Genomic DNA, 576,716 nt, shown 5'->3' on the forward strand with positions numbered 1-576,716 from the left:
AGATGAAAGCGAGTACCGCGTGGTGTAAGAGGAGGAGGCCGTCCGCATACGCGTCAAACAAGAAGCGTGCTGTCACAGCATGAGACCAGAAAGGTTAGTCTTGAGGCTCATAGGCAGCCTTTTCTTGGGGACCGCCTTATGGTCGCCAGTTAAACCATCGGCCATTGCCCTGAATCAGGGATTCGGCACTGCTGTTAGAGCCGCCGGATGACAGCAGTAAAAGGGGGCAGAAATCCCATTCTTGCCATGATGGAGAATAGAAAACGACGCCGCACCTTGTCGAGTGGCTATCAAATTCAATGGCAATCGCCGCTGCGCGAAGTCTGCACGCAACTGGAAGTGCGTTTAAATCGTGACATTTCCCTGCGCCATTTATACATTAACTGCGCAACCCGGGTTGTCTGTTCCCACGGATAGAATGCAAGGGAGTACCTTCTGGCAACAAGTCAACAGGAGTCGTGTAAAAATTTATAATCTGCGCTAAGTAAAGTTAGGTGCTTGTAATGTGGATTGGTATAATAGCTCCCGTGACAAAGGCTGGGCATACAACATTGTCCGTAGTCAACAGGTCGTGACACACTGCCGTCCACCGCGAAGCCGTTAGCGCAAGGAAGGCGCGATGAAGTTTTATCGGAAATTCGCGCCAGCCCAATTACTCAGAGCACCGCTGTTGACTGCGTTGTGCACCTTGTCGAAAAAGTGGTTCAAATGGCTCTGAGCGCTATGGGACTTAACATCTGAGGTCATGAGTCCCCTACAACTTAGAACTACTTAAACCTAACCACCCTAAGGACATCACACACATCCACGCCCGAGGCTGGATTCGAACCTGCGACCGTAGCGGTCGCGCCTAGAACCTCCCGGCCACATCGGCCGGCGGACCTTGACGCACATAACCTTCGTCGACTCGTCCGCCTCGTCGCAGGCGAGGGCGCGGGTGACGTGTGGCAAGACGACTCCTCAGCAAGGGTGTCTGTAGGCTCCACCCGGTACATCATTGTACGGCAGTGGTCTACAAAGGCGTTGATCATTTCGGCCTGACAAGCGACGCGCCAGGTGCGGTCTGTGTAGACCTTGATTATGAGTTGTTGTCGTCGTCCTTTCCCATTAGAGGCAATATCTTGAAGTCTGTCCCTCGTCTCCTTTCCCTGCAGTCTACAACGTCCCAGTGGCAGGATCTGTGACTTAATCCTGCTGAAATCGCCCTGGGTTTCGGGGGTGGGCAGCTGGGCGTGTAAGTCGCGGAAAAATGCGTAGAAATAGTCGGTAGAATGCTGGCGCAATGCACCTATTTCCTTGCTATATTAAATCAAGGTACACTCCTGGAAATTGAAATAAGAACACCGTGAATTCATTGCCCCAGGAAGGGGAAACTTTATTGACACATTCCTGGGGTCAGATACATCACATGATCACACTGACAGAACCACAGGCACATAGACACAGGCAACATAGCATGCACAATGTCGGCACTAGTACAGTGTATATCCACCTTTCGCAGCAATGCAGGCTGCTATTCTCCCATGAAGACGATCGTAGAGATGCTGGATGTAGTCCTGTGGAACGGCTTGCCATTCCATTTCCACCTGGCGCCTCAGTTGGACCAGCGTTCGTGCTGGACGTGCAGACCGCGTGAGACGACGCTTCATCCAGTCCCAAACATGCTCAATGGGGGACAGATCCGGAGATCTTGCTGGCCAGGGTAGTTGACTTACACCTTCTAGAGCACGTTGGGTGGCACGGGATACATGCGGACGTGCATTGTCCTGTTGGAACAGCAAGTTCCCTTGCCGGTCTAGGAATTGTAGAACGATGGGTTCGATGACGGTTTGGATGTACCGTGCACTATTCAGTGTCCCCTCGACGATCACCAGTGGTGTACGGCCAGTGTAGGAGATCGCTCCCCACACCATGATGCCGGGTGTTGGCCCTGTGTGCCTCGGCCGTATGCAGTCCTGATTGTGGCGCTCACCTGCACGGCGCCAAACACGCATACGACCATCATTGGCACCAAGGCAGAAGCGACTCTCATCGCTGAAGACGACACGTCTCCATTCGTCCCTCCATTCACGCCTGTCGCGACACCACTGGAGGCGGGCTGCACGATGTTGGGGCGTGAGCGGAAGACGGCCTAACGGTGTGCGGGACCGTAGCCCAGCTTCATGGAGACGGTTGCGAATGGTCCTCGCCGATACCACAGGAGCAACAGTGTCCCTAGTTTTCTGGGAAGTGGCGGTGCGGTCCCCTACGGCACTGCATAGGATCCTACGGTCTTGGCGTGCATCCGTGCGTCGCTGCGGTCCGGTCCCAGGTCGACGGGCACGTGCACCTTCCGCCGACCACTGGCGACAACATCGATGTACTGTGGAGACCTCACGACCCACGTGTTGAGCAATTCGGCGGTACGTCCACCCGGCCTCCGGCATGCCCACTATACGCCCTCGCTCAAAGTCCGTCAACTGCACATACGGTTCACGTCCACGCTGTCGCGGCATGCTACCAGTGTTAAAGACTGCGATGGAGCTCCGTATGCCACGGCAAACTGGCTGACACTGACGGCGGCGGTGCACAAATGCTGCGCAGCTAGCGCCATTCGATGGCCAACACCGCGGGTCCTGGTGTGTCCGCTGTGCCGTGCGTGTGATCATTGCTTGTACAGCCCTCTCGCAGTGTCCAGAGCAAGTATGGTGGGTCTGACACACCGGTGTCAATGTGTTCTTTTTTCCATTTCCAGGAGTGTATGTCGAATAGCAGGTCCGGCATACTACAGCGACCAAGTCAAGATTGTGTGGTAATTAGGCAAGCGACGTTCAGATGGCCCATGTCATGGTAACGCTTTCAAGACAGTCAGGATCGTACATGTAGGGGGTGTTTAACTTTTGCAGCACACGACTCCGCCATACTTCTCATTGCGCGAGCAGAATGTTGCAAACCCTCGCAGAGTGACAAATCTGGTAAATATGTCCAGGAGCGTCGCTATGATAAAGTTTCCAAACGTCACGTATCTGTACACCATGGATGACAAGGGCCACGCTGGATTAGCCGAGCGGTCTGCGGCGCTGCAGTCACAGACTGTGCGGCTGGCCCCGGCGGAGGTTCGAGTCCTCCCTCAGGCATTGGTGTGTGTGTTTATCCTTAGGATAATTTACGTTACTTAACGTAAATTATCCTAAGGATAAGGTTAGGGACTGATGACCTTAACAGTTAAGTCCCGTAAGATTTCACACACATTTGAACATTTTTTGGATGACAAGACACACTGTTATAGTGGGGTGCTCTGTGTTCTGGGTGCAGGTCACAATTGTAATCACCTTCAAGCAAATAAAGGTCACAGCACCCCAGAAATAAAGGGCCGATTTCTTCTGATTAGAAGCGTCATCCGTTGTGTCCGCAGGTGAATCCTGATGCGGCGTAAATGTTAATGATGTGCGTCCCCATTAGAGTGATCACCACGCCTCTGGCGGAGGGAAGGTAAGCTTCCGGGATACCCTAGCGGGCGTCCGATATGGTTGCCAGGGTAAGGATAAGTGACGTAGTCAGTAAAGTCCGGAAGTGTGGCCAAGGTTACTTCCCGTAGTACCGCGATGTCGCCGTCTGATGCGCACATCATCTCCTGTAGCAGTCGAATTTTCACCCGGGAGTTGATGTCGTTAGTATTAATCGTTTCTACTCGGTACGTTTGGAGGCGACCGCCGCTGTGGACGCGGAGCCCATGAGCGGGATGGGACGAGCCTGCCGTGCACCAGCTGACGGCGTTGGCATCGGCGTAACCAGGTCTCCGTCTGGGGCAAATCCGTCCTCAGCGTGTCGTTCGGGTCATCTTCCGTCGTCGCTCCACGCCATTGAGAATGCCGTTGTTGTGGCGTCCGTATGTTCCACCATCTCCGTAGCAGCACAGAAAGTCTCGCCGGCAGTCGTAGTGGTGGAGTCGTATGCTAGCGGACAGAGTTTATACCGGCGCCATCACATCCGACGTCTCGTTATCATTATTCTTGTCGTCGTGTAGATTCTCGGAGACCTCGTCAGGCCGGACAGCCTCAGAAGAATCAGGGGGATGGAGTCACCTGTCTCGTACCTACACCGTACGATGCCTCTTCTCACGCCGTTATGCGAACGTTGTCTTCGTGTCCGTCCCTCTGTGTCGCAAGACGGGAGGGAGTAGCGGCGACCCAGGATGAAGGCAGGGTATCAGCAGTCGCCACTGTTGACAGTGGCCTCGAAGTAGCGTCAGGTTGTGAGCTTGGCCCGTCGACCCCTGTATCCTCCGTGGCAGCTAGAAGGAACTTTGGTACGTGATTCGGCTGACGACGGTCGGCGGACGGAGAGGAGAGAGCCGATGCTTAGGTGATTACTAAAACTGTCGTCGGAGACACCACGGCAGTGGCTGGCAAATGGGTGATGCGCCACTGAAGACACTCACACCTCAGGTGGCTTTCTCTGCCGCATCCGGAACAGATCTTGCGTGGCCGTAATGTATAAAGACCGCGTGGCAGCCGCTGATGTGAATGTAAGATGGCACGTGCCAACGGAGGTCAGTAGTGATCTGTCGCACACCGTTAAGAAAGACGTGCGTTCGGAAGTGCGCCCAGCGTTGAGCAGTATGGCAACGTAGAATGCCATATGGACGAAAAGCCGCGATAACGTTTTCGCTGGGAGCTAGAATGGTACTTCCAAAACTGGTGCGCATGCCCAAGCCTGCGCGATCGACAGTGATAGCGTTGAAATCGTCGGCGTGGCAGAAGCGTTATCCATATTTGCAGCCACGAAGTATTCGTTCAAACGAGGCGTCATTAACTACTTCTATGGACACCGTACTGCTTAACATGGACGAAAGGATTCCCAAAATATTCGGCAATGGCATCGTAGCTTCATCGCTTTCGAAGCGTTCCATTTCCAATGCATTTGGTCGGGTGTAATCATTAACAAAAGATGAATCGTAGTGCGCGTTTTCGGAAACGTGTAACGCCGGAAATGCATATCCTCCTATTTCCATCTATTGTTCTATAATTTTTTCCTTATTTTGTTACCTGAAGATATAACATTTCTGTGTCTTTATATATTGTAATTGTTTTACTGTTTGTATATATAAATTTATGCATTTTTGTTGGTTTGTTCTGTGAATATTATTTGTATTTATACGCTGGGTCTAGCCTAGGGAAAACTATGCTACCGAACGAATACATCGATAGGTCGTGGGGAGAACCAAAGTGTTTAGGATCTTTGGTAGTGTTAACTCTGTCGCGTGGAGCGCGGGCAGAAAGAGAGTCTGGCTGGGGTAGTGCAATGGAGCAGGTGTGCTGTGTGAAGCTCCCACGAGTTGCCGCGTTTTCGGGGTTGGGCAGCATGTAATTGCGCTCGACTTGCTATGATAGTTTCTGGCACGGTGTTACGAACGGGAAACATTATCTGGCGCACATCAAGACCCCGTTTCGCCTGGTGACCGTGTCGAGAAGAAGGCGCGCCAACATCCAGCTTCTGCAACAGCGACGGCCGACAATGAGTGACTGTCGCCACCTCCTCGATCGACGGCTTCAAACCTTCAATCAACCAACAAGGAAGACTGGAAGCACGTAAAGTTTTAGAACTGTATGGCAGACCTCAGCTTTTCAAACCGTTCAATTTTCATAACTACATTACAGCAACGTAGCATGAACCTTTGTTGCTCATTGTCCCAATTGAATTACCAAGCAGGGTCCCTTCTTTTTCAGGAATGAACCCGAGTGTCGTTGAAATTCAAACGCCAGCAACATTCGATTTCACTGCTTTAATTTCAAAGTTCAGTTAAGGTATTCATATCTGGCTACAATATTTAGATTACACAAGCACAAATTAAGAGTGCGTGATTTGTTACCGTATTTTAGCTTACCTGTGACTGCAGCTCAGCTTGGTAAGTACTAAATTTTACTATTGTTAATTGCTCAGAATCATTTAATTCAAGTTCAAACTTAAATCTCTTATTTCTAAATTGCGTAGATTGAAGTAGCTTTTGAAATGATTGTTGAGGTAGTCCAAGACTAATCGTATTTTACTGAATTTCGATGTGCTTCAGAAACAAAGCTCACTATTAATTTCAGTCACTAAATTAACTTTCAATTTTCCGGTTTTATTAATTCTTTTGCTAAATTAAGTCAGAGTGTAGCGAAATTTATTACTTCTGACAAACTTTCAGTTTTCTCACTACACGTGTCAACCTTCAGTTGCCACGCTTCTAGTGCTAATTACATGTGTAATAACCTTTCTTTTTCAGTTACTATAGTAATTGTCTATATAACTGGCGACCGTAATTTCCCCCAAATCTTAAATATCTAATTACCGCTAGTTAATCGGTAACGTAACGGCCGCAGATTTACTGTCTTTATTAACTTTACCCCTTTTCAAAATTAATTTCCACCAGTTTCATTGGCATTTTTCCTGTCATTTAGCTGTAACCCTTTCCTCCCTCTTTACCGACAAATTAACTTCGGTGACGATTGCTTTTCCCAAATTTCCATTAGGTACACGCGGTTTAATTTTTCACTGTCATTAAGGTCGATAAGTGAGGGGGAGGTTACAAACGGTTGCCCATGGCTCTAGTACACGTACTTGAAGGCCGCTGATAGTAAACAATAGTGAGCGAACACTTTGCGTAGGCGGAAACACACAAGTCTGCATTGCACGGCATCTAAAGCCGGACTGTTTAGCCAAGTTATCTTTCGAAATGTCGGCCTTAATTCCAGTGGATAAATTCAAATTCGTTTTTCTCCGGAACGTTTTAGAGTTTTGTGGAGAAGCTTTGTTCGACTGATATTTGAGCTCTGAAATTCGCGTAGCATAATTAAAAACATTAAAAAAAGCCAATTGTCTCGTGATCTCATTGTTACGGCGTTGCCGAATCGTATAAACCGACGTCCTCTAGTGAACTAATCTTAAATATAACCACACTAAAGGCTCTTTTGCAGTGAGGCTTTAATTTTATATACTGACCATTTTTTTGTATTTGTTTTGTTTTGACAGAGTGATATCATTTGGATGTACCACGCATACAGGTATCTACTCATCATATGATTACCTACTGCCCTGCATAGTTCCTGACAACATAATTTATGTAGCCTACATTAGTGACTTAGGGAGATTTTAGACACCATGTATCACTGCTTGGATGTTTTCCATCTACAGTGGGCATCGTCAACCTTGTTACCTTTATCATTTGTGGTTTTCAGATTAGTTAAGCAGGACAAAATGTAGTGTGTCTTGTACCTCTTTCAACAGATCTGAAGATGTTCAAAATATAAAACAAATGGGTTAACATTGTAAAGACAAATGTGAGAGTAGACTTTAACAAAAAGTATTATATTTAACGGTGTGAACGGTGTGATTAAAAGAGGTACAAAGGAGAAGCGTTAACACACGGCGTGTAGGTAATAGGAAAAGATAACTGTCATGTGGAAAGGTTCAACAAAATTTTCATAGATTACATGGGTAAGCATCCACAGTGACAGTGACAATAGTGAAAATGGCATTGGGACAATAGTCAGGAGAGCGGGAGCCAACTGCGACTGCTGGGGCTGAAATACTCGTCAAAGAAACAGAGACTCAACTGACTTACACTACTGGCCATTAAAATTGCTACACCACGAAGATGACGTGCTACAGACGCGAAATTTAAGCTACAGGAAGAAGATGCTGTAATATGCAAATGATTAGCTTTCCAGAGCAATCACACAAGGTTGGCGCCGGTGGCGATACCTACAACGTGCTAACATGAGGAAAGTTTGCAACCGATCTCTCATACACAAACAGCAGTTGACCGGCGTTGCCTGGTGAAACGTTGTTGTGATGCCTCGTGTAAGGAGGAGAAATGCGTACCATCACGTTTCCGACTTTGATAGAGGTCGGATTGTAGCCTATCGCGATTGTGGTTTATCGTATCGCTACATTGCTGCTCGAGTTGGTCGAGATCCAATCACTGTTAGCAGTATATGGAATCGGTGGGTTCAGGAGGATAATACGGAACGCCGTGCTGGATCCCAACGGCCTCGTATCACCAGCAGTCGAGATGACAGGCATCTTATCCGCATGGCTGTAACGGATCGTGGAGCCACGTCTCGATCCTTGAGTCAACAGACGGGGACGTTTGCAAGACAACAACCATCTGCACGAACAGTTCGACGACGTTTGCAGCAGCATGGACTATCATCTCGGACACCATGGCTACGGTTACCCTTGACGCTGCATGGCAGACAGGAGCGCCTGCGATGGTATACTCAACGACGAACCTGGATGCACGAATGGCAAAACGTCATTTTTTTGGATGAATCCAGGTTCTGTTTACAGCATCACGATGGTCGCATTCGTGTTTGGCGACATCTCGGTGAATGCACATTGGAAGCGTATATTGGTCATCGCCATACTGGCGTATCACCCGGCGTGATGGTATGGGGTGCCATTGGTTACACGTCTCGATCACCTCTTGTTCGCATTGACGGCACTTTGAACAGTGAACGTTACATTTCAGATGTGTTACGACCCGTGGCTGTACCCTTCATTCGATCCCTGCGAAACCCTACATTTCAGCAGGATAATGCACGACCGCATGTTGCAGGTCCTATACGGGCCTTTCTGGATACAGAAAATGTTCGACTGCTGCCCTGGCAAGCACATTCTCCAGATCTCTCACCAACTGAAAACGTGTGGTCTATGGTGGCCAAGCAACTGGCTCGTCACAATACGCCAGATGAATTGTGGTGTCGTGTTGGAGCTGCATGGGCAGCTGTACCTGTACGCGCCATCCAAGCTCTGTTTGACTCGATGCCCAGGCATATCAAGGCCGATATTACGGCCAGAGGTGGTTTTTCTGGGTACTGATTTCTCAGGATCTATGCACCTAAATTGCGTGAAAATGTAATCACATGTCAGTTCTAGTATAATATATCTATCCAATGAATACCCGTGTAACATTTGCATTTCTTCTTGGTGTAGCAATTTTAATGGACAGTAATGTATTTTGATCTTTCTGAATTACTGAACGTAGAACATTCTTATACAGCTAAGTATTTGAATGGAACTGAGTAGTAATCCAACTAATTTTAATTAGAAACTGTGAAATGCTATTGGTAGACGGTCACATCTCATAACCTCCGCCGTCCATTGCGAGTACTTCCTGTCGAGTCTAATTAAATTTGTTTTGAAATTTAGGACAGAGTGGTGTTCAAAGTTTACAAAGATTGTAATCCGCACAGAAACGTTCCAAGCAGATGCATGCAGCACAGTGACTGATTCTGCATTACTTTAAACAGAAGTCGGACAAGGCTGCAACGGAAGGCGGCGCTACCTACCTAACTCACTGACGTAAGAGGGTCCCTCCAGAGGCGCGGCTGCAGACGCGGAGCCGCCAAGCACCGGCCGCCCATTTGCATGTGTGCCCCCCTTCCGGCCGACGCGCGCGGCCGCCCCCGCAGTCACACACGCCGCCGCTTCCGGCCGGCGGACAATGCGCGCCAAAACCTGCGCGTCGCATCTGCAATGTAAAATGCGGCGCCCTTCTTTGTCCGGCCGAGCCTTTCTGGGGAAGGGCGGCGGCGAGCGCGTTCTGGGCCGAAGTCAGACGCTGCCAGCGGCGGGGGCGGGGCGGGGGCGGGCCGGATATTTAGAGCCGCCGCCGGGAATTACTGTCCGCGAGGCGGCGCTTCCTCGCTATCAGCTACGCTGGTCATGAATACTCATGAGGACAGCGGCCAGTAGAAAAATGTAGCGGCCGCGGCGGCGGCGGCGGTGTGGCTCGGCGAGCTGTGCGAGCCACGGTGCTTGGCCGCCTCGGAAGCCTTACACAAAGAATCGACAGACTGCCGCCGCGTCCGAAGGACAGTCGGCTCCTCTGCGGCCCCCCGAGCTTATTTCTTAGGAACGCTTTACCTGAAACAGATAACACATACGCGAGCTGAGCATTTCACAGCAGCCACAGTGGCTACCCTCTGCAATCCGAGACAATAAGATAAACGGAAAAGTTAATAACGAACCTGATCTACTGTCTTAATAGCATTTATAAAATTCCACTATACGTTTCAAAATCGCAGTTCCAATATCAAGGCTTTCTACTGGATAGGAACTTGGTTACACGCCACGAACGCTTCCCCAGATACCATACACAAAAGGAACGAAGTTCACAAATATGCGTTCATGACGTCCTGACATCGCAATGAAGGTTCTTACATAACAGCAGAACGCATTGAGAATGGAGTTGTGACTTCGAAACGTTCGTTGGCATTATATAAATGCTACTAACCTTTTCCCTGCAGCTTTGCCTGTCTACATGTAAGCCACATACAGGGTGTTTAAAAAATGACCGGTATATTTGAAACGGCAATAAAAACTAAACGAGCAGCGATAGAAATACACCGTTTGTTGCAATATGCTTGGGACAACAGTACATTTTCAGGCGGACAAACTTTCAAAATTACAGTAGTTACAATTTTCAACAACAGATGGCGCTGCAAGTGATGTGAAAGATATAGAAGACAACGCAGTCTGTGGGTGCGCCATTCTGTACGTCGTCTTTCTGCTGTAAGCGTGTGCTGTTCACAACGTGCAAGTGTGCTGTAGACAACATGGTTTATTCCTTAGAACAGAGGATTTTTCTGGTGTTGGAATTCCATCGCCTAGAACACAGTGTTATTGCAACAAGACGAAGTTTTCAACGGAGGTTTAATGTAACCAAAGGACCGGAAAGCGATACAATAAAGGATCTGTTTGAAAAATTTCAACGGATTGAGAACGTGACGGATGAACGTGCTGGAAAGGTAGAGCGACCGCGTACGGCAACCACAGAGGGCAACGCACAGCTAGTGCAGCAGGTGATCCGACAGCGGCCTCGGGTTTCCGTTCGCCGTGTTGCAGCTGCGGTCCAAATGACGCCAACGTCCACGTATCGTCTCGTGCGCCAGAGTTTACACCTCTATCCATACAAAATTCAAACGCGGCAACCCCTCAGCGCCGCTACCATTGCTGCACGAGAGACATTCGCTAACGATATAGTGCACAGGATTGATGACGGCGATATGCATGTGTGCAGCATTTGGTTTACTGACGAAGCTTATTTTTACCTGGACGGCTTCGTCAAGAAACAGAACTGGCGCATATGGGGAACCGAAAAGCCCCATGTTGCAGTCCCATCGTCCCTGCATCCTCAAAAAGTACTGGTCTGGGCCGCCATTTCTTCCAAAGGAATCATTGGCCCATTTTTCAGATCCGAAACGATTACTGCATCACACTATCTGGACATTCTTCGTGAATTTGTGGCGGTACAAACTGCCTTAGACGACACTGCGAACACCTCGTGGTTTATACAAGATGGTGCCCGGCCACATCGCACGGCCGACGTCTTTAATTTCCTGAATGAATATTTCGATGATCGTGTGATTGCTTTGGGCTATCCGAAACATACAGGAGGCGGCGTGGATTGGCCTCCCTATTCGCCAGACATGAACCCCTGTGACTTCTTTCTGTGGGGACAATTGAAAGACCAGGTGTACCGCCAGAATCCAGAAACAATTGAACAGCTGAAGCAGTACATCTCATCTGCATGTGAAGCCATTCCGCCAGACACGTTGTCAAAGGTTTCGGGTAATTTCATTCAGAGACTACGCCATATTATTGCTACACATGGTGGATATGTGGAAAATATCGTACTATAGAGTTTCCCAGACCACAGCGCCATCTGTTGTTGAAAATTGTAACTACTGTAATTTCGAAAGTTTGTCTGCCTGAAAATGTACTGTTGTCCCAAGCATATTGCAACAAACGGTGTATTTCTATCGCTGCTCGTTTAGTTTTTATTGCCGTTTCAAATATACCGGTCATTTTTGAAACACCCTGTATAATGCACACATCTCTTGGTCCATCTCCTCCCCACCCCCCTTTTTGCCTCTCTGCCTGCCCACATGCACCTCCAACCTGTCAGCCCATCTCGTCTTTGCTTCCCTCTTTCTGCCCACCTTCTCCACCCCTATCCCCCTGTCCATCCCCTCCTCCTCCCCTATGTACATCACATCTACCCCCCTCTCTCCCTATCCATCTCCTCCTGCCCCCTCTCTCCATCTCCTCTTCTATCCATCGCCTGGTAGAAGTAGCCCGGCAAGCATCTGCAAGAGGCAGATAAAGCAAGACGGTACCACTCTCACAGCATGCCCCTTATGCAGCACAACCTAATATGTCAAAGGCTTGGAAACCCTTTTTCTCCCGTAGCTTGTAGGTTGCTATGCAAAGCAGGGTAATAAGCGATACTACTTTTGACACAACAAGGCTGTTGTGCTGGTCAGCCTACGCGTCAGGGGCTGGAAAAACCATTTATTGCCCCAGATGTGTATACTGCACCGTAAAGCTGGTAGATAAGGCAGGTCGATAGTATTCCCACACAACACACCCATCTGCCTGGCAGTATATTCAACAGGGGCTTCAAAAACGTGCATCTCTATATATAACAGAGCTGGAGTGTTATAAACCCCCCCTTCTCCGCACACCCCCTTATGTTGGTCTTCTCAGGACAAGGAGTTTGTGTATCACATTTGGACCAATTTGATACAGATGCTTGGGAGAAATTCTTATACATACCATCATATTCTCAGTAATATTACTATAATTCTCACCCATATATATATTCGAAGATTTTGGAACATTCTGGAAAAATCCAGTCCAAAAGATATTTTCCAGAATATTCAAAAGACATCTCAGCCCCTCACTGACACCCACTCAAAACATATGAAACGCTATTCATAAACACAATGTGTGAGAAAACGATTTTTACCACCCACACTCACCCACTTCCACCCACTGTGGCCAAACTCCATTACTAACAGTAGGAGACCAAAGGCTACCTACCACCACAATTTTGAGTGGGTGGCAGTGAATGGTCATGGAGAAAAGTGTGTTTTTATAGACACACACTTTCATTTATATACATATGTGGACTTTGTCGTTAAGTTTTCCATGCCATGCGTTCACATGAATCAAGCTGACCGTTTGCCATTTCCATAAACACTGAAACATGGATTTCAGATCACTTTATATGCTTGGACTGCCATTCAAGAGTAATACGTTTATAATTTCTAGAATGAATTTTCACTCTGCAGTCGGGTATGACCTGTTTTAAAAATTGCTGTCAGATAAGAATTGTGTGACGGACAGGGAACCAAACAAGAAAACCTCACCTTCACAGGGAAGTGCACAAACGATTTGTCCAGAAACAACTCATCACACATCTTCGCAGCGTGTGCCCATGAATGTCAGAGGTTCGCCGGCCGTTGTGGCCGAGCGGTTCTAGGCGCTGTAGTCGGAACCGCGCTGCTGCTAAAATCGCAGGCTCGAATCCTGCCTCGGGCATGGATGTCTTTCATGTCCTTAGGTTAGTTAGGTTTAAGTAGTTTCCGTCTAGGGGACTGATGACCTCAGATGCCTTAGAGCCATTTGAACCACTTGTCAGAGGTTCGAGCCGCGACTAGTACACGGTTTTATTCTGCCAGGAAGTTTCATACTGACAATAATTCAGACGATGTGGTCTTGAACTTAACAATTCATCATTAGACATTATTGCTCTACACTACACATTAGCGACAATTTATCTACCCTTTCTTAAATTTGGCTGTGCCTCGCTGTTCTGACAATTTTCGTAGCAGCAAGGTGTTTCAGTGTAGGAGGGACTCAACTAAAGAATTATGAAAAATTTGATATGCATGTGCCACCTATGTAACTGGCCAGCTCCTATTCTTGTACTGCTAATCAAATTATTTAGTAACAACTTTTTTTGCTGTCTTTTCCCACGCTAAAAGTATTTTCTGTAATAAAAGAGACTCACACTGCAACAGTACGTATATGTAGGTGAGCTACTTGACCACCTACAATTGCTGCAAGGTGAGACGAATTTGTTCTAAGGCTAAACGCTACCAGGCCCAGGTCTCAGGGCACACTGCAGCAGCCGGCCGGGGTGGCCGAGCGGTTCTAGGCGCTACAGTCTGCAACCGCGCGACCGCTACGGTCGCAGGTTCGAATCCTGCCTCGGGCATGGATGTGTGTGATGTCCTTAGGTTAGTTAGGTTTAAGTAGTTCTAAGTTCTAGGGGACTGATGACCTGAGAAGTTAAGTCCCATAGTGTTCAGAGCCATTTGAACCATTTGAACCACACTGCGGCAGTTCCGGCTTCTGGCTAGGTGAACGGTATGAGGGAGACCAGGTACAAAGACCAGCAGCATTGCCCGAAATAAGGAAAACCCCGAAGCTGTGAATTTGGATGGCTATTGCTCTCATGGCTTTTATGCAGGAGATACTTCATAAACAGATGAGTGTACGAAAATCTTAAAGATTGCTAAGTTACAGCTCTTAGAGATTCGAAAATACTCACAGTCAAATATTAGAGCAAATCTGAATACATCTGGGATCTCAGAAAAACGAGGTACATCTAATTACACTACAATACCTCACTATCTTTAAAACTGCGGAGCTTCATATCAAACTACGAATAAACATTCTGACAATTAAGCTCTGAAGAAACAACTTTTAAATACGTCATGCGATTTCAATAAACGATGTCTGAAATGACAGCAGTAACTGTATCTATCATCCCTGAAAGCTACGTAACTGTATCTCTTTTATTTATTGGTTTATTACGTCTTATATATATATTTTTTTCATTACGCAAATGTTTGTCAGATCATCGTCTTCTCCACGTTTACACAGCTAATGAATACAGCATGAGTACACTGCCTATTGTCGTATTTGTGTAGTTATTTAAGGAACAGTTTGCTATTTTTTCTGTAACTTTATTTAAATGTTGATGGCAACTGCCTGTAAGAAGGCATGTGTTAATGGACACTACAATTGGAAAGAGAACTAAAGGACGGTTCTGTCAAGTATAAATAACGGTTTAAACAGTACTGAAGAACAATCTGCCGGCCGCTGTGGCCGAGCGGTTCTAGGCGATTCAGTCCGGAACCGCGGTGCTGCTACGGTCGCAGGTTCGAATCCTGCCTCGGGCATGGATGTGTGTGGTGTCCTTAGGTTAGTTAGGTTTAAGTAGTTCTAAGTTCTAAGGGACTGATGACCTCAGATGTTAAGTCCCATAGTGCTCAGAGCCATTTGAACCATTCTGAAGAACAATCTGTTATTTATCATGAGCACACTTGGACAAGAATGCTAGCTTATTTATTTACGAACCAACTAATACTTATACTATTATAAACGATCTGAGTGTAATGGAATGTTTATGACATTTCTTTATTTAAATATTGTTGTAAAATATTAGTTTAGCTGGTGAAGTGGTCATCTTGAATCAAATCATGTCTGTACAACTTAAGGACAATGTATTTTTGGTGGAGATGCCTTCAGCCAATGTAAAAGCAGATATAATGGAACACTATGGCAGTCAAGTGGAGACTGGGACTTTCGGAGTAAAGAGCTCAAAGGAGCGGTTCTGGACAATTCTACGTGAGTTCTGGAAGGAGGCAGAGCTGCCTGTGGTAATGAGTGGTATTCGATCATAGAGATGACTGAGCCTGGATGGTGAAAATGCGGTACCGTACTTTAACTTCTGAAGGGAATTTGTATTTCGGGAGGTCTGAATGTGCTCCCATTTATTCCACTTGTATCACGGAACCAAGGAGAGACAGAGTTGTTGTTGTTGTTGTGGTCTTCAGTCCTGAGACTGGTTTGATGCAGCTCTCCATGCTACTCTATCCTGTGCAAGCTTCTTCATCTCCCAGTACTACTGCAACCTACATCCTTCTGAATCTGCTTAGTATATTCATCTCTTGGTCTCCCCCTACGATTTTTACCCTCCACACTGCCCTCCAATACTAAATTGGTGATCCCTTGATGCCTCAGAACATGTCCTACCAACCGATCCCTTCTTCTGGTCAAGTTGTGCCACAAACTTCTCTTCTCCCCAATCCTATTCAATACTTCCTCATTAGTTATGTGATCTACCCATCTAATCTTCAGCATTCTTCTGTAGCACCACATTTTAAAAGCTTCTATTCTCTTCTTGTCTAAGCTAGTTATCGTCCATGTTTCACTTCCATACATGGCTACACTCCATACAAATACTTTCAGAAATGACTTCCTGACACTTAAATCTATACTCGATGTTAACAAATTTCTCTTCTTCAGAAACGCTTTCCTTGCCATTGCCAGTCTACATTTTATATCCTCTCTACTTCGACCATCATCAGTTATTTTGCTCCCCAAATAGCAAAACTCCTTTACTACTTTAAGTGTCTCATTTCCTTATCTAATTCCCTCAGCATCACCCGACTTAATTAGACTACATTCCATTATCCTTGTTTTGCTTTTGTTGATGTTCATCTTATATCCTCCCTTCAAGACACTATCCATTCCGTTCAACTGCTCTTCCAAGTCCTTTTCTGTCTCTGACAGAATTACAATGTCATCGGCGAACCTCAAAGTTTTTATTTCTTCTCCATGGATTTTAATACCTACTCCAAATTTTTCTTTTGTTTCCTTTACTGCTTGCTCAATATACAGATTGAATAACATCGGGGAGAGGCTACAGCCCTGTCTTACTCCCTTCCCAACCACTGCTTCCCTTTCATGTCCCTCGACTCTTATAACTGCCATCTGGTTTCTGTACAAATTGTATATAACCTTGCGCTCCCTGTATTTTACCCTTGCCACCTTTAGAATTTGAAAGAGAGTATTCCAGTCAACATTGTCAAAAGCTTTCTCTAAGTCTACAAATGCTAGAAACGTAGGTTTGCCTTTCCTTAATCTTTCTTCTAAGATAAGTCGTAAGGTCAGTATTGCCTCACGTGTTCCAGTATTTCTACGGAATCCAAACTGATCTTCCCCGAGGTCGGCTTCTACTAGTTTTTCCATTCGTCTGTAAAGAATTCGTGTTAGTATTTTGCAGCTGTGGCTTATTAAGCTGATTGTTCGATAATTTTCACATCTGTCAACACCTGCTTTCTTTGGGATTGGAATTATTATATTCTTCTTGAAGTCTGAGGGTATTTCGCCTGTTTCATACATTTTGCTCACCAGATGGTAGAGTTTTGTCAGGACTGGCTCTCCCAAGGCCGTCAGTAGTTCCAATGGAATGTTGTCTACTCCGGGGGCCTTATTTCGACTCAGGTCTTTCAGTGCTCTGTCAAACTCTTCACGCAGTATCGTATCTCCCATTTCATCTTCATCTACATCCTCTTCCATTTCCATAATATTGTCCTCAAGTGCATCGCCCTTGTATAGACCCTCTATATACTCCTTCCACCTTTCTGCTTTTCCTTCTTTGCTTAGAACTGGGTTTCCATCTGAGCTCTTGATGTTCATACAAGTGTTTCTCTTATCTCCAAAGGTCTCTTTAATTTTCCTGTAGGCAGTATCTATCTTACCCCTAGTGAGATAAGCCTCTACATCCTTACATTTGTCCTCTAGCCATCCCTGCTTAGCCATTTTACACTTCCTGTCGATTTCATTTTTGAGACGTTTGTATTCCTTTTTGCCTGCTTCATTTACTGCATTTTTATATTTTCTCCTTTCAACAATTAAATTCAATATTTCTTCTGTTACCCAAGGATTTCTATTAGCCCGCGTCTTTTTACCTACTTGATCGTCTGCTGCCTTCACCACTTCATCCCTCAGAGCTACCCATTCTTCTTCTACTGTATTTCTTTCCCCCATTCGAGTCAATTGTTCCCTAATGCTCTCCCTGAAACTCTCTACAACCTCTAGTTCTTTCAGTTTATCCAGGTCCCATCTCCTTAAATTCCCACCCTTTTGCAGTTTCTTCAGTTTCAATCTGCAGTTCATAACCAATAGATTGTGGTCAGAATCTACATCTGCCCCTGGAAATGTCTTACAATTTAAAACCTGGTTCCTAAATCTCTGTCTTACCATTATATAATCTATCTGATACCGTTTAGTATCTCCAGTGTTCTTCCATGTATACAACCTTCTATCATGATTCTTAAACCAAGTGTTAGCTATGACTAAGTTGTGCTCTGTGCAAAATTCTATCAGGCGGCTTCCTCTTTCATTTCTTAGCCCCAATCCATATTCACCTACTATGTTTCCTTCTCTCCCTTTTCCTACACTCGAGTTCCAGTCACCCATGACTATTAAATTTTCGTCTCCCTTCACTATCTGAATAATTTCTTTTATTTCATCATACATTTCTTCAATTTCTTCGTCATCTGCAGAGCTAGTTGGTATATAAACTTGTACTACTGTAGTAGGTGTGGGCTTCGTATCTATCTTGGCCACAATAATGCGTTCACAGAGTATGAGCTACTATTCCTAGAATTATGTGTGACAATCTGTGAGGCATCATGTTGAGATATGAACTGTTTTGAGCCAGATAAAATTTCGTATCTTGTGGTACAAAATGGACTTAGGTTTTGCATATCACTGATGACCATTTAGTTTAGGGATTTTGCTACAATTCTTGTAATGCTCTCAGAGTAACTTTACTGCATTTGATAAGGGTATTTTCTGTAAGGAATTTAAATGAATATCGTAGGACCACTTTCCGTTTATGTGTGATGTCATTTTCTGAATAAAAATATTCAGTATAACTCTCTGTTGTCTACATCAATTATAGACCTTAGAATGGAGCACCTTTCAAAAGATTATTCATTTACTTTTTATTTTATATTTCTGTGTATTTTATTAATTAGCAATTCTAACCAGTGCATAGACTGTTTGACTGCAGAATCACTGCTAGAGGTTACTATTTACATCAAATTAGCTTCAGGTCATGAAAGGAGACCTGCGTGGCTCAGCACTGTGACTACATCGAACTATTCTTTTTAAACAGAGCCATGCATATCCCAGGTACCTAAAGTATGAGTAACCACAGGTAAAGATGCAAACGGTTTGCTCATATGGACTGCTGTTTGGGATGAGCAACTACCCAGCAGTACACGTTAGGTACCATTGCAATTGCGGTCTCGATTGGGTTATGAGTCTAATCCCTTTCGAATTACAGCTGTAATTATAACACTTTCCGATATTCTACTTTACATGATAGGCAGTCTGCGTGGTGGCTCCGGGCATAAGATTCTGAAGAAGTATCCGAGATTTTGCAGCAGTTGTGTGCATGAGAATTGGTAGAGAAAGCCACGTGTGGGGAATTTCACCACAGAACTTCAAGAAAGAAGAAGAAGACCACGTAGAGGCGTGTGAAGTTTGGGTCTGCAGCGGCCAGGAGCAGAGGAGACTTGGACCACGGCACGAGAGCAGTGGCGGCCACAGTAAAGCTGGCCACTGCGGCGACTTCGAGTTCATCAGCATAGACACTTCGGGCAGCAGCAGCGATAATATGAAAATGTGTGAACCTGCAGCGACATCATCAGTGACTGAGTGTGTCTGTGGTTCAGATAATGTGAGTGGAGCCAGTTAGTCTGTAAGATGGCAAGAACTATGCCCCTTACATGAAGTCATTAAAGATCACCTAACTCACGTTGAGCGACCAGTAGGGCTGAACAAAAATGACTGACAAGGCACAATGCATCTTGTAGATGGTATAGTATGGACGTATTGGAATAATTAATGTCGGGTGATGGTTTTAAAGTAATTCACATGACATGAAAACTTTGTGGAAACGAGTCGATTTACTGGACGCTAGTTTAACCCAGGGAAACATTTAGAGTTGACCATGGCCGGCTGGGGAATGGCGAAGGGAAGCGACAATAGGCAGCTTAGGGCGGCTCGAGCTCTGAGAAAGCAGTAACGCGGCGCAGCCTCCAGCCGCCTTAAGATGAGTGACAGTGAGTGAGTGGTTGACCCCGACTCCATGCTGGTGTACCGGGAAACAGACGGAAAACTTGTACGCCTGTTGATAAATGTCCGTCGTCCCGTTTTCTGTGAAACATGCGACAAAGCCGCACAAAGTTATGGTGGAGCGGTCAACAGAGGTCAAAATATGCGTGTTCGTGACTATAGCAACTTCACGCTGAATTCACGGTCCGCAGAGCCTGAAGTAAGTCAGGTGAAGAGCGACAGCATGAAATACGCCGGCCTCCGATGGGAACGGAGGACCAAGGAATTTGAAATACTCTCCTGGGAGTCAGAATTCCGGAGAACTTGGTGTTTGTCAGACGCTAACCTTGATGGGTGGCCTGGGGGGAGCTAAATAGAAGAAGTCGAGAGGAAGGGAAATTTTGTGGGAATTTTTTCACTTCCCAGAGCAGGCATTTGTTGGCGTTGGGAAGCAACACATAATTAACGAGACTTGCGCTGCAATTGGCGTAAGTGATTTTGCTGGAGGGGAAACCGAGGCGAAGAGCGGACTGGCAGAAGTTTCAGTAGAGGTGTTCCGTTCCCAGCTTGCCTAGAGTGCGGACGTGGCGTTCTTTACTCAGCTTGCCTGAGAAAGAGTGAGCATCTCTGCAGTTTAGGACTTAGCAAATGGAACGATTGAGCTTGGAGATAGAAAGTTTTGGTTCAGCTATGTAATGTGCAAGATAGCTAGGAGTGAATAGACGAGCGCAGCCTTGCAGCACCACGAGGTCGGCCGATGTCCACACAATGACGCCGCTCCACCATGCTGTATTCGGTGATATTGTGCCCGCTCCAGCCACTGATTAATTTGTTGGATCACATCGGCAAAATTTCCACAAGGGTTTCATGGGCCGTGTATTGTAGATTTCTTCTCGCACTTCGCATTACGCCTGGGTCAGTCGATAGGAATTACTTTTGAGTTATCGCGCTTTACTCCACGCAAACGCAATTTATTACCACTGCCTGGTAGGAGAGTCCTGTAATGTCATGATTGAAGGTCGGTAGTTAAAATAAATTTGTGCTAATCGACTGCATCTTTTTTCAATCAAGTAGTTGAAATCCCAAGTCACTTTCTTAATTAATTTTAGGTTCAACATTTGCATCTGGTGTTCAATAGCTGAATATAACATCAATGTGCATCACTTTTCAATTAAAAGTGATCAATTCACAGGGCCATATTACTTTCTTTGCGTTATCCGATATTGCGGCAGCTTTGCACTCTCTGTTGATCTGTTAGTCAATTAGTTGGGGTTAACACACGCCAAAACCAGCTAAGTGACGGGTGGGATGTTACAAGTCCAAAATTTGACTGTGATGGTGTTAACAGAGACAGGGCAGGTACTCCAAGATCAGCAAAGGGAGATGTAATTCCGGGTAATTCAGTGCCATAGTTAAGTGAAATTCTGGAAAATTTGAATTCTACAATGGGGGTGTTGGGTACAGAGATAGTTTCAATAAAAACAAAGGTAGCTGCGGTAGAGACAAGTGTAGCAGAAATTAAATCTGATGTGAAAGGCATGATTGATTCAAAAGCTATAGGACCAGAAGTAGACATAATTTCTGAGGAGGTTCGCGCGGTTAAATCCAGAGTTGACACAGTGGAAAATTATTTCTAGGACATGTTAGGAAAGATATATCACGAACTGAGTGGCGTAGTGAGAATTTATGTGCAGAGGCAAAATGCACTTCAGGACGTGACCAATAAGTCTGTTAACAGTTTGTCAGGTACAGTAGCAGAATGAGGAAAGGAGGTGCACAACAATAGAGAACATTTTGAATCATGATTAAATAAAGAATCTGTGCAGTATGAACAGCAGTTTAAAGATAAGAGGTCAGAATTAAATTCTTTAGCAGCGTTTGAGACTACTACAGTGGTTGGTGTTCAGTGGTGTAATTCAGGAACGTCAAAGTGTTATGCAAATAATGGAAGTTACAGTCCGGTTGATTTTCTTGCTGCTTGTAGAGATCATCCCCCTCACTTATCGACCTTAATGACAGTGAAAAATTAAACCGCGTGTACCTAATGGAATTTCGGGTAAAGCAATCGTCACCGAAGTTAATCTGTCGGTAAAGAGGGAGGAAAGGGTTACATCTAAATGAAAGGAAAAATGCAAATGAAACTGATGGAAATTAATTTTGAAAAGGGGTAAAGTTAATAAAGAATGTAAATGTGCGGCCGTTACGTTACCGATTAACTAGCGGTAATTAGATATTTGAGATTTGGGGGAAATTACAGTCGCCAGTTATATGGACAATTACTATAGTAACTGAAAAAAAAGGTTATTACACATATAATTAGCACTAGAAGCGTGGCAACTGAAGGTTGACACGTGTAGTGTGAAAACTGAAAGTTTGTCAGAAGTAACAAATTTCGCTACACTCTGACTTAATTTAGCAAAAGAATTAATAAAACCGGAAAATCGAAAGTTAATTTAGTGACTGAAGTTAATAGTAAGCTTTCTTTCTGAAGCACATCGAAATTCAGTGAAATACGGTTAGTCTTGGACTACCTCAACAATCATTTCAAAAGCTACTTGAATCTACGCAATTTAGAAATAAGAGATTTAACTTTGAACTTGAATTAAATGATTCTGAACAATTGACAGTAGTAAAATTTAGTACGTACCAAGCTGAGCTGCAGTCACAGGTAAGCTAAAATATGGTAACAAAACTCGCACTCTTACTTTGTGCTTGTGTAATCTAAATATTGTTGCCAGCTATGAATACTTTAACTGAACTTTGAAATTGAAGCAGTGAAATGCTATATTATTATTTTAACGACACTCGGGTTCATTCCGGAAAAGGAAGGGACCCTGCTTGGTAATGCAATTGGGACAATGAGCAACAAAGGTTCATGCTACATTGCTGTGATTTAGTGAGAAAAATTTAACAGTTTGAAAAGTTGAGGTCTGCCAAACAGTTCTAAAACTTTACGTGCTTCCAGTCTTCCTTGTTGGTTGATTGAAGGTTTGAAGCCGTCGATCGAGGAGGTGGCGACAGTCGCTCATTGTCGGCCGTCGCTGTTGCAGCGGCAACTCGCGGGAGCGTCACACAACACACCTGCTCCACTGCACCACCTCAGCCAGACCCTCTCTGCTCTGCCCGCGCTCCACGCGGCAGAGTTAACACTACCAAAGATCCTAAACACTTTGGTTCTCCACACGAACTATCGATGTATTCGTTCGATAGCATAGTTTTCCCTAGGCCAGACCCAGCGTATAAAAACAAATAATATTCACAAAACAAACCAATTATAAATCGACATAAATGCATATACATACAGATAGTAAAACAATTACAATATACGAAGACACAGAAATGTTATATCTTCAGGTAACAAAATAAGGAAAAAAATTTGCAGTGCAATAGATGGAAAAAGGAGGATATGCATTTCCGCCGTTACACCTGGTCGGACGAGTCGCATTTTAAGTTGCATCCAGTGGATGGAGGTGTACGGGTATGGAGACAAGCTCATGAATCCATGGACCCTGCAAATCAGCAGGGGACTGTTCAAGCAGGTGAAGGCTCTGTAATGGTGTGCAGTAGGAGTGATATGGGATCCCTGATAGTCTAGATACGACTCTGACAAGTGACACTTACGTAAGCATCCTGTCTAATCACCTGCCTTCATTCATGTCCATTGTGCGTTCCGACGGACATGGGCAAATCCCACCGAGCGAGGTGGCGCACTGGCTAGCACACTGGACTCGCATTCGGGAGGACGACGGTTCAATCCCGCGACCAGCCATCGTGATTTAGCTTTTCCGTGATTTCCCTAAATCGCTTCAGGCAAATGCCGGGATGGTTCCTTTGAAAGGGCACAGCCGACTTCCTCCCTAATCCGATGAGACCGATGACCTCGCTGTTTGGTCTCCTCCCACAAACAACAGCAATGGGCAATTCCAGGAGGACTGTGTGACGCCCCACACGTGCAGAACTGCCACAGACTGGCTCCAGGAATACTCTTCTGAGTTTAAACACTTCCGCTAGCCACCAAACTCTCCAGACATGGAAATTATTGAGTATATCTGGGATGCCTTGCAACGTGCTGTTCAGAAGAGACCTCCACACCCTCGTACTCTTACGAATTTATGGACAAACCTGCAGGATTCATGGTGTCAGTTCCCTCCAACACCAATTCAGAGGTTAGTCGAGTGCATGCCAAGTTGCGTTGCGTCAGTTCTGCGTGCTCGCGGGGGCCCTACACGATATTAGGCAGGTGTACCAGTTTCTTTGGCTCTTCAGTGTAAATCGTCCGCTGGGAGTGTTGACGGAGATTACAAAGGTCCAGAGTCGACTAACTGAATATTTACAATTGGATCTTGTCCACAATCCGACAAATTCCATTGATGAGTTTTTATATTTTATTGAGAAACTTGAACAGGCGTTGACATTCAAACCACATAATTAGAACAGTAGAGAGGGAGATGCATACCAAATGGGAATAATCACGAAAGTTGTTATCACCGTAATAATAATTTTCACAGGAAAAATGGAAACGTAAACTTTCACAGTAAAAATCAAAATCAGGAATGAAGATTCGAGGGGCAGCAGTATCACGAAATGCAACGCCAGAATACGAGGTCAGGAAATTATAAATCGCAGCATCTCAGATATGGAGATGGCGAAATTCACTGGTGTTGAAAAGGACACGTTATTTTAAAAATTCTGCGGGTGTGGCAAATTCGGCAAAGAAGCCACAAATGTTGGAGATGGAGTGACAATAAAATGAGGAATAATTGTAAGTAGTGCAATAGTAAATAGGGTGCAAGGAAGGTTTAGAATATAAAGAGAAATTTGATGATAAGGATATGGGGCTGAAAAATTTATTTTGTGATATGGAAGTGAACGCTGGAATGAATGTATGTTTGTTGCAAGCTTCTGTGGTCAAAAGAGAGGCGGATGTGGACCTGAATTTGGAGGAGGAGAAATATGTGACGAATTCTAATGAGGCACTAATCAGTGACAACAATTGTAGTAATGTAGGTGAAGGTAATGTAGACGATTTTGTATCAGAGAAAGTTGATGAAGATGTCTCCGAAGGCGGCGAAGCTTTAGTCTCACCAGCTGGTGATGAATTTTGTGGTACATCGATGGAACGATGTGAAGATATTTGTGAAGTCGGCGTAGCTGTACTCTCGTCAGCTGGTGATGAATTTTATTTTGTATCGGCGGATTCGATGCTAGAACACCGATCGTGTGCCTTGTTTCTGATACTGGTGTGCTACGGCGTGGTCAAAGCAAAAGGTGTTACCAAATAAGTGGAAAAGCGTTAAAAAACTTGTGAAAAGGTAAAGCTGACTCGAGACGTCATTTAAATGTACGTATTTATTTTGGCATATAGTTAATATGCCGTAATTTTGTAATTCGTGTTACATTTAAAAAATTTAAACTGATAATATTGAGCCGTTGCGCCTGATTTCATTACCGACAACTTTTAGCTGGCGTCCCACCAGGGGCGCGGATTACTCCATTGTGCGGTTGTTGCTGCCTCGCCTAGTCTTCAACAGTGGCCGATGGAGTCGCGTCTAGACAGAGGGAGACCTCTGCAGAGAGCGGTGCAGGCAGTTGACTGATACAGGGTGTTTCAAAAATGACCGGTATATTTGAAACGGCAATAAAAACTAAACGAGCAGCGATAGAAATACACCGTTTGTTGCAATATGCTTGGGACAACAGTACATTTTCAGGCGGACAAACTTTCGAAATTACAGTAGTTAAAATGTTCAACAACAGATGGCGCTGCAAGTGATGTGAAAGATATAGAAGACAACGCAGTCTGTGGGTGCGCCATTCTGTACGTCGTGTTTCTGCTGTAAGCGTGTGCTGTTCACAACGTGCAAGTGTGCTGTAGACAACATGGTTTATTCCTTAGAACAGAGGATTTTTCTGGTGTTGGAATTCCGCCTCCTAGAACACAGTGTTGTTGCAACAAGACGAAGTTTTCAACGGAGGTTTAATGTAACCAAAGGACCGAAAAGCGATACAATAAAGGATCTGTTTGAAAAATTTCAACGGACTGGGAACGTGACGGATGAACGTGCCGGAAAGGTAGGGCGACCGCGTACAGCAACCACAGAGGGCAACGCGCAGCTAGTGCAGCAGGTGATCCGACAGCGGCCTCGGGTTTCCATTCGCCGTGTTGCAGCTGCGGTCCAAATGACGCCAACGTCCACGTATCGTCTCGTGCGCCAGAGTTTACACCTCTATCCATACAAAATTCAAACAAGGCAACCCCTCAGCGTCGCTACCATTGCTGCACGAGAGACATTCGCTAACGATATAGTGCACAGGATTGATGACGGCGATATGCATGTGGGCAGCATTTGGTTTACTGACGAAGCTTATTTTTACCTCGACGGCTTCGTCAATAAACAGAACTGGTGCATATGGGGAACTGAAAAGCCCCATGTTGCAGTCCCATCGTCCCTGCATCCTCAAAAAGTACTGGTCTGGGCCGCCATTTCTTCCAAAGGAATCATTGGCCCATTTTTCAGATCCGAAACGATTACTGCATCACGCTATCTGGACATTCTTCGTGAATTTGTGGCGGTACAAACTGCCTTAGACGACACTGCGAACACCTCGTGGTTTATGCAAAATGGTGCCCGGCCACATCGCACGGCCGACGTCTTTAATTTCCCGAATGAATATTTCGATGATCGTGTGATTGCTTTGGGCTATCCGAAACATACAGGAGGCGGCGTGGATTGGCCTCCCTATTCACCAGACATGAACCCCTGTGACTTCTTTCTGTGGGGACACTTGAAAGACCAGGTGTACCGCCAGAATCCAGAAACAATTGAACAGCTGAAGCAGTACATCTCATCTGCATGTGAAGCCATTCCGCGAGACACGTTGTAAAAGGTTTCGGGTAATTTCATTCAGAGACTACGCCATATTATTGCTACGCATGGTGGATATGTGGAAAATATCGTACTATAGAGTTTCCCAGACCGCAGCGCCATCTGTTGTTGAAAATTGTAACTACTGTAATTTCGAAAGTTTGTCTGCCTGAAAATGTACTGTTGTCCCAAGCATATTGCAACAAACGGTGTATTTCTATCCCTGCTCGTTTAGTTTTTATTGCCGTTTCGAATATACCGGTCATTTTTGAAACACCCTGTAGTTTTCGTGCAGTATGGAGCCAGCAGGCATCAATCGTGCTTGAATCAAAGGACACGCGGTGTGGATAGGCACGGCGTCTTTTCCAGGACTTCGTCCATTCTTCATCGTCAGGACTGGGCAGAAGGCAAAGGCCTGGTTCATTTACGCTGAGTGCAACTAGCTGTTCAGCCCTGCGCACCGATTTCCGCTCTGCAACCTGTTTGAACACGTATTTATGTTTATGTTAATTGAGCCGTCATGCACGCTTTGTTTTTTGGGCTCTGTCATTTTGGGCCCGTGTGTTTTTGGATTAACTTGTCTTAATCTGCTGGCCAGCATTCTTTCTCGAAAAAGTTGCCATGGTCAATGTTTCTGTGGTTATGTAATGTACCCAGTTGTCACGCATAGCTATGTCAGTCTTATCTAGTTTTTCTTTAAATGAGGGAACTACTCATTCTAACATTTAATGTTCGTTTTAACGATGTTTTAGAAGTTGGTGGGCTCTCTGGTATTACTGTTATCCAGACTTTCTAAGCATATTGTGGACTCCAGCTAATGGTATGACTCTAGTGAGTTGTTTTTTACAGTTCTTCCTGGAAGAAATTACAGCTCCATTTCTGCAGTTCTATTAGCGAAGCTTATTTACCAGGACGTAACATTTTAGTGGAAACGCTCTATAAATGCAATCATTGTTAAACCATAACTTTACTTACAGTATAATCCAGTCAGACACTTACCTTTGTTGTTTGTTAACAACAGTTACTAAGTAGCTGGGAGAGAGTTCCGTCTCGGCGTGTAGTCCTGGAGTCCTGGCTTACTTGCCGCTGCGTGCTCGGCTCTCGAACATTTCCTAGCGCGACCTGCAGTCTGCGCTCAGGCTGAGCATCTTACCTCATCTGACTTGCACTGAAACCGAATTTTTATTGTCTGCCAAGAGGCCTCTGATTAACTGCCTTCGCATAGGAAATTTTTGCTTTTTAGAGTTTAATATATATTGTATTCTTGTTGTAAGTTTTATTGTAAATTTTTTTGTATAAAACCTTTGGGTAATCCCCACGATATCTTTGTTGACATTTATCATTTGGGGGTGTGCCTAATGTCTTTGGCTTCAGTTCACCTGAAGAAATTTAACTAGAACGTTTTAATTATTTTAATTGGCTGGGTTATTTAAAATTGTTCAATTTAAAAATTTTAAAAACTCCAGTTGTGTTAACGTCTTATTTCTTCGTTGTTTGAGGTTATTGTTATTGTAATGTAACGTCTGTCTCACTCAAATGGTTAAAATGGCTCTGAGCAACTATGGGACTTAACATCTGAGGTCATCAGTCCCCCTAGAACTTAGAACTACTTAAACCTAACTAACCTAAGGACACCACACACATCAATGCCTGAGGCAGGATTCGAACCTGCGACCGTAACGGTCGTGCGGTTCCAGACTGAAGCGCCTAGAACCGCTCGGTCACGCCGGACGGCCTGTCTCACTCAATATTTTGTACACCTGTAATGGCAAATTAACTTCAATTTTTCTACCTTTCTTCAAAGGGGATCCGTTTTTAACAAAGAAAATATATAAAAATAGATGTTGTCCATGGATAAATGAGTTTAGTAATTCTCTATTTCAAACATGACATATCCTAGGAGGTATACGCTGTTTCATATACCACCACAAAAATAATTACTCTGTTCTGAGATGCTAGTTGGGTATTCCATTTGTTATGTTATGTATGTATTTATTATGTCACATTTGGTGCGGCTTAATGTGCAAAGTTGGCAAGCTAGTGTGCCACATTAAGTGGAGGTATGTTTGTAGGCGAGCTACTCTGCCACCTGGTACTAAACCAAGCAAGACGAATTTGTTGTATGGCTGAACGCTAGCGCGCCCAGGTCTCAGGGCGTAATGCGGCTGTTCCGGCTTCTGGCTAGGTGACAGGAATGAGCATGTCCAGGTACAAGGACTAGCAGCGTCGCCAGAAATGGGGAAAATCCCGAAGCTGCCACTCGCGTGGTCTTTGTGCAGGAGTTGCTCCAAAAAATGGCTGAGTATCAGACAATCTTAAGGATGGCTAAGTTACAGCTCTTTGAGATTCGATAATAACTCACAGTCAAATATTAGAGCACATCCGAATACATCTGCGATCTCAGGAAACTGAGGCACACCAGTTACACAACCATATCTGGATACTTTTAAAACTACAGAACTACATATTTCATAGTGAATAAACATTTTCACAATGAACCTGTGATTTAACAACTTTTATATCTATTTCACTTATTGATTTATTACGTCTTTTATTACGTAAATGTGTGTCAGAACATCATATTCTCCACATTTACGCAGCTACTAAATGCAGAATGAATACCTCACATATTGTAGTACTTTTTTAGCTACTTAATTAACAGTTTACTATTTTACTAGTAAGTTTATTTAAATGTTGACTGCAAGTGCTATTAAAAATTGCATGTGTTAATGGATACTACAATTGAAAAGAGAACCAAAAGACATTTCTGTCAAGAAAGCATAAATAACTGTTTAAACAGTACTTAACGACAATCTGTTGTCATTTGTCGATAGCATACTCGGGTAAGAAAGCTGGTTTATTTATTTATGAAACAACTAATATTTATTCTAAATGATCTGAGTCTAAACGAATGTTTATGACATTTCTTTTTTTAAATATTGTTCTAATACATTAGTTCAGTCCAGGAAGTGGTCAGCGTGAATCAGATCATGTCTATAGAGCTTAAGGACGGTGTATTTTTGGTGGGAATGGCCTTAGCCAAGAGAAAAGCAGATAGTAGCAGAACACTACGGGAGTCAAGTGGAGACAGGGACTTCTGGAGTGAAGAGCTCAAGAGAGCATTCTGGACACTTCTACGCGAGTTCTGGAAGGAGGCAGATCTGCCTACGCTAATGAATGGTATTCTGGGCGGTGAACAGACGCTACCATACTTTAACACCTGAAGGGATTTTATACTTCGAGCGGTCTCACTGTGCTCCAAAATAGGACCCTTGAGTTACTCCGCTTGTATGATATATAATTGTAATCCCTAAGTATTTAGTTGAATTTACAGCCTTTAGATTTGTGTGACTTATCGCGTAATGGAAATTTAGCTGATTTCTTTTAGTACTCATGTGAATAACTTCACACTTTTCGTTATTCAGGGTCAATTGCCACTTTTCGCACCATACAAATATTTTATCTACATAATTACTCTGTAGAACAGTCCTACTTACAGAAGAGGGCTGTGTGGGGGAGTGGGATTTGGAACGGTCACTGATCGAAACTGATGATTCTGAGTTTATCCGTTACCATCTCACATGAATCTCTGCATTGCAGAGTCACAGTCAAGATCTGACAGCCAGGGTGGACAGAGAGATCGAGGAAGTGTGCCCCAAGCGCTGTCATGTCTAAATGGTGGGGCAGTGTTACAGGTCCTCTATTGTTCCTGATCTATATTAACGATATAGGAGACAATCTGAGTAGCCGTCTTAGATTTTTTGCAGATGATGCTGTCATTTACCGTCTTGTAAGGTCATCAGATGACCAATACGAATTGCAAAACGATTTAGATAAAATATCTGTATGGTGCGATAAGTGGCAATTGACCCTGAATAAAGTAAAGTGTGAAGTTATTCACATTAGTTATAAAATAATTCGGCCAAATCTCGATTACGCGATAAGTAACACAAATCTGAAGACTGTAAATTCAACTAAATACTTAGGGATTACAATTACAAGTAGCCTAAACTGGAACGATCACATAGACAATGTTGTCGGTACAGCAAACCAGACTGCGATTCATTGGTTGAACACTTAGAAGGTGCAACAGGTCTACTAAAGAGACTGCTTACACCACCCTTGTCCGCCCTATTCTTGAGTACTGTTGTACGGCGTGGGATCCGCATCAGATGGGACTGACGGATGACATCGAAACAGTACAAAGTAGGGCAGCTCGTTTTTTATTATCGCGAAGTAGGGGAGATAGTGCCACACACATGATACGTGAATTGGAGTGGCAGTTAATGTTGTCGGTACAGCAAACCAGACTGCGATTCATTGGTTGAACACTTAGAAGGTGCAACAGGTCTACTAAAGAGACTGCTTACACCACCCTTGTCCGCCCTATTCTAGAGTACTGTTGTACGGCGTGGGATCCGCATCAGATGGGACTGACGGATGACATCGAAACAGTACAAAGTAGGGCAGCTCGTTTTTTATTATCGCGAAGTAGGGGAGATAGTGCCACACACATGATACGTGAATTGGAGTGGCAGTCATTAAAACAAAGGCGTTTTTCGCTGCGACGGGATATTCTCATGAAATTTCAGTCACCAGTTTTCTCCTCGCTTTACTACATAGGGAGAAATGATCATCACGATAAAATAAGAGAAATCAGGGCTCGCACAGGAAAATTTAAGTGCTCGTTCTTCTCGTGCGCCGTTCGAGAGTGGAACGGTAGAGAGACGGCTTGAAGGTGGTTCATTGAACCCTCTGCCAGGCACTTTATTGTGAATAGCAGAGTAATCACGTGGACGTAGAGATCGCTGATATGGAGTACCTGGCAGTAGGTGGCAGCACAATGCACCTCATATGAAAAACGTATGTTTTCGGGGGTGTCCGGATACTTTTGATCACATAGTGTATATACAAGACATAGGCTTAACGAAATAATGAATACAATATTAGGGCCATTTATAATTCCAGTGAAAAGAGTGGCCAAGTACACAGGGCTTTACATACATTGCAAGATAACATGGTTACATCACATAAAACATGTGATCCAAAATTGTGAAAGTGCCCAAATATTCTTCGCTCTGTGACAGGCGTTTGTTGAACACCAGACATACAGCGTGAATCAGTTACCCCTAACAATGAGTTTTATGCAATCCGCAACTCCTTCAAAAACCATTTGCGAGATTTTCATATTCTCTCGCTCGCTGTGCAAAAAATATTAGACCTACAGAAAAAATGAACAGGACTTTTTGTAGGAAAGGTAACGTAGTTAAATTTTGTACTGCGATACGTTTTTGATAGAGGGCTTAGTTTTCGAGTTATTCGAGAAAAACGAACAAAAGTGACCTTCAATTCCACTTCCACCCCCACACTCATCCCTCACCAGTCAGGATTTTCAGTATGTTGTTCGTGGTAAGCCCTCCGACCATTGCATGAGAATTTCCGACTACACGAACTTTTCCCAATATTCGAGCTTTTTTGGTCTCTATTCATTGGACTATTACACCACCAGCGTAATCATCTACCTCATTAACATTATTAATTGAAACATATCCGTGAGGCTAATGAACGAAAAATGGCTTTTGTAAATGTTATACTACATCTGATTATGTTGACAGTTCTTACAAGCACAGTAGTTTCGTAGTCAGAAGGCCTGACGAATAGAACGATGTAATTGTTTATTTTATGCTCTTAAAATTCGAAAACTGTCTGATAAAATTTACACAAACGTCTGTTTTACAATTTGTAAGTCCTCGGCTAAGCCGGTAGTGTAATAACCCCAGTCCATGAAGAACAAAGGTCGAATGTAGGAAATAATTCGTTTAGACGAAAACATTAAGATGGAATGCCACGAACAACATAGTAAAAGTCCTGACCGTTAGGAGCTGAACGTGGGATTGAAGTGCGTTTGGTGGTCACATTTGTACGTTTTTCTTTAATAACTTGAAAACTACGGTCTCTAGCGAAAACGAAACCCAGTACAAAATTTAACTAATGCAAATCTCGAGCGTGGTTAATGAAGGCCATCTGTAACATTACGGGTTACTTAAAGCGACAGCGGTAGGGGCACCTAAATCAGTTTGTATGTCGCGTTCCTATAAGACCTTTCATGGACTACGAATGCATCTGCTATGGTTCAGAAACACAAAATAGACTAGATAAACCAGATAAGTGGAAGTTTAAAGACATTAGATGTTGTAATGGAGCATTCAAATCAACTAAAACTAATGTTTTGCTGGTGGAAGATAATTAAATGCCACTAGAACTATGCAGGAAATATATCACTGCCAACTTCCTGTTGAAGCATTTCCATTTCTGTCACACTACAGTGTACTAACAAAACGTTTTGCAAACAGGTATGGGTTAACGAGAAACTACAGACGTTAGCGGATCTTTACTTCGATGCTTTGCCTTTGCGTGAATACTCTGCCACTTCACTAAATTTTAGGTATTTCAGCACATCCTTCGGGAAGCTGAGAGCTAAGGAGCGCCTTCCATTCATTCAAGGTACAGTGAAAGAAAATTTTAACTGACAATCTGGCAGCATGGCCGTGCTCGAGACAAATTTACACAGATGGGTCTAAAGAAAAAAAATGGGGTAGGAAGTGCATTCCTAAATGGCACCAATAATCGAGGAGTTAAATTAAAGCTCCATGAAGTAACGTCTATACTCGCAGCAGAACTTGTAACGATTTTAGAGGGACACAGAAACGCAAGAGAACTTCAAGAAGAAGCAATCATTATTTTATCAGGTTCATGGTCAACTTTGATGCTCTTAAAGTGCTATGATATTAACAGCACCGACGAATATTCAGTTTACCGCTTTATAGAAGAAGTTCAAGAGCCTTTAGGCCTAACTAAGACGACCATCATATTTTGGTTGAAGAAACAGAGCGGAATAAAGGGAAATGAAGAAGTAGACACCATGACCAAGGAATCTGCATACACTGATTCAGTAAAATATGATACAGCGTCACATGACGATATCTCTCAACTAAAAGGACTAGAAACAGGGCGCAATGGACCAAACACCTCCATCAGTCTCACGAAATTAAATGGCGACATTATGCCGCAGTGGTATTTGATCCGTCGTCATATCCTGGATAGCAAAACTGTAGATACAGAAGAAACTTTGTAGTAACAATGCCACGCCTTCGACTTAGTCACGCAAGATTCTGGCAACATATCTACCGCCTCCCCGTCAACCATGGACCTTGCCTTTGATCGGGAGGCTTGCATGCCTCAGCGTTGCAGTAGCAAACACAATGGAGGGGTATCTGTGGGAGGCTATAAAAACTTGCTGTTCCTGAAGAGGGCAGAAACCTTTTCAGTAGTTGCAGGGACAGCAGTCTGGATGACTGATCTGGCTTCGTAACATCAACCAAAACGGCCTTGCTGAGCCGGTACTGCGAACGGCTGAAAGCAAGGGGAAACTATGGTCGTACTTTTTCCAGGGGGCATGCAGCTCTACTTGTAACACCACAGCTCTTATGCTGTACGGATTTATTTTGCTTTTGTCTCATTTAATATTACGTCATTGAGCTTCTGTAAATGTGTTTGATTGAACAGATAATACAAAATTGTATATTCTTTTCTTTGTCAAACCTTTGATGTTGTGATTTGATTCTATGCAAAGTAGTGTATCTGTAATTTAAAATTCTTTGTCCCATTTAGAGGGAACAAAACTTACTGTATATGATTGTAATTTTGTGTGAATAATTTTTTGTAGAGATGTCAATATGTGTAAATGTTATGATTTATTTAATGTGTTTGTTTGCTGCTATGTAAACTGCTGATCCTCACTTAGGGTTCTTAGTGAGTTTGTATGTAAATGGTGTAATGGTTCCCCTCGGGAACGGAACTGTGTAGCGCGCGCAAATTGTGGTTGGCCTACATAGAAAAGATGGAACTGATAGTCAGTCGGGGACAAGCTACGAGTCGGTGCACTGCTATGTAAAAGATGCATATTATGCTGGTTCCGAGAGAGGCTTTTCCTGCCGCTTTCCAATGCCTGGATGGATGGATAATTAGCTGGAACTATTCTGGAATTTGAATCTGTCGTCGCCACCAAGAAATGACAGAGTCCAGCAGTTCTGTCTGCGAATCCACCTACCAACATGCAGTTGCCACCACGTTGCGCAATCACTGTAACGTAATACTATAATGATGTACAGTGAAGGATCAGCTTAATGGATGTGTTAGTGTGCTCAAATATAAGGTAATTTATATCTGAATTTATGTACCTACCCTGATTTTTCACCTCATCATAACACCTCTCAGGTTCCTCTCCGTTTGAGCTAAAGTGATATCCGAGTGTCCTTACTAAAAGAATATTGAAGCCCAATATTTTGCTCATTAATGCCTCTTGAACTTTGTAAAAAGAAAGTTAAAGTTAATGTGGCAAGAGAGTGAGTTAAAGTAAATGTTGTTTGCTGAAAATATTCCTATTAAAACTGCTTATTAAAGTGCTGTTGCCAACTTCAAAATTAAAAGTTCTTAAGACTGAGACTTATAAAGTAAATGATCACATTGTTGTCTGTAGTAAATTCTTAAAGGTGAGTCAGTTTCTTGCAATTTTGTCAACATTGTGTTTCGCTGTAGTAAAAGTGGGAAGCTGCAACAGTAGAAAACTATATGTTCATGATTGCTAAGTGTTTGTCTCTCTTGTGTATTGGAAGTGCATATTAATAGTATGACAAGATACACAGTTTGTCTATTGTATTAATGAGCAGTAACAAGTAACAGAAAGACCACTAATTAGTAAAACCATAATTTCTTTAAGCCCTGAAAGTAATAGTGTGTTTCGCTATCTCTTATATTTTTGCAAATAGTTTGTGCTGCTCCAGTTGTTAGCTTCAATCTTACCGTAAACATATGTATGGTCAGAGTTCACTGCACTCGTGTGTGACAAAGTATAGGTTGTGTTTATCCATTAAAGTTACTAATAACTATTTTCTTGAACGAGAATGTTAATCATTCTCTTGCCTAGTTAGGCTGGCGACCGTTTTCTTTATCAGTTAAACAGTGCAGATAGGCAAAATTTTGTTTGTTACTGTTCAAATATTTACGTAATTCTGACTTTCATTTCCGATAAGCCACCTCCGTTAGGAACAACACGGTCAACATAACAAAATTCCTCTCAGAGGGTAACACTGCTCTGTTGCTTTATATCATTATCACTCTAACACAATAATTCTGTTTTACAAATTGCCTTTAGTTTTGAGGTTATGGTATAGCAGTGGCAGTTAGGAGTGTTATATACTGCCTGGTTAAATGATTATGGCGTCCTCTTGGGTAAAATAAAAAAATGGTTCAAATGGCTCTGAGCACTATGGGACTTAACATCTGAGGTCATTAGTCCCCTAGAACTTAGAACTACTTAAACCTAACTAACCTAAGGACATCATACACACCCATGCCCGAAGCAGGATTCGAACCTGCGACCGTAGCAGTTGTTCGGTTCCGGACTGAAGCGCCTAGATTCGAATCTCCAGTCGGTAGCCACTCAGGAGTATGGCGTCAACGGGAGAAACAAAACTGCCGACACCATTTAGTAGTTATGATCTCTAGATTAAAACTGAAGACACTGGATAAAGACAGGAAACTAAGGAGGTGGGACCTGGAGGAGTTGAAAGAACCAGAGATTGTTGACAGTGAGAAAAAGAGTATTAGGCAATGATTGACAAGAACAGAGAAAGGAATACAGAGTTAGTCGAATGCGTAACTCTGAGAGATGAAATAGCGAAGGCAGCAAAGGGTCAGTTCGGTAAAAAGACAAGGCCTAGTAGTAATCCTTTGATAGTAAAGGAAACATTGAATTCAACTGATGAAAAAAGAAAATATAAAACTGCAGTAAATGAATCAGGCGAAAGGGAATACAAACGTCTTAAAAATGAGATCGACAGGAAGTGCAAAATGCCTAAGCAGGAAAGGCTGGACGACAAATGTAAGGATTTAGAAGCACATATCACTAGGAGAAAGATAGACACCGCCTGCAGGAAGATTAAAAAGGTCTTAGGAGAAAAGAGAAGTAGCTATGAATCAAGACTCAGTTGGAAACCAGTCGTAAAGAAAGAAGGCAAAGCTGAAAGGTGGATGGACTATATAGAGGGGCTATACAAGGGATATGTACTTGAGGGCAATATTATAGAAATGAAAGAGAAAATACATGCAGATGAGATGGGAGATTTGTTACAGCGAGAATAATTTGACCGAGAACCGATAGAGCTAAGTCGAAACAAGACGCCGGGAATAGACGACATTCTGGCAGAACAACTGATAGCCTTGGAGGGAATAATCACGACAAAACTCCTCCATCTAGTATGCAAGATATATGATACAGGCGAAAAACCCTCAGACTTCAAGAAAAATACAATATTTCCTGTTCTAAGGAAAGCAGGTGCTGACAGGTTGAATGTTACCGAATTATCAGTTTATTAAGTCATGATTGCAAATATTAACAAGAATTCTTTACAGGAGAATGGATAAACTGGTACAAGCCGACCTCGCGGAAGATCAGTTTCGATTGTGGAGAGATGTAGGAATACGCGAGGCAATACTGAGCCTACGAATGCTCCTAGAAGTTAGGTGGAAACCTTTGTAATATAGCATTTTTAGACTTAGACAAAGCGTTTGACAGTGTTGACTGGTATACTGTCTTTGAAATTCTGAAGGTAACAGAGGTAAAATACAGGGAGCAGACGACTATTTACAACTTGCGCAGAAACCAACCGGCAGTTCAAGAGTAGAGGGGTATGAAAAGGAATCTGTAAAGGAAACAAAAGAAAAATTTCGAGTGGGAATTTAAGCTCAGGGAGAAGAAATAAAAACTTTGAGTTGTTCCGATGACATTGTAATTCTATCAAGGACAGCAAGAGACTTGGAAGAACAGTTGAACTGAATGGACAATGTCTTGAAAGGTGGATATAAGATGAACATCAACGGAAGCAAAACATGGATAACGAAATGTAATGTAATTAAATCAGATGACACTGAGGGAATTAGTTTAGGAAACGAAATACTTAATCTAGTAGATGAGTTCTGCTGTATGGGCAGCAAAATAAGAGGCGATGGCCGAAGTAGAGAGTGTATAAAACGTAGATTGACAACGGCAAGAATAGAGTTTCTGAAGGAGATAAATTTGGTAACGTCGAATATAAATTTCTGTGTTTGGAAGTCTTACCTGAAAGTATTTGTATGGAGTGTAACTTGGTGTGGAAGTGAAACAAGCACGAGAAACAATTCAGACAAAAAAAGAATAGAAGCTTTTGAAATGTGGTGCTACGAAACAATGCTGAAGATAATGATTGTAAAGAATCCGCGTCGACTGCAAATAGAAACCGGATGTTGACCTAGGTTTCGGCGCGGATAACCATACCTTCTTCGGAACACACTAAAACTACAAACTGCCTAAAGTGACATGGTCCATCATCAATACAGAACGCCCAAAAGGGGAAAAGGCTCGCATAAAATGTAACACAAACGGTGCGTGTGTACCATGTCAAAGCTGTACTTAGCTCAAACGTCAGAAGCTAGACTGTAAGTTTCGTTGACAGGATACATTTTGAAACATCAAGCGACCACGATTTTGGTACTAGATGTGTGAGGGGTAAAAATCGTAGAGACCAAGAGGTTAATACAGTAAGCAGATTCAGAAGGACGTAGGTTAAATAGTTGTTCGGAGATGAAAAGGCTTTCACAGGATAGAGTAGCACGGAGAGCTGCAGCAAACCAGTCTTCGGACTGATGGCCACAAAAACAGCATCTGCCGCTCAATATGATCACATCTTTCTCGTGTGAATGCGACAATGAGGATGATGTTAGTCAAATTTTCTTCGGGTGTGACAGAATGTATTAAGAAACTACGAAACTTACGCATCGCCTGATGTCCTTTTCCAATGCTTTACCAACAAGCATTATATCTCTTTTAGCGGTGGAAGACATAAAAGTACATAAACTCTTGTACAATTTCATGGCAGAGGGACAAATAATATAGGAAAAGATTTTTTTATATAGTAAAGGAACATATCGTAAGTTTTTCCTTAGAATATTAACTACATTTTATATGGAGGTAACAGGTAACTATTCTTTAATGGTTAAGGCTGACACGCAATTAAATTTTTTGAAAAGAATATTTAGAGGGTGACTCTACGGATACTGTCAAAAATCTGGGACGAAATATTAATAAAAACTGTCCTACTGTCGAACGGTGGTAGCACAGCTGCTGGACACACACAGACTTGTTGTGCATCCAGCAGTGACGACTAGGATGACACTGTGGTATTGCTTCAAAGCTTGCTGCCCACCAAAAAAACTGAGACGTTCAGAAGGAGAGGAGGAAACGAAATTAAACTTCATAGTCTGAGAGTGGGATTCCATAACCGATCCAAATTTACAAAGAACTTAGCAGTAAGAGCCCATTTATCAGTATGACGTTGCACACCGTCTATCCTGGGTGCACGCACAGATTCAGACGGGAAGGTTGTCATAAAGCCACTGTATCCTCTCGTGAGGCAAGCTGGCACACAGCTGTTGTAACTGGTTCTCGATGTCCTCGAAACTCATAATGGGACAATGTTAAGTCCTAAATGGTCCAACTATTCTACCGGGGACAGATCTGAGGATCTTGCTGGCCATGTGAGTACCTGAGCATCGTGCAGACAGTTCCTAGAGACGAGTGCCAAGTGTGGACGAGCAGTTTTCTGTTGAAAAATGGCACAAAGTACTGTCGCTTTGAGAGATAACACACGAGGACGCAGGATGCCAGTAAAAAACCATTGTGTGCTGTCAAAGTTTCCTCAGTCACCATCAGCCGTGACTTGAAGTCACACTCCACGGATTCCCAACTGTAATGCAGGAGTAACACCGCTGTGCCCTGTAACATTACTGGCCCTTACCAAACTGGCAATCGCCGATAGTGTTAACCTTCTGTGAAGAGTTCAGTCTGACCGTCACAGTACTTAATGACAAGGAATCGGACTGTAATTTCGTAATCGCGAAGCAAGTGAACCAGTAACAACAGCAAAACAAAATGGTTTTGCTCTTAATTCTACTAATACGTAAATAAACTGTAATTATATGTACATGCGTTCGCCAGCCTAATTAGGCAATGAGGTATCACGTTTTATGGCGAAGCGTAAATAAATTTCAGCTAAGGAACTAACTTCACCCGATACACAAACTGATCTCTTCCAACATAGTTATTCTCAATATTACACTAACGTGCCCTAGCAAACAACACAAAAGCTAACTCTTATGCAGAACATAGAATGGCCAATAAATGCAGCAGTAGACAGTGTCTCACAATAACACTTGTTATTACCGAAAACTACTGTGCAGTATAGTGAGAAAATGCAGGAGGACATGTGAAATTGTTAACAGACTCTGACTGGCGGCAGCATCAACTACTACTATTTTAATTAACTATCTCAAAAAAAGATCATGATTTTGAAACAGTACTGATTACTACGGGTTACAAAAATATGCACATGAAGTTACTCTTTACAAATGGGAAGTGGAGTTATTATTCGTAAGAGAAGTTATGGTGCAGAATAAATGACTATACTGGTTGCTACATTAGCTCAGGAGCCTTTCCTTCCATTTATCAAAGAAGTCAATTAGCTTATGGGAGCCCTTACACTGCTATGGTTTGAAAAACAATAATCAGTGTAAATAGTAACACACAAAATTAAGAAAATTGGGAATGTCTTTAGTAACAACTTGAAGTGTTATGAATAATGCAAAATTAGTTCAGCAGTTAACAGGAGCTAGCAACTAGTCTCTGATTGAACTCAAAGTCAAACAGACTTTGTGAATGACTACGCAACTTAATAAACTACTTTAAAACAACATATACAAAGAAGCAAACAATTACAGGTTTACAAACCTATTCAAAATGAAACAATGCTGCTGTTTTTTTTATTTTACTTACAGACAGCTATAAGAAATTTACATATTTGTTATTGGTCATTTTAATGACAGCTTCTTACTTAATGAAAAAATTTCTTTATCAACACACGTTAGGAAACTTTAAGATGAAAAATAATATGGAGTAAACCGTTTACAGAAAACTAACCAAACTTCACACTCAACAAAGTTAATAAAATCTGCAAAATGTTTTGCTGTCAAATTTGTCAGTTTAATAAAAACAAGATACTCGGAATTAATACATTTCTAAATGACCCTCTCTAGGAATGTGACTGAGGATAATCACGGGTGTGCACACGTAAGTTAGAAGTCCCACGAAAGGTTATTATCAATACATTATACCTGGTCCAATGGATGTACATATTTAGATAACAATTCTGCTGAAGGCGGCGCTTGTGGCAAATTACAGTGGCTACAAAACTGGCGGTAAAGCAACCATGCTTCCTGATGTTAGCCGCTTCCTGATATAACTCTTCTTGGCGTCGTAAATTTAACCAAACAGGGCCAATAAGGATACCATGGTCAATAGGCCACTTTACATTCCATGCGAGGCTAATTTGCATGCTCGCAAGCTGCTCTTGCTTCACTTCGTACATCCAAATTGACGACAACAGCTGATCAAGGCTGCCACTGACCACTCAGTATCACAGTCAGACTCGAACTTGTAATCTCCTCCTTCCTTCCCTTCCTCATTCCAGTCATTATCCACAATAAGCACGGTGTTTATGGAAAATTTGAGAGCAGCGAAGATTACAATAAGCCTTCTGGTTTACTTAGCTTTTAGTGCAGAGTTGGCTCCAGTTCTTCTTTTCTAGGGGTCTGATTCTTGAAGCTGAAATTCTCACATTTTAGGTCTCCATGGTTGAATTGATCTAAATAACAGATGATTTTCTACAAATTTCGATTATTAGTTCATAAATGATTCCAGAAATAAACATAGTAAACATTATTAGACTGTGTAATTAATAATAGAAATTTTAAGTGTGCCAAATAATTCGTAATTTCAAATGTTTCTAAAAATAATTATAACTATACATTCAGACCTAGTACTTATAGATTGTAACATCCAAAATAAAGTAATTGCTGGTCATAAATTTTAGCTTAAAATATAACATATTGTTTACAAAATTATATGAAAGTTTTGAGAAAAGCAGCTGAGATAATACTGACCTGTTCAAAATTCGAAAAATGATACTGGTATCGACAACTACTGTTGATGAACAGTAATGCTAGAGGAGGATGTCCCGTTAGAAACTGTCACTCGCCAAAAAAAATCAAGCATCTTGCGCGTCAGGTCCAGCTTTTCCAGTCCCGTCAAACTACTTCCGTAGCAGTCTAGCTTTACTACAGGTTTCACATTTAGCTTCCCTACTTATGGACCAGTAAAATGTAGAGAGCTTTTACAAACTGTTACATTCAGAGAGTATTACATATAAAACCAGAGGTACAGTTGCAATATAATTTCTTAAAACGCCAAAATAATTGGCACAGTTGTTACATATGTACACAACCAAGATCTTGCCTATGCAGACACACTATTGTACAATGTCAGCAGAGAACTTATAAGGAATATACGTATATCTATAGATTACTGGTGTTATAGCCTCTCCTAAACAATGGAAGAATGTGGCCTCTCCCCATCTCACCGCCACACTCACTAATGATGGTCATCTCGGGTAGTGGAGAACCGGCAGTCATCGCTCGTCACGATGCAATATTATTCATCAGCAGTCCATGCGTCTCAGTCACAGCTCCATTCCAAATGAGGTAGTTTGCGGTGTGGTTTTAACGACAGCCTATGAATCGGATGCTAATTCCCTAGTCTGGCTACTGATAGTTTTTGAAAAGTGGTGCGGGATGACTCAGAATATTGCAAGAAATACAGTACTTGTGAAGGGGTTACGATGCGGTGGTGAATATTACGCTAGTGATCTCTTGTGGTCGACTGGAATTTGGACCGGTATGCCTGGCCTCACCTTCCCATGCAGTCCAACATCGGACCACTGTCGCATCAGGCTGCACCACAGAGCTGGACGTGGGACGATTCGACGAGCCGGCCAAATGGTCGCACGCAACGAGGACCCTTACAAACTCTGTCACCTGCTGATAACACCTCTCACACAAGTAGGCGGCATCTCCCCGTTCTACACAGTGATCACTCAACATCTGATATTCCAGAATGAGATTTTCACTCTGCAGCGGAGTGTGCGCTGATATGAAACTTCCTGGTGGATTAAAACTGTGTGCCGGATCGAGACTCGAATTAGGACCTTTGCCTTCCGGGGAAGTACTCTACCATCTTTACGGGCAGAAGTAAAGCTGTGAGGACGGGGTTTGAGTCGTGCTTGGGTAGATCAGATGGTAGAGCACTTACCCGCCAAAGGCAAAGGTCTCGAGTTCGAGTCTCGGTCCGGCACACAGTTTTAATCTGCGAGGACGTTTCATATCAGCGCACACTCCGCTGCAGAGTGAAAATCTCATTCTGGAAACATCCGCCAGGCTGTGGCTAAGCCATATCTCCGCAATATTCTTTCTTCCAGGGATGCTAGTTCTGCAAGGTTCGCAGGAGAGCTTCTGTGAAGTTTGCAAAGTAGGAGACGAGATACTGGCAGCAGTAAAGCTGTGAGGATGGGGCCTGAGTCGTGCTTGTGTAGCTCAGTTGGTGGAGCACTTGGACGTGAATGGCAAAGGTCCGGAGTTCGAGTCTCGGTCCGGCACTGAGTTTTGATCTGCCAGGAAGTGTTTCAACATCTGATATTGGCCACGCCCCTCGTATACCCTACCAGGTCTCTTAACAACGATAAAGACGAGAAACACAAGTGCTGTCTGGTGGTCGTTTTAACTGTCAGAGAGAGTTGCAACTCTAATCATTTACATACACACTGATGGTGTGTACGTGTACGAAGTTCCACTGATACCCCACCGTGTGTTGTGAGCGAGTCACTCTTCTGTCAAGCAGTGTTTCATTCACATTTCCAACTCGAGATAGATTGTGAACGATTTGAAAAGCTTTGTAGGTGATTCTGAGTAGAGATATTTCCTTTTTTCATAGAAATACAGCGTTAAATAGCTGGACGCTTGACTTCAGAGAATAGAAATTCCTTCTAATTTGAGGGTGGAGTTTTTACATGGGTACAATTTACCTTTCAGCAGTGAAAAGCTGGTGTTACGGTAGCTACGGCGAGCCAGTTGTTTACGGTAGCAATAGGGTAGACACGCAAACGAACCGGACGAGGACTGCCACGCGAGGCACCGGAGTCGCTGCACTTGCGCCGGCGCTCACAATGCGGCCAGCGTCAGGGCACGGGTGCGGGCGGGGGCGGAGCGGGGGTGGAGACGCCCCCGGCGCTGCAGCGATCCATATTCATGACGGCAAACAGGCTTTATTAGCCTTTGTTCAGCCGACCGCAGGCAACGGGCGCCATTACGGGGGGCCCACTTAGCCAGTCTTTCGCCGCCCTCAAAGGGACGCCTTTTATAATAGAGCGCAAAGTGCCCGTAATGTATACACGGAATCGCGAATCAAAACGCCGCGCGGCTCGCTACCCGGCGCACCCGCCGCTCGCTACTCGCTACTCGCCGCCCGCTACTCGCTACTCCCGCGGGGAGTTTTGTTGTGCGTCGTCTCGCCTCCGCCAGACCAGACCGGCTGGACGGCAGGAAATGACAGCCGTCGCCTGCCTCTTCGCTACACGAAGCCATTTTCCTTGGCGTTTATCCACATCGACGTCTACATCTATACTCCTCACGCCACCTTACGGTGTGTGGCAGTATCACTCCAGATAAAATGGCCCTGAGCACTATGGGACTTAACATCTGAGGTCATCAGTCCCCTATAACTACTTAAACCTAACAAACCTAAGGACATCACACACATCCATGCCCGAGGCAGGATTCGAACGTGCGACCGTAGCGGTGGCGCGGCTCTAGACTGAAGCGCCTAGAACCGCATGGCCACTCTCGCCGGCAGTCAAGATAATTACTGCGTGAAGTAAACTGGCTGTAACTGACAAATGAAAACTAATTGACGACTTGAGTGTTGATATAGTCTGTTTGCAAGTGCATGCAGTAGAGACAGCAAGCTCCCACATTTTCCGGCATATACGAGTACGTTACAGGTTACTGACAGCGATGAGGCAATATCTGCTGTAGAGATTACAAGTAGAAAATTCACTGTGACTAACGCGGCTCACCTACGTGGCAAGCACATGGCCACAGTAGAAGTGAAGGATGCACAGACCAAGTGGGCTGTAGTAAGCTTACACATCCAGTAATCTCATCCCATCGTACCGTATGTACAGGGCTATTACAAATGATTGAAGCGATTTCATAAATTCACTGTAGCTCCATTCATTGACATATGGTCACGACACACTACAGATACGTAGAAAAACTCATAAAGTTTTGTTCGGCTGAAGCCGCACTTCAGGTTTCTGCCGCCAGAGCGCTCGAGAGCGCAGTGAGACAAAATGGCGACAGGAGCCGAGAAAGCGTATGTCGTGCTTGAAATGCACTCACATCAGTCAGTCATAACAGTGCAACGACACTTCAGGACGAAGTTCAACAAAGATCCACCAACTGCTAACTCCATTCGGCGATGGTATGCGCAGTTTAAAGCTTCTGGATGCCTCTGTAAGGGGAAATCAACGGGTCAGCCTGCAGTGAGCGAAGAAACGGTTGAACGCGTCATGGTCTCCACGCTCTCCCGACTTAACCCCATGCCATTTCTTTCTGTGGGGTTATGTGAAAGATTCAGTGTTTAACTTCCTCTACCAAGAAACGTGCCAGAACTGCGAGCTCGCATCAACGATGCTTTCGAACTCATTGATGGGGAGGACATGCTGCGCCGAGTGTGGGAGGAACTTGATTATCGGCTTGATGTCTGCCGAATCACTAAAGGGGCACATATCGAACATTTGTGAATGCCTAAAAAAACTTTTTGAGTTTTTGTATGTGTGTGCAAAGCATTGTGAAAATATCTCAAATAATAAAGTTATTGTAGAGCTGTGAAATCGCTTCAATCATTTGTAATAACCCTGTATATAAATTCAGGGCAGTACGTCTATATGGACGAGATGTGTGTCTCCTTGTGGCAACAGATGCGAATGCGAAATTCTCTCTGTCGCACAGTAGGCACGAGGTGAGATACTAGAGGACGCAGTACGGGAACTGGACCTCACTGTTTAAAATCTAGAAGGTCAGCGGAGTGGATTCGAGGGACGAGCCGGTGTAGCCACTAACACAGATTTCAATTTAGCAAACTGCATGGCAGCAGGTAAGATTAATAGTCGGCGAGTGCTCCAGTTCCTAATATCCAGTGACCATAAAGCACTTGTCATCGGGGGAAGTGGCATCAGTAGAGGGAGATAAGCAGAGTAAAAGCATGATTGAGTTAGTCATCAGGAACACGGATTGGGGCGACTTAGTAGCCTATATTGCAGCATTTTCCATGGAATCGCTTCCGGTAAGTGCAGACTTGGGTGTGCAGTTACTAAGTGAACTCTTGCCAAGGTCACAGGATATTTATATCCAAGCAGGCTACAGTGCCTTGAGGCCCAGACTTTCCACGCCGAGACGAAAGGTAAGAACAACGTATTGTAGGGCAATCATAGCGCACTCTTAAGCCCCAAATACTGGGTAATTAAAATGCGCCACAAACTCTTGCTTCAGGAAACTAAAAGAACACTCTGCGAGAAGCTTCTACGAGGCAACTAAAATTTGACATAGATGGAATACCGTATAAGGTGTTGGCTGAAAAGGATATGACACCTACAGTCATGTCCACAATCCTTAAAGAAGATGGCTCAATGATGGCTGGATGGAGGGAGCCAGCAGAATATCAGCTAAGCGGTCTCCTTCCTGATGAAAAGATAAACACACGTAGACCTTAAAAATGAAGTAGTTAACGAATACGACGGTCAGATGTTGATACTCTTTGCTCAAGAAGCAGCTAGAGTATAGTAGGGAAAGCATAAACACCCAGCCAGCATCACAGAAAAACTGTACCTACCTGCATGTTGATCGTCTTGGCTAAAGCTCAGAAGCGTCTACTCTCTGATCGGTTCCAGGACCACTGAAAACTCTTGGGTCTAAACCGGTGTCAATATAGTTTCAGAAAAGGAAAGTCTATAGATGATGGGGGTCAGCAGAGTTCTTCAGATTCCAGAAACTTCGACAACGAAGTGTGCGATCGCCCTCATGACAGACATCGCAGGCGCTTTCGGCAATCTTTGGTGGCCTGTGGTAGTCGCTCGCCTCATAGATCTCAGGGTCCACAGATGACTGTATAAGAGATCTGCGCATTCTTGTAGTGGATGCAGCGGCTTGCAGCGCACAGCAACGTAATCAAAAAGATTACCAGGCGCTGTCCTCCAGGCTCTATAAGTAGTCTACTGTGATGCGATCTTAGTATTGCACCACCATTAAATCTGTTGGACGGGCAGATGCGACTCAAGGCGTTGTTGCATACGCAGATCATTTGCTAGTAGTAGTGTCTGCAGACTCCAGGGCAAGAATTGAGGAAAAGAAGAATGATGTGCTTGCGGATATGCAGCATTGCTGCAAGGACAGAAAACTGTCTACAGCTCTTCATAAAACCACATACCCACTTCTGAAGGGAAGACTATCTCTTCGCAGAAATTCTTACCCGAGGCTTCATGGAATCCTTAAAAAACACGCATAATTCTGTACGAGAAAAGAAAATTTCTAGAACATGTAGAATCTGTTTCTCATAGAGGGGCTCAAATTATGTATACATCTACAAACGGTTCAAATGGCTCTGAGCACTATGGGACTCAACTGCTGAGGTCATTAGTCCCCTAGAACTTAGAACTAGTTAAACCTAACTAACCTAAGGACATCACACACATCCATGCCCGAGGCAGGATTCGAACCTGCGACCGTAGCGGTCTCGCGGTTCCAGACTGCAGCGCCTAGAACCGCACGGCCACTTCGGCCGGCTATACATCTACACCTACATCCACATGGATACGCTGCAAATCCCATTTAAGTGCCAGGCAGAGGGTTCATCGAACCATCTTCACAATTCTCTATCATTCCAATCACGTATAGCGCGCGAAAAGAATGAACACCTGTATATTTCCGCAGGAGCTCTTATTTCCCTGATTTTATCGCGGTGATCGTTTCTCCCTATGTAGGTCAGTGTTAACAAAATATTTTCGCATTCGGAGGACAAAGTTGGTGATTGGAATTTCGTGAGAAGCTTGCGTCGCAACAAAAAACGCCTTTCTTTTAATGACGTCCAGCCCAAATCCATTATATTTCAGTGACACTCTCCCATATTTTGCGATAGTACAAAACTTGCTGCCCTTCTTTGAACTTTTTCGATGTACTCCGTCAGTCCTATCTGGTAAGGATTCCACACCGCGTAGCAGTATTCTAAAAGAAGACGGACAAGCGTAGTGTAGGCAGTCTCCTTAGTAGGTCTGTTACATTTTCTAAGTGTCCTGCTAATAAAACGTAGTCTTTGGTTCGCCTTCCCCACAACACTTTCTATCTGTATAAGATTGCCGATGCTGGTACTGCTGACTACAAGTTACCGATGCATGGCTTACGGTCATATCACGAAGCTGTCTTCGACGCCATCGACTGGACGCATCGCCTTCGACGAGGCAACCACAAAACAATTCTGCGACAACTGAGCGGAGCGTTTTTATGAGGCTCGCCATTGTATTTCGCACTATGCCTGTCGAGGGCCACTGTACAAGTTGATTGTAAAATTTATTGTGTTTTTGTACAATATACACTAGGTGACCAAAATTACATGGACACCAGGCTGAAAATGACTCACAAGTTCGTGGCGTCCTCCATCGGTAATGCTGGAATTCAGTATGGTGTTGGCCCACCCTTAGACTTGATGACAGCCTCCACTCTCGCAGGCATACGTTCAGTCAGGTGCTGGAAGGTTTCTTGTGGAATGGCAGCCCATTCTTCACGGAGTGCTGCACTGAGGAGAGGTATCGACGTCGGTCAGTGAGGCCTGGCACGAAGGCGGCGTTCAAAAACATCCCAGAGGTATTCTATAGGATTCAGGTCAGGCCTCAGTGCACACTAGTCCATTACAGGGATGTTATTGTCGTGTAACCACTCCGCCACAGGCCGTGCATTATGAACAGGTGCTCGACAGTGTTGAAAGATGCAGTCCACATCCCCGAATTGCTCTTCAACAGTGGGAAGCAAGAAGGTGCTTAAAACATCAATGTAGGCCTGTTTTGTGATAGTGCTACGGAAAAAAACAAGGGGTGCAAGTGCCCTCCGTGAGAAACACGACCATACCATAACACCACCGCCTCCGAATTTTACTGTTGGTAATACACACGCTGGTAGATGACGTTTACCGGGCATTCGGCATACCCACACTCTGCCATCGGATCGCCACATTGTGTACCGTAATTCGTCAATCCACACAACGTTTTTTCACTGTTCAATCGTCCAATGTTCACGCTCCTTACACCAAGCGACGCCTCGTTTGGCATTTACCGGCGTTATCTGTGGCTTACGAGCAGCCACTCGACCAAGAAATCCAAGTTTTCTCACCTCCCGCCTAACTGTCATAGTGCTTGCAGTGGATCCTGACGCAGTTTGGAATTCCTGTGTGATGGTCTGGATAGATGTCTGCCTATTACACATTAAGACCCTCTTCAACTGTCAGTCAACAGACGAGGTCGGCCTGTACGCTTTTGTGCTGTACATGTCCCTTCACGTTTCCACTTCAATATCGCATCGGAAACAGTGGACCTAGAGATGTTCAGCAGTGTGGAAATCTCGCATACAGACGTATGTCACAAATGACACCCAATCACCTGGCGTTCGAAGTCCGTGAGTTCCGCGGAGCGCCCCATTCTGGTCTCTCACGATGTCTAATGACTACTGAGGTCTCTGATATGGAGTACCTGGCAGTACGTGGCAGCACAATGCACATAATACGAAAAACGTATGTTTCTGGGGTGTCCGGATACTTTCGATCACATACTGTATGGCATAACTTGCTGTAAGTCTTCCATTTTGCAATTTTTCGTAGATATTTTTCTTTGTGGTTAAGCTTGTGGACTAGGTAAAGATACTTAATTACTGTTCTTGCAGATAAAGGTACGCAGGCTTTGAAAACCACCTGTTCGTATGTACTCTCTTGCTTTTACAATGTCTTTGTCTTCATGACAGTACTCAAAGTAATGATTTTTGGAACACTAAATTGGGCACTTTCATTTCGTGGAAGGCATCTGGTTTCAAGAGAGAGTGACAACTTCTTATAATAAGTTCGCTAGCAAGTAGAACAACAAATGACCATGTCTGTCACGGCCGTCATAATTGTCCCTTGACTTTTTCGCAACATTAGCCCGTTTTTCTTGCACCTAAAACCAAATAATGAGATATGTACGTCTAGATAATTAATAAGATTGAAATGAGCAATGATTTTTTTCCCAGTAGTAATCTGTTTATTTAAGTCACATAGCCACAAATATTTACCATTAGCGGCAATCTACTATCTACCTTCTACCCCATTCATTCGGATAAACCACCTATCCATATGTACAGCTATACCAGTAAGTTTGTCAAAACTACAACTATACGTTTTACAGTAATTAACTCCTTACCTGCAAAGTGAACGAGTTGATCTAGATCGGTGCTGCAGTCCTCCGTGTTCAATGTATTCTTTGCCTTGTACTATCAACTTCTTAATAACATTCCTTTCGTAGGCTACTGGATTTGGTTTCCTCTTTTTAATGAATTGTCATTTAAATCACAACATTCACTCATCTTTTAATAATTACCGTAAGTTACTAATACTAACATGACCTCCACTATTTACCAATAAGTACAATACGCACTACACAACAAACAAAAAAGCAAAAAGAACCAGTAAACTATTTGCAGTGTCACTAACTGTTAAGTGTTGAAATCAACCGACTCACTGACTTACGTATCTTTTGTCACTCACTATATAAAAGACACTGACTGTAAGAACTAGAAAGGAAGCTTGACTGAGGCACGTTTTGACTCTCAAACTTTTTAAACCCTCTTTTGTTTTACAATCGTATTGACCAACTAGAATCACGTTAAAAACTTACATTCCTATTCTCCCTTTGTTGTTGTTTCCTATTTTGTAAACCCTTACGTATACCGAAGATGTTGTTATCTCAAAAAGTAAAAAGTATTATGTAGGTACCTTTTAGCAATCACTCATTCGTATATACAGTTAGTCCTCAAACCTCAACTTACTCCGATTCTTGATTCTTGTTTTCAAGACTCTGTTTTACTTATACATAAATATTATCAACGGTTTCTGTTAATATAATGTACTGCAGTACACTTAATGTAAAACATTTTATGTCAAAATGATTATTAATACGTACGACCTGTTTACAGTTTCCAGATAATAGGTCTAAAACTCGTAGTAATAAATTGAATTGAATTGAACCGCTGTCACTTCACCCTTTTCTGCTCCAGTCGCGAAAGATCTGCTGGAAGAACGGTTGCTGATAAGCTCCGTATGATTCGAATTTAATTTTATCTTCATGGCCTTTTCACGAGGTATAAGTAACACAAAGAATCATATTGCTTGACTCTTCAAGAAACGTACGTTCTCAGAGTTTTAACAGTAAACCAAATCGTGATACAGAGCGACAGTGTTGCAGCGTCTGCCTCTGGATTTGAATGAGCGTCACCGAGACGCTTTAGGGTTTACAAAATGAACCTGTAACAAAACGAGCTGCTTTTCTTTGAATCCTGTCTATTTCCTCTATCAATCCTATCTGGTACGGATCACTGATTGACGAACAATATTCAAGTCTCGTCGAATGAAGGTTTCATTAGCTACCTCCTTTGGGAGTGAACTATTCTTTCTGAAATTTCTTCCACTGAACCTCAGTCTGGCATCTGCCTTACCTCGGTTTAGTTTTATGTGATCCTTGCACTTTTAATCGCTACGGTCATGTACTCCTAGATATTCTATGATGTGACTGCTTCCACTGATTGTTTTGCAGTCGTGTACTCATAAATAGGTTTTTCTGTATGTATGTGAAGGCTAGCCCCAGGAAAGACTGTAAGAATATTAATACGGTCTTCACTACAAGACAGATTCAAAGGGTAGGTTTGTGTATATAATTTATTGTCGCTACGTCAGACTAGCTGTCGAGATGTAGGTACACTATTTGATCAAAAGCATCCCTACACCCCCAAAAACATACGTTTTTCATATTAGGTGCATTGTGCTGCCACCTACTGCCATGTACTCCATATCAGCGACCTCAGTAGTCATTAAACTTTCTGAGAGAGCAGAATGCGGCGCGTCGAGTTCACAGACTTCGAACGTTTCAGGTGATTGCGTGTCACTTGTGTCATCCGCCTGTATGCGATATTTCTGCTCTCCTAAACATCCCCAGGTCCACTGTTTCCGATATCATAGTGAAGCGGAAACGTGAAGGGACAGATCTACATCTACATCTACATCTACATCGATACTCTGCAAATCACATTTACGTGCCTGGCAGAGGGTTCACCGAACAACCTTCACAATTCCCTAGTGTTCCAATCTCGTATAGCGCGCGAAAAGAATGAACACCTGCATCTTTCCGTACGAGCTCTTATTACCCTTATTTTATCGTGGTAATCGTTCCTCCCTATGTAGGTCGGTGTCAACAAAATATTTTCGCATTCGGAGGAGAAAGTTACTGATTGCAATTTCGTGAGAAGCTTGCGTCGCAACGAAAAACGCCTTCTTTTAGTGATGTGCAGCCCAAGTCCTCTATCATTTCAGTGACTCTCTTTCCATATTTCGGGATAATACAAAACGTTCTGCCTTTCTTTGAACTTTTTCGATGTACTCCGTCAGTCCAACCTGGTAAGAATTCCACACCGCGCAGCAGTATTCTAAAAGAGGACGGACAAGCGTAGTGTAGGCAGTCTCCTCAGCAGGTCTGTTACATTTTCTAAGTGTCCTGTCAATAAAACGCAGCCTTTGGTTACCCTTCCTCACAACATTTTCTGTGTGTACCTTCCAATTTAAGTTGTTCGTAATTGTAATACCTAGGTATTTTGTTGAATTTACGGCTTTTAGATTAGACTGATTTATCGTGCAACCAAAGTTTAATGAGTTCCTTTTAGCACTCATGTGGATGGCCTCACACTTTTCGTTATTTAGGGTCAACTGCCACTTTTCACACCATTCAGATATCTTTCCTAAATCGTTTTACAGTTTGTTTTGGTCTTCTGATGACTTTATCGGTCGATAAACGGCAGTGCCATCTGCAAACAACCCGAGACCACTGCTCAGATTGTCTCCTAAATCATTTATATAGATAAGGAAGATCAAAGGGCCTATAACCCTACCTTGGGAAACACCAGAAATCACTTCTGTTTTAGTCAATGACTTTCCGTCAGCTACTACAAACTGTGACATCTCTGACAGGAAGTCACAAATCAAGTCACATAACTGAGACGATATTCCACAAGTACGCAATTTCTCTACGAGCCGTTTGTTGTGTGGTATAGTGTCAAAAGCCTTCCGGAAATCCAGGAATACGGAATCTATCTGAAATCCCTTGTCAATAGCACTCAACACTTCATGTGAATCAACAGCTAGTTGTGTTTCTCAAGAACGATGTTTTCTAAACCCATGTTGACTGTGTGTCAATAGACCGTTTCTTTCGTGGTAATTCATTATGTTCGAACACAATATATGTTCAACAATCCTGCTGCACATCGACGTTAACGATATGGTCGTGTAATTTAGTGGATTACTCCTACTACCTTTCTTGGATATTGGTGTGACCTGTGCAACTTTCCACTCTTTGGGTACGGATCTTTCGTCGAGCGAACGGTTGTGTATGATTGTTAAGTATGGAGCCAATGCATCAGCATACTCCGAAAGGAATCTAATTGGTATACAGTCTGGACCAGAAAACTTGCTTTTATTAAGTGATTTAAATTGCTTCACTACTCCGAGCATATTTACTTCTGCGTTACACATGTTGGTAGCTCTTCTCGATTCGAATTCTGGAATATTTACTTCGTCTTCTTTTGTGAAGGCATTTCGGAAGGCTCTGTTTAGTAACTCTGCTTTGGCAGCACTGTCTTCGATAGTATCTCCATTGTTATCGCGCAGAGAAGGCATCGATTGTTTCTTGCCGCTAACATACTTCAGATACGACCAGAATCTCTTTGGATTTTCTGCCAGGTTTCGAGACAAAGTTTCGTTGTGGAAACTGTTATAAGCATCTCGCATTGAAGTCCGCGCTAAATTTCGACCTTCTGCAAAAGATCGCCAATCTTTGGGATTTAGCGTCTGTTTAAATTTGGCATGCTTGTTTCGTTGTTTCTAAGACAGTGTTCTAACCAGTTTTGTGTACCAAGGAGGATCAACTCCGTCGTTCGTTAATTTATTTGGTATAAATCTCTTAATTGCTGCCGATATTATTTCTTTGAATGTAAGCCACATCTGGTCTACACTTACATTATTAATTTGTAATGAGTGGAGATTGTCTCTCAGGAAGACGTCAAGTGAATTTTTGTCCGCTTTTTTGAATAGGTATATTTTTCGCTTATTTTTGGAGGATTTGGGGATTACAATATTCAGTCTCGCTACGGCAACCCTGTGTTCACTAACCCTGAATCGGTTTGGATGCTCGTTATTATTTGTTGCTAAGAGGTCAACTTTGTTTTCACATCCATTTACTATTTGGGTGGGCTCATGAACTAACTGCTCGAAATAATTTTCAGAGAATGCGTTTAGCACAATTTCGGATGATGTTTTATGCGTACCTCCGGTATTAAACATGTATTTTGGCCAACATATCGAGGGTAAATTAAAGTCACCACCAACTATAATCATATGAGTCGGGTACGTGTTTGAAATCAAATTCAAGTTTTCTTTGAACCTTTCAGCATCCGTATCATAAATACAAAATCAAATAGGGGTAATGCAGGAGTAAGTTTAATAATTAATAAAAAAAATAGGAGTGTGGGTAAGCTACTACAAACAGCATAGTGAACGCATTATTGTGGCCAAGATAGACACAAAGCCCATGCCGACTGCAGTAATACAAGTTTATATGCCAACTAGCTCTGCAGATGATGAAGAAATTGATGAAATGTATCATGAGATAAAAGAAATTATTCAGGTAGTGAAGGGAGACGAAAATGTAATAGTCATGGGTGACTGAAATTCGAGAATAGGAAAAAGGAGAGAAGGAAACATAGTAGGTGAATATTGATTGGGGGTAAGAAATGAAAGAGGAAGCCGTCTGGTAGAATTTTGGACAGAGCATAAATTAATCATAGCTAACACTTGGTTCAAGAATCATGAAAGAAGGCTGTATACACGGAAGAACCCTGGAGATACTAAAATGCATCAGATGGATTATATAATGGTAAGACAGAGATTTAGGAACCAGGTTTTAAATTGTAAGACATTTCCAGGGGCAGATGTGGACTCTGACCACAATCTATTGGTTATGAACTGTAGATTAAAACTGAAGAAACTGCAAAAAGGTGGGAATTTAAGGAGATGGGACCTTGATAAACTGACTAAACCACAGGTTGTACAGAGTTTGAGGGAGAGCATAATGGGACAATTGACAGGAATGGGAGAAAGAAATACAGTAGAAGAAGAATGGGTAGCTCTGAGGGATGAAGTAGTGAAGGCAGCAGAGGAACAAGTAGATAAAAAGTGAGGGCTAGTAGAAATCCTTGGGTAACAGAAGAAATATTGAATTTAATTGATGAAAGGAGGATATATAAAAATGCAGTAAATGAAGCAGGCAAAAAGGAATACAAGCGTCTCAAAAATGAGATCGACAGGAAGTGCAAAATGGCTAAGCAGGGATGGCTAGAGGACAAATGTAAGGATGTAGAGGTTTATCTCACTAGGGGTAAGATAGATACTGCCTACAAGAAAATTAAAGAGACTTATGGAGAAAAGAGAACCACTTGTGCGAGTATGAATATCAAGAGCTCAGATGGAAACCCAGTTCTAAGCAAAGAAGGGAAAGCAGGAAGGTGGAAGGAGTATATAGAGGGTCTATACAAGGGCAATGTACTTGAGGACAATATTATGGAAATGGAAGAGGATGTAGATGAAGATGAAATGGTAGATACCATACTGCGTGAAGAGTTTGACAGAGCACTGAAAGACCTTAGTCGAAACAAGGTCCGAGGAATAGACAACATTCCTTTAGAACTACTGACAGCCTTGAGAGAGCCAGTCATGACAAAACTCTACCATCTGGTGAGCAAGATGTATGAGACAGATGAAATACCCTCAGACGTCAAGAAGAATATAATAATTCCAATCCCAAAGAAGGTAGGTGTTGACAGATGTGAAAATTACCGAACTATCAGTTTAATAAGTCACACCTGCAAAATACTAACGCAAATTCTTTACAGACGAATGGAAAAACTGGTAGAAGCCGACCTCGGGGAAGATCAGTTTGGATTCGGTAGAAATGTTGGAACACTGACCTTACGCCTTATCCTAGAAGAAAGATTAAGGAAAGGCAAACCTAGGTTTCTATCATTTGTAGACTTAGAGAAAGTTTTTGACAATGTTGACTGGAATACTCTCTTTCAAATTCTAAAGGTGGCAGGGATAAAATACAGGGAGCGAAAGGCTATTTACAATTTGTACAGAAACCAGATGACAATTATAAGAGTTGAGGGACATGAAACTGAATCAGTGGTTGGGAAGGGAGTGAGACAGGGCTGTAGCCTCTCCCCGATGTTATTCAATCTGTATATTGAGCAAGCAGTAAAGGAAACAAAAGAAAAATTCCGAGTAGGTATTAAAATCCATGGAGAAGAAATAAAAACTTTGAGGTTCGCCGATGACATTGTAATTCTGTCAGAGACAGCAAAGGACTTGGAAGACCAGTTGAACGGAATGGACAGTGTCTTGAAAGGAGGATATAAGATGAACATCAACAAAAACAAAACGAGGATAATGGAATGTAGTCGAATTTCGTCGAGTGATGCTGAGGGAATTAGATTAGGAAATGAGACACTTAAAGTAGTAAAGGAGTTTTGCTATTTGGGGAGCAAAATAACTGATAATGGTCGAAGTAGAGAGGATATAAAATGTAGACTGGCAATGGCAAGGAAAGCGTTTCTGAGAGAAGAGGAGTTTGTTAACATTGAGTGTAGATTTAAATGTCAGGTAGTCGTTTCTGAAAGTATTTGTATGGAGTGTAGCCATGTATGGAAGTGAAACATGGACGAGAAATAGTTTGGAAAAGAAGAGACTAGAAGCTTTTGAAATGTGGTGCTACGGAAGAATGCTCAAGATTAGATGGGTATATCGCGTAACTAATGAGGAGGTATTGAATAGAATAGGGGAGAAGAGGAGTTTCTGGCACAAATTGACAAGAAGAAGGGATCGGTTGGTAGGGCATGTTCTGAGGCATCAAGGGATCACAAATTTAGCATTGGAGGGCAGCATGGAAGGAAAAAATCGTAGAGGAAGACCAAGAGACGAATACATTGAGCAGATTCAGAAGGATGTAGGTTGCAGTAAGTACTGGGAGATGAAGAAGCTTGCACAGGATAGAGTAGCATGGAGAGCTGCATCAAACGAGTCTCAGGACTGAAGAGCACAACAACAGCATCTGAATTGGGAGGTCGGTAAAACGATCCAATTATTATTTTATTCCGGTTGCCAACAATGACCTCTGCCCATACTAACTCAAAGAAAGTATCTACTTCAGTTTCCCGACAAGTTAAACTACTTCTGAGAGCAACAAACACGCCACCGCCAACCGTGTTTAGCCTATCCTTTCGGAACACTGTTAGGTTCTTCCGAAAAATTTCGGCTGAGCTTATATCCGGCTTTAGCCAGCTTTCAGTGCCTATAACAATTTGCGCATCTTCTATTAGCGCTTGGAGCTCTGGTACTTTACTAACACAGCTACGACAGTTTACAACTGTTAAACCAATGGTCCCTGTATCTACGTTCTTCCTGTGTTCAGCCTGCACCCTTTGTGACTGAAGCCCTTGTTGTGTTTTCCCGAGACCCTCTAGCCTAAAAAACCGCCCAGTCCACGCGACATAACCCCTGCAACCCGTGTAGCCGTCCCCTGCGTATAAAGGACAACTGACCTATTCAGCGGAACCCGAAACCCTACCACCTTTTGGCGCAAGTCGAGGAATCTGCAGCCTACACGGTCGCACAACCGTCTGAGCCCCTGATTCAGACCCTCCACTCGGCTCTGTACCAGAGTTCCGCAACCGGTCCTGTCGACTATGCTGCAAATGATCAGCTCTGCTTTCATCTTGCAAGCAAGACTGGCAGCCTTTACCACTTCTGTTAGCCGCTCGAAACCAGAGAGAATCTCTTCTGATCCAAAGTGACACACATCATTGGTACCGACGTGAGCAACCACCTGCAGTTGACTGCACCCTGTGCTCTTCATGGCATCCGGGAAGACCCTTTCCACATCTGGATTGACTCCACCTGGTATGCACACGGAGTGCACAGTGGTTTTCTTACCCTTCTTGTAAGCCAAGTCCCTAAGGAGCCCCATAACGCGCCTAACGTTGGAGCTCCCAACTACCAATAGTCCCACCCTCTGCAACTGCTCGGATCTTGCAGGCTGAGTGGTTTCCTCTGAAACAGGACAGGCTACAGCACCCGGCTCAGCGACAGTGTCATCCGCAGACAGCACCTGGAACCTGTTTGTCAGACAAACCGGGGAGGCCTTACGTGCGGCCGCCTGGGAAGTCTTTCGCCGCCTGCTTCGCCCCGGGGCGACCTCCCACTCGACCACAGGTGAGCAGTAACTGGGCGAGCAGTAGCTGGGCTGGCCACCGGTGACGACCGGTCGGAGGACTCTGGCGTGCTGGACGTCCGTTGGATCCCCACGGCCGGCCCACGACAGTGGTGCCCGTCCACTGCAGGCTCAAGCTGTGTAACCGAAGCCATCACAGCCTGAAGCTGAGAGCGAAGTGTCACCAACTCGGCTCGCATCCGCACACAACAGTCGCAGTCCCTGTCCTTACCAAAGACCGTGGAAAACTAAACTATGCACATCAACGGACTATCGGCATGTTTTGCGCAACTCTAATGTAGACCCTGACGAAAACGCACGAACTGTGTCTAGTAATACGCAGATATTCAAGAACCTAACTACCGAAGCACTCAGTGAATCTAAATAATTTGCCCCTGATAAGGAACTTGTAATACGTCACAAAATCGGTTTACTTTTTGACGCAAACGAAAACGCGAGAACTGTGGCTATTAGATTTTAGATTTACACGCAGAAACTCAAGAAACTAAACTATTAAAGCACACAGATGATATAATAAAATTCGCTCCTGGTTAGGAACTCGTAAATGTCACAAAAGCGGTTTACTTATCTGTTGCTGCGTCTGCCTGACTTCCTGTTGACTAACAGAGACCGCCGACAGAATTTAACAGCTTTTGCCGCGTGGGGTAGCTGTGCAGTAAAGGGCGCCTTGCCACGGTTCGCGCGGCTGCCCCCTTCAGGGGTTCGAGTCCTCCCTCGGGCATGGGTGTGTGTGTGTGTGTGTGTGTGTGTGTGTGTGTGTGTGTGTGTGTCTGTGTGTTGTCCTTAGCATAAGTTAGATTAAGTTAGATTAAGTAGTATGTAAGCCTAGGGACCCATGACCTCAGCAGTTTGGTCCTATAGGAACTTACCACAAATTTCCCAATTTTTACCGCCGAAAGTTGAAGACGGTCGTAATGTGTACTAGCAGACATCTGTCCAGACCATCACACAGGAATTCCAAACTGCATCAGGATCCACTGCAAGTACTATGACAGTTAGGCGGGATGTGACAAAACTTGGATTTCATGCTCGAGCGGCTGCTCATAATCCACACATAACGCCAGTAAATGTCAAACGACGCCTCGTTTGGTGTAAGAAGCGTAAACATTGGACGATTAAACAGTGAAAAAACGTTGTGTGAAGCGACGAGAAACGATACACAATGTGGCGATCCGATGGCACGATGTGGGTACGGCGAATGTTCGGTGAACGTCATCTGCCAGCGTGTGTTGTGCCCATATTGTAAAATTCGGATGCGGTGGTGTTACAGTGTGGTCGTGTTTTCCACGGAGGGGGCTTGCACCCCTTGTTGCTTTGCGGATACTGTCACAGCACAGGCCTACATTGGTATTTTAAGCACCTTTGTGCTTCACACCGTTGAAAAGCAGTTCAGGGAAGGCGATTTTGCATCCTTCAACACGACCGAGCACCTGTTCATAATGCACAGCCTGTGGCGGCGTGGTTACACGACAATAACATTCCTGTAATAGACTGGTCTGGACAGAATCCTGACGTGAATCCTACAGAACACCTTTAGGATGCTTTGGAACGCCGATTTCGTGCCAGCCCTCACCGACCGATACCTCTCCTCAGTGCAGCACTCCATGAAGAATGGGCTGCCATTCCCTAAGAAACCTTCCAGCATCTAATTGAACGCATGCCTACGAGAGTGGAAGCTTTCGTCGAGGCTAAGGGTGGGTGAACACTATATTGAATTCCATCATTACCCATGGAGGGTGCCACGAAATTGTAAGTCTATTTCAGCCAGGTGTCCGGAAACTTTTGATCACATAGTCTGCGTACAAAGTGCTACCCATGCTAAGCTGAGTAGTGGTCCTATGATACTCCCAATAGAGTACATACGTAGTGTCCTATACGTCTGAAGATTTCTCTAACTTAACAGTGGCATGTGTCTTCATTTTGCTAGAAAGTTTTCAGCCCAATGATACAGCTAGTGTGATATTTGGTGCGCTCGTATTTTGTTCATTAGGCGGTTTTTCGGGACAGTGCTGAACGCTTCTGGAAGTCGAGAACACGACATCAATCTGGACGCCAAAAGCTACTGCTTTCTGGGTCTGGTGAACGAACAGGGCGAGCTGGGTTTAGCATTATTACTGAACCCATGTTGGTTCCTACAAAGGAGATGTTCGGCATCCAGAAATGCCATAATATGTGAGCAAAAATCATCCTAAATTCCCTGAACTATTTCAGATGGTCAAAAACGTCCACACAGGCGTTTCTGGAATTTTTCGGCCTGGTGTCAGAAGTACGATGCCATCCCGGCCAACAAGGTACCGAACAGCATCGGTGGAGGAAGCCCGACTTCGAAACTAGTAATCACAGGAGCAGTCTGTATGAAGTCAGCATGTGTCAAACACGAGGCAAGCAGAGCGGTGAGCGTCCCAAGTCCTCGGCATACGAGCTGCATACGCCTCACTACATGCCGCATCGTTTTTGCTTGTAGTCAGTTGGAAAGTGGACTCCAAATTCGATGAACATAAGATTAAAATTATACAAAACGAACACATCAAAAAGAAATCAATAGAAGTTAAGAATGGAGACATAATACTAATGAATTTTTGTATCTAGAGCTGTTGAACACAGTGGCTGGACACACAGCAAAAGAAATGACTTGAATAGTTAAAATGGTCTGAGATGGGTTTTGTAAACATAGCAGAATTTTCAAAGTTACGTCTCTGTAACGGAGAGTAAAGTGCTTGAGACTCACACCAAATACATAACGGCCGGCACCCAGTAACAGCTGCCACCCAGCATCAGCTTCCAACTGGTTTTAACAGATCAACAGGTCTCAATTTGTCTGAGACCCCACTGACTAAGAATAAATACCCATTTTACCACTGCCACATGATGGCACTATCTGTGGGGGAGGAGGCCACGCTGGAGGGGAGGGGTGGAAGCAGCTGTGATGTGTGTAACATCATGGAGACACTGCTAAGTTGGGTACACGCCTAGTCACCATGTCTCAGGCAGGTCGCGACTTGCGTGCGACATCACAAGGACAGTGGTAAGATGTGCGGAAGTGCATAGTCAACAAGGTCCCAGAGAAGTCGAAACTGGTTGACATCTTTGAACTTGCATGTGTCTTATTTCTCATTGACAGAAATTTGGGCTACACCTGTATTTTCAGGTAATCGTTGGGCACTTTTCTTTTCACACAATCACAAGTGTGGCACATTGCTTGCTTTTGACATTCACGATTTCCATTTTTCTTCATGCAATCTGTGCGAAACATTCTTTCTGGAGAATAACCATTCCTTTTCTTTTGTTATTGCAGCATCAAATTGCCATGTTGTTTTTTTTTTTTATCTCAGTGTGGTGGTGAGTTTCTTTCATTAAAATGTACTGCCTATGTGAAATGGGTACATTTACTCTTAAGTGCCCTTATATGATCTTCGTCACTGATATTAAAATTTCCTACAGTCATTCCAACGTATCTACAGTTGCAACCATCATATTTTAATTCACATGTTCCTGAAGTATTGTACTGTATTTCTGTTTCTTTTCCTTTATGTGTTTCAACATTTGTTGAATTGCACAATGTGTCTTACATGTTTTTCGTAGATGTTACTAATTTTGTGTGTTTGAGTTGGTACAGTATATTATGGTGGGCCATTACGAATCTATGTTTTGGGATGAGTTTTCTGTTTGTATATTACTTTAATTGTGTTGTGTAGCTTTTCTGTTGTATCCATTCTTTTGTGTTATACTGGTCATGTTCAGTTTTCTTGATAGTTATTACTGCTTAGAGGAATTCCGCACTGTCTGTTTACCACATATCTGATGGCTACAACTTTGTGAGAATGTGGCTTTCTTACGTATTGTGCCTTATTATGCCCGTAGCTGTTTCTTTTTTGAGTATGTTCGAGCTCTGTCTGTTGCTGCGTTTTGTAATCTTGAGATCAAAGTAATGTGTTGTAATTCTATTACCATTCCACAATGAACTGTATATTGTGGTGTATGTTACCTATCTGCATGTGTTAACTGTTTATATGTTCTTGTGGTTTGCCTATGAGATGTATGTCATCATCTACACGTGTGTTAGTATGAGACCTTTTCGTTTCCTTGATTTCCACAACAAATCACTTTTCAATGTGATTAATTAAGATATTTGCTACAATGTATAAGACTGGACTTCCATTGAGAGGACTTTCTTTGTAAACAGATGAACTGGTAAATTAGATGTAGTTTTATTATTTATATTAGTACTCCTGTAGTAGTATTTGCAATTTCTGGGTTTCCTCTCAGTTTGTTCTTTCACGATATTGATTGTGGTGCTGAGTGGGATTAATGAGTACATGAGTTGGTCATCAAAGGAAATCAGTTTTGAAGTTTGTGGAGCATTTGTATATTTTATTTTTTAGATTAATGCTAAGATGATTTATGTACATCTGTTGTTCTCTAGTTCGTAAGGATCAGGTAAGAGCTGGATGTGAACTTTGCGATATGGTGTGTGGGAGAGATCTTCAAACTGATAAGTCGTCTCAATGAACTCTTTCTTCTCTTCCTACATTTTGGGTTGGCATCTGACCATTGGAGCTGCTGGATTTTTTTATCCAACTTTTGTTTTCGTGTTTTTGTAGTATGGTTTTGACACTTTTAATGTATTTTCGGTTTCCCTTAGAATCTAACAGACGGATGAGGCTTTAGTTATTGTACATTATTTTTTAATAATTCACCTGTGTTTTATCACTTGTTCCCCTACATCTATGAGCACTGTAGTCTTACTTTTGTCTGATTCTATAGCTATTTGGCACTTTCCTGCAGTTTGTTTCGTTTTTGAATTAATTGTTAGTGCGTTCTTGTTATCATCCTGTTTATTTCTATGAGTTTTCTTGTTTATTCGAATTCATTTATTTGTTTGACTATAGATTCCCTGATTAATCCTGTATTTATATCATTCGTTTTAGTTTTTTTCCTTGTTGTGCTATAATATGTTCCGTTTCTGTTAAGATAAACGCAATGTCTGAATTTTTTAACTAGGTCTTGTTAGCGTAATGTTTAAACATTTCTCTAACAATGATATATACGCTTCACTCAGTTGTACAAAAGTGTTATCCTAATGTAGATCATTATTCATTATCGCCTCCTCTCATATAGCTGTGTTTGATACAGTGAACTCTTCCAACTGCAGGTGGAAATAGTTCGTTTTTTGTACCCACATTTTCATGATGTTCTTTTTTTTTTTATTTTAATATTTTTTTTTTTTTTTTTTTTTTTTTTTTGCAGAAACAGACGCTACCTCCAGATCGTACACAACAATGTCACTAAAATTCAGCCCATTTTACTTGGAATGTAGTGACTTAGTGGCGCAAAACTACAGAATATAGTAAACAAACAAACTGGTTTACAGTTTGCCGACAAATACCTAAGACTCATTTTCAAGTACAGGAAAACAAAAGTAGGGTATTAATTTAGTTGTCAAAATGACTGTAGTTTCAAGTCCTTTCTTTCGGAACAATAAAATACGAAAAAAAGCTACACAATCTGTTTGCAACTCCTACAGCGTTAGTCCACTTATGTTCAGGTCCGTACTCCTCACACCAGCTAAATCGAAAACAGAACATGTAGTACAATAAGGCAATAATATTTTTCCAACTTTTCGTAGTATAGCGATTCACCATTTTGGGCTGGTGAGTGTGGTAAACGAACTAACATTAGCGATGATGTCCAACACCATGCACACGTAATGCAGTTGCCAGCACCACTATATGAGAATTATGTTATGCCCGATCCATCTTCATTGTGTGAACCTCTCTGATTGACCCATTTCCAAGGAAGAGACGTGGCTTAAAAAGGGACAGCGAACTGTGATTGAAAGAGCTGATATGGCAGTAAAAAGCAGGGCTCTAGCTTGGCTAAAGATTGCGTTGTCTTGGAATGTCTCTTACTGGTCTGTTTCCAAGAAATGGTATGCCTTAGGCAAGAGAAAAGGATGGGAACAGACACAGCTTATGAAGTAGGAAGAGGACAAGGGTGGGAAGGGGAGAGGAGAGGGCAAGGGGAGGAATGTTGCTTAGGAAGGGACTGTGGCTCAGGAGGGAGGTGAGACTTGATGCCATCTTGCAACTGTCCTTACCCCTGCAAGGTGGCAACCCATCTGTCTAAGGTCATACGCAACACATTCCTGTCACGACCTGAAATGCCCATAGCACCCCTCCTATGTCACAGAATTCCCACTGCCGTCCTACTACACAGTACACACACAGATATAGTTGAATCAGAAACTCTAATAAGTTTATGAAAAGCACTGGTGGTCATTTTACTCTTCCATTTGTTTCTTTTGGATCTTGAATCCAAGCCCTAGTTCATCGTTCTATTGTTTTCTTGTATCTAGTCGGTGTCTTCAACTTATATAAACATAAAAAGTCACCAACTGTTTCTATGACCTCTGTTTGTTAATCTGTATTATTTTCTTTTATATGTGGTTAATTACACATTATTTTACCCTTATTACTGTTAATTTTCAAATTTGCTCTGTGAAGTATGCCCATTCATTGTTGACCTTTGTCTGCACTAGAGACAAGGATTAGGCTATAGTTCTATCACAAAATCTATTTGTTACATTGAAATATCACTTCTTCATTTTCTTAGTTTGAAACTCGGAAGATTTCTTCTAGGACCAGCTAAGCGTACTTTTGGTGAAACGGAATCTCCTTGCCTGGCTCGACGTTCAGTCTTGAAATTCTGACGACCCTAAAGAGTCTAATAAGAGCCGTATGACTTGGTTGTAGTCGTATGTTCTGCATTTTACTGACATAGGTAGCATCAGTGCTGGTTTCACATGGGCTGTTATCATAGATTTTGTTTTTTCAAAAGTACCCCAGACTGAGTAGTAGTAACTAATAACCTGCAGAATTTTCAAAGTAGTAATAACTTTTCACTGTTAAATCCTAAAGGCTGTTATTTAAAAATTTTTTCAAAATGCAAGAGTTTGTAGAGGGTGATATTTAAAATACTTTTCTGCAAGGAGGCTATGGTTAAAAAAATCAACCAGAGTTTCTGCCTCACTGTGAAATGATGTTTCTTTTCTTGTTCTTTTTTACGCATTCAGTAAATTAAATACAACACAATTTACTCTGAAAAACTCCACTGATAATTAAAATCAAATTAAACAGTCAAATCTGTGTCTTCACAGCTCGAAGACCCGAAATGTTTTAATAAACAATCAAAGCTGAAAAGAGAAAATTGTTGAATGTAACAATTTATTTAAAAACAGCACACAAAATAATGAAGAGGGGGACCAATGTGAGCCGGCCGCGGCAGTGCGGTTCTGGCGCTGCAGTCCGGAACCGCGGGACTGCTACGGTCCCAGGTTCGAATCCTGCCTCGGGCATGGGTGTGTGTGATGTCCTTAGGTTAGTTTGGTTTAAGTAGTTCTAAGTTCTAGGGAACTTATGACCTAAGATGTTGAGTCCCATAGTGCTCATAGCCATTTGAACCATTTTTGGACCAATTTGAATATTTGAGGAACTTGATATAACCAAATGGAAAAGACAAAGCAGCTAATAAAAATAGAATTAGGAACATGAAATTTGCTTAGATGACGCAACACATTTACAACAAAAAATCAATATATAACAAAGCTAATAAAGTGATAACGCCAAATCTGCTATTTCCGTCAGAATGTGTACTGGGGGTGACACTGAGCCCTAGAAGGGTGGATGATATCAGGAACCAGACACACACACACACACACAAACACACACACACACACACACACACACACACACACAGAGAGAGAGAGAGAGAGAGAGAGAGAGAGAGAGAGAGAGAGAGAGACAGAGAGAGAGACAGAGAGGCAAATGAATTAGAGGATGAAATTAGGAAAAGTCTAATGAAATTTACTGCATACATCTAGAATGAGTGGCAGGTGATCGCCCAGAAGAATCTGGAAGTACAGCAAGAAACACCCATAACAGTAGAAATGCGTTCTGGGCCAAGAAAGTATGTTCCTTGGGTATTGTCAGGTGGAAGCGAGGAGAGCTGTGGGGTACATGTCGATGCATGATGTCCCTCCACATACACACACACACACACACACACACACACACACACACACACACACATATATATATATATATATATAAACTGAATAAATCACAAAATAATGTAGATTGAGAGGTACAAATTGACACACATGCTTGGAATGACATGAGGTTTTATTAGAACTAAAAAAATACAAAAGTTCAAAAAATGTCCGACAGATGGCGCTTCATCTGATCAGAATAGCAGTAATAGCATAACAAAGTAAGACAAAGCAAAGATGATGTTCTTTACAGGAAATGCTCAATATGTGCACCAACATTGCTAAAAAATAGCTGTAGTCGAGGAATAATGTTGTGAACAGAACTGTAAAGCATGTCCGGAGTTATGGTGAGGCAGTGGCGTCGGATGTTGTCTTTCAGCATCCCTAGAGATGTCGGTCGATCACGATACACTTGCGACTTCAGGTAACCCCAAAGCCAATAATCGCACGGACTGAGGTCTGGGGACCTGGGAGGCCAAGCATGACGGAAGTGGCGTCTGAGCACACGATCATCACCAAACGACGCGCGCAAGAGATCTTTCACCCGTCTAGCAATATTGGGTGGAGCGCCATCCTGCTTAAACATCGTACGTTCCAGCAGGTGTTTATCAGCCAGGCTGGGGATGATGCGATTCTGTAACATATCGGCGTACCTCTCACCCGTCACGGTAGCAGTTAGAAAACCAGAATCACGCATTTCCTTGAAGAAAAAAGGTCCGATAACGGTAGATGTGGTAAATGCAACCCATACCGTGACTTTCTCGTCGTGCAATGGAATTTCCATGACAGTTCTATGATTTTTGGTAGTCCAAATTCTGCAGTTGTGGGCGTTGACAGACCCTCTGAGCATGAAATTAGCTTCGTCGGTCCACAACACGTTACTCAACCAATTGTTATCTTCCGCCATCTTTTGAAACGCCCACACCGCAAATGCCCTCCGCTTCACTAAAACGCCAGGTAACAAAAAAATGGTTCAAATGGCTCTGAGCACTATGGGACTTAACATCTGTGGTCATCAGTCCCCTAGAACTTAGAACTACTTAAACGTAACTAACCTAAGGACATCACACACATCTATGCCCGAGGCAGGATTCGAACCTGCGACCGTAGCAGTCGCGCGGTTCCGGACTGAGCGCCTAGAACCGCTAGACCACCGCGGCCGGCTGCCAGGTAACAGTTCATGATGCCGATGGATTTTGTACGGATAGCATCGGAGGGTACGCCTAAGTTCCAACCAAACAGTAGTGTATGGAATGCCTTTGCGACGTGCGACTGCACGAGCGCTAACTTCCCCGTGCATAGACGAACCCGCTACAGTCTCCATTTCATCCTGAACTGTCTCAGCAGCATTACGCCTTGTGCTCGGTCGGCGACTACGGGGTCTATCGTCTAAACAACCCGTGGCTTCGAACTTCGAAATCATTCTCGCCACAGCTGCATTTGTCAACGGACCTTTACCCGTTCGAATCCACTTCCTATGGCGATAGGATCGTAACGCTGAACTAGCACATTCCCCATTCTGATAATACAGCTTCACTAAAAGCGCCTTTTCAGGTAACATCAACATGCTGCGACTGCTGGCGCATCTGATTCTCTCTCTCATTACATCTCCTTTTATACACGATTGTCATACGCACTCACTGACGTTTGGCTGTCCAACGCCATCTGTAGGACATTTTGTGAACTTTTGTATTTTTTTGGTTCTAATAAAACCCCATGTCATTCCAAGCATGTATGTCAATTTGTACCTCTCTATCTACATTATTCCGTGATTTATTCAGTTTTCAAATTTATACTGTCTTTTGATATGTTGTACTCCAACTGGCGTCAAAATACACGAATTTCGACCCTCCGAGAACTGTTCCATGTTCTCATATTTCATTGTTTATACCGCAGAGCCGCCATCTTACTCTGCTAGACTGATCTCTTATCTCAACTCCACCATCTCTGTTTTTGTAGTGCGTTCTACTTACCCCACAGCTGCCGTCTTGCTCTGATATTTTGATCTCCGACCCTGTACTCCGCCACCTTTGTTCTTGTAGTTCGTTCTGTGCCCCCAATGAGTTTACACTCTATAAATTGGTTAGCAGCTGACGGCTAGCTTTCGAGGCTCAGCTAGGCTTACACCTCACGCTACAGTGCTCACTTTGAGAATGAGATATTTCCCATCTTTTGTTATGTCAATATACATTGCTTTACTGTGGAAACTGTAAGCAGGTAGGATCGAATTACATACTGAACAGCCGATTTATTAAGGTCGTTTAATACTTAGTCTGAACTGCTATGCCAGCCGGGATGGCCGAGCGGTTCTAGGCGCTACAGTCTGGAACTGCGTGACCGCTTCGGTCGCAGGTTCGAATCCTGCCTCGGGCATGGATGTGTGTGGTGTCGTTAGGTTAGTTAGGTTTAAGTAGTTCTAAGTTCTAGGGGACAGATGATCTCAGAAGTTGAGTCCCATACTGCTCAGAGCCATTTGAACCATTTTTTTTTGCTAAATTACTCAATTATTTTCTCAGCCTTCTTTTCAAGCTTTCCTGTAACTAGTTTTAGTTCGGTTAAGTAGGGTAACCTACCATTGTTCTCTCTCAGATACAGGCGAAATCTGATAGAGTGAAAGAAGGGTGAAAACAAATAGACAACTATTTTGTCTTAGGTGTCGTTACTCTAGTCTCCGACAAAATTACGGTCGAAGTTTTGACGCCACTTCAGCCCTCCGCTCGCGCAGCACGTAACCAAGTGAGTTGGTAGCGCTCTGGCGAAGAGTACAACTTCGAAAATTTACAGTCCGTGTTCAGATCGAGTCTTATGTTTTTTTTCTCTCTCTCTCTCTATTCTGTTGTCGCGGAACTATGTAACATAAATATTTTTCTGACATTGTGAAACACAGAATTATTGACAAGAGAAATAAACATTTCGAATATTATTAAAAATAGCTTTTAATTATAACAACTGAACCAGTTTAACATTACCAGTTTAACATTACCTATTGGCCTACCCGACTACGAAGAAAAATAAACGTCTGTACTCTCATCACGAATTGAAGAAGTCTTTTCCATAGCTGTATGCGTTTATTGACTGAGCCTATAAAATACGATGCGCATACTCTCCAGTAATGCACCTGCGGTAATTACTGTGAGCGTAATATTCATCTCAGTTAATAATAATGTTAAGAATGTGAGAAATAAATTACCATGTCCTATTAAGTTTTAGTTTTTGCAGAGGAAATGCCTTGGCTGCAAGTATGTCAGAATGTACATCTAATACGCAAATGTTACTGGTTTAGCAACAGGAGCTAGGACATAGAAGACTAGTCTCTCATTTGAGTGAAAACATGCAGTTGATGGGCAAGAGGACGAATATTTGATTAGTGTGACCACTGCAATCTTAAGTATTGATTAACGGCAGCGGAGTCAATTGTCATGACCAGTTTAGCATGTGAGTAAAAGCATAAATGACGTATGTTTTTGAGTGCTGTCTGCCTTTAGCAATACCAAACTTTATTTTTTGTCCCAGACATGTTTTTTATTATTATTGCTGTTAAACCTAAGAAATCTTCTTTACTGTTTAAATACATACAAATATTAGTTTCTAAATCGTAATTACAGGTTTCTGAAGAGCACATAAAATTGTGTATTCATACCTTCTTACCACATGGTGCTGTTTTCCTGCTGTATTACGTTTTGATAGTCACTGTTTTTCTTTACCGTTTGTCACCTGCAACGATATACAACATAATGTAGGCAACACATTTACGCAAAAATTACGATTTCTAAGCTGTCATGGCTATGCCTGAGATTATTAATTCATGTGAAAGCTTGCGCGTGTGTATCTATTTATATTATGTTTCACTTATGCTTTCTTTTACCGTCATCTTCTTCATTGTCAAGCTGTATGCATTGAGTTGTCACTGTCACTTTTTACCAGCTGTAATAACAAGATGGGTGACAGCGGAACAGTAGAAGGTGTGAAAACAAGAAGACGGACTTCCAGTGGTGTCACCAATCACTGAACTTTTAGCCAATATTTTTCTTGATCACATTGAAAATAAAATACTTGAAACAATAGTAGGACCCAAACAATACTGAGTAATATATTGGTATCGTTATGTAGATTACGTCATATGCCTTCTAGATGAAACACCCAGCCGCATCCAACAACTTCATAGTGATATGAACGAAGTCCATCCAAAAATAAAATTCACCTTGGAAGCAGAAAACAACAAAATGTTAAATTTCCCGGACCTCGCAATACACAGACACAACAACCAACACCAATTCTCCATATTGAGAAAAGTAACCACCACCAGCATTGCCATTCACAAACATTCCAATCATCTGACTACACACAAACTACCTGGTTTCCAATATATGTCACACAGACTGAACAGAACTCCACTCACTGAAAGCAGCTATAACAATGATTTACAATCAGACAAATAGCTGTAGAGAATGGATATGACACAAACACTATAGATAAACTGAACCACAAAATTAAAACAAAATTAAAAAAGACACGCGTCACACAAAAGCCTTCTCACCAACTTACAAATACACAAAACACAGAAACGAACACACATGAACAAGAAACACCCACAACAACAAACAAGTGGTCCACTCTCACCTACAACAACAAAGCAGTCCACAGAATAGGAAACATACTCAAAAAACAAGGTCAAAAAATAACCTACAGGACAGACAACTCAACACAGAGGAAACAAAGGACAACCAACACAAGCACAGACAAACACAACACATCTGGTATTTTCCAACTAACGTGTCAGGACTGCAAATCAGCTTATATAGGACAGACAAGCAGAAACTTTAATACCAGATACACAGAACACACATAATCATTAAAAAGTAACAGCTGTCATTCCATATTTGCTGAACACCTTATGGACAACAAACATAGTCCAAGAGACATCAACACTGATTTGAAAATTCTCAAATGCAGCAACAGCCACCCAACAAAAACTAATAATTGGAGAAAAGTATCAAATACAAAAAGCCATAGTTGAAGGCAAGCAAGTAATAAATGAATATACAGTTCTCTGCAATGGAACTAAGATTTCTGCCCTCAAAGAAATCTTAGATAATACCAACCTATACAACTGCCCCCTCCCACCCACCCCACACATACACACAGTCACATAAATACACACACACACACACACACACACACACACACACATACACCCACACATAAAACTAAAAATAAATAAATATAATTTTAATGATAATGATAAATCCTCTAACCTACTCTCTCCGTCTCTCTCTCTCTCTCTCTCTCTCTCTCTCTCTCTCTCTCTCTCTCTCTCTCTCTCTTACTCTCTCTCCCTATTTCTTTTCACACTTTTCGCAGACAGACATTCACGCACACACACACACACACACACACACACATACACCTCTGTGAGAAATTCAAAACAGCTGCCAACGACATCTTCAACTGTTCCACTGTCTGCCATCTTGTTTTCACACCTTCTACTGTTCCACTGTCCTCCATCTTGTTATTACAGCTGGTAAACAGTGACAGTGACAACTCCATACGTAGAACTTCACAATGACGAAGATGACGAAAAAAGAAACCGTAAGTGAAAAAAAATTGTAAATAGATACACACACACACACACACACACACACACAAGCTTCCACATGAATTATTAATCTGAGGCATAGCCATAACAGTTCAGAAATCATAATTTTTGCGTAAATGGTTTGCCTACATTAAGTTGTATATAATTGCAGGTGACAAACCGTAAAGAAAAAGAGTCACTGTAAAAACGTAATGCAGCAGGAAAACCGCACCATGTGGGAAGAAGATATGAATACACAATTTTATGTGCTCTTCATAATTACGATTTGGAAACAAATATTTATATGTACTTAAAAAGTAAAGAACATTCCTTCGAGCCTCGGTCGGGCACACATTTTTAATCTGCGAGGAAGTTTCACAACATTCCTATACTTAACAGCCATAATAATAATAAAAACACTACTGATGCTGAAACTGCAGTGAAACGTGTCTGGGACAAAAAACAAAGTTGAGTTTTGCTAAAGGCGGACTCCACTCAAAAACAGATGTTATTGTTAAAGCAAACACTGACAAAAGAGCTTCAACATCAAGATGATTGAAAGCATACAGTTTTGAACAGCGCCCGTTTAGAAAGTAAAATTAAAGCAATAGCAGCCCTCGGTCACAAAAAAGATGTCTTTTGACCTAGGTTTCGGCGCTTATAAGTAACGCGGCCTTTCAACCAATAATAACTTGTCTGCTGTCTGCGTTGTAGAAGAGTTACCTGTTATGCGATTTTAAGTGTGGTGAGCAAAATGCGAGAAGTATTGTATGATGTCCGGAAATAAATATATAAAGTGACCAATAATTATGCTCAATAGAGCCTAGATAGTGAAGATTTCTGATGTCGAAATGACTTTCATCGAAGTAAATGTCGAAGGAATATTTTTGTAATGGACGAAGACGAAATAATTTCACTTTCTTGCTTTCATGAAATTCATGTAGCACAGACTTTTACGAGCACAAGATGGTCAAACGATATGAGGAAAGTGTAATACCTAAATGATTTAACTAATAGTTTTCTGTTGCAAATTAAGAAATATGTGTTAACCACGCGGTGATGAATGAGACTATGAATAAAATTAACAGTACTACCAATAACTGCAGAACACAGAATATCACCGCAATGTTGGAATAACCACATAGCGGCAGCAAAGAATTTTCTTTTATTTATCTTATGAAGTACCATGTCTATGTATGTTTGCATGTATACAGGGTGTTACAAAAAGGTACGGCCAAACTTTCAGGAAACTTTCCTTACACACAAGGAAAGAAAATATGTTAGTTGGACATGTGCCCGGAAACGCTTACTTTCCATGTTAGAGCTCATTTTATTACTTCTCTTCAAATCACATTAATCATGGAATGGAAACACAGCAACAAAAACGTACCAGCGTGACTTCAAGCACTTTGTTACAGGAAATGTTCAAAATGTCCTCCGTTAGCGAGGATACATGCATCCACCCTCCGTAGCAAGGAATCCCTGATGCGCTGACGCAGCCCTGGAGAATGGCGTATTGTATCACAGCCGTCCACAATACGAGCACGAAGAGTCTTTACATTTGGTACCTGGGTTGTGTAGACAAGAGCTTTCAAATGCCCCCATAAATGAAAGTCAAGAGGGTTGAGGTCAGGAGAGTGTGGAGGCCATGGAATTGGTCCGCCTCTACCAATCCATCGGTCACCGGATCTGTTGTTGAGAAGCGTACGAACACTTCGACTGAAATGTGCAGGAGCTCCATCGTGCATGAACCACATGTTGTGTCGTACTTGTAAAGGCACATGTTCTAGCAGCACAGGTAGAGTATCTCGTATGAAATCATGATAACGTGCTCCATTGAGCGTACGTGGAAGAACATACTGACGAAACTAAAATGAGCTCTAACATGGAAATTAAACGTTTCCTGACACATGTCCACATAACATCTTTTCTTTATTTGTGTGTGAGGAATGTTTCCTGAAAGTTTGGCCGTACCTATTTGTAACACCCTGTATGCATGTATATGTGATAACAGTAAATTTTATCACAGGCACTAGCAATTAGCTATTTCATATAACGAAAGCAAAGAAAGAGACAAAAGTAGTCATACAGTAAGCACTCTAGAAATGTTTCGATGCATGCATTGTGCATAAAAAATTGTGTTACCTGCCTCCAAGATCGAGAACTAATGTAAAACAAGTCCCAAATTTATGGAATTTTTCTCTTCCTGTTCCAAAGGAATTACACGAATAGTGATTTTACTACATGTCTCCGACGTTGAGATTTATTTTTTACAGAAGTATGGTGCTAAACACAGCATGACTAAAGTGATCGTGACTGATTGGTTGGTGATGCCACACGTTACAGACTGATTCGCTCTGTGGGGTAGCGGACGAGTTGCGGCGCGCTGGAAATATTCCAAGTCCAGAGTTGGCGCTCGGGCCGCTGGGCAAGCAGCGGCTCGTTACCTACCGCGTGATGCCGCACACCGGCCGGAACACTAGGTCCATCGGCCGCGTGGCTGGGAATTCCACAGTGACGCTGTGTCGGTGAAGCAGACACGCCGGGAGTGCCAAAGATGGCGGACTCTGTGAAACCGTCAAGGCACACATGCCACAGTTCGTATAGAAATTAATAGTAGCCAGATGAATCATGGTACCTCAAAAAGAAACATGTAGATTACTATTATATTCACAGCGATTCTGATGGTGTAATCAGATTTTCGATATCTTTATTAGTTTAAAGTTTAGTATCTGACGGTAAATTATACAAGTAACACCCAGCAACGAATTTCCAAAATCTAAACGCTTCATCCGATTTTGTCGATCGTCATGTCTTTAGAAAGATATTAGTGTAAACCTAAATTAATACGGATTACAGGCATATAATTTGAATAGTACATGAGTTATTAGAGATCAAAGTGGCCGATTACTGTCGATCGCATCAGGCCATAAGTACTCTACAGTTACACGGAAAAACGGTAGCAGCATACTTACCAATATATTTATTCGTCTATGTCTCTGTTGTATGAAACGTCCCCTTAGAAAAATTTTTACGTGACTGTGTTTAAACTGACACACAATATTTTTAGCGCAACGCAATCTGACTTTCAGTATTCGCTACAAAGAATGGCCCTGACTAACATTAACCTATACCTTTCACAAATCACTTACCTCACAAAAATCTTCGTTACTAGAACTACTGCAATACAGCGAGCGCCACTACTGTCAGCTAAATAAAAGATTCAAACTACGGAAGGCACTAACTACTGATAGGCATAGTTAGCAAATGAAAGATTTTGATAGAGAACAAACAATGTATTTACCTCAATAGTGTTTAAAAGTCATAATGTATATAGCAGTTCATGACATCCAGTCTTACAAATTTCAAACCTCCGCCATCTCTCTCCCCAGATCCACCACTGCTGGCGGCTCACCTCCAACTGCGCAACGCTACGCGCTGTTAACATCCAGCTGCCCAACACTACAATGGCAGACAACAGTGCAAACCAGCCACAGACTGCACACAGCACAGCCAGTGATTTTCATACAGAGCGCTATGTGGTGTTACCAAAAAAAAAAGCTATACAGTCTACTTACAGTTGATAGCCGATATATACTATTCATGAAGAAATTGGTTAAATATTTACTGTGTTTTTTTGGAAAGCACAGAGACATTAGGCTCCTGGGCTACCTTTTGCTTCTTTTCTTTTGATATATGTTTATTTAATTTGTTTATGTATTTAATAACGTGTGTTAGAGCGTGTTTATGGTCCAGCCGTAGGAATATTTATTTAATTTCAAGTATTTAAATGTAAATCCAGTATTTCGAATATGTTTCATTATGTTCGTGACTGGGCATTGGGATGAAGAGATGGCGCGAACGCTCTAGCCAATGACAGCGCTCGTGAATGGGGAGACCGGATGGAAGCGAGTTTCCGGAGAGGACACGAGGAGTTCGGAACAGCGCGGCAGTTCTGGACAGAACGGCAGAGGACACGGGAGTGAGTGCTCGACGCGGACAGTACAGCACGATAGACGCACAGTTGGCCGAAAGACTTGGACAGTGGAGCAGTTGGGCTGAAATGGCTGTGAGCACTATGGGACTTAACATCTGAGGTCTTCAGTCCCCTAGCACTTATAACTACTTAAACCTAACTAACCTAAGGACGTCACACACATCCATGCCCGAGGCAGGATTCGAACCTGCGACCGTAGCGGTCGCCGTGTTCCAGACTGAAGCGCCTTGAACCACTCGGCCGGAGCAGTTTGCGCGTGGTCGAGGAGAATGGAAATAGTTCGGAGTGCCGACCTGAGCTCTCGTGTGATTTCCGTGGCTTCTGCAGTGAAGACGTAGTGTGCGTTTATAAGTGAATGTCTCGCGAGCTATGTTGTTGTTCATAGCTAATTACGTGCAGTAGGAATCTATTGCTTCCCTGTTATTCGACTTATATTTTATTTAATTGCTGCACCATCGACACCAATAAGTGTTTTCCAGAAATATACCGCATTCTCAAAAGTACTTCTACTGTTTTACTCCTCATTTAAAGTCGTTAAGACAGTACCTGCAGATGTTATTTAATTGCAATCTTTCATTTATAAATTTACATGTTTCTTTCATAATTCGCAATTTGCGAGTGATAGAAACCTTCGACCATTCGATTCATGAGTGTATTCTTATCGTATACTGTAGACTCAGCAGTATTTGGCCTGTAATGCGGCAACTACATATCTCAGTCCGTAGACAACGTAACCAACCAAAACTTTTAATATTTCAACGTTGAGTCGGAGGGTGGGTAGTAGTTTTTTGAAAGCCCGCAGTGAACAACTGACAGTGACAGTATGTGTAAAAAGTTGTGTGTCCTTAAAACGAGAAGGAGATATACAGCCAATCTGTAAGTATGCAAATTGTTGTAACGAAATGCTAAGACGTTAGGCACGTCTGTAACACACTGTATTCTAATGGCGTTTTTCGTGGATGAGGCCTATGGAACATGCATGTAAAACGCTATAATAACAAGCCCAGGTGGAGAGAAATTGCGATAGTAATCATTTTCAATCAGCCAGTACTAGAATGGACTTGGAGAGCTAACATTGTAACTGATACAGGCATATCTTACACTGTGATACGGTGTGGCGATCTTGAGATGAGTTCTCGTCATCCACTCAGAATATTAGTCTATCCAAAAGGCAATTGATGTTATAGTAAAAGTAGCAGCTGAAGAGTGCCTGCCTAAAACTTCACGAGTGTTTCACTCGGTCCGGGTGCTACTGCTGACTAGCAACATGGTGGCGTGAACAACGAACCGGCCGTTGAGGCTGTTTAATTCTAAATGTTGTGGATGTCTCAGCTGACGAGTCCATATTCCTGAAGTTAAAATCAATGAATGAACATAACTTTGTAACCTACGAGATGATGTATAAAGTTTATAAAGGTGATGCCACCTGTATCATCTGTTCGCTGTTTTCTATTTAGCTGCTATCAAGTGAATGAACTAGTTCAAGATCTACATACCGGAGTTTGCAAACAATGTATATGGTCGGTGTGAAAACACTACGATTATGTAATGGTAACACGGCCTTTGTTACGATCACAAGAATCTCATGTAAATCAAGCCATAGATCAAAAATAACGTTTAATGCCTACAATTACAAAAGACTAAGCAACTAATTCGCTAGGGGTATGTGTTTTCCTGCCCCCGCAAGAGACTCCCTTGTTCAGTCACTATAATTCCCATTTCTACGTCTATTCTATGAAAACCACCGAGCGGGGTAGCGCAGTGGTTAGACCCTGGACTCGCAATCGGGAAGACGACGGTTCAATCCCGCGTCCGGCCATCCTGATTTAGGTTTTCCGTGATTTCCCTAAATCACTCCAGGCAAATGCCGGGATGGTTCCTCTGAAAGGGCACGGCCGACTCCCTTCCCACTCCTTCCCTAATCCGATGAGACCGATGAGCACGCTGTCTGGTCTCCTTCCCCAAGCCAACCAACAATCTATGAAAACCACTAGTTCTGGACGTCGATGCAACTTCCTGGAGGCCCACACAAAGCAGCCTGGAAGTACCCAAACCGACTGTACTGAAAGACTCTCCTAGAGTTTTCCGGTTCAGACGACAGGTCTTTGGTCGTTCCGAACTGTAGAGAGATTCGTCATTTGTAATCTCATGTCTACCACAAGCATCACTACAATCCAATATGAATGAAATACAGTTTATCTCAAAAACCGATAAAGTGATGATTTCACAAATTTCCCCTCTTTCTAGAAAAATATTCGAAGCAATTTATTGTAACTTTCTATTATATGTTAAGTGAACGGACTAAAGTCGAGTAAAATGTGTGAAACCGATGTGTGATCAGTACAAAATTGTCTCTAAGTATGAAATAAATGTCCTAGATAGACACTCCTAGTAGTGAGAGGAACATCTGGTTTCACCGACTAATTTTATAAAGAAAATTCCTAGTCTCAGTTAGAGTGGGGAATGAAACGATACATCAAGTGCTACAAACTTTATTACAATCACATTTTATTACAAATGATATTACGAATCTTTAGTTAAATGACCTTTTATACACATGGCCAGAGAAGGCAAACTTAATATATGTCAGTAATTGCGACAAAAATCAGCAAAACATTATCCATGCATTTTTGTAAGTTGTTCACTTATTTTGAGTTAGTTTACTCTCTTCTGCCTTGGCCACTGCTTATGCAAGCATTTATAAGTCTTGGTTAACAGTAATTGCTTTAATTGAAAATGATGTACGTGTTTTTTTTTTTACCAGTTTCACAATTGAACCAAAGTTTCCAGTTTCTGTAAGTACTTGTAACGCTTTCCGCAATAACGGGTTGTCGACGGACAATAATCAACCATTTTCTACAACTCGTGCATACCGCTACTAACGGTAGCTATTATTTCATTATGAAGTCCGACGCACAAGCTCGAATAAAATTTTCTGTTTCTACAATAATTAATTTTTACTCTGTCGAGAATTAGAAACTGGGAGCTTTTCATCCGGGCAGCGGACAATAAGTCTACTTATCTACATTCTCAAATAATTTCCTTTACCAGTGTAACTCTTTTCCTCGATCGGGTGGGGAAAGTTTGCTCCAGTCCAGTTCAAAATTGTTTGTCGGCCGTGAGGTCCTGTTCTCAGTTCTTCCAGTAATTAATTACGTTAAAAATCACTCAGTGTACTCATTTGCCATCTAGTCTTTTATGTACACTGTGGACAGTCATTATATATGTTGCTGGAAAACACAGTAACATTTTTTCATGTAGAAAACCACCAAAGTTGCGAATTTCAGTTCTTTTTCTTTAACTGATGACCTGTTTTGGGAATCAGAACCCATTCCCAAGCAAACAAAAAACTGTGTATTCAGCGATAGCATACAAACCATGGTAATATTGTACACATTTGTGTGTAAGTCAAATTTTTCATTGGCCATTGGAAGGACAAAGACTTCGTTTGGAAGATCTGAGAATGGATTCTGGTATCCGAAACCGGTCAGCAGTTAAATAAAAAGAACTGAATTTCGCAACTTTTGCTACTTTCTACATCAAACTCGTTTATACAAGTTGCTCACCTGTTATTAACCCGGCATACTGGGAATCAAAGATTTTATAATTATTATAACAGTCAAATATTTACTGATCCCAGCTCATGTCAACAATTCTAGCCACCGACTACCTTTAGCTCGCTGGTAAAGTGAATAATTGTCTTTGATACTGCAATTTAATGTGTGACATTAAAAGTAGTTACACAGTAGCGGTGGCGGAAAGTAATGTTAATTTCGTTATCTTCTCCCTACCGCAGCAGTCTAGGCTCATCAAAATTTCCTTCAAACATTCTCAAATTTATGTCAGGGCTAGACTTTTTTCGGCTGAAACACATTTTTCACTTTTCATATCTTTTATTGGGAAGCTTACTTGCATACCACTTTGTCAAATAAGTTCTTGATCACAAACAAAAGATTCACACATCATGTATCTCATCTCTGACACAATCTTCAAAGAGTTTCATCAATACGAGGTGCATTCAAGTTCTAAGGCCTCCGATTTTTTTTCTAATTAACTACTCACCCGAAATCGATGAAACTGGCGTTACTTCTCGACGTAATCGCCCTGCAGACGTACACATTTTTCACAACGCTGACACCATGATTCCATGGTTGCGGCGAAGGCTTCTTTAGGAGTCTGTTTTGACCACTGGACAATCGCTGAGGCAATAGCAGCACGGCTGGTGAATGTGCGGCCACAGAGAGTGTCTTTCATTGTTGGAAGAAGCCAAAAGTCACTAGGAGCCAGGTCAGATGAGTAGGGAGCATGAGGAATCACTTCAAAATTGTTATCACGAAGAAACTGTTGCGTAACGTTAGCTCGATGTGCAGGTGCGTTGTCTTGGTGAAACAGTACACCCGCAGCCATTCCCGGACGTTTTTTTGCAGTGCAGGAAGGAATTTGTTCTTCAAAACATTTTCGTAGGATGCATCTGTTACCGTAGTGCCCTTTGGAATGCAATGGGTAAGGATTACGCCCTCGCTGTCCCAGAACATGGACACCAGTTTTTCAGCACTAGCGGTTACCCGAAATTTGTTTGGTGGCGGTGAATCTGTGTGCTTTCATTGAGCTGACTGGCGCTTTGTTTCTGGATTGAAAAATGGCATCCACGTCTCATCCATTGTCACAACCGACGAAAAGAAAGTCCCATTCACGCTGTCGTTACGCGTCAACATTGGTTGGCAACATGCCACACGGCCAGCCGTGTGGTCGTCCGTCAGTATTTTAAGTATTTAAAACAGTTCTCATTCTTGCCGCTGGCAGTAAAATTCCATCTGCCGTACGGTGCTGCCATCTCTGGGACGTATTGACAATGAACGCGGCCTCATTTTAAAACAATGCGGATGTTTCTATCTCTTTCCAGTCCGGAGAAAAAAAATCGGAGGCCTTAGAACTTGAATGCACCTCGTAGTAAACAATAATCTTTTAAACCACAGCTGATATTACGACTGATTCATAACGAAAACTGTTCGCGTCACATGGTGCCTACTGAAGACCAAAGAGAACTGTATTGCAAAGCTACATTTCGACAACCTTACAACTATTTAAATACATCCTGTGAAGTACACAGTGCACATTAAAGAATAGTAATTGTTGTGTTCACACGTGATATAATCCCTATTAATTTTTATAAATTCAGTTGTGTTTGTTGTTGTGCTTAAATTAACCGTATACACTGATCAGCCAGAACATAGGACCACCCACCTAACAGCCGGAATGCGCACCTCTGGCACGGATAACAGCGGCGAAGCGTCGTGGCATGCAAGCAGTAAGGCCCTGGTAGGTCTCTGGAGAGAGCTGGCACCACTTCTGTACAACAGGTCACATAATTCGCGTAAATTCTGGTGAAGGGGGCGATAAGCTTTGACGCCACGTTCGTCGTGAAGAGGTGTAAGTAGTCTGCAACCAGTGATCGATACTCCTTGGCCGTAACGGTGCCTTGCACCAGCTCAACTGGACCCGTCGATGCCCGCGTGAATGTCCCCCAAAGCACAGTGGGGGCGACGCCAGCTTGTCTCCACCCCGCAGTGCAGGTGTCAGGGAGCTGTTCACCTGGAAGGCGACGGATTCACGCCCTCTCGTCGTCACGTTGAAGGAGGCATCAGACCGTGCAACGGTCAGCCACAGCACCAACGTCCAGTGCCGATAGTCACGTGCCCATTTGACTCGTAGTTGCCGATGTCGCGTCGTCAATATTGGCACACTCATGGATCGTCAGCAGATTTTGGTGCACTGTGTGTTGGGACGCACTTGTACTCTGAGCAGCATTAAAGTCTGATGTTAGTCCCACCTGTTCTCCCCCTCTGCCTAGCCTACGACGTCGGACATCTGTAAAGAGGGGTGGCCACCCAGCCCCACAAAATCCGGACGTCGCCTTACCTCGGTTCCACCACGCGCTGAAGACACTCACCCCAACACTCCTGGAACACCCGACAAGCCGAGCAGTTTCCGAGATGCTTGTGCCCAGGCCATAACAATCTGCCCTCGGTCTAACTTCCCCCATTCCACACACGGACAGCACGCTCTCTGATACCACATGCACCGTGCGTGGGTCTGACTAGCAGTCATTCGTCCTGAGGTGATGCTGCTTGATGTGTTGGCACAAGAGCCAACACCGTGTTGCTAGAGGAGGCCGAAATGCACGCGTTAAGCTCACGCAGGCTGGCGTGAGGTCTGGAACAGTTAAAGGAGTTGATTCTAATAAATAAAGTACGAAGCTCTTGGAATACTTAACTTTAATCCACAATTGGTGAACATCGCTCTTGTTGATACATAAGTGCAATCTCAATATAAACTGGTAATGGCGCCTTGCTAGGTCGTAGCAAATGACGTAGCTGAAGGCTATGCTAACTATCGTCTCGGCAATTGAGAGCGTAATTTGTCGGTGAACCATCGCTAGCAAAGTCGGCTGTACAACTGGGGCGAGTGCTAGGAAGTCTCTCTAGACCTGCCGTGTGGTGGCGCTCGGTCTACAATCACTGACAGTGGCGACACGCGGGTCCGACGTATACTAACGGACCGCGGCCGATTTAAAGACTACCACCTAGCAAGTGTGGTGTCTGGCGGTGACACCACACTGCTATCGCCTGCATGGGTTTATATCGATAGTAGGTCGGTCGTCGTAATGTTCTGATCAGCGTTATGTTCCACATCTCCTCCTAAAACACTGGACCGATATCACTTGCTACACTGTTTTCTCACCCCCACCCCCACTCCTTCGATAGGTGGGTGGTTCTCAGCCCCACAGCGATTCCTTGCAGACATTAAGTGATATGTGTAAAAAGTCTGTAGCCGTGCGGTTCTAGGCGCTTCAGTCTGGATCCGCGTGGCCGTTACGGTCGCAGGTTCGAATCCTGCCTCGGGCATGGATGTGTGTGATGTCCTTAGGTTAGTTAGGTTTAAGTAGTTCTAAGTTCTAGGGGCCTGATGACCCCCAGAAGTTGAGTCGCATAGTGATCAGAGCCATTTCAACCACTTTTTTTTCAGATAGTGGATAAACAAAATTTGGGAATTCGTGTGTAGTGAGCTACACTTGTTTTGCTCTTCACCTCCGCCCCTTTGATAGGTTCATCTTTATTACCCCACAGCGATTCTTTGCTGGAACTAAGTTGCATGTGTACGAAGTTTGGTTAGAATCGCTCCAGTGGTTTAGGAAGAGACATGGAACATACACGCATTTGTATAATATGTATGGATTCAAGCAGATCCACATTATCTATTCCAACTGTCTTGTCTTTGTTCACAATCACACTGCTGTTTCATTGACAGTCTTCTTCACACATAAGTCGTGGTTTCATGTTAAAATACCACACATCTTAGTTTTGTTGATGTTAGGTGATCAAACATTTTCGTTTGTAATAAAATTCCCAACAAAATGTTGAACTGTATCCGGATCCGTAATGTAATTGTCATTTACATGGATTTTCTGCAATACCCCAGCATACTGATCCATTTGCCTACAAGAACCTCGTTTATCCAGCTCTCATTAATCTGGATTTTTAGTTTAGCCGTATTCATTTTTTTGTTACGTTTTCCTTTCTTTTTTAACGCGGAAGTGTGCGATTGTAGCAGGTACGGTACGGTAATGAACAGTTGTTATGTTGGCAGCGCAGGTAGCATAGACATTGCCAGCGCTACGCTTCCGGCTACCATTACAAAAGTCAGTGTGGATCTGTTCCTTACACAGTTAAGAATCCGTACCGTTATTGTTCTTATGTTCCTGTACCTGTGAGTGAGTGAAACGGCTGCGAAGCCGGACAAAAACTTGGAAGCACTAAACAGAACAGACAAAGGACAACTGCTGAAAAACATAGCTGCAGAATACCGTGTAAGGACATCAGCTGATAGACTGGCAGAAGAACCGAAATAAATGGAAGACTTCTGCTTCAAAAAAATGATGGCTAAAGAGGGATTGCAGAACTGCTGTACAACAAACAAGGCAAGAAATCGAACACTGGATGGTTCAACGAAGAAAGAGAGCATGGTGTTCGGATGTCCTGTCAAATCCTGCAGGAGAAGGCGCTAAACTTAAACACCAAGCTACCTGAAGGCGATCCAGCCCGCCAAGGTAAGATGCAAAGATGGAAAGCTTGTCATGGCATACGCCAGCTATCAGTGATAGGATAGATTTTTTTCAGGAGATAGAGTGGCTGGAGAAGACTTCAAAAAATAATTTGAAGAAGTTATTTCAGCTGGTGAAGTTTGTGAAGTTGTCAACACCTCTGAATTCCTTGGAATGTTAGCAAGATTCCTGGTTGCTTGGATACAGCAAGATACGGCCAGATAGCCGATGACGAAATTAGTATTGCGACATATTGTACTACAAAGAACGGCAGTGATGGTGAATTGTACAACGCAAGTGGCGTTTCAGGGGAAGAAATAATGCCTAATATGGAGCTAATGGTACAGCTGGAAAAACTAATGGTTAATTTGTATCGTCAGCCGGAAATCAACCGAACTGATATTAGGTAAATTCCTGTCCAGTCGTACTCCTCTCAAAAGACACACAAGTTTCAGTTGACTACAGTAATTATAGAGTTTAAGTGGCAAGAAAGTGTTTCTCTTTAGTGGTAGAACAGTGTTTTGTAATACGTATAATTTTTTGTATTTAGTAGAATATTTCTCGATTATCCAGATTTTCGCTAATCCGGGTTACATCAAGTCCCACCTGGTATGGTTAAATACGGTTCTTGAGTACAGCATTTTTGAAGTCAGCCCATCGCTGTTTATATTGTACAACCATAGGATATTTAACTTTCCATGAAATTGTTTCCGGTGCTTCCTCGCCGATTTTTTCCGGTATTCCCATTGCTGTCACGTAGTCTTTCCTGTTTAGTTTCACCTTGATGTTGTGTCTCGCAGGGATGAACGCGGAGAATTTGCCACATATATAACTTAAATGCACCATGCATTTCCTTCTACAACACTGTAGACAGTTTCTTCTCTAGTTGTTCTTGGCAGTCCACCAATACACAGCTGCGCTTCCTCGCACGAAACTGATATGTGGTGCCCACATCTCTATAAAATGAGATATAAGACACATGCCAGTTTGAACACATCAGGAAGCCATGACCTGTCTAAGACCTCGCTTGCTAAGCCTGCATAAACGTCTTGGCACCGTCCCTGATGTCTCACGCTTGCGGCGGGGAGGGTGGTGGAGGGGAGAGGAAGGATGGGGCTGGAGGCAGTATGTGACGTCACAGTGCACTGACATGTGCCCACAAGAAACTCTCAGGTCTTCCCCACCTAAAGAACGGGGTATTACTAGATTGGGAGCTACAATTTATAGCTACAGAATGGGTGTTGTGTTTGACCTTATGGAAGACAGTCGCCGGCCGCGGTGGTCTAGCGGTTCTCGCGCTGCAGTCCGGAACCGCGGGACTGCTACGGTCGCAGGTTCGAATCCTGCCTCGGGTATGGGTGTGTGTGCTGTCCTTAGGTTAGTTAGGTTTAAGTAGTTCTAAGTTCTCGGGGACTTATGACCTAAGATGTTGAGTCCCATAGTGCTCAGAGCCATTTGAACCATTTGAAGACAGTCTAAGTATATTAAACGTCGACAAACAGTATTTAGTGTGTACTCTGCCGTACTCTGTGTCAATTGCTTCAGTGTGGTGTAAACTATCATACATCGGAGTACTCGCAGAAAATGTTCGATCCAAGGACATTTACTACATTAGAGAATATATGAAAAACCTGTTTGTTAACCTACATTCCAGCTTGGATAACCTTAAAAAGGATAGTTACATTGTGTCTAAATGTGGTTGTCTCAATATTGTGCATCTCGGAACAAAAAAAGCGATATGGAGGGTTGAAATCTTATTAAATAAGCGTATTTCACAAACATTTGTTTACTAACGTAGTAAACGTTAGGTAATATGGGCAAATTACGCTAAAATGTGGGACGGAGTCTGCGGCGTTTATGAGTTTGTATGACGACGCCGTGATGTTTTCGTGACGTCATAGATCAGTAATTAAGCTGAGTGTACAACGTGGAGAAATGCAGCAGTTAGTTGAGAGTGTCAGTGATCTTCATGCTGCTAGAAGTGGTGATAAACATTGCCTTATACGGAGTAACTGGTAACAACTCCCGTACTATGTATTCAGTTAATTGTACCCACTGGAGACGTAAAGAAGCCTATTACACATTATGTTACCTGTTGACGAACATGGCATCCAGTTGTATCACATATTCCTGGTGTGAGCATTGACTTGCTGATTGGCGTAGGCTTTTTTAACAAATTCAAAATGAAGTTGCATTTTAATTAAGATTTGCTGTTATGGGAAAGAGAGAAAAATTACTGTACTATTTTCTAGAAAAAATAAATAGCCAACTGAGGACAGGGACAATATTCGTATAAGATATTGTAGAAAAAAGGACGGGGCTCGAAGGTTATTACGAATATGGTGAAGAAATGGGGATGGATCCAGCGGATTTAGGAAAGGTCAACAGGAAACTAGAGGTAAAGGAACACATAAAATTGTGGTTCACAAATCAGTCATACACAAAATCCTAGATTTCAATTCATAATCAGAGAGAACCCCTACAATAATCTTAAAAGCAGGACACAAAAGACACACAATCAGCAATGCACATCACCGACAAAAGATCACTAGAGAAAAAAAACACAGGACGTCGAAGATTTTCAGGAAGACATGGGAGAAATAATATATAACAGCACACGAATGTGCCAACAAGAATGGGAAACATCCCATACTTTTCTGTCAAAAATTTAACTTAAAAATTATGTCAACCCAGTTTCAAAACCCAAGACGAAAATTGACAACATGGAAAACACGCAAAAACATATGGGAAGAATTCCAAATAGGTCACGTAGCCACAGAAATCAAAAATACAGGGGTAATTCTGAACCTGAGAACATGCAAAGTATTCATAGTCTGACCATTACTTCCTACAAGTAAAAATTAGGCCAAGCCCAAGAAACAGAAAGACAACACAGAACAAAATATCAGACATTACCCAGAATATTTGAAGATTAATAAAGGTAAAATTATTGAAAAATTAATCAAAGTTCAGCAGAAAATTGGGAACACCTCTCGTGAAGACAATTCAGAATGCAATGAGTTGGGGTCAGTCTCCTAGGAAACGAAAATATAGATGGTGGACTCCAACTTGTGATCAGGCCACTGAACGTAGAATCCAGGACTGGAAGAAATTTACTGGTAACAGAACAACAGAGACATGGCAGGTTTTTCACAAAGTCCAGAAACAGTCTTCGAAAGATCTTAGAAGAGAGAAAGAACTTACGGCAAAAATATATTAAATAAAATCGAGGAATATTTAAAGAGGAACAACACGAGAAGTTTCCATAGAATATTCACAGAAAATATAATAGGTTATCACCCTCTAAATATCTGCATCAAGATAACATACGAACCTCTGGAAACAAATAGTAAAGGAAACTGTAAAATTCTGAAAAACTACTTTAATTAACTCCTGGAATAGACAGAATTACGACACTAATAAAACAGACACCAAAACCAAAATAAAATTTATGGGAGATATCTCAGGCCCCTTCGAGATACATACAGGGAACAGACAAGGAGATTGTCACTCACCACTTTTATGCAACATGGTCTTGGACAAAATTATCAAAGATGGTACGAAAAAGTGAAAGGAATTCAGTTAGGAAGAACATACGCAAACAAGAAGATCATAAAATGCCTGGAATTTGCAGATGATCCTGCCTCGGGCATGGGTATGTGTGATGTCCTTAGGTTAGTTAGGTTTAAGTAGTTCTAAGTTCTAGGGGACTGATGACCTCAGATGTTGAGTCCCATAGTGCTCAGAGCCATTTTAACCATTTGAAAGAGACAAATTCAGAAATAAAATTATGAAAATGAAATTTAAAGGGTTGGGTTGTTTGGGGGAAGAGACCAAACAGCGAGGTCATCAGTCTCATCGGATTAGGGAAGGAAGTCGGCCGTAATCTTTCAAAGGAACCATCCCAGCCTGGAGTGATGAAATTTAAAGTAAAAGAATGGAAGGGAACAGGTAAAATATGGACAGAGAAAAGGAAACAGGAACACAGAGAAAGAGTGAAGTGATTTTGGGAAGAGAAAAAAAAGAAAACAACAAGGAAAAAAATTGATAATCACATAACACTCAAGTTAACCACTGTACTGGAGGCAAAAATGTTTAATAATAATAATGAAATGGAGGTACATGTGGAACATTTGCATGAACTGAATAGGAGCTGAGGGTAAAAACCTCAGGTGGCATTCTCTCTATGTGATGCTAGGTGACGTGGCACTTGAGTTATTGGCAACAATACTTCATTTTCCTTTCATATTCTCAGTCTTCCTCTCCTGTCATTCTGAACTATATCTATCATCTCCGACTCCTTCAAATCTTGTTGAGGGATTAGGGGGTTTGAACAGACTGAAGTTAGCTAGTGAGAATATGAATAAAAGTCAGAGGAAAAAGAAAGTTGTTAATGATTCTAGAGAGTACATAAAATGAGTGTGATTGTTGAAGGAAATAATTAACGATGAACTAAAATGACTTGTTGCTGAGTAGTGTCTTACTGTGTTGAAAAATAGGGAGAGTACAAGGAAAGAGTACAAGGAAATTAATGGAGGAATAATGTGACTTGTAGTGGAAGGGGGTGTTTCTGTGTTGAAAATGGGTAACAGTTTTTGGAATAGTGATGTAAACTTACCAGGCGTGTCTAGCAAGAGAAACTAATTAATGTGTGGAAACTAATGAAGGGAAAAATAACTAACTGCATAATGATGCATTGCTGTAATGAAATAATGGATAATGGAATGTTCAGTAATAGCATCGAAAATTATAGGACGTGACTTTCCAAAAATTAACAAAGTAGTATCGTGATGAAGCTTCAAAGGGAACTTGGAATAGTTGTCCTAACAATAACATGGTCAAACACAAATGGGAAACTACAAGAGTGGAAAAGAGTGACGTTCCTGTATATAATTTCATGATATTTTTGATAGGATCCGTTCTATACTATTTTTCGAAAGAATAAACCGCCATTTGCCTGTACCTCAGTGGATTTTTCTTCTGTAGTGTCTACATTTCTGCTTTTATTTCATAATCGAGTACAATGCTAAAAGTTCTTAGGCCACTAACAAGTCACATCTGGTACAGTCAGTTAAAGCTGATAAACAAAACTAGTTCAAAGATTTTGGGAAGCAATCTGGCCTGCCTACAATACATGTGACTATACATAAACTGTGGGGAGAAACTGGTAAGAGAAATGGTAATCGTGTAATGTTGTAATCTTTGTAAAAGAATGATTTGTACAAGTTTTAAGTTTTTCTGAATAAATTTGGAAAAAAGTATAAAGTAAATATCGTGCATAAGTTAAGTAAGTGTAGAAAATACTTCCACTAGCAACATATTTTGCTAAAGTCATTGATTTATTCTAACTTCGTAAAAATTTTTCAAGAAATTTCAATTCGTGAAACTTAAGTACACTTATTAAAGAAAACTCGCTGTTAATTTTCTTTCATTGAGTAGAATAATAGGAATATTTCAAATACAGTTCATTATTTAAAGAAAAAGAATAATGTTAGAAAAAATATATGTAAGAATATTTATTGATAAGGAAGATCGTATATAAAATAATATTGTTAGACAAAATTATGTCTTCAGGAAAATCGGAACATAACTGCAGCCTCTACTATTTTAACTAAAGATTGAGCGTTACGGACTCACACAAATAACATGCCATGACGATGCAAAAAAAAAATATTCATATTGTAGGATAAGACAGGCACAGTGGCGACCACAAGGTAGGATGGCTCCACAAATGTACTATTAAGCGGAAAGTGTAGGAAAAAATTAACTAAAATGCTGTAAGTAATCTGAACCGTTTTGGAAAAAGAAGTAAATTGTTATTTGGAAAGGAATTCTATATTTTCAGATTTTATAAAGAGTGTCTGAGGAAAATAAAATCTTGTAAGACGATAGTCTAGGTTAGTTTCAGAGCTTTAAGTGTGAAGTAAGAATTACGTATTTTAGTTTTTGAAGTTTACTTTTGGAAAACTATTAGAATTTGGATAATGTAGTATAATTATTAAAAATTATTATTTTTTTCAATTTTTATAATCATAGGGGGTGTAAGATGTATCACGCCAATGTAAGACGGACTGGCTAGCAGATAGATAGCTTCATAAATGAGTCATGGGTCTTGCATCACAAGTATGCTCTTACGATGCAACAGTCCCTAATAGTTATGGCTGTGGCCGAAAGGTGTCAGCATCTTATGGACTTTTAAATGTTTCTTCTGTGAATATTACATCTTCTGTTAATTATTGTTGATTTCATATGTTTAATTATTAGTGTGAATAATGTTGTGAATGCAAAGTAATATAATAAATGAATACTGTTACGTCTATTAAGTGAGTGAATGATAGCTTGGGAATTGTATCAGTACAAAGAGAGCGAATCATACTCTCAGGGGAAATTTATAAAACGGAGCTAGCCGGTTTATGGTACTGGCAAAACAGGGAGGTTTTTTATATTTGTGGGTTTTATAAGTTTGTTCTTCGCGTAATTGCTCATACATGGTATCGAGCTGTGATTGGTTTCTAGTAGAAGACGTGTGATTGTGTAGTTCAATACTGATACTGGATTGGATATGATGTATATCAGACAGTCAGAGGACAGTATGTTCACGCGTGTTTTGTGGGCTAAAAATTGCCTTGTGAATTCTAAATTAAGTTCGGATGGGGTATAGGGAACTCTGGACACATGAAATACGGGGTGCTTAAAAAAGAATATACGTATTACAAAGTATTATTTTGTCCAAACTGTCGATCGCTGCGCGTCAGATCGGCTATTGGAGAAACGAATACATAGTCTAGTTTATATTAATAGCTGCTATATGTCAGTTGTCTTCTGTTTTGCTTGGTAGCCGTCACATGTTTAAAATGGCTACTCCGCAGCAGAAATAATTTTCTGTTCTCGAGTTTGCGCAGTCCAGTTCCATGATTACAGTGCAAAGACGTTTCAGGTTGAGGTACCAAACTGATCCTCCGAATGGGTGGAACATTCGTAGATGGTATCGACAGTTTCTAGATACAGTATACGTATGTAAAGGAAAGAGTCCTGACCACCCTAGTGTTCCTGAAGAAAACGTTGCACGAATTCAAACTGCTTTCCAAGGTAGTCCTTCAGAATCAACTCCTCGTGCCAGTCGGCAGTTACAAATGCCTACAACAGCAATTTGGCGTTTTTTGAGACGTCGGTTGGTTATGAAGCAGTACTAGTTACTGCTGTTGACAACGACAACATTTTGGCACAACGCACCATGTTCTGTGATGAAGCGACTTTCCATGTTAGTGGTCAGGTGAACAAACACAGTGTTCGAATTTGGGGCCTACAGAACCCACATGCAGCCGTTGAACATGCACAAGATTCACCTGATCATCTGCTTACGGCCCATTTTTCTTTGATGGAGTCCCCAAGTGCGTGAATATCTGAATGAAACTCTGCCAAACCGTTGGATTGGTCGTCAAGGAGCTTCGCATCTCTCAGCTGGGCTCCACGGTCACCGGATTTGACACCCCGTGACTTCTTCCTGTGGGGTTCCGTTAAAGACAACGTTTATGTACCACCACTCCCGTAGAACCTGGAAGAGTTGAAGAACCAGATCCGTACTGCCATAACGTCAGTGACGAAGGACATGCTTGCCCTAGTATGGGAGGAACATGAGTATCGATGTGATATTGTTCGTGTCGCTGATGGAGGACATATTGAACATCTGTAATCTGAACTTGAGAGGTTTGTAAATGTGTGTGTAAAGTTTCATATCCGTATGTCTTAAAGGTTAATAAATATATGCATTCGAAATACATACATTCTTTTTGAAACAGCCTGTACTTTGCACAATATTGACTAAAAGTTGATCGTGAAGTCTCGCAAAATAATTGCGGACGAATGAGAAAGACAAACTCGAGAAATTCTGCTTTTTATGTTTTGTTTGTGAGAAAAACAAACCAGCGAAATTCTTCTTTTAATGTGTAAACTGTAATTTTTGAAGTAACTAAAATCCAGGTGGACTGTTGTGCAAGTCTGGAACGAGAAATGAACGTTCGTAGGTATCGAGTTGTGGAGTACTTCAGTGAGCATTCTGTCACAGGCAACCTGTTTTGCACTCATTTTGGTAAAGGCGTCAGTTAACTACCGTTAGCTAGCTATTATGGGAGATTGTGATTGCGTGCTAGTGCTGAAACTGTAGCTTAAGATTAGCACGGGTGTGTGTATCAAACAAGTAACAAAGTATTGAAGTCTTCACTCACAAACTGCCATTTAAAAGCTCAGTTAATCTGAAGCCAGAATTATTTTCTGCACCCTCTAGACACGTACAGTGCGACAGATTTCACTAAACCTTTTTCAGTCGTTCGTTTTGTAACAGGGCAGCCATGTGAACAGGACTGTAGGTGAGTGGGCGTTATCCTGTGGGACGAACATTTAACCGATCGCTTAGTTGCGAACCCTCAGTAGTGTCTGAGAAAATGACGGTCAAAGTTTCGACACACTTCATCAGTTGCTCGTGCAGCGTGTATCTAGGAGAGATGGTGGTACAGTGGCTACGATCACAGCTGCGATTTTTTGCGCCCTGTTTTCAGTTTAGTTTCTCTTTTGTTGTCGCGGAAGTAAGTGACATCAACATTTTTTTTGTGACATAGGGGCATACAATAGAACTAATGATAAAATAAATGAACATTTTACATCCTATTAAAAATAGATTTTATCATCTCAGATCTGACAGAAATTACACAATTAACGGCAATTAAAAATTAGAAACATATAGATTCTGATATTTCGTTTTTTGTTTTGATTTTTACCTCCACGCTTCAAGGGAACCAGTGCGTTCCCCACGGCGATACCTGTCACAAAAACATTGTAAGTATAAACATTTGGAGCAGCATCAGCGACATGCATAGGGACCTATGCCTCAGCTACATTTTTAGTTTGAATATAACTAGGTGCACATCCTCGTTACCGCAGCTAAATAACTCGCGATCTGCCGATAATTTCGCAACAAACTACGCATATCGAAATATTTTCTCGAAAGCTGGAGGCTGCAGCTAAGTATGGATCAAGGTGTGTGTTTTAACTCTATTTCTTCTACTTATGATCTCCCTTTCCTGTGCGATGAAAATGTAATTGGCGGTTGGCAGTCTTCACCTGTCAGTAAAAGTATACGTCGGAAGTCCAGCATAAAGGCATACACATCGTCGGAATTACTTTTAACGAACAAATGGGTATTGCGATTTCATAGACAAACAGCCCATCGTATATGGAATCATTGGTTTGCCCACTCCACAATTCAACAATGTAGAGAAGCGGCTCCAATTTCGCGTGGGATCACTAAACGTTGTCCAGAAGCTGATGATAGGTTGCTTTTGTGAGATCTCTCGATTTTGTCAGAGTTGCGTACACATTCTGTTTCCGTTCCATCAATTGGTTTACGTATTTTTGAAAGCTGGGACCAAATTTGCCACTGGCATATTAGAGACAAACAAAAAATGTCGGTAACAGTTTTCTGGGAAGTGTTAAACTGGTTCAGTTGTTATAATAAAAAGCTATTTTCAATAATATTCGAAATGTTTATTTCTGTTGTCAATAATTCTGTGTTTCACAATGTCAGAAAATATTTATGTTACATAGGTCCGCGACAACAGAAGAGAGAGAGAGAGAAAAAAAAACATAAGACTCGATCGGAACACGGACTGTAAATTTTCGAAGTTGTACTCTTCGCCAGAGCGCTACCAACTCACTTGGTTACGTGCTGCGCGAGCGGAGGGCTGAAGTGGCGTCAAAACTTCGACCGTAATTTTGTCGGAGACTAGAGTGTCGACACCTAAGACAAAACAGTTGTTTATTTGTTTTCACCCTTCTTTCACTCTACCAGATTTCGCCTGTATCTGAGAGAGAACTGTGGTAGGTTACCTTACTTAACCGAACAAAAGCTAGTTACAGGAAAGCTTGAAAAGAAGGCTGAGAAAATTATTGAGTAATTTAGCAAAAAAATGGTTCAAATGGCTCTGAGCACTATAGGACTCAACTTCTGAGCTCATCAGTCCTCTAGAACTTAGAACTACTTAAACCTAACTATAAATGCGAACATTTTTAGGTTAGACTTTACCGTGACTGTTACTGACATTAAATGAAACAACAAGTTCACTGTTACCAGTCACAGTTTTATTTATTTCCACGGCGCGTTTCGGAGGTTTAAACCTCCATCATCGGGTGGTTTTACATTAGTAAGTATTACATTTGTGTGTGTGTTGTGTTACGATTTTTGGAGGAACTTGTGGCACTGCCTAATGGGGAAACAAGACATTATTTCAGAATACGGTTTAGGATTACTTAGACAAAAAATTAAACTGATATCTAATGGTAAACATTAAATAAGAGAACTAGAGTACCTTCAGTGATCACAGGTTCCTTTTGCAGTCCTAACACATCACATGTATACTGCCACATTTGTAAACAAGTATGGCGTCTGGATCAGCTGGGTGGAAGGTTCGTATACCAGAAGAAAAGACATAATCGCAAAGTGCAAAGAATATACATCGTAACAACATTATTACAGAATAATTGTTTTCAGTATTTGGAGGTGTTTGTTTTGAGGTATCGTATATATGTGTGTGTACTTCAGGTGGTATATAAATCCAATTTTGACAAGTTAAAACAGCTAAACATGCCTACTCGTTTATACAATCAGGTGAAATGTTAAAATGGCTTAAACTTCAAACTTGTTGATAACAATTAGGTGAAATGTTACAGACTTAAATTACAATAATCATATTGGCTACAGCACTAAAGTCATACATAGATGACACTCTTTGACTGGGATTAATAAACAGATGTGAGGGGCTGGAGGCAGAAGGAGAAGAGAGGAAAGAGTGATTATATGACAGCAAACATTTACATGGCAAGGAGTCTTAAGATTACATGTTGCATATATTAGCTGATGCTATAAAATATGCAGATAGATATACATTTGTGCCAGTAGTTGATGTACATACAGTTTTAAGCTGACAAGGGGTACAAGCTGTTGGTGTGATGAATTATCTGTGAATGAGTTCAATCTCTTGTGCTCTTGGCAGCTGTCAATATTTATGGTCAAATGTAGGTGTGTGTGTGTGTGTGTGAGTGTGTGTGTGTGTGTGTGCGTATGTGTGTGCATTTTTAAGAGTGTAGGCGGTTGCTGAAAACAGAGATGATACTATTGTAAATATTGTCATTTTTGTCATTTAAGATGGATTCTGGTTGTTTCATTTGGTGTTTGTATATTTTAAGTGTTTCAAGGATGTCTAGTTTTCTGCCTTTTGGCTGGATGTGTAGAATGCTAATACTTGTGTTGTCAACATGGTGTTTTGTATCATGCAGGCGGGTAGCTATTGCTGATGTGTGGTATTTTTTGTTTTTTAGTGCTGCCATGTGTTCCTTGAACCTAATCTCAAATGATCTGCCTGTGTGGCCTATGTAGAAGCAGTCACAGTCCAAACATTCAATTTTGTACACACCTGTGTGATGAAGTGGGTTTCGTGTGCCGATGTTGTGGGGTAACTTCTGTCAAATCTTGTTGTCTGTTGTAAAGGATATCCTTATGCCTTTTCGTTTGAAGACATTGGCAATCTGGTATGAAATGTTACCCAGAAAGGGGATTGTGTGGAAGATGTTATTTTCTTTTTGTTTTTTGTGTTGTGATTACTTTGTCATTATTGAGTGTTTAGGGTGTCTACTATGGAGCTGTTATAACCATTTTCAATAGCTGTTTGTTTTATTATTTCAATTTCTTTATCACATTTATCTTCGGACAGTGGTAGTTGGATAACTCTATTAATCATGAACCGGAATGCTGCCATTTTGTGTGCTGTAATGAGAGAGAGAATCAGATGCGCCAGCAGTCGCAGCATGTTGACGTTACCTGAAAAGGCGCTTTTAGTGAAGCTGTATTATCAGAATGGGGAATGTGCTAGTTCAGCGTTACGATCCTATCGCCATAGGAAGTGGATTCGAACGGGTAAAGGTCCGTTGACAAATGCAGCTGTGGCGAGAATGATTTCTTAGATCGAAGCCACGGGTTGTTTAGACGATAGACTCAGTAGTGGCCGACCGAGCACAAGGCGTAATGCTGCTGAGACAGTTCAGGAAGAATTGGAGACTGTAGCGGGTTCGTCTATGCACGGGGAAGTCAGCGTTCGTGCAGTCGCACGTCGCAAAGGCATTCCATACACTACTGTTTGATTGGTACTGAGGCGTACCCTCTGATGCTATCCGTACAAAATCCTTCGGGATCATGAACTGTTACCTGGCGATTTAGTGAAGCGGAGGGCATTTGCAGTGTGGGCGTTTCAAAAGATGGCGGAAGATAACGATTGGTTGAGTAACGTGTTGTGGTCCGACGAAGCTCATTTCATGCTCAGAGGGTCTGTCAACGCCCACAACTGCAGAATTTGGACTACCGAAAATCATAGAACTGTCGTGGAAACTCCATTGCACGACGAGAAAGTCACGATATGGGTTGCATTTACCACATCTACCGTTATCGGGCCTTTTTTCTTCATGGAAATGCGTGATTCTGGTTTTGTAACTGCTACCGTGACGGGTGAGAGGTACGCCGATATGTTACAGAATTGCATCATCCCCAGCCTGGCTGATAAACACCTGCCGGAACGTACGATGTTTAAGCAGGATGGCGCTCCACCCAATATTGCTAGACGCGTGAAAGATCTCTTGCACGCGTCGTTTGGTGATGATCGTGTGCTCAGACGCCACTTCCGTCATGCTTGGCCTCCCAGCTGCCCAGACAGTCCGTGCGATTATTGGCTTTGGGGTTACCTGAAGTCGAAAGTGTATCGTGATCGACCGACATCTCTAGGGATGCTGAAAGACAACACCAGTGCCTCACCATAACCCCGGACATGCTTTACAGTGCTGTTCACAACATTATTCCTCGACTACAGCTATTTTTTAGGAATGTTGGTGCACATATTGAGCATTTCCTGTAAAGAACATCATCTTTGCTTTGTCTTACTTTGTTATGCTAATTATTGCTATTCTGATCAGATGAAGCGCCATCTGTCGGATATTTTTTGAACTTTTGTATTGTTTTAGTTCTAATAAAACCCGATGTCATTCCAAGCATGTGTGTCAATTTGTACCTCTCTATCTACATTATTCCGTGATTTATTCAGTTTTCGAATTTATATATGTGTGTATGTGGAGGCACATCATGCATCGACATGTACCCCACAGCTCTCCTCGCTTCCACCTGACAATACCCAAGGAACATTTGGGCATACTTTCTTGGCCCAGACCGCATTTCTACTGTTATGGGTGTTTCTTGCTGTACTTCCAGATTCTTCTGGGCGATCACCTGCCACTCATTCTAGATGTATGCAGTAAATTTCATTAGACTTTTCCTAATTTCATCCTCTAATTCATTTGCCTCTCTCTCTCTCTCTCACTCTCTCTCTCTCTCTCTCTCACTCTCTCTCTCTCTCTCTCTCTCTCACTCTCTCTCTGTGCGTGCGTGCGTGTGTGTGTGTGTGTGTGTGTGTGTGTGTGTGTGTGTGTGTGTGTTTGTGTGTGTGCATGTCTGGTTCCTGATATCATCCACCCTTCTAGGGCTCAGTGTCACCCCCAGTACACATTCTGACGGAAATAGCGGATTTGGCGTTATCACTTTATTACCTTTGTTATATATTGATTTCTTGTTGTAATTGTGTTGCGTCATCTAAGCAAATTTCATGTTCCTAATTCTATTTTTATTAGCTTCTTTGTCTTTTCCATTTGGTTGTATCAAGTTCCTCAAATATTCAATTTGGTCCACCTCCTTCATTATTTTGTGTGCTGTTTTTAAATAAATTGTTACATTCAACAATTTTCTCTTTTCAGCTTTGATTGTTTATTAAAACATTTCGGGTCTTCGAACTGTGAAGACACAGATTTGACTGTTTAATTTGATTGTAATTATCAGTGGATTTTTTCAGAGTAAACTGTGTTGTATTTAATTTACTGAATGCGTAAAAAAGAACAAGAAAAGAAACATCATTTCACAGTGAGGGAGAAACTCTGGTTGATTTTTTTAACCATAGCCTCCTTGCAGAAAAGTATTTTAAATATCACCCTCTACAAACTCTTGCATTTTGAAAAATTCGTTAAATAACAGCCTTTAGGATTTAACAGTGACAAGTTATTACTACTTTGAAAATTCTGCAGGTTATTAGTTACTACTACTCAGTCTGGGGTACTTTTGAAAAAACAAAATCTATGATAACAGCCCATGTGAAACCAGCACTGATGCTACCTATGTCAGTAAAATGCAGAACAAACGACCACAACCAAGTCATACGGCTCACATTAGACTCTTTAGGGTCGTCAGAATTTCAAGACTGAACGTCGAGCCAGGCAAGGAGATTCCGTTTCACCAAAAGTACGCTTAGCTGGTCCTAGAAGAAATCTTCCGAGTTTCAAACTAAGAAAATGAAGAAGTGATATTTCAATGTAACAAATACATTTTGTGATAGAACTATAGCCTAATCCTTGTCTCTAGTGCAGACAAAGGTCAACAATGAATGGGCATACTTCACAGAGCAAATTTGAAAATTAACAATAATAAGGATAAAATAATGTGTAATTAACCACATATAAAAGAAAATAATACAGATTAACAAACAGAGGTCATAGAAACAGTTGGTGACTTTTTATGTTTATATAAGTTGAAGACACCGACTAGATACAATAAAACAATAGAACGATGAACTAGGGCTTGGATTCAAGATCCAAAAGAAACAAATGGAAGAGTAAAATGACCACCAGTGCTTTTCATAAACTTATTAGAGTTTCTGATTCAACTACATCTGTGTGTGTACTGTGTAGTAGGACGGCAGTGGGAATTCTGTGACATAGGAGGGGTGCTATGGGCATTTCAGGTCGTGACAGGAATGTGTTGGGTATGACCTTAGACACTTGGGTTGCCATCTTGCAGGGGCAAGGACAGTTGCATGATGGCATCAAGTCTCACCTCCCTCCTGAGCCACAGTGCCTTCCTAAGCAACATTCCTCCCCTTGCCCTCTCCTCTCCCCTTCCCACCCTTATCCTCTTCCTACTTCATAAGCTGTGTCTGTTCCCATCCTTTTCTCTTGCCTAAGGCATACCATTTCTTGGAAACAGGCCAGTAAGAGACATTCCAAGACAACGCAATCTTTAGCCAAGCTAGAGCCCTGCTTTTTACTGCCATATCAGCTCTTTCAATCACAGTTCGCTGTCCCTTTTTAAGCCACGTCTCTTCCTTGGAAATGGGTCAATCAGAGAGGTTCACACAGTGAAGATGGATCGGGCATAACATAATTCTCGTTTAGTGGTGCTGGCAACTGCATTACGTGTGCATGGTGTTGGACATATTCACATCATCGCTAATGTTAGTTCGTTTACTATACTCACCAGCCCAAAATGGTGAATCGTTATACTACGAAAAGTTGGAAAAATATTATTGCCTTATTGTACTACATGTTCTATTTTAGATTTAGCTGGTGTGAGGAGTACGGACCTGAACATAAGTGTACTAACGCTGTAGGAGTTGCAAACAGATTGTGTAGCTTTTTTTCGTATTTTATTGTTCCGAAAGAAAGGACTTGAAGTTACAGTCATTTTGACAACGAAATCAATACCCTCCTTTTGTTTACCTGTACTTGAAAATGAGTCTTGGGTATTTGTCAGCAAAGTGCGTTGTCACGCGGTAGGTAACGAGCCGCGGCTTGCCCAGCGACCCGAGCGGTGGCCGCCAACTCTGGACTTGGAATATTTCCAGCGCGCCGCAACTCGTCCGTTACCTCACAGAGCGAATCAGTCTATAACGTTTGGCATCACCAACCAATCAGTCACGATCACTTTAGTCATGCTGTGATTAACACCATACTTCTGTAAAAAATAAATCTCAACGTCGGAGACATGTAGTAAAATCACTATTCGTGTAATTCCTTTGGAAAAGGAAGAGAAAAATTCCATAAATTTGGGACTTGTTTTAGATTAGTTCTCGATCTTGGAGGCAGGTAACACAATTTTTTATGCACAATGCATGCATCGAAACATTTCTAGAGTGCTTACTGTATGACTACTTTTGTCTCTTTCTTTGCTTTCGTTATATGAAATAGCTAGTTGCTAGTGCCTGTTACAAAATTTACTGTTACCACATATACATACATATATGTGCAAACATACATGGTACTTCATAAGATAAATAAAAGAAAATTCTTTGCTTCCGCTATGTGGTTATTTCAACATTGCAGTGATATTCTGTGTTCTACAGTTATTGCTAGTACTGTTATTTTATTCATAGTCTCATTCATCACCGCGTGGTTAACACATATTTTCTAATTTGCAACAGAAAACTATTAGTTAAATCATTTAGGTATTACACTTTCCTCATATCGTTTGACCATCTTGTGCTCGTAAAAGTCTGTGCTACATGAATTTCTCGAAAGCAAGAAAGTGAAATTATTTCGTCATCGTCCATTACAAAAATATTCCTTCGACATTTACTACGATGAAAGTCATTTCGACATCAGAAATCTTCACTATCTAGGCTCGCTTGAGCATAATTATTGGTCACTTTATATATTTATTTCCAGACATCATACAATACTTCTCGCATTTTGCTCATCATAACAGATAACTCTTCTACAACGCAGACAGCAGACAAGCTATTATTGGTTGAAAGGCCGCGTTACTTATTAGCGCCGAAACTTAGGTCAAAAGACATCGTTTTTGTGACCGAGGGCTGTTATTGCTTTAATTTTACTTTCTAAACAGGCGCTGTTCAAAACTGTATGCTTTTAATCATCTTGATGTTGAAGCTCTTTTGTCTGTGTTTGCTTTAACAATAACATGTGTTTTTGAGTGGCGTCCGCCTTTAGCAAAACTCAACTTTGCTTTTTGTCCCAGACATGTTTCACTGCAGTTTTAGCAACAGTAGTGTTTTTTTTTATTATTATGGCTGTTAAATGTAAGGAATGTTCTTTACTTTTTAAATACATGTAAATATTTGTTTCCAAATCGTAATTATGAAGAGCACATAAAACTGTGTATTCATATCTTCTTCCCACATGGTGTGGTTTTCCTGCTGCATTACGTTTTTACAGTGACTGTTTTTCTTTACGGTTTGTCACCTGCAATTATATACAACTTAATGTAGGCAAACCATTTACGCAAAAATTATGATTTCTGAACTGTTATGGCTATGCCTGAGATTAATAAATCATGTGAAAGCTTGTGTGTGTGTGTGTGTGTGTGTGTGTGTGTGTGTATGTGTGTGTGTGTGAATATCTGTTTACATTATGTTTCACTTACGGTTTCTTTTTTCGTCATCTTCGTCATTGTCAGGTTCTACGTATGGAGTTGTCACTGTCGCTGTTTACCAGCTGTAATAACAAGATGGAGGACAGTGGAACAGTAGAAGGTGTGAAAACAAGATGGCAGACAGTGGAACAGTTGAAGATGTCGTTGACAGCTGTTTTGAATTTCTCAGAGAGGTGTGTGTGTGTGTGTGTGTGTGTGTGTATGTGTTGTGTGTGTGCGTGAATGTCTGTCTGCGAAAAGTGTGAAGAGAAAGAGGGAGGGAGAGAGAGAGAGAGAGAGAGAGAGAGAGAGAGAGGGAGAGAGTAGGTTAGAGGATTTATCATTATTATTACAATTATATTTATTTATTTTTAGTTTTATGTGTGTGTGTGTGTGTGTGTGTGTGTGTGTGTGTGTGTGTGTGTGTATTTATGTGACTGTGTGTATGTGTGGGTGGGTGGGTGGGGGCAGTTGTATAGGTTGGTATTATCTAAGATTTCTTTGAGGGCAAAGATCAGAGTTCCATTGCAGAGAACTGTATATTCGTTTATTACTTGCTTGCCTTCAACTATGGCTTTTTGTATTTGATAGTTTTATTCAATTATTAGTTTTTGCGGGGGGCTGTTGCTGCATTTGAGAATTTTCAAATCAGTGTTGATGTCTCTTGGGCTATGTTTGTTGTCCATAAGGTGTTCAGCAAGTGTGGAATGACAGCTGTTACTTTTTAATGATTATGTGTGTTCTGTGTATCTGGCATTAAAGTTTCTGCTTGTCTGTCCTGTATAAGCTGATTTGCACTCCTGACACGTTAGTTGGTAAATACCAGATGTGTTGTGTTTGTCTGTGCTTGTGTTGGTTGTCCTTTGTTTCCTCTGTGTTGAGTTGTCTGTCCTGTAGGTTATTTTGTTTTTTGAGAATTTTCCTATTCTGTGGGCTGCTTTGTTGTTGTAGGTGAGGGTGGACCATTTGTTTGTTGTTGTGGGTGTTTCTTGTTCATATGTGTTCGTTTGTGTGTTTTTTGTGTTTGTAAGTTGGTGAGAAGGCTTTTGTGTGACGGGTGATTTTTTAAATTTTGTTTTACTTTTGTGGTTCAGTTTATCTATAGTGTTTGTGTCATATCCATTCTCTACAGCTATTTGTCTGATTGTAAATCATTGTTATAGCTGCTTTCAGTGAGTGGAGTTCTGTTCAGTCTGTGTGACATATATTGGAAACCAGGTAGTTTGTGTGTAGTCAGATGATTGGAATGTTTGTGAATGGCTATGCTGGTGGTTATTACTTTTATCAATATGGAGAATTGCTATTGGTTGTTGTGTCTGTGTACTGTGAGGTCCGGGAACTTTAACATTTTGTTGTTTTCTGCTTCCAAGGTGAATTTTATCTTTGGATGGACTTCGTTCATATCAGTATGAAGCTGTTGGTTGCGGCTGGGTGTTTCATCTAGAAGGCATATGACGTAATCTACATAACGATACCAGTATATTACCCAGTACTGTTTGGGTCCTACTATTGTTTCAAGTATTTTATTTTCAATGTGATCAAGAAAAATATTGGCTGAAAGTCCACTGATTGGTGACACCATTGGAAGTCCGTCTTCTTGTTTTCACACCTTCTACTGTTCTGCTGTCACTCATCTTGTTATTACAGCTGGTAAACAGTGACAGTGACAACTCAATGCATAGAACTTGACAATGAAGAAGATGACGGAAAAAGAAACCGTAAGTGAAACATAAAATAAATAGGTACACACACGCAAGCTTTCACATGAATTAATAATCTCAGGCATAGCCATGACAGCTTAGAAATCGTAATTTTTGCGTAAATGTTTTGCCTACATTATGTTGTATATCGTTGCAGGTGACAAACGGTAAAGAAAAACAGTGACTATCAAAACGTAATACAGCAGGAAAACAGCACCATGTGGTAAGAAGGTATGAATACACAATTTTATGTGCTCTTCAGAAACCTGTAATTACGATTTAGAAACTAATATTTGTATGTATTTAAACAGTAAAGAAGATTTCCTACATTTAACAGCAATAATAATAAAAAAACACTGATGATGGTGCAACTGCAGTGAAACATGTCTGGGACAAAAAATAAAGTTTGGTTTTGCTGAAGCCAGACGGCACTCAAAAACATACGTCATTTATGCTTTTACTAACATGCTAAACTGTTCATGACAATTGACTCCACTGCCGTTAATCAATACTTAAGATTGCAGTGATCACACTAATCAAATATTCGTCCTCTTGCCCATCAACTGTTTTCACTCAAATGAGAGACTAGTCGTCTATGTCCTAGCTCCTGTTGCTAAACCAGTAATATTTGCGTGAGTATTAGCTGTACATTAGATGACATACTTGCAGCCAAGGCATTTCCTCTGCAAAAACTAAAACTTAATAGGACATGGTAATTTATTTCTCACCTTCTTAACATTATTATTAACTGAGATGAATATTATGCTCACAGTAATCAGCGCAGGTGCATTACTGAAGAGTACGCGCATCGTATTTTATAGGCTCTGTCAATAAATGCATACAGCTATGGAAAAGACTTCTTCAATTCATGATGAGAGTACAGACGTTTATTTTTCTTCGTAGTCGGGTAGGCCTATAGGTACTATAAACCAACAATACATTTCACGCCTCCAATCCATCCTACGGTCAACATCTAACGGGATGAATGTGGTCGACACCAGTCTCTTGAACTAGTCACTACAGGACCAGAGCCATGTATGACGTCGACAATATCACTGTGGGATTTTGATTACGCCAACGAGTGTCAACATCACGATTTACTTCAACATTCTGTTGCGAGTAAGTGTTACTGTTCGCATTGAAGGATATTTGATTCTTCTGATTGGAATGCCACTGGTTGTTTGAATTACTTTGTGTTGTACTGAACTGTGGTGTGTTTCTAGCATTAGAGTACCACTGATACTGGCTGTCATCGGTCCTCCTGCTTCTCTTATGATGTGGAGATTCAGTATTTACGTACTCACCACCACCTGCCGTAGGGCAGCGTGGCTCTGGACAAAGCCTGTAATGAACTGAATCTTTTGTGGGGCAGAGCATGTTTTGGCCTATACACTTCTAAAAGATTTTCTGAAAATAACAGAACGTACAGTTTTCTTTTCTGATATGAACAGCGGAAATAATTCAAAACCTTAAAAATCCTTAAACTGCCTGTGTTTGAAGATGTTTCTCTCCAGCAAAACAGTTGTGAGGATGGGTCCTTCCACCAAACTCCTACTGCTATAGTTTTGGGGCAATTGTCTACCTGAGCCTATTCATCAGTACACGCATTGGTTTGTGATAGCGGGCTATGATAGTGGTCACTGGCTCCATCTGCTTGAGCTCTGTGTGATGTGTTATCACCAATTTGACCTTTTACAGTATTTAATTCCTTCTCCTGGCGATGACCTTGACTAGTTAATTTATCTACAACCTCTTGTTGCCATTTTAGCAGATCGTGAGTGAAAGTTTTACTCAAGAAACCAAGACTGCTGTTGATATTTTGCCTGTGGTGCCCTGTTCAGCACCTGCCTTACTGACAGTCTGAACTATCGCTATCCTTAGCTCAACTTCAAATTTTTCAGTAATTTCATTAAGCTTTCCTTTTAGAAATTGCTCTGTTTCGCTTTCGGGCTCAGCACATAGATGTTCTACGCACAACACTACTTGTTTCACTGTGAGCTAAAGGCCATTTTGCACTAGTTGCAAAGTGTCAAAACATTCGGACAAGAGCCGGCCGGGGTGGCCGAGCAGTTCTAGGCGCTTCATTCTGAAACTGCGCGACCGCTACGGTCGCAGGTTCGAATCCTGCCTCGGACATGGATGTGTATGATGTCCTTAGGTTAGTTAGGTTTAAGTAGTTCTAAGTTCTAGGGGACTGGTGACCTCAGATGTTAAGTCCCACAGTGCTCAGAGTCATGTTTGAACCTTTCGGACAAGTCTTTTACCCTTTTTCAGGGAGGCCCTTGATGGTTTCCTGCAAACCTGATATTTCGGTACTTATGTGATCTAAGTCTCATCTTAACACTTCTGTTACGTGTTTAGCCACTTTTAACAGTTGATTCTTATCTTGTTCACTGACTTGCTCCTCTTGTTGTTTAAAGTAGGAAAATAGCGATGTCGTGCTTATGACTCATAGAGGACATGCTACTATTCACGGTCTATTGTTTTTGCTTCATGGTCTCTTGTTGTGGTTTTAGTGTTGAAAAGTCAGTAGAGATGCTTTCTAATTTTTGCAAAATCAGTACAGGAGAATCTTGCGCTGTAGTAACAGATTGTGCCGTGAGGGTTATTGTTATTTCATCTACTCCGACAATGGGGTTATAAATCTACATCTGGTCGATTACTGGATTAAAATTCATGGTATTAACGTCAGAAACAGAATCAGCGCTCATAATATTGGATTCTATAAACACGTCATTTCCACCTGGTGACCTTACACTACTCGCCTTGGCTGAGCCGGCCGTGAACCGTTAGGTTAATCACATTTACAGTATTAGTCTGTGCCATTTTCGGCAATAACACCATCACAAGGAGTAGCAACTTCCTAAAACATTATCACCTTTACGTAATACTACTAAAAATATTACAGTGGTATTACCTGCCGCTCGTTAACGCACGTCGTAAAATCTATCTTTGCCAACAGAAGCCGATCACGCTAATCAGCAACACGTGCTTCATTATGTGGATACGCCGTCTTCTGGGATTTCTACACATTTTAATTTAATCGCAAAAAATTGAACTAAATGTATAAAAACAAGTTTGAACGCCCAGGAAATTTGTTTCTACTGAAGCGGATCTACTGAATTTAAAAGCAGTATGTGATTCTGTTCTCTTTACCAATTGGTGCAGCTATTGGTCAACAGTGATTAAGATAATAAATTTGTAACTATTGTTCTTTTCTTTCCAGATTTGTTTGCTTTCTACAGAGTTCAATGCTCGCATTGAACATAAAAGAACGAAATAACTGCAACATGTACAGCATAAAAATCATGTCGTGCTTACGAAGTCGCCAGTATATCTTTCCCTCCCCGACCAAGAAGAGGAGTTACATTGGTAAAGGAAATTATTTGCGAATGTAGATATGTGGACTCATTGTTCCCTGCTGGGATAACAGGTTTCAGTTTCTAATACGCCATCGAGTAAATATTAATTATTACAGACGCGTTATTTTTATTCACTCTTTGACATCGGACTTCGTAATGAAATAATAGCTGCAGACACTGAAAAATTTTATTGCCGTTAGTAGTGAACAGTATCAGATGTAGAAAATGGTTGATTATTGTCCGTCAAAAAACCGTTTTTCCGGAAAGCGTTAGATGTACTTACAGAAACTGGAAGCTATGATTGGTCAGATGTGAGCATGATAATTCTCACTTTAAAAAAAAACTCACACATGCACAATTTTCAGTTAATGCAAATATTATTAACTAAGAATCACAAATGCTTCCATAAGCAATGGCCAAGACAGAAAAAAAGTAAACTAACTGAAGCAGAAGACGAAAAAGAATGTCCCAAAACAAGTGATGAACATGTTAGAATAATATTTTATTGGTTTTTACCGGAATTACTGACATAGATGGAGTTTTCCTTCTCTGTCCATGTGTATTAAAAGTTATTTAATTACAGGCTCCTACTATTCTTTATAATAAAAAATATATACAGCTTGATGTATCGTTTCAAGCGTGTGAAGTTTAGTAAATGGTGTTTGATTTATATGGCTTTCAAAACACTTCGATGTGCCAAAAGCAGGAAAATTAATTTTGTACGAAGCACTGATGGTAGTAGAAGTGTTAAGACAGTTAAGTAAACAAGTAGGTAGGACAACTGAAAGTTGGGAACAGGCGTTATCAAAAATGCAAAGCTTTAAGATGAAATTATAATGCAACAGTAATACCAATGACTAAGGTGATAATTTTGTTGTTGAAGGAGAAAATACATTTGATGTCACCAATAAGGTCCTTGTTGGCACGAGTTATAGACTTATCTTTTGCCAAAAATAGCAGGCTGTTAAAGAAGATTCACAAATATGCTGTAACGAAACGTTTTATAGAAAAGTGTGATGAATTTGCAGAGCTTCATATCAAAAGTATTTGTGATGAAAGTAATGGTAGTTTCAAGATGTTGACTAGATAGTACAACAAAAGGTCAATGAATAATTTAACTGATTTTGAGAATGCCTGTTTTGACAGAAACTTGATAATGTTGGCGACTATTGTGTGGAGATATGTGTTTGTAAGGACAAAGTTTCAAGAGATGTCACTATCTGGAGTTTTACTCGCAGTTTATTAAGGTGAAACTATTTTGTTTCTCAGTAGTGTACTTTTCAAAAACTTTGTGTACTGGAGAGACAAAACAATCTTTTATACACAGAAAGGCGACAGTTGTTGAAGTTGATATTGTAGAAGACAATGCCCAAGAGCATGTACAATAACATTTCAGTCACCAAAGGATCATGAATCCTGTTCGTGATTTGGGTGTGGTGAACCCATGGTCTCGAACCAATGTGGCTTTACTTCAGAAATTTTCACCCTTCCATGCTACATGCATTCTCTTATTTATCCATCCCTAGTTATATGTTATCCTCTACTGCCAATGTCACTTCTCTCCATTAGTTAAGAATCATTGCATCAGAAATTAAGAATGGTTGGAAATAAAATCTAATGTCTCAGTAGAATGAAAAAGCATTAAAATTTTATGTTTCCTTAATGAGAAATTTTCTGGTAATTTTTGGAAAGTAATATGTTTTCTGTTATGTTTGTTTGTTGAAAGTTTGCAAAGTAATACTTCAGAGCTAGATCAGAAATGTAAGGACTATGGTATGAAGATTAGCATCTCCAAAACGAAAGTAATGTCAGTGGGAAAGAAATATAAACGGATGGAGTGCCAAATAGGAGGAACAAAGTTAGAACAGGTGGACGGTTTCAAGTACTTAGGATGCATATTCTCACAGGATGGCAACATAGTGAAAGAACTGGAAGCAAGGTGTAGCAAAGCTAATGCAGTGAGCGCTCAGCTACGATCTACCCTCTTCTGCAAGAAGGAAGTCAGTACCAAGACTAAGTTATCTGTGCACCGTTCAATCTTTCGACCAACTTTGTTGTATGGGAGCGAAAGCTGGGTGGATTTAGGCTACCTTATCAACAAGGTTGAGGTTACGGATATGAAAGTAGCTAGGATGATTGCAGGTACTAGTAGATGGGAACAATGGCAGGAGGGTGTCCACAATGAAGAAATCAAAGAAAAACTGGGAATGAACTCTATAGATGTAGCAGTCAGGGCGAACAGGCTTAGATGGTGGGGTCATGTTACACGCATGGGAGAAGCAAGGTTACCCAAGAGACTCATAGATTCAGCAGTAGAGGGTAGGAGGAGTCGGGGCAGACCGAGGAGAAGGTACCTGGATTCGGTTAAGAATGATTTTGAAGTAATAGGTTTAACATCAGAAGAGGCACCAAAGTTAGCGCTGAATAGGGGACCATGGAAGAACTGTATAAGGGGGGCTATGCTCCAGACTGAACGCTGAAAGGCATAATCAGTCTTAAATGATGATTATGATGATGATGATGATGATTATTATGTTTGTTTGAAAATGTTGCTTCATGACATAAGAATTTTTATGCATCTCTATCTTTTAATTTATTTGAAGTCATGGAAGTAAGAGATGAAATATTTACCATATCTGAAAATTATGATGCTATCTCGATGAAATATCAGGTATGCTAGAATATATTCACGCTCTTTTAAAGAAATGTGACTAGTTTGGGATAAATAATGCATTTTTTAAAAGTATATGTTCTGAACAAATCATATGAAGAGTGGGCATTTTATATTTTTATAACTAGTTGAGTTCATAATGCAAATATACAGCAAATTTGCCCTTGATTAGGGAACTATTGGACATTTTCATGAAATTTGTTTGTCTAATGAACTATTTGCACACAGATGGGATGTCAGACTCAGTGGTATTTTACTGTAACATTGTGGGAGTAGTCCTCTGTAAGTTCTATTTTTGTTGGAACTATTTTAGCTTTCAAATTGTATCAACTTCTTTTTCATCACAGTGTCATTTTGCGATGAACATTCATGGGAGAAATGCCTGCGATCACCAGACTAAAATAACAAACAACATTGTAACTTAGGTATTACGATGAGGACATCGTATTCTGGAGTTTATGTGAATATTGTGTGTGATTTTCGACGGTATATGCAATGTGTTTTGAAGTGATGATTATAATGATGATTCCAACAGAGATGGTGATGTTAATGGTGGTGTTATGCTGATGATGGGTCAGGGATTTCATGTGTTCTGAGTTGTAGTGTTCCGTATTCTTTATTTCAATTTTGAATATATTTTTAACACAGATTAGTTTATTCTGTGCTCTCAATTGTGATAATTTTGTCTGTTTATGCAAAGATGATTCTGTGATGTAATTGCGAGCATAATGGTTCAAAATACTTGGAATTTCAGTTACCAGTTTTATAATGATGACATGTTACTGGGATGAAGAAATTAAGGTAGCTAAATGTATTAGATGATGGATAAATTAATGTTGTAGATGACTGTAATTTGTTACCATCTGATTGCAATTTTTTAAACTATTGGCTGACATACACTTTGCGACAAAAAAAAACGACGCAGCACGAATGAGTTATGTAAACTGGTCCCAAATTGATATTCATGCAGGTATCGACAGAAAATCGTGAATTGGAAACTTTGGCGGCTGACGGATGTATGTGTGACACTGCAGCGCAGTTTCACTGTACAGCTGGGAAGAATAATGAACAGGGGACATGTCGATGCCAGGGCATAAAGACTTTGCGAATTTCTTCTCGGGTACTCAGCTGGACAGTAACTACGCCCCGCAGACAGACGCGTGAACACTATAAGCAGATGCCAGTATTTGAGAGAGGACGTGTAGTTTCGACTCAAAGAAGCCTATTGAAGCAATCGACGAGTCGCTCCGCATTTGAAAAGGAGCGATGTCACTATTCGACAATACTGGCAGGAATGAGTGAACCATTGCCGAAAATAGCGTCAAGAAGGTAACAGTCAACGTAGAGAGACGACAGAATGTGAGGACCAAGCAATAATCAGAGAGGCATTCAGAGCTTCGTATTCATCGTTATGATCAATCCGAAGTGCAACTGGTGCTTCAGTGACCACAAGAACAGTTAACAGGAGACTCTCGGAAAGGATGTGCTCACAGCGCTCCTTCGAATGACTACCACGGACCTTTTTGTACAACAGCAAGCCCGTCTGCAGTGATGTCGGTCACATTTGGCGTGGAATCTCATAGACTGGAGCAGAAATGTCTTCAGTGATGAGGCCCGTTTCGAACTGAGCCCCGATGATCAGCGAAGATGCTCTGGACAGAGGTACTGCCCGACATCCAAGGGTGATGGTCTGGGGTGTCATTTCTTTACAAAGCAGGATGCCTTTGGTTGTCATCCGCAGCACCCTTACAGCACCGCGATACATCGACGATATTCTACGGCCAGTTTGTTGCCCTTCATGGCAAGCCATCCTGGGCTTACATTCCAGCAAGATAATGCCCACAACTGCCTGTCTTCATCCTTGCCAAACCTTATGTCGACTAGCAAGGTCGTCATATCTCTCCTCAATCGACAATGTTTGGAGCTTTATGGGCAGGGCCGTGCAATCAGCTCGGCATTTTGACGATCTAACGCGCAAAATGGACCGAATCTGGCACGATGTCTCTGAGATTGACTTCCAACAAGTCTATCGATCAATGGTGTAATGTTCGGAGGGAGCGCGCCGCGGGCGGAGGGTATTTAAATCGGCCGCCGCCGCGACCGAACCCAGTTCCCTCTGAGCATCCATAGCGTACGGATCTCCGTGCCGGCACGTTCACAGGAGCTCAGTCCGTCAGTTCAGCTGATGATGGCGACATGTATGATCGCCGAAATATTGTGCCTGTTGGACACTGTAGACCGGCAGTACACCCATGGATGATTTGATTAATGGTGTAATGTTGGTTTTTTTTTAATCATCTGGCCCTGTTCAAAACAAATAAATGAAATTGTCTTACCTCTAAAGCAGCAACGGAGTAACGCCATATATTCTGGTCTCTTGTAAAAAAATATGAATACACTAACTAGAGGTTCAGCAGTGTGCAATGGTGGAGATAATACTTGAAATTCTTTTGGCTGATAAACGAGAACATTTAAGGAAATCCAACGTCTTTGAAAAATATATAACCTGAACTAAGAGGCGGTACTGATTATGGTGGAATACTAACTCACAGTTTTTTTTAGCAAAAATTATAATGCAAGTTAAGTTTGGCTTTTCAAAAACATCTGAAAATTGAAGTTACGTTACTCACATTTTATTTATAAACAATGAGATTTCAACATCAAGTGTTATCTAACTTCATTAATCCAACATAAATGCAAATTATGAGATTTCACATAGCTCTGTTAACAAATCTTATAAAAACTTTACACAAGTGAAATATCTAACTAGTCTTTTTCTCAAAAAAAGTTTACATACATTCTGGGGTTACTCAACAATTATAAATTATCAGCCAACTCATCTATACTAACTTGCTGGCAAAAACAGAAATCATAATAATTCAAATCCTTACCTAATTGGCCTGAAGACTTCTGCTTTCATGTTCAGTAATATTGATATACCCACATTAATCTAACTCTTGGTGCCTTAACACAGCACATCACATAAACTGCCTACTCCATCGTCTTTCCGCAACAGACAGCTACCTACAATTGGGCGCCCACTGCTCTCTTACGCCAACAGAGCAGTACAGTGTCTTTGGCTCTGTGGTCGCACACAGTCAGCGATCCACATTATCTAGCCTATCACAGGCATTCATCGTTTATAGTTCACTAGTTTCTTTTTAATTTATCAATATTCTTATCTTATTCTGGTGCCACATGAAAGAGCGCCCCAGAATACTCATTTCAATGGCAAACCGAAAAACAGCTTACATAAGGAGCGGAGGTGGAACCAACGCATTACTGATTTGGCAATTTGAGAAATTTTTTCTCATGAATAAATGATACAGTTTTCTGTAATTGTAATCATTTGCTCGTCTGCACATGTACATCACATGTCCCAATTTCCATCTCATTCCACTAATTTCTTTGTGGTGCGTCTTCTTTTCGTCTTACAATCTATTTGAGGTAAAATTAACATAAAACTGAACATTAAAGGCGATGTGCGATTTATCAAAAATAGAAAAGAGATCAACTGAAATGAAATTGTTGTAGTTGGACTAATGTTAAGGAAGTTTACTGTTGTTATTTGAATGAAGAAAGCAAACCTTGTCAAACTTGGATGTTAAACAAAATAATTTAAAATCAGACTTCTGAGATTACTTTTAGTATTCTTTTACTTTTCCATCAAAAGGTTACAAGGAACTGTCATTATTATTTTCTACTTTGCAGTTTTTTCCTTCTCTGAACGAAATTCCTCTGTAAGTTGTATATACTTTACTGATTTTGAAATTATTCTCTTCTACATTCCTAATAGTGTGAAACACCTCCAGTTCTTTCAACACATTATTACTAGCTTCACGTGTTTTAACATGGGTATCATTGCTTTCCTGGTAGACTGAGAATCATCTGCTAGTTTTAACACATCGGTACTTACCTAAGTAAATCTGGAACAGTAAAATTTGAATGACTATGTACCATGTGCTTTATTACTCACACTTACTCTGTAACGGTTAATTTATATGTCTGTTACTCAACTGTCTATAATTTTGTCAAGTTCTGTACTATAAACTTAGATTCAGATATTTAGAGAGATAATTAATTAGACTGCTTCTGTAGACTGAGGTTGAAAGAATTTATTGGAAGCTAGGAAGGAAGTGGGGGATTGAAGAGAAAAATACAATGAAAAAAGTTTTATTATTGTTGCACATAAAGTAAATCACATTATTTCATAGAGTGACATTCAGTAGTTATTTTGACGTAAATCGTATATTTCTGCGATAAAGTGGGAAAAGTACCTCTGTCTACATCTACATTTACATCTACATCCATACTCCGCAAGCCACCTGACGCTGTGTGGCGGAGGGTACTTTGAGTACTTCTATCGGTTCTCCCTTCCATTCCAGTCTCGTATTGTTCGTGGAAAGAAAGATTGTCGGTATGCCTGTGTGTTGGCTCTAATCTCTCTGATTTTATTCTCATGGTCTCCTCGCGAGATATACGTTGGAGGGAGCAATATACTGCTTGATTTCTCGGTGAAGGTATGTTCTCGAAAATTCAACAAAATCCCATACCGAGCTACTGAGCGTCACTTCAGCAGAGGCTTCCACTGGAATTTATCCATCATCTCCGTAATGCTTTCACAATTACTAAATGATCCTGTAATGAAGCGCGCTGCTCCCTGTTGGATCTTCTCTATCTCTTCTATCAACCCTATCTGGTACAGGTCCCACACTGGTGAGCAATATTCAAGCAGTGGGCGAACAAGTGTACTGTAACCTACTTCCTTTATTTTCGGATTGCATTTCCTTAGGATTCTTCCAATGAATCTCAGTCTGCCATCTGCTTTCCCGACGATCAACGTCATATGATCATTCCATTTTAAATCACTCCTAATGCCTACTCCCAGATAATTTATGGAATTAACTGCTTCCAGTTACTGATATTGTAGCTAAATTATAAAGGATATTTTTTTCTATGTATTCCCAGCACATTACACTTGTCTACATTGAGATTCAATTGCCATTCCCTGCACCATGCGTCAATTCGTTGCAGATCCTCCTGCATTTCAGTACAATTTTCCATTGATACAACCTCTCGAATTACTACAGCATCATCCGCAAAAAGCCTCAGTGAACTTCCGATGTTATCGACAAGGTCATTTATGTATATTGTGAATGGCAACGGTCCTACGACACTCCCCTGTGGCACACATGAAATCACTCTTACTGCGGAAGACTTCTCTCCATTGAGAAAGACATGCTGCATTCTGTTGTTTAGGAACTCTTCAATCCAACCACACAATTGGTCTGATAGTCCATATGCTCTTACTTTGTTCGTTAAACGACTGTGGGGAACCGTATCGAACGCCTTGGGTAAGATGAATTATTTCTTGAGATAATGTACAGCTCTGATAATAATTTCTGAGTTTTCAATTTACAGTATGTTCATGAATGTATCTTCGCAGTGATTTAATATTTATGCAAGTATTTACAAATATACATATTTAGTACTTAACTGAGCTGTTTTTGCTTATTTCAAAGAAATTAGTGCAGCTCGTTTCCTGTTTTTAGTAATTTGATTACTCTGGCTTTCTATCTAAGATTAATTAAAGTGTGAGAACGGGTTGAAAATCTTTTTGCAAGGATTTTTTATTTACATTTTTCAGTTCTGGTATGTTTCATGTCCATCTGAAAATAGTTTGATGTTACACCACACAAATTTGTTGTATATGTGCAAACAGTTTTATTTTGTCGTTTTTGTTTTCCATGAATAACTGTAACAAATGTTTTATCACTTGCATCAAAATGATTTTTGGAAGACATAAAATGCAAGTATAAGTTGAAAATCAGTCACATGCAGTATTTTTGTTATAGTTCCATTAACTTTGTTAAAAATTTATTCCTAATTCAGTCTATATCATGCACTGAACAAAAATTAGATTAAATTTTAACCCCTATAACCATTTTTATCGTGGTGCTATATAAAGGAAAACTCTGATAAATTTTATGATCTCTTCTTAAATTACACGGTATGAAATACTGTAAATAGCCACAAGTTTTCTTGAAATGATTTTATTATACCCACACCAGTTTTAGGCCTGATACCATCATTAGATTAACTTGTTGTAAGTTTTACATTCGTGTCCTAAAATACAACAAAATTTCTCTGGTGCATAGTTTACAAAGCATTTTCAATTTTTAATTCGTTTCATAAATTAGCAAAGTTTCTGTGATTTTATTGTGTTATACATATATATGCTCTATACTTTGTACTTACTTCCTGGAAAGCCCTCCTTTACATATTATTAGACAGAGGTTTGGTTTTCTTTTACAGTTCATACTGATCCACAAAATGAACTAAAATGAAGATGGCCCATACATTTGTTTACATCAGCTACTGATATAATGTGCAAAGAATGTGACTGATATGTCTACAGAAATGTTACACTTCTGGAGTTACTTCAAAGAAACTTCGACATAGGACAGATAATTTTATACAGTTAGACATTTAATAATTTAGGTTTGAAAGATGCTGGTAATGCCCAATGAAGAAATTTCTCTCTGTCAGTTAAATGTTTCTATCATATCAAATTTCATGAGTTATATGTAATTTTGGATGTACATTTAGTTATTTAATTCTTGCTGATCATTCAGTATGCAGTCTGATTTATTGTGAATGTGGCTGTATATTTCTAATTCCTCTAACAAATTCATCTGTTCTTCTTTTTGGCAAAATGTAATACTTTCAAGTTTTCTTTTATGCTTGTACATGTGTTTCCGTGTTGGGCCAAGTGAGTAGGAAAAGTTGATTTATTTAAGTCGTCAAGCCTGAGAGCATCCATGTTTTTCTAGAATCGTACATTGAAGCTCCCACTAGTTTGGCCAATGTAAAATTTGGGGCACACAGAACAATTTAGTTTATAAAAGGCAGACCTGTGCTGTACTTAAATTTCTCTATTTAGGAAGTGCACAATCTTGTGTTTCATTTTACTGTTTGTGGAAAAACTAATTTTTACATTTGAGGCATGGAATAGGTTTGCAATCTGATATGACACTTGACCAGTTACATATTTCACACAGTTTTGAGGAACTATTTGTGCTAAACTGCTGTTTGTTTTGACTTAGAACGATCATTGTTACTGCATTTGTTTTTAATTCTATTGTGGAATTTATTGATGATGTCAGAGCTGTAACCATTACTGTTGGCTACTAGTTTGGATGTTTTCAGTTCCTGTAGTTTATCTTCAATGTCCAGAGGGATTTTTTTTCCATTCTGTTGAACACTGTCCTACACTATGCGTCACTTGGGGTGACATGATGAGCTGTTGATTGTGACATGTGTTGTAGTAGGCCTCCTGTACGTTTTAAATTTATTTTTTCCATTGTATTTAGTAATTTTTAGATCCAAGCAATTTCTGCCATTATCGTTTTCATGTTTAACAACAAATTTTATGTTTTGGAGGAGTTTGTCAAGCTCTTTTGCAAACTGATTAGTTTTTTCTACTCTTCCATCAAATAAGATGTGTCATCCACATAGAATTTGTAATCTATCTTTTTTTCTTTATTGTCAAATTAGCATTGAAAGAGGCTTTTACTAAAGAATTTACATAAATGTTGACTAGTTAGGCAATTGCCCATTGTAAGGTCAACTTCCTCTTTGCAAAATTTGTTATTAAAGCTGAAGTAGTTACGTGTTAGCACTAAGGTGACAGTTTTAACAAGCTCATAAATTTAAGATAGACAGACCTTTTTACAATTAACAAGTTATTTCTAAATTCTGAGATTTTTCTTTTACTGGTATATTTGTATACAAGTCAACTATATCAAAGAATGTGAATCTGGCTGTGTTTGGTATGAGAATGTCTTTGATATTTTCTGAAAGCTCAAAGCTATTGTTCACATAAAAATTATCTGCAAATTTAAAGACCTTGGTTAAGGTCTCGTTTATCTTTTATACTCATTTAATAGAAAGGGCTTACAAGCAATTCATAAGCCGACATACAGGACAATGTTGTTTGAGAATCTTTGGTTGTGATTGAAGTTTTGGATCTGAAGGATTCAATATTGCACATTCAGATTTTTCAAATGAGGTTAGTAGAAAGTTGCACTCTTTGTGGATATTTTTAAGATTAGCCTGTAGTTTTAGCATTAGATCGGAATTTATGTTGTTTCTGAGAAATCTAGTGTCTTATTTATTATTCATGTTAGTGTCTTCATACATTATTACTGCAGAGCTTGCTTTACCTGCTGTAAGCACAAGTGTTTTATTGTCTGGTAGTTTTATATCTATTTTTCTGAGGTCATTTGACTCTTGTGAAAACTGGCATTGTGCCTTTTTTGTGATCATATGTTTCTGGATTAGTTTGTTCATTTTATTACCTACTGCAGAGCAATTATTTAATTTGGCTATGTCACATGCAAGTGTGGTTTTAACAACTACATCTTTAATGTTATTTTTATTTGTGTTGGGTGCAGTGTTACGTTCTAGGCCCTTCTTTAGCATGTTTTGTGCAGAAGCAGAAAAAGTTAATAGTTGTGGAGCTGATAACTCAATCAATCTTCGCCAGATGCTGGGTTATTGTATGATTTCTGCCTTGAAATTAGGGCTGTTAATTTCCTCTTATGTCTTTGTGGTACAATATAGTGTTCTGTTCTAATGAAAATGCTAATTAAATTTACAATACATATGAAACGTAGAGGCAACAGCAGGTTACTTGGTTCTAAATAAAGTACATCTATCTGTTCAAAAGCTCTTTCTGTTTGTACTTATCTCTTATTTCGCTACATAATCAATACAGTTCACACTTTACTTTTGCCAATTGTGCACTTTTACTAATGTTCTTGGTATTCACTTTGGTATACTTGTGGCTGTTTGCAGTATTTCGTACAGTGTAATTTGCAAAAACAGCAGCGGTGTTCTCCAAACATAGGATAATGTATAGGTGTTCCACATAACTTTAACACTTCATATATTTCCGAAACGAAACAAAAATGTGAAAAATGCAATTGGCCTGGGGTGTACCTATGTCTTGGGCTAACAAAATGGGCAGGAATGTACAGTCCCTACAAATAAACAAACGTCACTTTCTTTACAAATTTATGTTTTTTTATTAGCACATGTATGCTTATTCTACAGAAATTAGAACTAGAGTTACAATTAGTGATGGCCGACTTGGTGTCACGGCTGAAAACCTTATACTTTCTGGAATACCTAGACTTTAAATAACAGAAACGGTGCCTCAGATTCTGCAGTGTTGCCGTAATGCGGGTTGCCTGCCGTAGGCAAACTTTGCTGTGTGTATTACAGCAGAAACTTTGGTTTCGTTGCCATCCTCTAAAATTTACGTATTTCGGAAGATATGAGTTTTAGAACAGTAAAAACAAGTGTCCATCTCTAATTGCACCTCTAGTTCTAATTTCCGTAGAAAAAACAAACATGTGCCATTAAAAAATCTGTCTTTGTGTGAAACTGATGTTTGTTTCGTTTATGAGTAATGAATTCCTGCCCATTGTGTGAGCCCTGACATAAGTGCATTCCTGTCCAATGTCATTTCTCACTTTTTTTTTTCGATTCGCAGATAGTTGGCAGAGTTAGATGGTACACCCTGTATACAGTATTCGGTAATTTCCGTTGAAAAGGAACCCATATCTGGAGACGCCATCCAAGGACGCTACAGACTTTCGAAGCTACAGACGCCGGCGCCTGTAAATACATTTACATACAGCGTGATTACATCACGATGTTACGAAATTTCCGGTATAATGGAGAAGGATAAATGTATCAATTTTAGGTAAGTGTTCCAGCTTCAGAAACTAACGAATCGAAAGTTACAAGGGAAAATGATTCTGATACCTCTGACATTGTTGCTAAGAATGTAGCGTACACAACTTTCAGAGGTGGTAGTAAGAACCAAACCAAGAAAAAATGTCCAGTAAACATGGACTCTGAATTGTTTAAGATCTATGAGCGCTTGTTCAGTAGAGGAGATGTGTTTCACTGTAGCGAAGATGAACAAGTGCTCAAAGCTCCTCAGGTGCGCATTTTAGAACCCATGTATACTAGACTTTTTTTCTTGTTTTGGTCCATACGACCACCTCTGAAAGTTTCATACCCTGCATTCTTAGCAACACCAGTACTGGTACATGTATTCCAATGTCAGAGGTATCTGAATGATTTTCGCTTGTAACTTGCGATTGGTTAGTTTGCAAAGCAGAGACCCTTACCTAAAATTGATATATTTATCCATCTCCATCATCTTTGAAAGTTTGTAACATCATTACGGAATACACACATTTATAGGGGAAGGTCCTTGACGCTCTGTAGCGTCGTTGGATGACGTTTCCGACCATGGCTTTCTAACCAAAGTATTATATGCTCACTTCCCTCTACATCTTCTAGAAGTTTGTGAAGAGAATTTCTGAACACCCTTTTTATAGATACTACATCTTTGGTGTATTTCACTCCCATTTGAAAAACGTTTGTGCCATACCTCGAGCCCTTTGCACTTTTGTTTTGTTAGAACTGTAAACTCTGTATTTTGTGTTTGTTGTTATGATACAATAAATCCTGAGTTCTTTTATAGTATTTTGACGAAATATAAAAATCTGTTTTATTGCAGATAATTATTGTTAAGTTTGCTATATCATGCTCAACTGATACTGATGTTTTGTCATGCCGCACACTAACAAAAACTACATATTTAAAAAAAAGCTTTTGATATAAAAACTTATTTATGTTCTTGCAAACTTTGCTTCTACAATTATACAGGATGACATGTGTTTGGAAATTTATATTTCTTAGGGTCACAAAAGTCATGTGTCTGCTGTGCATGACATTCAGTGACAGGTGTTATTGTAACGATCCAAGGTTAATACTCTCTGATCCAACCTGAATTTACCAGTGCTGGTTTCTCTAGTTGTCTGTCCGATACTACTTTTGTTCATAATTGCGCGATCCTCGGTTTTGCAGGACAGCTAGGTATTTTTACGTACTAGGCTGTTGTTTCTCTTCATTTATTATTTCTTGAGGCCCATGACAACATTTTATGTGCCCAAAATGCAAGAATGCGAAAACTTTGAAGATTTAGTCTTCCTGCTACATACATAGTTAATTTAAACACAAATCAAATTCAGCTACATTTATAAAACTTAATACAAATCATATTTTACAGTAAAACAAGAATTAATATTCTTTATTGTGCACTATGCACTTCACAGCTTGTACTTAAATCTTTGTTAAGTTGTCAACATGTAATTTGGGTACACGATTGTCCTTGGTCTTGAGTTCACACCATATGACGTTATCAGTTTTGGTTACGAGGCAGTCATGTTACGGGCAGGTGTTATATCAGACACCATGTATAGGATTATTTGCTACTGATGATGAAGCTCTTTTAAGATTATGTCGAAGTTGAGATGCATTATGTGTGAACCTTTTGTTCGTGATCCAAAACTGATTTACCAAAATCGTTACGCTAGTAAACTTCATAATAAAAGATGTGGAGAGCATAAAATTTGTTTCAGTTAACAAAAGAAAAACCCAGACTTGAATTTTGGAATGTTCGAAGGAAATTTTGTTACCCCCAGCTTACTGCTGCCAGAATAGGATAAGTAAATTAACTACAGTCTCTACCACGGCTACTGCAAAACTATCTTTAATATTACAGCTTAAGTGGGCTTTGGACCTACGATCGGTAATGTCTTTGCCCAGTAATCAAAATGTCCTCCGCCTCACTTTCAAACGTCACCATTGCCTAATTTTTGCATAAAAACATCAACAATGGCGGCCAATGACTTTGGGCATAAGAAGGCATCATCGTTCTGCCAACGTCCCTGTCAAAGAGGGCAGAGGGGTGGACACAGGTTCAGGCCACTCTCTTACCCTTGGTGTGGGAAACTGCCAACAAATGGCGGAAGAAACAGCAATCATCAACGGCGTAAGTATGCAGAAGGCAAAGGAAACCACTGCATTAAAGAAACGTACTTAGAATTTAAAAAAAGGGTCATGGTGATCTCTCCATGGCCAATAGATTCTGGACTAGCTCCCCTTTTGGATCTCTGGTAGGGGACTGCAAAAGGGAAGGTAACCACGAGATAAAGACCGAGTAACAAACGAAAGGATAATGTTCTGTGAATTGGGGCGTGGAATGTCGGAAGTTTAAATGTGGCAGGGAAGCCATAAAATCTGAAAACTAAAGTGCTGACGCTCAGTCTAGATGTACTGAGGGTCATTAAAGTGGAAAGAAGACAAGGATTTCTGATCAGGCAAGTATAGGGTAATATTAACAGCATCAGAAAACAATAGAATGGGAGTAGGATTCATTGTTAGTACGAAGGTAGGCCAGAGAGTATGTTACTGTGAACGGTTCAATGATAGGGTTCCTCTCATCAGAATCGACTGCAAACCAACACTGACAACATCAGTTCAGTAATACATGCCGACGTCGCAAGCAGAGGATGAAGAGACAGAACAAGTATACGAGCATGTTGAACTGATAATTCAATATGTAAAGGGAGATAAAAATGTAATAAGAATGGAGGATTGGAATGCGATTGTAGGGGAGAGAGTACAAGAAAGTGTTACGGAGCAATGTGGGTGTGGTAGTAGGAACGAGAGAGGAGAAAGACTAATTGAATTGTGCAATAACATCAGTTATTAATAGCGAATACTCTGTTCAAGAATCACAAGAGGAGGAAATATACTTGGAAAAGGCTGGGAGTTACGGGAAGATTTCAGATAGGTTACATCATTGTCAGGAAAAGATTCCGAATTCGGGTATTGGACTGCAAGGCGGTCCCAGGAGCACATACGGACTCAGTTCACAATTTAGTAATGATGAGTATGTTGAAGTTAAAGATACTAATCAGGAAGAAAGAATGTGCAAAGAAGTGGGGTACGAAGGCAGTAAGGAATGAAGAGATACGCTTGAAGTTATCTGAGGCTGTAGACACTGCCCTAAATAATAGCTGCGTAAGCAGTTGAATTGGAGAGGAATGGACATCTCTAAAAAGGGAAATCACAGAAGTTGGAAAGAAAAATGTAGGTAAAGGAAGGCAAATACGAAGAAACCACGGATAACAGATGAAAAACTGCAGCTGATCGACGAAAGAAGGAAGCACAAAATTGTTTAGGGAAATTCAGGAATACTGAAATACAAGTCACATACAATTCACTTAGGAATAAAATAAACAAGAAGTGTAGGGAAGCTGAGGCAAAACGCCTGCATGAAAAAATGATTGTCGGAAGGACGGAATCATCATAGAAAAGAGTCAAAACAGCATTCGGTGACATTAATAGCAAGGGTGGTAGCATTCAGAGAGCAATAGGAATTCCACTGTTAAATGCAGAAGAGAGAGCGAATAGGTGTAAAAAGTGCGATGAAGGCCTCTATGAGCGGGAAAACTTGTCTGATGAGGTGACAGAAGCCGAAATACATGTCGGTAGGGAAAGAAAGGGTATGAATGTGAAACAGCTTTGGAAGACTTGCATCAAATAAGCAGAAGGGTCAGATAACATCCCATCATAATTTCTAACGTCATTGGGGGAAGTGGCGACAAAATGACTTTTCACGTAGGTGACTGGCGATATACCATCAGACTTCTGGAAAAACACCATCCACACACAATTCCGAAGGCTGCAAGAGCCGGCAGTTGCGAGAGTTATTGTACAATCAGCTTGGTAGCTCACGCATCCAAGTTGGTTTCAAGAAAAATATACGGAAGAATGAAAAAGAAAACTGAGGATTTGTAACATCCAGTCCGGCTTTAGGACAGGTAAAGGCATCAGAGAGGCTGCTTTGACGTTGCGTTTGATAGCGGAAGCAAGATTGAAGAAAAATCGAGATACGTTCATGCTATCTGTCGACCTGGAAAGAGAGTTAGACAGTGAAAAATGGTGCAAGATATTCGAAAGTCTGAGGAAAAGATGGGTAATCTTTAGGGAAAACCGGGTAATATACAATATGTACAAGAAGCAAGAGGGAACAATAAGAGTGAAAGACCAGGGACGAAGTGCTCGCATTGAATAGGGTGTAACACAGAGATGAAGGCTTTCGTCGGTACAGTTCAATCTATATATCGAAGAAGCAATGAAGAAAAGAAAGAAGGTTCAAGAGTGGGTTTAAAATTCAGGGTGAAAGGATATAAATGGTAAGACTCGCTTATGACATTCCTATTTTCGGTGAAAATGAATTCGAATTACAGGATGTGTTGGATGGAATGAACAGTCTAATGAGTACAGGATATGGAGAGTAAATCCAAGAAAGGCGTAAGTAATGAGAAGTAGCAGGAATGAGAACAACGAGAAAATTAACATCAGAATCGGGGATCAGGAAGTAGACGAAATTAAGAAATTCTTATGTTTAGGCAGCAAAATAACCCATGACAGGCGGAGCAAGGAGGACATAAAAAGCACACTAGCAGTGGAAAAAAGGGCGTTCCTGGACAAGTGAAGTCTGCTAGTATCAAGGAGGAAATTTCTCATAATGTACGTTTGGAGCACAACTATGCTCGGTAGTGAGAGATGCACTGTGGGAAAACTGGAAGAAAAGGAATTTGAAAATTAGGTGGACTGACGAGGTAAGGAAGAAATGAGGAGGTTCTCCACAGAATGGGCGAGGAAAAGAATACACGGAAAATACTGACAAATAGACGGGACAGGAAGATAGGACTTCTGTTAAGACATCAGGAAATAACTTCCATTGTAGTTGAGGGAGCTTAGGGGGTAAAAACTGTAGAGGAAGACAGAGATTGGAATACATCCAGCGAATAATTGAAGAAGTAGGTTGCAATTCCTACTCTGAGATGGAAAGGTTGGCATAAGAGGGGAACTCGTGGCGGGCTGCATCAAACCCGTCAGAAGACTGATGACGAAAAGAAAATAGCTTTACGTTGCAAACTGCAATTTCAGCTTATTTAATTGTTGACTTTGTCAGCAAGCCAACGGTAGGCAGTGATGAGATTTGGAAGACAACTGTTACAGACTGATAGAAATCTAAGTATAAAAACATTAACTTTAGAACTGACAGTTGTGCTTATCTCTCCAGTTAGTTTCCTGTGATGCTGCCTTGAAACTGCCTGTTGCCTACATTTCAATTACTCGTTTCTGATGCCAGTTCGTTGTAATCAGGTACATGTGGCTAGTTCTGCATAATGGTCGGAGGTGCCATTCACTACTGGAACCGCGCGGATAGAGGCACCATGTCGAGGATTACACGGCCCCTCCCGCCGGCGGTTCGAGTTCATCCTCGGGCATGGGTGTGAGTGTTGTTCTTAGCATAAGTCAATTTAATTAGTGTCTAAGTCTTAGGAATTCACACACAATTTAACGTATTCACTACTGGATAAACATGTATATAATTCATTTAGGTGTTCACTTTATAATGTAACACTGCTATGTGTAGGTTTTTCCTTGGAAGGATTAGCGAGCTTCGTTTGCGGTCTAAGTGCATTTTGGCAGAAAGAAATGCAGGTAGTTTCTCAGGAAACGACCGAAATAGTAACTTAAGTTAAATGATTTTTTTAAGCTAGGTAGAAATGAAAGGATTAACAGTTGTTCTGTGTTGCAAGAAACAGTTTGATGTACGCCATTGAGAAAAGGGACACTCAACGTTATTCGATGCGAACTCTAGTGCCAACTTGTGGTGAAAAATGAAGTTATTTGGGAAATCGGTGACAAACGACTCGAGTGCCATCTGAGAGTGAGTGAAAAGAGCTTGAAACAGAATTTCGGGGACCTTTTAAATTACGTGCCAGGAATAAAACGATTAAAAAACAAAATGTTCTTTTTCTCGGATACGTAACAGTGCTATGCACAATTTACTGTATTTTTGGGAAAGAGATAAGGGTAAGATGGCGTATGTGGGTGTACAAAATTTTTTAGGTTTTGTATTGATACACTCCTGGAAATTGAAATAAGAACACCGTGAATTCATTGTCCCAGGAAGGGGAAACTTTATTGACACATTCCTGGGGTCAGATACATCACATGATCACACTGACAGAACCACAGGCACATAGACACAGGCAACAGAGCATGCACAATGTCGGCACTAGTACAGTGTATATCCACCTTTCGCAGCAATGCAGGCTGCTATTCTCCCATGGAGACGATCGTAGAGATGCTGGATGTAGTCCTGTGGAACGGCTTGCCATGCCATTTCCACCTGGCGCCTCAGTTGGACCAGCGTTCGTGCTGGACGTGCAGACCGCGTGAGACGACGCTTCATCCAGTCCCAAACATGCTCAATGGGGGACAGATCCGGAGATCTTGCTGGCCAGGGTAGTTGACTTACACCTTCTAGAGAACGTTGGGTGGCACGGGATACATGCGGACGTGCATTGTCCTGTTGGAACAGCAAGTTCCCTTGCCGGTCTAGGAATGGTAGAACGATGGGTTCGATGACGGTTTGGATGTACCGTGCACTATTCAGTGTCCCCTCGACGATCACCAGTGGTGTACGGCCAGTGTAGGAGATCGCTCCCCACACCATGATGCCGGGTGTTGGCCCTGTGTGCCTCGGTCGTATGCAGTCCTGATTGTGGCGCTCACCTGCACGGCGCCAAACACGCATACGACCATCATTGGCACCAAGGCAGAAGCGACTCTCATCGCTGAAGACGACACGTCTCCATTCGTCCCTCCATTCACGCCTGTCGCGACACCACTGGAGGCGGGCTGCACGATGTTGGGGCGTGAGCGGAAGACGGCCTAACGGTGTGCGGGACCGTAGCCCAGCTTCATGGAGACGGTTGCGAATGGTTCTCGCCGATACCCCAGGAGCAACAGTGTCCCTAATTTGCTGGGAAGTGGCGGTGCGGTCCCCTACGGCACTGTGTAGGATCCTACGGTCTTGGCGTGCATCCGTGCGTCGCTGCGGTCCGGTCCCAGGTCGACGGGCACGTGCACCTTCCGCCGACCACTGGCGACAACATCGATGTACTGTGGAGACCTCACGCCCCACGTGTTGAGCAATTCGGCGGTACGTCCACCCGGCCTCCCGCATGCCCACTATACGCCCTCGCTCAAAGTCCGTCAACTGCACATACGGTTCACGTCCACGCTGTCGCGGCATGCTACCAGTGTTAAAGACTGCGATGGAGCTCCGTATGGCACGGCAAACTGGCTGATACTGACGGCGGCGGTGGACAAATGCTGCGCAGCTAGCGCCATTCGACGGCCAACACCGCGGTTCCTGGTGTGTCCGCTGTGCCGTGCGTGTGATCATTGCTTGTACAGCCCTCTCGCAGTGTCCGGAGCAAGTATGGTGGGTCTGACACACCGGTGTCAATGTGTTCTTTTTTCCATTTCCAGGAGTGTATGTGGACTGCAGTATGGCACATTACGGGAGAGAGTTATATTTCATTTTCCATTTTTATGGCTGCTGTTTGTTGTGATAGAGGTGGTAAACTAATCTGAATCGGACCACCACATCACACCTGCTTGGCGTCGGTTACGGCTTTCTTTACAGGAACAGTGTAGCTTATCAACACAACTTCAAGTATGCAAGAATGAAAAGTCCATTGCACGAGATTAGACTAAATGCGCGACTGATGTGCTGGCTATGGTGATATGGTATTATAATGAGATTATAGAAGAAAGAGTGTGTTAGCTGGGTGCTTTTGGTCACATGGACATCCGCATGTTTCTCTGTGTAAGTGTGATAATAATTGTCCCCTGGGGTCTGACAAGAGAGACGTGATAACAGTTTAAAATTGAATATATATTTTCGGAACCTGCGAACAGCTCGTTTTTACTCCCTGAAGCAGACAAGGAAATATTACAAAGTGAGAAGGGGGTTTCGTGTGAAACGTGGATAGTAAAATGTGCCAGCAACACTGATAATTAGCTTTTCAAAAGCAAACTCGCCTTGTTTTCGGATACAGGCCTATCGGCACGATGTTCTGGAGACTATGTTTTCCAGATACCTTGCTGCAAATAGTACTCGGTTCGCTTCACCGAAGTGCGATTTATACGGTTATTATTGTTGTACCGTTACTGCTACTGATGTAGTAATACCATACACATGTCCAAAATATGAATTAGTTGTCTTTTATTGTACTGCTTTAATATGTAATTCTGGTAGAAATATTTACAACAGAAGTTGTTATAAGTGTTAAGGAGCATTTCCTAAATGTTTCTTTTATGTGAATCTTTCACAGAATTAATGTTCAACACCATTGAATATCACACGCTTTCGTTTGTCTGCTTTGGTGCATAATAAGAACTCATCAGTTTCTAAGAATATTTGAAAGTTTTCTCTGTCGATCTACATCGAGATCTAACACCTATACTCCGAAAGCCACCTTATGCTGTGTGGCGGAGGGTATTTTGTACACCACAGTCTCTTCCCCCTTTTCCTGTTCCAGTCGCCCACGGTTCGCGGGTAGAAAGACTGCAGGTAAGCTTCCGTGTTGGTTCGAATCTCCCTAATTTTATCTTCATGGTCTTTTAGTGAGGTGTATACAGGAGGAATCCAATGGCCTTGCCGCAGTGGTAACACCGGTTCCCGTCAGATCAACGAAGATAAGCGCTGTCGGGCTGGGCTAGCACTCGGATGGGTGACCATCCGGTCTGCCGAGCGCTGTTGGTAAGCGGGGTGGACTCAGCCCGTGTGAGGCAAACTGAGGAGCTACTTGACTGAGAAGTTGCGGCTCCGGTCTGGGAAACGGACATACGGCCGGGAGAGCGGTGTGCTGACCACATGCCCCTCCATATCCGCATCCAGTGGCGCCTATGGGCTGAGGATGACACGGCGGCCGGTCGGTGCCGTTGGGCCTTCATGGCCTGTTAGGGAGGAGTTTATACAGGAGGATGCGAGTCTACGGCAGTGTGGCACTTAGTGAGGCAAATGTCAGCATACTTCCTTCCGGTAACGCCGAATCATATCGACCCCAATACTATCCTATTCCCGGATGAGATGTATTACCCACGCACTAAAACTAATGCTATGACGTGGCTTCGTGGACATGCAGTGCATTATTTGTTTCAAGACGGCACTAAGAACACTTTAGACTTTTGGAACTATTTGCAGGAACGACATTACAAGATCCTCCGTAGCCCAAAGTATCGACAATATTTTTCCAATTTTTTGTGGAGTGCGTTCCAAGACCCTCCACGTAGCTGGAACATCACGGGTAAGAGAAGCTAAGATTACAAGACGATGATAGAACACTACACGGTACAACGTGGGATCTACTTTCATCATTACGAGAAGGCACACCTGGATGATACAGCAGATGGAGAGGTTCGTTGTGAACCCTCACACTCTGTAGCAGTATTTGCCCCATTTCCTCTTTTTGTCCCCGGTGCGAAAAGGTCTTCGCAGTTTTTGTTTTCCCATCCAGTGCAAGATGTAGCACTGGTTAATGGTGGTAAGGATTCCACCTTTCAGTTTTGTTTCATGGTTTCCTTCGCCCCGCACTTTGCTCTCTTTCTTTATGCCTTTTTCTACAACTATTAGCATGGTTTTAGTTATGTGCGTCCCCAACTCGACCCAACGAGTGCACTTACTAGTTTTCAGTTCCTTACTGTTAAAAAAAAAATTCTTCCCTCGAGTGAAAAGTTTAATTTTTTATTTTCAGTTTATATAAAAAAAAAGCGTAATACGAAGCGTCATTGTTTTGTATTGAGTTGTTTGATGGACCGGTGGTTCGCGTCTCGACCCTTCCAATTTTTTTCCCCTTACATTAAAAAAAAATAAAAAAATAAAAAAAAGTGTATGGCTGCTAAGCGAAAGGTTCTGAGTTCAAACCTTGATCGATGCTAAATATTTTCTTTATTTTAATAGCAATATCGAAGTGTCTTACTTCATGAATTAAAAAAAAAAAGCGGTAGCGTCTTTGAATCATAATCAAAACGTCTTCGGCCCCCGGATTCGATCTCCGCCATTGCCTAAATTTTGATAAATAATCAGCATTGGCGGCCGAAGACTTCCGGCATAAGAAGTCAGCCTCATTCTGCCAACGGCCTTGTCAAAGAGGGTGGAGGAGTGGATAGAGGTTCAGGGCACTCTCTTGTCCTAGGGGTGGGAAATTGCCCCTAAAGGCGGAAGAATCAGCAACGATCAACGACATGAGGATGCAGAAGGCAATGGAAACCACTGCATTAAAGACACGTAACGTGTATCCACAGGACATGTGGCCTGTAATTGAAGAAGTGTCATGATGATCTCTCCATCGGCAAAAGATTCCGGAATAGTCCCCCATTCGGATCTCCGGGAGGGGGCTGCCAAGGGGGAGGTTACCACGAGAAAAAGATTGAATAATCTACGAAAGGATAACGTTCTACGAGTCCGGGCGTGGAATTTCAGAAGCTTGAACGTGGTAGGGAAACTAGAAAATCTGAAAAGGGAAATGCAAAGGCTCAATCTAGATATAGTAGGGGTCAGTAAGTGAAGTGGAAGGAACACAAGGATTTCTGATCAGATGAGTATCGGGTAATATCAAGAGCAGCAGCAAATGGTATAACAGGTGTAGGATTCGTTATGAATAGGAAGGTAGGGCAGAGGGTGTGTTACTGTGGACAGTTCAATGACCGGGTTGTTCTAATCAGAATCGACAGCAGACCAACACCGACAACGATAGTTCAGGTATACATGCCGACGTCGCAAGCTGAAGATGAACAGATAGAGAAAGTGTATCAAGATATTGAAAGGGTAATGCAGTATGTAAAGGGGGACGAAAATCTAATAGTCATGGGCGACTGGAATGCAGTTGTAGGGGAAGGAGTAGAAGAAAAGGTTACAGGAGAATATGGGCATGGCATAAGGAATGAAAGAGGAGAAAGACTAATTGAGTTCTGTAACAAGTTTCAGCTAGTAATAGCGAATACCCTGTTCAAGATTCACAACAGGAGGAGGTATACTTGGAAAAGGTGAAACGTCCCCTTAGAACATTTTATACAGGACTGTGCTTAAACTGACACACAATATTTTTAGCGCAGCGCAATCTGACTTTCAGTAATCCCTACAAAAGAATGGCCCTGACTAACATTAAGCTATACCTTTCACAAATCACTTACCTCACAAAAATCTTCATTACTCGAACTACTGCAATACAGCGAGCGCCACTACTGCCAGCTAAATAAAAGATTCAAACTACGGAAGGCACTAACTACTGATAGGCTTAGTTAGCAAATGAAAGATTTTAATAGAGAACAAACAATGTATTTACCTTAATAGTCATAATATATATAGCAGTTCATGACAAATTACAAAACTCCGCCATCTCTCTCCCCACATCCACCACTGCTGGCGGCTCACCTCCAACTGCGCAACGCTACGCGCTGTTAACATCCAGCTGCCCAACACTACAATGGCAGACAACAATGCAAACTAGCCCAGACTGCACACAGCACAGCCAGTGATTTTCATACAGAGCGCTACGTGGTATTACCAATATAAAAATCTAAACAGCCTACTTACAAATGCCGGGAGATACGAGAAGATTTCAATTAGATTACATCATGGTCAGACAGAGATTCCGAAATCAGATACTGGATTGTAAGGCGTACCGAGGAGCAGATATAGACTCGGATCACAATATAGTAGTGATGAAGAGTAGGATGAAGTTCAAGACATTAGTCAGGAAGAATCAATACGCAAAGAAGTGGGATACGGAAGTACTAAGGAATGACGAGATACGTTTGAAGTTCTCTAACGGTATAGATACAGCAATAAGGAATAGCGCAGTAGGCAGTACAGTTGAAGAGGAATGGACATCTCTAAAAAGGGCCATCACAGAAGTTGGGAAGGAAAACATAGGTACAAAGAAGGTAGCTGCGAAGAAACCATGGGTAACAGAAGAAATACTTCAGTTGATTGATGAAAGGAGGAAGTACAAACATGTTCCGGGAAAATCAGGAATACAGAAATACAAGTCGCTGAGGAATGGAATAAATAGGAAGTGCAGGGAAGCTAAGACGAAATGGCTGCAGGAAAAAATGTGAAGACATCGAAAAAGATATGATTGTCGGAAGGACAGACTCAGCATACAGGAAAGTCAAAACAATCTTTGGTGACATTAAAAGCAACGGTGGTAACATTAAGAGTGCAACGGGAATTCCACTGTTAAATGCAGAGGAGAGAGCAGATAGGTGGAAAGAATACATTGAAAGCCTCTATGAGGGTGAAGATTTGTCTGATGTGATACAAGAAGAAACAGGAGTCGAGTTAGAAGAGATAGGGGATCCAGTATTAGCATCGGAATTTAAAAGAGCTTTGGAGGACTTACGGTCAAATAAGGCAGAAGGGATAGATAACATTCCATCAGAATTTCTAAAATCATTGGGGGAAGTGGCAACAAAACGACTATTCACGTTCGTGTGTAGAATATATGAGTCTAGCGATATACCATCTGACTTTCGGAAAAGTATCATCCACACAATTCCGAAGACGGCAAGAGCTGACAAGTGCGAGAATTATCGCACAATCAGCTTAACAGCTCATGCATCGAAGCTGCTTACAAGAATAATATACAGAAGAATGGAAAAGAAAATTGAGAATGCGCTAGGTGACGATCAGTTTTACTTTAGGAAAAGTAAAGGGACGAGAGAGGCAATTCTGACCTTACGGCTAATAATGGAAGCAAGGCTAAAGAAAAATCAAGACACTTTCATAGAATTTGTCGACCTGGAAAAAGCGTTCGACAATATAAAATGGTGCAAGCTGTTCGAGATTCTGAAAAATGTAGGGGTAAGCTATAGGGAGAGACGGGCCATGTACAATATGTACAACAACCAAGATGGAATAATAAGAGTGGACGATCAAGAACGAAGTGCTCGTATTAAGAAGGGTGTAAGACAAGGCTGTAGCCTTTCGCCCCTACTCTTCAATCTGTACATCGAGGAAGCAATGATGGAAATAAAAGAAAGGTTCAGGAGTGGAATTAAAATACAAGGTGAAAGGATATCAATGATACGATTCGCTGATGACATTGCTATCCTGAGTGAAAGTGAAGGAGAATTAAATGATCTGCTGAACGGAATGAACAGTCTAATGAGCACACAGTATGGTTTGAGAGTAAATCGGAGAAAGACGAAGGTAATGAGAAGTAGTAGAAATGAGAACAGCGAGAAACTTAACATCAGGATTGGTGGTCACGAAGTCAATGAAGTTAAGGAATTCTGCTACCTAGGCAGTAAAATAACCAACGACGGCCGGAGCAAGAAGGACATCAAAAGCAGACTCGCTATGGCAAAAAAGGCATTTCTGACCAAGAGAAGTCTACTAATATCAAATACCGGCCTTAATTTGAGGAAGAAATTTCTGAGGATGTACGTCTGGAGTACAGCATTGTATGGTAGTGAAACATGGACTGTGGGAAAACCGGAACAGAAGAGAATCGAAGCATTTGAGATGTGGTGCTATAGACGAATGTTGAAAATTAGGTGGACTGATAAGGTAAGGAATGAGGAGGTTCTACGCAGAATCGGAGAGGAAAGGAATATGTGGAAAACACTGATAAGGAGGAGGGACAGGATGATAGGACATCTGCTAAGACATGAGGGAATGACTTCCATGGTACTAGAGGGAGCTGTAGAGGGGAAAAACTGTAGAGGAAGACAGAGATTGGAATACGTCAAGCAAATAACTGAGGACGTACGTTGCAAGTGCTACTCTGAGATGAAGACGTTAACACAGGAAAGGAATTCGTGGCGGGCCGCATCAAACCAGTCAGTAGACTGATGACCAAAACAAAAAAAAAAAAACGTCGAATCAGTAATCACAGGAGTCCTACATTCGGTTACGTTGCCCCCGAACCCCACCCTCACCGCTACCTCAAACCCTACCTTTCTACCCATCAGTTCAGCTAGTTTATCTTTCTTTTTCCTGATGTTTAGGCCGTGTCTTGTGACTCCCGCCTCTTAATAGCAGCAACTGGCACAGCACTAGTGTGGGCCCCATCTGAAGTCAGCAGCAACCCAGTTACTTTCCGACAGGCTAACTCGCCTAACGGCTTAGTTCATTCAGGATTCATCGCATCGCCGGAGAATTTCCGCAATTCGCATATTTCGTAAAAGGTTTCTACACCTGGTTTCTCAACATGACTCTTATACGGTATTCTCTGTTCGTGGCCAGGCTTTTGCCTCCTCCCTCAACTATCGGCACCTGGTCCTTTTCACTCAGATCACTGCTCAGTGCCTCAGTATTCTCCATTACCTGCCCTGCGCCAGCACTGGATTACGATATTGGATGCGTCGTACCCTGTTCCTGGGCTTTCCTGCTGCTGTTGGCCTACACCACGTCAATGACCGATACCTGAAAAGAAACAACTATCTCATCGTTATCAACTCAATTTTCGATCGTCTCTTAAATTATTTTAATAGCCTACTACGCCTCACTTTCATCTACAGCTGAATGGGGGCTCCTGCTCTTCAATACTTTACATGCTATATCTGTTCTTCAGCTCAATAATAACAGAGCTGTCAAAACCACGCATTTTTCGTCCCTCTCCTTTAACCTTGTTCTACTTGCGCCCTCTCCCTTCAGAAATGTAGGGGCAGGTGAGGTAAGGGAAGGGCGCAGGACCATTGGGCTGTTATCCATTGTCTGAGAGTAACATGTTCCTTTACATAAGTGTAATGCAATGCTTTTTTTTCTCTCTCTGAAAACAGCCATAGCCTTAGTGATGGCTGAACAGTACGGAAATGAGGCTGAGACGTCTAAAGTTTTTTATGCCTTATCTGTCTCCTTCTTTGCGATGAACGATTACAGTGTTGTATCAGTGTTATCTTCGCCGACGTTTTGTACAGCTTCTCTAGAGCTTTAGGACCAGTTTTAACGATAGCTATTGAAAGACCTTAGATTTCAGGCGTCTTCAATGATTATGAACTTGCCATCTGGCATTATCTGCTGAATTTCATCATTTTCATTATTACTTCATTCACTTATTGAACTACGTAAATATGTAAAGAAAAGTTGGAGTACTCGTATAATTTTTCTCAGTTTTAGTTGCTGTGCCGTCTGCCATGTTAATTGAGGAAACGTGACGTCTATTTGAGATAACATTCTGCTTTATTTCCTAGATACTACTCTTATTTTTCAATTCTTTTCTTACAAAATTTTCATTGCATTTTCTCAAATTCTGCACAGGACATTACTATGATTAAGTTTTCATTTTCTAATTCGTCATTTTCTATCACGTTCCTATTGTCATGTGCTTTCTCTGTAATAGTTTCCCGTTCCTTTCCCGATTTTCATCTGTCTTCTTCATAGGTGTTTTTACTGTTTGCCAGCTTGACTTTGTTAAACGACTACCACTTTTGTCTACGCCTGTATATTTTTCAGTTTCCAAGATATTCAACTATCAGTTCCTTCATACCTGCAGGTCTTCTGGATTCGACACCATTCTCCGACTTTACGATTTCCATCGACGCCCCCCGCAGCATCAAGAAGCATCCGACGTGGATGGCGATTACGGTTTCTACAGAACGCATGCTCAGCGTGCGCAAGGATGCCGGAAGAATCGACTGTATCATTCTCAGCGGGACCGTCATAGCATCTGTTCTCATCGATTTATGGAAACCGCCGAAAATCTGAATTCAGATGGGAAACTGAACCGATGACTTCCGGAAACACTGTGGTGAGATACATTAATTACACCTTTGTGTAGGGCAAGAGCAGCAACTAGGTAAGATGGCACCTTCACGGCGTGCCGCTGCTAGTCCACGTAAGGAAACACTGGTGATGGATCCCTGTATGGGAATCTAGTATGCATGGCCCGCTCATCAAGCCAAGCTCCAGACAGCGAGGAGAAGCAAAGTCTCCCAAGCTCTGACCCAAATGCATTTATTACAGGTAACGCAGGAACTGACCGACAGCTGGTTACGTTTTAATCCTTGGTTTACTTACTACACTCCGTGATCAAGTCAGCCGTCTGGAAACTTGCCAAGAGGTCGATGGAACGACGCCTGGCAAATATGTTTACGCGTAGCTCGTTAACTGTCAGAGGAGCGACCATTCTCTGCCTAAATGTGTTTTTGAAATTTGATATCTGCGCCTACATCAGCAGTAATTTAAAATTATGGAAATGTAGGATCGGGGCAGAGTTGATTTTACACCATTCACGTCGAATTAATCATCAATAAGATAACTTATTTCCGCTACAGCAACAGTAAACTGCTAGTGGATAGAGATTAACTGAGGGCTCACTGACTAAGAATTACAAGTTCGATTGAGTGCGAAGTCGTCAGGATTTTTCCCAGACACGGATTAAAATGTCACAAGTTGCAAGTTAATGTTCAACCCGACCTCATTTAAAACTAAGTTTAACGCTGGACCTATATCACAATGGAGTTGCTGAAATATTTGGAGGTCCGAAACTGCTTTACTCAGTTCAAATTTTAAGTTCCCTGCACGACGTAGCAACGAAATCTCAATGTGGGCATACGAAAACGATTCAAACCTTACACGACAGCCTGTGCTGGAACGCACGCCATGTACTATCGTCTTTCACGGTTTTACATACAAATTTCCTAAGTAAAGAAATCATAATTCTGGAAAACGTCTTAACCATACACTCTGCAATCAGCTTGCGTTTCATTTGGAACGGACTACAACCTGATACATAACTATTCCATAACACAGATTCACGCCAAGTCCAGCCAACACATGAGATTTTATCGTAGGCTCATCTTCTTTAAACTGCCTTGCCCATCTCCATGTATTCCCACATAGACGCTACCCCCACCACACATTACCACTTAAACAATTTTTTAACAACAAGTAAACTGTACAAGCTGAAACATTTTATATCCTTAATTGGGATCGATCAAGTGTAATAACGTAAGACTGTGAGTTGAGTGAATCTATATATAGCCTTTAGTGTAATAAAGTTGTTCCATATATGAATAGCTTGTGCAATATTTTTGCCTCTTGCGAGAGCGTAAATATATTTCAATAAAGCAGAAAATGTAGCACTATCTGACTGCGTAAGTTCAAGCTCACTCCACTATTTTCATATTTAAGAATACAGTTTGTAAAAACTACTAACTGAAATTTGGCTGCATGTCCACCTGTGTGGGTCTTTGTTTCAACGTACGCAGTGACTGTTCATGGTGTTTAAAATCGCCTAAGTACATTGAGACTACAGCAACTGAACGTGGTTTAAGTAAGTTTCGCGTCGTTGTAGAGTGATTACACTGCGCGAAAGTGTTACTTTTTCATAGCAGAAAGATTGCATATGTCTTTGTGTTAAATGTTGCTGCTGTATGCTGCCATTCAGGAGAAGGACAGACATAATCAAAGCAAGGGTGAATAGCTCCAACGGCATTTAAAAAGTTTATTCTCTGCAGGTCATTAAAAATGTGGTACTGACAGAGCACGTGGCTATAAACTCTGTTACTATAACATCACAAGCATTCGCACACATTCACAAAAGGCTACAATAGAATTCCACATTTGGATTGATTGTACAAAAACTATTTGTAATATTCGGGAAATAAATCAACATAAGGGAAAGATAATTACTTAAACAAAGAACTCATTCAGTGGGGAATCTGAAATGGATGCGCATGCTCAGGGCTTGTTAGATTAATACTTGGGGAACATCAGCACATTGCTATGTTACAAATTAGATTGCGTCCTGAAAAATATGGCCCACAAAGATTCTCGTTCCCTCGTGCTTATTTCAAAAGGGTTATTGTAGAAAGCTACCGTCAGAATCAGGAACGAATTGATTGATCAGATTTGATTACCAACGTGCACAACCTGCTCAAGTAAACTATGAAGTTGAAATACCACAGTCATAAGCAAAAACTAAAGAATTACAAATCACAACTCCACGTCACTATGTACATGAAAATCATAGGCCTCCTTTTCCGTTGTGAATGAATTGACAAGACCAGCATTACACTACTATCCTACACACAAAGACATCTAGGGATCTCATCAAAATGTGTGACTTGCTTCGCCAGAACCTTTGATCACCCCACTCGACTGACTTGAAATGAATCACAAGGTGGTGTGCACTGTAATGATACTACTATCAAACTACAGACAAAACTTTTGGCCACCTCTATGGTAGCTCAAAGATAGTCGTACCGTAAGTAGTGAATCATAGATCCACTCCCTCTCTTTGGCGTTGTCTGCCAGATTCAGAAGGTGCGACTATCATCCATGGAATTATGACATGAGGTATCCTGAAGCAGCAGTCTTGTTTAAAAGCTGCATTAAATTTAAATACACTAAAATTCTTACCATATCAGGTATCGTAGTAAATTCTTGATAACAAGTGTTTATCTACAATCACATACAGTAGGTAGAATAAAAGAAATTTGTTTATAATTAAAAATAGACAGGTATAATAATATCATTCTCTGAAAAGAGTTTACATTATCTTACATTCCCTATTGTCCCACAAGTAAAATAATTATCAACAAAGTTTCCATATTCTGTAATTACATCAGATGCATATAAACGAAAAACTGTATTATTGCTACTGTGTGCTAATGATACTATGTGCAATTAAAGAAACTGATAACAATGCTCTTAACGCCTTTTTAAGAGACAGTCTCCACTTCCTTCGATCTGATCGCCTAAGTGTAGAAGAGATGTGGAATGATTTCAAAGAATAGTATAGACAGCAATTGAGAGATATATACCACATAAATTAATAATTGATGGTACTGATCCCCCATGGTACACAAAACAGTTCAGATCGCTGTTGCAGAAGCAACGAAAAATTCATGCCAAATGTAAAAGAATTCAAAATCCCCAAGACTGGCAAAGTTTTGCAGAAGTTCGAAATATGGCGCGTACTTCAATGCGAGATGCTTTTAATAATTTCCACAACGTAATTCTTTCTCGAAATCTGGTAGAAAAGCCAAAGAGATTCTGGTCACACATAAAGCACACCAGTGGCAAGTCGCAATCAATACCTTCACTGAGCAGTAACAACGGTGAAGTCACTGTTATTAAACACAGTTTTCCGAAACTCCTTCACCAAAGAAAACGAAATGAATATTCCCGAACTGCAATCAAGAACAACTGTGAAGATGAGAAACATAGAAGTAGATATCCTCGGTGGAGCAAAGCAGCTTAAATCACTTAATAAAGACAAGGCCTCCGCTCCAGATTGTATACCAGTCAGGTTCCTTTCAGAGTATGCTGATGCTATAGCTCCATATTTAGCAATTATATAAAAGCGCTCGCTCACAGAAGATTCGTACCTAAAGACTGGAAAATTGCTCAAGTCACACCAATACCCCAAAACGGAAGTAGGAGTAATCCGCTGAATTACAGTCCCATATCACTAACGTCGATTTGCAGTAGCGTTTTGGAACACACACTGTATTCTAACATTATGAAGTACCTCGAAGAAAACGATTTACTGACACATAGTCAGCACTGATTCATAAAATATCGTTCTTGGGAAACACAACTAGCTCTTTATACTCGTGAAGTAATGAGTGCTATCGATAGGGGATGTCAAATTAATCCCATATTTTTAGTTTCCAGAAGGCTTTCGACACCGTTCCTCACAAGAGTCATCTAAGCAAACTGCGTGCCCATCGAATATCGCCTCAGTTGTGCGACTGGATTCGTGATTTCCTGTCAGAAAGGTCACAGTTCGTAGTAATAGACAGCACAGCACAGCACAGTTATTAAACACGGTTTTCCGAAACACCTTCACCAAAGAAAACGAAGTAAATATTCCCGAACTGTAATAAAGAACAACTGTGATGATGAGAAATATAGAAGTAGATATCCTCGGTGTAGCACAGCAGCTTAAATCACTTAATAAAGGCAAGGTCTCCGGTCCAGATCGAGTAAAACAGAAGTAATATCCGGCGTTCCCCAAGGAAGTGTTACAGGCCCTCTATTGTTCCTGATCTATATTAACGACATAGGAGACAATCTTAATAGCTGTCTTAGATTGTTTGCAAATGATGCTGTCATTTCCCGTCTTGTAAAATCATCAGATGACAAAAACGAATTGCAAAATGATTTAGATGAGATATCTGTGTGGTGCGCAACGTGGCAATTGACCCTGAATAAAGAAAAGTGTAAAGTTATTCGCATGAGTACTAAAAGAAATCAGCTAAGTTTCGATTACGTGATAACACACACAAATCTGATGACTGTAAATTCAACGAAATACTTAGGGATTACAATTACAAGTATCCTAAATTGGAACCATCACATAGATAATGTTGTGGGTAGAACAAATCAAAGACTGCGATTCATTGTCAGAACACTTAGAAGGTGCAACAGATCTACTAAAGACATTGCTTACACCACACGTGTCTGCTATATTCTGGAGTATTGCTGCTGTGCGATGTGGGATCCATATCAGTTGGGACTAATGGATGACATCGAAAAAGTTCAAAGAAGGGCGGCTCGTTTTATTTTATCGCGAAATAAGGGAGATAGTGCCACACACATAATACGTGAGTTGCAGTGGCAAGTCGGCCGCTGTGGCCGAGCGGTTCTAGGCACTTCAGTCTGGAACCGCGCTGCTGCTACGGTCGCATGTTCGAATCCAGCCTCGGGCATGGACGCGTGTGATGTCCTTAGGTTAGTTAGGTTTAAGTAGTTCTAAGTCTAGGGGACTGATGAGCTCAAATGTTAACTTCCATAGTGCTTAGAGCCATTTGAACCCTTTGCAGTGGCAATCATTATAACAAAGGCGTTTTTCGTTGCGACGGGTTCTTCTCATGAAATTTCAATCACCAGTTTTTTCCTCCAATTGCGAAAACATTCTGTTGGCACCCACCTACATAGGGAGGAATGATCATGACGATAAAGTAAGAGAAATCAGGGCTCGCACAGAAAAATTTAAGCGCTTGTTTTTCCCGTGTGCCGTTCGAGAGTGGAACGGTAGAAAGACAGCTTGAAGGTGGTTCATTGAATCCTCTGCCAGGCACTTAATTATGAATTGCAGAGTAATCACGTAGATGAAGACATTGATGTAGATGTTGTTGCATTGCATTTGTTTGATATTCTATTCTTAATTACTTGTGAATCATTGGTTGAAGTTCACAAATAGTGTAGACCTACTCCATATCGTGACCACTTAATACTAATACAGTGAATCGCACATCTCTTGACAGTATTTAATCCGCAAAACACTGTTTCAAGATGCATCATTAATTTCAGGCAATGAGTTTATCAATATGTTTGTGTGATCTACATGTGCGCTCAATAATGTAACACTATTTCCTGTATTTCAACACTTTCTGGTTCTTGTATTTCATTGTTTGAGTAGATTATTTTTATAGCTTGTGGAGGTCTATGATAAATAATGAATCTTGTAAAAATCAATTCATACTCCAGAGATAATCTCATATATTTCGTTTGTTTCTATTTCAATAACAGGACTGGTATTTTTATATTCCTGTATTATCTACAGGAAGAACATAACTTACATATCGTGGCAATACAAATGCAAGATCATTTTTGCATATCAGAAACATCAAAGGGCCCTTAATAGAACTCTGCAGTACACCATGACTGACTGAAGTTATGAGTGTCTGATGCTGTGCAATCGACATGAAACTGATGAACTCTGCTTTGTGCCATGCAAATAAGATCAAAATCATGAATCTCCTGTGGAAATAACTTCCATTTTACTAATTATGGAGACTCACCTGTCACAGTAAATACAGCCTGTTCAGTTGACTGTCACTTTTGAATTCATATGTTTTGCTACTTTGTTTTTTATACCAGGGCTTTGTAAAGTCTATTTTGTACGATCTTCTCGTAATTTTTTGAAAATAATGAGATGCGTCAGTGATTTTTATTAATGTTTAATCTACTTTTCTGTGAATAGACTTAAAAGTGACATGTTCAAGTCAGTTTCACAAAAAACCACAGTGAAACAATTCATTATGTAACATAACATAGTAGAAAATTTCGCTGAAGAATATTAGATAAAGTTACTACTGATTTCATCATAATTATTTGAACATATATTTTTTAAGACGGTTGATAAAGTTTAAAACTTTTTTTTGAGATGTAGGATAGAGTCGAATTTTATAAAACGTGTTTTGGAATGCTTTTCTTGTAAATTGTAGGCTATCTGGAAAGGAACAGTTCAGAACTAAATTGTCTGATACTGAGAAAAGAGTTACTAACATTTCCTACCATGATGAGATTATCCTTTAACAGATCATTACACACCTGCAAAGATGTTTTCTCATTTTCCTAATTTGTTTTTTCTCTCATTTTCTGCTGAATTTCAAATAATTATTTCGTTGCTGTAAGTACTTCTTTGCTTTGAAAATACATACATACTAATGCTCAAATAATGGCACTTACAATTTTACAATACAACTTATAATATGGTTTGACTGTGTTGTAGTTCATGTCCTGTAATGCTATGTAGAGTCTGTCTTAATATTGTATGATGTTCTGGTTTAGGAACATATAATCTACTTCCAAACGTTAATTTCTTAAGACCACAACATCAAAGCAGCCAGTGACTATGTTAAGAATCATTGTATTTTTCATTGAAACTGGGGGTGCTGTATACTACTTTCCAGCCTCTGTTTCACAAACACTTTTGAATTCTTTAATTTAATTTCATTTATAGCCCATTTAGTTTTTCAGTTTTTTTACTCATGTCACATACTCTTATACTGAAGATCACCATTTTAATATCATGAGCTGAGAGATAGTTAACTGTAAGATTTATGCTGTATTAGATCAGAGTCTTGATGTGTCTGTGAAAATATTGTCAATAGCATTGGCACTGGCAGTCATAACTCCTGTTGCAGGTTCTACAAGGGGAGTTCATGAACTCAAATTAACTAACTATAAAGAAGTCATGTACTAAAAAATATTAAAATCTCCATTTAGTATTATCTCATTCTGTTCAGAAGTTAAAAACATTTCATAACTTTTGTCTCAGGCTGCTTTTTGAATACCTTAAAAATGTAGATTGGAGCTCTGTATATTATCATTACTATTTTCCATAACTTTCTACTTCTGCAGCAAGAACTTCAAAATGCTTATCATTGGAAAATCATTCACATTTTTATTCCTTCAGAATGTATCAACCAACTCCTTTTTTCCATACCTGATCTGCAGAAACTGAATGCTAAGATACATCTAGCCTGATTCAACATATCTATTTCAGTTGTAATATGATGTTCAAATATATGTCTTCTATATGATTTATGGACTGCAGTTCATCTAAATAAATCGGAAGTCCATGAATATTAATTTTTAACCATCTGATATCGTTATACAACATATTTGTTTTAGCTTTCCTGTTTTAACAAGTTTCAAACTCTACATTTTCGGTTATATTTAATTTTTTAAAAGAAATATAGCTGGAAATCTGAGTTTACTCAAAAAAAGTTGCTAGCTTTATATGGTTTACCCTTGGCTGGCAGTTTATCACCTTAAATATTCTACTACCAGCACAGTCAGTTTCTGTCTCCTATTGAGATGTGGGCTATGACTCATCATATCCCACCTGCCAATAGCATCAATAGAAACTAACCAATGCTCATCACTCTAACTGAAATCATTGATCTAAGGCCATGATGACATAACTCACATATTTGGTCAATTAGTATCAATCACAATAACTAAAAACCGACACTAAAATGTAGACTTTCACGGCCGGAAATATCATGTCCATTATAATTATCCGGGCTGTTATGCCATGGTCGGTTGATGAATTCTGTGTCGATTCCCAACATTTCGCCTCCGACTGTGGGAGACATTTTCAAGCGGGTTCGTAGCTCAATGGAAGGTCCAACACACCCACTGGCTAGCGAGCCAGTGGGTGTGTTGGACCTTCCATTGAGCTACAGACCCCCTTGAAGATGTCTCCCGCAGTCAGAGGCAAAACGTTGGGAATCGACCCAGAATTCATCAACCGACCACGGCATAACAGCCTGGATAATTATAATGGACATAAAAACCGACACAAATTAAACATCTGTTAACTATTAGATTACTTTAGAGGTTTCTTAATAACACTGCATTTTAATTGCATTATTTCAATGGAACAAACATATAGAGAAAACGATTCAGCTTTACAGCTGAAGTTGTCTGCATTGTAGATTTCTATAATTCTTGAATATGAGTAGGACAGTTTTAATGGAATGAACTGTTAAATATGCAGAGGATCATCCTTAAAAGATTTTTTTACTCTGAAGTCACTCTTGCATGGCCTTAAAATAGTTGTCCAGTACATTGTTTCCATATCTAACTGAATATGAATGAAATATTATAGTTAACATAGATGACCACTTCTGAAGTCTTCTCAAAATTCCTTGGGCAAAAATATGCACACCCCTTAACAAAGTCTCACTATTTCATACTAATGACTCTCTGAAAGACCTAATATTGCGTACATGTGATGTCTGTCAACTGCCGCTAAGAGACTATCAACAGACTGCTCGTGTTACAAACTGCTTAAGCAGATGTGTGCAGATATTAACTCATATCTATATTGCTCTTGATTTTGCACAGTGAACTTCCATTTCCCTAAATTATAATTTAATAAAAATACTGTACTATAAGATGTCAGTCAGCTGAAATATGTAGGGTATGTTAAACATAATTTTTGTATTTACAGCCATCCCCAAAATACTGTGTTAAAAGATTGTTAAATGTAATTATTTTCTAAAACACACAATGTTGTTTCATAATTTTCAACAGCTGTCGCTATTTAACCACAGAAACTTAGAATATTCCTCCTCTGTTAATGAATAGATAGCATAACCACTAGATTTTAGTGTGATTTGCTACCATTCTATGAGAAATTAAAATCATTGTCATAAGTCAGCCTTATCATAAGATGTAGCTTTCCAGTCAATAATTTTGTCTTAGAATCTATATTACTTGCCCCCAAATGTACAAATTTCTCTCAAACCAAATTTTTGCTAGGAAGTAGATCTAAACAAGGGTTACATAATGTACACTTTGAAAGGTCTCTGTTGGATTCCTTTCATGTTTAAATTCTTAAATCTGTTGCCATTTATGGAATAAATTCCTCTTCTAAATGTACTGTGGCGTTTCTGACTATCTGGGAGGAGACTGAGCAGTGGAACGTGTTACTTTTACACATAAACAAGAACGATCTGTCACACTACTACACTTTAAAGCACAGTTTATATGTAATTCTTATATGTAATTCATGTCACACAGTCCCATACGGAACCTACATCCGCTTTCTTTTATATACTGTATATGATAAGATACTGTCATCCCCCTTCCCTTTTGTGTGAGAGGATGAATGAGTATAAGTATTTCTAGTTGCATGCTTGAGGGTAGCAGACAAGGCTGTCTGCTAGAGAACAGTAGGACCAACGTCGGAACAGGTAGCTACGCTTCCTAAAAGCAAAGAGGTTTCTATCCTTAGTATGGTCCTGTCCGTCCGTTGTCATGTTGGTATAGGAAGCTGCCCCTCTGGCCACTTCCGTTGGTCTTTGAGAGCCGCTCTCAGGAAGCACGCTCGGAAGTAGGCAGTTGCTGTGTGGCCGTGGCGAGCGTCTGAAGTGGTAAGATCTCCGGCTAAGCGCGTGTCTGTTAAGTCCGTAGGACAATGGATTTCTTAAGTTCAGCCTAACTGAAAATTTAATCACTTTTATTTCGGGTTTAGGTCTAAAATATCCGATGTTATCTTAAATTGCAGCGCAGTGTAATTATCGTGTGAAGTTCAGGTTATTTTTCGGTAGTTGCTTTGTTACTACTTTGTGAGTAAAGTGGAACCACGTGTTGATCAGTAACTCTAACTAAGTTCATCAATCTTAAATCCGAATGTGCGTGAGATTATAACGTCTCGTCTTGAGAATATTTTTTTAATATAGCAACTTTTCTTTATGCTTTTCCTTATGTTCAACCCACGTGGGGTGTACTTTGCGAGACCAGTACCACGTGCTTATATAACTGTTTGACCCATCAGGTTAATAGTAAGACGTTAGTAACCAGTTCAAGGTTTTTCTTTTGTCAATTGCTTTTCGATCGAATTTATTTTAATTACCAAAATTATTGTGGAGTTATACGCTTTGTGTAAACCAAGTTGACCACGTGGAGCATGTGGTGTAATCATCAAAGTAGCCCTCAGCTATTCTTTTTGCGAAGATTTCACAAAGAGTTAATATGAATTTAGTATACCAGTGTGTGGTAATTATATGACGGACAGGATTGTGGTATGAACGTAATTTCTTTGGGGAAAAACTGAATCTGTTGGTTGTGGTTAATTTCTTCTTGTTTATGTTTCAATGTTCTTCGTGTGTTATTTTATGAATGCAGTGTTGTGTGCAGTCTCCCAATCTTGGCTCCATATTTTATGTGTTCCGTAAGATTACAATCTCACATTTTTTTTAATCGTATATAAGGCACCAGCTCAGTTATAATATGCTGAAATTCCAATGAACAATCTTAAAATAAATTTCCAAATATAAACTGATTTCTTTCTTTTTATTTAAATTCTCCTTTTCTATATATATATTACCGGTTTTGTATGACTATTAAAAGATTATCATTAATGTTAGTCTGGTTGGTAAACCTAGACTAAATATCTGATGAAACAGTTGCCCAGTAATCCACGGTTAACGTCCTCAGACAGATCACGGCTTTTAACCCACTTTCATTGTGAATTAGCACCGATTTCAGCATAACAAAATTAAAGTTACAATATCACATTTCAGCATACAAAATTAGTGTTACAATATTACAACTTTCATAAAATCGTAAGGGGTAATGAAGATAACTGTACGCTGATTACGAGAATATGAAAAAATGGACAAAAATGATGCATTAATGATATCTGAATTCACATATTGTAATGTCCGCCTAATGGAGAAAGGAAGCAACCCTAAGTTCGTGATGGTGCTATGACAGGGGATCCGACAGGTATCATCCAATGAAATGATTTGTGGCATTTGAGAACACTAGTAACTCTCCTAGTTTTACCCACAGACTATCAAAAGAACATGACTTAATTGGGATATGATTTTAAATGTAACTTTTCTGGTTGTATGATGGTGTAACAGCATTAATGACATTTCAAGCAATTAAAAAAGAGAAATTCCAATCTGTAAGTGCAACTAAAAACTATATTTGATCGCAATTTTTTTCCTTTGTTTTATGACAGTTGATCTATGATATCAACAGGTGCCTCTACAAAGGTCAAAAAACATTCAGATTTATCAATAACAGCATTCTATAACTACATCGATACTCTGCAAGCCACGTATGGTGCGTGGCGGAGGGTACCCCATACCACTACTTGTCGTTTCCTTTCCTGTTCCCCTCGCAAACAGAGCGACGGAAAAAGGACCGCCTATATTCCTCCATATGAGCCCTGATTTCTCATATCTTTTTAGTCCTTGAGTCAAATGAAAACCTTAAATATTTTTTTAAATATTATTTATTATGCAGAAGTGGTACAAAACTGTATCACTTTTCAACATATGCTCCCCCACGCTCAATGCAAGTCCTCCAGCGCTTATAAAGTCCATAAATTCCTTTAGAAAAAAATTTTTTTGGTAGTCCGCGCAACCACTCATGCACCGCGTAGCATACCTCTTCAACAGAACGGAACTTATTTCCTCCCATTGCATCTTTGAGTGGTGGAAATCACTTGGTGATGAGTAATGGCGCCATTTCTTGCTCGCTCTCTTCGTTTCCAGTTGGTGGAAGTGAACCCAGGTTCCGTCCCCAGTAACGATTCTTGCAAGGAAGCTACCACCTTCTCGTTCAAAGCGCCGAAAAAGTTCTTCACAAGCATCAACACATCGTTCTCTCATTTCAGGAGTCAGTTGCCGTGGCACCTATCTTGCAGACACTTTGTGAAACTGGAGCACATCATGCACAATGTGGTGTGCTCACCCATGACTAATCTGTAAACGTGCTGCAATGTCATTCAGTGTCACTCGGCGCTTTTCCTTCACTATGGCTTCAACTGCTGCAATGTTCTGTGGAGTCACAACTCGTTGGGCCTGACCAGGACGAGGAGCATCTTCCACTGAAGTCACACCATTTGCGAACTTCCTACTCCATTCGTAGACTTGCTGCTGTGACAAACATGCATCACTGTACTGAACTTTCATTCGTCGATGAATTTCAATAGGTTTCGCACCTTCACTACGCAAAAACCGAATAACAGACCGCTGTTCTTCCCTGGTGCAAGTCGCAAGTGGGGCGGCCATCTTTATACTGATACTGCGACGGTATGTGTGCATCTGCACTGTGCTGCCTCCTACAGGCCATTCTGCACGCTGTGTGTAGCACGCTTACTAACTTACAGGATAAAGGCGCGAAATTTAGATTTCTTATTACAAATTAAGGTTTTCGTACGTACAGTATGTGATCCAAAGTATCCGGACCCCTGGCTGAAAATGTTCGTGGCGCCCTCCATCGTTAATGCTGGAATTCAATATGGTGCTGGCCCACCCTTAGTCTTGATGAGAGCTTCCACTCTCGCAGACATAACCTAAGCTCTATGAGATGCTGGAAGGCTTCTTGGGGAATGGCAGCCCGTTCTTCACGGGGTGGTGCACTGAAGAGAGGTATCGACGTCGGTCGGTGTGCCCTGGCACGAAGTAGGCGTTCCAAAACATCCCAAAGGTGTTCTATACGTTTCAGGTCAGGACTCGGTGCAGGCCAGTCCATTACATGGATGTTATTGTCGTGTAATCACTCCGCCACAGCCAGAAATGCCCTTCAACAGTGGAAAGCAAGAAGGTGCCTAAAACTTCAATGTAGGCCTGTGCTGTGTAAGTGCCACGCAAAACAACAAACATGAAAAACACGACCACACCACAACACTGCCTCTGAATTTTACTGTTGGCACTACACACGCTGGCAGATGACGTTCACCGGACATTCGCCGTACCCACACCCTGCCATCGGATCGCCACATTGTGTACCGTGATTCGCCACTCCACACGACGTTTTTCCACTGTTCAGTCGTCCAATATTTACGCTCCTTACACCAAGCGAGGCGTCGTTTGGCATTTACCGGCGTTTTGTGTGGCTTAAGAGCAGCCGCTCGACCATGATATCCAAATTTTCTTACCTCCCGCCTAAGTGTCATAGTACTTACAGTGGATCCTGATGCTGTTTGGAATTCCTGTGTGATGGTCTGAATAGATGTCTGCATATTACGCATTATCACCCTCTTCAGCTGTCGGCTGTTTCTGTCAGTCAACAGACGAGGTCGGCCTTTACGCTTTTGTGCTGTAAGTGTCTCTTCAGCTTTCCACTTCACTATCACATCAGAAAGGAAATCTCGCGTACAGACGTATGACACAGTCACCTGTCTCACAACGTCAAATGACTACTGAGGTTGCTGATATGGAGTACCTGGCAGTAGGTGGCAGCACAATGCACCTAATTTGAAAAACGTATGTTTTGGGTGGTGTCCGGATACTTTTGATCGCATAGTGTATGAGGTCAGCTTCAAATGCCGTTTCTCTCAATTTTCCCAACAGTGTTTCTCGCAAAGAATGTCGCATTCCCTCCAGGGATTTCCATTTCAGTTTACGAAGCATCTCCGAAACACTTGTTGTTCAGACCCACTGGTAACAATCAAGCCTCTGAGTTGCTTCGATGTCTCCCTTCAATCCGACGTGGTACAGATCCCAAACACTCGAGCAGTGCCCAAGAATAGGTCGCACCATCGTCCTACATTCAGTCTTATTTACAGGTGAACCACAGTTTCCTAAAATTCTCCCAATAAACCAAATCAACCATTCGTCTTCCCTACCACAGTTCTCACATGCACATTCCATCTCATACTGCTTTGTAACGTCACGCCCAGATATTCAAACGACTTAACAGTGTCAAGCAAATCGCTAGTAATACGGTATCTGAGCATTACAGGTTTGTTCTTCCACTCATCCGAATTGACTTACTTTTTCCACATTTAATACTAGCTGCCACTCATGAAACCAACTAGAAAGTTTGTCTGAGTTGTCTTGTATCTTCCTGCAGTCACTGAACTTCGACCACTTACCATGCACCACAGCATCACAAGCAAACAACCACAGATTGCTGTCTACCGTGTCCACCAAATCATTTACGTGTACAGAGAACAACGTAATAAAACTGTGACAAAACACAGCTGACTTGTGTAACTTCACCTTCAGCAATATGCGCTTACACCTGCAGTGTAGCCAACTGAATAGTTTTGACTGCTAGATGCCACTTCCTGCACGTTCAGTTTTCAATCTTTTTTTTTTTTTTTTACAAGAACAATTATACTGGTATTAACATCTGCATAAGGGATTGTAGGATAGGGTAATAATACAATAAAAGTTAAGTTGGAACCATTCTACAAATTTTACGCAATGGGACTCTACACTTCCATGTGATTATGTCAGACTTCATTAGTATATTAGTGTCTTTTGTACACTAGGTAAGAGTTCAAACTCAAAACATCAACTCACGCGAGATACTGGTATATCAATAGTTGAATGGTACATGCAGAGGACACATGAATATGAAAATGAGTGGAACAAGCAATTTAGGGAGAAACTTCTTTATTTCTTTACAATAACTGTATGCTATGTAACCTAATCTAAATGATACCAGATAAAGTGACTGATGCTCTTAGGAATTGGGAAGATGGGAGCAGGAAATTTTTGGAAACGAAGATCAACTGATCATCGAGGAATATGAAAGGGGCAAAAGGAACTATCGCAATCTTAAAACATAATAACAATTCAATTAAGATTTTTCTCTTTCTCAGATATATAAAAATTAATTTTTAAGATATAGGTCACAATCTTACTTTTTTATCAATAAAAATTTACTCGCATATTATGTGCAAGGGAATATTGCTAACATCTCTTTGGTAAAAATGAAAAATAAAATATTACACTTTGTTTTACTTATTATGAAAATAAGCAATAAATAATGTATACATAGAGGCGTGTGTAAGAACCACTTGTCTTGCAGGCGCAATTGTATCTTGGGACAGACACTCTGACTAGGGATGTTAATTGCTTCAGTTTTTACTCAATGAAAGCCTAGTAAAAGTGTTTCTTTTTTCATTCCGCAACACTTCATGTATAACAGTTTTTACACTTAGCCTATTTTTGTTTGCTCAAATTAAAAACAAAAAAATGTTGATAATTGCACGAACTTGCATCTCCACCTGCAAGCACCTTCTCAGTATACGTTTAGGGGCCCTTAATTTTAATGTTATAATGACTCAGAAACCATTGAGTACCTGCTCTGTACTATAATAGTTCACAAAATACATCCTTAGAGGACATAAGTAAGTATTTACAGGCAGTAGACAGTGCTCTGATTTCATTTAACATTACTACACAATTTTGATAACGTATGTCTCACGTGGGAGGAAAACTATGAAATGTATCGTTGATACTATTTAATTTTTGCTCTTTGTTGTTGGAAGTAAGGGGAAAACGAAGGTAGCGGTTCTGTTATCACAATGAGCTCTACTGTTGATATTTCTCAGTCCACAAGCTAAACTAATTTCAAGAATTTTTCTTCGGTGTACAACCTCCTGGGCTGTTTACATGTACTGTATTGCGTTTTTTCCCTGAAGTACCTCATACTTTGTTTAAATGAGATGCTGTTGAGCTCATGAAAGTGGCTTTTTTTTGTTTTTTTTTTTTTATAGAAACATTTGCCTAGAGGTTCTTCCAGGTGGGATGCAAGTAGGCCTTAACGACACAATTAAGGATTACTGTTTGTGCAAGTGCGAGATTTGTGAGGAATATTTATATATTATATAAAAAAGAAACATTCGTTAATATGTACATACAATGATATGGAAAAGAGGATTATGATGATAAGGGATATGATAAATCAAGTCTTTGGCTGTTCTGTATACAAAAAATAAAAATCATCTAACTTTTCTTTTAATATTTATATATGTATAAGATGGTCGCATAATTTTACTTCCGGTTGTATATAGGCATAGCTTCGTGGCCGTAGTCTTCACATCGACAGTGTATCCCAGTGGTGTACTCCCCTGACACGAAAGGTCGCATTTCAGAGTGGAACTGCCGTGCAGTCACCAAAGGTCCTGTGCCTCCACACTCCGAACACCGACATCGTGGTAGCAGTGGGACGTACGTACAGCACCAGGGGACTCTCTCTTCCTCTCGTGCTGACTAGTCGTCCAGTAGTCAGCGAGTGCCGAGACAGCCTTTTCTCGCGTTCGGTAGAAAGACCGCAGCAGATGAGATCAGTGGCGCAGCCCGGTAGCGCGCAGAGTACGGGGCACTGTGGCAGGTGGCGGGTGACCGTGATGACGTGGGGCCTCTAGAAGTAGTGTGAGATCAGCGATCGGCCTCTGATGGAGGAAGGCTGCGTAGTGTGAGGCCAGAGGCGCGTCTCGGCAGGGCGTCAGGTGGAGACCCCGCCCGGCGCTGGTGAGTTGGCCGCCTCAGCCCAGCAGGAGGTCCAGCCCCTGGGCCCTGGAGCAGGCGGCGCTGGCGCTGCCGGTGGGCGAGGCCGCGCTGGCGCCGGAGCTGGCCCTCGTGGCCGCCAGCGGCGAGCGCGACTCGGAGTGGGCGCAGCTGGCGCGGCCCGCGGCCAGCAGGTGCGCCTGCAGCTGCAGCTGCGGAGGCTCGCAGCCGACCCCGCCGCCCCCGCAGCCTCCACTGCCGCCCCCGCTGCCACTGCTGCTGCTGCTGCTGCAGCTGCTGCTGGTGCTGCCGGCCCCGCCGCAGCCACCGTACGGATAGTAGGGAGCGCCTGCTGTGGAAAGCGCACACCATCTCAGACACAGCTACCTACTGGCTTGTTTTAGTATACGCTAAAGTTTATAACGAACTACAAACAGAAGCCTATGATGATGCAATATACAGAGGGGGGTTTCGCCTTTTGAAACATAGTTGTGATATTATTAGCACTGGGAATTATAAACGTATACTGTTCGTATGTCGTAGGTCTCAAGAAAATGAGAAAAATCACACTGAAATTTTCACACTGATTTGCTGTTTGTACAAGGAACAACTCCCTGTAAACCTTGTAAGATTGTCTTTCGCTGAACGTGTTACCAGAAATGGAGGGGAACCGCGCTAATAAAGCCATAACAGTGTGCTAGGAATGTGTTATGCAAGATGTCCTTGTTAGGGCTGAGGTCGGATGACATCAGATGCTGCACTAGAAGTTTGCACGCATCAGGTGCACAACTAGTCATCATAATAAATTTCACTCGTGTCTCGGTTGTACATGCATTGGAGAACGTTAAAAGCTATAAAACGGTTCTTTCGCAAATAAAGAGGACACTCATTGCAACCTTAGTAGGTAGGGAATTTTTATTCGTCTTGTCTCAAGGAATCATTCCCCAATCTGACTGACATTGGCCAAAAACCTCCCCTGTCTTAGAAAGTAGTTTCTACCGCCTCGTGTTTGCTACGACTGCATCTTTCCAACGACTCCCCAGAAACACGTTTTCCATTCTCGGGGAATCCAGCGGCCATGGCCTCAACTCGCCGCGACCTGCAGCTAGCAGAGGCCTCCTCTGGGGCCGTGGTTCCTTTACCCCACAGCTGCCACTCTCGCCCTGGCTGGCTGATCTACTCACTGGCTACAGAGTTGGATCAAAGCGTAGCTTTTATCAACTTCACTTTCAAAACACTTCTGCCACAACATTGTTGCCTACAAATTTATTAACTGTAGATCAATTCATGTGGCAATGAAAAGCTGTACTTGTTCACGATTAAAGCCTCTACACCCACTCAGATGCAGGAGAAGTGTTTTTAAAATATTTTGTCATCGTGTTATGTACGACAGTATTTTTTATCTTAAGTGTCAAAATAGAAAAAAATATGTGCATACAGTTTGGACTAGTGACTGCCTCAGAGAGGTGGTATTCGAGCACCTTACCCTAGTACACCACAACGAAAAAAGAAGGACATTTCTAATATTGAAGCTGAAGAGCTTAAAGTAACACAAATGTAGTGGTAATTATAACATAAAGCAAACACAGGCAGTTCGTTGGCCGACCGAACTCCAGCATCCACGTGAATTCATGCCGGAATTTTCATCCGACATAGGTTCACTGAACAACGAGTAAAATAAAGAGAAGAAGTTTACGGGAAGAGAAGAAGAGTCTACAAAAATTCTGAGAAGCGTTCGAATATAGATTATAAAGCCTACAGATGATATCACTCATTTCAGGAAACGAAACTTTTGCCACAAAATGTTCGATCGAGGCCTAACGCGACAAAAATACCAAGTGACATAGGTCGTTCAACACGCGCGATTTCCTGTGCTGTGGTTGAAGTACGAGTGAATAAACGAGTAAGTGTCGCATTTCAGCGCCACAGGTTCAGTGTTCAAATCTTATTCGGTCCAAGAATGCTTCTCAGTCATTTTTCTCTTCTTTCACCTTTGTCTCGAATATGTAAAAATTATTACGTTTACATGTAATTTGGAGTCCTCCTTGAGCTACAAGTACAGGTTACCCTGTAACTGGATGGGTAAGTGAATTTAAAGTTCGGAGGACTGCTAGGGGATGTCACTCCAATAGGATCATGCCTAACAAAGCAATGTGTGACGACTTTATGTCTCGGAAGGAGGTGATTGACGCCACTTTGAACAACTGTTCTGAATGTATTACAAATGTGTCTACTGTTATTTTCGTTTTCGTTATAAGACTAACGTAAACCTGAAATTTTCTCACTTTGGCTTATAGCATGTGAGTCAACATTTCCGAACCTATTTTTTCTACAATCCCTGCAAGTGTGCATCATCTTCATGAAGGAAACACCACGCATATTACCAGACCTGATGAAAAAAAGGAAGGCACATACAGTGACTGAGTCTCGTACGTGTGAAGAGAGAGAGAGAGAGAGAGAGAGAGTCGTGCTGGAAGAAAGGAGTGGTGCAGACGAGTGTGCTGTGTGCGGAGTGCTGTGTGAGGCGCCGTCGACAAACTGAGAACCGCTGCCGCCGCTGCTGCCAGCGTGGAATACTCACTGTTTACTTACTGAGTAACCCGCCGGCGCCGTAGCCGTAGGAGCCGTACGTGGACGAGTACTGCGAGTATGGCGGCCCGTACGAGTAGTCGCTCACCGGGACGACGCCGGCGCCGCCGCCCGCGCCCACTGTCGACACAAAACACACAGGCTTCCGTCAGGCGACACACGGGGACTGGGGCTCCGCGGGGCTGCGTTCTGGGACCTGCACTACTTACTGCCCGCATCAACTAGCTCACTAAGCGCAGTTACCACGAACTTGTTTATCCATATCTTACATTACACAACTATAATAAGGAAATTGTACATAAAATGAAAACACACTTTGTTTATTTACATGTTTTACGCGCATAAATATACTATAAAATACTTTGCAAATTCACTGTAATATTGTTAAATACACAAGATTATAACATATAACATTTCTAGTGTTCCCTCCAGGTGCAAGACTACATAAATTTTTGGGTGAACCCATTCTTGAGCAAGCAACATACAATTGCTTGTGGATGAAATATGGCGAATTCAGATCCACTTTACGGTGCGTAATACACTGCCACTGTGATTCACTGATCGTGAAGGAGAAAGCACGTTTAATTGGACACTGCAATCTCTTAAAGAGGTAATGAGTTACACGCAGCCTGCCTCTCACCAATTATGGCGGTGAAGTGTGTATCTTACCCCTCAAAGAATTATTATTATTATTATTATTATTACTGTTATTATTAGACAGTATACACTATGCGATCGGAGTTTTGTTGAGTTTCCTCCAGGTTTGCCACAGCTATGCTTACATGTCACGCCCTTCCTTCCTCATCGCACTTTACGGCTACTAGGTATTTGTTATCCCATTAAATAAATTTTTCCATATAGCGAGTGATATATTTACCACGAACGGTGGGGATTGCTCCACGTGTTCCAGAGCTTTTCTGGAAAACACACACACACACACTCAGTCTCCTCGCTAACAGGACTTTCTCATTATTCCTTGAGCCTTGATTCAAGCTTTCAATGTCGCTGATATTGCTATGCATTACTTCCGAACACCACATATTTTCATTTGTCAAAACATACTCATTATATTTCAGTCCAGTGCTTCTCAATAGGGTCACTGATAGCGTCTCACGTCACTGTATCTACAATGATTTGATGGACAACGACCAACTCATTTCATTTCACTGCATTTAATTAAATGAATATATACATTCGTTGTGGCAGGGTAAGCCACGGATATTCATCAGGTTAGTTCCCAATATGCTCCGATTCCCTGACACCCCGTGGGAGAACCTTTGGTTGCAGTGCAGTCCCCAAAAATCACAGCTGGAAATATAAGTGACGACGAGAGTCGGCGTCGGGCCCCGAGCCCGCTGAGACAGCGTAAGAGATTAGGTGACAGCTCGCGAAATGCAGAAATCCTCGTTTGAATCCCAATCGAGCACAAATTTTCAGCTGCCACGACGTACTGGAAGAGTCGACTGGGCAGGGAAGACGAGCACGGAGCTACGAGCAATATGACTGTGGGCAGTCACCAGCTGAGTGCGTGGAAGTGTGTGCCTTGCCTGCGGAGTAGTGCGCGAAGCCCGGCAGGACGGCAGCGTAGGGCAGCGGCGGGGGCGGCGCGTGGTGCGCGTGGGCGGCGGCGGCGTGTGCGTGGGCGGCGCCGGCCGGCTGCAGCACCGTCAGGCCCGGCGACGCGGGCGGCGGGTCGGCGGGCAGCGACAGCGGCAGCCCGGGAGACGAACCCGCGCCCACCGGCTCGGAGCCCGCGCTCGCGCTCGCGCTGGAGCCGCCCCCGGGGCCCGGCGACGGGTACGAGCCCCCGCCTCCGCCTCCGCCTCCGCTCTCTGCGCCGCACAGCAGAGGACACGCGGTGAGCGGCCGTCCGCCGTCCCAGCGCCCCGCCGCGCCGCTACCAGCCGCCGCCTCCCTAGCAGCCCTACAGCCCTCAGCACGCCCGTCTTACACGACGAGACAACGAGTGATCCACTGCCTACACCGTAGTTGGATACTGTATCTGACGTCTACTTATGTGGTCTTCACGCTTGTCTACGAGGCGCAAACTAAATTAATCATTCTCGCGCAATTCAGGATGTGTCCTACCAACCTGTCCCTTATTTTTATTATAGTTGTGTCATAAAGCTGTTTTCTGTCCAACTCGATTCATTACCTCTTCATTAGTTAACCAATATATTCATCGAATCTTCTTAAATTCATATTTGTTTTTGTTTACTATTGCCAATACAAAAATTATATCCTCCTTACTTTCCCGTCCTCATTCATATTTTGCCCAAATATCAAAACTGGTGCGCAACTTGCAATGTATGTTTGGAGCATGCAATCAGTCAGCATCACCCGAATTAAGTCGACTTCGTGTCATCGTCCTTCTCTTACATTTGTTGATGCACATACTTGAACCTGTTTCCAACACACTATACATTCCGTTCAAACTGGTCCCTCAATTCCTTCGCCTCTTTGACAGACCTGAGGTATCAGCAGCAGACCAAAATTTTTATTTCTTCTCCCTGATCTATAATTCATTTTTCAATTTCCTCCTTAACATTTTTTTACTGCTCGCACGATGTCCATATTGAATAACGTGGGATAGGCTAGAAACCTGTCTCATCCTCTTCTCAATGATTGCCTCCCTTTCACGTTATTCGACTCATAAGTGCAGCCTGCTTTCACTCCTTGTATGCACGACGGTGTGAATACTGGTTAGTTTACACGAATGGTGTACTACCAACAGCCTGCACGACGGTCCACTCGTTAGGTCGCTGTCTAACTACCGACTTATTTGGATGTAAGTCTGACAAAATCGGGTGTTGTATGTCGCGAAATGGAAGAAAGAGCGACTAGTTCCTATCATATAGCTACAGCTTTACTGTATGATTAAATGATGATGGCGTCCTCTTGGGTAAAATATTCCGGAGGTAAAATAGTCCCCCATTCGGATCTCCGGGCGGGGACTACTCAAGAGGATGTCGTTATCAGGAGAAAGAAAACTGGCGTTCTACGGATCGGAGCGTGGAATGTTAGATCCCTTAATCGGGCAGGTAGGTACAGAAAATTTAAAAAGGGAAATGGATAGATTAAAGTTAGATATAGTGGGAATTAGTGAAGTTCGGTGGCAGGAGGAACAAGACTTCTGGTCAGGTGACTACAGGGTTATAAAGACAAAGTCAAATGGGGGTAATGCAGGAGTAGGTTTAATAATGAATAGGAAAATAGGAATGCGGGTAAGCTACTACAAACAGCATAGTGAACGCATTATTGTGGCCAAGATAGATACGAAGCCCACACCTACTACAGTAGTACAAGTTCATATGCCAACTAGCTCTGCATATGACGAAGAAATTGAAGAAATGTATGATGAAATAAAAGAAATTATTCAGATAGTGAAGGGAGATGAAAATTTAATAGTCATGGGTGACTGGAATTCGAGTGTAGGAAAAGGGAGAGAAGGAAACGTAGTAGGTGAATATGGATTGGGGCTAAGAAATGAAAGAGGAAGCCGCCTGGTAGAATTTTGCACAGAGCACAACTTAATCATAGCTAACACTTGGTTTAAGAATCATGATAGAAGGTTGTATACATGGAAGAACCCTGGAGATACTAAAATGTATCAGATAGATTATATAATGGTAAGACAGAGATTTAGGAACCACGTTTTAAATTGTAAGACGTTTCCAGGGGCAGATGTGGACTCTGACCACAATCTATTGGTTATGACCTGTAGATTAAAACTGAAGAAACTGCAAAAAGGTGGGAATTTAAGGAGATGGGACCTGGATAAACTGAAAGAACCAGAGGTTGTACAGAGTTTCAGGGAGAGCATAAGGGAACAATTGACAGGAATGGGGGAAAGAAATACAGTACGAATGGGTAGCTCTGAGGAATGAAGTAGTGAAGGCAGCAGAGGATCAAGTAGGTAAAAAGACGAGGGCTAGTAGAAATCCTTGGGTAACAGAAGAAATATTGAATTTAATTGATGAAAGGAGAAAATATAAAAATACAGTAAATGAAGCAGGCAAAAAGGAATTCAAACGTCTCAAAAATGAGATCGACAGGAAGTGCAAAATGGCTAAGCAGGGATGGCTAGAGGACAAATGTAAGGATGTAGAGGCTTATCTCACTAGGGGTAAGATAGATACTGCCTACAGGAAAATTAAAGAGACCTTTGGAGATAAGAGAACCGCTTGTATGAACATCAAGAGCTCAGATGGAAACCCAGTTCTAAGCAAAAAAGGAAAAGCAGAAAGGTGGAAGGAGTATATAGAGGGTCTATACAAGGGCGATGTACTTGAGGACAATATTATGGAAATGGAAGAGGATGTAGATGAAGATGAAATGCGAGATATGATACTGCGTGAAGAGTTTGACAGAGCACTGAAAGACCTGAGTCGAAACAAGGCCCCCGGAGTAGACAACATTCCATTGGAACTACTGACGGCCTTGGGAGAGCCAGTCATGACAAAACTCTACCATCTGGTGAGCAAGATGTATGAAACAGGCGAAATACCCTCAGACATCAAGAAGAATATAATAATTCCAATCCCAAAGAAAGCAGGTGTTGACAGATGTGAAAATTACCGAACAATCAGTTTAATAAGCCACACCTGCAAAATACTAACACGAATTCTTTACAGACGAATGGAAAAACTAGTAGAAGCCGACCTCGGGGAAGATCAGTTTGGATTCCGTAGAAATACTGGAACACGTGAGGCAATACTGATCTTACGACTTATCTTAGAAGAAAGATTAAGGAAGGGCAAACCTACGTTTCTAGGATTTGTAGACTTGGAGAAAGCTTTTGACAATGTTGACTGGAATACTCTCTTTCAAATTCTAAAGGTGGCAGAGGTAAAATACAGGGAGCGAAAGGCTATTTACAATTTGTACAGAAACCAGATGGCTGTTATAAGAGTCGAGGGACATGAAAGGGAAGCAGTGGTTGGGAAGGGAGTAAGACAGGGTTGTAGCCTCTCCCCGATGTTATTCAATCTGTATATTGAGCAAGCAGTAAAGGAAACAAAAGAAAAATTCGGAGTAGGTATTAAAATCCATGGAGAAGAAATAAAAACTTTGAGGTTCGCCGAAGACATTGTAATTCTGTCAGAGACAGCAAAGGACTTGGAAGAGCAGTTGAACGGAATGAATGGTGTCTTGAAGGGAGGATATAAGATGAACATCAACAGAAGCAAAACTAGGATAATGGAATGTAGTCGAATTAAGTCGGGTGATGTTGAGGGTATTAGATTAGGAAATGGGACACTTAAAGTAGTAAAGGAGTTTTGCTATTTGGGGAGCATAATAACTGATGATGCCCGAAGTAGAGAGGATATAAAATGCAGACTGGCAATGGCAAGGAAAGCGTTTCTGAAGAAGAGAAATTTGTTAACATCGAGTATAGATTTAAGTGTCAGGAAGTCATTTCTGAAAGTATTTGTATGGAATGTAGCCATGTATGGAAGTGAAACATAGACGGACAAGAAGAGAATAGAAGCTTTCGAATAGTGGTGCTACAGAAGAATGCTGAAGATTAGATGGGTAGATCACATAACTAATGAGGAAGTATTGAATAGGATTGGGGAGAAGAGAAGTTTGTGGCACAACTTGACCAGAAGAAGGGATCGGTTGGTAGGACATGTTCTGAGGCATCAAGGGATCACCAATTTAGTATTGGAGGGCTGCGTGGAGGGTAAAAATCGTAGAGGGAGACCAAGAGATGAATACACTAAGCAGTTGTAGTAGGTACTGGGAGATGAAGAAGCTTGCATAGGATAGAGTAGCATGGAGAGCTGCATCAAACCAGTCTCAGGACTGAAGACCACAACAACAACATCCATCAAGAGTTCATGTATGTGTGTGTGTGTGTGTGTGTGTGTGTGAGAGAGAGAGAGAGAGAGAGAGAGAGAGAGAGAGAGAGAGGTGGGAAGGGGGGAGGAAGAGAGAAAAAATTGAGAGCCACAGCCAATGCTTTAGTAACAAGCCCTTGAAAGCCCATGAATCAAGAACACCTTTCCCTTATGGCTGTGATGGCAATTTGGTAGCTGCGTAACACTGCACTTACTTGGAAATCAATGAACAGCACTATTCCTCCAGGATTAGCAACAGACAGAGCGAAGTGACAAGAGACGAAGAGCTTCTTTTTCTGTTTTCTTCTCCTCCAAGTTCTCCACACATACAGAAGTAAAAGGTTGTGGCGCCAAGAAGGATTTACTGGCACTGACTAACGTGAAAGCTTACCGCAAAGGAGAAGAAGTTGAATAAAAATTATAGGAGGACAACGACCAATTTTTCAAAAAATATTTTACCGCAACTTTGTAATTTACATACGATTAATGTTGGAAGCATTGGTAAGGTCCAAGAGGAAACACGATTCGGCACTGCCAATTTTGTCGTCGACTACGTCACGTCAGGTCTTCGCTGTTTTCGGCGGAGTTTATAGTGCTACAGTTTTCTGGTGAGCATGAAGATACTGATTTACTGATTACGCTGTATGGAGGTTGCGATGAATTTGTAAATGTTTAAGAAACTATCACCTCGTTGACACACACGAATCCTTTCTACTGAAATATATGTGACAGCCAGTAAGGAGATACAGTATGCTTATAACAATTTGATGCCACATTTTAAATGTAACTCAAACAAATAAATAGTGCAGTCATGGAAGAACAAGTATCTGACAAAAAGTATCTACTGCGAGCGATGAACTGATCGTAAAGTTATTTTACGAAAGACAACTTAGAATATTTTTATGAGACCCCTTCACAAAATCGGAAAAACAAAAATTAATCCTATCCCATATGAGTAAGATTAGTGGCACTAGTGATGATACTCAGAACTATTCGAAAGTGTCGAATGAAATTAAATAAGTAATCTATGCCGAAATACCCAGAGACATCTTTTAAAACATTAAAGTAAGCAGATGAATAAGCGTTCACTAGGTACTACAAGTGTCAGTGAAGAACGTGTGGCACACAGAAGTTGATTTCGAAGGGGAAACATATGATTTTGAGAGATATTGTACTAGAAACGTAAGACTTGAGTTCGTGAGTCTTCCTTACAACAGCTGCACTTAAAGCACCGAGATCGTTTTTCGCTTATGCTTTTACATTTACAACTTTACAACTGAGATCAATAAGGCAGAAAATCTGTAAGCAATCGACCTGTATTTAATACCACAAATGCATTTTGTTTGCTCGGTATGAGAGTCCATAGCAATATTTAATTAAAGCCAAGCATGCATATCTACCTAGGTACGCACGGCCATGCTGAGGGAAAATAAAAAATTACATGCAGGGCACTGGTTTAATAAGAAGAATAGATCAAGTGATGTGAAGAGAAATTTAAGCGATAGTTTCCTGACGTGGGTTATCGACTCGTACTGAGATGACCTGTGAGGCCCACAAAATAAATGCAGCTAATATCAGTGCCCATAGTTAGTCTGTATGCTGCACCACAATGTATTAAAGCTACTCGTAACGTCAGGTTTTAAAGCAATGACTGAGTTTCTGTCCAGATGGTTATCAGTCGAACTCTAGAGAAACTTAACCTGCGGCGCAGTCGGGTTGTGATTAAGCGTTAATTGCAATGGCGGCTGGTAGCGGACGGCACAAGGCATACACACACAATAACACAGAGAACAAGTAACAAAAAACACAAGCACTGGCAGGATACACAAGCCTGCGAAAAGTACTACAAAACAAATCTGTTAATTCACATAGATCATTAACAAATAAGTAAAAGTATCAATTTTATTTTACTTACTTGTTGCACTGGTCAGCTGTTTCGTCCGTAGCTTCTGAAGATAAGGTGTGAATATGTGAAGGACGAACATGAGTGTTATACCCTATCCGACAACTGTGGAATCTCGAAGAGAGTAATTTTGTTTCTTGGTATAAAAGGGAACGATAACTGGAGAGGAAACACAAAAGAAAGAAATAAAAGCCGGCTGCGGTGGTCTCGTGGTTCTAGGCGCTCAGTCCGGAGCCGCGCAACTGCTACGGTCGCAGTTTCGAATCCTGCCTCGGGCATGGATGTTTGTGATGTCCTTAGGTTAGTTAGGTTTAAGTAGTTCTAAGTTCTAGGGGACTGATGACCACAGATGTTAAGTCCCATAGTGCTCAGAGCCATTTGAACCATTTTTTGAAAGGAATAAAAAAAATGCACTACGTGTGAGAAGTGACAAACTGTTCTACAGTGTGATGGTGTTGCTTTACCCTACTCCTCCAGAACAGTGGATTGAAGCTTTCGACAGTATAATCATTCAATATGACAATCGTTAATAATAAAAAGCGTGGTCAAGACATAAGAAAAGTTGTTAAAATGTTTTACTGTTGTAAAGCAACTGGCCTCCTACAGCCGAGATTATTTTGTTTCATATTTTCAGGAATCGATTATCTACACCACTTAACGACTGATAACAGCACTTCTCCAAGTGTTTATTTAAAAAACATTCAGAAATACTCGGTACGTAATACTTTCCTGTTGATTTAATAAAGAAACTTCTGCACACATAATTTGTGGAAAACTGTTCTCCTGCATTTGTCCTCGAGTATCGATATGGGCGACCTCGAAGGGCGCAAAGTTGGAATGAGAGGGAAAGTAACGAGTCACTGCAGGATATTCGTTTACAGTTTTAATGACATGAAGGAAGTAAGAGCACGTAAATAACAAATCGAAGAACAGAAATCGTCACACCACTGTATTTTTTGTTTTTGGAGGAGAAAACAGTGCCTTAGTTACATTTCGTATTCGATATTTCAATGACTCCCTCAGTGGTTTCATGTGAGAAGTAGGAAGGACTTCACAAAAGTCTGCAACAAGACAGAGTTTACTATCCAGGATGACGCAAGAACCAAAGGAAAGCCTACATTACTAACCAGAAGAAAGTTCATGTGAATCCATTACCTCATCACAGCAGGTCTAAAGACGGATAAATCATGGCAAAGTTGAAAGCATTTCTGAAACGGCATACTGTTGGGAATTCAACCCTACGTTTTCAAAATTGTTTTCGTCACATCTGAGTTTACATTCCGTAACTGCATATTATTGAACGTTACCCAACTGCATTTTGAATATTCGAATTATTACTAAATTGCAAGCGAAACATCTAACACCTATTTATGTTCATGTTACCAGCAAAAAACCACTCTGAATATCGCTTCTGTGTTACTGCGGTCTTCTGTCCGAAGGCAGTTTGATGCAGTTCTCCACGCCAGTCTGTTCAATACGAGTCTCCTACATAACCACTGCAAGAAACATCCAATTCAAGCAGCTTAGTGTAGCCAAGACTTGGTGTCACTCTACAATTTTCACACCCATTCTTCCCTACATCACAAAATTAACTACTACGCGATGACACAAATGTGTCTTTTCAAGAAATACTACTGAGAAAATTTAGACAACCGGCTTTTGAATCTGATTGCCGAACGATTCACTGCCACCAACATACATTCCACTTAAGAGCCACGAAGATAAGATACGGGAAATTGGGCTAATACGGAGGCATATAGACGATCGCTTTTACTCCGTCTGTTTGCGAGTAGAACAGGAAAGGAAATGCCTAATAATAGTACAGGGTACCCTCCGCCACGCACCGTACGGTGGCTTGCCGAGTATCTATGTAGCTGTAGATGCAGAGGCTCAGTCAACCAACCACTTCAGAAGTTCTTTTAGTCGTGTTGTACCTTAAGCTTATATCTCCCCAATAAGACGCAATACAAGTTGGTTAGTTATTCGAGCTACGCATCTAATTTTCAGCGTTCTTCTGGAACATCAAATTCCAAAGGCTTCTAGTCTCCTCTTCCCTGCGTTGCTTATCGTCAAATATTTTGCTGGCCACTACTGTTAAGATTCCCAAATCGTAGTCTATCTTACTCAGTATCGCCTCATTTTATTCGACTATACTGCATTACCCTTGTTTTAATTTTCTTCGTGTTCACCTTATTGTCTCTTTTCAAGACATTACCCATTCCGTGCAACTGATCTTCCAAGTCCTTTGCCATCTCTCACAGACTTACAATGTCATCAGCTCGCCTCAGATTTCTTACTTCTTCTCTCTGAACTTTAATTCCCTTTCAAGATTTCTTCTTGGTTCCTTTCACCCCTTGCTCGATTTACATACTTTTTTAACATGGGGAATATGCTAAAATCCTGTATCACTTCCTCTCATGTCCTTCGGCTCTTATAGCTACAGTCTGGTATCTGTACAAGTTGAAGATAATCTTTCGCTCCTACTCTTTAACGCCAATAACTTCAGAATCTGAAAAAATGTGTTCCGATCAGAATTGTTGACAACTTTTCCTAAATCTGCAAATACGACAAAAAATAAAAGAATCAAACCGTCGGCGTGGACTAGGCAAATCGCTCGCGACAGGCAGGCTAATAGATACAGCGGCCCGGAGGTGAGCCGATGCGGCGTTCGGAACGCGCCTTCAAAAAAAGCCCCCGGGAGGGATGACAGCGCCGGATTGGTTTTCCGTGTTTTAATTCAGTTACGGAGCGCGAATGCGAGCGGAATAGAATTAGGCCGGACGACGGCGGCCAATCGCGGCGCCGCTGAATTTTTCAGCAGACAAACAATTTTTCGAGTGCGTTCTGGCCGTTCTCCGCGCGCGCTGCTCTTCGGGAAACTCCAGTTAGGCGATAAATAATGGAATTACTTAACGAGCAGGCACAAAGGGAACAGGGCAGCACATGAAACATGCACAGATCAAAAGGAATAAAAGTGCTGAATATTTCAGGCGGAGGACCGGGCATATGGAACGGCAATTGTTGGCCGCTTAACAAAACATGGCGGCCGAGCAGTGTATCTGCGAAACCGAATAAATCTGGCCGCCGGCGACTACATATATATCTGGCAGGAAATACGGGCGCGCGTATATATATCATGCAAATACGGCGCGCGCGCGCGAGAGAGAGAGAGAGGCTGGAAAACGCGGCGAGTGGCGCGGCTGGAGGGGGTGAATTTACATGCGACGGCGAATGGCGGCTTTTTGAGGCGGCGTGTGGCGTGTGGGGCGGGTTATGGACGTGGCCGGCCACATATTGGGGCGGAGATGGACGGCGGCTCGGCGGACGTCCGGCGCGCCGCCGGCAGGAAGAAGGCGCACAATGCGGCCGTCCGCCCCGGCCGGCCCTGGCCGGCGCTGCCGCCGCTCGCCGCTCGCTGCCCGCCGCCGCCCGTTTTAATTCGTGCCACGCGCGGTTGCCTGCCACCCAGGGGCCCGCGCGTACGCGGGTACCAAAGCCGATCCACTTTCGGCTCTCTTACTGGTACATACGAGGCTGGCTCTCCTTACTGTACACGTAAACAAATGGTTTTTAAGGGAATGTGGGTCAGCTGTCTTCTGACTTGTTTGATGAGACCTGACACGATTTACTCTCCTGTGACAATTTCTTTATTTCAACGGAGCACACAAACCAAGGTCCTCATTTATTTGTAGTATATATTCGATTTTCTGACTTCCCTTGCAATTTTTGCCATCAACGACTGCCTCTAACAACACAAATATTTCCAGTGGTTTTGAAACATGTCCTGCCACCCAGCCTTTGATTTTAGAGTAGCGTTTTCCAGAAATCACTTTTCAAAGCGATTCTGCAGAGAACCACCTCATTTTATTTATCACTCTACTCTACTAGTAGTTCCGTGTAGTGCGGTGCTCCAGAGGCTTATTGTCAAAAATTTATATATTAAAAAAAAATTATGGCCTACACTCGGTTTTCTAGCAAAGTTCGCCTGGAGAGGATCGCTCTCTTTGCTTATGATACTTTGCTTCTTATGTCCTTCTTGTTTCGTCCGTCACGCGTAATTTTGCAATCGCCGTACCTTTCACAGGGGATACTAACGTCTTCTACGAATATTGTCACTGATAGCCTTTAAATTGACTTTTAATTCCACTTCTGAATCCTTTCTTTGAACTCTTAACTGCTTCTTCGACATACAGTTCCGGCAGCACAGCAGAAAGACTGCTTCTCTGCCTCTGCATCTCTGCCTTAAGCTGTTTTTAACCTGAATGCCTTTTCTCTTAATCTTCCATTCTCACTAATCGTTCTTAATGTCCTTTACGACGCGACAAATAGTTCAACACTAATGGAAGCACTTAGTCAATTTTTTCAGACTTCTCGTAAAGGTATAGAGAATATACCTAATGTACCAAAATATTCTTAATCGCAGCTACGGTCGTAAAGCAATTTGTTCTTTTGAGACTCAGACACCCCACTGAGTTACAACGTTGGAACGCAGGACGTCAACGTTGGTATATGAAGTAATCGTCCTACAGTAGGCCAGTAACTGCTCATCGAATTCTGCTTTGTCCATTAGTGTGATTTTGTAATGTGAAATAATAAAGCAATATGAGGCTAGATTGTTGTTGATGGAGTCGTGGCTGACTCACCTGTTTGGTGGGCGGCATGTGCCGCGCCTGGTTGGTGTACACTAGATGTTGCTACTGGCAGGCGAACTCACCTTGCTGGTACGGAGACATGGAGGGGTCGAGCACGGCGCTGGGGCACAGCTTCATCTCCTGCATCGTGATGGGCGCCAGCGGAGTGAGCGAGCCGCCTGTCGCACACACAACACGCCGGGTGCACAACTACAGCCAGACAGACAGCTACCGCCAGCACACAAGCTCAGCTCGTGCGCGACGCCCACGCAGTGCACGCGCCACAGGCCTACCGGTTACCTGCTACAGCCGTCTTCCTCTTGTTCTCTTCCCGCAGCGCCTATGCCACTCAGGTACACGATCCGATTCGACTTCGATCGACAGCTGCCGTACTTACGCCCTGCTCACAACGTAGTATGTCCTCCTTAACCTCTGTCAGCAAGCCTTTATAAGACGCGTCAGGTGTAAGGGTGCCCCAACCTGTCATTTGTGTATACTTTTTCTGGACAAACAGCTTTCAACGTCTTTAAGATATTTATAATCTCGTTTCATTCACACACATAGTGACCAGACCCTCATGATGAAATAGCAAGGCGTTTTCGGGATTTAATTAATCACCGAGAGAAAGACATCACCATTGTTTCCTTAAATGAGATTCTGTTTTCTTTTGCCAGAATAGCACATCTGTGTGGGAAAAATTCATTAGGTATGACAGGAAATTGGGTAGTGAAATAAAACTGACCCTGAGTATCTTTATGCCGTAGCTGTGGTCCGTCGAATGGCTGCCTCCCGGGAGTTTTCTGCGCTCTCCACGGAAACTGGCGAAGCAAGCGATACGTGATGTTTATGCCACTTTCAAAGTTGAGTGCTAAGTGGCGCAAACTTACAGACGGCGCACCATTGGAGGCAGCACATCAGCAGCATAAAGATACACATAATCATTGTAGTTTTACTTCGTAATTTCTCGTCAGACCTAAATTTGTTTCATACAGATATGTTACTCTGAGGGGAAGAAAGCCCACGATGGTCCGATTAGGAAAAAACAGATTTCATTAATGTGGCTTGGTGATTAATCAAGTTGTGTAAGCGTGCTGGTTTCTGTCTCGTTGTCCATGGTCACCAAAAACCTAGGTGAGGTGACATTACAGATATCTGTAAAGAGTCCAAAATGGGGTTGTAGTGAAAACATTCGGCGCTTCTCTTTGTGTGAGCAACCGAAGACCTGGGTGACGCAATCCGGCATATCCTCACATACTAGCCACCCGCGTCTGGTGATTTACGCGAACTAGGGGAAGGCTGCTCGGCCAGACGTGACGTGAACTGGAACGCCTACGGCCTGCATTAGAGACGCTTCGCTCACTTTACTGCAGCGCTCGATAGCGATTTGAAGCCACACTATCAAACGTAAATTGGACGGCATTCTTTCACAACTGTGTTTGAACGAGTAGTCGACATCGAGATAATTACAGCTGGAACACTGTGCTCTAGCGAACAAGAATAGTCCTTTCCAAGTAGCTAACTCGACCTTTACCCCCAGTACACAAGACCTGGCTGCCGGACTGTAACGTGAACTCTTAAAAGCCTAGTGCCTTCCTTAACGACCGAGCCCTTTTACCGGATGAAAAATGTTCTAAATGTCTCAGTAACAAAACGAAGGGCTCGTACGAGCGTCGCAGCACGCTAGATTTTCAGTGTAATGATTGCGATTAATGTTTTCAAAAATAATGTCGCTTTGAAGTCTCCAACACCTCCATGACAGGTACCAGTACCATTCTTGTGAGAACATACGGTGTGAACCGCTTTAATGACGTCACGAAAACTGCCTGTTCAGTTTTCCGAGAACAGCTCCGCATAACGCGTTAATCTGTTCGTGGTTCATCTCCAAGTTTACTAAGCGGGTGCTGAGACCTTCATGTGGCTCATATTAGATCCAAACAAATGCATCAAAAAAAGACCTAGATATTATGGCGACAAGGACAAAGGCAATACACACAGAAATGGCGCATCTATGTTTCTTTTCTTGCGTACATTTCGTTGCAGTAATTCCGTACTCTCAGTCAAGAGCGCTGATTTACAGATACAGTAATGGCGCATTTCGTCATGCGTTATCAGCAAACAATTGTCTGAGGAAATACCCACCGACTTGTTTGTCTGGCATTAAGGTTCAAAAATAAAAGCTAAATCAGGTAAATTCTTCGATAAATATGTCAATGTCCCTTAAACTCTGTGATGCACTGCGTGGGCGTCGAATAAAAAGTAAACAAATCAAATATAGTAAAATATTTATTCATTCCAAAAACAAAACTATTGCTTCAGTCAGACAAAAAGAATGCCACCATGCTTACATGCAACATTTCTAATAATTCATTCGCATCTATACTAAGGTGCACTAAAAAGAAGTTACCACAAAGTTTACAAATAAATATTCAAATCAGCTATGGAAAACTACGTTAAACAAAATGCATGAATAACTAAATGTACAATGTACTTAGATAGGAGTCTGAGCGATAAGCCGAACAGTCGGTCCAGTTAGGCTATGTAAAACCATTGCAACTTTACAGGATTCTTGGGGAGACACAGCAGGGAATGAAAATTGTTCTCTACATACGTATGAAGAAGTATTCCGGAATAACGTTGGTCAGTGACATAGTACGCTGAAGTAAAACACTCGTTTTCACCTATGAAAGGTTACCTCTTGGTATGGAATGGCAGGTAAGCAGTTTGCGCTTACAAGGGGAATTACGTGAACAGCTATTACTGCAAAACTACACAATGTTCCGCTCTTTATGTGTAGTAGGACTCTTAAATGCGACATGATGTATTCTTTGACAATTACTCTATCTCTACAACAGAGACGAGCCTGAGATGGTACAAACAAAGGGCAAATGTACTAGAGGAACGATAAACAAGTTAGAAACCGTTGAAAGTGAATTATACTGGCCAGTAAAGACTAAGCTAAACATTTGGTTTACGTGTGCTTCTTCAACTTCAAAATTCTAAATTCGTGCAGGAACACAAATCGCTGCGGCGTAGACATTACCTGTATTACTAAACAACTAACTTGCTTCATGCTTCATCGGCCTCAGTTGCGAGTTGCCTATCAAACGGCTTCCAAGGGCAACAAATATTTGATAATCGATATTTCAGGGTAATTACTGCCGAAATTACAATTCAAAATGCTGCCATAGTCCATTCATTAAGGGGAATAATGTTATGTTAAAGGTTTAACATAATAAGATAAGTATAACGGTGAGATATTGTGTGTATATTGTGAGGTAGCATTGCTCGCGCCCCGCAAACTACTCGGTTTTATATTCAGTCAGTATCTGAGGACAGCAGAACTCAGCGACTTCCAGGAAATTTTAAGTATAATCTCAAACTTTTACCACAGTTTTGGCGCTGACAGTTCTCACAAAATGATGAAAGGGACAAAGTTTATCGCTTTCCGCTGTTCACACAGTAAAACTACAGCGTCAGGCTTCTTTACTACTATCTCTGTTCGTGACAAATTTTGAAGGTAGTATTCACATGTTCCAACGAAGGTACGTGCAAAATTGCATCATTGCACGACGCACAATTTGGGTGATACGACGTCATACACACTGAGATGCGTGAAAAACTAGCTTTTGCTTGAAAGGGAGCACAAGGTACCCAGACTGTACTTATCCTGTGTTTGATAATGAGACCACTTGACCGACTTGCAACGAATTTTATACATAATTTCAAAACTTTTTTAAACTTTGCTCACTTAGACGCATATATTAATTTACATCTGTGAAATAATCATAAGTATGAAGCTCTTTTATACATGGGAATTCAATTCGCTGCATAATAGGGGATTTACTGGTATAGTAGAAGATATTATCAACCCACAGGACAGTGTGCTCATTTTGATGCCCGTGTTAGTCCTCTGAAGCTACTAGACGCTATTAATTTTGCCTTCCCCGCACCAAATAACGCCGCGCTTCTACATGGGAACTTGGTAAGGTGTGCAAGTAGACTACCTTATCCAAACCGCATGTTGTCACAGGCGCGTTGTCGAAAAATAGCACAGAAGATCTCCACACCAACTATCAACTCTTAAGACAATTAGTACGATATCATTTTAAAGTTTTCTCGATGTGTCTGACAGGACGTAAATTTTCGAATATCGGGCGACAGTAATTATCCTATTTTAATGCACGGCGTTTCCGTTTGGGTGACGTCCAAACAGAAAGTGCTTCAACGAATATTGTTCACAGAATCTGACGGAGATACCTATGTCGGGAAGCTAAAGGTTGACGAGGAGGCCATCAAAGTTGTGGCATAAATTTGCATAAGGTAAATACGTGAAAGGGAATCGACCGTCTCGATTTCAAAGGGACCACCCCGCTATTCGTCTCAATCGAATTAGGGAAAGTTCTGAATCCAGAACCTGAGTGGACCAGTGGGGATGCAATCCTATCTCTTCGACGTCTGATTCCAATGTCGTAACCACTCGCTGTGCGTCGTTGTAATATTTGCGTAAAATAAGAATACCCAACCAGTGTGGACAGCTGAAAATGTACTTTCCGATGGTGAGGTGCTCAGAGTGTTTTGGAAGTCTCAGTCAGGGCAAACTGACGACCTCAAGCCAACCTGTCCGTGAACCGTGCACAGGTCGGGTAGTTTCAGTAGCAGCAGGTCACTGGCCCTGCTGAGACCTGACAGAGCAGGCTGGACGCCTGGACGTGTACTCACCGAGAGGGGAGGGCGTGTAGACGGGCGCCTGCTGCGTCATGGAGGCGATGCCGTCGTACAGGTCGGCCGCCGAGGCGGACGACGTCGCGACAGCGGCCGCCGCCGCCGCGGCCGCCGCCGCAGCCGCCGCGGCGAAGCCCTGGCTGCCCTGGCCGCCCCCCGCGCCGCCCCCGCCGCCTCCGCCGCCCCCACCGTCGTAGTAGGGCGACCCCGCGCTGCTGCCCAGTTCCGACAGCAGCTTGTGCTCGTCCTTGATGCTCCACTTGCCCGGCCACAACTGCGGAGGATCAGACGGTCACGCGCTGTCCGCTCGTACACGAGAAACACTACACGGCCGCAGTATTCACTAACAAGTATCCTTGAAGGTAAAATCTTCCGCGTGATCGAGCCTCGTCACACTGCTCTTCAACTCCTCCAGACTCGGCCTCTCGACATCTCCGCTGGGACCTTCCTCAGGGGCCTTCTAGTGTGTAAACAATCAGCCACCCAGGTACACGAGATCCAGTATGTACTTCTAATCACCTGGAAGATTTTACCTTCAGCGACAACTGCCATGAAAACCTGCAGATTTATATCAAGTATCCTCTCCAACTCTCCAATATGCAATATTTCCTCAAACAATTATTCACGAACAAGAACCAACAAGTCAGCCTGGACGACAAGTATTCACAAGAATGATTAATAGCGTTGGCTGTTACTAAAGTGTGTCAGAACCGTATTTTGACTTAAGGTACACTAAGAATATCTCACATCACGTGGACATAAAGATATTTCACATATGAGTTACATAAGAGGAGGAATATTTAGTGCATAATTAACAGTCGTAACTTTCAATATCCGCTCTTTCGTTACCGACAAAGTCATACCGTATTTAAGAAACGACAAGTGTTTCACCAATTTACTGTAAGAATACCGTGTTCAAATTTTTTCCCGCGATGGACTTCGTGAAACTAGCCATTTTCACATGGTCTTGATGTGAGTTAGTGCGAACCATAGTCTATAGACGTACCATCTGACACTGCCCGTGGACCACGGCTAAAGATCATTTAAAGGAGTACATGACGCGCACTCGCTTGCAACCTTCTATCGCAAAAGTACTGCCGGATTCAAGAAAGTAGGAAAGATCTTTTTTGAAATTCGACAGCTCTTGAAAAGAGCTGTACTGTTATAAATACCTCGTGAATGTCTGCCCTACCACCTTTCCCAAATGTGGTCAATAAGTGTCACAACATGACTTTCAAAATTAGCCTAACAGTTTAGGCTTACCCAGTCCACCTCTCTTTACGCGACTTTTGCACTCCATATGCTCTACGTCACCAAGCAATATCTTCGTGTCGTTTTTCCGGGTTATATTTGCGCAAAGATCCACAGCAATACTGACGAGGCACTCCGCTTTTGATGGTCTTCCTGGTACCATTAAATACGGAACATCTCATTACAAAGCTGTCTCAGTATCTCAGCAGACTGACTTATTCCTATGAATAACACAGCAAACAATTGGCCACTTTATGTAAAACCTGTTGTCGAACAAGGGCCTTCGTAAATTGAATCATTTAAAAAAAAGATATTGAGTGATTAATTGTTCACAAATTAGCTATCAGACAGAGCGGGTAGCTCTGTAAAATTTTTCGATCACTAAGAAATGAGCTACACTGTTACAAAAAGCCAGATGTCTTTCACAATACATTTGAATTTTTTTCACGTAGCCGTTCACATTATATGACTGTAGGACACAGACAACGTTGTGAGTGTTTTTCTTTTATTTCAAGATATATCTGACCTACTTTAACTGAGTATAGGGAGTGCTGGAATCTTACACACCGTTACATGTTGCCCCTCTCACACTTCTGTATGGATAATGAAATACTAGTAACAGAAGGATGTAACGTATTTTCGTGTGAGATTGATCGACAATGAAATAAATGTTTGTTTCAAACGGAAACGGAACTCGATAGAAAAAAATGACTTGTTTCTAAAAATTTAAGGCGGCTATGGAGCACTGCGTAAAATTGACGGTTGTGACATATTCGTGAAACATCCAGCAGCGAACTTTCGAAGTTGCAGAAGTGTAACGAAAGCATTACTGTCGACAGTGAGAATGGCACCACAACATAATTCCGTATTTTGGCTACGCTGACATATACACAAAAGCGATAATGAGTACTACCGTGATAAAGTAATACCTACGAGATTACCTAGAACATGCATCGAAAGAAACCTGCTGGCTCAATCAGGGCCGTTGCGTTACGTATATGTTAGTGAAAATTACGGAAAAGAAACATTAGAAGAAAGAAGACGTTGCCTCTCGTGGAATCCTCCAGAGTAAATGTAGAAGGCAATTGTCGTCCGCATATTTTGAGACATAATTTACTGCCTGTAACATTTACGTCTCGTAATAAATATAAGGGAGAGATGATACAGGCGCTGTCGAGTTCTCGGGCACGGAGCACTGCCTTCTTATAAATGCGGGACGTCCAAGTGGTGATGACGTCAAGACAGACAAGCAGAATTCCCTATCAATACGACGTACTCGTCTGATGGCTGAATAACTACAAAAGCACTTACAACGAACTGTTTTACTTGATTTTGTCCCAATTAAAGTGATACAGGAACACTCGGGAACTTTTTTGGTATTGCGTCTAGGAATATTAGTTGCGAGCTGCAACCAAGAAATTGAGAAAATGTGAGTATGAGGAGGGGTGAAGCGCCAAGCGAACGTTTAATGTAGACTGGACAGTAGAGGAGGTGGGAGAGAGACGCCGCGTCCCGCCTCTGCAGCAAGTGTTTGCGCGGCCAGAGGGTCGCACGGCGCTCCCACCGAACCTGCGCCAGCGGCTGCACACTTTTTGGCGAGAAGCGCTGCATCCCGCGGCAGCGGCAGGCGGAGAGAGTTACGCCGGCAAACAATCGATTTCGCTTCTCGGCGCACGAAAGGAAGAGAAAAGCAAAGAAATAAGAAAAACCGTCCACCAGTCACGTCGCAGTCCTTGCTTGCGTAACACCTGACGGCTCAGATCAAGTCTCTCCCCTGGCTGTGTCCCGCTGTCTTCTCGGTTTTCAACAGTTTTCCCTAGCCGCTTCCACATTCGTCGCCTTTTACTGAATCACATTTAAAAACAGTTTTTACGTGCAGTGAGATTGTGAAATTAATGTTTGGCTCAGTGTAAACCTTCGTACTTGCTTCAGCGACACCACTTACGACCAGTTTAAGCTTTTTTAAAATATCGGTCCTTTACAAACACGTTTGCAATTGTTAGCGCAATAAAATTAATAAATTGCATAGAGGAATCGATGCTAGAACATCTGGAGCTCTTTTCACAATTCTTAATGAACTTGCGTAATCAGTCACAGGCATTATCCCGCTCACTTCTGCACTCGCGAGTGCCTGTGTGTGTGTGTGTGTGTGTGTGTGTGTGTGGTGCAGCTGCACTGCATATAAATTTATACATTTTTGCTCCTTGCGCTGCTAGTTTTTTATCTGTCTGAAAAGGAATGGAACATAATGCAGAAACACGAAAATACGCCACAACAGTGTTTGACAGCAACGAGCATTGTTCCTACACCCGTCTGCTTTAGCAAAGAGTAAAAAAATTAATAATTAATTTATTTTTAGTGGATCAGAATCACCGTCGATATTTTGAGAGTTACGACAAAACGCAGCTAATGACAATCAATAAAACGAAACTAGCAATGTGATTAGTCGAATTTTACGTTATCACTGAAGAGTATCATGACACAAAATTTAAAAAGCCTGAGTTTGCTGCTACAATTATGTGTTACGATACTGCTTTTGCCTTTGTCATACGGGCTAAATTTGTTTCTCACTCGAACTTCTACTACGTCGTGCTACGAAACACGGCGAAGAGTTTGCCTGTGAGGCGACGCTGCTATGGCCTGCACCAGCCGCGATCGCCCAGCACTCGGGCCTTACTGGTAGCGCACAGCGCACGCCGCGTACTCACGTTGGAGTAGAGCTGCTCGCCGTTGTAGTGCGTCCTCTGCCTCTTGATGTCGTCATCTGGGTGTCCGTTGAGGTCGCGGTTCTCGTCTGAAACAAGAAAACTCCGTCAGTCTTTACCGGCACACACTTTGTGACCCGTGACAAAAAGTACACCACAAATTGTCCCCTGCTAGTACGTGTAACTAGACGGTATAGCGTGTGCAATAGCCAATACACAATATCTGCAGTGCGTAAGAGCTGTTTACTGAAATGGTTGAAATGGGTCTGAGCACTGTGGGACTTAGAACTACTTAAACCTAACTAACCTAAGGACACCACATAACACCCAGTCATCACGAGGCAGAGAATATCCCTGACCCCGCCGGGAATCGAACCCGGGAACCAGCTGTTTACTGACTGGGATCATAGCGCCCAGATTGAAGTTCATCATTGACACCCTAAATCACTTCAGAATGGTACCTTCTTGGACACTGGGTGGCCACATTAAAGCACTTCAGATGATGGTTCCTTCTTGGACACTGGGGAGCAACTGCAGCTGGGCTCAGGCCTTAGTGACGTCGTTGACCGCAGTGGACGTTCCAAGTCTAGCAATCGGAAGACAGATCTTTAGTTGGAAGGTAAGCAGCTTCAAATTCTTATTTACTCCTTCCTCTTACACACGCAGTTTCTCAGTACGCGCGTTTTGGACAGTTACTCATCCTGAGTGTAGCCTTTTATATTATTTATAGGAGAGGATCTCGATGATGTCACCGCATTGTCACTTCATTCTAACCTAAGGCGAATGGGAATGTTGTGTGTGCCATCTCTACCAGAATCATGTAAGGTTTTTTCTTCATATTTTCGCAGTTATACACGTGTTCCGTACATAATCTGCACAATGTTTATCGAAATAATGTAAGTTTTTTTTTGTAAGTGTTGCTACTAACTAGCCACTGACATTTTATTAAATAGCATATTGGCATACAGTTTAATAAGAATGAACATATTAGTCTTTAACGCTACTAATGTCGCTACTCCCACACTTAAATTTACTATTTTTTTAACAACACGTCACGAGTTTTAATTAAAAACTATTAAATACAATTATTTGTCGAGGATATATCATTTTAGGCTGCGTTTAAAATTTGCTTTGCTACCTGTCAGATATTTTATGTTATTCTTCAAATGACGAAACATTTTTGTGGCTGAATATTCAAGACTTTCTCAGTCGCTGACAACTTAAATAATAACAAAAGTCACGTGTTCTTCTAATGTTATAGCTGTGGACGTCACTAGTCTTCTCAAATTGTGGCGAATTAGTTAAGGAAAATTTCATTATCGAATATATATGTTGTGAAGGAGAGGTTGTAATTGGCAAAGTCCTTGAAGGACGTCTTCAGGGCGAAGGCATATTATTCTCGTTGCTCGCTTTTGTGGAATGAATGTCTCAAATGTCGTATGATAATTGTGGGCTGTATTTATGACGGGTATGCATGGACTAACAGCTTTCCGCCTAGCCCGCTGTCGCTAACCGCCTAAAATCCACACTCGGGCTCACAGGTGTGCGAGACCCAACAGTGTTAAACAAAGTCGATCCGCATACGACCAAGAACCCGATCTCACCAGTTGGCATGTTTCTAGAACGTCATCTTATTGCCTATGATTCAGTGTTCACTAGATTTTTTTTATCGATGGTTCTAATAAAATAGTGTTTATATAGAAACGCGGCAGTGTGTCTTGCTTTCTCTGAACAAAGGATGGTTTATATCAGATAATTTGTCGGTGTGACCGCTTTCTCTTGAATTATTCCACCTTCAGATGTGAAATATGCCCACTAGAATAGCTGTTACCAGTATCATCCGTTGTGCGTCGGTTCCTTTAATTATGTTCCGGTAATGTGTCGGTCTTTGAAAACAACCGAGGAGCCTGCTGGGTGCGCCAACGATGTCGCAGAAGCGGTCGTGACTCAACAGCGGCAAGGCGGCAGGGCGCTGCCGGGGGAGCAGGGGAACCCCCGACCAAGCCCGGCCTAATGGGGCCGTGCTGCGCTCTCGCGGGAGCATTGTGCGCTGTTTCACAACATGTGTTGCGCCGCCCTGATAGATTAAGTGTCCCAACTTGGCCCGCTCCGCCGCTGCGGCGTCCACTTATGCTAACACGGTGGCGCGGCGCAGCTTAACTGCACTTCCTGCAGGGGCACAAGCGCGAGCGCGTACGTTTTGTGTGTGTGAGTGTGTGTGTGTGTGTGAGAGAGAGAGAGAGAGGAGTAGAGCCAGAGCAGTCTCAGAGGTGTGGACAGCCGCCTGCGCCAGACCGCGTCGTCATCCCAACGCAGTGGCGCTAAAGTACTGGATGTGTTTCCCCGCCCTTCCGTTTTAAAGTCACTTTTCCTTCAGTCATCCTTTCAGCCGGAGTATCCTGGTGACGTTACGTGCTACAGCCTACTTACTACAGCAACCTTAGTCTCTCTTATGTTCGACCATTGTTTCTCCCCTACCGCGGCCACTCTTTTAAATGTTCTCGCGTACAGTACTGCAAAAGGGGACAGGCCCTCCACTATTGTTGGAAGGCCCCTTCAGGTCCTTTCCCTTTCATCTACTTTATCTCTTTTTGTATTCAACTGCAAATAAGTCATAATTTACATGTTGTCATCTTATTTCTGTTGTGGAATACTTGGCAGGAATCGGTTATTAAGTTCACAGTACCTGCATGTCTGAGGAATTTCATCGGTGAGGAAGGATTTCTTTTTTTAATACTAAGTTTCGCCCACTGTGAGCTTCTATGTTAAGATCCAAGTCTTAATTTTGTCATTATGGAAATAAATCTGTTTGTAACAACTTAGCACATTGTTTTCTAAGTTCGTGATTATAACTTAACTTCCTTTCCCAGCTCACGTATTTTGGAGGGGTTGTCACATAATTTCATTAGCAATTGTGTTTGTGAGAAATTTGCCACCTCATATGCTGATATGCACGAGAATCAAAATAAATTAACATTCGGTTACCTTTGCGCCACAGTATCAACGAGTATCCTCTTGATGATAGTGGATATCAAAATTGTTTCCTTTTGATACTGATGAATGTAAATCAGTCAGCCCTACTTAAGACTCACCCCAAGCTAACTTGCGCCTTTACATTAGAACAATGCTGTCTTCAACCTGGAGCATGATTCGAACAGCGCAGTGCGTTACCACGCACGCTCTTGTAGCAGGTACCGCCATCTTCCTCCGATGTTGGAACTGACTCACCCAGCCGGTTATGGAGAGACCTAGAGTCTTAAGGTGGACATCGAACCACAGTGAATTCTGTGCATATGAAAAGTACTGTCAGCGATGAAAGAAGTAAAAAATGACAAAAAAAAATAATTGGAGCGACGAGGGACTGAAGCCATGATCGTCGGGGTTGTAGTCTAACACTTACCCACTCTTTGATATTTTGTTTCTTTTTCGTAGAAACGGCTTCAGATTTTTCTTACGTTTCTTCCGCAAGTTTGGTTCAGAGCTTCCCCAAGTACCTTCCTCGAAAAAAATACATCGATCTCCTTTAAGACATTTTGCACGATGTAGGTCAGATGTAAAGTGAAAACAGATCTAGACACATCACTAAGAAGAACGGTAAAATTTCCCTTGACTGTTTGTTACTGTCCACTAGTACTTGAGCGCACAACTATAGAATTATTGAAACTGTTTACAAGAGGAAAGGGGATACCTGAACGTATTTCTCACATAACAAATACTCGCTACATGAGAATGATAAGAATTCAGCGACTTGGACATTGAACTTATTGGAAGGGAGTAGCGAAGACAGGCTAGTCACTATATAATGGGAAATTATAGGTGGACATGTCAGTGACAATGAAAGGCTGAGTCATACCCGGAGACGTGCTCAGGTAGCCTGACGGTTAAGGAGACTGCTCGCGATGAGCAGTATATACAGATCACAGACTGGCTTAAAAATGTCATTTGTTACTACAAGGTCTCACACATATTACGAAATTTTTAAACTGAGTGGTGAAATTGTGTTATCAAGTTTACAGCACTGTCTTTATTACTTTTAATATCGAGTCTCATTCTTATTAATTGATCAATCGTTGATTGTGTATTTCAGGATCTCAGCTGCCATTGAGGGGTTCACAAAGGAGTAACGTGTTATCGTTGTGAAAACCCATTACAGAACCGGCAACTGCTATGCAGACTGTTCGTAGACTTCGCTGAATCTTAGGACATAATAATGTTCCTATAGCATCAACATTTGTACGGTAGATGAGGAACTTCGAGGAAACCGGGTCCATTGTAACCATAAAATCGGCCGGACGAACCCGTACTGTATGGAACAAAACATTGCAATGGAGCAGGATAGTGTGGCTGTGAGCCCTCACAAGTCGCTTTAACGTCGTTCTCAAAAACTGGGAATTACGACGGCCTCCTTGGAAACAATTTTGAAAAAGGATCTTGATAGACACCCATACAAGGTTCAGCTGACGCAATATTTTAAACCCACAGATCGTTTCAAACGGAGAAATTTCGCCGAGTGGATTCTCACAAAACAAGAGGAGGATAACGATTTTGCGAAAAGAATAATCTTCAGTGACGAAGAACATTTTCATCTGTTTGGGTTCGTTAACCGACAGAACAGCAGTACTTGGGGTCAAGAAAACCCTGGGCTGATCCAAGAGAACCACATGCATGCAGTGCAAACCACGGTTCGGTGCGGTCTATGGACACGTGATGTGATCGGCACTTTCTTTTTTGAAGTTTTTGACGGTAATGCAGCGGTGTTAGCGGTGAGCGTTATCGTGAAATGGTCAGAAAGAACTTCTAGCCATCTCTGGCTGCAGCGGATACAGCCAATATGTCGTTCCAGCAGCACCGGGCTAGTGTCACACGTTCTGCGAGACAATAACCCTACACCGTGAAAAAAATCACTCAGTCTGTGATCTCAGTTCGTGGCGACTTGGACGAATGGCCTCCCAGATCTTGTGACCTTATTCCAGGTGACTTCTTTCTGTGGAGTTCTGTGAAGTCCAAGGTCTACGGAAAACAAGCCACAAACAGTTCGCAAAATTAAGTCAGAAATTCAACGTATAATCAACGACACCAACAGAGATGTTCGTGGAAGGGTCTTCACGAACTTCATTGACCGAGTAACTGCCTGCCGAGAGAATGGAGGTGGGCATATGCTTGATGTAATTTTACGCACTTAAATGGGAGCATATGTGGAAGAAAATAAAAGAAATAATTTTTTATTTTGATGCATTTTTTACGTAATTATTACATTTTTAAAAACTGCGTAATAAAGGAAAGACGTTAAACATATTCATTTCGAATATGCCTCTTCCAGATAAGACTACCTGTTAAACTGGCAAAATTTTACGTGTTGGCTACCATACTCTACTATGATGCCATCCCAGATAACATAATAAAAAAAAATGGCCCTCTTGAGACGCACAGGAGACAGGGGAGGGCAGCAAAAATATTAGGGCTGAAGAAGAAGGGCTGTCCGGCAGTGCAGACAGTGGCGGCCCGGGCGAGGCCGCGGCAGATGAGGTTTGCGATAGCCACGGCCAGCTTTCCGCGACCTACTTTGCGGCGTAATCCCGCGCTGCTATCGGCGTCGCCCAGGGTGCCGGCGCTCGAGCCGGCGTCGGCGTCGCGCCCACCCCCGGCTTATCGTCGTTTAATTAGAGAAGGTCACCCGGATGGACATCGGGCTGCGTCCTCGTTAATACTAAGATAATTAAAGCCGCGGCCTCGTCCGTGTGTCCGTGCGGCGGACAGAGGGCGGGCGAGCGCGCACGTGTGTGGGTGTCTCGACAAAACGACGAGACAAAGCGGGTGTTTTGCGGGGGTGTCCGGCCGGACACATCGCGGCGCCCAATCCCGGCCTCAATAGATTGCAATGCGTCCCAGCGGACGGCGATCCAATTAAAATAATGCGCCGAACAAGTGTGGGGAGCGGCACACACAATGCGCGCGCCCCTGCCCCCGCCGCCGCCGCCAGCCCGCCCCTCGCCACTCCCGCCCCCGCCTCCCACACGTTTCAATTGACCAGCGCTGCCGCCCCACTCGCCCGCCCCCCGCCTGCAAAATTGTGATTAGATTGTTGGCGGCCGCGCCGGCTGCGATGCCGGCTGCCTGCCGGCCCGGCTGGCGCGAGGGAGAAGCCCCGATCCCCGAGCGGCGCGGAATTGGATTACGGGTGTTGAGCTAGTGTTATATGCGACGATGATGATGATCGAGTGGGATTTTATAGGGGGAAGGGGGGCGTTTCTGAAAAACAGGGGGGCGGCCGCTGGTCGCGTGTCACACGGGGTTATTAGATGGAATCGAGCTGGCGCTGCAAAGGGTGCCTGGCTGCCTCCTCTGGAGCGGAGGTGCCGAGGTGCCCGTGCTGCCCTGCTCCAGCAGAGTAGTAAGTGTGCCAGGCGGCAGTAATCGCACCACCGGTCAGGAAGCCGCACTCAGTCCGCCTACACGGTGCCCCTTCTCGTGCGTGTGAGTGTGTGTGGGGAAGGGGGCCAGAGGTAAGACTCGCCCCTTCTTCCTTGCCTGGAATTAACGCTCCCTGAGGGCTCGACTACGTATTAATTACCACTTCGTGCAAGTACAAAGAGGTCCGTTGACGGTGCTTCGGCTCTGTGTGGAACTGTCAACGGGTGGGGCGTGTCCGACTTAACACAACAGCTCTCCAGGAATTGTTACATACGGCACAGCGTTAATATCATCAAGAGACGGCAGTGTAGCTGCAGTGTATCACAAGAGAAACGCGATAGCATCGCTCCTCCTAATGGTACATATTAATGATTTGGTGGATATTATTATATGTAACCTCTGTCGATCCGGCATATCGAGTCCAAGACGATGTAAGATTAGGCTTAATCGCCCAGCTGAGTAAGAGGTCATTGTAGACGGAACGGAGGGAAATAGGGCGTGACCTTTTGTAAGGAACCATACCGCCATTTCCCCTAAGCGGTTTAGGGAGACCGCATTCGAACCACCGTCCTCCCAAATGCAACTCCAGTGCACACTGATCGGCACAACGTCGATGTCGCAAACTATGTTTGCGGAAGTGACGGACAGGAAATGGCGCACAGCGATCTTTTAAAGAAAGCATCCTTGTATGACACGGAGAAATATGTCAATCAAAGCTCACCAAGTTTACCCCAAAAATTTATCGTCTTGTGAAGAGTGTTGGGGTATGAAATACCATGAAGATATTGATCTGGTTGCGGGTAGGTAAAAGAGAAGGCCACTTTTCATTGGAATACGAACGAGAATGTAGCTGCTCTACGATAGACAGTGGTTACAAAGGCCTCGTACAACCAATGCTGAAATATTGCCAGTTCATGTAGAACACGTAACAATCTGCACTAATGGTGGAATGCCAAACCATACAACTGTTTAAAAATTTAAACTAAGAGATTTTCGCAGAAACTCGCTAGGTATTAGAGAAAATCTATTTTTAGAAGCAGCTTTCTGTGATGAGTTTATGAATGTTCTGCAGCAGCCTACGTATCGCTCCCAAAGACATTGCGGAAGAAGAATTAGCTCAACTGCGTCTCATACTGAAGTACGCCAGCAATCGTCGTTGCCGCGTTCTTTCGGTACTTAGCCAGATTGTCAAATGGACTCGGATTCGACAGCATAGGATGTCAAACACCTGTCATTTCCCTCTATGTACTGCAACTTCTTTTCACTACACTTATTGCATTACATTCTTTCTTTGACATTCGCATTATATGAATTATAATCTCATAAACTAGGCAGAAACAAATTATATAGAACAACTTTAACAATTGTTAAGCATTCCGTTCTCTGTAGCCTTAGAGAAATCTTTATATATTATGTTCTTCATACCATTTTTAAAAAGCATTAACAGTTGTATACCAGTAAGATTTAGAAGCATCCGACCCACCTTACATTTCAAGGCATTGGATTACTCTGTACTGTTAATGAAATAAATAAATAAATGTCCAGCCATTTAGGGCGAATGGCGGGGCGACTCCTTTGGGAAGGACAAGGTCCGTTTCCTGCCCCGTGTCTGTCTGCAAATCCCTGCTCCGTCTCCAATGCCCTCCTCGTCAATGGGACGTAAAACACTAACCTTGATGTAACTGCAATGAGACGTCTAGATCGCGCTTTCTTTATGCACAGCAACTGTAAATCACGCGTCGTCAGATTAGAGAAGACGTAAATAATCACATTTCGTGCACACTCGCACTATGTTTCATCTACATCTACATGACTACTCTGCAACTCACATTTAAGTGCTTGGCAGAGGGTTCATCGAACCACAATCATACTATCTATCTACCATTCCACTCCCGAACAGCGCGCGGGAAAAACGAACACCTAAACCTTTCTGTTCGAACTCTGATTTCTCTTAATTTATTTTTATGATCATTCCTACCTATGTGGGTTGGGCTCAACAAAATATTTTCGTATTCGGAAGAGAAAGTTGGTGACTGAAATTTCGTAAATAGATCTCGCCGCGACGAAAAACGTCTTTGCTTTAATGACTTCCATCCCAACTCGCCTATCATATCTGCCACACTCTCTCCCCTATTACGTGATAATAAAAAACGAGCTGCTCTTTTTTGCACCCTTTCGATGTCCTCCGTCAATCCCACATGGTAAGGAGCCCACACCGCGCAGCAATATTCTAACAGAGGACGAACGAGTGTAGTGTAAGCTATCTCTTTAGTGGACTTGTTGCATCTTCTAAGTGTCCTGCCAATGAAACCCAACCTTTGGCTCGCCTTCCCCACAATATTATCTATGTGGTCTTTCCAACTGAAGTTGTTCGTAATTTTAACACCCAGGTACTTAGTTGAATTGACAGCCTTGAGAATTGTACTATTTATCGAGTAATCGAATTCCAACGGATTTCTTTTGGAACTCATGTGGATCACCTCACACTTTTCGTTATTTAGCGTCAACTGCCACCTGCCACACCATACAGCAATCTTTTCTAAATCGCTTTGCAACTGATACTGGTCTTCGGATAACCTTACTAGACGGTAAATTAATCATCTGCGAACAACCTAAGAGAACTGCTCAGATTGTCACCCAGGTCATTTATATAGATCAGGAACAGCAGAGGTCCCAGGACGCTTCCCTGGGGAACACCTGATATCACTTCAGTTTTACTCGATGATTTGCCGTCTATTACACTTCATGAGCGATCTACTCGGTCCCTTTGTCGAATAACTGCACCATGATCGCCCATCTATCTAAAGACTTTGTATCTTTTACGTTCAAAATACTAGTTTTGTTTACTCCATGTTTGCGTCAAATACCTCTACAACGTACTTTCAGTAGAAGCTTACTCTGAAATCATTATTTCTTTCCTCTTATCTAACGAGAATATGTCGAAACGAAAACAGTCTTTGATGACAGATTTGCCTGTTTCATTTCAATTTTGATGATGATCGTAACGATCGGAAGAGGTATTTGCAATGAATAAAACAAATTTGCGATCAAAGACTGTTTTGGTTTACGCGTATTCTGAAACACTGGATCGCTGTTTCGCTTATAGTGACGATGTCACCCACATCAAGCAATTGTCGGAACGTTCAATTTACACTTCATGTGCGATTTAGTCGATCCCTTTCTCGAATAACTGCACCATGATCGCCCATCTCTCTAACGACTTTGTATCTTTTACGTTCAAAACACTAGTTTTGTTTGCTCCATGTCCTTTATCCGAATGAAAGTGAAGGAACCGTTAATTTATGATACAAGCTGTTGCGCGCTTCCGTATCTTGCATTATGCACATGTAGCTGTCGCGCATGCATGAAACTAACTAGTACAGTCAGTATTTCGTTTTTAACTCCTTGTGGAGTGCCTGGGGAATATCGCGTCTTACGCTGGCGACGTAGGACTACAAAGCCAGAAGTGACGGCTGCCTTCGTCGTGTCCTGGATCACGGAAGCGGCCGAGATCCGCTGGAGCGGAAACCGTGGGAATCCAGGCGTCACTCACAGGAGAAACAGACGTTCCTTGCGTTAGCGACGCTTCTTGCGCCGCGATCAAAATACATTCTGTTTCACAGCACATCCGAACCGAGAACAGAGCCATCATACGGCTGAGTCTGACAGTATACAGAATTCATTAATGTAATCTCCTCCTACTCAATTTTAGTCACAAAATGTAAATAGAGGAATCGCAGAGCACCTGTGGAAGTACAGCAGCAGATACAGCAATTGTCTGGCCTGGAGCCGGGTCGCCCATCTAAACAAGAGACGTCACTCTTTTTCCCTGCGGATTTTTCAACACATAGAAGCAATCTTCGAGACTGGCCCAGGTAGGTCACCAACGCGGCACCCACTGATCAGCCAGTCGGTCTGCTATCGACATATACCCGTCCAGCCGACAGTAGCACCAACTGGAGAGGAATGACTGCTGGTCAGACACACGCACGGTGCCTGTAGTACCAGTGAACTGCCCGTCCGTGTGCACAATGTGGAAGGCGCGCGATGTATCTGAGTTTGACCGAGGGTAGGTTTTGATGGCCCGGAGGCTTGGCACGAGCATTTCGGAAACTACACGGCTTACCGGGTGTTCGACGAGTGCTGTGGTGAGAGTCTTCAACACGTGGCGAAACCAGGGTGAAACCACGTCCAGACGCCGCGGGGTTGGGCGACCAGCCCTCATTACACACGACGGACGTCGCAGGCTGGGCAGACTGGTAATACAGACCAGACGGGGAAGTGTGGCGGAACTAACATCTGACTTTAATGCTGAGCGGAGTACAGGTGTGTCTGAACGCACTGTGCACCTAAAACTCCCAACGGTGTGCCTCCGCAGACGATGACCCACGCATGTGCCAATGTTAACACCACGACATCGGCAATTACGACTGAAGTGGGCACGTGACCATCGGCACTGGACGTAGGCGCAGTGGCTGAGCGTTTCACGGTCTGATGAATCCCATCATGCCGACGAGAGGCCGTGAATCCGTCGTCATCCAGGGGAAGATCTCCTTGACACTTGTACTGCGTGACGCAGACAAGCTGGCGCCGGCTCCGTTATGCTCTGGGGAACATTCAAGTGGGCATCCGTGCGTCCAGTGGAGCTCGTGCAAGGCGCCATCACGGAGTATAGTACACTGCCACCTGTGAAGGTCTCGCTGTATGGTGGTACAACATGCAATGTGTGGTTTTCATGAGCAATAAAAATGGCGGAAATGATGTTTATGTTGATCTCTATTCCAATTTTCTGTACAGGTTCCGCAACTCTCGGAACCGAGGTGATGCAAAACTTTTTTTTTATGTGTGCATTTACAGGCGCCGGAGCCTTTAACTTTGCCGCTTTTTAGCGTCATTGGGCAACGTTTCCGGATATAGGTTTCTATTCAAAATATTATGTATTCACTGCCCTCCACCGGTCCTAGAAATTTGTAATGGGAATTCCCGAGTGACCTGCACAGCGGCTGCGAGAAGACAGTGGACGGCAGCATTTTCACGGAGAACAGAGCGGCGCGGGATACCAGCGAAAAATGGGAGCCTTTTGGAATGTGTGAGAACCTACGAGACGCGTTGCGCCCACTGAATAGCAACTTACCGATTTAAAGAATTGCAGCGGGAAGTGACAGACAGTGTGTATACTGTATTGTTTTCTAAGCAGTTGTTGTTGTTGTTGTGGTCTTCAGTCCTGAGACTGGTTTGATGCAGCTCTCCATGCTACTCTACCCTGTGCAAGCTTCTTCATCTCCTAGTACCTGCTACAACCTACATCCTTCTGAATCTGCTTAGTGTATTCATCTCTTGGTCTCCCTCTACGATTTGTACACTCCACGCTGCCCTCCAATACTAAATTGGTAATCCCTTGATGCCGCAGAACATGTCCTACCAACCGATCCCTCCTTCTTGTCAAGTTGTGCCACATACTCCTCTTCTCCCCAATTCTATTCAATACCTCCTCATTAGTTATGTGATTTACCCATCTAATCTTCAGCATTCTTCTGTAGCACCACATTTCGAAAGCTTCTATTCTCTCCTTGTCCAAACTATTTATCGTCCATATTTCACTTCCATAAATGGCTACACTCCATACAAATACTTTCAGAAACGACTTCCTGACACTTAAATCTATACTCGATGTTAACAAATTTCTCTTCTTCAGAAACGTTTTCCTTGCCATTGCCAGTCGAAATTTTATATCCTCTCTACTTCGACCATCATCAGTTATTTTGCTCCCCAAATAGCAAAACTCTTTTACTTCTGTAAGTGTCTCATTTCCTAATCTAATTCCCTCATCATCACCCGACTTAATTCGACTACATTCTATTATCCTCGTTTTGCTTTTGTTGATGTTCATCTTATATCCTCCTTTCAAGACACTGTACATTCCGTTCAACTGCTCTTCCAAGTCCTTTGCTGTCTCTGACAGAATTACAATGTCATCGGCGAACCTCAAAGTTTTTATTTCTTCTCCGTGGATTTTAATACCTACTCCGAATTTTTCTTTTGTTTCCTTCACTGCTTGCTCAATATACAGACTGAATAAAATCGGGGAGAGGCTGCAACCCTGTCTCACCCCCTTCCCAACCACTGCTTCCCTTTCATGCCCCTGGACTCTTATAACTGCCATCTGATTTCTGTACAAATTTTAAATAGCCTTTCGCTCCCTATAAGCAGTTATCTATTAGCAATTTTAAACCAGTTTAAACCACATTAGCAAATCAAAATGTAGTGTTTCGTTAAGCTGGGCGTCGTAATGCGCACGGGCCTGATGGTGCGGCGCACTCCCCCTTCGGGTGAGACGAGGGAGTTGAGGAGGAGGAGGACGCTTCTGGAAGCGGCTTTGTCTGATCGTCCCGGGCCGGCGCTGACCGGCGCCTGCCATCCATCAGCCAGATCTGGGCAGCCGAGTGTTGTCGGCCGCAAGAACAAGAGCGGCGCAAGGCTCTTCCGGAAAGCGGCGGCCATTAGACACGGCCGCCTACCGCCTGCCGCCTATTGTGCCCACAGGCAGCCACCCTGCTTGTTTGCCGCCCAAGGCTGCACTTGCACTGCATCGTCGGCGGCCCAGGCGCTCAAGGAGAGGCGGCACTACACAGATGCGCAGCACTGGCCGGGCAGAGGAAGTGCGCTGAGGAGGAGAGGCCACGTGCAGCAGTAGGGAAAACGCGCGGTTACCTCAGATCAAAACACGTGCCTCAGAAAGCAACTCTCCGTTACACGCGTTTTCAGTCGCTTCGCAGTCTTCTTCATGTCCGCAATTTCTTTTGTCAGTTCGTACCTTTGTTTCAACTTCTCAAATGGGACGAAGAAATGAAAATTCTGAAGTCGGCCGATGACACTGTAAGACTGTCTGAGATGGCAAAGTACTCGGAACACCAATTGAATGGAATAGCATGTGTTATGTAAAGACTTCAGCAGATGAACTTCAACAAAAGTAAAACGAGGGTAATCGAATATGGCGGAATCGAATCAGGCGATGCTGAAAAAATTAGATTAGGTAAAGAGATATTACAAATAGTACATGCTTTTCTGATTGAGCAGCAAAATAACTGATGTTACCAGAGTTCAAGAACATACAAAATGAAGACTGGCAGTAGCAAGAAAGTCATAGCAGAAAGAATAAAAGAGTTAATATCTAATAATGAAATGGCAAAAAATGTAGTAAGAAAACGCATAAGGGATGAAATGAATTGCAAAAAATATGTCAGAAGGCAGAAAAGGAACAGTATTGAAGAGTATATGAATGTCATAAACAGAGTGATCTGACGGAAAGAGCAGGGAAGTGGCTGCCCTATGTAGCCAACGAGGTAAATTCAAGGTTAATGTACCGTGCCAGTTTTCGAATCTTCATGACAAAAAAAAAAAAAAGTAGATTTGCTGACTTTCACAAAGTTGCGAATTACAATTTTCAGGATGCATTCCTTGCAAGCCTCGTAGTTGAAGAAGAGTGTAAAACAGAGTACTCTTTCACGCTGCGTTAGGTAGACATGGCACTGATGAACACGATAGTGGGTGCATTTCCATGAAGTGTTGTAACATATCCTAGTTGTATGCGTTGCATTTAGAATCTGTTCTTTATGTTCTGATACAATTTTCCCGTTAAGTTACAAACTTCACAGCTGTCAAAACAACACTATTGTGACTAGGCTATATGCGAAAATTTTGTGAATTAACATTAATAGTAATAATCCTAAATATTAATTAAAAACTCATAATAAAAGTCGGTACATTACTTTTTCAAATGAAGTATAGGACGTCGAGACTTGTTAAAAAAAAAGTCAAACCTATGAGACTGGTGGTTTTCGTAGAAATATGATTTTCAAAACTTTTTTTAAACTTAGTGTCGGTGCTTTGGGCACTTGCGGTTCCCAGTGTCTCAAAATTAAGTGTTAGCATCTCGTTAGTGAAGGTAGCGTAGCCTTCTGCAGAAGTGAAACGCGGACAATAAACATTTCAGACAAGAAGAAAATAGAAGCTATTGATATTTGGTGCTGTAAAAGAATGCTAAAGATTAGATGGGAAAATTACTAGTTAGGACGTACTGAATCGAATGACACAAAAAAGAGCTTTGTGATACTACTTGATTAGTTGATTAATTCTTGATGGAACTCATCCAGAAGCATCAAGGAATAGTTAATTTAATAACAGAGGGAAATGTGGAGAGCAAACATTGTGTAGATGGAGTCCAATGATTGACTAAAATTAGTTCAGATGAATGTACGTTGCAGTAGTTACGCGAAGATAAAGAAGCTCGCGCAGCATAGATTAGCATGGAAGTGCTGCGTCACACTGGGAGTGAAAACCACAGTAACAAAGTCCCACAGACAATTACTTCAGCTGGCCTAAATGGAATCGTCTGCACCAGAACTTGCACGCGACTTCTCTGAGGTCGGTTGTGTTACAAATATATGTGCTACGCTCTCTGGGAGTTGAACCCGGAATGTCTCAGGAAAAATGCTCCTGCATGTTGTGACTATGCATTGCCTAACTGTTCGTAACTAGTATTCCAGGATTCTCATTAAGTACAAATGACTGAAAAACTCTGAAAAATTGAAGAAGGTTTCCGAATACATGATGGGTTTCCTTAAAACATTACAGTGATCCAAAACAACTACAATGAAGGACTCTACAGAAACTGCGTCGACTGTCCATTCACTTCCTTGGCTCTTCGTAGGCACGAAGACATTAACTACGCCATTAGAAGCAGCTGGGCAAGGACGTGCGCGTGCTCGCTGCCACATTACTCGGAGGCACGGCTGTAGGCCTGCAAGAGCCCCAGTGGGGCCGCAGAAGCCAGAAGTTCGCACAGTGCGAGAGGAATTCCATCCGGCCAGTCAGTCAACGGGCGCTCCGACCAGTGTAAGGTGTCGGCCCGCGAATTTCACACAGCCTTCGCCGCCCGTATCGCGTGTCGGGCTTCGGTCTGTATCGGGTTGCTTCGCCGTCAGTTTTTAGTTTCACTTGCGAAATGTCCTTCTCTGAATGGGTATTGCGATGGATTCTCGGTATGTTACGCAGGTTGCTGTCGCAAACAGAGAAGGGGAAGAGTGTCTGGAAGTCACCGTGGAAATGTTCCGCAGCTACTTGCTTACTGAAAACAGCGTTATGTAAGGTGAACATGAGTAGCGGAAGGTACTGGGAAGCAGGGGACAGGCTTTGTCCAGCAGCAAAGAGTGCCAATCACAGCCTTTTTCTTTTCAGACCGTGAAAGAACTTACGACCTTCACTGCCTAGCATTATCTCTTACGACTTCTTTTATATATAGCGTGGCTCATCAAACTGCTTAATATTCTCAATAAAGATTACTCAATTTTGTGGAAATTTGACGAGTATTACACAGATGACTGGTATTGTTGATGCGAGTTCTATGCGGGGCGAACCAGAACTCCCATGACAAACTTTTAGAGGTTGTTCAGCGACGCCTCCAAAATATTTTGGTATAGTGGATCCAGAGTCTCCGGTGGCTCGCCAGGGAGTTATTGCATTTCATTCGGTTTCTTGTATCTGTAGTACTCTGAAAAATAGTGCACAACATTGCAAATGTCGACGGTATGCGCTTCTGTTGACAACAGGAACGCTCGATTTACTCCTTTGCCCTCAAATTTGCATTCTGTATTGCTCTGTCCTGTCTGGGATTTTGTTGTCCGTTATTGTTAGCTGTGCGTCAACAGTGATACACAGCAGAACGATGGCTGGGTTTAATGATGAAGAGTTGGCCGATAAGGTATTCACTGAATGCAACGAAAGAGGGCACAACTTCCTTATGCTGATGTGTTCCCGAACTGCTACAACCGCATCTCAGTACTTTTGTATCTGAGGGTTCTTGAATTACTTTACATCTACATGGATACTCTACAAACAATACGTAAGTGTCTGGCAGAGGGTTCATCGAACTACCTTCGCAATTCTTTATTATTCCAGTCTCGTATAGCGCGCGGAAACAACGAACACCTGTATCTTTGCGTAAGAGCTCTGATTTCCCTTAATTTATCGTGGTGATCGTTTCTGCCTAAGAAGGTCGGTGTCAATTGCATTGTGATTTCCTTTACAAGTGAACAGCCCTTGTCCACACCTCTTTCAACGAAACTACGTCATCTATTCGCATTCACTAGTACCGATCTTACGTGACCGTGCCATTTCCTACCATTTCTTTGCATGACACATGAATATTTGGAAGATAAAATATGATCTAGACGTCCGTCACTAACACTGTAGTGGGAAACAATCGGGTTCCTTCTTCTGCTATCGCCAGTATCTTGTGTGTTTAAAGGAAGTTGTCCTTCATTTCACCAATTAGCAAGTCTTAAATCACTCTTGTCAGACACGTACGACCTGTCCGCCAGGATTTAAGCCATACGATGTCCGTAGAACTATACTCTGTACGCCTTGGCGATGAGGGTTATTCTGCGCAACAATTACTACGTTTATTACATTGGGCTTCGAAAACCGGTTTACGTTAACCGACTGCCAATACTGTCTCGAATTGGTCATGTAAACGCTCCAATAGTGATGTTGGAAACGGTTCGAGCAGTCGCATTTCCTCTTACACAATAGATTTTCGGTCAACTACAAAAGCTCAACAATGTTTGCAACGTGCTGGAGGTGTCATCTTCCGTCTTATTTTTAAAAGCATCACTAGTCAGCACGGAGTGACTTCTTGTGCAGTGAAGTAGAGGCATAAATATTAGAATGAGACAGAAATTGCCCACCTCCCGTATTTGACTGAAAAGGAGTGGTCATTGTACTGATTAAACCGGAAACAAGTGAACCGTTCAACCGTTCCTTTCGTCCGTGTTTCGGAGCTTCAGTGGTGCTACGCGAAATCCATTTGAGGCCGCGCCAGAATGCACGCACCCTTGGCCACGTACGGCGCGTATGACACCTTACGCAACATACTGGAGAGTTAATCGCAGGCCCAGATTAATTCTCTGCCCTGCTACAAATGTGAAATCAATCTAAACGGGGTCGGCAGTCTCGCATTGCCCCGAGAGACAGGATTAAACTTTTCAATATTCCGAAGGTAATATTTAAAAATCCTGTAGCAATCTAACCACTCTGAGAAACATTCCGAGACCCGACCACTGGTCCGGCATATGTAGGTCGCTAGCAGTTCAAATACGCCTCCAACTGGCTCCTAACAACTTCTTTCCCCTGCAACCCTGGAACTAGCTATAACAACCGCAATAGCGAGCGCAATTGGTACACAGTACCGGTCAGGAAATGGTATGTTATACCTCAACAGCTGATTTCCAATCCGTATAAAAGAACTGACGATCGGAAAACAGAAACGCGGCTAGTCTAGGAAAACCGATCTGAAAACTCAATTTTTTTGCTTAAAATGTGCTTTGAGATGAGTACTTTATTACAGTGTTCATCCCAAGTTCACCAGAAACTCTTTTTTCGTGTTACAAGGCGATTTGTGAAAAGTGTCTCACTCAGAACGGGGACAAAATAGGCGAGAGGGCGGCCAGTGTGGCAGCATGTAATTTCAGGACGGCCTAACAGGCATAACGAACGTGCGCGAACTCGAAATGTGCCTAGCCTGTTTGAACTTCTGCACAAGGGAGGACGAAAAGTGTGTCGAGCGATCGGAGCAGCGGACAACGGAAGAGGCCTGCAGGACCAGCAAGGCCACGAAGAAGACAGAGGACCTCCTTTTCGATCTGGAAGGATTGCTGTGTGGGCCAGGGGTCGCTCACTAGAGATGCGTTTAATTTTACTACGAAAAATGTAACCAAAAACCTTAAACACGCCGGGTTCCCGGGTTCGATTCCCGGCGGGGTCAGGGATTTTCTCTGCCTCGTGATGACTGGGTGTTGTGTGATGTCCTTAGGTTAGTTAGGTTTAAGTAGTTCTAAGTTCTAGGGGACAGATGACCATAGATGTTAAGTCCCATAGTGCTCAGAGCCATTTGAACCTTAAACACGTTTTTCTCGAAACCGTGTTTTTCAAATTCTCTGGAAAGAAAACTTGAGAACGGTGCACATGAATTTGATCGAAATTTGGTGGTGGCATTATAAATTGTATTCCCTATCAGCTTACGTATCTGTTTTGCGATCTTCAGAAAAATGGATTTTCGGAACAAGCTTTTTTCTCGATTTTTTGGGCAAAGAAAATTCAGTATGTGTCAACACGTCACCATTGTCTTGGAACTCAATATTTTTCAATTAACCTATGTGTGTTAGCAGAAAATATAATGAAAATACCTAATACAAAATTGTTTTGTTGCAGGTCCAATAGGAGGGCTTCATTAATTCCCGGCTGCAAGAGGTCCTTCGACCTGGAACGGCGGTTACTGGAGCGCCCGACGTGAGCACAAATATGATTTCTTAACGATAATAGTGTAAGGAATGAGACTATTTCGTCAGATTTAGAATTACTTTCTATTTTACTTGGAAAAGAAAATCTCGACGATCAGCTGCTTTTCATGCGTTCAGAAAGGGCTAACTACGTAATACGAAAGCGAGAGACGGTGCCCGAAATTCGGTTTTCGCCGTCGGAAAGTTTTTCGGCGCGTAAACGCGGCACCTGCGAGCGATAAGCGGACGAGGCTAGTGCCCGCCCGGTTAGAGCGCGTCGCCCCGGCCTGGGCTGTGCTGTGCTGGGCCGGCCGGCACACGCCTGCGGTCCCCTGGGAGGACGCGTGGCGAGGCAGGGCGCGGCGCGGCCGCTATCTGGCGGGCACACGCGGCGGCCGGGGATCAGCGGCGCCGCCGCCGCCGGCTCCGGCGCTGTCAGCCCGCTGGCCGCTGCGGCTGCGGCCACGGCTGGCCCGGCCGCTATCAGCCGCGCGCCACGCCACACACAGTTGCACGCACAGCCTCTCACCACTCCCGACGCTAGCGGGTAGACCGAGGCGGAGGGCATTTTGCACGATACCGTCCACGTAATCCCTAGGGTAGCAACTACCGTACAACTACCTTCACAGCTCACCGTCCATCCAAGTTGCTGACCACAACAATACGCAAAACAACGGCCTTTATTACATGATCATAAATTTTTATTGGAGGGACTTCCACAACTGCTCTGCACCATGTTCGTGGGAAACGAATCCGCCTCACTTTTCAAATACTTTACTGATCGAAGTCATGCACGACACAACGGTTTCGGGGGCTTAGCTCCATCATCAGGTGTATCTCAAATCTAGCAGTAGTAGGACGTCACGTCCATGCCCAAGCAAAGATCTGCCGTAGGTGGACTGACAAACATCCCAACTTTTGCTGCAAAGAATCCCAAGTTTCAACAATTTGCGATGTTGTTTGACGGTCCACCTACGGCAGATGTCTGCCTACAAGTTGTTTGAGCATAGACACGACGTCCTACTGCTGCTAGATTTCAGATACACCAGATGATGGGGCTCAGACTCTGAAACTGTGGTAAAATATAGCGACTTCTGTCGTGCATGATTTCGGTCAATTAAGTATTTTACAAAAAAAATGGTTCAAATGGCTCTGAGCACTATGGGACTTAACATCTGAGGTCATCAGTCCCCTTGAACTTAGAACTACTTAAACCTAACTAACCTAAAGACATCACACACATCCATGCCCGAGACAGGATTCGAACCTGCGACCGTAGCGGTTGCGCGGTTCCAGACTGTAGCGCCTAGAACCGCTCGGCCACTCCGGCCGGCAAGTATTTTACAACTGTGGCGGGTTTGTTTACCGTGAACATAATACAGACCTTCAGTTAACGATCGAGAAAGATAAAAGCATTGGAGAGGCAGTTCTCACATTCATATTGATGAAGAAATCTAGGCTCTAGAAAAATCAAGACCCATTCATAAGAATCTGTCGCCTGGAACAATAGTTCGAATACGTAAAATCGTGCAATACGTTCGAAAACTTCAGATAAATAGGTACAGGTTATAGCGAAATACGGAGAACAATCAATATTTACTGGAACCAAAAGGAATAATAGAAATGACACAAAATGAGAGAAATTTTCCAATTAAACAAGTCGGAAGACAAGGATTCAACATTTCTGCTCTATTTTCGAATCTCTACATTAAAAACAGGAATGAAATCAATAAAAGAAGTGTTCAGAAGTGCAACAGAAATTCAGGGTTTGTTTGAATATCAATGATAACAAATCTACGCAAAAATGACGAAGATTTGTAAGATCTGCTGAATGTAATGAAGAGTCTACTGTCAATTGAATATGTACTGACATGAAACTATGGAAATACGCAGCAGATGATTTAAAACTTGTGTTAAGACGCAATGGAATAACTTCGATGTTACTACAGAGACCTGTAGAGGACAAAAACTGTGTGAGAAGAGGGATATTAGAGCACATACAATAACTAATTGTGGACGTTGGGTGAAAGTGCTACTCTGAGATGGAGCGATGAGAAGTGGAGAAGAAATCGTTACGGATCGCATAAAATCAGTCCGACTGCTATGATCCACAAAAAAATAGATCAACGTTTCAGCTTGCGACATACCACATTACCGTCGCTTACACAAGTAGGCGCATCACTTTGTGCTCCTGTTCCCTTTCCGCGTTTGTCTCCGGTCACTGCTTCAGAGCGTCCACACGCAGCTTTTATCCGATAAAGTGAAAAAAATCTGAGGAGGTAAAGTGGGGAGGAAAGCTGCCTTCGTTTACTGGCAACAGCTGCTTCATTTCGGTTTCATTTTATTTTGTTTACGAACTTTAGCTTGTATTCTTATTTCTGCCTTGGTGTGTCTGTGTCTGAAGATGGAAACTTGATGTCCCGAAACCTGCCAGTTTTAACACGATAAGATTTTTAAAATGATTAACGTCCTAAGTGTGATAGCCGAATTACTGTCATAAACTTCAAATGACAACCACGAGCTAGTTTCCACTGCCACAGCGGAGATTCAAATTGGCGAGTAATAATCGTTGGCTACAAGCGATCGATACTTCACTGGGAAAAAGTAACCGGGTAAGAATGAAGACGAAAGTTGAGGGTTGCGTATGTATTCTCTGCCTCTCTCCCCCCCCCCCCCCTACCCCTCTCTCTGCCCCTCGCACAAGAACGCGTACGCTCTCGCTCTCTCTCTCTCTCTCTCTCTCTCACACACACACACACACACACACACATAGTAATTTCCTTCCAGCGTTAGTAGAAACCTTGCACGTACCGACGGGTGAGGTAAGTCGTTGCCTTGGCCTCCTCGAGTGGGCTCTGTGCCTCTCGTGCCCTAGGATTCCGTGTGCCATATCGTACCCTCAGAGAGCTGTTTCCTCCTCCTATCAAACTCTTTCCCCTGCAGAAGGTTAGCCCACATAGTGTTAATGTCGTCGCTGCAGCGCCAGCTGGCGTTGGGGACTGGCAGAGAGCGAAGATATTAATACGAGAGACGATCGGAAAGTAACGCACGATAATTTTTTTCTTCTCTGGTCTTACGGTTGGGATGTCGAAATTTCACGACTAGTTTGATGTTTGCGCGACAGAAGGTACGTTGTTTACATGCGCAGCTCTAGCGAGAGAACTCTGAACTACTAAACAAACACAGCACACATGTTACTGTCGCCAACTTTTGAAGCGGAACGAAGTGTTGTTCGATATTTGTGGGCTAAAAGGGATAAACCGAGTGAAATTCACAGCACAGAGACATGCATGGGGACGACTGTATGGACCGTTGCGATGTCTCCAGGTGAGTGCCTTGTGGACCTTAGTGATTCACCACGCTCCGGATACGGTTAACAGTTGTGGACCTTAGTGATTCACCACACTGCAACCTTGCAGAATGCCGTAGCCACAGAGGCAGCAATTTTGAACGACCGGCGTGTGCAGCTGCGGTCCTTACCGCAGCAGCTCAACATTTCCAATGGTGCGGCGTACGATATTGTTCACAACATTAATGCTGACGGCGTTAAACTTCTTCATGACAATGCTCGCCCTCAAGTTGCTGCTCCTGTTTGTGAGAAAATCGCCAAGTTTCGGTGGGAGGTGCTCCAGCGTCCACCATACAGTCCGTACCTCGCAACGTCTGACCTTTCGTCAGTTTGGTCCCATGAAGAAATTCCTCGACGGTTAAAGCTTTGCGACAGATTAGTTTGTCAAAGCCGGCCGCGGTGGTCTCGCGGTTCTAGGCGCTCAGTCCGGAACTGTGCGACTGATACGGTCGCAGGTTCGAATCCTGCCTCGGGCATGGATGTGTGTGATGTCCTTAGGTTAGTTAGGTTTAAGTAGTTCTAAGTTCAAGGGGACTGATGACCTCAGATGTTAAGTCCCATAGTTCTCAGAACCATTTGAACCATTTAGTTTGTCAGATCAGCAATCCGCAGATGACTACTCCAATCATATGTACTTCTACGAACAAGGCATATTGAAATTGGTACCATGACGGGAGAAATGTGTTGAGAACGTTGTTGACTATGTAGAAAAGTAGATAAACATGTAAGTTCATTGGTGATTTTTTTTTTGTTTTGTTACGTGTTAAACGTTTTTGGTAATCAAATTAGTGTGCGTTCCTTTCCGATCTTCCCCCGTACAAGGTAGATCAGGTGAGAGGGAGAGGAGAGGAGACACAGCCGGATAGGCGGCCTCCCACCGTGCTCGCTGCTCGCGCTGTCATTGTGAGAGGGACAGTGGAGGAGGAGGATAGGTAGTGCAGGCCCGGCACGCAGCCAGGGCCAGCGTAGCGCCAGCCGCGGGGGGCCAATTAAGAGGCGGGCCTTTGAGGCGGCGCCGCCCACCAATTAGCCGCGTGCTGGAGCCTCCAGCATCCAGCGCACAGGGCCCGGGCTCTGGCCGCGGCCCCATTCCTCTGCCGCCAGTGCGCTTCGTCCATACCAGTGGCGATATCGCAGGAGAAGCCACGACTCCCGGCGAGTTCCAAGTACTCCGCTGGGCAACGGCGTGACCCGTGCGAGTACGCCTATGCCCCACTTCAGTTGTATTGGCCGCAGCACCCAGAACATACTTACATAAAGCTGACGCCGTCTTAATGACTGCTCTCATTTCAGATATTGCACACATCCCGCCAACGAGCGACATGGTGCCGTGTTTAGACACTCGACTCGCATTCGAGAAGACGACGATTCAAACCAGCGTCCGGCCATCCTGAGTTAGGTTTCCTGTGATTTCCCTAAATCGCTTCGCGCAAATGCCGGGATGGTTCCTTTGAAAGGGCGTTGCCGACTTCCTTTCCCCATCATTCCCTAATCCGATGGGGGCGATGACCTCGCTGTTTGGTCCCCTCCCCAAATCAACTAACCAGACGGCCGGGGTTCTAGGCGCTACAGTCTGGAACCGCGCGATCGCTACGAATCTTGCCTCGGGCATGGATGTGTGTGATGTCCTTAGGTCAGTTAGCTTGAAGTAGTTCTAAGTCCTAGGGGACTGATGACCTTAGAAGTTAAGTCCCATATTGCCACTGACAGTATCCCACGCCGCTCGGTCAAATGGCTGCAGCCATTCCTGGTTCTTGCTCTCAGTTCCCTGTGGAACGAACGGGTGATAGGTGACAAGGCATTCAATAACAACTTTCTCGCAGTAACCTCTGCCCCAAGCGGAAGCGACATTGTTTCAGCTGGAGACGTTATGGTGTAGTGAGTCACTGATTTCTGGACACGGACAGTCTGTCTTTCTACTGGTCTGAGTCCTAAGATTAGAGATCATGAAGGCCCAATCTCGCACCCCTCGGGACTGGCAACTCGGTTAGGAAGTATCGCGTTTTTCCCGTCTGTTAATAACTTAGTATTAAGTACAACTGTTGTTGAAACTTCCTGGAAGATTAAAACTATGTGCTGCACCGAGACTCGAGATCTGGACTTCTGCCTTTCGCTGTCAAGTACTCTACCGACTGAGCTACCCAAGTACTTTTCACGATCCCTCCTCACAGCTCTACTTCTACTTTCTACAACTGTTGTAACTGCCACGCCGGCCGCGGTAGTCTAGCGGTTCTAGGGGCTCAGTCCGGAACCGCGCGACTGCTACGGTCGCAGGTTCGAATCCTGCCTCGGGCATGGATGTGTGTGATGTCCTTAGGTTAGTTAGGTTTAAGTAGTTCTAAGTTCTAGGGGACTGATGACCTCAGATGTTTAGTCCCATAGTGCTCAGATCCATTTCAACCATTTTTTTGTAACTGCCATATACACGCGACGAACGACTTTATGGACATCACTGTTATTGTATTTTGTAAGAATTTACAGAACGTCATGATCATCAGGATAAGCTGCTGCTTGAATAAAAACTTTTCGCTGACTACGAATTAGGATAACACAGATTACCAGGTCCATAAAAAAGTTGGGACTATGTAGCTAAAATCGGTAATACTATGACGTCAATAACAGTGTATAATTTCAGTGCGATATGATTTTCTATCGGTGGAAATTATTATAAAAGAGCCACTCAGATAACATTTTGCTGTCGCCCATGTGAAGGAAACTACAGTTGTCAATCTACAACTCAAATCACCTTTGATCTGAGACAGGCAAAGCTGTGTCGTACACTTCGACAAACTCCTTTTGAACAGTTTCGTACGTCATTTGTATGGTTTTTATCGAACTGGTATGGTGTGAGTCAGTTCACGGGTAGTGTACACATGATATGCTGCGCGGAGTGCTAGATACTGGCAATTTACAGTTACTAAATACCACACTGGCTTAAACTGAACATTTATGTCACTAACACTACTCATTTTCTTAATGAAACACTTAAATTTAGTTTAAATTCTTTTTTAGCTACATATGCTTTCAGTTTTAATTAAAAATTTGTTTTTGGAACAGAACGCGAGCTGTTGAGAAGAAATAATTTATGCTACATGTTTCACTTTGCTTCTCTGATTGTCAGATATTTTGTATTATTTGTGAAATGATTACACGTTTTTGCGACTAGAAATCAAAGTTCTTTCTGATCCACTGACAGCTTTACTACTGAGCAATAAAGGTTATTTTTTTGTCTTTTAGTGTTGCTGATCATGTGGTCATCGCTATTGTTTCCAGACTGTAATAGACTACTTTTAAGAAATATCATTAGCGAATATACCCACAGTGAAGACGTGTCTACAAGGTGACAGTACAAAAATGGTTCAAATGGCTCTAAGCCAGGGCCGGCCAAACGCTGCACAGTGTGTAAACGTGCGGAAGTGCTGCACATGTGCGCACGTGTGCGACAGCGACATCTGTTATTAGACATGTGTCCTAAATGAACGGCGGCGGCTCCACTTCCCTGTTTATGTGGTACAAGCAAGGGCGCAACATACCCAGTCTCGTCTACCCCTGGTAACCGTAACCTTAACAGAGAAGTACTGAGAAATGGCAGGTACTGTGAAAAAGCAAAGGACGGGAGATCTATGTTCTCAGTCGTTTAAAAATGACTGGGAACTGCAATTCTTTTTTGTAGCCGTTGGTGAAAACTCACAGTGTTTGCTATGCCGCCGAATAATAGGCGGCCAGCGTAAGTTTTCAATTGAAGGACACTACAATACATATCACAAAGACGAGTGTAGTGTACTCAAGAGTGAAGAACGGCAAGCAAAATTAAATGTCCTTAAGAAAATAGCTGAGACACACAAACTCGATTATCATTTCTCATGACCAGTGATAAACGTGTTTGGATTTATTCCTTTCATAATTAAAAATTATTGTTTACTAACTGTGCATTAGTGCCTCATTCTGCTCCATGTTACATTATTATCAGGAAATTTGGTCATTAAACCGATTGTTCCAATGTATACTTATATTTAGTGGTTTTTTTTAATGTGTGAAGGGCTACGCTCAGCTGAAGTCGATAAAACGTAACATTCATCTAATTGTCGGTTATTATGCAGATTTCAGACGGAACTGATGAAAGATATAGCAATAACGGTATGGAAATAACAGGTGATCATCGAGAGGTCTGCGGTTATCATTCTGTTCAGAGGTCAGTGAGACAGAAATTATGTGGGTATAACTGAGGGCACCAAGAATTAGTTATAAGAATCCTTGCATTAGTTTAATGTTATTTGAAATCGCTAAGTGCTCTCTTTCTTAAATACAAAAACATTACTCGTATTTACGCGCCGTCAGTCAAGCTGCCTTAATAAAAACCCACGGTTGTTAACTGTGTTACTTGTCTTACTGGCTTAAGCTGTTAACATAAAAGTAGACGTCTCAATGAGTAGACTGCGACAGTATTTTAAATGTTTAATTCGCTAAATACCTTCCCATGGTTGGCTTGCAAGCTGTGGAAGGCGCACTAGAATGCGCCGGTACAGAGTATCCCAGCAAGTGGATAAAGCGACATCTGTGCGTAGAAACATCCACTACATGAACGCTGACGGCTGCGGCGTGCACGCTGTGACCCGGAAGTTGCAGATGTGCAGGAGCACCGCACGCGTGCAGAATTTCTGGCCGGCCCTGCTCTAAGCACTATGGGACTTAACATCTGAGGTCATCAGTCCCGCCTAGAACCTAGAACTACTTAAACCTAACTAACCTAAGGACATCACACACATCCAAGCCCGAGGCAGAATTTGACTGAAGCGCCTAGAACCGCTCGGCCACACAGGCCGGCAAGGTGACTGTGAAATGTGGATGAACAACATTTCACCATTTCCTGCAATCGATACTCTCTTTCTCGCCGATGAGTTAGCCCAAAAAATTACGCCAAAAGACGTTAATGAGTGGAAGTATGGAACACATTCTCGAATGTTTAGTATTTTTCTTTCACAACTAGCTACGAAACTTTAATCAATACACCGTCCGCTTAGAAATTTGGGACGTTCCACCCAGTTGATGGAGCCCTGTTGAGTGGTTCCTGCCTCGTTCGAGTACGCTGAGCCGCTACGTGGTGACTGCGCACGCACGGGAAGCAGGCCCCGACGGCGCGCGCGGCTCCAGCTGCGGACCATTAGCTGCGCACACGGCGCGCTCAGCAGCCGCGCACCAAAGCCGCCGCCAGCCAGCTCTGCCGCCTCCCACAGCCCGCACCGCTCAAACTACACGGCGCACCACTGGCTCCCTTACCTCTGCTTCTGTTGAGTCGTACCACGGGTTCAGCTCCGAAGACAGAATCTGCCGCAATCCTGGTTCATGTCGAACTAGTCTTTGGCTAACTTTTACTCCACATTATCGATGTCCATCTCTACTCTTTAAGGGGCTCCGGAAAGGCTCAAAATCATGAAAAGTTCAATTTTTACTTTTTTGCGTTTTCTGAATCTGCAGACTATTACCTTTTAATAGATATATAATTTATTCAATTCCGAAGACTACAATTATTTTTAAATTTTTTTTGAAATGTGTTCTACATGGGCGTGACCCACTGTGGCGCTGTTAAACTGCTGTCAAATGGTGTTATTATTAACGTTCGTGTTCATCAGGTACATTTTAGTGATGTGAGATAAAGTATGTGTTGTGGCTAAACCTATTTTCAGAGACTTAGCAGCACCAGAACTGTTGAAAAAGTGTATTCACGGAAAAACTGAAAACCCCAATGAAAGTGTAAATAGTGTTATATGGTCGAGAATCACCAAGACTGTATTTGTTGGAATAGAAACACTTCACTTTGGTGTGTGTGATGCTGTTGCGACTTTCAATGATGGCAACATTGTAAGGTGCAAGGTATTTAGAAATATGGGAATGAAGATAGGTTCTAACATGGTACGAGCGATGCTTGCTTTAGACAAGGAACGCCTTCGGGCTGCAGACAGGGCTGTAAAGAGTCTAGAAATACAAGCAAGAGTAAACAGGAGGAGGAACAAGAGGAAGCTGGAGGAGGATTTTGCAGAGGATGAAGATAATCCATCCTATGGACCTGGAATGCACTTCTTTGTCGCTCGATTCCCAAAACTTTTATTTTCTCATACTAATTACATGTTTTCTAAGGATCTTCCAAACATATTTGTTTCAAACTTTCAGTAAATGTTACACAGTACCTTCTGCATAATTTAACACAGCCTTTTTCCAAAAAACTGTATATTTTTGAATATATAAATAAAAAATTGCAAACAAATGTGAATTTTCATTACAATTGAAAAAAAATCATCTTTAATAACTGAACTAAAATTTTGTAAAATCGCTGTGTTAAGTTGTAGCCCATATTCCAGTAAATAATCTGTAAAAAGTTCAACTTCCTACCTCAAATACTTTGTGAGGAAAGATGTAATTTATAAGCGTTATTTTAACATTGCAAGTATAGGGCGTTCCGGAGCCCCTTAAGATGAGGCGGTGTCCCACGAATTCCTCTCCTATACCGACCTCTTCATCTCAGAGTAACACTTGCGACCTACGTCCTCAATTATTTCTTGGATGTATTCCAATCTCTGGCTTCCTCTACAGTTTTTACTCTCCACGGCTCCCTCCAGTACCATGGAAGCTATTCCCTGACGTCTTAACAGGCGTCCTACCACCCTGTCCCTTCTTATTGTCAGTGTTTTCGCTGTATTTCTTTCCTCGACGATTCTCTGGAGAACCTCCTCATTCCTTACCCATCAGTCGACCTAATTTTCAATATTTTTCTGTAGCACCATATCTCATACGCTTCGATTCTCTTCTTTTTCAGTTTTCCCACAGTCCGTGTTTCACTGCCATGCAATGCTGTGGTCCAACCGCAATTTCTCAGAAATTTCTTCCTCAAATTAACGCCTATATTTGGTACTGTGGTAGTAGATTTGTCGTGGTCAGGAATACCTTTTATAGCAGTACTAGTCCGCTTTTTATATCCTCAGCTTACAGAATTCCTTAACTTCATCTACTTGATAATTACCAATTCTGATGTTAACAACTTTCTTGTTGTTCTCGTTTCTGCTGCTTATTGTTACTTCACTCTTTCTTCTATTTGCTTTCAATCCATATTCTGTACTCATTAGACTGTTCATTCCATTTAGTAGATTCTATTCCTTCTCACTTTCATTGAGGATAGCAGTTTCATCAGCGAATCTTATCACTGATATCCTTTCACCTTGAACTGCTTCTTCGATGTAAATATTAAACAGCACCAACGAAAGACTACATCCCTGTCTTACATCCTTTTTAATTCAGGCAGTTCATTCTTGACTTTCCACTCTTATTGTCTCCTAGTGGGTTCTTGTACATATTGTATATTCTCCGTTTTTCCCTATAGCCTACACGTATGTTTCACAGAATTTCGAACATCTTGCACCATTCGACATTCTTGAACGCTTTCTCCAGTTCGACAAAACCTATTAACATGTCCGATGGAATTATACGTTTTATAGAACGTCTCATGAGCAAGACTAATGAAAAATCAAGAGACATTCCGTAAAACGTAATATTCCATTGGACGATGAACTTCCCACGTTCGAAACCAGTAGCTATTTGCAAAAAATAAAGGTTCTGGGTTGTAGTCCCGATGCTGCACACAATATTAATCCGTGAATAAGTTCGAAAAATATTCAGTTCTAGCAGCTGAATTTCAGCCATCCTCCAGAGCTGCCCTTACGAAATGTATTATGCCAGATACTGAAGTTCTGGTAAACTCACTGTTATCAACTTAGTCTTACTATAACTGAAAGCGAATGGATAATATCAGCAGTTAACGAGGTAAATATATTTGAGAAACGAGTCTGCGACCTATAAGACCAAATACGTCATTGAGGCTCCCCCGGCATGATACACTCCTGGAAATTGAAATAATAACACCGTGAATTCATTGTCCCAGGAAGGGGAAACTTTATTGACACATTCCTGGGGTCAGATACATCACATGATCACACTGACAGAACCACAGGCACATAGACACAGGCAACAGAGCATGCACAATGTCGGCACTAGTACAGTGTATATCCACCTTTCGCAGCAATGCAGGCTGCTATTCTCCCATGGAGACGATCGTAGAGATACTGGATGTAGTCCTGTGGAACGGCTTGCCATGCCATTTCCACCTGGCGCCTCAGTTGGACCAGCGTTCGTGCTGGACGTGCAGACCGCGTGAGACGACGCTTCATCCAGTCCCAAACATGCTCAATGGGGGACAGATCCGGAGATCTTGCTGGCCAGGGTAGTTGACTTACACCTTCTAGAGCACGTTGGGTGGCACGGGATACATGCGGACGTGCATTGTCCTGTTGGAACAGCAAGTTCCCTTGCCGGTCTAGGAATGGTAGAACGATGGGTTCGATGACGGTTTTGATGTACCGTGCACTATTCAGTGTCCCCTCGACGATCACCAGTGGTGTACGGCCAGTGTAGGAGATCGCTCCCCACACCATGATGCCGGGTGTTGGCCCTGTGTGCCTCGGTCGTATGCAGTCCTGATTGTGGCGCTCACCTGCACGGCGCCAAACACGCATACGACCATCATTGGCACCAAGGCAGAAGCGACTCTCATCGCTGAAGACGACACGTCTCCATTCGTCCCTCCATTCACGCCTGTCGCGACACCACTGGAGGCGGGCTGCACGATGTTGGGGCGTGAGCGGAAGACGGCCTAACGGTGTGCGGGACCGTAGCCCAGCTTCATAGAGACGGTTGCGAATGGTCCTCGCCGATACCCCAGGAGCAACAGTGTCCCTAATTTGCTGGGAAGTGGCGGTGCGGTCCCCTACGGCACTGCGTAGGATCCTACGGTCTTGGCGTGCATCCGTGCGTCGCTGCGGTCCGGTCCCAGGTCGACGGGCACGTGCACCTTCCGCCGACCACTGGCGACAACATCGATGTACTGTGGAGACCTCACGCCCCACGTGTTGAGCAATTCGGCGGTACGTCCACCCGGCCTCCCGCATGACCACTATACGCCCTCGCTCAAAGTCCGTCAACTGCACATACGGTTCACGTCCACGCTGTCGCGGCATGCTACCAGTGTTAAAGACTGCGATGGAGCTCCGTATGCCACGGCAAACTGGCTGACACTGACGGCGGCGGTGCACAAATGCTGCGCAGCTAGCGCCATTCCACGGCCAACACCGCGGTTCCTGGTGTGTCCGCTGTGCCGTGCGTGTGATCATTGCTTGTACAGCCCTCTCGCAGTGTCCGGAGCAAGTATGGTGGGTCTGACACACCGGTGTCAATGTGTTCTTTTTTCCATTTCCAGGAGTGTAGATATTTCACTCTTTGTGGGGCATGCGGTAGTTACGGTCTTCTTTCCCTTCAGAACGTTTAGTTAAGGAGGAAGGAGGTGAAAGAAAGGACAGACAGTTTTGTCATTACGATGTAAGAATATCAACCTGACAGGAGTGTGATGATACAGTACACTGGATATCCCCAGCAGAAAATAACGGTGAAATGGTTGTTTGTCAATAACTGCGATTGTACTTGGCGAACACCTTTGCCGTATGTTGTTTGTTGCAGAATTCCATCTTACAATTATGTGGACTTGCTCCATAGTAGGCGTTATTTTCAATACATTCTATTGCGTCAGTATGAACTTCTTGAAAGACTTTGACAAGTAATGACGAATGTGGGACTTCTCGTTGTTATTGTACAGTTAAATGAACCTAGCTGCGAGATGTGGTCACCAAGCTAATGTGGATTTCCTATATATTTATTTTATAACGACAAATGTTGAAAATGGAAACATCTTCAGTGTGAGAAATAAAAGCTTCTACGCTAACACGGACTATGTTTTCATTTAGATACATGCTACCGTGTTTTCGCGCACATGATTTTCATGCAGTAGTAGATGCTGAGCTTCGTCCAGTGTCAACGGCCGTGGGCTGTGCGACTGCCGGACAGTGCTTCTGACACGGGGCGACCGTGGCGGGACACGTACCTGCGTGGTGGTGGTCGCGCTTCCGCTTGGCGGTCGGCGGGTCGGCGTGCTGCGGGATGCCGAGGATGCCGTTGATGCTGTAGGCGCCGGGCCGCGACGCGTCGTGGTGCGCGTGCGCGTGGGCGGCGGCGGCGGCGGCGGCGGCGGCCGCGGAGGCGGAGGCGGACGCCGACGCGGAGGCGGAGGGCGCGTGCGCGATCACCGACACGCCGGGGCCCGCGCCCGCGCCCGCCCCCGCGCCGCTGCCCGCCGGCGACGCCCCCGCCCCCGACTGCTGCTGCTGTTGCTGCTGCTGCTGCTGCTGTGACTGGTGCACGTGCTTCGCCTTCTCCGCCGCCTTGTTCCTCACAATTCTGCAAGAGAAGACGAGACCTCTGTCAGCACTGTAGCTCGATCACCACTGCAGAAACGTACTCGTACAGTACACATACAAAATACTTAATACAGGAGATGAAAACAGGCAAACTTTGAGACATTTCGGTACGTGAATATTTCAGTTTTACAAGTCCAGATACCACATGCTATGCTAAAAGAAGCAGCCGACAACAACAACCCGTGCGTCGCGTCACCGTAATATGGGTTAAACAACTCTGCCTGCGAAAAGCACGGATCCGAGTTCGAGTTACACTCCGGCCTACAGTTTCATATGTCGTTTTCATATCTTAGGGAATTTCTTTGGGATGTAGACTGGAACATTACTCAGAGACCTTCGATGCGGGCCACTTTGGAGAATAATGACTCGGGATAGCGTTGTAAGACATTTGGCTGTAACGATTTCTCGCCGTGCTCGCTCCTAGCAGTAAGAAGGCCACGTTCAATGTGCGCACTCTAGTGTGGATGTACGTCAATTGCTGAAAAAGACGGGGAGTTGTTCTTCGAAAGATTAGTACTGTACGGAATGAACCCCTGATGAAAAAGAAAGGAATGAGCACGTTGTTGGTGAGTGGGTAACTGTGCGCCCACTCGGCGCGGCGCGGCGCGGCACGTGCGCCGCACGTGGCCCGCGGCACCTGTTGACTTCCGGCCGCGTGCGCAGGTAGCGCCGCCACGCGCCTCCCGCCTCCCGCGCGCCACGCAATTTTCCTAGAGAACTCGCTACGGCGTCACCCTGTCACGGCAGGCTAACACGTGCAACGGCGGCACTCCAGTTGGTTTCTTGTGATTCAAAACGACCAGCAAAGCTTAACCGCCGACTGAGGCATCTCGCGAATGCGGTTCGTGTCGTTTAAAATGGTTTTTACCAACGAAAGTGCACGTATTGCAATAAATTGCTTATTGCAGGACGAAACGATGATAAACGATGGCAGATTTAAACTGTGTGCCGCACTGAGACTCTTTCACGGACTGAGTCATCCCAAGGACGATTCACGAAACGCCCTCACAATTTGACTTACGATCCTGTCCCTTACGAAGAGCTCGCCTAAATAGATAATAGGTCAGCCTTTTGTTCAACACTTACAAACTGAATGCGACTGATTTAATACACAGAAAGAGAATCTACTTGAGCCACATGGAACTCGAAGTAAGCTTATCGCAAACGATATCTCTTTATTTTTTTATTTTTAAGTGCTCAGTCTTATCGCTAGTTTGATGCAGCATGCGATGTTTTCCTACCTTATGGCATTGGTTTCGTCTGCACCTAACTTCTGCACACGATGTCCCCTATAATCTGAGCTGGATATTGCAAATTACAGTCTTTATTTGCAGCTGTTATTTTTCCACCTTCTGCTGATCCTTCCCACGTTAAGTCCACGGATGTCATAGGAGACGTCCGGCTAACCCGTTCCTTCCTCCGGTAAGGGACATCGAATCTCTTTAGCACTTCTTCATTTTGGACCTTATCTTCATTTTTAAGAATCTCTGTCAGCACTACATTTCGAATACTTGCATTTTCTTCTACTACACACTTCCGAAGACCAAAGTTTCTCTTCTGTACAATGCTGTGCTCCAGACGTACACTTTCCAGATTTCTAGACCAATATCTGATACCAGTAGCATTCTTTTGGCGAATAAAGCTTTCTTCACTGTGCCACTCTCCTACTCCTCATCTTTTCCACGTTTCCTTCGTTTATTTTTAAGCAATGTCTTGTGCCAAGAATGTTGCCTGATCCTTTCGACAAGGCTTGTTGACATCTAGCAAGAGAGACCACGACATCTGCGATCTTTAGCAACAGAACCAGTTTCCTTTGCACTTTTATCTGTCCCCTGAAATTTGTTACACTTCCTTCATTACTTACTCGACGCACAAGTTGAATCACAAGCTGTCAGTTCTTTGATAGAAAGACGTAATGAAGCTCAGCTCGTATGAGAGTTGAGCCTAGGGAAGGGCGAGTAACTCTGCGGCCAGAGCGTGGCAGAGGGTGCTGTGGCGACGCCGGCGGGCGTGCGCGCCACGCACCGCGCCGCACAAAACATTCGCCACGCCGCGCCGAATGCGCATGCGCGCGGAGCGCCGGGGCGGGTGTCGGTCACGTGACCCGCGAGCGGGGAGCTGCTGCGGCGTCGCCTGCAACGCGACACCGCTGCAACCCTTCAATTAAGTAATGACGTGATTAATACGAGCGCCGCGCCTGCGCTGCGACCAATCCATCATCAATTTCCCTAATGAATATCAAAGCGGCCAGCAGGCAGCAGCCAGCAGCTCGCAACTTGTTTGCCGGCGGCGCGGCCGCGTGTTTCGCTTTGGCGCCCGGCGTGTCGAGGGAGGGGGGACAGCAGGGCAGTCAGCAGTGCAGTTCGCTCAGCCCGTTGGCGCTCGTGTGGGAAGGCACGTGCTTGTGGCCGAGGAAACTCTTCGAGCTTCCACTCTGACCTCGAGCTGAATCCAAATAAATACGAACCAGTAGCAGAAAGGTCCCTGTCTCGTACCTAGGATAATACGGGTCTCCTGCGCCAGGATTCTTCAGTTGATATTTTCCTTTGAACTATTTGGAGTTTGCCTGTCGTTATAAGTGCATCTGCTGTTTGAGGTTTAAACGACAGTGGCCCAGCACTACACAAAGAGAAAAATCGAGCACTAAGAAGTCGCTTGTCTCTCTTTAGAACGAGACGTGACGCACAGAAACAGGAGAAGGACATGACGACAACAGTTAAATATGGCAGGTGTTGCAGCCCTGCTGGTTCTAGCAGAGCTGTGAATGATACTGACTGTGTTCTGTTCGTGGCTCAGGGTCTGGTATACTGAAACAGTTCTTATACGGCCACACAAGCAAGAATGACGACTTGCGGGAATTAAAACAGCAAAACGTGGAAAGTGAAGAAAGACACAACTTGTTTGTTTCTTCTTAATCGTTTCAGTGTACATCAATATGTACGCACAAGCTGTGCAAGGCACCGAACCGTGCATGGCGGTAGGTACTTTATAGCATCACTGGCCACACTTATTCCTGATCCAATTTGCAAATGAAACAAAGGAAAAATGAGTGACTGTAAGCCTCTGCACAAGCCTTACGTTCTCCTTTAACTGCTTACGTGAGACGAACATTTGACGCTGCAGAATCGTTCTGCACTGTGTCGCAAATGCTGGTTCTCCAAAGTGCGAATAGCGTTCAGCGATAAGGTCGCCTTCTTCCCTCCGAAGATCTCGACAGACCAGTGACAGTTCTAGTAGTATGTCTCTCTAGTACCCTGCAGTCTCGCAGTCTCCTTAAAGTCCAATGCAAACCACGCCATCTGGCCATTACTTGGCGTAGCTGCCGGCCGAGCGCAACAAAGGAGGAATATCGCCTAAAATCTCCAGGCGTGAGCAAGTAGGGTATCGAACCCCCGTTACCTTCGTCACCTACGACTCTCGTTGGCTGCAGCGGTTAACCATCCGAGCATTCTTCCGTTTACGGGAGGAAGAGGAAAACAGATGAAAAACAAGCGAATGCAACACAGAACAACTGACTCCAAAATTTCTAAGCAAATCGAACAAAAATATTGTGAAGTTGTTCGCCTTTTAAGAGTTGTATTAACCACAGAAGTTGGCTATTCCTGATCACGAATGCCAAACAAAAGGATGTCTGTAGTCAGGACTCTACAACAGATCAAGCAAATGTTGTTTGGCGTATAGTGGTTTCCTTTCAGTCCAAAGAAAAGCTCCTCACTCTAAGGCGTATCACGTTTCTGGAACGGATTCCCGTGAAAAACCGCGTAATTTCCTTTCTGAAGTCATGATGGCGGAGCCACTACCTAGAAGGACGAAAACCAATGGACCGACAACCAAGAACGGTTCACGGACTTTGTGTGTGTGTGTGTGTGTGTGTGTGTGTGTGTGTGTGTGTGTGTGTGAGAGAGAGAGAGAGAGAGAGAGAGAGACTCGAACGTTTGCAAAATCTTTCAAAGCTATATTTAGTTTTATATCAGCTACCAGAAAACACAGTGTAAGTGCTGAGCTGAAATTCTATGTTTACCTGTACGGACACCTCCTTCATTTGGGCAAGTTCAAATGGTTCAAATGGCTCTGAGCACTATGGGACTTAACATCTATGGTCATGAGTCCCCTAGAACTTAGAACTACTTAAACCTAACTAACCTAAGGACAGCACACAACACCCAGCCATCACGAGGCAGAGAAAATCCCTGACCCCGCCGGGAATCGAACCCGGGAACCCGGGCGTGGGAAGCGAGAACGCTACCGCACGACCACGAGATGCGGGCATTTGGGCAAGTAATCGACATTACGTAGATATTGATGTTAATTACATAAATACCGTTTAACGAAACCATTACGTTGTCTCGTGAATATTGTATTGTTGGACCTAACATTATATTTACATAATGATGACTGAAGTGATAAGAACCGTAGGAAATAAACCATACCCATACAGCACTGATACCGCGAATTTTGCCGAAACCACTTGGGTGAACATATATCGGTAATCAAAGGGGGCCAGTTATTTCTCGCTCACAGACCTGAAGCACAGGTAAATGAAGAGAAGGTAGTCCACAGAAATCCTTTCCGACCAGCTGACTGGCGACGGCGCAAACCCGGTCGGAGCGCTGGCTGCCTCAGCAGTGTAGCGCTGGCTGCATCGCGGCTACCGCAGGGGTAAGCCTGCCAGGCCGCTGTCCTGTTTACAGCAGAGCAGCGGACGTGTGACGTCACGCAAATGATGCTGCACATAGTCTACCAAAGAGAGAGAGAAAGAGAGAGAACTATCTTTATGACACAGGAAACGTCTGAAAAGTGAAATGACGGATCGAAACGAGTGGTTCACAATTGTTATAACAACGCTTCCAACTTTCAGCATCAGAGACATGACGAAGAGCTCAAAGTCCAATACATTTTTTTTATTTTTTATAATCACTATCCAGCCAAAGGACTGTTAATATATTCATGACATACAATTGTGATTTTTTTAGATTTTATTGTATGTGACAAACACGTCAGATCGGATTAACTGGGGATGTCCAGCACACATACGGAAAGACAAGGAGAATGATCGCTGGCTTGTTTGAGTGGCGAGATGACGTCGAAAAATCTAAATTGGAGACACTAGAAAAATGAAGCTGTAGATTTTGCAACAACCTGCTTAGAAAATGTCAGAAACCATCTTGCGAGGGATAAATTTCGAATATTCTTCGGCTCCAGACGTACTTCTTCCGCAGAAATCGTGCATACAAAGTTAAGACAACAGCTCGCAGAGAGGCTGTGTTGCCGGCCGGTGTGGCCGTGCGGTTAAAGGCGCTTCAGTCTGGAACCGCGTGACCGCTACGGTCGCAGGTTCAAATCCTCCTCGGGCATGGATGTGTGTGATGTCCTTAGGTTAGTTAGGTTTAAGTAGTTCTATGTTCTAGGGGACTGATGGCCACAGATGTTAAGTCCCATAGTGCTCAGAGCCATTTGAACCATTTTTTAGAGGCTGTGTTCATAAACGGAACAGGAAGAAATTTCAGTACACGATATTAACAGAAAAAAAACACTGAGACACACTCATCAAAATGAAACGCAGAATATAGAATAATATGTAGTTTAATCCAATTGTAGCATTTTGACACCCAATAATCTGTAGATTTTAATTGTTTAATCACATGATAATCAGGTAAGTAAATACAAACATCATGTTTAGTGTTATTGCACTTCTATCTACTGCGTCCCTCCTTCTCTCCGTGTGATAGGTCAGAAGTTTCGATTTACTTATCGGACACAATCTGTCACACCACAGTGACTGAACATTAGTAGAGTTTCTCGTGCATCAGTTGTGCAAGATGAGGCGATTAGCATGATGAAGTTAGAGCCAGACGATACTATACTTGAGGTATCATTTATCAGTGCTTGAATGTGTCGTTTATTGGCTTGGACAGTTGTTGCAGGCACTTATCAAAGTCATGATCCATACCGACTGCAGCAAGAAACAAGTAGTTGCGAGATCATTGCGTCGCTGAGAATATTTTCTTGCAGCCATGCTTTGTGATACACTATGCAACTGTCACAACGCACATATGACCAGACTGGTAAACACTATGATAAAGTAAGTATATTCGAGAAAAAAAACTATTCAAGGGGCAAAGCCCTAATTTTATGTGAGCAGGAAGACGAAGGAAATGAGGAGTAGCCTCTATTTAAAAAGAGAAATAAAAAAGTCAAAAGCACCTGGGTGGACGGCGATGTTGCTCTCGTACATCCAAACACAGAACCAACAACCGCAGCATCTCGTCTGAAATGCGGGTTCACCGTCCAACCACTGCTCGGCAATGGCTGCAATGGCACCTTACGATGGCAAAAAGGTGTCAAACGTGTCGTATTCATCCCATTCGTGTAGTATACTGAATTCGGTTCACTTGTCATCACTTATAAAATCGTCACGCACATTACGAAACGCCATTCCCATTATGGTGGCGATAAAGGAAATAAGCAACAGTAGTAGCGTGCGGGGCACTGTTTCACCAGCATACATCGCGCCGATCGCTTCTGACGGAATTATTTACAATAACAATCGCGAAACGCGTTGGCCTGGATGCTCTGACAGTGCGGCCGCCGGATGACAAACAGTGTTTGCGGCCGCATAGGAAGCGCCGCCATAAACACTTTGTTGTCGCGGGCAAACAGCGCATTAGGGAGCGCACAAAAACACCGCTTCCATTGCGACGCGACGCCAATGATCATAATTAATGCCGGCCGGCGTGACGCGCGCCCATTGTTGTGTTTCCAATAATTAAATATTCGGCGCCGAACTAAACGCGGGGTCCGTAATGAGAACGCCCCGATTGTGAAATGTGCGAATAAATTACGGACGAATGGCCGCGACGAGTGCGCGCTTTTATATTATTTAGCCGGGCGCGCGCCCGCTTGCCGTTTGGCGGGGTGAGTGGGGGTGGCAGCAGTTGTGTTGTTGTTGTCGTTTTTTGTTCCCGCTGTTGTTTGGGGCCAGCGGTGGAGAGGCGGGCAGCGCAGTTTTACTGTCGCCGCGTAATGAGATTCTAATATAAACGGGCGCGGGAGGCCCGAACAAACGGAAGCTGCGGCGGGCGCCGGTTTTCATTAGTGTGGCGGCCCGGCCAGGCCAGGGCAGGGCAGGGCAGGACAGAGCGCCGCGGGGCCGCGAAATATGCGACGGCAGCGCGCAATGGCGCCTGAAATGCGCGCCGCCGGCTGGCGTCGGCGTCGCGACGCGCTCCACTGCGCGGCGGCGCGGCCCGCACCTGACAGCCGCAGCGCTCCCCGGGGCCGCTTTGTGCTCCAAAAATGTTACGGCCGCACAACCATCTCGTTTACCGCCGCCTCCCTTCCGGTGCGCGAAAAACGCGCGCTGCAAACTGGTACAGTCGGGCCCGTGTGCGCACTCTGTACTCCGCTGCAGCGTGTGTCATCGCTTCAGTCCCCCCACCCCGCGTGTACCGAATCCAGTTCCCCGACGTTATTGTCTTCTCTGTCCCACGGTCTATTTCTATGTGAGGAAGAACACTTGTAGAGAAATGCACACACAGCCGTACGTGAGCTAATGAGACAAAATTACATCTTCGTACATAAATTCCCTACAGTAAATCCGTGGACGAGATATAAATAAATAAGAGAAGCGTATTAGTGGTCTACGGGTAGCGTCTATGACTATAGTTCAATTCTTTTATCTTGGCGGCTCGCGCATGCCCGCCCAGACGCGGGAGATTGCTGCGTTGTCAGTTGCACACGACGCACGCGCCAATAGAAGCAGCGCCATGGTATAGCATAGTTCGCAAGCTTACGTTTAGGGGTGAGCGCGCAGTTTATGAAGTAAAGCCACCACGGCCTCATTAACCCTTTCGCTGCTACAGAGGCGTGCGCCCCGCATTCCGCGCTGTGAGCGATTTTGTCATCACTGCACTGCTCGCCTGTGCAGACACATGGTGTTCCGACTTCTTTGACACACTTATCATTCGATTTCACAAAAACTATTTGGCCCCAAAATCAGAGAAACCGAAAACTTATTACGATTATAATGAAGAGACAAAGCACCAGAAATTTCAAAAAATTACATTCAACCGAATAAAATTCATGAAGTAAGACATTTCAATATTGTTTTTAAATAAAGAAAATATTAAACACCGTACAAGGTTTGAGCTCGGAACCTTTCGCCTAGCAGCCCAACACCTTAACCATTACGCTAACGCAGTTTGACATTCAAGAAGATTCCTGGAGGACTCTAAAACATCACGCAAAATACCGACAAACACTGTTGGTATGACTATGAATTACTCACGTTTCATCGAAGAACAACAGGAAATAAACAATTACCGCTGTTCTTTATTGCGAAAAAGCGGTTTGTGAGAATGATACAAACACCTTTCCTTGCTATCGCCTGAATTAGGAGGCTTATTGCTTGTTTGGTTTAATTAATTATGAAGCAATTTGGTATAAAGAATGCTTTTTCCGAACTTTCTATAAAAGAAAGTCTGCCATCAAGACATTGCTCTTGTTCAATTACTTTATTTATGACTGAACGTTTGTAAAACTGAAGACACTCGTCCGTGCTCTGCACTGCTGTCGAGCTCTGGCAACGTCGTTCTCTGTTCATTGGCTGACTGTGTTTTGTGACGTCAGATGCTCAGAACGGACCTAAACTCAGCCGCCGTGGTAAATGACGCGCACTACAGTAAGCAAAAAGTCCTCGGTGCCGAATTCGAACCCAGCCACCCGTTAAATTTTGAATAAAAATCGTCTGCAATGGCGGCCGAAGGCAACCAGCATAAGAAGTCACTATCATTCAGTCAGCGACCTTGTTAAAGTAAGCAGGAGATACCGGGTTGGAATGCCGGTGCGGAACACATTTTCACTCGTGGCCGCCGATCCCGCGTAATGTACCAGTGCAGCTGACAGCAATGATCCCTGTCCTTACCTCTCTTCCCCTCTCCACCTTCAATTTACATGTGGTATACAACTGCGGAGTGTGCGTTGTGACACACATTCACACGGAGGCGCTGACGCCGCGCCGCCGCAGCCAGCCTCCGGGCTCATTAGAGGCCATCTGTCGCGGGCACGGATAACCGGCATCTGCCGCCGATAAGGCGGCTCGAGTGCCGGCAGGCGGCGCTGCCGTGATTGCCGGCGGGACGCAGTTAATTTAGGCGCCCCGCACCGGTCACGGCCGTAATTGAATGTTTTGCTCCGGCAGAGGTTTGCCGTTCAGCGTCGAGTGGGGCCCTAATCTCGCAGCTAACTGCTCTCGTCCCGTCTCCTATCGCATCGTATCGGAAAACAAACCGGTAATGTTTACATCAAACAGGGGCAAATTACTTTCGAGGGAGCTATCAAATGCGTTGCTACTCAAACGCACCTCGCGAGTGTGGTTACAGAATCGATACGGTAGGAGGAAATGAAAAGCCCAGAAACCGACCACCCCTACATCTGGGTCCAGTCGAATCGGATGTGCGTTCGCTCTTAATGCAGCAGGGTAAGTCGGGGAGAACTGGACCACTGGGTGAGACGGACCAGCGGCGTTATTTCACAAATGCGCCGCTAGTGAGTAGCTCACGCTACACGTGAGGGAGCTCTTTTGTGAACGTACATGGTGCAAAAGTGTTGCTGTGGTTTTTGAGTTAATTCTCGAGCTAAATCACGTTCTCCGATCAGGAAAGCCGAAAAGTCTTATTGTGTAGTTATGTGATTTTAATTTCAATTGTTAGTTAGCATAATATCGATGTATCGATGCAGTTTCTTTTTCTTTTTTTCTTTTTTAACTAAAGTAAAATAGCCACCAAGTTCGCTACGTTCAGACGGAAGTCAAGAGAGATGGACCATGTGTTTTTCATGTGGGAGAAATGGACCACAATTAAATTTAGTTTAGGTGCTAATGGAAGTTGAATTTATATTTTGAGGGAGTGCTAAATAACATGGGTTTTTTGATAACTGGTTCTGGTTAAAAACCCATTTCACGCCCAGGAAACCAGGTGGAAAAGTATTGCCTGTTTATTATGGACAAACTTCTCGTACAAGCTGTTTTGAAACTTTAGAGTTTGCAGATCAGCGAGGGACTATTTTAAAGAGTCTGCCTCTAATTTGGTTGCAGCCCCTGGATCGCTCATTTTTCAAATAACTAAAGAGCTATTTTTACAACGCTTGCAGCACTTCCTTGATAAATAATTTAGCGAAGAGAATTAACCGTTTTCAATTCCGAAGTGGTAGAAGCGACTTCAAGGCAAGTGGCATAATGCCACTGAATATTGCCTCAGTCCCGGACCAGGTTCAAGGCAAGTGGCATAATGCCACTGAATATTGCCGCAGTCCCGGGCCAGGTTTATTTGTCGGAAGGTGTGCATGTGCCAACAAATGGAAGAGTTCAATCTAACGAACAGGCCAACCAAAAAACTTAGAAACTCATCAAAATTCCTAGTGATTTCCAGCACATGGAAAGAGCAGAGTTACCTGCACAAGCCAATTACTTCACTGTCACAACTTCGGACTCCACTCCCACTAAATCTTAAACTTGAAAGATTACACTTCGAAACCGACTAGTCTTAAGCCAACACCTACAACGTTCGAACAAAACCAACAATTCATTAGAAAAGCCCATGTTCAATCAAGATTTACAATAAACGGATAAAACTATTTCTGGGTAACATATTTAATAGTATAATTCTATACTCATTACACCATATTCGAAAAAGAAATTTGTAATTTTTATTGACTCTTTTCTTGTTGTACAACCGATTTTACATGGTCCGTCTCACCCAGTACTTCTCTGTGAAAATTCGCCGGAGGAAAAAATTATAATGAGAATCTTGAAGAATTCACTGTGCACAATACAGGTAAGTCCAGGAGAGATGGATCACTTTTTCCTTCAGCACAAAATTGTACGTTTTTAAACTTCTATCAACTTCTGACAGCATTTTCGTATAGCGTATCATATAAATTTAATTACATTATGAGACACTGTCACTTAAAATAAAAGAGGTTTGATGAAATGAAAATAAGCACGAGTGGTCCATGTCGCGCAAACGCGTTTAGATATGTGACGCAAATAAAAATACTTCCATGTTGATAAGAATATCACTCTGACATTACGAGAGTGCTGCAAAGTACCTACACCCTCACGCATCCGGCGTGCACAGTATTACGAAACCTATTAGACACGTAGAAAACATCGCAGTAAAGTACTGCAGCTCATTTGGGAGCTTCATCTGCACCGCCATGCGAGTGTTCATAATGCCGATCGATGAAAAATTATTTAAGGCGCTAAGTGAGAATAGCATTTTATCCTCAATATAAAGTCATCAGCCTTCTGCTGCTTTGATGTGGCGCGCTGTAAGTTCAGCTCCTGTGCTTGAATTATATTTGCCTTCTACAGCTTCCCATAGTATGCAGTTATCCCCCGATGTCCAATCACCGTGTGTCTTCTTCTAATTAGTGTTTCCTTCGCACTCTTCTCCCGGCCAACTCTGAGGAGAAACGCTAACACGTCGTATTTCATCAGTCCACTTACCTTCAAGTATCCTTCTGTGTAACACTTAGGTTCTTTTCTTTTCTCGTTTGCCCATATCGAGAACAACAATCGAATATCTGCTTCGCACACTGCCGCTATTTACGAAATGAGTGAAAAAGTAGCGACAGGAGATACGTATAACGGGACCCAAAAGTATTAGGAGAACGTATTACCGATAGAGCTGTAATTCTCTGCAGAACCTCTGCCAGTCTCGGTTACCGCTGGTGGGTGCAGACCGCATGTATCTGCCGTACCCACGGCCACTGTGTGTTGTGTGCAGCCGCGGCCTGCTCGTCAGCCGCTGCGCACCGCCCACAGGCAACTGCCGCACACGGACTGCCGACTCGGTTTACTGCGGGCCCGTCACCAGACAGACACTCCGGCGATTCCCTCGGAAAACACAACGGCGCAGCGGCAAATCGCATTAGCGACGGAAATCGCCCACCGGAAATAAAGTTAATTTAAAATTTCCGCGTCCAGGGCGCGGTCCGCCGGAAGACGCACTCGCGTCTAATTGATAGCGTAATACTAAATGGCAATTAATGTTAAGTGGCGTAGAATGAATGTCTCCGAAAAGTTTAAGACGGCGGCGGCACTAGCGGCGGAGATCGTAAAGAAAGGGGGAGGTAAAACTTGGCGGCGGAACAATCTGGCCCGGAGGGCCCCTCGGGGACACATTAGGGCGGCGCCGTGATTGGTGGGCCGCGGGTAAACAGCCGAGTTATGGCCGGCGGCGCCGGCGACGCCAACTTGCGCCGCCAGTTCCCGGCAGCTCCGGAAACAATCGCCGCTCGCTCCGCACTCGGGAAGCACCTGGGGGGAAGGAACTACGATGACGGCGGCCATAGGGGGACTCTCCACTTGTGTCGTTGCCTAAATGTCAACGAATACATCTACGTCTACATTCGTACTTGGCAGGCTACCGTGCAGCGCGTGGCGGAGGGTACACTACCATCAGCATAAATTTCACCTCTTCCGGGTGGTACCCAGAAGGCGTGGAGGGCGGGAGGGAGATAACGGTATATTTCACTACGAGACCGACTTTACCAAATTCTTGCTCTCTGAATTTTGTGTGGAAGTTTGATCGCGATCTGCCTTCTTTCTCCCAGTGTCTTCCACTGCAGCTAGTCATCTACGTCCCATTCTCGAGCAGACTGAACAAAAACCGTCACAAATTGTGGGATTTTTCTTTGATTCTTTGCTATCCACTGTGATAATTCAACTTGGCAATGGTCCCTGACCAACGAATAATAATCCAGAATTGGACGAAGTTTTTTAAGCGATCTATTGCTTGTGTACATCTATATCTACATGGATGCTCTGCAAATCACACTTAAGTGCCTCGCACAGGGTTCATCGAACTACCTTCACACTAATTCTCTATTATTCCACTCTCGGACAGCGTGCGGAAAAAAACGAACACCTATAACAGTCTGTGCGAATTCTGACTTCACTTATTTTCATTATGATGATCGTTTCTCCCTATGTGGGTCGGCGTTAAGAAAATATTTTTGTATTCGGGGCAGACCGTTGGTAATTAAAATTTCGTGAGAAGGTCTCGCCGCAACAAAAAACGTCTTTGTTTTAATGATGTCCATCCCAGATCCTCTCTCATGTCCGTGACACTCTCTCCTTTCTTTCTCAATAATACAAAACCGCTGCCCTTCTTCGAACTTTCTTGATGTACTCCGATAATCCCTTCTGCTAAGGATCCCACACCGCGCAGCAGAACGCCAAAAGAGAACGGATAAGAGTAGTGTAGGCAATCTCCTTGGTAGATCTGATGCATATTCTAAGTGTTCTGACAATAAAACGCAGTCTTTTGTTCGCATTCACCACAACATTTTCTATGTGTTCCTTGCAATTTAAGTTGTTCGTAATCGTAATTTTTATGTATTCTGTTGAATTTACGGCCTTTAGATTTCACTGATTTATCGTGTAACTGAAGTTTAAAGAATTCCTTTTAGCACTCATGTGGGTGACCTCACACTTTTCGTTATTTAGGGTCAACTGCCAATTTTCGCACCATACAGATACCTTTTCTAAATCGTTTTGCTATTTGTTTTGATCTTCTGATGACTTTACTAGCCATTAAACGACTGCATCAGTTGCAAACAACCGAAATCATTTATATAGAAAAGGAACAACAGAACGATTATAAACTACCTTGCGGATCGCCAGAAATCACTTTTGTTATACTCGATGACTTTCCGTCAGTTACTACGAACTGTGAGTTCTCTGACAGGAAATCGCGAATCCAGTCGCATAACTGAAACCATATTCCATAAGCACACAGTTTGATTACAAGCCGTTTGTGAGGTACGGTGTCGAAAGCCTTCTCGAAATCTAGGAATACGAAATCAAGTTGAGACCTCCTGTCGGTAGCACACAACACTACGTGTAAATAAAGAGCTAGTTGTGTTTCACACAGACGATGTTTTCTAAATCCGTGTGCCAATAGACCGTTCTCTTCGAGGTAATTCATAGAATTCGAACACAGTATGTGTTCCCAAATCGACTTTAATGATATGGCCTATAATTTACTGGATTACTCCTGTTGCGTTTCTTGAATATTGGTGCGACCTGTACAACTTCCCAGTCTTAGGGCACGTGTCTTTCGTCGAGAGAGCGGTTGTATATAATTGTTAAGTATAAGTATAAACCTATTGCATCAGCATGCTCTGAAATGAACCTAATTGATATCGAGTCTGCACTGGAAGACTTGCTTTCATTAAGCGATTTAAGTTGCTTCACTATTACTAGGATATCTACTACTAAGTCACTCATGTTGGCAGCTTCTGTCGATTCGAATTCTGAAATATTTACTTCATCTTCTTTGGGGAAGGAATTTCATAAGGCTGTGTTTAGTCACTGTGTCATCGATAGGTTATTTCCATTGCTATTGCGCATAGAAGGCACTGATTGTGTCTTGCCGCTAGCATACTTTACATATGAGCATAATCTCTTCGGATTTTCTGCCAGGTATCGAGACAAGGTTTCGTTGTAGAAACTATTATAACCATCTCGCATTAAGCCCGCACTGAATTTCGAGCTTCTGTAAGAGATCGCCAGTCTTTGAGATTTTGCGTTCGTTTCAATTTGGCATACGTTTTCCGTTGTTTCTGGAACAGTGTTCTATCCTATTTTGTGCAACATGGGAGATCAGCTGGCTACTTCGTATTTTGGACGAGTTCAGAGAGTTCAGAGAGTCATCAAAAGTGACTTCAAAGATTAATTTCTTTCCACATATTACGGAGTACTGTTTAATATTTGGGAATATGGAAGTCCCTAAAGCGTATATGCTATAGGAATTTTCCTGTTCTTGGATGACTAATTACAGAAAGCCTGGGACTGAAAAAGAAAAAAAAAATGTTGCTGCTAGTATGGCCGTGTTCAGATAAATGATTCGGACTCTCAAGAGGGTATGTAACGTGCACAGTGTCGGTCGTCAGTGGTGTGTCTTAAGAGGGGTGCGTGCGACGCTCTGGTGATAAAAGCGAAGACGCGAAGCTAATGCGCCATGGCGTACGTAATGCAGTTGTTGCTAAGTACATGTAAAAATAAGACTTAGCTGAGAATTTTAAAATTTTCACGGCGTATAAATTATTCCATAAATTTCGTACAAACTGCCGACTTTCGGCAGCAACTTATTGACATCCGGCAATTCGAACGAAATTTCGTGGAATAGGACTTCAGTTTACAATCGCGGTATGTTGATGGTTTTTTTTTTAAATATTGTTAGTTCGGTATGTCAGCTTTAGCTGGAAGGATGATGCTATTGTTTACCAAATAAACGTGTGTGAAACCGACAGCGTTTCTTTACATCAGCAGTATAACGTTCATTAACTAAGTAATTTTATAAACAGTGAAAGCGAGGACATTCAACCGTGGATAACACTATCCAGTAAAAGATAAGTATTTTCGTTAATGTGTAAATGAACGTTACAGCGCTAGTCGTGTTCGCCAGTTTTATTACGAGTACGACACCAAAACTAGTCGGAATTGGGCAAGAGCGTCACAGACATATGCTTCGGTCTGTGTGAGCTGCCGTGAAGTTGTTAGTAACATTTCTCGTAGGGAAAGTTGTGCCAGACGTAATAGACACGAAAGACACTGTAGCTGGGCAATGGTGGGTACCCTGTGTGACGCAGCATGTTTACGGAGCAGGGAGGAGGGTGTCGGCTGGAAGTGCGCAGGCCGCAGGCCGCACAGGTAAAGGGCCCTCGACGGCCGCCGGCCGCCCGCTCCCCTATCGCTTACTGTTAGTCAACAAAGCGCTTTGTGCCGGCGCGGCTCCCTCGCGAGGGTCGGGTCGCGGCTTTCAGAGCGGCCCGCAGCCGCAGCAGCAGCCGCGGCCTGCTCCAGGGCCGCCCGACACCCACTTGAGCTAAGCCTCGCCTCGTGGCGCGTAATCCCGTGATCCCATTACCGCGCTCTCTCCCGTAATGCACGCACTTCACCCACTCTACACACCGAGCTCGTAAACACCCCAAGCTGACTAGACAGTCAGTTTCTGCATCGGCGTACAAGATCCAACGGTCACACAATGACGGACATATTACCTGCGAACTAGCCAACCAGTATGCACTACGGCTGCAACACAGATGTGTTGTCGTATTTAGAGGTGGTAGGCAACATCTTGAGAGAGCACTGAACAAAATTTCTGGTTGTAGTCGCAGCTGACCGAGAGATGTTACGAGCCAATGCGTACAAGGCCTAACCATCGCGCATAGTGTCCCACGCTCGTTGACTGAAGGACGGATCTGCTGAGTTCGTCTTGGTAGAACGTCGAGTAGGGCGACAAGTTGTCGTCTTTACTGGCGCAAACAGAATGGACCGGATTATCATCTTAGCCATGCACTGCTAAGAGTGTCCGAGAAGACCCAGAGCCCTGCTAACATTTCAGACAGTGTCTCCCCATAGTAAGGCGCTCCTCCGTGTCGCTACCTCTAGATGAAGCTCTCCTGTACAAAGCCACAGCCCTAAGCGACTATTACTAACGCCGAGGCACAGTCTGCGCTCTGCACAAAACACCACTTTACGCCACATGTGTCTCCAGTAGCGTCATTCAGCATGCTGACGAGGAAACCAGGAGTGAATTTGTAAGCCACTATGACCAGATTCAGGAAGAGGATCGCATTCATCTTGCTTCGAATACTGGCACGAACAGTGACAGGTCCACAACTGAGATAGCGGGCGTTTTTCCAAAGGCCCGCCTATTCCCTTCTCGTCTTTCCGTAAGCCCACTGTACGACATCGCTTTAATTCAGTTTTCTGCATGAACTGTACTTACTATATGCTAGAATGTGTACAATAACTACTGACAGTATAGGACTCCTGAAACAATCGACTTCTTTTCCAGCACGTCAAACAACGTGCATTTTGTGCTCAGAGATTTAATTGTTACTTAATGCGTCTAAAGAATGGAGCTCTAAATCACTGCCTTATCCGTCAGGGTCTCTTGTAAATACGGTGCTCCTCCGCCACGTCTTTTTGGGTGTTCCTTCTCCATCTTTCACTTCTAGTAATATACCAGGTGATCAAAAAGTCAGTATAAATTTGAAAACTGAATAAATCGCGGAATAATGTAGATAGAGAGGTACAAATTTACACACATGCCTGGAATGACATGGGTTTTTATTAGAAACAAAAAAAGTATTGCTCGACGTGTGAAAGATCTCTTGCAAGCGTCGTTTGGTGATGATCGTGTGCTTAGCCGCCACTCTCATCATGCTTGGCCTCCCAGGTCCCCAGACCTCAGAGCGTGCAATTATTGGCTTTTGGGTTACCTGAAGTCGCAAGTGTATCGTGATCGACCGACATCTCTAGGGATGCTGAAAGACAACATCCGACGCCAGTGCCTCACCATAACTCCAGACATGCTTTACAGTGCTATTCACAACATTATTCCTCGACTACAGCTATTGTTGAGGAATGATGGTGGACATATTGAGCATTTCCTGTAAAGAACATCATCTTTGCTTTGTCATACTTTGTTATGGTAATTATTGCTATTCTGATCAGATGAAGCGCCATCTGTCGGCCATTTTTTGAACTTTTGTATTTTTTTGGTTCTAATAAAACCCCATGTCATTCCAAGCATGTGTGTAAATTTGTACCTATCTGTCTACATTATTCCGTGATTTATTCAGCTTTCAAATTTATACTGACTTCTTGATCACCCGGTATATCACTTACACCAGTAAGTTACATGATAGTATTTTCCACTTTGTCCTACGTTAAACTTTCTCACCGCTACACTTACGAGTGGAGTGACGGGAAAATGAGCGTTAACAGAGCTCAGTGGGTTGCGCTTTCTATGTTTGCGGTGTGTACAGGAAAAATTTATAGCGACCCCAAGTCTACGCGAAAAGTTACGCGTCTTTCTTGAAATACCTACCGATTCGGATGTTCCACCAGTGAAACAACACTGCCGTAGAACAACCAATCACACAACAACAATTTGCATTCGTCTGTTAGTCAATCCCGGTATCGGTGTACCCACTATAATACTACTACCATTGGAGGTAAGCTGTACATCTCAACATTTACTTAGCCTTCCTCGATGCGGATCGAGAGAAGACATGGGACCAGTTCCGAGGTTTCCTGCTAGATAAGTTACTGGGGGGCTCGATCAGCGAGAGGATGTTACGGAAATTGTCCGTGAGCTTAGACAGAACACTTCGAAAGAAGGGTACCATCTTCTCGAGAAACACTATTTGAACGAGTTTGGAGAAAGAGCATTTCCGACAGATTCCAGAACGATTTTATTGCCCCGCACTTTCACCGCGCCTAAGGACCTTCAGGACAAAACAAATGAGGCTAGCGCCTTTACAGCGGGAAATAGGAAGTCATTTTTCCTCATTCCACTTACGAGTGGAACTAAGGCGGTACAAAGCACCCTGTGCCATGCATTTTAACTTTCTGCGTACATACGCGGATGTAGGTTGTAAGTAGGCTGTTTATGTTTTCTTTATGTAAGTAGGCTGTTTATGTTTTCTTATTGGCAACGTTACGTAGCGCTCTATATGAAAATCACTGGCTGTGCTGTGTGCAGTCTGTGGCTAGTTTGCATTGTTGTCTGCCATTGTAGTGTTGGGCAGCGGCAGCTGGATGTGAACAGCGCGTAGCGTTGCGCAGTTGGAGGTGAGCCGCCAGCAGTGGTGGATGTGGGGAGAGAGATGGCGGAGTGTTAAAATTTGTATGATTATTAAGGTAAATACATTGTTTGTTCTCTATTAAAATCTTTCAATTGCTAACTATACCTATCAGTAGTTAGTGCCTTCCGTAGTTTGAATCTTTTATTTAGCTGGCAGTAGTGGCGCTCGCTGTATTGCAGTAGTTCGAGTAATGAAGATTTTTGTGAGGTAAGTGATTTGTGAAAGGTATAGGTTAATGTTAGTCTGGGCCATTCTTTTGTAGGGATTTTTGAAAGTCAGATTGCGTTGCGCAAAAAAAATATTGTGTGTCAGTTTAAGCACAGTCTTGTACAATTTTTCTAAGGGGAAGTTTCAAGGTGTAGGAAGAATGGCGTGTAACCGGACAGGAAGGTCGGGCCGTGACGTCACCCGGCACGCACGACGCGCCGTTACGACGCGCCGTTGTGAGGCCGCGGCATCTGCCCGCCACGCCAGGACAGGGCAGGGCAGGGCAGGGCAGGACTGGGCTGACTGGGGACCGTGGGGTAGCGTGGCGCGCGCAGCCGGCAGCTGCGGCCGCATGAAGTGGCGGCACTCCATCAGGCCGCGGGGGGCCGCATTCACCGCCGCTCCCCCAGCCCCCAGCCGAACGCGTAAACACGGCCCGGGGCTGCCTTCTCACACACTCTCGCCTCACTCGGTCCTCGCGACTCTAGGTTCAGTCTAGCTATCCGAAGAGAGATCGACGAATAAGCAAGATACGATCGTAAGTACTGTCTTCGCAGGTATGAGACTGGCTCGATGAAAACAGGGTCCATAACGTTACCGCGGAGGACGAAAGTTCAACATCAATGAAAATAACTTCGGGCGTGCTCCGAGGAAGCGTAATAGCACCTCCAGCGTTCTCAATACGCGTAAGCATTTGACAAGCATCATAGAGGATAATTAACACTATAAGACGACTCGCTGACATTCTAGTTCTCTAAACGACAGTACGGTAGCTGGGCACAACAACAATTTGATAAGATTTCCACGTTGTGTAAGGAACAGCAGCTGTCTTTGAAAGTCGATAAACACAAGATAATTATAAGAAGGAGAAAAAACTTGGTAGTTTCAGATTAAGGGGGGTAGGACGTCAAACGGGCCGACTTGGAGCAGGAGAGGCACCACAGGACATTTTAATTTCCCCTGTCTATACCCCTTTACAAATAAATTCATAAAAATTTGTCAGCATGACCAGGAAGGAATCAGGATTCACACTCATAGCAGTGGAAGTTCAAGAACATAACAAAACAAATTTTTTGTACATGTGAAATTTCATCAGTTTTTTCACTTATTCCTAGCTGCATTTGTTGCTATAGGTACACTTTTCTTCATAAGTAAGAGAGATTCTTCGATGAATTTTGCACATCATACAAACAATACTTACAGGTGCGTGAGACTCTAGAATTTATTTAATTTATGAAAAAAACGTATGAGCTGTTACATTTTAAACTTCATGTTTAGAAAAAACTGAAATTTTGTAATTAATTATCTCAATTTTTAGCACAGTTTTTAATAAATTTGGAAAATTCTAGAGTTTCATTCACCTCTAAGTATGACTTGTATGCTGTGGAAAATTCATCGAAGAATCTCTCTTGCTTATGAAGAAGTGTACCTATAGCAACAAATGCAGCCAATAGTAAGTGAGACAATGATGAAATCGCCCATGTAAAAAAAAATTATTTTGTTATGATTTTGAACTTCCACTGCTATGAATGTGAATCCTGAATCCTGAATCCTTCCTGGTCACGCTGACAAATTTTTATGAATCTATTTGTAAAAGTATAGACAGTGGGAATTAAAATGTTCTGTGGTGCCTCTGCTGCTCCAAGTCGGCCCGTTTGACGCCCTACCCCCCCCCCCCCCCCCACCCCTTAATAGACTAGACATCTGAAAAGTGTCAAAGCATTTAGGGGAGATACGAAGAACAAATATGAGATGAGGCGATCACATGCAGTATTTAATAGCGAAGACGAATATAAGTCTCTGATTTGTTGGAAGTATTCTGGTAAAGTGTGGTGCTTTTGCAAAGGAAGTCGCATACAAAGACGCTTCTCAAACAAAAACGCGTATAAGATGCTTGTGCATCCAATTCTGGAGTACTGCTTTAGCGTCTGGCATCCATATCATGCAGGCATCACAACAGACATCTAGAGAATTCAGAATATCGCTGCTGATGTCGTCATTGGTCTGGATAGGCCATGTAACAGTGTAACACGGGGGAACAGAAATTAGAATCTTTGGTACAAATACGACGTAGTACTCGCGAAACCTATAGAACACCTTCAGAGAACCATTTTCGAGGTACACTGTGCGGCAGTTCTACTGCTAACGCCGTATAGGAATCACGGAAATACGATTGGAAAGATTATGGCGTGCACGGAACAGTTCAGAAAATCGCTGCTACTAATAAGCTTCGTAACGCACGGTTCAGTGGTTTGCGGAGTACGTATATACACGTAGATACTACAGGTCCATTTGCACTGTCATGGTAGCCTCGCCATACAAATGACTAGGGATATCGCATAATTAAAATGCAGCTTAACTCCTTTGTGCTGCATACACTGTGCGATTTTGGCCTCGCGCTTCACCCTCTGGTACTGTTGGAGGTGGTGCTGACCTCCGGTCACTAATGTTAGCTTCTTCTACTTGTGGTGGTTACCAATTTCTCCGCGGAGGCTGGGTGAACCATCTTCCCGTCAGCTCAACAAGAGGAAATCTTTGGAGATATATCTACATCTACATCTACATCCATACTCCGCAAGCCACCTGACGGTGTCTGGCGGAGGGTCGTGTGGCAAGCTGACTGCTTCCTCCCGGAGATCGATTCATGTACGTGTTTATTCATTTTAAACTGAAAGCAAAAATTAATGTGGTTATTTCCTATAACATTTTCAGGCCTAGTGTCTTTCTTCAGAAGGTTACAGTTACCGCATTATCTGCGAGTTTTGACACTCGCAAATAATGCCATAACTGTAACTTTCTAAAGAAGGGCACGAGCTGCCGGGAAACCGGCAATGAAAATAAAATTTCTTTTGTGCAACTGGTTGCTGATTTTCTCAATAAATAGAAATACAGTTGCTGAGGATGAATAAAACACTAAATTTTTAATCGGGCAGCTGTGAGTACTTCACGTTCTCAAACCGATAACGGAAATAAATCGCCGCCCATTTGCCTTCATACAAGCTTTGTTTACTGTAATCCTGCCTTCGCCTTCCCTGTGGGAACGTTCCAAGACGTTGTTAGCGTCTTTCATGAAAACCTGTAGCTGAAACTTGACATGTACATTTTTGAAAACGCATGCTCATCTCCCACATTGACTATACTAACCCGCAGTGGACCGTATGACATCTCTAGACGGATGAACTATCGAAGGTCCCCCTATGTGTCAGCACCCTCCACCGACGACACAGGTCTTCTTGCGCCATATAGCGTCATTACCGTATGTGAAATTCCAGGCGACAGCCAGCTTTGTGAGATGTAAGCTAGTCGAACTAACCTGACAACGCCCGCCTTTTCCAATTTGTAAACAATTCTCCTTGTGGGACGCTGACATATGATCCACAGCTTCAGTAGAGTCACAACTACAAACAGATATTTCGACTGTCCAGTGGATAACCAGTGTGTAAAGCTAACTCGCTTCACTCTGTTGCTCCATCAGACAGCAGACAGAAGTGGTAACATCGGATGCACAGTGAAGGAAAGGAAAGGCAGACCCGGAAGGGAGTGTGAAGCAGACGAGAAGAGGAAGAAAAGCAGTGGAGTGGCGTAATGTGCCGCTTCCATTGTTCTGCGTACACAGTCAAGACTTGACCACAGTAGACACTGGGCGAGCTCGTTCCTCTCCGGCTGGGCTGGGCCGAGGGGCGCGGACAGCGGAGGTGAGGCGCCACAGGCTCGCCGCCCCCGCCGCCGCCGCCGCCGGGTTTATGTCCCGATTTTACGAGCGGGCCGGCCGCCATCTTGGCCGGGACGCCGGAATGACGGCCATTGCCTCCCCCATCAAATGGACGGCTGGGAGCGGCGGTCGCCAGCTCCAGGGCCGGCAGTGCTGGACACGGCGCCACTCCACTCCACTCCACTCTCTCTCTCTCTCTCTCTCTCTCTCTCACACACACACACACACACACACAAACACACACACACACACACACAAACAACCATCCCTGGTTCAAAGGTACTGTTACCTTTTTCCAAACAGGATTTCGGTTCATCAACAAATGTGATAGTACGCACCTCCATAGTTCACACAGTTTAAACACCTCAGTTGTCCAGGATAGTCCTATAGGTACAAACATAGCTAGTTAGTTCACAATCCACAGAAAACTCATGGTGGAGGGTACTTCAAATGGTTCAAATCGCTCTGAGCACTATGGGACTTAACTTCTGAGGTCATCAGACCCACAGAACGTAGAACTACTTTAACCTAAATAACCTAAGGACATCACACACATCCATGCCCGAGGCAGGATTCGAACCTGCGACCGTAGCGGTCGCGCGGTTCCAGACTGAAGCGCCCAGAACCGCACGGCAACAGCGGCCGGCGAGGGTAATTCAATCGAATATGGTGCCGAGAAAAATTCTTTGTATGTCTTCTTACGCACCATAATTGCTGTCATGTTATTCTCATGATGGTTACGCAAGAAAGTACGTTGGAGGCATTAGAATTGTTTTCTCAAAGAGGTCCCCCTTAATTTACGCAACAGGATTTCGTGAGAACAATGTCATCTTTCTTCCGACGATTCTAAGTTAAATTTTCGAGGCAGGGTTAGTTTCTCTTACAAAGGCGTATCAGTGTAACTTTAGTTAGTCTCTTTGTAAGTAGGCTGTTTAGGTTTTTATGTTGATAACGCCACGTAGCGCTCTATATGAAAATCACTGGCTGTGCTGTGTGCAGTCTGAGGCTGGTCGGCATTGTTGAATAGTCGCTATTGTAGTGTTGGGCAGTTGGCTGTTGACAGCGCGTAGCGTTGCGCAGTTGGAGGTGAGCGGCCAGCAGTGGTGGATGTGGGGAGAGAGATGGAGTTTTGAGAGCGGATGATCTGGACGTGTGTCCATCGGAGACAGTAAATTTGTAATACTGGATGTCATGAACTGGTATATATATTATGACTTTTCAACACTATTAAGGTAAATACATTGTTTGTTCTCTATCAAAATCTTTCATTTGCTACCTATGCTTGTCAGTAGTTAGTGCCTTCAGTAGTTTGAATCTTTTATTTAGCTGGCAGTAGTGGCGCTCGCTGTATTGCAGTAGTTCGAGTAACGAAGAGTTTTGTGAGGTAAGTGATTCATGAGAGGTATAGGTTATTGTTAGTCAGGGCCATTCTTTTTTGGGGATTATTAAAAGTCAAATTGCGTTGCGCTAAAAATATTGTGTGTCAGTTTAGTGTTGATCAGAATAAGTAAAGAGAAAACTGTCTGAGTACGTTCAGTTTTGCTCAGCTGTTTGAAAAGCAAATAATGTAAGAGGTTTATCAGCACAGTCATTCATAAATTTTCCTAAGGGGACGTTTCATCTCCTTCAGTCATCTGGTTCTAAAGTTGTGGAGTGGATCTTCTCTGAGTGCGATATCTGATTTCGTCGATGCACTCCATGGCCGATTGCACTGAACAGCCTGAAGATGGAGATACAGCCCTTCTAGGTCGATATTATAATGCGAATATGAATATCAGAAATAAAGGCAGTTGTGTGGAATATTCCAAACATACGCGTATATTCTTGGGCAAGAAAGGCTTCAGCAGTACTCCAATGCTGAGTAGTAGCTACAAACTGAGGTACATGAGGGTTTACGTGCGCGATTTCCGGTCTCAGACAGTCACCAGCCTCGCTGGTAAGCGGGTAAAAACTGGTAACAGGGAGCTTTAGGAAGGCCACCCACGTGTGGAGCCGCTTCCGCCACGTGGGCGCGCTTTTACGAGCTGTCGGCGCGGAGCGCTCTGACAAACTCGCAGCGGTCGCGGCGGCTGCACACGGCGGCGCTAAGTCAGCCCGCTGACGCCCAGCTGCTGACACGCCCCCGGCGAGCCTCCCTCCCCGCAGCAGTGACAGGAACACTTCTGAGCAGACGGAATGTATTACAAGCCGCCAACAGAGAAGCTGCTGGAAAAAGCTTGTCGAGGGGTTGCACTACCGCCTAACGGGGGCCAGTCAGAAGAGTAAGTGTCGAACAGTTGCCGGCACGGTAACTCAGCGTGTTCGGTCAGAGGGTTAGCTGCCCTCTGTAATAAAAAAATAAAAAAAAACTGAGTTAATGGATCAACGACGAACTGAAACGGGTGTCTTATGACGTCCGCCACGAGCAGATGCAATGAACGAAAACGAACAAAGTGAGATTAAAAAAAAGAAGAAAAAAACAGTCTGGGAGCATTCTTTTATTGCGGGGCAGGGTGTACGTACACTGTTGCTACCTGGCGTCCTGAGGTGTGACATATAACTTTACCCAACACCATGTATTATTCCTTTTGTCTCTCCAGCCGTCTTTTTCTCTGTTACGTAGTTTATTTCGGCCCTTCTACTGTGTGAGGAAATGTTCTCATTTTTATGCATGTATCATGGGTTGGGGATGGCCACAGCGCATCTGGTTATGTATCGACGATTTGTGACACTTGATGGATGGATATTACTCCGTGTCGCTGACGTCCTGTCTCAGAAATACACTCCATAGCACGAAATTCTAGAAAAGGGTGAAAAGCATAATATACGCAATTATGAGAAGCGCTTGAGATTATTTTGTAGAAACTGTTTTTATGAGCGAATTTTCAGTGCGCCCAGACATCACATCTTCGGAGAAAAGGTCTTTCAATACAAGATCTTGGCCACAGTTAACATCGAACTATTCAAGGAGTAAGAGATCAAGATCGTTAAATAACGGCTACCTGCAGATTATATTGGGTTGGTGCACTGCACTGCACTGGAAGTGGGGATTTTACACTGCCTGTTGACCTTCGTCTCTGGACATTCGGTGGGTGATTTTTCATGGTTTTTCTGACGTTTCGTCAGCATGAATGACTGATAGATTCACCCTCCGTTGCTAGCGAAATGTCTGAAAAATCGTTTAACGAAAGCCCGCCGAATATTCCACAACAAAACCCAACCGGCAATACATCAAGTGACCACGCATTTTCCTGTATTTGAGGTTACATATATTAAACTGAATATCATTTCCACATTTTTTTTAGTTGGGTGCTCATATGCGTATAGCAGTGTGTAACGATCTACACTGTTCACATTTTGCAGTGCGCGGTGAACCGGTGACACAAAGACACCTTTATTTATTTAATAACTGTCTCAGGCTCTCTAAGTGTGTATTATATCAATTGTGTGGGCTTGTGGGATGGTAATAGCGACGCAGCTTGTTTGAGCAGTTTTCCGAATGCTTCACTGCAAAGTATTTGGTCGGTCGCAATGTCTGATGCTAGTTGTAGTCCTCGACCGATCTTCTCCATCGCAATTTAATGGTCATCCATTGCCTTCTCGGATAATCTTCGTGAATTTGTCCTTCCGGAGCATCGCTGCTGCGCCTTCTTCCATTGCGTTCAGAGGCGGAATTGCGACAACGGACGTGTACGTCGTACACTGACGTATACACACAACACGGAGGCAGCGGCAACATTGCAACTTTAACTGCTGTGTTAGAGTCGTCGTATGGAAAAATATTCCACGCAGACAGGAGGCCGCGTATTACGCTGGTATGGCAGCAGAAATAGAGTCTGTACGAAGACTCATGAAAACTCAGTTTCATGACTTCAGAAACTAGTTTACGATCAGAAAACTAGAAACATCTTGCAGCATCCGGAGTACCGCTTCATGTCATGACAAGATTTAATTTATTAGTTAACACAAGACTATCAAGCTGGGCATTTTTTGAACTTTGAAACTGTAAAAGGTGTGAAAATAATTTTAATACTCTGGGTCCATTATACGCACATAAAAGTTATATATTATGTGCGTTAAACTGGCACTTACGGAAATAAAATTAAAAGCGAAAATTAGCGTGTTTGTAACATTGTGTATGTCTGCATATTTCACGTAGTATTCTGTCCTTTATAGAAGACAAATTAAAAAATTATCTGTATTAGTCACTTTTATTTCCATTCACGATGCGTTTTGAGGCCTTACAGCATTATATTTGGTGGATCGCACTGCTGTTCAATGATACAAGTCTTTATTTGTAACCACCTCAGATCTCTTACTAAATAAAGCGTAGCCCGAGGAGACGGCAGGGCGCGTCAAGGCGCCGCTTCCGGGATCCGAGGAACCGAGCGTGCCCCGGATCGAATTTGCCCTGCGTATCAACGACGAGGGCTGGTAAGCTGGCGAGCCTAGACGCGCTTTTTAGGCAGTTTCCCACAGCCATCTAGGTAAATATCAAACTGGTACAGACGTTCAGCATAAGATACAATCTAAGCAAACATTTAGAAAACATTCTCACAGTTTAACATGAGATTCACTTTAGACGCAGACAGGTGGAGTAGACAAATTCCCCGGGAGGGTGGGGGGAGAGGGGGAGGGAGGGAGAGGGGGGGGGGGCGAGCTTCAGAAAGTACATCCGACCTCCAACTCTCACTAATATCACCAAAACCCATATGACAGTGCCGACCCCATAGAGAGATGGGAACAGGCAAGGGAAGAGAAGAAGAAGAAGAAGAAGAAGAAGAAGATCGAAAAGAAAAGTAAGGCAAACAGCTGTCTAACCTATGAGAATAAATTCTCAAATAATCTACAGATCCACCTAGATGAGGGTGTAATTCTCCCAAGGCGTCATGAAAGAAAATAAAAGTGACTGATACAGATAATTGTTTTAATTTCTCACTTGCGTCATAAACACCGGTAGTTTCGAAATCAGACGTCTACATAGACGAAATAAGATTATTCCGTCCGTTGGTCCATTGGTCGCTCGTTACTTGAAATATGAGCAAAAACACCAATAAATTAAATAACTTTAACGGCGACGAATCAAACATCTGGCTGCGTTTCAGTCTCAATTTCACCTGTCTAAAGGACGAGTAGATATTCAATGTACAGGGAGGAAACTTTAGAAGAACATGAAACGTGGGGGACATGGAAAAAAGAAACGTTGCGGTAGTTGGGGATCTGGGAGAAAAAGTGTGACTCCATACTTCTGCAATACGCGTGACCGTATGACGTCACAAGGGGCACAGTGTCTACGCAGAGCGGGCGCCCTGTTGACAGCGCCGCCGGCCCGGAGTGCGCGGCCTGCCGTGGCGTCTTGCGGCCGCGCGACTTGCTCCGCTCCGCTCCGGCTGCTATTGATCTCAGCCGGCACACACGCGCGCGCGCGCACACACACACACAGACACGCTCCTCCCGGCCAGACTTAAAGGGCGACCGCCAAGACGGCTCGCTAACGCCGCCGGATTAGCGCCCAGGCGAAGCAAGACGAAACGAGAAGCAGAACAGCGCAGCGCCACGCAGGCCGGGCAGGTCACAACTCTCCCACACCTGACCCGCCTCGATTATCCACGTCAACAACGCCGTCTCAACTTACCTTCAGTACACTGCACTCACACAACAGTACTTTCTTCCTAGCGAAAGTAATGCCAGGTAACTTACGTTTTCGTCGCCACTATAATTTGTGTCGCCACCGTCAATATGTTCCGAGATTTTAGACGACGTTTAAAATTTTTAGAAGCAAGTGGAGTGCGCAAGTTAAGCGAAATGTGTGTAGGAACGCTTCTGTGGAGTTTGGAAAGCAGGAGGCTATAAGTGAACCTGTGAAGGCCTGTATAGTTCCGTCGCTAAGGGCCCACCAATGGTAATGTTCCAGGTTCGAGTCTCGATTCGGAGCACAGTCTTAATTTCATGGGCAGTTTCATTCTTCCAAATATATACCAGTAACCATGTCAGATTCTCCATACACCTGTATCACACAATTTATTTTGATGTTCAGTTCACGTACAGTCCATATCAAGACTCTTTTATTACGTAAATGTTTTGTTCGAAGTATTAGTTAAAAATATCCGCTGACTAGTACAAGAGCAGTGGTTTCTCTTCCTTCAGTAATCTCAGAGAGGTACAAAGGAGTTCTACTTGAGGACTGTGCAGAATCTAAACACGAGAGGCTCTGACTACTGGTGTAGTTAATGTTCACACAGGACAATAACAGCCGGCCGGAGTGACCAAGCGGTTCTAGGCGCTACAGCCTGGAACCGCGCGACTGCTACGGTCACAGGTTAGAATCCTGCCTCGGGCATGGATGTGTGTGATGTCCTTAGGTTAGTTAGGTTTAAGTAGTTCTAAGTTCTAGGGGACTGTTGACCTCAGAAGTTAAGTCCCATAGTGCTCAGAGCCATTTGAATCACACGAGAATAACAACACTGCACTGCCGTTTCCCACTGTGAATTTTTTAAAGAAGCTTCTCCTGTGGTAGCGAGTTTACACGAACGTGAACGAACTGGTCCTGTTGCTATGTGAGAGAGGAGCGTATTCCACCTGGAAAGGATGCAACATGCAAAAAAATGAACCGTCCCTGAAGTTGGAATGAGGTATTTGAACACTTCCGCACGCGTGATTCTCTTCCTAATATCAAAATGTGATGTAGCAATGAAAGAAATTCTACAACTTGCTCAGTCGAATTGTCTTTGCGGCAAGTAATCATTCCGATGTATTCGCATCACTCAATGTTCTGCCTGCCGTATGGCCATCTTCACTAGCGCTCAACCGAAACAGTACTAAATTTCCATAATAACGTTTCTGATTTCGCTCTATTTACAGATAAAATGCTCAAAGTCGGTCTTCAAGAAGATCTTCTTAATGACAAGTGATGATCACAACTGCTTCTGCATTTGAACGAATCAACCTCTACGCAGTTCGTTACCGCCAGAGATAACTTTGGACAGCCAAAAGAAGTCATTTTCGCCTGCCGATGTGGCCGAGCGGTTCTAGGCGCTTCAGTCCGGAACCGCGCTGCTGCTATGGTCGCAGGTTCGAATCCTGCCTCAGGCATAGACGTGTGTGATGAACTCAAGTTAGTTAGGTTTAAATAGTTCTAAGTTCTAGGGGACTGATGACCTCATATGTTAAGTCCCATAGTGCTTACAGCCATTTGAACCATTTTGAAGTCATTTTCAAATAGCAGAATATTTACCAGCCAGGCACAACTTGGACTGGACCACCTGGAGATCACTGAACAGGATACCAACGGACGTCGGGAAATCTAAGTACAACCCAATGAAACAGGGATACTTACAAGGGGCAACAATGACTGAATGTCGACAGGTGTCGACATCGAAACAGCTGAGTCAGTGTTTATGTTACACTGACTCTTGCGAACACGAGAGGTTGTTCAAGGAGCAAGAAGATGTTGTCGTAGCTGGTCATTTCCAAGCAGAAACTGATTTCGATTTCAATTTCGGATGTGTGAGTATATTTATAAATTCCTTATATTTTTCTTACCTGAAATTGTAATTTATGGAATCCGATTTATATGCTTCTGACTCGCTTCAAGTGACCCACATTTTTATATCCAACATTCAGCCTTTTTCTTGCTTTGAACGTATGATAATTAGAGCAAACTCTAACACCATAATGGACCTTTTGCGCCAATGTGACGTTACGGATCTTTCTGAGGCATATAAGCGCACACGCAATAAATGGATAAAACGATCTGTCGTATTGTTGTTTCGCTCAACATAAACCATAAGGATCGTTTGATACAGTTCTCCACTCTTTCCGCTGGCCGGTATCCTCTTGATTTCCGCTTTAACTGTTACATCCAACGTCAAAAATGGTCTACCTTATATCTAGACCTGTCCCTGTATCTCTTCCCTTCCAACATTCAGGCCGCTATTTGCAGCAACGATTCACGTGCTCAACTACCCTCTGTCTCTTGAATTCGTTATGTTGTTTATTGGCATTTTTCCTGGTTGCCTCGCTTTCATTCCTTACCAGTTAATTCTTCTGATCTACGGTAACACCACATTTGAAAGGTCTCTATTTATTTAATTTCCGTCTTCCCATGCAGGGCTGTTTCCAAACTTACACTTTATTGAAGCCTTTTCTTGTATCCAAGCTTGTATCTTTTAATATTAGCTGTTCTTTCATTTGATAGAGGGCTCTTCTGCTTTGTGTAATCCTTGCTGTTATGTCTTTATTGTATCTTTTCTCTTTATCTGTCCTTCTTCAGAGATAGCAAAACTCATCTACCTCTTCAAGAGTCTCTACTCTTTGTCCACGTGCTACTAAAACCTGTAGCATACTTTTCTTTCGTTGTGTGCATATTGTACCCATCAGCTAGTACACGCTCCATTTCATAAATCACTCAACGCAATTCCTGATCACTTCCGGTGACCACTGATATAGCGCCATATCATGATGATCGTCTATCCATGACAAACAACTCCAACGTCCTTCATTCGTTGGCTCTGCAGTCCTTCTTAGCTGAGAAGTCAGCGTGTCCGACTACCTTACAGCGGGCCCGGGTTCGATTCCTGGCCGGTTCGGAGACTTTCTCCTCTCGGGGAGTGGGCGTTGTCTTGTCCTTCTCATCATTTCATCATCATCGACATGCAAGTCAACCAATGCGGCACCTGAAAAGACTCTGAGGCTGAACTTCCTCAGGTGGGTACTCCTGGCCATCTATGCCATATGATCATTTCATTTCATAGTGCAACAATACAAAATTAGTGGTGGCAATAAGCAGCCCTGACTCATACCTTGGCATCTCGTATCATTCCATTAGTGCTGATCATGCCACTTGGTTCCGCCCCGTCTATCGCTGAAGCTGATACCATATTTCTTAAGAGACGTCGATGTGATACGAGTGACAAGTTACGCTGACGAAACGCATCGTGTTAATCTAGTTAGTAAATGACAACTGGTGCGGCCGAACGTGTGGTTTCCACCTCACAGGGCTGCAGCGCTCCCTCCCTATCAGTGGCGCAGGAGGCAATTACGCGCCGCAGATTGGGCGCCCGGCGCACGTTCTCCGTGACCCCCGCAGTTATGCAACCCTTCCGGCGGCGCGGTCGCGCGCGGCTGCGTGCCTGGGACTGCGGGCAGCCACCAGAAAGATCGGCCGCGTTTGATCGCCGGCCAGTTCCCGCCACCGCCACCAGATGGTTATCGGCCTGACACCGGCCAGCGCTGTGTGTGGGGGCACGCGCACTCCACCGCCGCTTTTGTGGCGAAAGTGATCTTTCGGGTAGCGCCGTGGCCAGCGGTTGCCAGATTGTGCGCAGTTGCGATAGGCGTTCCCATTGGCAGCCGCGATCTCAAGACACACATCGCTACGGAGCGAGTGGAAAACGCTGGTCCGATAACTGTCGCTTATCACGACTATTGCTTCTCCCTGTTTCGCGATTTCCCTGGTGCTGTTCACTGTCGACAGACGTTTTCCTTGGCCAATAAGGTCAGCTTGCTATGTCACGTACAGACGTGAAACTACCTATAAATTACAGTTTTCAAAGTATGGCATCGTCATATAAAGAACCAAATGTTTTCTCGTACACGGAAGTTTAATTCAAGTGCGTTCAGCCCAGTACACTAGTTTTTCCACAATTACAATGTGACTTTCCTTATCACGAGGTTGCCGTATGATTGCATCGCGGCGAGCTTGGGATCGTGGGTGTTTGGGCAGCCACCATCTGACACTTTCCTCCTGCCCCGCTGGCTGAGGGGTCAACAAATGAAGCGGTGTCGGCGTTAGCCGCGCGCGTACGGAGAACACGTCGGGGGAAAGGGAGCTCACACGATGCTCGCGCCGACAGTTTGTGCTGTTTCTGCTCCCGGAACAGCGGCCTGCACTAACATCGCCACCGCTATACGGTGCAGCTGAATTTTCTCTCCGTTCCAATTCTTTCAGTGCAACGCAAGATTTATTCTGTTTACTACGGCATCCACTATCGACAGGAGAACGGCAGGACGTTTCCAGAGATGTGGGAGGAGGCTGTTGGCAACGTCAACGAACATCGACATTAGTGTCTATTATCGGACGCGAAGCAGCAGTTCCGATCATTTGACAATGCTCAAAGCAGGTGCTGTCATCAAATGACCATAACAGACCAACCAGTGATCTGTGCGACACAATTTAGGTTTCTACATTGTTAGCTAATTAGTTAGCGGTGCAAATAACTACAACAACATGGCAATTTCGCGAGACGCATATTGGAGATACAATGTTGACTGACTCTTCCTGGAGTGTACGATCTTTGAATCTGAACACTACATTCATCCGCAATGCGCAACATCTCTTCCGCAGCGTCTACCACTGCCACTGTAGTGCCATCTCCGTAATGTTCTCTCGCATACTGAACGATCCGACCGAAGAGCTGGAATGTTCCTTGTGTGTGTACAGCGGAGCTCCTTATGGTCACGACAAGTTACTCGTGGCCGGGGCGTCAAGCCGTGTAGTCGCGGCCATGTGCGGCATGCGAGACAAATTACGTGACATACTGCTCCGCATATGTCTCCTCGGAAGCGTTTATTAGCGGACCTGCATTGATTCTCTCCACTACTAGACAATCCAAGTAAGGGTCACCATCCTCCCTTTGACCCGCATGAAAGTTTTAAAGATCTCAGTGGCTCAAAAGCTACATAATTAAGACCCAACTACTTTCAGAAATATTCCGAGATCTAACAAGTGGACCGGAATATGTACACACTTAACAGTTCGCTCATAGCCTCTAACTAGCTGCTAGCAAATCACGCCGATAATCTCCGCATAACAAAACAGAAATACAGCTGAATGTCAATAAAAGAAAAAGTCTCACAAAATACAACACTCAAGTTTCTACGGAACCAAATAGAATTTCTTTCCTTTAGTTAAAGCTCACAAACTCCGTTTCGTTCACTTGAACGCCACCGCCCAGCTAGCACTGGTCTCACGATCTGATGGAAGGGCTCTGCCTATCGAGCACGTTCCCGCTCACTGAAAGGCAACGTTCGCCTAGAGAACCGGAAAGTGCCGAGCGGAATTCCACTATGATCCTTGGGAGCGCACTTTCTATTCTTGGAGGCTTTCCGTATTTGAAACAAAAACCTGGTTGATCACTGAGGACCACGAAATACTGATTTCAAAAACACACTGTGGAAAGACATTGTAAATGACTGCACTACGAAACGAGAGGGTAGTGGTACTGAAGGCTGACAAAGGTAATGCGACCGTTTTGTTATCGCGTTGCGTGAATGATGATAAGATGTATGGTCCGGTAAGTGACTCTACCGGTAGGAAGATTGGCTGCGGCTCTACAGGACGTGTGGAACGGAAAGCTTCTGCACTACTGAATTCCTCTTCTTTACCTTACGAGATCATTAAGAGGCTACGACCACATGGTTGTATACCACCAAAAATGTATGGCCCTCCAAAAATTCACGAGGAAAGTGTTCCAGAACGTCCAATAGCGAGCAACACTGCGGCTCATACATGTGATTTAGCCAAACATCTCGCTTCTCTTTGATGGGAAAATGCCTACATCAGATCCGTAGTTCAGCTGGCTTTATGAACAGGCTGGGGGCTCTCCGTCTAAGCAGTTCTGATCATTTGGTTAGCTTTAATATGGTAACACTTTTTACAAAGATCCCTCTCGTAGGTTCTTTGCTAATAATCGGCAAGGCATTTCAGGTGGACATCACTGCTTTATTTCGGCATGCTCTATCCTCAACCTATTTTATGTTCAACCCAGAACATTTTAAACAGACTGACGGCGTCGCCATAGACAGCCTTCTGTGTCCCTCGGTGGCCGACATTTTTACGGAGGATTGCGAGGGGAGAGCGCCTGAATCAACTGCCCTCAAGCAGTGGGTATTTTGGAGGTACGTGGACGATACTTCCATAGTGTGGCCTCATGGAGAAGATAAATTGATAGCGTTTCTTCGTCACCTCAACTCCATTCTTATTAATATTCGGTTCACTATCGAGATAGAGAAAAATGGTTGTCTGCCTTTCTTGGATATCTTGGTTAAACGAAAGAATGATGGTTCACTGGGGCTTTCCGTTCACCGTATTTGCAAGCGTCAAGTTGTGATCACCCGTCACAAACTGTGAGCGTGCTTAAAACAACCGTACACAGAGCTCACAATGTCTCAGACCTCGATATCTTGCCTAAAGAGCTCGCCCAGCTAAAGACAGTGTTCAGAAAAAATAGATATTCCACCCACGAGATTAACAAGGCACTATCTTTAAAAACAGAGAATCATGAAGCGCGTAAAGAGGAGAACACGCCGATAAAATCCTTAGCTTTTCTTCCTTTTGTGGGCAATATTTCATTTAAAATAGCAAGAACCCTCCTTAAATTTCAGGTGAAAGTGACTTTCCGTCCCTCCTTCAAGACTGCAGACTTTCAGCTATCACCGAACGACGACTTGCTATTGCGGGTGGCCAGAGTTTACAACATAACCTGTCGATGTGGTATGTCTTACATAGGATAGACCGTATGCACTGTCAAAGAAGGCTGCACTGAAGATCAACGTTGCACTCGTCTTTTGCAACAAGCAAGTCCCCTGTCGACGAACTCTGTATTTCTAGCGGAGCGGACATTCAATGGAGTATGACAGAGCTATGATACTGACCTCAGAAACATCTTTTTGGGACTCCAATGTTAAAACAATCCGTGGAAACAGGCCTGGCGGAAAATCTGATGAGCCGAGATAGCGGCCAGCAGTTGGACAGTGCGTGGAATCCCATTATCTCCACGATTTGTTCCGATTGAAGACAAGAGAGCACGCTAAAGGTCGCGGCGAGCGGTAACGCAGAGGACAGCCGAGGTCCGCGGTTCTACCAGCGAGGGCGCTGCCGCCGAGGAGTGTGGTCCGTCTGTCAACTTGAATGTGCGGAATACACTTCTGTAGGGTGCTGCTTCCCGTCAGGAGTTGCAGAGGTTTCACTGCACGTACGTTGCAAGCACCGGCCGTCACGGCGAATACGTACGCCCTTGGCATCAGCCTAGCCGATTCCGGTCACCAACAGTTTAGGAGGATTAGAAGAAAGACAGGCCCATCGCCTCCAGGCACAACAACAGTCCCTTCCCCGTGCAACCGCAGTATCGAACAGGACTAGCATATATGCGCCGTCCGGAAACGATATGGTACAGCGCCCCACTTTTCTCTGTCCCTATTGTTAATACCGAGCGGTATCCTCTCCTGTGATGGATTAGCCGAGCGGTCTAAGGCACTGCAGTCATGGACTGTGCGGCTGGTCCCGGCGGAGGTTCGAGCCCTTCCTCGGGCGTAGGTGTGTGTTTGTCCTTAGGATAATTTAGGTTAAGTAGTGTGTAAGCTTAGGGACTGATGACGTTAGCAGTTAAGTCCCACAAGATTTCACATACATCTGAACATATTTTTCTCCTGTGATCCTGAAAAACTAACGTTATTTTCTGTAGACCGAACAAGAGAACTAGCGAAATCGTGGAAAGGTTGCATCAGGCTGAAGCTGCTTCCATGTCGGCCGCTGGAGATATTGCCAGTGACCAGTAGGTAAATCAGCCAGTGAAGCAATGTTAGCCATCGAGCTGTGGCATATTCCGTATATTTCCGCGGCAGCGGGCCCTCGGCTGCGAGATGCGTGGGCGGCGGGGCGGGCGCCGTCGCCGGCTGGCACCGCAGCGCGGCTATCGCGCAGATGGGGCCGCGATCGGCAGCGCCGGCAGGCCGGACACACGGGTTTTCTCCGGAGCGGTCCGTTTGTTAACGCGCCGCGCGGCGCCGTGCGCTTTCTCCGTGTTTATTTTGGGAGCAGCCGGCGCTATCTGAGATGGCAGCGTAACTAGCGTGTGCGAGCCCTTCTCCTCTTACCTGGCGGCCGCTATCTGACCTGCGCGCCTGCTCGTCACAGCTCTTGAGTAGTACTTGCCACAGATCGACAGCAAGTGGTCAGTATACAGGGCGTTCGGACACTCCCCGTTATAAACTTCTACGACTTGTAGAGGGGAATGAGTACGGTACATAATATTTTGAATAGGAACCCATGTCCTGAAACGTCATCCAACGATGCTTACAGAGCATTAAAGATATAGATATCGGCGCCTGTAAATATTTGTATCTAGAGGATAATTCCGTGACAATGTTACACAGTTTCAAGGATGACGGAGAAGGATAAATGTACCAGTTTGAGACAACGGAACGAACGGGTCGAAAGTCACAAGCGAAGATCATTCACAGATCTGTTGGTGGAATACATGTATCGGTATTGTTATTGTTAAGAACCTAGGGTATGCAACTTTTCAGAGGTGGTAGTATGGACCATAACAAGAAAAAAATGCCTAGTAAACAAGGTCTCCAAAATGCATACCTGAGGAGCAATGAGCACTTGTTCATCTTCGCTAGTGTGAAATACAGCTCCACTATTGACCAAGTGCTGATAGCTCTTCAAGGCATCCATTTTAAAACACATATTTACTAATCATTTTTTCTTGTTTTGGTCCATACTACCACCTCTGAACGTCGCCTACCCTACAATCTTAGCAACAACCGTACCAGCATATTTATTGCACTATCAAAAGTATCAGAGGTATTTTCGCTTATAACAATCGATTCGTTCGTTTCCAGAACAGGGATCGTTACCTCAAACTGATATCTTCAACCTTCTGCATCATCTTTCAAAATTTGTAACATCGTCACGAAATCATCCTCTAATACATACACTTGCAGACGCCGGCGCCTATATATTTGACGCTCTGCAGCGTCTTTGAATGACGTTTCCGGACATGGGTTCCTTTTCAAAATACTACACTCCTGGAAATTGAAATAAGAACACCGTGAATTCATTGTCCCAGGAAGGGGAAACTTTATTGACACATTCCTGGGGTCAGATACATCACATGATCACACTGACAGAACCACAGGCACATAGACACAGGCAACAGAGCATGCACAATGTCGGCACTAGTACAGTGTATATCCAACTTTCGCAGCAATGCAGGCTGCTATTCTCCCATGGAGACGATCATAGAGATGCTGGATGTAGTCCTGTGGAACGGCTTGCCATGCCATTTCCACCTGGCGCCTCAGTTGGACCAGCGTTCGTGCTGGACGTGCAGACCGCGTGAGATGACGCTTCATCCAGTCCCAAACATGCTCAATGGGGGACAGATCCGGAGATCTTGCTGGCCAGGGTAGTTGACTTACACCTTCTAGAGCACGTTGGGTGGCACGGGATACATGCGGACGTGCATTGTCCTGTTGGAACAGCAAGTTCCCTTGCCGGTCTAGGAATGGTAGAACGATGGGTTCGATGACGGTTTGGATGTACCGTGCACTATTCAGTGTCCCCTCGACGATCACCAGTGGTGTACGGCCAGTGTGGGAGATCGCTCCCCACACCATGATGCCGGGTGTTGGCCCTGTGTGCCTCGGTCGTATGCAGTCCTGATTGTGGCGCTCACTTGCACGGCGCCAAACACGCATACGACCATCATTGGCACCAAGGCAGAAGCGACTCTCATCGCTGAAGACGACACGTCTCCATTCGTCCCTCCATTCACGCCTGTCGCGACACCACTGGAGGCGGGCTGCACGATGTTGGGGCGTGAGCGGAAGACGGCCTAACGGTGTGCGGGACCGTAGCCCAGCTTCATGGAGACGGTTGCGAATGGTCCTCGCCGATACCCCAGGAGCAACAGTGTCCCTAATTTGCTGGGAAGTGGCGGAGCGGTCCCCTACGGCACTGCGTAGGATCCTACGGTCTTGGCGTGCATCCGTGCGTCGCTGCGGTCCGGTCCCAGGTCGACGGGCACGTGCACCTTCCGCCGACCACTGGCGACAACATCGATGTACTGTGGAGACTTCACGCCCCACGTGTTGAGCAATTCGGCGGTACGTCCACCCGGCCTCCCGCATGCCCACTATACGCTCTCGCTCAAAGTCCGTCAACTGCACATACGGTTCACGTCCACGCTGTCGCGGCATGCTACCAGTGTTAAAGACTGCGATGGAGCTCCGTATGCCACGGCAAACTGGCTGACACTGACGGCGGCGGTGCACAAATGCTGCGCAGCTAGCGCCATTCGACGGCCAACACCGCGGTTCCTGGTGTGTCTGCTGTGCCGTGCGTGTGATCATTGCTTGTACAGCCCTCTCGCAGTGTCCGGAGCAAGTATGGTGGGTCTGACACACCGGTGTCAATGTGTTCTTTTTTCCATTTCCAGGAGTGTATATACTCACTCCCCTCCACGATTCCTAGACGTTTGAAAAGAAAATTTCTCAACTCCCTTTATATAGGATGGTTAGAACTTTAATAGTGGCAACTATTTATTTACAGCGCGTACAAAATAGATACGAGGGCTTAAGTCAGGCGAGTGTAGTAGGTGGTATAGCACTTAGCAGCCCCATCACTCAAACAAATTAGTAACAGCTTGCACTGTACGTGCTTGAGCATTGTTCTGCAAAATCATGGCCAGATCCTGGTGTTCATTTTTGGAACACAACCTACGACCAGCTTTTAGACAGGTGTGATGACACTTTCTGCAGTACCTCACCATCATTTTGCAGGACAATGCTCAAGCACGTACAGTGAAAGCTGTTACTGATTTGTTTGACTGATGGGGCCGCTAAGTGCTATACCACCTACTGTACTCCCCTGACTTAGGCCCTCGTGAGTTCAACTCGATTTCTAAACTGAATGAAACACTACACGGCATTTGCTCCTGCTATAAATTCGTCGGGCAATAGACCGCGCCGCTCGAACTGTCAACACTCCTGGCACTGCTGAGAGTATCCTACGACATCCACACCGCTAGCAACGGATTATACACAATGCTGGTGACTACTTTGAATGTCAGTAAAACTTCGAAACACGTATCTATTTTGTACGAGCTGTAAATAAATAGTTGGCACTATTAAAGTTCTAACCCTCGTAGTATGTACCACAAGGTCTCACCTCCAAGTAAAATCGATTAAAACACCGATTTGGTTTGTCCAGTACCAAGATGAAATCTAATATTGCTGACAGTAATGTGAAACTCTACTTACATAACCGTCTGGACAAATCGTTATAATTAGCGGTGAAGCCACCACTTCGTTACAGATTTTACAACAGCCTTGCAATAAACAGGGAAGTATAGGTAAAATGTAGCACAAAACGTAGAACGTGCCTAAAGATACATCATATGTTGGCCAGGCTAGAAGAAGCTTCAGTATCAAACAGAACCAGTAACAATTAACAGAGGAGATCAGACAGAAGAAGAGGGATCGTTCCATCACGGTTTGGTCTGGTAGGAGCTAGTGCGTTACGAAAACGTTCATCAAACAGTGGCAAACTCCGCAAGAGAAACGTTGCGCATCACGGAAAACTTACAATTCCGAGAGCGTCCGTTGGATACAAAGAGGACAAGGAGGATGCTAAATCCGAAAAATCTGTATGTATTATCCGTTTCGAAAACTTAAGAGACGATAGTAGGGGCATTCAGATTGGTTTCACAGTTCTGCAGATGGAACAGTATAGTTCATTTAGATACTTGAGCAGCATAATAAGTAACAATGTCAGAGGATGAGATACGCAGATACACTATAGCAAAAAATCGTTTCTGAAAACAGAAATTTTTTAAACGCCTAATACGAGTGCTATAAAATCCGATGAAGCTTTGTACAGATGCGATGCGCAGTGCCTCTAAGTATGCCTCTCGATGTCGTCACGTCGCTCTTTTCAGTTCTGAGTACACACTGAGCACGTAAAGATGTCTAGAAAATATTTTCTCCCGCCAAGTGCGGGTGCCCGCTGTGTTCTTTCGTTATGACAATCCTCAGCCGTACACTGCAGGGGCAATGTAGATGGTCCTGCAGCGTTTCCGATGGGTAGTGTGTGACTACCCACCATAGAACCCGGACTTGGCTCCCTCTGATGTTAGTATCAGCTCACATTGAGCCAATGGCTATGAAAACAACGTTCTGGCAGAGACAAGGAACTGCTGGCCAGAGCAGGAAGATGGAGGAAAACACAGGCAGCCGCCTTCTATGATGAAGAGTATTGGAACGTTGGTACAGCGCTATGATAAATGTCTAATTCGGAGCGGCGACTATGCAGTGGAGTAGTTGGAAGGTGTAGCAAACTGCTGGAAATAAAACATTTCTGACTTTCACTGTGATTTTCATTTTGCGACAGATCGGATCTTCCTTTTCGTGTAGCCGTCGTATATTCTGTATATCCTGTAAAACGTCAAGAACTGTTTCCTGGAGGTATTGGTCTGGAATCCAGGTCTGTATGGATGTGAAGCATGGACGAAAAACAGTTCGTACAAGAAGAAAGTAGATTTTGAAATGTGGTTTTATGGAAGAATGATGAATATAAGATGGATAGACCGGGTAACTCATGAAGAGGTACTCAACAGAACTGGTGAGGAAACAAATTTACGACACAGCTTGACTAAAAGCAAGTGTCAGTTGATAGGGCACATCCTGAGGCATCAAACAATAGTAAATTTAGTAACGGAGGGAAGAGAAGAGGGCAAAAATAGTACAGGGAGACCAAGATTCGATTACAGTACGGAAACTCTAATGGATGGAGCTTACAGTAGTCATGCAGAAATGAAGACGCTTGGGCGGAATAGACTGACATGGAGTCTTCGGACTGGAGACTACAACAAGTTAAATATTTGGTGCTAAAAGTCGAAAGCTCAATCACTACTCAATGAACAGGATGGGTGGAAAAAGAGTAGTTTTTATTCCATCTGTCTAAGTGTAGTGTAGCGAAACACAATGAGCAGGCCTTCAGGCGCAGAAAACAATCACCAGCCGCAAAAAGGAACGTCAGAGAAGCAACTCGCAAAGTGGAACACGGTGGAGGCGCCGCTGCGATGTTTGCAGGCAGCTGTGGACGCCGCAGTCCAGTAAATCATAAATTTAGATACAGGTGTACACTAGAAATTTTCGTATTTCCTTGACGAAGTGGTGACTTCAGCACCAATTGTAGGAGTACTATCGGAACCGCGTACAGAAGCATACAGACAGTCATTTTTCTCTCGCTCAATACTCGAATGGAATAGCACAGAATCTCGATAATACCGTCCGCCATGCACTTCGCAGTGACTTGCGAAATATACAGGGTGCTTCACAATTCATGTTACATACGTCTAGAGATTGTAGAGGGGGTTTACTAGATCACGTTTTACATAGGAACCCAGGTCTGGAAACGTAACACTAGCGAAGATGAACAGGTTGTCACAGCTCCTTGGTTACGCATTTTAGAGCCCTTGTTTACTATACATTTTTTCTTTTCTTGGTCCATACTACCACCTCTGGAGATTGCAAACCCTAAATTCTTAGTAACAACAGTATCTCTACTTGTATTCCATTGTCAGAGGTATCATAATGATTTTTGCTTGTAACTTTCGACTAGTCCTATTCCGAACGAGGATTCCGTACCTCAAATTGAAACATTTATCCGTCTCCATCATCCTTGAAAGTTTGTAACATCGTCACGGAATCACCCTCTCTATACATACGTTTACAAGCGTCGGCGCGTATAAGTTCGATGCTCTGTAGTTTCCGGACATGGGCTCCTATATGAAACTTTCTCTGCTAAGTTCCTTCTACAACTTATATAAATGTGTAACATGAACTGTGAAACATCTTGGATAAATAGATGTAGATATATAAGCAGGTTTATTATAGATGATGCCCATTCAACTCAATAACCTTAGTTTTTATCTTCTTGTAGGAAATATAAAATGTATGCTTGACATCCAAACTGGTCATTTAAAAAATTCCACTATGCAGAAGGGTTCAAATGGCTCTGAGCACTATGGGACTTAACATCTGAGGTCATCAGTCCCCTAGAATTTAGAACTACTTAAACCTAACTAACATAAAGACACCACACACATCCATGCCCGAAGCAGGATTCGATCCTCTGACCGTAGCGGTCGCGCGGTTCCAGATTCAAGCGCCTACAACCGCTCGGCCATAGCGGCCGGCTCCACTGTGCAGATGTGACACTGTACCACATACAGCAGACGAGTGCTGCTTACATTTTATGACATAACTTCAACCTTTTTTTAAAACTTTTTATTGCTGATAGGCTTAACATCACTTATTTAACACATTAACTGATTTATAAAGTAATCAGATGTTTGAAGCTGTTTAATACTCGGGAATTGGGTTCTTTTACTGCTCAGCTCTCTGGTAGTCGTGCCCCTTTGCCCCCCAACCATAGTCGAACTGCAGCTGCGAGGTGCTTTATCAATATTATTGTTACCAGTAATAAAAATTCCGAAGCGTCTTGGCGCTTTCTAAAACCATGGATAAAGTAAGAAACAACAAATTTTACGCAGATAATAAACTTAACTGCATTTTAAAGTAAGCAAATAGATGATAAGGAGTGCACGAGAACTGATTTCTGACTACTAGTGCATCAGTGAGGTGCACGGTATAGTTGTAAAGTTATAATAACGCCCTCGATAAAATGATCATGTAATTATTTGTTTGTTTGCACTTACAATCTTTGCAATGCTCATGCACTTTGAAATCCGCACCCCTCGGCGCTGTAGCACGCTGCTAGAAGAACCAGCCCACTGACAAACTGCAAATGGTCTGCTCGTTCCTCTAACAGCTTACTACACAGCTGTGGGGCGGAGATATAGATGCCATCAAACAATTTCGTTTGTTCGAAGTGATTATTAAAACTTGATATCACCTCTCGTATGTCCATTCTCGTTAAATCCAAGAGAGTATGTAATTTAGTAATCTGTACACGCGTACGCACAACGCCAAACTGAATAGTTACGTAACGCGTCGATAGGAATCGTGCAAATGATGTAGTGGGGAACAAGCAAGAGACCAACAACAGTATGAGATGGGCTGATGTCGTAACATCAGAGAATAGGACAAGTGAAGAACAGCCATTTGCAGCCCGGGCAGAGAGAGAGAGGGAGAGCAAGAAGCCACCGACGCGGTAGAGAGCGGTAGAGTGGGTAGACGGGTGGGCGGGTTTTATCGCCACTCGTGGGGTTTTTGCCTGCGGCTCGGCGCGGCGCGACGTCCGCTTCCTCCCCATCGCCTCGAGCGCCGCCCCCGCACTTCACTTCCCCAGGGGCCGGGCCAGCGTCTTATTGATCAACATGGCTGAGCACGGCTCGGCGTCTTGGTCTCGCCTGTTTATCGGCTCGGCCAGGGCGACCGAGACGCCGCGGCCATGGCTGTTCCTCTGCTTAACACAGTCTCCGGCGTTAAAGGGGAGGGGACCGAGTATCCTACCCACCACCACGCTCCGCAACAACACAACGCCAAAAGGCACCCTCTACTTGTTTGTGAACCACAATTCTCTCTCTTCTTCATTCCTCTCCCCCCCCCCCACTCCCCTACTCCTCCCTCTCCCTCTCTGCCTGTTAACACAATGCCTTTCCGCTTTCTCAGATAATCCAATAAATAGTCAGCCTTACGTTACAACACATTTATCAATCGTCCTTCCGGGAGAGGGACACCTATTGGACTACGTACAACGGTGCTTTTACGCATTACTTTTTCAGCGTCCAGCACCGCCCGGACCTAGATCAACACTACAACAAAGTGTTAGTCGTGTAGCCGTAAACATTGTAAATGCAGTACAACAGTATTAAAAATTTGGTAGGTTTCAGTGAGACGCATATGCTAAATTAAAAGCTTATTTTCCAGCGCTGGTAACTATTTCTCTTGATAATTTTGTAGATATTCGTGTCATCGGAAAGTATTAACAGCAACATTGAGACAGACATTCCAGAAAATTTCAGATTGTTAGCTTGGATAACTTTACGCAGAACCATCTGTCTGTTTTAAATTATGTAAATACACTTCAATGCAAGAAGACGTATTTTTTTTCCTTTAAGTCACAAGAAACTTACTAAATAATCAATTATCCTGCGATCTGCTCCACTAGTATACGTGCGTATGTCGTCCCCAAGCCTCAGGGTGACGTATGGCAAAAGCTCTCCCCCCCCCCTCCCCTCTTACCCCTCTGCTCTCCTACTCAAACTCCATTCGGGAATAACTGATTACGGGTCCACTAATAACTCTTAATTTATCAGTTCAGACTTTGTTCGGCAAGTGTGTTGATGAGCGTTCTATTTATTCAGCATTCTGCGATAAGAAAGGATGTCGGATTTTTTAGAGTCGATGTTCTGGTCATACACGAAATCGTTCCTTTAGGGGCGCAACCCAGTCTCAACCCCTCCACCGTTGAAACATTCCAAGCCTATTGTTTAGACACAAGCATTACCTGTAACACATTTCCGAGCAAGGAAGTTCTTGAAATTATCTTGTAAAAGTGAGAAACGACATGCTGTGGCCTATTTTATCATCTAAAAAACCCAATTTCTAATTTATCTTCCTTTCTAAATATACACTACTGGCCATTAAAATTGCTACACCACGAAGATGACGTGCTACAGACGCAAAATTTAACCGACAGGAAGAAGTTGCTGTGATACGCAAATGATTAGCTTCTCAGAGCATTGACACAAGGTTGGCGCTGGTGGCGACATCTACAACGTGCTGACATGAGGAAAGTTTCCAACCGATTTCTCATACACAAACAGCAGTTGACCGGCGTTGCCTGGTGAAACGTTGTTGTGATTTTTCGCGTAAGGAGCAGAAATGCGTATCATCACCTTTCCGACTTTGATAAAGGTCGGATTGTAGCCTATCGCGATTGCGGTTTATCGTATCGCGACATTGCTGCTCGCATTGGTCGAGATCCAATAACTGTTAGCAAAATATGGAATCGGTGGGTTCAGGAGGGTAATACGGAACCCCGTGCTGGATCCCAACGGCCTCGTATGACTAGCAGTCAAGATGACAGACATCCGCGTGGCTGTAACGGATCGTGCAGCCATGTCTCGATCCCTGAGTCAACAGATGGGGACGTTTGCAAGACAACCACCATCTGCACGAACAGTTCGACGACGTTTGCAGCAGCATGGACTATCAGCTCGGAGACCATGGCTGCGGTTACCCTTGACGCTGCATCACAGACAGGAGCACCTGCGATGGTGAACTCAACGACCAACTTGGGTGCACGAATGGCAGAACGTGTTTTTTCGGATGTATCCAGGTTCTGTTTACAGCATCATGATGGTTCAAATGGCTCTGAGCACTATGGGACTTAACATCTGTGGTCATCAGTCCCCTAGAACTTAGAACTACTTAAACCTAACTAACCTAAGGACATCACACACATCCATGCCCGAGGCAGGATTCGAACCTGCGACCGTAGCAGTCGCGCGGTTCCGGACTGAGACCACCGCGGCCGGCCATCATGATGGTCGCATCCGTGTTTGGCGACATCGCGGTGAACGCACGTTGGAAGCGTTTATTCGTCATCGCCATACTGGCGTATCACCCGTCGTGATGGTATGCGGTGCCATTGGTTACACGTCTCGGTCACCTCTTGTTCGCACTGACGGCACTTTGAGCAGTGGACGTCACATTTCAGATGTCTTACGACCCGTAGCTCTACCCTTCATTCGATTCCTTATCACGCTCCCATGTTAATAAGAGTCCGCAGCTCGTGATGATGATGATGATGATGATGTTTGGTTTGTGGGGCGCTCAACTGCGTGGTAATCAGCGCCCGTACAATTACCCAATCTTTGCTCAGTCCAATTTCGCCACTTTCCTGGATGATGATGAAATGATGAGGACAACACAAACACCCAGTCATCTCGAGGCAGGTGAAAACCCCTGACCCCGCCGGGAATCGAACCCGGGACCCCGTGCTCGGGAAGCGAGAACGCTACCGCGAGACCACGAGCGGCGGACCGCAGCTCGTGGTCGTGCGGTAGCGTTCTCGCTTCCCACGCCCGGGTTCCCGGGTTCGATTCCCGGCGGGGTCAGGGATTTTCTCTGCCTCGTGATGACTGGGTGTTGTGTGATGTCCTTAGGTTAGTTAGGTTTAAGTAGTTCTAAGTTCTAGGGGACTGATGACCATAGCTGTTGAGTCCCATAGTGTTCAGAGCCATTTGAACCATTTTTTTGTTAATAAGAACAAAGTTGTTTGTATTCGTGAATGGGGCTCTGGAATGTAGACTCCATAGGTTCAGCCACTCCTCATTTGCATCCAATAACAGCAATTATTTGATATCAGTGTTGGTGACACAGACTCTTAAAATACTTTCAAGGACGTCGAACAAATATTTTTATATACAGTCTCTTTCGCACAGAAACTATAATTACGCAATATCGCAGTAACGACGTCAAAGCTGCACAGTTGACCTTCTTTGATCGTTCCATTTCGTAAGTCACGTGCTGTCACTCCCAGGTACGCTACGGCATGTTGTCTGTAAGTAACCCTCTAATCCGAGGTGGCTACAGTTCTGTGTTTAGACTGGTGCGTGGCTGACGCGGATGGCCGAACCGGGCCCCAGTGGCGGTCCCGAAGCTCGCGAGCAGGTACGCAGCGCCGCCGGTCACGTCCCGCGGTTCCCATGGCTACGGCGAGCGCGGACCGTGTGGAAATAGGACGCGCGCCACTTTGAGGAGGAAGCAGGGCGGTCACTTCTTGTCCGGCGGCAGGAAGTGGCGATTACACAGCGGCGGGCAAAAAGGCGCTCTGCATGGCACGCAGCCGCTGCGTCATGCTGGCCGCCGGCCGCCGCCGCCGCCGCCCGGGCCCTCGGCGGACGTCCCAACTCTGCCGGCGCTGCCACCCACTCCTCGGCCCTGGACTTGCACGAGAACTGTTCTCTCACTCGTGCCAACACACTCTTCTGTAGCTGCTCAGTAGAACAGTTTCACACTTAGGGCGAAACAAAAGTTAATTGCGATTTATTCTGGTAATATTTGTTCGTTGTTAATTAGTATTCGGATTATTACTTCATCGTGAGCTACCAGATAAGTATCGCCCACAAACAGACTAGTGAGCACGAAAGAAAAGAACATTTAAAGTGGAGATATTGACAGCCATGCAGAACATTTCGTCCTGATGTACCGGAGGAAACGCGATCTCAAGTACTCATCTCTCGTGTTAATAGTGAAATACCCTTCAAGCATATGGCAGCTTTACTATAGTGTGGTACAAGTATACGGGGAAATAAATTGAGGGTGGCCATAAAATGACAATGTAAATAATGGCTACCGTAAGAAGGACACATGTGATCTCTGTATTGAGCCGGCCGGTGTGGCCGTGCGGTTCTAGGCGCTTCAGTCTGGAACTGCGTGACTGCTACGGTCGCAGGTTCGAATCCTGCCTCGGGCATGGATGTGTGTGACGTCCTTAGGTTAGTTAGGTTTAAGTAGTTCTAAGTTCTAGGGGACTGATGACCACAGACATTAAGTCCCATAGTGCTCAGAGCTATTTGAACCATCTCTGTATTGAAAAATGTCGACCGTACGTTAAACATTATTTACATTGTAATTCCATGGACTCTGCCTTCTTATGTCCCTGTACACTGGTACCCGAATTCTTTTTCTTTGCCGTTTCCAGTTTGTCTACGGGTCGGCATTGGTATATGGGTTTTGGCAATGCTAGTGACAGTAGCGGCAATTGGTGGGCGCATGTGATTCGTGACCCTACGTTGTGACGCAATCTGTGCAACTTGTCTTTTTGCATCTAGAGCAGTGGTCATCAAACTTTTTTGCTCAAGAGCCTATACTGACATCGTGGGGGACACCTCGAGCCGCGTAAGAACCAGTCTTGTTATTAATTAGCAAGCTACATAAATTAGTATGTTATGAGCCCAGAGTTGCTATAGTACGCGATACGTTGGCCACCAGTCAAATACTGATCGTTAAAAATCGGCACCACGTGGTGTAGACTGTTTTCTCTCATATTTCTGCGAACCGAAACTTGTGGCACTGTAATTTCCTGTAGAAGTGTTGTTGTGTGAGCGGATGATTGATTAATAATAGTAATTGTACTTATATTTAGATGCATTACGAAGTACGGGACATGATCACAAATCTGTACCAAAAGTTCTGCATATCATTTTTTTCTTCTACTAGTTGCGCTATATTGTAGCAGCCTCGATTAATTTCATGTTCCTTGCTAGAAACAAGTAGCACATTTTAAGATGAGCACTTCCGTAATGCGTATTCACGAATCCATGTACTGCCGCGAAAAACGTATACCACAGCAGGTAATCAGTGGAAGCCGCCCTTGCTCGTGACTTGTCAGTACTGAAAAACAAACAATTAAACACTCCCCCTACTCACATCCTCTAAGCCCGCAGTGGCCGCGCTACTCAATCCCTCTGCTCCTGAGGTGAGCAGCCAGCTTAGCTCATGGCCGAATTCACCATCGCCAGTAAAAATTAAGCACATCTTAGAATATTGCTGTCTCTGCAAGAATTTTCGTTTGTTACTGAGAAGGAACAGTACACTCTTCGAAGCTATTAACGTCAGTTGATGTTTTCGAATTCGGCTGTTGCTCGGTAGAAGCACGTTATAATACAATACGGCTAAGACTCGCGGAGTGTACGAATACTTTATATGGGCCGCACGAGGTCCGCGGGCTGCAGCTTCACGACCCCTGGTCTAGAGTAAAATTCCACGTTCAAGTGTGAGAACGTTGCCTAAAAGTTTGCGTAGTGTGTACCTGAGGCGGTATGTCGGTACCGTCCCGGTATGTACATAATTGGATGTGGGAAGTCGCCTGAAAAGCACATCCAGTCTGCCCAGCTCAGCAGTGCTTTTTGTTAGTCCACGAGACGGATTCGAGACGGGACAGGCTCATCTCTCCGAATCCCGGAGGCGGTGCGTTACCACGCTCGCCTACCCGAGCGGATGCACTTCTAACGCAGTATAGCAAATAAAAGCCACAGACTGCTTGCAGTATATTTCACGTATGATTGTAATGGTGATACTTACACCGCATTTCCTGTTTACGTAATGAGCAAATATTCTGTGCGGTGGTTAATATTCTTACGTTTCAAGGCTTGATGTCATGGACACCTATTTCTTTGTGTGCACTATTTATTTCTTACGCGAAGACGGCGTAAGCTCAGATGACTTCTTAGTAATGGACAAATATTAGTCAGACAAACCGCAATTCTCTGTTTCTAATTTCCTATTCCTCCGGACAGTCAATTCGATTGTACCCTGTTTCTACGCATCACGAGAACCCTTCTTCCGAAAGAATTCAACAAATGTAGAAAATCGTCGTCACATAATGACGTTCAGGTTCCCGAGTGTGAATAACTGTGTGGGGAACAACCGTGTCAGCTTTGCCCGTCGTTTGTGTGACATCTCGACTCAGGTGTTACATCGCCCTCAACTATCAGAGCTGAGTACTTCAGCAGTTCCAGCAAGCAAACGCATTGTAGCAGTATCCCGATGCTTTTGGTGATCGTGTACGTCCAGCTTGATGGCTGTTACCAGATAGCAGCGCCCCCCACGAGTGACCGGTGTTTTCCACGGCTAGTGGGTGTATCCGACAGCGCATCCTCCCGACAGGGGGCGCGCTGCACTAGCCACTCACTGGCCGCCACTGCACTGCGCGCGCACCAGCGACGCTCCGTGCCTTCCTTATCTCATAGCTCTGTCTCCGACTTTTTCCCACAGCCTTTTTGTTTCATCGTTCTCTAGTTATAACGAAGTGGAGGTACGGAAACATTAGCAGAGAAGGCGTCGGGCCACGGTGCATGGGCAGGACAATAGGAAACTGCAAATAATTAACACGACATCGTAGAAGTAGTAGCGTTTCTTTGTTTTTTGTTTTTGTTTTTTTCGTTTGTTATCTGTACAACAAGTGGTTTCTGAGGCAGTGCTACTCACAAGGTAATCGCAGTATGTGTGACGCAAAATGTAGTGAGTTGTGACAGGGGTGGGCAACCCGCGACACGCCACGCCGCCTTCCGTGGGTCAGCGGTGTACAGCGAGCCCGGGCTGCCGGCTAGGTAAATACATGGCGGTGAAGCGCTTTTCGGAAGGGGCTGCGGGGATTTCAATGTCCGCCGATGACTGTACAAAGAGACCTTATGCCAGACACCGGCACTTCACCGGAAGAAAATGCCACGAAACAGTGTCCTCCGAAACGTCGAAGGGTCACTGCGAAATGACGCGGCAGGAAACCGGAGAACCCTATGGCGCGGAGGAAACATTGTTACACCAAACGTAGCACCATTCGTCGCTAATTTTCCTGCACGCTCCCGCAAACTAACGTGTGAGGTAGATTGCACAGTGGACTAACTAGTCGGCTCCATCTCCACGACACACCTTCTGCCGTGCCGCGGTCAGTGGTTGCCTCCCCGGTCGGACCTGCGCCAGCATTGTTCTCTGTACAGTCGACGCTCTAGCTGCGTTCCGCTGCAGCCGTGGACGAGTGCCGCGCTGCTGCCCTCCGGGCGCCGCGGCGCCGCTCCCGCTCCCCTTCCCCCTCCCCTGGCAGCCCCCTCCCTCCCCCACCGCCGCTCCCGCGGGAGAGGGGCGGTCGGAGAGCGGGGGGAGGGGACGGGCGGCCGCCTCCCGCCCCCACCGCCGGCCGCTCGACGCCGTCGCGCTCGTTTGCCTCCCCGCGACCACAAAATGGCGGCACGCCGCGACGCCGACGCCGACGCCACCAGGAGGCGCCGCGGGAACGGCGGCGGGAGTCGGCCACAGCGCCGCGCTGCCTGGCCCGTCGCGACCGCAGCACCTTTGTCTCTCATGCCACCGAGGCAGTGGGAGAAGAACGCGCATCTGAAAGCCTCGATAGACGCTCTAACTCTCTTGTCTTAGCCATACGTTTCCCTTGCGAATCACCCGCTGCCTAAATTCACCAAACTGTCTTCCCTCGGAAAATCACCACCTAGGTTATCCACTACAGGAGTGATGATATATTGTCAGTGGGGATGTCTGATTGATTGTCTTCTTTTATTTCCTTATGACGCAATCGCAAAAGCGATTTACAATTCCGTAATCGGTTCCTACCAGTCATTGATCATCATCGGACTAAAAGCACACGCTTGCAAGCGGTGCCAGAAAGTTACCGTTGCTTTTTCAACATCAGTATGCATATACATATACACACACTCCATCCCAAAACTTCTAAGACTGATTTTATTCTTCGCGTTTAAGCGAAAAATGGTTCAAATGCCTCTGAGCATTATGGGACTTAACATCTGAGGTCATCAGTCCCCTATAACTTAGAACAACTTAAACCTAACTAACCTAAGGACATCACACACATCCACGCCCGAGGCAGGATTCGAACCTACGACCGTAGCAGTTGCGCGGTTCCGGACTGAAGCGCCTAGAACCGCTCGTCCACAGTGACCGGCGCGTTTAAGCGACTTCAGCGTAGTAACTACGGTGGCAGCTTCAACATACAACTGTAAACAATAGATGTGCATTCGACTAGTTAGTTACGAGCGTGCACTGTTACGTACTGGACGTTCGGTTGTAGTACGTCAATACGGCAACCTTGTGTTATAAACCACAATGGGTATTACACCAATGCGGTATGTAACACAAAGCTGACATACTCCAGAATACTTTGAAGAAGACACGGACTTTGTGCAAAGTATGGTTCGCACACCATAACTCCTGAACAATAACCGCCACTTGAGTGATATGTGAAACGCGAACAATTCTTTTCTGAAAAAATCATCATGGGTGACGAGAATTGGTGTTATCAATACCAGACTACCGAAAAACGGCACAGTGATAAAACTCACAGGAAGGGTCAACGCTTGACGACATAAGTGACATTCAACCCAGTTGAGACATTCAACTTGGGTGAACAACATCCCGAATGACTTTCCTGACAGTTTCACATGGTTGTATGAACGTTTTGTGCGATGTATTCGACTGGGGGGAGACTATGTAGAAACCAGATACACTTCTTTATGAATAGAGTTTCCAAACTTTCTGGACTAACGGGGTATATATAAGTTATTCTTACATTGGCAATGCGACGGTAACGTCCCGTCACCGCTCGAGTGTAAGTGCTTTTAGTTTGATGATGACCACTGACTAGGAGGAACCGGTTATGGAATTGTGAAATGCTTTTGCGATTGTCTCGCAAGGAAAGAAAAAAAAAAAAAAAAAAAAAAAAAAGACGGTGTATATAACGTTACTTTCCACAGTTATCGATAACAGTGTACTAAATCGACCGGAGTTAATATAAGAACTTCCTTCACGGCCTCTCGGGAATTCTAAACATTCTCCGACTACTGCATGTTCGAGTAGTTTCCTGGCGTACAGCTGCATCGCACTTACGTACTGTACCAATAACTGACCGACTGTTCTCACTGCGAGTCGACAACTGACGATAGGCAGTAATCCGCCCTTAGTCACCTTCAGGGGCTGGATAGGGGGATTGAAAGAGCGCATGTCGTTATTTAAAAGTGCTTGCGTGCAGATGTAAGAGTGTGTCTCTTAACGATGCCCTGCTGAAGTTTGTTTATGGTGTATACGACCTTAAACAATACTACTTCCTCCAAGATGCGCACGAATTGAAACTCCAGTATAGGAAGGCTGAAGTACAGAATGTTACTTAGTCTGACACGAGATTTAAAAAAAAGCGCTGCTATTTACAGTTGACGTCAAAACTGTGTTGTGTGTGAGTTGTCACTATTTTATCAATAAATGCCGAAAACACTTTCCGGCAGAGTTTAAAAGGTGCGTTTTTCTAGATAATTATTAGGATCCCTGACAGTTTTCAACACTGTACACTAATAAGTGTAAAGTAAGTAAAAAATGAAATAAAAATTTATCATCATCTACGTCATATCTTAATCAAGCAGAATGACGTCACGAAGAATATATAAGCTCCTTTTTCTCTGGGACGTCAGTGAATGACAACAGATGGACAGATTCCATCGAAATGTACGTATTTAACCGTTACGATGCGATCGGAACTCCAATCAGTAACACTGTTAATGTTATGATAGCAGGACTTGCCTCACTTTATGTCCTCTACCTTACATTTGTTCACATTTGTACAGAGTGGCAGCGGTTTTCGGGTGATAGTGTATGCAAGTGAAGAATCGACGATGTAGGCAAGTTAACAGCAAGTGTGCGAAACTGCTGCCGCCGAGGAATGAACTGGTGGAAGCGTTTAGCAAACAGGACCGCAGGTCATATGCTACTCTTCCTAGACCCTAGGAAACAAAACGAATTTAAAACAAACTAAAGTCGCTGTTTTGACACTAGATTATTAGATTGGATAGCGGCCTACAAGAAGAACGCAAGTGGGAGGATTATGTGATCTCGGGTACTGGCATAATTTAACGGCTCTTCAGTGAACGGAACTTCTGTTACAACTGTCACTTTTAGCTTTTTCTGTAAAAATGATGTCTTTCGTGTGTCATAGTCTACAAAAAGATAATAAAATCATAGGTCAGACAATGCGATATAAAGCATCATGCAGGTAAGGAAACTCCATTTAAGGTCCCTAGGATTTATTTCTACGATATGGAGCCCCATTGTGGTATCATTCGGAAAAACGAACAGCATTATGAATACCTCCAACTTCCTACTAGTTACTCATTTCTGTCTTGGAAGGTGAGTAGGCTGTTTGGTACAGAATAGGAATTGGAGAAACCGACCGGTTACTGGTATTTTAGTTCTGAATAAACGGTATTTTTCGCTATTTGTTTGATCTCGATTATAACAGCTATTTTTTATTTTTTGCTAATGACCGGATAAAAAAAAGAAAAAAACCAGGCATATCAGTTTGCCATAACAGCAGCGCAAAATTTTTGGTTTTCAGATAAATCTTTTGTACAATCAGTAATGCTTGTTTGTATAATTTCCATTGCTTTAAGATACTGGATTATTATAAACTAAATTCCTTCCGAATAGATCTCGGAAGGCCCAACGGTACCGATGGACGCCGAGTCATCCTCAGCCAATAGGCGACACTGGATGCGGACAGGGAAGGGCATAACGTGAACAAACCACTTTCCCAATCGTTCTCATATTCGTGACCTGGACCGCTATTTCTCAGTCAAATAGCTCCTCAACTGGCATCACAAGAGCTGAGTACATCCCACTTACTAACAGTGCTCGGCAGATCGGAAGGTCATCCGTACAAGTTCTAGCCAAGGCAGACATTGCCTATCCGGTGATCTGCTGGGAACCGCTGTTACCACTGCGGCAAGGCCGTTGGCATTGGATAATTTGGACACTGCGAAAAGCGATCATAGAGCAATGCAGAGACAATAATGTACATATTCCGTGTGCTGTGGTACGTGCAAGGTGCAAGACTTGTTCAAATGAGTGTGAATTCCTAAGGGAGCATACTGCTGAGGTCATCGGTCCCTAAACTTACACACCACTTAACTTACGCTAAGAACATCACACACACCCATGCCCGAGGGAGGACTCGAACCTCTGGCAGGAGGGAGGGCGGGGGGGGCGTGGGGCTGTAATCCGTGACATGGCGCCTCTAACCACGCGGGCACTCCGCGCGGAGTGTGCAAGACTTGCCTGCACCTTGTCTATTCAGTAGTTTCTCGTTGTCGTCCAGAACAGCACCATCCCTAGTTTGGAAGTATTGTACGAAGTGTGGTAGCAGTGAAGTACAATGCTCCGTTTGCTATAAAAGGTTAAAAACTGGAGGAGGCACAAGAAACTCGCGACATCGTATAAGGAGAAAACGAGCACAATGGTCCTTGGAAGAGAAGGTAAATTGGAATGATATACCTATATTTTATTGCTGTGCAGTAGACTTGGTTCAATAACGGAACCCTTAACTTTTTGGTTGCTTCACTGTGAGAAATTGACACCATCTAAACGTGACGCTGCAGGGAAGCCATCAACTTGTGACTTTTCGCTCTCAATGTCTTCATGCCCATCTGCTTAATATTCGCAAACTCTGCTGAAGACAACGAGACTGATTTCTATCGCAGCCTCAACGCCATATCGATCGTGGTCTCCTAGCCCTTCACCCATACTACAATTTTTCAGTCTTTGTTGAAAAGTCTGCGTTTTTTACTGGAAGAAATAGCAGTTAGAAAGCAACAATAAGTTCATCAGAAACCAGTCACTTCGAGCGGTTGTAACAGTCGAATTAAAATGGAGTCGAAGAGAACCGGTGTAACTGAAAAGCGATTGTTTCCATCCCTAGTAGAGAATGGCTGGTTTTAGGATCCACATCGCATGACGTTTGAGTTTCGGTGATGGATCACTACTCATGTAAAACAGCCTGAGGCATTATTCCCCGGCGGCTACGACAAGTAGCCAAAATGATTTTATGTTTTTCAACGTCTGTCCCTTACTTATTACGAAAGTACAAGCAACTGTTATCGTATCGGGTGAAGTTTAACCCATCAATTGATTATCTATAGTTCGGATAAAAATTACTATTACGTTATCAAATCGCTCTTGGTGTTAATTTTCCGTCAGCTACTTACATCCATACGGTTCTAGTTGTCGTGGAATCGTCAATCTAAAGGGAAAGCAGTCTGGAATACAGTTCATTCTGAAAAATTATTTTATAGCCATGTTCGGTTCCATGATACCGTTGCATTCACAGAAGCCGATACAAGTTAAGTACGAAAAAAATTTAAAAAAAAAACAGAGCGCTATAAAGTTCTCTCGGTTCACGACCCCGCACTTGCCGCTACAACACAACACATATGCGTCGAGCTTATTACGTCGCCAGAGTTATTTCCCCAGAGCGAGCGCGGGACAAACGGGCCCCTGGTGAGGGCTGCCGAGATTGCTGGGTGGGGGTGGGGGGTTGGCTTGCCCGCTCCCCCGGGGGGCGCCATCTGTCCGTGTTTTAATAATCGCGCCACTTGCTGCCCCTGTCCCTAATGGACAAGCGCCCGGGGGCCGATTGCCATCTCGGGGGTGCAGATAGCATCGCGGCCCACAGCTGGTCTCGCGCAGCCCAGCCTGTTACGTCTCCTCGTAATCTGCCCCGCGCCCTTGCACTCAACATTCAGTTTACATGCCGAGATTTGCATCTACATCCGTAGTCCCCCAGTCGCCGATGGTCTATGAATCGCGGAGAAAAGACAGTGTTCACGTCCTAATTGGTGGCTTGTAAACTGCTCTCAGTAAAATTTGTGCCCAGAAAAGGTGGAGGAAAGGTCCACTAATCTCCCTACCCGAGTTCCGCAACTTGCCTGTCAGGTAGGCGAGCCGAGGGCTCTTACGTGGGATTCTGGGATTCTGACCTCAATTCAACACAACGCTGCAACCACTAGGAACCCTGCAAATTTTTAAAAGCTTAAATTAATTTAAAGTTATGATGTGGACAAACTGAAAAAATCCGGAAACCTCTCCCACATCTGGAGTCAAATCCATGTAATCGTACATTTTATTACTGGCTCCTTATCGTATTTTACCTCTACCAAATCGTCTTATTCTCTTTTTTTACGTTTTTTTTACGTTTTATTCTCTACCATGAATGGTGGAGTGAACAGTTCGAGACCCCAGCCACTGTAAGTACAGTTCTTGTAGCAAAATACCGGGTGAGCTGACAGTGAGTCAGAGGAAGTCACAACTGAAACTATTTCGGAGTGGAATTGTACATCAGACATCTGTCTTACACCCACGAAACTTTCCGAATACAGCACTCGGGAGGGAATGTTTTCTATGGAATCCTGCGTAAGTAGAACACAGTTTGTGATCCGCCGCACTGGCAGTAAAGCGGAGACCGGCAGGACGGCCACTTCTTGCCGACGATGTCGGCGGAGTTCGCAGAGCGTCCACTTAGCCAGAAGTAAAGTCCAGAGTGCAGCGACAGTCGTCGTAAGCGCACGCAAAATAGTCCAGCGATTAGAATCAAAAACGTAACCATAGGCAAGGTTAGTCACTTTACTATTAAATATTAAACGGCGTGTACCGAAGGCTTCAGGAAATAGCGAGGAACTGCGGGACAAGTGTCGGACCGCAGTATTTACCGTCACTCTCGTGTCAGCGGACGTGGACGGGCCCACGTGTTGTGCACGTGGTGGCGGCGATGCCTTACGAGGGTGCCCGAGTATCTCTGATCTTTCCTCAACATTGATGAGCTGGTTGCAAAATATGAACCACTGTCGGATACCAAAGGGCGATTTGAGTTATTTTTAATTTATATAAATAAAGGTAAACGCACAAAATCCATACACTTTGAAAGAGCAAAACTACAAGACCGAACTAGTACAAACAGACGGAAAAAGACCTGAAACAATTAGGGTCTCCAAATCTACATGACAGAAATGAGATCAGAAAAATCACAAACACACGGGGTTTTGAGGAATAAGACAGAAAAACTAACCGACACACGTGGTCTACGCAACGAAAGCTAGCCCATTCGTTGCGTATGAAGGAATACTTGGCGAAAAGGAAGTCCAACGAATGTTGATTACGCGTGGTCTAAAGTGATCCATCCGCGAAGAAGAAGAAGAAGAAGAAAGGTAAAACTGCATGGCTTGAACACCTCAGTGCTTTACCAGGCACGGCAGCCGATATTTGAACCGACTTACTCAGTAATTTTAATTTATATCTGAGACAATGCGTCGCAGAGAGCTGTGTGAACGGTTAGTGCGAGTTTTATTGAAATACCGCTGAATTTTGTTTCGCGAGTTCTAAGTTTGGATCTGATGACTGCTCTAGACAGAACACGTCAATAATGTAACAAGTAAAAAAAGATACATTACAAGATCCTGACACCATTACAAGCAAAAAATCTGTTTCGACTTCCCGCAGCATCTGTGTTTCACTTTTGTAAGTGCTATAACGATATGTCACGATCCTAGCACAGCAAGTCTGAGGACTTGGAGAAGCAGTTGAACGGAATGGATAGTGTCTCAAAAACAGGTTATACGATGAACATCAACAAGGGTAGTTGCATGTAATCGAAATAAATCAGGCGATGATTAGGGGACTAGATTAGGAAAAAGTAGTAGATGACGTTCGCTATTGCCAACGTAATAACTGATGATGTACCGCACAGACAAGAGGCTTTTGAAGTGTGGTGCTACAGAAGAAAGTTGAAGAATGGGCAGAAAGAATAACAGATAAGGAGGTACTGAATCGAACAGGCGAGAACAGAAATTTACAGCGATTAACTAAAAGAAGAGATCCGTTGATAGGATATATTCTGAGGTATGAAAGTATCGACAAATTCGGTAATGGGCACAAATGTGGGGGCGGGGGATGGAGACTAAGGTGTACTAGTAAGCAGATTCAAAGGGATGTAAGTTGCAGATATGAAGAGACTCATACGGGAAAGTCTAAAAAAATGGCTCTGAGCACTGTGCGACTCAACATCTTCGGTCATAAGTCCCCGAGAACTTAGAACTACTTCAACCTAACTAACCTAAGGACATCACACACATCCATGCCGTAGGCATGATTCGAACCTGCGACCGTGTCGGTCGCGCGGATCCAGACTGAAGCGCCTAGAACCGTAGGCCACTCCGGCCGGCGGGAAAGTCTAGCACAGAGGTAGCATCACGGCAGGCTTGACAGTGAAGACCACTACAAACGTTGTGTGGCCTAGTTGATAAGGGATCCAAAACCTGAAGCCGCAGCCTGGAGTAACAGGGAAAGGCGGCTGTGCTTCAAACTGTCCTTAGAGGAGGACGCGGACGCGCTCCTCTCGCCGGCGGAGGACTCTGCGCGGTACGGAGCGGCCCGGCGCTGCGCGGCTGTGGCCCGGCAGACGAGATGGGCGATAAGACGGCTGGCAGAGGCGCAGGGCTGGCTGGCTGCGCGCCTCCGCCACACGCCAATTACGCGAGCGCCCGCCGCTGTTTGGTCGCCGCCTGCAGCCCGATCGGGCCGCGCGTTTGAAGTGCGCCGTGCCGCGCCTCAGCGGCCGGTTAACAGGATTAAGGGTTTATTCCCGCCCCGCCACCCTTTCCTCCTCCCCCCCACCCCCACCCCCACCCACACCAGATAAGGGCGCCGGATTTCCATTTACGGAGCGACCGGCGCGTTCTGCAGGCGCCGCTATCTCCGCGGCAGCTCGGCTGTCGTGAGCCATGAAAATAAATCCCCTCGGTGCGATAGCGCAGAGCAGAGTAGAAGAGAGAAGAGAGGTGTCACGTTTCCGCGACATGTGGTCCGGCCCGCACTTGTCAGGACCTCCCACTTCTCCACATCAAACCTAACCAGGCTACTCCTCAAGCTATCGACCAACAAGCAAAAAAGTTTCTGAATTAGCTACTCAATAACAGGCATTTCTCCATTCACATAGTTTAACACAGAGCACCGAAGTAACGCCGTAAGTATCTGTCCCCTCGCGCTTTGTTTCCCGCTATTCATCAACGGCCGACCATCGAACGAAATGCCCGCTTAGATAAATGTTTACTTCGCTGATGATACCAGTAAAATGTTTTCATATCCGACTCCATAACAGTGCAAAAATTTTAAATTCAATTCCCTTTAAGCCTCATGGTTACTCGATACATTTGTCGATGTTCCGCGTTTCTGTGAAATACCAAGTAACCGCGCTGCAGATTTCACGCTCAATTGCAGGCCTACTTGCGGCTGAGTCAACACAGTGGCAGCTGGAAGGCAAGACTACGCCATGTTCAGCTGGGCCGAGACTGTAAAGTGCCGCGATAACATCAAGCGGTTTTCTGGTGGAGATCGATTTCGTGCTACGGGCAGCATAGCGGAAAGCATAAACACGTGGTTCATAAACGCCGACAGTGACTCCAACAAAACTTGGACTACACAGTTCCTTACACATGAACGTGTTGCAACAGGCACTCTCACGCCTTCTGCACTGGAAGGAAACTAATGGACTGCAATAATTTAAATTTGTGAAGTTAAGGGAAGACGAGAAACTTCTAGGAACATTTTACAGGTGGGTGCAAATTGGCTTTGTTAGAATAATGTCGCCTGTTACTCAATACTCTCATACAATATCTTCATGGTTTTCCTATTTCATTCCGTCGCGACCTATGAAATAAAATACCGGGTGACATGCCTCATATATGTGCGATATGTGTAGCTCAAAAATATGTCCCCTCTGAAACATTATTTCAGCAATAATATGTTTTTGTAATACTTGACTCAGCTGCCTTTATTTATGATGTTCGTATTCACATTATCTTATTATTTTCCGAGTTAAATATCTCGATCTTCAGCCGGCCATATTGTTGTGCAAATTAAATAGCTCCATCTTTAGCCGTCCGTAGGGCTACCCAAATTTACACTAAACAGAGTATACACAGAAGATTCACTATTAAGGCTAGCTTTAGAATCAGATGATTCAAGAAAATAGAGCAACTGTTATATTGACGTCGAGGCATATACGCCGCTCTGCCAGAAACTAAACACATCGAGCATTATGGTGCAGAGGACACATTCTGTCAATGTTTTGGAGCATCACATTGGTGTCGCCCCTAGCGTCATAGCCGGCCGCAGTGGCCGAGCGGCTCTAGACGCTAAAGTCTGGAACCGCGCGTCCACTACGGTCGCAGGTTCGAATCCTGCCTCGGGCATGGATGTGCGTGATGTCCTTAGCTTAGTTAGGTTTAAGTAGTTCTAAGTTCTAGGGGACTGATGACCTCAGCAGTTAAGTCCCATAGTGCTCAGAGCCATTTGAACCATTTGAACCCTAGCGTCATGGTGTAGCCAGTCATTGGGTATTAGTACTAGTCTGCGTCATATCTGGTAGTGATTGTAACTCTACCGAGACAAACATCCGAAACATCTTAAGTCCTTATACGCTACCTCTGAAGATGCAGTATCCTGACACCATATGTCAACGCGTCATCAGTTTTCCACACACGGCACGAGTCTCTATGAACTACCTGCATCGTTGTCAGGTACGCTCTTGGGCAACAAGATAGCGTCCAGTATATCCTTGATAGAACATGTATTGGACAAGTTTGTGGGTCAACTTCACCTGACTGCTAATATCAAGAATTCCGAAGACCAGTTACAAGAGAAGAAGGCCAAGTAACTGTAGGACAGAATACGGCTGCTGTATGGTACCCCCCAGTGATCGAATCGGTATATACATCCAAGCCCGAATGAGCACAACATCCTAATGCGAGGGGTCCAGCAGTGTGCTGGTCCTACCAGTTTCACTGTTCATTTAACCTGACTTTTGTCTAGTCAGTGAAATAAAACCTCGTAACCTCTCAACACAAAGCCCCATTTAACTTCCCCCTCGCCTTCTAGACGCTTAATTTTATCAAACAGTGTACTATCACGGTCTACTCGTAGACCAGATAACTGCGTTCACGGCAAGCGCTCGCCCAGCCGTGCAGTACTCACCGGTTGATGGAGGAGACGCTGGGCACGTTGTCCTGCGAGCAGATGCCCTCGGCGAGCAGCCGGTCGCGGATCTCCCAGGCGAACATGGTGGGGTTCTCGCGCTTGTAGTTGGCGATCGCGTCCACCACCAGCGGCGTCGCCACCTTGGGCTTGCTGCCGCCGATGACGCCCGCCTTGAAGCTGCCCGTCTCGTAGTACCTGCGCAACGAGCGACACCCGCATTTAAAACGTGCTGCTTTTCTTATTAGCTTTTTTAAACAGGATGGTACAATGTTTCAGGAGCAACAGAGAAGGCAAAATGTGACCATTTGAGATCGGGAACCCTGAAGCACAAATGACTTTGCCGAAATCTGCGAATCCAACCGTCGTCTTGCTCGGGCTGGAAGATCCTGTTGGTATCATTTCCGTGTTTGCGAGTTAAATTTGAGATTTTTAAAGTCAGCCTTACAGAAAACATAACATATTTCTTTTTTATTTATCCGGGAATGTTTGGTACCTATGTGTCATCCTCTTACGCTCTCGATTTATTTCTGTAAAAAGTCATACAAAGTTCGTGGTTTTTTCTATCCTACTTCCGTAAACTGCAAAATTTTGTTTAATTTGTTTTGATTGCTCACCCGGAATTAAGGGGTTGTGAGAACTGATTTTTACTGGTCGTCTTTTTGTGTGCTTTTTTATTGTTTTTGACTGCATGTCATCTGCAAAGTACTACTCACGAAGAAATTCGCTTGTTTTGGGAATACTTTTTCGTGAATAGCGTTTGTGTATGTGACTGTACCTACATCATCCGTCCAGCTGTGCACCTCTATTGGGTATCTCTTTTTATTGCTATTGCGCGCGCTGTATTCCACACCATTTCTTGTATTTCACTCTCATCTTTTTCATTCACACGTAGTTTTCGCAAAACTGTATTTGAATAAACGCTTCCGTCTCCATGTTCACAGAGGCGCTACGTTATTGTCGCCGAGAGAGAGCTAGAAAATAGGATGGGAGGTGACAGAAGCAGGTATTTTTGTATATTTGAAGATGTTTGATACTATCTTTTGTGCAGGGAAGTGTCGTTGTAAAATTCATTGAGAAGATGTTGAAGAAGTGTACCGAACCCCAGCAGTGAGTGAAGAATATAGGAGGCAACATCGTCAAACTCGATGTTGACCTACTCGGCTTGTCTGGCACGCCGTAAAGCATGGAGTAATACTGGACGAAATCAGTTTCTCAATACCGAGTTCTGTCGAACGTTGCAGAGGGTTAGCACAGAACTGCAGAGCTGAGGAGGCGCAGCTGATTTCCAAACCCAATCGGCACCTCGAGCGGCACGTTGCTGCAATCACATCCCGAGACGAGCTGCACCGCCGGACACGGTTGCAGCATCCAAACATCTGGTCCCTGTCAGTATTCAGCAATTCAGATTAATCAGTTCTTTCCTTCGGAAATTTCACTTCTGGCCTTGATCGTATGAGAACAGCATTTTCAAATTACATACTAAATGAGATAAGAATACCAATAACAGTGGAAATTCGCGTGTTAGTAGCGTTATAGAGGTAACGCTGGAGCATCGGTATAGATTTAGGGCGACTTTCGAGAACTTGAGCGGAAAACTGAAAGATGTAATTAGCCGTTCAAGGGCTGTGAGGACAACACACTGCCGCACCATACACTAAGGTATGAAGAGTGATGTCGATAATAGTTCCCACGATAGCGAAGTGTGGAAGTGTGGAAAGCGAAACGCCTGATCCCCTGGTGGCGGCCGCAGAGCTTTTTGCCGCCGCCCTCTGGCTTCCTCGCTGTAATTACGTACGAGCTCTGGGCGCCATAGCTACAGAGGGGCGCCGCGCAAGTGGCGGCTGCTACGGCTCTGTAGCAACGGTTACAACTGCTAGGGAGCGCTGTTGCTCTGTCTGACCACCTATTGTAAGGTGACGACATGCCCCCCCCCCCTCCAAATACGAGGACTCTCTTATAGAGTCGCACTGGCCCTATAGTCAGGTCGTCTGAGATCCTAGTTTGTTGAGTGTTCCTATATACAGCATCATTGCTCAAACTAGGCGATAATGTGGAGTTGCCTGAGTAGGAGTGGTTCTGTTGCTCGCAGAAAATATGTTACAAGTGGACGGTCGCCTCGATTTGCTCCCACCGGCCGCGGTAGAAAGATTCCACAAGAAACGTCCCTTATTAGCCGCAGCGTGCAGCTGGTTATGGTTTGGAATATTTTTAGCAGTATCGCTTATCAGTATGATGAATGTATACTTCTTTCGTCATCAGAATGTGTTGAAATTTAAGTGAATCGTGTATTTGTCTTGCCACAAAATATTTTATTAATTTCATGATGCGTTTCGGCCATTGGCCATCTTCATGACGTTGTCGGTATAAATCACAAGTGTGAACTTATTTACGCATAAGGAAGTTTTCATTAATGACTTGTACCGTCCACACTCATTGGGATACACTGTATGAGTTTACTTGGTGTCGGTTTGAAGATGGCCAGTGGTCGAAATGCGTCAGGAAATTAATACAATATTAGTGCTCAAGATAAACATATCTGTAAGTGCAACCGATACCATTTCATTTCATTTTACGTTCATGCAACATATTACTATTTGTACAAACACAAGCGAGCAGAAACCGTGTTACGAAACATACGCCATTACTTCACAATGAGTACAGGCGCGAATGTCATCAACTTTGAACAGTTACTCAGAAGTTTGAAGAGTATTTCTACGCGTGACTGAGATTTTGTACGTTTCTATTATGCAAAAATAAACGCTTTCAAATTACGGTAGTTTTGGATTTAAAAGTGGACAAGCTAAGATTCAGTTAATGAGTTATGGGCGACATTTAACCTGTTCTAAATAAAGTATTACAAACTCAAGTTCATTTCAAGTAACTGTATTATTTCAAGAGGCCACATGATTAGATTATCTTTGTATCTTTGGGACACATGTGGTTTAGGGCGTACGGTTTAATCACACGGTGCAGGCTTCCACGGCCAATATTTGCGTTCTTCGTGACTTTGGTTTAATGGGAATTGGACCATGGTCCAAGGCATATTTACCTGCTCAACATTTCGTTTTCCAATGCTAGTGTCATCATCAGAGGCTGTTAAGACGGAGATAGCAGTCTCAAACTTTTGTATTATCGCGAAATATGGCAGAGAGTGTAACAGAAATGATACAGGATTTGGGCTGGAAACCATTAAAAGAAAGGCGTTTTGCGTTGCGACGGAATCTTCTCACGAAAATCCAATCCCCAACTTTCTCCTCCGAATGCGAAAATATTTTGTTGACGCCGACCTACATAGGGAGGAACGATCACCACGATAAAATAAGGGAAATCAGAGATCGTACGGAAAGATATAGGTGTTCATTCTTTCCGCGCGCTATACGAGATTGGAATAATAGAGAATTGTGAAGGTGGTTCGATGAACCCTCTGCCAGGCACTTAAATGTAGATGTAGAAAGTTAAAACGAGCTCAGCAACCCGAACTGTTTGTACGTAACTAAGCAACGGTCGGTTCCTGACGTCATCACAGCTCTCCCTGAGATCGCGCAGTCACACCGACGTGTGGTGTGCTAAGCACCTTACAGGTGGGAGGAGTTGATACTTTCGTATTTGAGTATTTTTTTATGGGACTTAACATCTGAGGTCATGAGTCCCCAAGAGTTGATACTGTTTGGTTTATTTTACACTAAGATCCCCGGCTTGCGTAATTCATGTCCTCCTTTTCTGTTAATGATATTTTTGTGTTTGAGAGTTTCTACTGCCTTTCTGCAAATCTCAGCATAGTAATTATTGGATCCTGATAAAACAATAGCGTCGAAGAAATGAATTTGGCGGTTTGCTGGCAACAGTGCATGATGTGCTACTGCCGATTCAGCCGTGTTTTCCTGACGACAATTGCTCTTGTGTTTCTCAAGGCGGGTGTCAATGCTTCTTCTAGTACTTGGTAAGTATACTTGACCTGATGTCGTCTTAAAATCCTGCCGGTGAGATGTATGATAGGAAAAGTTTCCTTTAGTTGGTTCTTTTTACTTGAAGCTCCGGATCTCTTAGGGAGTACTGCGTCATTAATCTCTTCATCTGAGTAACCATTTCTTCTGGAAGCAGTTCTTAAATTATCGAGCTCGTCCTACCAAGTACTGTGTTTCACAGCTTCTATTAGCCTGGTTCACCAATGTTAGATCACTCCTCTTTTCTGCTTGGGATGGTGACTGGACTGTCTATGAAGGTATCTATCCACTGAGTGAGTTTTCTGCAGACTTTGTACCCTAAATTTCCTTCTGATTTTCTACGTGCCCGTATATCCAAAAATGACATTTGACTACTTTCTCTTTTCCACAGTGAACTATATAAAATAGTTACCATCATTGAGAAAATTTACATCTTCTTTAGAGATCTTTTTCTCCATGAGGCTATACAAAGTGTACCGAAACGAACATGACGGTTTTTCTTCACCGTCTGAAGGGCTGTTCAATTATTTGCTTATAAAAACAACTGCGCTGAACGGGTTCCCCACAGTAACACCATCAGTTTGCTAATAAAATTTCTTGTCCCTTAGTCTGAAATAAGGCAAAGACCGCCATCTCTTCCTCATTACAACCTCCATAACACACGTCGGTGAAAATGTGCTATCCTTAGGTAGCACGGTGATGACGTTACGAACCGAACGTCACGTGGATAAGTATGAACGGTTCGGCTGAACTTGTTTAAGTTTGAAACTGCTAACTGTGCCGTCTATAGCCTTTGGTTTTGTCTCGAGCGTTAGAATTCAAAACGTTAGGTAGAAAATGTGACTTGAACCACGGCCTAACGCCCATAAAACTAAAGTCACCAAGGACGCACGGTTTAAATTCAACAACCGCAGATTCGAGAGATGACGATTAAAACTTTGTGAGGGATAGCCTTGAAAGGCACGGATAGTTCACAACCTTTGATAGGACACCAAAGGACTGACTCAGGAAAGTGTGGACAAATCTCTGAGGAGAGATGGCGCAACCACTAACAAAAGCTACACGCTAATAGTCCATTAACCGCAGGAAACATTTCGCCCTCACTAATCTGCTCCAAACGAGCCAGCTTTTTGCCTCTTACTACCTCGGCGAGGTGTAGACCGCAGTGCCTTCCCTTCTGAGGCCTTATCGCTGTACAACCGCGGTTGGCCTCCAGAATGCGCCCCTCGCGCCTCACAAGCGGCGGCCGCGAAGACCTGACGGCAGCAGGCGGCTGGCGGCGGACGCAGCCGACGCCGATTGTGCGACGTCAGGGTAGACAATGGCGGACGCAGTTAGGACCACAAAGCCGGCTTAATCGGCGCGCGCGGCCGCTCTGCCATCTACCGCCCAATATCGAAAACGCCGCGAGAGCCCGCAGCCCGAAACCAACCGCATTACAACTTTACAAACCGTATTATTTTACACAAACTCCGAGCGCGGCCCCGATTTTCATAACAAAGGCCTGGCGTCCCGGAGGACGCGCCCGCCGGCAACGTCATTACGGGGCTTGTTAGTGTACTCCACTCCACTCCACTCCGGCCGAGGCAGAGAGCAGGAGCCGGCACTCGCGGCGGACGCGTGCCGCCCCAGTCGCGCCGACCTGTCACGGCAGCGCTATGCGCTCCGCCACGATTATCGTTTCCCGGCCGATAGTCGGTAAAACATGCATGAAATTACTGCTTGGAGCAACAACCTGAAACTCGATATGTCACCACTGATGTAATGAACAGGCCTACGCAACTGACAATAATAAACCAACCAATACGAAGACTTAAACGCCACGTTTTTGGCTTCGTTCTAATTACGAGATTTTGGTCCTTTGGGAAACAACTCGGGTTGTAACACCGACGTTTACTCATAACGCAATAAAATAAACATTTACCGCAATGGAAACTTAATCCGTTATCCTAAAAATAACTTCTATAGAGACCTCGATACATAGTACGAGCGAATATATAACAACGGACAACGCTGCAGAAAAATTAAATTCAAAATGTTCTGCAAAAAGTGACAACACACCGACGGCTGGTATCGCAAATTGCTCTATAGATCTCGTGCTATCAAAAGCTGATAAAAGTTCCTATGTTTCAGTTGAGGTTGAGGATGAACAGATTCAGTGACCCCAACCAAACGCATCAGTACGTTTTGCAACATAGAAGGATCAAGCGGTGGTAGTAGGACTACTGCAGAGGACTCTCACTGTCCCTCAACAATGATGCATCCTTAAGTAATACAACCCTTTATGTCGTCCACGACGGCGAGTGTTCATCAGCGAAGTGTCCCTGGGAAATGCAATAGGACCGCTGTTATTTTCTGTATACCTAAATGATCCGGACAGGGTGGGCACAAGTCTGTTTTTTGCTGATGATGATGTGGTGTACGAGAAGATGCCTAAGATGAGTGGCTGTAGGGCGATGAAAAAAAACAAAGCTTAGCCTCAATTCACACGTAACAGGTGGCGTGGGGGGGAGCCAGCCCCAGGTTCACAAACAGTACAACGCACACAGAGGTGGCGTGCCGGAGACGCAAGCCTTCGTCGTCTTCGTAGCAACGAGTGGCGTTCCGAAGTGACGCGTAGCGGAGACGTCCAAGGAGCGCATTGCTGCTTCTACTCTCGGGTGAAGTGTGGTACCCCACGCTCTGAATGGATAATGATACTGATCTTAGTGACAGTTACCACTTGTGAGAATTTGTTCAGTTTCAGACCTAACTGAAAGCATAAAATAGGTTCATCTGATAAAATCAATTCTTATCAGAAACAATTTATTTCAGCCCTTGGGAAAAGTTAAGCACCTAAACCACCATGTGGAACATTACTGCAAATAAAATTTTATACATATGAATGTTTAATGAATGCAGTAGCTATTCTGAAATGAAATGCGAGAGAACTATAGGAAGAACGCGGAAAGACAGAGTCCGCCCCCGGTAGCTGAGTTGTCAGCGCGACAGACTGTCAATCCCGGGTTCGATTCCCGGCTGGGTCGGAGATTTTTTCCGCTAAGGGACTGGGTGTTGTGTTGTCCTAATCATCATCATTTCATCCCCATCGACGCGCAAGTCTCCGAAGTGGCGTCAACTCGAAAGACTTGCACCAGGTGAGCGGTCTACCCGACTGGAGGCCCTCGTCACACGCCATTATTATTATTATTATTCTTAATAGATCTTGGAGACGGCTATTGTGCTAACAATTAATTGTATGTTTTATTTCCTATTACGATATTGCTGCATTGAAGTATTGAGAATGTCCCGTCACAAAGCGGAAAAACTTAGTGGAACATGTAAATAACTCGAAAGGTAAGATCAGTTTTCGAAGGGTTGCAACACAGTTGTGAATTGATAGTTCTAATTTTTATGTTAACGTACTAAATCCGTATTCTGCTGATATTCGTCCTCTTAAAAATTAATATTGAGTATTCTTCGCTCATTTGAAAATAGATATCACGAGTCTGATTTCATTATGTTTCTGTGAAGGGTGAATGCCTCATCTACTACCGAACAGAAATGAATCTGTTATGAATTAATGCTACAAAATGCTCTCCTATCGATGGTGAGTCCATGCTCACCTACAGGTATTAGACGAAAAAGTGGAAACACCGAAAAAATGTACGCCTGAACATAAGTGCAGATGGCTAGCCTAACCTGCAGGCTGCACTACTGCGCTGGATCACAAAGGACACCGTGCAATGTCCTCAAACGTTTCAAGTGTCAGCCGTGATCAGAACAGCGTTCCGTGCAGTTGTGAGAGCATTATGTCGGAGTTTAGTGAATTCGATCTTGAGCAAATTGTTGGTGGTTTTATGGTGGTGCTTCTGCAACCAAGGCAGCCGAAGTGTCCGTTGTTTCAAAAGTCACCGTATCGACGGTTTATATTGCACACAGGGAAAGCGGAAAAACATCATCCGCTAAGTCACAACGCGAAAAAAAAAACCTGTGTCGAGTCACCGTGACGGGCGGTCACTGAAGAGGATTGTGACGAACGACAAGAGGACGACAGCTAAAAAATCACTGAAGAACTGAATGTCGCACTCGCGAACACTGTCGGCAACAAAGCGACAAGAAGAGAGCTCTGTAAACAGAGAAGTGAAGGGTGAGTTGGGATTCCAAAACTCCTCACCAGTGATGCAAACGTCCGTAGCAGGAAAACGTGATGTCGAAGCCATGAAACTTGGACTATGGACCAATGTAAGAAAGTCATTTGGTCTCTTCACACTGTTTCCAACTTCTGGCAAGTTTACGTCCCTAGAGTGAAACATGGTTTCAGTGATGATTTCGACCGCCATAGGAGCCCATGGGTCCCACGGTTACTCTGCAAGATCGCAGTACTGGCAAGTACTATGCCACCGTTTTGGCTGACCAGATCCATCCCATGGTCCACCGTTTGTTCCCCAGTGGTGGTACTGTTTTACAAGGCGGCAGGACCCTGTCCACACAGTTTGCAAGACCAGGACCGGTTTCGTGCGGACTGTTTACATCTACCCTGGCCACCAGTCGCCAGATCTCAATATCACTGAGCCTTTGTGGTTTACTTTGAAGAGAAGGGTGCGCGGTCGCTATCCACCTCCATCATCGTTACCTGGATATGCCATTAGTTTGCAGGCAGAGTGGTATAAAATTCCCTTGAAAACCGTGCCGGTACGCCTGGAAGCTCTTATGAACGCGAACGGTTTTCCTACACCGTATTAGGCATGGTAATGTGTTTTGCTTTAAGTGCTTCCAAATTTTTCTCCACCCCTGTATTTCCATTATGCTCACTATCTTCATCTGTGAAGATGACAACGCATGTCGAAAAAATACAATGTTAATTTAGAGTGGAACCGTAACTTACTTCATAAAACGTATACAAAACAGAAACACTATCAACAACGCAAAACACATATGAAATAGAAACACTGAACATAGCATGGTGTCTCAGAGCCCAACTACGGGCTGCGACACACCGCCTATACGTACAGCGTACTGACTCCAGACTGCAAAGAGGCATGGCTCTCCTTCCAGCTGTAGAAAACACTTTCGATATGTTAGCTACATTTTGTACACAGCAACGTATGACCTAAAATGCATCAAATGTAAACTGGCTAGAGACTTCATTATTCACGGCAAGATTTTTGAAGAATGTGCGGTCGGTTACTTAATTTCAGAGTATCTTAAATAGCTATTCAAAATAACGAAAAGAGAGCCTGTTAATTGGCAAGCTGTGATGTAAGGCTATAGGGTGTAATGGATTTCATTTTTTATTGAATAGTTTCCTTAAGATCGAAAGTATGCATATTGAATGCCGAAACAACACAGGCAGCTTGTTATTTGTAGCCCACTCCTTTCCAACATTAGCTGCGTATCTTACACGCTGAGCCCCACAGCAAAAATGGTTCAAATGGCTCTCAGCACTATGGGACTCAACTGCTGAGGTCATCAGTCCCCTAGAACTTAGAACTAGTTAAACCTAACTAACCTAAGGACATCACAAACATCCATGCCCGAGGCAGGATTCGAACCTGCGACCGTAGCGGTCTTGCGGTTCCAGACTGCAGCGCCTTTAACCGCACGGCCACTTCGGCCGGCGAGCCCCACAGCATGCGGCTCTATGTCCTTGATATCGAGGGCCCGACGAAGCACTCTGTGTCGTCCTCAGAACATGCCATTCTGTTCCACAGCCCCATCGGACAGAAACCAAGGTAATGACATGAAAGTGATAATTGCTTGAAGAGGAATGTAACTACGGTCGATACAGCCACATCGTTTCCATGAAATGACTGGACTATCGTAAACTATATCGATGGCAAAAAGTCTCTGCTACATAGAAAAAAAAGGTTTGTGAAGCACGAATACAGACGTTCGGTTGTTCTCGACATATCTCAAGAAAGGTTTTGCGGGATAATGAATCAACTAGAATTTAGGGTGGAACTCAGCTTCTACCAGTCACAACCATTTATTTGGTAAATGACGCTGGTGAAGTTTGTCATCGTACCACCATGCAATGCAGTTACTAACGTCCACAAGGTAGACCAATAATTCTTTCAATTCTTTCCCATCGTACATTTCTGGTGACGAATCTCTTTCTCCACAGCTACGTCGGACCTGCTACCATAACTAAATCAGTGCTCCCACATTTGTGCAGCGTCAGTGGTGCTGTACCTCACACACGTTAATTACATGCCACGCAAATCACTCTGCGGCGTTGAGCAGAGGTCCTACCTATACGTTTAAGTGGGTAAGTACCATACTTTCTCACCGTGTGAAAACTTCTGCCCAGGAAATTTTTTGTTCAGGAGAGTGTGTGTCGACATGTTTGTATGGACGTAGCGAATACGACACGTGTTGCAGGAAACTAGGCTATTCCTGTGCTGCAAGAGAACAAACAGTCTCTCTCGCAGTTCAACGATTACCTCGGGATCCTACCCTTACTTGGAAGTTTTCTCCTTCACCTGTAACTCAGCACAAGTGGTGGCTCTTCTTGTGGGCGTAACGCACACAGTTCGCAGAACACGATGCCAGGCCTCGGCAAGTTGTTTATACACAGTAAGGAGCACGGGCCGGCGGGAGAGCTGCGGGCTGTGAGCGGCCTGCGCGCCGCGCTGCTCGCCGCCCCAGCAGCCATTTATGGGGTCCAGCCGGGCATCCGCAGTTCCGGCGCTTCCGCGCACTCATTGAGTCATCACCAGCCGCAGCCGCAGCCGGCAGCCCGCGCTCTGATTCACCCGCTGCCCTCTCGGCCACTTCCTGGAGACCACACTCAGGCGAACCTCAGGCGCCGCTCTCAGTTCACACTCGTCATCCCGACGTAACATTTTGTGAACAACGAATGAATTTGATTTCTAGGCCGCAGTGAACAGCGGACAATCGTATCGGTTACCTGTCTTAAACCGCATTCAAAGCCCGGTTTGCATATAGACAAAGTATAAACATCGTACAAAGGTATGGCAGCACCTATTCTTACACCCGCTAAGATTATAGGGTGTTAAGCAGGCTCTGCTGTCCACTGGTAAACTTCGACGTTTAGCAAAGCACAAGGAGCGTCAACTGTGTTCAGACAGAGACATGTGCGATAAGGAAGAGAGACAGCGAGAGAGAGAGAGAGAGAGAGAGAGAGAGAGAGAGAGAGAGAGTGGCGGGTCATCTTAGACGTTTACCCAGTGAATCCAGAACACCATTCAAGCAGTTCTATCCATTATGCCCTAAACTGGTTCGTTGCTTACGTAATCATTGTTGGATGTGATAGAAGGGCTATTAGCTCTGAATAAAGTCTTAACATCCGCATGTGAGTTACTCCAGATTTGTGTGATTATTCAGGCCATAAGGTTTTTCTGCACCTGCCCGTCAAACGCTGTGATCTCCACGATAGCTGTGAATATTTGCTACGCTCTTTTTCTGGGCTCACTCGCAGTACATGAGCCTATCCGACGATCACATAAAATTGCTTATCCACGAGAATAAGAATTATAATATGCTCGCCAGAAGATGACGAGAAAGACATTCATTGAAACTTCGCGGAATTTCAACGCAGCCACTTGAAAGAAAGCAAGAGAAGATTTCATCGGCTCTTGTACTGGTTTCTAAGACCACGCTTATGATACTGAAGTACAAGGTATTCGTGGTGAAGAAGCACGTAAATAAAAAAGGGACACAAAACATGGAACTTCCTGCTTATCAGATATATATATCAAGAGCAGATCAATGTCGACGGAAGAAAATGCTGGCAAAACACCGAGATCTCGGGCATTTATGAAATATTCAAGAGGCTGGCAAAAGAAACTTCGGGGAATCTGAGCGGAGAATCTTCTTGTTTGGTATTTCTTTAGAGCGCAAGACACAGGCTGACTTTTCCTTGTAAAGTGCACGGCGTTCGGTCGAGCCAGAAGTTACTGAATATTTCAGGAGATGATTCGGGGAACTTCCGAGTTATCACGACTAGTGAACAGCCACAATAGACGCAACTTAAGTTTTATTATTGCCGCGTTCGACGCTCTCTTTGCTTATAACATTTCCGAAATGATGAGTTAAAGTAAAAGAGTGTTTACATCCAGGAAAATATCCCTGAACCTACAGTTCCGTCCGCTTTCCACTTGTAATATACACCACGCTAATTAGTTTGAACTTCGCACGAAGTCTACTTTCGATATAGTTAACATGGTCCGAGAGTAGAAATCAGTAATTGGAATAATAACAATCATTAACTGGACGTGTTGAGGAATAATCGACAATTTCCACAAATAGCTCATGTTTCCGTTATTACAAAAGAAGATACAATTAAAGCCGAACTGTTGCATTATAACACAACCCTCGTGCATCGCTATAGTTGGAGTCAGAAACGATGGCGGTCGAGTTTAGGCTCGTTCTGCGCACTTCCATATCCGGCAGCCAATGAACGTTCTGTAGTGTTCTTAGCGCCCTGTCCAGCGCGAGCGTTAAACGTGATCGTGGCGAGTTATTTAGTGAACTTTTATTCCATTCGTTGCGAGCTATCACAGCTGATGGTGGCGGTAAGCAAGCAAGTGAGAGACGTAATTTGCAGGAGATACGCTTACATAAAGCGCAAGGCGCGTTTACGCACGTACCGCAACTGTCGCTCGGAAACGGCAACATTGCAAGCCCCGTCCACTTGTCGACCTGCGCGAACCGGCGTCGTTCGTGGTTCGGACTATAATGCCTGCCAAATACAAAGTGTGTTATAGGAAACAACACAAACAGAGCTCACACAGGGCTGAAAAACCACACGGCACGGAACTAAACGTGCTAATAAGCTGCGGAGACCTATGCGGAAACGTGATACGAACATACAGGGTAGCAATTATTGAACTATATGAAAAAAAGTAAATTAAATCCAAACTACAGGGTGCACAAACTTTATTCAACATATAAACGTCACTACATATATTCGGATTTACGTTATGATATGTTCGATATGCCTGCCATCATTGGTGACGATGTGGCGCAGATGAATAGCGAAATTCTGCACGACCCGCTGTCGATCAACCTCCAGAACTGCTGTTTTCAGCTCAGAAGTGGTTTTGGGATTATTGCTGTACACTTTGTCTTTAATAGCGCCCTACAAAAAGGAGTCGCATGTGTTCAGATCTGGAGAAAATGGCGGCCCATGCCAGTGACCTCTGGGTACACCAGAGCCAGAATGCGGTCCCCAAAGTGTTCCTCCAGGACGTGAAACACTTCCCTGTTTCGATGAGATCGAGGTCCGTCTTACATGAACCATATTGTCAAAATCAGGTTCACTTTGTACAATGGGGATGAATTCATCTTCCAAAACCTTCACGTACCGTTCGGTAATCACCGTGCCATGAAGCAATACCGCACCGATTATTCCGCGACTGGACATTACACACCACACAGTCACCTCCTGAAGATGAAGAGACTTCTCGATCGTGAAATGAGGAGTCTCAGTCCCCGAAATGCGCCAGTTTTGCTTATTAAAGAACCCTTCGAAATTAGAATGGGCTTCGTCACTAAAGCAATGCGTACAGCACATATTAATTCCCATCATCGGCAGCGGCCAACCGTGCAGTTTGAAAGGCCTAACGCAGACCGTCCAGAAGTTATAACGTTTTTGTTTCATATAGTTCAATCACTCATTCAATTAAATTCACTACAACAAATTCAACGGATGAGAAATCGTTATGTCGACACCAGTGGCAATGAAAGTTTGAGTTGGGAATCGAGGTGCGCTCAGGTAATCCGATGGCTGAGCTGGCTACTCTACTCGTGGCGTCGAGTACCGGTCGGCATACATTTGCACAGGTGAGGGCGAATTCAAGTAAAATACTTATACGCTTAGGATTAGAAAACTATACTCTCTTTTTACAAATAAGTCAGCACTGTAAAGTGAAAATACACTTCGTACTAGTCCAGTCAAAGGAGGAAAATTAGGGGAAAAATTCGTGTAGTCGAAAATTTTTGTACAGTGACAAAAGGGAGTCCCGTGAACAACAACCACAAATTTTGACCGGTAGGATGTGGGTGTGGGGGGGTTGGGAGATCGTTTAAAGGTTACTTTTTTCTGTTTTCCTTGAATAAGTTGAAAATGCAGTTTCTATCGAAAATGTTTCCAGTACTATATAAAATACCCCACAAAAGTCCCCTATTCATTTTTTTCTCTAGGACTAATAGTTTCCGCGTTGCAGATTGTTTGTAAGTAGGCTGTTTATGTTTTCTTATTGGCAACGTTACGTAGCGCTCTGTATAAAAATCACTGGCTGTGCTGTGTGCAGTCTGTGGCTAGTTTGCACTGTTGTCTGCCATTGTAGTGTTGGGCAGCTGGATGTGAACAGCACGTAGTGTTGCGCAGTTGGAGGTGAGCCGCCAGCAGTGGTGGATGTGGGGAGAGAAATGGCGGAGTTTTGAAATTTGTAAGACTGGATGTCATGAACTGCTATATCTATTATGACTCTTGCTGACTATTGAGGTAAATACACTCCTGGAAATTGAAATAAGAACACCGTGAATTCATTGTCCCAGGAAGAGGATACTTTATTGACACATTCCTGGGGTCAGATACATCACATGATCACACTGACAGAACCACAGGCACATAGACACAGGCAACAGAGCATGCACAATGTCGGCACTAGTACAGTGTATATCCACCTTTCGCAGCAATGCAGGCTGCTATTCTCCCATGGAGACGATCGTAGAGATGCTGGATGTAGTCCTGTGGAACGGCTTGCCATGCCATTTCCACCTGGCGCCTCAGTTGGACCAGCGTTCGTGCTGGACGTGCAGACCGCGTGAGACGACGTTTCATCCAGTCCCAAACATGCTCAATGGGGGACAGATCCGGAGATCTTGCTGGCCAGGGTAGTTGACTTACACCTTCTAGAGCACGTTGGGTGGCACGGGATACATGCGGACGTGCATTGTCCTGTTGGAACAGCAAGTTCCCTTGCCGGTCTAGGAATGGTAGAACGATGGGTTCGATGACGGTTTGGATGTTCCGTGCACTATTCAGTGTCCCCTCGACGATCAGCAGTGGTGTACGGCCAGTGTAGGAGATCGCTCCCCACACCATGATGCCGGGTGTTGGCCCTGTGTGCCTCGGTCGTATGCAGTCCTGATTGTGGCGCTCACCTGCACGGCGCCAAACACGCATACGACCATCATTGGCACCAAGGCAGAAGCGACTCTCATCGCTGAAGAGGACACGTCTCCATTCGTCCCTCCATTCACGCCTGTCGCGACACCACTGGAGGCGGGCTGCACGATGTTGGGGCGTGAGCGGAAGACGGCCTAACGGTGTGCGGGACCGTAGCGCAGCTTCATGGAGACGGTTGCGAATGGTCCTCGCCGATACCCCAGGAGCAACAGTGTCCCTAATTTGCTGGGAAGTGGCGGTGCGGTCCCCTACGGCACTGCGTAGGATCCTACGGTCTTGGCGTGCATCCGTGCGTCGCTGCGGTCCGGTCCCAGGTCGACGGGCACGTGCACCTTCCGCCGACCACTGGCGACAACATCGATGTACTCTGGAGACCTCACGCCCCACGTGTTGAGCAATTCGGCGGTACGTCCACCCGGCCTCCCGCATGCCCACTATACGCCCTCGCTCAAAGTCCGTCAACTGCATATACGGTTCACGTCCACGCTGTCGCGGCATGCTACCAGTGTTAAAGACTGCGATGGAGCTCCGTATGCCACGGCAAACTGGCTGACACTGACGGCGGCGGTGCACAAATGCTGCGCAGCTAGCGCCATTCGACGGCCAACACCGCGGTTCCTGGTGTGTCCGCTGTGCCGTGCGTGTGATCATTGCTTGTACAGCCCTCTCGCAGTGTCCGGAGCAAGTATGGTGGGTCTGACACACCGGTGTCAATGTGTTCTTTTTTCCATTTCCAGGAGTGTACATTGTTTGTTTTCTATTAAAATCTTTCATTTGCTAACTATGCCTATCAGTAGTTAGTGCCTTCCGTAGTTTGAATCTTTTATTTAGCTGGCAGTAGTGGCGCTCGCTGTATTGCAGTAGTTCGAGTAACGAAGATTTTTGGTGAGGTAAGTGATTTGTGAAAGGTATAGCTTAATGTTAGTCAGGGCCATTCTTTTGTAGGGATTTTTGAAAGTCAGACTGCGTTGCGCTAAAAAATTGTGTGTCAGTTTAAGCACAGTCATGTACAATTTTTCTAAGGGGACGTTTCAATTAAAACTAGTATCACAATGGTACACAGTTAATGTATATTGTTAACTAATGTGGGTTAAGAACAAATATTAAACGTTTGTACCACGTCTAGGTACTGTAGAGCCATATAAACTGTGTTCCGGGGTGTAGCGGGGTGGAAAGGCGGAGGTGGTGGGTAGAAGTACGTGGGAAGGTAGATCGCTGGACTGTGGTCACGCACTTCCTTCCTTCATAGGTCTGCAAAACGAAGAGCGATCAGGCACACTAGAGTGAAATAGATTGCCTACCCCTCCCCCCCAACGCCCCACCTCCCCACCCCATCCCCCCCCCCCTTCCCCGGCAGTCCATCATCCGCTATGCCGTTATGTTTGTGAGATTGAGCAGCATCTGACGGAAGAAAGTTGGCACAGTTGCGGGTGCTCGTGATGCGATTCCATGCAGACAGGCGCCATTTGGAAGCGTAACAGGTATCAACAAAAGAAGCGGCGCTGCGGCAGCCGGCTAGTGCGAGGGCCCCTGGACAGCGGGCGGCGTCGCTGGCCCCTGCATTATTAACGACGGCCTCGTGGCTCAAACAAACCGTAGATTGTTGGCGCCTGCCATCTCGCCGATATCCACTCAGGCCGGGGCTCCGGCACTCTGGCAAAACACGGCCTTTGTGCGTCGCCGCCGCCGCTCCTACAATGGCCGCAAGCCAGTCCGTGTGCCGCGCTCCAAAAACTCCTCCACTCCACCCGACTCGGCTCGGCGGGAATGCACTTCCACCACCCAAACCCCGCTACTTGCCTCTGAAAGGAGGCTGCAGGCGGCGCTAAAGCCGACAAATACGGGGCACGATAGCCACTTCGCTAAAAGAAAGTCTGCGATGTGCTAATCTGTCGAGTATTCTGTAGGCAATGGAAGCAACACATAATCACATACGTTCCGTGTTCTCTGAACTTTGAAGAAAATTTGTAGTCTTACGTGATATACAATGAGCGAAGATGTACTGCTGGAAATAAAGTCTACCTGGCTCGCTAGTCTGTGATACCAGTGGGATAGATTTCCGCGCTCCCTTCGGCATAGTTCTTTCCCCATCATGATGTTATTGTAGACGAATGTGGAACAGGGAATGTTAATTGCAGCAGTGTCCGACAGGAACGATGGAAATGCTAAACAAAGATTTAAGGAAGATAAAAAATTATTTAAGGACGCTAGGTGAGAAACTAGTCGTAGCCAGACTACTACGCGAACTAGTCAAAAGTTTGGGAGATGCCAGAATGGAACTTGAAAGAGTACAGGAAGCAGTTCCCCATGCCACACATGGAAAGTTAAGTACAACAGCAGTTTGTATAGGATTACGGCAAGCAGAAAAAAATTCTAACAGGGTTACGAACGTTGTACCTCTACTAAAAAGTAACGTGTCATTTTTCTATCGCGTTTCTTCGGTTAAGATTTGTTCAGGTCAGACTAGGGTAAACAATAACATATTTTCCAGTACCGGATTTAAACTCTCGATACCAGTGTCCAACAATTCATCCATATCCAGTCAAACGGAAGCTTATCAATAAGTGGGTCCAGTCTCAGACTAGCGATGTCAATAAATAAGTCGCTAACGGATAGAGATATCAGAGCCGCGTGTGCCAGCCTGAAATTTATTTTCCTCTTCAACATACTCCCCTTGTAAAGTTAAACACTTAACCCATCGTTCGACAAGGTGTTAAGAGTCTGCAGCATAAAATTCTTGGGGCACCGTTCGCATCTAACGAATGAGTTCTTGGGATATAACAGGTTTATTTGGTTCCTTAAATTGCTGCGACTCGCACGATCGATGTGTCTAGGTGATAGCGAAATACCCCTACAGGATGAAAGAATGTGCCAGCACTGAATAACCAGCGCGGCCAGGCCGCTCCTTGTTTGTGACTTGTTTTTGTTCTTTCTGAATTCAATTGAACACAAATTTCAAAGAAACAAAGTTCTAAGCACATACAGGGCGAATTTCACTATGGACGTGCTCTGGGGACAAAAATCGCGTTGTTCTAGTCGGGTACATACTCATAACACATCTTCCATCTTGGTCCGACCGCGAAGTGTACCGGCTACTTTCCACGCTGTATGTGCTGCTACCTTCTAGATACATACAGGCGCGAAATTTAAAACGATGTACGGTATTCTAGCGTTTGCGACTCACCCTAGTATCAAGAGGTCAGTCATCATTTGTCCAGCTCAGGTGGTGCGAGCCGACAAGTTATGGTGTAAAATTCAGTAACTCCGAGGAAAAATCGAAACACAAGAATACAAAATGGTAGTATCAATGCCACAATCACAATTTTAACTGTTTGGTAATCACTAGATTTCTTTCATCACATCACCAGAGACAGTAGAAATTAATTGCTACAACAATGGAACATTTACAGGTATGATAAAATTAGAATTCCGACAGAGTAGGTTACCGGTTAATGGAACCAAGTGTGATATAGCTCGACCGCACTTTCGCCTTCCTGCTACAATTACATGTACCACGATAATTACAGGAACTCGACAGATGTATTGGCTGCAAAAACCTGTAAGTTCATTTTACACACAAAACGTAACCTTCCTGACCAATACCTTGGATCCCACTTTGCTACAAACGATAGAGAAAGACCAAATTTCGATAGATCAAATGTTACAGCACGTATGATCAAGAGAAAAGTAGACGGAATATCATTATGATGAGTGTATCAATCATTACTGTTATCGGAAGCTAGCTTTTCTTTGTATAGTTTACTGTTGTGTAAGGCGGAAAATCACTTATGCAAGAAGATCTCCATGGAATGGATTCGTACTAGCAGCTAAGAGATTTTAGAGGACATAATGTACAAAGAAACAAACTACGGAGATAATACTAAACTACGGAAAGATTTCTGTTGTGACTGAAGGATCTAAAGGTTCGGAGTAAATGTAAGTATGCAAGATAGTTAACTAGCGGACAAGGAAAGAATACAGTTTGGGACGAAGTTTATTAAAGTGCAAGAGGATATTATTCATCAAGTCAGTAAGGCCACAAGAGAGAGAGGAAATTTTCTAAGGGCCTTCAGCCCGGCATTGTTCAAGCACACTGAACTATTAACACGAACCAGCCGGTAGGCGTAAACATTTCGACACGGTTAGCCGGACACTAGGAGCGGAATGCGACAAATCACTTCTATGTGCAAGTGCGAACGAGCTCAACAGGAAAGTGTAAGCAAGTGCAAACCAACTTCCCTCCGTTACTCTGTAAAATTACGTAAGACACACTAGGGAGGACGCAATAATACCTATCAGCGATTTGACGAAGCAGTTATGATACTGAAACAAATTGACTAAACCAATAGAGCGAAACTGAAGACCACTGGCGAGTCATAGTGAGCGAGGCCTAATTGGTCATTACAAATGATGTCGTAAAGCATAGCCGCTTCTCAGCGCCATAAATACTCCAACCCGCTAGCTGGTAAACAGTGAAACAGTGACAGAGACAGTGACAGCTCAATAACACAGTGAAAAAGATGAGGAAAACAGAAAACATGACAAACTGTGAAAGAAATCAGTAACTGTAAAAACATAACACACGAGGAAAAACCACACCATGTGGTTAAAAAGCCATAAACTAAAAGCCCACTGAGGATGCTGCAGTGAAACATGTACGGGATAAAAAACAAAATGGTGTTTTGCTAAAGGCGGACCCCATCTACAAACATATGTATTGTTAAAGCGAACAAAGACAAAAGGGCTTCAACTACAAGATGATTATTGGTTATGCTCTTGCTGCCTGAAGCGATGACCACTAATGATAGCCACGTATGACCACGAAGCAGCATCCAGTAAAGAAGCTGCCACTGGTGGATGGTCAACGAGTCTACCAACACCGTTCCAGTTCGAGTCAGACGGCCTACCGAACAGCGGTCCAGGCATTCGACATCGCGGACAACACGGGCAGTGACCTGAGAAGAGCGGAGTACTTTCGCGACAGCTTGTGAGCCATATAGTCACACGCCGCAGTTATGACCTCATCTGAAGCACACCAACCGACGGGAAGCGTCTTCTCAACCAACGGGCGAGCAACCCACCACAATGCAAGCCACTGCTCTGCCCTCTGGGCTCATGCAGCGATCTTCGGCAGCACTAAGTTCGCTTCAGGATTCAGCAGATTCCGCTCTGGCTTACGAAGCCACCAGCCGCCGCGGAAGACACAGCGACAAGATTTGTTGTGAGGAATAAGAGAAGTAATATTTAATCTCGTTTCATTGCGTCTGACGTCGCCACACGTTTTCTTCGGCCTCCATCCTGACGAATAGAGAGGTTTCCAGCCTAGGAATGGGTTACACCTACGTAGCTTGTCTAAACCTTCTGGAATTCTTTTAACAACAGTTCAAATATGTTATATCGACTTTTCGTAATTCGTTGTAGTATCAGACTTGGTGTGACCTGTAGATTTATAGCAATGTTTCTGTTTTTTGTAGGAGCGTTTCTTATGCACGCCTTTTATCTATTCTAGAGAATTGAAGAGATGCGAACAGAAAGCACAAAGGTCACATCTACATCTACAAATATACTCCGCACATCCTTCTACAGCATTACTGTCCTACTCCCTCTGCATACACGCAGAGGAAAAATGACTGTTGACGTGCATCTGTAAGCGTTCTGCCCTCTCTTACTGTCGCGACACCTTCGGAAGATGTATGATGGATGCGGCACAAGTGACGGACACTCTTCATCTCTAAATTTTTCTCTTAAAAGAGAATAACGCCGCTGTCCTTCCACAGCTTCTCATTTGAGTTATCCGAGAATTTCTGTTACACTGTCGCAAGAGTGATACCGACCTGTTCTGGTAATAGCAGCGCGCCTCTCAATTTGTTTTATATCTCCTGTAATGAATACGTCTAAGGACTACAAACACTGGAACCATATTCTTACGTTAGAATTGCTGGGGCAAGTGTCGTATACGTGAGTTTTTCTTTACAGATGATCTGCACTTTGAAAGGCACCTTCCAACAAATCAAAGTTTCCATTCGGCTTCCCTAATAGTGAAATTATGTGATCGTCCCATCTGGTATGGGTTCTTACCCCTAAATACTTACACGATGTGGCGTGTTCGAAATATTCCACACCAAAGTCGTAACCTTTTTCCACGAGGTTTCTTTCTCTTTGTCACGGGCCTTACATTACGTTTCCCATTTTTAAACAGAGCACCTAGTGGAAGCCGTGTCCGATCGTTTCTGCTTTCTCGTCCGCCGGTGAACACAACAGCATCGTCGCCGTCGCCACACTCTCGAGTGGAGCGACCCGGCGAGGGGCAGAGGAAGGAAAAAGGAAAAATACGGGCCGCGTGGTGCCCGCAAGTGGCGCTCATTGTGGGAAGGCAAGGAGAGAGCGAGGGCCGGCCGGCGTTATGGGCAGCAGCAAGTGCACGCATAAAAATATGATTTACATGCGGTCGGCCGTGGGGTCGCCAAGATGCGCGGAGCGGCGCGCACTGCCGCTATAAAAATTAATTCGCGTTATTCAAATTGAGCAGCATAACGATAATGCGGGCGGCTTCCGGCCGTGTGCGGAGGCGGCGGGGGCGGACCCGGGGCGCCTGCCCCCAGCGGGGGTCCGCGCTCTCAGCGCCGCGGCCGGAATAAAAAGAGCATTACCGGCGCTGGCGCTGCCGCCGGCGCTGGTGATTGCGTTAGGAGCAGGAAGGAAGGCCGGCGGGGGGCGGCGGGGGTGGCGCCGGGGGGCGGCGGGGGCGGCGCCGGGACCCGGCCGGCCGCACTCCCTGCTGCACAGTTCTTCTCCCAGCTGCGGCTTACGCTACAACTGACCCACCGCCACACGCCTTTCTCCCGCGTGATTGTCGAAACCACGCCTTCTAGCCTGGGACGCTCTTTGCTGAAAAATTCCTCTTGAGAATTTAACCACAGTGGCAAATGAGAGGATTTATGCAGATAAACCTACATCTGCAAGTCATCTTCAAAAGGTTTCCCAATGCGTGGCAGAGGGTATTCTTAGTGCACCTTACATTAATAACCTCTAATTTGCCTAATTTTATCTGCCGGGCGCTGACAACTATTCGTGTTTCTGTCGTGAAAAATCAGTCTTGAAGCCTTCTAAATATGACATCTCAATATCTACGCCATCTTCGAGTGCGTATTTCTCTAACACGAAGTGGGCCGTCAAACAACGCTGCCAACATTCACACTACCCTTCTGTACTTATGTTCGGTCTCCCGTGCCGTCTGCACGACAGGCATCCTACACAAGAGAAGAACATTCACGCATGGGCCGCACAAGTGTTTTATGTCCAATGTCTTTTGTACACAAACCGAACAGCAGTTTCCTAACATCCTGCCAATGAATCGAAATACCACTACATATCCATATACAATGTTCCATCTATTCTTAATTGATATGACCATCTCTATTTGTACTTCTGTACTCAAATGATATCAACTTACGGTTTTTTTTCGAGGTGAACAGCTTTATATTTATGTTCGTGAAGAGGTTCAAAAATGGCTCTGAGCACTATGGGACTTAACATCTTAGGTCATCAGTCCCCTAGAAGTTAGAACTACTTAAAACTAACTAACCTAAGGACATCACACACATCCATGCCCGAGGCAGGAATCCGTAGCGGTCGCGCGGTTCCAGACTGAAACGTCTAGAACCGCTCGGCCACCAGCGGCCGGCTCGTGAAGAGGTAATTACAAGTTTAAGCATCAGGTTGATATTATGCCAAAGTCTAACTGATTACTGCCAGAATTTTTACCAGATGCAATTTGCTCACGGCAGTAAATAAACTGACGTATAACCGAAACTACCCGCAAAGTCACCAATGCGTAACACGAACAGCAACGGACCTGACACTGTGCCGTGGGACGCACCACCAAGATACTGCTTCACTGCCTGCAGACGACTCCGCCTTGCTCCTTGTCGCCTGCAGCGCAGCGTAGTCCAGAAGGGCGGGAAATCGAGCGGCGTTCCGTGTCCAGCGCTCCCTGAATCTCGAGCGCCGTAAGACGGCGGCCAAGTTTAGTGGTCTCGGAAGCTCGCGCCATTGTGGGCCCCGGCCTGCCGGGCTTCCTGCCCCTGCCGGCCGGCGCCGCCGCAACTCGCGCCGCTGCCAGCTTCCGGAGCGCTCCGTGTCGCCACCAAACTGAGCAAACTGCCTGCGCAGCCACAGGGCTCCAGATCCGCTCCTAAACACGGCCACTGGCCTCAGTTCCAGTGTCGCGCTCTTTCTAGGTGCACGGGGAAGTCTCCTCACTTGGGCCGCGTCCAGTTCTCAGAGGACTTATTTAGATCAACATATACCCATCAACATATATCCAGTCGGCTGCTACACAAGTATCGTGTCACTTGGCAGCTCACAAATCTATCATTTAAGTTTGGACAAATATGCAGCTCAATCGATAAAATGCTCAATCAGCATTTCAAAGATTCGGGATCGAAGCAGCTGGCTACAAGAAGGCCTAAAGGAAACTGGCATACATCAAGGCTATCAAGGAACGAGTGGTCACCAGGCTTAACAGTGGCACGGTCTCAAAGGTCCTGGCCAATGCTCGAGAGGTTAGGACACTCAACTGGAGACAAGTGCCTCTGCAATATCTCAGTAGTTCTACTGGAAAATTCTACTTGCGTGTCCTCGAAGGTCCCTGGACAACGCACCCCATATGATCTATGGCAGACGGGATACGGTGAAAAATGAAAGACGGGTCTCCAGCACTCCGGCTGGCTGAGGCAAACCCGGCGGAAGGACAGACAGGAGCGCAGGTGCAGCGACGGCGGACTAGCCCCGCTCTGAGCTCGTGGCGCGACCAGAAGGCAGATGCCTCGACAACAATCCTCATGCGGCCTCGGACCGGACCGAAGACACGTGCAGCAATCACTGAATAAAGTGACTAATCTTGAAAAACAATTAGTTCTAAAATGTTTCTATGACACTCGTGGAGCCTTGCACCCCTAGCCATAACGTTTACATGTTATAAAACCAAACGATACCGTAGATCTAGTTACCAGTTAAACTCTACGGATGCTCGTTCACGAAACTTGTTGCGCGAGATGGTTTCCAAGTCAAGAAAACGCACAAGCATTTTCCCAGTGGGGCCACAAGGACTTCAGACGTGTAAACCAGTCTGTATTTTCCGTATTTTTCCCAATACCGAAATAATTCAACGACGACTCGTTTGTTCCTAAGCGAGATGCTCCGCCTGAACCGCACTCGAAAGGACGGGTCCCAAATCCCTGCTGTTCGACCATCAACGCACAGCTTTCCCGCAGATTCCCTAATCAGCTTAAGTGAAATGCTGATGTCCTTCCATTGTAGAACACGGTCGATTTCCTTCCCCACCCTTTCCCAGACCGAGCTTGCTTGCTGACTAATGATCTCATCGTCGACGAGACGTTAAATTCTAAGCTTTCTTTCTGTGTCAGAGGCAGTATGAAGCACTCACACGGTAACACAGCAGGACAAGTGTTGATGATGTATGAAACATCAGACCGTAAGATAGGTTCTTTGTGAATTACTTGAGCCTTGTACTGGCGGCTGTTGCGTTGTCGTCTGCGTTCACTCTCTGGTCACGTGCTGAACTTTGGGCTATGGTTATGATCCTATAATCCATTGACAATCTCACTCCATATTATTCAATGCAAGGAGAAGAAAAAATATTCACAACAGATTTGACACTGCGGAGTAACTAGTCGTAATGTTCGCTACACCTTCTTTCAATCAAATGGTTCAAATGGCTCTGAGCACTATGAAACGTGACTTCTGAAGTCATCAGTCCCCTACAACTTAGAACTACTTAAACCTGGCTAACCTAAGGACATCACACACATCCATGCCCGAAGCAGGATTCTAACCTGCGACCGTAGCGGTCGCGCGGTTCCAGACTGTAGCGCCTAGAACCGCTCGGTCACCCCGGCCGGCACACCTTCCTTCGTGACAGAATATCCCGTTCTAGTCGCCTTTCTATCGCCGTTTAGGTGTGAATATCGTAACAGCTACAAGGTGAAACACAGCCAAACCCTTAGGAGACAATTTGGCAAACCAAACTGCTCTGCACACATGTCACTCCTTTTATGGGGAACAAACCTTTAATGGCAGTATCACAAATCAATAAGTGGTTCTGTTTTTACGTAAAAGAAACGCCTTTTGCTCATCGTACCTATATATACTCCCGACATAAACCACCTGATATCGTAATTACGTAGTGATTGAGCGATGCACACCGGACAATAACCAGTGCGGCTTGTGACGTTTATCTCTCAATTGCAACTAACTGTTGCAGGCTGTCGAACAACAAACAATACGTCAGAACCGGTCAGGCAGTTTTTCGGTAGCATTTTAAATTCCTTTATTCTCTCACGCTGTATGTCTTACGACAGTTTTTCGTACAACTGCTACATTAATAATGTGCATGCTTTCATAATTCGTAAGTACAGTGTCGGTTAGGGAAGAAGCAGCTTGTTTCGAAATAAAAGAGTCAAGTGATGTAATGAAGAGAGTGATAAACTCGGATTGTGTGGAGAGGAAGCGCGGCGGTGCGTATGTTTGATGATTCACGTGGCGGTTGGCACGCTGTCGGCGGGTCGCAAAATTGATGACAAGGGATGATGACACGAGGCCATCAGCGGCGGGTTTCACGGCTCGGCGCGCTCCATCATTAAGCCATCAGACGCTGCAGCTCCAGGGGCCGACTCCAGACAAAACGCTGGACACGGGGACGCGCCGCAATAGCAGCTGCTACAACTTTGAGCTGCCGCCTCCCACACAGCTTCACAGACAGAGAGGGGGAGAGAGAAAGAGAGAGAGAGACAGAGCGGAGGGGGTGAGATGGGGGGAGGCGACGTACACTAGTAGCGGGAGGAAGAAATCTGTCGTTACAGCGTGGTAGCAGACTGTGATCCGTGCCATTCAGTCACACTCATCTTGTTGGCGCCTCTTCGACGAGTTATGCATTCCGACCGCACCTTCGCATTTAGTTCAGGAACAGCTTCGTAAGGCTGAAGGCTCTTTTATTTCGTGGACAAGTTCATACGGTTTTCGGCAACTGAAAGTAGTTCGCAGAGGAGCACATAATTTTCTAATGTCGGTATTTACTATATCAGCCGAGATAGTGAAACAGTGCATGTTTTTAAACGTATCATTCTATCATCTTCCGGGCGTGCATCCAGCACAGCAACGTTTCTTCTTCAAGTAACACATGATTTTAAGGACTTTTTAATGTAATTTTTAACAACATTCGAAAGCTGATTGTTCTGCGAAATGTTCCAACGCTGACATTAACAACCTATATTAAAAAGGGTGTAAGACAGAAATGTGGTCTTTGACCCCTATTGTTCAATCTAAGCATCTATAGAAACAATTACGGAAATAAAAGAAAGGCTCAAGAGCGGAATTAAAATCCAAGGTGAAATGATATCAATGATAACGATTCGCTGATGATGTAGCTATCCTCAGTGAAAGTAAAGAAGAATTACAGGATCTGCTGAATGGAATGATGAGTCTAATGAGTAAAGAATGTGGGCTGCCAGTAAATTGAAGGAGACGAAAGTAATGAGAAATAGCAGAAACGAGAACAGTAACAAACTTAACATACGGTTTGGTGATCTTGAAGTATATGAAGTTAAGGAATTCTGCCACCTAGGCAGCAAAATAACCAACGATGGACAGAGTAAGGGGCACATAACAAGCAGATCAGCACTGGCAAAAAGGGCATTTCTTGTTAAGAGCGGTCTACTAGTATCAAACATAGGCCTTAATTTGAGGAAGAAATTCTTGAGGATGTACATTTGGAGCACAGCTTTTTATGTTAGTGAAACTGTGGGAAAACTGAAAAAGAGGAGAATCGAAGCACTTGAGATGTGGTGCTACAGAAGAATGTTGAAAATTAGGTAGACTGACAAGGTATGGAACGACGGGTTTCTATGCAGAACCGTCGGGGAAAGAAATATACGGAAAGCACTGACAAGAAGAAGAGATAGGATGGCAGGACATCTCTTATGGAATCACGGAATAATTTCCATGGTACTAGAGGGAGCTGTAGAGGGTGAAAACTGTAGAGGGAAACAGAGACTGGGATACATCCTGCAAATAACTGAGGTCGTAAGTTGCAAGAGCCACTCCGAGATGAAATGGTTGGCACAGGAGAGGACTCGTGGGGGGTCGCATCAAACCAGTCAGAAGTCAGATGACTCAACAAAAAAAATCTATGTTCTCGTTCTCGACAGGTTTCCATATCTGGATTTATCCACGGAATAAAAAGTGTATTTTGTTTTATGCGACTAATCCTGTATACTCGATGATGAAATGCGTCTTTATCAAACCGTTAGGGTTATAGCTGAATACCAATGTCTACAGATAAAATACTGGAAGAAAAAACAATCGTCACTACACACTATTTAAAGATATCGGCAGCTGCTCAAAACCACTAAAATTCCTTGACAATTTACCCAGAAATGTCTGATAGAGCCCTAGTCTCAAAAGTCTGTTAATTAAAATGGGTAATATAAAGTATTGAAGTAGATAAGAGTAAATTATTTATTTTATTATTAAGTTTGAATTAATACCCGAAGACTACAGTCGGGTGACTGAGTGACGAACAAGACTAGATAATGAGATACAGGAGTCAGCAACAGCTGTAACAAACGCAGCTGATAATGATGATGATGATGATAGCGATATGTGTGTTTCGCTAGAAACGCGAATAGCGTCAGAGGCTAATAGTGGTGTTTTATAAATTTAAGCCGTTTTGTTATTTAATGTTGTTATAACCACAAACAAATCATAAATACGAAAATTCTCATAATTCTCATAATTACCGTAGATTTCGTGCAAACGGTGTATGGAACATCTGGTTAACAAATTAGTGAGTATTTCTTTCTCGTTGCGCTTACAGAGACAGATCTCGAGGTGTGTAAAGCAGATACGCTATGAAGTGCAGAGACTCCCCGTATTCATTTTGTTTACTGGCGTCGTAATAAAAGGAAGCTGTTTGATGTGGTTACTTAAAGAGTGGCTCAACAGCTTTCGGGATAAGGGGCACAGAAAACACGAAACCGCGAACTCTGCAGTGTACTGGGAGTTGACCAACAGCAGAAATCTGTCTTGGAAATTGTCGAGCCCGGTCTTATCTGACTACGACTGAGCGAGTATCGGCTGCGGCCGTTGTGTGGACGGCGGCCGAAGAGCTGCGATGGGCACAGCAGCTCAGCGTGCGAGTGGGGTGGCGGATGTACGCCGCCGCAGTCGGGCCGACTCCTTTCGCGATGCCCTTTAATGACAGGCGGGTAAAGGCTACAGGACAGTCTGTTCGCAGAAGTCGCAGTTATAAACAGGGAGGTGACGTCGTTACAAACTTGTTCCAGGGGGGGGGGGGGGGAGGGGTAGGAGATTAGTGTTTAACGTCCCGTCGACAACGAGGTCATTAGAGACGGAGCGCAAGCTCGGGTGAGGGAAGGATGGGGAAGGAAATCGGCCGTGCCCTTTCAAAGGAACCATCCCGGCATTTGCCTGAAGCGATTTTAGGGAAATCACGGAAAACCTAAATCAGGATGGCCGGAGACGGGATTGAACCGTCGTCCTCCCGAATGCGAGTCCAGTGTGCTAGTCACTGCGCCACCTCGCTCGGTAAAAACTTGTTCCAGAAAGCAGAGAAATTTGCATATGATGCACACATTAACAGCTGACCATGAAGATAAAGAAACGTCGGCGATCGGTCACTGTACTCAAGTAGAAACATCAAATACTTAGTAGTTACTGACCGGAGTGATTTAGATTGAACGCCAACACAAACACAGCCGTTGGGAAGGCAGACCGAAGACTCCAAAAGAATAATTTACGCACTATAAACGTCGGTTATAAATACCCGCCAGGGTAGGCGAGAGCGCTAACGCGCTGCTTCCTGGACTCTGGTAGGCGCGCCGGGCCCGGATCGAATCCGCCCGGTGGATTAACGACAAGGGCCGGTGTGCCGTCCAGCCTAGATCTCGTTTTTAGGCGGTTCTCCACATCCCGCTAGGTGAATACCGGACTGGTCCCCACGTTTCGCCTCAGTTACACGCGTCGCAGACATTTGAAACACGTTCGCACTATTTCACGATTTACACTAGATGCAGACAGCTGGGGTACACTAATTTCATCCCTTGGGGTACGTGGTAGCGGCAGGAAGGGCATCCGGCGACCCCGAAAACTAACCTTGCCAAATCGGTTCTAACCACGCCGACCCTGCGCTCGCTGCGGGACTATGGCGTAAGCTAAAGAAGAAGAAGAAGAAACGTCGGTTATGAATGCCTCGCTAGAACAATTCCTGTGTTTTATTCGCCAGTGTGGGATCAGTAAGAAGTTTGACTGACGAAATAGGTAAGGCCGGCCGGAGTGGCCGAGCGGTTCTAGGCGCTTCAGTCTGGAACTGCGCGACCACTACAGTGGCAGGTTCGAATCCTGCCTCGGGCATGGATGTGTGGGATGTCCTTAGGCTACTTAGGTTTAAGTAGTTCTAAGTTGTAGAGGACTGATGACCTCAGATGTTAAGTCCCATAGTGCTCAGAGCCATTTGAACCATTTTGAAATAGATAAATAAGATACTAAAAACGGCTACCCGGTTCGTCACGAGTTGTTTTGTCGGTGGAAGAGAGTCTCGGATACGCTCAAGAAATTGGTGTGTGACACGTTAGAAGAGCAACGTCGTGCATCGCGGAGACGAAATAGAGAGGCTCCGAATATTAGAACGGGCCACATTACTTCTTCTAACAAGTACCTCGCGTAATGAGCTCGATGCTAAAACAGGACAGTAGGTAGAGCTCTGTATGAGCCCGATTTCGTCCTTCCCACTCAGCGTACGCGAATGGAACAGGAAGGGGAAGTGTAAAACTGTGAACCCTCTGTGACGCAGCGTGACGTGGCTCGCCGAGCGCAATACGAGGCAGACTGCGTACGCTGTTTGAGTGAGCTCGTGGAACGCGAGGCCGGGAGTGGCTCGCCGCACGCCTGCAGTGGAGCGGGTGCTCGCAGCCAGGCAGGGGGAGGGTGTGTGGGTGGCGGCCGCGTGGCCCACAATGGCCGATCCATCATCGCCGCTAAAAAGAGGCGCCGGCAGCGGCAGCGGCGAGCGGCAGCGGCGAGCGGCGCGTGGCGCGACACACAATTCGCATCAGCCGCCGCCAGCGCCCTTTGTGGCCGGCCGTGCATTTACATCTGGAGCGAAGACGGCCACGCGCTTTCTTCATTTGCCGCACCACGCTGGCTGACACTCCACTTTATCCCCGAGGAGGAGAACTGATGCGGGTGGTGTGTCACGGTGGCCCCAAATCGCCCTCGTAGAAAAACAATAGCGTAGTTCCTCGGGGGACAGTTCTCGGACCACCCTCACTTGCTGTCCGTACAAGTAGCGAGCGCGGTGATGCATTGGTCGAAGGCAGGAGGAATATGAAACGTCTACACGGCCTTGTACTGCCTTTGCAATACTTGTGAATCTATATTTTCACTTAGGTGCGAATTGTGTGAGGGCAGTTCCTCACTGTGTGCCGTCCACTGGTTAATTCGAAAAGTACTGAATAAAATACAGTGTAAAGTGTTGGACTAGAGAAAGGTGTGTTGCAAAGACAGTAACATCACAGAACGTTGAAAGTAATATAAGACGTTATTATGAACCATCTCTTTTATGTGTTACCTTTTGTTCATTCTCATTCGGCTGCTGCGCTCGAGAGAGAGAGACAGAGAGAGAGAATCTCTGTACTAGCGTATCTCATTAAACGGTGGAATTATCGTCTTGTTGAAGCTGTATCTGTCATGTAAGCGTGTTCGGATGATATGTCAACTGTTAATTTCAAGTTGTATTGGTTTCCTTTACCTTCCCTTCCCTCCTGTGATATGGAATTGAATAATAAGAATTTTTCTAGCTTTGCAAAGCTCTGCCGCTAAAGCATCGTTGGTTAGCGACCGTCAGTCGCCATTACGCCACAACAATTTAACTGCAAATACTACGGGCTTTATTCAATAAATAAAGAAGCGCTATTTATGATATTTAAGAGAAAAAGCTATACCGATCGTTTTTTGACAGAATATTAACTGAAATAGTTTCTTTGATGAGAATATGTAATGCTCCCATCTGGTTATTCTTACTACGAAATAATTTTGTAACAACATGTCTGAAAGAACTAATATGATAAACTAATGGGTTAATGACCTATTTGAAAGCATAAAGTACTATTTTCAGTCAAAGGTCAGCCTATGTTCCCTACAAATTTCTTTAGTTACCTAGCTGTGTTGTGCTGGTGGCTTGTCCCGTAGAGTGAAAGTTTATATGTCGGGCAAAGCACAGCGCAACGAGTAATAGTATTGGGCACGCGATTTACTTGCAAATAGTGTCGCGCATATTAACAACTTTTTGCCTGCGTAACGAATGATTATTATTCTTGGCTGTTGCTAACTTCCCGTAGCTACGTATATTTTTACGTTAACTTGACACAACCAAGTATTATCACGACGGGCAGTGGCTGAGTGCGTGAAAAAGAAGGAGAAGCGAGAAACGGCCAGTACAGCTCCTACTGAAGCAACCTTTTGTCATTGATATCCTTACAGCAGAAGGTGTTGACTCTATCTGCCCTTAACATCGTGACTTGAGATGGTAGATTCATTCACCATTATGAATCCGAAACGAAACGCAAATTCACGGAGCATCAACACAAATATTCGCCACACAATTTTTAAAACTTCAAAACACAACCTTTAGTACAGTGAAATGCGTGACAGTTTCACACCCACTTTACAGTGAACATGGGATGCTCTGTGGTTTTCATATGATTCGTAAAATAAAGCAAGGAGTCCGTGGACATCACTACGGCTCCAGTGTAAAAATCTAGACGGTGGTGAGGACTTGGCTGCCTCCGTGACGGCTCCATGAAATGTGTTCGTACAGTGCCCACGTATCAAGCGACTACATCGAAAAATGAGGAAAAGAGGAAATTCCACGATACCTTTCTGTGTTTCGTTTACTAAAACACTCCAGTTCAGTAACGTACTGCCCATGGAGGCATTACTTATAACGCAACCCGCGCACAACCACGCAAGGTCAGGCCACGATCCCTTGACAGCCTAGCACCTGAACGATTTCCATCCAAGTTATTTTGTCTATGCGAACAATGAGGTGCAGTATCCTGGCTCCGGTGACGTCTCATACGTTACGTCCCTCATCCCCCGCTGGTGAGGAAGTCGTCCTTGGCAGACTACCCGAGACTGATGAGCGCTCAAGTAGAAAGAGAGTCCTCGGCGTCCAGGTGTCCAGAAGCGCAGTGGCCGCGGGGGAGCGTCGAGCGTCCAGCGTCCAGAAGGCAGCCGAGGCCGCTTTTGTGCCGGCCGGCCGGCCCAGCACAATACACCGGGGCCAGGTGCGGCCGCTGCCTTATGGACTCCTCCCGACTCACTCCATTCGCACCCTCTCGCCGCCCTCACAATGGGCCAACCCTCCGGTCCTCTCGCTGCCCCGTCTGACTTCTGCCGCCGGACTCTACACTTAGAGTAGCTGTCCGGATCCCAGAATGCGAGCCGTAATTTACCGCCTCTGGAATCAAACCAATTCCAGGGCAGCACATTCGCTAACCGGGTACAGGCGGAGAAACGTATCGTGACTGCTTAGGCCTCTGACACGTACTACCACTCCCATTCCAAGCGCGGGATACCTCAGCACTCTTTTGTGGCCAGATACACTCCTCTTCAGAAAAACCCCGGTGACTCTTTTAAGCTTACCATTCGTAACTCTACAGAGTAAAACAGTGTAGAACAAGACTGTACACTATAACCAGTCACAATTTATTTCATAAAGACTTCTTTCGAATTATAAGAAACATGTACCTGAAGAGGCTTCATACGATATTAACTGCCACTTGTTACAGTGTACAGTCTGCTGTTCCATAGTGTTCTCCCACACAATCCTGCTATGTGTACTTTCAAAATCACTGCCTGCAGTAAAGAGAATGTCATTCGATGAGATTCGCAGAAGCTGATTTCATTTACACGGTTACAATATCGTTTCTTGCTCAAGTAACATATGCGATATCTACTAACGCCTTAGTGTAAATATAGTTCTCTCAGTGACAAGTCCTTGTACAGGAAGAGCAGAATAGCAGTCAGAAGATGAATTTACAACAAAATTATGCCGAAATTTTCAGTTGTACTATATACAATGAAGTAAATTCAACAAAGAACCAAAGAATCACAAGTGGTCAAGTGCATCAAGCGGAAATATTGTAACTGAAAGTATCTGTTCGACGCACCTTTTCGCATTGGTATCATCACCACAACGTCTCTAGGTACAGATCTGCTTACATTTCCCAACACTAATTACAGTCTGCAATGTCGAGTCAGCGAAACTACAATTCCAGTACCTACGATCTAGGATCGCAGTTTAGCGTCAGTCAGCCGTTCACCTCAATAGCTGTTGCTTTCGACAGCTCCAGTCACGAAGAATGAGCTTCAATAACGGCCAACACCGTTGTATCTGCTCAACGCGCGATCTTATGGACACAGGGAGCCAAGTGTAAAATGTTGAAGGTCGTTGTATGAAAGGTAGAAATATGCACGAAGAATTGAAATTTTGATGGATTTTCGCGTACGTTATCGGTCACGCTACAGTAAAAGCCATGACGAACAGCTCAGTTACACGTGCATCTTTGTTTTACATGAACAGCTGGCCAGACGGACAGAGGTGATAAATCACAAGATAGACTCTCATTCAACAAGAGACATAACTTCTTCCTTCTTTTCACGCTCGTGCTAACATATCATACATTTTTCGTTGTTTCTTTTCAGACAGGACATGCCGTACATTTTGATCACCACCACCATCATCACCACCATCGCCTTCAGCCGTGCGACACTCACTGCAGGCTAAGACCTTCCTTCAGACGTCTTAATTGATCACGGTCTTGGGTTGTTCGCATCAACGCATCTCCTGATACCTTCTGACGTCAATGGCCGACCTCCAACCAGATCTTTTCTCGCCTGTTAGGAGGTGGTGGGCGCATGGAGCACGTTAACAGAAAGACTTTAATAGATAGACATCTCCCAGCTTTCCAAAAAACTTGGCAATTCAGCCCTGACCTACTAAAGGTTCAAAAATTACAGCACAGTCGGCGACTAGCCTCGTGGCCATTTTGTAACGTTTCTCAGGACCTGTAAAGCGAGGCTAGGTGGTGGTTGTGAGAGCACCCACTGCTATGATAGAAATGACGTCAAGACGTCTTAACTCTTAGCGGGAAGATTTTTGGCGAAGAGGGGAGGAAATTCAGTTGACTGACTTGTTGACGTTTCGCCTTTTCTTTGAGGGATACTGTGCGAAAGAAACAATTACGTCGTTGGCTGGCTGTAGTAACTTTTGAGAGGCAGGAAGAAGGGAGCAAGCAGCTTTTTGAGGACTCGAGAAGAGACTCGGTTGAGGGACTTCAAGGTGAGCGGATCGCCGCTCTGCAGGCTGCGCTGTCAACAGGCAGAACCGTCTGGGGTTGAATGTTCCAGTCCTCGGTCGACCGACCGATCGTAGCGCCGAACTTCATGGCAGCGAAGCGCGGTGTCTCCACTCTTCTCGAATCACAACGAATATTGCGGAGAGCGTCACGTAACGCTCCGGCATAGGATGAGCGAGAGGTTCTAGTTCAGATTCATGATAAGTTTCACTGTCTCACGTTAGTCAGCGTATCCTCAGATCTTTAGGATACTTCGGTTCTCGATTTAGACCAACAGTCAATACAATCGTCATGTAGTCAGGTTACGATGAATTTCAGAGATAGGAAATTATTAAACTACTCCACCTCGTCGGCTAACTTTGCCAACTGGTAGTCTTAGTTCTGCAATTCTCACCGGAAAGTATACCTTTGAAACGTTGATAATTTCACAATTGTTTAGCATGCACAATTCAAACTCATTAATGACTCTAACAGTGGCTGCCCTGTAAGATATACACTATGTGATCAAAAGTATCCGGACACCTAGCTGAAAATGACTTACAAGTTCGTGCCGCCATCCATCGGTAAAGCTGGAATTCAATATGGTGTTGGCCCATCCTTAGCCTTACTAACAGCTTCCACTCTGGCAGGTATACGTTCATTCAGGTGCTGAAAGGTTTCTTGGGGAATGGCAGCCCATTCTTCACGGAGTGCTGCACAGAGGAGAGGTATCGATGATGGTGGGTGAGGCCTGGCACGAAGTCAGCGTTCCAAAACATCCCAAAGGTGTTCTATACAATTCGGGTCAGGACTCTGTGCAGGATAGTCCATTACAGGGATGTTATTCTCGTGTAACCACTCCGCCACACGCCGTGCATTATGAACACGTGCTCGATCGTCTTGAAAGATGCAATCGCCATCCCCGAATGGCTCTTCAACAGTGGGAAGTAAGAAGGTGCTTAAAACATCAATGCAGGTCTGTGCTGTGATAGTGCCATACAAAACAACAAGGGTCTGCAAGCCCCCACCATGAAAACACGACCACACCATAACACCATCGCCACCGAATTTTACTGTTGGCACTACACACGCTGGCAGGTGACGTTCACCGGGCATTCGCCATACCCACACACTGCCATCGGATCGCCACACTGTGAACCGTGATTCGCCGCTACGGTCGCAGGTTCGAATCCTGCCTCGGGCATGGATGTGTGTGATGTTCTTAGGTTAGTTAGGTTTAAGTAGTTCTAAGTTCTAGGGGACTGATGACCTCAGAAGTTAAGTCCCATAGTGCTCAGAGCCATTTGAACCATTTTTTTTTTAACCGTGATTCGTCACTCCAAACAAAGTTCTTCCACTGTCCAATCGTCCAACGTTTACGCTCCTTACACCAAACGAAGCGTTGTTTGGCATTTACCGGCGTGATGTGTGGCTTATGAGTAACCGCTCGACCATGAAATCCATGTTTTCTCACCTCCTGCCTAACTGTCATGGTACTTGCAGTGGATCCTGATGCAGCTTGGAGTGCGTGTGTGATGGTCAGGATAGATGCCTGCCTATTACATATTACGACCCTCCTCAACTGTCAGTCAAAAGACAAGTTCGGCCTGTACGCTTTTGTGCTGTACGTGTCTCTTCACGTTTCCACTCCGATATCACATCGGAAACAGTGGACCTAGGGATGCTTAGGAGTGTGGAAATCTCGCTTAGAGATGTATGACCCAGTGACACCCAATCAACTGACCACGTTCGAAGTTCATGAGTTCCGCAGAGCGTCCCATTCTGCCATCTCGCGGAGCGTCCCATTCTGCCCTCTCACGAAGTCTATTGAGGTCGGTGATATACAGTACCTGACAGTAGGTGGCAGCACAATGCACCTAATATGAAAAGTATGTTTTTGGGAGTGTCCGGATGGTTCTGATCACATGGTGTAAATTAGAATGGGGCGCAGAAATCTACGAGTATCGTGCTTAAAACTATGTGGTCAAACGTTGTATCTTCGGGGGGTAATATACGCGTGCTAATTTCAAAGTTTTTTGATTTGCTTTTTCCTATTCCTCCAACATTCTGTGTTTCTTTATTTTCATCGGATTATTCCACACCTCTGTATCGAATTTGCCTTGAAATCCTAATTTTATGGCTTTCCTTCTGAAAACGTCTCTTTCTACTGCTTCTTCTTCTTCTGTAATGTGCTGCATCTACAAATCCTTTTTAACGTTTCAGATCCAGCTAGTTGTTAATATTTACTGCGAGAGGCACTCGAATGTCGAAAAAAAATCAGTCTTCTTTATCTTATGATTTCAGTAGGAATATTTGATGAATGCTGCTTATTTTCCAGGCCCCTATGCATCTTATTAAACTAAAATGTCCCTCATAATTCTTCTCTTCAAGACTTCTAGTTTGTCCTATTTACTATACAGTGCTAGACAAGCGTATGCGTAGAGTCGTTCCAGTTCCACTTTGTAAATATTCTTCGTTAATCCCCATGCTCTTTCCAGTTTGCGTATTCTTACACGTACGGCAGGACTTGTATTCAGTTTTCTTCAATAATCTCACGTAAATATTTAACCAGTAGAAGGACTTTTGCGTTCGCAGCACACGGTGTCGGTGAAATATACGCTCAACTTGCAACCGCAGCGCTCGGCGTGGTGCGGTAATCTGTTCTCACTCTCGAGCACACACCTACTGCCAGCCGGTAAGCGAAGCGGGGCGTTGCCGCGGCTGCCAGCAGACGGGGTAACAGGCCAGAGCCAGAGGGGCAGGTATCGGCCGCGGAATCAATCACCCGCGGCCCTCCTAATTGCCGTCCTCCAGCGGCAGGTATTTAGCGCTGGGAGTGGGCGGGCCGCTCTATCAACACGGCATTCGTCTCGGGCAGGCGGCGAGGCGCTCGCAGCGCATCATTAAAATATTGCCCGCGTATGCCGCCCCGTGTACACTCGGCGGGTACCGCTCGTTCCGGGCAACGAGGCGGCGAGCGGCGGCGCGCCCGTCTCTCTCTTTTTCCTGGAGGTGTTCCTTTCCCGTGCCCGATTCGCCACGGTTGTTTATGCCGGGGTACGCTCCCTGCGCTGTCGCAACTGGCCCACCGCACCGCTGTGGGCTGATCACGAGTGCAGGTCGGTGTGGTCGAGCGGTTCTACGCGTTTCAGTCTGGAACCGCGCGACCGCTACGGTCGCAGGTTCGAATCCTGCCTCGGGCATGGATGTGTGTGATGTCCTTAGGTTAGTTAGGTTTAAGTAGTTCTAAGTTCTAGGGGACTGATGACCTCAGCTGTTAAGTCCCATAGTGCTCAAAACCATTTGAACCATTTTTGACCACGAGTAGCCGCCCCTCCAGTGCGTTAAGCGAAACGCTCGAAGTTTCCAATGTAAACAGGGAAATCTGCCTCAATTAGTCTCCGTTGCTTTTGCCAGACGCCGCTTTATCTTCAAATAACTCTTACTCTTTGGAATTATGAAGTTATTAGGGATAAAATACAGTGAACGAAACGGCATCTACGACTTGTACAGGAGACAGACTGCAGTTAGGCCCAACTGAACTGTTGGTTGGTTGGTTTATTTGGGGGTCATCGGTCCGATCGGATTAGTGAATGATGGGGGAAGGAAGTCGGTCATGCCTTTACAAAGCAACCATCACGGCATTTAAGAAAATCACGGAAAAACTAAATCAGGATGGCCGGACGCAGGCAACTGAGTCGATGGAATTGAATAGGAGGCAGTAAATGAGAAAGCAGGAGGCAGAACTGTAAGATACCCACCTCCTGGACGATCGGCTCTAGGCGCTACAGTCTGGAACCGCGCGACCGCTACGGTCGCAGGTTTGAAACCTGCCTCGGCATGGATGTGTGTGATGTCCTTAGGTTAGTTAGGTTTAAGTAGTTCTAAGTTCTAGGGGACTGATGACCTCAGAAGTTAAGTCCCATAGTGCTCAGAGCCATTGAACCATACCCCCTCCCCCCATTTCACTCAATCTGTACGTAGAGCTAGTAGTAAATGAAATGAAGGAGGAATCGGGAAGGGAATTAAAGTTCAGGTAGAAGATATAAAAACTTTTGTGTTAATCGGTGTGGTAATTCCATCAGAGACGAAAAAGGAGTTGGAAGACCAATTGAACGAAAAGAATAGTCTTGAAAAGAAGTAGTACGACGGATTTTAAGTAAAGTAAAGCTATGGTAACGGAATGTTGTCGAATTGCGTCCGGCAATGCTGAAGCAATTAGATTAGGCACTGACACCTTAAAAGTATTACATGAATTTTGCTGTTTGTTAAGAAAAATAACTGATTAAGGCAGAAGGAAAGAGGATACGAACAGAAAGAAAAAGTTTTCTAAAAAAAAAAAAGATCACACTATGCAAATTAAAGTGCTAAGAAGCCTTTTCTGGAAGTATTTGACTCGAGTGTCGCCTCCTTGGAAGTAACAGAGGAACGTAAAAGTACATCCGAGAAGTAAATAATAACTTTTGAAATGTGGTACTATACATGACTGCAGATTCTAGATGCGCAGGTCGGATAAGTAATGAAGAGGTCCTGAATTGAATGGAGGAATAAATAGCTTCAAATAGCTTTATAGCTTACTGATTACAAGACGGGATATGTTGGTAGGACACACTGTGAGCGAAAAGAGTTTGTATGTAACTGAGGAGATTTTAAGCGGTACAAATAGTAGAGGGAGACCAAGGCTTCATTGTAGTAAGCAGTTTCGTACGGATACAGGTTGTAGCAGTTACGCGGAGATGAAGAGACTTGTGCAGGATAGGCTACCGTAGACAGCTGCTGCTTCGAAGCAGGCTTTGCTCTGAGGTTTAGAACATCAACGGCGAGACTGTTACCCTCACCACGGCCTTCCAGGTGGCTCCCTGTCAAGCAAATTAGACGCATTGACACACAGGAATCCTGCTGACACGAGGCCGCTGTGAGGCGGCAGGAGCAGCGCCCGACCCTCCCTGTACGGCTGCCGGTTCTCCAGTTCGCTTCGGCCCGCCGCTCGCTTTCCGCGGCCACGGCGGAGAGACTGTACCGCTGCGGCCAGCGCGTGCCTCTCACGGCTAGTGTCGGATGGGATGGGATAGGTGTTAATCTGGCGAGCCATTAATTTAGCAGCGCCGTAATCAGCATCTGGAATAATACGGCGGCGCAGATGGCCGCTCTGAGATACTCGATGTTCGCAGATTCTAAATTACGAGAGGCACGAACTGAATAGCCATTCCTCTTTGTTCTTGTCGATTAATGTGATACAGCGATAGCGGCTCCCCCGGGCCTCTACACGGGCCGGGCTATTTTCGGACTTGTGTAGATCAGCACCGCAGCTGCGTCGGTTTTCCAGAGAACAGCCTGCTGCGATTTCCAACCTCAGCGTAGGGGGCCCTGTGAGAATAGCGCGGTCCTGTCTCACCGTGGAGCAACCGTCCTGCCAGCCAAACCATTACGTGTCTTCTCTTCTTCCCTCGTCTTTCAGGGAATAACGCAACATATACAGAGGAATCACCTTTCTTTTATGGGAAGGAAAGGAATCGCTCACTGCCACCGTGAATAAAAAATCTATACGCCTGCTTTCGTCTGTAGTGAAACAGCAAAATTATGGTATGAGTTCATAGGTTTTCCAAGCCAGTAAGGTAAAAAAAGAAAATCTTACACGCTGAGGTTGAACGTTTCCTTATCAGCAGTGCGTTCTTTTACTTTTAGCGAGAGATATATTAAAAGAACTGCAATTACCACATTATCGTACATAGCATGCATACACTTTTGCACATATTACATATTTGTATATAAAAAACACTAATAATTACACAACAATACCGAAACATTTTTAAGTAAGAGGAAAATATAAGAAAGATTGTGGAAACAGTAAGCATTTAGGAGTAGCAGCAGTGAAGTTGGTCCTAGGACAGAGGAAGGAATCATCATCATTTTTATTGAAGGAAATACCCCAATATCCTCTTCATATAATCGAGTGAAAATTCTCAACGCGCAAACTGCGACAGGGGTTTGAAACTCGCTGTTCCGGAGAGCGAGAGAAGATCCTTAACCCTCGCGATACCAATGGGGGGGTTACATTATGCCCACATCTTGAAATTATTTTATCTAGTTAGTTACCCTATATTTTAAATTTAAAAAAAGAGAATGTTTATTGTTTTTAATTAATTCCTCTACCAGATTCATCAGATGTTTAAAATTTTTCAGTTAACTGAAACCAAAAATTTAAGTATAAGTAGTAGACGTCACTATCCACATCCGATGTCATTCAGTATTTTCAGGTTTAGGACCTTACTTGCACAATAAAATCTCTTTATAAAGTACGTTGTGAGGAAAAGTCAACGAAAGCGAACGAAATTTGCCTTTTCAAAAATTTTTATGGCGTTAACGTAGTACCCGCAGCTTGATAGTATACGTTATTGAAAATGTACTGATATTGCTAAGAGTGTGGAGAAAGATATTTTCATGTTCTGGACCCTATTTACATATCAGTACGCCTTTATGTTGCTAATACACGTCAACAATAAGTAACGAATTATTTTGTAACTTTTTTGGGGTGGGCATAAAGTACTCCCATGACCTCCCCCCTCCTTCCTTGGTAATGCGTGCGATGAAAAATGCGTTGCTATTGCTAGGGTCAACCCCCTTGTGTGCCGTGCGTCTGCGGCTGTTAGCCCCAATATTTCCTCTTTCGTTATTCAGAGTACAATACCCGGGCAGTTGCTAGTGACAACAGTGTAGCTACAGTTCAGATTTGTAAATCGAGTGTCGTGTCTGTGATGTGCTTAGGATATGAGTACGAGTCATACTTCTGAATATCTTTTCCTCAACATATTTTTTTTTTGTTTACTGAATGTAATGAATTTTCTAACCAAACTGAGATACCTTAATTTTCACTGTTTTCTTATTTCTTTAAAATACTCCTGAATGTTGTGAAATTCGGGGTTTCTCTGTCTTAAAGAATTTGTGGGAGGACAGACGGGTGATGTCGTTCACACCACTCGATATTGCAACATTTGAATACCATGTCGTATTCAAGGCCATGACAAGACTGGGTGTTGTCCTGTCGAAACAAGGGCGATTGCTGAGAACGTTACTCAACTGCGTTCCCTAACTTACCGCAACTTTCCAAATACAGATTTCCAAAAATATGGAACATCATTAGTATTCATAAAAGATGTGTTTATGGAGGAAAAGAAGATATTGGATAGGTTCCATGAAATTATGCCTACTGAAGACATTGACAATGTCTTAACAGAATAGTGAGTAGAAAGCTACAGGAGCGGTAGGCCCAGCACACCACGATGCCATCATTCTACAGCACTTCTAGATTTACGCGTAGATATGCACTTTCATTTTTGTGTATACATTTTTGTTATGTTGGGATGAATTCAAACATTGTTTTCTAATAGAACAATCGTGAGGACGGTATCAATAGAAGTATTCTTTTCTTTTCGTTTTTCCTTTTTTTTCTTTCTTTAAGGTGTCTTGTTCTCGGTCTGATGTAAAACTATTCGAAACAACGAGAGTTATTTCAAACATTTTCCATTGATATTTGCGCTTTCGTGAAGCAGCAGCATAGGTCTCGAAATTAGAAAAACCTGACATTTGTTCTATGCTATTTTCTCAAAAACTGACCTTTAGAGCCCGTGGCTGTGTATAAAATATATAGGTTGGCTCTTACACAAAAAAGTGCATTATACAGTTTTCGATGCTGCAAGATGATAAGCAACCTGCACTGGAGCATAATGGCGCGGATTCTTCATTGAAGGTAACCGAAACATCTTCCACTTAATAATAATAATAATTTGTTTACATCACTTAAAATTGTCGTGAGGCACAATTAAAATTAAAAAGATGTTGACTCACATCTTATTTTGATTGTAGGGCATCACCACCCCAAGGAAGTTTCGGCAGGTGGGGAAACAAAACACGAAATGTAATGTAAAACGTGAAGTAGCCGTCTGAAGATAACCTCTCGGTTCGAAACCCGTAACGGTGCTGTTTAAATAAATAAACAGCATTGTAAAAAGTGGCTGGTTGCTGTAATCTTCTACGTAATTGTCAATCTGACATTTGTTAACAGACTGTGTGTACTGCAATAAAAAAAAAAAACGCGGGCGAGTGATACTGTGTCACGGTCACAACGTAAACGTGAGCATCGGATGTAAACTGATGACTGTACTGTGTGGTCGAGGTGAAACGTCCGAGGCGTGAGGCAGGGTAGGGAGCGATTGTACGCTCACTTCTTCCCCCCTGCTCTCTCTCTCTCTCTTCGCGCCGCGCGGCTGCCCGCCTTCTGTGTTACTGGCCGTCAGAAAAATACTGACCCACCAGCGGACCTCTTTATCGGCCTTGCTGTGCTTCGCTATTCACCGATGACAGTCACCAGTTTTATGTTATTTTCTGCGTAGGTACTAGGGTCAAAGAGAAAAAATTTAGTGAAACCTATATACAGACATCATACCCCTATTATAAGCAGGAACCGGACGAGAAAACCCTACCACTGGCGATGTTTTAACTGAGCAAACCGAAACGTTTCTCGTCACGAAAGAACGTATTTGAGTATACAGTACCAGTACCGATTCACTAGTACTATATACACATAAACGGAGAATTCGACAGGTAGTATTGTAGAAGTGTCAGTGCATTGAAGAGGTGAGACAATGTCGTAAATTTGCATCCCTCCAACATCAGTCACAGTTATAATGTAGAGATGTTTCGGAATGGCGTGTACTTTTCTGCTCTACAGCACTCGCAGTACTCCTGCCGCACGCATTTTTCTCAGAAGCCGACAGTAATTTATCCAAGTGCTGCTTATCAGACTCGATTTATAAATGTTATGTTTCTCTCCATGATAATGCAGTTTGGCTTTAGGAACGGTAAAGGCACCAAAGAGGCAGTTCTGACGTACCGGCTGATAATGGGAGCAAGAGTAAATAAAAATCAAGACCCGTTCGTAGGATCTGTAGACATGTAAAAAGTGCTCGACAGTGCAAAATGGTGCAAGATGTTCGAAATTCTGAGAAAAATAGGGGAAAGCTATAGTGTAACGAACAGTATGCACAAGAATCAAGAGGAAACAATAAAGACTGGAAGAGGATATCAGTGTTAAGATTCGCTAATGACACTGCTATCCTCAATGAAAGTTAGGAAGAATTACAGGATCTTTTGAATGGAATGAACAGTCTAATAAATACATAATATGGACTGAGAAGTAATCGAAGAAACGGGAAAGTAACAGGAAGTAACAGAAATGAGTACAGCAGAGACTAAACATCAGAACTAGTGATCACGAAGTAGATGAAGTTAAGGAACTCTGCTGTCTAGGGAGCAAAATAACGAAAGACGGACGGAGCAAGGAAGACGTCAAATGAAAAGTAAGACTGGCAAATAGTGCATTCCAGGCCAAGAGAAGTCTATTAGTATCAAAAATAGGCCCTAATTTGAGCAATAAATTGCTGAGAATGCACATCTGAAGCACAGTACTGTATGGACTGTGGGAGAACCGGAGAAGGTAAGGAATGAGGTGGTTTTCCACAGAATCGGCGAGGAAAGGAATATTTGGAAAACACTGACAAGAACAAGGGCCAGGATGAAAGGAGATCTGTTAAGGCATCAGAGGGTAACTTCCATGGTACTACAGGGAGCTGCAGACGTTAAAAACTGTAGAGGAAGACAAAAAAAAGTCCAGTATATAACTGAGGACGTAGGTTGCCAGTGCTACCCTGAGGCGAAGAGTTTGGCACAGGGGAGAAATTCGTGGCGGGCCGAATCAAACCAGTCAGAAGAGTATTACGCTTACACGAATGTGCATTTTTGCGTAGGGCTGAAAGTTACTCAGTAAAAGTGGCGTAACACGTTGTGAGCGAGGCGTCTCCGCGCTGTGCCAGACAGATGAGCGGAGCAGCAGCGGGGCACCGCCGCTGGAGCGGACGCGAAGGTACCCACCCGTCCGCCTGGGCTCGGCTTGGCGCGGCCTTATCAATTTGCACGGCGCTCTGTGTGTGCCGCGATTCGACACGCGGGAGGCGTGGGCGGCGCCCAATTAGGGGATTTTACGCCTCCTCTCGCCCACGAAAACCCGCCGGCCGCGGGCGCCCGCGCTAGCTCACGCCGCAGATTCCCGTCCTAATGGCGGCGCAGGCCCAAAGGCCGACTCATCTGCGCCGGCCATCTGGGCGTATCGTGGCAGCCGCGGCCGACCCGCCAAAACAAACAGGCAGAGGCGCAGCCGGCGACTACGTGCCGACACACTTTAGCTCGCACGTGTGCACTAACCACCAGCGAGGGGTCAGATATCCGCAGTTGTACCTACAACTTCCACTCAAAGTTTTTTCCGTATATCAACGTTCCTCTTCTGTTAAGATGCAGCACACTGAGGTGACAAAAACTGTGGACTAGCTAAATGCACACATACAGAAGGCGGTATTATCGCGTACGCAGTGCATTGGCGGACCTGTCATTTGTACTCAGGTGATTCAATTCTCTGAGACCCACTGTGTCAAGAGTGTGCCGAATACCAAATTTCGGGCATTACCCCTGACCACGGGCAACGCAGTGGCCGACGGCCGTCACTTAACGACCGAGAGCAGCGGCGTTTGCGAAGAGTTGTCGGTGCTAACAGACAAGCAACACTGCGCGAAGTAACCGCAGAAATCAGTGTACGACGAACGCATCCGTTATGAAAGTGCCGCAAAATTTGGCGTCAATGGGCCACGGCAGCGTAAGACCGACGCGAGTGCCTCTGCCAACAGCACGACATCGCGTGCAGCGCCTCTCCTGCGCGTGTGAGCGTATCGGTTGGACCCTAAAAACCCGTGGCCTGATCAGATGAGTCCCGACTTCAGCTGGTAAGACTTGATGGTAGGGTTGGAGTGTGGCGCAGACCGCACAAAGCCACCGACCCAAGTTGTCGACAAGGCACTGTGCAAGACGGTGGTGGTTCCGTAATGCTGTGGGCTGTGTTTACATGGAATGGGTTGGCTCCTCTCCTGAAATTGAACCGATAATCGACTGGAAATGATTATGTTCGGCCGCCTGGAGACCATTTGCAACCACTCGTGGACTTCATTTTTATGGGCGACAATCCGCCGCGTCGCTGGACCACAATTGTTCTCTATTGGTTTGAAGAACATTGCGGACGATTCGAGCGCATGATCTGGCCATCCAGGTAGCCAACTATGAATCACATCGAGCCCTCATGGGACATAATCGAGAGCTCAGTTCGTGTACAAAATCCTGCATCGGGAACATTTCGCAATTGTGGACGTGCTACAGAGACCGCAGGAGACTTAGACTTCCAGCGGCCTGTTAAGTCGACGCCACATCGAGGTCCCATGCGGTATCACGAGGTATCCCATGAGTTGTCACCGCAGTGTGAAGCCGCCTGCCGCCGTTTATCTCTGTATGTTCGGGCTAACGTTCTGACAAATCGGCCGTAGCACAGCATTTTTTTTCAGACTGAAACCACGGAACAAATTCAATGAGGCGAGCGTTTTAGCAAAGACAATGTACCGAGGACGTACAAATTCACAAACACCACAATAATTTTAACAGAGAACGAAAAAGTGTGACGTTAGATAAGATATGGATGTCGAATTTGCGCCAGCAGACTGATGATCGATTACTTTTAATCAATGACGATGGCGCCAGCCAGAGATATCGTGCAATCGACATCACATGACGGACTGTGGTACCTTCTACGCAGCTCCGTAAATTTGGGGGTGCTTCCAAAATGCCTCCCGGTGTTGGATACGAAACATCGAGAAACAGTTTTATAACGAACACTGTTTCTTAGCCGTAAGTTTTATCTCAAGATTTCTCTTCTCGTTTAGCGAAATATAGGCACAATTTGTCTCTTAAAAACATTGCTTTTGCTACCCCTATTGGGGTCTTGTCCTTTTCTATGTACTCTGCTCCACTATAGTAACTCTACTTTCCCCCAGTCTAGCTTCACTCTTATACACAAGCATTGGATGTTTATGGGCCATTCTTATGTATAGTTAAATGTAATCAGTCGTAGATGGGGGAGTTACAAAGAATACGTCGCTCACACAGCACCTTCAGGCTGACATGAGCCATCAGCACCTTTGAATTCAATAGCGTCTTATATAAATGGCAATTTGAAGGGAATAAGGGATGTTTATCCAGATTTCGTTTCTAACACCGAAAAATGTCATGAGCGTACAGAAAACAGTCACCAACGGATGCCAAAAAAACATCTGGAGCTTTTGAAATAGCGCAGAATTCCACAAGAAAAAGATTTTCTACGCGCATTAAAGTTGGTTTGCGATTCTTTTTCATTTTTTTCCAAATTTTACTCCCTGTATTGGTAAAATTAATGAATGACATCTTAAAAACCGCCACAATTTGCTGCTTTAGATAAGTGTTTTATTTCTGGGACCAATACTGGTGAATGAGAAGCATCAGACACAGAATTTCTAAAATAGCACATTGCACTTGCATAAAATATTTTATGGTTTACTTTGAGTAAGAGCCGCTATTTTAGATTTTGGCTTGCCACACTGGTACCGAAAACAAAATTACTATCTAAAATGGGAGATTTTGGTGGTTCTGAAGTTCTCAAACGTGGCTTATGTGAAAATTTCAAGCGTCTTATGTAACCATGAAACTGGGAAGAAGAAGGAAGAGGAAGAGGAGGAGGAGAAGGGATATGAGCTAATGAGGCATACTTCAAACAGTTACGTTTTGCTGAATGCATTGTATTGTTTGCATATACTGCAAGTGAACTGTAACAGGATCTTGACAGAACCAGTGTTTGAGAAAATCAAGTTATAATAAGACCAAAATAAGGTATCTTCAACACACCGAAAATAAAGCTGAACAAAACAACAAGTCATATAACTAGTTACTGAGTGCTTTTATTAAGAACAGCTGAACACAATGGTATGACGGCAGAAGGAGTAAACAGAATATTATTAATTTTTATTTGTAGGACGGCCGTAACTGTTCTGCAACATGTTTATGGTAAATAAATCCGACCTGGAGTATTTTTGGTGAAACTGTTTTAATTTTCGGCAGTGGTACATGCACTTTAAACGCGAAACTATTCAAACACTGAAGGTTATTAAGCGAGCGGTGGAGACACTGAGGAGGGGAACTGATTTGCTGTACTGCAAGAGATGACGACACTGGACTTACCTGGAGAGTATCTTGGAGACGCAGCCGTGGGAGACCCGCAGCTGGCGCGAGATGTCGCAGGGCCGCACGCCGTTGTGGGCCAGCTCGACGATGCGCTGGCGCACCACGTCGGGCAGCGGCCGCCCGTTCACGAAGACGCCGCCCAGCTGGTTCACCCCGCCGTGGCCTGCGGACACACACGGCACAGGGTCACTGCGGCTGCCGCCGATAACACGCGTCTGTCCGAGGTGGAGATCTGAGCGTTGTGTGACTGTCAGGCGAAACGAATTCTGTGGCTGTCTGAAAGTAACTGTGTCCTGTCGACTGTGAGGTTAGAGGTGTCGTTCTATTTTTGAGTGCTCGGAAATTGAAACCAGCATAAATGTACGGCCGACTACAATAACTGTACGGTGATACAGTAATGCACGACAGAATAGTGAGGAAGCGATCTGAAAAAAGTTCAACAGAAGATGAACAAATGTAGATGAAGAAACTCTAAACGGACATTCGCCACCCATCACAGAAGATTTAAAAAGTAACCGAAAAGGTACAAGGCGCCCTTTCACGAAGCTCAGAGACTGTCTGGCCGGGAACCGTTCTGGGAGTGATGCCGGGGCTAAGAATCTGTGAACAGCTCCCTTAATGGACTGGCAACACAGAATTGTAATGCTCAAATCACGGAGAAGACTTCTGTACGGCAATAAAATAAACTTCAATTTATGGAAGCCACGTGTTTTTCATTATAAAAATCCTTATTCAATTTACTGAATACAGACGGTCGTTACTTCCTCAGCGGCCCTAGTACTGAAGGAGCTAGCAGAAGAGGAGAATAAATTGGCACTGCAACGCAGCATAACTTACACAACCTTCCAGTTGGTTTCATGTGGTGCGTGGGAAAATTCTGGTGTTTACAAACGACTACATTCTCTCTTGACGAGCAGTGAAGATATCGAATGAGGTGACAGGTGAAGGCTGTAATTTGACGCGTGTCCACGACTATCACTTCTAAAAACTGTCTAGCAAAGAAAAACCGTATGGACAGCATACATGAATGTGCAGAAAAATATCTATAATACTCCACGGAGCAAGTCGACGTTAGACCAGCAAGCTCGAGCGTCAAAGTGAGTCAAGGAAGGCGCGGAAATCTGGAGCGGAGGTTTGCGCCTCCTGAAGAGTGTTATGCAAAACTTAGAAGAGGAGGGGGGGGGGGGGGGAGGGGAGGGGCAAGTGACAGTACTAGAGGCTCTTTCCTTTACTTAAATTAATTTCATTATGTTTCAAGTAATACAATGGTTCGGTAACATAGAATGGAACAGAACACCGTGCGTCCCTTAGGCTACAGCTGATAGTACGAGTACACCCCTTATTACACAATTTAACCAATGGAGATCTTTTGTAAGTCGCCTGATTGACCGTATTTCATTATTCTGAACAGTTTTTCTTCTGAGTCCAGAGAGTTCCGGTTTAGCTTAATCTCAACATGTGAGTTATTTATGATATTTTATGTGCCATTAACATAAACCAAACGACGAAAGAGAGTTGTTGCGCTCCGGGATCTGAAGGAAATAGCCTCTGGGGCTACGAGACGGCAGTGAACGAGATGAATCAGCCGCCACCCATGGCTCACCGTCGCCGCTTCCGGTCCACCCAGTACGGAATTACTAACCATGTTTGGCACGGCACTCAGCCGAAGCAGAATATTTCTTCCCTATAATCTGCCTAGAGACTTTTACAACATTATCTTTACATGGGTAGATCACATAACTAAAGAGGAGGTATTGAATAGAATTGGGGAGAAGAGGAGTTTGTGGCACAACTTGACAAGAAGAAGGGACCGGTTGGTAGGACATGTTCTGAGGCATCAAGGGATCACAAATTTAGCATTGGAGGGCAGCGTGGAGGGTAAAAATCGTAGAGGAAGACCAAGAGATGAATACACTAAGCAGATTCAGAAGGATGTAGGTTGCAGTAAGTACTGGGAGATGAAGAAGCTTGCACAGGATAGAGTAGCATGGAGAGCTGCATCAAACCAGTCTCAGGACTGAAGACCACAACAACAACAACATGTTTACATTACTCATTCGTTGTACAGGTTGACCCAAAACTTCGTTAACACTTCAAAATGCATTAATTCACATAATAAGGTAAGTAAAGGTAAAACTTGACACACACATGCCTGTTATGACGTGGGGTTTTATTAAAACCAAAAACGACGGCAAAAACCGACCCACAGACGGCACTGGGCAGCAGCACGTCAGTGATGCCGCATGAGAATTTTGTATAGAATCAGCTGTAGTGAGAGGAGGAGTCTGTACTGGTAGCAAAGCTTTAGTTGAGAATGAGGGATCTGCTAAAGCATCTTTACGATCTCATCGCCATAAAAAGTGTTGTAACAAACTACTGTCAATTAGCCGAAGCAGTATTTCCAAATATTGTACGTCCGACGATTTTTTATTGTCAGAAACTCACTTTGCCAAATGTAGTAATTTTAATTAATGACAATGAAAACTAAATTTTAAGTATTGAATTTTTGGTAATGGTTACCCATGTACCACGGCATTAGTGCCCTCTACTGGCCTTAGTTGTTTGTACATACACTGGGCGCTTCCAGACCATCATCGACACTTACTACACACCTAGATATGGTGTCTATTTGTAACAAATATGAAGATGGCCGAAACTGGTAATTGTAAATTGTAGAATTTATGGATCAAGAGGGACCTTTACAAATAAACAACATATTTTTTGTTAAAAATCAACTGCTATGCTAATTATTATTTTCGTACAAGATGAAGCGCCATTTGTTGGTCATTTTGTTCATTTTTTTGGTTTCAATAAACCCCATGTCATGTCAAGTGCGTACGTCAATTTTTACCTCTTTCCATTATTCCGTTAAGTATCGAATTTTCAAATGTTAACAGACTATTGGGTCACCCTATATACACACTGACAACCAACAATATGTTCCTTAAAGCCAATATTAAGTTTGGAACAAAAACAGTCGCCGGCCGCGGTCCGGAACCGCGCGACTGCTACGGTCGCAGGTTCGAATCCTGCCTCGGGCATGGATGTGTGTGATGTCCTTAGGTTAGTTAGGTTTCAGTAGTTCTAAGTTCTTGGGGACTGATGACCACAGCTGTTAAGTCCCATAGTGCTCAGAGCCATTTGAACCATTTGAACAAAAAGAGTCCGCTTTTGAAAGTAAACGTAAATTTGCATGGCATCACTGGCTATACGTCTCTCAAGAGGGATGTTCAGCTGGCTCTTTGCAAGTTCTTTCAATTGGACGCCACTTCGGCAACTTGCACGCCTTAACCAACCCCGGGCAAAAGGGACCTACAGTTTCACGTGGAATCCCAACCACCTGTCGTTCTTGGCACGACATCACATCACTGAAAGGTGTAAACCAGCGTAAAAGTGGACAGAAAAATTCCAAAGTCCGACGAGGATTCGAGCTCGCGATCTTACGTCCTCGACGCTTGGGCCTTATCACTAGACCGCCAAACCATCCAAGTATTAATACTCAAGACGACCTGAGAAAAAAAAATCTGAAATATTTTAATAACACGACGCGTTTCTGCACTACGAGACAACACTCATATATTTAGCGGAATGGCCAGTCCTCATTCAATTTTTGTTTCCTCTCTCGTACAACCCAGTTTGTGTACAAACGCGCCGTCTTCACACACGACAGTGTTGTCACTCAGAAGCACGTTCCCCGGTTAGTTAAGTGACAGGTTAATTGAGGTCTCGATCAGCGTAAAGACTATGTCGCTAGTCATCAGCTTCGCAACAGTGTTTCCATTCTTAACAGGACGCCGTAATACTAACCGTAATAACACGCTTCGACAGACAACCATGTAAACTTAAAAATGGTATTCTCATAACTCAGATTTTACTTTGTTTCTACGGCAAGGAAGAACACGAAGGTGGAGATCTAAAACAGAATGATAATTTTATAAAGTGAATAAGATAATCCTTGCGCGCACACTTTGGAAAGACGTCGACTTACGCCAAAGTATAACAGAGCAGCGGCTTATCATAGTTTCTCCAATTTTACAGATTCTCAGACGAAGTGTCAGGAGAGTCCGAGGAACCAATCTGGAAGAGAACCAGTATTTTCGGGAGCTGTTGCCAGCACACTGCAGCTGGAGGAGGCCAGCAGCTCAGATCATCAGCCTGGCCCGGGGACGAGCAGTACTTGATCCTGCGGCTGGGGAAACAGAGTCGTTTAGCAGTAAGGTACAGGTAAAGTGACACGAGGGTTCTGAAGTCGTATGAATAAAAGTGGGACGCGTTGTTGGCCGTCGTGGACATCCTCCGCACGCGCCACCACTTGTTGCAGTTCGATGTTTATAGAGATGGTCTAGTCTAGAGGAATACGCTCTCGTGCTGCGGTTACTGGCGCTGACCGCAGCAATTACTGTCTGCAGGCCGGCTTAAGGCATTAAGGGCACGCGGATCAAGCTCTCCGGCTAACGACTAGGCTCGTTATGGCTCCAGCCAGAAGGGCCCGCGCATCTGCAATGCGAACTTAAACAATCTTCTGGAGAGGCAGCGGAAAAGTACAACACTTTTTACGTAGGTGTTGCCCTGTGCTTGTAAAAAATTTAAACAACGTCATGAGCCGCAGAACAGGCTGCTGCCTGAATAAATAGTTTTCACTGACCACCAGCTGCCATCACATAAATTATCATCGAGTCTTCAAAAATTCGAGGTAATGGACTAATCGTAAGCTACGACGTGAATAATAAAATATAATCCCAGTGGTTGTTTTATTATCATTTTCTTTGATAGGGAACCACTTGATGCCATAACCTAAACCCTCAAAATACGTCAATACGCTAATGAACAAAGTAAGAGCATATGGACTATCAGACCAATTGTGTGATTGGATTGAGGAGTTCCTAGATAAGACATCGGAAGTTCACTGAGGCTTTTTGCAGATGATGCTGTGGTGTACCGAGAGGTTGTAACAATGGAAAATTGTACTGAAATGCAGGAGGATCTGCAGCGAATCGACGCATGGTGCATGGAATGGCAATTCAATCTCAATGTAGACAAGTGTAATGTGCTGCGAATACATAGAATGATAGATCCCTTATCATTTAGCTACAAAATAGCAGGTCAGCAACTGGAAGCAGTTAATTCCATAAATTATCTGGGAGTACGCATTAGGAGTGATTTGAAATGGAATGATCATATAAAGTTGAGCGTCGGTAAAGCAGATGCCAAGCTGACATTCATTGGAAGAATCCTAAGGAAATGCAGTCCGAAAACAAAGGAAGTAGGTTACAGTACGCTTGTTCGCCCACTGCTTGAATACTGCTCAGCAGTGTGGGATCCGTACCAGATAGGGTTGATAGAAGATATAGAGAAGGTCCAACGGAGAGCAGCGCGCTTCGTTACAGGATCATTTAGTAATCGCGAAAGCGTTACGGAGATGACAGATAAACTCCAGTGGAAGACTCTGCAGGAGAGACGCTCAGTAGCTCGGTACGGGCTTTTGTTGAAGTTTCGAGAACATACCATCACCGAAGAGTCAAGCAGTATATTGCTCTCTCCTACGTATGTACTGCCCGCATCTCGTGGTCGTGCGGTAGCGTTCTCGCTTCCCACGCCAGGGTTCCCGGGTTCGATTCCCGGCGGGGTCAGGGATTTTCTCTGCCTCGTGATGGCTGGGTGTTGTGTGCTGTCCTTAGGTTAGTTAGGTTTAAGTAGTTCTAATTTCTAGGGGACTGATGACCATAGATGTTAAGTCCCATAGTGCTCAGAGCCATTTCCTACGTATGTCTCGCGAAGAGACCATGAGGATAAAATCAGAGAGATTAGAGCCCACACAGAAGCATACCGAAAATCCTTCTTTCCACGAAAAATACGAGACTGGAATAGAAGGGAGAACCGATAGAGGTACTCAAGGTACCCTCCGCCACACACCGTCAGGCGGAGTATGGAGATAGATGTGGATGTAGCATAAGCTTAACCGTTTGACATAAATACGTCGGCATGAACTTAACCGTTTGACATTTGTGGTCGACTTGTTTTGACCATGATAGCTACAACGTGTTGACACTCGTTCACGTTCCACTGCATAGAGAACAGTTTATCACAAAACAAGTGGAGCCATCTCTCTTCACAAGCTCGTATTTGGAAATAATGAAGAAGGAGCTCGATGTGTAAAATGTGAACACCGGCAGTGAGGCGCCGTTTCCTCGGCAGAAGACGAGCACGCGCGCCTCGTCTGAGCTGAGAGGTTGCCCGGGGCTGCAGACGTCTGCCGCGTGGCAGGTGCCTCGGAGGAGAGCGAGGCTGCTCCAGAAACGGAATTAAAAATTGCGCCCGCCTCGAGCAGGCGGCCACCTCCATCTCCGGCTCCAGCGGCGCGCATTTTTTGCATGCTAATCACCGCTGCTCTCAGAGAGCGCCGTCTCCATCTCGGGGGAAAAGAGCGGCCATTATGTGGTGCGGCGCTGCGCAGCGCGGCGCGGCTCGGCTCGGCTCGGCTGAAACATGCGCCGCGCCCCGTGTCTTGCCCGTGGCACTCTGCCGAGCGCTCGCCTCGAATACTGCGACTGCCAGCAAGTGGCTGCGCAGGAGCCGCCGCTTCCGCACAGAGGGGTCGCGCGCACGGCCAACATACAAGTTACATTTCAAGTATTCTGCGGCTTTGCATTTCCATCTGTGTTACCGTGCGAAACTAGTTTACTGCCGTAACAACGGAGACACGTCACTGGCCTCTGAAGAAAGGTTCTAGAATTTTGGAAACCAGCCCATTACGAGGTGCGTGATGAAATGCCTCTGTTACACAGTCTCCCATTCGAATTTGCTGAACTCACTGAAACTCATTCGCTTTGACACGAATCACGCGTCATCTGAGCCTTTTAAATTTCCTTGATGATTCCTAAGTGATAATCATCTACAGATATACAACGCACTGCAAGGGCGTCCATACCCAAGTGGGGGGGGGGGGGGTGCCCCATGCCCCCTAGCTGTCTGGGAAACGAAACAAAAAATAGAGTAATCAGGTGCTTTTCTTTCAAAAAAATGGTTCAAATCGTTCTGAGCACTATGGGACTCAACTGCTGTGGTCATAAGTCCCCTAGAACTTAGAACTACTTCAACCTAACTAACCTAAGGACATCACACACATCCATGCCCGAGGCAGGATTCGAACCTGCGACCGTAGCGGTCGTGCGGTTCCAGACTGTAGCGCCTATAACCGCTCCGCCACTCCGGCCGCCGCTTTTCTTTCAATCTGATGATTTAACAGTCGGTATTACGCAGGTTTTTAACCGAGTCGGAACTGGAACATTTTTATGGCAACTTACAAGTCGCCACTCACCTTCCAAAATCTTAAAAATATTCCATACTCCCAGGTCTAGCTCTCTTTCTCTCCTCCCCCCCCCCCCTTCAAAATGGCTCAAATGGCTCTAAACATTATGCGACTTAACATCTGAGGTCATCAGTTCTCTAGACTTAGAACTACTTAAACCTAACTAACCTAAGGACGTCACACACATCCATGCCCGAGGCAGGATTCGAACCTGCGACTGTAGCAGCAGCGCGGTTCCGGACTGAAGTGCCTAGAGCCGCTCGCTCGGCCACAACGCCCCCCCCCCTCCCCTCTACACAAAACTATCGCATGGGCGTTCTTATCGCAGTGACGTGACTACTTAGTACTAATATTGGTGATTTTATGTCCTATTCCATCAGCGCACTGATCGAAGGGAATAGTGATTGTCTTCATTCTTTCTTTCGCGCCTGAATTTCTCGAATCTTGTTCTCACGACACCTAGGAGGAATGTGCTATGGTGGTTGCAGAACTGTTACATTGTCGTCCACAAATCCCAGTATCTAAATATACCCAAAATGGTTTCGAGAGAACAATGTCACCTTTCTTTCGAACATACCCCATTCAGTTCCCTAAACATGTCTCTTACACTTCCGTGTGGTATTTTGTAAAAACCTTTCATTCTGATACTGTCCCTGAGTAAAATTATGGGTTTCGTCTTTGTAAGAATCAACTTGTACTTCCGTATGGACTACACCAATTAATTAAGATCCTAGCGGCACGTCTCTGAATTCGTTAGTTGTCGTGACTGTCTGGTAAGGTCTCAAGGATGCTGCTATAATCCGTCACGATACGGCCTTGTGTGCCATTTCTTTACATCTGCAATCCACTTTCGAAGAACTCTTCCAATAAAACGAAAAGATTTTACGTTATCGTTCCTTTTCATATAATTCATTGGTGTTACCCCTAAAACTTTGTACGATGTGACGTGCTCCAAATGTTCGCCACAAATGTTGCAATTGAGCACCACCCGGTTCCTTCTCCTTTCTTTATCCGCATTAAAGTAGAGCTGCCGTTCATAACACCGAGTGCAAAACAACATTACTGAACAACACTTTCATTCTACAGAGAAACTGAGGGTCCAGAATCCTTCAAAATCAGTACAGATGGCATTTTCCTCCTGCACTGAAACATTAAGTTATGTTTTTCATCTCATATTGTTGTGAAAGGTCCTACGGTCGTGTCTGATATATATGATGCCACGGATGCTACGGTTAGAGGAAATCTTGCTCCAGTATATCGCGCCTTGCACATCAGAAAATAGGGAATCATTTAAATTTTGGCAACATTTACAGATTCCCTTCACTAAACGTGTTGTAACATATAAGAAATTCAGCCAGTCCAAGACGACTGAAAGACGGTATCTACTTTCTTTTACTTTTTTCTCCAAGTCTTGAGAAACTCCAGTATTGTCTTCAGAGAAGCGCGACCGCCAGGTCGCTTTCCTCCGTTAACAAGATTTACAACTTTCCTGGTTTTCTTATAGGGGTGAATTTGTAAGCAGCTCCTGCGCAGTTTTACTATAGGTGTCGGGTGGTTCATTTAATTTCCCTAAGCGGTAAATGGCTGCAATACTGCTGGATTAGAAACATGTTCCCAATTAAGTCACTTTAAGAAAATTAAAAGAAACACAGCTTTAGCTACACATCCCAGGTCCTCTGTTCCTTTCAGTTTGTTAAGCTTCCACTGGTATGTTCATCGTCCTACAGTCGTTGTTGTTGTTGTCTTCAGTCCTGAGACTGATTTGATGCAGCTCTCCATGCTACTCTATCCTGTGCAATCTTCTTCATCTCCCAGTACCTACTGCAGCCTACATCCTTCTGAATCTGCTTAGTGTATTCATCTCTTGGTCTCCCTCTACGATTTTTACCCTCCACGCTGCCCTCCAATGCTAAATTGGTGATCCCTTGATGCCTCAGAACATGTCCTACCAACCGATCCCTTCTTCTAGTCAAGTTGTGCCACAAACTCCTCTTCTCCCCAATTCTATTCAATACCTCCTCATTAGTTATGTGATCTACCCATCTACTCTTCAGCATTCTTCTGTAGCACCACATTTCGAAAGCTTCTATTCTCTTCTTGTCCAAACTATTTATCGTCCATATTTCACTTCCATACATGGCTACACTCCATACAAATACTTTCAGAAACGACTTCCTGACACTTAAATCTATATTCGATGTTAACAAATTTCTCTTCTTCAGAAACGCTTTCCTTGCCATTGCCAGTCTACATTTTATATCCTCTCTACTTCGACCATCATCAGTTATGTTGCTTCCCAAATAGCAAAACTCTTTTACTACTTTAAGTGTCTCATTTCCTAATCTAATCCTCTCAGCATCACCCGACTTAATTCGACTATATTCCATTATCCTCGTTTTGCTTTTGTTGATGTTCATCTTATATCCTCCTTTCAAGACACTGTCCATTCCGTTCAACTGCTCTTTCAAGTCCTTTGCTGTCTCTGACAAAATTACAATGTCATCGGCGAACCTCAAAATTCTTCTCCATGGACTTTAATACCTACTCCGAATTTTTCTTTTGTTTCCTTTACTGCTTGCTCAATATACAGATTGAATAACATCAGGGACAGGCTACAACCCTGTCTCACTCTCTTCCCAACCACTGCTTCCCTTTCATGCCCCTCGACTCTTATAACTGCCATCTGGTTTCTGTACAAATTGAAAATAGCCTTTCGCTCCCTGTATTTTACCCCTGCCACCTTTAGAATTTGAAAGAGAGTGTTCCAGTCAACATTTTGAAAAGCTTTCTCTAAGTCTACAAATGCTAGAAATGTAGGTTTGCCTTTCCTTAATCTATTTTCTAAGATAAGTCGTAGGGTCAGTATTGCCTCACGTGTTCCAACATTTCCGCGGAATCCAAACTGATCTTCGCCGGAAGTCGGCTTCTACCAGTTTTTCCATTCATCTGTAAAGAATTCGCGTTAGTATTTTGCAGCAGTGACTTATTAAACTGACTTATTAAACTGATATTAAACTGATAGTTTGGTAATTTTCACATCTGTCGACACCTGCTTCGTATTTAATCACACCCAATTCGTGCGTAATACTAGCGCTGAGCCATTACGTTGTTCAGCATGATTCTCTACATCACCACCTTAACTGTATTTCTGTTTTTAGTTGTTGGGCATTTGATTGCATCAACTTGATTGCATGAACATCTTCACCCATTTATTTATTTGTTGTCGGAACACAGACGTATACAAGAAACCTGAAAGTGCCACTCAGCCGGTCCTTTACATACGGCAGCTTTTGACGCCCCCTCCCCCAGAATCTCCCCCTCTCCCCCAGCGCTCGGAGATTAACTGCTGCCGGGAGCCCTGCTGCGCTTGCTGGTAGCTGTTAGATCGCACCCCGAGCGAAATAAACATCTGCGACCGATTCTGGCTGCTGAGGTCTGTAGCCTGGGCGCTTATCCTCTCCTCTGCGGGCTTAGGGCAGTGCTTTAACGGTGTAACAGCACAGCTACCATAAAACGACTGCACTCGGCGCGGTTAATGAATGGAGAAAAAATTCAGGGGGGCGCAGCGCCGAGGGGTAGGCGAGGCCAGGGTAGGGTAGGGAATGATAAAGTGATGATCATTTTCCGTCCGCTCGCGAGCGAGTGGCGGTGCAGGGGGCGGACGACAAGAAAGGGCCAGCCAGCCCTCTGAAAGCGACCCGCCGTATGGTAATGTAGCTGCCTGCAGCCGTAGCCGGGGAAGGGGCCGAGGGGCGCAACTCGCACTCCATCACAATCCGCACTCACTGGATATCCGACTTCGCGTACTGCGCCGCGTCATTTAATAATACTAAAAGCAACTATAAGCAAAAACACGTTTCGAGTATCTGTGGACTGTCAAGTCTGGTGAAGGTCTCTCCTGTATATTGTCCTATTGAAGTCGTCACTCCACGACCGATGTCACCATACTGGTAGAACATTGGACACTCCAAAGTCAAGATGCCGATGGGGGGTCGTACGTAAGGCGGTTTTTTCGCTCTGAAGAGGACCACTGCAAAGACGGTCGAAACATCAGTTTTGTTTCACAGTTGTTTTTGGTGTTCTGAAAGAATTCTAATGTGAAAGCAGCACTGCGAATCATTTATAAAATAATACATAAACAACGCAACGAAAAGAAAATAGTGCAGGTTAAAAATGACGCAATACAAGGAATTGATGAGTTTTTATATTTAGAACGACAGTGTGTATGGCGAACGAATTGAGCCGAGTGCTCTTGGTAAACGAAATATAGTTTTCTAAAGTAAGCTTGTGATGACGCTCAAAAGGAAAACTTCTAATAAGTAAGCAAAACAAGTATTATCTTATGACAATGAGACACGGACTTTTAATGCGAAAATCATTAAAAAACTGAGGGCTGCTGAAAGAGTTGCTAGAAGAGACAGGAAGAAAGACAAATGCATTTGGGGCAGACTGGAGGCGGAGACTTGACTGTGGCAGTAGTGAAAGTAAGTGGAAGTAAGCGTGCGAATAGATGGATTCCAAGAGACGGCATCAGACAGAGACGACGATGTAGCAGAAGATATGCAGAAGACAACAGAAAAAGAAATGAAATGATGGTACGGCTTGTAAGTAGGCTGTTTAGGTTTTTATGTTGGTAACGCCATGTAGCGCTCTATATGAAAATCACTGACTGTGCTGTGTGCAGTCTGTGGCTGGTTTGCATTGTTGGAATTTGCTATTGTCGTGTTGGGCAGTTGGATGTGAACAGCGCGTAGCGTTGCGCAGTTGGGAGTTGAGCCGCCAGCAGTGGTGGACGTGGGGAGAGAAATGGCGGAGTTTTGAGAGCGGATGATCTGGACGTGTGTGCATCAGAGAGAGTAAATTTGTAAGACTAGATGTCATGAACGTTTGAACACTATTAAGGTAAATACATTGTTTGTTCTCTATCGAAATCTTTCATTTGCTAACTACCCCTATCAGTAGTTAGTGCCTTCCGTAGTTTGAACCTTTTATTTAGCTGGCAGTAGTGGCGCTCGCTGTCTAGAGGCAGCTGCACTAACCTATTAGACCACAAGCTAGAAAAACAGGCGTAAGAAGCAGCAGAGAAGCTTAGGGAGGCGTTCAGCGAGCATGTAAGTGGAAGTGTAGCGGACCACCGGAGGGGTTGCCGACGTCACGAGTGTTGCTCCGCTCCGGCGTTCCCCCGCGCGCGGCCGGCTCTGACCTTTACGTAGTGAGCCGTGTCGACGAGCGGCGTTGCCACCTCCGTGGCGAGCTCTCCACTCGAGATGACGCGGACAGTCCATCGGCTCACTGACGGTACAGTCCGCAGTCGCCGTCCGGTCCGTGCCGGCGAGCGCACAGGGCCTGCGTTTCCTGGCCGGCTTTTGCGGCGCGGTAGCCGGCAGGTGTTTTTGCGGCGGTCGCGGCCGACCGTAAGAAGAAGAAGAAGAGGCGGAGGCGGAGGGGGAGGAGCAGGCGGGGGCGGCATTCCTGCGGCGGCAGTCAATGGCGCTCCATTCACACGGCGGATCGATTCGCTCGCGCGGCCGTGGGAGTAGAGAACCGGCGCGGAGGCCGCAGGAGGGCAGGCCGTTACCCCGGCAGCCCGTGTCAACTGCACGCGCCGCACATTATGCAAGAGGAGACCGGCGCTGCGGCTGCGGTGGCCTAGACACGCCACACGGCACCAGCTGATCCCTGCCGTCGCGTCTCGCCAAGGCCGCAGTGTGCACGGGTTCCACTTCCCTCGGCTTGCCCGTCAATATAAAATAGCATCAATGAGGGTTACGTGCACAGATGAGTGTAAAAACTGGTGGAATGTACCTGTGTCTGAAACGCTTCCGTAGGAACTGTTGAGAAAGGAAACGCGTTCGACTGCTCAGTGTCGTGCAAGATGATTGAAATCCTTAGAACATCTATACGGTGTAGGGAAGATTAAGAATGGAAGACCGGGAGACAAGTTCTCGGATTAAAAGAGGTGTCGGTGAACACGTATACACAATATATGACATAAAGGAGGGGTTTCGAAATCGTTTTGAAATTCCGGGTGAAAGGATATCACAGAGCAACGCTGTAGCCGTTGTGAGTGATGTATTCTGTTCAAAGACAGGGGCAAAAATTGAAACTCCATAAAAACGATGGCGCCCTTCCTCATTAGTTAGAGCCACTCGGCTGCTGCGTACTCACTATAAAACTCTATTGAACCGAGCTGAGGGAGAAATCACACACACACCATTTGAGACAACATTATTATTCCTTTTTGTGTGAAAATCGAAATTCATATTTTACTTTTATCTTGCAAACAATTCCGGTCACACTGTAGCATTCCAAGTTATGTGCAGATACATCACACAGACTGAAAGATGTACGCAGCCATAGTAGACCGATAGCTGTAACCGTTACGAAGCGATTAATCCGGAATCACGAGGGTAACATACCGCGAACACAACTATGGAACCTAGATTCAAACGTGTAGCATGTAATAATTCTCCTCTTTGAATTGCTTCTTCAAGACGCATAGATTCGTGATGGCACAGTTTATCTACTTTCATTTTTTTCTAATTCTTATCTAGAATCTAATTTAACATTTTGATCAGGATTACCACTGTCGCAGCACGAGCCTAAATACGTACTGAGTTTACTTTTTTTGTGTAAATTGAAGGTGGAGGGGGGAGAACATAAAGGAAAGAGATAACAGCTGCATCAGGACTTAAGCAGGATCAAATGGTTCTGAGCACTATGGGACTTAACATCTGAGGTCATCAGTCCCCTAGAACTTGAAACTACTTAAACCTAACTACAGCACACACATCCATGCCCGAGGCAGGATTCGAACCTGCGACCGTAGCAGCAGCGCGGTTCCGGACTGAAGCGCCTAGAACCGCTCGGCCACACCGGCCGGCTAAGCGGAATCGGCACCGATGAGTGAAAATGTGTGTCGGACCGTCAGCTACTGCGCCACCCGGACACAGCGTTTATCGGAAATGCGCGGACTGTCTCGTTGCGTGCCCCCGCCGACCCAGACTCCCTTCTAGCGCCGACTGTCCGCACTCCCCTCCATGTGCTCAGTGCTAGGTTCGGGCAGGAGGGCGAACCTAACTCTGCATCCGCACTGAAGGTGGCGGTTTCATTGCCCATGGAGCTGAATCAGTTACACGAATGCGTGGTGCCTGCTCTTTCAGGAATCAATCCGCTTCGCCTCCTTCAGTGCGGATGCACAATTACGTTCTACCTCCTGCCAAAATCAGTGAACGTGGAAGACATGGACGAGGACTGTGGATGGGTGGCAGGTGTGCCAAGATAGTCCGCGCATTTGCGATAAACACTGTGTCCGGATGGAGTAGCGGTTAATGCCTAGTAAGCTACCTAGTAAGTAGGGTTCGAGTCCCAGCCCGGCACGTATTTTCACTCGTCGCCGCTGATTCCGCATAAGCCCTGATGCAGCTAATAGCGTTAGTTACTTCCCTTTCCATCCCTTTCTGCCCCTCTTCACTTCAATTTTCACAATATATTACAGCTCCAAACTCCGCGTGGTGTCTGTTCTTCCGTACATGTCCAAGACAACAACACCAAACATTCACATCATTTACTTCTTTCTTTCTTCTACACTATTCAGTCCTTCCACTGGTAAAACAGTATCCATCTCTTCCTACCATACATCAGTTTCCTTTCCTTACACGTGCTTCTGACTGCACCCGAAAACTGTAGCAAGTGTGCAATTGGCCGCCAACCGCCGAAATGTTCGCAACTATATTAGTAAGCAGATGCGGAGCTCTGATTTAATGCATCTAGTACCCATATCGTTCGTAGCATCTCTTCGATTCATTTTTAGCATTTCCGGTTAGTATATTAGCACTGCGGCGAAACTGCAGCGGGACCTGGAGACGGTGCCCTGCGCAGACACGCCGCCCAGCAGTGCCCTCCTCGCGGCAGCTGCCGACGCCGGGCCGGGCTCGCGCCGCATAGTTGGGCAGTCGGAAATAAGCGAGCGCGGCGGGGCGGCGGCGACATGAAAGCGCGCGGCCGCACAGTGGCCCTCTGTGGCGCGCCGTCATTAGGCGCGTCGCGAGGCGTGTGGTCCGGCGCCGGCGCGCGCCATTGCGCCGCTTCATGGGCTGCGACGCGACGCCCCTCATTACGGCGCCACGCCCACGCAGCAGGTGCGTGCCTCCCCGAGGTCGCTTTGTTGTGCGCCGCGCGGCCTGCGGGCGTCGGTATCCGGCGCTGGCAAGCGGTAGGAAGAAACGGGCAGTCGGAAGGCTGCACGCCAAAAAAGAAAAGGGAAAATTCCACGGCGGGTGAAATGTGCTCCATTGTGCTCGTCTCCCTGCTCCTGGATTTCCCCGCAGCAAGTTGAGATCCGCGCAGGTTGCCACATTTGTTACTGTTGCGCATGCGAGAATGAGTGAATAGCTAGTTCGTGTTCTGTTCTATACTGCCCGTGGCCTGAAATGCTATATTACATTAAGAAAAGGACTAGGCGACGATGTCTGAATGAAACGAAAGTACAAGTTGTATTTCATGATTATCAACAGGTTACTGGCTACTGACAGGAATCAGGAGTTTAGAAACTGTCACCAGCATTCGAATGCCCAATTCCGGTAGCTAACGTCGCACTGTGACGGTTCGAGGCGATGGCTGAATTCTGCTCTCATTTGATAGGTAATACCTCTACAACAGTTACTCCAATGTTGAGTGATCACTATTTTAGACCGATTCTCGTCCCTGTACTGACAAAGTGTTGGCGCAAGTAAAGTATACACATTAAAAGAAGTTTTGCATCACCTCGGTTTCGAGAGTTCCGGAACCTGTAGAGAAAAACTGGAATAGAGATCAACATAAACATCACTTCCGCTCTTTTTATTGCTCATGAAAACCACACATTTCATATTGTACCACCATACAACGAGCCTTCAGAGGTGGTGGTCCAGATTGCTGTACATACTGGTAGCTCCAATACCCAATAGCACGTCCTCTTGCATTGATGCATGCCCTTATTCGTCGTGGCATACTCTCCACAAGTTCACCAAGGCACTGTTGGTCCAGATTGTCCCTCTCCTCTACGAGGATTCGGCATAGATCCCTCAGACTGGTTGGTCCATTACCATCTATCCCAGGCGTGTTCCTTAGGTTTCATGGCTGGACAGCATGCTGGCCACTCTTGTCGAGCGATGCCGTTGTCCTGGAGGAAGTTATTCACAAGATGTGTACGATGGAGGCGCGAATTGTCGTCCATGAAGACGAATGCCTCGCCAATATGCTGCCGATATGGTTGTACTATCGGTCGGAGGATGGCATTTACGTATGGTACAGCCTATACGGCAACTTCCATGACCACCAGCGGCGTACGTCGGCCCCACATAGTGCGACCCCAAAAGAGCACGCAACCCCCACCTTGCTGCACCCTCTGCACAGTGTGCCTAAGGCGTTCAGCCTGACCGGGTTGTCTCCAAACACGTCTCCGACGATTGTCTGGTTGAAGACATACGCGACACTCATCGGTGAAGACAACGTGATTCCAATCCTGAGCGGTCCATTCGGCATGTCGTTGAGCCCATGTGCAACGCACTGCATGGTGTCGTGGACCTCGCCACGGACGTCGGGAGTGAAGCTGCGCATCACGCAGCCTATTGCGCACAGTTTGAGTCGTAACACGACGTCCTGTGCCTGCACGAAAAGCATTATTGAACATGATGTCGTTGCTGTCAGGGTTCCTCCGAGTCACAATCTGTAGCTAGCGGTCTTCCATTGCAGTAGTAGCCCCTGGGCGGCCTGAGCGAGGCATGTCATCGACAGTTCCCGTCTCTCTGTATCTCCTCCATGTCCGAACAACATCACTTTGGTTCACTACGAGACGCCTGCACACTTTCCTTGTTGAGAGCCCTTCCTGGCACAAATTAACAATGCGGACGCGATCGAACAGCGGTATTGACGGTCTAGGCATGGTTGAACTACAGACAGCACGAGCCGTGTACCTTCTTCCTGGTGCAATGACTGGAACTGATAGGCTGTCGAACCCCCTCCGTCTAATAGGCCCTGTTCATGCATGGTTGTTTACATCTCTGGGCTGGTTTAGTGACATCACTGAGCAGTCAAAAGGACTGTGCCTGTGATACAATATCCACAGTCAAAGTCTCTCTTCAGGAGTTATGGGAACTGGGGTGACGCAAAACATTTTTTGATGTGGGTACTTGCGTGCCTTAAAAATACTAATTTCCTTCTAAGAAACTTCACCAATGTTTGAGATTACTGCCCGTCGTGTTTCACTTTAGTATGATGAATTGCACGGAAGGGTACGTAACGCATCGTCCAAATCTTCCTGTTCGCCGCTGTAACAAACGACAGAAGCAGCGCACTGCTTGACAACTCTGCGTTCCAGATCACGAGCTACTTCCCTAAGGAACTCGTTTTGTCAGGATACACTCCGTAGTGGACATTTGGGAGAGTGTTTACAGCAGTCGCCGCCCGGTAGCACTCGGCAGTCAGAGACGCGCCAGCAGCTGAAGCTGCGGGCAAAAACGCCGGCCGCCGCCGTCCTGCAATATGGGGCCGGCGCTGGCGGCCAGTAATGAACGCGTCACGGCCCGTGCGTCATGCCGCGATTTGTGGGTGGGCGGGGCGGCGCGGCCGGCGCGACGCAAAAACGCGCCGTGGGAGGGGCCGACGCCGACGCCGGCGCGGCGCGCCGCGGCGCTTCACAAATGTCACGGCGCTGCCCTTTGTCAGGCTCGCTGTCTCTGTGCCCCAGCGTGCTGCTCGCGTCTTCTGTGGACCAAGTAACCTCGGTAGCGCAATGCACTCCAATAAGCAAACAGCTGGGTTCGGTCATGTTGATTTTCGTTTTCCGTCCTTCGCCTCCAGCTATTACCAGTATAAATGCTCCTAAGCATCGGTCTTTCGACGTAAGTACAGTACTATTTGAAATTTAAATGAAACTGCACAATTTTAGAAGATACTTTGGATATAATAATACAGTGGTCAAAACAAATGTTGCATACTGTCGAAACTTTAATATTGAACGTAGGGAAGCGAAAATACGATATGATGTCAATACAATGGTAATTCTTGCGGCAACAGTCCATATCCCTGCCGTGAGGGAGCAGTAAGTGCAGTCTATTCAATGCGTCACCTGCGAACATTGCAGTACTTGTGTCCTGTGTCATTAAGAGAGTTCTGTTGCTTCAGGATGGTGCAACAATAACATGCGATGAGGGGCTACGTACAGTTAGTCTAAAGGTGCGCCGGCCGGGGTTCGAATCCTGCCTCGGGCATGGATGTGTGTGATGTCCTTAGGCTAGTTAGGTTTAAGTAGTTCTAAGTTCTAGGGGACTGATGACCTCAGAAGTTGAGTCCCATAGTGCTCAGAGCCATTTGAACCATTTGAATCTAAAGGTGCAGGGAATGACGCAGGTGGATGTCGCAGCGTATGTTGGTGTGAGTCAGAGTGATCTCTCTAGAAACTGATATAAGTTTCTAGCGATAGCGTCAGTTCATTATCATCTCAGAAGCTGCGCGGGAAAAAAACAACAGGTGTGCAGGACCGACATTCGCGTATAACTGCAAGCAGAAATCCTCTAGCAAATGCTACATATCTGCGGCAGCAGCTCCAGGAGTCCAGGCGTCAACACAAACGATACGAAATGGGCTCCATGAACAGCGATTATTGCCAGAAGACTTCACAAAAGGCTCCTCTTGTGAATCGGGTCTGAAGAGGGGCTCTTGTCACATGAACAAGAGACGCACATGAACAAGAAACCACTCTTTCTGGGCTAGGCAGCAGTGAGACAATGCGCTCTTTTCTGATGAGACCCTGACAACACTCGTATGCGTGTGTGGAGTCAACGAGGACAAAGTTTACACTCTAATTGTACCGCAGACCGCCACCCTTATCAAAGTGATTACGTCATGTTTTGGTGTGGAATCGTGTATGCCCATAGGACACGCCTCGTACCACTACATGAGGGGGGGGGGGGTGACTTGTTCTGCTTGTTCTGTTGTCCTGATCATCATCGAAGCGACTGTTGACAAAGTAGATCAAATAACAAAAATGCGCAAGGAGGCTGGAAAACCTCCAGACGGGGTCACCCGGTCAATAACATCATACGATCGTTCCGTCCGTGCCACACTCTCTGATCACAGCCACAATCACGTTGAACCGCCAGAGATACTGATGGTGTCGTCTGTAGGTCTATCTCATAAAAAGTAATAATAATAAACGGGCTGTCTTTTTAAACACAAGTGAGGCAAATTTGCCACTATGTCTCACCTAAGCTTTTTGTGTTTCACTTACGTTCATTTCATTACACGGAATCCTTATTTGTATTCTCATTCGTTGCATTTTCGTCCTTTGAAGTCATCTACTTGTATCTCCATGGATAGGACACTGAACTCAGGTAATGTTTAACTAAACCATAGCCAACTGAGTGAGTGCTCTGAGGTTCATGATGGTGCTATCGGGGGGAACTAAACCCCAAAAGTGGGCCACCGAAGGAAGCAGTGGCGCTTCCTAATGTTCGCGGTTGATGAACATCGCAACATCGGCAACGCTGTGCAAGTACTTCAGGTATGTAAACTACCAAGCGACTCTGATCTGTTAGAAGAAACCTGGCCTTGGCCATCGAATTGCTGGCGATCATTGACAGATGTCGGCTGCTCATATGGCATCATCTCTTGCTCAAAGCACTGGTAACATAACGGCGCCTACAAAAAAATGACTCCGTCATAAATAAAAATTTTACTTGAATGAGAATTTGGGACGCTAATACTACTAAGCTTTATACAGAATGTATCGATATATTTGCAAATTAGTTACTCCCTGGGGTCGACCGAGGTACGTCAGATGACAGACTGAGCTGAAGTACACTGAAAAGTGGCGTAGCGAAGATAACTGGCGCCCGGAGAACAACACTTTATCGCTCCCCCCTCCCAAGGCGCCTTATTGCCCTCCCTCCTATCCCTGCTTCTCGTCGATGGCTCCAGTGGTACGACACTACATTTCATTGTCGCCCCCATCCCCCAAACCTCAGAAACACAAATAGTAATATATAATTTGCTCTAATGACAATATATTTTACGGAAAATCCTGTTTGTCTTGGAGACCATTTGACGCCCCTCTACAAGAGCCGCCCGTGGTATCTGATAGATTCCCCCCCCCCCCCCCCCCCCCAATCCTCACTACGCCACTGACGCTGACAAAAATGGATGCACTTCGTGGCCACAATACAAACACGTAGTTTACGAAGTGTCGTGGAGGAAGGTACGGGGAACCAAACGAGAAGTAATTTGTACTCTATAGGTGCCTTCCCTTTCGTAGAATTTCTCGTCTCATTCTACATCAACACAAATACTCGGACGTCATTGTACAGTGCACCTTAGAGGGTGCTTTGCGCCACTGGTAGTTATTCCCTTTGCTGTTATATTTACGAAGAAAAAGAGGGAAAAATGATCGCCTTTATGCCTCTTTATGAGCCCTAATATCCTTTCATTTGTCAGTGTGGTTCTAATATCCTTTTATTTGTCACTACGGTGCTTATGCGAAAGAATCGTTCGAAACAGTAGAAATGTTCCCCAGTCACACACAGTGCAAACTTCTTCAGTAGCGTTTCGCGGAAAGATCGTCGTCGTCCCTCCAAGGATTCCCATGTTAGTTCACGGAGTATTTTCGTTGCTCTCTCGCACTGATCTAACAGATCATGATCAAAGCTAGCAGAAAGCTTCTGAATTGCATGGATGTCTTCCTTTAATGCCACTTGTTTGGAATCCAAAACATTCCAACAGTACTGCAGTGCAGTGTCCATAACACTGCGTTGAAGATGAATAGCCGCATTCAGTCAGTTGACGATGAACTCGCAAACTACGATTTCGGTTCCACATCCGCTGTAGAATAATACTTCCCAAAAAAAAAAAAAAAAATTGTGCTGGGCCGGGCCTTGAACCCGGATTTTCTGGTGGTCGTGGGCGGTTACCTTAACAACTTCGGCTAGGTGAGCATGCATCCTCCAAATCGTCATTTGTTCCGACATATTCTACAGGTGATGCGGAATCATGATCGCAGTTTGCGAGTTGACTGTTAATTCCAACAGTACTCGGGAACTGATCGAACAAGCGTTCTATACACGTTGTCCTTTACAGGGGCGCCACGCTTCCCCAGAATCATCTCCTAAAAGTCTAGTGGGTCATTCGCCTTCGGCACAACTGACCTTATGTGCTCGTCTATTTCGTGTAGTTTCGTAACGTTATCCCCACATATTTAACCGTTGACAGGGGGATCATTAGAGACTGAGGACAACGCTGTATCTAGAGAAAGACAGGCAGTGACGATGTTGAAGAAATGACGCCAGTGTGCTCTAGATGAGACGAGAGACCTAGCTGAGGGTGGAAGGACGGCGATTCGACCTCCGTACGTCCTGAAAACACTCCGCCGCGGCGCCACCTCGCCCCGTACAGTGACGCCTATACGTGGGAACAACGCGACAGGGTGGACGCCCCGGTTCGCTGCGCAGGCGGCCCCAAGCAGCCCAGCTCGGGCTTACTTGCTGCACTGCAGTCGGAACGGCCCCTGACCCCGCGTCCTCGCTCCCGTTGTTCACGTGTTACAGTAACTATTTAGCTCGCGCGGGAATGACCGAATTCGCACTCGGTCGGCGTAAAACAAAACGCCGAGCCATTGCCGTAATTTAACGGCCCTTTCTAATTATTTGGTAGAGATAATCGCCGACGAGTAACGAGCGGCCGTTTGGAAAACAATTGCGTCGACCGGCGGCGGCCGGTCCCGCTTCCCCCGTTTATAAATAGGACCGCAGATAGCATCGCCTGCGCTCTGATATATTCCGCTAATGAAAAACTTTCACTCGCGCCAAAAACTGAAATATTTTCCCGAGTCGTGTCCGATATATCGAGACCGGAGCAACTGAACGTCTGTGGCAATATCGGGCCGCGACAGATAAAGGCTCCGTTTGCTTTCACAATGTTCACATCTCTCACACCATCTAGCGACATCGACGAGTCGTGCGCGTTTTTTTGCGCGGCGCTGCACGAGGCCTGCACATTCGCAGCATTATTCGGCGTTTCACCCGAGCGACATAACCATTACACCTCTAGGGACACGAGCTCACACTCGGTGTGTGGGAACCGCGACTCGCAGCTGGGTCACACGGTGAGTTCAGAACAGGCGAGAAGCAATACATCTACAAGCACTTCAACTGGTTACTTTCAAAAAGCATTTACTCGTTTGCCTTTTTCTATTCACTTGTAACTATGTGTTGCTGTGTCCCGTGTTGACAGTATTTAACATATATTAGTGTACTATAATACTACAAGAATATTTTAAGGTACGTTCATTATTTTCAGACACATTTCAAAGCACTAAATTCCAGCTGACGATAAATATTGTAAGCGCTTCACATAATGTGCAATACAATAATTACTGTTTCGCACATCAGTGACAACGAACATGGTGTTTAAAAACAGTAGTTTATAGGAAAGCCTCGGTGTCCTACGGATCTCCGTCTAATATCCACTAAGCATAAAATGAAACTTTTCTGTAATATTGTGAAGCGTCCGTCTACGATCGTATTAGTAGTGACATCGTACGAGCTCCTTGGCACGTGCGTTCCAAGGAACACTGTCCGTATTGGCCACGGAGTAGCTACGATGCCGACGACAGATGGGTGACTGGAATCTATATCCCCATCCCCCCACCCCGACCTCATTCCCCACTTCTCAGGCAGCAACTCAATGTGTCCATCATCCGCCATCTCGTGGAAGCATTTCCACTGCTGTTTTAGCTACACACTCGTCTCTGTCTACTCATTGAACTTGGCTGCAGTTTCCTCTCGTTAAAGGGTTTCCTCGCGTTCTAACCTATTTTTAACCACAGCAACTCTTACAGACTTTTACTTTCGTTTACTGGCACTTAAATTTTCCACAGAAATCACCAAACCTAAGGCTGGTTTCATCAGCTTAGCTATTTCTTTGCAGTAGCTGTAATAAAGGTTGCAGGTCCTTCGCTTTACACAACTAGAGAGTAAGGAACGAAGGCATTTTAATGTGCAAACCAAACAACGATGCAGCTCTGCATCTACCGTACAGAAAGCCGTCAAATGCGCGTTGAATACTTTAAAGAAAAATACAATTCAGGTAGATTAATTAGGCCATATCCTTTATTGTTATTCCCAAATTTAATCGTTCTAGTAACCGAGCGACGCTACTTTACGTGACCTGGTGCGATACGATTAAAATATGCGTATCTATATATATGTGTGTATTTACAACAAACATTGATTCTAACTCACGTTTTAATATCCATATTTAATTTGGAGCTAGGCGTTTCGGAAGCATGCTACCATCACCATCTGCCTATGTTGAGATTATACATCACTAGCTAACCCGGCAATGCTTCGCAATTACTAAATAGTCTGGCTACAAAGTAATGGGATTATTGCTGGGAAGCATTTTACTTCAATAACATACTTGTTTAGATATACTCGTCTCCTCTATGCCTACAATTCTCCGTAGGAATATTCCATTGATGGAAGCAGTGCTGGAAGCCTTCCCATGCGAACTCCTTGATGACACATGCAGCTTTTTCTTTCACTGCTTCAACGCACTGAAATCCTATTTCTTTTAATGTAGATTTGACCATGGGGAATAGACAAAAGTAACGTGGTGCTAGTTCAGGCGAATAAGGTGGGTGGTCTGACAGCCAGATGGTGCACTTTGCTAGAAACCTCTTAACAGACAATGCGGCATGTGCCGGCGCCTTGTCTTCATGCTGAGCCCACGGCTTCTTCTGTCACAAATTTAACTGAGGACAATCCTTCAGGCGTGCAATCTAAAGATAAATACACTGAATGAACGTTCTTCAGTGGTCGTTTCTCTGAAGACTAATATAGAAAAATCCTTGGGCTTGCGAATAATGTTAGTCTGAAAAAGAGCTTTTGCATGCCCTGACCACACTTCTTCCGTACAATAAAAACAGAAAATTGTGGAGACGCATTGAGGAAGATAATATTATTATTTTAGACTTTACCTGTTCTTATACTGTTCGAGATTGTTTTCTTGACTGTCCCGTGCTAGGATACCATTGCTATTTCGATTCAGATTGACTTGTTTGTGTTCTATTCAAATTTATGTGTATTGAGTGTTAAGTAGCACCAATTCAATACTATGTTTGCCGATGACGCTGTAGTGTACGGGAAAGTAGTATCACTCGAAATTTGTGAACAAATCAATGAGGATTTGCAGAAAATAAATGCGTGGTGTAATGACCGGCAGTTATCTCTCAATATTAGTAAGTGTAACCTACTGCGTATAACAAAGCGCAAATCCCCATTAATGTACGACTACAAAATAAATGCCCAGTCTTTGGAAGCGGTAACATCCGTCAAGTATCTGAGTGTGACTATTCGAAATGATCTCAAATGGAACGATCAGATTACACAAGTAAGGGGTAAGGCGAGCTCTAGACTGCGGTTTATTGGTAGAATCCTGAAGCGATGCAGTCCTCCAACAAAGGAAACTGCTTACAATACTTTAGTTCTTCCAGTCTTACAGTATTTCTCGTCTGTATGAGACCCTTACCAGTTGGGTCTGATTCAAGAGATTGAGAAGGTCCAAAGAAGAGCGGCAAGATTATTGACTGGTACATTTAGATATCGCGAGAGCGTTACAAATCTCATAGGAAGTTTCAAGTGGGCCACGACTCGCTAAACGGAAGGGTCTGCTCACTAAATTCCAAAATCCGATCTTCGCCGAGGATGCACAGCATATATTATTACTACCAATTTTCATATCGCGCAATGATGACCATTCAAAGATAAGGGAAATTAGAGCTCGTACTGACGCGTTCGGACAGTCGTTTTCCCCTCGCTCGATCTGCCACACACCGCTTGGTGGCTAGCGGAGTATATATGTAAATGTAGATGTAAAACTTAAAATACAATGAATTTACGTTGATTTAGATACGTAGGTTGGAACATAAATAGTGGCAAAACTGCTGTGGAGACACTATGCAATGGAATCTACTATTGTCCGCTGATAGTACACTTTGGCCGCGGGCCGCGCGGTCTAGGACGTCTTGTCACGACCCCCCCCCCCCCCCCCCCCGACTGAGGTTCGAGTACTCTCTCGGGCATGGGTGTGTGTGTTGTCCATCATAGCGTAAGTTACATTACGCAGTGTGTAAGCTTAGAGAGCGATGACCTAAGCAGTTTGGTCCCGTAAGATCTTACCACAAATTTATAAAAGATTAAATTTTGTATAATAAGCACACGTTGTTGACATACCTGCGTTACCTCCGAGCAAATGGACTCGCCCGTCCCACGTCACCGGTGTGTGCACAGTCGAGGGAAACACAGCCACCTGTGAGCGAGCGGTCTAGCGTAACGGTGTCACTATGTTTCCGAACAGGAACAACGGAGTTGGATCAAGATTGAAAGTGCCAGAAGTCGTACAGCACGACAGTGTCATCAAGCTTTGCGAAAGAAGGGACGACACTTTCTGCGCAACCCACCCATCATTTTGTACGACACTGCGCGGTCGCATACGCACAAGCTGGAGCTGCTCTGTTCGGTCGATGGGACTGGGCAGTACTGTACCATTCACCATACTCCCCGGACATAAGTCCTTGTGACTTTGATTTGATTCCGAAGATGAAGGAACCACTTCGTGGTATTCGCTTCAGAACTGTTCCAGAGACTGACAGGCAGTAGACCGCTCCATTCGCACCATCAACAGAACAGGCTCTGCAAACGGTATACTGCGCCTTCCACATCGCTGGCAACGGGTTCTACACAACGCCGGTGACTACTTTGAAGGACAGTAACAGGTGCAAACATGTAACTCTTTTGTATCGGCTGTGAATAAACAGTTTCCACTATTTAAGTTCCAGGTTAGGTTAGTGTTGTTTAACGTCCCGTCGACAACGAGGTCATTAGAGACGGGGCACAAGCTCGGGTTAGGGAAGGATATGGGCCGTGCCCTTTCAAAGGAACCATCCCGGCATTTGCCTGAAACGATTTAGGAAAATCACGGAAAACCTAAATCAGGATGGCTGGAGACGGGATTGAACCGTCGTCCTCCCGAATGCGAGTCCAGTGTGCTAACCACTGCGCCACCTCGCTCGGTTTTAAGTTCCAACTCTCGTAGAATGAGGTCCACCCTTCACTGGCAATTATTGCCTGCCTCGTCTGACGGAGTATGGAGGCAGTCAACTTCTGTAGATATGTCTCGTCGTCCGTGAAAGTCTCCCATGTATCCAATAAAAAAAATGGCTCTAAGCACTCTGAGACTTAACATCTGAGGTCATCAGTACCCTAGATTTAGAACTATTTAAACCTAACTAACCTAAGGACATCACACATATCCATGTCCCGGGCAGGATTCGAATCAGCGACCGTAGCAGCAGCGCGGTTTCGGACTGAAGCGCCTAGAGCCTCTCGGTCACAGCGGCCGGCTGTATCCAACACTAGGTTCCAAAGTGGGCCAGGTGTTCGTGGAGTAGGTGTCTTCCTGTGTAAGTTTATGTGACGCTTTACTTTAGCCCACAAATTTTCAATGAAATTCGTGTGCGGCGCTCGAAAGGTCAGTTGATCAGGTCGACATCAGCCTGTTGCGACAATCACTACTGAGCAATTCGATTCCTGTGAACGTGTGAGTGGTCCTGCTAGAAGTGGATCACTCCATAGGATAGTTAATCCCTACACTGCACCATTGTATGTTTCATCATGTGCACAGACTGATCCGCGGCGGGAATTACCATAAACTCGATAACGTATCCTTGCCCCATTTTATGACATCCACCCCTAACAAGAGACTGTGCTGCATTAACAAGCCAATGGCGGGCCACGTACTTTGGACGTAAGGTGTTCCACGTGGCCTGTAATCCATCACTGGATCCTCATTCACTGCTTTACGTTCCTGGCCCGACCTGCGTCCACTGACATGCCGGCTGCCAGTTCAAGCTCCGACAGTGTCACAGTCTGATTCAATTATTCTTGCATGTACATAAACTGAATGTAAAACTCTGTAGCCAATATTCCAGCGACGAGGACCCTCGGTCTTCAGTGCGACCACACTATGACACACGACTGGACCACCATCTCCGTAGTGTACACCCAGAAAAGATCTTACGACGGCATCTAAACCAAAGGCAAACAACGTTGCCTGACGCAGTACCTGGAGTCTTAGCTTACCTCATTGTGTTGCACTCAGTGATGGGTACTGACCTTTCTTCGGCGCGAGCGCTACACACTTATATCCCCCGGCGTACTTTGGAATTGCTATCTGTGTGAAACACGTAATTCTTCCCCTCACGAGAGACCAGAGCATGGCCTGCAGCGAGAATGCGAGACCCGTGACGTACGCTCAGCTTGCCAGTGTTTGAGAGACTGAGCCAGTAACTGCATCGCTAGGACGTGACAGCCCTTTGAGGACGGCCCTGCCGGGAGGCGACCGTAACCAACACTACTGCAGGCTGCGCTGTAATTACCCGCGGAGAAGGGATTTGTTTGCCCCTGCCCTCGCCCCCGCCTCCTCCTCTCCATTTTCGCCTACGACGGCGCCACCCCTGCAGGAGCCGGCCTCCTGGAGTGGATTAGCTGGCTGAGACGCCAGCTGTGGGCCGCCCTGTCATCCAAACTGCACTTCCGTTTTCAGTTAGCGCAGTCACTAGTGTGCACGCTTCTTCGGAAAGTTTCATTTCATGTATTTTGGTTTACCTGTGCTGGAATTAGAAAATAACCCACATTTCGCGTTTCTACATAGCGTTTAGTTCGAGCGCAACGACCGGTTTCAGGCAAATCAGTCGCCGTCAAACCACATGCTTTCCAAAAGCTTTTCATAAGTTTCGGGTTCACATCGCTATGTGACCAATACTGAAATGATGATTATGTTAGACACTGCAAGTTTTGCAAACTGCTCATGGGTGTTTTTAAACCGTTTAAATAATCGTCTTCAAACGTATTTTATATCCAAACGGTAAACTTCCGGATATGGCTTGATTGCCAAAGCTCTATTCGCCAAGTCCCCGCTACAAACCCTACAAGCTTGTAATAAGAATTGTGAAACACCCTGTAAATGTCGTGACTGGACTAGCAGTGAGGTTTAAGGGAAGCAGGTAGGTTAAATCTTGATGTTCAATATAGAAGTTCACGCCATGGAACTGTTAGTACTCGTAAGTAAATAATATGGCTGTATGGGCAACAAATATGGATGCACTGAACACCAACCCGCGCTGGAGACAGCGTGGTGAGTCGCAGACTTAATTAAATGTATTACAGGTGGCGCACAGACTGATTGTTAGGTGACGATATCGATTGCAGACATCAGGATTCTGCTGGCACGTGTTCAGCACGCGACGTGGTCAGCTCGATCCCAGGTTCTGATATACAGAAGCACGTAGGTCTGTTAACGCTACTCTGCCTAGGATTCTCTCTACTCACGCCAAACTCTCGGAGCCCAGGATGGTTAGCGTAGCGTAGGTAGCGCTGTTGGAGGCCGTGTTGCCCTAGCGTGTTGCATCTTTCGGAGGTCAACGTGCGAGGGCAGCGGTAGCACAGTGGCGGCAGATGTCGGCGGCGCGCGCTCCATTGACGTGCTGGCTAGCAGTTGTTGCGCGCCTAATGCGATCAGGCGCCACCTTCCGGACCAGCGCGCCCTATGTGTCGCCGTCTGTCCACGCGTTCAGCAGCCGGTGACGTTTGCAGCCGAGTCCTCTACCCTCAGCTCCGGCGCCAACTAACCATTTCAGGGGCGTCTTATGCTCAACATACATTACACGTACAGAAATTGATAAGAACTGTGGCCGAGCGGTTCTAGGCGCTGCAGTCCGGAACCACGCTGCTGATACGGTCGCAGGTTCGAATCCTGCCTCGGGCATGGATGTGTGTGATGTCCTTAGGTTAGTTAGGTTTAAGTAGTTCTAAGTTTAGGGGACTGATGACCTCAGATGTTAAGTCCAGTAGTGCTTAGAGCCATTTGAACTATTTAAGAACTGTGACTGTCTTACAGACTTGTTAATAACACGGTTTCCTGATTCAGTCACATTCTAATATCAAAATTTCATTTGGAACTACGTGTTTCGGCTGCTTACTGCCGTCTACAGGTGCCCGTCTATTCATTATACAGTGTTATGTGTGACTATATCTGTAGTATAAGTACGATGTTTCTATTGCACTTAGAGCAAACGTACTCAAACAAGACCTATACTACTATACAAACACAAGTCGTCGTTTATCGTTGTTACCAAAAATCTCTAACAGTTTTTGAATGATACTATTCAGAGTTTTACGCGATACTGTAATAAACGATCGGACGGACGTAAGCGACATATTTTTAATATACATATATGAGTATAAATATATAAATTAGCTTCAAATTTTTACAAGATAATTTACTAAATATCTGGACGGAAACAGGCTTCTACGAGGGTTGGAACTTTAATAGTGGCAACTATTTATTTACAGCTCGTACAAAATAGATTCGTGTTTCAAAGCCTTACTGACCTTCAAAGTAGTCACCAGCATTGTGTATAACCCATTGCCAGCGATGTGGAAGTCGTAGGATACTCTTAGCAGTGCCAGTTGTGTTGACAGTTCGAGCGGGCACGGTCTATTGCCCGACGAATTTGTAGTAGTTCTGGAGCGAATGCCGTGAAGTGTTCCCTTCAGTTTTGAAATCGAGTTGAACTCACGAGGGCTTAAGTCAGGGGAGTGCAGTAGGTGGCATAGCACTTAGCAGCCCCATCAGTCAAACAAATCAGTAACAGCTTGCGCAGTACGTACTTGAGCATTGTCCTGTAAAATGATGGTCAGGTCCTGCAGAATGTGTCACCACTTCTGTCTCTACGCTGTTCAATTCTGGAACACAACCTACGACCAGCTTCGAGACCTTTAATAGGGAATGCTCACAGCCAGAAGACTCAGTGTGGCGCAGCAGCCAGGGAACGACGTCAAGGAGAAGCACTCGTGCTTTCTACAGCCAACTGGGCCAGTCTTAAAAAGGGTGGGGGGGGGGGGGGGAGGTGGTCTCAGTGCGGCCTGCTGATTGTGGAGCCTTGTAGAATACCAATCGACCCACATTTACTCCGTTGTTTGCACCTTGTATGTCCAACTCCTGATGTATTGCAACGCCATTGTCTTTTAAGTGTATGCCTGTTACATGGGAACAGCCACTTTCTTCAGAGGCCGTTTGAAGCATATTCCATTGTTACTGTCCTCAAGAAGGCAGCTCGAAATAACCTCGTTATCAAAAATGATGTAACTACTTGGCCTGAGTGTTTTCCCTCACGGTTTCTATTCCTTGGAGATTAAGCGTTTTAAACGGTCCCATGAAATCCACACGAGAGGCTGCATTTTATGCAGTTTCATACCCGTAAGCCACCGAAATTAGTGACTCCTATTTTACTTGAAAAGTGAGGAGAAACGATCCATAATTTCCGTTCAAAAAACATATTGTACGCCTGTCTTGTCAAGTGGGAAGGTCGTCCAATTTGTTACCTGCTTATCTCTAATCGGATCGCTATATGTGTCCAACCGGATTTTAATAAATACTGTGTGACAGAATTTAAACGTCTTGCTATGACCCATTACGCCGAATTGTTGAACTTATTTTCCCAAGCATATTACTAATTTTCTTCGACATCAAAATAATTGAGCTCATCGTTAAACATTTATTCTCACACAATTTCATCGTAATCCTTTTTTCTGATGCGTCTGCTTTCCTGTTCTGTTTTCTGTTTCCGTGAATAGTTTTAGAGGGTTAGGTTGTTTTGGGGAAGGAGACCAGACAGCGAGGTCATCGGTCTCATCGGATTAGGGAAGGACACGGAAGGAATTCGGCCATACCCTTTGAAAGGAACCATCCCGGCATTTGCCAGGAGCCATTTAGGGAAATCACGGAAAACCTAAATCAGGATGGCCGGACGCGGGATTGAACCGTCGTCCTCCCGAATGCGAGTCCAGTGTCTAAGAATAGTTTTAGACTTAGAAATAAAATCTTGTCTTCGGCAACTTAATTTGTCCCTGACTGTTTTCGAAATTATAAGCAATAGAGAAATTTCGTGTTTCCTAATAAAAGGAAAAGTTGCATTGAGGACGTAAGTCGAAAAAAGGTGTATCATTACCAGTTAATTTATGTCAAACAACTGAGTAGTTACTTTCTATGCCAAATTTGAAATATGAACTTGGGAAAAAGATATTTTTGCTGGAACTCCGCTTCGATCAGAACCACTTACTCCTCAAAATGCTAATATTCTCTCACTCCTACAAAAGGAATTCTCTTAAAATAGCTTTGATAAGTTTTGTTTATAAATTTGTGAGTTTTGTGAAACGGTTTTTGTTGTCTCGTATTACAACAGTACTCTTAAAGACTTCAAATAATATGCGCCAGTATCGAACGCGTCAAAACAGAAGGTACACCATAGAAAGACCGTTGGCACCTACCACGACGGGGACAGTATATATATTGGCCACATGGCGAAACCGAACTTCGATTCAGGGAGTGATGACCACGCACTTCGATAATGTGCACACCGTGGCTAACACCTCCTTCGGACCTCATACAACGCTGCCGGTCAAATCAGATCCTAAATCGCCGCCGGTCAAATCACATGCTAAATTCCGTGTCTAATGTTTATTTGTTCTTAATTTCCAGTGTAGTTTACAGTACGTCTCACTGGTACGATAGTGTTACCGCTATTGCCCAACATGCGCATTAACGGAGCGAAAGTGTCGCCGATTTGACACGTGGCTGTACTCGCCAAGAATTTCCGATGTGAAACATAGCCATTTCCCACGCGAATAGTTTTGTTTTGTGTACTGTACATTGAATAAGCAGTAAACAAAATCACGGAAAATTTGGAAAGAGAATTTAAGTACAGGGAGAAGAAATGAAAACTCTTGAGTTTTAGCGATGACATTGTAATTCCGTCGTAGACAGCTGAGGACTTGGAAGAACAGTTGAGGGCAGTGGATAGTGTTTTGAAAGAAAGATTAGAAGATAATATCAAGAAAATTAAACCAAGTATAACGGAATGTGCTCAAATCAAATCAAGCGATGCTACGTGTATTATACTATGAAATGACACAGTAAAAGCAGTAACTGAGTTTTGGTATTTGGGCAACAAAGTAACTGATGACAGCCGAAATAGAGAGGGTATGAAATGCAGATTGGCTATAGAGCGGAAACCATACCTGAGAAAGAGGCGTTTGTTAACATGTAATATGAATTTAAAAGTTAGAAGAGAATTTCTGAAGGTATTGGTACCGAGTGTAGCCTTTCACGGAAGTGAAACGTGGGCGATAAGCAGTTCAGACAAGAAGAGGATAGAAGCTTTAAACAGAATTGGGAAAAATAAATGTATGTCAGAACTTCATTAACAGGAGGCATCGGATGGCGGAACGCACACTGCGGCATGAAGGAATCGTCATTTTGATAATGGAGGGAAGTACAGGTGTGGGGAGGATTAAAAATTGTAGAGGGAGAGCAAGTAATGATTACAGTAAGCAGGTTCATACAGATGTAGGTTGCAGTAGTTACTCGAAGATGAACAGCCTTGCAGAGGATAGGCCAACATGAAGAGCCTTCCCACTAAAGAACACAACAATAGTGAATTTTTAGGTTGTCACTTAGCAATTGGCAACTGCACTGTGAAATTCTCACGAAAGCAACGCTATAAGAACAACTGATGAGAACAGAGGGTTTCAGTTTCAGAACATGAAGGCAGCCTATGATGTAAATAGAGTCTATTCAGCTGTATTTATGAAGAAAAGAATCTGGAAAGTATTATGTCGTAGGAATACAGAGAGGCTCCTGCTGCAAACTGCACGTGAAAGAGCTGCACAGCTCTAACAAAACGCTACTCCAGCGCAGTTCTGGTGCCACTGCTTTACTGTTCCTCACCTCATACAGTTACCGAATGTGTTTCGCGCTATGCGCAGTAGCTTCACATCGGACGCGCCGCCTGCACACACAGTGATCGCGACTGACCTGTCCCAGCGGTCCCTGGTTGCGCGCGGCTCTACTTTACTGCAACCAGCCGTTGCCGCCGCGCCTCACGGGCTGCTGCTTTCAGACGTCTTCGCCGCTGCGCGCGCCGGTATATTTAGCTCAAACAGGTGGCAGCAGTGGCTGCGCGGCTGGCCGCAGTAAATCGGATGCGCGTACGTGGCCGGCGCTCATTTGTCACCAGGTCTGCCAACCAGCGCGGAACGCCAAAGACAGCCTGCCGCCGGTTTGACAAGTTGCGCTACAAACGGCCGACAGCCAATATCGCACACTCGCGGAGTCTGCGCTCAAATAAAATACGTGGGACGTTTCCCTGTGGCCGCGTCATATACTTGCAGGGCTCGACGTCTGGTTAAAATTAACAAGCCTACTGTACGTGTTACCTGTCACTGAGACGCTGTATTTCTGTTAGTAAGAAACATTACTTCGTTCTCTCTTAAGCTTCTATTGCCAAAATTGCAACTGAAAAAGCTTAAGTAGTTTTTTGCTGTTCAACAAGCAAAAATTCGAAGAAAACGGGACGCGATCATTTTCCGTAAATGCAAAACATCTCAGAGTTAACCGAACTTTAATTGAGGATGATTGAATGTGCAATATATGGTAGTCGTATATTTTGCTTTTCTAAGAGCTTCGCTTTCGAGGCCGTAGACCAATTTAGTACAATTCTTCTCAGTGCGTGAGCGCTTTTAGCAAGACTCCGTACACAAAGAGTGACTGCAGTCTACGAACAGTTCTAAAAGAGGGAAATTTACAGAGTAAAATTAAGCAGTCGTTGGAACGCACAAACAGATTGCCGGCTATCACTTCTCAAGATCAGGTGCGCACTGAATATCAGTCAAATACTGCTCGGTCTGAAGAACTAATTTAAAGGAGACAAGCAGTAAATATTACTTGTCGGAATTCTAAATACAAATTAATGCTAAATAGAAAGGAAATTATGTTATGTTAACCGAAACGGTAAGATTAGTTCTATAAACTTGTTTTGGTCAGTTACCAAGTCATGTGCAGAACCGAGTTTATTCTCAGTAACAGCCAAAGTACGTCATGTAAGACTACTCAGAAATACGTTAAAACGAAAAGTGCACTGTGAGTGTCTAACGAGACCGCCCGCGAATTCTCGGAGGATGAATATTACAAAGTCTGAGATATTGTCTGAAACGAGCGATTTCTTTTTAGTTTATTTGCTGGACATGTTGTCATGTTTTTTTTTTTTACCGATGATAAAAGGGTGACATTCCTGCAATTCCTGCAGGCAGTACAATAATCTATCCGATTATGGAAAGTATTAGATAGGTAACCAAACCAAAGGGTGCTGTTTCCGCTTCTTCCCACTGAGGTAACGTATGAGTATGTATGAAATTTGAGTTGTGTAAGGCTACAGGAAAACGCCTGGAACTCTAATGACACTCCCAAGTTGCGAAGCTCAGCGGTGGACGGTGAACTGTGTTCTAGCCGTGTGACGCGGTGGCGCAACACAAGGGCGGCCGTTAGAGGCGGGTGCGCAGGAAACAGGGGGACAAATTAACGAACGGCGCACACTGCCAGCCTCCATGTTGCCGAAAAAGCTGAGATTAACGGGCCGCGTCAAAAGCCTGCTCAGACGGTCACCGACCGACTGTCTTTGCAAGTTAACTCAGCCTAAATACACAATAACGGATTAAACAGCTGCGTAAGTCTTACAGATCAGGACGCAGGACATCATTCAACATGACGCAAATATTAGCACATGACTCTACGTGTGGAGAAATCAAGAAACGTAGTCACTGAGTCATTAGACTCCGTATGTATGTGATATTAGCTTAGCGGCCGCTGCTTGGCTCGCGTAGATTCTGATGTCTCCAGAGACTACTTTTTGTTGTCCGTTAATCGAATTTGTATGCTGTTACGTCCATTAGTCATGTGTAAATCTACACACTATCAAAGAGTTTATGTTGCCTTAGATGACTGGCAGTCTCTGTATAATTAAAGTCTTACAATGGGTTTAGTTTAATTTCATATAGTGAGTAAAAAAAAAAGGGGGACAAATCGGGCAAGTGGTTCTGCAGTTAAATTTGGTGCCGAATTCTCTCCACTCTAACTGATGTACATTTACATCTTAACGCATTTAAACGTGGTACCTGTTTTGTCACCAGTGATGATTAGTTGGCGTCGTAACTACTGTACAACGAAAATAAATTTAAAAACATATGTTAAGCTCAATTGAAAAATTAATGCATTAAAGATACATTTCTTTTTCTATGCAATTCTGACGTCTGACTGTTAAATAGCTTTCTTTGATTTAGTTCACAAATTGCAACACCTTCTACACTTATCACGCTAATTAAGGCCATAGAAGCACGGTCTTTTCCGAATGTACTTCTGACCAAAAAGTGATTATGCTTTCATAATGAAACATTTTCATAAAACTTTTCATCCTGTATTTCACATGTGTATTTTTTTATATTTTCAACCGAGATGTCAAATACCAATTTTCATAGACGTAGCTTATAAAATGCTGTAGTTGTTTAATAATGATTTATTTCAAAACTACACCCACTATTTCATCCATTTAAAGGTTGAATTTTCAAAAATGCTGAATTATGTATTTTTTTTAATTTCTGACCGAGAAACCAAGCACTAATTTTGGTAGTTCTAGCTTCAAAATTGCTTTAACAGCGACATATTTTCAAAAGATACCTTTCATCCCATATTTCGAAACATTTCTTCTTAAACGATGTCTACAGTATAAGCTCAACACCCCCTCCAAATTTCGTGGTTCTGTCCATAGCAGTTTGGCCTGGCCGATGAGTAGTCAGAACATTTCCTGTTATATACAGAGACGGTACGCTCACACAGAGTAAAAATGTGGCAGGCAACTGAGAAATTCCATGTTCCTCAGAAACGTCGGGTGATACACGTTGGGACAAATTACTTATGCGTATCGTCTCAAACTAAATGTACAAAGAGGAACATCACGAATGATACAAACTCTAAGGCGCGAAAAACGTCACAGAAATGTCACATGCCTGAACAGACAGATTAACTGGAAATTTTCAAGAAAATATTTCCGGGAAGGGATGGAGGAGCATCCTTATAAATTCTGCAACATACTATTTCTATAACGAATATTAAGATAAGGTTCGGCAAACGGCACAGCGCACAAATCCAGCAATTCATTTTCGCATTCAGTTTTCCCGTGAAAGACACGGGAAGAGGCATAACTGGTAGACCGAAAAGTACACTCTTACATATATTTTACCGTGATTTACAATGCGCGGGTACACATCTGTAAAATTTCCTGTGTTTCGTTTTTATAGGCCACGACGAGCGGTTAATGATGAAAACTAAATGGTTCTTCCGTTTATGGAAGGTTAACTGTGTGTCAAGCTAATTACCAGTAATTGTAGCGTCTAGTACAATCTATCTAACACGGAAAAGGAGAAGAAATTATCTTACTGTGTATCGGATCTGTCATATCTTAGGACCGCATGTTCTTTGCACTCAAACTGCAGCAAAAGTGCTGGCAGAAAGTTGCTTTGTGTGGAAGCTGTACTTGCTGAGTTGCTGGGAGGCGTGTCGTAGGCGACACATGGGGTGCGCGGCACTCGCAAAAAGATCGTCCTTCCCCCCTGTCCCTCCGCATCCACCACCCCGCCCGCGTCCGTAGCGCCGGCCATAAAAGCGGGCCCAGCCCGTGTTAACAGGCATAAATAGTTCGCCGATCGCGCCCGCTTCCGGCGCCTGCCCACGGCGGGCAGAAAAACGCCGCGCCGCCGCGCGACCAGCCATAAAACGCTTCCGCTGGACAAACGTGTCTCCCCGGACTGTGTCTCGTCGTGGCGCATGCGGCACACACGTACTGTGTCGCCGTGCCATCACTCCCAGGCTGCATCCGTTGCCTATATTCGTCTCACTGCTCACGCAGTGCATTAACTAGCAGTTCAGCACGTGCCGTTCCTCTTGTTCGTGCAGCAGTTTGTTCCTGTGCTGCGGTGTTACTCGCAGGGTAGGAGGTGTAGTGCTGATCTTGATGTGTTGTTGTTGTTGTGGTCTTCAGTCCAGAGACTGGTTTGATGCAGCTCTCCATGCTACTCTATCCTGTGCAAGCTTCTTCATCTCCCACTACCTACTGCAACCTTCATCCTTCTGAATGTGCTTAGTGTATTCATCTCTTGGTCTCCCTCTACGATTTTTACCATCCACTCTGCCCTCCAATGCTAAATTTGTGATCCCTTGATGCCTCAGAACATGTCCTACAAACCGGTCCCTTCTTCTTGTCAAGTCGTGCCACAAACTCCTCTTCTCCCCAATTCTATTCAAAACCTCCTCATTAGTTACGTGATCTACCCACCTAATCTTCAGCATTCTTCTGTAGCACCACATTTCGAAAGCTTCTATTCTCTTCTTGTCCAAACTATTTATCGTCCATATTTCACTTCCATACATGGTTACACTCCACACAAATACTTTCAGAAACCACTTCCTGACACTTAAATCTATACTCGATGTTAACAAAGTCCTCTTCTTGAGAAACGCTTTCCTTGCCATTGCCAGTCTACATTTTATATCCTCTCTACTTCGACCATCATCGGTTATTTTACTCCCTAAATAGCAAAACTCCTTTACTACTTTAAGTGTCTCATTTCCTAATCTAATTCCCTCAGCATCACCCGACTTAATTTGACTACATTCCATTATCCTCGTTTTGCTTTTGTTGATGTTCATCTTATATCCTCCTTTCAAGACACTGTCCATTCCGTTCAACTGCTCTTCCAAACCCTTTGCTGTCTCTGACAGAATTACAATGTCATCGGCGAACCTCAAAGTTTTTACTTCTTCTCCATGGATTTCAATACCTACCCCGTCCGCCTCCAGTAGCTGAGTGGTGCCGGCACGGTAGCTCAGCGTGTTCGGTCGAGTTAATGGATCAACAACGAACTAAATCAGGTGTCTTTCGACGTCCGCCAAGAGCAGATACAACGAACGAAAACAGATTTTTATATAAAAAAAAAAACAGTGGTCAGCGTGACGGACTGTCAGTCCTAAGGACCCGCGTTCGATTCCCGTCTGGGTCGGAGATTTTCTCCGCTCAGGGACTGGGTGTTGTATTGTCCTAATCATCATCATTTCATCCCCATCGACACGAAACTCACCGAAGTGGCGTCAGATCGAAAGACTTGCACCAGGCGAGCGGTCTACCCGATAGGAGGCCCTCGTCACACGCAATTATTACTATTAATACCTACTCCGAATTTTTCTTTTGTTTCCTTTACTGCTTGCTCAATATACAGATTGAATAACATCGGGGAGAGGCTAAAACCCTGTCTCACTCCCTTCCCAACCACTGCTTCCCTTTCATGCCCCTCGACTCTTATAACTGCCATCTGGTTTCTGTACAAACTGTAAATAGCCTTTCGCTCCCTGTATTTTATCCCTGCCACCTTTAGAATTTGAAAGAGAGTATTCCAGTCAAGATTGTGAAAAGCTTTCTCTAAGTCTACAAATGCTAGAAACGTAGGTTTGCCCTTCCTTAATCTTGATACAGAATACATTTCACACAGCAACTGGTTATATAGATAATACTGTGTCTCTTACTTGGAACCGGTTCTTAATGTTGGAAAGTTTGACACCTTAAGTAAAATCATTTTGGCCATTAAGAATGGTTTCAGTTTCAAAGTGGCGTACCGAATGTATTAATTGGCGCCGGCTGATGAAGCTTGCACGCTTACGTTACATTACATTTTTCCAAAATTTAGTTTAAAAGCCATTTGTTACAATGCTCTCCTCTAGTATTGTGAATTGCTGCTACCACTTTCTACAGCCATTTAATTTTGCTCTTTTTTTTGTCGATTTATGCTTCGATCATAGACTGTGTAAAATTTTATATTAATGTAATCAAGAGCACTTTTAAGAATAGTTTACTTAGTAATTGTTATAATAATTGGGTAAAATATGCCTCGATTTTGAATTAGGAAAATGCTAAGTATTGCAGCACTAGTTGCATATACTACGAGGATACCTTTAGAATAGATTATAAAACATTATGATACCATGTAACTTTTTGAAGACTCACGCTGTTCATTTAGATTGTTTCATATCGATAGATTTTTAGTGGGCTTTTGGTTCAGTGTCAACAAAATCTGCGCAAATAGTTTGTGGGAAACAAGGTACTGATTCAACCCAAGTCGGTATTCTCAGCTATGTACACGTCACCGCTACAGCTTCCATTAGAGTTCATCAACCAGTACGAAATTCAGACCTGAAAGCGGAGTCCGGCAAGATGATACCAGGTCACCAAATTTTTCTCACTAACTGTAGATGAAGTCCGCCGCTCATGGTCTCGCGGTAGCGTTCTCGCTTCCCGAACACGGGGCCCGGGGTTCGATTGCCGGTGGGGTCAGGGATTTTTCACCTGCCCCGAGATGACTGGGTGTTGTTGTGTGGTCTTCATCGTCATCATTTATCCCCATTACGGCCGAAAGAAATTAACGGCAAACCAACTCCACTAGGACCTTGCCTAGTACGGTGGTGCGTGTCTCCCGCATCGTTCGGACTTCATTTCCAACTATAGATGAAGTTTTGAATACTTTAGCTGGGAAAATGAAGAAGGAGTAAGTTTTGATGGAACACCAACAACTAATGGAAACAACTTAAGAGAGCAAATTTGAAGTTAAGCACATAGTCGTTAGGAACGCTTAGTGATAAATGTGTGAGTACACAAGCAACACACAGGGCAGACAATGAGACAGATTATGGGAGCATTCCAGGAAATATTTAATAAGGCTGCACCGCGAAAGGCAACGCCTTTGCATTGGGAAAGGCGTGCTTTTGCATTTAGCAGTATTAAAGACAGGCCGCGGAGTGGATGAAAGAAGATGCGAGAAGAAATATATCCCAGAGTCTCTGCTTCGATGCCTATGAAGTCGACATGTAAACGTGCTCCGGGAATCGGTACACCGAGGACAACAATGCGAGATCATATGAAGAAAGACCTTAAGGCCAGACCTTTTCGATCGAAATTCGTAAACGAGTTTCGGATACAGACCGGGATGAGTGCGTCTTAGCATGGCGTGCTTTGTTAACTCAGTTTCCAACTGCGGTGAACCGTAGAAGATGTTATGTTTAGAGATGAATGTCCGATTTATCGCAGCTCACGTGCTACAAATATTGTCGTTTGGACCAATGAGAATCCTCATTGCACAGTCGTGTTTGAAAGGAAACCGTCTCACGTAATAATACGGGAATCGATGACATCACAATATCTATTAGGACCGCACTTTTTAGAAGGGACAGTGAATGGCGCAAATTATTTACACAAGTTATAAACATGCTTAATGGCACAACTTGAGGAAAGAGGCCTCACAGAACGCACATGGTTGCAGCAAGACAGAGAACCTCCTTACTACGGTCTTGCAGTGTGCGAGTTCCCGAATGAACACTTGTCAGTAAGGTGGGTAGGTCATGGTTGATCAACACCAGCTCCCTTCAAACGGCCACCAGCAAGTCCTGACAACTTGTTACGGGGAGTCTTAACGCGCACCTACCTGCCAGTCTTTATGGTACAGATGAAGAACTGCGCAATGTTGTTCAAGATGCATTTCGGAATATAATATCACACATGCTCAAAAATATGTCAAAAAGAATATGGAGGCGTATGAAAATGTGTTTAAAGCATGATGGGGAACACAGTTATATGCTGGACACTTAATAAGTAAATACGTACATGTTCTAAAACAAATAAAATCAATTAGTATTCGATACAAGGGGGTACGGGGACTTCTCGTGCACGCTGTACATTAACACTTCACAAGCCACCTGATGGTGTGTAGCGGAGGGTACTTCTGGCACCCTTCTGCTCACCCCTTCCCTGCTTCATTCGCGAATGGCGCGTGGGAAGAACGATTGTCGGCAAGTCTCCGTAGTAGTTCTTTTTTCTGGAATCTTCTGCTTATGATGCCTTTGCGAGACGTACGTGGGAGGTAGTAATATGTTGTCCGATCTTTCCCGTAAAGTACTCACTCGAAATTTGAATAGTAAACCCCCCCGTGATGCAAAAGGCCTCTCTTGTAGCGTCTGCCACTCGGTTTAGTTGCGCATGTCTGCAACGTTCTAGTGCGGACTAAACGATTCCGTGACGAAAGGCGCCGTTCTTCGTTGGATCTCTCTCTCTTTCTCTCTCTCTCTCTCTCTCTCTCTCTCTCTCTCTCTCTCTCTCTCTGTCTCTCTCTCTCTCTCTTCTATGAGTCCTTCATGGTAGGGATCCAAGACTGATGGACAGTTCTCCAGAATAGGTCAAAAAAGCGCATTGTAAGCCACTGATTTAGCGGATTAATTGCATTTCCTTAAGGTTATTCTTGTGAATCTCATTTTAGCATCTGCTCTACCTACTATTATTTTTAATGTGGTCATTCCACTTAAGACTGCTGCGAATATTTTGCTGTAGTTGTTGTTTCCAGTAATTTGCCAACAATAGCGTAGTTGTACAGTAGTGGCTTTCTTTTCGTATGTAAGCGCAGTTTGTTACATTTATTTACGTATTTACCCATGTCAACTGACAACCGATGCACCTTTCATCAGTTCCCTTCAGGTCATTCTGCAAATCTTTACCGTCTTCTGGCGCTGCTACCTTCTTACAGACAACCACATCATCTGCAAACAGCCTTAAAGATCTTCCAACGGATTGTATTACATAATTTGTGTAACTGTATAAAGTAACGGCCCTATCACACTTCCTTGGGGTACTCCCGAAATTACCTTTACATCCGTAGACTTTGTTCCGTTGAGAGCGCCTCTCGTGCGTTTGACGGCCACCAGTGCACAGAAGCAATGCGTTACAGTGAACTAATTCAGAATCAAACAAACTTGACTCTACCTATCACGGCAGTTAATCATATATTTGAACACGTTTAGAAGTTGCCACTGTTATGACGGTGATAGAGCATCGTAAGTCGCTGGTAATTTCAGAGGAGGGTAGGAAAAGAGATAAATGGAGCAGTGATCAGTTTGGAAATGACGACGTAATAATGGTGGGAAACAGGTACGCAGGCGAATGGTTCTTCGATGGACCAGAGAAGTTCTGCGCTGGAGTGCAAAAAACAAGAAAATACGGAATCGATGAGCTAGTCTGAGGCGGCTAGATGACAGGAGGAACTCGCACGAGATAGACGGATGCGTAAAGCTGAAGAGCGCTGTGTACGCAGAAGTGAAGAGCAGCGGATATCAAATTGCTGCTGCTGATGATGATGACGACGGAGATGCACAGCCGTATCACCAGAAGCGAGTAACGGCAACGGCGAAGCAGTGTGGGGGCAGCGCGGCCGGCAGCAATTAGCGGCTGCGTCGGGCCGCCTCCTCTGGGGGCGGCGCGGCGCGGCCATTACGCCGAGATTACCTGCCCGCCCCCACCGGCCGCAACAAGCGTCCGTCTCCTCGCAATTACTGCCCGGCAAACGTCACCGAGACGTCGCTCTCGTCTCCGAATTAAGTCGAGGCCACGCCGGAGCGGTATGACAACCTCCGCCAACAGCGCGCAGCTGACACCTATAGTCCGATTACAATTACTCGGTAGCTGACGTCTGTCACTTGCCACTACCGTGTTGTCAAACGGCCGCAGGCTACCGCTCGGTTAGAGATGGCAGGCTACCGCTCGGTTAGAGATGGTACACAAACACGGCGGATCACTCCACAAATGTTGTTTATGTGTAACGTGGCGCAACGCTGGTGGCCGCTGACACGAGGTACGTCGGAAATCGGAAATACGAGACGCTCTGTCGACTGCTGATTTTAAAGGACCAACGACTGGACTACGGCAGACGACGCTTTCTGCAGAAATGGATTTAAATTCGTGTCGTAACTTAACCATAATCTCGTGATACGCAATGTATCCGAGAATACAGTGGTCAACAATGAGCGGCACAACTAAAATCACGATCGCTTTGTTCACGGCAATTAGAGCTAACCTCTGCGAGAAAAGTCAAGACTCTAATTACTCGTTCTCATTGATTATCTGAAACGATCCTCACAATGGCTACACGAGCTGGCGCGTTAGCAAACGATGAGCAGTCCTCGCTCGCACTTGGTTGCAGATTATAGGCGGCACAGGTGGATATCAAACGAAAAAAGAATGATAGAAATAAAAAAAAAGTCTATGTCCTTCTATATGGCAGGTTTCTGCGCTACGAGACAACATAAACTAGGTACTTACATTTACGAGAGTAGTGACCCAGTTGCGACGATGAATTGCAAAAAAACATTCAAACGTGTGTGAAATCTTATGGGACTTAACTGCTAAGGTCATGAGTCCCGAGGCTTACACACCACTTAACCAAAATTATCCTAAGGACAAACAGACACACCCCAGCCCGAGGGAGGACTCGAACCTCCGGCCGGACCAGCCGTACAGTCCATGACTGCAGCGCCTGAGACCGCTCAGCTAATCTCGCGCGGCGATGAATTGCAGCCTTTAAAAATTTGGCTTCGCACAGTGTCATGCGAAGCTTATCTAATGTAAGCCGCTCTGTGTGATTATGATAGCTGTATATGTGACACTGAATCGCGTCTTGTGCGGAAATATCTAGTAGTGTTTGGTTAGTGCTGAGTGTATGAAACGTGCGTATTTCTTTAGCGTCGTTGTGTGCGTGTTTGTGTGTGTGTGTGTGTGTGTGTGTGCGCGCGTGTGTGTGTGCGTGTCTGTGTTGGACTTGGTGTGGTCATCATGTGTGATGAAATACGAAATGAAAGTTCCAGACCCATTATTCGGGATCCAAATACATCAAGAAAGAATGACGGACAAGGAACTGGAAGTGAACCGACAAACTGTTATGGCAGTTTAGCAACGGCGAACGTTTCGGGTGTGACACCGAGTGCTCTGATTGGAGCTAATCAGCTCCAGCGCATGAATTGTAAACAGTCAAGTAATTTTAATCGGACTACAGACCGGTGAACGCTCATGTGATCCAGTCGTGCAATGGCGACAAACTGCGTGATACAGTGGTGGGCGCAGGGTTGGTGGCTGTGGGTTTGAGGCGGTTTGCCACAATGGTTCAGGCAAACCCGATCGCTTGATGCGTAATTACCTTGACTAGATACAAATGCAATGCTTATCAAACAAAACTGTTGGGAACAGGGCAGACTTGACACACACACACACACACACACACACACACACACACACACATAGAAACAGAGCTCAAGTCAAGGGATCGCTGGACCCACCGAACTAGATCGGCCCAGCAGGCACTTCCGCTGGTGCAGTGACGACTTCATTAGCTTTCAGAGTGCGTGGGAAAACAGTTGCAGAAGGCGAGTGGCGGTGCCGATAAGGGCGCTGGTGCTGCCGGAATTACGCGCAGTCACACCGCAGCAGGGGGCCGCTGGAGAGGCAATAAGCTGCTATCTGAGCGACAGATGGCGCTCTGATAGCGCTGCAGTGGAGGGCCGCACCTGCACGAGGCTGGCCGAGGGGCAGAGCGGCGCGAGATCGCTGCCCGGCGCTGCAGGCGGAGGGAGGGGCGGGGCGCGTCAGTCACAGGCGTAGCGCGAATCAGCAACTGTCTTGCTGATACAGGTGCTACTGGTGCAGCTTCAGTGCTCGTATTATATGGCGATGGATTCCCAAGAAAGACATAAAAACAGGAGAACGTTATGCGTAAAAGTCTACTTCTCGCTCCATTAACAGCTTGCAGCATGTAGTGCAAAAAGAAAAAGAAAATAATTTAGACACGCAATATTACACAGAAAACAGGTCACCGATGTACAGTATGACTCCACGTTGCTACTTGTTCACTATTTTCCTGCAGTACATGACCACTACTGCAAACAGTTGTAGTGATAGGCCTTACGCCTCTACTTGTAACTGTCCTTCACATTAACGTGGCTAATTACACGGCTGCAGTCATAGCACACAATGAAATGCTCGAGTGTCAGCAAGTGAACAGATCGTAATAGGACTCAGTACCAACTAATCGATATACAATGTCCAAGACGAAACGAATGTTAGTTAAAAATCCGTTTTTTTTTTTTTTTTACTTGTAGTGGCTTCTATTTGTGGCAGGAAGGCAAGTAATGCTTTAAGCACACGAACACTATCCTAGAACCCAAACCCACAAAAAGTACCAAGAACTGAGATGGCTTTGTGGGACCATCCTAAAAAGTTGACGAAGATTCTCTGCATTTTCAGTTTCTAAGAACAAACTACTGCTACCAAAGAAACTTATAGGCATAGGTGATACAGTTATTTAGAATACTAAAGCTGATACAACTAATTAATTAATAACGCTACAGTGTCAAAAAAGAGAGGGACGGGAATGCGAGAGGTACGTGCAGCGAGTAACGAAAAACTTCGGACGATGTGAAAATTACGGAAAATTGGCAGTAACACTGCATGAGAGCTGACAGGTCAAACAACTTGGAAGAAGAGGAGAAGCACCGCGAATCGATGGGTCGCAGAAAACGCAGAGAGTATCAACAAAGCTCTTACTGAAAGACCTTTTATCCTTTCAACACCGTCTCGGAAAAGGCTAAACACAATGTGAACGACACGGAAAATGGAACGAAACAACTTAGGAATAGTTGGCACGATAAGGAATGCTATTCGGTATCGTAAGGAAGATAAGGAATAAGAGAGATTTATAACTGTGTAGAATGCATCTACATTATGAACAGTATGAAGAAATTTATGTATGATGATGACACAGAAACATTAAATTTCGAAAATAAGAAAAGAAAGTGTAAAATTGCACTTTATAAGTGAGGGAGCAACATATTTTATTGTTGGAGAGTGAACTATAATTTCCATAGATGTGCATGGCTATAAATGGCAGAACATTATAACTTTCAGTTATGTTATCTAAAATCAGTTCTTGTAAACGAGGGCCGGCCGGAGTGGCCGAGCGGTTAAAGGCGCTACAGTCTGGAACCGCACGACCGCTACGGTCGCAGGTTCGAATCCTGCCTCGGGCATGGATGTGTGTCATGTCCTTAGGTTAGTTAGGGTTAAGTAGTTCTAAGTTCTAGGGGACTTATGACCACAGCAGTTGAGTCCCATAGTGCTCAGAGCCATTTGAACCATTTTTTGTAAATGAGGAAGCAAAAAGCAGAAAGAATCTGCAGAAACTATGAAGAGACCGTGAAAGTAAAAAGAACAACAGCACGCAGTACGCTCTTTCATTTAGCCCAAAGATTCTCAAATATTTGGATCTGCATGCCTCCCCCAGTGTAATGACATAAAAATCATCATTCTCACTCCCTCAAACACCCTCACGTCGGTTTAAAATTAATATTTTACATTTATTTGCTAGCAAGTGGTTTTTGTGTTTCACACTTTTAATCATATTTATTTCAGCTACTTCTAGCCGACAACATTTCTGTTTGTGCGCTTGCGAGAAATTAATAAGAGTGGATAATGTACTTTTGTAACACATAAACGTAAGCTGAGAAACAGTGAATGAAATCAATATATTCGTTTACAACGAAATATTGTAACACTGTATGAAATTACTGACAGTATAATACTTGCATACGACATTTAAGACGCAAAACGCTGAGCGAAATCTAATATTTCCTGTACAGTCTTACTCTGGATTTATACAATTCGCAAATTTCCGAGCATCTCAAGATACCTTCTTTTAAAGTCTGTCCTAAAGAACATGAGATTTTCTTTTTCCATAATTACAGTTAAAATAAATAAATGGAATACTCACTGAAGAACTAATAACAATATTACAAACGTTTTTTGAAGATTACAGACGTTTTTAGTTCTAACCAGAACTTAGGCCTATACAAGATTTGTGTGAATCTCAACCACAGAAAATACGTTCATTTTATCGTGACATCATACTCAAATTTTAATACGACGGATTCGCCTGAATTTAGAGAAACATAGTGTGATACTTCAAGTAGCTACTTTCGTTGGAGAGCTGTTCGTTCTTAAATCACAGAGGTTTTTGGAGAAAAAATTATGAGTATCTGAAGAGTAATTGCATTTCGGACTTACATCGACGTCTCCCCTCCTTCGTGGAAAACCATGTCTTCTCTTCTCCACTTAATTCTCAGTCACGTGTGTCCCATAGTTTGAGAACCTCTGCAACGGACGAATATGGGAGCCTTCCTTTCGCCAACGGATAGGAGGTACTTTAGAGACATGTTAACTACAGGTAGCTGTGAGCCGTGGAAATCACAAAGATTTTAAAAGGGTAGCCTACACCTACTTGTTCCTCAGCTCCAACCGTCCTTTTGAAATCATAGCTGGAACACTTGATCCAACAGACAGACGTGAGACAGTATTGGGACGAGCTGAAACGAACCCAGGAGGAGGGAAACCACCCACATTCGTCGACGGCGGCTGTGGCCGGCGCGGCAGTCACGAAGTGAACCCGAGGCAGGTCGGAGCGCCGTCGTTTCGGCCGCTCTGTAAATAGGGCTAATGGTGTCCGCCTAATGGCGGCGGCCCTAAGTAATTGCAGCGTGCTGCCTGTAATGCTGCGCGCCTCTTCTCCCGCTGTCCCAGCCGGCCTAATAAGACCGGCAGGAGGCAGCTACGCGCTCCTGCGTGTTGACGTGCCCCAGATGCTGGAGCGGGATAAAGTCTACAGCACTCTGCACGATACACAGTTTAAGACACTATCTCAACGTAATGCAGCCCTGCGTCTGTCCTTATGGCAGTCCATGCGGAGGGGCGAATGTACCTTTCCTAGATTACATGGTCAAGCTTCATCGGGAAATAGATTTTTGTGAAGAACTTTAATGATGGCTTGCCTTTTTCGTCTCTCTTTGCCAGTTACTCAAAAAAAGAGGCGGAAAGGGAAGTTCTTGCTTAACCAACGTCCACTACATGTTGTGGAGGCCCCGGACATCCTCCGTGTATTCAGTTAGTCCAAACTAATCTCAATGCGAATCAAACAATGTCTTGTGGTATAAGGAAAACTGTTGAAGCAATGTCTTGGAACTCCTGTCACTCCACGCAGAACAGTCTGAAGACTATTCACAATGACACGAAATTTCATTTACCTATGAGCCGCTCGTAGAACTTGTCTAGAATGTATCTCATTGCCCGTTTTACCGAGAGCATATTAAAATTATCTCTTAAGCCATAAAATACACCAAACACTGTCCCCTCGTAAAAGTCAAAACTCAAATGAACAATATGAAATGCGTAAAAGTCAAAACTCAAATGAACAATATGAAATGACGTGAGATTAACAGAAAACGCCTACTCTTGATTAATACAATGGAGGGAAACAATTCACTTGTTTTGATGAAGTTAAAAAATGTTATTTCGAACATTCCTTAGACGAATTGTTTCATAGTTCATTAAGTTCATCACTCGAGCAGCACTAATTTTCACAGAACGATAGAGAAAAGTATATTCAGCGCACATTTGAAGCAATAACTGAAGGAATTTTTTTTCAAACGCGATCCTGACGAACGTTCTAATATCCACTGTTCCTCGAATACGAGATTATTGCACAAGAAACTCGGGAATATGATGCTAAATTTTCCGCCGGAAGATTTGAGACAGTTAGGAGAAACTTATGACAATTAACGCCCCAGTAGTGGAACTGTTGTTTCCTAGACCAGACGTTATTTTTCCCGTTATGCCACAATTTACTGGTGATGTGAGCGGTTAGAGCATCGAAATTCTCCACATAAGCGCATCACATATCCGTCACCACTGCAGTATTGTCTTTATTTTACATTGGTAAATGTTGATTGAGACCTTAAGGAATGGATTTCGGAAGACATGGACAGATGATCAGCTGTAACTTTCTCGGACCGTGAGGCGTGTTCGACAAGCTCAGTTGGTAAACCATTATAGCCGTATGCCGTCTTATAAGATTGTGTTTCATATTAGTTATCACTGGTCGGTTGAACGGATGGTTTAACATGTCATAACAGATTGCATACGCAAGAGCTATATTTGGAGCGAGATGATAATAACTTTTCATTTCTGGCTCTCAGCAGGGGGTTATAAGCGTCCGTGAGAATTTATTTCATACCCATTGTGACACCATCCGCTTAGAGAGAAATATGATTGATACAGAATTGTAGTAATTAGCGTTTTATGTCAATCTGAGTCGCATGCGAACAACCCGATTTTACGTTTCATCCACTTCGATGACGATGTTTCGACACGATCAAAATCTGTGTAGCCTCGGGAAAAAGACTCGCAGCAGTGTTTGGGGCAGTAGGAGGTACGAATACAGGTGTATGTGAAATCATATAATTCCTACATTGAAGACGAAAATCACTAATTTAACTCATTGCGGAAATGGGCCGAGGTGCAGCACTAGACTTTCTTTTCTCAGATCTCGTACACAACATTTTCTGGTGAAGCACAAGAACACGACTGTAGCAGGTCGCTCGCTGAAAAGGAACCGCTGGAGGGGCTCTGAGCACTATGGGACTTAACTTCTGAGGTCATCAGTGCCCTAGAACTTAGAACTACTTAAACCTAATTAACCTAAGGACATCACACACATCCATGCCCGAGGCAGGATTCGAACCTGCGACCGTTGCAGTAGCGCGGTTCCGGACTGAAGCGCCTAGAACCGCTCGGCCACCGAGGCCGGCATGACTCAGTGGTATTTATGGTGTCGTATACGCTCGACTGTGCGGGAAATATACACGAGGAGTATTAACAAATGAAAGTGATACTGAAAGAGATATCGAGGCATGTAGTTCATCATCTTTGTCGCACAGAGAGCCACAAATCCTATTTCTAGTCAAACGCAGTAAAGGACAGTCGTTGTCCAACGAGAGGGTAGCAAACATAGTTACGTACAAAGAAGATCATCCGCAGCACAGTTAAAAAGCAATTATGAACACATTTCGAGTAAGTCCGCAGCAATATGACCGCGTAGTGCATAAGAAAATTTACGTGTATTCAACGGAGGACAAAACGCACTTGTTTCAAAAATTGGTGGTTGCGCGTTTCAAGGATGCTCGATGCAATTTACTGGATGTGCATGATAATGACCTACTACGCTATGCACATCAAATTGCGCTCGATATAGATTACAGTGATTTAAGGGAAGCAGTCGATGGTTGCGTAAGTTCAGTGTTACAGAACTGGAACACGTAAGGAAATATTTACGTCACAGCAAGCAAGAGTGGGAAAATGGGCGTAAACTGTGAGGACTGCTTTTGGCCAATAGGTGGTCAAAGTAACTTGCCTTCGCTTGATTTCTGCCCTTCGTATAAATATCACACTCCTTTAGAGAATACTGTCTTTTCTGAAAAGTGTTTGATATGGTAGTTCGAAAACGTTCAAATGTGTGTGAAATCTTATGGGACTTACTGCTAAGGTCATAAGTCCCTAAGCTTACACACTACTTAACCTAAATTATCCTGAGGACAAACACACACACCCATGCCCGAGGGAGGACTCGAACCTCTGCCGGTACGAGCCAACAGTCCATGACTGCAGCACCCCAGACCGTTCGGCTAATCCTCGGCTGATATGGCAGTTTATAGCGCCTGGAACGATTGGATAAATATTAACGCACTATCTGCAGCTACACATTAAAGGACAGCTAGTTTCACGAATCTTTTCACGACAGAGAGTTTCGCATTCTGTTGTCATCACCCTCTTACGCCAATATCATACCATATGCGTTCTTTGACAGTGGACACCTAGCTGAAGGTCCTGCACGGTTTGTAACTCCCAGGGAGTTCGCCTTCGATCTCGATGGTGCGAACTTTTGTGATCACTGTGGCGTGCTATTTTTTATTCGGTGTTCATAGTGCAAGTTCTGAATATTTCTTGAATGTCGGCGATGTCCATTTTGTGAAGTGTAATACATACAGGGTTATTACAAATGATTGAAGCGATTTCACAGCTCTACAATAACTTTATTATTTGAGATATTTTCACAATGCTTTGCACACACATACAAAAACTCAGGAAGTTTTTTTAGGCATTCACAAATGTTCGATATGTGCCCCTTTAGTGATTCAGCAGACATCAAGCCGGGCACGTTTCTTGGTAGAGGAGGTTTAAACACTGAATCTTTCACATAACCCCACAGAAAGAAATCGCACGGGGTTAAGTCGGGAGAGCGTGGAGGCCATGACATGAATTGCTGATCATGATCTCCACCACGACCGATCCATCGGTTTTCCAATCTCCTGTTTAAGAAATGCCGAACATCATGATGGAAGTGCGGTGGAGCACCATCCTGTTGAAAGATGACGTCGGCGCTGTCGGTCTCCAGTTGTGGCATGAGCCAATTTTCCAGCATGTCCAGATACACGCGTGAAACTTGCCCGCACGCGTTCAACCGTTTCTTCGCTCACTGCAGGCCGACCCGTTGATTTCCCCTTACAGAGGCATCCAGAAGCTTTAAACTGCGCTACCATCGCCGAATGGAGTTAGCAGTTGGTGGATCTCTGTTGAACTTCGTCCTGAAGTGTCGTTGCACTGTTATGACTGACTGATGTGAGTGCATTTCAAGCACGACATACGCTTTCTCGACTCCTGTCGCCATTTTGTCTCACTGCGCTCTCGAGCGCTCTGGCGGCAGAAACCTGAAGTGCGGCTTCAGCCGAACAAAACTTTACGAGTTTTTCTACGTATCTGTAGTGTGTCGTGACCATATGTCAATGAATGGAGCTACAGTGAATTTATGAAATCGCTTCAATCATTTGTAATAGCCCTGTATATCCCGTAGAAGCTTGATCTCAGCACCTTGCGGTCACTCATTTTCTGTCGTCGTCCTGACGCACGTGGTGAATCATAAGCAGCTAACATTTTTCCTCTCATAATTGTTAACCCAGCACTCTCAAAAGAGCCTTAGTGAAGACTGAACTTGCGACCTCGCACTCGAGTGGTTCCTCGTAAGACGCCACAACAGACAGCTGGGATTCCTTTGTGTAATGACAGCAAACGGCAACCAGCTACGGGCAGCGCCAACGGACGTGCCTTTTCCTCGTTTACGCGCTGTGGGCCACGTGTGCACGGCGCGCCGAGAACTCGCCGGCGGCGGTGGCGCTGGTGTTGGCTTTAACGTCAGCATCCGGAGGCCGGCCGGCCGGCTGGCGCGTCAAAGCGAGGCGGCGGCCGCTGCGGTGTCATCTCGCACTGCAGACGTGTCACGGAGTTAATTAGTCCAATTAGTAGGGCGCCGCCCGGCGACACTAAATTACGCGCAGTCCGGCCGGCGGCTTTTACGGGCGGCGTGATTGCCTCGGCCGGCCAGCAGCAATCACACACGGCCGCGGCGGCGGCGGCAGCGGCAGCGGCAGCGGCACGGCACGGCACGGCACGGCAGCAGGGCTTTTGAATTATCTGGCGCCCCGGCCACCTATCTATCATGCGGCAGCGGCGGCGCCAGTGGCAGCCGACTTAGCGGCGGATAATTGCCGCGCCGTATCGCGCCATCGCTGCCGCGTCATCTTAATTAAGGCTCTGCCGCGCCGTTTCCCAAATTCCGAATCGGGCGCAGCGCGCTTCGCAGAGCGCGCGTCACGTACGGACGCGGCCGCCCGCGGCTCTCCGCTAATCCCGCCCTCTGCGGGCTACGAGCTGTCTGCTGCTCTCCCGTCATACTCTCTGGCCAGTGTTACGCGATCTACTCTTCACGTCTTTGACGTCCGACTTCCAGCGGAAACGTATGCGCAGAACGAAATTCTGTCACAGACATTTTTGTACCGCCAACATGCTGGGAACGGCTCTGTGAAATCCGAGTGCACGAATTTTTCATCTTTTCGTGTGTGGATGTACAGACTGAACCTTGACTCCGTTCACAATATTTCGGACGCTGTTCAGTGATATTTTCAGAGTATTTTGGTACCAAAATGAAAAATGGTACTAGCACAGCACAAAAAGGCGCATATATTCTGGGCAGAGTTAGGAATGTAAAACAAAAGGACTAGCTTTTCGATTTATATGGCAGCTTCAAAGGCATTAAAATCACAACATCTTCACATATTCGCGCATTTTTTACTTGTTAGTATTAGTAACCATGTAATGTAAAATAATGCATCGTGTCAAGTAAAGTAACATGAAACCAAATCCACCCTGTGAAATAGCCAGCCGTTGTGGGCGAGCGGTTCTAGGCGCTTCAGTCCGGAACCGCGCTGCTGCTGCGGTCGCAGGTTCGAATCCTGCCTCGGGCATGGATGTGTGTGCTATCCTTAGGTTAGATAGGTTGAAGTAGTTCTAAGCCTAGGGGACTGATGACCTCAGAAGTTAAGTCCCATAGTGCTCAGAGCCCTTTGAACCATTTTTTGAACCTGTGAAATATTATCCCCCCTGCCCCCAGCCCGCCCCCCCCCCCCCCCTATGCAGAAAAACTTTTCTACAGTATTGTATGTATGCACTTCAGCCGTCCGATACTATACAGGGTGAACAAAATTTGCCGCACTTCGAGGTAGGCATTCGATTCCTCATTCCAATTATATTGTTTACTACGGCTGCCGTTTTTGACACAGGACCAGGAGATTTAGCTTATAAATTGCAAGATGCAGGTGCACGAAACCATGCAGCTAAGACAAGTCACTGCGCTGGGTAAGTAGGGTTAACTCGTAAAAAAGCGTGAACAGGTCAAGTTGTTCTGATTTAAATGTCTTCCAAGCTGCCAGATATGTCGAAAAGCTATCTGCCTTCTTTTACATCCCTAACTCTGACCAGGACATATTCGTCTCTTTTTTGTGCTATTCTGGTTCACAACATCTACGACCGTAATCATGACATTAGTCACCATACTTGGCAATCGATGTACTCGCAGATTTTTGTTGACCCGGTCAACGACTGATCCGGTACAGGTTTTTTTAATGTCTTTCAAACATGTTGCTTATACCGTGGCCAAGGATAAAGCTTTCACAAAACAATATGACGACCGTTAAATATGTGTATTTGTATACCTTCGTACGAAATTTGAACCGATTCGCAAAAGTCTAAAACATAGAAGTGGCGCGGGTAAAAAACTCATTTTAGGTCGCAAAATCCGGATGAAGCTAGATGTCTGAAAGCCAATTTTCAGTTTTATCGTAATAATCAACTTTTTATTTATCTGATTCACTTTAAACTGTTTCCGCGCATTCAAGTCACATACGAACGAATTTTACTTGCGACATTTGGCTCGATTTTAAACCATCGTACCTCGACAACGGATGAAGATTAGTGGTTAAAAATAATTTCATTTTCACTTTATCCATTCATCTACTTTCGTGCAAAGTTTGAACCGATTCGTACCAGTTTAAAGTACAGAAGTGGCGCGCTTCAGAAACCTCCTTAGAAAAACATGTTTTCTGTACTCAAAATCTCGACTGATAAAGATTGTTGGATATACAACAATGCTTCTGACTTTATTCATTAACCTACCTTCATTGTGAGCTTGAACTGATTCGTACAAGTTTAAAGTATAGAAGCGGCGCGCTTCAGAAACGTCCCAGAATAACGTGTTTTTTTGCACTTAAAACCCACATGAGTCAAGGTTTCTTCAAACGGTTAAAACTTATCTTAGCTCAAGATCCGATACACCGCCGGACCAAATTTGAGCCATCAGTCTCGCACCAGTCCTGAGTTATTTAACGCTAACTGAGACCGCACGTAAAATCCGAAAGGCGCACCTACAAATCGTGCCGTCAGATGAGCATTAATTTCAGCCCAATTAAGATCTTTTGCAAAAGGAATTAATCGATTCGCACAATTTCTCTGGGAACCAGTTCCGGTTTTTCGTACAAACCCTGCTTAACGTACTGTAACAGCAAGACATGCGTTCGAATGGCTACACAAACGGCCGATGATCCGGGCGAAAAGAAACAACAACCTTTTATCCCTTGCTCCTAGGTCAAATAGAAACCGAGCACCAAAGACCCCTCACCCCTCTCCCCCAAACCGTGGCTTTGCGCGCGGGTTTTTCGTACGTATTTGTTTCAGAATCGCTGTAACGATAACGGATGTGTGGTCTCTGGTGGCAGTGTAATTCCAATTTATTTGATTTCCTACAGTACTCTCCCCCCCCCCCCCATTTTCTTTTTTTTTGTGGTAGAATTGCATTATTACTCCATAACGAGCCTCCTGAAACCAGGGTCCCTCATACCAAAATATTCAGAAAATATCCCCAGATTTTCGGTCTATACTGTAGACTACTGAAAATGCAGAGCTGCGCAGCGAACTGTCCAGACATCAGCAGCATTGGGCAATAGAGGAGGACCGGTCTGGGAGCGTTGCTCCCGTGATGCCAGAGCCACGCTTTCTCCTAGGGAGGCCTTTGGGAGTAGCGAGACGCAAGAGGCGCGCTGCCATTAGAAAAGCGATACGTATCGGCGCCTCACGTGACGCTGGCACACCTCGTTAACGCTTTCCCACGTCCCATCCTCCATAGGCTGTCCACCGGCGCCCGTGTTCGACACAGACTGGGTGGGATGACTGGACACTTTGAGTCGGGACATCAGAATGACGCATGTCCAGTCCGCTACACTCGGTAGCGTTTGTCGGTACACCAGCCAGCGGCGCCCCGGCTGACACACTCGACCTGTAGCCGGCGGGCCGCGGTTAAAAGTAAACGACTCGCCACGCTGATGCAGTTTCCCCACTCAGACGTTGCAGAGAGGAGCATCTGCACTGAATCCGGTATCTCTCCTAGAGCAAATAAACGCTCCTTCTGTTCTTTATGCAATTTACGGATAAAAACTAACTAGTAAATAACAAATTACTTCTCGAGCTATGTTTTCAAAATTATTTTTAATCAGATGGTAATATTTTTTTTTGTGACTACTGCGCTGCATTTAATTTGACTGAGGGTGTTTACTTCAGAGAAAGATTTGCTATTAAGAAGTTCGCAGTACCTTGTGCATCAAGACTTTGGATTCCGATGCAAATACTTTTTTGTAACTTTGACCTATACTGATTTACAGCAGTATACCTCCTGAGTAAACGAATGTGTTTGATTTTACCTAATATACCATAATTTCAACTTATTTTAACTTTAAGACTTCATTTTCTGTATAAAAGTGTAAGAATGAATCAAGATTAAATTATGCTCCAAAAATTAGGTAATGATTAATTATTATTCACAAAAGCGTATGAGCTACTAAGAGATACAGAAACTGTCCGTTAGTATTGTTATTAACTAAAATTACCTTATCATAAACTGTATGAAATGAGGTTATTTACACACTGCTGGAACTAATCCTCTGTATGTGTTGTCAAATAGCGTTTTGGACAATGAACAGAGTTTGTCAGCCAGTGAACTCTGATTTCATAAGGCTTCCTAAAAGCTTTTTTGATGTATCTAGCCAGAATTTAGCAAATGCATCGCGTGGCGGAAAATTAGCTTTTTGATATGAAAAATAACTTTTTCAGTGTGATAGGTGAAGGAGTCCGCCTCCATAGCCAAGTGGACAGTGCAGACTGCCACGCTTAAGGCACATGTTCGACTCCCGGGACTGTCTTTGGTGGGAGAGCGGTGTCGTGACCCCACGCTCTTCCATACTGCATTCCCTTGACGCCATTGGCTGAAGGATGACACGGCGGTCGATCAGACCCAACTGGCCCGTATGTGGCCAAAACAGCGCTCTCTTAGCTGTAGGACGATCGACAACCGATACGCTCGTTATTGCGTATATCCCAGTAAAAGGCAAAGCACTAGTTGAACAGTGAATTTTAGAACATTAACGAGTCGCAAATTCAAACTTTTCAGCGAAACTTTACATTCTGATTCGACCAAATGATCACAAAGCTTATGCAGTGGATCGTCAGTGACGATGCTGTGCGGAGACGTGTTGCAGTGCGAAGTACTTCACTTACTGGCGACATTTGTAAATGTGTCACTGCGGCACGGAAGTGAAGTGAAGGCGCCATTTAAAGAACCTGAGACTGTAACACTGGTAGTCTGCGTGGGTACAGTACGGAGTGCTCTAGCTCAGTTGGTCAAGAAAGTCCGCCGAGATTTTGTCGACGGAGCTGAAGTAAGGTGGCTGGCCGAAGATTTGAAAGTCTGAAGGTCTGACACGAATGGGAAGGACGAGTGGGTAAGGAGAGTCTGACGAAGTGATCATCTATATATAAGGCTACTTGTTCAACTGGTGTCGTACTCGAATCGAAAGCGTTTGAACGGTGAATTATGGGCTCATAAAAGTGCGGTTCCAGTACGGTGACAGTGCCGGCAGTATGTGTGCGCCCACCCGGTGGCAGTCCTTTAACGTAACAATGGACAACTCTCCATTCACTCACGTCTATAATCGCGCGGCATCACACACTCGAAAGCAGCGTGTCACATCACCGCTCAGCCGAAAAGGTAAGTCGCGCGCTGCTTTCGAATCGCACTTCAGCTCGTTTACTTACTGTTTCCTTCCGAGCTTTCGTTCAGTACTGTCAAGATGGAGTAGTGGAATAACTGTGCACCATGTGCGGTGACCTCGTCCGACAGGGCCAGTGCCAATACCGATGGGGTTGGTGAACTTCACCACTGGCGGCAGGGTGTTACCCTTTGCAGTAACTACAGGCTTTTATGGACTGTGCGCCTAGCAGCTCCCCCGCCCAGCTACACAGCCGTCCCTGACCGCATGTCCTGTCCACAAAGTTGACGCCGACCACCCAACAGCTCTATCCCTGATTTTCAACCCTGTTATTCTGTCCCGCTTGTACCGATATATCCAGCCAACATTAGCCTTCCCCTTATGCTTTTAAAAAGAAACAACATTTTACTTAAAAGTGAAATGTCCAACCACTTGTTTTTATAATTTTAAAAACCTGTGCATATATATTATACAAGAAACGTATGCCAATATTTCTCACAAATGCTCTACATCTATACACCACATACCGCCTTACGGTAATAATGTACCGTTGTCAGGCCCCACTCTTCCTTTCCTTTTTTTTTTTTTTTTTTTTTTTTTTTTGTTTTTGAGTCATCTGACTCGTTTGACACGGACCGCCACGAATTCCTCTCTTGTGCCAACTTCTTCATCTCAGAGTAGCACCTACACCCAACGTCCTCAATTATTTGCTGGATATATTCCAATCTCTCTCTTCCTCTACGACTTTTACCCTCTTGTACCATGAAAGTCATTCCCTGATGTCTTAGCAGATGTCCCTTCATCCTTCTCCATGTCTGTGTTTTCCACATATTCCTTTTCTAATGCTGTACTCTCCAGACGTACATTCTCAGAAATTTCTTCCTCAAATTAAGTTACATGCTTGATACCAGTAGACTTCTCTTGAGCAGCAATGACCTTTTTGCCAGTGCCAGTTGTTTTTTATGCCCTCCTTGCTCCGTCCGTCATGAGTTACTTTGCTGCCGAGGCAGCAGAGTTCCTTAACTTCATCTACTTCGTGATGACCAATCCCGATTATTAGTTTCTCACTGTTCTCTTTTCTACTACTCTTGGTTACTTCCGTCTTTCTTCGATTTACCCTCAATCCATATTATGTACTCATTAGACTGTTCACTCCATTCAGTAGATTCTGTAATTATCCTTCACTTTCACTGAGGATAGTAGTGTCATCAGCCAATCTTATCGCTGACATCCTTTCACCTTTAATTGTAATCCCACTCCTGAACCTTTCATTTATTTCCGTCATGGCTTCTTCGATGTATAGACTGAACAGTAGGGGTGAAAGACTACATTCCCGTCTTACACCTTTCTTAATCCGAGCGCTTCGTTCTTGGTCGTCCACCTTTAGTTATTCAATCTTCTTCTCATGATCACCTCTCCCTTAGCAGTCCCCTCCCGGAGACCGAATGGGGGACCGGAATCGTTTTCCAAGGGAGAGACCATCACGACATTTTTCAGTTATCGATCACATGTCCTGTATATACACATTATGTGCCTTTAATGCAGTGGTTTCCATTGCGTTCTGCATCCTCATAACGCTGATCGTTGCTGATTCTTCCGCCTTCTTCTACCCCAAGGGTAACAGAGTGTTACGAATATGTGTCCGCTCCTCCGCCCTCTTTGACAAGGCCGCTGGCTGAATGAGGCCTGACTTCTTATGCCGGAAGTCTTCGGGCGCAACTGCTGATGATATTTATTCAGAATGTAAGCGGTGGCAAGATTCGAATCCGCTATCAAAGACGCTACCCCTACACCACACATGATATCCTCTTGCCCTAGAAAGCAAAAATAAATAAATAAGGATTCTCGCTGGCCAGAGTTTTGTCTTTTGTATTGACTTAGCTATACTTTGGCAATACGTGATATACTTTTACTAGTGGGTCAAGAGAATTTTGTGTTGCATTCAACAGTGGCCAACATTCGTAAAAGGAGCGTTTGTAAGGGAGTTACGCAAAAAGAACGGAACGGAGCGGAGCGGTCGCGACTAACTGTTATGGCGGGCGACAGCTGGAGAGCGCTTGGCACGGCGACGGCAGACACTTGCCGGAGGCATTCTTTCGTGGAAAGCGGCGGCAGATAATCGCCGGCGCGTCGCGTCGCCCCTCCTGCCGGCAGAATTACAAGCCGGCCCCCGTCGACACAAGAGGCTCCTCACGCCCATCGCAGCCCACCCTCTGCGATCCGCGGCTCGTGATGTGCCCCTGCCGCTGCCTGACCCGGTCTTGGCGCGCTCCACTCTTCCGCCCAATTCTGCTCCATTTACTACTGTTCCTCACAATGTTACTTAGCTATTCTTCGTCGCTTTCCATTATTTCCATCTGCTACACCCAACGACCTCTATGGCCATGTTATGTCTTCCAACGTTTGCCTTTACCCAAAAACTGCAAACGTTCTTTCGCCGCCACTGCTCCTTTAGTGTGCGAGTTAAAAAGTCATCAATGTATTACCCCTGTCCGCAAACCAATGTAAGCAATACTTCTGCCGGTACCTCCCATCTGTCTAATACATCACTCCCACCCACGCTTAACTTTCAACTCCAGTTTCCTGCTTTATATTTCTCAAATGCTCCTGTTTCTTCCTTCCTATTTTTCCGACTTCACAGGTTTGATTGCTGTACTTTTCTCTTTCCCAAACGTGTTGCTGTCATTACGCTTTTCAGTCCGAGGTTTTTTTTTTTTTACGCAGCTATTGATGCTAGACCATCCTGTGCGAGCCTCTGCAGCCACTGCCACCTGCATTCTTTTGAACCTGCTTACTGTAGTCAAGCGTTGGCTTCCCTTTACTATTTTACCCCCCCCCCTCCCTACGCTACACTCCTTTACCATACTGAGGATTCAATCATGCCTCAGGATACGTTCTGTCAATTGATCCTTACATTTAGTCAACTTGTCGCATAAATTTCTTTTCTCCACAGTTCCACATTCCGGCGATCATTTGTTATCCGATCTACTATCAAATATACGGTATTCTTCTATAGCACCACATTTCAAAAATTTCTCTATTCCTCTTATCTGAACTATCCAGAGAGGCTATCCTACACAAAAATACCTCCAGAAAAGACCCCAAGACTAAAATGTATATTTGACGTTAATAAATTCCTCTATGTCAAAAATTTTTTCGTGCTGTATCCGGTCTGCATTTCATATCCTTTCTACTTTGGCCATCATCAGTTATTTTGCTGCCCAAATACGGAAACTGAGCCACTACTTTTAGTGTTTCATTACCTAATATGATTCATTCGACATCGCCTGATTTAATTCGACTAGGCCTATATTCCACTACCATTGTTTGTGATGTTGATCTTATATTCTCCTTTCAAGACATTCTCCGTTCCGTTCAAATACTATCCAAGTCCCTAGTCATCTCTGACGTAAATATGATGCCACCTACAAACCTCACGATTTTCTTTTCTTCTTGAAATTTAAGTTCCGTTTCAAAATGTCTAGTAAATTTCTCGCCAGCTCGCTCAACGTACACACGGAATAACTTCGGGAATAGACTGGGAGCTCGTCTCACTCCGTTCTCAACTACTGCTTCCCTTTCATGTCCTTCCACTCTTATAACTGCAATGTCTACATGACATTTCGCTCCCTGTATTTTATCCCTGCTACCGTCAGAATTTCAAACAATAGTCCAAACGTGTAGTTCAATAAATATGTTCCTCGATTTGAGGGCCATGTATGTTGGAGAACACGTCCTTTGTCGAGTAAAACTTTCCTTGCGAACGCCCGAATATTCATCATGACTTTCTTGTTCAGTTCGTCATTTCCGATCTTGTCTCAAAGACACTGTGTCATTTCTTCGGTTGTATCTTCTGCGAAATGGATGTTCAGCTAGTTGTTATATTGGTTTGTACTAATCTTTATTAATAGGAAACACTTTTCTGATGTTCTGTAACTACAGCAAAGTGCTGTCGGAGGAATCAGCGAACATTAATCTTTATTTCTTTGGTCATTGCTGATCTACCTGCAGCTCGGATTTTATGCGTAGTCCCTACTCCATGTGTCGAGTCTTCCTTACGTGCAGTTGCAAAAAGCCGTTGACGCAGCGCTAAGATACGTGTGTTTTCTTCCTATTCAGGTCTGCCCGTGTGTTTGCGAATCCATATCTTCTTCGCGACTTCTCGTCGGAAAGCAAATAAAGGTCTTTGGTACGTGTCTCCCAACGAGGATGACGACCCTTGCGCAGCAGTGTGGGACGGATGCAATGGGCTGGCCGCTTGGTACAGTGCAGAGCACCTTCCACGTGCAGGCAGTCGGCAGAGAGTAACACTGGCCCCAGAGCGGTGCCGCGAGGAGCGCGGTGCCTGTGTGGACGCCGCCGAGTTAGCGCCGCGCCGCGCCGCGCCGCCAGCCGGCATAATCGCATCGCGCGCGCCACTGGCGCCGCAGTAACGCGATTTGCGCTGCCTGCCTGCCTCCCTCCAAAAAGCGGGCGTGGCGCCCCGCAGCTTCTCGCAGTAATTCTCGCCATTAGCGGCTAATAAGCCGCACATGTGAGGGGAGCCAGCCAGACACTCGCCGGTCGAGCCCTCATCAGGCTACGCGCCACTCGGAAGGCGATCACTATCTCTCCGCCTAACGCGCCACTTTGCGGCTAATGGCGGGACGGGACGAGTGTACGTAGGCCACACGTCTCCACGCCACACGCTATTCTGTTATTTTCTGCGTCCGATCAATCTGCTGCTGCCTACCCTTGTGGTAAGCTTCACCCCTCCGGTCGAAAATAACAGGGCAACTGACCATTATCTATCTTCCAGATTTAATAACGGGATGAATTTTTATACATTAAGGCCCACATTGAGAAAAACAGGCTACAAAGGGGGCTGATTACTCCAAACAGTTTGTTTTGTATACAGCTTTATAGCCAACCTGGGAGAAAGACCACTTTCCGTTCAAAAGAAACGTAGGAACAAACGAGGCCAAGTGGCCTTACAATTTATTTAAGGAGATTTTAAGCAATTGCCTAGTGGTACCTAAAATTTCAGAATTACACATACGAAACATTCGTTTATAAAAGAACATGAATTGTGACGTCATGAGAAAAAATATTGGGGGCATAAATAAATTTCACGCTATGTCATTAAAATTTAGATGCATATAGATCCAACGTTTCATTATGGCAGATACATATATCAACAGACAGTTTAGCAAGTGAATACAATGAACCTCAGAAACACGTAGGACCACTAAATAATACTAAGATGTTTAATTCATTTGTCAGCTACTACTTTATAGACTGTCAATGCAGACGTTACTTCTAGACCCTCATGTTAATCGACATACATGTCAGTATAACTGCGCGACGACACAACAAGCATTTGTGGTTCGTCGAGTAGCAAAAGGATTACGATAAGACAACATACTTGCGGAACCACACAATACTCGTCTCCACGCTAAAGTGTCTCAATTGAAGCCTTAGAACTGCGAATTCGATCGCAAACAGACAAAGAAACCATTGCGCACAGTTGATCTGAGACAAAATACGGGAGAAAATACTTGTAAATTTTTTCTTCGCTGTAAGGTATACTGTACATTACGTCGTCAGTTCTTCTATCGCTATGGAAGAACAAGACAGAGAAAAGAACTTGAGTTCACTGAGGCGTCTAGAACTACCTGTTTGAGTTTCTGTGGTCACCTTTCTTCAACGTCTCAAAATTCGACGACTGCACTCAAAGACTCAAACAAGTTCTCGCGAGATTCGGTTGGAAAAATCTTGACAGCAAACATGAGGAGGTTAAGCAAGCGAGAAGGACACCGGTTTTCTCCGAGCTGCTGGCTGGCATTGTCTGCCTCGCCTCTGACGCAACGTCGCTTCCCGCCCACTCGTGGCGGCCTTGGGCCCGCTGCAGACTGGTACGAAAATTATAACGAGCGACGCCGACCACAGCCATTCAGCCGCGAATGTCTCTCCACAGGTAAAACTGGACAGCTGGTCAAGCACTGCCAAATTTGATGTTATACACAGTGCTCGAAGCAGATACCTGCAGTCGGAAAAATCACTTTGAAATTCTCTGCTGTCGGCACACGTAAGTGTCCACGTCAAACCACGAAATGTTTACTTCCATTCTGACCGAGTGGTACATTACAGGAAAATGAATGACAACTCAGAAAATTAAACATCTGAAGTAAACGAAAATAGGTTTGCATACAAACGATGTACCTCGTACTTAATAAGTACAGGGCATTGATGAACGAGAATCCATTAATGCAAGCGTGATTCGGTATCGGTTTTAGTGATTAGGTATTACGTCAAAAAGGTAAAATCGCATCGCATTAGTGCATTATTGACAAAGCAGTTTTGTCATGTTGAAAGAACAACAGGAAAATGAAAAACGTTGACGTCGAGAATAACGAAATATGTTGCTTAGAAATACGCAATAAGAGCGGAAAACTAAACGCATATCAATATACATACAATGGCAAGAAAATAAAAGTGAAATAACACTAAAAAAATCATTACCGTGGAGTTTCTAGTTGCTCCTTTCATGCCTCACACTGTTACATCCAATATTGTTTAAGCCTACATCTTCGCTTGCCAGGTACAGAAGAGTAACCGTTCCACAGTGGATTGAAGATAGATAGAAAGAGAGAGAGAGGGAGGGGGGGGGGGAGCGAGAGGGAGAGGTGAGAGAGAGAGAGGGGGAAGGAGGATGGGAACAAGGAAGATATGGGGGAAGAGGGGGAAGGACAACCATTCTACTCGAGAAGTCTATAATGAATAAATAGGGCCAGCGTCTTGTGGTACAACTACATTGATATAATTACTGAGAATATTACGAGCTGTCTAAGAGAGATTGAAGCAAATTTTGCGCAAGCGGTGCAATATTTAATAACAGAAATTTAATTTAACTGCAAGGAGAACAAAAAGAAGTTTTCTAGGAAAGCGTACGGTAGGCTCGGTGTACATGTTGTCCCGAAGCTATCAAACTATAAATCATGCAATATACCAGATAAATATCTCTGCCACCTTTACGTTATACCCTACAAAATACTTGGCCGGCACAATGCACAAACAAACTATTTCAAGGTCTGTGCTCAGCGCTTTGAATTCCGACTTCGCTTTCTCAGGCACAGTCACTTTTTTTTAATAAAAGTTCTCCGTAATATCGAGTTGAAAGGCATAATTTGTTTTCTACAGGTGTCGATATTATCTAGATTGGAAACAGAAACAAAGTTGCAGAACCAAACATACGTAAATCGTACCACGTGTTATATTATACAGCGATAAAAAGAATCGGAATTATTTTCCCAAATTCTATGAAATATCTCTATTACAATATTGCATTATTTTAATCGTTATCGTGCCTCGCATTTATATTTCGATCGCTTGGCATCGTACGTAAAGTTTAATCAAACTAAACCGAATTCATAATGATACACAAACTTTAGAAGCAAGAGTTGCTGTTATGGTCGAATAAGAAAGAGCAGTGGAGAAGGATTTTTGCAAATGTTAATTTCTTTGTTTTCTTTACATGAGAACAGTCAGTTCGTATCACAATTAATAGCTAACATTGAAACTATTCTGATGCATTAATGATGTCAATGGATGTGCTAGCGCTGTTCTCTAGACGGAACATGATTGGAGTTTAAAAAAATTAATTCCCCAAATAATAATAGTAGACTACAAATGTTTATCAGGTGCTGCTTCAGTCCCAAATCTAAATGATCGGGGATCATGCGAACGGAATCTTTGCACTTCATGCAGAAATAATAATTTCTCCAGTTACCAAATAGAAAGGAATTACGGAAAAATAAGTTATGCTTCATATCTGTAGTACAGTTTTGTTATTCACTCTATGACACGTAACAAATAATAATCGCAATATTTTTAAAATTATTACTTTTTATGTTTACAAGTAATAACTTTTTCTAAATGGCGCGTGGGTCTTTGCCTGTGGGAATGTGTGAGTGTGGGTGCATTTGCTGGTAGGCCTGCCAAAACCAGCTAATTCCGTCGCAAGGAGAGTGGCCAACATTATAATCGACAGCACGAGTATGAAACTAAAATGTTTATGACTGGTAGTGAGAGTTATAGATCCTCTTAGAATATTATTAAGCACTTATACCACAGAATGAACATAAAAATATGTGGGTAGTTAATCACTTTTTTCGATAATAGGGTTTAAGAGGTAACCCGCCTGCTAAACACAAGGAGCCGAGTGGAGTACATTTTTTAAAAGAGTCGGGAAAGATGACAGAGCTTCAGATTTTACTTTATAGCCCATAACCAAAGAAAATAAGCAAGTAATGGAAATCTGTGACCACCAGACTACGGTGGTTCCAATTAAGGGGACAGACACGGAAATTAAGTTAAATGAATTTTACACAAGTGTTAGAAATATTCTGGAAGCGAATAATGATCTCCTCCTCAAATATTCTTACATTTTGTGAAGCGAGACGGTAGGGTGCGGCGTTAGAAAGAAACAACGTTGATAAAACCCATCTGCCCACCATAAATACTTCTTTGCTGCTGTGCTGATCCACTTCTGACGAACTGCACGGTAGACAGAATGACAACGCGCGGTCGATGCACACCCTCGTGCACGTGATCATGTGCTTCGCCTCTTGATTCACACGCCGACAGCACGCACAAAATTTCCTTTTTGCTGCACATATGCAGCTGTGTCATAATGCTTTGTCGCAGCATTCTGGGAACCTGAGACTCCGCCTTTTGAGCCGCACGGCAGTGCAACCTCTGATACAAGTTACTACTGCTATGGACCATCTCCGACGGTGCTTGGGTACGGCGGCTTCGAGAATCCCATAATGTGATCGCTTACGCTTTGTCGGGAGGCAGATCACATTGGCTTTTTACGTCACAGGCACTCTCGTGGCTCGAAATAGTATCACCGATAAAATGAACAGTCGTTCTGCAAAAAGTTTAGCGATTCCTAAAAGCGAAGCGGCAATCAGTGGTGCGACTGTTTCTCATGCAAGTAAGCGCAGACGTACAGCAAGAACGTAAAGTTGCTGAACGAGCCTCAGTACTGAACTGAGCGCGGGTAATCGCATAATCGAGTGCACAGTAATGCTACAACTTTTGTCCTTCTAGTTTAAAGTCGGATTTAAAGCAGGCTATGCTAACAAATGTTTCATGAAGATACTACTACTGATCTGGTTTAAAGAAAACACGAAACTGGAAGAAAACATAGATAAATTTCCCCAAGAATGCAGAGAATGACAGCTAGCAAAGATAATAGGGTGCTGGAAATGTGTGGGTGTAACACGGACTCATTGACAAAAACAGTAGTAGTTAAGGAAGATATCGGGATGAAGAGGGGCTAACAGTGGCGCCAGCAGTAATGACCGGACGGCGTACAAGACGAGGAAGAAGAAGAAATGGGAAACGGAGATGGTGTGCATGTGGAGAAAAGCAAAAGGAAAGGAAAACGGAAAAGCGGATGAAATGAAGAGGGAGAAAAGCAGAAGCGGTAGTAGTAGTAGTAGTAGTAGTAGTAGTAGAAGAAGAAGAAGAAAATAGAATAGCGGATGAGGTTGACAAAACCAAAAGGAGAAGAGGCTGCAAGAGCGGAGTACCTATCTTGAGGAGGGCGAGCAGATAGCCGACGTAGTGGCTGTGGTCCATGCGGCGGCGGCGGCGGCGACGGCGCGCGGAGACTGGCGGGGGCGGCCGCTGCGGCGGTTTCTTCCGGCGCTGACCGCCAGCGCCTCCGCCTCCGCCTCGGCAGCAGGTGGCCGCTCCGGGGGACACGCGTTAATGATCGACGGCGACGCGAGAGTCTTCCTGCCCTCCCCCGCTGACCAAAGCGTCAGCCCGGCTCGGTCGGAGGCGCGCGCGACGAATCTAGGCGGGGCGGAGACGGGGTTGGTGGCGGGGCGGGACCTTCTGCCACAAGCACGGGGGGAAACGTCGCCTCGGGTCGATGCCGCACTCTCGCGGTCTGTGGCTGTTTTCTCAGATTCCCCAAGATGAGTATTACTGCCGCGAAATCCGTCAGTGACGCACCCGCCGATCCCTAGAGTTTCTCTCTAGTACTTCAAACACTCTACGAACTACTTACAGCTGTCAAAATTCCACTTAACTTTCTTATTATTACACGAAGCAATTGAATGCGTGCAGCATTCAGTAGCCACTGTAATTACGTGAACCACCTACTAGGATTCTGGGAATATGCGGCTTACAAACGAGAGTGCTACAAATCCTAGAATATTGTTTTAATATATGAGGCCAATACCCATTGTCCGCCCCGGTAGATGAGTGATCAGCGCGACAGAATGTCAATCCTAAGGTCCCGGTTTCGATTCCCGGCTGGGTCGGAGATTTTCTCCGCTTAGGGACTGGGTGTTGTGTTGTCCTGATCATCGTCATTTCATCCCCATCGACGCACAAGTCGCCGAAGTGGCGTCAAATCGAAAGACTTGCACCCGGTGAACGGTCTACCCGACGGGAGGCCCTAGTCACACGACATTTAATACCCATTAGGTCTAAAAAGGTATACTAAATTTACACAAAGACGGGGAGTACGAATGTTGACAGGTTTGTTTAACTGAAGAAGAGTGGCACGGAAATACTGAAAAATTTGAAATGACAGACGCTTATAGAAAGACATCAAGCATCCCGTGAAAACCTACCTACACTTTTACTAAAAGCAGAAGTACGTAAGTAAAGAAACTAGACATTTTCTTCAAGCTGCTACGTATTGCAACCGCAGAGACGGTGAAGACAATAACAGACTAGTTACAACACGCACAGGTGCGTTTCAGCAGCCAGTAGACGCGAATGGAACAAGTAGAAGCTCTAATATTCGATGTAATGTGAAATGCCCTCTGCTGTACACGCCACAGTGGCTTGCAGCTTAAATGCATGTCGATTATATTTTATACGATATGACAAAATATATTAATATGGCGGTCACATGGGCTCGCAAATACTGTTTGGGCTTAGCACGCTTTGTATATCGATTTCCCCCATACCGTTTGCGATTGGTCCTGTAAAATAATATCAACTACGGAAATACGACTTTGGCTGTCGCATTACAGATTTCACAATCGATTTTTGTTCCATGGAAAACACTCCGCCGTATGTGAGTCGTGACTGGCTTGTTGAGTTCACACTTTGGTTTTAACGTCTGGTTGATGCGGAAGGGTGATAAGTGTAGAAAATAAAAAAAAGTATAGGACTAATCATAGAGTTACTCGTTGAAATGAAGAAAAGACCATTTTATTATTTTATTAGATGAGAAGAGATTAATGCAGATATATTCTCTGACTTATCAAAATCTAACTGCCTGTTAACAAGCTTATACCCTGCACAGCTGGATAATACACAGTAGTGCACTAGTCTCAAAACTTATTTCTGTGGATAATAACAGAAACCATCTTTACTCACTTGGAAATCTAGCCACTTTAAGTACAATACCGTTCTATCGGGGATCACTTCGCACTAATTCCCACGATGCGCCTGATCTAGACAGGTGTAGTGAAACAGTTGCAAATGCATTATTTGGCTTGCATAAATTTTTTAATCATCTCTTCTTGAATGATCTTCTAGTTCTATTCCATGTGAGTTAACTGACACGCGTAGGTAAATCGTATTATCTTTTTATTAAAATAAATTATGAAGGTACAGATAACATCAGTACAAAGTGTCTACGAAATCGGTATAGCTGATTTACAGACACCATTGCAGTAAAATAAGTGACGCTCAGAAAATCCATATTTGGTGTCGCCTAACATGTAAATATGACAGCGAAAATCGGTTTCCGAATTTTTTTTCATCAAGCGTCAGTATGCAGCATTTAAACGAGGTGACCGTTCCACATTGGGGGCATTCCTCCGCTGTGTCAACTCGTTTTCTTTCTTTCTTTTTTTCCCTCCTTTGCTTTTCTAAGTCAACGTCTTTAAATTTTTCAAACGGCCTGGACATTAGTCCCGATCAGAACACTGGAAATACAGAGAAATCGTATCAACACAGATATGGTAGAATCAGTCGGAATCGCGCTTGAGATTACCTCAAAAACACAGTTCCAAAGTGGACGACAGTAGTTTTTGTGTGTTCATGGGGAAGCGACAGTAGTTTTTGTGTGTTCATGGGGAAGCTTTGGTAAAGGAGAAGACGCGACTTGGATTGTACTGTCTTTTTATTTCGTTCCTTGTTAAGACTTTGTGCCTGTGAAAGTAATAAACAGTTTACGTGAAAGTCGGAATCGTTTTTCATACAAATTTTGGGGGCTCTACTGCAATCAACTGAACGAGTGACGACGTAGTTTCAGCCATCTGTTGACGACGAACATTTCTGAGCGCCGTTCTCGCTCTGTGACGACGTAGCATCGAGTAATTAAGTGGATTTTGGATCTACGACGAGGATCCTTGTGTTAACAACGATTAGCAATAGCAGAACAACGCAATTAGAAATTTTACTATGACAAAAGGAGGAATCTCCAACGAAACGAAAACTGTTTAACGAAACAAGTTATAATGTGAAAACAAGATGGAACTCGCAACGACGGGTTTATTACAAATATGTTTGAGCAGTTTTGGAACGTTGGGAAGAGTGAAAGGAGAAGATAAAATATCTAGAAATACAAGCATTAGACGGTTTCGATAAAATATTACCTCTGCGTCGGTTAAACCCGTTTCTGTTTATTTATTTATTTTAGCTTTAGTTATAGTTTTAACAGTATTGAGTTAATATAAAATTTTAACTTAAAGCAAAATGAAAAGCAAGCTTTACGTTGGGAACAGCCTTTTCGAAGCAATTACACATTACAGGAAAAATCAGAAATGCTTGAGACTTTTCTGGCTTTATTTTTAAATCAAAAGCTAACCATCTTAAAGATGAGAAGTCATTTAAACTGAACAGTCATTTTGAGAATCGGGACTTGGAGCAATCTGCAATATATTGTTTAGAGATAGTGGAACAAAAAACGAAATTATTGCAGAAATTTGTTATTAGTTATGCCACATTTGGGTTTAAAATTAGTGACAACATAGAATGTGATGGGGTGTTGATGGCGTTTACGATGAAGAACATGATGCAAACCAAATGGGTAGTGATAAAAGAATGGGTCTACTGGAAAATAAATCGAAGGAAGATTCCGATGCAGAAAGGGCCGGTAAAAGCGAAGTACATTTCTTATGCATCCACAGAATCAATATAAATTTTCTCTGTCGTTACGTGACGTTGAGGTGCTCTTCAGTCATTTGACGGCAGTGACGGATATCCATTTAAAATGGATCTTGGACTTTGAGGAAAAGCGTTTTTAATGGTTTGGAATCAACTACAGTCGTTTGTTTTAACAAAAAATTGCTTTACGACTAGGCTGAGCTTTCTATTCAGGGCGCGAAGTGCATTACACTGTGCGCTGCACTGAAGAAAGCTCTGCAAGATGATTTCCACGTGAAGTCAAGTGCTGCAGTGATCCACAAACTGCTGTCCTCGCACAAACTGCTGTTCTGACGAAAGAAGGAATGGAATCAGTCTCTCCAAGAATTTTCTCGTAATGCTGATACTGATAAAGAATCTTTATTCCAGACGAATCGGGCTTCATGGTGCCGGAAATATGAAAGCCTTTAAGGAGGGGTGGAGGTACTATGAAAGAACTGTTAACTCACTGCTGGAAAGAAATAACAAAAATTTTCGGGAATACCAATAACAAGGATGCAAAAGACTCAAAGAACAGAAACACTAAAAGCACGGCTTGGAAACCAAACTGGAAGTGTTGCAACTACCGTGGCAGCGGCCACAAGTCAAGTCATTGCAGCCAAAAGAACAGCTGCAAATAGTAAGACCGTATCTCATCTAAATCCACGAAGGAGGAGAATAAGAAAAGGCTACAATGAATGCAAACGCTGTTACGAAGAGCATTAACAACTTTGCATTGAAAAATGTTCGACTAAATAACGACTTGTGGGCACGCTAACTGACTATGGCTGTCAGACAATGGATGCTCCAAGTTTGCAAGATACCTATGTAGTTTTACCAGGGTTTGGGAAAAGGGTATTTTACAAGCAACAGACAGACTGAGATAATCAATTCTACCTTGCCTATGACCATCGTTAAGCTTAGTGGTGACAGTCCTACCGAATGGTACGAAGTGCTACCGTTAGTTCAACGTGTCATGAATTTAATATTGGGGAAACACCATTTGAACTATTGATAGGAATTAAGATGCAAACACAGGCTAATCATTGCATCACGAAATTATTAGAAGAGAAATTATTAAACCATGCTGTGAACTGAGGAAAGATGCTATACTACAAACGAGTAAGGGGCAAGAAGAAAACTGAGCTAGCTTCAACCGATGACAGAAGAAAGGCTTCAAGTACAAAGTTAGTGATTTTGTGGCGATAAACACTAACTGGACAAAAATCAAAGATGAAAGCCAAAAACCTTGGTCCCTACAAAGATTCAAAAGTTAAAACAAATAATACCTTGCCCAAATTCAATAACAGAGAATTGATTAGTAGTTTCATGCTCCGTGAATCACTTGTAGCATTAATCGGAATGACGTGGAACTAGTCGTTTTACATTCACATACACATTCAGATGTAAATATGGCTACATTTGAAAGGATTTTCTTTCATATTTAGAACAGCTGTAATGTAATCAATATTTGTTCTTTGTGGAGACCTCCAAACACTATTTGCATTTGTTTTGACAAGATGGAGACATCTGATAACGTTTACAACTGCCGCCAAGTAGTTCAAATACATACAACGGAACGATTTCATAATGTACACTAAGTCATTACTTATAGCAATCAGCAGAGGTATAACAATCATGTAATTATCATTAATTCTATACATCCGTAAAATTCAAAATTAAGCCATTTCTATTAACCCTTTAAGTTTTTTCCCCATATTGTATTTTACATTCTTGTAACACCTTTTTCTTGACAATAAACTCTCTTAATGCTATCAGAAATGTAAGACACTATAACTGAAGTTACTTCACAGGTATATAAAGTACATACCACAGAATTTTAAGCCTCGGGCAGTCAACCTACTTTCCCCGTTGACAACACCTCTACTAGCACATTTGCTATGACACAGGCAAATGCGCGTAAATTCCTTGATCATGTTTCCGGATATGCAGTATCCGCATGCTGCGCCAACATACACAATACAAAAGGAACAGTAACAGCACTCAAACTTTGAATAACGAAAACTCTGAAACAGCTTTGATTTTCCACGAAAGTGTAATCAAGCTGCGGCACACCGTGTGAAAGCACTCATATTACTGCTCCTTTCTCCGTTTAAGCCTGGATGTCTTCTTTTACATTTGTCCTTTAATAAAATATTATTTTTCGTGAGGTACTCAACATTTAAGGTATGTAAACATTACTAGAGGTGACTTATGGTTGTTTCACATCTCAGCAGGTTGGTCGTTTATAAACGCAATTATCTTGTAACTCTTACAAAGTCTTGCACCCCACTCGTCTTACGAACTTGTCCAAACGTAGAACAAATCTATAAATGCTTTCAATTTTTCCCTATACTGCATTTTACATTCTTGTAATACATTAATAAAAAAATTAAATATTGCAAAGTGTACAGTTTTGAAACAAGAAGACGTAAAGAAAATTTAAACATACACATTTTACAAAATTAAAGAATGTGAGTTACTAAAAAACATACTTGTTCCTCCGATAATATCAAGACATGCTAAAAAAAATGCTTCAAACTTCAAAACTTTTCGAAGATTTTTCACACATGAAAGTAAAGTCAATGTGGTTTGGATTCTATAGCGCTACCTAAGTCGATGTAGAAATTCGTTGTCGATTTTATAAATCCACCTATCAATGCCAAAGTTAAGCGACGCCAAAATTAAATTTATATATTCGGACTTAATGTCTGAACATCTAGCACTATAGTATAAAAAGTGTAAGATTAACAGAAACTACTTCAAATGCAAATTATTTAAAAGAGAGTCAATAGCAGAGCATCAGCTGTTGTATACACAGCGTGAGAAGAAGTATCTGTGTCAAAAAGTCACATTCAATCAAACAAACCAGCTTAATATCTCTACAGCCCATCGACCCTTTTTCTTCTTCTCCATTTTCCATCCTCTCTGCCAAGGATAAGCTCAAAACTGACTAAGCTTCTGGAGCTCTACCGCAGGCATCATTTTGTACAAGTTGCATAGGAATACCGCAGCCAATCACACCGTAAGTATTCGTTGATTGTGGTCTCTAACTTGCAACGCACTTTGAGATGCGCTGCTCCTTTTTAAGCTGTTACATATGTTTACGAATATGTGAAAGCTCAGCAATCACTTCATCAATCAACGTCTCAGACGTTACGGCCCGCGCTAACATCTTTGTCCTCGATTTGGGTTACCTCCTTGAATCATATGATCACCATATCGTTGTTCTAATATTTTACCTTTCCATCAAAGTGCAATTTTTTTTCGAGTGCCTGATTATATTAAAACATTATTCGGTTTAGTGTACACATAATTTATTTTTTTCCCAAAAAAGCCTTCTTATTGTGGGCCACAGTCTGTTGGTCTTAACTCTGTGGAGTAATTCCTGGTTACTTACAGTCTATCCATTATTCTCGTGGCTTCATCTAGTTTCTTAATTTATTTATGCACCTCAACATTGATTCTTTTGTTGTATTCATAGCCTATCTCCGTGATGGGCTGTGAATAGGAGAATGTGCATCTCTGCTTACAGGCGTGTTTGCTTAAGTGTAATGTTATTTTCATTTGGGTTGTGGGTTGGCCTATGCTAATGGTTCCCGAGGCATAGCCAGTTTCCAGTAGGCCAACAGTGTCAAACATTTAAATTTATTTATTCTTCCTAATTTTTTGAAAATATCTAGTAATCACGCATCTATTGGCGTGGTGATTTTCCACAGCAGCAACATAAAAATTCGTTTTTTTTCCTAGACGGCTTTTTCTCGCTTCAGTAACGATATTTAACATCTGTGGATGTTAAGCTGTTTTTTTGCCTGCACTGACTGATGTCTTCTGTGTTTTCTGTAATGTGGTTGTAGGGTAAAAGATGTACTTCGACTTCATCTAACGAATATATGCCAGGTACTCGTGTGGGAATGTTCAGTTTTCTTACTTTTCCAGACTTCTTTCTGCGTTTGCTATATGATGTGAATACTTCATTGGTGATCTGGCCATGACTTCAGATACCAAACACGAGAACTGTAATGATTTTTAATGATTATTGAAAACCACCTCAGCTGCATTATTACGGACTTATTGTGCTATGACCGCTTTCGTTCTTAGAACATCTTCATGTTTCTGAGTTCTGCTTAAGTCATGACATAAATGATTTGGTTGACATATTTAATGTTAAAGACCAAATCCAGTAACATTACTTGCGAGAACCAGACCATTTACATCATGTCTTTAGCATAACTCGGCAACCAGAAGATGTTCTAAGAACGTTACCGGTCGTAACACAATAAACGTACAACGATGCAGCTGAGATATTTTTCATTAATCACTAAAATTAGTGTCAGCTGTGGTGCTCAACTTGATCAAGATTGTGTAGTGATTTCTCTGCAAGAACTTGTGTTTACCTCATATGTGAAGTAGAAGTGAATATTTCAACCTGGGAATACATGATAGATAACACAGACCTCTTCAGGACAGGCAAAAATAGCTAACGTCCACTGAAGGTATCTTTCCCATACAAGGTGAAACGCTTCAGAGAAATTGAATACCGATAATGCAGCAACAAACAGGCGTTTTGCTTATAAATGAACACCTATTCGTGAATATTGGTTCCTTACCTAGTACATGATATAAATATAGCTAACTATCTACTAAGGCCGGTATTACACTATCAAATTTCTTTGTCAAAGATTTGATGAAAGATGTGATCAAATATTCCGTCAAATATATTTGACAAAGATCTTTGACGTAGCGCTAGAAGGGGTATTACACTGTCATCAAATTTTTCGTCAAAGTTGAAGATGGCTGACAACAACTTGTTATTAACCGCAGCAGTTGCACGTACCACAATTGCATTGTGTGCACATGCGGAAAAGAAGTGGGGGGAAAAAACGGAACCATACCTACGAGGTTGACAGTCTTAAATCCCTGGGATTACAACTTGATAATAAACTCAGTTGGGAGGAAGCACACCACAGAACTGCAGAAACGCCTTAACAAATCTGTATTTGCAATTCGAGTGTTGGCAGACATAGGAGACATAAAAATGAAAAAGCTTGCATACTTTGCCTACTTTCATTCCATAATGTCATATGGTATAATATTTTGGGGTAACTCTTCAAGTCAAACAAAAGTTTTCAGAGTCCAAAAGCGTGTAATACATATTATTTGTGGAGTAAATACACGGACGTCCTGCAGAAACCTCTTCAAAGAACTGGGTATACCAACTACTGCCTCTCAGTATATTTACTCCTTAATGAAATTTGTCCTAAATAATATATCTCTTTTTCCAACAAGGACTTAAAAGCACTTACTTCAGTTCAAAAAGGTGTCCACTACCCAGGAACACTTATCTTCAATAGTTTGCCAGCAAACATAAAAAATTTAGTTACAAATAAAGATCAGTTTAAAAGGAGCCTGAAAGACTTACTAGTGGGGAACTCCTACTCCATTGACGAAATTTTTAATAGAAAAACATGATGTATTGCATTTATTCATACTATTAGTATTGTTATTTCAGCTTAAAAAATATTGACATGTTCCACATCCACGAGGATCTCCTCAGCACGGATCTATGGAACGAAAAACTAAGCTAATCTTAGTGAAGCCGTGGGTTTTACGACGACACGGTAAAGCATTCAACAAAACTTGTTACGTGAGCTTACAGTGGAAGACGTCAAGTCGTACATCAATTACTTAAGAACGAATGAGCATACATTTCTGTATGTGCTCAGTGAAGTGTATCCTCATATCACAAAGCACAATATTCACTTAAGAACTGCTACATCTTCAGAAGACAGGCTCACTGTAACACTCCGATTCCTTGCTAAAGGAGAGGGTTATGTTACGTTAGGTTAGGTTAGGTCAGGTCAGGTCTCCAATCTTCTAAATCTATTTTTGTATTCAGGGTGCCTAACATTGTAAAGCGCCTCATCAGCTTCATACATCTCTATTAATTTTGTAGTTGTCGGCACACACCAATTGTATTTACCGGCAATGTTTATAATAACACTACAGGCGACAGAACGCTGCAGCGATGCTAGCGCTCCATGTGGTAACATGTCACATTGCAGTGAACAAAAGACAAGCGACTTCTTTGATCAAATCTACAGCGAGGCCCTAGATTTGATCAAATATTGGACGACATTTGACAAAGTTCCTATTACACCATCAAATATCTTTGACAAAGATATTTGACAAAAAAATTTGATAGTGTAATACCGGCCTAACGGGAACGAACTGTGAGCCGGCCGGTGTGGCCGAGCGGTTCTAGGCGCTTCAGTCTGGAACCGCGCGACCGCTGCGGTCGCAGGGTCGACTCCTGCCTCAGGGATGGATGTGTGTGATGTCCTTAGGTTAGTTAGGTTTAAGTAGTTCTAAGTTCTAGGGGACTGATGACCTCAGCTGGTAAGTCCCATAATGCTCAGAGCCACTTGAACCATCTGAACGAGCTGTGAGCACGCGCACTCAAAAGCCATGCAAGAGTCTTCGCGCTCGTCGTGTGACCCCGGAGAAGTGGGCCGCTCCGCCGCCTTCACCAGCGGCAGCTGCCTGCTGCCGCTGCACCATCGCTGCCACCACTCCATTACCGGGGTGCCGGCGCCGCCTGCTGCAGAATACCAATAGGCGCCGCGCTACGGCGGGCTGGGGCTGGTGTTCCAGTAAATTAGATCTGCCGCGGCTGGTTTTCTTTATGTCGGCAGAGTCGATGTCGCGGACGGGGGGAGGGAGGGAGGGAGGAGGCTGCGGGGTTGCCACGTCGCCGGCCGGCCGCGCCTCTCTGCGACGCCATTTACATTTTCTTCCTTCCTCTTTAATCCGGCACCGAGATTCGCTCCCTGATTCCTGCCTTCCGGTCGCTCGCAACCTTCGGTTCGGCGAGGCTTCTCCGTCGGAGAGCCAACTGAGGCTGCGCCAACAACCTTGCCCCACTGAAAGCTTCCCTTCTAAGAGACGCGCTTTTATTTGCTTCATTCCGATAGGGATTTTCATTTTTTTCTTCGTTTTCCACTGTGTACTTACTTCTTTCCGTCTGTAAATAACAAATTTCATCCCTACAATTTTATCACTCCCGAAATACTTCACTATTTCTCACGTCAGCGTAATTTCGTACACGGTAATGGCACTCGAGCACCGAAGCCATCCATTAAATCGTTTCAAGAAATAGAGCAACGAGCAACATTTCTGAACTGGCCAACAAGTCAGAACGATAAATCTCCAAGGAAAATGTTCTTGCGTGCACACGCAAATGCACACATCCTCAGTGATCAAACAGAGCTGTTCCATGAAAAGTTCCTAATTTAATTTTTCGTTATTCACCCGTAAAAGCTAGTCATCTATAACAGTTCTGTCAACTTTAGATCACGTTTCGTCCCCAACCTGTTTTAGTCTTCAGTTGGCCTGTGTAATGAGCCAATCCTATGTAAAATATGTCATCCCGCCTTTTCTATAACGGTCCAAAAGTCATCAAAGTATATGTAAAATTTCATTTACTGCTCAAGTAATAACTGTAATGGAATCGCTGTGCTGGTAACATTAGCTTCAGTTCTCCCTTTATGATAGCTCACACATAACTATAACACAAGTCAAATGTAAAGAATATGATTAAATATAGCTTCATGTCGTATTATTTACACACATGCTTGGTGTAAGTATGACCGCCTTAAGTATTAATTTCTATGCGGAACTGAATTCGTCTGTAATCTATGGACAGAAACAAAATTATAAACTGCCTCAGATGCAGTTTCGCAGCAAATTAAACGTGTAAGTCGGCGACTTAAGCTGTTAACATTTGGTATAGGAATGTGCGTGCTCACGTTAGTCCACCTGATGATGGCGACATGTCTGATCGAAATAATGAACCCGCTGGACACTAGGAACCGGAAGTAAGCCGTTGACTTTTCGATCAACTAACACGCCGGACTAAACTAAAGACTTAAATGAATAAAAGGTTGTTGACTGCATTACGAAAATAAGCATCTACTCGTGCAGGCAACCTAGACGTTAATAATGTTACTTAAAAATTTTTTATGTGACGTAGCATGTGAAAGTTGCTGGATTTGGACGGGTTACTCCTGTAACTGAAATATCAGATCTGAATATGGTTCTGAATGAACCGAAACCGGTCATATGAAAAAAAAAAAAAATTGCAATCAAGACGGATTTTAAGTAACATTATAAAATCACTGATTGCTGTTGCCCCATAAGACATTATGTCTGTTTTTGCAATAGACGTTAATATGCGAATAGGAAACGGGGAAACTAGGGGAACGGTAATTTCGCATAGTGCAGCCATGGAATTCAAAATGCAGTCTACAAAATGATGATAAATAACTGCATTAACCCAAAGCAAGAAGAGCGAATGTCTAAAATTTGCTTTGTCATCAACAAAAATGAAAAAAAAAAACTTGTTGCTGTATTTCTTCAAGTTACTTTCTCCCGATGCCCTGTAATGTATGTTTCCTTCGTATACAACTGTTCTGACGACTACTCTATTATAGATGTACTGGGCTGGCCCTCGCATTTCATCCTGCCGTTAACAAGACTTCGCTCTCTGTCAGTACTTGTGTGTACGTGTATCTAAAGCAGTTCAACACCCTTTGTTCTTCTAATTCTGTTTTTAAACGTAGGTACTCGCAAAAATGTCCAATTGACTCGCTTTTCTAGTCGGATGCTGGTAAGGATATGGAGATAGTCCTTCGATGATCGTGGATTAAATATCGTAATTTGGAAAAGTAAGTAACAGCTGTGAAACGTACCAGTTCGTAGGCTTCCGCGGCCAGAATCTGTTAATACAAAACTTTTTTTGGGCGTGGTGCCGCGTCGTACTGTAAAATAACTCTTACTGAATACAACTGATGTTTCAGCCGATGGACTTTCCCTCTTGGCCTAATGGAGAGTCTATCAGTAGACAGATAGTACATAAACGCGATAAGAAAGAGGTTTATTTCTGTCAAACATTATACTTGGAATCAGAAATATGTATTTGGAAACACAGCAGGCGGATGTAAAGAAACGGAATATCTATCAACTTCGTTCTAAAAGAAATTTGCTCTTCGAGATTAAGATAGTTTGAAGGAGCACGAAGTGAAAAGGTCTTCGAAAGAATGAAAGAACAAAGTAATGCTGAAAAATATTGCGCTTCATGACGATCATGATATTTCATTCAAGCAGGTAGTTTTTCAATGACATATTATTAAGAATACAGTGATGGTTCAAATATTTCAGCCAGTAACAACTATATGACGAAATCCTAAATTGTCCACCACTACGTACATACGGACAGCAATGTACGTAACTTAAGTCAAACTAGAGGTGTAAGTAATTAAATCCCTGTAAGTATTCATTAGTTACCTTTTCATTATTTTTTCTTTCGTAATAAGCTGGTATAGCCTATCTAATACTATTAAGAAAATTATTACTGTATAAATAAACTATTACTTTCAATTCCAGATGAAGGCCGAGATGATTCAAACAAGGTAGGGTGTGGTTCAACCAAGGCTGCCTCAGCAACAATTCTTTACAAGTGATTGACTGTGATTAGCCATGGGAAAGCACTGTTTCCTGGTAAACGAATTGCAGAATATGTGCGGATAGTTGATGCGCTTTTGTACAGATACAGATGTAGTCGTGATATTTCTGAGTTACCTGTACGACCTGACCATTAGGAAATGACTGTACAGGGCGAAATCAGCTCACCCTGTGAGGTATATCGACTTCTGTCTGCTAAACACAGCAAAATATTGAGAAAAAGGACGCGCCACAGTAATTTTATCACAGGCTGTGGACTCTAATTCGAAGAGATTATTAAAACGGTTTACTATATATTAGGTAGCAAAAAACGGAATAAGGTGAAGTACAAGCACCAAAAGAAACGCAGTCACTGTTCATTAATTTTGACAATTGAAAGCGGCGCTCTTGTTCATGAATAACAGGAACCTTGATAACAGGACACCTTTGTACGCCCCTGGGGAGATATGTCAGTTCCACCAGTGCACTAACCTTAAGTGTTTAATTTCCATAAGTTATCGCAAAGTACTGCCAAAAATTGGGGAATTTATTTTGTTTTGAAGAACGAGTAAGTTCATTTGTGTATGATACCTATTTTCCCTGCTTTACTTTCTCCCAATCAATGATCTGCACGGTAGTAGGTAACCAATCGCAGGAGCCTGATATAAATCGTACGTCATTTCATATATTACAACATACCTGTTGTCGAGGTAGCGTGACATTTCAATGTTTATGGCATGTGGGACACCGTTGTACAGTTATCGCTACAAGTAATTTACCATTTATAATTACCAATAACTGTAGTAAGACTACAAAATAACCTCGAATAACGTCATATTATACAGTTGGTATACAAAATATTACACTGAGTATTTGCTGTATTTACAGTTCGAAACAAAGTCAAAAGTATATGGGTGGGAGAATACTGTATCTGGAGGGTGGTGTAACTGGGAACACCTGATGTTTCTTGGTCGGTACTTCAGTCTAGTGACCGATTTTAGAATCAAATGAAGGAATTCACAATGGTGACCTCCATAAGCAGTTTCCGCCATTTTACACTGTTTCTGTTGTTGTCACACATGAAGTTCTGTTTTCTGTAGCATTTGTAAACACTATGAGTTCTACACGTTTGAGTTTTGTATTACTTATTAAAGCTACTGGAATATACTGTTAATTATGCAGTTACAGATTTTAATGGCAAGTAAATTCTTTTTATTTTTGAAAGTAGTTACATGTCGTGTGAACGGTTAAGCCATATTTCGTCGGACGTGCACAATATTGAAACAGAAGGTCTTTTGCCATGGTACATTTGATATTTGCAAATTAACTGAGTTTCGTTAATGTATTACCAACTTTACCTGTCTTAGAAATGGAAATTTGTGTTATTTTTCAGTGACTTCAGAATCAAAATGTAGTTAACTTCTGCTTAATTTCGTTTCACTTACTGACCATGGTGTGTAGTAGACAGACGACGAAATGCAGTACTGACAGGATTTTCCCGATTGCAACGCTTTTACATTTCGATAGAACATTTGCTTCTAAGTAAATGACCATGTTGTCCCTTACAACAATTTTTCACATTTAGTCAAACCTTTCTTTTCCGGAGCAATTTTTTTTTTAATTTTAGGAAAAGCCTGCAGCGCGTAAAACGTGAAAGCCATTGTCAAAAAAAAAAAAAAAAAAAAAAAAAAAAAAAAAAAAAAAAAAAAAAAGAATAAGAACGGACTGGACACCATCAGGCAATATACCAGTAGGAAGACATAGGAAGAGATTGGTGGATAGATTAAGAAAAGACAAGCTGTAGACAAGAGTCGTGGAGAACTGGAAGGAAGTAGCAGAGGACAGAAACAGATGGAGAGCCTTAACTGTGAAGTCGCGCGGTCCTCTGCCGATCGCGCAAGTAAACAGAACTAGGTATGTCATGGTATGACATATGTTGAAACTTGTGCTATGGGCTAGATGATGTAGGGCCATACTCCATGTCCACTTACATTCATAGCACTAAAAAGATCTATAACATATTTTAAATTTATAAACGTGAGAGATACATCATTTTGAGATTTTAATCTTTACCATGCGATGAAATACAGTGGAAACTAGTTGAAGAGCAATACAGATTTCAACAGCTTTGTGGTGGCTATACGGAGAAAGTGTTTCTATGAAAGTTGTGGAGCGCGATTTAGAGAAGATTTTTATTAGTAATGACCTCGAATATCACAACTGAAGAGACTATACCAAATGGTTTACTGTGCAAGAATGCAATATCAAATCTCAGGAAATATCAATCTGCAGTTCCCTCTATGATGTCATTCATTAGCAGATTATTCCATACTAAAGAGGCTCATAAGATATGCTGCATAAGGAAGCAAAACAAAAGTGTTTGCATCATAAATATTAAATTATAGTAACGATTTGCAGATCAGGTTCGTGATTAAGCTTTATAATGTTTCGAATGCAAAGAAAAATTTGGAAACTGACACCTTTATCGGCTGCTTAATTTGATGCGTTAGTTTTGTCCTAGAAGAACAATGTTCGCTTGAATAGATTTCGAAACTCTTGTACTTATTCATACGGGACTGGATTAGCAGACATTCCAGGGTGTGCTGAGGCTAAAGACGAATCTAATCAACAGCGTAATGCGGGCAGTTCTCTGAAAGCACGCTGTTAGAAATAGTCTGTCCACTGACGGTCACAAAAATAGGTGACTTTTCAGCTTCATTTAGAAAAAAAAACCCACGAATAATATATTTTGATACTTGCAACCAACTCGTGCAACAAATATGAAGATATTATACCGTCCGTTTTTAGCGTAACACCGATCTCTTCCGTTATTTATTGCTGCGGAAACGTAATTCACCGTAGTCACTGTTTCATAAAATTACTGCTTTGACTTATGGCAATTTTCATATTTTTGTAACTCTCGGCGATCAGTGAAATAAATCACCTACCGACGTTTACACATCGTAAAACAACTTGCCGACAGAGTGATAAATTTATGTTTTTGCAACATTTCGTGAGCTAACTCCAAATCCGATTTAATGCAGCGTAAATGAGCGATGGAAAATAAACAGAAAACGATTTCCGTAACTAACTATTTTTCACCGCACAAACAATATTTTGGAAGATGCGTATTATGTCAGGCATAAAGTACACGTAGTCACAGTTTTAGTAGGTAGAATGTTGGTAGGAAAGAAGCAATGTGGCTACGAGTGCTCTGTAAGGCAATAAAAAACCACTTGCTCATCACTGCAGCGTTGTATATAGTGCAACTACCGCTAGCACAGCATCTAGGACTGTTACACAGTTTTCCAACTGGTGTGAAATGGAAAATACGTGTATCACTAGTTTTATGCTGTACCTATTCCGCGTGAACGCAGCAAAAAATGTGCATATCAACATCAATCTGCGATGATGTATGCAAAATAATTTCGCGAATGAGTGGCGAGTGGCACTAAATTTTTTACAGAATGCTTGTTCAGAAGCCCCGCAGGAAAAAGCACTCTATTACTATTAATGTTTTACTACTGCACTTGAGAAATATTTTTGTCCTTTGTTGGCAGGATTAACAGGCTACTCTAACAATTAACTGATTTAAAAAAAAAATCTTCTCCTGCAGCTTATTACAGCAAGAACCTGTCGAAAGTTTACGCAACTTTCTCAATCTGCTCACAAAATTTTGGTTTGTATCACTACCGATTCTCGAACGCAATAAACTTTCAGAATTGTATTGCCGCGAAGGGAAAAGAAATCTTCACTTGGATGTTTGGCACAAAATAATGCTCAATAAAGCAACCACGAAGCTAAAGGTCTTGGCATTCGCTCACATCCATTCTCACACTTGAAGATCAGCTTTGCGTGTAGCTGAGCTCTCGCACAAATAAACGAAGCGACTCCGCGGTTTTGCCAGTGACCGCAAACCCGCCACGTAATTAAGTGTCTACGGCCGTGGAACGTCGAGTAGCCACCACACGTATGCGTTGTTCCAACTTGTTTCATTGCCGTGACTGGATATGGTTGCGTGGAATCAAGACCAACATGCAGACTACTCTGTGTTTCGCACAGTTCACAGCGTCCTGCTGCGGTGAGCCGCCGACAGGGCCCAGTTGTCTGCGTCGCAGAGAAACCGTCACAGATTCTCTGAACAGAGTACTGCTAGAGAATGCTGTACGGCATATGTCTTCTTACGCAGACAAGTAACCGTTAACAGTGCCACGAGATTCTTTTTACAGCAATGAGTTTCCACGTGGTGGTTTCTAGAATATGGACTGTACGATAAGCACGAATTACTAGATCGTCAATCTGAGAACAGGTGTAATGTGTATCCGATGTGAGATAGCTGTGTTTCTGGGATATCGACATTTCGTATTTCCGGTTTCTTCCCCCACCCAACGACGTCTATTATTTGTTGGAGACGTTCATATCTGTTTCTTCCTCTACAGTTTTTGCCCTTTACGGCTGCCTTTAGTGCCATGGTAGTTACTTCTTGAGGATCTTAAAATAGATCATATCATTCTGTCCTCTCTTCTACTCGATGTTTTCCATGTAATCCTTTCCTTGTTAATTCTGCGGAGAACCTCCTCATTTCTCATCTTATTCAACTACTCAGTTTTCACAATTCTCCTGCAACACATCTTAAGCCGTTCGATTGTCGGCCTCTGTGGCTGAGCGGTTCTAGGCGTTTCAGTCCGGAACCACGCGGCTGCTACGGTCGCAGGTTCGAATCCTGCCTCGGGCATGGATGTGTGTGATGTCCTTAGGTTAGTTAGGTTTAAGTAGGTCTAAATTTAGGGGATGATGACCTCAGCTGTTAAGTCCCATAGTGCTTAGAGCCATTTGAACCATTTTTTGAAAGCGGTTCGATTCTCTTCTTTTCCGGTTTTCCAACATTCCATGATACTCTTTCGCAGAACTGCTTTGCTTCAGCTATACATTCTCAGATATGTTTGGTACTGCTAGACTTGATTTAATGAGGAATACTCTCTTCCCCTGTGATATCCTACTTTCTTCATCTACCAATATGTCATTTTGGTTAGCAAAATCCTTTCGTTTTGTTTACAGCAAGGTTGCCAACTATTTTTCACGTTAAACTCATTTCTGCTACTCCTGGCTGGTTTCGTCTTTTTCGTGTTTACACCCAGTCCACATTCTATTAACATTCGACAGGCCTGTAATTCTCTCTCACTTCCAGCGAGGACAGCAACATCATCAGCGAATCGTTTCATTGATAAACATTTTCACCCTGAATTTTGTTCCCACTCCCGAATGTTCCTTCTATTTCAGTCACTGCTTCTTCGACGTACACGTTGAACAGTAGGAGAGATTCAAATGGTGCAAATGGCTCTGAGCACTATGCGACTTAACTTCTGAGGTCATCAGTCGCCTAGATCTTAGAACTAATTAAACCTAACTAACCTAAGGACATCACACACATCCATGCCCGAGGCAGGATTCGAACCTGCGACCGTAGCGTTCGCTCGGCTCCAGACTGTAGCGCCTAGAACCGCACGATCACTTCGGCCGGCAGTAGGAGAGAGAAAGAGATTGCATCCCTGCCTTATGCCCTTTCTTAATTTAAATTTATTAGAGAACGTATTTTGCATTTTCTGCTTTCTTGTTCCTAATGGATTCACTGTAATCATCCGAGAGTCTTTTATGTCCCACCTTTGTCTTTCTGCTCTTCCACACCTCCCTCGTGTAACTTGGTGGCTCAGTAGTAAAGAGTCAAACTACAAGTCCAAAAGTCTCGGTTTGGGTCACTCGCCAGCCCTAGAACTTTGATCTGCCACTTGTTAGTTTTATCATCTTACGGAATGTTTGCTAATGTGAAAATATCTAGTTGCACCGTGCACGTTAAACAGTAGGTTCCCGTATAACAGGCTGCGCAGGACAGTTCAGAGTTCGAAGGAAGGCAAACGCGTGCCTAGCAAAGCGCTGCGGCCATCAGACCTAGCTTCGCCCTTTTTCGTTACCCCGTAACGCGGCAGCTGGGCGCGGACAGGCTCCTCCAGTGAGTGACGGCGGCCGGCGCGGCGGATGGAGCCGTCTGCGGCGGCTCCCGCGGCCCCTGCAGGCAGGCAGCCGCAGTCGCAGCCGGCAGACACACACACGTGCGACGCGAGGCGACGCGCCGCGCCGCTCCGGCCCGGGCCGGCTTTTTCCCAGCGGGCGGCCATTGGCGAGTGCGGGCACGTAGCGCATCGGGGCTTTATTTTCGTCAATGAGCCTGCCGCCGCGCGCGGTCAGCCTTCCTGCCGTCTTCTTGCTGCTCCCTTTGTCTCGGATTTATCGCCGCTGCTCGCGAGGGCACCGTTTGTCGGGCCAGCGATGTCTCAAGGGCACCCACTGCCCACCAGCTGGCGAATCGGCGGAGCCCATTCACAGTCCCGTGCAAGTACTGCCTCCTCAGACGTCGCCGCAGCTTATAAAGTAGGTACTGTGCCAGCACAACGAAAGGACAAGAATTCGGGCGCCTGGCAATATAGGCGATCGTTCGAGACAGTGCTTTCATTGCCAGGAGCAGCAAGCATACTCTGAACTTAAGGAATGGATGAGCCGACCTAGTGGGCGGGCGAGAGTGTTGTAACTTGTTACACCATTCATACATTCAACTCTGGCTAGCCCTAAAATAGAAGTTTATTAAAGTTTCGTATTTAAATGATACCGTTCACTTTTTATGTGCTGCAGTCTTTTCCTGAAAACACAAAAACTACTTTCGAAAACTAGGGTTTCACCAAACCTGCAACGGTGTTGCAAGATACAAAATGCTCACGTACTAAGCACAAATATTGTTTTTAAATTCACGCACGCTGCAATCGAGAAAATCTTGTCAATACTGTATTACCTAGAATGAATAATGCCTTGAAAGGACAAATAAGATGAACACCAATAAAAGTGAAACAGGGGTAACAGACAGTGGTCAGTCTAAGTCAGGTGGTGCGGAAGGAATCATATTACGAACTAATAGTACGAGAAGAGTTTTGCTATATCCGCATTTAATAACTAAAGGTAGCATAAGTAGACAGATACTGTATAAAATGCAGACAGCAAATGGAAAAAAATGAAAAAAAAAAAGATATCTGTTAATAACAAATATAAACTGAAGCGTCGGAAGTATTTTCCGAAAGCATCAGTAGGGCGTATAGCCTTCCATGAGACGGAAACGTGGCCGATGAACAGTTCCGACAAGACAACAGAAGCTTTTGAAACGTGGCGCTACAGGAAAATGCTGAAGATCAGATGGGTACACCGAGTTACTAATGAAGGAGTAGAGAAGCGAGCTGGGTTTAAAACAACTTTATGACAAAAGTTAACTAAAATAAGAAACACGTTAACAATACACTTCCTGCAGCATCAAAGAATAATCAGTTTGACACTATAGGGAGACCAAAGTTTGAGTTTAATTGGCAAATTAAAGTGGATGTAGCCTGCAGTTGTTATATGCAGACGAGGAAGCTCGCACACCATAGACTTGCCTGGAAAGTTGCATCAGACCAGTCTTCGGACTGAAGACCATAACAATACTATCACTATCATTTTGTGTAACTTAGTAACTGCTAATCCAACTGTTTCTCTTTCGCAGTATTTTATGTACGTCCAAGGGTCACATCTCTCTGTGATTCTGTTTCATGTCAAATGGTGAGTTCCCCACAACAGACTTGCAAAGAGGGAGATGGAGGACTTCTCCAAACCCATGCGTTCCACACCTGGTGCAGATCTACGGTGTCCAGGGTCAGCCTTCACTCTCTGCTCCTTTTTCCCAGCTTGCATCTCTCGTCAACAGTCTAGTTCTACGTAGATTTTCCCCTGCTTTATTTTTGGCTAGGCAGTTCCGAAGTATTATTTAACAGTGTACTCTTCATAACATCATTAAGTATCTTTAGCAAGAGCAATAATAGCATCCTAGAATTTTACAATACGCTATTGTAACCAATATTGTGATCACACAGCCAAAATAAAAAAAATCCTAATTTATCAACTGTTCTAATTGGTATCACAGAATTTGTTGCAAACATTAACCGTCATTTACACATAAGCAATGATTGGGCTAAGACATCGCTTTCCAAGAGAGCCTAAAAAATTTACTGGTGTTGGTAGTTTGACACAGCGCAGCGTGACAGATGGAGGTGGAAGAAAATTTTATTTCGATTCCGGAACTCGTGTTCCATTTGTGAAATGGTTACAGGTATCATGACGATAATCGCGTAGCAAGAAGTAACTGAGGAAAAACTCTGGCTCCAGTTCTCCTAACGTGAAGTATCAGTGCTAACAAATCAATCATCGTACGGTTGAATCCGAAGAGAACTAAATACTCTTTGAGAGAAGGAAACGAGCGTCCAGTAGTAGAAAACCTATTACTCCTCAACTAAAACCTCTCGTTTAGCGTTTTCAGGAAGAGTTGACGACATGTTCTGGGTACAGTCTACACTGGTTTTATGGTATCTTTTCTTGTAAAGTATTAGACACAAAGTTAAGCAAAATACAAATAATCTGGAACCGTATCAGCGAAATCCAAGTGGTACTATTTCCAAGGAAATCATACAAAACGGATAGTAGTTACCGTATTAACGTTAGTTGGCATAGGGACTTTCTTAACTTTTCTTCATTTCAGCGACAGAATACAAACGTAATATTGAGCATCAGTAACCGCATCATTCTTACATATTAAGCACATTTTTGGAAATAATACCAATTACGAAGGGGAATTTTTGTAGGGTTTCTTCGAAAAAAAAACTATAGGAAGTCACATGACGCTTATACGAAAAAATACACATTTGTGAACGTAAAGGCTAAGAGCATCTTTCTGGTTGAGGACTACTCGGTCTGCAAAGCAGCATTAACTTTTACAGTTAAAAAAAAAAGTGGCAGAGTATTCGAGTAGTCAGTTGAACATTGAGAAGGAGGTGGGATAATCTGTTTCCTTCATTGCTAAGTAATTTCAATAAACTATCATTTTCCATGAGCCGGACTGCATTATGCTTCAAATACAAACACTTTTGCGAGTATCAGTATTTCATATTCTTATAACAATATATCGTCTAAAAAAGCTACCAATACATCAATATTTCCTCTGCCATACATAAGCTCGTAAGATATAGTGTTTACAGGAAATCAGATGTTTATACACACGAAGTGAGGCACGATTAGAGACATGAATGGTGAGAAAGCAGTGGCAGACATACCAAACAATAAATTCCATAAATTTATCGTTTGACACGAAACTTAAGACAAAGCACTACCAGGGAAAGAAGAGAAATGGAAAACATATGTCCTGACATCAGACATTTATGTCTCAAGCGTATTTCTCTCTCCGTAAAGATGGACATTCCGCGAAATTGCCGAGATAACATACTTATCACATGGCATTATTTTCAAACTGTTTAAATCGAAAAGGTATAGCATGATTTATTATGTATTTGTATGTAAATACCTCCCAGTAAATTATACGTTAATGCAAACTCCTCAAACGACAGCTGATAGCAGTTTTGAGGTAAACGGCAGCTCTTTACCTGCAGTTCAGAATGGAAGTAGTAAACAGTACTGCATCTTACAGCTGCTCAACGGAAGTGCTGTTGTTTTGTAGTTGGCGACAAGACACTCGACAATCATTGTCAACCGTAAAAACCTATTTCTAGTTTTTTTTTATTAAATTCAAAAGACATACTTTTTTGACATTTCCTCGAACCATAAGGTGCTCAAAACCTCGTTGCACCACTAGGGCCGTTTGAAGCACGTTTTATAATCTCACGGATTTGATTTCTTCAACCCACTGCTTATCAGAAATAGTAGTACGTTAACGCAGCATCAAAGCTCTGTAACTGAGCACAATAGTGATTTGCGTAGTAAAGACAATAAAATTGTGTTCCAAGTAGAATGGTCAAACGTATTATTTATCATTCCATATTGATACGTTTGACTGACATATGTTCGCTAGACCATTCACTAGTCCTTCTAAAGCGGCACCTCAGTTTTTGGAGGTCGCCAAAAAAAAAAAAAGAACTTTTTTAATCTAGTCTTAACAAATTCTGTAGAAATCTTAGCACCGGGCAGTCTACTATATTCTCTAAACTTCTATAAGCGTCTTCATAGCACATCTTGTTTACTGTACTGGTTTCATGTCATTTTTTCATTTTATTTTTCTTCCTGTCCACTCTAATTTAATGTTAAATGTAAAATGTATTTTCAGTAGCACGTCACTCAGACAATTTCGGATACCTCGAGGTATATTTCTTACTACAAAGATCCTTTGCTAAACAACAGTATCCGTTTTAGTAATCAGCGCATCCAACATAAATTATCTAATTCGTTCTGTTTTATGATTTCTCCAAGATATTGGAACCTTTTCAGTTCTCCTGTTGTCGGTTATATTTGTGTACATCTGTAAAAAAATTTGTTCCTTCAGTTAGTATTTTGAGTCCCGATATGTTGGCTATTCCATCTACTAGATCTACCTATCTGACCGCATCATCAGTAGAACTTCCTAGCAGCAAATACGAAGAAAGTGTCTGCAGACGCTACAGCGTTTGGTTTCATCCGTTTCTGCGGCGAGTGGTTTAAATTTGTAATTTTCTGTTTCTGAGTTTCAGATTCTTAAAACGTTTGTCTAACACGCAAGAGGGCAGCAAAGATAATAAGACTATCAAATGTGCGTTACATTAATTTTTGCTTCGAACAATCCAGTAACCAGGAAATTTCTGTAACTTACAGGCTTGTTGTGTATAGGATGGTAGAAATTATAAGAATTTTTAGAAAAATTACAGTGTATCTTCTCCGGTATTGTAATACACGGCCTATCATGTGCGGTTGTCTCGGTCACGACGACTAATGCCACACGTCTCGAGTATTCGAACGTATTGTGAAAATTATGTAACCGTAACTGGAAATAGAATAAAAATGAAAGAAAACATACCATTACTTAGCGTTCTGTTTGTGTGTGTGACACAAAATCTATATATAAACCAAATACTGACTTTCAGTCACTCGAAGGGCAACGTCGCGTCTCCGACTGGACAACGATGCGTCCGGAAGCAACGACGCCGTGACCGCGCCCGCGCCCGGGGTGCCGGCTGAAAACGGCGGCGGCGCGCCGGCCGGCTGTCTGCACAAGACGTCGGCCAAGATTGATTAGGCCGGCGCTAATGAGTGACGCGATTACAGGCGCGCGGAGAGCCGCCGCAAGATTAATCGCCCATTATTCTGTTTGCAAAGCGGCCGCCCTCCGTGGTGCTTACCGCCAGGACGGGCCTAGCACGGCCTTGCCTCACTTCGCCTCGCCTAGCCTAGCCGCTAATTTCATTAGCTATCCCTGCAGCTAACAAATCGCTCCGAAATTTGGCAACCATTGTAATCACTGTCTCCGGTTCATCCATTTCGCTTCTCTCTCGTTTGAGTGCGCGCGGGCCACAGGCTAAAGCACCCCCGTCCGCATAAACTAGTGCTCGATCCGCATCTAAGAATGTTGCTGTACAGTGTCTCCAGAGCTTCTAATCTGTAATGACGGGTACGCGACAATGCTTCGTGATACAAAATTCAGCAGACACATCCATCTAATTATATTATCTGTCAACGATAGGCTTCGGTTTATCGAAAGTATACTCGAAAATTACCTACAACATGATTCTATTGGAGGAATTTACGTGTCATCCAGTTATTACCATCCATCAAACACATACACTTAGTTATGGTTGTGAAATCTGAATCGTCAGAGATTATAGTAGAAATGTTTAAAAAAATCTTCACTGGGAAACTCACAAAGAATCTCATCGATTATCAGTAAAAAATTAATTATGGCATTTCAAAATTTCGGAATACCCTCGAAGTGTCCTATTCTACACAAATCGTATAGTGTTAGAACAACAACAGCTTAACAGAGGACGCTTAGCGCCGCATCCCCCAATTGTAAATGTACCGGCAAGAATCTTTAATCCACGCTAAATGCCACGCACTTTAAACCTATTTGCAAAGAATAGGGTATAGCAAAGATCTACAAGACCAGTACTGCTGGCCCCTGTTTTGATGACAACCGAGGTAGAACCTTCCTACACGTCGGTCAGGGACTTGAAGATGGCGCAGTAGAAGCGCTGAAACTGCTTGCTAAATAAAATAAGATACGAAACTAGACGGCTGAAATGTGTTTAATCTGACATGTTGAGGATGGGATTAGTTTTTAACGCCCCGTCGAAATTACAGACGGAGCACAATCTCGGTCTGTGTCAAGGAGAGGGAAGGAAATCGGCCGTGTCCTTCCAAAGAAATCATCCCGGCATGGCCTTAAGCGATTTAGCAAAATGGCGGATAACCTAAATCAGGATGGCCACAAACGGGTTTGAGTCATCGTCTTTCCGAATGCGAATTCAGAGTGCTAACCACTGCACTACATGCCTCGTTGATGTATTCTAACGAGCGTTGTCGTAAACTGTCTCAATATTTTACAAGTGTAGTACATGCACTATATATTTTGGCACATGGAACACCGCCAGTCGGTGTCACCGAGAATAAACAAATAAACTTGCAAGTCCACAAATTTACGCAAGTTTTATTTGCCCGTTCCAGTACGAATTTACAATAAACTTTGTCGAATTTAAAAGCCATCAATATGTAGGAGAGCTGAGCAGTCGACCATGTTATGTGATATATTTTCATTTCACTGTTCGATGACAACTGTATCGATGCAGTCTACACGTTGGCGTCGGTACTGCAACCTCAATCCAATTTCATGACAATCTGGTGGCGGTATTTCTGTTTATTAATGGTCGTTTTGATTGATTTAGCATCGTATGTATCCTGTGAAACTTCCTATCTCTCTGATGCAATACATCCAGCGTCCACTACAAATAGTGCAACGCACTTCAGTATTTGTTGTCCCATAATATATTTTGCCCGCTCTGTGCTAGCTCGTTACCCGCTTGCTAGCCACAGAATAGGTCTTTATCATTTCTCTATCAGAAATCCCTCACCGACTACTTTTTCGTTTTACCTAACACATCCTCATTTCATGAGTTATCTTCCCACTTATTTTTTGGCCTATGTATCAACGCCGCACATTGCTGCAATTTCACGTGTACAAGTTCAGAAATTTCTTCCTCATTTTTAAACCATAAAATTACTTCCAGAAAGTTCATTAAATCTGACGCGTAACGGCTGAAGACACAATCCATAAGTTCGTTATCCGAACATTTTCTTAACCTTTCAAGAAAGAGACGTGACGCGACAAAATTAATCATTTTATGAAGACAGAATACATACTCATAACCAACAAGTTCAATTTTCGCGTGTGCCCTACTTACGTATCTGGTTCCAGAAGACATTAAAATTGATTTCTGAGAAATATATACTCAGATGCAGAAATTTTAAACCATCAGTCAGTAACCGGAAGGGTTGAAACAAATATTTGTATTTACGACTGTAGGCCTATTTCAGAACGCTTACGCAATAATTCTATTCCCTTTCCAGGTCTAATTTCTGCTGAATGCCGCATAGCTTATGCAATAACGAACCTTTAAGCAGTTATTTCCCTTGAAGAACAGCTATAAATTGCTGAAAAACAGCGTTGATTAAGAGACTGACTGCTACTTAAAGACTGTTCACGCCGCATCGTACACAAGGCACGCACGGGTAACAGCTAAGCCGAAATTACTGTAGGGCAGCTCAAATGTAATGCTGTTCACCGTAAAACCAGTGTTTCAAAGCACGTCATCTTCCCCAACCGCCTCTACTGGTTAGTTCTCTTTTCGACATATGCGGAATACTTCTGAGATAGTACTGCAATTTTAAGCACTGTTGCTGATATGACAGCGTTACCATGTTCGCGAAATTAAGCACACGTCACAGGCGCTCAACGTTTCGTTAAGAAGCACTGTCGGTGCAAGTATACTGCAGTACGGTTCTGATAAACGGCCGGGCGGTGCTACTAGAGTTAGATTCACGTTGCAAGAACACAAAATGCTTTTATATTTTACAAGCACCAAAGCAAAATTTCCATAACGTGGAAATAAATGAAGCGTGGAAACGTCAAGCGTTGCAAGCATCATTTTTTCAGTACTCTGTTGCAACTTCCTAGACTTGTTCCAGGTATCAAATGACGGGGAAAACGTTTAAAACACTCATTATTAGAGGGCACTTGGTATTTGTGCAGAGCCGTGGTTCCCTCTTAAGTGAGACTCGTCATGGTCTGCACCATTTAGGTGGCGCACAATTGTCTGGTAAGCAGAGTGCGTGCAAGCTTTTCTTTGTGGAAATAAATACATATTTGCAATCGAAAGACACAATCTGGAATTCGGGAACAGTACACAAAGTTAGAAAAGTGAACACACAAAATAGGTGTGTGTCTGGAAACTGATATGAAAATCCGTTTCTTCCTCAACACCGCACGGAGCTCTACAGTAATCATTCGAATATCTTATCCCAAGAATGGAGTTGTGTAAGAAACAGAACGCAATACTCAAAGATTTTTCTTTTAATTCTGTTATTCTCTTGAAAAATTTTTAAAGGTATAACAATTAGTTATTGTTGACTACAGTTCTGGAAGATAAAACATTACTGCTATATTTCCCCACTTTTATTACACAAATGAACGTTAGTGCTTCAGTACTAAAGGCAGATGAACCAAAAACTTTCTGAGACTTGTCAGAACCAGTCAGTTCCTAGGTATGACACACAGAACATTCTTAATAAATGATTAGTTTCGTAATTTGTTTCGTTATTTTTTCCAGTGATGAGGCGAGCAGAATAATTCTGTGGTATGAGCATATCTTCTCCATTTTTTGGTGTAAATAAGTTATGTACAAAAAGAGATTATTTATTTATTGACTCTTCTCGCAGATTTGAATTTGGCAGTTTGAAGGTTTCATATTTTCACTCTTCACATGTTGCAAGAAAGTCTACCGAGACGAATTGTAATAGGAGCCGCTGGATTGATGTAATGTTGTACGAATAGATGAAAAAAGATCTTGAGCCTAGCACATTGTTCATCATATTTTCCAAATAAACTGATAAAAGGATATACTAATAAAATGATAAACAATGACTAACAAGAACCATCGTGCTCCACTTAACTGAAGATGTAGCAAATAAATAAATAAATACGAGGCGAAGTTCTGCGTTAAATAGGACCTCGCTTACTCTTGAAAACGTCTAAAAACGTCTAAGGTACGGGACAGTAATTTCTCTTCTTATCTCACTGTTTTCCTTATGAGATCTGGGATTCAATATTTATTTCTCTGTCGAGAAAGTGTTGAGAACGAATTTGAATTCACAAGAAAGTTTTCATTCGCGCAAGAATTACGGAATCTCACCTTATATGCAGCAGTGCGGTTTGGACGCTTTATGAGTGAAATATATCTAAAATTAAAGTAATTCATTCAGGATTGAGATGGGGGGGGGGGGGGAACGTCCACTGGCAAATAACAGGAACGAAATTGTGGGCCTCCCACCGGAGGTTCGAGTCCTCCCTCGGGCACGAGTGTGTGTGTTGTCCTTAGCGTTAAGTTAGTGTAAGTAGTGTGTAAGTCTAGGGACCGATGACCTCAGCAGTTTGGTCCCTTAGGTATTCATACACATTTGAGCATTTGAAATTATAGGAGGGTGCTGACGACTAGCAAGTGTTCCGCCACACTGCAGAAGTAATTTCACTGTCGAGCGAATAGACAGTGACGCGTTCAGCTGCGACGGAGGAGGAGGGGCTACCCTTCAGGAAGGAGAGGCCAGGAAAGAGACGTACGGCGAACGCGCACGGCCTGCAGCTGCGCCTAGTCGTGCCATGACGACTCTCGCATCGCTTCCAGGGTAGGCTATCACTGCGTGGTCCTACTCCTGAACTGGGGACTTAGAATTCGCGGAAAATAATCCACTATGCAGTATTTTCACACGCGATTCTACTGCCCCTCGCCTTTCAGATAGATATGGAAAAAATTATATCACCATCCGTTGCAAGGAGAAGCCCTTCTTACTGCTGACGACATTCAATTATCACACATCAACGTCAGGCATAGGCAGTTCCCTAGTTACGGTACAGTACCGGTATGGACGTGCACATGACGTTCAACCATAGTCCACATAACGACAAAAAAGGAAACTGAGCATCGCAATGTGGTAAATAAAATTTAAAGATATTGGAACAAATAAACCCTCGGTCACAAATATTAAGTCACCATTGACCTGGTTTCGATGCTACTATGAGCGTCGTCTTCAGAATTAGACTAACTGTTCTAAAACATATTAGGTATACAGTACATTAATAAAAATAAAGTTTGTACTGACTGGAAAAGATGCAGTACTTACAAGTCACATACAAAAAAAAAATCTGAGCCAGAAAGGCGACGTCACGAACAGTTGTGAGATGGCGAGCCGCTAAGTCACATATTAAAAAAGATCTGAGCCGGAAAGGCGACGTCATGGACAGTTGAGAGATGGCGAGCCGCCCTTAGCGGCTCGCCATCTCACAACTGTTCATGACGTCGCCTTCCTGGCTCAGATCTTTTTTAATACGTGACTTGTAAGTACTCCATCTTTTCCAGTGAGTACAAACTTTAATTTTATTAATGTACTGTATACCTAATATGTTTTAGAACAGTTAGTCTAATACTGAAGACAACGCTCATAGTAGCGTCGAAACCAGGTCAATTTTGACTTAATATTTGTGACCGAGGGCTTATTTGTTGCAATATAATTCTGACACTGAACCTTAGCAGCTATGTTCAAAGTTTTGAAATTTAAACATTTTTCGGAAGATCCAGTGTCGTCAATTCGTCTTCTGAAGAATGTTTAGAGCTTACGTATCACATTGTGGTTTTTGGCGTAGTGCAGACCGTGGAACGTCCGTACCCACACAATCGAGCTACTGTAACCGAAAGACGACGCCCCGCGGCCGGCGCTGACGCTGACGCGAGACGGCGGCCTGCGCGCTGGGCTTACACGTGTAGTACTCCATCATGTTCTGGTTGTAGCGGTAGGCGGTGGTGAGGTCCATGGCGGGCCCGCGCAGCGCGAACAGGCTGCCGAGGCCGGGCTCCAGGGCGGCGGGCAGCAGGTCTGCCGTGGTGGTCGAGCGCGCCGCGGCGCGGGGCCGCGGTCGCCGGCGTCGCACTGGCTGCTGCCGGCGCTGCTGCTGCCGCTGCTGCTGCTGCTGCTGCCGCTGGCTGCTGGCGCTGCTCGCGGCCCGACGACCGGCACGTGGCGGCGGCGGCGGCGTTCGCACTTTGCCACTTGACGGGGTGGCATTCAGTTCGCGACTCTCGAGAGGCCCAGGCGCGCCCCTCCAAGCGCGGAAGCCGGCCGGCCCGAGCGAGAGGACCGCAGAGCGAGCGAGCGAGCGAGACGGACAGAGAGAGAGAGAGAGAGAAGGACAGGGGCGCGGGGGGGAGCGCGAGCAGAGTGAGAGAGAGGGCGAGTGTGTGGTGGGGGCGGCAGCAGCGGGAGCGGCGGAACGGGCGACACGACACGCAGCCAGATAATAATAAAAGCCAAGCGCCGGTCCCGGACCCCCGTGCCGCGCCGCACAGCACAGATTCCCCGGGCCCGTCTCCTTCCTCTCCGTCTCACCGCTTGACTCACACATTCACAGCGGCCGACGAAAAAACGCCGCCCGCGGCCGCGGCAGATATTTCCTCCTCCTTCGTTCTTTTCCCTTTTTAGCCGCCCTCGCCACCGTGAGCGTAATCTCCTCGCGGTGTCACCCGCTCTCCCATTCCCTCTCCCTCTCCCTCTCTCTCTCTCTCTGTCTCTCCCTCTCTTTCTAAACCCCGCCCTGGCGCCCCCCGCGCTGGGGTGGCTCTGCTGGGGTGGGGTGGGGTGCGCGCCGTCACACGGCACGGCCGGGGGTTGCGGCGACGCCATTGGCCCGCCGCCGGCCAAAGATCGCGTCACGTGGCACGCCGCGCTGGGTGGGGGGGCGCCCCTCCCCCCACCATCCCCCCTCGCCGTACGTCCCACGGCAGACACAGGGTTGTCATGGCGACGGCCCCGCTTCGACCCCCGCGCGTGTTGCGACACCTAGCTGCTCGCTCCTGTCAAACACGGCTTGCGTCCTCCGTATGGGAAACGTCGCATCACCTTTCGACCCTGTCCACTTGTCACACAATTAGAAGGTTTTCAATTCGGAGAATCTCTCAAAAACTGTTTTCCAGTAATCAACGTAGCCATCGCGAGGACAAAATAAGAGCGCTTATGGCCCGTACAGAGGCGTACAGGCAATAATTTTTACTTTACCTGCTTGCGAGTGCAACAGAAAAGAGAAAACTAGTAGTGCTACAAAGTACTCTGTACCATACACTCTAGAGTCGTTTGCGATGTACGTACAAGCTATTTCGTCCTGTCGGCCGGAGTGGCCCTGCGGTTCTAGGCGGTACAGTCTGGAACCGCGTGACCGCTACGGTCGCAGGTTCGAACTTGCCTCGGGCACGGATGCGTGTAATGTCCTTAGGTTAGTTAGGTTTAAGTAGTTCTAGGGGACTGATGGCCACAGGAGTTTAGTCCCATAGCGCTCAGAGCCATTTGAACCATTTATTTCTTCCTTTCCAGCATGCACTTAGGGTAGTACAATATTTTCTTCGCTTACTGCGGCTGATAGCAGGTCAGCTGTCCAGCTTAGTCACTGGTGGATGGCCGTGTTCGTGGCACCAGAGTATAATATGTGCATACTGAGGGGCTGTAATGTTAATGATTTACTTATGACGGTCATCGGCGATCAGTTGGCGCTCAGGAGGCCTGTCTGTGCACCCTCTGTTTTGACTCTGTAGACGTTAAAGGTGAACAGCGCTTCAAACATTCATTGTAGGGTACAAACGTGCTCCACCGATGAGTAGCAAGTCCTGCGTAACAGCTTCGGCCATTTGAACGACATCGCATTGTGGGCCTGCAGGAAGCTAGAGGAACGTATCGATTCATTAATGCTGAACCTGTTGGGCAGAATGTATCGGTGGTGAGACGCTGCATTCAAGGTGGAACATTTCGATATCTGTAGAGCAGCATTTGGCACGTTCCTGACCTGCTGCGTCGTCAAGGATCGCTGCGAAGCGTTTGTTTGCAGTAAGATTAAGATGACGCGTGCCTCTGCCCACGCTACGACTGACAGACACCACGACACCACCAAGCAGGGCTACTCTCGTCTTGTGAATGAGTTCAGCGGAGAGTGGAATGGCGCTCTGTGGTCTTCAGTGATGGGAGTCGCCTCCGTCTGTATGAGAATGATGGACATAAACGTGTGTGGCACAGGCTTACTGAGCTGCCTATTCCAGAGTGTATTCGCCCACAACACACAGGTGCCGGGTTCGATTCCCGGCGGGGTCAGGGATTTTCTCTGCCTCGTGATGACTGGGTGTTGTGTGATGTCCTTAGGTTAGTTAGGTTTAAGTAGTTCTAAGTTCTAGGGGACTGATGACCATAGATGTTAAGTCCCATAGTGCTCAGAGCCATTTGAACCATTTTGAACACAGATCCCATCTCGGGCTTTATTGTGTGTGTGGGGGGGGGGGGGGGGCGTGAGTTACGACTCGCGGTCACATTTGCTGTTGCTACAGGGTAAAGAAACCAGCGCCCACTACATTGCGCAGGCTTTATTCCCATGCTACTGCCTTTCTTCGACAAAATTATGCGCTTTCTCAGCAGGAGAATGCACGTCCACAGACGGCTGATGTGACGTTACGTGCTCTTGGGAGCATACATCAACTGCCCTGACCAGCAAGATCATCACATCTCTCGCCAGTTGAACACGTATGGAACATGATGAAGTGGGAACTTACTCGCTCTCCCGAGCTTGCAAGAATCATGTTTGGGACAATTTTGTGTTGGATGCCATTCCACACCTTCAACGGTGTTTACACGCGAGAATACACACGCCTGCGTTGCCGCCAGACGTAGGCACACTGTGCACTGATGTACCTGTTTGGGCACCCTTTACTGTGACGTGTGTTTCATTTGGTCTGAATTTATTGTTATATACTCCTACAAAGATAAAATACCTACCACCTCACTTGTCAATAAACTGACCGTGTCCTTCAATTACTTGCACTTTACCCCGCCAGTGTATTTGCGAGCTGTAGTTATAAATATAGGATGTCTCCTAATTTCTTTTTCCGGTGGATACCTCCTGCTTTCTCATTTTTCGCAAGTATGAGTATTCAAATGGTTCAAATGGCTCTGTGCACTATGCGACTTAACATCTGAGGTCATCAGTCCCCTACACTTAGAACTACTTAAACCTAACTAACCTAAGGACATCACACATATCCATGCCCGAGGCAGGATTCGAACCTACGACCGTAGCAGCAGCGCGGTTCCGGACTGAAGCGCCTACAACCACTCGGCCACAACGGCCGGCCCCTTTATATCGCTAGCAAACATTTCTACCCGACTTGAACAAGTGCCTCCCCACTAGTAACTAAGTACAAGTTGAGCTTCATGTTCCCTTGTAACGGTGTCATTGGGACATGCCGAAGTAAGACGTACGGTTGCTGTTCTCTGCAATATGAGTACGACTCAACCACGTTATCTTCGTGATCATTACCTGTGTAGTGTGTAATGCGTGTGATATTTACGACAAAAGGCAGGTATGAACGCTGCTACGGGTGCATAGTCTGCCTCTCTTCAAAAATACGAAGAGTTCGTCGAGCTTAATGTACCCATCCGGCAGACGAATCATCACAGCATCATAGGCCCTTACCTAGGGGCAAAACCTTAGACACTTACGCAGAGTATGTCCAACAGGAAATGTAGCCTAAGCCGTCACCTGCCCTGGCCCTTATGAGGCAAATTCTGGAGATGGGAATTTCCTTCAATACCAGGACTTACACAGGGATCTACAGCTCGCACAGTGGCAGCTGAAGAGGCGGGTCGATGTATAAACAGGAGCTCGCAAAGGACACCTGATCAGGATACCTTCCTGCAAGGGCTGTTACGAGCTAAGTGTCGGCGTCGACACGGTGGCCGCCGGCAGCGGCGGGGGCGGCTTAGTATCAGGGGGGCACTTGTTGAGTCGTGGCCACGGTGATCAATAAGCGGCCCGCAGTTGCACGCACACCTGCGCCGTCAATCACGCGGAATTCTCGCCGCTTACTTCGCGCTTATCAACATCCGCCACCGCTGGCGTTACAAAACTTCATTCAGAACACGGCTGCCTCCTTCAACACAGATACGGAAAGTACGAAAATCAGAGGGCATTTCGAGCAGTTCGCAAGATTCCCACATGCGTCACTGTCAGTTTCACAAACCGTACGATTAACTATAAAATGACGTTGTTAAAGTTAAAAATAAGGACTTATTTTTCAAAATAATCGGACGCATCTTTTTAAGCTGATTAATGAGTCTTTGTACGGATTTCGTGCCGCGTTCCACTTCTAAGGTCCACCAGTCTACTCACCTTCACGAACCTGCTTCTCAGTAACTTGGAGTATCTAAGATAAGTCTCTTTGTGTGTTGCAGCATTCCGTCCCGCTCACTTTGATTGTTTCAGTAGTGCTGGCCCTAGACTTTCCTTCCCAATATCCTTCTGTTTAACACTTAGTCTGATCAATGCACATTTTATTACATCCACCTACAAGCAACCCAAATATGCTTTGGTTTGGTTAGCATATCGAGCTGTCGAAATTATTACGGACAACGGACAACGACTTATTTCGAAGTTCATAGACATTTACGGAAACAACAAAAACTGTGTACCACTTTCCCCAGATGAAGCTCTACTTGCTGTAGAATACGGATTCGGAGCCTTAATTAGAGAGACAATATTTGTGACAAAGGATGTAATTAGCTGATTCGTCATATCACCTCTGACGGAATCTACTAGCGAATAGTAAATCAAGAAAAGATGTTATAAACATGTTTATTGGTCGTCAATAAGCCGCAGAAACGAACAGCGAGCGGAACGTTACGCTTTGTAGCCGAAGCTAGCAGACAGGACCGTTTCTCGAGTCAGGTCCGTTGATGCTTCGTGAAGTAAGCCTGATCGGAGCAACACACAGAGACGCCATGCCGCTCCATATTGTGAAAATATTCCCATTCGTCAATAAGTACGTGTTCCCTGTTACTTATAGTTTAGTACTAAATTAACACACGTGCGCCACAGATCTGCGCAGTGCTAAAACACGAGTCCTCCATAGCGATATAAATTATTTGTTCACGGTCTGTTTCTGGCCTACAAGTGCACAATCGCGAATGTGATGGCAGGAGGACTCTATTGTTGCTACTTTGGACGACTTAAACACAAACGCTTGGGATGATAAAAAAGAAATCCATAAACGAATACGTATACTTTGACCCAGTATCATCAGTTACGAAGTTGTGTCTTTCGCGGGGTAATTACGAAGCGTTATATTCGTCTGTCGTTACCACAGTTTCTAGGCTTTAAACTGATCAGTCGTTTCGAAGATGTTATGATGAATGCGACTGCTACATCGGAATATTCTTGTCGTTCGGATACCATGTGACGTGAATGAAAACACAAAATTGATCGTAAGGGCGATTACGACAAAAAGTAGTTTACTGCTGGGAATTCTCAGAACTAACAATCAAAAAAGTGCCTACAAAAACTATGCTGCTTTTGGAAACAACTTATCGTTTTTTATTTTTCTATTTGTTATAATTTTTATAATAATTTAAATAGTTATTGAGTGTTGAGGGTTTTGTAGTGCTATTCACAGTGTCTCTGACATGTGGTTGCCCTCTCAAATAGGTGTATGTAATTTTCAGAAACTATGGAAAACACGAAACATACGATGCATTTCAGAGTTCTCCTCGACTATTATATGCTGACTCTGTGCCGCGTCTAAAACGAAAGCAGTTTGAATGGTGGACCTCTCCCACTGCACAGAAAGGAAGCTTACCATGAAGGGGTGCGAATGTAAATGAACCACGTCCAAGATCTGATCGCAGCAGCTTATCTCTCGACCAGATTAACAACCGAAAATTGCTACAACTTCGTCTATACCCCGCGAAAGACATTATGTGGTGGAGGATAGATTTGGTAAAAATCTCACTTCCGAAAATGGTTCATGGGAAGAACGACTGTCGATAAACCTCGTATGACCTCTGAATTCCCCTAAATGTCCTTTCACGATCGTGGGAGGCAGTAATACGTCGCCGGCCGGGGTGGCCGAGCGGTTCTAGGCGCTACAGTCAGGGACCGCGCGACCGCTACGGTCGCAGGTTCAAATCCGACCTCGTGCGTGGATGTGTGTGATGTCGTAGGTTAATTAGGTTTCAGTAGTTCTAAGTTCTAGGGGACTGATGACCTCAGAAGTGAAGTCCCATAGTGCTAAGAGCCGTTTGAACCATTTTGAAGTAATACGTCGCCTGCCTCTTCCTGGAACGCGCGCTCTCAGAATATTAACAGTAAAACTCTTCGTGATCTACAATGTATCTCCTTTAACTTCATCCACTACAGTATGATAGCTCATACTAAACTAATCCGTGAAGACACGCACTGCTCTTCATCGGACGTTCCGTATTTCCTCTATTAATCCTACCTGGTAAGAGTAACCGACTGACGGCCAATACTCAAGAACCGGTCGCACAGCGAGCCACTTCTTTCGAGGATGAATTACATTTTCTTTCTGGTAATAAATCGTTAACAGCGCCATCGAACACTAACGGGTCTGTCAGTAGAAGTACGTTACATTTATTTACGTTTAAGGTCAAGTGTCAGACCCTGCAGCAGGTCTTAATGCACTCTGCAAGAGTTTACTGGCGTTGTAATCTCGATATATACTGAAGGATCGTCAAGAAAATAGTCACGAAGTTCGCGACGTTATCCACCAGATCCTTTGTACATACAGTGAGCAGTAATGGCCCTATAACAGAGCCATGGGGTACTCGCGAAGTTCGTTTTATACCTGCCGCGTTCGCCCCGTTAAGCGTGAAGCGCTGAGTCGCTCGTGGCTACAACACTGGTCCGATACTGGGCGGGCTCGGTAAGCGGGCAGCCCGGGGAAGCTGTAAGGAGCCGCAGGTGCGGCCGCGGCTGTCGCGGAGGCGGAGGCGGAGGCGGAGGCGGCCGTGAGAGCGCGAGCGCGGTGTAAGGCACACCACTGTGATCGGCGGCGCGCCGGCGGTCTCACACGGACACTCTTACCGGCTGGTCTGCAACCCGAGACCGCGGCAGGCCAGCCGGTCACTGCGAGGCCGGCGCTCAGCTGTTCCGCCGCACGCGACCGCCGCCCGCGGTAATCGGGCATCTCTGACACCGTTCCAGTCGGCTCTGTCGACAGCTCGGAGCTACTTGCTGCACCGCGCACTAGTCAGACAGTGGAACCGTTTCGTCCTCAGCAGTTGCGGAGGATAATCCGATTCCGATGCGCAGTAGACACTGCACTGCTCTACACAGTGCAGGCGATGCCTCGTATAGTGTTTCCGTTTCAGCCCTACGGGCACTGTACACAGGCTGTCCCAAGCACTACTATGGTATGGGGTAACGTCAACAGGTCCACAACATGCAAAACTGTTTACTGAAGCCGGACCACCTTCGTCAGTATTTTTCCTTTCTGTAATTCGTCCGAAAGTAAAGTGCCCCGAATGCTACAAATGGCCTCTTTACTAATTCTTTCGCTTCGAAAGCTACAATCGAAAATATATAGGACAAGAAGAGGCGGTTACCTGACAAACTGCAAGATTTTCACCAGTCCAGACATGTGTATTTCTTTAAGACGCTATGGAATACTATGCTGATACTGTCGCCATTCAGAGCTTCACATCAGTGTTTTATTAAGAGTCTCATAACATGCTAAACACTGCAGAAATATATTTGTAAGCATTTGCTACACTTCGCGAACCCATTAGCACCAACGTCTTTATTTTGTCGTTTCGGTTTAGCTTTCCCGAGGTTCCCCTAAATCACATCAGGTACAGCTCGGGATGCGTTCCTAAAAAAGCGGCTCTGGTCGTTTTCCTTCTCCATCCTCATCCAACTTTCTGCCTCTAATGATCTCACTGTCATAACAATGGTGCCAGGCGAAATGGTGCACTGGTAGGGTGGCATTTCAGATCCCGACTGCCGTTCAGATCCCTGTACGGCAATACACATTTAGCTTTTCCGATGTTTCCTAGTTCCCTTAAGGCAGATACCGGTCTTTTTTTCAGATGTACGCTGCAATATTCCCTCAGACATGCATAAGAAGGAAATCTGGGTTCGAGTCCCAGCCCGGCAAAAATCTTCATTTTCGTCATTCCATTATGCAGCAGATGGTTGTCCACATTCGCAGATGTGAATACATTTCACGCCTTCTTTCTTCAAGCTCGGTGACATATACCTTGTAGCTTTTACATTGTTATATGTAGCTTGTTCACTGACACTTTGGATCTTGGTTCCTCCATTTGGCAATGGATCACAACAAGGCGCCAATTCAGTTGCAGACAGACGCTGCATCTACTTTTCTTGCAAAGCTTCTGTTCCATAAATCTTAAACTACAGTATAACTATGTGGCGCAAGGCTATGCTTGGGCTGGAGACAGACAGTACAACAGGACGGCGCGTAGGGAACCGCTGCTTCAGTCAAGTCAGTCTTCGAGTTGACAGCTACTTGGTTTGACGGGCCAGGTCGCAGCCAGTTGCCGGCCCCGGCCGTTGTCGGACTTCGAGCTGCGGACAGTGGTCCAGGCAGCCTAGGACAGAGGGTGGTTTGCCGCCACATCCGTCAGCCGCGGGCAGGTAGGCCGCCTTTGTCCGCTTATTTACGGCCCACACCCACAGCCACAGCCGCTTTCTTTCCGCGAGCGAGACGTACGGAGGGGCGGACGGCGGCTGCGGCCGCGGCCGGGACCCATTCAGCGGCTGCTTTTCAGGCCGGCGGGCGAATGGAGTCGCCGCTTGTAACAGACTCCTGCACAGACAGGTGTCCCAGTCTCGGGCTGGGGCACGGCTTTAGCAAGCCACGGGGCGAACGCTCCGCTCCAGGCATCATTCCTGTAATAGCAGCCGTTTTCCAGGGATGTCGGTCTCAACTGGCCCCAGCTCTGAATCCTGTGTCGCTCTTGGATGACCCAAGCTTCATATCTCGACCCGACGCACCGTATTAGCTCGTTACAAATTTTCTACCTGCCGAACGCACTCGTCAAGAGTAATGATGATTGAATGACAAAGTTCTGCCTACCACTCTGGCAGCTCTTTTGTCACAACAGACTAGAGTTTCAATTTGGCCCCGTGTAACACCGTGCGACTGGATCCAGGAACCAGCTCCGATTACACCAGCGGCCTCAGAACCACACCAGTCCTCATCAAAATCTCGCGTGTCTGTCTCACTTCAAATCGGCTTATGTGGTTTTCCAACCATGGTGTGACTAGCGCTACGAAACTGACTGCGCTGATAAAACGAATGCACAGTGTTGCAGAATATTTGGAGTTTCACCTCCCAGATGTTATTGATCCGGCTTGGAATCGTGAGCAGTTTCGAAAAGAAGATGGGTGTTACTCATTGCCCTTGGCAGCAAGTTTCTCATACCTGAACTGTGTCGAAAGTTACATTTCAGCTAAACATTTGGCGTTCTTGTTATACACTGAATCTCAAGAAACAACGAAAGCTGTTATAATACGTTGGAACATCAATCGGATCGTCGCAAGCTTCACTACTTGCTGACACTGTTGCAGAAGATGGGAAAGCGAGTGGGCAGCGGGATGTTACTTTAGCGTTTAGGAGAGTAAGCGTCCGTGCAGCGCGAGTGGAGTGTGTAGCAGCGGTTGGTCTGGGGAGCAGCAGGCTGGCAGCGGTAGGGGGCGCCGGTTCGATTCCGCGCGCGTGCCATTACGGCGCTGATGGGATGACAGGAGACCGGCTCCCAGGGGACGGCTGCAGCCGCCGCAGCACAGCGCACTGGGGTTTGGGACGGGGTTGAGGAGGGACGGGAGCGCGACAGCAAGCCGAGCACCAGGGGCCTGGATGCCAGCAGGGCGCAGGTCTGGCATCTTTGTCGAACATGCTTAAAGGTGGCGCTACGCTTACTGAAGTCTCTGTACACATCACGACTTGTGTTCCTCCAGAATGAACCAACACAACTTCTCAGAACATGCATAAAGGTGACGCTATGCTTACTAAAGCCTGTATACACAATCATGAGACACACTGTTTCACGACTTGTGTTCCTCAAGAATGAGCCAACACAACTGAGCAGCATAGTTTGTATGGCTACACAACTTTGGCCGTTGTGTCAAAGGGAAAGGCAGAGAAACGATATGGTGAGCTTCAGAAGTAAACTGACAGGGCCGTAAGGCGCAAACGCGGAGCATCTTCAGCTGTTGCACTGCTCTGTGATACAGAGACCAATGAAGTCATGATCCGTTCACAGGCGCTACAGTCGGCTTCCGCGGTCTTAATGTTGCCCACAACTGCTTCAAGGATTAGTGTAGAAGAGTTTTATGGAAAGGTATATCAATCAGTTGGGAGTGTCTAAACTTGTACGGTATGATATAATTTCACTTACATGTTGACTCACAAATTAAAGATTAATTAAACGTACCAGTTTGATAACTAACGCCTCCAGACTAGCATATCTTCCGTAAATTACGCAGTGTTTCAGTTAAACTTCGATTGTACACATGAAATAGTTAAATGATGTCAAAGTGTGTTCAGCGACGAATCACAGCCTGTTTGCGGCGACCTGGGGAATGGTCCGATTCTGCCGATGTTCTGAGAGGCACGGTGATGTTACTCCTGGCATTGTGGTATGGGGAATCATGAGGCCACGCCTGATAATGACTGATGGAACTCTGACAGTACATACGTCAAGGACGTCCTGTGTCCTCACGTGTAACCTCTCATCGCGGTGCAATTTTTCAACAGAAAAATGCTCGTCCACAAGTGGCACGTGTCTCTATCAAGTCCACGTGATAACGAGACAACGACTTTAAGACAGCCTTCCCAATCTAAACACTGGAAGCATGATGCCAGAGTGAGTGCAACTCCCAAGTTCTTTGTAAATTTAACTCGATTTTCTAATCGCCGAAATAACACTGCATACCCTCTCAACGTGTGAAGCTTCCCTTTTGGGTGCCTGACTGTAGTATTCACACAGGGTGGTCAGAAACAATCTGGGAAGCTTATGAGGTAGATTGCGTTATGAAATATAGTTAAGAGTATTCGAGCAGCCTGTCAGAGATTGTGTCGCCAAATGCGTTCTTCGTTCGGTTTTCTCAAACCGAGGAAACATAGCTTTTGCTCATCTAGCTTGAATTTATCACTTCCGAAAAAAGGGTATTTTAGCTGGTAATGAGCGTTTGAACAAGTGATAACTCCGTGCATTAAAGCATTTTGGCACGTGCAAATGCTTGAATTTACGCGAGCAACTACCTGATCGCCTAACGTCAATGCTAATTAAATCGGAAGCGGCGCGGCGTATCGAATTTTTTTTGTTAACAATTATTTCTCAGTATAAAATATCCTGTAATATCCTTACAAGCTTTTCAGACTGTCTCTGACCACGCTGTACATTCCAATTCATGAGAGAGTGTATCCCAAATGGTAATGTTGTTCATTATCCCAGATAAAAATTCTGCATGTGCGCGCATGTGTGCATGGAGGATCATGAAGCCCACAGGCTGTTCTCCCAGCCGTCGTCGCCTTTCGGAAGCACTTTTACATTCGAGCAGTTCCTCAAATGGCGGCTGGCCGGAGTGGCCGAGCGGTTAAAGGCGCTACAGTCTGGAACCGCACGACCGCTACGGTCGCAGGTTCGAATCCTGCCTCGGGCATGGATGTGTGTGATGTCCTTAGGTTAGTTTGGTTTAAGTCGTTCTAAGTTCTACGGGACTTATGACCACAGCAGTTGAGTCCCATAGTGCTCAGAGCCATTTGAACCATTTGAACCTCAAATGGCCTCCCAACGCCGTATGCATCTTAGTCTCCAGTAATTTCGAGAATCGGAGTTGGGCCCTCCGCTTGGCAATTAGATATACCAGTTTCTCTGGCGGTGGCGTTCTCGCTTCCCAAGCACGGGGTCGCGGCTTCGATTCCCGGCGAGGTCACGGATTTTTACCTGCCACGAGATGACTGGGTGTTGTTGTATCGTCTTCATCATCATCATTTATCCCCATTACGGTCGGAGGAACGCAATGGCAAAACACCCCCACTGGGACCTTGCCTGGTACGGTGGTGCGGGTGTCCTGCATCGTTCCCCTACGCGCTGTAAAGGAGTATGGGACTTCATCATCATCAGTTACAGAGGCTTCTTCATAAACTAAAAAGTAATAAATGACCCCTAGTTCGCGCACTCGCCCAATCGACTGCGCCGCGCTTACATAAGCCCTTCCCAGCAATACTGCACACGACATCAGTGCCGCACGAGATGCATTGCGGAGCATCAAGGCAACGGCAGCGGTATAAGGCTTCGTTGCAACTTAGAGGAGACCTGACCGATTCAGAGACTTCCAGGTGGTCCAACTTTTCTTGAATCGAGGCTGAGCTCTTCTGATGGCGAGATCCAGTGGCACGATCTCTCCAGTTAGGAAGAGCTGTGGGTTGAACTTCTGCAGCTGGCACGTACCAGATCACTTAGCCGGCGAAACCTCTTCGCCACGCTCCAAGCAGAATAGGTGCAGAATTCCCCCTCCAGTGAGTGAGTCAGAACGCTGCAGCGCGCTGCCCGCCAGTGCCTTTGCCTTCGCCGGCGACCGCAGGCGGCTGCTCCGGTTTTCCGCGCGCCCACCCCTCGCCGGAGCATTAAGGAGCGCCGCGCCCAGAAAGCCACTTAGGGGCGCCGGCAGCCGGCTGCGCCGCTAATCCCCCCACTCTGGCCCGCCCTTTATTGCCTCCCCCGCGCTCACAAACATCCCCACTTTTGAATGAGCGCCGGCGTGCATTACGGCGGCACCGCCACACCAGACGTCATTATGTTGCGGGCCCGGCCGCGGCCCGCGCCGCTCCCCGCGGACTTTGAAGTCTCGACGCCGCGCATCGGGCCAGACATTGAATAAAACAGGTGGAGCTGCTGCGTTCCGCCGCTTTTCCGGCCGAACCTGGCGGAAAAGTCCCGTCTTCGGTCCGAGACGACACGCTCTCCACATCCCCCGAGAACTTCCGCCTTCCGCGAACCACCGTACTGTCAGCGGCGGTAGGTGATGCGTGTCGCCGATAAAAACTCCTTTTCGTGTCCCACTCGCAGATGGAGCGAAGGGTAAGCGACTGCAGGCCCTTCGACGAGCTCTTAACTCTCACACTTTGTCCTTTCGGCGTTAACGAGAGCTGAACTTTGGAAATAGTAGAATCGTACTGCACTCTGTCTGAAGTACTGTTTCTCTAAACTTTCTCAATAACTTTTAGTGAAAAGGTCTTCTCCTCCCCCCCCCCCCCAATAGTTTTCACATAAGCACACGGAGCATTTCCGTACTGATCGAAACGACAGGTAACAAATATAAAGGCATAATTTCCCCACATTTTGATGCAACTGCTGACTTCGACTCTCTGCACTTTAGTAAGTGCCCATCAGTCGTGTTATACAAATCTAGCATTTATTAAACTTAGCAGCACTACCAGATTATCCGCTAACGATGGTATTTATAGGGAAGTATTGTCGTTTGCCTATCTAAGAAAACGCAGAAAGATTCGGTACGAAATTTCCACTTCGTTTAGTGACTGGCAGCTTTCTTTAAATGTGGATAAATGTAATGCAGTGTTCACAGAAAGAGAAAGGACCTATTAATATTCTATTACAAGATCAGTGGCGAACACCTTAAGTGGCTCGCACTATACAGGTATCGGGGGCTGAACTGTGAAGCGATGTGAAGTACGAGCAACAATTAAACTCTGTAATAGGGAAGCCGAGTGGCAAGCTTAGATTCATTGGAATGTTTCTAGCAGAGTGCTGTACATCTGGAATAAAAATCGTATACAACAGCTGCGTCGAACAGTTACAGAGTAGGCCCTATTACTCGAGCATCTGGTGTGGGTATCAAATTCTAATGACAGCGGACGTCGAACGAATTCAGAGGCACGCTGCTAGGATTGCAACAAGACGGATTGTATGTATTTATTTTTCCCTTTTTACGGTTTTCAGTCCAAAGGTTGGTTTGACACAGCTTTGGACGCTACTGTATCCCGTGCACGCGTCGTTGTCTCTGAGTAACTACTGCAAATCGCATATACAAGAGCCTCCATGCTATATTCAAGCCTTGGGCTCCCTCTACAATTTCTACCTGCCACACTTCCCACTACTCCCAAATTAACGATTCTTCCATCAATTTATCCCTTCATTTAGTCAAGTTGTGCGATAAATCCATCTTTCTTCTCCAATTTGACGGAGTGCCTCTTCATTAGTCACCCAATCTTCTGTAACCTTAACACACTTCTGTAGCACCATACTTCGAAAACTTCTATTCTTCTCTTGCCTTTCTCTTTATCGTCAGTTATTTTGCAACCCAAACTGCAAAACTCATCTACTACTTTTAGTGAATCATTTCCTACTCTAACTCGCTCAGCGTCGCCAGGTTTAATTTGGCTGCACACCATTAATATATTTTTACTTTTATTGGTGCTCATCTTACAACGTCTGTTCAAGCCACTAACAATTCCATCTGCCAAGATCTTTGCCGTCTCTGTCCACAGTGCCTTCGGCGAACTCAAAAGTGTTTATTTCTTCTCCTTGAACTTGAACTCTTTGTCTAAATTTCTCATTGGTTTCTTTTTACACTTGCTCTATGTACAGGTAGAATGACTAGAGGATAGGCTACCTCACTTTATACAGCCCTTCAACAATAACACGCATTTGAAAGTTTCACAGTGATGCTCGGCGAACGTAGTATGAGGATCTTTGGAAGAAAGGAGATATTGTTCCCAAACAACCATATCGCGTAAATTTTGGATACCATTATTCGAGAAAGACTGGGTAATATTTACGCTGCAACAATCATATGTCTCACGTGGGGATCATGAAAATAAGATAAGAGACACTAGGGCAAAACTGAGGCATTTATAGACAACTATCTTCCCCTCATTTGACGAATGGAATAGGACATAAAAGTGCTAATATCAGTACGAAGTACCCTCGACCACGCAATGTTGAGAGGCTGTGGAGCATACGTAGATACAGATGTAGTGCTCCAATCGGCCATTTGGTTAGCGAGAAACCACACATTAATGATCGCATTTTACAGCGCTAAATCATAGCATCACAATGGAAACCCGATGTTTTAATGGATCCATAAAAATGGTCCATTAACTGATTTTTCTTTCTATTCGCAACAAATTACCAGGAAAACAAATTGCATTGACAGACACAGCCATCAGCTATATGGCGCGCCCATAATGCAGATGTTGTTGTATTAGCTAGGAATACCCGCCCATTTGAACTGATTTGTCAGGCATAGGAGTAGTGACAGATGTTAATAGGAACGAGTAAAAAATAAAGGGTCGTAGCGTTTGTTCCACACATAACATCAGCAAACATTTGGGCTATTCACGAACTGGCGAACCCATAGGCTGGTGTGAATTTCACATTCAGCTGCGGGTGTGAGCATACCCGCGCTATGGAGCGCAGCAGTCGACCAACAAAAGTGACTGAAGAATACGAGGAAAACTTTGACGCTGTGATTAGACTAGAAAACAGAATCTAATCATGACGGCAGTTCCTGAGAGCGACGAAGTGAAGGAAATTGTCACCAACTGATTATCTCTACAGGCAGGCAATTTCTGCCACGTGCAAAATGCCGAATACATGCTACAATTAATCCCTCGACAGTGTAGGTGATTATTTGGAAAAGTAATGAAATGTAGGTCTTTGCATCAACAGTAAACATATTTATTATTCGCATTTTTCTGTCTTCGCTCACTATCGCATAGAGCTTGCTTCCCAAATGACATTTGTGTTCATTAATATGAAATGTTTGAAGAACAAATTGCTGTGAAAAGTATGGTGCAATAGGACTCACACAACATGCGACGCACCCCCCCCCCCCCCCCCAAGCCCCCACCCCATGCTCCGCTTTCTATACAGTTTCAATCGCTTTGGCATTTGCTGTCAAGATCAACAGAAGAGATGTCCAGAAACGCTTTCCGCTCCAAACAGGTAAGTTGCGTTTTCGCCCTGAGTGACGACGAGCCATCATTACGAAACACTCGTCATTCGGCGGCGCTCGCTCGCCGCCGTCAGGCTCCGCTGGAGCGCGAACACTGTTGACACAGCGGCCGACGGCGCCTGAAAATGACCGCGCTTTTATTCGTCTAGACGGTAGCCCCAGTCTAACGCGCCCCGGAAATGGAGTCGAATGGAATATTTATTCACTGAATTATTAATCCGGAAAGGAAAATTCTAGAATTGACTGCTCCCAACTGCGTATTTGCACCTTCGTCGATGCTTCAGCTTACCAGTTGAGTCGCGTCGACCCGTAAGTAATTCCTTTTCGACCGCTTCGCATTCTGGTCAGCACTGGGTCCGATTATACTCCGAAGCCTGCTAATGCTGCAATTTGCTCGACAGCCGAGGGACCAGTAATTATCTCGTATTATTTTCGCACACCAGTGGCAGTTTTCCCTGCTGCGTTACTGAGTCGTGTCGTCACTGAGTCAACAAAACAAAACAAATAAATTCGATAAAATACGCAATTAAGTAAAAAGTTCAAGACCTAGAAATGCTTAACCAGGGCGACATAAACGAGGCGTTTCAAATGTAGGAAAGAGGTTCTGACTTGTGGAAGACTGGTACATGAAACACACTAGAATGCCTCGGATGGTGCGGTTCGATAGGAAATTTTTAATTACGAAGTTTATTTCATAGCAAATTCCGTGAACAGTGTCAAAAGTTCCATTTCGCATTTCACGCAACTGTCGCGCCATATTTAAAAAAAAAAAAAAATATGGCTCTGAGCACTATGCGAGTTAACTTCTGAGGTCATCAGTCGCCTAGAACTTAGAATTAATTGAACCTAACTAACCTAAGGAAATCACACACATCCATGCCCGAGGCAGGATTCGAACCTGCGACCGTAGCGGTCGCTCGGTTGCAGACTGTAGCGCCTAGAACCGCATGGCCACTCCGGCCGGGGCGCCTTATTCAGTTTGATAGCTATTCGTAGAAAGAAAAAAAAAGAGAAAAGAATAATTAGGGTGTAACTTCCCGCCAACAATTATTTTATTAGAGACTGAGCAGCTCGAACGAAGGGAGAACGACAATCTACCGCCAAAATATCATTGGCTGGAAAGAATTTGCAAGAAAATATTTTAGTGGCAGAAATTTCTGTGGAGGAAACAAGAGGTAGAATACACATGGGCGAAAGAGCTTTTGAAAAGGTTATAGATTTTATGACAGCAAAAATGATTCCCATTGACGCTAGAACGAGATTCGTCAAGTGCATGGTCTGGGAAGTGATATCGTATGGCAGTGAATCACGGACAGTCAATAATTAAAAGGCGAAAACACTACTACGTGAAGACTGACAGAATGGGGAAGGAAGCCGCGCCGGATTATCCGAGCGGTCTGTGGCGCTGCAGTCATGGACTGTGCGGCTGGTCCCGGCGGAGGTTCGAGTCCTCCCTCGGGCATGGGTGTGTGTGTGTGCGTGTGTGTCCTTAGGATAATTTAGGTTAAGTAGTGTGTAAGCTTAGGGACTGATGACCTTATCAGTTAAGTCCCGTAAGATTTCACACACATTTGAACATTTTTTGGGGAAGGAAGATGTACTTCTATGAGTAGCTGAGGAAAGAAAGTTAGTGGAAATGATCAGAATAAAGAAAACGGCTGGGTAATGTGATGCGTAGAGTTAGTTGCAACGAAGAGCCATCAGAAGAAACGTTGCGAGGAAAAGGAGTGGAAGGAAGAAGTGGACGACATTAAAAGTCGACGGCTTGTTGCACATCAACGAAGAGGCACAGGTTAGAGCAAACCGCACAGTCGTAACCGCAAGTGTGATTTACGCATGTAACGGGGTCTTCGTGGAAATGTAGCGGGCCGAAACAGTAACCGTGGGTCGGCAAGACCGCCTAAACGTCAGAGGAGGGTTGAGGTACAGGTTTCTTGATTGCTTTTGTTTAGAAACCCTCAGGAGACGACACTCGCCTCCTCGTTTGGCACTCGGTGGGAGCCCGCTAGGACTGCGGTTTCGGGCCGGAGCAGCGGCCGGGGCAGCAGCCACGGGGCGGCAGGTGTCGCGGGGTGACGGGTGTCCGCGGCAGTGGCCAGTTTAGCACTTCATCGGCGGCGGCGGCGGCGGCGGCGGCGGCGGCGACACAGATCAATACGCGGCGCTCGGCCCAGGCGGCGGCGGCGTCGGCGTCGCGGCGGCTATGACGGCCGGCGCCGTATTAATCACGCGACAAACCCGCGGCCCGGGCTCGTTAATCACGGCGCAAGGAGGGCGCCGCTGCAAACACCGAGCGCGCCCACCCACGCCACCGAGCCAGCGGCTGGGCAGCGGCCGCGCGCTTCCGAGGCGACTGACTCTACCGGAAACCGCAATTTTATTTCAGAGTCAACAGGTGCAGAATAAGGACACGAGCGTGTATCCCAACGTTTTTAAGGAAAAGCAACCAAACAGCTTGTGGGTGGGCTGCTTGACGGGAACACAGGGCGTCGTGTGTTGAGGCGAAACAAACGCTGTAACACTGTAGGAGGCAGAGAGGCGAGCGAGTCTACCGGGGCTTACCCCAGTTCACTACTACCAGCGTCCCGTCGTCATAACGCGCCTGTGCTTAACATACAAAGGATTGCACTACAATTTAAGAGTGAAATTAAAAATTAAAATTAACATTCGTCGGTGTATGCTTAAGTATATTAATGTTACTATTGTAAAGTCTCAAAATCATGAAATGAATATGTTAGGCAAGGCATACTCTCTTAAGAGAAATATAAGTGACGCTTAGTATTAAAACTTGAAACCTAAAAATGGTCATAATATGCAAATGTTTGTCACAATTAAAACTTGCAGGTCTCAACTTGATCAGAGGGTTGGTTCAAATCGGCGTTTTCATGATAAATCGGGCCGCGTGGGGTAGCCGTGCGGTCTCAGGCGTCTTGTCACGGTCCGCGCGGGTCCCTCCGTCGGAGGTTCGAATCCTCCCTCGGACGTAATCCTCCTTTAGGGCAAGTTAGTTTAAGTTACATTAAGTAGTGTGTAGGCTTAGGGACCAATGACCTCAGCAGTTTGGCCGGCCGGTGTGGCCGAGCGGTTCTAGGCGCTTCAGTCTGGAACTGCGCGACCGCTACGGTCACAGGTTCGAATCTTGCCTCGGGCATGGATGTGTGTGATGTCCTTAGGTTAATTAGGTTTAAGTGGTTCTAAGTTCTAGGTGACTGACGACCTCACATGTTAAGTCCCATAGTACTCAGAGCCATTTGAACCATTTGAACCTCACCAGTTTGGTCCCTTACGATCTTACCACCACTTTCCAAATTTTACGAAAACTCGAAACCACTAAATATTAAAATCATAAATCTTAAAATGCATATGTAGCCTCAGTTTCATGTAAAATTGTTAAATACGTGACACCAATAAGCTACCTATATCAGTTTTGAAGTTATTTACGAAAAAAAATTTGGAAGAAAAACATCCTTATTCATGGTAGATCATTTGTATTTGTAATAGAAAGTTCTAATTAAAGTACTTAGTTACATTCGTGAAATAAAAATGCTGTACCAAGTTGCAAGATTTTATTGTAAATAACAATAATTACAAGGAATATTAAAGAGACACTTGAGGTCATGATGTGCTGTCAATTTATTTCTAAAAATTCTAGCCGACAATGTTTAAATGCAACTTTTTCAGTAACTAAAGCAAGTTTAACTCTATTTATATAAAAATTAAGAAGATTGTAAATAGTTAAACGACCGAGCTATTATTTAATACATGTCCGCGATAATGGTCATTTAGATACTACCTGTGCCTTGGGCGGTTGACAGCAGATGTTCGGTTGGCGATCCCTGCGCCCCAATACAGTAAATACAGCCAGAGAGGCAGTAACAGCACACGCTTCGCACACAGATTATCTGCCTGCGTCAGTCAAACGCCCGCGTGCTTCGCTCCTTTGACGACATCAGAGCTGGGCACACTTAATGCGTTTTCGGTGAAAGTAGGAGGTGAGCCCGCGAGGACTGCCCACCGTCCTGGATCGCTTACATTTCCGCCTGTTTTGCTGACAGAACCGCGTGGCAAGTGGCGAGATTATTTTCCACTTTTAATGCGAGCAATTAACTTTTGGTGATTAGAAGTCAGGGCGATAGGCTATTTCACTTGTAACTTCCCGTAGAGGTCGCCTCCGAAGTGTTACTAGTTCTGTTTCCAATATGATATTGGTTACAATACTAAGACATATTTTTTGCATGTGAACTTTTACAGAAGATATCAATCAGTTAAAACTCAAAACTTTTATTTACAGCCATAGTTCCTGATCCCGGTGAGTAAGTAGCAAGTAACGGCATTTTCTATCAGTGAGCACAAAGAGTAATGTGACTTGCACACTGGAAATTATGGTCACTATGCTCTCCAGCGCTTTCTGGCGGACAGCAAAACTAATTTTCAGGCACCTGCCTTAGACGGCGAAGGTATGTGGAAAGTACACACAGACAATTTAAGAATATACTCATAAAGAAGTAACGACCATTTGATTAGTACCCACCGCCCCAAAGTGTGCTCACGATATCCATTCAGGCAAGCAAACTTTCGGTTACCTGCGTAAATCACCTGCAATGTAGCCTACGACAAACATGTGGTGTTCTTCGAGCGAGGTCGTCCACGTGTTCCTACCGGACGATTTTTAGAATTTTCATCCAGGACTCAGCTGGATGCAACACTGTACGCTTGGGAAATGACGCTATCCTGCTTCCACTTGCCACAAACCACACCATCACAAGATTCAGCAACGCATTCACGACAACGCATTACGGCACGCATTGCTAAGATGGAAAAATGATTACTACATCAACAGCAAGTAGCTTTGGCTTCAAGTAAGGAACAACTGGTTCGGGAGTTTACTTCATTTCAGTTTCGATGAAAGGAACTGGTGGTTCATTTTGCTCCGTCCATGAGCGAGACAACAAACACATTCTCACAGAGACGTTGCAGTAGGTATGGTAACGCAGTGCGAGGAACATATCGACTGCCTAATTAAAACATATCTACGAGATTCTGACTTTCAGTTTTTATCGAGAAACATATCGTAAATACGTAAAATATAGTGTCGTCGATTATTTCGTGAGGCAGGCCTACGATTATTATGGTCCATCGGTCCTTGCTCTTACCAAACATCTTTTTTCCTGCCGATCGATATTCAGTAGACTTTTTCAGATATGAGTCCACACCCGCTGTAAATTTCTCACAAGTTGTTATTTTCCCGAGAAGGCTGCTTTTCTATTTGAAATAATCACTTTATTTCTTGATTGGCGATTAGCTATTTTCACTTTATGAGCATTAACTAGTTACGTGACGCTAATAACAGAAACAAAAGTTACGGGTCGCTTCCCGTAAAACAAGAAACAATAAAAATCAAAAACATAGCAAAGTATAAAAAGATATTCCTCTTGTTCAGCAGTTACGCTGAAGTACTTTAATATGTTACATATTCTGGTACGGTGACAAAACTATCATATGGGTTGCATCTTTTTAAAATTTTACATGTAAAGTTCACATCTGCAATAGTAAGTTATTACGCTATTTGACGGTAATATTATACGAGACTTACATATATTCAGCTTTTTCAGTGGGAATCATGTACTTACTACAGTTGTAGTGGACTCCTGTTTGGGGTGCTATCACATGTTTTTGTTCCCCCGAACTGCAAACGTAGATAGTTTATTGTGTGATGTACTTGACACATGCACTTAAATATTGTCTTATATTTTTATTATTTCTTGTTTTACTCGAAGTCCTTACCACCAAGTAATTTGAAAATGTGCAAGGGGTCGAACAAAGCTAGTCGTCAGTAATGAAGTGTTTAAAAAATAATTAAGTAATAAAATAAAGAAACAGCCTACTCAGGAAAACAACTTCTTTTAAAGGTATTCAGTAGTATATTTAGACAACCGCTCGTTACCCATTCGAAGAACATGGTTGTCCCGTTTTTCGCTTTTATTCCTCGATTATTTCTGTAACTGAGAAGCTCTTCAATTCTCATACGATGTCTACATTCATATTTTGTGGCTCCAGTATAAACACGAAAAGCAGCAATTGAATTAAGAGTGAGTTACGTTTGTAACCGGTCAGTTTCTTCTAGAACCACCCCACTGGCACGGCAATAACGACATTAGAAAATTTAACAGGAAAAGATACACAGTCTTCGTTAAATAATTCATTGTATCCGTTGAATTTCCAACAGGCACGTAACAGCTGCACCAAATGACTTACACTGGCATTCCAATTGCTTCCTATTAACTGTAATGTATTACATAGCTAAGTCATTATTGAAGGTTTTTCCCACTTCGGATGCACGCAGTGTTTGATAGGCAGCTACGCACAGCACAAAAGTAGTCGGAGCAACCACTATTACTGTTAGATGCTTCACGAATAAATTCGTTTACATTATTTACACATAGGCTCAAGGCAGACTTCAGAACTAATGTTTCATTTGCCAGTTTTGGCAGTTCACTGAAGTAGTACATACAGCAATTATCAACGTGACGATTAGTTTGAGCTCCGAAGTTCCGTAACAGGCGTGATACCACTACATGTGGTAAGACCTTGCTTTGCTCCAACGTGTGTATTGTTTTAAGCAGTCGCCGGGAGAGGGAAGCTGAATTTGTGCTCCGGAAGAAGAAGCAGCTTTACGTTTTTCCCTTAAGCAAAGCCCTGCCAAAGGTGAAAATCGTCTTCACTTCCAGAAAATACACCGCGGGGAAAGGAAAAAAGAACACATTGACACCGGTGTGTCAGACCCACCATACTTGCTCCGGACACTGCGAGAGGGCTGTACAAGCAATGATCACACGCACGGCACAGCGGACACACCAGGAACCGCGGTGTTGGCCGTCGAATGGCGCTAGCTGCGCAGCATTTGTGCACCGCCGCCGTCAGTGTCAGCCAGTTTGCCGTGGCATACGGAGCTCCATCGCAGTCTTTAACACTGGTAGCAGGCCGCGACAGCGTGGACGTGAACCGTATGTGCAGTTGACGGACATTGAGCGAGGGCGTATAGTGGGCATGCGGGAGGCCGGGTGGACGTACCGCCGAATTGCTCAACACGTGGGGCGTGAGGTCTCCACAGTACATCGATGTTGTCGCCAGTGGTCGGCGGAAGGTGCACGTGCCCGTCGACCTGGCACCGGACCGCAGCGACGCACGGATGCACGCCAAGACCGTAGGATCCTACGCAGTGCCGTAGGGGACCGCACCGCCACTTCCCAGCAAATTAGGGACACTGTTGCTCCTGGGGTATCGGCGAGGACCATTCGCAACCGTCTCCATGAAGCTGGGCTACGGTCCCGCACACCGTTAGGCCGTCTTCCGCTCACGCCCCAACATCGTGCAGCCCGCCTCCAGTGGTGTCGCGACAGGCGTGAATGGAGGGACGAATGGAGACGTGTCGTCTTCAGCGATGAGAGTCGCTTCTGCCTTGGTGCCAATGATGGTCGTATGCGTGTTTGGCGCCGTGCAGGTGAGCGCCACAATCAGGACTGCATACGACCGAGGCACACAGGGCCAACACCCGGCATCATGGTGTGGGGAGCGATCTCCTACACTGGCCGTACACCACTGGTGATCGTCGAGGGGACACTGAATAGTGCACGGTACATCCAAACCGTCATCGAACCCATCGTTCTACCATTCCTAGACCGGCAAGGGAACTTGCTGTTCCAACAGGACAATGCACGTCCGCATGTATCCCGTGCCACCCAACGTGCTCTAGAAGGTGTAAGTCAACTACCCTGGCCAGCAAGATCTCCGGATCTGTCCCCCATTGAGCATGTTTGGGACTGGATGAAGCGTCGTCTCAGGCGGTCTGCACGTCCAGCACGAACGCTGGTCCAACTGAGGCGCCAGGTGGAAATGGCATGGCAAGCCGTTCCACAGGACTACATCCAGTATCTCTACGATCGTCTCCATGGGAGAATAGCAGCCTGCATTGCTGCGAAAGGTGGATATACACTGTACTAGTGCCGACATTGTGCATGCTCTGTTGCCTGTGTCTATGTGCCTGTGGTTCTGTCAGTGTGATCATGTGATGTATCTGACCCCAGGAATGTGTCAATAAAGTTTCCCCTTCCTGGGACAATGAATTCACGGTGTTCTTATTTCAATTTCCAGGAGTGTATAATAGGGGTAGGCCGCTAGATACTCATTAGGACGGCTGCTGCAAACGCTAGTATAGGAATGCCTGCACCGCGAGTCCAACCGACACTTCCACTCGCATCTGGGGTTACGTCCTTGTTTTCCCGAACACCCGTGCCAGCGTTAATGAATTTGCTGAGGACGGCCGGAAACGAGCAGAAAGTGGCTTCGGTGGAATTTGAGTGGCGCGCGCCGGCTGTACACACGGACGTGAGCGGCGGCTGACAGCCGAGCACACCGGTGGCATGGGGGGGGGGGGGGGGGGCGGGGCGGGGCGGGGGTAGTTTTAATTCGGCTAATGCCCGCTGAAACTCGATGTTGGCGGCCGCTTGTTTATTGCTGATAATCGATGCTCTCCGCCCTAGTGGCGGCCACAAAAGGCGTTCGTTACTGGCGCCAGGGGCGCTGGCGGCGGCGGCGGGCGCGTGGCTCACTAACCAGAGGACAGCAGTTGTGTGGAACTGGATAGTGGGGCTCACCAGAACATAATCGAGAGACCTGGCGGAGCGGTCAAGACTCTGATCTGGGAAGGGCCGAGCTGGAATCCCCGCAGGATCAGCCTGTAATTTCAGTAAATAACAATGAGGTGGTTCCTGCGATACGTGTCTGTACAACGTAGGCTCTGATGATATCCGTGTGGGCTGGACATCGGACTATAGTACTGTGTCTCGCTCTCACTCAACAAGGATCCTAATTGGTTGCAACCTTGCAACCATTACAGTTCTTTGTCAGGAATGTGTCAGTAAACGTTAGCGAGATAAAACGACATGACGAGTCATAAAAAAAATGTGGAAGTAATATTTATCAACCGTCTTCGTACAATTAATAGATGTCTGCAATTAACAATGGCGTGCTGAAGAATTATGAAAACCTGAGTGCAAACCTGCATTTCTCGCTTAAAACTAAACTGAAAAGATAAAAATTTTAGTTTAAAGACGGTGTCGAGTTACGGATTATAATCTGGAACGTCTGTAGCAAACACTTTAGAAAGAAGCTGAGCACAAAAAAAGCAATGTTACTGGTAACGAAACTTAGATCATGCACGGCTGTCCCAAAAGAGCAAATCACTGCTAAACATTCAATTTATTGCGCCACGCGTCGTATACAATTGACTTCCTACCTGTACAAACGAAGTGCAATTACTCTTTGTACGGGAATGTTAACAGCTCACTGATATATTCGTAAATAAGCGTTGGATCGATTCCTCTTTACGTTGCTACTTCCTACCCATGTGCGAAGTTTTTCAGCCAAACATCGTAACATGCCGGTAGTGCAGTAAGCGGGTTCCCAGCTGCTAATATTTGGGACTGAATTTCTATTCTGCCATGCGCCTGACAACTAAGGTAAATCTCCCGAAAACACTGCTAGGGACCTGGGGATTCGAACTACTTTTAATACATTTCTGGGGTAATTGCTCCAGGTAGAACTTAAAAGGTTGAGAACGTTTAGGACGGAATTTGTAATTCCAACATTCATCTGAAACCAAATGAAACCTCCTGAAAAGCTTAACCGTAAATTAGGGTTTGAACTATTTAAAATTGTTTCTGGAACAATGTTGGTGATTGCCCGAATAAAATTTAAGAATGTGTGTGTGTGTGTGTGTGTGTGTGTGTGTGTGTGTCAGAGTGTAAACAAAAGATTTCTCACTGCAAGGGAAAGGCGAAGTAGACGTCTCAGGCAGGATCGCAGCATCTGTTGTAACGGGCTGTTCTTTAAACGCGTGTGTGTCTTACATAGTTTCAAAGTCAAAGACTCGCGCGAGAGTTCCAAGAACGACCGACACGAGTCGTCATGGTCGTTTTTAGCAACCAAAACGGATACGCCGAGCGTCTTCAATGGAAGAGACCACGGGAAGGTGAGGTGCAACGCCAGAAAGAAGAAAAAGAAAAATCGTACTTAAATGACTTGCTGCTACCGAAGAGGAACTGGGCCGGCCACGTCGGCAATGAATAACGGTTTTTATACACGCCAGCAATGAATGGAGCACAGCGTAAAGCAAATGCATATGAATCACAATGTTTTGCGACATGTAGCAAGAGACGACAGCTGTTCGAAATACTAGCCCACTAGCGGAGTTCTATACGATTGAAGGTGTTGCTTCTTTATTTATTGCACAGTTCTTGGCATTTCTTTCAATCTAACGCCTTCACGAAGGGAAGCTGAGTCTCTAGAAAAATACTGATATGTTGCTCAAAGCAAGGAAGTTGTTAGAAGTGTTGTGTACAGTTGTCGGTAACATACGGGAAGAAAGGAAAAAAGAATAGACTGATTGAGTTTTTATCACGTCAATGACGTTATATCTTGAGGCGGAACACGATTTTAACTGGACGCGGATGGGGTTCCAAATCGACGGTGGATTCTCACAAACTAATACACACTCCGTCCCACAGAAAAGGTAAATGATATGAAAATACGACGTTGGCTGTTTGTGGTGTACGTGCTGTTTTTATTCAAAATAGTCTTCTTGTGAGTCAATACACAAATGGAAGCGTTGGAAAAGTTGTTCAAAACAATTCTGATACTCAACAATTGGAATCGCTTTCAGGGCCGTTGTAGTACCCCTCCGAATATTGGAAATCGTGTCGAAACGACGTCCTTTCATCGCCATTTTCAGTTTGGGAAATAGCCAGAAGCCGCACGGAGTCAAATCAGGCGAATAAGAATGGTGGTCAAGTGCAACGATAACTTTTGTGCGCCGGAGCATTGTCGTGCAACAAACACCATCTTCTTGGTTGCGACATTCGGGTCTCACCCGAACAATAATCGTCCATAAACGAGTTAGAACATCCATGTAATAATGTGCATTCACCATTTGACCGTCTGGAACGAATTCTTTATGAATGATTCCTTTTAAATGAAAGAAAACTGTGAGTAATGTCTTGACACGACTTTCCTGCATTCACACTTTTTTTCGGTTTCGGAGGTTCTGGACCTTTCCATTCCGAGCTCTAGCGCTTTGTGAGTGCTCGTACTGAGAAGACCACGTTTCATCAACTGTTACAATGCTTGACAATAGAACTGGGTCCCCATCGACCGATTGTTTCATATCTTTGCAGTGTTCCACTCTGCAATGTTTTTGACCTCCGTGAGTGATTGAAGCACAAAGCGACAATAGATCTTTTTGCTCAAATTTTTAGTCACAATGCGATTCACAGTTGTTTCTAGAATTCCAGTGAGCTCCTCAAATAACCTGGCAGATGCACAACTATCATTTCGAAGAATTTCAACCACTTTTCGAAAATTTTCATCGACTCGAATTGTAGCTGGACGTTGATCGTCTTTAATGTTCTCTCTGGCATCACGAAATCTTGCATTCCATCTAAAAAGGTTTTTACGACTCATTGCTTCACTACCATAAACACACTGTATCATTTCAAGCTTTTCTGTGACACTCTTACCCACTTCAAAACAAAACTCAATGTTCGCATGCTGCTCCATTGCTCTTTACACGACCGATGTCAAAACATGTCTTGTTTACTACGAGCAGTCTGTGATGCCAGCGCTCCTCCTTTTAAAACGGCAGGTAGTCGAAACATCACGGTTCTTAACAGATCACGGATGGCAGTAGTGATCCCGCAAATATAAAATCAGTTACCTTTTCTGTGGGACGGACTGTTTATAAGGACTAACTTTGCTCCTCCCTACTTCTAGTCCACTGTCCTAATCATTACGCCACCGTACTGAGTCAAGGCCAGTAATGCTAAGTTACGTCCGCCACGATTTTTCTTAAAGAACGATGCGGGATTCACGCATTCCCACCGCCTTCTGTGTTGTGTACCGACGATTCACGTTACAAGACTTTAGTTATTGGCTCCTTTAGCGGCGTCTTAAGCCTCATGGAAAGTATGGGAATTGTATTATTCGAGTGGAATTGAGCTGGTACTCCAGTACTGCACTGTGCCATCTCCTACCACTGCGTGGGGAAAATTGTAAGGGACGGTGTTGTAACATTAGCTGTGGACCACACAAGCGATGGTCAACTGTCGAAGCATGCTGACAGAGACAGAAACAACAGGTGCCGGTAGGCATGTTTCTAGCCTCAGGAGGGATGACGGCAAGAACTGGACGCTGGAGAGCGCCGCACTTGCACGGTGGTCACGGCGCTCGCCACTCACCAGGGGGGCCGCCGCCCCCGGCTCGGAGCTGACATTTGCCGGTTAATGGCAGCCGAGCACACCCGTCGCCTGGGACTCCCCTTATCTGTTCTGCTCTTTCCAGTCAGTCCAGACTTGCAAAGGTTTCACTCTTCGCAGGAAAGTCAGCGCAATTTTTACAATAGATTCTTGTATGTCTCTGGCCATAGCGCTAAGTTGTGCCGCCCGCTTCTTGTTACCTTTTACAGTTACTGGTTAAAATTCAGCATTGCTTCGACAGCGAGATCTGTCACGGATATGGATGCAGAGTCTACATGGGTCGACAGCTCTTGAAAATAGTTGTTTACTTGTGTGAAGTTGTTTTTTATTTCATTGTTGATTACTTAATTTCGCTCCCTTGGGCCCTATCAAGATTCCTTTGTCGACAGGTCACGATTCACACAGCAGTGAGGTTCTATATATCATACAAACAGTGTGCTGCCTTATCTCGATTTAGTCATCGTACCTTCATGAACGGCACATTGCGATAGGTCACTGTATGTCTTGAGATAAAAATTCGTGTGGCGTGGTAGAATAGGCATAAATACATAGTTTTACTATTGCATGACACTTTAGGTGATTAAGGCCTGGACACGGCAACGCTTGTAAAATACTTAGCAGTAACCGTCCAAAGCGACCTAAAAATCAGTGGTCATGCAACGTAAGTTGTAAGTGAAGTATTGAATTGGTGCCAAGTTCGTGGGGCTTTTCTGAAAGTTTAATAAATACAACAGATACACATAACAGGGGCCTAAGTCATCAATAATATATTCTCCTTCGCTGTTTATAACAGCCTGCCAACACTGGGGTAACTTTCCGATTCTGCGACTGTAGAAATCATGTGGCGAAGTGCTCTCCAGCAATGTTCGGAGCGCATTTTCATCCGAAAAGGACAGTCCTTGAAGGTTGTTCGATACAGAGCAGAAAAGGTGAAAATCTGAGGGCTCAAGAGTAGATGAGCAAGGTGGGTGCAGAATGACTTCCCAACCAAATTCCTGCATAATATTTGTTGTTAGTCTAGCTTTAGCAGAATGCGGGCGGGAGATACCGGGAAGCAGCATCACTTGACGCCGTCTTCCTGGTTGTTGTTCTAGGACTGCGTAGTACACCAGACCGACGCTGTTCCGCCAGATATTTGATGGATGTGCGCATGTCTTTCTACTGGCAGTTGCTGATTTGCTTGTGCTCAGCCATTCCTTTATTTTCCATATGTTACCATATAGACACCATCTCGTCATCAGTAACGACACAGGATATGATTCGTCGGTGTTCTTCACAAGTCAATTGATGACAAGCAAGCACATATGCACGTATGGCCACCCACTGATTTTTGTGAATTTGCGTTAGGGCATACAACCGATTTTTGAACCTTTTTGGCTGCCTCTGCTGCCGTCGGCCCTCTACGGAACTCAAACAGAACAATATGTCCGAAATGTTCTGATTTTTCCACTTGGCACTCCATTTTCTAGCGTCCACAGCTCCACCCACTATCTCCATATGACAGAATGACAACACAGTCGAGGTACGAATTAAAAAACGCCTTCAGTCACAACTTTTCTTGTTTTATTCAGTACACGATGCATTTCGGATCTATGGGTCCATCTTCAGGTGTAATTCGTCTTAATACATGCTAACATCAAACCTTTTCGTGACAGGAATATGCATTTCATCTCAAATGGTTCAAATGGCTCTGAGCACTATGGGACTTAACTTCTGAGGTCATCAGTCTTCTAGAACTTGAACTACTGAAACCTAACGAACCTGAGGACATTACACACATCCATGTCCGAGCCAGGATTCGAACCTGCGACCGTAGCGGTCGCGCGGTTCCAGACTGCAGCGCCTAGAGCCGCTCGGTCACCCCGGCCGGCATTTCGTCTCATTCAAGAGAAAAAATAAGGCATGTATTATGACGAATTACACCTGAAGATGGACCCACAGGGTCCGAAATGCATCGTGTACTGAATAAAACACGAAAAGTTGTGAGTGAAAGCGTTTTTTAATTCATACCTCGAGTGTATTGAGTATAGTCACGTTTGAAGCTGCAAAATATGATAAAATTAAAGAAATGACAATACGTAAACTCAAATAGCAACAGTGAACTGCAAATAAAAAAATGACAATCGATAAATACACCCACAGCAAGCGGAATACCAACATACAAAACAAAAGCGTTACTAACTTTTGCACCAACCTAATATATGAGAGGCTGAAATTTATTAGGAAAATCTAAGGAAATGCAATTGATCCATGAAAGAAGTGGCACGTAGAAAACTCGCTCTAGGAACTCTCGAGTATTGCTCATCAGTTTGGAATCCTTAAGAGGTAAGATTAGTAGGGGAGATAGAGAAGATCCAAAGAAGAGCGACGCATCCCATCACGGGTTCATCTAGTAAGCGCGAGATCGTTGTACACCACGAAGAGGTGTTAAATTTCGAGAGCGTACTTTCTAAAAGGAGTCGGGCAACATATTACTTCCTCCACATCTCGTGAAATGACCGTGACGGTTGCTTATCGGCAGTCTTCCTTACTACGCAACATTCGCCAATGGGATAGGAGGGCGGCAAAGTGATAGTGGTGCCAGAAGTACTCCCTGCCGCCCACCGCAAGAGGACTTGCGGAGTGCAGATGTGATGCAACAGAATGAAAGGGGTGTTGGGATGAAGTCTCGCTCGCAGTCAGATAAACGAATCGCGCCGTGGCGCAGTCCTCCGCGTGAAGCATAGCTCGCAACTGATGACGTCACAAATGCGGCGTCAGTGCTGACTGATGGTGGCGGTGTTGACGGCCGACAGCAGCCGCTACTTGGCGACGCACGCGCAGGCAGCGGCCGCCCCCGTGGCGAGGGGGTCGCGCGAGTAAGCGTGAAACAGCGCACTGCACAGCAGATAAGCTTCCTGTGGCTGCACGGGCCGATGACTCCAGGGGAGGCGCATAACCAATTAGCCGGCGGCTGCCAGTCTGGAGGCACCACATCGAGCTTACTGTCAGACTGGAGATCACGTACAGAAAGCGGCTCCACCTAGTTAGAAACTGAAATGCATTTTGAATGTTACAGTAAGGTGTCGTAGGTGGACGTCAGAGACTGCGAAGCAAACGCAGAGATGATACATCTGCACACGTCAGTCGTCTGGATCGGAAGTTCCCGGCCCTTATGCATTGTAAGTACGATTACGACACTTTCAGATTTTTCTCCTATCAGTAGAATCGAATACAGTATCACGTTTAATTAAAGAGAACTTAATTTAAGATTTAAAAGCGTTGTGGTTAAATTTAGAACGGTAGGTTGTGTTAAACTTGCGAAACTTACTGGGTTTTGGAAGGTTCAAATGGCTCTGAGCACTATGGGACTTAACTGCTGAGGCCATCAGTCCCCTAGAATTTAGAACTACTTAAACCTATCTAAACTAAGGACATGACACACATCAATGCGCGAGGCGGGATTCGAACCTGCGACCGTAGCGCCCAGAACCGCTCGGCCACTCCCGCCGGCGTTTTGGAAGGAAACTACTCTCAGTATTGTTACTTTGACGCAAGCAGCGCGAGTTTGGAGAGGACACAGACGCAATTCCTGAGGTTCCTCCACTGGGGACACTGCTGGAGTGCAGTTCTCTTGTTAATAACATGAAACTTAAGAGTGGTTTTTAAAATGGAGATTACTTTTTATAGAAAAATCCCCACAAATATTAAAACGCATTATCCAACGCAACACCTGGCAAAGTCCAGCGGTAAAGTACGGAACGTTAGATCATCTTCTGGACGACGTTAATTTTAACTTCGTGAACCGAGAATTTATTTTTCTGTGAATATTTTGTACCGCGCGTGTGCCAGGTAGCGTTATAGCTACCAGTAAATACAAGAAACTCCTCGGAATGCATAATCATGATTTTCAACGTTTATTGAGGTTCTTAGTTGTCCCTTCCGATATCAAGCTGTAATTTTTTCGAATACGGGCGCTTTCCGCATTTTTATTACTGTTTCTTTTCATTTTGCATGATGGACTACTGTTGAAAACAAGGTGGTAGGGCTAACCGTTATAATAGCTTGCCCATTATCATATTAGTTTAAGAGAAACAAATTTAAAGTACGAAATGTGTGCACATCGTCTTCTCACTGGAAGCGAGTAAGAAAATACAGAGGTCTTTAGAAGGAAAAAGGAAAGAAGATAAGGTCCCGCCGACATAATTAGACACGCAGGAACCACCCCGACATTTGCCTTAAAAGATTTACGAAAACGACGGAAGAAATATATTTTGGCGGCCGGACGGCGATGTGAACCGCCGTCCTCCTAGATGCAACTGTAGTGTGTTACCCAGCCGGCCGGGGTGGCCGAGTGGTTCTAGGCCCTACAGTCTGGAACCGCGCGACCGCTACGATCGCAGGTTCGAATCCTGCCTCGGGCGTGGATGTGCTTGATGTCGTTAGGTTAGTTTGGTTTACGTACTTCTAAGTTATACGGGACTGATGACCTCAGAAGTTAAGTCCCATAGTGCTCAGAGCCATTTGAACCTTTTTGTTACCCACTGCCCACCTCGTTCGGTACAAATATCGTGTTTAATACCGCGTTAGGAAAAGATGTGAATCAGCGTGAAGAGCGCTGTCGCCTCAGAAGGCTGAGCTTGCTGGAAATCTCGCTTGTTACTCTGGAAGCGCCTGCTTGCCGTCACGTAAGTAGTGTGAAGCCTGGACAGAGCGCGCGATGTAAATCTCGGAGCGGCGCGGCGAGCGCGCCAGCGTCGAGGGAAGGAAGCGCGAGGCGGGGCCGCCCCCCTGTCACCGGCAGAGCGAGGCCCTAATAACAGGCGCGCCTATCGCCGCCCACCATCAGTGTAAGCCGCTCTATAAACACTAATCGATGTGTATTTACGAACGGCTGTTAAGCCGGAAAATAATGGATGTGTTTATCATTACGACTGCATCTCGCGCGCCGGCCGTGCGGGGCGGGGCGGAGCGTCTGCTCCACAAGTGAATTGTGGGCCCGCGGCCGTGGCCGTCTGCACGACTGTCCGGACCGCAGGGGCTGCGGCGCTCTGGAGGGAGGCGGCGCGATAACAGAGGCAGCGGACTGGTCCCCCCGTAACAGGCTGGCCAAGCTGAAGCGCTTCACGTCCGACAAAACCGCCGTGGTGTTTGGAGATTGCTTCATGTTCCCGTGATCACTATTGAAAATTTGTACAGAGAGACCTCGGCGCAGCGGTCTCGTACTCAGGAAGAGCCAGTTCAAATCACCGTCCTGCAAGATCCAGTTCTGACGTGATCCAGTCACGCAGTGTCTTTTATTAAATCTTGCCATTTTGCTTCCGAATTAGCCTCGTCGCATCGATCTGGTTCTCTACGCTCGTAACTCTGCTCCACAGAAAGTTTCGTCGAGATAGTTTGTGACGAGTGTAACCAAGGTTGCCGGTCGGAGTGGCCGAGCGGTTCTAGGCGCTACAGTCTGGAACCGCGCAACCTCTACGGTCGCAGGTTCGAATCCTGCCTCGGGCATGGATGTGTGTGACGTCCTTCGGTTAGTTAGGTTTAAGTAGTTCTAAGTTATAGGGGACTGATGACCTCAGCAGTTAAGTCCCATAGTGCTCAGAGCCATTTTTTTTGTAACCAAGGTTCAGTGAAACCCCTAAAAAATGACTTTTGTTGCCTCGGCGAACTGTATAGAATAGTTAAGTAACGATTATGGCGCGCTTAGAAAAATCAAGGAAACTTTTAAGACGTTCTTCGAAAAATTACGGTAATTGATCGAGGCAATTACGGTGTCAATGTAGATATGACATCAATATTTCAGAGGAGCAATTGTAAAATCACTGTATTACCGTACACTGTATGTGGTTTCATTGAGACACGCTACTCCAAAGCCGGAATGTATGGATCTTCTTCGTTAATCAATCTTCCTTCATTATCTCTAGATGTCTAAACTGTCTTTTCGTGATATCATCTGTTATTTTAGGGCAGAAGTCTCCAAATTTAATTCCCATCTTTGTTCTTGATTGCATCTAACATTTTCGCGAGATTCTTCTTTGTATTGTATCTATTTCATATATTCTGATGCCATTTTCCATCGAGATAAAAGTAGTTTTCAACCATGGAGGACTTCTGGTTTTATGCCTATATTATAATGCTTTAATTTAACATCTTGCGAAAAACATTATTACTGTAGAAATTTTTCACTTTCCTGTATGCTCTTTTCGCTTTTTCGCTTATGATCTTAACTGCTTTTTTTCACTTGTTATGTTTATATTTTCACCAGAATATTTAAAGTCTTTTCTTGATACTGACATACTTGACTTTTAACATTGTTGGTGGTCATGTATTCTGTCATTTCAAACAATATTTGCAGATGTGCCCTTTTAGCTGTTTCCTTCAGAAGAAGTAGTCTTTTCTTCGCATTCTCTGAGGTTCCATCTAATATTAGGAGATCGTCCGCAAACGCCAAACAATTTATTGCTTCTTTTCATCTACACAGCTTTATGTAGTTATCTATTTTCTCATGTTCTATCTTACGTTCTCATATAACGTTTTTTAGTAGACTGTTGAACTAAAGAAGTGACAGACTGTCGCGTTGTTTTGACTTCTGATAGAATCTAGAAGGGACTAGAGGTTGTTCCGAGAACTTTAACTTCAGATTACATTCTTTAAAGACTTTTCCTGTGTACTGCAAATTCCTTCAAAGTGATGAGGAGGGGAGTCTCTGTCCACGACCCATAAGATTTTTTTAAAATCAACGAATACTAGCACTAAGTTTTTATTTGGTATTTTCATATACCTAATTATTTGTTTAACGTTTAGATTTCGCTCTGGAAAGGGTCTGTTACCCTAAAAATCCAGCTTGATAATCTCCAGTTTGTTTATCTAATTCAAGATTTCACATGTTCAGAAGAGCTTTCGATCATATTTTGTATTCTAAGGATGGTAATGAAATTCCTTTGTAATTATAGATATCTGTTTTGTCACCTTATTTATGACGTGGAAGAACTAACGCAATCTTCCAGTTGTCTGAAATTGTTTCAGTGTCCAACACCTTCTCTACTTTTTCTTTTACGATTGTGACATCTATATCGCCACTAGTACATCGTCAACAATCTTACACTGCCACTAACCACATCCGAATGGCATCACGTATACTGCCCACCAACTGTCAGCGCTGCTTTTTTCGCGGGGAAAACTTGGAAAATATAAACACGTAAATACCTATTAACTTTATTTCGCCCTAACAGAAGTAACGCAGACATTCGCTAAGCTACATGTCGCGAATATGGGTGCGGGTAGTGCCCGCATAAAATTCCTGATGATGGGTTGCTCCCGACAATGTTTGAACAACCAGTAATTTGCAGGCAGCTTACAAAGGTGTTGTTTCCAAAAAAATAAGAATAATAGTAACAATAATAAGGCCTTTCGTTAAATACCGCTAAACTACTATGTGAAATAGAAGAGAAGGAAAGAAAAATAATCAGGAAAGACTTGGGACCCAAATATGAGTATGAGAAATGGGAATTAAGAAGTTATGAAAAAATTAGAACCAATATCAAGCACAATAAGGAAGAGAGCAATTGGATTCATGGACATCTAAAACGGCTGGATGAAAAGAGGATAGACAAAAGAATTTTTAATTTTTTTTGACAGGAACTCAAGAACATCAACGAAAAGGATCAAAGAAGTTAACGCAGGGCTAAGAGAAACAGAAGCAACGACGGAAGAAAAGGGAGAAAGAGAAAAGGCCAGAACAAAAGTAAAAAGTTTCAGTGGCTTCTAGGAGAAAAGAAAGAGAAAGGCGCAGCGTGGACAGAAGAAGAAGAGAAAAACATAGGGGAAGAATGAAGAACTACTGGAAAGAAGAAAGAATAGAAACAGAAGACGTAATTTATTTCATGTGTTGATTAGTAGGCCAAAACAATAGAAAAAATAATAACTGCGGCTTGTCAAGAGTACGGAAGCTGCGGAGTGCCGTGCAGCCGAAACGTTCGCTCTCTAATGGCTCTGGCTTTACACTCCCACCCCCCTTGTCCTTCAAGTTCTCCTCAGTAGGACGAATAGGAGGGAAGAGATTGTTGTGTGTGTCGAAACCTTCCGTAAAGTTTTGGTACTGTTTGACTTTGTGCCTCTGTGGTGGAATCGCGGGTGGTGCAGAATCTCTTTACCAGGGAGGTGGTAGCGATGTATTCTTGAGTTAGCAAGTTAGCAGCGGTACGAAGAAGGTGGCGAGAGGGGTCCGGTGCTGGGAGCAGCTGTGTCTGAGCCGGAAAAGAACTGGAGTGATGGCGCGGCCTAGTGATGGCTGCGAGCCGTTGTTTGGAAAGCTGTATTTGGAAAGGAGCTCCCCTTTCGCATGCAAGACCGCTTCGGTTGCATAATCCTAGTGTTGCCAGAAGGAGATCGGCTGGAGATCTGTACAGCCGTCGTCTATACTGTCGCTGCACCCTGCTTTCATTTACACATGAGTACCCGATAACTCCACGTGAAACTGAGTAACTTTGTTATTTAGTACTTGCCCCTCTGTGTGTGTAAAATTGTAATCCAGTCTACTCTAGTGGGGCGTCATTAGTCCCACTATTTTTGTTAGTTTCAACTGTTCGTGTAACAAGGCTGTCAGCGACTTTTCCCTGGTGGGGCCATTATTTTGTATGCATGTGCGTGACCAGTGGTGACTGATTTATGTTTCAGGTCGTATCACGCCACTGCCAGAAAGCGAGCGCAAGACTGGCGTGTGAAATAAAATAACATTGCAAGATTACGGCTTTGTAAACGCACGGAAGCAGCAGCGTATGAATTGTAATGCTCTAGATTTGTTCTTGAGTTTAGTAATTAACTATTTTAATTGAACAATTCACGTCTCTCAATTTGGCGTTCATCTGAAGACGTATTGCAGCTAAACTTGTTTTGGAATTGTTCGGTACTCCTGTACAGTAAATGAGCAAATTTTAAATTGCGGCACGAGAAAAACTGGTGAACTCAAAACTTGTGATAAGAGTGTCCCGCTATAATTTGTTGTTGTGTATTTCAAGTGCTTCTGCTAACTTGGATTTATCTGAATACTGTTTTTAGGTTTGAATTGCTGTCAGTTTGCTATTATAAATTTGTTTAAGGGTTACTACATGCATTTTAAGATAGCATTCGTGATTTTAAACGTTTTTATCACCAGTAGTTCCCGAGCTTGAGGTGAGACTTTTAATTGATGTTTTAATTGCTTTGGGCTCAAATTTGACACTACTGTAGCACCGGTATTTTATCAGTTATAAGTAAGGCTTGTAATGGCTTCCCTTTTAAAAGAAGAAAAAAAGTGAAAGGGGTTGGACAATATGTATTTAATAACTTTTGACTAAGAATTGTTTGTTAATAAATTTGTTTTAAAGGATTAATGTTAGGCCGCCACCTTACCACGACTTCATAGCTCCCACCATACCAGAGATGTTGATGACAGATCATGTCAAAAAGGCGGAGTGCAGGAGTGGGGGGCGGAGTGTCGACACACGTGGGGAGGATGTACTGGAGGCAGAATGCTGTTGGCCTCTGTCTCCAAAGTCACAGATGCATCGCTGCTGTTTACTGTTTCAAGCGCCGGCGACGTTTTTTCGGTAAGCCCTGCCCTGGGATCTGAATGCGTAAGCCGGCGCGGACACCTGCGGCAGCCAGAAGAAGCGCGCCGCTTCATGTGTAAACATGGCGCGACACGACGCGACAGGGCGTCCTCATAACGGCGATTATTTAAGTGGCTCGTTAGGGCGCGCCATTGTGAGCGCCGCTTGCTTGGTATGGGCCGCCGGGCGGCGCGTTTTTCGGCAGCCGCACCACACCTCCACTCCAGTCCCCGTCAGCCGCTACCCGACAGGTTTACGGCGGCGGGGTCCAGCTGTCAAAGCGCTGCTGCCTGTCCGGCAGGCGTCACACGAATCCCGATGCGGCAGACTCTGCGTGTCCACGCGAAAACGGGCCGCACCTTTCCAGAAGTGACTGCTGACACACGATATCTGTTGACAGCAGTGTCGCCGCTACGAACACTGCCTACTGATGGTAAAGGAAGGAAAATTTAACTCCTTGTTCACAAGAAAATTCAGCAACCGACGACAACGTATCAATCAAACTTCGTTTCTCCTACGGTACAACATTTCTGCGTTACGTCTTAGGATGTGTGGGGGACGGTACTTGTGAAACCCACAACGATGAGACAAAAGTCATCGGATACCAATTTGCACGTATCCACATGGCGTACACTACGTAGGAAATGGCAGTACATTGGCGGTGCTGTCATTTATACTCAGGTGACTGATACTGAAAGGTTTCCGACGTGATTACGGCCGCACGACGGGAACTAACGGACTTTCTTCAACGCAGAATGGTAGTTGCAGCTAGACGCATGGAACATTCCATTTCGGAAATTGTTTGGAAATTCAATATTCGGAGATCCCAGTGTCAAGAGTGCGCCGAGAATACCATATTTCAGTCGTTACCTCTCACCAACAACAACGCAATGCCGATGGCCTTCACATAAACACCGACAGCAGCGACGTTTGCATAGAGTTGTCAGTGCTTACAGACAACCAACACTGCTTGAAATAATCGCAGAGATCAATGTAGGGCGTACGACGAACGTATCCGTTAGCACAGTGCGGCGAAATTTGGCTTTGATGGGTTCAAAATGGTTTAAATGGCCCTGAGCACTATGGGACTTAACTGCTGTGGTCATCAGTTCCCTAGAACTTAGAACTACTTCAACCTGACTAACCTGAGGACATCACACACATCCATGCCCGGGGCAGGATTCGAACCTGCGACCGAAGCGGTCGCGCGGTTCCGGACTGTAGCGCCCAGAACCGCTCGGCCACTCCGGCCAGAGCTTTAATGGGCTATGGCAGCAGACGACTGAAGCGAATGCTTTTGCTAACAGCGTGATATCGCCTGCAGCGCCTCTCTCAGGCTCATGATCATATTGGTTGGACCGCAGCCGACTTGAAAACCGTAATCTGGTCACAAGAGTCCTGATTTCAGTTAGTATGAGCTGGTGGTACGGTTCGCGTGTGGCGCAGACCCCACGAACCCGTCGACCTAAGTCTTCAACAAGGTACTGTACAAGCTTGTGGTGGCTCCATAATGGTGTGGGCTACGTTTATGCAGAATGCACTGGGTCCTCTGGTCTAACTGGACCAATCATGCACTGGAAATGGCTATGTTCGGCTACCTGGAGACTCTCTGCAGCCATTCGTGGACTTTTATGTTTCCAAACAACGATGGAATTTTCATGGTTGACAATGCGCAATGTCACCGGGCCACACCTGTTCACGGTTGGTTTGAAGAACATTCTGGACAGTTTGAGCGAATGATTTGGCCACACAAATCTCCCGATATTAACTCAAAGGGATATTTATGAAAAATAATCGAGAGGTCAGTTCGAGTACAATACCTCTCACCGGCAAGACTTCTGCAATGATGAGGCAGAATGGCTTAGTATTTCTGCATCGGACTCCCAATAACTTGTTGAGACCATGCCACGGCCACGTCGAGATGTACTTCACCGGGAAAAAGGTGGTCCGATTCGATATTAAGAGGCATCCCATGATTTTTGCCACGAATGTCGGTAACTCTCTGTATGCGCTGTAAGTTACCAAATTCCGGTGTCGTGCTCCTTTCGCGAGAAGCATGTCGCAGGAAGTAATAAGGTGCCAGACATTCCATGGGACGTACGCTGTCGATGTAAAGAGCCTCTCTCTCGCATTCGATGAACATTTCCGCAACGTTCTCGCGCTTCCTAAACGATAATCAGTGACGAAACGTGCCACTTCGCGTATGATCTGATGTTCCAGATCTCCAGTCGATTGTGGTAATTACGCTAATCAATGCGTGATACTTCTAACAGGACTTCCGCATTAAGTAATGTAGAAAACAGAAAACGTTATTCGTTGCTACAAGGGAAACACGTGCTTTGAAGGACGATGTCGCGATTTGGAACTACATGAATTCACAGTACATTCAAATCACGTCTGTCACTTACTCGGCCGTATTCCTCGTGAATAAAGGAGAATAAACCAGCTATCAAAATATTATACGTGGTATACAGTACCAGTCTTCACTCTTGTGACCACCGGAATAGCTCCAGTAATTTTCCAAGGAAGATAAAGGCACTGCACTGCCCTCGTCACCTGGCCCACTTTTGGTCGCGAGACATCTGTCAGCCAGTATGTCACTACTGGGAACATATCGTCGCGATGTAAGAAAGATACAAGGTGTGATGAATCTCAAATCAAGTCAGGCGTTTAATACAACTACATTGTGGATTAAAAATTCGTGGACGTACTGAATGGAACGATCACGCAAGCTCAGTCTGGGGTACAGCAAAGCTTATAATCTGCAATTTTTGTGGGTGCATATAAACACGGCCAAATTGATCAGCACTTAAAATCCCAATTATAAATTCCAAGAGCAAATAAATGGCCAAAGCGATATAAAGGAACATCGTACAGAGCTGCATGCGCCGACAGTGAAAATTAAATCAGCAAGTCGCAATGAGACATACAGATAGACAACAGTGGCAAGTTTCACACGTGAACGGAAGAAATTTACATTTAAAATTTCCTTGCGACAAAGAGAAGGAGGGTAATGCGGGTTCAGATGCATTTGATGATGGGGAAATACGAGGATGATTGTACAGTCTGAAGGAACGAATCCTGATGCCACCCTTTAGGTTTTTGCTGCATTTTTGTCTTATTGTGGTTTTACAAGATGTAGGGATTATGGATGACATCACAGGACTTTATATCCTTGCACCACTTTTCTTGTATGTGACAAAACTTACTGAAAATTTTCATTGGATGGAACAAGTTTACTATTCTTTTCACACCAAGCTGGTCAATTTTAATTAAAAACCCTTGCCATATTCATACCTGCGAGGCACAGTCCATGGCAATAAAGAAACTGCTTACCCCCGAACACATGTGGACAACAGAGAGGTAAGCGAACCCGGGCCCTCCGGCTCCTTCGGTGGATGTACAGATACGAGACAGTATAGCTGAGTCTTATTTTTCTACGCAGCGGATTTCATATTTCATTAGGTGACTGTAGGGAGAAACTACACAAACAAGTCCGACAAATGCTGGTTTATGAAACAGTACCCCGTCGCTAGAGCTTCAAACAAATGCCAAGCTTCTACCGTACTAATCTTCGACATAGTCACGGAATGATGCGTAAGCAGTACTGTACCTCTTAATCAGTGCCAAGTCCGGACAACGTACTCCGTACCAGGCGAGAGGCGACGACTTACCGAAAATACAGTGTAGTAGTCACTAATAAGCATACTTACCTGAAAACAGAAAAAATAACCATTATTAGAGACAGTGGTGTTGCTTTCTCGCAAACTGTGCATGGTCAGCAACTGACTAGATGTGAACTTTAGTAAATATTTAGAAACGCAACTAGCCTTTCCATTAACCACTTGCAGCGAAATGTCTGCAGTTAACGGGTGTGTTAATCACGTCACAACCGTTTCGAAATGTCGACCACTCGCAGTACGGAAGCGTCGCAAACAAACGGTGGAATCTGTCGTCGCATCCTGTGTTGTCTCAACGGAAACGGATTCAGATGCCGCATAGGTCGCCAGTTCAGACTCGTACAGCGTGGTGGAATGATTCCTGTAGAGTATAGAGAATGTCGTTCAACGTGCCCGACAGAAAGTAGGAGTCAGATCGGGCGAACATGGAGGCCAATCCATCCCTGCGTCAATTTGCAATACTCCAACGCAGTGAATCTATTCCCAAAGCATTCATCAAAAAAGTGATGCACCTGTTCGGTGCGATGTGGTCTGGCCCCTTCTTGTATGAATGACTCAGTGCCATGTCGATCACAAACAAACTGTTCCAAAATTGCAACCTAACATTCGCTAGTGATCAATTCTCGCACGAATAAAGGCTAATAATGCCTCAGCTGCATATCGCAGCCCAAACAGTACTTCTGGGAGAATACAGTGGTTTCGCTTCAAACAAATGGGGATTTCCGGAATCCCAAAATCGCCAGTTTTGTTTATTCACCCCACTATTCAGGTGGAAGTATGCTTCATCTGTGAAGATCACTAATCTTAGTTTTCGAGGTACATAATCTTGGAATCAGGGGTTCTTCGTTCGTCCTGTATCTGGTTCATTTCTAGATTTCTTAGAAACACCGTACAAGTACGAAATACAACAAATCGGAATTAAGGAGACACCGAGAGGGTGAATGAAAGTAGATGGTCGAATATAGCATGGTGAAGGATTGCTGCATAGAGGGAAGAATGAAGAGATACACCTAAAAGCCGGTGGGAAGCCGTCCGTCACGCCAACACTGCAAGAGGTCTCCAAGAAGGCCGTCGTCGAGGTACGGGCCACTGCAACTTGGAAAAAAGCAGCGACAGTTAAGCACTCTCGCTTAAATATATAAAAACAAAGAATGATGTGAAAGCAGGACACGAGGTTTGTTAGTACGTACAGGCTTCATTCACGAGGACTCAAGAAGTTAAATTGTATTCAAACCGTCGGGAGGTGATTACTCGGGGACGTATGCGCGGCGGAATTAGACAGCAAGTTGCCTTAGCTTTCGAGGGTACATTTCTGATGCAAATTTTGCAGCTACAAATATTCTCTTTGCACAAGAACAACAGAGGATTATCGTATTTGTTAGAGAATCTGTCAACATAGATGGCGGCTTTGTGAGATTCTGGACAGTTAGAACTTTGATCACAATTTTTTTTCCCCCTACATCAATACTTGATTAAAATTATAAAGTACAACCTACAAATACAATTCCTGATTTACAAAAATTTTGGTAAATATACAATATTTCGTTTTCTACAATTTAATATCGAGAACACAGCCTTATCTTTTACATTGCTTTGTGTCATGGCCATTACATAGAATTAAGGATGTATTCTCACTGTTACTTTATGGCTGATATTACATTTCTTAAAGATACCGAAACAGGGAAATGAATGGTTGCAATGCTGAGTACAAGAATACAATGTCACTGCATAGTTAGCGAAAATCTCAGTACATGATTGTTTCTTCTGCAATTCATCCTGCAGTGTTACGAGTCTATATTTGAAGTCCACGAGCTATCGTTTTCCACGTTCATTACATAATGGACAAATTGACCAGATAACCATAATATTCATCCTTAGGTCTGATGTGCCCACTGGAAATACATAAACGTACAGAGAACACTAACACAAATGCTGTAACCAAATACGGGTTTTCTGGCTGTCGTGTACGTAATGAAGATAAAAAATTAAAATAAAGCGAAGGGAAAGGGTGGGTACTGTCAGTTGCGGATGAAACATCAAGTGCAAAATTTACGTTTCATTCATTAGCAAGCAGATGACAGCAGGTAAGCTGTGGACTGGGTTTTACTTGATATCGCGGGATAAGATTCTTTACAAATAAAGTGCCTGTAACTCACTTAAAACGAATAGACTGGTGTGTCTCGTGACGTCGCTGTGATCTGTATTCTGACGCGGGTATTGCCAGTGGCGTAGAAACACAACGGCAAGCTGTGATCCCAAACACAACAGCACGAGAGACCTGGCTAACGTAGCAACGGAAATAATAAACAAGTGGCGTCTCATTCTGCATACATCCCTGAAATGTGTGCATCTGTCTACCATCTGATACATTCTGGGGAGAGAGACAACCGTACAGTATCGAATAATAGTGAAAGCCACCTACAATTTGGAAGCCACTCGTCAGAAATAAAGAAACAGGAAGGTGCGCTATTTCTGCGAAGAGAGAACTCCGATATAAACAAGGCTGCAGACGTCGCGTGCTAAGTGGAGCGCGGCGCGGCGCGGCTAAAGTTAGCGCGCCTGGCACCGCGTGTGCGGTCCTTGGTTCGACTCCAAGCGGCTCCAACAGCTCGGAACCAATTTTCTGCTCGTTTTATGGATGCTTTCTCCCGCTGGCGGCGCGACGCCTGGGGCGACGCGGGCCCAGGAATAGCGCGGCGCCGGTGCGTGGTTCCGCGCGCAGCCGCCAGCTGGCAGCACTAACCGCCACGTCACGGGAATTTACGGCGCCCTCCGCGTCTGGGGCGGAGATGTCGGCTGCGGGCCGTCTTACGTGGGGTGCTACGCTGACAGGCCCGGAGCCCGAGTACTTGCGCTTAGATTTCCGTCTAGTCTCTGTAATATCGCATCCATGAAGTAAATTATGTTGCAAACAGTTTAGTGGATGGCTCATCCAGCTGTAACCCAGCGATCACACTGGCTCCTGTCGCTGTTCTCTTCATCTCTCGACAACGAATGAACGGCGAGCTGTGTGCTTCTGTTTTCAGCCCGTGTACTTTATTATGAATTGCTCGAGACGAACTGGAAAAAACTCTATTATGTAATTTTATGAGCTACTGACTTCCATTTTGGTCGGATTGGCCTCCCCCCCCCCTTCCCACCCCCCAAACGACGCTCTTTAATACATAGAAACTCGCTCCTTTTGTTGATAGTACAGCTTACTTGTTTAGGGGGAGAATAAGAACAGCGAACGTTATGAAATTAGAAGTGGTTGCTCTCTGTTGAGGCATGAAATGCTGTTCAAACGCGAGACGTCATGGAAGACCAGTTCAAATGGGTCAAATGGCTCTGAGCACTATGGGACTCAACTGCTGTGGTCATCAGTCCCCTAGAACTTAGAACTACTTAAACCTAACTAACCTAAGGACATCACACACACCCATGCCCGAGGCAGGATTCGAACCTGCGACCGTAGCAGCAGCGCGGCTCCGGACTGGAGCGCCTACAACCGCACGGCCACCGCGGCCGGCTGGAAGACCAATAAACGTAGTAATATTTGCCAAGGCAATAATATGAGTGCGTACATTATGTTAGAAAAGGAAGCAGGTATGATGTACCCTTCAGAGATCCTTTTCAAGTGATGTCACATAATCTCCATTTTCATCAGGGAAGATATACAGGGTAGTCAGAAACAGACTGAATATCTTGTAAGGGTCTTGCAGGGTAGGTCGTGTTGAGAAATAATTCTTAACAAAAAAATTCGATACGTTCTGCCGTGTCCGAGTTAACTAGCGTTGAAGTAATCAATCAGCCCGTTGCACGCGCTAATTGAAGCGGTCCGCCAGAGACAGTGTCTCCAAACGATCTTTCTTTGACTTCCCAAAACCGAACAAGAAAGCGAAGAAGAAATTGGACATGAGGTGGTAGTAAAGACAGAACTCGAATCAAAGGCTGACCAGTCTCGCGCGCCATCCTCTACGCAATGAGAACAGCTGATAACAATTGTATTTGTCGGGTCGCTTGAATTTGCAAGTGCAACAGCTTCAATGCTAATTAACTCGGAAACGGCGCAACGTATCGAATTTTTTTCTTCGCAGTTATTTCTCAAAGCAACCTGTCCTGCAACACACTTACAAGCTTCTCAGGCTATTACTGACCACACCCAACATCTGTGATAATATTTGTTACAAATTATTATCTATGCCGCTTGTGCAGTGTTCGTCCACACCAACTGCTCCTCTTAAATGCCTCAGTTTTCCGTAGACTTCATCCCCCGTTTATTCGCTCTACCACAGACATTACCGATATCTGTGCATAACCCGTGCCAAAGTACTTGCTATTCCTCTCTTTCCGCTTTTATCATGAGTCGCACTCCACACGCTGTTCGCCGTCCCCTACAAAACGGTTCAAATGGCTCTGAACACTGTGGGACTTAACATCTGAGGTCATCAGTCCCCTAGAACTTACAACTACTTAAACCTAACTAACCTAAGGACATCACACTCGTCCATGGCCGAGGCAGGATTCGAACCTGCGACCGTAGCGATCACGTGGTACCAGACTGAAGCGGTAGAACCGCTCGGCCACAGCGGCCGGCGCTGTGCCCTACAGAGCACAGTTACAAAACACCTTCCTTAACCCTTTGAGCCCCAGTTGTTTCTGCCACAACCCACCATTTTGTTTTGAATTCGAGGCTTTCGTAGCATCGGTTGTTTCGTGCTGAAGGCACTGGTTCTTCGAAACAAAATTATATGGCTTGTGGCAGGAACCACTGGGGCTCAAGGGGTTAATGCCGTAGCAGGTTTTTACAACAAGTCTGTGTGTGGTCCCGAAAAAACGACTATCTCTCGTTCTTACACATACCATGGCGAGATCCTCTAGTGTAATTTTGCACCCCACGTTGTCTTCTCTTCTAATGCTTCTTGCCCAATTTTTATGTGCAGTACGTAGGTATTGCGCCTTATATTATGCCGCATCATTTTTATCTTGGCTGTGTTCAGAAGCTCTGCTGTGCCCTAATCACTTTACCTGAATAATCGTAATCGCTGTTTTTTGGACGCGTTGAACTGTACCATCGTTATACGGGAATGCAGGCTCTCGCGGCGAATGTCGATGATTAAGTTTTCTCGGGTTATCGGCCGAGTCAAGGCGTCGTTCTGCGGCAGTGTTTCTTCAACTTTCCTATTCGTCATCTTCAGACGAAGTGTCGCTGGTGATTTTAATCCAGGTTTGCGAAATAAATTTCCTTTCTGTAATGCAGTTGGTGTACAAAGGAAAAACGCATTTCTCCGTCAGCGACACGTCGGGTGCACGTCTGTCAGCGACATTACTGGGGTGCCGCGCCACCTGCGCCTACCCCCCGGAACGCCTGCGCTGTCGCCGGCCCGGAGCCGCGGCTGATGCATGCGGCGCGCGCCGCCCGTGAAATGCGGGCCTTGTTTTAATTCCGCACAACACTGTGCCGCCATCCGTCAGCGTCGGCGTCGGCGTCGGCGTCTAATCTGCGGCGGCCCGCGCGAGATGGGAAAACTTGGCGGCCGCCCTCTGGGACGCGGGTGACGTAGTCTGCCTGCAGCCTGTGGGGGCGGGACGGCGCGCCCTCGCACCTTCCACACTGCGACTCGTGTCATTTCTCTCTGTTGCAGCACCGCCCCGCTTCCATTATCTCGTGATGCATTACGTAAGCCTGCAAAGGAAGCTGTTTGGACAGAGTCTTGTGGCACTTCGTATTTAACGTAGGCACTTCTAAATTTATATGGTACATTTGTTATTTCAAACCACTCCAAGTTTTCAGGTAAGATACTATAAAGTTATTCCCATTTTCTCTAATTTGAATGCCCGGTAAGATGTCTGGCAATATAAAAAGCCTAGCACACTCAAATTGAACAAGGTTAACTCCTGTTCACACTGCCTATACCAGTAGTTCACAACCTTTCTACGACCATTACGCAAGAGAAAATTAGAAGCTAATTTCTACCACCACACCCTGTCCTCGTCAACATTAGCGCCTAATTAAACATTAGAGTGAAAAATAACTTTCTTTGCACGCTTTTATTTTTAAATTTATGAAATGGAATTTAGTTTTTGGGGGTTTTCTTAATTAAACCACGAACTAAAGAGTCGAAGAGACAATTTGCACTACTGATTTCTAACAAGCCTTTTTTATAGAATCATGAAGCAATTCTCAGTGCATCGTAAGTGCTACCTACAACTCATTCCCAGAAAAGGAACTAAATATCCACACTTGTTAACAAAACACGCTTCTGCAGCACCAGTCGCCGCCCTAGCGACGCTTTCTTCACTCACACCCTGTCCCTATTAAAATCAACCAAGTTGAAGTTGCGCACTACATCTATCCTCTGTAAATCCGTTGGCTACCGGACTCCTCACTTCTGAAGTGGCAGAAATTGGAACACTTGAGGCTGCTGAGCCTTTGTGTTTGACCAATGTCGCTAGGAACAACAAACAGTAATAATAATAATAATAATAATAATAATAAAACTGTTAGATCCTACAGCGATGTAGCAGCCATTACACATTTACCGTTGTGTTGTGCCGTCAGTTAATTCGTTTATTACTGCGATGCATTTTCATGGTCTATTTATGCATATGTGATGCATATATGTCATTTTTACTGTCATAGAGGCACGGCGTGCAAAGTATATGCGTAGTGGGTAGACTATGTGAGGAATATGTTCATACTGTGTGAGGAGTACGTTCATACTTTCTTTTCGTAAGCCATAACCTCCACCACATTGTGTCACGTGTTAATGATGGTATTTGGAAAAAATATATAATCATTGATAGCTTATGTAATCAGTTTTACAGTCTTACGAAATAGTTATAACGGTAATGATTTTTTGAAAATAATTTTAATTTCGTGGCCGAAACACAATTGGACACTTTTGTTTTTAGCCCTCAGAAATCGCCATTTCACGCATCAGAGCCGGCCGGGGTGGCCGAGCTGTTCTAGGCGCTACAGCCTGTAACCGCACGACCACTACGGTCGCAGGTTCGAATCCTGCCTCGGGCATAGATGTGTGTGCTGTCCTTACGTTAGTAGGGTTTAAGTAGTTCTAAGTTCTAGGGGACTGATGACCACAGATGTTAAGTCCCATAGTGCTCAGAGCCATTTGAACCATTTTTACCTATCAGAGGGGTAGTTAGTACCCCCAGGTTGGGACCCACTGGCCTATACACAAATCACAACAGCTGACATTGTCGTGAAGCCGTTGACTGGTACCTAAGCTCCGCGATAGGATCAGAACATCATTAGGTACTCACGCTTTTCGCAAAGGAGGCTTTAAAAGACTTGGAGTTCTTACTCTCATTTCCTGTACATTTACTTCTTACAGGTTTTCGTTGCTGATGATAAAAATCAGTTTCACGTGAACCTGGAGTTGTACAACTACAATACAAAAGACAAATTGTTCTCAGATAGACTATGGTTCCTCACCTAGATTTCAGAGTAGAGTGTTCAACAGCTAACATAAAGTTACAATTTAGGAATCCTTATCAACGAAATAATATTAAAAAGTACTTCATTAATCACTGGTTCTACGAGTTACTCGATTATCTCAATTGAAGAATTTAGATTTACTGCTAGCTAAACGCAAGTAACAGTCTTCATCGTCAAGTTGTATGGCTTGCAGCAGTGTAATGTAAACAGGTCTCGGCTGTTACACACGCAGATAAGCAAATCACTTCATTCACGTAACACACCTCCTCGCTTCTTCTGAGACCCGTCCGTTTCTGTCCGCTCACCGAGAATAAACCCTCAGTCGTGGGTCATCTGCGAGCTGTCCCACCACGCTGACCCTGATGTTCCAGTTTCCATAGCAATAACCTATCCCACAACGTCTGAAACGGCTGCTAAAATTATAATTAGTTGAATGTCATCGTACTCGAACGAACTGGGCAACATTTCGTCCCATCACACTGCCCTAGATCCTCCACTTAGGCGAAAGTCACGGTTGTTGCCATAATCAGATCACACCCGATTTCCTCCCACATCTCTGCCAAAGCGAGATACTCCTTTTCCTCTAATACCTTTCACGTCGATGACAAATAAAATCCTTTAACCGTGCAGTCTCTGAACTGCCTTGCTTTCAGAAACGCTTGGTCCACGTTGAATAACCACCTGAAAAAGAAGAACTGTTTTCCCACTTACTGATAACAATTCTGCTTTTCATACCCTTCACGTCAATATATTTAATGCGCCGTATTTGTAGCCCCCTGGTACCGTTTCATACCAAAAACTACGCTCGCGTGTATAATTAAAGGGCGATCGCCTAATTTCACAGTTCTGAGTATAAGGTTCGGTTTAATTCGCCGCTACACTCTGGTACGTCTGTCTCAGCCACGCAGCCTTTAACATTTCGAAGAAACGCCTGGAAAGCACACTAATGCGCGCTGATCCTGAAACGCCAAGGGAGGGTTCTTCTTTGCGCTGCAGGAGCTTATTTGGAAGCGAATATCGCTGATGAATTCACAATAGAGCCCTAGCTGCTCAATTAATTCATTCATTGCCGGTAATTCAGCAGCAGAAAACTTTTTAAAGGGGTTATGTCAACTAGATATCATTAATCAGTTACTTTGCGCTTCTGCATGCTTTTATCTCGCATTTTATGCGAGCTCTCGACAGTTTTTAGCCCCTCCCTTTTTTCCATTCAGCGGCAGCGAACCCTGTTTATTATTAATAGCCCGGCAGAGCACCCGGCGCACGGAAATTAATAGTCTGTCATTGTGCGACACAGTCGGCCTAAAGCTCAGCCGTAGCCGATCTTCAGGTCAAGTGTGGAGGCGTGCGAGTTCACACGCCGGCCGCTAGATGACACTCTACGCCCCCCAAAGCGATCCTGGTGGCCGCAGGCGGAACTAAGTAGTCGTTGCGACGAGCGCGCCACGCCCGAACGGCACGTACGGCAGATACGCACACTCCGGAAAAATTATCTGCGCCGAACCGCGATTAATTCTCCACCAGTTTGATCGCAGTTCAAATATGTTATCTGTGCGATCGAACCAGTCAACTGCCGTGCACTTGGCGCACAAAAGGTATAAATCAGCGGGAATAGAAATGAGGCGTGACTAAACGCACGCGCGAGGAAATGATAGTGTAGCCAACGGCGGAGTAATTGCCGACTGGGCTGTAATATCCGCGCTTCTGGGAAACTCGGCGCTACGGCACCGACGACCCCCGCTGCAAAGGCACGCAGTGATTAATCAGTTTTAAATGGTTTGCGGATGATTGCAAGTGTAGCGATAATTTTCTATCAGATGTAATTGCTTAACTACTTGGGTGATAATCACAACTGTTGGCGCTGAAGACCGGCCTAAACACAGAGGTAAACCAATTTTGCCAATTACATTCTTTCAGTTTTTCGACATTCTTGCACGAAATCAGCAGTAATTAATGATGCTGTTTCTCCAGACGGAGATTCCGGATGAGCCGTACAAATGGTGCGCTATCTGCCTCCACTGCAGCATCGTTATTCGCTGTACAGATGGAGGTATTATTTTTCAATTAGTACTAGGATCGAGCACACCAAAGGAAAGAACCACTGGAGTGGATATTTTTTAACGTAACCGCAAGGATCAACAGAAACTTTAACCGCTTATTTACGTTTATTTTAAATTGTTCTTCTTTCGTACGAGATGCTTACTTCACTGAGTTCTCATTGCTGTCTCTGTAACGACAGTAATTTCTTCAGCGAGACACAGGTGAAACGTTAACACATTGGCTTCTTGTCTGGTGCCCGGCAGGGTCAAACAAAACAATTTCCGTGGCTTCTCTAAATTCAGGTTACTGTTCAATACAATTACAATAGGTTCATTTCCGCCACTGCCCACTTCTCACACCGTCTACCTGGGTTGGAAGTATAAATAAATACACCTTTTCTAACACAGGAAGTACCACTTGAGAAGAAAGAAAGCACATTAACATAAAATACTGCAGAAAAAGATGTAAGCAAGAGAGAAAACAGTGCCGTGCACACTGATCTGATGCTTTTAAATAGGCAATATATTTTCAGAGAAACAAATGTGTCTCTTGACGGAATAATAAGTAGGGTTGATTTTCGTATGATTTGTTCAAACGATTTGGGGCGAACGTCGACAAACCTGTGAAGAATTACACCCCTCCTAGATGCAGTCAACAATCGCAGCAGTTTTGTCATTGTACAATCCGTGCTTTTGGCCTGTTGCTAAACGACATCGGTGTAGGTGAGACGTAAACGAGCCCTATCTTACAAAAAAATAAGTTTAATGTTTGGGCTTTTATACAACCAGAAGAAAATTGCTGCAGTGGAGCAGAAACTCCCCTGCAGGAACGTTAAATGTCAGACTCGGACAGAAGGATACTGAAGAGGTCGATGAATTTTGCTACCTAAGAAGCAGAACTGATAAAAGAGAGAAGATCCATGACGGACGTAACGGCAAAGGTAATGGGCTCTCTGTGAAACAAACTGCTGCATACATCGAAACATATGGTGTATACCTGAAGAACAGAAGAAGACACGCGAAAAGCTACGGTTTGAGTATACATGTGCTTGTGTGCGGAACGCGGAGAATCGGTGAAAACTTTGAAATGAGGTGCTGCAGGAGACTGTCGAAGATGAAAGAGATCCGCCGAGTAAGGAGTGAAACGTCTTGCAACGAGACAACGGAACAACAATGAAAAACGTAGCTGAAGAGAAGGTGTAAAAGAATAGTCGCAAAGGCAGGCCTATATGTGGATACTACTGGTAGGAATAAAATTTTCGTTATCAACTCGAAAAAATAAAGCTACGTAACTAATTTTTTGTTCGTTTGCAGGTACATGTCTGCAGCCATGGTGAAGTAGTCTGCACCACAGTACAGTAGCACGGTGCTAGAGCAGCCAAAAGAAAACGGCTAGCAGACTAGCAAACTGGAGAATCGTGCGGTTAATCGCATTCACCACCAGTGGAAAAAATGGTTCAAATGGCTCTGAGCGCTATGGGACTTGAGCACTATAACATCTGAGGTCATCAGTCCCCTAGAACCTAGAACTACTTAAACGTAACTAGCCTATGGACATTACACACGTCGATGCCCGAGGCAGGATTCGAACCTGCGACCGTAGCAGTCGCGCGGTTCCGGACTGAAGTTCCTAGAACCGCTCGGCCACCAGGGCTGGCGGCTACTCCGCGGCCGGAATGATTGCGTGTTCTGGATTTTGCGAAGTGTAATTCCGTGATTACAGAACAACGACGTTTCACGTTGAGGTAGCAAACTGATCCTTTGAATGGATGGAGCATTCGCAGATGGTATCGACAATTTGTACACACAGGTCGTGAATGTTACGGAGGCAGCCCTGGCCGCCCTGTTCTTTCCGACGAAAATGTCGCACGTGTTCCGACAGTGTCCCAAAGTAATCCTACAGAATCAACTGGTCGTGCCAACTGGGAGTTACAACTGTCGTTAACAACAGTCTGGCGTTTTCTGAGACGACGGTTGGTTGTGAAGCCATACAACTTACAGCTGTTACAGGTCCTGCGTCATGACGACAAACGCAAACTTGTGGCATTTTTTGACGAGCACAACGCATCGTGTTCAGTGATGAAGCGACTTTGCACCTTAGTGGGGGAAGTACACAAATACGATGTTCGAACTTGTGGCCCACATGCAGACACTGAACGTGTACGAGATCATCCAAAGTTCATCTGTTTAGACCCATTCTTCTTTGATGGAAACACGGTTAATAGTGAGCAGTATCCTACTATGCTACAAATCTGGTTGTTTCCGAGGGCGAACGAGGAACGCTTCACATTTCAACAAGACGGGGCACCCCCACACTGGATTCGCCTATACCGAGCCGTTGAGCTGGTCGTCAAAAAGCCGACGCCTTCTCAGCTGGCCCCCACAGTCACCACCTGAGGGTGCTGGTGCGTAGTATCTGTAAGTGGTTGTTCTTTGGAGGGCGACAATGCCCAGTGGCGCAGAGAGTCGCAAGCAGAGGGAGTTGTTGAGAGGCTGTGGAAGGTGTAGGCTGCGTGAGGCAGAGGCGGTTGCGTAGCGAAGGATTTATCTCTATGTTTAATAATAGTGGCAGACAGTTTGAATAATAGAGTGTTTATAGGTGTGCAGTGTGATAAAGGAAATAAATTAAATTGTACCAGTTCTTAATGCATCTCCATCAGTTAGTACCACACCAATGCATTTAACAATGAACGAAGTCTCGATATACACGGTCAACTATAACAAGAGGAATGTAACATAATAATCATTAATTAACCCATATAATCTCCAAGGGGACGGGAGCTTATAACCAGATTTGATGCCCTGTGGAGTTTCATTAAGGACAACGTTTACGCACCAACAGTACCACAGAACCTAAAAGAGTTGAAGAACCGGACCCGCAATGCGATTAACACCCGTGACGATGGTCTTCTTACCCGAGTACGGGAGGAATTCGAGTATCGATGTGATGGTGTAGGACATATTGAACATCTGTAATCTAAACTTGAGGAATTCGTAAATATGTATGCCTGGTTTAATAGCTGTATATCTTTATAGTTATTCTTTTTGAAACGCCCTGTAATTTGGGCTGCTGCTGAAAAGGAATTACTGAATTTCACTGCACTAGAGGATGGCGTCATTTTACTTTCTCTCCTGCAGCGGCGTGCAGTGCTACTGCAGCCATTACCTGTAAACAGAAACACAACATAACGTACCCCTGTGTCTTTATGGCCAGTCCTCGTTTATATGGGAGAGTGGAGGTGGCTTTCGAGGCTCGGTGTCGCGGGTGGCCCTTCCCTTGCCTTCCCGCCGCGTCCAGCTGGCTCGTTGTGAGCGCCGTGGGAGGCCGGCGGTGCCATTGTTCGCTGGGAACTGACAGATTAGGCGCCGGCCCTGTGGGAACGCCTGCCCCTGCCGCCGCCGCCGCCGCCACTGCCGTAATCCCGGGACGCCGCTTGCGTCACTTCCGGCGTGCTCTTTACCTCCTCCGTCTGCCTACTTCTGTGTCCGAGCCTCCGCCTAGTGGAACAGAAACCGCACGGATGCTGCTGGCTAGTCATCGATTCCAACGTGACCACAGCGACTGCCAGAAATGACGTCCGGTATTCGTATACCACATCCGAGAACAAGATCTCCCATTCCACGCTCCAGATCGACTCCCGTCGGCTCCACTCGTGACCACAACGACAGTAAGTCTCTGGCAATACATCGATGACAGTGGGACAGCAGCCAGACATGAGAACTTGAATAATGAAAATTGAAATCGACAGCTACATTGTGTTTCAAACGTCGCTTATTCAAAACACGCTACCAGTTTCGACGCGACAAAGCACTATCTTCAGGCCCCAAGCGTAATCTGCCACCAACGCACGACCTACAATGACAAAAACCAATTGAGTCTTCAATTGAAAACAGCACCACTTATTGAGCATGTTGTCTGATCGTTGCTGGGCTTGTTACTGGAAGTTATTTTGACCCCGCTGCACTCGACTTCCCGGATTGCACGTGCTGGCGTAACATGCTTCGTAAGTTGTACTGTTTCCACTTGAAGACTCCGTTGGTCTTTGTCATTGTGGTTCATACGTTGATGGCAGATTACGCTTGGTGCTGAAGATTACACTTTTTAGTGCCGAAACTGGTGGCATCTTTTGGATAAACGACGTTTGAATTGCAATACAGCTGTTCGTTTCAATTTTCACTATTCAATCACATCAACCATAGATGTTGGTTCACCTCGTACAAGTTCCACATTCCCGGATTTGTATCTTTTGCAGCTACTTCTTACGTATCACTCGCTCACATGTTACACAAACAGGTAGTTGCGTTAGAAGATTTGTTTAAAAGGAGCAATACAATTCGAGTGTGGCGCAGACCCCAGGAAACCAGGCAGCCACTCTGTCAACAATGGACTGTGTGCGCTGTATTTACATGAAACTGACTGGGTTCTCTGCTCCCACTGTACCGATCACTGACTAGAAATAATTATGTTCGGCTACTTGTTCCCAAACACCGATCGACTTTTTATGTTGTTCGATTGGTTAGAAGACCATTCTAGACAATTCGATGGAATAATTTGCCCACCCAGATCGTCCCATAGAACATTCACGGGACGTATTCGAGAGATCTGTTCGTGCACAAAATCCTGCACCGGCAAAGCTTTCGCAATTATGGACTGCTACAGAGGCAGCATAAGCAAATATTTCTGCAGGGGACTTTCAACGTCTTTTGGAGTCGATGCCACGTCGAGTTGTCGCACTACGACGAGCAAAAGAATTTCCGACACGATATTTTGAGGTGGACGGTTGCTGCTGGTGCCAGTCATACGTCGTGAATAGTGTACTCGATTAGGAATAGTTGTGTCCGCCTATTTGTTCACAGTAAACTACATTTCTTTATGCTGAGGGTCAACTGCTAATGCCTTCAGCATCATCTATCCCCTCCTGGCGTCTGCGCGTAAATAACAAAATGAGAATTGACCATATAACAATTACAAAGGCAGCGTCTGTCACCTCACAGTGTTACATATGCAGACGAGAGAAGAAGCCTTCATTTAGATGAGACGGATGGCTCTGAGCACTATGGGACGTAACATCTGAGGTCATCAGTCCCCTAGAACTTAGAACTACTTAAACCTAACTAACCTAAGGACGTCACACACATCCATGCCCGAGGCAGGATTCGAACCTGCGACCGTAGCAGTCCCGCGGTTCCGGACTGAGCGCCCAGAACCGCTAGACCACCGCGGCCGGCTAGATGAGACGGATCGCACACGCTCGCAGGTGATGCACACAGGGAGAAAATAGAAGGAAACGGAAGCAAGCCGAGGGCTTTTGTTAAGTAGTACAGGAATGGAAGTTGAAGATTTTATCTGATTAAACGGCTCGGCTCGAGAGAAGTTTGCTCTAAGCACTAGCACCAGCTCGCCGGTTCATCGCGCCGCCGCGCCAGCCAGACAACAGCCGCTCGGCTCGCAGTGCAAGTGTCGGCGGTGTGCTCTGGCCAGGCGGGGCGGGGCTGGGCCGAGCCGTGGAAAGGAAAGCGGCCCACATAAAATTCGTGCGCTGCGAGTAAAATATCATTTACTAATTGCGCGGCGGATGGCGTGGCGTTGCGAAAGCCCGCGGTGGGTTCGTGCAGGCCGGCCTCAGGAGCAGCCGCAGCCTCTTGTTTGGATACGCCTGTAATTAGAGACAAAGCTGGCAGCGCCGCGGGCCGCGGCCGCTCCGGATGCTCACCGGGCAGCCGGGCAGTCGTGACCTGCCCCGGCGCGCTCTCGCCCAGTCCCCCGGCAGCCCAGCACGTGTCTCGGGTTGCCACAAATCCCCACAGCCTCTCCTCTCCACTGGGCACAGGAATAAACATTTCGCGCGCGCGCAGACGTATCCGCAGTGTCGGTGGCCACCACTCCGAGCACCTGATGAGGACGACAAGACCGGTCGCCGAAACACTGTGCGTGTGGAATTCTCAACACGGTCGCACATCCGAATTAAAACTTCTCACGTGTTTCTCGAAGTTTTGCCAGCGGACAGAATATTCCGCCTTTCAGGTATGCATCGGGTACAGCAATATTTCTTCTTCCGGTGTTCCACCTCTGATGACCGTATAGCCGTCTTCAAGATGAGTCTGTGACAATACAGTGGAGTAAATGCGCGGAGATTCGTCTCACAAGATAAGATTACTACAATAGGCCAGTTCTCTTATAGTCGACCCAACTGAGCGTAATTCTCTCTTTTGCCGTATCGGTTGTACGATAAGTGAATGCCATCCTCTGACCGATAGAGCAACCATATCGGCAGCATATTGACGAGGCATTCGTCTTCATGGACGACAATTCGCGCCCCCATCGTGCACATCTCGTCAATGATTTCCTTCAGAATGACGACATCGCTCGACTAGAGCGGCCAGCATGTTCTCCAAACGTGGAACCTATCGATAGATTGAAAAGGGCTGTTTATGGAAGACGTGACCCACCAACCATTCCGTGGGATGTACGCCGAATCTCCGTTGAGGAGTGGGACAATCTGGACCAACAGTGCCTTGATGAACTTGTGGATAGTATGCCACGACGAATGCAGGCATGCATCAGTGCAAGAGGACGTGCTACTGGGTATTAGAGGTACCGGTGTGTACAGCAATCTGGACCACCAACTCTGAAGGTCTGCCAGTATGGTGGTACAACAAGTGTGGTTTTCATGAGCAATAGGAAGGGTGGAAACGATGTTTATGTTGGTCTCTATTCCACTTTCCTGTACAGGTTCCGGAACTCTCGGAACCGAGGTTAAGCAAAATCTTTTTTGATGTGTGTGTGTTTGAGTTGCGACGGAGTTTCAATAAGTCCCTCCCAGGTCAGTGATTTCCTTTCCACTGCGCTACTTGTTGTCATGGTAACCTCATCATCTTACTAATTAACCTTTTGTATTTACCGTTGCTACCATTCTATTACCGTACCGTTCACACAACAGACTGCGCCTACTTTGTTACATAATGCAGAGTAGCCTCTGAGTTCAGCGCTCTTGGATGAGCCAGGAAAGGCGCGCGGGATTAGCCGAGAGGTCTAAGGGCGCTGCAGTCATGGACTGTGCGGCTGGTCCTGGCGGAGGTTCGAGTCCTGCCTCGGGCATGGGTGTGTGTGTTTGCCCTTAGGATAATTTAGGTTAAGTAATGTGTAAGCTTAGGGACTGATGATGTTAGCAGTTAAGTCCCATAAGATTTCACACACATTTGAACTTTTGTTTTTTGAGCCAAGAAATTCCAACAGTTTGAAGTCTACTTAACCGTCGCAGCACAACTGGACCATTTACGACAAATCTCTGTGCCGTCAGCAGAGAACAGTTTTTCTAACATCCTGCATCAACCGTCCAGTCACCGAAGTCTCCCATTCACCAAAAATTATTTAATCACTAGCGGTCCCCTTCCTCTGCAGGCCTAATTCACCGACATCATTTCCCCGCGCGGTGTCCACGCAGGTATTTTCCTCGTCGTGCGAGATTCGTCAGCCTGCCAGGTTTGTCGTCCTCTTCAACTTGTATCTTCTAAAGGTACTCTCGTCTGGTTTCCGCGTTTCCACAGCAGTTGCTGGATTCCTACGTTGCTGCGTCCCGTGACCTGTACGTGACCTGGGCGTGCTCCTTCTCGTGGTGAACGGCTGCTCACAGTATTATGTTGACCGGTAAACATGCAAAGCTGGGCGCGCCTGCAGCATTAGCGTGCACGGCTGGAATTCGTCTCAGCTGTGGTGGCTCCGCTTTAGAAAGCGGACCGTCCGCCGATCAGCCGAGCAAACGGCCCGGGAGAGCCGCGGCCCGCCGACCCACGCCGGCGCGCGCGCGCGTCCAATGCGACGACGGCGTCGCGCGGCAGCTCCACTGTTTCGCGCAGAAACTCGTGAAATGTCGGCACGGGTCAGCCAGGGGTCGGTGCTTGTCATACATTCTCTTCTGGCGGGAAGAGAAAACAGCGCAGCGGGCGAGTGTTTCTTACCACGTTAAATAACGGACAGAGTGGATCTGAGCGCGATTAAGTACAGCCCACCTCGTTCATTCTTCAGCCGTTATCAATTTCCAGCCCATGCTAATGTCCAATGATACACTGCGTTATTCTGAGTGGTCCGAAAGTTAACATTTACGAGCTGAGCACTTTCATTTGTAACGTAACCATCAACTAACAGCGTCCCGTAAAGCAAGACTTACAGTCTTCATTTGTCCTGCAATCCTGTCTGTGCTTACTTTATCTCAAAGATTTAAGTTGTTCGCATTTATCAAGCTCGGAATCTACAGAAACCTAGATGGTTTGTTGCCATCAGGAAGTACTTCTATCTTCATACGCTGTTCTAATGAGGTTCGACATGCCTTCGAAGTCGAAACCACTTTCGGAGATTCTGCGATCGTGAAACTGATCTCCGGTTAGTTTTACATTTCCATTCTACTTCCTTCGGAAGATACGCTGTTTTTCTATGTTTTATGATGATTAGGACTTCACAATCATCACTTCGTCATTAGTCACACGATGTAACCACGACATTTGAAACTTTCGACGATAGAGCTACGTTCCAAACGCGTTCGACCTCTCCACGCACGAGGTCTTGAGAGTTAGTTCTTTGACTCAGTACTCGAATGTTCTGATCAGATTTGCAGAACCCAGCGCTGCTGGGCAAGCATTCTGCAGGACAGTGGTTTAAATCGCCGTCCACCCGTCCAGATTTACGTTTTCATATGAATTTTTTCCACGTGGTCCTTGGAGGAGGACTCAATTGTGATTTCCTTCCTCATTCTGCTTCTCGTTAGTTAATGACGGTGTAGTCGACGGAACATAAAATCGTAAATTTCTTCCTCACTTTATTTCAACTGCTATACCACAGTCTGACGTACTTGTTAACAGAATACCATATACGCTCCTGCTTGATTAATACTGTATCAGTCTCCGCCACTGCTATTTCATATCACACGGAATACACTCAAACTTACTGCGTTGCATGAACTTGGTTCACAAAGCTCCGGCTGTTCACAGTTGGTTGCCCGCGTCAGCGACGGTAGTCTTAGTGACGTGGTATTTAGTGCGAACAGTATGTCTGAGGGCAGAGGTTACTAAGTCCAGATTTCCCAATAAGGACAATCTCTTGTCCCCAAAAGCGTTTAGGGATTGAAAAATGCGAAGGAACAGCAGAAAAAAGACAAAATAAAGGGCAGGATGTGGTGTGAAATGCGGTGGAACGCCGGACGCAAATGAGATTCTTTTGTTTTGTGCGGGGGAGGTTTGGTGGGGGAGGACGGGGAGAGGAAAAAGCGGCGGTCGCGGTGAGCTAGCGGTTTCCGTGGCTGCGGCTGGGGCCGCACTGCGCATGCGCGGCGCAGCTGTAGTGCCTATGTCCGGTGGCCGCGCGACGGCTTCTGTAGTCTTAAGTCTATACAGTGCATAGAAGGCAGCGCCCTGGGAGACTGCACATGAGGAAAGGACGACCCTCGTGTTGTGCCCAGCGAATGTTGAGCACAGAAGACACAACAGTCGTTGCCATTATTACTTTGTATTACAGATACTAGTATAGCAACAAAAAATATTGAAGTGTCAGTCAACACAGCACATTTTTCCGCAGCTTATTGTGATCTACGTCACACTGATATACCGGCCAGAGTTACTTTTACTACCGTAGGCTGCAGAAAAATCTTTGATTCTTTCCAAAACCTTCAAAATTGTAGTGACGGAGCTTTCTGGGCTTGCACGAAAAGTTGTCAGACGGTCGAGTACCAGATTGGATATCGAGCCATCCTGCAGTGCAAGTTTATTCGTTAGATGGTGTCAGGAAATTTCTGGCTTCTATTTGGTATCTCCCGTCTGGGGAACGCCTTCAAATGGCGTCCTGGCGCAAATCGAGAAAAGAGAAGGCTACAGACCATGACTGTGCCGTGACAGAGCCTATAAAAGAAGGGTGAGCCATATGAGCGAGTTGAAGGCAAGTCATAGATCGCGAAACCACGGACTCGCAGATATATAAACGTCTGGCCGCGGAGGAAACATGTTTTTAGCGTTAGGAGAGCCTACGCAATCCAGTAATCAATAATTGTTACTTCAGTGTTGTGACATACTACGGAAATACGGGGTGATTCAAAAAGAAAGAACAGATTTCAGTTGTATCACAGACAAACTGCAGAAGGTAAACACAATGCGCATGTCATTTGACAGAAGAAGTTTCAAAGTTTTGACACAACATGCCAACTACACCAAAATGGAAATCATTTTGTGTGCTGGAATTGCGTGAAGTCAGCCACCCGTTGTTCAAATGCAACGTGTATTCCGCCGTCGATTCAGCGGGAAGCAGCCTCTGCACGAGGTGGTTTATGACCGGCGTGCAAAACTCTTGGAAATTTGTTGCATATGCAAAGGGGAGAGCACTGGTCGGCCACGCCCATCTGATGAAAGTGTGGAGCGTATCTGAGATGCGTTCACACGGAGCCCACGGAAGTGCACAAGACGGGAAGGCCAAAACTTCTTAAAAACACCATCTCACAACATTGGATTGGAAGAGGTAGGCAACGATATCTTTTTCATTCCTTTTGGTTACGCGGATCACCAGACCCCACACCCTGTGATTTTTTTCTGTGGGAGATGAAGAAACTTGCACAGGATAGGGTAGCATGGAGAGCTGCATGAAACCAGTCTCAGGACTGAAGACCACAACAACAACAACAACAACAACAACGGGGTATATAAAAGACAGAGTTTTTGTCCCATCTACGGCAGTTACTCTTTAATAGCTGAGAAATCGAATGTTAAAGCAGTCGAGTTAATAAACAGCGACCTGTTGATTCGAGTGTGGAATGAAATGGACTACCGTCTCGATGTTTCAAGCGCAACAACACACGGTGCTTATGTCGAGTGTATGGTATAGTGTCTGTGCCAACACTGAATCTTCCTCTATCCAGTGACAAGCGCAATGTGTTTCTGCTGCCCATAGTTTCTCTGTAATAAACAATTGTAATCTGTTCTTTCGTTTAGAATCACCCTGTTCTTTAGCATACTGCCTAGTAGATGACAGATCTGAGCGTACATACGAGTACTGTCTGGGGTTGTATTCCCCGCGAGTACTTTAGTTTATCTCAGCATCAGTTTCATCTCTGGTAATGGTTTTGTGTGGGTGCAAGATCCCATGTCGCAACGTTCACTTTCGATACTAGCTGTACAGCTCCACTGACTGCCAGGATGGGTTGGTTTTACGGTCGAAGAAGCCGAGGGCGTGTCACATCTAAATAAGCCGTACCTACCAGGCAGCGTGATGATGTTAATGACGGGCCTAAGGCACTACGAACAGAGGAACACAAGAGCAGCTACGAGTCGTATGATGCACATTACTTTTTACACAGTGGGGATAGCTGCTAGTTCTGCTCAACAACTTGAAAATTTGGAAGTCTTGCCAAAAACTTAGTGAAATGATGAAACTGAATACTTAAAATGTTTCAAAAAGGCTTTTGGTAAGAGACCACCATAGCTCGGCTGATGTCTATAGGACGTATCTTGGCCACAGGAATGTAATGTTTTGCTTTGCTTTTCAAGTAGCGACGAAGTCAATAATTGTAAAACAAATGGAAAAAAAATTAAATGGACTATAGTAAAAGTGACTTAGGAGCTTTTCCAAGTGGGAGTGAGGAGTGAGATATTTTGGATCACTTTTGTTGCCTGTGGATTCTCAGCGACTCTCAATTTACATTGTTTTACAGTTGGGTTCTTTTATTTGTTGCTGGTTACAGTTTCGGACGTTAGGTCATTGTGAAACACGAGATCCACGATGGAGGCGTTGCCCATCAAGGCGTTATTTGCTGCTTAAATTCCGAGAGCGTACGTTCCCGGAAGAGTCACCTGATATACGTGTAGCTCGCGGAAAGAGTATAAAGGTAAAATTAGAAAGACTCGAGAGCACACAGAGGCTTAACAGCAATTGTTCTTACCGGGGACGACTCGTGACTGGAACAGGAAAGGGGAGAACTCACAATGGTGTACAAAGTACCCTATGCGACACACCTTAAGATGACTTGCGTGGTGCAGATGTAGATGCAGAACTTGCTGACTCATACTTAATATTTTTTAATATTGCTCTAACGACCGAAAGTGTCAGTAAAAACAGCTAAAAGGGCATCAAAAAATTAGCCAGCTGTATAACAGTGCGAGCGAGCTATAGGGGAACATTTTGGGGTGTGCAGGAGGCAGCGCGGCGTCGCGCTCGAGCGGCCGCCCCGTGGGGCCGTTCGAGCCCCACCTGCCGCCCCTTCCGCCGGACGTCCGCACCGCCCCCACGTGCAACACCCTCACCCGTCACCCGTCAGGTGCCACTAGCTCACCGCGTCTCTTTCGCCTCGTTATAACGGAGGAATCCGCGCGAATCCTATCTACTATGCCACCAAACTGCATCATAGTAGGTACTCCTCATGAAACGTGACTGTATTCAGCTAAATTTGTGTCAATAACAACGTGCGGAAATACTAAACAGTAGCATAAGTAGAATGAGGCGACATACTGCCAGAAGTAAAGCTGTGAGGACGGGGCGTGAGTCGTGCTTGGGTAGCTCAGTTCGTAGAGCCCTTGCCCGCGAAAGACAAAGGTTCCGAATTCGAGTCTCGGTCTGGCACATAGTTTTAATCTGCCAGGAAGTTTCAGTAGCATAAGTACATCATTAGATGGATCCTCATAAAAGAGGTCGCTTAAAAGATTCTCGATCGACCAGACCTTGAGAATCTCGCGACTGTCTGGAACTCTTACCAAGACATATGACCAGGAGACAAAGATGCAGAGAAGAAATGCATTTTTTGTCACGGTAGTCACTATCACTGTACTGAATTGGACCACAAACTGTAGTCGGAGATGTTACAAGGAAGACGATGCCCATCGCGGACAACCTTACTCAAAAAATTCCCAGTGCTTACGTTCCAGATAACTACATAAAAATATTGCTTCCTTCAACATACATCCCGCGTAATGACCGTGACGTTAATATCAAAGAAATCCGAGCCCATACAGAGGAGCACTTTCTTCCTGCGTATTTTCCTTGAACGGAATAGGGTGGAGAAAAGGGGGGGGGGGGGAGGGGCGAGTGAATGAGAGTGGCAAACTACGTAACGTTCGCCACGCGCAGCACGGTAATTTCCAGGGTGCAGATATATCTGTACATAGAGCGAGTGCGAAGCAAAAGACTACACTATCTGATCAAAAGTATCCGGACACCTATGTACAACACAATCGACCACTATATGTCACGAGAGCGGAACCCGCCAGCATAAAAAGAGGCGCGAAGTATTGCGTTGGCAAAAAAAAAAAAAAAAAAAAAAAAAAAAAGTTCAAATGGCTCTGAGCACTATGGGACTTAACTTCTGTGGTCATCAGTCTCCTAGAACTTAGAACTACTTAAACCTAACTAACCTAAGGACATCACACACATCCATGCCCGAGGCAGGATTCCAACTTGCGACCGTAGCGGTATTGCGTTTTCAGGAACAGCAGAATGGGTTAAGTCAAGTGAGCTCAATGACATCGAACGTGGATTATTCACTGGATATCACCCGAGTGACAAATTCGTGAGGGGCACTTCAACGCTTCTAAAGCGGCCTAAGTTGGCTATTGATGATGTGATTGTTGAGTGGAAAGGCGAATAGCCACGTTTAAACTGAGACCAGGCAGGTCTCGTGCACTGGCGGACAGGAACCGCCGAGTTTTGCGGACTGTGGTTGCAACAAATCGCATGAAATAGGCGGAAGGAATCACTCGCGAGTCCAAAGTGCTACTACCACCAGTCCATCTAGCACAGTTACTGTGCGCAGCGAGTTAAAAACAATGGCGTACAATCAGCGAACAGTCACACATTTCTGAAGTCAGTGCTATGCCACAGTCGATGACTCGAAATGTGTGATCTGGAGTGATGATCACGCGGCCATCCTCTGGAACAGTTTGGCTTGGGCGATAGGCTGCAGAACGTTTTTTTGTTACCGTGACTAGAGCCAACAGCGAAGTATGGAGGAAGAGGTTTTAGAGTTTTGGGGTCTTCTTAGTGGTTACCTTCACAAAACACTAAATGCGGATGGATATGAACTCATTTCACAGCATTCTGTACTTGAGTGCTTTAGTGCAACAGGCCGGAGATGATGGCTGTATGAGCATGACAAAGCATTGCTCCAGAAAGCAGCATGTGTTAGGCAATTGTCGGTGGACAATAACATTTCTGAAGTGGATTGGCCTGCCCAGAATCGTGACCTGAAACCAATGGAACACCTTTGGAATATAAGAAAATGAAACGCCTACAGCCGTCCTTATGATCTTATTTATTGTGTACCTACCAGTTTCGGCTGTGTTTCTACCAGTTCCAGCACTACAATGCGCCATCTTTAGACCGTAGTTGATGCTTAACGGGTTATCACGATCCGTATATACACTGCATCACTGGCCAAAATAACTGGTTTATGCAGACTATCTGTAATTGTGGTGTCAGCACTCCAACCATCAACTGGCAGTTGATGGCGTTTCATTTTCTTACAATAGTGAACGGCCGCGTCCGCAAGACCTCCTGTCAAAAGGATGGACGTAGAGAAACCTTGGGATGAATTTAAACCTCCACTGCGCTCGAGACCCCCAGCGCCCAACATAACTACCTTCTCTCGATTCGGCTCTTCGAGGAAGAATGTGCTGTCATGCCTGCACAGATATTCAGACATCTCATTGAAAGTGTCCCCAACAGAACTCAAGTTGTCATAAAGGCGAAGGAAGGGCTCACCCATTATTTGTATCCACTAATAGGTGTCTGGATACCTTTGCTCAGATATTGTATAATCAGCACAGAGAAAATACAGGAATCTGAAATGTAGTCACAGTTCAGAAGGAGCGCTTCCTTAATTAAGTGGTTAGATCACGCACAGATTGAAGAAGTTTAGGAAAAAAAGAAGAAAAACACGACTACGCAACTCGAAGAAATCTCGTGGTGCCGCAGCCTGCTGGCAAAAATTGAGTACCGCGTCGGCAGAGGTGGTCAACAGCCACAGTTAGCTACTGGACCATACATTACAGAGGCCCACTTTCCTCTAGAAAGCCAACGACACAACAGAGGCTGACCAGTCGTCCTGCCACCATCAGAGCGAGGTGCACCATCGGCTACTGAAGCGATCGTTTGAGGTCGATGGCCGATCATCGAGATGTACGTTTCCTATATCTCCTCGAGTCCATTTAGACGAATGGCTGTCCGGTGGCTTCGAATAGGCCACAGTCGATTTCTTTTCCATCCGAGCGAGCGCAGCTTCTGTAGCGATGTCGCTACTCACGGGAAAATGAACTCTAGCCTAGTTGCGTTTCATTCACGACATGGAATGCTAGTAGGTAGACCTGAGAACCTCTTTCCGTAAAGAGGATTAAGGCCATGGGGGGCAACAACGGGCTTGAAATTTGAGGCACTTTTCACCGGAAACTTTTGGTGACCGAGAAATGAAAGAACGCCGCAAGAGAGAAGGAAACTGAGGACGTCATCGAGCGAGGGGAAGACTACCCTGTCCGACTGGTTATGAGGAGAATAATTCGCCGCCGCGTGACGTAGCAGCTGAGGTTTCTTGCGCCGCCACCACAACCGCCGCCGCCGCCGCGACGTCAGCAAGAACACTTAACGCCTGATCGATTCAAACATCTTTCACAGCCACTTCTTTGGGTCGCACCTCCAGCTCCACTTATTTTACTTTTTTTCCTGCCGAGTTACAATCAGTAACAGAACGTTTCTACTTTTTCTGCCCTACTGCACGGCGGGTTTAACTTTGACAGTTTCTCGTAAGAAAACACTCCGAATGATTTATGGTGCTATTTTGTCCAGTCACCAGGAAAACTTCCTCTTATTGCGAGAGTCGTAGGTCGGAATGACCTTCTGCTGCGACACCAAACGGTTTGTTTAGCGCGGTGGTCTAGCGGTTCTAGGCGCTCAGTCCGGAAACGCGGGACTGGTACGGTCGCAGGTTCGAATCCTGCCTCGGGCATGGATGTGTGTGATGTCCTTAGGTTAGCCAGGTTTAAGTAGTTCTAAGTTCTAGGGGACTGATGACCATAGATGTTACGTCCCATAGTGCTCAGAGCCATTTGGTTTGTTTAGCAGCCTGGTGCGAGGTAGCTGTCCGCGTGGCGGGCCATGACAGTCAGCTCCTCAGATTTGTAACTCGTATCACTTTGCAGTTTTGGAACGCGGAATCTAAGGCGATGACTGCCAAGTAACGAGATCATTCATAAGTTCGTTACCAGCAGTTCGCGCGTAGCGCTGGCGACAGCAGAAATTGACCGAGGGTACGAAAGTAAAAGTAGCCAGTCACCGTTATACGGCCTATGCCGTCACGTTTGATCAGCCCATACCGTTAAATACGGTTCAGTCGATCCACTTTAAGCCGTCGTACGAAAGACGTAACTCTAAAGACATTCCCACGACACACAGATCAACAGTGAGCAACAAAGCGGAGCCGGTGTGACACAAGAAACTGTAGAAGACCAAGGGATGTGTGAGGGACTATTCGAAGGGTACTAATGCGGTACCCAAAGAATTGACAAACTCCAGCGAAAGGCCTTGTGAGAAAATTCGTCATGTATCACACAGATACTCTTCAATTCACTTTTCTTCCCCCAGGTCTGTGTATTTCATGCATCATCAAAGTGACAGAAACAAGTCAACTGTAATGCATCTCCAGACAGTTGTTGTCCTAGCATGGCATACACTCATGGCGTAGAACAGGATGTATACCAATGCAATACAAGCCGCCACATCCTATTCCGATCAAACTCCGCGGGGGAGGCATGTAAATGTATTTAAATGGAAATATTTCCCAAAGGCAAACAGAGATAAAGGAAACACGAATGGCGAACTGTATCATTCTCAAGGAAAAAGATTTTTCTTTTTTTTTAGTTTCAGTTGCTCTGGCGTTTTTTAATGTCAGTATTTCGCAGAAATACAATCACATGAGGGACTGTCACCAGCCGAAGATATACAACTGGGTCCGGTCAGCAGAGAAGTAAAGTAAAGAATCGCAGTCAGCACCTGAGAACCAATGCAACCCATTGACGCTACAGATAACACTACGGGTACGGACAATTCCTTCGGCGACGAAAACCCAAAAGAGGACGCATGCTGCAGTCCAGCTACTCACTCGGTGTGGGAAGCAGTTTGCGTACTCGAGGCAAACGAAAAACGTGGAGCTACACAGAGTCTTTTGCTACACATATTACTGTTTTCGAAAGCGAATGATAAGCTAACGCGAACGGCGTGCAATAGCTGTGTCGTTGTATTCCAGGTACACATGTCTCTTGATCCATCTGTGGTGCAATACTCCAGGTTGTTGTTGTCAGAGTGAGCAGCACAAGCAAATATCTATATTTGTTAAGGACGGTAAGGAGTGCCAATAGCGTCTACTAAAGTTACATGTCCATTTTTAAGATCCCAGCAGTTCACATTGTTTTCTGCGCCATGAAACAATACTGTATTTAACAATCTATGTGTTACTTCGGAACTCTACTACACACCAGGAATCAGTAAGGGGAATCAAATTAAGAAGATGCATTGTGTTCAAAACATTTCAAAATAGAAGCTACTGGCAACTAATACAAGTTTCCCTTTCCAAGACAGGGAATAGTGGTACGACGTTAAAGATACTCAGTTCAATATGCACATATCAAGTATTCCATCGCAGAGGACCTTCATAGGTTTCAAGGTACAAGATGCTGCACCGCCGGCAAAGTATGACTTAACCGTCCACTTGTTATGCATCCAGTTTTAAAAATAAACAGAGTTTTTCACTCACAATGAAAATCTGTAGCTCAAGAATTAATTATGATTGCTGCTACAACTAACGCTGGTATTTCTGCCCTTGGCACTTACAAAACAAGCAGGCACTGGTCCACTCCGAAGAACGGATGTTCCACATGGCAAGTAAAAAGCTATTGGGGAATGTGACAACGCTGGCAGAGGCGCGGCCACAGTGTGGGCCGGGCCGCGGTGTCAGGAGCGGCCCGGCACGCTAACAAGCTCACGAGGCGCGCCGTATGGCCCCGCGCCCGGGCTCGAACTGGGCCGCTATCGCGCGATGCCGCCTCCGATAAGACCAACTCCCTCTCGCACCGCAGCGGCGCCTTTCCCCTCCCGGCCATCCTCTCGCGAAGCACACACTCCCATTACCCGCTCTCGACAATCTCCGCAGTCGACCCATTACGTCACCGCTCCGTCTTTGCACCTTCTTGACTCGACTTACTAGAGGCTTCTCATATCCACCGTACGTATCTAGACATCTCAGCCCTGTCAATGCGGCGCCAGTTGAAAGACCGAGTCATATCGCATTTTCTCGCTTAAATTAAACTTTACTTTCAATTCTGCCACTCTCCGTAATAGTCTTTCTCCTTAGAACGATAGTCGAGCACTGTTTTTTGGAACACCACTCGTCGAGTTGCGAAGAAAAAGCCACACTTAACAGTATGGTAGCCTTCAGCTGCCCGCTGTGTTGGGAATACTGGTTTGAACGTCAGGAATTCACACGACAAGCTTTCGCGAGAATGAATCGCATTTCTTCCAAAGATTCCCAAGCATCCCTGTTGTACGCTTGCGACAAACTATTCGACATGTTACACTTGCAGTTCGTCTGTGAATCCGCTTCATGTCTACTTTCACCTCTGCCTGATAAGAACTAGAAAAACTGCAGAAGTACTCTGCCATTAGCCACATTAACTTATTGTATGCTATTTTCTTCGCAGAGTCACCGCATTTTCACAGAACCCTTTCAACTAAACTAAATCTTCGATTCGCTTTCCATAACAATCATTTTTGGTGTTCGTTCCGTTTCGTACCGCTGCCTAGTATAACCTTCGAATATTTAAACGCTGTGACATGGTCAAGATGTTCACTAACTTTGTAATCGGATACTATCTACATCTACAAAGATACTCTGCAAGTCACCGTACGGTGCGTAGCGGAGGGTACCTTGTACCATTACTACTCATTTCCTTTCCTGCTCCATCGCAAATAGAGCGAGGGAAAAAAGACTCTCTATATGCCTCCTTTTGAGCCTTAATTTCTCGTATCTTATCTTCGTGGTCCTTAGGCCCAATATCTGTTGGCGACAGTAGAATCGTTCGGCAGTCAGCCTCAAATGCCGGTTCTGTAAATTTTCTCATAGTGTTTCTCGAACAGAACGTCGCCTTCCCTCCAAGGATTCCCATTTGAGTCCCCGAAGCATCTCCGTAGCACTTGCGTTGTTCGAACCTACTAGTAACAAATCTTGCAGCCCGCATCTGAATTGCTTCGATGTCGTCCTCCAATCCGACTTGGTGCAGACCCCAGTACTCAAGAACAGGTCGCATCATCGTCCTTTACAGGTGAACCACTCTTTCCTCAAGTTCTCCTAATAAACCGCAGTCGATCATTCGCCTTCCCTACCACATATTCGTTCCATGTCATATCGTTTTGCAACGTTACGCCCTGATATTTAAACGACTTGACTGGACACTAGCAATACTGTATCCGAACATTACACGTTTGATCTTGCTACTCACTCGCTTTAACTTACATTTTTCGACATTTAGGGCTGGCTGCTTGTCATAGACATGATGTTGCATTTGCACACATTTGAAGAGAGCCACTGTTGGCTGCATCAAGTGACAGCACTGTGCAAGTCTTCCCGCACGGCGGGAAGGTCGCCCGCCGCTCGCCGCTTGTCGACGCGAGCTGCAGCCGGGCGGAGTGCCGGCTCTGCGATTGGTTCCGCGAGCCTCTTTGGTCGCCATGCGATCCGATCCGTTCCACTCCCGGAAAGCCACCCCCCCCCCCCCCCTCTCTCGTACAGCAAACTGGCGCGTTTCCCGCGCGCCGCGGTTCATTCAGGCATTCCGCAGTCGCTTCTTTTACGGGACTTTCTCTTCTTACCGAGTAAGACGCCAGCCGCAGGTCAAGCTGTCGCAACGGTCGAACGGAGTCCGACCATCTGCTTCTGGTTCTCCAGTGTTTCCACAAATCACTTCGTTGCATGCCTAGACGGTCTCCTTTTACAATACCAGTTCGATTCCTCCTGCAGTCTTCCCAGCTGCGTTTAGTTGGAAGGAAGATTAGGGTTTAACGTCCCTTTGTCATCGAGGTCAACAGAGACGGAGCACGAAATCGGAATCTTCCGAGATGGGGAAAGAAAACAGCCGTACACTTTCAAAGGAACCATCCTGGTACTTGCCTGGAAGGATTTGAGAAGTCACGTAAAATCTAAATCTGGATGGTTGGACGCGGATTTCAACCGTCATCTCGAATTTGAGTCGAGAGTGCAAACCACTAAGCCACCTCGCTCGATAGCTGCGTTTAGTGCTCTGTGTCACTGACAAGACGTTAAACTCTAATCTTCACTCTTTCTCTCCTTTTACAGGCGGCTTTTACTGTGTTGCTTCCCATCTTTACCGATCGAGCATCACTATATCTTACTGACGAAACAATGACGTTTCTCTTTGCTAACATGGAGTGCGTATCTTTTGTACTGCTCTTGCCACTTTACTATCTTTATTCGAATAGCACAGGCACGGAAGAAAAATTTGCTTCCATTGAACACTCAGCTTTCAATTAGCAGTCTGTTTAGTAAGAAATTAAAGATCAAGACAAGAGTCAATCGATTGGTCGACTATCACACAAATGATGCAGAAAACGTTACGAGAGACCGACGGTGCCTGGGGCGTGAAACGGGAGACCTCTGCCCGTGGAAAGCAAACACCTCTGTCCGTCACATAAGTCCGAGGTTTTATTTATACCTGACGAACAGGGGTATATTCTCGGAAGCTGTCGATAAATACATCCCAAACAAGACAAACTAAATCGAGCTACTAATTAAGTTTGCACTTCCCTCTCTATCCTTTTACCAGAATATCCCTGCTTTATGAGGGACCGTCTGTATGGAACTCTGACGCCCCGAGACTATTGCCATCACATTTCTGTGGCCAAACACCATTCTAGTCTTCTCAAAGTCACCTTGACGTCAAAGTACTCCAAATTCATGTACGCATCTCTCGAGAAATCGTTTCAACTCCTTTCTGTATTTCTTTCTCATTCCAGCAGTTTTCGGGTTTTATTTCAGTAAACGGAGAAGCCTGTAGGTGCGATGTTTGGCTAGACGGGCACCGAAAACCGTTCTCATTAACCAAACACGCCAAAAGACAAACCGGATACACAAAGTGCAGTGTGTGCACTTAAGTTATAAAAAAAGGATACTCCTTTTCCTATGGCTGAATTTATTTTTTGTATATCGTTAAGAGTAGTTTACACGTATAAATTTTATAAAAATTTTATCTCTTCTGTTGTACACGAATTTAAATTCTGTACACGTATTATAGTCAAAATTGACAATTTTTACTTTGTTTTTTTTTTCTTTCTTTCGCTTACGCCATAGTCCCGCAGCGATCGCAGAGGGTCGGCGTGGTTAGTCGTAGGGGTGACCGGATGCCCTTCCTGCCCCCACCCCGTACCCCCCAGGATGGAATCAGTGTACCCCAGCTGTCTCCATCTAGTGTAAATAGTGAAATAATGCGAACTCGTTTTTTTTCCAAATGTCGGCGACACGTGTAACTGAGGCGGAACGTGGGGATCAGCCCGGTATTTACCTAGCGGGATGTGGAAAACCGCCTAAAATCCACATCCAGGCTGGCCGGCACACCGGCCCTCGTCGTCAATCCGCCGGGCGTATTCAATCCGGGGCCGGCGCTTACCCGAGTCCAGGAAGCAGCGCGTTAGCGCACTCGGCTACCCTGGCGGGTCCAAAATTGACCATTTTTACTAACGTGCATAAATTATAATTGGCTGTATGGTCCTGAAATCGAAAGCCTATAAATTTAATAAACAAAAAAAAAGACTGCAAATCGCCTAAAATCTACTCACATACTGGCCGGAATACCGGACCAACAGACGCTACGCCAGCCAGAAACTGCGTCTTGCCTGGGGTAGAATCTGTTCTACGCTACTGTGAGATGTCAGTCCGTCCACGTGCAAGGAGCGTCCTAACGCCAGCAACTAAAACTGGTGCGCCGGTCCGGCCACTCGAGCGCCTCTCGCAGGACCTAGCAGTGGGCAGTTCCCAGCACTGCCCTCGGCCAGCCGTTGGCTCGCAGGGTGACAGAGCCGTGACGAGGAAAGGCTGGTGGCTGGTGCGGCCACGGCACCCACGGCGATTTCATGCACGGCCGGCTACCCTGATTACTATTAGCCACCGACTCGTTTCCCAACTCCCGCTGCATGCGCCACGATAACCATCTCTGGCGGGGGCGAAAAATGATTCGGCGCCATTTCGAAACGAAACAAATTCCGGGGGAAGTTGCGTTCCGGGATCTGGGGCGCCACCAGCGCACAGCCACTCCCTGCTGTCGCGTCGTGTCTGGCAGCGCGGCCGTTCCTTACTTTGCTTTCTCCAGCCAAGTCCGAGTCGCACCAAATGTTGACAGCGCCACGCTTATTCCTGTCTGGGGCAATGCTTGGGCACGAACATTGCATCTTTGTATCGAGTGGCCTGTCATATAAAGCTGGACTCCAAGCGTCGATTAGAAAGAAAGGCAGCACCAGAATGAGTTTGGCACTCTGCAATGGAATGTGCGCCTTAATGAGGACTACGTACGTTTTAAATCTGTGTTCAGGTCGGGACTCAAACGAGATCTTTTACCTTTGGGGTGCAAAACACAGACACCTAGGTACGTCACAGGTCCTGTGAATTTAAGGGTCTAAATGTGACTGTTACTGTGGCACACAGTTTACCTGCCACAAGGTTTCAAAGAAAAATACGATTAAATGTGGTAGGATCTTTATCTGTTCAGCTGCTAACACCTACTGGATGGAACTGTCACTAAGAAACTAAGGAAAAAAATGGTTCAAATGGCTCTGAGCACTATGGGACTCAACATCTGAGGTCATCAGTCCCCTAGAACGTAGAACTACTTAAACCTAACCAACCTAAGGACATCACACACATCCATGCCCGAGACAGGATTCGAACCTGCGACCGTAGCGGTCGCGCGGTTCCGGACTGTAGTGCCTAGAACCGCTCGTCCAAAACTAAGGAAAACTTAACTAGTTAAACTATATAGGGTGATTCAAAAGTAACTGTACGCACTTCGTGGGTGTAATGTATGCAACAAAATAAGACTGAAATGTTAAATAAAGATTTGTCCGGAATTGCTTTATTTCTGAGTTATGATGCATAGTGTCATTCGTGGTAGGCATTACATCATGGGTGTTGAGAAGATCCTGTAAATGGTAGATGAAGATCCGACCATAACTGCCGGCCGTGTAAGTGCCACTGTAGAGCTCCCCCAATCAACTGTATGGCGCCTGTTACAGGAGACAGCAGTTACCATCTTTTCGCCTGCAAAAGGTATAGGAGCTGACACCTGTTGACTTCCGTAGACGTCAGAATACCAGTCACTCGTCACGCGAGCGCGATGCTGCTGACCCACCGTTAGGTCGTCGGGTACTTTTTACGGATGAGAGCCTCTTGACCCGTGCGTGTACCATCAACGATCGTAGCATGCACCTGAGAAGCCTCATTTAACTACAGTAACAGGACACCAATACCGTGTTGCAGTGAACACTTGTTGTGGTACAGTGGACAATCTGTTACTCCGACTGCATGTCGTTCCGTAGCGCTTGACTCGCAGAGTGCATCGAAAGTTTTTTGCAACATAAACTGAGAGGTCTGCTTCATGATGTCCAACTCGCTAAGCGAACCAACGTATGGCTTACGCACGACGACGCCCCTGCACACTTCAGGTGGGAGGCAAGAGAGTACTCAGTGTTGCTTATCCCGACCAGTGGATAGGTCGAGTGGAACTAGTTGCTCGGCCCGCCAGATCTCCGAATCTTAACCCCCAGGGACTGTCTCAAGGAGCTCGTGTGCGGTGTTGCAGTTGAGAACGTAGCACAACTACAGGAGCACCGAACTGAAAATGGCTTTGTAGCTGTGCAGAATGAGATGAACAAGGCCTACAACATTCCGAGAGCGATAACATGCTGAGAACGTCACTTTCTTCGTATACGTGGACACGTACACGAAGGTATGTTCTGCGGTACGTGTACTGTACATAGCTGTGAAGAATTTCGGGCCCCTTCGCGTCATTGCTATCTGAGAAGATTTAATTTCGTGTTGTTCGTGATGCGCTTGTCATTCCTGCTCTGCTGCATATCTCGGACATAAAACACTTTCAGCAAAAACTTGATTTAGCATTTTATTTACTTTGATGCATACATTACACTCATGAAGCGTGTAAGTTACTTTTGAATCACCAAGAAGTACTTTTGTGTTGTTTGTGGGCCACTTGTGATCCATACTCTACCAAGTATCTCGGTAATAAAGCAATTTCAGACAAAACTGTATGTAATATTTTAGTCTTTTTTTGGTGCCTATACCACACACACGAAGTGTGTGCAGTTACTTTTGAATCACCCTGTATATTCAGTTGGTGTAAGAAACAGAAACTTCACCAAATGCATAATATTACGACGAAGGTCTAGAGTCACGTCGTCTCGTTTTTGACGATAAGCGCGCATGAGAGAGAGCGAGAGAAAGAGAAAGAGATCCTGTGGCAGCACAAAACCTAGTCCTCTTGAACATAACGAAGCGGGCCGCCGAGCTCGATGTTCCCACCATTCGATGGATGAACTGACACACACAGACACACCATCACTCCGTGATAGTATGCGGAGATCTTTAGAGTTTGATCCACGACATTGACGCAAATTTTAGCGATCAGGAACTTCACGCCTACACTATAGCTTCCATTGCCCGTCACACATCGCCAATAAAAATTCCTTTCACGTGAACCGGACGATGCTCCTTAAGTCTGTACGAGTGAAGACCTGAGACAGTCTCAATCGCCCATTTTAACTGATAAAAAAGTGTTTCGAAGGTAGATAAGTGGGAATCGCCGGAAGAAGAACGAACTTGCTCCCTCAGAACTATTCAGTATGTTAAGAGGAGGAAAAATACTTAGTGGCTTTATTGTGTTTTTCGCGCAATGCGCATGGCCGACACGAAATGTATATGGAAATATTGTGGGCGGAGGAAACAGTAACCTTTCCCTGCACTTCTCGAATGGATCTGGGACCGCAGAGGAGCAGCTGTCCACCCTGTGCAGAGGCGTGCGACGTCTCCCCTTCGTGACGGGGTGTCGGTCCCTCAGTCTCCGGCGCCTGACGTGCCCAGCACACAGCAGCCGCTCGCTCCTCGAGTGACAACGCCATCGGGCGGCTGCGCGGCCGGCGTGCTGCGCAGCCCGGCCCGGCACGGCACGGCACCGCAGGCAGGTAATTGCTGCGGCCGCGGGACTCGCCTGCTCTTCGCCAATAGCGGAGGATACATCAGGCGGTTTCCGCTGGCCGCCCTAATTGGTCGCGTTTCCGGCGGCGCGCCGCCAGCCCAGGCACGGGACCTCTTCTGCCCGCTGCCTGTTGTCTGCCCCTTCTGTGTAGGCTGTTTCACACAGCCCTTTTCTGTTTGCACCCTTCTAGGTAGTGCACACCTTCGATTCGAAATACAACTAACAACATTCTGTTGATTGAGACCAGTTGAACAATAGTTACAAAACTATACGACATAAAATACAATTAGTGTCCACCACTATCGTATATATGTCAGCCTAAATATAACGACTGCTGCCGATATCTACACAATGGATCTTTGTGTTCACATGTCGATTATCTGCAGATCTAGCTCGAGTTCGCGTTTGCTACTTTCTTCTGCTACACTTTCTTTCAACAGGTGAGAACATACCTTCACCGAGGAGTCAAGCAGTATATTGCTCCCTCCTACGTATATCTCGCGAAGAGACCATGAAGATAAAATCAGAGAGATTAGAGCCCACACAGAGGCATACCGACAATCCTTCTTTCCACGAACAATATGAGACTGGAGTAGAAGGGATAACCGATAGAGGTACTCAAGGTACCCTCCGCCACACACCGTCAGGTGGCTTGCGGAGTATGGATGTAGATGTAGATGTAGAGGCAGCAATAGTGAGGTGTCAACAGCACTGTAGATTTACATTAGTAAATAATTTTATGTCGGCTATACTATTATCTTCCGTGGTTCCTCTACGCTCGTTGCGCTTCGAGCTTCACGCTCATATTCCAACACAGGAGAGCGGCAATAACGCGTTGGTCAGTCACTGCTCTCGTGTTCCTGCAGAACGTCACACGTGTAGCATAATAGGCCATACGGAAACCCAGCAGCGAGTTCAACCGCTATAATATCGCGTTGGCAAACTCGAACTCGTGGGCCCTGGCTTCGCGTCAGCGATGTCACATCACACCGAGACGGAACACTGGCCGTGCAGAAACACATACTGGCGTCCCCTCACCAAGTACGGAAAGGCCACAGCTGGGTGCTGTCCTCTCCCCGCGCTGTTCTAGCTAACCTCCTGACACATCCCACGTAACGGAACGGGCTGTGCCCCCTCTCCCGCATTCCGAGACTCGTTTTTCTGCACCACCAGCGAAGGCCGGATCTCGCGTACCCACAAAGGCAAACACCCGCCCGTGGATTGAGGACGCCCGAAAGGAGAGACGAAGACCGAGCTTCGTGAATAGACTACACAGTCCCTTTCGGTGCTCTCAGATAATTTATTAGAGCCAGGAGTTTTTATAACAGCGAAATAGAGCAGTTAACTTATACAAGGAGAGAATCGTGAAAGGAAAAGAGGTCTTGTCGAAAGATAGCACTTGATTCAGCATTCGATTCAAGGGCACTAACCTTGGCTTAATGCAGGGGAGTGGTACTCAGTTCTTGTGGCATGTGATATCCCTTTAACTATATTTACTCTCCGTAAATCGCTCCACGCATTGTATACCGTAGGGGAAAAATTTTCACCGTGCATATAATATTGGCATTTCACTGACAGGTATATGTTACGAGAATGAACGATTACAAGCAAATACAGGGCCCTGGTTTGTTCTCAACGTTTTAGTTTTTTTATAGATCAATGCATGTAAAATGGGATGACAATGTCGTCACATTAGTATTTAAAAAGTCGCAGCAAGCAAATTACACAGAAAATTAAACTACTGAAAAGTACAACGATAGTAAAAAAGATCGGTCAACAAACTGGCTTACAGACATTCTTTGAGATAAACGTCAGTAATGAGAAACAGCAAATATTCCCCAGCAAAATTCTAGAAAAAATCGTGATACATGAACCAAGTGGAAAAATTTAAGTACCCAGAGGCGAACTCTATAATATAAGGTATGGGAACGGCAGCACTTTTGGAAACATTTCAGAAGCTACAATAGGCTATCACACATAAGGAGCAATCTACAACCAAAAATAATTTTCATTACAGCAGGCTACGTTATTACAGAACTGTTCGAAAACCACTAGTTTTGTATGCAGTCGGAACCACGTTCCTGGTGATCAAAAAGTCAGTATAAATTTGAAAACTGAATAAATCACGGAATAATGTAGATAGAGAGGTACAAATTGACACACATGCTTGGAATGACATGAGATTGTATTAGAACAAAAAAAAATTCAAAAAATGTCCGACAGATGGCGCTTCATCTGATCAGAATAGCAATAATCAGCATAGCAAAGTAAGACAAAGCAAAGATGATGTTCTTTACAGGAAATGCTGAATATGTCCAACATCATTCCTCAACAATTGCTGTAGTCGAGGAATAATGTTGTGAACAGCACTGTAAAGCATGTCCGGAGTTATGGTGAGGCATTGGCGTCGGATGTTGTCTTTCAGCATCCGTAGAGATACCGGTCGATCACGATACACTTGCGACTTCAGGTAACCCCAAAGCACACGATCATCACCATACGACGTGCGCAAGAGATCTTTCACGCGTCTAGCAATATGGGTTGTTTCTAATAAAACCCCATGTCATTCCAAGCATGTGTGTCAATTTTTACCTCTCTATCTACATTATTCGGTGGTTTACCAAGTTTTCAAATCTATACTGACTTTTTGATCATCCGGTACTAACAACCGATTATGAGGAATGTATTCGCAAAAAGAAAGAAGAAAAAAAATTACAGCAAAGCAGAAAAACATGGAGTCGATTCACATAACATAGGCAGGATTCTATGATTACTTCAAAGGAGTTGAAGACTTTGGCACAGATGTCTTCTTCTTCTTTTAAAAAGATTATAATAAAGAGAGAGAGATACGAACGGGATAAATTTATATGTAATTAGTCAAAAGTAAGACAGGGGTGGCCCGTTGAGCGCAAGAAAAGCCCACTCAAGAGTAATGGAGCAACTTTGGGTGCATAAGAGTGCGAAGATGACTGTGAAATGCTATGAAGCTTAACGTGGTCTACAGTCAGCCTCAATGAGTAAATAATAATAACAATGAGTATGACAACTGATTTTAAAAGCGTCGACTGCCACAGGAGCCGAGTGGAGGAGGCAGCCGGGCGTCGCTGTGGGGTGGTCCGCTGCCCGCGGGCCGGGCCGGGCCACGCCCCCGACACCTCGCAGCCTCCTGCCTCCTGCCTCCTGCCTGCTGCCTGTCTCGCACCCGATGCCCGGGAATTAACCGCTCTGCAACGCTGCTGCGTGCCACCCGCGTAGCTGACTCCCCGTACAACCGACTAATTTCCCCACTCACTCGCCGCATCTCATTCCCGGAAAGCTTACTCGGGCTGGAACCATTGCGTCATCCGCCAGTCAGCCAATCTGCACACTGCTCTCTTTCTACCTATCCTGCAAGACTTACAAAAAGAAAGAGAAGGAGAAAACGGGTACAGGGTCAGGCAGCCGAGAACCGAGCCGACTCGCGTCACTAAAGACGCGCCGGTCTTCCAGCAGTATTACGCGCCATCTTTCCGAAGACGAAATGTGCCCTTGCGCTGTATCCACTACCATCGATACCTGCGAATTCAGTGGCAGTGGACGAGCAGGTGCCTGCAGACGCGTTCCGGATTTCCACCAGAAAGTATCGAGTACAACGTCTGAAAAGAAAGAAATATGTGCTGAGATATGTTTACACTTCTGTTATTTCTCCAGGCTCCTTCAGTTAACAAGTTACTCTGTAGTCTAAATCGATAATGATACCATTTGTGAGATCTAAGACTGAAACTGAGCCGTCCGCGTGCTCGTATCGAAACCTTTGTTTGGGAAAAGTCTCCTTACCCAGCTACGGTTTCTCTGACGCCTCGGCAGGTGCGAAATTTAAGCGCGCGTGCAGCTCATAAGAGTTACGGTATTCCTGCGGTCGACTGCCTGAGAAGGAGTCTCTGAGCTTACTGGACGTGGTGGTCCCCTCGCCTCGTTCGGATGGCGGAAGTTTACTCTGAGGAGCGTGCCTCTGCTTGTGCTGTAGCGGGCCGTACTCTGAAGTTCGACGAGGCCCGTTTCCCGCTGCTTTGGTTGGCGGACGTGGTCACATACACTGCCCTCCATTCTCCCAGGCCTGACGCCGGAATAAGAGTGGTCCGCCGCGGTTCATGAAAATTCTTCTGCTTTTGCTACTGAATTTCGTTTGATGTTCTTGTCCTAATCTGATATGGACCTTAGCGCTGGCCTTGTTTTCGCCGAAGGCATTAACGTGGATCAGCTTCCAAGTAGTAACAACGTACCCTAGTTAAACATTTATACGATTGTAACAGGGCTTCCATTTTACCTTGCTCTGCTTGTCAGTACGAGGTCCAGAACAATTTACCTTTTAGTTGCACTACTCATGCGTATATTTTCTAGGTTTGGGTATTTTTAAAATTTTTGATTGTCAGTTAACTATGATTAAGAAAGATTTGCCTTTAACTGCACAATTGATGCGTTTACTCTCCGGGTTTAGGTATCTTTAACGTTTCTCTTTCTTCGTTAAAGGACCAACGTGTGTGTTCAATGTATTTAGTTATGTAAATTCTACTCTGGTAACACCTGGTACTTGCAGGACAACCGTACTCTGTAGCCTGCCCTCACCTTCTCTGTCATGGTTGGAGACCAGTAGGCTATTTGCCATTTTCTTTATTCACTTAAATTTATTGTATTTTATTTGTGTGTGTTTTAGAGTCAGTACTGAATCGAGCAACGTTCGTGGCGTGAGCCGAGCTCAAGCCAGTTACCGAACATTGGTGAATTCGTGAGTTTCAGCCCCTTCATTTGTAGTTGGTTGCTCTTGTGATTAATTTCTTATGCTTGTTAATTTGCTAATGCGCACTTCTTTTATGTCAAAGCCTGTATAGAAGTACATGTTTTCTGAGAGACCCAGTTACTGTCTCTGAATTGATGTTCTAATGTTACAGAGCTCAAAGAGCGTTTGGTTTTAAAATTCTCTGTACTACTGTAGAAACTGTAATTTAAATTTTGGCATCTGTGGTAAGTGTAGCTCATCCTTATTTATGTTAAAATTGATCTCAGTGGTAAATAAACACGTTGAAAGGATTATTTTCTTTATGCTCAGCATCTTCCCATTCCCTGATCCTACCTCCCTACCATTTCGGAAATATATGCTAAAAACAACTTTACAAGACAGTCACTGTGTATCCCTAAGACAACCAGCCTATAAGTACCAGTAGGATCAACTCAAGACAGTTGGCGGAGAGTTCCACACTGGATACTTGAAGTCGCAAACCAAGGTCACATTGTACGGTTTGGGCGGAGTGTGGTTGGATCTGTAGTAAATTGGAAATTTGTGGTAAGGACAATGGGACCAAACTGCGGAGGTCATCGGTATCTAGGCTTACGCACTAGTTAATCTAAATTAAACCAACTTACGCTAAGAACAACACACACACCCATGCCCGAGGGAGGATTCGAACCTCTGACCTGTAGTACAGGCTGCGAAGGACTCGACCGATCGTGCAGGTAAATCCTTTTATAGCCACGGCAAGCACTTCCGTCTTTCGAAAGTCATATCCGCCGACAAACGTCTTGGACGGAACTCGTCTGCTGGGATCTTCCCGGTGTTCCCGGTTGGCTGACCACTCGCGACGCGCACACAGCTGGCCGTCTGGAGGCTCCAGCGCGGTCACGCTCTGGAACATCGGCCTTCACAGAGCTGCGCCATTCACGGGCGGCCGCCGCTTCCAGCGACCGCCCGCCCCAGTGCGGCTGCTGCTGCTGCGAGAGACACGCCACGTCATCGCCCACACACTCAGCTGTTATTGCGTGCAGCACCTATGCCTCGCCAGTCTCGTGCTGATGGCCGCAAAAGCTACAATTGGCTGGCGCATGGTGTGAACCTCGATGGCGCGTTGAAAGTGTTCACAGTTACAGTCATCCTGAGACAAGGTGAAACTCATGTAGAGTTACACGCGGCAGCGCCGCCTGGGGTGGCCGAGCGGTTCTAGGCGCTACAGTCTGGAACCGCGCGACCGCTACGGTCGCAGGTTCGAATCCTGCCTCGGCCATGGATGTGTGTGATGTCCTTATGTTAGTTAGGTTTAAGTACTTCTAAGTAGTAGGGGACTGATGACCTCAGATGTTAAGTCCCATAGTGCTCAGAGCCATTTGAATTTATGGTTAATTCGAAGCTTTTCATTTTGGTCATTTTAAATCACCTTGCAGACCACTAAGGACCGGATCTGGCTTCTGAAAGATGCTCGTTTTGCAGTTGAAACATTTTCTTTCTGAGCTCGTCCTGCAATTCTCCCACAATGTCATGGACTACTTGTACAATTTTGGCCTCCATGCTGGCTTATTTTGGTACTAGGTCGGTGCGGGTCTCCCGCATCGTTCCCCTACGCTCTGTAAAGAAGCATGGGACTTCATTTACATTTCTTCTAATGAAATAGTGCATTGCACCAGTTGTTCTACCGCTCAGCGTTTCAGAACCACCTAGCCCAAGCGGCGTGACTGTAAGGCTACAGCCGAGGACAGACCCTCGCCACCAGCAGCATTTGTCGCCATCGCCGGCTTGTTTGCTCCAGGACCTTCGTTTTTAAACGCGGACGCAGAGCTAAGACTTCTATAGAGCTTACCACTTCTTTCCGTTATTAGTCGTAGAAATAACTATTGATTCCCCCACTAGATAGTTGTTAGTGGTTAACAGTCAAATTCTTAGTTACTAATCGAGCTGTCGTAATTAAGTTCTTAAAACGCTGAAAGTTGGCGTTAGAGACGGCGCAGAACCTCCAGCGACAACAGCTGCAAACAGCCGCCGGTAGGCCACACCTCAACGAAGCGCAGTGTAATCGGCGTGTGCTGAGCCGCCGCTGGAACCCAGCGCGAGGCGGCTCCCGCTCAACACCGCAGGAGGGCGGCGACACCTCCAAGCCAGCGGCGGCCGATTGCAGTTCAGAACTTTGATCACTCTAGCCGCCTTATTTAAACCTTGGATATCCTCGAAATATCGCGTTCTACATCAAATGTCACTTCTGTCACATGTGAGAATAAATACCAGCCGTTTATTAAAACTTGTACCACACGGAAACGACGTCTCAGCGCAGAGCCGACATCGAGCCACTGTCGCGTCGCCGGCCATCTTGTAAGGACGGGTACTAAACCTTTATAGGAATGATGTTCAGGCTGTCCGCTGCAGGATTTGCATTGTTAGTATGTCAGTTTCATGACTTGCCGTTTGGCGCCGGAACTGGCACAGTAGCGTAGGATTGAAACACAAGCTCACTGTGTCAACATGGATCTGGACAAGGTGAGCAGTGCTGTACTCGTAACGATGTTTCGTCAAAACAACGACAACAGTGCTGGTGCTCTTCGCGAATATCGACGCATTATAGTAATACGGAGAGGTTCTCTTTCCGCACCGAGGTTGAAGAACGTAATTCGGAAGTTCGAATAAACTGGCGGCTTCGGAATTGTTCCTGGGAGAGGCCGACGGCCAATTGCGCCACAAATTGTTGAAAAAGTTACTGTTGCCATGACTCAGAATACTGGACGCAATGTGCGAACTTCAAACAGTGAACATTGTTTCGAGCAGCAGAACAGGAATCTCTAGTACGGTACCAGGCAGCCATTCATTCACATGGTTGTCAGAATGAACAACGTTTGTAAGCTGGAATGCATACAAGGTACGCAGTTAACAAATGTTACCCTCTTGTGTGGAAATTAATATGTGGTTTATTCTTTATTTCTCTTCCGTATGTCCTTACAAATCTTTCCACAAGGTTTCATTCTTCTATAATCACTCACTTTCCATGGGGGCCGTCTCAAGTAGCGAAGGTTTAATTGTAACTACCCTGTCTATCACAATAGAGCAGTTTAATTTACTAGCAGACGTAAGTCTGGCGATCAGATCGGTCTTCGAGAGAATCAGTGACCGTACTGTAAACCAGAACGAGCGCAAAGCCATAACATTTCATCTAGGGATTCCACAAACTGACTCAGTTGAGCAAACATCCACGGTAACTATTTTCGACCCGGAACGTGCCGATTGGGTTCTCGTGCAACATAGCCATTTCAAACATTTTTGGAATGTCACTGTCAACAGACGTCAAGTAACGTATAAAATGAATGTTGGCCCATCAGATGTTTTTATTTTAAACCCGAGTATCATCCAGTTTCACTCATGGACCATCTTCACGGATATGGATTAAAATGCTTTAGGCCACCACATTACATTTGTCATTGCTTTGTATATGCTCTACACATTATTTAAGTAATGACAGATGCAATGTGGTAGCTTAAAATATTTTAGACCTTACCCATGAAGATGGTCCATGACTGAAACCGGTTAATATTTGCGTTTAAAATAAAAACAGCCGATAGTCAGACATGCATTTTATACATAGGCATTTCAGTTGCACTATGATCAAGCCAGGCCCGATTACACAGCACACAGACTAACAAATAAGTACGAAGTTTTCATAGTTTCCCTCGCTAAAAATCTTTACAGTAAGCCAACGTTAGTGAAAAACTACAATGTGAAAGTACAGAGCTAGAAACCTTCAATACTTCGTGAGGCAAAGATATCTTTCATGGTTTCTTTGCACCGGACGCAAATTGAGTTTTAGGTCTGACAAAGAGACGGCAATATGACTACGGTGCAGTCGCTGCAGAAAATGACGTACAGAATCATAAAAAATACTGGGTACACTGTCCAGCAAACAAGTGGTAACGAAACCTGTTGATACTTGCTTCGTGGATTAGCGCGTCACAAAAAAAGAAAATAATCATGAAATTTTTGGAGAAAGCTGAAGTTTCACTTACTGAAAAATAGCAGTAAAGTATTTAAAGGACAAAAGTAGCGATGCAAGAGAGAGGAGCAGTGTGACTGTAACTCAGATTCTGCCCCGTCACAGCTTGACAAGAAATGGCTGCCAGTCAGCAACGAGAGACAGTAGGAATTTCCCAATCTCGTCGCAGTTTCGACCGTCTTTCAGTTTGCAATCCAAAGAAACTCTGCCGTTTTTGCTCTCGACTGGCTGACGTCGAAAGTAGATACACTGTAAATGAGACAGTCGCCGTGCAATTCGACAAAATAGGACGTCGCGGCATGCACAGGAAATATTGAAACGATATGCTAACAAGAGTTTTATTCAGTTATTTGGTTCAGTAGCTAGGTAGGGTCTACAGCCAAGTCTTAGCACTCGATCGCCAGAGAGTAGTGGGATTTTACCTGGCGTTTAACGTTTTTTTCAGCGGTGCAATACTGAATGTTGTGGAAACTGGAAAGACGTTGCGTGGCCCATATTTCGTAACAAATTGCTTCTCGCAAATAAGCAAGTGGATGAGTTCGTTTCATGTTGTTGATCACTGTACTTCAATTGTTTAAACACACCTGTAGAAGTGTGCTTGGCTATCTTATGTCCCAATTTCTACTTTTCTCAGCACACATTCAGCATTATAGGAGGGAAACAGTGAAAGATGCCACGGAATGTACGAGCATTTTGTCAATGTTTCTTTAGAGAACGAAAGCCAGGAACACAAATGAACAGATAACGACTCGAGGTTTTCTATCACGAGCCGATGATGTGCTGTTTGAAGCCTTAAATATGCTATGTGCCTATAACCATTAAACAATAGGATGAGTCACGCGCCCTAAATGAAGACCACACCGCTAACGTTCACCACGGAGAGCCAGCTGCGACAGGAACTGGATGTAATTAAGCGGCTGTGATTTGATTTCACGGTTAAGTAGCGCTTTAAATCTATACATGTGCACGACAGTGCTTAATTGCATCCACGAGCTGAAATCTGGACTACACGATGTATGGCCAGACTCATTAGTTAGTTACATGTCCCACAGATCACTTGAATGACTTTTTAAAGCAAAATGGTGTGGAATAAGTCAGCTTACATGTTATGTAGCATGATTAGTTCTACACATGCAACTACACTTAAAAACAATGTTTGTTTCCATGGTAACAGTTTTTAAACAAAAAGTGGCTTCCAATACAGTTCGACAGACTCTGTAACGCTTTTAGAGTTTAGTGGGAATACCGCGTGAGCTAAGACGTGAGCAGGAATTTGGACTGATGAGGAAGGCGAGCTAGGGTAGGCCGCACAGTTATGCGAAGCCACGGTGCTAGAGCGGCCTTGTGGTTAGCCCATCTGTTTAGTGAGCAGGAGATCCTGGTTCAAATCCTGGCCGTGGTACAAATTTCACTCTTCGCTTCAGTCCGCTTGTATACATCATAGATTGAATTGTTCGTTACAACGTTTTGCATTCTGTTTGTTAAGTATGATTCAAACCAATTGTGTAAAGCTATCAATTACATAAAACTTAAGTTTTTCTAAGCGTGTAACACGATCTCCACGATCAAACGCCTTGGAAGTTCATAAAAAATACCAAACGGCGATATTTTAATATTAAAGGCTCATAATATTTGGTGGGTAATTGTATAAATAGCATTCTCCGTCGACGGCCAACACCGCGGTTCCTGGTGTGTCCGCTGTGCCGTGCGTGTGATCATTGCTTGTACAGCCCTCTCGCAGTGTCCGGAGCAAGTATGGTGGGTCTGACACACCGGTGTCAATGTGTTCTTTTTTCCATTTCCAGGTATATATATATATATATATATATATATATATATATATATATATATATATATATATGTGTGTGTGTGTGTGTGTGTCTGTGTGTGTGTGTGTGTATGTGTGTCTGTGTGTGTGTGTGTATGTGTGTCTGTGTGTGTGTGTGTGTGTGTGTGTGTGAGATTCGTCAGCTCCTACCGGCGTACTTCACGTCGAAAGAGTTCACGGGTGAACTGCCGTTTGTCCGTGTCCAACGGGCACAATAGTTCGGCAAACGAGCACGTTGGGCTCTCCTGTCACTCCTTGTAGCCATTCTTCCGGAAAACCGCTGTCAGACCTTCATTTTCGTGGTTGATACTTCCGTTGTGAGGATGGGTCCAACTCTGTGGATTTTGTGAGACGCCTTAACATCTCTAAGCTTAAAGAAGTCTACATCCTTTTCAGTTTCGACATTGCCTCTCTTTTTACCAGAGTGCCTTTATAAGAATCCTTACAACTTACTGGCCAGAAATGTGACGCATAGACGACCATTCTTTGTACTCACGTCTTGATATTGACATACTTTCTTTCCGAAGAGGGCTACTACGAGCAGACAGAAGGAGTAACCGTGGGGAATCTACTTTGACCAGTCGTCCGCAATAAGTATATGGAATATTTCATGGAGAAGCCCTGGAATCAGCCCAATGGAAACATACCTGTTTCTAATGGTGTGTAAATGAGACCTTCGTCATATGACCGCATGGAAGAGAGAAGCTGAGCGACTTCCTTACACACAACAATTCGATACATGAGAATATCAGCTTCACCATGGAGTCGAAGTGGATATAGTGCTCCCCTTTCTAGACGTCCTGGTTAAAAGAGCGGGCCACAGCGTCTACCTGCAGGAGACATGGTCCTGCACTTACATTCCAATAGCTGCCACCGCTCACTCAGAGGAACAGCGAGCTCAGAACTTTGGTACATAGTGCTCGCACCCTCTCTGACAACGGAAACATCAGTCAAGAAATTGTTCATCCGAGAGCTGTATTCCGGAAACATGGCTACAGACAGCGGGAAATTCGGAGAGCCCTACGTCCTGCACCCTCTACACAATCGCCGGAACCAGGAGCAGATTATTAGGAGAACGCGGCCATTGCATTTACACCTTCTTGTGGTTCGTTGTCTGGGAAGATGGGACGCATTCTCCGGAAACACCCAGTGAAGACGGTCTTCCATCCACCAGCAAAAACGGGGGCGCTGCTTGGTAGCTCGATCGACGATCTTGGACTACGGAAATCCGGGGTTTATCAGATACCGTGTCAATGTGGTAAGATATACATAGGTCAGACGACGTGTACTGTAGAAGGTCATTGCCGAGAACGCCAGTGGCACACCAGATTGCAACAACCTAAAGAGTCGCCAAAGGCAGAGCGCTGCCTGACGCAATTATGACCCCACCAAGGTTCTGACACATACGTTCAACTTCTGGAACTGTGCCACGAAGGAATCAATTGAGATTTCTTGTAAGGGAACTGGTGATAAATCGTGATAGCGGGTACATCCTTAGTAAGGTAATGGTCAAGAAGAGTAATGAGATACCAGACAACGAACTGACTTTGGGTCAGGTGGAGGAACAGCAGAGGTGCCACCAGCACGCGCACCTGGGCGCGAACCTCGGACGCGACACCACGCCGGCGAATGGAGTGGGGCAGGGATGCTGGGCGCGGACGGCCGATGGAGCGGCCGATCAGAGGGAGAAGGCGAGAGAAAAAAGCGCACGCCGACGCCATATTGTAAATTAGAGTTAAAAAAATAAAAATTAAAAAAAAACTTCCGTCAGTGCAACAGCGCACTTGATGATGGCAACGTGATCGTTTGCCGACATACTGTGCCCCGGTGCACACAGTTTAACCGTGAACTACTTCGACGACGAGCTTGCAGCTTCACGCACGTCAGTCGGAGAGTACTCCCACGAAGGAGACGTCGTCAGCTGGAGGCGGCAGCAGCGCCGCATTCCCTCATGCTCGCCGCTGCGAGCGCAGCGCAGCTAGCCGCGGGACGGGGGGGACAGCACAGAACGGCGCGCCGTACAGTTAGGCGGCCGCCGCACGCCCTCGCCGCTCGCAAAAAGCCTCCGCGGCTCGTTATTTAAAGCGGCGTGAGTCACGCCCTTTTTGCGGCCGCATATCTGTGGGCTGGCCCCTGCACATACCTCGGACGTGTCTTCATTTGCAGCAGGGACGACCGTCTTCTGGGTCACCCTCCTAGGTACGCAAAGCTCGCCTGAAAGGGGACAAAAGCAAATTTCAAACAGGACGTTCTTATCGCATAGACAGCTTCAGTCCACCTCGCATATTTTAGTGGTTTGTTTGTGTTACAACTGAATGGATTGAGCAGCCATCAGAATAGGGCGGACATTTCCACGATGGTGCCTGTTAAGAAGCCCTGGGCAAATAAGAATATTAACTCCTGAGGCGTGTAAGATCTGAGGAGTGGAAGACACCGCCTTGTTTGAACACTTCCTTATCGGTGCACCGGGTGTACAGATCGTGGCTGAAAAACCTGTTAACACACGAGAATAGCTTGCAATAAACGAATGTGACAGCAGATCTGTTTGGGCAACAGGCGATAGGTGATCAGTCACTGGCATCGGGCACGACCACCAGTTATTTTGGTTGCAATATTTTAGTTGAAACACCGTCCACGTCCGCAATAAAGTCACTGAATGACAGAAATCTGTTGCACAGGCTGTCGTAACGCAGAATATCCTTTTACTTTGTCTTTTCCACTAGAGCACAGTTTCGGCTGAATAATCGTTTCCAAGTGTAGCCATTAACCTCTTCAGGATTCTGTCCTACCAATTTAAGACTGGACATATCATACAAATCTGGGTGATAACAGGCTGATTTATCGCAAGTATTTGTAGGCGGGCGTTGGGCGACTTATGGGTTTGTTCGTTGTCTCCTCTTTTCAATGGCGACTGAAATCCTGTATTTGGCCACATCTTTCTGCCCTAACCTACAGGTAAGGCACGTAAACGGTGCGACAGTTCCCAAAAGCGTTCACGTATAAGTTTTTGCACCACGTCGCTCACAAATGTAAGATTTAGTGTTAATTGCTGTCTAGAATTTCTGCTCACATAAATTCGAAAATATGAAAACAGCAACCCATACACATTGTACTGTCAACGACGTAAACACCTACTTGCACCTCATTATCCGCCATCCGACTACACACAGCTCTCCCCTACACTGTGCCACCGCCGAAAGATGTTCTTGCGAACTCTCGCCTCGCTGGAGGTGGAAGTATGAAGGATGCTTACAAATTCTACGAAAAGTATTTTACCCACCGGAAACTTTTTCGTCTGTTTGGGGCACTTATTAAGTAGTATTAGCGGTGGAGATACAGAGTATTTAAACTTGAGATACGTCCGTTGTTGTAAGTTTTTTTTGTCCGTGTGAGAATGTCTCAGAAATTCTCAGCAAATTCTTGTCGGAGATGCTAAAAGATGTGCAGCCTGCATCGTGTATTACTTCCAGAACTCAGGAAGCCAACGTGCCACTACAAAGCATGTATCATCACCTTCAACTTGTACCTCGAGTAATGATCTCGAGGGCAAAATAAGGAATTTTTTTATCACGCACTTTCTGAGTTTGGTCCACCATTTATGGCAACGAACGGGGTACAGATGTAGACGGATATGTAGATATTTCCCGTACTTGATCTGCCGCCACCAATACCACTTCACACCTATGAATACCAAAGATTCGTCTATGATCACAGTCACGATTAGGTGTTCACCAATTTTTTTTTCTGGCGCCAACGATACGAGTCAATAGAATCAGCAGCTCTTTGCCGTTGTTGCGTCACGAATGAAGGTTGTACGGAGACAATGCCACCCGACTACACGTAGCAGTAAAGACCGTGGTATTCATTTCTTCACTGCTGCAATTCTTCACGTGGTCCGTCCTCAGCCTTCTCTGGCTTCTCATCCGTGTCGCATAATTTGCCCTCAGATGCAGGAGGGACGGTTCAGCGAGCTGCCACCGCGCACGTTACCTAGAGGCTTCCCATTTCTGTCTAGGACGCTTTTTTTCTGTGTGGCAGTTTTGTTACTATCGCGTACTCTCTTGATGACTGCGAGGAAGTTCAAACGACCCTAGAAACATTCCGACAGAACGATATTCTGCTCGAAAAGTGAGAAAAATAATGGCCTCATGAAAATAAGGAGTGTAGGAAACCCCGTGGTAGGAAGGCGTACGATATGTTGCTAATTACTGATCGACTCCTTAGAATCCTCAGTAAATCTTCCTCGAGTAAGGCATCGGAAGGATTCTGTCGTAAGCTCATTGACCTGTTCCGACGATTCCAGAGGCAGGTGGAGACAGGGACGATGTTGGTCTCGCGGAAGGCGGCTTAAGAAATTTACAAAATCACACAGTGGGACTGACGTGTGCAGGCAGCGTGGCTTATGGCCGGCGGCCGCCGCGAGGCCTCCTCCTAGCGGGCGCCGCGGCCACCCGCGCATTACGGAAGAAGCGAGCAGGCCCGGCCCGAGATTAGGGGCGCCGAGCGGCGCGCGTGGCCGCGATTTATGGTCGCGGATTACACGGTGCCTCGCAGCTGATTTATACGGGCCGGGTACCATCAGCGGCGGCGATACCATCTCATCTGGCGGCGGGGACCCGGCCGCCGGCGCTGGCGCTGGGTCGCGGAACCGCAGCACAACCACAGCGCGGCACAGCCCGCTATCAAAATTTATTAGCGGCCATCGGCGGGCATTAGCGGCGAGATGCGCCCGCGCCGATACCCGCGAACGTCGCCCCGGCCGCCTCCAGCCAGGTTCCAGCGGTCACCGGCGACTGCCTCCAATAAATACGTCACGCGGCGCTTCAGTTGTGCACGACACACGCTGCGACAATGCGCCGTCATCTAACTGGTCTCTCTGGGCCGCCCAACAACACAAGCGATTTATCGCTCATCACACTGAGGGCAGTTGATGCCGGCACTAACACAGTTTCTCTAGCTTGCGCACATCCCGTTTGTCTCTCATTCGAGAACTTCAGCTCGAAAAGTGTGTAGGGCCTCGTAACTATATAGCAAAAATCTCTCCAAACACGTGAGACTGCGTATCGAGGTTCAGATAATCGGTATTTAGGAGTAGAAACACACAGGGTGCGTACTGGATCTCAGCAGCAGAAAATTCTGCTAAAGACATACGAACAGGGCAGTGAGGATATTCTTCCTGTCTGCTCTTGAAACAAAACGAGGCGTCGGGAACACCCTCTGGAATGACAAAATGTTCAGAATATTTTCATGTATCATATAATGTACAGAACTGTTGGGCTTTCTACCGAGTCGGGTGAGAGGATCACATGTCTTCACTACACAATGACAATACACAATGATATCAAGCACTGCCATCTGTAGGTCTTCGTACATTTTAAAACTATCTCGTACCATCACGGCGCTCTGGCGACGTATTTGGACGAAGGCTACGGATTTTTGCAAAGGCTTTCCCAGGAATCACCCAGCTTCAAATGCTTCATGTAATCTTGCCGTTACATGGGCTCGTCAGAGAGTATTACTTGCAATATCAACGAGATGGCTGTGAGAGGAATGGATTTCTGTAGCTGTACTATGAAGCGTATCAGACAAGAGACTGACAGCTAAATGCTTCAGTTGGGCATGATTACGAACGAGAAGGTTACTTACAGTTTAATACCGAGTTGGCCCTGCCCGCGTACTCTTGCGTATTTACTAGTGGAAGCGATTGCGGAATAGGCAGACTCTCAGGTAACTTGCTCTGTGTCCGTTCCTCGGCCATGCTGACTTCCACCGTGAGACACTGTCCACAGCCCTCGACTCGCCAAAATCTGTCCAGCCTGATGACTTCCCCCACGTTGCTCTTTCGCGAATTCGCGACGCTGGTGCGTTCTTATCCAGTCTTTCCGCTCGCAGTATTTCCCGCGGTGTGTGTTACGTAACGTCTTATTTATTTTCACCTGCCGGCCACTCTGACTCCACTTTGTATCATTTCCGCGGCCTATACTTTCGTCACAAAGAGCACACGGATGATTCTCTGCGTCCACCAGCTTTGGCATTTCCTTCTGGTCTGCGAACTATGACGAAGCGACCATACACGTCGCTCGTTCTGTAGCCATACATATTATAAAAATTGATGTACGTGTATGTATGTATCCGCATCTCCTCCAAAACCACTGGGCCGATTTCAATCAGACTTGGCACTTGTCAGTTTCTGTCTGGTAATTATCGCTGCGTCGGTAAGAATCCGAATATCAGTATTTTAGTCATCCAATATTTCAGAATAAAAGCGCTTAGAAATTTGCAACAAATTTTACACAATTTCATATCTTTACGAAAGTTTTTCTCGCTGACGAACCCCACAAAATGGTGAAAGGAAAAAAGTTTATCGCTTATTGCATTTTCGCTGTTCAAGCAGTAAAACTAGCCATATGAAGCAAGGCTTTTAATTTATTAATTCTGTACTACCAATATATTCGCGACACAGTTTTCAGACAGTATTCACATATACCACTGAATGCAACAATAAAAATTATATCATTGTACGACACTTAGTTCAGGAGATATAATGTCATAAAAAAACATACACGAAAATTTGTCGCATCATGTAAGACGTTTAAATTTATTATTTCGTTGTTACCAACCGTAATTCGCAACACCTTTCGTAGAGACTATCCACATCTGCCACTGAATGTACCTACAAAAATTATTTGTAGGTACGTAGCTTAGGAGACGTGACGCCACAAACACTGAGATTCATGAGAAACTGTCGCATCATGCATGACGTCTTAATTTTTCACTTGTTTACTACTAACTCTATTTACAACACATTCCAAAGATAGTAGCCACATATACCACTGTATGCACCCGCAAAATTATATTATTGTACAGCACATAGCTTAGGAGATACTTCATAAACATTCAGCTGCGTGAAAATGAAAGTGCAGGGCGAAATTCGCTAGAGATACGGGTGAAATATGTGTATACATACGTGTGAAATATGTTAAATATAAGTGAAACATATTTAACATGTGCGTAAGTGCGTAAAACCACAGATAAAAAGCGAATCACAAACCCCTGGAACAATTTCAACGAAGTTTGCCACATATATTAGTTACAGTCTGGAAAGAAATAGTGTGGGGGTAAGAAATAATGGAGAGAGAAGGGGAAGGAGAAGATGGGCAGGCAGGGTGAGGAGGAGAGCGAAATGGACGAAACGGACTAACAGAAGATATGCCCAGGCAACGCCTGGTTCTCAGCTCATACCACATAAATGCTTAAGTCGTACTTTGTAGTGCTTGCCTCATAATGTGCGCATGTGTTGCTTCTTTTGATATTGTCCTTTTCTGCCTCAATAATAACACACGGAGCGCTACGTTACGCAATATTACATAATTATAAGCGAAATTACAACAAAAAGTAAGGAACTTTAGGGTTTAACATCCCATTTACGATTAGGTTAATTGGCCTATAGGGAAACATCTCTGCAATGGCCCTAAACGGTTACAGGGAAGTGTAAAAGTGGACGATCACACAGGGATTTGAAACGCCGTCCTCCGGTGTCGTACCAATTAGCAGCCTCGGTTCATGTTGGTGCTTCTGTCTAGTTAACGATACCATACATGCACAGAAGGAATAGCAGCTGTAACTGTACGATATTATCACATGTCCCGGTAAGCCGCAGCCCATAGGGCGGTGGACTACTGTCTGCGCAATTGCTATTCACGATGTGTAGCCCCTCCCAGCTGTGTTGGTACAGTATCTGTTGTTATTTAAGCAGGTCCTGTAGTGGGATATGTGAAGTTGCACTAAAAGTTACTCAATAAGTAGTCCGGCATCATAAAACAAGTAACAGAAAAAGGAGATAGCTACTTGGCTTAGAATTATTTGAAGAACTGATGACGAAAGAAGTGGCTCGTGAAGCATTCATTCGACCGATGCTTGAGTACTGTTAGTCGGTCTCGGAACCTTTCCAGTAGTATTCATTGAGCAAATAGAGAAAGCCGATAGAAGAGGAACGCGTTTCGTCACGAGGTCGCTTACTCGGCGTGAGATGCTGATCGTCTCCAGCAGAAGACGCTACAAGGGAGGCGCTGTGCATCAGCGGAAAGATTATTAACAAAATTCCGAGTGCGTGCATTCCGAGAAGGGAAGGCCAACATATCACTTCCTTCCACACACGTCTCTATGATGAGAAAATAGAGAAATCAGACCTGATACGGAGGCTTTCCTCCTCCACACGAGTGGCGAATAGAATTGGAAAGCGAGCAAAACGATAGTGGTACCAGAAATACCCTTCCTCAAACATGGTAAGGTGACTTCCTGAGCGTAGATGCAGACACAGAACACAGGAAATTTTTCCGCTGGATAAGTATGAGGTGCGACTGCACAATTTCAATCCACTCAGAACTATTCTGGCGAGAGATCAGTCTCTTAAGTAATTGGAGTGACTTAACACGCACGTCCACGCTTGAAAGAGAAGTGATTTCAGAGCACGGACTGTTTTCAGTGCATTCATTTCACGATGTATCTTCCCTGGCAGCAATTGGTAGAAAACATTTTATATGATCAGATTAAAAACTTTAATGCTGTCTGTATAGCAGTGTGCAACGTTTTTCGTGCGCCTGAGAATCGGGACGTTTATTCTGAAGACGGGAAGTGAAATGCAGAGCAAACACAGCTCTCTGCTACCACGTCACCCTCCTCTGTCATTCTAGTCTTCGCCACAGGCTGCGTGATGAAGCGTCAGCCAGACAGACGCCGGCGTCGCTACAGCTAGGCCGACTACACAGCGCCTCCTTCGCGGAACCGACCGGCATCTGACAGGCCGGCCACTTTTTCTGCACATTCGCAATTTTTCAGCCCACTTTCTTTGCGACAGAGAGGCTTCAGCGACGCTGCAGGAGCAATGCACGCTCGAGGTTTCCGATCTCATTGTGCGGCTAATACCGTGAAAGTAGGAAGCGGCTCACAGAATCGGAAGGGGTCGTCGACCTGCCGCCGGCCAGGGAGGCCCAGTTATGCCTAATTATGGCGGCTGCTCGTAAAAAGCGCGCCGCTAACACAATCTGTGTAATTGCCCACAACGGCCGTGCTCCGCAGCCGATGCCCAAGTCGCCGCTAACGCTGGAAAGGACGTTTCCGGCCATTCTTCCCCCTGTCCGAGCAGTCGCAGGACCATTACTGCTCGTTTCTTAACAGCCATAGCTTTCACGGAATGTTCAGAAGTTCGGTGCAACTGTCGAAAGCCGAAGTGAAAAAGTCGATAAACTTGGGATTCAGAAGGATGAGTATGACGCATGCGTGTATGACGAGTAGAAAGAATGCTACAGCCGAATCACGAACAACCAGTCGGTACGAAGCCTTGCTAGCGCAGCTGCGAAATAAATTCGGGATAATTGACGCTGGTCTTTTTGTAACTATTGTAGCGCCGTTCGCCAGCAGTGGTGCACGAAAAGCAGGTAAGTCCCACATATGAGTGACTAGATACGAGAACGGCGCCTTACCCAACGCCAGTCTTCATCTCACCGGAGTAAATATACAAAACGTACGCATCACATTGCTGTAGGAAACAATATTGCATTACTCACCATCTGAGAATGCCAAAAAAGCCCCTTCCGAGGCTGCTGATAAAACTGTTCTTAGTTTGTTGCAGATTGGAAAGCAAGTCATATCGCATGAAGATCAGTCGAGTAACAACGCTTAGAGCTCGATATGTCTGGAAGAGATACAACAGCGGATGTGTAATGGCTGGTGATGGTGAAACGAACAAGTGCACAAAACGGAAGGGTCCGTGTAACTATTTGTTTTCTAACGTTGTAAGGTCAGTTAAAAGAACTTTGTCAGAAAGACTGGGAGACTTAAAGGCAATAGGTGTCATTGCAATTCGGCCGTTTATCTCTGAACGGTTAACGAATGTGCTCGAAACTAAGGTGAACATACGCGGTAAATGGTTCAAATGGCTCTGAGCACCAGTGGACTTAACTTCTGTCATCAGTCCCCGAGAACTTAGAACTACTTAAACCTAACTAACTTAAGGACATATCACACATCCGTGCCCGAGGCAGGATTCGAACCTGCGACCGTAGCGGTCACGCGGTTCCAGACTGAAGCGCCTAGAACCGCTCGGCCACAGCGGCCGGCGATACGCGTATTCAATGTATTTATCAAAGACCAAGACTCGAATCCAAGTACCACCTTGTCCCAGCAAGCTTCAGGGCTGATGCAAACGTCCAGTTGTCGACACTTCAACACGAAGTTCCTTCCACCTCGAGATCATTAGAGACAGAGAGCAATCTGTGATTGTGAAGGAAATGGGCCGTGTGGTTTTCCAAATGAGCTATTCCGTCTCGAAACTTCGCGGCAGTCCGTACGGCGTAGAGCACTGTCCGGGAAAGTAGGTAAGGAGGTTCGAGTCACGGTCTTGCACGCAGTTTTGTCACACACAGTGCAGACTTAGCCAGGCGCGGGTGCACGGCAGCTATTGGGAGCACGCGCGGCGGCGGGCGGATGGGGTGACGTCACGGCGCATCAACTGCCATTAGGCGGGCGCGGCTTCCGCTTGGCCCAGGTTCGGGCGGCCTCGCTGCTCGCCGGCCGGCGTGCAGCTCGCATGCTCGGCTGCCTCCTCCTCTCCAGAAAACCACCGCGCTTGCTGTATCTGACGTCGCTACTGTGTAGTCACAGCCATAGGAGTGAGAGGGAACCTACGTCCCGCTAGCACACGTACCGAAGGACACGAACGAAATATTTCGGTTTAAGATCGTCAGAGACGGTGCACAACCTCGAATTGGACAGAGATCGGGGAGGAAAACAGCCGCATGCTGTTGCCAAAGGAACGGTACCACTATTTGGAGGGGAACCGTGGAACACTTGGATCTGAGTGACTCAACCAGTGCACCCCTGAACGCGGCTCCAGAGTGTCACCACTACGTCGCCTCTGTCGTTATGTATCGTACGTTGCAGCCACGAGGGAATGGGCCGTTTTACTCCAGTCAGACACGCTTTCGTGGTCGTAGATGTCAACGCACGCAAGTGCGAGAGACTCGATCTGCAGGAAGCTGGTTCGAATCTTGGTGGCGGAAGCAATTTTATCAGCAGTATCCGGTCGGCAAGGCGAACGACTCAGTTTGGTTCAGTTGTTGATCACCAGACTTTGCGCAAGGGTCCTGGTGTAGGTCTGAAACCTCTGCGCAGTCCCTCATGGGGTCATGGCGTCTGACACAATTTAACTAGTGTTCCTTTCCTTTTATTTCTCAGATATTCAAGTCACACTTAACTGATTGGTCAGAGGAAGGCATCAGCAAACCATCTTACAGTAGGCCTACCCAGAAGATATTGAGTACAATGATTCAGCCACTTATTCGAACTGCAGAAAATTTTGACCCTGAGTTATTATACACCGGCATATTTCGTAAAATGTTTTCACGTAACTAGTCAGTCTAATAAATTGAGTTATTTTGTTGTGCGGCCATCAGCCCTTAGCTCTTTTCATCTCAAGCTGAACGAGACGAGTGTCAGATGTTCCTCTCAAACGGTGGTTGAGGCTCCAAACGAAACTGCTCACGACTGAACGCACTCTTAAGCCTACCAGTACTCATGGACCCACTACCAGATTCGTTACTGCCCTCATTATTTACGTTACTTGAGGAACTGGATTATGATTTTCTATAGTATAACTACTTAAGTGGTGAACACAAAATTTCACTAAGCAACTCTTCACTTATCGTATAACGACTTCAACAGAACTGCGAAATGGTGCCGCGCAGGATTAGCCGAGCGGTCAGAGGCGCTGCAGTCATGATGGATTGTGCGGCTGGTCCCGGCGGAGGTTCGAGTCCTCCCCCGGGCTTGGATGTGTGTGTTTGTCCTTAGGATAATTTAGGTTAAGTAGTGTGTAAGCTTAGGGGCTGATGACGACCTTAGCAGTTAGGTCCCATAAGATTTCACACACATTTGAACATTTTTTTGGGAAATGGTGTTAATCGTTCCTGATACACCTGAGATTCTCTCCTGAGATAATACACCTCGCGTGGCTCGAAATGGTCATATGAAAGAGAGATGACCGAGTTAAACTTTCAGTCGATGACGAGAACACGTGTTATGTGGAACGGAATCAGCCGGTTCCTTTCAAAGGAACAATTTCGTCATTCGCCTCAACAGATGGAGGGGAAACAAATCTGGATTGTGGACCGCCTTCCTCCCATCGCCAGCTGCCGGCGCTACATTTCCTAGCGCAGTGCGTGGCGCAGGCCGCTCCAGTGCGCATGCGCTGCGCCGGCACTCTGCTCTTAATGCGCCATTGTGTTATGCGGCGGCGGCTGCGGGTGGCGCAACAGCGGAGCACAGCCGGCCGGCTGTCATCGCGGCTCATTGTCTGCCGCGCGCTGCTCTGGTCCCCGGAGCGGCCGCGCCGGCCTTGACACGGCTAATGAGCGGGGGAACTGCGCCACTCGGTCTGCGGCAGCCGTGAGAATGGGCCCACCGAACGCGTCTCCCTCACGCGACACAACACTCTAACTCTGCCAACACTCTCGCCTGCGTTTGTGCAGCCGCCAGTGCTAAGCGCGAACATCTGCCACGTGGATGGATTCAACAACGTCGCCCGAGGAACCGTTGGCGATTCTCTGCGCAAGTTTCAGCCGCCGTTTCTGAAACGTCTCAGCGAGTGGTATGCGTGTCACGAACGTTGCAGTGTGATCGGTAGTTAAGTGCTAAGAAGCCAGGCACGTACTACCCATAAGTTGAAAGGCGTAGCTTGCAACATAGATTCTATCCAAGACCCGTGCGCATTTGGCATACGAAACGTTCAAGAGGAACGAACAACAAACACAGGAACGTTACAGGAGGTGCTTAGATCTTCTGGCCATCACTTGCAAAAAACAAGAATGTTTCCGAACGTAGTGTAATATCTTCAGATTTTATTACAAAGTAAAGTGGCACACGTAGGTGGTGCATTCTCCAAGCAATTTACTTTCGATAAACATTTAATCGAGAATTCTGTGGGGCGAAGAAAATCACAAAAATATATTTCATTTAAGATTGTTATCTGCGATTGCAATGGCAATTCTTTCCCCTCTGGCAATGTTTGTTAATGAGTAGACAAAATCAAGCTTCTATACTGGACAAATCCAGCTCTGTCAACATCTTTCCCAGCACAATCGTTCTGCAAACAGCATAGAACAGAACTTCTAAATACTTCATCACACTAACAAAGATATGATACCGGACCATGAAGAAACTGAAATCTTTATCAATAAAAATAGAGCATCTGGCTACCTATTAAATCAAGAAACTGAATTGAGAAGCAAATTTTTCTTTCAGAATTTCGAAGACTTACCAGTTCAAAACAGCTAATGAGTCAACCAACCCCCACCTCATCAATGAACGCCCCCCCCCCCCCATCCCCCTCTTTCATAACTAAATTCATATCAATGTAAATATTCTACCACAGCTTAAATCCTGTACCATAATTATGTCTTAAATGTTCAAGCCTTCTACTGTTAAAATAAATCAATACCTCTATACACATTATAAGCAGAATCTGCTTTAAGTAACATTCCACATCGTGTTAATGGAAGAAAAGAAATAATCAGCTGTTCATTTTAATTTATTTTCTTGTTTTTAACTGTAAAGTTCATGACCATACAGACAGATGCAGTTCTCTGCGAACACTATAATTTATTTTATTTCACTTCTGGGCATTCATATTAATGGCAGTTTTGATTAAAGTATTTGCCCGTACAATTTCTGTATTAAATGTTAACGTAAAATCGAAGTAAGACACTAGATCATTTGAAGTTTGTTCTTATAGTATTTTGTTCACTTATTTCAATTTTGGGCACTCATGTTAACAGCACTTTTGACTAAAGCATCTTCTACTATACATTTACAGCAACTTTCTGTATAACTTTATATTATTTCTAAAAAAAATTTGCTTCACCTGCAAAATTTAACAAAATAGAGTTACGAGGTTTTCGTTGCCTACGCAGTGGAAACTGATAAGATGGATATTAACAACAAAGCCACCCACACTGTAGAAATCCAGACAGTTAAATGCTCACAGGCGTTGATAAATATCAACGGGGGCAATTGAAAACGTGTGCCCCGACCGGGACTCGAACCCAGGATCTCCTGCTTGCACGGCAGACGCTCTATCCGAATGAGCCACCGAGGAGGCAGAGGAAAGTGCGACTGCAGGGACTTATTTTTGACACGCTCCCCGTGAGACCCACATTTCCAACTTACTGTCCACACACTACATTTGCAGTGCCCCTGCCCACTATACTCATTACTCGCGGCAGTCAATCTACCGATTCACGTAAAAGTCTTCATATATTATGTAGTGCATCGCGGCGCTGCGCCAGTCACAGCATCTTCACTGCCAATGTTCTAACAGACAAAGAGGCCCTACGGTATGGGGTGAATCAAATCGACGACACCTCACTGTCACAGATTCGAGGAGCGCCCTGAGAAACCTAGAAAAGCAGCAATGGGACTCCAATTCTAACTGCCATATGCTCGATGTACTTAAGTTAATCGGCCAGTGTGAAAATCAACATGTCCAGTTATTAAGGACCAAGGGCGCTCCGGTATTACATGTAACGAGCTGGCGGACCACCTGTCGAAACAAAGTGTGATTGATGGCCAACCTTACTACGGTTGTCTTCCACATACAGATTTTATTGTCGGCGTAAAGAAACACGTTCTTCAAGAATGACGTGACAGATCTCACAACAGTCCAGAGGAAGACATTAAGCTGCATTCAGCAAAAAGTCTAGTTCTCGCAAATCAATTTCTTTCGACGTCATAGAACTACTATAACGCGCATCCGGCTGAGTCACGGCTTCTTTCCTTCACATCTTCATAGCATGAAAGTTAAGTCACCTCTGTACTGCGAAGTCCACCCATCTGAGATGCAGACCTCAACCACACGATAGGGTGTTAGTGCTGCAAGTTTCTCAGGGCCTTGATCAGAGTTGGAATTCCCCACCCTACATCGAAGTCGGACCTGTTTCGGCAGATGTTCGCAACGAACTATGTCACTATTGTCATGTTTCTACAAGAAGCGGATATTCATTTATAAGTCAGATACAAAGGATCCGACGTGAGATGTTGTTATATCCGAACTGTGTTGGATGTATGAGTGTACAAAGTGTACCATGAATTTTAATTGGTCTTAATGTAATTTCCAATGTCTATGTTGTATATACGATATATTATACCAAATCTGTAATTCGTCACTTCTCTGGTTAAATGATTAACACCAAAGGGCAGTAGAAAAAAATTTTAGAAGTTGAAAAAGACAAACGCCCCGGTGGTTATTCAGAAAAGAACAACGGAAGGATTACTCCCCCAACAAGAGCACGCGATGTGCCTCTCATCTACATCTCTGCAAGTCACCTCACTCTGTGTGGCGGATGACAGTCTGTGTACCAGTGCCAGTTCAAATGGCTCTGAGCACTATGGGACTCAACATCTTAGGTCATAAGTCCCCTAGAACTTAGAACTACTTAAACCTAACTAACCTAAGGACAGCACACACACCCATGCCCGAGGCAGGATTCGAACCTGCGACCGTAGCAGTCCCGCGGTTCCGGACTGCAGCGCCAGAACCGCTAGACCACCGCGGCCGGCACCAGTGCCAGTTCCCACTTTTTCTGTTCCAGTAGCGCGTGCCGCTCTTCCTTCAGCTTACACGCATAATCGTAATTTTATACTCGTGTAATGCCTATCGGCAAATAGAAGATGTCTCAATCGTGTCTCATCTCGTTCGAGCAGGAGTTATGTATCTTTAACATCATCCAGTACATTCCAATTTTGGAATATTTTAAAATGCCGCAGCTGGTCGCACTAGACAGCGGTAAGTAACTGAAGTGGCTTTGGTAGTTCGACAACCGATTTTTACAATACAATCTAAAATTGCGCTGTCCAAGCTTATGTTTATGGCGCTACTCCTTCTCAGCGAGGAAGGCAGAATAACTTGAAGGTTGGGCCAGAGTGTTAACTTCTTCCTTTTGGACATCGTGGAACAAGACATCTCGTCTTACGTGATGGGCTCCACGTGCCCTGACCTGCAGCACATCTAGTCTGCCCACAGTAGACGGTAATTGGCGGCGGCCGAGCACGCTACGCGCTACTCGCTACACGCTACACAGCACGCGCGCTGCAAATGACGCCGGCGCATGTTCCGACAAGCGAGCGCGCGCCCTTCTTAATCCCTCGGCCAACAGCGGCGACGCGCTCTGCATAAATTATCCGCTCCCGGCAGACATTATCGTATTCGGCATTCACACTCTGTTGTAATGGCCAGCCTGGGACGAGAATTTATAACGAGACTTGCCGCTCGGATGCGCCCTGGCGCATCGCCCATTCGTGAAAGCTCTGCGCCAGAATTCCTAAGTCAGTTACCGGCGGAAGCCTGGGAAGGCAGCGAACACGCGGCCCGCGGTGGCGACAGGCTGCTACTCCCAATCGCGCCCATCACCAGCGCCTCGGCGGCGACCACACGTCCCGTCCGTCACACCGCAGCTACTGCTACCCTGCAGGCTGTTAACTCTCAGCGAGCGCCCAAGTAATATCAAATGTTAGCTTTTGAACCAGAAGGCAATGTCGAAGCATGCGTAACGCTGGGCACAAAATCTGACCGGCATACTCGAAAACTGTGTTCCGCCATCACATCTTCTGACTTACGGGCGGTCCTTGTATTCAAGCGGCCAATACTCCGAGGAAATTTGTTTGTCTCAACGTTCACATGCAAATGGCGAAGGCTGTCGACATCCGATACATTTGCTTACTGACACCTGTTAGACTTGGAAATTCTGTTCAGAACAAACCACATTAGCAGAGTAACTGGCTACAGAATAATAATGTACACGGCATATAAGTCACTAAAGCACTACAATGTCCCGCTACATCTTCCCCTCACCACGGTATTAGTATGACCCAGGTCAGCCAAATATCCTCGGCTAGTAGTGAGTAGCGATTAGCGTGATGTCGTCACGGTCTTCCAGTCGCACCGCGTTCTGGCTTTGTTGCTCAGCGAGCAATGGTCCTCTAACAGCAATAAGTATTCCTCTTAACGTGCTCCACCGAGCTTATCCCCGCACCTTTCATCAATTTCTCGCTGTACCTTTTGGCAATGTAAAACTCATTCTCCTTGTTTCACTGCCCGATATACTGTAATGCTTTAGTCCAGGTAACGGTCGATTCACTAAGTCATGTGGTCTTTTTGTCGAGCACAGAGTCACTAGTTACTGGGTATCGATGTCTTCAGTTGGCATTTTTACGCTCTAATTTAACAAATAACACTTACGAGTGAAATGACAATGTTCTGTACACTAATTCCGGTAACTATTCTTACTTAATATAATAACATTCATCTTATATTCTCTCAGTTAGCAATGTTTGTTGGCATAACAGTATTACTGCCATGTTTAAAAATGCCCAATAATCCAAAACTAACAGATTAGGGCGCAGTTTAAATCACAATGGCACTCACTCTAGTCTGATAATTACCGAAACTCGTAAATGACGATCTAAATTACACACAGTAGAAATGGATAGCAAACCGACGAAATATCGAACCTGCAGAGCTACTTTTTACAAAAAGTAATTACCTTTATAAGAATTATATATCGTGAGGAAACTCAGGAGACGGAATATCGGGAAAACATTTCATATTTTGTCAAATTTTTTGGACTGAGTTAATATTGAAACACAAACAATTAAAATGCATAGTTATTCTAAATTACAAAAATAACTTCAGCTGTTAAGTTGTTAACACCACTACTCCTTTTGTTTTATTGCACCAATAACAGAATGCACAACGCTCAAAAAACCTCTTCCAGAGGGAAACATAGTCTGAAATATTTATCTACTTAGCAAACTGTTAGAACAGCTTCCGAGTCCAAATTACCAGTATTTGCAAACGCAAAAACAACGATAATGTTTCCATGTAAGAACGATGATTACATAAGTATTGAATTAGTTCGTAGGAAATACCGCCGTCTGATACGTTTTATCATAAATACTGTACCTTTCAATTCGCTTACGTACGGACGTCAAAACGCAAGCATCTAGCTGATACCGGTGGTTTTTTGCGATGGTGTGACATGTCATCTTAACAAGACAGAAGCTTTTTCGGTGTGTTAATGAACAGACGTGAATGTAATGTAGTCTGTATATCGAAGTATTGTGAAACTCTCCGGATTATGCAGTGTATGAGCACACAGTGTAGTAGCTAGACTACCAGTAAATGAATGAAGATCTGCAACAGGATTTTGCGGCCAGTGCTTTTATTTCACATAAAGCAGAATCTACTAAACATTATCTACGCAGAATTGTTGATTCTAGGAAAATTCACAATTCAGTTTCAACGTGGAAAAGATGAACAAAACACGTAATAAGTGAATTTTCATGTGAAACCTTTAGTCATTCGCGTTAATTTGTCACGTATAATGTGAAAGCATGTAGAGACTCTAGGCGAGGATGTCGAATGTCGTTTCAAAACTCAGTGGCCAGAAACTGGCACAAACAGTCTTCCAAACTCTGCGTCTGTCACAACCATTTTATGATGTCTGTGGGTCACCGTCTTCTTAGATCAAGGAGCTCCTCGAAACAACAGCTGGAATCCAAATTAACGATACGCTGCTGTACTCTCGAATAATTCGAAAGGTGTGTAATGGAGTTTGAAAGGAGTCTATTTAATTTCTCTTTCTCGTGTTTCATTTCGTATCAACATTCACGTCATTTCATTACAAATGTATAAAATATTGGTTTGGTTAATTGTGCCTTTGTGGACATGTAAAGATATCGACCAGTGTCTAGTTAATATCTTTGAGAAAGTTAATGACTCAGAATGTAGATTTCCAGAAACGAAGATCGACCACCTCGAGAACAGTAACTGGAGAGAATTGTGTAGTAAGACTCCGGACGTGCGCAGGGTCTTCTCATTTGCGCGGGTACTGTCCGCAGGATTTTAGCGGGCAGTGAGCAGCGCGCTGGAGTGCGTTCCGTGCCTCCGACACCGGCTGGCCCGCCAGTGTGCACAACACTGGTTTGCCGCGGAAAGCCAGCGCGCAGCCGCTCGGACACGACACGGCGCTGAACGCTCCGGCTGACCCCGGGACGCGGGAGAAACGCGGGTAGCGCACGCCGGCCGTGTGCGGACACGCGGAGCGCGCGCCGCTTATTGAAACAAATGGCCCGTGAAATCGCCTCCCTGTTTATACAGGCGACCTCCCGCCCGCCCGGACAGGTTTCGGCACCCGGCGCGTTCCAGCCACGCGCGACTCCAGGAATAGAACAGATCCCGGCCAGATCTGGAGTGCGACAGGCCGGCACTCCCTCTCTCCGCGGAAAGTGCGGCCGCCCCAAACATCGCAGCAGGCACTCAAGATAAAAGTCCTCGTATTACGTCAGCACATACTTGGAAATCGGCACTTCTTAATACGCAGTGCGCCGCACATTGCATTACGTAGTACAATTAGTCACTTACCATCGAACTCAACAGGCGCACGGGGCGATGAGATGCAGCAACACGCGGGACACTTGGATCCTTAAGAGATACTGTGCGGCCGGTCCCGGCGGAGGTTCGAGTCCTCCCTCGGGCATGGGTGTGTGTTTGTCCTTAGGATAATTTAGGTAAAGTAGTGTGTAAGCTTAGGGACTGATGACCTTAGCAGTTAAGTCCCATAAGTTTTCACACACATTTTTTTTTCTCTGAGATACGATACCGTGTCAGAACACGGTTCAATCCTTTAAGTATCCTTTAAGTAGAAAAGGGTGAGTTCATATAACGACGTTTGTTCGCAACAAACTTTCATCCTTCCTCTTACAAATGAGTTACTGAAGATCAAATCGTCAAAAACTGTCGTTTTTGGGCGCAGTAACTTCAGACCATTACCGAGGACAGTTTCAAGACAAAATGTCAGTCTTTCATGAAAACCATACTACTTCCATGATTAAGAGAGTAAATTTCAACTACATGCGTGTACCACAACAAACACGAAGACGAACAAGGGTGAAGGTATATATACATATATACGTGACAACAGAAGCAAAAGCGTCCTAGTATAGTGTATATGCTTTCTAAAAGAGCACTTTGAGAGATAACTGTGAATGTGTGATTACGAATCGGATTCAAGTATGAAATATTATCTCAGTTAGTACAAATGTATTTTTAACATTAACTTTTCGATTAAGTTCCCATCTTACTGAGCTCAAATGTCACCCATCACCCAGGGCTAGAAAATATGACACATATATGCTTAGATATCGGTACATTTTGCTGATGTACATCAACTTTTAAAACACTAATATGCTCCGTAACTGATAGTTGAGGCAGGATTTCAACCTTGGCCTTCAACATCACCTGGTCTCAATCCCCTGCATCTTTCTGCTGGAGAAAATCGACGCACTGCAGAGAAGAGTGCAGCGTCGCATCCAAATGTGTGGGCGAAACATGGAACGCCTCCTTTAACAGGTACGAGGCTGGTGAAATTTGAGCCCAATCAGAAGGGAACTACAACGGAAATTATACGCTTCAGATACGTTTGTACTGACAGGACAATCATATCTATTTAAGTCAGTACCGGCTCGTAACCAAATATTCGCTCGTTTATGTACACACATTTACTGAAACTTTTCTGCTTTATTGTTGTACACTTTCACTCAGTTTTCGGTATTAATTATGATACAACCTCTACGGTCCCAGCAAAAAGTTTAACGTCTCGCTGACGCTACATAGTGGGCTCCAAGGCAATACATCGGTGGTTCCAGGAGGGCTACACACTTTATTAAGGGAAGAAAAATAAATCTTGTGGCTTAACTTCCTGTCAGCAACACTAAGTAGAGATGCAGCACAACGCGGATGGATGGGGAAGATATTTGACACTACCGTTTCCAAAGGAACGATCCCGACACTTGCCTTACGCGATTTGGAAACCACGGATTGTCGAAATGGGACTTGAACTACCATCCTCCAGGATACTAGTCCAGTGTGCTAACACTGCAACGACCTCCCCGGTTATCGGAAGGGCGGTGTTAGGAGTCACAAGCCGGCGTCCGGCTTAAAATATTTATAAAAACGCTTCTGAGTCAGCGGGTGATGGATGAGGTTGCTAATTCAAAAGTACGGGGTTCGATTTCTAATAGAGCCTTAAGTCTTCTCTACCAGTCAATACGACAATGTTTTGTGTAACACAAACTGCCGAGTTACGCCGCTGAAACCAGCTCGCCAGCGGATGATTGCCAGAAGCCGCTAATCGCAGCCAGAGACGGGCCCGGCGACTACCTGGCGGCGAGCGGCGATGACGCGCCGATAGCAGGCCAGGCCAGGCCAGAGACAATGGCGGCGCTTAATGAGCCGGCCTGCAGCGCCGTCATTAAATATAATAACCGCTGCGCCCTCCCGTCCCGTCCCGTGCCCTCCCGATAATTAAGTTACAAGTCCCAGTCTGACACCGGCACAAACATTCCATTATGTTCCGCGCAGGCGCGGCACGAACGCGCGCCGTATGTAGATGGACCGCCGGCCAATTACGTCCGATGGCCGCCCTGCCCCCGCCTAATGCCACCTGCGATATTGAATCGGCGCAATACCGCTTACACTTTTAATTACGAGCGTGTATCTTTTACAGCATCATTAGAGGGCGGTGTCGTTCTCGACAAGAAAATACTACGCCACTGTCAGCCCCTCGACAGTTATGGCCGCCGCGGTAATGCTGAAGCGAACATTATGAGCGGCGGTGTACCTTGTACCAGTCATTACGACCACTTCTCTGTAAGTGGAATACAGCATTTACCGCCCAGCCCTCTTGTGCGGATATTAATTTTGCTGCTAGCGTTATATTAAACACTTGAGCCGAGGTAAAGTACTATCGGAAACTTCCAGTTGACGCAATAAATGGGTCCGATATGACGTAGAATGTTGACGTCAAACATATAAGGGATGAACTGTGTGAGTGAGAGAATCCCTTGTAGAACGCTGACAGACATAATTAGAATCGCTACAACTGATGGAGCACCAAGGGAATGTCCTCTTTGAGAAAGGCGCCTTCGTCCTAGTTGTCCACTACACCTAGGGACTTGTGTCGCAGTGCACCTTTGCTGTAGCACACTAACGTCCTTCGCTACAATCGCAAACGACAGGCGTAGCTTGGGAGTGACAGGTTGTATCAGCTTACAAGAAAGCTATGTATAGAACAAAGAACTTTCACAAGCTTTACTGTTTCCTGTACAAATATCGCAAATACTACATACACCGTAGGTTTCAACGTTCTGCGGGGTGCTTCCAGTGTTAAATGTATGGTAATGCTGTCTACTGACGCAAATGTCTTGGGTTCGACTCCGTATGACAACTTCATATATTTCTGCGGTAGAAAACCTGTAACCAGTCCCGCGCTATTTCATCAGTCCGAATGGAAAGATAGTTGAGTAAACAAGCACTGAAATTCATGCACAATCCGTTGAAACGGCGTGAAATCGAAAGGCATCAGTCTGGAAGCCACACGACAGCTCCTTATTGTTTACCACCACATAATATTATGTCAGGCACTTGCAACGTGTGCTCTTCATCACTGTCTTTCAGTCAGACCGCTTGCAACGTACTGGAAGATTAAAACCGTATACCGGGCCAACACTCGAATCCAGAACTTTGCCTTTCGCTGTCAATGTTCTTAGCGCTGGAGGTATCCAGACACGACACACGACCTGCCCTGCCTTTCAATATTCACAGAAGCTCTCGCATACCTTGTGGGATTTATCCTCCCATTGCGCTACGCAATGAAAGATTCATTCACGTACCTGCTTATTTACTTGACACTGTTTTGATGTTTTTTTTTAAGTTGCGACTGGCTGCAGACAATTTTACTGCTGCTGTACTTCATGTTTACATGTTTACATGTTTGCCCTCAGCAAGCAAGGTAATGCTCACCGTCTTTTTCGACGTCAGCTTCCTCGAACGCGGAAAAACCATTAACATGACGTGTACTGTGAGACACACCACAACCTACGCAAGTCCACCAAGAGCAAACGGCCTGGGCTGCTCTCGGAGGGAGTGATTCTGCTCCACGATAACGCGCGTCGACACACGTCCGAGGCCACACCAAGTGTTCAAGTGGAAGCAGCTTGAACATCCGCCCCACAGTCCCGCCACGGCCGTGTTTGGTTCATTAAAAGAGGATGTCAAGGGGAAACGCTTCAACTCGTATGACGAACTAAAGGACACAGGAATTCTGGAAACAGGGAATCCTTCGGCTCGAGAAACAGTAACATAGTTGGATCGAGGATTGTGGTGATTACTTTTGAATAAAGACTTCAGTTATTCCCACAGTGTTGCTTCGCACCTTTTCTTTTGAACACCCCTCGTACAAGGTGTCCCTAATACTTCACACACTCTTCGAGACGTCGAAGAAAGCTGTTTGGCTAGTGACTGTAAGCAAAGTGCAAGTATTTTTCTGAACGGACAACAAGCGAGATACAAAATCAAACGACCTACGTCAGTTCTTTTAGAGGAATTCTAGAGTCCTTGGGAAGAGCAATACAGTGATGTGATATTTATTATAGCTTGTAATAAAACTTCTCGCAGAAGTGTCAAGGAATATGCTTAATGGCAAGGTCAGTATTTTCGGTACTGTGTAGGCTCGCCCGGCCTGTCAGCAGACATCGGGTAACGGTCCGGCACCTGTGCCGCGATGGTAATCTCCACTTTCGTTTCTACCATTTTTTGCCAAAACATTCACTGGAAGTGAAAAAGGAGCCATATCAATGTGCAATCCTTTTTCAGTGTTCTCGAATTCCAATAAAATTCAATAATCCCATAAAAATAGGTTTATAATACGAGGGTTGCCCAGAAAGAAATGCACTGCAGCATTTTTTTCTTCAACAATTCTGTACTGAACATAATGAGAAGTACACACACGAAGGCATGGTGTTTTATCTATGCACCCTATTTTTCCACGTGATCTCCATCCCGTTCTATGGCTTTCGTCCACTGCGAAACCAGGGCGTCTGTGGCCCGTCAGTACCAATCCTTGTCCTGCTGGAGGAGCCAGTGCTTCACTACGCCAATCACCTCCTCATTGTCCTCAAAAAGTCTTCCACGAATGGCATCCTTTAATGGCCCAAACAAGTGGAAGTCAGTGGGAGGTGTGTCAGGTGTGAGAGCCGTGGTTGGTCTCCCCGACGGCTGCAAATTGTGGAGCTCCGCCAAACCGCCTTCTGATGACCTCGCCCTCCGTGCCCAGCGACTAACTGTACTTCTGTTGACAGCAGATGTTCCGTAGACTTTGCACATGCGTTAGTGAATATTCACCACAGTTTCTTTCTCTGTAGCGAGAAGTTCAATGACGGCACGTGCCTTGTAACGTGCATCACCTGCAAACTCCATTTTGAAACTGTCCTGCAGCTACGCTATTGCCAGAAGTGACGGAAACTTTTGGCACTCTCAGCATAATACTTGAAGCGTTCGCAGACCATCGCAAATGGAGTGCCCCTTTTCGACATCTTCCAGCGCTTAGAAACGGACAAGAGCGTCCACGTTATGCGAGACACTCAAAGTACACGGTCGAACGAAAAATGGGTGCCTCATTCGCAAGGCAGTCAACTTGAAATGTGGGAGCCGGAGGCGATTTCCAGCTGGAGCACGCGAGTTGTTCGGGTGTTGGCGGGATGTATCGACACATTGGACAGGGCCGCCACGCCCTGCAGGAAGACAATGGGCCGCGGCCCGGTTTCTGCAGCGGCAGGGCTGGGAAGGGAAGGCTAGGAAGAGCAGACCGGCGCACGCAGCGCCAATCACGCGCCGCTATCCGCCCGCCATCGCGTGCCGTGCGAGGCCGGCGATTTTCCGGCAGCGTCCGGCCGGCCATATAATGGCGATGGGCCGCCTGCCTCTCCCATTGTCCGCACACACGACCGCGCTCGTCTGCTGTCAAGGAACCCCATACTACGCGGAGCACATGCGGCCGAATTTTCACCGGAAGTTTGCTTCGTATCAGTGGCTGCCATTTCCACTAGGTCCCTGTAACACATACACTCACACAGTAACAATATCTATGGATCGAGCATTTAGATATGCAGAGCACCATCTCTGTCGTCGACGTACACTGCCTTCCAGCTCAGTTGACTACGTGATGCTGTAACCTATGACAACTAAATGTTTCTGTTTCAGGTACTCAGATTTCCGTCCGTGGCAGCAACAATCATTCGCCAATCCTGCTACATATAAAAATGAGTGTAAAAACTGTACAAACACATCAAATATTGAAGTTTCGTTTATAGTTCAAAAAGGTAAATAGCGTTATAATGAAATCACGTGACAATTCCGGTCTGATGTTTGCGACGTGCGCAATAGGCCATGCGCACTCCATAGGTATTCCTACTTTGTGCCTGTACAGTGTGATAGAAAGAAAAATTCCCACACATAATATTTGTTGCTGTCACGTGCCTATGCGTCCTATCACATTCAGCCGCGTCTGTCCCGATTTCTAGCGATTTCTCTGCTGCTTAAGTTACGGTGTCACAAAGTGACGAAATCACTTCTCCGGCCAGTTTTACTTCGGCCGCCCTATAACTGGTTTTGAACTAAGATATCTGTTAGACGCCAGATCGCAATACGCTTCGACCCGACGGGTTACAGGACGTGCTTTACTTAATAATATGGGAAGGGCGTTGGGTGATGTCCGCAGCTCGTGGTCGTGCGGTAGCGTTATCGCTTCCCGCGCCCGGATTCGATTCCCGGCGGGGTCAGGGATTTTCTCTGCCTCGTGGTGACTGGGTGTTGTGTGCTGTCCTTAGTTAGGTTTAAGTTGTTCTAGGGGACTGATGACCATAGATGTTAAGTCCCATAGTGCTCAGAGAGCGTTGGGTGCGAGGGGTACCACGAAATGAAAAGTTTGGCACAAGAGGAAATCGTTGCGGGACGCGTGATACTAGTCATAAGACTAATGACGCCGTTCTCGACATACACACACACACACACACACACACACACACACACACACGGGCGGGCGCGCGTCAGAAAAGGAGGAGGGGGGGGGGGAGCGAGAGGTGGAGAAGGTAAAACCGCTGAGCACTCCACACAGCTGCTGTGTTGAGATGCTGAAACTTCATTTCACAATAGACCACTTAGTTCTAAATATGTCATTCGCGAAACGTCTGCGGCTACGGAGGTGACAGTACTAGTACATTTTCTGTCGACAATCCTGAGTTTCTATCCATTTCTTCCAAACACACTCTCTATGGCATAGTTCCATAGTTCCTTACGATTACAATTCCTCCCGATAATCCTGAGTTTCTATTTCTTCCCAGTACCCGCTCTATGATAGAGTCCTTTCAGTTTCTTTAAAACAGAAAAAAATCCTCCACTCAATAGGAAACATGGAAGGATGTTCAGCGACAACGTGTTTTCTGTATTTTATAGTTCCTGTGAAACCCGTGAATTTTTAGGACTCCACAACTAAACATTAACTCTAATTAAACAAGATATCAACTTAAAAAGTGGTCTAAACACCAAATCCGTGGTCTAGTAACAGTGATGGGAAGGAATAAGTGTACTTGACTTCTTTCGACCTGATAACTGTTCCATTTAGTCTTTTATAGAGTGCCGCTGGTGCAGCTAGAAACACAAGGTAGAGCCAGAGGTGACGCTTACAGAAGAATCCGAAGACAGACCGACGATGGACGTCTCGATTTGTGCTGTGATACGTGTGCGCAGACCGACCATCCGACGTAAGTGTCGAAAACTAGAGAGTAATAACGTGTAGCTTAAGTAATTTACATTTGGACATAAATCTTTGCGAAAGCATAGTCTCACCTTCGTAAACCTCCAATTTCTTTATTTATAAATTGTTGGCGTTGTCATTCTCTTCTCCGATAGTTGTAACTTTAAGACTCACCACGTTCACATGCGATAAACTTCCGGTATTCGGAAATGGAATTTCGGAGCCATTTACTTTACCCTTTTCACATGTTAGCCGAGAATCAATTTTAATGGCTCCATAAAATATCGGATTTCCGGTATCAGTTGCTTCACTTGAATGGTGTCTTTGAATCAGTCGGCACGACGATGTAAGGCTATCTTCGTGATATTTTTAATCAAGAGAAACAGCGATTTCCTTACAAGAGAAACAACGATTCCCTTACGAATGTCAATAAACTGGTAAGTAGTGAGAGGAGGACGAGGATGAGATTGTTCAAGGGCAGATATTTTAAAATATCTGTCCGTAGCAATCATCGCGTCCAAAACTGTTTTATTACACACCTACACATGTAGATCATGTGCAGTGTTCGAAAAAGTGAGAAACGATTATTGCTGGAGCATTATTGTACTCCGTGAACGAACTAACTGCCTGATCAGTCCAGTACTTCATTTCCTTAAAAGAAAATCACTTTCCTCATTTTAGCCAAAGTTCTGAAAAGCAAACTGCAAGCTGACACCACACTAAACACTGAAATGCGGCAGAGCGTTTAGGTGGAGCGTACTCTCGTGGAGTCGTTCCCGCAGCAGTGTTTACACGGACAGGAGGGAGACGCGGCTGTGCGCGGGCCCTGTCTGGCTGGCTGGCTGACTGGCCGAGGCACGCAAGGCCGCTCTCACATTAAGTCTGGCTCCGCTTCCCCACAGTACATTGGGCAAGCCGAGCCGCGCCTCTCCCACGGCCGAGGCGCATCCTGCCTGCCTGCCTCCGTCTGCTCGCCGCCTGTCTGTCCGGCCGGCCGGAACAAAGGAGCTCCCAAAACACTCACACCTCCATTCCCTGTAAACGTCCAAGGGCGCGTCAGCAAAACTGCGAGCGGGGGCCACCACTGTGCCCTGACACGATCGGGAAAATACGAGAAAAGTCATCTTCGGAAATATATGGGTTCTAGACAGGCTGCGCGACATATTTATTGAGGTAACAACGAGAAGGAAACTGCGACTGTCTCAGCCAGCGAATGTCGTGGGACCGATAAGAGGTATACCCGAAAATGAACCAGTAACAACAACAGCGTTGTGGCTCGTTTCACATTCTTCCAAAAATACGTCCACAGTTATAGCTTTTAATTGGCTGTCTTCTTTTAAATCACAAAATGCAATCTTATAGATTTAAAATATTGGCTTTTCTTTAGCAGAAGGTAAAACATAAAAAAATTTGCTTTGATGGTTCTGTTTCAAACAAAGTGACAGAAGATCTAGAAATTTATAAGATCCCACTTTCAAAATTGAGTTTACTGTCTCTGCAGATTTAATGCTAATACTTAAGTAATACAGCCATAACTCTTTAATTCGCCAAGTAAGGTGAAGGTCTGGCCTAGCTGACAGCCCCTGTAAGGGAGGGGGGGGGGGGGTGGGAGGACACCACTGGTTGACGTACAGTCAGGAGCTCGAAGGAACCTAATTTTTTAAAGCCCACATAGTTCTTTAAGAGCCTCCGGTGCTAAAAGCTGGCCGGCCGGCCGGGGTGGCCGAGCGGTTCTAGGCGCTACAGTCTGGAACCGCGCAACCGCTACGGTCGCAGGTTCGAATCCTGCTTCGGGCATGGATGTGTTGATGTCCTTAGGTTAGTTAGGTTTAAGTAGTTCTAAGTTCTAGGGGACTGACGACCTCAGACGTTAAGACCCATAGTGCTCAGAGCCATTTGAACCATTTTAGCCATTTGCTAAAAGCTGCCTGCTACTGGGCCAAAGTATTTTCAAATCGATGCTGGCGAAAAATCGACCGAACGAGACCTATCATGTTGCACGGTATGATGTGAGTCTCCTCCCTGCCATATGTTTTAAGACACTCAAAATATCTCCCTCCATACGTATTTCCAAACTAACAAACTGCTCCACACTTACCTCACGAAGAGAAGCAAACTGTATGGCACTTACCTGAAAAGAAAAAGAAATTAATTAGATGAAGTTAGATGTTTCAGAGACATAATAATGAATACAGGATGAAGGTATAGGCGGGATTATCCTCATTTCTTTCAGTCCTAAGGTACTATTTCAATACTACACAGTATACGTCAGTGGAGAGGAGCAGCCGAATATCAGTGTAGTGCGTTGCGCACGCTAGTACATTAGGCACGTCAGTGATAGAACTTGTCACGCTGTGACGTACAGCAATAGGGACTGCGCCTTGTGTACAGAGAAAATAGTATTCACAGACGGCACATAGCAGATCTTTGCTCACTGCAGAGAAAAAGAACGAATGCTGCTATTCGTCGGGGCACCGAGTAACAAAGAGCCAGCACGCTTGGGATTGACCTGTCGCAGCAATGAGCCGGCCGGAGCCGCGGGCTGGGCCGGTGGGCCGCGCTGCTGCTGTCGCCCGTCCGTAATGAGGCTCGTGTAGCCTCGTTCGGCCGTCCATCACGCGGGCCCCTGCCGCGTAGGCTGCCCGCCCGCCCAATGAACGTCTCACAAGACACAACTCTTGTCTCACACGGACTCGCAGCCAAACCAGTCGCGTCCCGGTGTAGCTGCGCAGATGCGCTGCACAAACAACTTCACTCCACTTCTGAACACGGCTTCGACTGAAGCAGACGTGTTAGCTGACCAAACTAATTACTTGCTTTAAAAACCCGAAACAAACTCTACAGCATAAACGCTAGAAGTGCTCTAAGAAGTGGCTTCTGAAAAGCAGACACTACCCCTACATCAACCTGTTAAATAACATCAGTACAGAGCCAAAGGGTTGTAAAAGTTTCTGCGTATGGATGAGAGAGAGTGTACTTAAAGTTATTGTCTACTGTAATCCACGCAGCCGAAGAAAAGGATACTGTGACGAGAAAATCGACATCCGCTCACGAAAGACTGACAGCACCATTTAAATTCCTCGCAACTGGGTGTTTACACATTCCTTGGGAAGCATCATGATCAAACTAAGTAAAAACAATATTTTTTTTTTAAATTTTGAAAACCATTTAAATCTTCTAAAATCGTTTGGCAGTCCGATTAGCTGTTTCTATCATGTATCTAAACTGAGGATGCCCAAACCGTAAAAGCATATGTAACTAAAAACTAGACCTCAATCCGACTGGTCTCGAAGGCCCAACGGTACTGCCCAACCGCCATGTCATACGCAACCCACTGGCGACATTGGATGCGGATACTGAGGCGCGTCGGTTCAGCACACCGTTCTCCCGAGCGTTGTCAGTTTCCGTGATCTGGTCAAGCAGCTCCTCAGTTGGCATCAGGAGGCTCCGTGCACCCCTGCAAGTCAACAGCGCCTGGCGGCCCTGATGGCCACCATCCGAGTGCCAGTCACGTCTGACGATGTTTAACTTCGGCGATCTGACGGGAGCCGGTGTATCTACCGCGGCACGCCCATTGAGCCACCACGATCGAAGAAATGACAGTAATTTTTGAATCTGTGAACTGAAAGGTCTATGCCTGACAACCTCTTAACGTTCTCGACTAGTACTGGCGCCACAGAAGTCAAGAGGAAAATGGCAAGCTTTTGTGCCAGCCAGGTTGTAATGGCTGAGGCGAGTAGAGGCGAGGTCTTCCGTTGTCAGACGAACGTGTGCCGGAGGTGACTGATTGAGGGCGGCGCAGCTGACTGGCGCCAGCTTTGTGACGGAACTCGCTAAATGGAGCGGACTCGGTCGCAGCTGCCGCGCCATCTGCTCAGCACTCCAGCCGCTCTCCTGTCTCGTCGCATGGACTCTGCTGGAGTCGCACTTCTATATCGTCACGTTTCTTCAAACTACGTCGCACTTTAAAATGTGCGCCACGTGGCGCGACAGCGGTTACTTATGTCCCAATATACGCTCCCCCGCACACTAGCAGTAACTTTCAGCGAGTGGCATATGACGACCCTAGACAAGACAAAGCGACTTGCTAAAAGCCTGTAGAGTGTACTGTTCCTAAACAGGCCTCTTCCTTCGTTTTACCATCTTCATTAGAGGAAATCGGCAAACTTATGCAGCTGTGCCCGTGTAAGTAAAGTCAATTAGAAGAACGATACTGTACGTAAGTTTTTGCCGATGACCAACTTGCCGACGGTCAATATCGAGCAAACACATAACGAGGAAATGTATGGAAGAATATGCAGCATGAGACTGTAAATAAATATCGATACCACGTACCACATGGCAGCGAAAGGCGCATCACAAAATATGGAAACAGAATTCGATAACTAAACATTTCGGACAACAATAGTACTCGCTAAATTCGATGACGGAAAATATGAAGACAATTGGCGAAGTGATGAAAAGGATACTGTTAGTAAATTTGGTAGTGAGGAACGTGTGGTAGGACAAACTCACTTCGTTTTGTGGGTCACTGACAGTCGCATGTCTGAGCCACTAGTTGAAACCAGAGTTGTCTATCGATGACGGTAATCAGCAATACACACTGTGGAATATGAGCTTCTTGAGTGATGAAGTCTGTGTCTCTATTTACAGTTTATTTTTCATCTTGGGCAATAGAACCAAGATTCACCGCATATTTCTTCAGACGATGTGAAAGCTTTAACTTCTCGAACGACAAAATTATTTGTGTTTTTACGGGAAAGACCTGGGTAATTGTTTCCGCGCGTTGTGGAATCCCTGTAACTAATTTTTCTTTGCACAGACAAAAGTATAAATATCTACAAATCCGAAATAAGAACACACGAACGGTTTCCCAAATGCGTCACTGACGTGTCCACCCTTTATGACGTCAGCCAACGAGGAGGTAAGAAACTGGACCAGCTGTCCACAGGGCTGCGGTCCAACTCGCGTCCACCCGTTTAGAGTCACGTCATCCGTCGTTTCCTTCGACTCCTGAAAGCAAATTCTAGCATAGTTCCTTTGTGAAGGATACCCTTATATATTTCACCATCAGTTCCCAGAGCTAGTTTTATGCTTTGTGTCAACCGATCTCGCCGCTGACGGTATCAGACACTCTAGTACTGCTGCCTTCCTGCCCAGAGCCGCTGACGTAAACTAGGAATTCAGCCCCCCATAATATTTCTTCCTGTCCATTTCAGGTTTGCAAGCGTCACATGGACTCTCAACAACGTCCGTTAGAACGATGTATTAAGAAGGTATCGAACATCATGTGAACAACTACTTCTGAAATTCTGAAAAACCTGTGTTCACAGAACAATTTACAAGGTTACTTTTCTTCACTACGTACGCATCGCGTAAAGATTACAGTAGTGATACGAAATACCGAGATCACAAAACGGTTCCAAAGAGCAGGACGAGATACGTGAGACGGCGATGCAACAACTAGACTGTCGGAGGGATCGTGGCAGCTCAGGTGTGCCGGTGCAGCCTTACGGCCGCGATGGTATCGAGCGAGGGCCGACGCGTTTCCCCGCAGCCGCCGGCGGCGCCGCAGCTGGCGCGGTGCCGGGACCCCTGCCTGACGCCTGACGCGGGCGCGATCGGCCGAGGCGTCGACAAATATCGTGTAAATTACGTCAGGGCGAGCTGTCGGGCGGCGTGAAGGGCGGTAATGGGCGGCGCGTCCACACTCCACACAGCCCGCGGCCCGCACCGCGCTATGCATTTCGTGACCGGCGAGCGCCGGGGCCGAGGCAGAGGCTGTAATTGAAAGAGGCCTGCCCCGCCGCCACCGGCTTACACGCGACTGCGGGCGCGCCGCGTGTCGGACTCTTCACCTGTGCGGCGTCACTGCAGCACCCACTCGAGACCTTTCAGCGACAGTAAACAGTAATTATCAACCGCGCTGTAGCCCGTGTCTCGCTCGATTGGGCACTTGTCTAGAAATAAATGAGCCGACAGCCACACAGACGCGCTAAAATCACGAAATACTGCCACTGAAACAAAAAATCTGTTAGCTGTACTTGTTGCAAAGCAGAGAAGAAGAAGAAATCATTTACATTGCTAAAAACTGTAAGGAGTACAGCCCGAACCATTAAAATGTCGCCGGCCGGAGTGGCCGAGCGGTTCTAGGCGCTACAGTCTGGAACCGCGCGACCGCTACGGTCGCAGGTTCGAATCCTGCCTCGGGCATGGATGTGTGTGATGTCCTTAGGTTAGTTAAGTTTAAGTAGTTCTAAGTTCTAGGGAACTGATGACCCCAGAAGTTAAGTCCTATAGTGCTCAGTGCCATTTGAGCCATTGAAATGCCTAGGACTGCGTAAGTAACACTACTTAAATTCTCTAATAGTGTGACTGCAAAAGAGATATCTCATGTCACTTGTTTTCCGTAAGCCGATAAAACTTTGACATGTGTAGCTTAATACCCACTACGAAGGAGTTGATGCCTCGTGCGTTTTGGCAATCGATATGACCAGTCTAATTAATGTACCTCGCAACCGACTGCATTCTGACTTTAATGTGAAATTTAAATTAGCCAGCAGTAAAGGACAGCAAACATGAAAAGAGGACTGCTGCACTTGCTAGCAACTGTCGACACATCTCAGGGCAAATTAACACAGAACACGCATATTCCTCGTGGGCCTCTTGTCTGTCAACATGGTACAGCTTTGGACGCGCCACCGTTCACTCTGTCTCGTTAGCGTGCTGAGAACGTGATGCTACTACAAATACGACTCGATTTTAAAACTGCGTCAAAGTCATTTATTGTCCGAATAAGCGTTCGAATAGTTCAGGCAGAGAAATGTGTTTTTACAATTCTGTTTTTAGTGCAGAGCACAGACGATGATTGTGTGAACTGTCAAAACGCGTAATAGGACAATTGACAAGTGACTGGCGCAGTAAACTGTTCTATTTATCAGCAGTCACAGCCCTCACGATGCGGTTACTTATGGAACGAAATACTCAAATGGTTATTACTGTGCTATACTGCACGCTTGAACTTCGCGTTACGCTCTTCCTGAGGCGTATTACGGTTGAACTGCAAACAGAAGACACAGAAACAGATAAATTCAGTGTCAACATAATGAAAGACATCCGACAAATATATTAAAAGTTCTTGAAAGTGTTAACCATACAAAGTCTACAGCTAGCTTCTGACAAACAAACCACTTGGTCGTTGCCTAAGCGCCATGGATGAGAGAACTGCACGGGCGAGTCGTCAGCACTCTCATGTATCCTCTCCCCGAGCAAATCGAGACACAGTTGTATGAAACCCCTGGCGCCGACAAACAGTGCAGGTGCGTGGCGCAATGGCTGTAACTACACAGCCTTCCAGTTAGCTGGACCGAGTCTCAGATGACCGTCCCGACGTTCCAAAGTGCCTTCAATACGAATACTGCGACTCCTGTATCCATGAATAATCGAATGTTGAAATGTGTGTGAATTCCTAAGGGACCAAACTGCTGAGTTCATCGGTCCCTAGACTTACACACTACTAAAAAGTAACTTATGCTAAGGACAACACCCATACCCAAGGGACGAACCTCTGGCAGGAGGAGCTGCGCAATTCGTGACATGGCGCCTTCAACCACGCGGCCTTTCCGCGCGGCGCGAATGATCACCCGAGTAATATATACGTAACAAAAATAAAAAATAAAACTTTTGTAACACCTCGGTTCCGAAAGTTCCGGAACCTGTACAGAAAATTGGAATAGAGATCAACATAAACATCATTTCCGACATTTCTATTGATCATGAAAGCCACACATTGCATGTTGTACCACCATACAGCGAGACCTTCACAGGTGGTGGTCCAGATTGCTGTACACACCAGTACCTCCAATACCCAGTAGCACGTCCTCTTGCATTGGTGCACGACTGTATTCGTCGTGGCATACTATCCACAAGTTCATCAAGGCACTGCTGGTCCAGATTGTCCCACTACTCAACGCCGATTCGGCGTAGATACCACAGAGTGGTTGGTCTGTCACGTGGTCCATAAACAGCCCTGTTCAGTCTATACCAAGCATGTTCGATAGGGTCCATATCTGGAGGACATGCTGGCCATCCTACTCGAGTGATGTCGTTACCCTGAAGGAAGTCATTCGCAAGATGTGCACGATGGGGGCGTAAATTATCGTCAGTGATGACGAATGCCTCGCCAATATGCTGCCGATATGGTTGCACTATTGGTCGGAGGATGGCATTCACGTATCGCAGTGCCATTACGGTGCCTCCCATGACCATCAGCGGCGTACGTCGGCCTCGCATAATGCCACCCCAAAACAGCAGGGAACCTCCACCGTGCTCCACTCGCTGGACAGTATGTCTAAGGCGTTCAGCCCAGCCGGATTGCGTCCAAACACGTCTTCGACGATTGTCTGATTGAAGGCATATGCGACACTCATCGGTGAGGAGTATGTGATGCCAATTTTGAGCGGTCCATTTGGCATGTTGTTGGGTCTATCTGTACCGCGCTGCATGGTGCCATGGTTGCAGAGATGGACCACGCCGTGGACGTCGGAAGTGAAATTGCGCATCATGCAACCTACTGCGCACAGTTTGAGTCGTAACACGATGTCCTGTGGTTGCACGAAACGCATTATTCAACATGGTGGCGTTGCTGTCAGGGTATCTCCGAGCCATAATCCGTACGTAGCGGTCATCCACTACAGTAGTAGCCCTTGGGCGGCCTGAGCGAGGCATGTAATCGACAGTTCCTGTCTCTCTGTATCTCCTCCACGTGCGAAGAAAATCGCTTTGGTTCACTCCGATACGCCTAGACACTTGCCTTGTTGACAGTCCTTCCTGGCACAAAGTAACAATGAGGACGCGATCGAACCGCTGTATTGTCCGTTTAGGCATGGTTGAACTACAGACAGCACGAGCCGTGTACCTCCTTCTTGGTGGAATGAGTGAAAATGATCAGGTGTCAAACCCCGTCTAATAGGCGCTGCTCATGCATGATTGTTTACATCTTTGGGCGCGTTTTAGTGACATCTTCGAACTGTGTCTGTGATACAATATCGACAGTCAACGTCTATCTTCCGGAGTTCTGGGAACCGGTGTGTTGCAAAACGTTTTGTGATATATGTTAAATTACAGATGGAAATTGTAATCTCCGTTTTTTAAGGATGTTAATATACATATCTAATGTGTGCAACAGGTTACTTACACCAATACAATTGATCTGTATTGTAAGTAAGCGTGGGTTTGGGCAGGGGAGGTATTTATAATATACGTATATCGTGAACTTATGAAGAATAAATTTCAATTCGCATTGAACTTTCATGTTTTAACAAGAAAGCAAATAGTAAAAAAATAAAATGGAATAAAATAAAATTGTAACTGCCGCCCTCACAGGCGTTGATGCGGGAAGATACTAATAGCGGGAAGATACTAATAGCAGTCTTGGCAGCACTGAGAAAATCATAACCGTCATTCTTTTAAATGATATCGGATCTGATTCACTATTATTAGCTCGAGGTAGTGGTTATATACAAACTGGAATAATTTGTTTCCATTATGATACAGTGCAGCACAATGCTTATTAAACATCAAATAATGTCAGCGTGTAAACATAGATGACATGCGACAAATACAGTGCGTTGTATACTATTTACAAACAAACGATATATGCAAAGAACATTCATCAGACAGACAAGAGTAATAAGTAAACAATTAATCGTACATGTATATGGGTATAAAAGGAGGCAGTTAAAAGTTATTCACTGTGAAATGATGGGTAATATTCATTCCGGGGCGGACGGTGTATAATAGTTACAGCACTACAGCGTTAGCTAATGAGTAGGTGAGAACCGCTTTTCTATAATAAATCATCGAACAACCGTTAAACTCGTTTTGTTCGCTGAACAAATTGTGTGGGTTCCTCTTCGTTTCTATGAAGATTTCTAATTTTCCCAATACATTCAACGTTGAGTCTTTACCTGCGGTGAGAATAACTCATGCTATCTTGAATCTCACCTAAAATATGGTTGTCTGCATTCCAACCGTAAAGCACTGGAAGATTACAATGTCCTTCATAACGCAGCTGAAAAAGCGACGACTCTTGAGCATATTTATGACGTCAGCAGTGCTAAGACGGTCGTACTATTTGCCGTTTTGCTTAAATATGAAAGTTCCTTGCAATTTGAAATTTATTACGTTCGTAGGTAGACGAAAATTTCTTTCGTGGCAAATAAATAACGTATGTTTTAAATCTCTTTCTTTCCATATATTGCGCGCTAATTTTAATGGCATTAATAACGTGTTGCACACATGACACATGTATACAGTAACGCCCGTAATAGCGGGGGTTATAATATCAATTTATAATTTTACTCTGTCGTTTTAAATTTATTTTAGTTATCTGTTATGAATTTTGGACTTGTGTCTGTTAACGTCCATAAAAATGGCGTATATCTGTCTCAATTTATTGCTCTTATTGTGTTTTCGTATTACAAGAGGCTGTTTTATTTTAGACTGGAAAGTTACCTCTTGTGGGTGCTCTGTAATTTTCATATCTAGCGGTCGCTGTCCCCCTGCAAGTGGTGCCTGCTTTTGTGCTAGCCGGGGCAATACTTCGTGGTTAAGTCAGTGGCAGTTTGTAACCACACACAGGCTATTACATCGTTGTAACGTGTTTGTTACTGCCTGTTTTGACTGACGCCACAGTCAGCACTTGCGCATTCCGCAGAGAGGGCCACACCGAGCGAGGTGGCGCAGTGGTTAGACACTGCACTCGCATTCGGGAGGACGACGGTTCAATCCCGCGTCCGGCCATCCTGATTTAGGTTTTCCGTGATTTCCCTAAATCACTCCAGGCAAATGCTGGGATGGTTCCTATGAAAGTGCGCGGCCGACTTCCTTCCCCATCCTTCCCTAATCCGATGAGACCGATGACCACGCTGTCTGGTCTCCTTCCCCAAAACAGCCAACCAGCGAGGGCCACGGTGGAGCCGCGGCGCCGCAGCTGAGTAGCAGGTGCCGGCCAGAGGATCCCGGGCACTGGACAGTCAATGGGCAGAATGAGGGAGGGAGGGAGGGAGGCGAGGCGAGGCCTCCCTGAATCGGCGATGGGAACGGCCGGCGGCCGGCGCCGCTCAATGCGGCCGTGACTGGCCACTTCCCTTCCGTTCCGTGAAAAGCGAGGAAAGTCTGCCGAGGGCACGGCGTGGACGGCGCGTTTCACGCTCCGCGGACCTCCCGTTGCAGTCGTCAGTCACCGGCCGCGCTTGTGAATCTCGACGGCTCGAGAGTCCCAGGCAGCTGTCCCAGCTCTCTGCCATTTAACGTGCTAATCAAGATACAGCCACTAAGTCGTCCGTAGGAGCAGCGTTCACGATTACCTCACCTTCTGGATGCATCGGCTGAACGTTATGTACTCGGCGAGCTGCCTTACTCTGTCTCCCTGCGGGTGCTTCTGGCACCGCTATCGTTCTCCCACTTCCCTATTCTGTTCGCGAATACTGTTGGGAAGGACGATTCTGCTTTTCACCTCTAATTTGTCTCATCTTTCAGACATGTTCATTTGCCAAGGTGTATATAGCGGAAAGTAATATATTGTGTGATTATTATTGCGAAATACGTTCTCGAATTTTAACGGCAAACAACAGCTTGATGCGCAAATCTCTCTTGTAGCGTCTGCCACAGGACTTTCATGCGCACCTTCGTAATGCTCTCACGACTGCTGCCGGACCCAGACAAGAAAGACCCCAATCTTCTTTCGATCTTCCGATATGCTCTGTTCATCTTAACTGCTAACGTTCCGCCAATGACGAGCAATGCTGAAGAATCGATCGAACGACTATTTTTTGTAAGCCACGTCTTTTGTGGATCAGTTACTTTTTCTTACCATCCCTCCAATAAATGTCTGCCTAGTGTCTGGTTTTCCTACAATTCGTTCAAAAATGGTTCAAATGGTTCTGAGCACTATGGGATTTAACATCTCAGGTCATCAGTCCCCTAGAACTTAGAACTACTTAAACCTCACACACATCCATGTCCGAGGCAGGATTCGAACCTGCGACCGCAGCGGTCACGCGGATCCTACAATTAGTTTCTTGTGCTCGTTCCACATTAGGTCACACTGGACGTTTATTCCTCGATATTTTACGGTTGTTACCGTTTTATTTATCGCCAGTAGTGCCACTGCATAGGAAAAGGTCTCTCTGCCTATTTATACGCAATGCATTACATGTATTAACATTCAGATCAACTGCCACTGCATGCACTACTAATCAGTCCTCAGCAGGCATACTTTCATTTCGATACAGTTTTCTCGGCTGCAATTTTACTATGTACAACATCGTATCCCCTGAGATATATTTCGAATGATATTGGTAAAAAGGAAAACGTGCTGGTCCTATACTCAGGACGCTCCTTTTTTCACACGCAGTTATTCCATTCTAAATTTGTAAGTTATCCTTCAAAAGAACTTTCTCCCGCATCTTGCCACAACTTTCTATACGTTTGTGTGTGACACTCACTCCATGGTCTATGAAGAATACGAACCGCTATTTCCTTACAGCATAACCACAGTGCGATTTCCCTATTTCGTGGATTAGTGACAACATGGAACTCGCGTAGCCGCTGGTTGCAGCGGCGCTACAAATTGCTCGCTGCTCTGCAGGAATGCGGCAGCAGCCGATCTGCAGGGTGGGGGCGGCTGATTTGGCGTGACCCTGTGTCTGGGTTCCCGTGAGAATGGTCTGTGGGAGTCGGGCCGGCGGGCAGCAGGTGCGCCGCCCGTCAGCCGATAGCTGTCCCCGTCCAGTCCCCTGCTGCTGCAATTAGCAGCGCCGTCCCACCTGAGGCCACTCACCGGCGACGGGGAACCTGCTCTGCCGCCACGAGTGGCAGCGCGTTCAACCGATGCCGCCAGGCCGCCGACTGGAGGGGTATTTCAAATGCAAACAGCGCCAGTGGAAGAACAACAAATGTAAATACGATAGAAAGAAAATCTAATCCCGTTAGATGCCGAAAGGTGGAAACAACATCACTGAATTTTTTACAATACTTGTATCACACCACGCATCCAAAATGGAGCCATTATGGTTATACCCTGCCTCTGTGTATCGGAAAAAATTGAAATACTGAATGTGAAACCATATACACTCCTGGAAATTGAAATAAGAACACCGTGAATTCATTGTCCCAGGAAGGGGAAACTTTATTGACACATTCCTGGGGTCAGATACATCACATGATCACACTGACAGAACCACAGGCACATAGACACAGGCAACAGAGCATGCACAATGTCGGCACTAGTACAGTGTATATCCACCTTTCGCAGCAGTGCAGGCTGCTATTCTCCCATGGAGACGATCGTAGAGATGCTGGATGTAGTCCTGTGGAACGGCTTGCCATGCCATTTCCACCTGGCGCCTCAGTCGGACCAGCGTTCGTGCTGGACGTGCAGACCGCGTGAGACGACGCTTCATCCAGTCCCAAACATGCTCAATGGGGGACAGATCCGGAGATCTTGCTGGCCAGGGTAGTTGACTTACACCTTCTAGAGCACGTTGGGTGGCACGGGATACATGCGGACGTGCATTGTCCTGTTGGAACAGCAAGTTCCCTTGCCGGTCTAGGAATGGTAGAACGATGGGTTCGATGACGGTTTGGATGTACCGTGCACTATTCAGTGTCCCCTCGACGATCACCAGTGGTGTACGGCCAGTGTAGGAGATCGCTCCCCACACCATGATGCCGGGTGTTGGCCCTGTGTGCCTCGGTCGTATGCAGTCCTGATTGTGGCGCTCACCTGCACGGCGCCAAACACGCATACGACCATCATTGGCACCAAGGCAGAAGCGACTCTCATCGCTGAAGACGACACGTCTCCATTCGTCCCTCCATTCACGCCTGTCGCGACACCACTGGAGGCGGGCTGCACGATGTTGGGGCGTGAGCGGGAGACGGACTAACGGTGTGCGGGACCGTAGCCCAGCTTCATGGAGACGGTTGCGAATGGTCCTCGCCGATACCCCAGGAGCAACAGTGTCCCTAATTTGCTGGGAAGTGGCGGTGCGGTCCCTTACGGCACTGCGTAGGATCCTACGGTCTTGGCGTGCATCCGTGCGTCGCTGCGGTCCGGTCCCAGGTCGACGGCCACGTGCACCTTCCACCGACCACTGGCGACAACATCGATGTACTGTGGAGACCTCACGCCCCACGTGTTGAGCAATTCGGCGGTACGTCCACCCGGCCTCCCGCATGCCCACTGTACGCCCTCGCTCAAAGTCCGTCAACTGCACATACGGTTCACGTCCACGCTGTCGCGGCATGCTACCAGTGTTAAAGACTGCGATGGAGCTCCGTATGCCACGGCAAACTGGCTGACACTGACGGCGGCGGTGCACAAATGCTGCGCAGCTAGCGCCATTCGACGGCCAACACCGCGGTTCCTGGTGTGTCCGCTGTGCCGTGCGTGTGATCATTGCTTGTACATCCCTCTCGCAGTGTCCGGAGCAAGTATGGTGGGTCTGACACACCGGTGTCAATGTGTTCTTTTTTCCATTTCCAGGAGTGTATTTAAAACTACGAAAAGCAAAATAAAAACTACACAAAAGGAAGAGGGCAAAGGGGCATAGACATTCACTGTTGTTACGTCATAAAACGGAAATTAAAACTTTAAATGAAACCACAAACACTCGACAAATTTTAATTTAATTCTACAGAGGTAGGGGAATGGAGATACGTAGATGGTGAAATGGATTATCGACAGCCGAGCGGAGTGGCCGCGCGGTTTGAGGCGCCATGTCACGGATTGCGCGGCCCCTCCCGACGGAATTTCGAGACTTCCCTCGGGCAAGGGTTTGTGCGTTGTTCTTAGCATAAGTTAGATTAAGCAGTGTGTAAGTTTAGGGACCGATGACCACAGCAGTTTGGTCCCTTAGGAATTCACACACATTTCAACATTAGATTAGTCTACCGATATAAAAAAAAATATCTATCGGAAAATAGTCTTTTGAAAATCATACTGAATCTGCAGTTGTTACGACAAATCACTTTAGTTGTGCAACTAGTTTGAGTCCAACAGATATTCCTCTGCCTTTAAGCACCATTTGTGTATGAATACACTCATCACGACTTGAATGCAGCTCAAACGTTCACGCGATAAAACATTTTCGTTTCTAATGGTGACCTGACATAACTGAAGCAGGCCTGGTTATACAATGGGATTCATCGTAGCAGTTGGTGGTAGTTCACTATGAGTTACAATAAATAATTAGAAGCCATCAGACACCACCTATTAAAAAACTAAATCCTTTCAAACTAAGAGGGATCTCAAAAGAAAAAAAAAAGAAAAAAAACTAAAGCGAATTTTTTCGGGTAAATTTTCAGCAGCCATATGCTAACGGGAGAAAAAGACGGGAAATATTCTATTCGAAGCGAGGAAAAAGACTGGCAGTATGTAAATGAGAGAAAATAGGAGACATTTCGTTGTATGAAAGAAGAAATTATCAGCTAATGGCAAGCCTACTGTTCACGAACCTGTGGACAACTAGCGAGTGAAAATCAATCTTACAATTTTTTCTGCAAAATTTTCTCTAAGAGAAGATAATTATGACAGAAAAATGTCGTCTATATTAACTATAGGTTCCATACATCATACCAACGATTCTTTTATCGAAATGATGTGGGACTTCTCAGTTTACTGGATATGTTGACCTACGTATGATTAGTGTTAACATCAATGAATACATTTTTAGCTCTGTTCAGGCAACTAGACTAAAAAACATTTTTTTACAGAGTGCCAGTTACTAAACGAAAATTCGTCGACGGAATAGGAAATGTCCATCAGAAGTATTTTAGTTTAAATTTAGAACCTGGTTTGCTTCATGTCAGACGTTTTATGTTACTGGGCAAACGATCAAAATTTTTTGTTGCTGCATACTGAACTCCAAGGTGCCAGCATAATGCAACGCTTTCAGTGACGGCACTTCAGTGCCTTGACTGTCAGAGCCCAAAAATAAACTACATCACATTTTTCAAAGGGATAAATTTAAATAACTATGTGAAACACGGTGTTTTATAACGACAAGTACCATGAAGAATTTTTACGTCCTTGAAACAGCTCTGTCTTCAGTGCAAAGTTACTGACGGTAAGGATCAGAATTAGTAAACAACAGCTTGTGGAGAAGACAAATGTAGAGCCGTGTGTGATCCTAGGAAACAGATTCCTCAAGCGAACCCGCTAAGAATAATTATGACCCTATTAAGATAGAGAACAATACAAGCTACTTCCAATAACGTTCCAAAAATACCATAAACACTACCAACTGTTTTCAAGAGGCACCATTAAACAATGAACCCCAGCTAGTGCACAGAAAGCCTATTCGGCTGCTTCTGACAAATGGAAAATATACAGAGATATTCGAATTAATGCACGAGACTTGTAACAGTGATCATATCTTGAGAAGTACAACACCTTTAAATATTTTTAGGGGAAAAGAAACACGATTACTGGAATGTTGTTCACTTTGTAAATGGGTGGAAATCTGGAAGTAAGGAAGTAGAGCGAAATTTAAAAAAAAAAACCACATTGATTTAAATATCTACAGGATTTGATGGTCGTTGTCAATGAAAGCGAAATCTCCTTAGTCATTAGGTTGATTCATTTTCTTTTACTTGTTATAAGTATGTGATGATTCCACCCGTCTGCTGTGATGTTCTTCTGGAGTCTTCCGATGTCCCTAAGCGACTAAACAGCGCTGTTGCTGTGTGGTCTTTAGTTGGAAGACTGGTTTGTTGTTGTTCTAGTGTGTCTTATGCAATACTCTTCATCTCTGCATAACTACTTCAACCACTTGAATCTCATTTCTGCAGTCGAACGTTGCCGTCCCTCTTCAGTTTTCATACCCTCCACTACCTCAGGAAGTGTCCAACGAACCTATCCCTTCTTATTGCAAATCGTACCATTAGGGTCTTGTTACTAAGGTCCGTTCAGTGTACCTCCTGAAGTTACTCGATATGCACACCCAATAATCACCAGCCTTTGTAGCACCACATATCAAAATCTGTGTTCTCTGCTGTTTATCGTGCGCGACTGACTTCCATTTAAGACTACGTGTACTGGTCTTACCCAGATAGTTTCAGTATTTGAAAAAGGCTAGCCACTGTCGGTGGCAGCGGCCCCAGCGCGCAGTGCAGCACAGGCCGCGGCAGAGGCGGGCGCCAGCTCCAGGTGTGGGCCGCCGGCCTCAGCGCGGCGCAGCGCAGCGCCTCGGCCGATGAAGACGCAGCCAGATGGCTGCCGCAGATAGCGGCCGGCCGATCGGCCCGGCTCGCCGGCCGCCGCCGATAGCATCGCGACGGAGAGCGCGACTGCGACCGACCGCGGCCGCGGCCGGACACGCCGGGCGCGCCTTTGTGCGCGTAATGGCCGCATTGTGCCGCGAAACAAGCCGCATCTATCGGCGCGCGGCCAGTGACAGCCGGCCTGTCGCCGAAAGGCGAGGCCGGAGTCCTCCTCGGCCACAAAGGGCGCCCCGGGGGCGTGACCGCCGCTCACGACCACCTGCAGCCGGGTAACGAGCCAGGACTCACCGCGACACACGGTGCCTTCACGTCGCCTTTGGCAATGAGAAACAAGGTGTGAGCAGACACCTCTAGTTGCTAGTGGTGCACGCCTGTCGATTCTAAGCGTTGTTGTTCCGCTGTAGGCAAGTAGGATTCCGTATCCTGCGAGGGTAATCGATTAATGTCGGTATCAATTTATTTTTGTATATCTCGTAAGTCACGTCACACGGGTTGCCAAACGGGGAATGTGGATTAAACGATTCGACCACCCAGGATTAGGAATATGATCACTGTCAGCAGTTAAATTGTTGTTTATTACAGTCGTATAATAAGAGATTCGGCGGATTCCCATGACAAGTGAGAAGCGAATCGGAAGCCAAGACCGACACACTTCCCACGCCATGCTGATATACTACGAGTCTGAGCTTCGCTCGGGCCAATCGGGCTCTAATCGCGATCCTTCTACCAACAAGTTGTCAGCTGATCGTATCCAAGTCACCTGTTCTCAACAAAAGAACACATAACGCAAGACACACCGTCAAGCTCTCGATTGCTCCTAACCTGTACGTCCCGACAAAACGGCAGACATATGCCACCGCGTTCAATATAAAACTTCAAAAAACAAACACTCCATTTTGGTCGAATCACATCCGAAATTCACCCTTAATTCATCAACAGCAATCATGGAGAAATATGGTCAAATAACGTGAAAGTTTTGTAAGTATGGTACCGCGCCATACTGTGAATAACCTATCACTGTTGAAACCAACGTTTCTTCTGCATGTACTTACTTAATACACCGCAGTTCGGACTCCAGAAGCGTTGCTTGACTGATAACGTTATTTATATATTCACTCACCAAATATTGCAAGCCTTAAATAATTAAATCTCGCCAGCTGGTTTCTTTGTGATCTCTCCAAGACATCTGATTGCGTAATCATGGTAATCTATTAGAATGTTTTATGGAATTTATGACTTTACGTATCTTCTTTGAAACATACTTAACAAACAGAATGGAAAAATTCAATCTTGGAAGGACAGAAAATTTTGGACTCGGGAGAAATCACAATTTTGCGCCCACTCCTATTTCTTAAATGGTATCAGAATGGCAATTCAAGTAAAATTCAACAAACAGAATTAGTGCTTTCTGCAGTCAAAATTAATGTGACGATAAATTCCATTAGAGGGAAAGCAACAGCTGAGAATGTCAAAAATATTTTTCAAAGAATTTTAAGTGGTTCTCCGAAGATGGACTCTCCCTTAATTTTGACAAAACACACCATGTTCAATTCTGTACAAAAAAAAAAAAAAAAAAAAACACACGTACTAACGACTGCCGTAGCAGATGAACAGAGTAGAATGCTCCAAATTTTTGGGTGTACCTGTTGACGAAAACTTGAACTGGAAGAAGTATATTACTGAGCTGCGCAAACTGTTACCTTCAGCTACTTTTGCTCTTCGTATAATTGCTATTCTTGGAAACAATCGAATCAACCTCCTGATGTATTTTGCACATTTCCACTCAATAATGTTCTATGGAGTATTTTTCTGGAGTAACTCATCACTTAGAAAGTACTGATTGCACAAAAGCGAACAATAGGAATAGTATGTGGTGTTGACCCTTCAAGGAGTTAGATATTTTAACTGCACCATCACATACATAATTTTAGGTTATATAGCGGCAAAATGACAACCACTTACAAAGATATAATCTGATGTCAGAACAGACCAGTATCGCTTTATAATACCAGTTTTCCACTCCTTTATGAGTTCTTGCAACACTAGCTCTCAGTTTCCGCTCCGTTGCTTCCGTTCTCTGTAAACGTGATACTAGAAGTCGCATTTACGAAACGCTACTTGAGAAGGCTGTTTGCATAGCAGTTGCACATACCTCGCACCATGCACCATTTGTTTTTAACTTTATCTGGGCCGTTTACAGTTCACTTCTAGTAAGGTGGCGTAATCCATTGGTCAGATCAGTACAACAGATCTGGAGCTAGTGCGCGCGCGCTTTGTCTGCCGAAGGTGACACACTCAGGTTAATTTACAGCAGGGATGTCACACAAGTGGACTTCAAGATAGACTCGTAGACTGTCCGAGACAACAGTCTGAAAGCCTCCAGACGGATTACGTGGGACATAATTTTTACGAGGATCTTAATTCCCTCCCTCGGCATGTCATCAACTCGCGTTACTTGTGGGTGCAGTCTGGCCTAAATGAATTCATGGCCAGTACTGTTTTGCAGACCAGTTATTAATAGCGAGCATGAGTATTTGGAACGATAGAGGGTAGCTAACGGGGAACAGGCGCCCACTCACAATGGAGTCCTAAATCTCGCGGACCGCCTGAGGGTTTCGCAGACAGAAACAAAGCGGGGCGGGGCTGGCTGCCATTGAGAGACCCCACAGCACAGCTCACGCTCACATCTCTATTTACTGCTCATCTCTGCGCCACATACAGAGAAAGGATTTTCGTACCGCAGGGAAAGGACTTGTCCTAACGGAAGTATTATTTAATATCTGCACACACATTTATACTGCGCAAGACAGCTTTCAGTGTGTGGCGGTGAGTATGTCCTTTAACATTATCAACCACCACCCCGCCCACCTCCAGATTTGCTGATAGTACAGGAGAAGTGTTGCTTTCCATAGGCCTCTGTACAAGCTCAAATTTGACCTTGGTGATCATTTAGGGGAATGTACGTGGGACGAAGCGTAACATGTTTCCTGACTCTCCTGCACAGCGCCTCTCTTGCAGAGTGTGCCACTACATTTTATTTAGCACCTTCGTAAGGTTCTCGCGCTCACTAAGCTAACCTGTGACGAAACACTCCGTTTTTTTTCTCGATTTCCCCTCTTAATCCTGCCCAGTAAGATTCACACATTGTACAGCAGTATTCAACATACGGTCGTACAAGTGTTTTGTAGATCACTTCTTTCAAGGGTGAATTACATTTCCTTAGGATTTTTCGGATGAATTTCAGTACTCCCAACTGCCCTTACTACAACTAACTACTTTAACCCTTCCGGGCGTACAATCGAACACGTTTTACGGTTGTTACTGCTTACATTGACTGTCAAGTACGTGATCATTCAACAGAGTGTCTTGCCTTCGGTTGAGGCGCCACACTTCCGTCCGCGGAGGCCTCCGACATCACAGCACGTCCGTTGCACACAACGCGAACGGTACTCATCCTGTAGTACTCGCTTGATGTGCTCTCCGCTGCGTTACTCCAAAGGAAAACGACCAATTTTGATGAGTTCAGGAGTAGAAATTGTCATCGAAAGCCTTCAATACCAGACAGACATTGCCAAAGTATGAAATAATCGGTGAAAATAAATCTCCCCGAAACAGAAACAAACTCATAACATCTTCTTCACTTATCTAGAGAGACCAAACTCGCTATTTGAGTGTTCTACCCGATGACAAGTTGGTATCTGCAAAGTTAGCATTCGATCAAAGGATAAAAAGACTGGAACTTGTTTTTGCTTTCTAATTAATGCACTGACTACAAGCATTAAGTTTAGATTTCATGAAATGAGGTAACATCGATAATAATTTACAAATTCCCATGAAGGAGTCCACACATAAGTTCCAGGTTTTAATGTGGTAAAAGGGTCTGGTAACACTGGAAACATATGGAGGAGGGTGAGAGGAAAAAGGATATGGTGAAGCCGTAGGGCACAGAGGCAGCACGTCGCATTTACACTGGTGCATACTTTGCTTTTTTTTTGAACGATTAATACCTTTTCGGCTCTATGCAGATCTTCTGATGGTTTCACGCCGAAAAATAGCGTCCTTCCCACGAATCCAACGTAAAATCAGAACACGGAGAGCTAGGTACTACGGCACGGAAAGTGATAAATACGCAATGGTTTCGTGGAAAAAATTGTGGGTAATAACAGAGAACGTGAACTAATGATTGATTAACTTTTTGCTCCATTAGAAACTAATGCGAATTCTGGGAGTTAAAACAACAAAAAATAACTGCCTGTTAAGCGTTCTGCGACGGCTCATGTAGAAGAACGAACCGTTTGGAAAGCAAAGATTCTGTGTGCATCGCCGACTCATCGCTAAAATTTGATGTATCACTAAGTTTCGTGTAGCAGAGAACCCTTGACGGAATGAGCGCGTCTTCTTGCGAAGTACAGTTAATCGGGGCAACTTGGTACCACTGTTTTCCATTTTTTGAAAATACTAGACACAAAATAAGTTACACATTACAACAGAAATTTTTACACCTACATATACTGAGAGTTTGAGAAAGTGAATATTAACACTAACCACGCCCTATAAAAGCAAAATTTCTATTTTAATACTGGTGAAAAGTTACGCTCTCATTTAGGATAATTTTAGATCACTGTTACAAAACATAATATTTATCTTATATCTAATGCTCTTGGTAAATTTAGATCATGCCAGAGGAATTCAGGTGTTAATAGTAAAAACAAACAGTGTTAATTCAGTACTGCAGGTTTACTTTGACATTATCAAGACATTTGTACAGACCTCGTATTTCTTTTAAGTCAGTACCGCCATTAGGCTGTTTTTTATTTGCAGTGTTACATTTACACGATCATGATTGCGGCTTTAAAGTGCCATTATCAAGTGCTTTAATATTATACAGTGCGTAAGAAGGCGTACTGTCGTATTTAAAATACACTGTTAGACACATTGTCTAAGGGTCAATATTTCTGGTAAAAAATATTGGCCCTTAGACAATATGTCAAACAGTGTATTTTAAATACGACAGTATGCCATCTCAGGCACTGTATAATATTGAAGCACTTGATAATGGCACTTTAAAGCCGCAATCATGATCGTGTAAATATAACACTGCAATTAAAAAAAAGTGTAATGGTGTTACTGACTTTAAAGAAATATATTATGAGTGTGGCCCCGCATTGTGAAAAAAATTATTAGACCTCGTATTGTTTAACTTAAAACACTGATCAGAAACTCTCTTCATAGCCAACGCCATTAAAAGATACTCATAAGCTTTAGAGTCTGTAAGAATGTGGAAAGACAACTGAAATATTAACTGGAAACCACAGAGTTAATAAAACTGTTGTTGCTTTTGGAACAAAATAGTGACAGTAGACATTTGAAACAAAAGTAGTAAGTGGTACACAGATACTCCGACTGTGGCCGACTGTAGGCTGTGTTTACTGCTCAGTGTGCTACTCAGACCGTGGAAGCTGCACGCAGCCTACGCCTGCGGGCGCGCCCGACCGGGAGGTGTACGTAGCCTGCCTGTGTGGCGGAGTAATTACGCGTCAGTGAACAGTGTGTCTACATGCCGGCGGCCCTGGTTCCGACTCGCAAATGAATGCCGAGTGCAAATAGCCGCTATCTGGCATCGGCAGCCCGCATTATTTAGGCGTCACCGCCAGCTTGTTAGGCGGGCCGTGCGAATGTGAGGTCGCCGCGAGGTGCTTTAACGAGGCTGAGGAATGTCTGGCGGGATGCGGCACAGACTACGAGCATACCGCGTTATGGGGCAAAAGTAGTAAACACCAAGCGATGTAACGCCTTGAACTTTTATTCGCTACAGCGTTCACAAAAGCTAGCGATGAATCAGACGCGCGGTCCGCACATCAGCTACTTTGTACATCACTGGATATCGTAAGTACAGAGAGGCGACAAAAGTCACGAGATAAGCGATATGCACATAATTATACAGATGGCGGTGATGTTGCGTACACAGTACAGGAAAGGGCAGTGCATTGGCAGAGCTTTCATTTGCACTCAGCTGATTCTTCCGACGTGTTCATGGCAGCACGACAGGCATCTACAGATTTTGTACGAGGAACTGTAGTTGCAGGTAGACGCATAGGATATTCCATTTCTGGAATCGTTAGGGAATTTAGTATTCCGAGATCCACAGTGTCAAAAGCGTGCCGTGAATTCCAAATTTCGGGTGTCACTTCTCACCACCGACAACACTGTGGACGACGGCCCTCACCAACGACCGAGAGTGGCGGCGTTCACGTATACCTGTCAGTGCTAACAGACAAGTAACGCAGCGCGAAATAACCACCGAAGTTAATGAGGGACGTGCGACAAGCGTATCCGTTAGGACAGTGCAGCGAAATTTGGCGTTGACGGACTACGGCAGCAGACGACAGGCACGGGTGCCTTTGCTAACAGCTCGACATCGCCTGCAGCGCCTCTCCTGGGCTCACGACCGTAGACGACTGGAAACCCGTCACCTGGCCAGACGAATCCCGATTTCAGTTGATAAGAGTTGACGGTACAGTTCGAGTGTGGCGTAGACCCCACCAAGCCGTTGAGCCAAGCTGTCAACAAGGCTCCGTTATGTAGTGGACTGTGTTTGCACGGAACAGACTGGGTCCTCTGATCAGCTGAACTGATCATTGACTGAAAATGGTTATGTTCGGCTACTTGGAGTCCATTTGCAGCTCTTCATGGACTTCATTTCCCAAACAACGACGGAACTATCTCCGGGTCACAACTGTTCGCGTTTGGTTTGAAGAACATTCTGGACAATTCAAGCGAATAATTTGGTCACCCAACTGGCCGACATGAATCCCATCGAACATTTATGGGACATAACCGAGATGAGAGTTCGTGCACGAAATGCTGCACCGGTAACACTTTCGCAATTATGGACGGCTGAAGAGGTAGCGGGGCTCAGAATTGCTGCAGCAGACTTCCAACAATTCGTTGAGTCCACGCCACGTCGACTACTGCACTACGCTGGGCAAAAGGATGACCGACACTATGATAGGACGTATCCCATGACCTTTATCAGCTCACAGTAGATACAATGCTTTCGCGCAGAAGACAGTGGTATAGTAAGAAATTTAATACCATCCTCTACACATGAAACAGGTGGTGGGTTTAAAATTACAGATTTTTAAACACTTTATCTACTGCCGCTTCGAAGGAACTAAGCGTGTTTATTGTGCTGACGTGTGTAAAAATTGTCCTTCGTCTCCACGGAACTTCTCTTTCACTCAGAGAATGCACATTACTGTACTGATCGCATACAGCTGTTTTGGCACAAACAACATGACACTGACATACAAATGTATAAAAGATGTAATTCTTTCACTCTTTTAACATCAGTCGAATCGAGGCCATTATCGATGTAGCAATGTGTCGCGTGGTCAGTTATAGAAGCTTCGGACCTTTCTACAGAAAGCGTCCAGCCGCTAGTCTCACGAGATTCGGCGAAAATATAAAACAACGTGTTGGCTGGACGACTATTCCAAGTTAGATAGTGCCATTTGTACACTTAGTGTGTCAACCTTTGCTCTATGACGGTCCTCTTTGAGAACAACGGTATGCTATACTAGCTGCGTTTTTACGATCCCAGAAGTATGTGAGATGCTGCAAAAGTTATCAACTAGAGAAACGCATGAGCTGAAATGTAATGTAACGTAAATAACTTTGAAGAAACGTGAACCTACACGTACCGAGGCGCCACTAGAGCATCGCATTAGCTCCATCTGAGCCATTGTTCCCAGCTTACAATAATCTGAAACTTTTTTTTTTCATACAAAGAAAAAACAAAGCTACAACGTATAAAAATATAAAGATACAAACTGAGTTTGAAGAAGGAGCCCTGGTTAGTGAAGCTAAAGCTGAAAGGAAAGAAACAAAGAGTGTTGTAGGTGTCTGCTTCAAGCATCACACCTGCCTACTACCGACTGAGGCGCTAATTGGTGGACGCCTGCCGCTCTCGGCGCCGCCGTCCCGCCTCCCGCGGACGCAGCTCCGCGCCTGGCCACACTCAGGCGACGACTCTCCGACGTCGACACTCGGCGACCTCAAACGTCAGTTTCAAGGAATGCTGAAGTGTTACGGCCAGTAACATCCGATGTTGTGGGAAAAACGCTGCCGACCGCGGAATTAGGCCGTCCTACTACTTTTGTGCATAATTATCTCTATAACGGGTTGTCTATAGACATTACAGTACGTAGACAGTCTAGATACTTTGTCTCGTGTACACACCTGAATGCCTTGTTCCTCGATAATTGCTGAATTCGGCTGACCCTGTTGCGATCGCGGCATTTCCAGTGATGATAATGGATCAAAAGAGAAGACTGTTTGTAGACGGGTCTCGTTACGGCTGTAATTGACTGACGGCTTTGATATTAGAAGACAGCATGTTTTTTTTCAATATCAACATCTTTGTATTTTTTGGCCAGCTCTACTATAGTCAACTTCTTGTTGTTGCGATTTTTATATTCGGAATTACTAACTAAATTCCCACAAACATGATGTCGCGTCAAAATCTTCAGTGCAAAAATGGTGCGAATGGCTCTGAGCACTATGGGACTCAACTGCTGTGGTCATAAGTCCCCTAGAACTTAGAACTACTAAACCTAACTAACCTAAGGACGTCACACACATCCATGCCCGAGGCAGGATTCGAACCTGCGACCGTAGCGGTCGTGCGGTTCCAGACTGTAGCGCCTTTAACCGCTCGGCCACTCCGGCCGGCAAAATCTTCAGTCAGCTGCAGCAGTTTCTCCGTTGGCCACATCTTGATAAGCAATGTTTAACAAAAAGAACAATAAAAATAACAGAAAACGGACGAAGCGTTTCCCACGGAGCAAAGAGAATAAATGGGGGCCATGTCTACCAACACGTCCACGCTACGGAATGGTTGAAATGGCTCTAGGCACTATCGGACTTAACATCTGGGGTCATCAGTCCCCTAAAACTTAGAACTACTTAAACCTAACTAACCTAAGGACATCACACACATCCATGCCCGAGGCAGGATTCGAACCTGCGACCGCACCAACAGCGCAGTTCCAGACTGAAGCGCCTAGAACCGCTCGGCAACAGAGACCGGCCAATTACCTCACCTCTTCCATTTCAAAGGAGATTTTGTTGCAAAAGCGTGTCCATAGACAAGAAATGTATCTCAAGTGTCTATGTGTATACTCGTTCGATTGCCTATAGACACTGTCTAGATAAACAAATCGCTCGACTTTGTATACTAGTTTGTATAAGGCCTTAACAATGGTATAACAGGGAATGGCTGACAAGATTAACAGAAAGCGACAGTTAAATGGGCTGCTGGCACTGCTCTGTAACAGATTACACGTCTGAAACGGCATACTCGAACACCACAGATGAACTGACACTTCACTGTGACGCATTGGCAACGCCGGTTCGAGGGGACTTTGGAAACTCTGATAGAGGACATACGCTCCAAGGCGTCAAGTATCCACTAACAAGTAACGTTAATCAAACTATAGTACCCGACGGGAGCGAGCTTCAAATTGCCCTCCAGCCATCCTAACTAAGCTTTCCGTTGTTTCCCTAAATCTCATCAAGTGTATACTAGAATGATTGACTTAATTAAGACCCATCGAAGTACAAGTTCTGCCTTTAAAGGCCTATATGACAAATAGAACTTAAGCTTTTTGCATTTCGTACTTTTCCGTCGTAATCCACTTGAACGCAAAGGGGAATCAGCTTTAGGCAGTAACGATAACCGGCAGGAGAGAGTTTTATCTTTCGACGTCTGCTCAACAGGGAATGACTTCAGACGCAGTAAAAGCTGGAACTCATGGGGATCTCAATACGGCCACAGGGCAGGTCACTAAACGGCTGCTGGCCAATCAGGAGAAAGGCCTCGGCAAGTACGGTACGTCATGAACACCTTACAACTAACTGCAAATATTGTACATACCTACCCACTATAGCAACCAATGCAACGTGCTTTTCCAATGAGCTGACAAAAAGGGAAGTTAGCGTTTAGCTACCTGCCAGTGACGAGTCGAGTAGAGATGTAAAAATACATACCACTGGCGAAGCACCAATGTGGGAGAAGAAGCAGCTGACATACAAGCGAGAACTGGACAAGCACGGAGCAGACCTCTCACATTCGCCTGATTTATGGGCAGCCGCGCCACTCGGCCTGGGAGGCGGCGGCAGGGTTCAGCAGAGCCCTTGTCCTGCCCTGGGCCGGCACGCTCGCCGCTAACGAAGGCGTGCCCCCGCGCCCGCCGCCCCCGCCGCCCCCGCCAGCTCGCCACCATTAGGGCGTCCCGCGCGCCGGTGGCCCCCGGCGTCCGCCTGCCCGCGCCGCCACACACGCCGAGGCACGCTACACACTACACGCTACACACGGCCTCTCCGCCGCTACCAGCCTCATATCGAGCGAAATTTGTGACTGGATGGAGAATTTTTTGGTAGTGAGGATGCAACATATTATCTTGGCAGGTGGGTCACTGCAGATGTAGAAGAAACTTCACGTGTGGCCAGGGAAGTGTGTTGGGGATCCTTGTTGTTCGTGTCGTATATTAATGAGTTTGCAGACAATATTAACAGTAACCTCAGACTTTCCGCAGATGGTGCAGATGTCTGTGAAGAAGTACTGTCTGAAAAATGCTGCACAAATATTCAGTCAAGTCTTTGTAACATTTCGAAGTAATGCAAGGATTGGCAACTTGCTTTCATGTTCAAAAACGTGAAAGTGTGCATTTAGACAAAAGAAAAAACAATGTTCAGTTGTACAATATCAACGAGTCACAAACGGAATCGCACAACTCACACAAATAGTGACTGTAACACAACGTAGAAATATGAAGTTGAAGGATCACAAAGATTCAGTCGTAGGTAAAGCAGGTGGCAGACTTCGGTTTATTGGTAGAATAATAGGGAAATGCAATCAGTCTACAAAGAAAAGTTTTACAAATCACTCGTGGGGTCCAGCCTAAAATATTACTCAAGTGTGGAGGACCCACACTAAATACGATTAAAATGGGAAGTTGAAGGGCTGCACGAGTGGTCACACGTTTGTTTGACTCGTGGAACGGTGTCGCAGCGATGCTGCACGAACCGAACTGGCACATGCTTGCAGATAGAAGCAAAGTATACCAAGAAAGCGTTCTTACGCAGTTTCAAGAACTAGCTTTAAATGACGATTCTTAGAAATGAACGTACCGCTGCCATAGGGATTCTGAAGACACGCTCAGGGTAATTACAGCGCGCACCGTCACATTTAAACAGTCACTCTTCTCGCTCTTCACACGTAAACGGAACGAGAAGAAGTCCTAAGAACTGGTACAGTGGGAAGTACACTGCGCCATGCACTTCACAATGGTTTGCAGACAACTGATACAGACGTAGATATGAGTGAGGCCACTAGCTGGAAGCGATGGGTACGTAGTTATATATCATATTAGCCTCTCTTCTTCCAGTGTTTCCAGCTCCACGTTTTCCAGCCTGGTGCTCGTGCCGATAAGTGAAAACTGGAAAGTAGTCAATACACCCAACGTTACTCGAAACGTCGCATTGTTTTGCCGTAGATCCTCTTCCGTACCTGAGGACACAAACTTTCGATCTGTATGTTACCTGTGCATTAGCAATGCTCAGTCATCAAGGGTAGGAGAAGTCCCTGTTTGCCGTTTGTGATCGCCAGGCTGCGTGATAAGTACTCATCCTCTCAGCTCGTGGAGTGAGTGGGTGTGACAGAGCTCGCGAGCTCCTTTCGGCGGACAGGGGCTTAGGTCGGACAGGTTGCTACGTAAAAACAAGTAAAAGGAAGATTATATTTTAGCGACCCGTCTTTGACGACGTCACGGAGACAGAGCGCAAGGATCAAGCGGGAATTTTGTTGTATGCTCTTAAGAGGAACAATATTGGTGTTTGCTTTAACCGAAAACCTGAATGGCCGGGTCCGATTTGAATCTAGCTACTCCAGGAGCCCTAATATGCCGTCACTGAACCAGACTTTTTCCCTTAATTTCATACTAAGCTACACCGACACCAACATACCATTACTCTCCGAAGTGCTCAGCACGGTCAGCCAATTGATATATGTAAGTAACACAGGGCAAGGCATGGTAAACCACTGCACCACTATTTCATTTCTGTTCAGTGGGGCTCATAGTTGAACACGCTGTAGCTTGCAACTTCTGCGTTTGACTATGCTGACGTTCCTGGAGTAGCAGAAGAAGGGGAAATTGCTGAATGCATCGATGAAGTACAAGATCTACCGGGTATCGACGTGAGTTCGTTTGGATTGTGCAAAGACACAATTTCACGCTTTACTTGTAATTTTGTTGCTTTTGAGACTTACACAGCCGGAAACGAAAAAATTCGAAATGTTATAAGGCTTAACACAATTCACTAGAAGTTGAATTCAAAGTATAAATTGAGTCACTAACACAGCATTAGTTTCGGGAAAAATCTGCCAGTTTCCTCATTACATGGCACATGCAACTTCTCTTTCCTCTCAAGACATGCTCAACTAGCAGTCGACGCAATGGAAAAAGAAGACGGCAAGAAAGTGAGACGTACAAATTTCCTTTATTTGTTTGTTCACTTTACTATGGGAAGACTTGTCCACTGTGCTGTGCCTAATGTGGTTTCTGAGAACAAGGATGAAAAAAATAGTCACCAACATTTCCAATATCCTTCCACTACACGTACTGGTCTCATGTCTCGTCTGCCAAATCTCCGGCTGCCTCCGCCTTCTGGCGACTACAGAGAACTAATGATGGGGAGCTCGTGAATGAGTCGTTCAAATGAACGCTTCACTCTAGTGAAGTGTGAACTAACCACTCAATTTTAATGAACTGGTACTTCAAACTCTTCACAGATAGCACACTCCACACTTTTTCTAGTTCACTCACTCTCTTCCACTCTCCCTCTTCCACTACATCGGCGCTACGTCACTCATCCTCCCTTCTCTTCAGTCTTCCCTCTTCTCCCTGTCGACTAATCGCGCGGTGTTTGTGGGGAACGATAGGTTTACGAAGGGTTGTGGTGGTGAGTGGAAAGCAGCGTCAGCTACTTCCTGCAGTGCTGACATCATTACCCGTGACTATTTGTGCAGTTAAACTTAGCGTCTACGTGTAGCCTACCGTTGGCAGCGCTTGCAGAAAAATGAATATTAAAGATACAAACGAAGAGGCTGGCCGTGTGAGCACGCACAGCCAATATGAAAATAAAAGGTTTGATAATAACACTGAAAGAGGGATTTTATCTGAAATCGTACCAATGACTACAGGTGACAGTTAACGTTTTGAAGCTGGAGGGTTGCTATTCTCAACAAAAATAGAATCTACAGCAAAACTTCTGAATAATTACTTAACGTAGGTATGCAGACTTTGTGACAGTGGTAAACATAAGCATTCTATTTTGGATTAAATTTTAAAAGGAACACAAAATTGGACTGCATTTCGTTGGTAGCCCTAGTTTTCAGTCCATGAATACGACAAATAATGTTTCATTTGGCAGATAAAGACTTTTTTGGGCGTTCCATGAAAAAATGTCAAGCAAGATTAAATGTAATACCTTCTTTATATCTGACAGGCTTCTCTGTTTATCTTTCCTTTGTCTCCTTCGACCATGCTCTATTTAACTCAGACGCTGTAAGAGCGTAAAACATTGCCTGTACGTTTTTGCATAGTTCGGCCATCTGTTGGTAAAATTATGAAGTATTACGAAGCTTTATTGTACGAGCGAGGCGAAGCGAGCGTAGCCGCGGCTGAGCGGCGAACTGGGCAACTTCGCCTGGCTTCCGTACTTCATGAATGAACTACTTCTTTTGAACGCTTCACGGCAAAGAGCGAAAGGAATGAAGTAGTTCACGGGAATGAACGAGTTCGACCCATCTCTACAGAGAACACGTGCAGCCTTCGCAGCCAGCCCGCGCTCGTACAGAGGTCGTTACGGAAGATCGCGTGCGCTCGCACTCGCCGTCGCCGCGCTGTCGCGCCGCGCCGCGTCGGTTGCCGACAGATGGCCTCCCTCGCCGAAACACTTCCGGCCGGCCGGCAGGCGCAACGGACAAATTCCTGGCGAATGAAACAAGGCGGCCGTTTTAACGCTCCCCGGCTCGCCAACGACTCCGTTTAAACCCCTCGGATGTTGCCCCCGAGGCGCGTGAACCTGTCTTCCGCGCGGCCATTAACATCGAGCATCACGCAACAGCTATTGTTTCCTTAACGGAAATCGCCACAAGGAAACGCAAACTACACGGGCAGGGAATGGCTTTCTCAGACCATCGCACTCCACTTTACTGATTCGGAACGGCTGATGGAAACGAGCTTATGTCAGGCCATGTACACGTGGCGGTTCGAGATACTTTTTAAGCCCACCGTCCCTTTCCTTGGTTCGCAATCCTTCCATCTACATTCTACAAGCAGGCACATCTTTACTGCCAACGACAAATGTTTATCACGAGCAGTGTCTTACTGGTAAAATTCGTGTCCACAACTAACAGATTTCGTCACTCTTCAATTTTTGCCTAAATTAATTGAACGGTTATAGGTTCAATGAGTTCTTCCCAGCGCCGTGGCAATCAATAGCACTCGAACTGAAAACTGAGATCATTTGACTTGATTACATGTTATGGAGGTCAAATTCTGGATAATAATTATAATTATCGCAATTGGAATACGTTGTCAAGCTTGTGGTGTAGTTATGGTTAAATGTGTGCGTTAATATGTAAGCAAGTGAACTAGATGTAGGCTGCTGATCTTAAAACTACCAAATATCAAGCCACTGGAACTCCCTCTTCCCCCTAATTCCTTAATAATCTCTAAAATTCATCAGTATTGTCTTCCACTATTTCGTGTGATAAGGTACTTGATGTATGAACAATCAAGATTTTGCTGCTCGAATTCGTCTGCCTCTGTACAACAGTTGGAGACCTTAGAATGTTAAAATAAATTGTTCTCCTGCGTTCAAAACAAGAAAGTTATTTATCAAGTGAGGGAAGTGGTTAAAGAGGTTAAAGACCAGAGTTTAAAGTCGCTTCAACGATGAGGTCTTTAGAGACGAAGAACAAATTCCCGTTCGCAGCTCGTGGTCGTGCCGTGGCGTTCTCGCTTCCCCAGCCCGGGTTCCCGGGTTCGATTCCTGGCGGGGTCAGGGATTTTCTCTGCCTCGTGATGACTGGGTGTTGTGTGACGTCCTTAGGTTAGTTAGGTTTAAGTAGTTCTAAGTCTAGGGGACTGATGACCATAGATGTTAAGTCCCATAGTGCTCAGAGCCATTTGAACCATTTTTTCCTGTCCACTAGGCGCTTCAGTCTGGAACCGCGCTGTTGCTACGGTCGCAGGTTCAAATCCTGCCTCGGACATGGATGTGTGTGATGTCTTTAGGTTAGTTAGGTTTAAGTAGTTCTAAGTCTAGGGGACTGATGACCTCAGATGTTAAGTTCCATAGTCCTTAGAGCGATTTGAACCATTTATTAATAATAATCGATCACACGCACGACGCGTAACTGAACTTCGACTCAGAAGCTCTCGAGGTATAACAGACAGCGCCAAAAAACTGCACAGCAAGAAGCTATCGGTGCAAACAACAGTGTTGAAAGAGAGCGAACTTATTGCATCGAAGTTTTGTTGGGGTTAAAGTGGCTGTCTACAATTTCCAAGAATTAATGTCTCACATTTGTTCAGGGAAATAATGAGTACCGTTTTGTTCTAAATTTGATTTAATATTAGAAATCGTCGGTATAGAAATTTACGTTTGAATGGCGGCAGCAGAACATTTTACGGGCACTATGGCGCCTGGGGAATCGCGTTGGACAGCCCCGCTCTAAAATTTCTGTCGGGCATGGCTCCTTGGACAACTTCCTCATCTCTCATCTCATCTCTTCTGTAAATCTACATCTCAAACGCTTCGTTTCCCTTCTTTACCGAGAATATAGGAAATGAAACATGGGTTGATGCTACCAATTCACTTCTTTACTTTAGTATATGTGTACCACAGACGTTACCGCCGAGAGTACTGCTCTGTGTCGTCAGCTGCCACTCCCGACGGCACAGGCCTCCTCTACAGCAAGTGTAGCGCCCTGCTGGCGGAGAGTGCATCGTACGGCGGCGGGCCTCGCGGCGGTCCGCAGCTGTTGCGGCCAACGGCAGCCGCGCCCGATAACCATCTGCGGCCCATCCACACGTGCGGCCTGCTGCCGTCTCACAAGTACGCCCGCCCAGTTCTGCGTCCCACCGCCGCTCGGCACGGCACGTCTCCAGGGAAAAACGCTGATATCGGTGATGCCCTTTATTAGCTCTAATTTCTCGAATTTTCTAGTCGTTGTCATTTCGCGAGACGTGTGGAGGAGTAAGGTATATTTTGTCCGATTATTCCCAAGACATATTCTCTCGAAATTTCAACAGTAAATCGCTCCGTGATGCACGACGCCTCTCTTTTAGCGTCTGCCCCTGGAGATGCTCGCCGAACTTCAGTGGCAGGCGCTACAATACAGGCACTGTGCACGGTGCAGTGATTTACTATTAAAACTCCACTGAATGTTTTCCGGGAAGAGTCGGACAAAACATAACTTCTTCCCATAAACGCCTCACGTGAAATTTGAAACCTTATTTCCAATGTCATATAGAGAAATCTAGTTATGTTCAACCTACAGGCACATGCACAACCTCCACGCTCAGCAATTGCATGTGTGAGAATCAGGTTTTAAAAAATCAGGTTTTAAAAAATTCACTGTTTATACTCATTTTCTTTTAAACTAAGTATAATTATATTCTTCTTATTAATTATATTAACTTTGGTAATCACTTGTCTCTAACAATTGATGATTTGTAATGTTATCTCATATTTAAATCTAATTTTTAAATTTTGAATAGAGGAATCTTATTATGTTTAAACTTAGCTACCTGAATACTTTCTGCATCTAAGATTCTTTATGCAATAATTTACTAATACCATTATACCTTAATATTCATTATGCTCTTATGTTTCATGTGAAATTTTAACATCATTTATAATCTCATATAGAGAAATCTAGTCCAGTTTAATTTCGGGCCACATGTACAGCCTTGCACTCTAAAATTGCATCAGGGAGAACTTGGTTCTTGGTAGATACCGAATAGTTTAGAATTCTTTTTCTTTGTTTTCTTTTTGTGTATATATTTTTATTTCTATTTTGTTTTACTTTATATTTAATTAATTATATTGGTTTTATTAATAATTTTGCATTAAAACATCACTCACTGTATCAAAGAGTGTACCAACACACAGAGCAACAGCCAGGGCAGAAATATTAGAAAAAGGTCCGCCTCCACGTGGCAGGGATGGTAACGGAATGGGGGCTTGTCAAGCTAACCTAACTTGCAAGCAGCCATTACGACTAAGAGACCTAACGCTGCCTGGCTTGTCACTTGTCTTAAGTAGCACAGGGCCCACCTTAGTAACCCAGGTGGTGGGCTACTCTCTAGTGTTTAAATGAGAAAAAAAAAGACTCGCGAAGTGACCACAGATGGAAAATTCGAGAAATTAGAGAGCTAATGCAGACGTTTACCCTGAATTATTTTTCCCACGCAATTGGAACAGGTAGGTGGAATGAGCCGTGCCAGAAGTATTCTCCGCCATACACTGACACGTGGCTTGCGGGGTACTGACGTAGATGTAGATGATATTATTTGACAGTCTTTCCTGTCGTGTGCAGTCTCAGCTGTCTGGGCGTAATAATGCCTTTTCGGCACGAGTACTCGGTAATGAAGCATCACTCCAATCTCAGCGCTATACAGTCCGTGGAGCAAAGTCACGGAAGGAAGCACTAAGTCAGTAAGCGACGCTTTTTGCTGGGAACTCACTATAAATCACAGTAGTCCCTTGTTCTTGTGCGGCAGCGCCCAAGTGAGCAACGGCCAGTGGATTACGGAATCGGAAGGCCTGCCCACACGTGAGGTAATTAAAATGAAATAGTTATTTGCGAAGCAAATACGTCTGCAGAGGAATGGACACATCCTGCAGTATTGGTTCTTTTATCAGATTACTGATTCTGTGATCGCAACAAACAGTAGAAAGCATCCCGATTCGCCAGACCGCAAGTACGTGTGCCATCTTCCACAATGGTCATTGTCAGGCCTGCTTCATGGCGTTATTTAACAAGACTGTTTGACTCTCCAACTGTCTGGGATCAATTACCAACCCCAGCGATCTCTGTGGCCACGGCTATAGGTAAGCGTAGTCAAGTTGACTGGATGCGACACTTGCCTGCCCATCGTAATAACCTCAATAACAAAAAAAAAAAAAAAAAAAAAAAAAAAAAAAAAAAAAAAAAAAGGTTCAAATGGCTCTGAGCACTATGGGACTCAACTTCTGAGGTCATTAGTCCCCTATAACTTAGAACTAGTTAAACCTAACTAACCTAAGGACATCACAAACATCCATGCCCGAGGCAGGATTCGAACCTGCGACCGTAGCGGTCTTGCGGTTCCAGACTGCAGCGCCTTTAACCGCACGGCCACTTCGGCCGGCTCCTCAATAACAGATTGATCGCTCTTACAGTTTGGGTGCCCAATTTAAAGAGTGGTTAACTACTGCAATTAGATCATGACATTACGTTTTGTATGCTAATTATGGAAATAATTGTCTAGCTCATTATTTCTAAGATTTTGTCCCCCACAACGGAAATATTAAATATGGATGTTGGGACGGGCTTTTGAATAGCGCTCCTGACTTCCAGTGTCCAGTGAGGTAACCACTCCGGCGTCTCGTTGCGTGCCCCGGGAGAAAGCAGCAGATTAACAACAGATCGTTCAGAGATACTGATCGCAACAGTCGTCGTCTCAGTGCTGCATGACTTCCTACAGCGAGCGTGGTCGAGCGGTTAGGGCGCTGGACTCCAGTAATGGCCCTCGGTTGGAGGCGTGCATCCGCAACGCTGCATCCATTGCTCCACATTTCACAAATTTTACAAAGGCACGTTACTGCAGATGAGTACGAGAAATATACCTATAATGTTCGAGTGCAATATTTGATTAAATCTAAATTACTAAACCCTCGTAAAATTTACCATTGAGCAGCGTATAAAATATTTGGTATGTAACGTACCACTGGGCATCTAATAATTGTAATTAACTAATGCATAACCTACAAATTACGTCTTCCTCTGAAGAAAATTTGGAGTAGTAATATTTACCATGGTCTAGCAGCAATGTAACGTCCCCCCCCCTCGGTGTTATACGATTAAGTACATAGGCGTATCGCTGCGAAACGATATGGAATGGAACGAGCACATGAGATTAGCTGTAGGGAAAGCGAGTCCGCCGCTCGTGGTCGTGCGGTAGCGTTCTCGCTTCCCGCGCCTCGGTTCGATTCCCGGCGGGGTCAGGGATTTTCTCTGCCTCGTGATGACTGGGTGTTGTGTGATGTCCTTAGGTTAGTAGGTTTAAGTAGTTCTAAGTTCTAGGGGACTGATGACCATAGATGTTAAGTCCCATAGCGCTCAGAGCCATTTGAACTTTTTTTTTTTTTTTTTTGTATGGAAAGCCAATGGTCGGCTACGGTTCACAGGGAAACGCCTGGGCAAGAGTAGCGCCCGCAAAGCAGACTGCGTACAAAACGGTTCTGTGAGCCATTCCCAAGTACTGTTTTGAGTGTTTCGGATCCCGACCAGGTGGGATTAAAGGTAGACATCGGAGTAATCCAGAGTCGTACTGTTAAATTCCTTACCGGTTGGTTCGATCAGGGAGAGGCCATCCGACGTTGGCGCGACAGGTAGGTCTACATATAATCTTCAGCAAGGGTCTCGACTGTGTTCCACCACAGTCTTTGATAGTGCGAGTCACTCGTGGTGACGAAAGGTCACGAAAATCGCCAAAAAAAGGTTGGCCGAAGATCCGGAGACAGGAGCTAACAGGCACGAAAACGTCAACAGTTTTGCTGTACACGGTTGTTAAGGGAAAGATCCGGGGGCATAGATGGGAATCTTTGGAGGGAAGAAGGCAGTACGTTTGCAAAACGCTATTGAGGATCTTCAGCAAACCAGTCTTTGTTGCAGACTGCAGAGAATTCTGCTGCCTTCGACGTCCGTGTCGCGTTATGACTGGCAGATTAAGGCCAGTACAGAGGCATACAGTGGACCAGGAAAGCGAGTGCGTCGCTAGTGCGCAGATGCGTGTGTTGTGGGCAGGAGGCGGCCGTGGCCTTGGTTTTGAGGGCGCGCTGAATCACCGCATTCCGCGGCTGCGGCTGCGGCCAGACTGCCTGGCTGCAGGCGGCAGCGGCAGCGGCGGGCAGCGCTATTATTAGCCGTGTTTTGCGCCGCGCCGCCCGCTCCGCCTGGAATGTTGCGGCCGGCAGGTCCGCCGCGCTCTGCAAACAGCCGGATCTGCCGCACCGAGGCCCTCGTGTCGCTCAAACACAGCTGCTCTGCCTACCGGAGAGCCAGCCGTCGCCGTGGGAAGCTAGCGCCTCCACCGAGCGCAGCCACGCAGGTTGAGGACGCTCCAGAAGGGCAAAGTTGCACACTTTACCGCTACGGACTCTGTTCCTGCGTCATTAACGAGGATTGACCAGCTGCAGTTCGCGACAAAGCGTTCACGTATTTGTCCGTCAATAAGCTACGACATGTCACCTCATTTCTTACCCCCCTCTCATTCAAAAACAATCTGTAGTTTTAAATGCTGTCTCGTGTGCGTTCTTTGTAACTTGGCCACTCTAACCACTAGATTTTCTAAACATTTTTCCTTCTGGAGGACCACAGTGATGCAGAATTTTTTGAAAGAAATTTACGCCATTTGACTACAGATTTCACACAATCATGATTTCAGCTTTGTAGCCATTCCCAAGTGCAATTTGATACCTCAAATTACATATAATTGTTTATGAGACCAGATAAATGTTATTTCGATGCTGAAGTGTCATTTAGGCAGGTCGGGCATCTTTTGAGGATACAAATTGCACTTGAGAATTGCTATAAAGCCGAAATCATGATTGAAATACAAATCTGAGTCAAACGGCGGAAATTTCTTTCGAAAACTGAATTTCTACTGCGTTCTTGACCCTCTTGACGGCCTGTTGAAGGATGGTATCCACAGACATGATTATGAAATATCACTCTACGTACGTACTCTCTACCAAGCGCTTCACAGTTCTTTGAAATGTCCATGAGGTAGATGTGGAATTAACTGGTTAATTTTGCGCACAAGCGTTCCGGAAATGTTCAGAAAATTTGCACAACAGTAATTAGAATAATAGCCGCGCGGGATTAGCCGAGCGGTCTAAAGGACTGTGCGGCTGGTCGCAGCGGATGCTCGAGTCCTCCCTCGAGCATGGGTGTGTGTGCGTTTGTCCTTAGGATAATTTAGGTTAAGTAGTGTGTAAGCTTAGGGGCTGATGACCTTAGCAGTTAAGTCCCATAAGATTTCACACACATTTGAACATTAGAATAATATGGCGTTATTCTTGCAGATGGTTCATGGTAAATCTAATGAACAAGTATTCCAGACAGACCGTAAAACAGTGTCCCTGACTGTATAATATTTATGAACACTTTTCGGATCACCGTATTTTGTGAATGAGATGGCTAGCAGAAGAATATCTTACGAGAGAGAAAAATGTTTCTTGTAGCTTGAGAGAGTCTAAGGAATAACAGACTGTGAAAGGTATGAGATAGCCAACCCATGAGAATCATGAAACTGCTGAAGTTGTAAGTAGGCTGTTTATATTTTCTTTGGACTGTGAGAAAATTTTAGCTTTTGACCAAGATTGTATCAATAAGTGTGTGCATTGGATATCTTTGTTAGTGTAATTATGAAAAATTTTATCAAATCATTATTGGCCACTGGCCAAAACAATTTGTAAATTTTTTTGTGGGGAGCATGGGGGCTATGTAAGTAGGCTGTTTATATTTTCTTATTGGCAACGTTACGTAGCGCTCTGTATGAAAATCACTGGCTGTGCTGTGTGCAGCCTGTGGCTAGTTTGCATGTTGTCTGCCATTGTAGTGTTGGGCAGCGGCAGCTGGATGTTAACAGGGCGTAGCGTTGCTCAGTTGGAGGTGAGCCGCCAGCAGTGGTGGATGTGGGGAGAGAGATGGCGGAGTTTTGTAATTTGTCATGAACTGCTATATATATTATGACTTTTGAACACTACTAAGGTAAATACATTGTTTGTTCTCTATTAATATCTTTCATTTGCTAACTATCCCTATCAGTAGTTAGCGCCTTCCGTAGTTTGAATCTTTTATGTAGCTGGCAGTAGTGGCGCTCGCTGTATTGCAGTATTTCGACTAATGAAGATTTTTGTGAGGTAAGTGATTTCTGAAAGGTATAGTTTAATGTTACTCAGGGCCATTCTTTTGCAGGGATCTTTGATAGTCAGATTGCGTTGCGCTAAAAACATTGCGTGTCAGTTTAAGCACAGTCTTGTATAATTGTTCAAAGGGGACGTTTCAAAGTCTACTGGAAGATCAACCACGGTGAACAAAAACTGACGGAAGTCCGTCATATCCTGTCAGAGAGCTGTGAAAACAACTCCGCTCTGAAATCAATTGCAAGAGTAGGCCCCGAAATGAGATTTTTAATAGGCGATAATACCAAGATCGTTATCTGGTGGCACTGCAGCTGTCACGCGCGGACAGTAACTTTGCGCTTTATACGAGACGAGATGTGAAGGACGGCGAGTGCAGCAGCCGGCTGCGTTTGCAGAGGCAAAAAAGCTGTACCGGAGGCGGGCGATGCATCACCCGCGGGCAGCCGGCGGACAAGCGGACAGTGATGAACACGGCGCCCGGCCCCGTCAGCGGCCCGGCCGCCGGCCGCCGGCCGCCGCCGCGATTAACCGATTTATAAGCCGAGTGGCGCGGACGGTGGCGGGCGCCGCCTTTTTACCGGCCGCGCTCGTGGGCTATGCGACCCGGCGGCAGGAAGCGTCCGTCACAGCGCCCGACCGCCCGCACCGCACCCACCCCGAGGCGGACCCGCGGCGACTGCTCCGAGAGAGAGTTACTCACTTAACTTCCGACCTCCCGACTGTGGCCTGTTACACGGGAACAAGTACCTACCTAAACCTAGTCCGTCCTGCAGATGTTGCGACAGGTGGTAATTTTTATGTTTTGGCATAAGCAAGGAGGCTATCTATGCGACTTGTCATTCAGTTTGTTTTTACTTGAGGAGCATTTCCTTACACCGAAGTATGAATTGTACAAGCATTTCGCAATCAACGTCTGCCACTGTGCGATTTCCTTCACTTCTGATTGCGCAGGCAAAACATGGACTAGAACAGCAAGTCGTTTGTACTGAGACTTGGTTCGCAATTTGTTTTACCACTAGCACGAACTACGCTCCGCTGGCAAGGATCATTTTCGTTCATTCCACCTACACTTTTCCCGAATCCCTGTCACTGCATCGTAAAATGACACTTCACAAAAAGATAGTCAGTAAGAGAAATAATCGGAATAATTAAAGAGCAGTTGGCGATTGACAGATACTTTGGACATACATATATCTGAAAAATGCAAATTATGACAGAACATTAGTTTTAAGAAAATGTAACATTCCACTTTATCTTCGATCCGGAACGGCTTCCAAATCTTTCACAAAACATAAATGGCCTACCACCGCCTGTAAGTAATGTTATCACTTACTGTCGTACAGGCGCTCACTTAGCCAATCACTCCACTCACCTACACCTACTACTACTGATTGTCAATTACTCGTCCTCCTCCCCCCCCCCCTCCCCCTCCCTCTTGGATGCTGCGGGACTCGACACGAGACGGCCGAGGACACTGGTGGAGAGCAACCGCAGGGCATCAAGAGCTACACGTGTCCGAACCGCGATTAGGCATTTCGGGAGCGAAAGAGTTACATTTCAAGTGGTTTTGTCTTGAGAAAATTTAAATAGTCTCGTTCCTCGATACGTTCACGGACTCCTTGCTAAGACGGAGTTAATTGCGTGTTTCATAGGTATTGGTACGTGACTGAATGTAGGCCAGCGTGTCAACAATTGGTAGCTACTGTAAAACCTGGGTGAGATATGTCAGTAACTTTCAGCAGTTAATTTATACACACACATTACACGGTCAATATAGACTAGCTGAAGGGCAGTACTTTAACAAAACTAACTTATTAATCTTTTTCCAATTAATGATTTATTAATACGGGTAGCAAAAGGTCCTACTACTTTCACAAAAATCAGACTCCCGTAGCAGGAGTCTTAGGAGACAAAAAGGAGTGACGGTTGTAGGTTATATCCCACGTTATTCAATCAAAAAGTACAAGAAACTAAGGAGAAATTTTTAAAGCGAGAAGAAATAAAAACTTTTAAGTTTTGCCGATGGCATTGTAAAACTGTCGGAGACGCCAAACGACATGACTAATAAGTTGAAATTCTGTCGACAGTGTCTCGAAAACAGTTTATAAGTCGAATATCGCCAAAAGCTAAACAAAGGTAATGGGGATGCTGTCGAATACAAGCAGGCGAAGCCGGTGGAATTAGATTAGGAAGTGACACACTAAAGGCTGAAAACGGAGTACCCAAAATAATCATAAATTAGAGACAAATAGGGGAAACGTGAATATATACACCAAGTTACACTCGAAGAAAAAAGAAGAAGATATTAAAAGTAGTAGGCTAGTTTTCTTGTTTCGGCAGCACAATAATTGACGGCGAGAAAAGTAAAGAAGATATAATATTCATTCTGGCAATAACAGATAAATATGTCCGCAGCTCGTGGTCGTGCGGTAGCGGTCTCGCTTCCCACGCCCGTGTTCCCGGGTTCGATTCCCGGCGGCGTCAGGAATTTTCTCTGCCTCGTGATGACTGGGTGTTGTGTGATGTCCTTAGGTTAGTTCGGTTTAAGTAGTTCTAAGTTCTAGGGGACTGATGACCATAGATGCTAAGTCCCATAGTGCTCAGAGCCAACAGATAAATATCTGGAGTGCAGCCTTGTACGGAAGTGAAATGTGACGATAAGCAGTTCAGGGAGGAAGAGAGTAGAAGCTTGTAAAATGAGGTACCACAGAGAAATGCTCTTATATCGAATAACTAATGAGGAGGTACTGAGTCGTATTGGGGAGAAGCGAGCTTATGGGAAAACTTGTTAAAATAATGGATAGGTTAATGCAGCACATCCTGAACCATGAATGAATGGATGGAAGGAAGTATCAGGAGTAGAAACTGTGTAAGAAATGAGGACTTAAATACAGGAAGCATTAGAAAAAGGTCTCGGGTGCAGTAGTTATGCTGAGAGGAAGAGACTTGCACAAGACAGATCATCGTAGAGACTGACTGATGGCTACAATAATAATTTTTTCGCGCGAGACAACTATTTTTGACGCCTATTTTCCAAATAACGCCACTCATCCACCTCCTTTTTGGTAGCTGAAGTTGTGAACCTTGGTGTGTTCAGTTTGGAGATGTGTACACTAGAACTAGTGTAAGATGAGTTGGGGGATGCTTAGGTTGTTTCTTTTTCTGTGGACATCAGTTGACACTAATATAAAAATTTATACAAAAGAAAAGTGTTTAAAACGCCAGAGCTGAGTCCTGTTCCCACGTACAGAGGGTTTATGTAGAAAAGATTGTGCGCCGTCGGATACGGTATTTAGCTCTGCGTGGCACCTGACCGCGGGTGCGTCCACCGGCTGGCGTGCGTGGGGCAGGTGACGCGCCGCGGCAGAGTGGCAGTCCGTGTCGCGGACAGGGAAACACTTGCCGCTTCCGGCGGCCGCACAGCCTTCGGCCCGGCCACTGCTCCGGCCGCTTCCTCCGCCCACAGCGCAAACCTGATCCGCCGCGGCTGCGCTTCGAAAAACCCACGACGGCCGGCGCGCCGTCGGCTCGGCTCCCTGCCCCCAGGTGGCGTATGCCTCCACTGGACACCGCGCGTAGCGTGCCCGTCTGCTTTTTGCTTCGGTTAAGGCTTCCGAACAACCGGCACCTTCAGACGCTACGACCTAGACCCAGATTATCAGTGCTCAGCCTCTTGGAGGTTTAATTTGATAGACACCGATTTATCGTTTGGTGACTCTGTTTTGCGAAACGTGCAAACGTCGTATGCCAATAGAACAGATCAGAATAAAAGTAGAGTAGCACAATCGAGTATAAAATGCTTTCATGAGTGTACGTTCCAAGTGTCTCTCGTCCATTAAATAGAGAGATTACACTGATATTATCACCTAAAGAAGTTATACCACCTCCAGCAGTTCATTCAGTTTTGTTTTTACTAAAACGATTAAGTAAGCGAATAGACAATTTACAGCCAGCTTATTCACTGGAGTGATTTTCCAACTTCCCTAGGAGACAAGGGGGAGAGATTCTTAGAAGCTAATCCATTTTGGCAGAGTCGAAAGACGACTCAAAGAAGAACATTTCTGGAGGTGCATTCATAGAACTATGATATTCTAAGACGAGGATTCCAGTTTGAATTCATAACAGACGATAAGCAATGCTTTATGCGACTATCCATATCCGCCTACAACGAAAAACATAAAAACATAATAAAAAAATAGTATTCGCAGGTAGGGTACGTCTCATAATCTCACAACAAATTACAGCCCCACCTCTGGCGACAATAATGATTCCTGACCAGAGAAGCAGAACCAATAGAAACTGAGCAAAAACTTTCCAGATTCTGTCCCAGCGATACAAGAATGTAGGCTTTTCTCAGAAAATGCCATTGCAGTTTTTCCGAGATTTTTTTTAGAATATGTGTGAGTGAATTCCTAAGTGACCAAACTGCTGAGATCATCGTTCCTAGACTTAGGCATTATTTAAACTAACTTATGCTAAGTTAGGACTCGAACCTCCGGCGGGTGGGGCCGCTTAATCCGTGACATGGCACCTCAAACAGCGCGGCCACTCCGCGCCGCAAGATTTTTGTATTTATTTCGAGTGAAGCAAGAGCGTTAATCCCCTCACTGCCCCCGACTGCCAACTATTCCACACACATCGGTTAGAAGCTAATTCGGGGCAATGCATTTGAAAAAAAAAGTCTGATTTATGGTCGATCCGATTATCTCGCTGCTCACTAAAACAAGCGCTAGTAATGAAACACCAAGGAGTTTCTTCAATGCAGTCTTTCTTTAGACCCTCCGACAGTCTGACAAATATTCCTAGTTTACTTCATAATAACACTGGCAGCGATGGAAAGATAATAGCAGCCGCCGCGCTTCTCTTCGCCACCTCCTCTCTGACGTCACGTGTCATCTCGGTGTTTATTAGCAGTATGCTTCGGTCGTCCTGGACGCACCATGGTAGCGTATTTGCAGCCGCAGCCCACGGACCGCGAACCACGCAGGTGCCTATTCTTAACTCCAGTTTCGCTGTTCCACAGAACGGATACATACGAGTTTCTACAATAATTTCGAAAGTTCCCCGACAAGTACCACAATTCACAGTTTTAAATTAGAGATTTTATTGATTCGTACTTAGGTATTTCTTTAATTTACAGTGTTTCACAGTTGCTAAGTAACAACTGACACTTGCTAGGGAACAACAGCCAATTGCTCCGGAACACCCGACCACCAATACTAAAAGGAATGTATATGGCGGGGCGTGTTAACTGCAACTAAGCCTGTGCAATAACGCTCTGTATGCATTCGGCAGTTCACGCAGTAAGATGTTTGACGAACGTTGTTGTGGATCCGATTAGTGCAACATGTCCGCAAGACATCATTTTAGTGCTCTCGTTCGTGGAAGAGCTGTTGGACGGCTGGAAGCTGGTCAAACTGTCACTACTGCTGGTGACAGCAATGGGTGTGTCCAAAAGTGTCATCTCGTAATAAAAAAAAGGCCACTGATGATAGAAATGCTATACTGAAGTATACGAGTGGACGTAGACGGACCATCTCGCCTCAAGAGGATCGGTACGTAGCCATAGTGACGAAAAGGACCAGTCATCTCGTGCCTAGGCAGGTCGCTGTAGACGCTGCAGCCACTGCCGGTACACGTGTCTCTTACAGAACCATTTCGCGGCGATAAAATCAGACTGGTCTGTATGCTCGGAAGCCTGTAAAATGCATCGCACTCAACCACGTCGTCGAACAGAAAGTGATCGTGGGTTCAGCTACAGTCATTCAAAATGATGTTCTCGACGAATCCCCCGTCACAGTGGCGAGTTAATGCGGGGAGAGTGGGGAACACGTTACACATCGTAAATGTGCGTGAACGTCATCGGTATGACCTAGGCATTATGGGAAGACACTGTGCACAGTGGAATATTAGCGCGAGGTACCTTTACAACACAGCAGTATTGCAGGAACATTAGTCTTGATCAAGTCCGTCTGTTTACGGGTGCGATAGGTCCCGACCTTCTGTTAACGGACGACAATGCCCGTCGTTGCAGGACTGCTGAGTTATCGGACAGACTGGAAAGCGAAGATATTGAACGTATGGAACGGCCTGTGTACTCCCCGGCGCTGAACACTCCGGAGCGTGCCCGAGATGCTCTTGGCAGACGTGTTTCTCAACGAATACCCCTGCCCGGAACGTGCATGAACTGAAAACCAAGTTAAGAGAGGAGTGGCACAAAATGCCTCAATGACTCCTCAACAATTTTGTAGGCAGCATGAATAACAGGTGCAAAATGCGCATTAGTGGAAGTCCGATATTGACCTCTATGTTGGAACCCAGACCTGAGTCTAACATGAACTTTTTTTTTCATATCTGTTATCCTGCTTTCCCATGTCGTGAAATCCGTACCATTTTCCGTTATAAATATACCATTCACTTCTATTACGTATGCATGCCGTACATCATTGCTTGTGATTATTCTTGTCCAACAACGTCGAGCAATCTACATTCAGCCTAATTTCGTCGGTGATATGTAGACTGCCAGAGCACGGTTACCGAAAAAGTCGTGTTCAGTGTTTGATACCCGTACAGGGGAAAAGTTCACGCTTGCTTCGAAGTATGGCAGGCGTTGACGACTTCCGATATCAACTGATATGTGACCTGTGTCCAGACTAGTATTGGGCAACCCGAGAACAAAGAACGATGAATTACACTCCTGGAAATGGAAAAAAGAACACATTGACACCGGTGTGTCAGACCCACCATACTTGCTCCGGACACTGAGAGAGGGCTGTACAAGCAATGATCACACGCACGGCACAGCGGACACACCAGGAACCGCGGTGTTGGCCGTCGAATGGCGCTAGCTGCGCAGCATTTGTGCACCGCCGCCGTCAGTGTCAGCCAGTTTGCCGTGGCATACGGAGCTCCATTGCAGTCTTTAACACTGGTAGCATGCCGCGACAGCGTGGACGTGAACCGTATGTGCAGTTGACGGACTTTGAGCAAGGGCGTATAGTGGGCATGCGGGAGGCCGGAGGACGTACCGCCGAATTGCTCAACACGTGGGGCGTGAGGTCTCCACAGTACATCGATGTTGTCGCCAGTGGTCGGCGGAAGGTGCACGTGCCCGTCGACCTGGGACCGGACCGCAGCGACGCACGGATGCACGCCAAGACCGTAGGATCCTACGCAGTGCCGTAGGGGACCGCACCGCCACTTCCCAGCAAATTAGGGACACTGTTGCTCCTGGGGTATCGGCGAGGACCATTCGCAACCGTCTCCATGAAGCTGGGCTACGGTCCCGCACACCGTTAGGCCGTCTTCCGCTCACGCCCCAACATCGTGCAGCCCGCCTCCAGTGGTGTCGCGACAGGCGTGAATGGAGGGACGAATAGAGACGTGTCGTCTTCAGCGATGAGAGTCGCTTCTGCCTTGGTGCCAATGATGGTCGTATGCGTGTTTGGCGCCGTGCAGGTGAGCGCCACAATCAGGACTGCATACGACCGAGGCACACAGGGCCAACACCCGGCATCATGGTGTGGGGAGCCATCTCCTACACTGGCCGTACACCACTGGTGATCGTCGAGGGGACACTGAATAGTGCACGGTACATCCAAACCGTCATCGAACCCATCGTTCTACCATTCCTAGACCGGCAAGGGAACTTGCTGTTCCAACAGGACAATGCACGTCCGCATGTATCCCGTGCCACCCAACGTGCTCTAGAAGGTGTAAGTCAACTACCCTGGCCAGCAAGATCTCCGGATCTGTCCCCCATTGAGCATGTTTGGGACTGGATGAAGCGTCGTCTCACGCGGTCTGCACGTCCAGCACGAACGCCGGTCCAACTGAGGCGCCAGGTGGAAATGGCATGGCAAGCCGTTGCACAGGACTACATCCAGCATCTCTACGATCGTCTCCATGGGAGAATAGCAGCCTGCATTGCTGCGAAAGGTGGTTATACGCTGTACTAGTGCCGACATTGTGCATGTTCTGTTGCCTGTGTCTATGTGCCTGTGGTTCTGTCAGTGTGATCATGTGATGTATCTGACCCCAGGAATGTGTCAATAAAGTTTCCCCTTCCTGGGGCAATGAATTCACGGTGTTCTTATTTCAATTTCCAGGAGTGTATTTCTCCAACGTGTTCTCGGACCTTTTTCCGAGAACCGAAGTCTAGTATTTCAATACCACACTGAGGATTGACTCGTGCAGGCAGCACGAGATTAGTTTTTGGTTGTCCTCCTAAAGGTTCTCACAATCGTATTCGTAACCGTTTGCTTTACTACGGGAATTCAGGAAACGGCTTCACTAGATATGTGAAAAAGAATGTTACATTGAAAGATTCATAAAAAAGCAATATCGGCTCGCACATACATTACAACTGCATCAACATGAGCTCATCGGAAAAGTAAAATATTATCCGAAAAAATAACTTCAGCAACGGACATTGCTTTGCTTCATTTACATAAAGCTAGTTACTTTAAGAGTGCAGCACGTGACACGAAATCACACACTACGGGAAGCATGCAAGCTAGAAAGTAGGCGAACGAATTGAGAACTCGACGAGTACAACCGACTACGTTGCTGAAGCGTCTTCTGCCCCTAGTAGCTACGATTACTCGTTAAGTGGTAAATGTTCTCGGACGAGCGTTCGATTCCTGTTCGTTCTTGAGAATCAGGTTCTCGATTCGCTGAAGTTCTCCTGCCCACCCATCATTGCTCAAGATTCGCACACCAAGGAAGTAATCAGTTGTTCCACAGTCATCGTCAAAACGGTGGAATTGCAATAAATCTCCGAAACTTCTGGCTGATAATCAAAAATTTGTGCGAATTAATGAACTGTTTAATGATTAACCTTCTTCGGTATAATTTAATATTTAACCATTTTTTAAGTGGTACGTATAGTATTCACGTATTTAGTAACTCAGTCGATTAGCCGTTGGTCGGTGACGGACTCTGCACCAGATTTAACGTCTGGTGCCATTTGACTGCACGCTCAACACCTACGCAGTTGTATCGAGTACTGGCTTCACGAACGGCACTTCCGCAGCCGGGCAACTGGAACTGCTTTCCGACCTGCAGCCAGCAGCCACCAGTTTCGTTTCGGTTGTGCCCCGCGGGACTGGGCTGGAAGGCGCTCACACGCTGACCGTTGCCAAGCAGTCGCTAACTAGCAGAGCCGTGCTGCGAGCATATTAAGATTGGCAGCGCCGGCGATTAATATGGCAGACGGCGGGGAGCGGGGACGTGGGACCTGGTGCGCGGCCGCGGTACGCCGCTGATAAGGCCATTGGGTATGCGGGGAGCGCGCGGCCGGCCACAATGGCGCGTCGCCCCCGCCGCCCCCGCCGCCGCCGCCGTCGATTTGCATCTCGCGCCAGCGCGCTCGTCTATCCGTCATTGGGTATGCGCATGCGCGTGGCGTGGGAACCGCTGCTGTCGCCTGGGTGGCATCCCAGCCGCGCCTGCTGCGGCCCCCGCTGTACCACCACACCTCGCAGCTGCTGCCGTTCTTCTCCAACACAGAAGCAACGGCGTCGTTGAGTTCCTTTGTTAACTCAACAAACAGAGATGCCACAATTGTTGTTGTTGTGGTCTTCAGTCCTGAGACTGGTTTGATG

The 576,716-nt window shown here is 44.7% G+C and overlaps 1 protein-coding gene and 1 non-coding gene across 3 annotated transcripts; both read right to left on the reverse strand.

Annotated features, from left to right (window-relative positions):
- Positions 1–151,556: 151,556 nt before the first annotated feature.
- Positions 151,557–414,007, reverse strand: LOC126095027 (paired box protein Pax-5-like). 2 transcript variants are annotated; one of them, XM_049909692.1, is made up of 9 exons: positions 413,860–414,007; positions 316,785–316,950; positions 269,122–269,319; positions 207,047–207,399; positions 174,976–175,061; positions 171,014–171,290; positions 166,378–166,473; positions 153,910–154,037; positions 151,557–151,680 (listed from the first exon to the last, which is right to left on the reverse strand). In XM_049909692.1, the coding sequence occupies exons 1-8, from the start codon at positions 413,912–413,914 to the stop codon at positions 153,913–153,915; spliced, it is 1,356 nt and encodes a 451-aa protein (XP_049765649.1). In that variant the 5' UTR covers positions 413,915–414,007; the 3' UTR covers positions 151,557–151,680; positions 153,910–153,912. The 2 variants fall into 2 exon arrangements, with proteins under 2 accessions (XP_049765649.1, XP_049765657.1); XM_049909700.1 differs by lacking the exon at positions 166,378–166,473.
- A 100,922-nt stretch (positions 414,008–514,929) lies between these two features.
- Trnaa-ugc (transfer RNA alanine (anticodon UGC)) lies at positions 514,930–515,006 on the reverse strand. Its single transcript has one exon. It is a non-coding gene; the product is annotated as a tRNA-Ala (tRNA).
- Positions 515,007–576,716: the final 61,710 nt, after the last annotated feature.

The sequence above is a fragment of the Schistocerca cancellata genome, chromosome 1, assembly GCF_023864275.1.
Source record: "Schistocerca cancellata isolate TAMUIC-IGC-003103 chromosome 1, iqSchCanc2.1, whole genome shotgun sequence".
NCBI lineage: Eukaryota > Metazoa > Arthropoda > Insecta > Orthoptera > Acrididae > Schistocerca > Schistocerca cancellata.

Coding starts and splice junctions, on each gene's coding strand:
- LOC126095027 (XM_049909692.1), bottom strand. CDS start 413,914: ATGGACCTCACCACCGCCTACCGCTACAACCAGAACATGATGGAGTAC. Junction 171,291..174,975: donor GCGAGCAGCTCTACTCCAAC/GTGAGTACGCGG, acceptor GATCCTCCGCAG/TTGTGGCCGGGCAAGTGGAG. Junction 154,038..166,377: donor CATGTCTCCGTACCAGCAAG/GTGAGTTCGCCT, acceptor TTGTGTCGACAG/TGGGCGCGGGCGGCGGCGCC.